Source organism: Acromyrmex echinatior, chromosome 10 (assembly GCF_024713525.1).
Source record: "Acromyrmex echinatior isolate Ae372 chromosome 10, ASM2471352v2, whole genome shotgun sequence".
NCBI classification, from domain to species: domain Eukaryota; kingdom Metazoa; phylum Arthropoda; class Insecta; order Hymenoptera; family Formicidae; genus Acromyrmex; species Acromyrmex echinatior.
The window spans coordinates 10,773,596-11,196,808 of record NC_141861.1 but is presented as its reverse complement, the minus strand read 5'-3'; the positions used below and the strand labels follow the sequence as shown (position 1 = coordinate 11,196,808).

Sequence of the window (423,213 nt, the reverse complement as noted above, 5' to 3'; positions counted from 1 at the left end):
GACGAAATTAGACTCATTCGATGCATTTCTGCACAAAATAAACGTGGAAAAACGAAGTGACGCTCTGCCTCGTAGATCGAGATATTAATCATTGAAGTTTACGACTATTTAGGTTAGGAAATCTGTCACATCGATGGTATAGAGACATAAGAAGATGTAAGTAAGAAAAGGCTACAATAAATATTTTCTATTTTTAATTTCATCAAAATCGATGAGGAAGATAAAATTCTTGAGTATTACCCTTACTCTTATATCTTATTTTATTTTTTTTTTAGTAATATTAATGTCAAGATGCGCGCGTAGAGAAGGATAGGTCACGATATTTTGCCTCTCGCGCCGTTCAATCAAATCCATATTCAGCATATAGAAAAGTAAGTCTATCTTATATGTCTATTAAGGTCGAAAAACCCAAATTTTTGAAACTTGAAACATAATAGTGCCAAAAAGTTGTTCCTTGGAAAGACAAATCGATGCCAAAAAAAATTTTGAAATCGGTTAATATTTGATCCTTGCGCATCTCGAGGTCAAAGTTTCGAATTTTTTTACTAAATTTTGCAATTTTCGTATATTTTTTTGGTTGTTTATATTTCACTGTTCGACATAAGAAAATAATATTTGAGAAAATAATATTTATTTTCACATTAATACGTGAATTTAGTTTAAAACTTTCAAGCAATAAGCAGGTAATCCTTTATCTCCATTTCTTAATAGACTCCTCTCTTTCCGTCCGCTACGTCCCACTAGCATTGGCGAAACAGTAATTGCGACAGGAGCGCTTCATATTTTTGAGCGAGTCGCGTCTGTCTCTAGAATGTTTCATTTGTTAAAGCGAACGGCATCAAGAGAGCTTTATTTTGTTTTAATGAATATGAAATGATAGTGTCATAAGCATTTTGTCTGTTTCAGCGGCGAATCTTGATTTTTTTTATTAGAAATCTAGAAATCGTTACTCGATCACTTATGTTCTTTTTTGACAGAAATTGTCTGTATTTAAAGCGTTGTTTTTATTTTATCACATTATATTGACTTATTTTTTAATGTTATTGTTTTAAGGCTCTTCCATCAATAGAAGATCAAAGCTCAAAAAAATACATAATCAGAAAAACATTTTTCTGTCCGATTTTTGGCAATTCAAAAGATTTGCCAACTTCTCAACTTCTTACGTATAAGGAAGTTTGAGATGTTAAACACAACGAATTTTTCAACGACATACGCCACAATGCAAGATGTTGGAAGATAATATTTTACTCCATTTAACACGAGCCTGTTTTTGAGCTTCGGTCAAATTGTGGGATCCAACAACTGCAAAATTTCCGTACGCTCAAGTGATCATGCAAAATCGTATGTATTGCTTTCATGTCAATGCCTAAGGATGCCTGAATCTCGCGGTATGTCATATGCCGCTCAATCATTTCACGCGCAGCATCAACATTAGTAGCAACAACAGACGTGGATGGACGACCTTCACGGAATTCATCACAAAGGAAGATACGTCCACGCTGGAATCCGGCAAACCAATTATAAACAGTTCTAATGGATGGTGCTTCATCCCCAAAAGCCAAATGAAGTCGATCGATGCATTGTTTTGGAATTAGATTACATTTGTAATCGTAAAAAATCATTGCCCGAAAATTTTCACGTGAAATTTCCATTTTCTCACAAAATATTAGATGTACAAATAAGTTTCCGCCGTTTGATAAAAGATGGCGCCACTAGCAAGCTATGGTTAAAATTGTCTGATGTAAAACATTATATCATAAGGTTGGACATCTATCAACAACTTGAAATACTAGCGATTTTGTATCATCATCATATATTTTTTTTTGTGCGAAAATGCCGAGTTTTGAGCCGAATAAGCGTTCATTTGCGGGAACTTTTGATTTACTTCTTTAATTTGAAGAAATCTGTAGCTGAAGCTCATCGATTGTTTGTAGAAGCATATGGTGAGGCTGCCTTAAGTGAGAGAAGTTGTCGTGAATGGTTTCAAAAATTTAAGAACGGTGAATTTGACGTCGAAGACAAAGAACGCAGAGGAAGGCCGAAAGTGTACGAAGACGCGGAATTGGAAGCATTATTGGATGAAGATTCGTGCCAAACGCAAAAAGAACTTGCACTTACATTAGGAGCGACTCAACAAGCAATTTCCCAATGATTGAAATCATTGGGAATGATTCAAAAGCAAGAGAATTGGGTTCCATATGAACTGAAGTCGAGAAACGCCAATTTTCCATATGTGAAATGCTGCTTGTCAGGCATAAACGAAAGGATTTTTTTACATCGTATAGTCACTGGTGATGAAAAATGGATCCACTACGATAACCCAAAGAGGAAATCATGGGGATCACCTGGCCATGCTTCAACATCGATAGCCAAGCCGAATATTCATGGAAAAAAACTCATGTTGTGTATTTGGTGGGATCAGCTTGGTGTCGTGTATTATGAGTTACTCAAACCGAATGAAACCGTTACTGAGGCTCTCTACCAAACACAATTGATGAGATTGAGTCGAGCACTCAAGGAAAAACGCGCCCACTACTACTCCAGGCATGACAAAATTATTCTCCTGCATGATAATGCTCGACCACATGTTGCGGCGCCGGTCAAAACCTACATGGAAGCAATTGGGAAGTTCTACTCCACCCGCCGTATTCATCAGACATTGCCCCTTCCGATTACCATCTATTTTGATCGATGGCGCATGGCCTGTCTGAGCAGCACTTCACATCATATGAAGATATCAAAAATTTGATCGATAATTGGATAGCCTCAAAAGATGAAGCGTTCTTTCAACGCGGTATCCGTATGCTACCAGAAAGATCGGAAAAAGTAGTGGCTAGCGATGGACAATACTTTCAATAAAACATTATGTATCGTTCTTTCACAATAAATGTTTAATTTTTGATAAAAAACGGCGGAAACTTATTTGTACACCTAATACATTGGTTTATATGTAGTATTAAAAATATTTTTAAAAATGCAATCGGGCATTGACTCAGGTATCGATGGCTCGAACATCAACGGTGTTTGATTGCTCGGGCATTGGCTAAAACTAGGCGTTTGCTGGCTTGAGCATCAGTAACAGCGCTTTCTGGAAAAAGAACAAAAAAACCTTGTTGATTATTGTTTGTTTTTAGCAGAAAATAAAATGCATTAACACTAGTCACCATAAATGCATTTTGTAAACGAAGAAGATACACATTGACTTATATCAATTTGTACAAATAGGGCACATATTCGATGAAAATATTGAATAACATGGATTTCTGCATTCTGAACAGTATTTGCCATCTATGGCTGCATGCGATTTGATAACTTGTTTGGTGTACATGTGTTCGATGTTCGCTAATCTCGTCATACACGATATACACAGAATTGACAAACCACCCGTTGTATAATAAAAATATATTGCGCACTGTTTAGTCAGCATGTGTCAGTGTCATTACTTCCTACAGGGTACATTACTTTGCTCTTAGTGTTTTTATTCTGATCCTCACTCTGATCATTATTATATTCGTTATCCTCCAATAATGCGAATACATCCTCATCATTGTCCATTATTGCTTCAAAATTCACATCTTCGAATACTTGGTTGACGATGTCCATCAGGTCTTCTTCTATATATATATTATGAACAATATGCATTATATTTTCCATCAATTATTCAGTACGATTTTAAGAAAGCTCGCTTCTAGACCCATACATTTTTAGACCCAAATTCATACTATCACCCTTCTGTTCAAGGAATAGGTATCGTTTTTTTTAATTTTTTTTTTTTAGGCATTCTTCAAAATTTAAACCTCATAAACTTAAGAAGTTTTAAAATTCTAGAATTTCATTTAAAGTTTCAATTTCTTTTGTCTTGTTACGTCTAAGCTCTGATCATATGTGTAGATAGATTTAAAGAAAGAAGGAATAAGAAGGATGGAGCTTGGAAGGATATTAGAGCAGACGCTTTGTCTCGTATGCATCCGTGAAGGGGATGGAACGAATCGAACGCTCCTTTTATAGCTCTGGAATATAGGTCAACGTCCTGAAGGGACGCTATAATACCTGTTTCCGACGAGCAATGCGAATTAATCGGTCCGAATTTTGAGTCAAAGAACTTAATCCTTATAACTCGGGACTGGATCATATGTTATCTCTGACGAGGGGTAGAAGTCGGTACGAAGTCATACGATTCTAAAATAAATGGAGATTGAGGCACGTCATATTAAAAATATTCTAGTTTATTATTAACCCAAAAATTTCTTAGTATTATACAGTATACAATATTTTAAAAGTAAAACGTATCTGTTGCGATTAACATATTATAAGAGAAATCTAACCTTTTAACAAGAGTTGCACGTTAACAGTTACATCTGCATTGGTAAATATTATTTTAACATGTTATAAGAGTAAGCTAGTATTCTTGAATAATCATATATTTTTAATTCATTATTGTAGTATTTATTCATATATACATCTTATTGTAGTATTTATTTTTATAACTAATTACTATAAGGTATTGTACATTGCGAAATGCGTTGGTAGCTTAGATCATTAATCGCTAGAATTACTAATTAATTACATAAAAGACTAATATACACGTTTTTGTCAAAGTTAAATCATGAGCGAGCGTGAATCTGCCGCGTGCGTGCGTGCGTGCATGCGTGCGTGCGTGCGTGCGTGCGCTGGATCTATCGGAAGGACGCGGGCGGCGCGGGACGCGTGAGGCTCCCCGATTCGCGAGTATAGCCAGCCGCGGCGTGTCGCGGACGCAGACGAGACGCGCAAGTGTGTGATGAGAGTATGCTCGGCGATCGGCGACCGAGAACGCTCAGCAGATACTGAGAACACTTAATCCCTGGTCTTGTGTTGAGGCCGGCGAGGATGCAACGGCGGCTGTCGAGAACACTCGATGGAGGCGGAGTACGCTCTATCCCCGGGTTCTTATCGGTGCAGGAGATACCGAGTACGAAGGAAGCCGGTCGGCAACTATCGAAAACGCTCGACAGAGGCAGAGAACGCTTTACCCCGGATCGCGTTGCGGATCGATCTAGGAGCTGGTGGTAGCGAGCGGAATCGGAGCTGGTAGTCGGAAAAGCGGTGAAAATAAGAAGAAGCGCCTATAAACACGAGGCTTTTATTCGATTGTTACTCCCGCTCATATTGTTACGATGTCGCTCGGCGATTTCCGTCGATTTGCGATATGAGTGGAAGACGCGCCGTTCGGCTTTCCGCGGTCGCTCTCGGCTTCTTGCCAAACGGCTGTAATCTGTGGATTGTGTTTTAGACTTTTTCGCGCTCTTATCGTTCGCAAGTGATCAGGGGTCACTATGGCGGCATTCGGCAGAGTGTTGACGCCGAGTACAATACGGTTTGGGAGTGCATTGTTGCAATCTGCAAGATTTGCTCTCAATGGATGAATTTTGAATTTTGGTTTTGTAATCGCTGATGAAAGCTTTAAAGTGAGCCGAAATGTTCGAAAATAAAATGAAGATAATCATCACACCTGAAGATTATCTACTTCTCGTATCTCTTCGCTTTTACAACAGCGTATAACTCTCATTAGCCTGATTTGAATTTTTATATTTATTTTATATTTTAATGTTTTAAGATTGAAAGTCCAAATTTATATTTATATTTATATTTATATTTATATTTATATTTATATTTATATTTATATTTATATTTATATTTATATTTATATTTATATTTATATTTATATTTATATATTTATTTTAATTTTGTTTATTATTCACGCTTGCTAAAAAAATGCGTCAGATACTTAAACTTCTCTTTTTTTAATTTTATTGCTAAAAGTAATTATATCATCAATCAACAGTCCGTATATTTTCTGTACTTATTCTTACATAACATTATTGTCAGCAGTATACCGGAAGCTCTTAGTTACATAAAAATGGCTTCTATTCGATTGAAAAATTAAATGAAGCCCATTTTGATCTAATTACATTTTGATATCGCTAGATATGGTGTCTTTGTTTACTAACGTTCCGGTAGAATTAGCATTAAATAGTGTTAGAAAGAGGTAAGACTATATATCAAAAAAGATAAGCATTCTGTTAGAAGAATTTTTAACCTCCATCCATCTGGTTCTCAACTCTACATTTTTTCATTTAATAATAAAATTATAAGCAAGGTTTCGGTGCCCGAATGGGTTCATCACTGTCGCCAACTATTGCAGACATAGTTATGCAGGATTACTTTAAATATATTTATATACGTATGTACTTACATATTCCGTTGTATGTTCATTGACACCGTGCGTTATCTAAAATATTGATTTTTCTCTTGTGTCATGATTATATTTCATTATCATAATTCATAAAATATATGTCATAAAATACATTTCATGAATCATACTTGAATTCTGAGTTATAAAATTTGGCAGCTTGAAATAATCTTGATAAAATGTTTTAAATTATATTAAAACTAGATGACATATTAGTCATATAATAAACAGAGAACTGAAAATAATTTGAAAAATAAAAATATTTATATGCTTGTATTGCGCTTTTTATTTAGTTTATTAAATCGATTTTAATCAGATACTACTAAACAAATTACATATATTATTATTAATTACATATATTACATACAAGGTGCGGCGCCAAAATCCGGACAAATTATACATTTTTTTCTAAACGTTTTATTGCTACAATGAAAAGGTTTATAAAATTTGTTTACCTCCATTGTTTGTAAGGCCATAAAGAACATATTCACTCAATATATCCCTCGCTTGCTTGATTTCATTTTCGGTCTGAAGCGTGCGCAGGCACGCTTTAATGCGTCACGGTCCATATCGGTGAATGCCGCTTCAATAGCAGCTCTCAATGATGCGACGTTTGGATGTCTGGACTTGTTCGTGACCCTTTCAACCACGCCCTATACGTAGAAGTCCAAAGGATTCAAATCTGGGCTGTTGGGAGGCCAGAATTCTTTCGACTAAAACATGTCGACGTTGTCCGACAACCAATTTTGCACCAAATGACTTGTGTGGGCGGGCGCACCGTCCTGCTGGAAAACATATGGCTTTCCAGTCGACACAGTTTCCATCCACGGCTTCACTACATTTGTCAGAACACGCAAATGATTTCTGTCGCCGAGCGCCCGGCGCGAATACTTTCGATAATCGCGGCTCTTCGGTTATACTCCGCACTTGGTTTCAACATTGCGACTGTTTCGAGGTTATGATGGTTTAGTACATGCGTCAAGCTATTTGAATGCCAATCGCGACATCTATCAATGGTATTGAACGGAGGGAATTTCAATTTGAAATTTGTCCGGATTTTGGCGCCGCACCCTGTATACAATTACATATATTATTATTAATTATGAATTTTATATGTATCTTTGTTACATTGACTTAGTAGTACCATCATTAGTAACCAGTGCAACATTCAACATTATTAATCACATTATACAATTGTTTATTATTTAATATAATAAAATATATCGGTATAAACTAAGGCAATAATAAAAAGCTATGAAAAATATACTTCTGGTTTACGTTTTAAATTTATTTTGATCATATCCAAAAAGATTTTTTGTACAAGATTTTTGTACAGAGAAATCTGATATTACTATTTCCCACTTATTTTTTTTTCGCAATTTATTAATTTGTTTACGTTGCTTGCCGATTTGAATCTTTTTTTTATATAATAGTTTTTTAACCTGTCTCAATTTCTGTCTGCATACTTGATTGGAAAGTGATGATTGACTTGCTTGCATTTGGGTATTGGCATTACAACAGGATGATGAATATTTAAATTTTCAAAATTTGAAATCATACTAGTATTAGTTCTATCTTGTTCAGTTACTATTGATAGTAATTGCAAAATTGAATTTTGCTGAATATCTATATCTTCTACATTTGAATTAAGTACTAGCTCTATCTTGTTCAATTACAATGGTTGGTAATTGCAAAGTTGAATTATGCTGAATATCTATATCTTCTGAATTTGAAATAATAGTACTAGTATTGACTCTGTCTTGTTCATCTGCTGATAATTGCAAAGTTGCCCAAGAAGTGCCCAATCTTTCAAATTTCGTCGTGCTGCATAGCTAATAATACAATCATCAGCAAAATGTAATGTACAAATCCTCAACTTATTTAATGTTTATGAGGATGCATCTGTAATATAGAAAGATTTGTAAATTTGTATTAATATTTAAATATGATGTACAATCAATATCATCCCAAATTTATAATTATATGGACAAATATGTTGTTTTGACTTGCATAATCATGTTTATTATTATGCTTCTTTTTGATTAAAAAAAAAGAATGTAACAGATATAAATACTAATGCACACATATGAAGTCAGTATCCAGAATTATAAATCTTGAACAGTAAACACAAATATTCCATACACTTATATTATATGTATTGAAAAGATGTCTTGATCAATTTACATACATATTAATAATTGTAAATATTTTTATGAAAATATTTATAAATATTTTATGAATATACATTAATCTTTTATTAAACTTATTAATCAAATCAAGTTTAATGGCTTCTAGCCAAATTTTTGCTTTTTGTGAATTTTTGTGAAATTTATGTGACGGAATAAATCTCATATCAGAGAGGGGGGAGGAGGGAGGGAGGGAGAGAGAGAGAGAGAGAGAGAGAGAGAGAGAGAGAGAGAGAGAGAGAGAGAGTTGCACTGAGGCACACAGCATTTCCGTACCATCTTAACTTATTTAGTTAATAAAAACTATGACAACTGATTTTATTATTATTTGAGCTCCTGTAAACTATAAAATTTAATTATAAATAAAAAATTAAAAATGGAATAAAAATAAAAGATGAGTAGAAGAATAGAATAAGAGAATAGAACAGAACAGAATAAAATAAAAGAATAAGAGAATAGAATAGAATAAAGAATGGAATAGAATAAAAAAATATATAAAAAATAGGAGAATACAACAAAAAAATAGAAAGTAAAAATATATAAAGATAATAAATAGAAATATAAAGATAACAAATAGGAATACTGATTGTGAGAAATAAGAAAATATATCTAAAAAATTATCCTTTCCTAAAACCGTAAGATTTCAATCTTCACAACACTTCACAAACAAAATGAACAAAATTGAAACCAACTGAAATTCGTTACCGTACATTTCGTAAGCATTCGTAGATGTTCGTAATCATTCGTCGACACAATCCATAGTGGGAAGAATACAGCTGCCGCCTGGGGCTGTGGCATCGGTATCGGAACTACGACAACTTCCGTCCCCACTAAAATATACAGAGCTTGTATTCCCTGGTGTGTGGTTTATTTTGCACAAGCAATATGCAAAATATAACAAAAAATATTCGAATAAAGTAAAGAATAGCGAATGGTTAAAGTTAGATGTTATGAATATATTTAATCAATTTTTTTGTTCCAAATGTGATTACGCGTCGATAATTGTTGGACTTTCAACACAATCATTATGAAACGTTTAATAACTCTTTCTAAATAAAACCCCTAAAAAACATTGTGACGGCATTTAAAGCCTATTTTCATGTGTATATACCGAATTTGTGATACGAAGTACCACACATAATATTTGTGCCGCCACAATATTTGTGCCAGAAGTTGTGTGCGATTATTGTTATTGTTGTTTTCTTGGAAAAATAAATCTCATAAAATTAAATTCATTGCATCGACAATTTGGCTACGACATACCGAACACGCACCTGAATCATGCTATTTTTGAACAACAAAATTGAAAACTTCTGGTTTCTGATACAATATTTGTGAAAAAATTGATTATGCCGATGTAGAATTCGTAATTCCGGCACGAATACGTTCTGCAAAATATCCGACTGCGCCTTCAGAAGACATATCGGAGGAAAAACAATCAAAATCATCATCTTCTACTTCAAGTGACATATTTTCTGAGCTTGAATCCGAATTTGTTGCAACATCAAGTGAATTGAGCTATAAAGTACCGCATTTTGTAACGCAAGCGGACTTCAATGACATTGTTCGTGACGCCAATTTATCAAAAGGTGCAGAAATAGTTGCATCGCACCTGAAGCAATAGAATTTAGTTGCTGATTTTAAAATAACGAGACTTCGTAAACGTGACATCACAATTAAATTGGACAAATATTTTTATTTACGAAGATTCTGAAAAGAACTTGGCCTATTGTAATGATGTTGAAGCATTGTTCAGAGAAATCAATTATCCTCATGATCCACAGGAATGGCGATTCTTTATCGATTCATCAGTGACTAATTTGAAAGTAATTTTACTTCATATTGGAAACACAAATATCTATCCGTTTCAATTGTTTACGCTAAAAATATGCTAGAAAATTATGAAAATATGAAGTTAATACTACAAATGATCAATTATTGTCAGCATGAATGGAGAATTTGTTGCGATCTGAAAGTTGTGGAATTGCTGAAGTGTGGTTGAAAAAAGAATATTCCAAATATTAATATTTTTTTGTGTGTTTGGAAAAGACAGATCACCGTAAGACAGATCTACATTACACTAATTTCATATGAAATTTACGCACAAACTTCCAATTGGATCAGTTAAGCATCGATCACGTACCATTGATTGATTCAAGGAAAATAATTTTGCCGCCGCTTCACATTAAACTCGATTTTATTCGTAATTTTGTTCGAATACTTGATCTTACTGACAAAGCTTTCCAGTTATTGCACATAATATTTCCAAAATTATTCGTAGCAAAAATCGAAGCAGGTAAATTGATTTCAACATTGCTTTTATTTTAAATTCTTATTCAGTTAATGTAGTCTTATTCAAGTGTATTATTTAATGGTCCAGATCAAAATTGATAAAAAATGAAGATTTCCGTAAATTGTTGAATACAGTAGACAAACGATCATGGAATGGTTTGGTAGTTGTCATCAAAAATTTTCTGGCCAATAAAAAAGCCGATAATTACAAAAAAAATTGTTGCTAAAATGATTTCGGCTTTTCATGAAAGTTAACATGTCTCTCAAAATACACTTTCTTCACAATCATTTGAATTTTTTTTCATCAAATTTAGATGAACTCAGTAATGAACATAGTGAACGTTTTCACCAAGACATTGCGATCATTGAGAAATGCTTCAAAGGAAAACACATCAGACACATGCTTGATGAATACTGCTGATCTATTGCTCGTGATACAAAATCGGAATCATACAAACGGCAAATCAAACGACTAAGATTCTTATAATAATTATAATCATAATTATAATTGTATTATTATTATACAAAAATTTGAAAATATATGAACAAAAAGTTTTCAGTTGTTTTTTTTTATTCGGACTCATTGCATAATTTCGTACGCAAAAACGTCAATTATTTATTTTAAAAAAATTATTATGTATAATAATTTAAAACGATTGTAAAAAACTAATATAAAGCAAATACGATAAATGGCTGCATAAAAAACGATCTGGTAAAACGCCGAGACACGGATATTTTTTTTACATCTACTTTTAGAATCTCTTTGATTTTTTTATGGGAGGGAATGTGTGTTGTATTGTGTTATGATTGACAACCATTGTTAAATGACTACAGGTTGTTTCTGATAGATACCAGAAAGTTACTTGTTTAGACAGATTTCTCAATTTTCATTCACATCACCCTCTGAGTCATAAAAAAGGTGTCATCTTCGGTATTGTTGACAAAATAATTGTAGGAAATTAGATGAATCGAAATGATGGAATGTTCGGTGAGCCAGTATCGCTGGTCAACAATTCAGAAGAGATTCTCTGTTTGCACTTCAACTTTTTGTCGTGCCACGTACGTGCCTCGCTCTTGTTCGACTGTCTCTTTGTTCTCATCTTCTTCTACCTTTCGATTTTGCACAAGCGCGCTGATACTCTAGCGCATATCGTCATAGTCGGAAACGCACGAACTAAATAAGAATTCGTAAACACAACATATACTCTTCCTACACTCAGCCATTCTGCACAATCGTGCGTCCCGTACGACGCCAACTGTTGGTTTAACATTACATCTTACAAAAATAATATTGTCGACTTATAATTAACGTCTTACAAGCAAAATTGATTACCTTAACTTAACCTTACGTCTTACAAAAATAATATTGAGTTATAATCAACGTCTTACAAACAAAATTGTTTCCCTTAACCTAACATTATGTCTTATAAAGTAATATTGATCACTTTAATTAATTGTATTCCAGGGTTTAACATACTCGTATTCAGCGCAAGTAGAAGTACTTACAGGTCCTTCGTGAGATCCGCTTTTAATCACATCGTATGTGTCGTTAGGTTTAACCTTCTTAATTAGATATGGTCCTAAATATTTCGCTCGTAACTTTCGGCCTGAACCTAATTGTGTTCGCTTGATCGCTACTACGTCTCCTACCTGATATTCTGTGGCTTTCTTACGTCTGAGATTATATGTTTTACAATTTTCCGATTGCACTTTCAGAATTTGTTGTTTCTCTAATTTCTAAGTTCTAGCTCTAATTTCGTTACGCTCTTCCTCAAATTTCGATCGAAATTCTTGTTCTATTACTTCGCGTAGTTTCAGATCAGTTTCGTCGCGCATTTTTACGCCGAATAGTAAAACAAAAGGCGCATTTACACTACGATTGAACGTGGAGTTTAATATACGTTGCAATTTATCTACATGTTTGTACCATTTAGCAGGTTCTCCGATTGATAACTTGGAAAGTATCGATACGATCGTCCTATTCAAACGTTCCACTTGTCCATTTGCCCTTTGGCAATCCCGTGATGATTGTCACGTGTTCAATTCCTTTACTCTGACAATACTCCTTGAATTTTTGGGAGGTGAAAGCTGTGTCTCTATCCGTCACGATTTGTTTCGGGCTCCCGAATATTTGTTTTTGATCATCTAACCGACTTGTGACCTCGCGAGTTGTGGTAGATTTAATCGGATACAACCATACAAATTTTGTAAAACTATCAATAATAGCGAGAATGTGATTGTAGTTTTTATTAGTGGTATCTAACGGCCTAAATGATCGGCATGATATGCGTGTAACGGCACATCAGGCTTGGGAAGGGGATGCAGATATTCTTCTTGCCTACCTTCTTTGCGATTCGTCAATATACACTGCATGCAACTGGCAATGTGTCGTTCTACTTTACTTCTTAAATCGCGTATGAAGTACTCCTGCCGAATACGTTCTTCGGTACATTTCGCTGCCATATGTCCTTTCTTGTGAATCGTTCGAATTACGTCTAATTCTAGCGTTCTGGGAATAACAAGTAAATCTCTACCGTCTTGAAATTTATATAATAAATCGCCGCTTATGTGGTAATTCTTATATGATTTGTTTTTGACAATTTCTTTTATCGTTCTCTTCATCGTTTGCTTGTTGACTTTTAATTTATGGTATAATTGGACTTTTCACTATCGTCATAACCGGATGTCGACTCAAAGCATCGACGTGTTTTTATGCGAGTTCCCGGTCTGTACTCTATGATGTAATCATAATCCTCTAACACTAAAGTCCATTTCGCAATACGTGTACTTAACTCTTTCTTACTCATAGTTCGCTGAAAAGCTGCACAATCAGTAATTATTTTGAATTGAATTCCTAACAGATACACTCGGAATTTTCTAAGTGCCTCTACTATCGCAAGCGTCTCTAATTCATAACTCGTGTAATTCCTTTCCTCCTTTTTTATCTTTTTGCTCAAAATATACTGGGTGTAATAAGTTGTCTTCGTCTAAACGCTGTAGTAGTACAGCTCCATAACCGTCTATACTTGCGTCCGTATGTACTACCATTTTGTGTCGCGAATGATACAATACATTTTCAGTACTGGATTCTGAGTTAAAATCGTCTTCAATTGTATGAACGCGTTTCGAGCCTTATCGTCAAAATTATACGATTGATCTTTCCAACATGTCGCTCTACGTTTCGCGATCGTAGAATATGAAGGTATGAACTTTCTGAAGTAACCCGTTAATCCAAGAAAGCTTTGAATATCTTCTAATTCTCTCTGCTCTGGGTAATCTATCATGGCTTTGACTTTCTCTTGGAAAGGGTAAATTTTGCCCCCTTCTACTACATGGCCTAGGAACTCGATTGTTCTTTTCATGAATTGACACTTCTTAAAATTAATTTGTAAACTAGTCGCTAGCTGTTTTTACTACGATTCGCAATCGTTTCAATGCTTCTTGTTCGTTTGTTGCCGGCACGATCAAGTCACCTACATAAAGCAACACTATATTTTGTCTAATCAAATCCCAGAAAGCAGCATTAATGTATCTTTGGAAAACCCTCGGCGAATTACATAATCCAAAAGGGACTTTCAGTCCCTTAGTATTGACCATTCGGAGTGACAAACGCCGTATATTTTCGACTTTCTTTTTCTACGGATACATGAAAAAATCCATTTTTCAGATCTAACGTACTAAACACACGAGCATCCTCTAATTTATCTAGTAGATCTTCGATTAGTGATAAGGGATGACCGTCCTTTTCTATGACTCGATTTAACTTCCTATAATCAATACATACGCGCGGTGATCCGTCCTTCTTTCTTACGACTACTGGATTCGCGTATTCCGACGTACACTTCTCAATGACCTCGTCGTTTAGTCATTCCGCTATTTGATTTTCGACTACTTCACGCTCAGGTGCCGGTAATCGTCGCGGTTTTTGAGAAATAGGTTTTTCGTCTTTTGATACAATACGCATGCTCACGTCCGTTGTCTTACACTTATTTGCTTGATATTCTTCGACAATCGTTTCTACTTCTTCGCGCGCTTTCGGATCCGTTACGTTACCAATGCCTAACGATTGCTTTTCGATCACATTAATTTGTGTTAACAATTGAGCAGGTGTTGCTCTTCGTATAGTTATTCCGTCGTTATTGATGGTCATTTCCGTCGTTAGAAAATCGCTACCGATTATGATGCTTGAATTTGGCACAACGTGCACTACACACGGATATTCATCAGTATCTATAATTATGTTTACGCAACCCAATGAATGTACTTCGTTTTTCCCAAAACCAGTTAAACAAATACTATTTCCCCGTAGCTTGTTTAATTTCATTCTATCGTAAACGTCTTTGCGCATTACCGTGATTTGATTGCCGGTATCAATTAACGCATTAACGCCGTTTATCGTGATTCGTTTAAACATTCTATCGCTCGATGAATCAGTAACCGCATTAATTACCGCCGTCTTTTTATCCGCTACTGCTTCACTATCGTCTGCCGCGTTACACAACTTTGCTGGTATGCCCGTATTTTTGACACTTAAAACACTTTTTACCTAATTCTTTCTTCTTGCAGTCTTTAGCTTTGTGTCCTTTACCGCACCGCACGTCTGTCTCTTGTTCTTTTTCACCACTTTTTGATGTTGTTGGTTTCCTCACTTCTTCTGTCTTCTTCTGCATGCTGTTCTTTTCTCTCGTTCTCATCCTCTCAGTATTCTTCTTCCGAATTGCTTCGTATACTTTCAGCTTCTCCTTGAATTCCGTCAATTTTTTAGCTCTGTACAATATAATCTTGCTCTGCGCGTCTTCCGGAAGTCCATCAATCACGTATTTCATGAGTGCTTCTGCTTCTATGTTGCCTCTAGCAGCTATTTCTTTCATAATAATATTCCTGGACGGTTTCGTCTCTCTTCAATCTTCTTTTGACCAGCATTTCGTGTATTTGAGCACTGTTTATTTTGTCTATAAATTCGTCTCGTAGAATTTCTTTTAATTTCTTCCACGACTTGATGATGCCTTCGCTGTCGATGAGCATTTTAGCAGGTTCAGCTAGTGATTTCTTTACGAACACTAGCTTCTGTAATTCCGACCATCCAAACAAGTTAGCCGCATCTTCGAATTCAGATATCCATCTTTCGACCGAGTATGCATCTTTTCCAGTGGAAGTTTTTATTGAGTCTTGCACGTTTCGATGTCATTGCGAATTTCATATTCACTTGGCTGTCTCTAATAGAGTGGTTCTCTTCGAGGTTGTTTTCACTTTCTTTGTTGCTTCTTTGTTCCTCTCTTTCATTGTCTTGCTCGTCAGCTGTTCTCTCGTCACTCGCATCTTCGTCTAATTCACCGTCTTGTTCACTATCTTTAGGCGTGAGAGTATCTAGATCCATTAAACCGTGTAGTATAAGCGTTATTATCTCTTCTCTGTTTCCGCCGTATTCTAAACCAAGAATGTTGCAGCATGATATTAAGTCGCCGATCGAAAGTTTTTGCGCCGTTTCTATCTTATTCACGTATCCCGTCGTATCTTTCTTGAAAATGAAGCCTTCGAAGTCTCTGAGTCTTTGTCAATTCTTGCGGTCGCCTTCTTTTTCGAAAATAAATCTATGCAAGCCGTCATGGCGACGGTCGACGCCGTACGTATCTTTTGTCTGATAGCTTCGATTTGCGCAAGGTTCATCTTGTCTCCGCACACTTCACGCAACGTGACACGTGTTTGCTGTCGCATTCTCACTATTGTTGCACCGTCTTGTTCGCGTACACTACCGACTCACGTTCGTTTATGTCGCGCAGTCCCGCCACCACACTTTCGATGTCGTTACTAGCGCTACTGTCGCGCGCACACTCGCGTCGTATTATCACTGCCCTCTGTTGGCGTTACCGACGCACTCGCGGTCTTGCCAATGTATTTCTGGTGTCGCTGCGCCCCCTCGTAGCTGCACACTCGATGTCTTTCGGTTTCTTAACGTCTTCGGGATTTGAATGTCGTCTTCCTTCTTCTTTCCTCTTTCTCGTCGTCGTGTCTTCTCCGTCTTGCGCCTTTGTCTTTTCTCCTTTTTTCCTCTCTCTTGTCTAATCGTCTTTAGTTTTGCGTCTTTTCTTTGTCGTCTTCTCGTCTTTTGTCTTTTCGTCTCTTCGTCTTTTCCTTTTCGTCTTTTTGTGTTTTATCTTTTCGTCTTTTGTCTTTTCGTCTTTTGTCTTTTCGTCTCTTCTTTTGTCTCTTACCTGTTCTTATCGTATAAATCCCGACTGAGCCCCCAAATTGTAGGAAATTAGATGAATCCAAATGATGGAATGTTCGGTGAGCCAGTATCGCTGGCCGACAATTCAGAAGAGACTCTCTGTTTGCAAGATTCAATTCTTCGTCGTGCCACGCACGTGCCTCGTTCTTGTTCGACTGCCTCTTTGTTCTCACCTTCTTCTACCTTTCGATCTTGCGCAAGCGCGCTGATACTCTAGCGCATATCGTCATAGTCGGAAACGCACTAAATAAGAATTCGTAAACACAATATATACTCTTCCTACATATTATAATTAAATTATCACATCCTCATTTCCATGAGAAAAACTTAGTTGACGTTATTCATATTTTTTTAAACATCCTCTTTCTTTCATTTTTTTAACAATAAAAAAAAAGATTAAAATATCACATAACAACAATACAAAACAAAATATCCATATCAAAGAAAAATTTTTCACATTTCCACAAAATCTACCTCTGAAAGTTTTTTGCTTATAGCCTACAAATGTAATTGCAAAACAGCATATTGCATACTAAATACATTAAAAAGCCTTAACTAGAGGAAAGGATACTACTGTGGGCAAAAAGTATCGATAATTTCAAATTTAAATTTCCCGGGGTTTCCGATAGGGACAACCGAATTTATTTTGAAGTTGGCAATTCTGTCAGTGACAGCTGCGCCAAGGTACACGTCAAAATAGTCATTAGTGTTTGAGATAAGCGTCTGTTTATAAGCACGTAAAAAGTGATTTGTCGTTTTTTGAAATGTCTGAAATTATGGAACAACGAAGTGCGATAAAATTTTGTGTCCGGAATGGAATTTCTGCAGCCGAAACGTTGAGAATGTGTCAGAAGGCGTACGGTGATGGCGCTTTGTCACAAGCAAGAGTTTTTGCATGGCACAGAATGTTTAAAGAGGGCCGAGAGAGCGTTCAAGACGAGCCACGTGCCGGACGGCCATCCACATCAACTGATGTGATTCACGTCCAAAAAATCCGAGATTTGGTGCTCGAAAATCGTCGATTGACTGTCCGAGACCTTACTGATCTTGTTGGCATATCGGAAGGATCAGTCAAAACCATTTTGAGCGACCATTTGGGCCTCCGAAAAGTGAAAGCGCGATTGGTGCCAAAATCGCTCAATTTTTTGGAAAAACAACGACGCGTTGATGTGTCTGAAACGATGCTTTCCGACTATCAAAACCGAATGAAAAACATCATAACTGAAAACGAGAGTTGGATTTACGCATACGATCCGGAAACTGCCGACCAATCAGCCGAATACCGTGTCAAAGGTGAGCCGAAACCAAAAAAATCGCGCCAAAACAAGTCGAAAATCAAGGTGATGCTGACAGTTTTCTTCGACTATCGTGGTGTGGTTCACTTTGAATATCTTCCGACCGGCCAAACTGTCAACAGCCAATACTATTTGGGTGTTATGCGTCGTTTGCGTGATGCCGTGCGCCGAAAAAGACCAGAATTGTGGGCCGACAACTCTTGGCTCCTTCACCACAATAATGCGCCGTCGCACACATCATTCGTAGTTCGTGACCATTTCGCCAAAAACTCAACTCATTCCACAACCACCGTATTCGCCTGACTTAGCACCATCTGACTTCTGGCTGTTCTCAAAACTCAAAAGGCCACTCCGTGGACACCGTTTCGAGACGATTGAAGAGATAAAAGAAAAAACGACGAGTGAGCTGCGGGCCATACCTACAGACGACTATGCGGCATGTTTCGAAAATTGGAAAAAGCGTTGGCACAGTTGCATTGCAACCGGGGGGGACTACTTTGAGGGGGATGATACGAATGTGGATGAATAAATAAAGAATTTTTGAAAAACAAACAAATTATCGATACTTTTTGCCCACAGTAGTAAATTAGATTTTTCGGCTAATCAGAATGTTGTCTATAAAATTTCTTGTGAAGCTAGATATGTAGGAAAAATCAAAAGGAAATTGAAAATAAGATCAAATGAACACATTTCGGACACATTTAAGAAAAAAACTGATTCTCTATCGATGATGATTACTGACCCTCGTATCAATTATAACCATAATTTCAATTGAGAAAAAGTAAAAATTTTAGATAAAGAACCGTCTTACAATAAAAGATCATCTCCGAAATAGTTCATATAAAAAAACAAAAATTAGGATTGGACAAATGAAATGATACTGAATCATTACCTAATTCGTATCTACAAATCTTGCAATCTCCTTCCCCTATCTATTCTTCCTTCTTTCTGACTTACTTCTGTCGTTCATATCCCTATTTCTATTTCCCTTCCAATCTCATCACCACTTTCAACAATTTATTACAGAGTATCAAAATGTCGTTTACATTCTATCACGTAACATAAGAAGTTTCTGATTGAACAAGTTTCAATTTTTTGACTCTGATCGCATTTTGTTTCTGAAAATTAATTTGACTCACTGTTTTAATTATTAGATTAATATTCTTGCTGCGCCTTCTCATTTAAGGTATTACTATAATCTATTGTATGTATTAGTAGGGTATATGTATATAGGCCGGTTCTAATTTGGAAACTCCGAGGGAGGGCGATGTTACTACGCGAGAGAAATGACGTCACAAAAGTGAGGGGAATGACGTCATAAGAGTGAGGGGGATGACATCACGGGGAGGAAAATGACATTACGAAGGGTAACGTCACTGGATAAGAGGGACGACGTCATGGGGGTGTGCGGGATAACAGCGTGTGATGTCGCGGGGGATGATGTTGCGGGGCGGAAGAGGATGGTGCGGGGACAAGGGTAATGTCAATGGATGCAGGGTAAGGAAATTACGTAGCGCGGGATATGCAAAAAATTATTTCCGCATCGCGGTGATGACATCATACGAGGTCAGTGGTTGTCGGGCGCGATTCGTCGTCGCCACCAGGCGCGGTCTCCACCGCGCGCTATACTTACCATACACATATATACTTACTATTAATACTTTCATTTTTTTCCTCTTATGCATCGTCATCTCATTCTTCTAGCACGCGAAATATTTTATTTATTTATTTATTTATTTATTTATTATGTTATATTATATTATATTATATTATATTATATTATATTTTATTTTATAATTCGCACTGCGCAATATAAGCGATTTGTCGCGCACGATGTCATACGTAACGCGATATCGCAGAGACAAAATAGAAAGAAGGAATTATATAAAGAATAAATAATTTGAACATAGAGTTAATCCCGATTAATCCATATTTATTTATTTCAGGATTGGTAATGTTATCCCATAAAAATAACTCGTTACTTTTACCGTTCTTTTTTCCCAAATGTAACTCAGTAACAGTTATCGTTACTCGTTATTGATTTGCAAAAGTAACTCGTTACCGTTTCCAATACTCAAAATATAACGAGTTGTTATATTTTCATTATTTTTTTTGCTTGATGCTAATAAAAATATTATAGCGTTTTTCATTCGCAAAACTCAGTGCACATTAAAACCATTGTATACTACTCTAATCTGAATGTAAAAATGAAATATCTCAATTGATATAATGTCCAAAGAGCATTTTATCTAAATTAAAAATTTTCAATATATTTTATTATGCTATTTTATCAAATATTGTAGCATAATAAAATGTTTATAGCGTTTCTATATTTTTATTAAACATACACATCAGCGTCGATTTGTGTATGGATTTCAATTGCATTGAGTTCGCACTACCCAGATAACACAGAATATTTATGATTAGACAACCTACAATCAGAGTGACGGGTATCACTTGTGATTGGTTCGCCATGTTTTAGCCATTCCCTCCAGTTTTTTAAACGCATTATTTTCTAAATTTTGAATTCATGCTAAAAAATGCTCAAAAATTGTGATGAATTAAAAAATGATAATAAATAAATATTGTATATAAAATAATAAAACTTTTACTTATATTATTTATTATAAAATTTCATTTATTTTGTACTATTGCAATATTGTACATTTTGTAATATTGTACATTACTTTATACAAAACGTTATTTATTGCACATTATTTGCACTATTAAATGCGCTAGTTTATTATCCATTCTCTGTTCCTACATTTTAGGAGCAAAATGCATCTGTAATAATATAAAAGAAATCAAAAATTTAGAAAAATGTTATATATGTATTTACCTTCATATATACCTATGTATATACCTATACATTTCATAAAATATTATATATTAAATATCGTAATTATCATATTATTTGATTTAGACTCACAATGCAATGATATATAATTGAAAAGATATGACAAAAAGAGAAAGAATTAAATTCGTAATCAATGTGATGACTATACATATACTTAGTGCCAAGACACTACCGTGTCTTCAGATATTATAATTAATCTGTATATATTTTATGTTACATTTTTATTTTAATATTTTAAATACATTATTTATAAAGAATAAATTACTTTATCTCACATACAGATGAATTTTTTGACGGTGTCCAATTTTTATATTTGCCATTTATACTCTTTAACCAATTCATTCGGCGTTCTGTGTTTTTCGGAATTATTTTCATAACATATCCTTTTTTTAATGAATTGTACAAAGCGGTATTGCACATCCAATCATATTTCTAAAATAATTTCGATAATTTTATTTTTATTAATGTACCTTTACGTATCTATGTCGTTCAATGCTGTTGCACCTAACCCTAAAACTGACTGAGTCTGTTGGATAGACTGAGACCATATATCTCTTTCTCTCTCGCAGAATTTCGTTAAAATATGACGTCATCTCTCGTATGGCGCCACTCTGATTATAGGCTCTCTATTTATGATGAATGTTTATTAATATTCATTTTGTTATATAGATATTCCATACATATTTTATATAAAGCTCTATTCGAAATATTATTAAATATAATTAATTAGTAGAGACTAAATATTTTATATAATATTTATGATAAATATAAATAAATATTTCTAATAAGTATTTTTTACTTGAATTATAATGACTTATTAAGAATATCTTCACAGCATTTATTATAACATGTACAATAAATACAATATTTACAATAAATGTTCATGATGTGTGCAATCTATGATCACAAAATATTTAAAATAAATCTTATAAATATTTATAAATATTTTGTAAATACTTTATAAATATTGTATTCTGTCTGAGTAGTTCTGTCAATGAAAAACGCTATTATATGCAGATTTTTGCGATAAATATTCTGAAGGGAAGTCAAAATTCCATCTTTTGGTAGAAGAATAAAGCTAAAAAACTGATATATATATATATATATATATATATACATATATATATATGTATATATATGTATGTATGTATATATATATATATATTGGGTCATCTAAAAAATATCCGCGGTTTTTTCATTCAAAAATTGAACAAAAAACCGCGGATATTTTTTTAATGATCTAATATATATATATATATATATATATATATATATATATATATATATATATATACAGGGTGTTTCTTAAGATGGGTTGGGGTTACATTGGGGGCGGAGAATGGATCAAAAGGAATAAAAAATTTTTATACTATTTTGAGATACTCGCTGTAATTTTCGAATTAGAAAAGAAAATGTCTAAGCCAATATGCGGTTAAGCCGTGCCGAATTCATAGGACGACTCACACTTGAGCGGCGGCGGCGGCGGAAGAAGTCAAAGGGGGCTAAATCCGGAGAGTACGGTGGATGCGGCAGCAATTCGTAGCGCAATTCGACCAATTTGGCTGTGACGACTGCGGAAGAGTGAGCTCGTGCATTGTCCTGATTGCGGCACCCATCGGGCCGATAGGTTTTTCATTCCCAAGTTATGCAAAATATTGAATGCCGTTCCGTACGACACGCCTATGGCCTCTGCTACTTCACTTTCGTTCGGCGATCAGCGAAAATCATATCGTGGACTTTTTCAAACCATGTCGTGGATTTTCTCAGTAACCACGTCTGCCAGGCGGCCTGGGTGCTCCTCATCAAAAACAGACGAACGACCACGTTTGAATTCATTGAACCAATATCTGATGGTTGTCATAGATGGTGAAGAGTTCCCATAGATGGCATCCAACTTCGTTTTTATTTCTTCGCATGTTTTTCCATCCAAAAATAAGAAACGAATCACGGATCGATATTGCTCTTTTTCCATTGTATCGGAAAACATCAAACACGAATTGCTATCAAATCGAGACTATTGCATTAATCACTCTAAAATTTTGTATGGCGTCATTTGAAAGATGGTACACGATGGTAATGCCAACTTGCATCAGCAACGTCGCCTGTCTTGAAATACGGGTACTTATTGATTTGTCCTCGTATATATAAAATATACAGAGTGCGTCACCAAAATCCGTACAAATCGAACAATTTCTTTAAACAAAAAAATTTTTTAATGAAAAATTAAATATTACAAATAATCTCTTTACATGCACTTGAGAGATCCCTGTAGAGCACAATTATTCGATATATCTCCCTTCTATTATATATCTTAGCTTCTATTCTTGGTCTGAAGCGATCGCATGCACGCTGTAATGTAGCGCTGTCTATGCCGACGAATGCTGCCTCAATAGCGGTCCTTAATGACATCACATTGGGATGCCGAGATTTGTTTGTGACCTTTTCAAATACGCTCCATACGTAGTCCAAGGGATTTAAATCTGGGTTGTTGAGAGGCCAGAATGGGAGGCGAGCAACTCGGCTTGTCCTGGCAGTCTCAGAGAGCATCTTGTCTTTAATGTATGTCTTTTATGATATCTTTAATGTGTACGATTTGTATCGAAAGTCTTTTTCGGCAATTTGATGCATTGTTCGTTCGCTTACACCAACAATCGATGCTAATTTTCGCAACGATTGTCCTGGGTCATCCGAAATCAGCGTTTGAGTCCTTTCAACGACTGCGGAGGTCCTCGTGGTGCATTCTTCCGAGTGACTCTTATCGACTGAAACTTTCGTTGAACTGTTCTAAAGCTGTATATTTTGTCACGTCATAAACGGTTGATCTCGGGTATCCAAAGAATCGAATTATTTCCGTTGCTCAGTGCGAAGGTCTTCGATGATCGCGACTTTTCGATTATACTCCGCACTTGGTTTCAACGCGGCCTTTTGAGAATATGACTGTTTACTACAAGCATCAAGATCCTCTTGAAGCCTCCGTACTCTACCCTTGTCGTTGATACGTGTATCTCGGGTACGAGTTAGTTTCATATCTCGCTATAGCCGTTCAATGATTATAAATGATTGAGATAGATTCCACTATTTTAACTCAACTTAGTAATCACAGATTTAAATTTGACAGAAACGGATTGGCAAAAGTAATTGTATTAATTAATAAATAAATAATTAAATGATATTTATCTGTGGTAAACAATATAATATGATAACTTCAAGATCAACTGTGTTTAGTGTCCGCATAACTGGGATAAATAACTTACAACATCGTAACGCTGTTCCTGAGTCATTAGTTGTGGCTTATCATTAATTATTGTACCAACGGCTATCATATCTGACTCTAGATATATCTCGGGACATTGCTGTCTTCTAATAAAATCATGAAATGATTCTAATATCGGCTCCTCATAATGGTCCCACAAAAGATTACACGCCACACTTCCGTTTGTCATTTTTAAAATACCACCTAAAGCTTTGAGACCAGACATAAAAAATTATGTAATTATCTTTATATATCCTTTTTCAATTCTATGCATCAGACGACTAATTACCAAAAACTTTATCTTCATTCCTACAATATTTTTCGTAAAGAACCATTTGCATTGAAGTTATGATATCTGTGTTAATAGTTTTTCGACCTTTTGCACACACTCTGATAACAAGGCCCTCCCTACCCTCGCTCACAAAGAAACTGCCTTTGTTGGTGTATATCATTTGGTTAGGATCAGTTAACTTTTCTATTTTTGTCTGTCTATTACGCCTCTCTATGAAAATAAGGCGACTCTCGTTCTTAATATCTATAGGTGCTCTATACGTTGCATTCATAATGAGCTACAACAGTAATCAGGTTTATGAGAAACAGTAATAATATCATAGGAATCGTGTGTATGATAAAAGAATGATTGAAACTGAATAGATTAAGTTGAATACCATTAAATCAGTAGAATAGAATTACAAATGATAAAATAACGTGATTTGATTCGTGATATGATTCGTAAATTATCGCAGTCTGATATCTATCATTACATTGTCGGTTATGTAGCAGTGATATATTATCATAACTTTTTATTAATAGTCACAATAGTATTAGTAACACGGGTATAAAAATGTGAAAATATTGATAACCCGTACATGTCCATAATAAGGCATGCGTGGTTTTGTAGCGTAAGAAGTTCCTATAACAAAGGCATCACGGCAACTGGTTGTGAGTATGTCTCGAATATCCCGTGTTCTTTGACTCCACGGTACATTTGCTTGGAGAGGAAGAAGTTCTGTTATTGATGTGTAGCCACATAATCCTGTATGAATTATTCATACATATAAAAAATAAGAGCATAAAAACCACAGCACAAGTTATAGTTTGTGATATTTAATTATTATTACATTCATTAAAACATTAAACGTTTCGGCCACAATCTGGCCATCTTCAGTAATTCAATAATATTCTTAAAACGCAGAGTTACATCTACAGGGTGGGCCATCTATTGGTACGTTTTTGAATTTCGTCGTATGGCAACACCGAACGAGCTACAGACCCGAAATTTTGACAGTTTATTAGTCATACCGTCCGCGGCACGAAACAACATGTTTTCTCTTGAAGAGCGTTTTGAAATTTTAAAAACTTATTTTCAAAGTCAGTGCTGTGTCGCCGAAACTGTACGAATTTTGAAAAGAAATATGGGTCGTGATAGAGCACCCACCGAAGGAGCTATACGCAAATTGGTGAGGAAAGTTCGTGAGAAAGGGATGTTAGTGGATGACATTATATTACGACTGTTTTGAGTGAAATTGGCGCCGAGGTAGTCCAAAATGTCATTAATAATTGGGGTGACCGAATGGCATACTGTAAGGCCAGTAGAGGGAGCCACATGAACGAAATCGTTTTTCATTCTTGACGTGGATACTTTTAGCTTCACAACAAAAAAAAAATTAATAAAAAATATCAATGTATGCTCATTTGATCGCATTCTTAAAAACGTACCAATAGATGGCCCACCCTGTAGTTGACATTAAATTCAAGAATTTTGTCGTGATATTATGTATTGTTATTTCAATATAATAACAACACATAATGTCACGACAAAATTCTAACTGTGTAAAAGAAATATTCGAGATTCATCGTTTGGTTTTTTTTGCTGTAAAACAGGTAATGATTCTATTTCTTTATATTCTGACTAGAAGATTTTAATATATACAATTTTATTTAGAATCAGGAAATTCTTGTTCTACACTTTTCTTGATATGACAATTGACCGTGTAACATTACTGCATGAAGCATCTTCACATACAAAAGAACATGTTTATTTAATTACAACTCTCGACTGTTGAATTTAATGTCAACTAGATGTAACTCTGCGTTTTAAGAATATTATTGAATTACTGAAGATGGCCAGATTGTGGCCGAAACGTTTAATGTTTTAATGAATGTAATAATAATTAAATATCACAAACTATAACTTGTGCTGTGGTTTTTTATGCTCTTATTTTTTATATGTGTTAATATTAGAACCACGTTAGTTTCAAAATATTTTTGAATTATTCATTTTTTGAGGATACTTCATTTAATGAAAATTTAGACGTTTTGTTGTGATTTCTTACCTACTCCGGCAAGATTATATGGTGCAGTACTTAGATGAGGACAGCTAGTTATGTCGACGTTCAGTCGTTGGAACAGGGGTTGCATTCCATTTTGCAGAACTATTATCATGTAACACATGCATCGACTAAGCCGTGTTTGGTGATTTAAATAATAAATTGTACAAATCTTCTGCGATTTCTAAGAGGGTCGGTGATGCCAAAAGATATACACGATAAGGAAGAACGTCAGTTGTGTAAGCATCCCCATTTGGCGCCGCTGCCATAATGCGAAATTAAAACTGGAACACAAGGCTATTAAATAATTAATTAATTAATTTTTACTGAAAGCGTAATGATTTACAAATTATTATATTGTAATAGTAAATTTAATATTAAATCTGAGGAATGTTGATGTTGTAAAGTTACATGCACTACTGAAAAGGATTATAGTGAAATGATCGAATTTGAAATATTTAAACAGCACGTTTTATTAAGTATCAGCATGATAGATCCAACCTCGCTTCTTTAGCTCTTATTTAGCTCTAGTTGAATTGTATTCATTTTGAACCTTATTTTAAATTATAACTCATAATATTCTTTTTTTTTATATATTTGTTCATTAGTTAATGATTCTGTGAGCTGACATGCACTATTGTATTTACTATTTTATATTTACTATTTTATAAAATTATTAAATGTTTTACTTATTTAAACAACTTTGTTCGTCGTAGTCGTTTAAATTAGAATAATGAAGATATTATATCGTATGTGTGCTTAGATGTCAAGTATTTGTGTCATATACTTACTAATTATATTGCAAAATATGGCTTAATTGCTTTAATTTCTTAGTTACATCAACGTCAGAGACACGTCTTTGTCTTCGTACTTATATAAACGGTATATCACTTTGTTACTGCTTCTTCGAATGTAACAAGAAAACAATGGTTTAAGAAACTATAGAATCATAGCGGTCATATGCGTTAGTGGTAATAGATAAATATAATTTCATGAATGTTTTAAAAATCATTTTGAAATTCACAATCCGATAGAAATTTAAAATGTATAATTTATTTTAAAAAAGACATTGGTTTGAAGTCGACAATTTAAAATAAGCTTTGTGTGTTTGTAATATAACGCTACATAATTGAAACATTCGTGTAATATATTCTCGTGTAATATACTACTTATTAGTCTGTATTTTATTATTAATCCAAGATTATTGCTTACTTTGTTTATTTTTAATATGTACACGAAGAGAATGATTTTATTGAAGGATTAAAAAATTTAGCTAGATACTGATTTGAGAACAAATTTGTTAGACTATAAAAATAATTTTATAGGACGATCAAGCTGATTGCTGGAACTTTTTGCTGCGTTGCTCGTTATTTTTGATTTTCCATATAAAAATTTAGGAAATCCAATAAAATAAGATGTTCTGTATTAAGCAAAAGTCTTTCTGTGTAATACCATACAGTTGGAATTAGGTAATGAATTTGAGTTGTACTAGCTTGATCAAAAAGTTTCCGGAATTCATTCAGAAAATTCAAAATATAAGTTTATTCATCAAAAGTGATATTGTCCCCTTCAAAGTACTCTCCAGCGACTGCAACGCACTTATGCCAGCGCTTGATCTCGAAACATTTCTGGAACTCTATTATTGGTATAGCCATCAGAGCCGTCTTCAATTTTTCCATTACCTCCTTTCGGTTGTTAAAACGCGTTCCCCGCAGGTGTTTTGACTCGATCGAACAGAAAAAAATCGCAGGGAGCCATATCGGGTGAATTCGATGGCTGTTGGATGGTATTCGTTTTGTTCTTGACCAAAAATTCACGGATAATAATGGCACTGTGCGACGGTGCGTTATCATGGTGCAAAATCCACGAGTTGTTTACCCACAAATCCTTTCTTTTTTGGCGAATTGCTTCACGCAAACGTCTCATAATAATAACGCCCAAATAATACTCCTTATTAACTGTCTGACCTTCTGACAAAAATTCGTGATGTACCGTTGTAATCCATAAAAACGTGAGCATCGCTTTCTTTTTCGACTGAAAACGACGTGGTTTTTTTTGGTCTTGGCTCATTTGGAGCTCTCCATTCACTCGCCTGATGTCTGGATTGCGTATCGTACTCATAAACCCATGTCTCAGTAATGATGCGTTTGATGAATGTTGGGTCGGATTCAGTCTTGGAAATCATGTCTTTGGCGATGTCAACGCGGTCCCTTTTTTGCATGAAATTCAGTTCCTTCGGGACCAACTTTGCAGCAACACGGCGCAAACCCAAATCATTAACTACAATGTCCTGAACGGATCCATAAGCAATGTTTAAGTCCTCTGCCAGCTCTCTGATAGTTAATTTGCGGTTATTGGCCAACATTTCTCTCACTTTATTGATGTTTTCGTCGGTTTTCGATGTCGACGGCCTGCCACTGCGTTCGTTATCCTCGACGGATTCACGACCACTTCTGAAGCGTTCATGCCACTCGTAAACGGTTGTTTTCTTTAGAACATCACTGCCGAAACAGTTTCCCAACATTTCCAAGGTTTTCGCACCATTGAATCCATTTTTAACGCAAAATTTAATACAAACTCGTTGTTGCAAATTCAACTCCATTTTTGTAAAACTGTAAAAAATCGAAAACACGCGCAGAGGTAGATGTACTCAAGACGGCGTAATTTTTACAAATGTCAAGCTATGGCGATAAAATTTGATGGAAATGTCAATGATAGATGTGGCAACCTAGTCAAAAAAAAGAACTCAAATCAGCTGACTCAGAGCATCACCAGGTGGTCTCTTCCGGAAACTTTTTGATCAAGCTGGAATATAAATCTTCATCTTAGAAAAGAATTTTTTATTTGATTATTAATTTAATCCTCATTTATTTAATTGGAGTATGTATATATTTAAATCTATTCTTTGTGACTTAAGTACATACATTTTTTACTATAATAAAAAAATAAAAACAATCAAAAGGAATTTAGTCGAATGAATAATTTTTTTTCAGTGCAACATAGTTGTATTATTGAAAAAAATAAATTTTACACAGTGCGGATAGCGAGCTAATGGAGGTCCTTTTTTGGAGCAGTTAGATGTAGAAAAGTACGTCATTTGTGAGTTGTAATTTTAAAATTTGTAGTTCGAGATATTTTTAATTGTTTTTGAATAGATTATTTTTATAATTTTGTATCTTAACAAAAATATTATGTTTCTTAAAATGAATAATGTTATATATAATGTACAGACCGATAGACAACACATAATCATATTTTTATAAAACACATGATTTAAATCAAGGATTTTGTTTGAATTCTTCGAATTTCAGTGTTATTCAACATTCTCTCTATCCTGACATTAAAAAAGAATTGTTCATCTGTTTAAATTAATTAATTTGTTTTTATAACTTTTGTTGGACAATATATTTAAGCTAGTAATGTCATATTTGATTTAAATACATACATTCCCCATTGGATAATAGAAAACAGACAAAAACAATTTATTTAAATAATTCTTTTCCAAATCTATCAATTGTTTTAATGAAAATGATAAGTTGTATTATGTATTAAAAGATTATACGAAAGAGAGGTTATAAATATGTTTATGATATGTCAATACAATGCTAACTAATACTTGAAAATAAGTGTATTGTGCAATTTGCAATTAAATATTTGCGTATTTAAGTGCATGCCCAAATTTATATCTTGTTTATGTGTACACACACACACACACACACACACACACACACACACACACACACATATAAATGATATGTTGTTTTGTAAATTTACAAATAACACATATAATAAGATTTATATTACATTTTAGATACAGATTTATATTTACAAAGACAGGGTAAGTAGAATAAAATCATTTTTGCAATACGAGTAATTTAAATTATAATATTTTTCTATTTAATTCTTAATTAACGCAAAATAATCTCCGAAAAATATTTTAACATTCCAAAGAAAAAAGTTTCCTTTTACACACACGCAACATCGATCCAGAAGGATTTGATTCAATAATCGAAAACTTCTTTCAATTTTGGATTTAATCTCGAGAATGAGTAGAAGGATTTTGTTCGAATTCTTAAAGTTTATCAACAACCTGTTTTAAAGAAACATTCAAAATATGCAAATAAAAAAATTCTTGATTACAATAATTATTTATAACTTAAAATGTTTTAATTTGGGATGTCTTCCTTAAAAACAATTCTAATGTATTTGTAGTACATAAATAAAAATGTAAACATTCTAACAAAGTACCTTTTATTTCACACTTTTTCATAAATAATGATACTACATGACAGCTAAGACGCTATGTTACACTAAGAAATAATAAAAAAATATGTCAATTTTGAAATTTTTGATCATTCTCGATATAGATTCCACTTTCTAGACACGTATTAATGCTTACGTATTAATACTGTAATCTTGGAAAAGAATTTTTGAGAATCGGTGAAAAAGGAAAAAGTATTTCTTATACAAAAATTATACATGCTTACGCGGTAGAACAGGAGGCTTTAGAATCCTCTAAACGATCCTCTACATAGAAATCGTAGGTGGAGTCATGGAGTCTTAAGTCGTAGGAAACCAACCAATCACAATCAAATATAAGAAGAATACTCTGTTAAAATTGTTCAGTTTCCTACGATTTAAGGCTCCACGACTGTCTACAACTTCTGTGTAGAGGATCCTTTAAATATGATTTTAAAACAGAATTCTTTTACGCGACCGTTTAGGAATTGTTTTATTTCTACACTTTCTTATTTTTCTTCATGAAAACCGGAAATTATCAATGATACTAAATGACACTATATACAAGGAAAAATATACAAAAAATATATATGCTCGTGCATATGTATAATATTCTGAAAACATTAAAATATTAATGATATATACATATAATGAAATTTATTCAGATTATGAAAGTTCGATTTATTACAAGATTATCCATATAATACACATAGTTAGTTACATGTACTGTGTATACATTTCATCTTATATAGATTTTTATCTATTTCTTGTATAAGAAATAAAAAATAAAATGATAATATAATGAAAGAATACAGATAATAAAATGTGATACATGGAATTTTTCTTTGATCTTTATACTTGATCCTTATATTTGTTCCCTTTGACTATAATATTTTTTATGTAATTATGTTCATCTATTTCAGAATTCTATTTATATCAAAATATATATAATATATATAATATATAATTCATATAATATACATAATAGTGTTTCATCGAGACAAGAATCTTGAATTTGAAAATCTTGAATTTCTTGACATTTCTTCATTTTTTAAGCAGGTTCTTTGTGACTTAGACTACGTCGCGTCATAAGAGATAATAAGAAAACATAAATACATATTAAATGTCGAGTCGTAGTTTACTATGTTTAAATTCATGTTTTAAAATTATGCCTATAATCTATTATGCACAAATCTAATAATAAAGATTACAGATATTTTTCAAATTATCATTTTTAATATCATGAGGTTACTGCCAAATGTAACTATTTCAAATTATTAAATTCCTGAGATTATTAGATATAATAATTATAATAATAATAATAATTATACATAATAATAATATATAATAATAATATATTATAAAATAATAATAACTATTATTATTATTATATTATATATATATTACTGTATATTTTAATCTCATTCCTGATTCCATTTAATTGATACTATTAGTAGAAATTACGCAAATGTTTATACTTTTGCAGTAATCTCGCAATATTAATTTTATATATATTCCTTTACACATAAATATAAAGGTTACTATCTAGTACAAAAATCGACGAGTATAATTTAATTTGGTTAGGGATTTCATTCTATTTTTCATTAATCGATTTACAATCTGGTCATATGCTATTTTGCTATTTAATGAAAATATATGAATATACATTTCTATATAATATTGAAATATAATATTGAAATCTATATTATTTAATGGTATTTATAATCTGTTATAAATACCAATAAATACAATTGAAATGTTGAAATCTAACTTATTCAAAACTATTTAAATCAGAAATAAAATTAAAAACCATTAAAATAATAAAGTATTAAAAATAAAAACTGTCAAAAATTTTTAGGAATTTCAAGAAATTTCTTGCCATATTGTCAATAAATGGACATGATAATAATTTCTTGTCAACAATTTCTTGACAACAATTTCTTAAAATCAATTTCCAATTTTTGGTTTTGGTCTTAACTTGAGTCGAGATAAAACAAAGACAAGATTTCTTGAATTTTTTGTCTTGATGATACACTACATTGAAAAATATTAGAATTCAAATTATGTTCAATTAAAGTAACCGAATTATGAATTTATGATGTATAATAAACTATGAATTTAGTTACTTTATTGATTTTTGTTTCAACATAGCAAGATTCTACATTTTTAAATCCAAAGGATTTAATTATTAGAACGTTTCTCGAATATTAAGAATTCCACATCCTCATTAAATAAAAAATATGTCAAAGGAGGAGGAGGCTTATAAATTATTGTAATCTAATATGACATCTCCGTCACAAAAATGTGCTAACATTATATAAATTTCTGTTTACATATGAAAATACATAATGACCTAGATTAATATTAAAATGATATTTAATTATGTAAATGGTATTACACTCATATTTTCCGCTACATTGAAGTAACCTTCATATTCCGTCGTATCCGGTGTAATATCGCTAATAAATTGTCCGCCTGATCCATAATTCGAGAAACAGTGGAACTCATTTCTATCGTACAGATTCTAAAAAACGAACAACTAAAAAATATCAATACTTATAACCTAAAATATCAATAATTAAACGATGTTTAAATTTTCGGATTTATACAAATCTGTTGCGTTCAATAATTAAATGATTGAGAAAGGTTCTACTATTTTAACCCATGTAAGTTATATAATTATTACAGATTTAAATTTGACAGAAGCGGATTGACAAAAGTAATTGTATTAATTAATTACAATTAAATTTCTAATGATATTTATCTAATTTATCTATGGTAAATAGTATAATATGATAACTTCAAGATCAATGGTTTTTAATGTCTGCATAACCGGGACAAATAACTTACAATATCGTAACGCCGTTCCGCAGTGATAAATTTTAGCTTATCGTTAATTATTGTGCCAACGGCTATCATATCTGACTGTAAATGTATCTCGGGACATTGCTGTCTTCTAATAAAATCATGAAATGATTCTAACATTGGCTCCTCATAATCGTCCCACATAAGATTACACGCCACAATTCCGTTTGTGATCTTTAGAACACCACCTAAAGCTTTGAGGCAAGACAAAAAAAATTATGTAATAGTCTTTATATATCCTTTTTTAACTGTATACACTAGACTACAAATTATTACCGATAATTTTATTTTCATTCCTTTTATATTTTTCATAAAGAACTGTTTGCATTGAAGTTATAATATCTGTGTTAATAGTTTTTCGACCTTTTGCACGCATTCTGATAACAAGGCCCGTCCTACCTTCGCTGACAAAGAAACTGCCTTTGTTGGTGTATATCATTTGATTAGGATCAGTCAACTTTTCTATTCTTGTCTGTCCGTTACGCCTCTCTGCGAAAATAAGGCGACTCTCGTTCCTAATATCCATAGGTGCTCTATACGTTGCATTCATAATGAGCTACAACAGTAATCAAGTTTATGAGAAACAGTAATAATATCATAGGAATCGTGTGTGATAAAAGCATTATTGAAACTCATTGAATGAGTTGAATAATATTAAATCAGTAGAATGGAATTACAAAATAATAGTAAGGTAATTTGATGATATGATTCGAAGATTATTGCTATTTGCTATCTACCATTACCTCGTCAATTACGTAGCAGTGACACATTATCATATCATAGTGTCGTGTATTATCTACATGGATATGAAAATGTGAAAATATTGATAATACGTACGTGTCCGTAATAAGGCATATGTGGTTTTGTAGCGTAAGTAGATCCGATGATAAAAGAATTACGGCAGCTGGTTGTAAGTACATCTTGAATATTCCGTGTTTTATAATTCCACGGTATTCCGTCATGAACGAATTCTACTACCGACGTGTTACCTCCTAATCCTGTATGAATTATTCATTTTTTAGAGATACTCCATTAAAAGAAAAATTGAATGCCTTGTAATTTCTTACCTATTCCGGCAAGATTATATGGTGCTGTAGTTAAATAAGGGCATCTTGCTATGTCGACTTTTACGTCATGGAACAAGGGTTGCATTCCATTTTGTAAAACTATTATCACATAATGCATCAAATATGATGTGTTTGGTGAATTAAACAATAAATGTTATATACACATACCTTCTGCGATTTCTGAGAGGGTTGGTGGGGTCAACTGAATGGTAAAATAAGGTAAAAATTCACTGGTATAATAATCGCCATTAGATGCATTCGCCATAATGTTAAATTATTATAGAATTGGAACACAAGATTGTTAAATTTTTACTGAAAACTACGCGTAATAAATTATAAATTGTTATAATATAAATAAATTCAATATCCGAAAGAAAGGTTAACATTAGTGAACTATTTGAAATAATCTAAAATTTGAGGGATGATTGTTAATATGTTACAGCTATATGCTGTATGTCACTGCCCAAAAGTTTAATGCATTTTTTAATTTGGAAAGTAGATTTAACTAACTTTTTTATTAACATTATAAATGTACTAAAATTTATATTTTCTCAATAATAAATTATTCTAATTATGTGAATAAGTTTAAATATGAAATTAAATATTACTTTTTTAAATAAGGTAATTGGTTATGGATGATTTAAAAATTACGAAACACCTTAAAATTTTGAGCGATAGTTTATGATGGGTTTATTTGCAATAATCTGTTATAAATAATGTATCTACCAAAATATATTATGTGAATTGTATGCGGATTATTTTTGGATATAAATTACAAATGTCTTAATTCATTAATATTCAAGTACTGTTTGTTTAAATAGTAAAATGGTTGCTATTAATTGTAGTTGCCAAGAATACAATTTAAATGATTATTATTTCATAAGTTTCTGTGGATTAAAAATATTAAAAAAATATATCAAATGTCGCTCTGTGTATGTAGTTGTTAATGCGCTGTTAAATTGAATTTGTCATTTAATTTTCCCAACTAAAAACCGTAATATAATAATGTTATAAAAACATTATCCATAAAACAGTATCCATGAAACAAACGCAAGACATGTTTAGATTGAAGTACGGTTTAAATATTATTAAATAAATATTATTAAATAAATAAAGAAATATAAACAAATTAGTCAGATAACGCTAGTTCAAAAAGCAAAAAATATGCTAAACGACCGAGAGTCGAGCAAATAAGATGTGTAAAAAGCAAAATTTCATAATTGGAAGTAATTGCAGTTACAATTATTAGTTTTTCATTAAATCATTTTTAACATCGTTAAATCATTCCTCGTTAAGACCATAGAGGATGTGATTTTCCAGTACAAATAACTGGAAATAGTTTCGAATCATGGATCACATTAAGAGCATATAATATTTGAGTATTATAACGAGGAATTATTTCACTATATTAAATAAGGTGATAAAATGGAAAACTGATAATTGTTGATGCTTTTTATTCAAATTATTACTTACTAAGTAAAATTATGTACATCACTGAATAAAATCATTGTAAAATGGTATGAACGTTTGAAATATTTAACGAGAATATTTTATCAACACAATAGATCCAGCTCAGCTCCTTTAGCCCTCAATTGTTTAGTTAAATTATATTCATTTATAGCTTCATTTAAGTGTATTTCGTAATATTCTTTTATCTTTTATATGTTTAATTACGAATTAATGATGACTCTGTGAGTCAAAATGTTTCCTGTATTATTGTATTTTTATTAAATCGTCACGTTTTACTTATTTATACATCTTGTTTGTTCTCTTGGTCGTTTCAATTAGAATAATACAGACATTATGTCGTGTATATTCTTGCATATCAAGTTTGTGTGTGTGTTCTACTTACCAATTACGTTGCAAAAGTATTATATGATCGCAGAATGTTTAATTTCTTAATTAAATCATCGTCATAGATACGTCTTTCCTGTCATAACTATACGAACGGTATGGCACATTTTGAGATGCTGCTTTTTCCCAAATATAACAAGAATACAACAATTTAATATACTTTAGAACCAAAGCGGTCATCTGAATCAATAACTGATAAACATAATTTTGTGAAATCGTTACTAGCTTTTGAAATTTATAAATAAATAGAAATTTAAAATGCATTATTTATTTTTAATAAAACGTTTATTTAAAGTCTAATTTATACAAATGTTTTCTATTAAAAAACAAACGCGATATTTTTAAAATGTCACGTAATATATATTTTATCCGTCTTTTATTATTAATTCAATAATATTGTTTACATTGTTTATTTTTAACGTGTAATGTCGTAATGATGGAGCTAATGAATACATTTGAGCTATATATAAATCTTCATACTCAAAATGAATATTCCATTTGAATATATTAATGTAGTATTTGCTTCTTTTATTGGATAATGTATTTAAAGCCGACTTTACATAATACTTTACTGCTGGATTACTAGCCCGTTTTTCGAACTGAATGTTTCTCGAATATTAAAAGCCTTAAAGTCTCAATAATAGTAAAATATACATCAAAAAGCTTGTAAGCTTGTAATATACTATCTGATATAACATTTTTGTCACAACAATGTGTTGGTAACATTGCATAAATTTTTGTTTATATATGAAAATATATAAGGATTTAGTTGAATTTTAAAAAGGCAATTTATTATAATATATTTATAATATGTTATAATTAAATGTTTTTTTTAATTTAAGTAACCTTCATATTTTGTCATATTTGGAGTAGTACACTAATAAATTGCCTATCTGCTCTATAATTGGAGAAACTATGTAACTCACGATTATTGGACATATACCTACTGAAAATTATGGAACATCAATATTTCATTAATTTTTGAGATTTAGAAACAATTATCGTGTTTAACGATTAAGTAATTGTGAAATATTTCATTAATATAATTTATTTTTATCACACAAATTCAAATTTGACAGAAGCGTATTGATAAAAACAATTGTATTAATTAATAAATAAAAAATTAAAAGTCTAATGACATCTAAGTGACAAAAAATATAATGCAATATTTTCCAAATTAATCGGTTTTGATGTCTAATTGACGGTCATTTGTCGCTGGTTGATTAGATATTTATGTACTTATTAAGAATAAAGTAGATTATATATTTCTCAAAATTATTTTATTACAAAATGTGTAATATTTTTAAATATAATATTAGGTGTTGGAATTAATTCGTAGCGTTTTACAAGAGATGGGAAGTACTTTCATTAATGTATTTTTTAATGCTCATGTGAAATAAATAACATTCTTTCATTAAAAACGCTACGAATTAATTCCAACACCTAATATATTATTTTTAAAATAAGTAGAAATTAAAAATGGCATTATTTGCACGCACGGAAATTATACGTATACTGGAGAAAATGATCTAAATAGGAAATCGTGCAAACTTCGTTTTCTTATATTAGAATAGACCGTATTCATTGTATAAAACTTAATATTAATATTTATATTCGACAAATGAAACTTTTTTTATAAAAACTTTGTTATATGAGCACTTCTTACACTCACTATATACGCATGTATATTTGTGCATGTATATTTTTGCATGTATAAAACATTAAAATACGGATAATGTGTATCATGAAATTTATTCGAACATTATGGAAATCTGATTTATTATAAAATTATGCATACATTATATGTAGTTATATGAACTGTATATATTATATATTTCAGATTATTGTATGTAAATACATTCGAGGAAGTCACATTCTATATAAATATGAAATTTGCATTACAAAAGTATAATGACAGTAAACGAAAAAATGGAAACTTAAAAGAATGAAAGTATGCTTTTATCGTTTTTATTTTGATAGAATAATAATTTGATAATGATATTATGAAATTTTTATGATGGTAACGGTAACACCAGAGTTGCAAAAGTCAAACGCTATTTCTAACGAATTAGAATAGTCATTATTAAAAAAAATAATTATTTATTTGTAATTAATTATTTTTATTTGTTACATTTTTTGTAATAAAAAAAATAATTCGTCTATGCGTTATAAGTTACTTATTACTTTTTTTAGTAACCGCATAATAGAACAAGTCACTTTTTAAAATCATTTTCGTAACTTTAACGCAACCAGTAGAAAATACAATCAACATCAAATCAAATGGTTCGAAAAATCTATCGATACCGATTTGATCTCGACTTATGAACCAGTGTAGAGTCCTCTTTAATAATGTTACAATATAATTTTAATCAAATACTTTCTCGTTAAGCGGTCCGTTAAGAATGAGTCAATTATGTTATCTATTCCAGAATTGTACTTAATACTACAAGAATTTTTGTCATGTTATTGAAAAATTAGAATTAAAATTATGTTCAATTAAAGTAATCGAATGATGAATTTAATTACTTTATCGATTTTCGTTTTAGGGAAACATAGCAAGATTGAATATATTTAAATCCTATGGTATTAGTTGTTAGAGTTCTCAAATATTAGATATAAAACTCCTCATTATATTACAACTATTACGTCAAAAAATCTTATAAATTATTGTAATCTGATATGACATCTTCGTCACAATAATGTGCTAATATTACATTAATTTCAGTTTGCATATGAGAATACGTAATACCTAGTTCAATATTAAAATGGCATTTAATTATATATAACCGGTATTATACGCATATTTTCTGCTACATTGAAGTAACCTTCATATTCCGTCGTATCCGGTGTAATATCGCCAATAAATTGTCGGCCTGCTCCATAATTAGAGAAACAATGGAACTCACTTCTATCGTACAGATTCCAAAAAACGAACAACTAAAAAATATCAATACTTCGGTATGTTTAAATTTTCGGATTTATACAAATCTGTTGCGTTCAATGATTAAATGATTGAGAAAGGTTCTATTATTTTAACACATATAATATATCAACTATTTTAACCTAAGTAACTTATATAATAATTACAAATTTAAATTTGACAGAAGCGGATTGACAAAAATAATTGTATTAATTAATTACAATTAAATTTTTAATGATATTTGTTTATAATAAATAATATAATATGATAACTATTAGGTGTTGGAATTAATTCGTAGCGTTTTACAAGTGATGGGAAGTACTTTCATTAATGTATTTTTTAATGCTCATGTGAAATAAATAACATTCTTTCATTAAAAAACGCTACGAATTAATTCCAACACCTAATACAAGATCAATTGTTTTTAGTGTCCGCATAACTGAGATAAATAACTTACAACACCGTAACGCTGTTCCCGAGTTATTAGTGGCTTATCATTAATTATTGTACCAACGGCTATCATATCTGACTCTAGATATATCTCGAGACATTGCTGTCTTCTAATAAAATCATGAAATGATTCTAATATCGGCTCCTCATAATGGTCCCACAAAAGATTACACGACACACTTCCGTTTGTCATTTTTAAAACACCACCTAAAGCTTTGAGGCCAGACATAAAAAATTATGTGATTGTCTTTATATATCCTTTTTTAATTGTATGCATCAGACGACTAATTACCAACAACTTTATTTTCCCTAGAATATTTTTCGTAAAGAACCGTTTGCATTGAAGTTATAATATCTGTGTTAATAATTTTTCGACCTTTTGCACGCACTCTGATAACACGGTCCTCCTTACCCTCGCTGATAAAGAAATTGCCTTTGTTGGTGTATATCATTTGGTTAGGATCGGTTAACTTTTCTATTCTTGTATGTCTATTACGCCTCTCTGCGAAAATAAAGCTCTCGTTCTTAATATCCATAGGTGCTCTATACATTGCATTCATAATGAGCTATAACAGTAATCAGATTTATGAGAAACAGTAATAATATCATAGGAATCGTGTGTGATAAAAGCATGATTGAAACTCATTGAATGAGTTGAATAATATTAAATCAGTAGAATGCAATTACAAATGATAAAATAACGATGATTTGATTCGTGATATGATTCGTAAATTATCGCAATTTGATATCTATCATTACATTGTTATTCATGTAGCAGTGATATATTATCATAACTTTTTATTGTCATAATAGTATTATTCACACAATAGTATTTTCACATATAAAAATGTGAAAATATTGATAACACGTACATGTCCATAATAAGGCATGCTTGGTTTTGTAGCGTAAGAAGCTCCGATAATAAAGGCATCACGGCAACTGGTTGTGAATATTTCTCGAAAATCCGGTGTCTTTTAATTCCACGGTACATTTTCTTGGTGAGGAAAGAATTCTACTATCGACGTGTAGCCACCTAATCCTGTATGAATTATTCATTTTTTAAAGATATTCCATTTAATGAAAAATTACACGCTTTGTTGTGATTTCTTACCTACTCCGGCAAGATTATATGGTGCAGTAGATAAGGACATCTAGTTATGTCGATGTTCAGTCGTTGGAACAGGGGTTGCATACCATTTTGCAGAACTATTATCATGTAACACACGCATGACTATGACGTGTTTGGTGAATTAAATAATAAATTGTACATACCTTCTACGACTTCTAAGAGGGTCAGTGGTACCAAAGGATATACACGATAAGGAACAAAATCAGTTGTGTAAGCATCCCCATTTGGCGCCGCTGCCATAATGCTAAATTAAAACTGGAACACAAGGCTATTAAATAATTAATTAATTAATTTTTACTGAAAGCTACGCGTAATGATTTACAAATTATTCTATTGTAATAGTAAATTTAATATTAAATCTGAGGAATGTTGATGTTGTAAAGTTACATGAACTACTGAAAAAGATTATAGTGAAATGATCGAATTTGGAATATTTAAAGAGTATGTTTTATTAAGTATCAGCATGATAGATCCATCCTGTCTTCTTTAGCCCTTATTTATCTAGTTGAATTGTATTCATTTTGAACCTTATTTAAAATTATAAATCATAATATTATCTTTTTTTTATATATTTATTCATGAGTTAATGATAATTCTGTGAGCAGACATGCATTATTTTGTATTATATTTACTATTTTATAAAATTGTTAAATGTTTTACTTATTTAAACAATTTTGATCGTCTCATAGTCGTTTAAATTAGAATAATGAAGATATTATATGCGTGCATATCAAGTATTTGTGTCACATACTTACTAATTATGTGTTACTAATTGCAAAATATAGCTTGATTACTTTAATTTCTTAGTCACAGACTTCAACGTCAGAGATACGTCTTTGTCTTCGTACTTATATAAACGTTATGTTACTTTGTCACTGCTATTTCGAAAATAATGTAATAAGAAAACAATGATTTAAGAAACTATAGAATCATAGCGGTCATAAGCGTCAGTAGAAATAGATAAACAGAATTTCGTGAATGTTTGAAAACCGTTTTGAAATTCACAATCCAATGGAAATTTAAAATGTATTGTTTATTTTAAAAAAGAAATTGGTTTAAAGTCGACAATTTAAAATAAGCTTTGTGAGTTCGTAATATAACGCTACATAATCGAAACATTCGTGTAATATACTACATGTTTAATTATTAATCTGTATTATATTATTAATCCAAGATTATTGTTTATTTTGTTTTTTTTAATATGTACACGAAGAGAACGATTTTATTGAAGGATTTAACAATTTAGTTCGATACAGATTTGAGAATAAATTTGTTAGACTATCAAAATAATTTTGTAGTACGATCAAGCTGATTGCTAGAACTTTTGCTGCATTGCTCGTTATTTTTGATTTTCCACATAAAAATTTTGGAAATCCAACAAAATAAGATATTCTGTATTCAGCAAAAGTTTTTCTGTACCATACGGTTAATAATACCATACAGTTGGAATTAGTTAATGCATTTAAGCTGTATATAAGTCTTCACCTTAGAAAAGAATTTTTTATTTAATTATTAATTTAGTCCTTATTTATTTAATTGGAGTATGTATATATTTTTAAATCTGTTCTTTGTGACTTAAGTACATACTTTTTTACTAAAAATAATAAAAACAATCTAAAAGAATTCAGTCAAATGATTAATTCTTTTTCAGTGCAACATAGTTGTATTATTGAAAACAATAAATTTTACACAGTGCAGATAGCGAGCAAATGGAGGTCCTTTTTTGGAGATAGATGTAGAAAAGTGTCATTTGTGAGTTGTAACTTTAAAACTTGTAGTTCGAGATATTGTTAATTGTTTTTCAATAGATTATCTTTATAATTTTGTATCTTAACAAAAATATTATGTTTCTTAAAATGACTAATGTTATATAAAATGTATAGACCGATAGACAACACATAATCATATTTTTATAAAACACATGATTTAAATCAAGGATTTTGTTTGAATTTTTCGAATTTCAGTGTTATTCAACATTCTCTCTATCCTGACATTAAAAAAGATTGTCCATCTGTTTAAATTAATTAATTTGTTTTTATAACTTTTGTTAGACAATATATTTAAGCAAGTAATGTCATATTTGATTTAAATATTAGGTGTTGGAATTAATTCGTAGCGTTTTACAAGTGATGGGAAGTACTTTCATTAATGTATTTTTTAATGCTCATGTGAAATAAATAACATTCTTTCATTAAAAAACGCTACGAATTAATTCCAACACCTAATACATACATTCCCCATTGGATAATAGAAAACAGACAAAAACAATTTATTTAAATAAATAATTCTTTTTTAAATCTATCAATTGTTTTTTAATGAAAATGATAAGTTGTATTATGTATTAAAAGATTATAAGAAAGATAGGTTATAAATATGTTTATGATCTGTCAATGCAATGCTAATACTTGAAAATAAATGTATTGTGCAATTTGCAATTAAATATTTGCGTATTTAAGTGCATGCCCAAATTTATATCTTGTTTATGTGTATACACACATACACACACATACACACATACACACACACACACACACACACACAAACGTATATGGTGTTTTGTAAATTTAAAATGCTAATAACACATATAATAAGATTTATATAAAGACAGGATAAGTAAAATAAAGTCATTTTTGTAATACGAGTAATTTAAATTATAATATTTTTCGATTTAATTATTAGTTAACGCAAAATAATCTTCGAAAAATATTTTAACATTCCAAAGAAAAAAGTTTCCTTTTACATACAACATCGATCCAGAAGGTTTTGATTCAATAATCGAAAATTTCTATCAATTTTGGATTTAATTTCGTATGAGTATGAGTAAGAGGATTTTGTTAGAATTCTTAGAATTTTAACAATAACCTGTTTTAAAGAAACATTCAAAATATGGAAATTAAAAAATTCTTAAATTCACTAATTATTTATAACTTAAAATGTTTTAATTTGGGATGTCTTCCTTAAAAACAATTCTAATGTATTTACATAAATAAAAATGTAAACATTCTAACAAAGTATCTTTTATTTCATATTTTTTCATAAATAATGATATCTTTTATCTTTCATTAATTATTAGGTTTTGGAATTAATTCGTAGCGTTTTTTAATGAAAGAATGTTATTTATTTCACATGAGCATTAAAAAATACATTAATGAAAGTACTTCCCATCACTTGTAAAACGCTACGAATTAATTCCAACACCTAATAATTTTACATTTGTTGATAATAAAATTGACGAAATCCAGTAGAAATAAAAAAACACGTTTGCTGTCGATATTGTGATTTAAGTAAACAATTCCCGGTATTGTTAACAGTTATTAATAATGAATTGATAAAAACAATTGTCATTAATAAATATAAAATTAAATATTCACCGATTTAATTTTTTATTTATTAATTAGAATTGTTGTTATCCATCCAACATTTCTATTGATAAAAGATATTAGGTGTTGGAATTAATTCGTAGCGTTTTACAAGTGATGGGAAGTACTTTCATTAATGTATTTTTTAATGCTCATGTGAAATAAATAACATTCTTTCATTAAAAAACGCTACGAATTAATTCCAACACCTAATATAATGCAGTATTTTTATAATCATTTTTCGTCGACTAATTGACGATCATTTTTTGGGCTAAATTAATAGATATTTATTTATTTATAAACAATAAAGTAAACTGTGCATTTCAAAAAATTGATGAACTAAAAAGAGTAGTAATTAAATAATGTACATTATTTTTAAAATTAGAGAAAATTTAAAATAGCGTTATTTGGATGCAAAAAATTATTCGTACAGTCAAGAAAATTAGCTTCTAAATCAGAAACACATGGAATACTCGCTTGCTTATATTAGAACAGAACGTAAAAAATATCTAATATTGTATGTAAATTCTCTATAAAAAAGCTTTTTTCATATAGTGAGAACAAAAAGTATAAAATTTAGAACAAAATTTTATTTTTTACAGGGTGCTCTAAAAGTTTTTGTCAATCATTCTGTATAGATAGAGTGGACTAAACTAAGCCGATAAATCTATTTTACAATTTTTGCAATAGTTAACAAAATTTTAATTACTAAAAATTGCTAAATATTGGTTCTGAATAATTTTTTACTCAAATACTATCAACTTTATAAAAAAGCTGCAAGAGACAAAAATCATTTATTTTCTTCTTATAAAGTCTGAAAATTTTCTTATATAAAAATTATACGTGCTTACGTGGTAAAACAGGAGGCTTTAGAATCCTCTACATAGAAATCGTAGATGGAGTTTTAAGTCGTAGAAAACTAATCAATCACAATCAACTGTAAGAATACTCTATTAGAATTGGTCAGTTTCCTACGACTTAAGACTCCACGACTGTCTACAACTTCTAGAGGACTTTAAACATGATTTTAAAAGAGAATACTATTACTTTTACATGACCGTTTAGGAATTGTTTTATTTCTACACTTTCTTATTTTTCTTCATGAATACCGAAAATTATTAATAATACTAAATGAAACTAAACATAAGGAAAAATATACAAAAAATATACATGCTCGTGCATATGTATAATATTTTGAAAACATTAAAATACTAATGATATATACATATAATGAAATTTATTCAAATTATGAAAGTTCGATTTATTATAAGATAATCCATATAATATACATAGTTAGTTACATGTACTGTGTATACATTTCATCTTATATAAGATTTTTATGTATTTCTTATATAAGAAATAAAAAATAAAATGATAATATAATGAGAGAATATAAATAATGAGATGTATGGAATTTTTCTTTGATCTTTATACTTGTTCCCTTTAACTACAACATTTTTCATGTAATTATGTTCATCTATTTCAGAATTGTATTTATATCATAATATATATATAATATTTAATATATATAATATATATAATATATATAATATAAAATATACATAATAGTGTTTCATCGAGACAAGAATCTTGAATTTCTTGATATTGCTTCATTTTTTACGCAGAGCCCTTGTGATTTTGACTACGTCGTAAGAGATAATAAGAAAACATAGATACAAATTAAATGTCAAGTCGTAGTTTAATATGTTTAAATTCATGGTTTAAATGTGTGCATATAATGTCTATTATGCACAAGTCAAATAATAAAGATTAAAAATATTTTTCATATTATCATTTTTGATATCATGAGATTACTACCAAATGTAACTATTTAAATTATTAGATTCCTGAGATTATTAGATATAATAATAATAATAATAATTACTATATATTTTAATCTCATTCCTGATTTAATTGATACTATTAGTAGAAGTTACGCAAATTTATACGCAATATATTATACTTTTGCCAGTAATCTCGCAATACTAATTTTATATATATTCCTTTACACATAAATGTAAAGGTTAATATCTAGTACAAAAATCGACGAGTATAATTTAATTTGGTTAGGGATTTCATTCTATTTTTCATTAATCGATTTACAATCTGGTCATATGCTATTTTGCTATTTAATGAAAATATATGAATATACATTTCTATATTATATAATATTGAAATCTATATTATTTAATGGTATTTATAATCTGTTATAAATACCAATAAATACAAATGAAAATGTTGAAATCTAACTTATTCAAAACTTTTTAAATCAGAAATAAAATAAAAAAATATTAATATAATAAATTATTAAAAATAAAAACTGTTGAAAATTCAAGAAATTTCTTTGGCATATTGTCAATAAATGGACATGATAATAATTTCTTGTCAACAATTTCTTGACAACAATTTCTTAAAATCAATTTCCAATTTTTGGTTTTGGTCTTAACTTGAGTCGAGATAAAACAAAGACAAGATTTCTTGAATTTTTTGTCTTGATGATATACTACATTGAAAAATATTAGAATTCAAATTAAAGTAACCGAATTATGAATTTATGCTATATAATAAACTATGAATTTAGTTACTTTATTGATTTCTGTTTCAACATAGCAAGATTCTACTTTTTTAAATCCATTTAATTATTAGAACGTTTCTCGAATATTAAGAATTCCACATCCTCATTAAATAAAAAATATGTCAAAGAAGGCTTATGAAGTATTGTAATCTCATGTGTCATCGTCGTCATAATAATGTGCTAGGTAACATTACATAAATTTCTGTTTTATATGAGAATACATAATGACCTAGTTAAATATTAAAATGACTTTTAATTATAAAAAACCTAGCGTATTGAAATCAAATTTTCTGCGACATTGAAGTAACCTTCATATATCCGTTATATCCGGTGTAGTATCGCTAATAAATTGTCCGCCTGCTCCATAATTAGAGAAACAATGGAACTCACTTCTATCGTACAGATTCTAAAAAACGAACAACTAAAAAATATCAATACTTTGGTTTATTTAAATTTTTGGATTTAGACAAAACTGTGGCGTTCAATTATTATAAATGATTGAGAAAGATTCCACTATTTTAACTCAACTTAGTAACCACAGATTTAAATTTGACAGAAGCGGATTGACAAAAGTAATTGTATTAATTAATAAATAAACAATTAAATTTATAATGATATTTATCTGTGGTAAATATAATACGATAACTTCAACATCAATTGTTTTTAGTATCCGCATAACTGGGACAAATAACTTACAACATCGTAATGCTGTTCCTGAGTTATTAGTTGTGACTCATCATTAATTATTGTATCAACTGCTATCATATCTAACTCTAGATGTATCTCGGAACATTGCTGCCTTACAATAAAATCATGAAATGATTCTAACGGCTCCTCATAATCGTCCCACATAAGATTACACGCCACACTTCCGTTTGTCATTTTTAAAACACCACCTAAAGCTTTAAGGCCAGACATAAAAAATTATGTGATTGTCTTTATATATCCTTTTTTAATTATATGCATCAGACTACTAATTACCAACAACTTTATTTTCATTCCTTTTATATTTTTCGTAAAGAAACGTTTGCATTAAAGTTATGATATCTGTATTAATAGTTTTTCGATCTTTTGCACGCACTCTGATAACAAGGCCCTCTCTACCCTCGCTGACAAAGAAAGTGCCTTTGTTGGTGTATTTCATTTGATTAGGATCAGTTAGCTCTTCTATTCTGTCTGTTCGTTACATCTCTCTGCGAAAATAAGGCGACTCTCGTTCTTAATATCCATAGGTGCTCTATACGTTGCATTCATAATGAGCTACAACAGTAATCAGGTTTATGAGAAACAATAATAATATCATAGGAATCGTGTGTATGATAAAAGCATGATTGAAACTTAATATTAAGTTGAATAGAATTAAATCAGTATAATAGAATTACAAACGGTAAAATAACGATGATTTGATTCGTGTTATGATTTGTAAATTATCGCAATTATACATTCTGTCAAAAAAGTACTGGGAATTGGTAAATAAAACACAAAATAGTTATTATTCATTCAAATTTATTGTATCGCCTTCAAAGTAGACTCCTTTCGAAATAATACATTTATGCCAACGAATAATCCAATCATCAAAACATTTTTTAAACGCATTTTCCGGAATCGATTTCAGTTCTCGCCGCGAATTCTCTTTTATGTCTTCTATCGACTGAAAACGAGTGCCTCGAAGTGGTAATTTGAGTTTTGGAAAGAGAAAAAAGTCAGCCGGAGCCATATCTGGTGAATACGGTGGTTGTTCGATGATATTTGTTGAGTTTTTGGTCAGAAATTCGTTCACAATGATAGCCTTGTGAGATGGTGCGTTATCATGGTGCAAAATCCATGAGTTTGTTTTCCACAAATCTGGCCTTTTTCGACGAATTTGCTCTCTCAAACGCCGCATAACGCCCAGATAATATTCTTTATTTACCGTCTGACCTTCTGGCAAAAATTCCGAGTGCACAACACCACGACAATCAAAGAAAACAGTTAACATCACTTTGACTTTTGATCGACTTTGACGTGGTTTTTCACCACATCTCGACCGCTTTTCAATGCACTGTACCATTCATATGCACGTGTTTTTGATAAAGTTGATTCACCGTAAGCCTTCTGTAACATCTTCAGCGATTCGGCACACGAAATTCCATTTGCAATACAAAATTTGAGACAAATTCTTTGTTCGATCTTTTCATTCATTGTAAAAATCGCAAAACACACTTGAGATGAACTGATAAAATCGAGCACTATAATCACATTAAATGATAGATGGCACTCCAACTCCGCGTCAGTATAGAGGACAGTTATGCCAACTTAGCGACAAAAAGAATTTTGACAATTCCTTTAAGCGGGCTTTTTAAATGATCAATTCCCGGTACTTTTTTGACAGAATGTATTATATTCGCAATTTGATATCTATCGTTACATTGTCATTTATGTAGCAGTGATATATTATCATAACTGTTTATTATGTCATAATAGTATTATTCACACAATAGTATTTTCACATGTAAAAATGTGAAAATATTGATAACACGTACATGTCCATAATAAGGCATGCGTGGTTTTGTAGCGTAAGAAGTTCCGATAACAAAGGAATCACAGCAACTGGTTGTGAATATTTCTCGAAAATCCCGTGTTCTTTGACTCCACGGTACATTTTCTTGGAAAGGATAGAGTTCTACTATCGATGTGTTGCCACATAATCCTGTATGAATTATTCATTTTTTAAAGATACTCCATTTAATGAAAAATTACACGCTTTGTTGTGATTTCTTACCTACTCCGATAAGATTATATGGTGCAGTACTTAGATGAGGACAGCTAGCTATGTCGACGTTCAGTCGTTGGAACAGGGATTGCATTCCATTTTGCAGAACTATTATCATGTAACACATGCATCGACTAAGCCGTGTTTGGTGATTTAAATAATAAATTGTACAAACCTTCTGCGATTTCTAAGAGGGTCGGTGATGCCAAAGGATATACACGATAAGGAAGAACGTCAGTTGTGTAAGCATCTCCATTTGGCGCCGCTGCCATAATGCGAAATTAAAACTGGAACACAAGGCTATTAAATAATTAATTAATTAATTTTTACTGAAAGCTACGCGTAATGATTTACAAATTATTATATTGTAATAGTAAATTTAATATTAAATCTGAGAAATATTGATGTTGTAAAGTTACATGCACTACTGAAAAAGATTATAGTGAAATGATCGAATTTGGAATATTTAAAGAGCATGTTTTATTAAATATCAGCATGATAGATCCAGCCTGACTTCTTAGGCCTTATTTATCTGGTTGAATTGTATTCATTTTGAACCTTATTTAAAATTATAACTCATAATATTCTTTTTTTTTTATATATTTATATATTTCATGAGTTAATGATAATTCTGTGAGCTGACATGCATTATTGTATTATACTTACTTATTTTATAAAATACTTATTTTATAAAATTGTTAAATGTTTTACTTATTTCAACAACTTTGATCGTCTCATAGTCGTTTAAATTAGAATAATGAAGATATTATATCGTATGTGTGCTTACATGTCAAGTATTTGTATCATTTACTTACTAATTATGTTGCAAAATACAGCTTGATTGCTTTAATTTCTTAGTTACATCAACGTCAGAGATACGTCTTTGTCTTCTTACTTATATAAACGGTATGTCACTTTGTTACTGCTTCTTCGAATGTAACAAGAAAACAATGGTTTAAGAAACTGTAGAATAATAGCGGTCATAAGCGTTAGTAGTAATAGATAAACAGAATTTCGTGAATGTTTTGAAAATCGTTTTGAAATTCACAATCCAATGGAAATTTAAAATGTATAGTTTATTTTAAAAAAGAAATTGGTTTGAAGTTGATAATTTGAAATAAGCTTTGTGAGTTCGTAATATAACACTACATAATCGAAACATTCGTGTAATATACTACATGTTTAATTATTATTCTATATTTTATTATTAATCCAAGATTATTGCTAATTTTGCTTATTTTTAATGTGTACGATCCGAACGATTTTATTGAAGTATTTAAAAATTTAGCTAGATACAGATTTGAGAACAAATTTGTTAGACTATCAAAATAATTTTGTAGGACGATTAAGATGATTGCTAGAACTTTTTGCTGCGTTGCTCGTTACTTTCGATTTTCCACATAAAAATGTTGGAAATCCAACAAAATAAGATGTTCTGTATTCAGCAAAGGTCTTTCTGTGTAATACCATACAGTTGGAATTAGTTAATGCATTTAAGCTGTATATAAGTCTTCACCTTAGAAAATAATTTTTTATTTAATTATTAATTCAGTCCTTATTTATTTAATTGGAGTATGTATATATATTTAAATCTGTTCTTTGTGACTTAAGTACATCTTTTTTACTAAAAAAAAATAAGAACAATCTAAAAGAATTCAGTCGAATGAATAATTCTTTTTCAGTGCAACATAATTGTATTACTGAAAAAAATAAATTTTACACAGTGCAGATAGCGAGCAAATGGAGGTCCTTTTTTGGAGTAGGTAGATGTAGGCCACTACATCATTTGTGAGTTGTAATTTTAAAACTTGTAGTTTGAGATATTTTTAATTGCTTTTCAATAGATTATCTTTATAATTTTGTATCTTAACAAAATATTATGTTTCTTAAAATGAAAAATGTTATATAAAATGTACAGATCGATAGACAACACATAATCATATTTTTATAAAACACATGATTTAAATCAATGAATTCTTCGAATTTCAGTGTTATTCAACATTCTCTCTATCCTGACATTAAAAAAGAATTGTTCATCTGTTTAAATTAATTAATTTGTTTTTATAACTTTTGTTGGCAATATATTTAAGCTAGGAATGTCATATTTGATTTAAATACATACATTTCTCATTGAAAGATAGAAAACAGACAAAACAATTTATTAAAATAAATAATTTTTTTTCAAATCTATCAATTGTTTTAATGAAAATGATAAGTTGTATTATGTATTATAAGACTATAAGAAAGAGGGGTTATAAATATGTTTACGATCTGTCAATGCAATGCTAACTAATACTTGAAAATAAAACGTATTGTACAATTTGCAATTAATTATTTGCGTATTTAAGTATTCGTGCATGCACGAATTTATATCTTGTGTATATACACCCCCTCCCCCACACACACACACACACACACACACACACACACACACACACACACATATAAATGATATGTTGTTTTGTAAATTTACAATGCTTATAACACATATAATAAGATTTATACAAAGACAGGGTAAGTAGAATAAAATCATTTTTGCAATACGAGTAATTTAAATTATAATATTTTTCGATTTAATTCTTAATTAAAGCAAAATAATCTCCGAAAAATATTTTAACATTCCAAAGAAAAAAGTTTCCTTTTACACACACGCAACATCGATCCAGAAGGTTTTGATTCAATAATCGAAAATTTCTATCAATTTTGGATTTCGTATGAGTATGAGTAAGAGGATTTTATTAGAATTCTTAAAATTTTAACAATAACCTGTTTTAAAGAAACATTCAAAATATGGAAATTACAAAATTCTTAAATTCACTAATTATTTATAACTTAAAATATTTTAATTTGGAATGTCTTCTTTAAAAACAATTCTAATGTATTTGTAGTACATAAATAAAAATGTAAACATTCTAATAAAGTATCTTTTATTTCATACTTTTTCATGAATAATTATACTACTTGACAGCTAAGATGCTATGTTACACTAAGAAATAGTAAAAAAATATATCAATTTTGAAGTTTTTGATCATTCTCGGTATAGATTCCACTTTCTAGACACGTATTAATGCTTACGTATAATATTAATCCTGGAAAAGGATTTTTGAGAATCTGTGAAAAAGAAAAAAGTATTTCTTATACAAAAATTATACGTGCTTACGTGGTAAAACAGGAGACTTTAGAATCCTTTAAAGGATCCTCTACATCGAAATCGTAGATGGAGTCATGGAGCCTTAAGTCGTAGGAAATCAACCAATCACAATCAAAATAAGAAGAATACTCTGTTAGAATTGGTCAGTTTCCTACGATTTAAGACTCCACGATTGTCTACAACTTCTGTGTAAACCAATATCTTCCGTGATTAACTTGGTCATTGGTACCTTGGTCTAGCCTCGATATCATTTGTTCGACCACTGCCTTTTCTAGCCTCCGGCTCACTTCACTTAGTCTCGCCAGTCCGACGTGACTGTACGCATTCGCTTTCTATGCTATTCAATAATTTGACCAAATCTTTGAGGTTACTTATGGTAGTTGTCCGGATTTCTCTCAACACTTCCGTTTCAAAATGTTCTTTGATCGCCCTAATTATTTCGTGCTCCGACATCGATGGGTTAAGCAGCTTGGCTTGCCTCGTATTCTCTAACAGTCTCATAATCCGACATGGACACTCCGCGTTCCGGCCTAACCTTCCGGTGTACATCTTCTGACGAAATCGAGCTTGCTCCTCTTCTTCCCAGAAATGGTCTAAAATATTTTCGCGCGCCTCTTTGTAAGAGTCTGATTCCTGGAGCTCAAACGTCGCGTAACGCTCGTCCAAAGTATTGCAACCGATCATCGATAGCAACACCCTCGTACTCCGTGAGTACCCTCGTTCAAACCTATTGATAAATCTTAACGAATTCTGTTGGTCTTTGCGGGCTATGTATATAAACTCCTCAAATGGATTTTTCAGTCAGCTTTCTCTTGGCAGTTTGACTAATTATCCGACCTTGTCGTCCTTCTCTTCCGAATGTCTCCCTTCAAATAATCTTTAACCTCGAGCCTTTTTCAATCCTATTATCGATGGTCCGTTCTATTATCGATGATCACGTGCTCTATATCTCGATTATTTAAATCTTGTCTCTCGGTTCCAATCCTAATATTATTCGACTTTTGCATCTTCTTCATTACTCTACAGCTAATTACTAATTACTAATTACTAATTACTAATTACTAATTACTAATTCATTACTCTAAGCATGACCTCATCTGATTCCCCGAGTCTCTCATACGCTATATTTCTGCCAGCTTCTTCTATTCTGGCCTGACTCGCCTCTTGTTTCGCTAATTGCGCATTTATGGCCGCTAATTTATTCAACATAACGTCTCCATGACTTCACTCCCTAACAAGTCTCCGGACTTCCCCAGGCTCACATCTTCCTTCTCCGTCCGTTGTGTCGTGATTGTACGCTCACACTCGCGGATGATTTTTTCATTTTTCCATCCGATGCATTACTGCATTCAACGCACTATCAAATTTGTGTCAGATTATTAACGTTTTCGCACGTCTGACCGTCCGTTTCCACCAGCTCCAATGAATTCGCCGACACACTCATTTGCGATTTTTGTGACGCGGATATACTCTCGGCTAACAATATATTTCTTTTTGCGATATTCGAATCCAATACTATCTCACGCTTTCTACTACTCGTCATAAATTTCATCGCAAGCGAATGCTACAAGTTCGATATTTCCTATCGTTTATTTATTGTATTTCGCTCGATATATTTCAACTATTGATTTTTTATAACTCAACAAATGCCCAAAAGTAGACCTTATTCTAAGAATAATTCGGTATGCTCAGTATTTTTCGCGAATATTCCGCAAGTATTTTCTCGATCGTTTACAATATTCAAAAATAATGATATTATTGTTTACATCCTCTGTTTAGTAATAAAGTTTATGCTCTGGCGAAACTGTTTGTTTGACTAGTCTTGACCCGCGTATTTGCGCGAACTGTTTTCTCGCGAGACTTTCGCACGATTCGATCAACCGTATTCAAAAATTTTCTATGCTTCAATAATCGATTTATTATTTTTACCAATTTTATTTTATTCCGGCTTTTTTAATTTTTTTCATTAATAAATTTATTCTCACTAGGCTTCTTCGCTTTTGGCGCGATATCGTGATTTCAATCCTTCTACCGCGAATAATGCATATTCCCTCGAAGAAAGATTCAGTCGTGTAAGTATGTATTCCAAGTACCTCTGTTTAAAATCTTTAATATTTCGAAAAAATGAAATCGAATCGAGCGTATCTTGCTTACCAGAAACCCGGATCGAAAGGTTTTATCGATTCAATTCCAGTTCTGGTTTAATAAAAATAATATCAAATAAATGTTCCGGTTTCAGTTTCGATTTTTTTTTACTGGTAAAGAAAACCGAAACTGTAAAAGTTATGGTTTTTTAACGGTTTTTGTCGGTTCTATTTATTTGCTTTATCTTATTTTTTATTTAAATTTGTTCTATTAAGAAGAAGGAGGGGGAGGAGAGAGATGGAGAGAGAGAGGAAGAGGGAGGGAGAGGGGGGAGACAGGGAGAGAGAGAGAGAGAGAGAGAGAGAGAGAGAGAGAGAGAGAGAGAGAGAGCGTGTTCACCCGTTCAATCTAAAGAGCCTAGTCGAAAAGAGACTCAATTGATCACGTAATTGAAAAAATAAAAATTACGTGAACATTATTTTAGGCATATTTCTCTCAATCCTTTCTTACAACTTATTTGATTCTTATGGATAAATCTCACTTATTACATGAAATTTACATATGTATTCTTGAATTTCATTCCTTAGAATAAATTCTTGCAACATGCGAGGACCTAAATAAAAAAAATGCTAGTATTATTTTAAAAAAAGTTTACATTAAATATGTCTTTCGATTCTGTCAGATTTCTTATATCATATGAGGTGTTGGAAGTATTTATATTCTATATTAAGAAAACTGGCGATGATAATACTGGATTGAACATTGATGATTTGAACGAAAGAATTAACAGAACAAAGATTAAGAACAAGGATAAAGATAAAAAATTAAGAATTAAAAAAAAACTGAAAAAGAAGAAACCATAAAATTTTACCAGTTCTGTTACGGTTTCGGTATTATAAACTATACAAAATTTGGATACGGTTTCGGTTTCGGCTCACTAAAAAAAAGGTTTCGAAACGATTTTCAGTTCCGATTTCAGTTCAATCCGAGTCTCTGATGCTTACACTTAGTATCAAGTCTATCGTTTTTCGCTTTTATAATTATCGTATCTCGGTCCTTCACGCAAAATTCGGCATAACATTTTTATATAAATCGTGTTTTCTACACACGTTCATTTTGCCTTCGCAAATTTTTTGAAAACCGTTACAATCTATTAATATTTGCCCCGCGTCTTGTCACAGTCGCGAATTATTCTTTTACGTGGGCCTTTAGGCCACTCGCATAGTCCTAACGAAACACCTCATAGCAGGTCCATGGAAACGTCCCCGAGATTACGATGTATATAGCCTGTGCATGCCCTGACATGTATGTAACCAAATTTGCTCCGACAGTCTGATTTCAGTTAAATACTGATAGTCACCAGTCGCCACGTTTTTTTATCTAAGAACGATAGAGCTCCTTCATTTTTTAAAATCCACCCGTATCTCGTGACCTTTTGTGCAACTACTTCGGCGTAGATTATAAGTAGCAATACCTTAATACTAAAAGACCAAAGGTTCGCGTAATAATCAACACTCATTTCGTGATATGAGTTTATAACCATTTATTGTAACAAGATAATAACTATTTACATGTTCTTGAACAACTCTTTTCTCACTTCTCAACCGTTTACCGTCGTTCCGGTAAACATCCCTTGCTGCTGTATCTTAGACCTCGCACGCTTCTTTTCTACGGAAGATAATTCGAATTAACGGTGGGCAACTCCAAATTGACGTGATTATGATTTTTTCACCGTCAGAACTTAAAATCCCACCGTTAATTCTCTTCTCGACGCATACAGATCAGTATCCCCAATTGTCATTCGAATCCAACAACCCGTGCCGATGCTCAGGAGTTGGAGAATTACTCACGATCTTTTTTTTAAAATTTGCCACGATCATCATCCTTTGGCCCAGATACTTATAGTAACGGTACATTTTCCCCGTCTGGCTGTAAGTTTCCCTTTTTACTCCCTTGAACATCGTCATTATAGTCGATCATGAAGCCTGAGAGTCGTATCCCACTTTCTAACGCTTCCCATGTTACTTTAACGGTGGGTTTTTTCAAGGTTTCCCGTCTACGACCATTTCTGACCGTCAGCCTCCATCTTAATCGCCGATATAAGCTAAACAAAGAATCTAATTAAATCTTCTTTGGTGGTAATAATTGCATTAACAAATAAACAAAACATAATTATCCCCTTCAGGTATAATACTTTATATTTTCTCACCATTTCGGCGGTATCAAACTAATTAACACAAAACAAAAATAAGCTTTTCGGCTCCAAATATAATAGCTCACAATATTAACAAAACAAAATCGATTTATGATCTGCCCTTTTAGCCCTTCTTAATATTTTATTGCAATATAGGTAAAACAAAATAATCAACGCTATATATTTATGTATTTCTATATCAATATATATATAAGAATAATCTTATTCGTAATTCCTTACATAACCAATTTAAACTATCTTAACAAAATCTTTATTCCTTATACTCTATATCCATACATATATCTTTATCACTTTCTCCATTCAAAACTTTCATTCCATATTCGGAATCTTGCGTGATGTTTTCTCATTTTCTCGGCTCGAGTCTGCGACAGGCTTCAAACTGGTGGACGGTCGTAATATAACATTAAACTTTGAAAAGCTTGACTTCCAAATTCGTAATTAATTAAGACAAAATAAACTAATTATAATATAAAATAAACAACTTCTAAAGCTTCAAGTTATTTGTTTCGACTTCTTCTTCCCAGTAATATTCGTTCTTCTTTAGAGTCCTTAGAAAGATTTCCGATCCACTTAAAAGTCACAGTACCACAAATATTCGTTTTAAATTACATATGAATGCATAGACTGCAAGACGCATCAACTGCCATAAGTCAAAAAAGCAGTCAATGCGCTGCGAGGAGTGCTAAGAATTCAGTACGGTTTGTACAATCTGAGAAATTCGTAGTAATTTCGAAGCGCTTTCGAAGCGCGCAATAACTAATTCGGAACGACTTCCTGTGCAGTCTACGTACTTCATGAGTAACTCGGAACCCACCTAAAGTCAAAAAACAGATTTTTTTGTTTATCTGCCTTTGTAATCGTATATTGTTAATATTTTTAAAAAATGAACAGATGACAAGCTAATTACAGCATGGGGTTATACATTTAATGATAACTTATAGTATCTATTCAATATTTGATTCCTTTAAAGAAATTTGTCTGATAAATGTTATAAGACTTATAAGTTTAGTTCTCTCACGTTCAATCTAGATAAAACTAGGCTCATTCGATGTATTTTTGCACGAAACGAACGAATTTAGCAAAAAAAAAACATCGTTCTGTCCTGTGAAGCGAATATTTGTGCTCAAAATATATTTTTATAAAAGTTTCATTAATATATAGTCAAAAATATAGGTTAAAATATATTAATCTTTCTTTTAATAATTTAATTTTAGTCAAACTATCCATTACTTTAGTTTTAATTTTAGTCAATAATTTAGTTTTAGTCAAACTATCCATTAGTCACTCTATTCTGATCCCGGGGCTAATTGACTGAGATGGCATGCATTAAAAAAATGCATTCTTTTCATATTAGATATCAGTTTTCTCTTATTATTAAAATATTATTAGATAATGTATGTAGATATTATCAAATGTATGTAGTAACTGCTGTAGAATTTATTTTTCCGATAAGTCTCTTAATTTCGTCTGTAAAAATTCGAAACTGAAAAATGAGTCTACTAGCCCCAGTCTCCCCTATATTAAATTTTGGATGTATCAATATCATTTCACAAAACGTACATTTTTAAGTGAATTTTTTAAAGTAAACTTTCTATATTACTTCTTTAAAAAATCTAATTTGGTTTATTTTTCTGTAAAACAAGAAGTGAAAGTATATAATTATACTAATTTAGTTATAAATTTATAATTACACTAATTTAGTTTTAAAAGTTAAATAAAAACATGGTTGAAAAGAATTACTAGTCACCTGAGTATACGTTCAGTTGTCTTAAATGAAGTGCAAGTGATAAAATAAGTCTGTAATTTGTCTTCCTAACAAAAATGTACTTTACATTTGTATAATAAACTAATTTATATTTCTAAATATCATAAAGAGAGAAAGATAACAGAATGTCTCAGAAGTGATTATTTTATCAAGCATGATTATAAAATAATGCTGAGGCATCTTTCGATAGTTGCTTTGTCGATAGTCGCGGAGATGTAAAATTTATTATTTAACTGAATCGCACTATCTAATACTCGTGTCGATGGAAATTGCTGATTAATATGTAAAAAATGAAATCGCCATAAAATGTGCTGTTTTGTATGTTCTATAAAATGCTATCACGGGCGTGCACAGTTCTTTTGGCAAATAATTCAACAACTTAATTCTCATTCACTATATAATAGCTGCTCAACGGTTAAATCAGTGAAATCGCTTGTTGAGTACTTATTTAATACATATATGTTTTAATATTTTTGCAGTTGCACATAAGGTATTATTATCAAGAAGCAAATAAATGATAGTATTTTAATAAATTTTAATATCAGATAATTTATGAGAAAGATGATTTCTAAAATAAAAAGTTAAATGAGTAAACAATTAGAATTTGGCTATAGATACTTCTATTCATCTTGATTATATGATTGAATCTTGATGATTCTTGATTATAAATTTATGCGAAGATATAATATTATGTATAGAAAAAAAATTTTTTAAATATAAGTAATATTTTCTTAAGCAGTACTAAGTGAATATTTCCTTATTATAAAATTATATAAATATTTATTAAACATATATCATGTAAACATATATTATTTGATTTAAGTGCTTTTTTCTTTTTTTTGATTCAATATTTTCTTTTGAATAAATATTTACAAACAATAAATGTTTATATTAAACAAAGAAATGTTTACTTAGTATTTTGAATAAAATATTTTTTACATTAGATTTAGAATATCTATTTTTAGTGTACATCCATGAGTATATGAGGGCAAATCAATAAGTATTCGTGTTAGTAATGAAGACGCAAGCTTTCCACAAAAATTTTTTTTATTTTTCAACGTAATCCTCTTTTAGGAGGATACACTTTTTACAACACTTCTACCATTTTTTTAATTCCTCAGAAAAATACGATTTGTCGAACTCTGCAAAATAGACCTCTGTTTCGGCGATGACCTCCTCATTCGACGTCAATTTTTTTCCACCGAGCCATTTTTTCAAGTTTGGAAACAAGAAGAAGTCAAAGGGGGCTAAATCCGGAGAGTACGGTGGATGCGGCAGCAATTCGTAGCGCAATTCGACCAATTTGGCTGTGACGACTGCGGAAGAGTGAGCTCGTGCATTGTCCTGATTGCGGCACCCATCGGGCCGATAGGTTTTTCATTCCCAAGTTATGCAAAATATTGAATGCCGTTCCGTACGACACGCCTATGGCCTCTGCTACTTCACTTTCGTTCGGCGATCAGCGAAAATCATATCGTGGACTTTTTCAAACCATGTCGTGGATTTTCTCAGTAACCACGTCTGCCAGGCGGCCTGGGTGCTCCTCATCAAAAACAGACGAACGACCACGTTTGAATTCATTGAACCAATATCTGATGGTTGTCATAGATGGTGAAGAGTTCCCATAGATGGCATCCAACTTCGTTTTTATTTCTTCGCATTTTTTCCATTCAAAAATAAGAAACGAATCATATTACTCTTTTTCCATTGGATCGGAAAACACGCTCATTACAAATTGCTGTCAAATCAAGACTATTGCATGAATCACTCTAAAATTTTGTATGGAGTCGTTTGAAAAATGATAGTACACGATGGTAATGTCAACTTGCATCAGCAATGTCGCCTGTCTTGAAACACGGGTACTTATTGATTTGCCCTCGTATACATAATTAATCCATGAATATATTATATATAGTACATAAGCAAAATTTTTATTTGAGATATATTGTTATTTCTAATTTATACATTTTCATTGTCTTTTAATAATATTTTAATGAAGTTATCTTATAATAATTGCGCATACTTCTAATATAATTTCATTAATTTTAATTAAATTGTTCAACATTTTATTAATTTGAAAAATAAGCATTCGCAAAAGTGCCGCATTTAAATAATTTATACAAATATTCTTCATTATTATTCATGTACTCGTAGAAGTAGAAGAGCAATCGAATATGATTGATTTAAGATCTAAAAAATCGTCAGAAAAAATTTGAAACAAATTATGTTCGATAACACTTTTACTTGTAAAAATAAAATATATTCTTACTGTCATGAATGATGGTAGAGATAAATTAAATTTGTCGCACATCGAAAGCTTGCATTCTAAATTATTACCTAATATCATTAACATAAATGTACGTTTTACAGATGGTCCAAACTGATACCACTTTTCGTGAAATGCTTTATTTGTCATTTGCTGACTCTAAATTAAATATATAACAATAATAAATAATTATATATATTCAAATAATCGATTGTAAAAAGACAAAGGAGCCACGCTTGTTATTTGTGTTTTACAATATTTATATATTTATTGTAGACTAACAATTACTTTTTTTTTTACTTAGTGTAATATTAACAATTCACAAAGATAAAAATCCTCTTGACAAACATTCATCGTAGTCTGTTGTTAACAGTAATGTTGAAGGATTTTTATATCTGTGAATTTTTAATATTAAACTAAGTGAATCATCTAAGATATTAAGATTACATATTTCCACTTCAATTAAGCAATATAGAAGATCATAACACTAAGTGAACTTTTTTGTTAACAATTTTTTAATGAACAACGAACAACAGCTAAAATTTGTTCAAGGTCAGTCGGATTCATGACCTTGATAACATGTCAAGATCAAGGCCATTGGAGGATAGTCCCTTACACTGCATAATTAACTTCTACTTTTGATAAAGCAATAAATAAAAATTCTACACATCCAATTCAGTATAGAACAAGATCTTAGGAGTTGAGATGTTCAGTCTTTGCATTCGATACTTCATGTTTAATACTACACCGGCACTAACATTCGCCACAACGGATTATAGATAAATTCATTTATGATAATTGAAGCGTTCGAAGTACAGGAATCTCGATAGAATCTTGATTTTACGAAAGTTTTGATATGTAAAAATAGTAGGGATAATTTTATTACTCTGAAGAGGATCTGATGTGAAAAGATTGAAACGTCTGTATGTACACTCACCGACTAAAAGATTGCAACACTTTTCTTTAATGGGTTTCGGCATACAGTTTACTCACCAAGCCATTCTTACTTATGGATCCGTAAGTAAAAACCAATCGCTCGATGAGTAGGCTGCATTCAAAAACCATAGAAAAAATCTGTTGCAATCTTTTAATCGGTGAGTGTATGTAGGTATGCAATTGTTAGTCTATAATAAACATATAAATATTGTAAAACAAGCATAACAAAGCGAACAACAAGCGTAGCTCCTTTGCTTTTTTACAATTTGATTATTGAAATTTTATTCATTACAACCTACACAGTGCGACAAATATGTTCCCGGACAGGGCCTGAAAATCATAATTGAAACAACAATATGCATATTTTTTGGTTTTATTATTCAAAATATTCTCCTCTGGCTTCAATACACTTGTTACAGCGATTCAATAGTGATTCAAATGCATGTTCTAGCTCAGTTTGCGGAATTGCCTCTAGTGCCTGTGTAAAAACTGATTGGATGGTCGGAATGTCATCAAAAAAGCGTCCTTTCAATTTCAATTTCAATTTTGGGAATAATGAGAAGTCGCAGGGGGCCAAATCAGGTGAATACGGTGGATGGTTTAACACAGACACAATTTCGAGCCAAACATTGACGGACAATCGATGAAGTGTGACTTGGTGCATTATCATGCAACAAAGACCAATTTTCTCAAATCACGATATTTGGGGCGAATACGATGAATTCTGCCCATCAATCGCTTTAAAACTTCGAGATAATATGCACCAGTAATTGTTTGGCCAGTTAGAACAAACTCTTTGTGGATAATACCTTTGCTATCAAAGAATGTGATGAGCATTATCTTGATTTTTGATGGAACTTTTCATACTTTTTTTGCTTGTGATGAATTTTTTGACTTCCATTCCGCATTTTGACGCTTAGTTTCTGGATCATATTGAAAGCACCATGTTTCATCACTCGTAACAATTGATTTTAGGAAGTTTGGATTATTTTCTGCGGCTGCAACGATGTCTCTGGAATAATTGATTCTCGCTGATTTTTGATCGCTTCTTAATGTGTGTGGAACAAACCTTCGCACAAACCTTCGTTTTACCCAAATCTTCATGTAATATGGTTCGAATCGTTTCTCTACTGATATTTAAAGCTTCCTCCATCATTTTTAATGATGCATTGCGATCGTTTGCAACAAAATCACATACTTTTTCGATCATTTCGGATATTCGAACCAAAATTGGCCGTCCTGATTTTTTGTCATCTTCAAGGGTCTCTCTGCCTTTCAAAAAACGCTTATGCCACTCAAAAACAGCTGTACGATCTAGACATTGACTGCCGTAAACTTGTTGCATCGATCGGAATGTTTCTGATGCACTTTTTCAAGTTTTGCGTTAAATTTAATCACTGCTCTTTGTTCCATATTAAAATTTCTATCTCGACCAAAATCTTGTTTAACATGAACTGTCATATCTTCGTTATATGTCAACCAAAATGAACGAAACTTTGACAGATGATAGCAAAATGTTCAACCTTTAAAATGCATGTTTGAACACATAGATGTCGCCACTGGTTGCTGAGATGTGGTTCGTGTCCGGGAACATATTTGTCGCACTGTGTATTAGATTATTTCTAATTTTAAACTTAATTTTATATAATATATATATATATATATATATATATATAAATCAATTATATTAAACAACAACTCTTTTGAGTAATACGTTTTATGTATTTAGTATTTAATATATATATATATATTTTTTTTTAATTTTGTAAGGTCTTTTTTAATTAAATTACTACTAACCGCGTCTAGTAATTGTTGAACGCAAGAACATAACATGTAAAATTGAACTATTGAGCCACACGCGAACATGACGATCGAAAGAGCTTCTGGGACAGTCGTTGAAGGTACCTCAGAAAATATAAAAATATTTTATTTAATATAAAATTTATAAATATATACATATGTACATAAATATACATGTATACATATAGGATGTCTCACATTTATTAAATTTTACAATATTTTCACAGAATATTTTGTACATTCATAACGATATTTTAGAGATAAAGTAGAATAAAAATCCTGAAATGAAAATGTGGCTACAATAATTTTTTAAATTATAAACTTACTTTAACTGCTTAAAAATCAAAAAAATTTTACTTCTATAGTTTTTATTGTTATTTCTTGATTCTTTGGAACATTCTAAGATGAAAATTTTAATATGAAAATGTCGATGATATATGTTTTTGTAACAGTTTTTGAATTATAAACTATCTTTGATCAATTATAATTCAAGAATTATTATATTATTCGACATTTACGTATTAGGACTTTCTACTCCACTTTTCTAGAATATGCTATAAAAGTATTGTACGATGGTTGAGATGCAGGTCTTATAATTCTCGCATTCGGAGTACAGGACCTGATATTTTATGTTAAAACAAACAACTGTTTCTTGTAGCAAAATCGTGTCGACAAATAATTTTTGCACGAGAACAGGTTGAAGTTATTCGAGTAAACGCAAATTTCATGTCCTGTACTCTGAATGCGGAAATTGTTTTGGGACATCTTGTATATATATATATATACAGAGTGTCCCAAAAAAATATATGTATGTATAAGGGTGTCTCATTTTACATAATGCATTAAGATTTTTCGAAAACTGGTAGATATAGAAAAATGTTTCAAACAAAAGTTGTATGGTTCGGGGGGTAAAAAGATACTATTTGATTTGACCTTGGGTGACATTGCCAAGGTCAAGTCAAGGTCACATCAATTTTTTTTAATAACATCTAATTTTTGATGGCAAAATAGCTGGTGTCGAGAGCTTTTCAAAACGCTATAAAAAAATCTTTTTTCATTAATTACTTTTTAAATTATGATACTTGAAAGTTACAGCATCTTGTGTAATACTGATGCCGGCGGTACTGTAACTTTCAAATCTTGTAACTCGAAAAGTATATAATGAAAAATAACTTTATTACACTGTTCTGAAAAGCTTTTGACACCAACTATTAAATTCTATTACCAAAAATAGGATATTTCATTAAAAAAAATCAATGCTCTTGATTTGATCTTGGCGACGCCAGGTCAAATCAATGATACTGTCTTATATCCCCCTCCAAACTATACAACTTTTGTTTGAAACATTTTTCCGTATCTATCATAGAAATATTAATGCATTATTTAAAATGGGACACCTTGTATACATATATGTATACATAAATATATTTTAACTTTAACAAATATCTAAAAAATTATAAAAGATACGAAAAAATGTTTTAGATAAAAATTATAGGATTTAAAAAAGTCTATTTACTGATTACATCTATTTGACATTGGATGGCGTTGCTAAGGTTAAGACGAGGTCACTTTGAATTTTTAAAATAGAAATCCCTACATTTTATTGCAGATTATTATAGACCCTTTCTGAGACATTTCCAAAATATTGTAATTTAATTCACTTTGGGTCAGCATAAATTGTCACGTTTCAACATATTAACACAATTTGATTATATTTACATACTTGATAACAAGAGGAATTTATTAACCGATTTATCAGTTAATCAGTAACAATCACAAACGATTGATTATTGGGTAAATGCAAATCATACGAAAAACTATGCTTGTAAGTCATATACAATACAATATGTATTTATATGCGGCAAGCAGCTGATTTTCTTGGTTATGGGTGCAATGAGTGCAGTTCATTGAGGCGCTGCGTGAACTGCACTCGCTGTACTTATAATCAAGAAAGTCAGTCAGCAGCTTACCGCACGTAAACACATGTTGTGTTGTGTACGGACTTACAGACGTGTTTTTTTCTTCGTGTGATTTTCAATCGCCGAATAATCAATCGTTTATGATTGTTAGCGATTAACTGATCTCATATAGTACAGAAGATTGAAGCAATATTGCTGCAATGTTGCAATATTGCAGATTGCAATGTAACATTGCAGAGATATTACAGAAATTAACAATATGCCTGCAAAATGTCAATAATATGTTTGTAATATTCTACAACATTGCAAAACTGTAATTCTTTATTACAATAATAATCTTATTACAATAATAATAATATAAAAATATAAGTTTTTACAATATTTATGTAGTACAGTTTCTTAGATTAACAGTCATTTTTATGAAATAATAATTAATATAATTCATTTTATATTTAAATAAAAAATTTATTGGTCTATTATTTGAAGGCCATTTCATTTTTCTAAGCTTTATATTTATTTTAAATATGAAATCAAAAGTTGTAATACCGTGTTTGGATACAATTAATATATCATTATCGGATAAAAAATTAATCTGCTGAAAATGATTTGTTCGAGATCGGTAATTCGAAAGAAAAGCAAGAATTCTGTCAGTCGACCGACATTAATTGTCATTGAACGCATGCATAAATTGAGCTCGTGATTTCATCTCGAGCATGATCTTAATCCTCATTAAAATCATCGAATTCGTCGTTCTTTGTTCTTTTTAAAAACAATTCGTTACACGCAAACAAGCTGTCGTTACCGGCAACGGACAATCGAAAGTTCTAGAACGATTCAATTCGCGCACGCGAGCGCCGCGCTCTGACGAATACGTCACGCGCTGTCACCAATCCCACGCACGGATTTTCTGCCGCGCATGACTGTTACGTTGAACGTCGCTAGAAAAGAATTCAAAGCGCCAATCAATTCTGTACACCTAATGCCACGTAATAATTAAGATTGTGGCAAAATTTTATTGGATTTTTCCCAAAAGGGAAAGCTCAGGTCGAAAGCAATAAATGCTTCGATCTCGCCGTCCTCCTTCTTACTTCCAAAAAGTTCTTAGAGTTCTTAGAGTCATAATCTCGCTTCGTAAAATCGCCGTGCTAACCGTTTAGTGAAATCGCTATAAACCGAAACTTTCGAGAAGCGTCGAGAAAAATCGCCGAGATTTTCCATCACCGCGATTCCAAACTCAATTTGGAAAAGGTGACCGCATTTAATATTCTGTTAATCTAATCTTTAATTAATTATATCTTTTGACTTTGTAACTGAATATATTAAAGAAATTCTTTTGTTAAATTACAAAGAAACTGAGTTGATTTTACTGTCGTGCATCATACCAGCCGTGCGCCGAACTCTCACTCGAATTTTTCCGCGCGGTGCGCTCTCGCACAGATTTATCGAAATATTAATTATGTGATCGATGATGTATTTATGCTTAATGTGAACACAAGAATAAACCAGCGCCTGAACTTTATTGATAAATTTTATACCCATTTCATTTTTTAATCGATTTCAATTGATTTGGAGTGGTTTCGAATTAAAAACAATCATTGCAATTAGCTTAATCCATGGTGAACTTACCAAGCGACTGTATTATTAGGTGTACAACTTTGTTTCCGCCGTTTTTTTTTCCGAAATTCGAAGCTTTATTGTAAAAAATTGGTTATACATTTATGATTCCATCGCTGGCCACTATTTTCTCTTATCTTTCGGGCAGGGGATTTACGAATCCCGCGTCGAAAAAACTGGTTATCTTTTGAGGCGATCCACAAATCGATCCAATTTTTTACTTTTACATAAGACCGAAAGTGCTGGTCAGTCAGGCCGTGTGCCATTGATCGAAACAAGTGATAGTCAAAGGGAGCAACGTCTTGAGAATACGGCGGGTGGGATAGGACTTCCCATTTCAACGTTTCCAAGTATGTCTTGACCACTTTCGCAACATGGGGTCGAGTATTGTCATGTTGCAAAATCACTTTATCGTGTCTCTCGTTGTATTGCGGCCGTTTGTCTTTCAATGCTCGGCTCAAACGCATCAATTTCGATACTGATCGCCTGTGATTGTTTCAGTCGGTTTTAACAGCTCATAATACGCCAAGCTGGTCCCACCAAATACAGAGCATAACCTTGGAGCCGTGAATATTCGGTTTGGCCGTCGACGTGGAAGCATGGCCGAGAATTCCCCATAATTTTCTGCGCTTGGGGTTATCATAATGAACCCATTTTTCGTCCCCAGTCACAATGAGATGCAGAAATCCCTTCCGTCTTTGCCTTTCAAGCAAACAAACGCCGTTCAACATCTCTTGGCTTCAATTTGTACGGCATCCAATTTCCTTGCTTCTGAATCATTCCCATGACTTTGAGGCGTTTTGAAATGGCTTGTTGAGTCACTCTCAATGATCGTGCCAATTCTTCTTGATTTTAACATGAGTCTTGATCAAGTAATGCCTCCAATTCTGCATCTTCGAAAACCTTCTCTCTTCCACCGCTATACGGTCTTCGACTTAAATCACCGTTTTTGAAGCGTTAAAATCACTCACGACACGTTCTTTCATTAATAACGGCCTCACCATAAGTATTTGAGAGCATTCGATGAGCCTCAGCCGTAGATTTCTTCATATTGAAGCAGAAAATTAAAACCTCCCGCAAATGATGAGAATTTGGCTCGTAAACTGACATTTTTAATCGAGAATAACTTTATGATGCAGACACAAATCGACTAATGTTTCTATGGGGTTATGTTGACAGATGTCCAGTTTATTGTATAACGTCTACGATTTATTTATTTCGATCACTTACCGTTAAAGCCATTTATAGGAAAACGGCGGAAGCAAATTTGTACACTTAATAAAAAATATTATTTTTTCTAAAATATGTTTTTAATAAATTTCTACCTAACAATATAAAGGAAGCAAAGGCTGTTTTTAAAAAATCAGCCCAGCAAAAATGTGGAACAATGCTGTTCCACGGAAAATACGAGTAAAATCAGCGACAAAAAATAAATAATATTTACGTATTGAATAATATGAACGTTATATTTTACATGTTTTGCATAAATATATATGTACGTATGTTTATAAAGATGTTCCATAAAATTCTTAATTTATTTTGACTAAGATATAAATACCACTAATAGTATCACTATTAACACTAAAACTTATTTTTATTAAATTCTGATTGTTTAGTTCTAACGGTTTAGTAACTTCGCAGAATTCCTTACAGATCACCAAAATTTCTTTTCCATAGAAGTTATAAATTTCGGAAATTTATTAAGGCGTATTCAGATTCCCACCTGAATACTCCCAGAATGTCATATCATTCTTGTCTAATGTATAATAAAAACAAAGATAGGGTGATATCTGGATGATACTCTAGCGGGTATCTAAACTCAGCATTAGGTAAAATCTTGCGAAGTATTAAACCGGTTAATGAACAAAAGTTTGATAAAAATGAGCCTAATAATAATACTGTGGCACTATTATCATTAAAAGTGACACTACTAGCACTATTAGTACTAACAGTAACATGACTAGCACTAAAAGTGATACCATTAGCACTATTAGCACTAAAAGTGACACTAGCGAAAATACTATTAGTGCTATAGTGTCACTAATAGTATTTTTTCGTAAGGGCGTAATTGTTTACCGCTCGTACATTTAATTTGCAATCGAGAATTTAGTTTCCGCAATGTGGAAACTTGCACTAATAATTTTCGCGCTAATATGTCCTAGGTGTGAAGTTGAGAGTAATGATTATCGTATAGTATTATATCATATATTGATACGTATCAATAATGGGTCTTGGATTTCCTTATTCATAAAGATGAAAAAACGGATAAACCCATGTTTTTGGATTTCTCAAATTTACGAACATCCATAGCGTTGTGAATTCATATATTTAACATGAGTCGAGCAAGTAAATATTTCATTTATAGCTGTTTGTGAAAAATTTTTCTCTGTGGATGGCTTATTCGTTTGTTCTTCCCCATTACAGCGCGTCTTATCATATACAATTTGAGAGGATGACATTACACTTATATTTGAGCTGAGGAGAAATTAAAACTAAATAAATAAATCACAAATATATATACTGTTACGTCCAAGCCCCAGGATTTTTTGTCTTGAACGAAAGAAGGAATTAGGAGTGGAGGAGGGCTAGGGAAGAACAGAACAAACTCCACTCTTGTAGTTATCGATCCGAAGGCGCGTGCCATAAATAGGAAGCACTTTAATGGGTTCCAAATGTGGATCAACGTCGATACGCGACGTTACTACCTGATCTGCGACCGTGCATCCGTCGACCTTCTTTTTTAGGTCAAAAAACTTAATTTTATTTGATCAGGGATAAGGTCGTTCTTTGGGAAGATGAAACGAATCGGAAGGGTGCCGAAATAAATGTTAATTACTATTGCTTTTCAAAAAAGTAATTGCTTACATTCATTTATAGACATTTATATATATATATATATATATATATATATATATATATATATATATATAAATACATTCCGATCGATGAAACAAGTTTACGGCAGTAAATGTCTAGGTTGTACAGTGGCATAAGCGTTTTTTGGAAGGAGACTCTTAAAGATGACGAAAAATCAGGACGGCCAATTTTGGTTCGAACACCCGAAATGATCGAAAAAGTGATTTTGTTGCAAACGATCGCAATGCATCACTAAAAATGATGGAGGAGGCTTGAAATATCAGTAGAGAAACGATTCGAACCGTACACATATTTGTCGCACTGTGTACTTTTTCGATCATTTCGGGTGTTCGAACCAAAATTGGCCGTCCTGATTTTTTGTCATCTTCAAGGGTCTCTCTGCCTTCCAAAAAACGCTTATGCCACTCAAAAACAGCTGTACGACCTAGACATTGACTGCCGTAAACTTGTTGCATCGATCGGAATATTTCTGACCAAGTCTTTTACCAAGTTTTGCGTTAAATTTAATCACTGCTCTTTGTTCCATATTAAAATTTCTATCTCGACCAAAATCTTGTTTAACATGAACTGTCATATCTTCGTTATATGTCAACCAAAATGAATGAAACTTTGACAGATGATAGTAAAATGTTCAACCTTTAAAATGCATGTTTGAACGCATAGATGTAGCCACTGGTTGCTGAGGTGTGGTCCGTGAGGTCGTGTCCGGGAACATATTTGTCGCACTGTGTATATACATATGTATATATATATATATATATATATATATATATATATATATATATATATACAGGGTGTAGAAAAAGTCCCGGATCCCATAAATATCTTAATAGTAATTATTTTTGAGAGAAATGTTTTATACAAAAGTTGTAGGATTGAAAATGATTTATTGACTTATTTGACCTTGGATGGCGCGACCAAGGTCAAGTCAAGATCAAATCGATATTTTTAAACGAAACATCCTATTTTTGATTTTAGAATTTAATAGCTGAGGTCGAAAGCTTTCCAAAACACTATAATAAACCCTGTTTTTAATCACTACTTTTCAAGTTATGAGAGTTGAAAGTTATGGAACCGCCGCGGCATTAGCATTACCTAAGCTAAGGTGTTTGTATCCCTTTTAATGATGCGAGGATGGGATAATCATAGGAGGTTTTACGCATGCGAAAAGACTTTTCAATCAATCTTTTAGAAATAAAGACAATAGTATATCTAAATCAACTGTCATTCGTTCCTTTAACCCATCGCCTTACTTATCAGTTTTTAGTTACTTTCTCGGCTAGACCCCCCACTGGGATCTGGGACTTCGTCAAGTTATATCTCTGAATAGAAAACATATTTTTAACTTATCACATTCAAAATTGATATCTCTAGAGAAAGACAAGAACAAATAAAAAAAATGAAACAAAAAATATTTTATTCTTAAATTACATCATAAAAAGTTAAAGTCTGAATTGCAATGTGAAAAATCGCATTAGATACGTCATATCCTAGTATGGCTAGGATTAAAAGAATATTACATATTATAGCAAATTGGCGTCCCTCCGCAGTCTGACAATGTGCTAGACGATTATAAAAACTTAAGACTGCATTTCTACAGAATTCGCGAGGCATGATTCTAAATTCATTTATTATTCGTTGACGTAAATCATTAAAATTTTAAAATTTAGTATTAAAATTTTTTCCCTTTAAATTTCCCCACAAAAAATAGTCGAATGGATTTAGTTCAAATGATCATGCTGGCCATTCAGTGTAACTCCTTCCTATTCACTTATTCGAAAAAACTTCATTCAGTTATTGGCGTACTCGTAAATCATAATGAGGTGACGCCCCATCTTGCTGGAATCAAATGTCATTGAAGTTTTGACGAGCGATCGGATTGCCGGAACTATTTCATCTTGAAGCATGGCTAAGTAATTGTCAGTGTTTAAATTACCTTCAATAAAGAAAGGCCCAATAATGACTTCATTTAAAATTCCAGCCCATACATTGACTTTTTGCTGATTCTGAGTATGTGCCTCGTACATCAAATTTTCATCGCTTCAATATCTGCAATTATATCGATTTACATTCCGGGTTAGCTCAAAAGTAGCTTCATCTGAAAAAATAATGTTGACTACAAATAAAATATTTCTATCGATATTTAATATCATATTTTCCCAAAATTCAATGCGACGATCAAAATCATCTTCACATAGTTCCTACGTCAGATGGATCTTATATGGATGAAATTTCTCCTTTTTCAGAATTTTATGAACTGGCATAGGATCGATGTCGTGTTGTGCAACTTTGCGAATTGAATTACGCGGATCTTCGATAAAAGACTGTAGAACATTCAATCTTTTATCAGGATTTGTCGCTATTGCTAGTCTACCTTGTCTATTACGGTCTTTTACAAAACCCATTTTTTCAAAACGTTGTACAGTGCGAATAACAGTTGATTTAGTTCTGTCACATGCGTAAGACCTCCTACGATCACTCCATCCTCGCATCATTAAAAGAAATATACGCTCATGTTCAGTAAACATTATAAAATATTTTAAATAAATACTTTATAAACAAAGATAACTATGTGGCGATAAGCAATCTCAGAATGGAGTATTACAAAAAAGTATACCTTCTCAATCGCAGGTCACAGAAAGAGTGAACTTGACAGGAAAGATTTCTAGCTTATGTAGTCTCCAGCTTTGTTGAAAAAGTGGGAAGGAGAGAGAGGGAATAGAAAGGAGTAGGAAGGAAAGGGGGGAAGGGAAGGAGAAGGAAAAGGTAGGAGGGACGAGAAGATAGGAATACAGACATTCGCGGGCACATACATGACTCATAAATCCAGTTGGGCATTCTCTCCGTAATGTCTACCTTAAATAATGCCGGCGGTTGCCGTAACTTTTAACTCTCATGATTTGAAAAGAACTGACTAAAAAGAGGCTTTATTGTAATGTTTGGAAAGCTCCTGTATTCAGCTATTAGATTCTAAAATCAAAAATAGGGAGTTTTGCTTAAAAAAATCGATTTGACCTTGACTTGACCCTGATAAGTCAAATTGATAAGGTCAGTCAAGATCCTTTTCAACCCTACAACTTTTCTATAAAACATTTTTCTCAAAAATAATTACTTTTCATGATATTTAAGGGGTCCAGAACTTTTTTTACATCCTGTATGTATGTGCGTGTGTGTGTGTGTGTGTGTTTGTGTGTGCGTGTGTGCGTGCGTGTGTGTGTGTGTGTGTACGCTATCAATAATAATACTAAAAACTAAGCTAATATCTAGGTTTTCTGACAATATGTGTGTATGTGTATGTGAGTGTATGTGGGTGGTGTGGTCAAAGGGAGGGAGAACTTTGCAGATTCGGCGAGATTTTCAAGTGATTGAAAAATCTCGTCGAAGGATCTGTTGTCCTCAGAAGAGACTGGAGAGAAAGAGAGAGGAGGAATTGCGGGCTGTGAAGAATCTATCAGGGTAGGAGAGTAAGAAGGAGAAGGAAATTTGAAATCTGTGGTTAGAAGGGACAAAGGATCGTCCTCGGTCAAATCCACTCGCTGAGGGTGAGACCTTCTCCCGAATAATTGATTTTTTGTGGGTCTTCTCCAGCTCAGCATGGGTTTCTTCGGAGATGAAATTTCCCGACTGATTTTTCACGATTATCAGGATCTCCCTTTTTTTTAGTACAATCTTAGTTCGCTTCCTTCGACCCGATGGTAATTGCGCTTTATCATCTCCGTTAGAAATTTTCCTTTTTAATTTAAGAAGTTATGATAACGAAATTGATGAAGAGCATTTATATTTGCATTGGAAGGGATAAGTGAGGAAAAGGGAAGAGGAAAAAAATAAAATTAAATAAATGAGATTTGAATCTCTCGAAGAGCCTTATCGCTTCAAATAATAATAGAGACCGAGAAATGAGTGAATTACTCAAAGCGTTTTACTGCTCTAATCCGAAAGAGAGAGAAAGAGAGAAAGAGAGACAAAGGGGAGGGGAATTTATAAGAGCGTTTTACCAGTTCTTGAAATTGAAAAAAATGAGTATGAATCACTTGAAGCGTTTTACTGCTTCAAATATTAAAAATAATAAGGAAATGTAATATTCTTGAGACTTCCACGGCTTTCTATATAAAGAGTATACGGGGGGGTGCTTTCTATATAAAGAGTATACGTTTCGTGAGTTTCCTCCGTGTCCAAATCCATTTTTGGAATGCCAAAAATGTTTCGTTACTGGAAATCAAGACTATTTGTAACTTAGTGAAGTGGATGCATTCTTAGATGAGGATGAGGCTGGTTTTATGAAGGATGTTTTTCGATTTGTGAGTTCCTAGGTGGTCGTTGAGTGTTGTAGGAACTAGAAAAAGGTAAAAATCCTTCTCTCGGACAAAGCATACAAAAAGCATGACAAAGATCCAACTAATACAATCGCGCAGAACAAGATCCTGGTGGAAAAAAGCAACATTCTCAGTAAAATCAAATCAAAGCAACATTCCCAGAAAAATCAAATCAACATTAAAACCTACAAATCCTCTCCCACCAAGACTATACGGACTACCAAAAGTACACAAATCAAACATCCCTCAGATGTCAGTGCCATACACTCCCCGACATACAACTTATCCCGCTAGCACAAACACTACAATCTTTCACTAGAAAATCCGAAGCACACATAACTAACTCAACAGACTTCAAACTTTTCATCAGAAGATCCAAAAAATTCGACTACGTTCCACAGACCTGCTTGTAAGTTTCGACGTAGAATCCCTTTTCATACAAGACATATTAAACAATAAAAGATCCAATAAAAGACACAATAAACGTTTCATGTGAAGTCCCCTCCGATCTCATCCCGCTAGAGCACTACTTAACAATCACTTACTTCTCCCCTATAATAATCAATTTTATGAACAATCTTCAGGAGCGGCAATGGACTCTCCTATTTCTCTTGTAATCGCCAACATCTTCATGGAGCATTTTGAGAAAGAGGCTCTCAGAAAAACACTCAAAAAAACCAGAAGTTTAGTTCCGTTATATAGAAGACACATTCGTGATATGGAGACACGGCAGAGCCGAACTCCGTAAATTCTTTATTTTCCTCATCCAGATATCCACTTCATAATAGGCATAGAGGAAAACGGAAAACTCTTCTTCCTAGATGTTCTTGTCTCTAAGAAAGCTGACGGTACCTTAGGCTATCAAGTGTATAAAAAACTAACACACACAGATAGATACCTACATGCCGAGTTGCACCACCGTCCAGCACAAAAACAGTCTGCAATCAATTCTTGTACATAGAACTTTCACCATCTCTGATAAAAAACATCTACAGACAGAACTCAATCACTTAAAATTAGCCTTCCAGAAAAACGGACACGACAAAAAAGACATACAAAACAATCAATAAACATGTAAACAAGACAATGGTCTCTAACACACAGACGAAAGGATCCTATCCATTTTCCCATATGTCAAAGGAACGACAGATCAGGTTAGTAGAGTATTAAAAAAACAATATTCGAACTATCTTCAAACCACTCAAAAAGATAGGACAAATTCTAAAAAATCCTAAGAAAAATCAAAGATCTTCGCAGGAATATACAAAATATCTTATTCCTGCGAGTAAGTATACATTGGAGAAACTGGGAGAATAGTCAACCTACGGATAAAGGAACAATCACCAATGTGATGTTAGGCTGAAACACGTCTCGCAATCAACATTATCAGAACACAACATCGAAACAGTCAAAGCGCTTTACCGCTTCGAGTAATCGCAATAGAGAGAGAATTACAAGAAGTATTTTATCGCTTTATCTAATCAGAAGAAATGAGCATAACCTGCTCGAAGTTCCAGTAATACAATTAATCGTTTCGAACAAACATGAAATAAAAAAGAATGATTTTATGAGAGAAACAGGAAATGGATAGCAGTAGAAGAACAGAAATTTCTATGATGGTTCGTTATGTACTAAATAAAAATGTTTCCGATATATTGGAGACTTAATTGCTCACTATTTCTGCGGTTAAACGAGAGGGCAACGTAATAAATCCCTCAGATGATCGGATCGGAAGATAGGCTGGTAGTGCTGGCCCTCGATAAAGTTGACTTTGAATATTGAGGGAGACCGGCTTAAGGAATATGTTTATTACGACCGATCGAGAGAACTTCACGCACTATGGATTACAGCGGAACTAGTAGTGTATTACTGATTGACTGGCTGTGTTCCTCGTATTTATATTCACGATATGCCTTTTTTGTTTTTGGCAGTAAGTCATTGATCTAGCGTCTTCTAGGAATTAGACACTTGGAGGAATCGGATTGGTGGATGTTTGTAATTAGTCTTATCTAACTCCGGAAGCGAGCGAGCAACGTCAAATACTGGTAAATAAAGCTTTAATGTAAAAGATTTATTGGGCAACAATTGACCTTATGCCCCCGTGACTTGGCTAACTCTATCGGTTAAATTTGTCACTAGAAAAATTGAATTTTAATTATTTTATCAGTATTTGGTTTGCTATATTAAATAAAAATTACATATTTCTTAATAACGCAAATTTTATCCTTTTGTGTAGGATATAATATACAGGAATTATGACAACGCAAAATTATTGATACACTTAAAACGAAAAATTGCAATGAATAGCAAAGACAGATAATATAATACAGTGAGATAATACAAAACAAACATTAATAAAAGTTAAAATTTGTATAATGTATATATATTATATAACAATTTATAATTTAGTAACAGCTCAAATTAATAAAAATTTATAATAGATCATTTTTAAAGTTTTTTAAATATTTAGATCATATTAGCGGTTTTATTTTTTCGAATATACGATTATAATACATAAAAAAATTTATTCGTTATTAATAAAAAAATATATCAATTAATTTAAAAATCAAATCAATTTCATACGTTTACCTTTTTCATTACGTTTCATTAGTTTCAAAATGAATGATCCACATTGTGCGGGAGTGCACCGCGCGGAAAGATTCGAGTGAGAAAACGGCACAAGGTTGATATGATACACGACAGTAAAGAGAACTCCGTTTCTTTGTAATTTAACAAAAGAATTTTCTTTAATATGCGCAGTTACAAAGTCAGAAAATAATTAATTAAATATTAGATTAACAGAATATTAAATGCGGTCACCTTTTCTAAATTGTATTTGGAATCGCGGTGATGGAAAATCTCGGCGATGTTCGCGGCACTTCTCGAAAAGATTCGTTTTATAGCGGTCTTCACTAAGCGGTTAGCACAGCGGTTTTACGAAGCGATAAAGTAGCGAGACTATGACTCTAAGAACTCTAAGAACTTTTAGACTCTAAGAACTTTAAGAAATCTAAGAAATCTAAGAAGGAAGCCGGCGAGATCGAAGCATTTATTGCTTTCGGCCTGGGCTTTCTTCTTGGGAAAAATCCAATAAAATTTTGCCACAATCGTAATTATTACGTGGCATTAGGTGTACAAAATTGATTGACGCTTTGGATTCTTTTCTAACGACGTTCAACGTAACAGTCATGCGCGACAGAAAATCCGTATGTGGGATTGGTGACAGCGCGTGACGTATTCGTCGGAGCGCGGCGCTCGCGTGTGCGAATTGAATTGTTCTAGAACTTTCGAGTGTCCGTTACCGGTGCCTGTTTGCGTGTACCGAATTGTTTTAAAAGAACAAAGAACGCCAAATCGCTTGCTTTTCTTTCGAATTACCGATCTCAAACACACATAATACCTTGAATAATAAGAATCTGCTCACGGTTTTTTTAACGACTCACATACAGGGTGCGGCAGCATAACTTCCTTTTTTGAAATGCGCGCCATTCAGTGGGTTGATGTCGTAGCGGAGCGCTAGTGGTCTCGTTCGAGAGGCGGGAGTATAAAGTTTTGTCCCGACACAGTTCAGTCGCCATCATGCGTTGGAACAGTGAGGAGCGTGCTTTTGCCGTCGAGGCCTACTTTTCGAGCGGATGTTCTGTGATCGCAACCCAGCGCGCCTTTCGGAATCGCTTTAGTTTAGCCCCAATGGCCCCTGTCCCGGATCGGAAATCAATTGTTACGTGGGTTACTACGTTCAGACAAACTGCAAATGCGACAAGAAGAACTGGAGTCCCTCGGCCCATTAGATCACCTGAAAACATTGAGGCAGTGAGAGCTTCAATTTTGCGATCACCACAGCGTTCTGCGCGCAAACATGCGTCTGCCCTTGGACTTTCCGATCGTTCTGTGAGGAGAATTCTTCATGATGATCTTCATTTCCATCCTTACAAGATGGCGATTGCGCATGAACTTTCTGAGCGTGACTTCAATTCTCGGAGGAACGCGTGTGAGGTTCTTCTTGAAGTCGTTTCTGAGGACGCTATTGTTTTTTTTAGTGATGAAGCCCATTTTCATTTGTGTGAATCCGTCAACAAACAAAACATGCGCTACTGGGCTGACACCAATCCTCGAGAATTGCATCAAAGGTCTTTGCATTCACCTAAAGTTACAGTGTGGTGTGCAATTTCCTCAGCTGGAATTATTGGTCCCTGGTTCTTTGAGGAGAATGAAGTCGCAGTGACAGTGAATTCGGACCGGTATTTAAACATGTTACAGGAATTTTTTTTTCCACGGCTAGATGAGTTGGACTTAGGGGACATTTGGTTCCAACAAGACGGTGCAACGGCACACACTTCAAGAGCATCGATGGCTGTATTGAGGGAACACTTCCCGCCTCATCTCAATTAGGGGCGATTTGGAGTGGCCGGCCCGCTCTCCCGATTTGATCCCTTGTGACCTTGTGTTTTTTTTCTATGAGGTTTTTTGAAATCCCGTGTTTATGTGAACCGTCCAAGTACCTTACAAGATTTGAAGACCAACATCCAGGAAGAAATTGTCAACATAACGCCTGCTATGGCAAGAGTCATGACAAACGCCAGAAATCGGTTTACTCAATGTATGGAGAATGGGGGACGTCACCTATCTGATTTGATCTTCAAAACTATGTAAAACAAAACTTTAGGTATGCGCCTACATTATAAAAAAAAATAAAAATGTTCTGATTCATACAATGGGTTTTATAAAGTTTTGAAAAAAGGAAGTTATGCTGCTGCACCCTGCGAATATTAATCATTATTCTGCCACTGAAAAAAATCGACATCCATTTTGAAGAATTTTGCGAAGCATCCCCTCTGAATATATAATATTACAGGACAAATGATTCGTAAATTTGAGCAACATTAATATTCCTCTAGAAGTCTAATTTTTGTTACAACTAGGAGAAAAATTTGATCTTCCAATCGATAAACATAATAAAAAAAAGTCCTAGTTAAATTTATTAAACATATAGAAAACAGTAACTGATCATCCAAATAATATTGTTAATTTTGTCAGAAATAACTCTATTCCAATCCTCAATAGATTTTATAACAATTTTCCTTCTCTAAATTTTACTGACAAATAAATTTCCGAATGGCTGTTTCTTACAAAAAAAAATTATCAATGACCATCCTAATATACTTATTATTAATGCTGATAAAGGAAATGTCACTGTTGTTCTCAATAAAGACTCTTATATTCTAAAAATAGAGGAGATTTTTTCGGATGTTGACACCTATTCAATTATTAACAGAGATTCTACAAAAAAGATAACTCAAAATCTACGTGTATTATTTACGAGATAGAAGGGCAGTGGTTTCATCGATGAGCCCATTATAGAAGATTGCTTACAATAGATGACAATATTCCTAGAGCGTATCCCTAGAAAATTTTTCTCAGAATTTTTCATATAATTTTTCAGAATTTCTATATAATTTTTTAGAATTTCTTTATAATTTTATAATTTTCTCTCTTTTTTTATATAAATTGGAACATTTCTCAAAAAATCTACATCTTTTCTCAGAATTTTTCATATATATTAATTATGAAATATCGTAAGATTTTTATGATTTTTTGTAAGTATAATTTCTGGTGAAATGTTATAAAATCTAAAAAATTTAAAAATACTTTTTAAAAATTATGGGATGAGAAATTTCAGAATATTTCGGAATTCACTTGTATGAAAAATTCTGAGAGAAGATGTAAACTTTCCAAATATTTCTAAGTATTTCTGAAAAATGTTCCAATTCGTATAAAAATTATGAGAAAAATTTTCACCAGGGATGGATTGACTAAAATTCATAAAGTTGGTAACCTATTGAGAATAATTGTATCATCTATAAATAGTCCATTATATTATTTGTCTTTTTACTTATACAACATTAAGAGCATATCACAAGCTTCTAGTCACAGCTTCCATCTAATCGAAATATAATAATTTTTGAATTTAATTGTGTTTTGGCTTCTTTGGATGTTGTGTCCCTCTTTACTAATGTACTAATGTACCTACTGATTTGGCATTAAATATAATAGTATTGAGAAAAGATGGGACCATTTTTCCACAAAGTCAAACATTTCAAAGGATGAGTTATTGCTATTAATTTTGTCTTAAATTCTACTTTTTTTGCTTTAACAATAAATTTTATAAACAAGTTTTTGGTACTCAAATGGATTTACCGTTCCTGTAATTACTGATATTGTAATGCAGGATTTGAAAGAATTGGCTATCACAAATACAACCATTATTTTGCTATAGATATGTCGATAACATTATTTTTGCACTTCCATCTGATGCTATTAATGACACACTTAATATTTCCACTTCTTTACGTACATAATTGCAATTTACAATACTATGGAGGCATTGATAATAGATTGAATTTTCTTGACACAACTTTGATTATTAATATAGTCAGAGAATTATTTTCAATACTTATCATAAAATAATTTTCTGGAAAGTTCCTAAATTTTCATTCCAATCACTCTCTTTGTCACAAAAAAGGCACAATCATTATTTATATAGAAAAATTATATAGAAAATGATTCAATTATCACATCCTCGATTTCAACATAAGAATCTAGCAGATACAATATTTTTCTTAATAATGGTTATCCTCTCTTTTTTATTTTTACCACAATAAATAAATGTTTAAAATTTCACATACACAATAAATATACCACACAAATCAAAGAAAAATTTTTCACAATTCCTTATGTCAAGTCTCCGAAATTTCTCATCTATATCCAATATGTTTCATTGTAAATTAGCATTTTCTACTATCAACACTTCAAAAAATTTTATAAAGAGAGAACAAGATAAGTTAGAATTGTTTTCTATTCAAAATGTGATATATAAGATTTCATGCGATTGTGAAGCCAGCTATGATGGCCAAATAAAAAAGTTGGCCAAACATACAAGAATACGTGAATATATTTCAAATATTAACAAAAAAACCCTTCTCCATCTATCATATCCGACCACCGTATCAATTTCAATCACAATTTCAAATGAAATAAAGTTAAGATTTTAAACAGTGAATCTTCTTACAACAAGAGATTGATATCTGAAGTGATTCACATAAAAAGGCAAAAACAGGGCTTAAACAAACAAAATGATACAGAATCATTGCCTGAATCTTATCTACATATTGTACAATCCCTCTCCTCCTCATAATTCCTCTTTTTCTTTCCTTTTATCTCCTTTCTCCCTTCCACTTTCATCTACACTTCTATCCCCTTTCTCTCTAATTCCCACTTCCCACTACTTTCTAACATTATCTTTTTTTTTCCTTCTCTAAGTGTCAATTTTTTACAATGTTTCATAACACCGAAGAGAGAATACATTGTTTTACTCTTATTGCTTTGTCTCTTATTTCAACCGACTTTCTGCGACATGACACATATTTTATTTTTGACTGGATAAAATTTGTTTTTATGTGAAAAGTATTTATTTTTATTAATTTGAGCTGTTACTAAATTATACATTTTTATATAATATATAAATATACATTATACAAATTTTAACAATAAGATTGGAAACATGATCGTTTATGTTAAATACATTATTTTAAATACGAAGAGCCAAATTTGGGAAATTTGGGAAGATTATTAATATTACAGATTGATTGCGTTGAAAGTTCGATAACCATATCAGCACGCAATTATCATTTTTGAAATTAATTCATTTATATGAATATACATATATAATAGTTCAATATATCTTAATTTTCAGACTGTAGTTTCGTATTTAAAGTAACAAATTTTTATTTTTATTAACATTTGCTTTGTATTATCTCACTGTATTATATTGTCTGTCTTTGCTATTCATTGCAATTTTTCATTTTAAGTATATCAATAATTTTGCGCTGATATATGATCCTTGTACATTATATCTTGCCTACAAAACAAAATTCGGTTTTATGCGTTCATTCTCCAATTTGCATTATATCAAAGGACATATTTCTAAACTTTTTAATTATTGACTGTAATTATCATGTGGCGACTGTCTCAAAACTACAATATAACTGCGGACAAGATTTTATTTGATTTAATGTTACCGTTTGTTAAAGAGAGAGCGAAGTATAATTTTATATTATGTTTTGTTTTTACAAAATTTGTTTTTACAAATTTTATATTATGTTTTTTATATTATATTTATAATATCATATATTTTAACATTGATAATGATCCTATCGCGATCGAAATGTTTGTTTATTGCTAACAATTTGTTATTAAATCTTAATCGAAGGATATAATTGTTTCTTTACTTATGTTCCAACTTCTACATTAACGATGTAATTTTATAAAAATTTTTTGGCTCATAGCCCTTTTGCTTTCTTGTTTTTTAAATAAATATAGATTAACTTAATTTAGCATTTATTATCTTTCTTTCATCCTTCCCTCGTTCTTCCAGCCTCAGCGACATTAGGTTACATCGCGCGCGACTGTATTAGTGTTTTAGTGTTACGCGCTCTTACTAAGCATTCGAATCTGCGATAAAAAAATAATCTTTACTTAATTGCGAAAAGGGTTCGTAAAGAGGACAAAGACAATAAATATAAATAGTAAATATCCTATATATAAATAAAAAAATAAAAATATTTCAGTGTTTAAAAAATTATTTTGTCTCTGTGCCATTCCTTCCATCTTATCTCTGTGGTATTGCGTTACGCGCGACACCATCGCGTGTGACAAATCGTGCTGTTATTATTGCACACACAGTGCGTTCGAATTATAAAATAAAATATAATATAATATAATGTATAATATAATATAATATTTAAATAAAATATTTCGCGTGTGAGAAGATGGTGATGCATAAGAGACAGTAAGTATAAATGATAAGTGTAACGTGCGGGACCGCGCCCGGCAGACAATGATCCTGCGTGACATCATCCCAGCTGACCGCGACGCGATGTATTTTTCCGCACATCTCGCTGTAACATAATTTCCCATGACGTAATTTCGTCGCACACCCCGCGTCCATTGACATCATCTTCGTCCTCCGCATATCTCCATAACGTTGTTCCCCTCGCTCAGTAACGTCACCCTCTGTGACGTCATCCCTCCGCGATATCATCCTTCTCATCTAGTGATGTTATACACCCCGGACCCCTCCGCGCCGCGGATACCCCCTCGCCCCTCACTTCAGAGGATCTCTTCTTAGAATCCTCCTTTATATACTACTTATTATGTGGATAAATTAAACGTAATAAATTTAAATATTACTTAATTATAAATTGAATATATTTTCAAATATCATGTTTGAAGTATTAGAAATAGCTGAAACCTTTTTGATGATATTTAAAAAAAATTGCAGATTCTTTCTGTAACTGTTCAGCAACCTTCTAACAAGACTTTATGTGCGAAAATTGCGATTCCAGAGCTGTCTCAGAAATGTTGCTGACATATTTTGCAACTTTTATGAAATGTTTCACTTTTCAATTGAAATATTTCAAAGAAATTTCTAAAAACTTTCGGTGTTGTGTAGAGCAATATCTTTTGAATGAAGCGTTTGCAAGCATACCACATATAATAATTAATGATAACACTTATTACTTACTGTACTCAGCATGATACCAATGAAGCAAAACCTTAAGACACTGTTCACATAGATCATACTGAAGTTCAAAGACAGTAATTTCTTTAACATAGATGATAAGCTAAAATAAAATGCACATACACATAAAATATTATAAAATATTTAATATTTTATATATTTAAAATTTATAGTAATATATATATATATATATATATATATATATTTTTAAGTATATACGTATAAATATCATCAAAATCCCTAAAATCTTTATTTCTTGTATTGTCTCTGCGAGATTTTGCAGGTAATAAAAGATTTTTTCTTGTTATAAATATCAATAAATCATTTTAATATCATTATATTTAAAATAAATAATCTGGGGAGATGATCCCTTGATTGATCTTAACATATGTTGATCCTGAATAACCTTCAACAAGTTTTAGTCGTCACTCGCTATTCGTTAAAAAGTTAGCGATTAAAGTTTATAATTACAGTTTATTATTTCCTTGTTTTATAATGTTAAGAAGTCGGATAACTCTAAACAGAAGGAAAGAGAGAGAGAGAGAGAGAAAGATATAGAACAGACAAATTAATACAACTTTCCACGCGAAACGTATTCCGCCTCTCCTTCCTTCGAAGAGGCATCCGAATTTCCAAGTGAAGGGAGATCTATCCCATTTCCTTTCCCTCCCTGTCTAAGAGCGTGACTTTCCACGCAAAGCGAGGGACACCCAAAACTAAAATACGGATTGAATTAGTTTTTGGGGGCAGTGCCGTCCCGCCGCAGGATATTGCTTCCACGGATACATTTTACAACACGAAACGAAGTCTTCTCCATCTCCTCCCCTGTCTAGGGGCGTACAAGATAAGAGGGGAGATAGAGTGGACTACGCTTCGCTTTGTAAAATATATGCGTTGAGGCTATACATGCCGTCTCCTTATGAGGACGACCAAAAGCATTGCCCCCAAAAGCTATAACCTAACTCAACCCATATTTTAATTATGTGTGGTCCTCGTTTTACGGGGAAAGTAGTGCGCCCCTAGGTAGAGAGGGAGGTGGGGTAAAACTCGCTTCGCGTATTCTCTTAATCAGTCTACTCCACACCTCTTCCCCTGCCTAGAGATATCTGATTCTTTATGTAAAGCAGGGAAATAATTACTAACTTTAACTATTAATAACTTTTTAACGAATAACGAGCGATGGCTAAAACTTGTTGAAGATTACTCAGGGTGACAACATGTGTCTATATTAAATTTTAAATTACTATTTTAAATATGTGACAGAATAATAATAACATAATTAAATATAGAACTACTTTTTTTTAGATTTTTTATAAGAATTAAAAAAGAAAAAACATTCTATGTCATTTTTTGGGTTCAAGATCCTTCAATAACTATTATCAACGCATTTATATATATTCATATGTATTTATATATATGTATTTTTTTCTTTTAAAGAACAAATTTTAATAAAATTTTCTTGATTACTTACTGAACGATATTGCTGTGATGTCGACATAATGCTATCATTTCTTTTTTTACCCAGCGATTTATTCCAGAGCAGTATTTTTGATGAGATTCATCGAGCTTACTTAGCGAATTTCCGTCTCGAAATATTACAGCGAGTTTTATGGCGATGTACCGATACTGCGCCGTTATCAGTAGCACAAGATGTATCATATAAACATCCATCCCGACTTTCTTTACAAAAACATACATGTTACCGATCAGTATGAGAACGCTGCCCAATAGGAAGACATCAAGAGAAAAGGGTTGCTTGGAGAAGACTGCTGGCATTCTATAGTCCTCGTAAAAGAAGAAAATTTTTTTAAAAATGAACAGAAATGGTAAGCAAGCCCATACGAAAACACCCAACCAGCCAGACAGCCAATAAAACTTAAGCGGATTCTCCATAGGCCGTAGAGTTGTCATCACAACATTCTTCATAGTCTCATCCGAAAAACGTAAAATATCGTTTAGTTTTTGAATCAGTTGATTCAGCAGCTGTCTGCGTGAGTAAATCCGCACGGCCATAAAAAACATTTCTATGGTAACCACACAGAGAACTGTACCGTCTTTTAGAGCCTTCTTCCGTGGTACCAGAATCAGTCCGGGAATTAATGCGATTGTTTGAATTATTTCAATCAGCCATATCAAGGCGCTGTATATCTTCCACGTTATCGGAAATCGCGAATCATTTGATCTTAAGGGCAGCAAGTTACCTGATAGTGCATTTAAGCGAACATTTAGAGGATTTACGCTTTGAAAATCCATATTCTTGATATAATTCTTCTCTTCGTAATAAATGTTAGAGAATGGACTTCTTTTAAGTGTCCGGACAGTTTACTTACATCGATGCTACATTATATGTTGCATTTTAAATATACAGAGACAACATAAATGCTACTTATTCTATTTTATGATCATCGCAAAAGATTTTTCGATTCAGACTGATATTTCCTACATGTCGCTCTTTTATCGTGTTTTAAAAGCCGCACTTAACCAATCGTAGATCTACAGTTATTTATTATTTCTCTTCAATTACTTCTTTTCTACTTGGAGTATAGCAGTTACCAATAGCATATTTTATGTACAAATGTTAGCATAAAGCAGAAGACATTCAGCTACCTTCAATCACAATTATAAACATGTTGACAAAAGCAAACTTCAATAATATCGTGAATAAAGATCTAGAGATAGCCTTTTATTGTTGCAGGCAAATATAGAAATTCATAACTAAAGGTTCTTGCAATAATATATGATTTATTATAGTACGTCCTTTTCATTATATTTATAGTGGAGATACGTACGACTACATAAACTTTCTTCTTTGAAGGAACGATTATCTTATAGTACTTCGTCAACTGTGGCAAGAGAAACTTGATCCTATCTAAACGTGAACTTCGCAGACTTAAGTTGCTGTCCAATCCGGGGAAGAAGGAAGAGAGGTTTAATATACGGGATACATTGAAACATTTCATTATATTAAAACATTTCAAAGGAGGCGATCCACGAATTGAATACCTATATTCACAAGGCTGATACTTCAGGTTTGTCCTCAATTTTTATTTTTATTAAAAAATAATTAGAAAATTAAATAATTTAAAAATTTTAAAAATTGAAGATTTTATCATCATAATGACAATTATAGAATATTATATCTCTATTTTTTAAATTTGATATAGATATTGCTTTTAGATAAATGGATATAAATTAAATATTGCATTTAAATATATTATTATATGTTCTTTCTACTATTTTCTCAGAAATTATTATATTTTTGTCGATAAATGTTTTTTCCTATATATAGGTTTTTATATTTTATATTTCTGTGAAATAAAAAATTCATGTTTGAAAATGAAAATCTACAAAATCTGTGTTAAAATTGAAAAAAGTAATTATAAAACAGAATGGATTTTTCCAAGAACTGGATTTTTTTTATTAAACATTACAATAAATTGCAAACTTTTTCCATATTGACAAACAAACTTTAATTTTTTCTAAATTCTATGACAAGAAGATAAGTACTTGTAACTAATAATATTATTTATAATATATATCGAATTAGTGAATTTTAATTTTCCAGTAATAAATAAAAAAATGTAATAATCTCTATATACACGTATATTTGTACATTAATACATATCACACAGCACACACACGCGCGTGCGCGCGCGCACGCACGCACATACGTACATGCATACATACGCACACGCATGTGTACGTATGCTAGTATATATATATATATATATATATATATATATATATATATATATATATTCATATATATATATGTTATTTTATATGCATCAATAATTTACTAAATAAAATGTATGTAAAAGACAGAAAAGTGCAATTAAAATAATTATCTTCATTTGTATTCATATGTAAATAATATGGTACGTTTCTTTTCTATGAAGAAATTATTTCAACAAAATTAAAATAATTAATATCATATTTATTTTATTATTATTTTTCCTCTCAAAAGAAAAAATTTTGACCAGGGCATGTAAGAACGTTTATTGATATGGGCCTGAGTAAGTCTGACATAATTCAGATCATTTCTATGATTCAGCAACGCATTTTTCATGACAGCGCCGCTGTCGGAATATTGCGGAACTAAAATATTACTTGATTTCATGGTTTCACAATAATTTCGGATACTCTTTTCTCTTACACTAAAACCCCTACTTTGTTTCTAAAAACATAGGATTGTTCTTTCAAGTTTTCTGCGATTCGCCAGTTACGTTTTATAACCGTGCAAGGTCTTATATGCAGCACATTATGACGTGTTGACTACAGAAGGCGATAATGAAACTGTAAGTCTTCAATTTTCTTTCGTTTTTCGTATTCAAAGCTGGCGAATTGCGTTGTTGTCGATACTTTAATTGTGGAGAAGGATTTTTCAATTCATAAACACAATTAAGAGAAAAGAGTCTTTAATAATTAATGATAAAACAGGACACTCCAGCATCTCCGTAAGATATTGTTAAAATTTAATTGAAATACTATTTTTTTCTGAAAATTAAAGAAATGTAAAAAATGAGCAAATCGCAAAGTCAAAGAATTGTGCTCATAATATGAGATACTTCGAGAAGTCGATAATAAATCGCAATGTACATTAGTATTGCAATTAAAAAACTTTAATGTTTCTAAAATGCAAACAAATAATAAATATGCGCTCAAAATGACCATGCATTACGATACATTGTAGCAGCGACGGTGCTAGGGTATTTGGCGCCTTCCTCCCCCCGTAAATTTTAAGTTAACGCTCTACGTATAGGGCAGGGAAACGCAACTAAATTTTTTAACAGGCCAAATATATTGAAGTTATACCGCGGGCCATACCAGTAAAATTTAGAATTTATATTTTTTGTTTTCTTCGAATTATCCAGGAATCATCACGTGGAGAAGACAAAGTCGATTCCTTTTCTTTTTTGTTTTTTTATTTTTTATTTCTTTATTTTTCTTTTTTATTTTATTTTTTTTGTTTTATTTTTTTTCTTTTTTTTGTTTTATTAATTTAATTTAATTTAATTTATTTTTTTCTTTTTGTTTCATTATTTTTTTTTATGTTTTAATATACCAGATTGAAAATTTCTCGAGAAATTCTTTTAATCATAAAATGCTTTTAATGAAAATTGTGCTTTCCCAGTTTGGATTAGTTTTTTGAAATTCGGCTCGTAAGTGATATTACTTACTAACATGTAATCGCTCAAATGATTATCAGTGATTCGATTTCAAAATTTATTTTTTATTATGTTCATCTTAGAAAATACTGCTTCACAAATATATGTGAATCCAAACATCGTACATAGCAAAGTATCCATTCTTTTGAGATTTGGAAAAGATTGTTCAGGAAGGATTCTGTTCAAAATTGTGTAACATCTGTTTCAGCAAATATTTCTTGCAGCACATTATTCTCATGAAATTCAATAATTTCCAGTTGCAATTTAGTCTTTTCGAAAGTAAACAGTTGCATTGCTGTATTAATCCAATTACTATTTGTCTCAAGATTGAATGACTTTGCATTGTTCTTAATAAGTCATCAATTTGATCAAAATCTATAAATCGGGAAGCAAATTTAAACTGCATATCTTTTAAAAAGCGCTCGTATTCCTCGAAGTATGGAATTTTTTCAATATTGTTTTCAAAATGTGCTTTTAATAAAGGAAAATCAATCAGCTCTCTAAAATTCAAATCATTCTCAAATAGTTTTAACTTTCTTTAGAAAGCTTTAATTTTTTCCCATATCAATTTTCCCTTGCAAAGCTAGATTCATTAATATGTGAAAACATATCACACAAATAGTGTAATTTAGCAACATTGATCACATTGCAAAGAAATTCAAAATATTCAGTAACTGTTTTATATTTCTACTTTTGAGAAAATCCAAAATTTCACTTAAGAAAATTATCCTTTTGAGTGCATTTCTTTTGTTCAACCAGCGAACATCAGATGAAGAATATATGCAGAAGAAGATCTGTATATTCAGAATTACATTCTACAAGAAAAGCTCGGAATTAGCGATGTTGTAATGCTGAGTGAGATTTCAAGTAATTGATAATTTTCATTATCGTATGCATGACATTTTTGAAATCATTCGAAAGCTTTGCGCAAAGAACTGCTTGATGATTATGCAGTGCAATGAAATGATTTTAGAATTAATTTGCTTTAAAAGTGTTAAAACCATTTGTTTTCCCAATCAATGCTGGTGCACCATCGGTAGTTACAGAAAGAATTTGTTTATATAAGAAATCATTATTGTTCATAAATTCCTAGAAGCGTTCAAATAATATTTGACCAGTTGTGTGATCATGCAATAGCAACAATGTCAAGAGTTCTTCTTTATAATTATTATTCAAAATATAACGAACAAACACAGTCATTTGTGCTACATCGAATATGTCTGTAGATTCGTCAATCACAAGCCAGAAAAACTGTGTTTTAGTAAGATCAGTCAATATACTCTCACGAACTGGTCTTGCGCAAATTTCGATCTTACGAATCGTGGAGTCACGAGATAGTGAAATTTGGCTATACATTTCAGCAATTTTTTTCTTATTATTGTAGGAAATAAGATGAATCCAATGATGGAAATGTTCGGTGAGCCAATATCTATGGACGACAATTCAGGAGAGAATCACAAATCGCACTTCAACGCTTCGCCGTGCCACACACGTTTCCGTGCCACACACGTGTTTCGCCATCTTCCAACTCCTTAACTCTACTAATCTTCCTGTACCTTTTGATATTCTAGCGCATATCGTCATAGTCAGAAACACGCGAACAAAATAAAAATTTATAAACAAAACATATACTCTTTCTACATTATCGAAAACTGTATTTGAAACTTGCATCAAGCATTCTTTGACTATCACATAATATGAAAATGGCACCGTATGTGTGGCTAAAATCTATGCAATACGCAAAGATGCTTCACTGCACTTTTCCTATTCAAACATGTTTCATTATCATTTAAGAATGCTCAAATGATGTACGAAGAGTAATAATTTTTTCAATTTTAAGTGAAGAACTCTTTGGAAAATCTTTGTCATATTTTCTCAAATGCTTAGTTTCATAATGGCGACTTATATTTGCTACTTTGCACGCAATAACTATTTTGTTGCAAATTAAACATGTTAGTTTTGCATTTTTATAAGATGGAAGAATAAAGAAAAATTCTTTACTCCATTTTGCTTGAAATATTCTATTTTCAAAATCGATTTTTCATTGTTTTGGCTCAGACATTCTAAAAAATAAAACAAAATGTCCTAAATCCGATTCTAAATAGAAGTTCAAATAAAAGATAAGATTAACTTCGCAAAACGAAGAAATTCCTGACGAAATAAGAAAGACTACTAATCTCTACAAATCATACTTTTTTTACTGAAAAGAATTAAAGATCAGATATTGTGATCAAGGTGCAGAAGCGCGTCCTGACTCAATTCGGCAGTAAATGTAGCAATCAAAGATACCAGATTGTAGATGCAGATGGAATAACGCTGTGGTGAACGCAATGATGGAGGGAGATAAGTCGCTTAGTGGCTGGCTACGCAAAGTGCTCTACGCAGCTAATCGTCAGGCGACTCATCAGTAGTAAAGCAAGGCGGGTTCTAACCCAGGGGCTAGAGCGGAACGCGGGGTGCGGGAAATACTCGTAGGCGCGGGGGATACCTAACGCGGGGAAAGGTCTGGGCTCCCACACAATAGGGCTCCTTTTTTTTTGTCGTCACTCAAAATTTCGCCACTTTTTTCTCCAAAAATGCATCGGTAATAAAGGTTTGTATGTTAGAGAAAGATAGAGCGCGCGTAACGTGCTATGAGTGAAGAAAGAATGGAAGAATCAATAGAGTACAAGTTCCTTTGTACGACACAGTTTTTTCAATATGGTTTTTCCTGGCGCGTCGAGGCAAAGGATGGGAAGTAAAAGACAATACACACGAAATAATCTGGAAAAAATGTTTTATTCACATCTTATTACACCGGTTTTCGTACTTATTAAAAACTAAAGCTAATAGTTCGTAATCGACGAGCTGATGCCCATTGAAGATGTCGCTATCACGTATATGGAGAATCGCGTATACTTGGTATCTACCGTATCGACGAATCGAGCAATTCACCACAAGCAAAAAAAGTACGAAAAGTTCCATCAAAAATCAAGACAATGCTCATCATATTCTTTGATAGCAAAGATATTATCAACAAAGAGATTGTTCCAACTGGCCAAACAATTACTGGTGCATATTATCTCGAAGTTTTAAAGCGATTGATGGACAGAATTCATTCGTGTTCGCCCCGAATATCGTGATCCAGAAGATTGGTTTTTGTTGCATGATAATGCACCGAGTCACATTTCATTGATTGTCCGTTAATGTTTGGCTCGAAATCGTGTCTCTGTGTTAAACCATCCACCGTATTCAGCTGATTTGGCCCCCTGCGACTTCTCATTATTCCCAAAATTGAAATTGAAATTGAAAGGACGCTTTTTTGATGACATTCTGACTATCCAATCATCGTCTACACAGGCACTAGAGGCAATTCCGCAAACTGAGCTAGAACATGCATTTGAATCACTATTGAATCGCTGTAACAAGTGTATGGAAGCCAGAGAAGAATATTTTGAATAATAAAACCAAAAAATATGCAAAAAATATGGGCTTATTTACCAACCAATAGTGTTCTTGTAAAAGCATCGACAATCTGTAAAATGACTTCAGGTAATTAAATAAATTTCCTTTTATAATACATTTTCAGATATTGTTTTACTATTAAGAAGTAAATACTGCATAAACGAAATAATATAATAAAATTATAAGTTCTCTCATTTCTATGATATGTTTTATATTTTATTTAAGAATCTCATAACAATCATATAATAGTTATTAATTTAACATTTATATTTCTTACAGATCATTTTAAAATGTGGTTAGGAGAAACTTATTTTTCAAACATTGCGTTCTTCTTGTCGATTATTGACTGATCCCAATATTATTTCAGATTTGACACCTGCAGAAAAACATATTATCAGGATTATACTGAAAGGCACTATAGGGAGAATACAACCATTAGATGTTTACAGATTTAGAATTGGAAAAATTCTGTTAAAAGGTTTTCAGATATTGTTTTATTATTGGAAAGTAATATAAATTTACATGAACGAAATAATATAATAAAATTATAATTTCTGATACATAATCAATTGTCATTTCTACGATATCACAACTTATTTAAATATTCACGGTTTAAAAGTGGTTATACAAACGAAAGACCAGAAGAATTTGAAAATCCAGTAGAATTTAGTTTTGACAAAAATTCAACAACATATAATATTGAAGATTGCAGTAATATAGCTGTAGTAAAACGTTCATGATGCAAGAAGTCATTATGTTTAAAACATTTGTTCATTGAGTATCATTATTGTAATGAGTATAATGAGTAAATGATACAAAATATAAATTTATTGTGTATAAACATTTAAAAATTATAAGAGATAACAATAACTTTCGAGAATGTCAAAAAATAAAGAAAAAGAAAAGGTAATGAGAGTTTTTTCGCGGTAATTCATGCAATAAAGAAATTTATTGTAAGATTTTGACAGATCAGATGTTTCGGCTTACTTTCAAGCTATCTTCAGTATATCTGACTACAATGTAGATCACTTCTATGGCTAGACGAGACCAATCATTCCATCTCCACACAAGATTGGCAAATCCAGTGGCAACGAATAGAAGATAAATTCTATATAAGTAAAAAGAGTCGTTACCTAAATATGTAATTAAAATAAGATGTCGGAATGATGATAAGATGATGAAAATTTCATTAGAAATTATTTCATTATTAAATACGTTTAGAAATTATTACGTAAACGACAATTAAATAAGATATTAAAGCGTAAAACTGAAAATAACTTTAAGAGAATAATCTTAAGATATTATAAGGAAGTAATATACAGAGATAAAAAAAGTTTTACTCATTTTAAGGAGAAATAATAAAAATTATTATAATTTTTAACATTATTTATAATTTGTAATGTTACAAATACCAATCATGTAAATTTCCTTATTCGTTGATTTATGTATTTTATTGTTCCGATAATTACTTAAGCATAGTATATATGGAAACGTTAATAATTAGTTTTTGATAATGATATGTCATAATATAACTTTATTACACATGGTTGAAATCGTAAAATAATAATCTTTAATTTGATAAAAAACAAAAATTAAAAAAAAATGTGAAAAATGAATGTGATTATAATTTCAAAAATATATGAAAAGAAAGAGCATAAAGAACCACAGCATAAGATGTAGTTAGTGATATTTAATTATTCTTGCATTATGAATTACAATAAAAACATTAAACGTTTCGGCCACAATCTGGCCATCTTCAGTAAAATTAATAATATTCTTAAGACGCAGAGTTACATCAAGTTGGAATCAAATTCAACCCTCGTGTATTATAATTGTAAAGATCGTGTTTGCATCAAAGCGACGCTGCTTCATATAATAATGTTAGAACGTCAGAAGTCATGTAGTAAAAAGTGTAGAACGAGAATTTCCAGATTCTAATTTACAATAATTTATTTAATTATTAATATCTTTTAAAACGGAGTATAAAACAAAGGAAACATTACCTGTTTTACAGCAAAATAATCGATGAATTACAAGTATATTCATTTCACAGATAGAAATTTGTCGTGACACTATGTGTTGTTATTGGTCGTATCACAAAAATTATTATAAAAAAATTGTTTTCTTTATAATTTTAAAGTGCTCTTGAAACCGTACAACTTTGTTTAAAAAATTTTTTTCTATCTTTTATACTTCCGACGATATTCGCCTTGAAAGAAAAATAACGATTTTTTTTCAAAAAGGTGTTTCACCCCTTAAACATGATAAACAAAAAATTAAAAAAATTGTTTTCTTTATAATTTTAAAATGCTCTTGGAACCATACAACTTTTGTTTAAAAAATTTTTATCTATCTTTTATACTTCCGACGATATTCGCATCGAAAGAAAAATACCGTTTTTTTTCAAAAGAGTGTTTCACCTCTTAAACATGAGTTAGTGCACGTATAAAAAAATACATGTCTTTTAGATTTTCGTGTTTTACAACATATTTCGGGGAGAATCAAATCGGTTTCGGACAGTTGTGAAACTTCTCTTACAAGTACCAAGTGCGCCTCCATAAGCCTATTTAGGAGATCTTTTATGGCGTGGAGCCCCCTTGCTCAGTTACAATATCCGACGGTTGCAGCGCCCTCGCCTCATAGGCAGCCAAAGGGATCTAAGAGAAGAGAGAGAACCCGACCACCGCTCAGCGGTAAGGAGGTTTTTACAGTTTTATATTCATGATTCTCTGAGCCATTTTAAGGAAGTTTAGGATATATTTCAATATCTTGAAATTCAATTTTGCTAATATATGGTTACTGTAGTTACGTTTTGGAACGCAATCCTAGATGGATCAATGCGTCATCAGCGGAGGAGAGGGATGAGAGTAATAAAGCAAGACGGGTTCTAACCCAGGGGCTAGAGGGGAACGCGGAGAATACTCGTAGGCGGGGAATACTCGTAGGCGCGAGGGATACCTAACGCGGGGAAAGAAGGGAAAAGGTCCGGGCTCCCACACAATAGGGCTCCTTTTTTTTTGTCGTCAAAATTTCGCCACTTTTTTCTCCAAAAATGCATCGGTAATAGAGGCTTGCATGTTAGAGAAAGATAGAGCGCGCGTAACGTGCTATGAGTGAAGAAAGAATGGAAGAATCAATAGAGTACGAGTTTCTTTGTACGACACAGTTTTTTCAATATGGTTTTTCCTGGCGCTTCGAGGCAAAGGATAAGAAGTAAAAGACAATACACACGAAATAATGTGAACAAAAATTTTATTCACATCTTATTACACCGGTTTTCGTACTTATTAAAAACTAAAGCTAATAGTTCGCAATCGACGAGCTGATGTCCATTGAAGATGTCGCTATCACGTATAATGTTCTCAGATGCGATATTGGAGAATAGCGTATACTTGGTATCTACCGTATCGACGAGTCGAGCTAATCGTTCGAACGTTACATCGATACACCCGTTAAAATCAAACATACAGCGTAGCGTCGTTTCGGTCATCGTAATGCGTACGGATGAAGAATCGAGACGTACGAGCGTAGCATCATTCAGCATGCAAACACTGACGGTTAGCGGTCCAACGCTTATAAAATTATTCTTGTATTCGTTTCGAAACAGCTTGTAAATATTTCCTCGCTGCTCGTAGAGGCTCTTCCACGTTTCGAGAGACAGCGATAGTTCGTGTCCGCGATGATCTCCAAGGGCGATTTCCACGTAACTCGGAGGGCCAACGTTGATTCCAATTTCCAAAAATTTGTAGCCCGTATCGTCAAATCGTAACGTCAGCTCAGTAAACGCACCACACGATGCTCCGTACTGTGTACATACATAATGTTAAAAAACGTTTCTTTTGTGTATAGAACATTGAAACTTACATGTTATATTCCTTCTTCACATCGTACGATGCACTGCTCTCATTAGCGAAGTACATTTTTTCAACCGTTCGTACAAGCGGGTATCGCAAGATTGATTGCATCCGCGTAAATTGTGACGTAATACTTCTGGAATCGATGAGAGAAGGTCCTCCCCCTCTTTCCAAGAATTTCGAACATGTTGCGACACGTTTTATCAAGTCTTTCTACGTATTTTCTTTGTCACGAATTTATACATACGTTTATACATACGTTTATATACACGTACATACGTACATACATACGTACATAAGTACATATGTTTATACATACGTTTATACATACGTTTATACATACGTTTATACATACATACGTACGTTTATACATACGTTTATACATACGTTTATACATTACAAAGGAAGGGAAAAGAAATACATAATAAATACGTTAACGTATTTTTATTTAAAAAATTCTTTTGCAACCACCAGTTATATATTTTCCATACATTTTGTAATGCGCAATTCTTAACATGCTGTCAACATCGTATAATATTAGTAACATCTAGATTAGATAAAGATTAGATAAAGTCTTCGTAAATTACATCCAGGGTCTCAATGTACATGCGTTCTCGCTCATCGTCCAGAAGCAAGTTCCGCAGCCACGTTCGTTTCTCGCGTCCCTTGACATAACGACAGCATCATCTTCAAATACAGCCATCGTAATTAGACGTTTTGCCTCGTTGTACGGGATCGTCCCGTCCTCCCATTGCAATCCATGGTAATAAGCAATCAACCTGGAGGCGCAAGACCTGTCGGATCTTGTCAAAAATTTCCATGACACGGGACTCGTAAAAATGTAATGTGTGAGAACGGTCCCCTGTTTCAGCATCGCCACTTCCTTCACGATAAATTTCTTGTTAACAATGAATCCTTGCAGATCCACGAACGTTGGCACGAGCATATTGTCGAGAAGACTCGCAGTCGATTGCGGTCGATTGCGACGTACCGTAGATCTCTCGTGTTAGAGGTGCACTTAGGTGATTTTGCGTTGGTCAATGGATTATACTGAACCACACGATCGTGTATGATGAGACAATAGGCTGTTGTATTTGCAGGTACATCCTCTTTACATTCAAAGTCTAATCGCACGTCCACGGTGCCACTCTTGATTGATTCGTTCTGTCGAGAGCAATCGATGATCACGAATGGACCATTACGTAAAAAAGTTGTAAAGGTGAGACTCGGCTCGAGATACTCGTATCCGTAGTAGCCCTTGCAGAAACGCGCGTACAATTCGTACAGAATCGCACATCTGTTTTTGTCAAAATCCAGATTCAAGTCACCGTACGGATAACATTCCGAATTCAGGTAAAGTTTCGCATTGGTTAATTTGCAGTCGTCGAATCGACTTACATCCTCGGACATGACGTTTTTTCGACCTGTTTGCACAGCGAAAATAACGCGCGAAAGTAGCGCGGCTTCTCGAGCTGAGTAACCGTCTTGATGACCCACGAATGCTTGGTTGTGCTCTGCAAGAGCGGAAATTCGTACAAATCCCACGAGCGAAAAGCCAAGCTCAGATATCGTCCGCTCTCCAAAGCGCGCAGCATCGACAGCTTATTTATCTCGCTCAATAACACATGCGGCATTCGCCACTGTACTTTGAATAATTCGAGCGTTGGCTCTATCGCCGGATCTCCCGTCAGACAATTGTTGTCGTTGCGCGCTCGTATTAAAATCAACTCGTGACGAGCGTTGATCACCACGCGTTTGTAATCTTCGCAAAATCCCAGCAGTACGTAGAGCGGTACAGAGAAATTAAAATATCCGGCTGCAGTAGTCTATGCATTCCAACCGGCATTCCGTAGAATCACGCTTCTGTCGGATGACACTGTTACATAGTTTTTGAGCGTGCTAGTTATACCCACATTTCTATTACGATCAATCTCCACACCATTGAGTTCATATCGAATCTCATCGAATATATGAACGCGACGCAATTATTTCCCAATGTCACATGAGCACCCTGGACCACTTTGTTCTTCGTCAGTTTTCTCTCGACATATAGAAAGCTTTCGTACGGCAGTGTGTACAGATTCTGTTGCTGTATGGGTATTCTTATTTCGTCGCTGTACCCGAATGTTGTATTAGCGAACGGGTTGTACGTGTGAGTCTCAATCTTGACGATGCGATCGTCAAAGATCGGCTCGTCTTTAATGTTTAAGATATCAGTCATCTTAAAAGTTGCGCACCACGAATCCCAAAGATTGTAAAAATTTAACGTTCGACGCACTGAGCTTCTTCTTGCTGACGCAGTTGGATGAGCGAGCGTTATCGAGCGGTGATGTTACCAGCCTTGTAAAGAATGCGTTATCTCTCTGCGTGCGCTCCGCTCTGTTCAATACGAGCATCTCACGCTCGCTGTCGCTGTCGCACGTGCAATCTGACGGTGATCTCCTCTCCGCGAAAATCGAGCAATCGTCCGTTTTGGTCGACGACGCGTATCGTTAGATCCGTAATGCTCTGTACCGTGATCGGCAGGTAAATGATCTGCGTCGGCCTCTCCGATATCTTATATCCTGATGGCACGCCCGGCGAAAATTCGTGTATCGTGTGCGCGCTTTTGCCGTTGCTCTACGCGCCCGCGGTCACGTTACACTCTACGCGGATAACGTTTACGTTCATAATGTTGATCGACATGTTCGATTCGTGCCATCTTCGCGGTCGCAGTATACGCTTCGACGAGAATCCCAGCAGCGATCTAATGCTGTTGGGCTTGCCAAAGTTTATTCTGTATGCACATTTAATCTCGCATCTCATCGTGTTGTAGTTTGCGCGGAGCATAATCGGGTATTCTCCACCCTCACCATTATCATCATCATCAGTGTCATTGTTGTTGTTGTTGATGTTGTTGATGTTGTTGTTGTTGTTGTTGTTATTATTGTCACCACGCACTACGTCAACGGTTTCAAGTGCGTTGCGGTGCGAACGTTTCCGTAAAATCGTACGTTTCAAAAATTCATTTATGTCTCGCACTTCGTACAAACCCTCGGGAATTTTAATTTCTGTCTTTGCCAAAATAAAACTTATTGTTCGATTCGTTTACATTCGGTATCGTGTGATAAGTCTCAAAAATCGCCAGACCGAGTTCGTAATCGCCGTCACTCAAATCTATGGAGGGAAAGTAGTTCGCCGCGAGGACGGTGCTCTTCCCGCTCAGCGTAAGTGTCAGCGACATGACGGAAAAAGCGTTCGACTAATACTGAGATTGTACAGCACCTCGTCGAGCTTTTTAAATTCACGCGCCGACCGTTTGTAGAAACTGCAGACACATTTGACCGCAGAAGCTCTGATCGTACGTCTGATAGGACGTACTCTATCGTCGAAGCACCGTTCTCGAAATATCGCACCAGTTCCTTGGGCGATCGAAGATCATCGAAACTGTCAAAGTATACGACGTGGTTGTTCCTCTTGGCGTACGCTACCCAGTGAGTACCCGGCCCGGTCGCATTGTCCAGATTCACGATACCGCTTTCGTTTCGGTGCACTCCGCTCGTCGGTAAAGCGTTACGCATGAAGACACCTCTAAAGTACGGTACGCGCATACGTCTCGCAAGCACGTCCAATTGCACGTTGATAGTTGCACCCGAGGGCATTTTTATCGTCCCTTTTTTTTTTCTTCGCTGCTACACCCTGTCCGCGTTTATAGGGGCTGAGATACAGTTCATATTTGTACGGAGCGAGATACAGACCGCGGCCCTATTCCATCGCGCGGTCGTGACGGTTGCAGCTCTTCGAGCTGACGTCGCGCGGCTTTGCTATCGTTTACCGCTTTCGCCACGCTGGCCGCTCCACCAATCAAGGACCCGAGCGCGCCCAACATTGGTAGAAAAGGTAACGCACCACCTCGTTTTGCCGTTGGAAGTATCCGCTTTTTCGTTGTCTTTTTCCCCGTTGTCGTCTTCTTTTTTGATTTCATGCCCATGCCGATCTTGGTCTTGGCTTTCATCGCTGCCCAAACGGCAGCAGCGGCGGCTCTCTCGCTCAGAGCCGAATCTCTCGCGATGACACGTTTCCGCGCCTCCTCGGCGAGTACTTTGTCTGCCGCGTGTCTATCGGTGAGATCGTTGCTCCGAGAATACGCGATGTCGTGTTCTCGGCACGCCGCGTCCAGCGGATTTATGCCCACGTCACCTCTAGCTAATCGCTTCGTAAGCCGAGTGCTCGGGCCGCAAAACTGATAGCCCGGAATATATAACTCGAAAGGAAGACGATTACACGATTGATATCGTCTACAATTGCTCGACGCTTCGCACCGAGCAGGCAACGACGCTCACGACAACGAGATGCTGTCAATTATCGAGGAACTTCGAGAAGCTGGTCTTATTATAAATTAAATCGCGTAGCCATGAAACGATTCAGTTGAGTAACATCAACGAGAAGAAATACATTATTTTCTCGTGTATTATTTACTCAGTGTATTACGCGTCGAATCATGAAAAAGAAATCTGAGAAAAAGAGAGAGAAAATTAGCTCCGAGAAACGTCGACTCGTTGAGAAATTGCACGCTCCTGCGAGAAGAAATTTTCCGCGAAGTCGCGTCACAGTTCGGGGATACGACGATCTGTGGCAGGCTGATGTCGTTGAGATGCGCCCGTACTCGGGTTTCAACAGAGGCCACCATTGCATACTCACCGTCATCGATGTGAGCAAATACACGTGGGCCGTACCACTCAAGAGGGTGGAAACGAGACGGCTAACGCTATCGCTGAGATCGTTCGAGAGAGTAGAAGATGTCCGAAAAATTTACAAACGGATATGGGGAAAGAGTTTTACAACGCCGATGTGCAGATAATCTTGAAAAAGCACGATGTTAATCACTATTCCACATATTCGACGTTGAAAGCGTCAGTGGTTGAGCGGTTCAATCGCACGCTCAAGAACGACATGTGAAAGATGTTTACGCTCAATTACAAGTGGGTCGACGAGCTGCCGCGTCTCCTGTCAGATTACAACGCGCGCAAGCATCGCACCATCGGCATGCGACCCGCCGAAGTAACTCCCGCGATCGCTGAAAGACTCTTGGACACTGTGTACAACGCGATAAAGATCGCAGGTCCTGCAAAATTCAAAATAGACGATTTGGTACGCGTAAGCAAGTACAAGATGATTTTTGAGGAGGGTTACACGCCAAATTGGACCACCGAGGTGTTTACGATCGTTAAGATGCAGCGTACCAATCCTGTAACCTATTTACTCGAGGATTATCGCGGAAAATCCATCGCTGGAGCGTTCCACGAGATACACGTCCGGATGAGTAGCGCGATGCAACTCGTACTCTCGATCTTCCGACGTTTGCAGCTGATTTTGAATCTTCGTCTAGCGACTCTTCCGTCGTTTCGAAAACGTTCTCCAACGACTCTATCGTCGGTACGATTTTGGCACGCGGTGTGGAGGTTATCGACTGTACACGATCATGCGATCGATCATTGGATTTATGCAGAGTCGTGGAACACTCGAACGTCTCGTTCACTTCTTCTCCCTCCTCCTTCTCTTGTTCCTTTTCCTCCTTTTTCTCACGTTTAGAGGCAGACGTTGCATCTTCGTCGCGCGACTCTCTTTTTGTAGCGCGCACGTTGGGGCTGTCGACGAAAAGTCGCAGCGGTTCGATAAGAGGTTTAAAATGTCTGTTCAACGCGATGCCCTCCTCGATTTTACCGGTCTTCAGAGCGCGATGTTTCTTGCAGATCGACTCGCTCGTCTTCTCGATCTCCCTCGCGATTTTTTCACGCTCGCGCACATCTGCCANCCAAAACTTTTCAAAAAAAAATTAAATTTTTCTGCGCCCTTGAAAACAACCCACTTTAAATAGATCTTTGACGTTTTTCCCTGGGACGGGTTCCCCGTTTTCAAAGGGTTACAAAAAATAGGAAATTGGACTTAAAAATTTTAAAACCGGGTTTAAAAAAATTTTTTTGGGGAAAACCCCCCGTTTCGCATTTGTTTTCTTACATAAAATTTCTTGTTAAAAGAACCTTTTAGGGGGGGGCCCTTTTGTTCAAAGCCGCGTGAGGCTGGGGCCCGACCCCAAAATTTTAAGGGGGCCCACTTAGGTTTTTTTTCTTTTTTTTAATTTTAAAAGGGAAAAAAGTTTTTGAAAAGGGGGGGTACCTTCCCTTTAATTCAAGTTAGGGGGGGGTTTCCAGGGCCCCCTTTTTTGGGTTTTTCGGCGGAGAATCGAGGAATCCTTCAAAAAATTTAAAAAAAAAAATTTTCCGCCCAACCCCCTTGGGGGGCCTTTTCAAATCGCACCTTTTTTTTTAAAAAAATTTTAAAAGCCCGTAGGAAAATTTTCCGAATTAGTAAAGGTTTGGAATTTTGAGTCGTTGACCCTTTTTCCAATTTTTTTTCGCCTGGAAAAGGAAAATAAGGCAATACCGGGGTTTTGGTTTTTTTTCCCCCCTTGTCCCCCACTTTTTTTGGTCTTAAACAAATTTCCCGTCCAAATCCCAAAAAAGCCGCTCATATCTGTCCCAAAACGGAGATGGGCCTTTTTCTCCCAAAACCCCAAAGCCCTTTTTAAAATTTGGGTTCCTTCCCCCCAAATTTGTTTCGTTGGGGGTTCGTAAATAAAATGGGACGAGCTTTGTCACCAGTTTTGAAATTTTCCCCCATTAAAGGGTTTCAAAAAATTTAAAATACCCGCGTGTAAGCTTCCCCGGGTTCCCGAAATAGTTCTGGGCATTTTTTTTTTTTACGTTTTTAAACCACTTTTTTTTCCATTCCAAATTGGTTCAAAATAAAATCTCGAAAAACGCACCCAATTTTTCCATCTTGACCCCCTAAAAATTTTTTTTGTTTTTTTCCCCTTTTAAATTTCTCCATTGTCGATTTTGTTTTTTTTTTTTCCCCGTGTCCCGGGGTTTTGCAGGGTTTTGGGTCCCCTTTGACGATCTTTGGCAAAGAGTCTCTTTTTTTAAAGAGATTTTAAATTTCGCCCACGTCCCAAGTTTAAAAAATTTTTAACGTTACCCGGTTTTCTTTTTACCGTATACATTTTTTTAAGCTTTTTTTCCACCTTTAAAAATCGTTTCTCTTCTTCCGCCGTTAAAACACCTTTACCCCGGGTTTGCCCTAAAAGAGGGGCCCCCCCCGGAAAAAACGTTTTTTTTAACCTTTTGGAAACCGTTTTTTTCCTATGGGGTAATGCCTTCGGCCTCTCCAATTTATTTGGGACCCCCGGGAAAATTTGGAATCTGTCCGTTTTTGCCGTGCTTCCCCCCGGGGCAGAAAATCCCCCGGCTTTTCTTAAAATTTTGGCACATTTCCCCCTTTTTCCCCTTTCGTTGGGGAAAATCCCGGCCTCCTAATGCGGTTGGGTTCCAATTTTTTAGCCTTTTTTCTTGTTTTTTTTCCGGACCAAACGGGTATTTCCCCCCTCCCTTTCCATCCTTCTTTTTTTTGTTAATTTTTTTTTTTGGGTTTTTGGATTTTGTCCCAACTCCGGTTCGTCGTTGCGGTCGAAGTTTCCGAAAAATGCCTTTAAAATTTTTTTCCCCTTTTTTTAAAAAACCCCCTCGTGAATTTTAATTTTTGTTTTGCCTAAATCTTTTTTTTTTTAATCGCGGGTGCCAAAAATCGCGCCGGGTAATCGGTCCCCAATTTGGGGAAAAGTAGGGGAGGGGGTTTTCCCCTCGGGAAAGGTCCCAAAGGGAAAAGCTTGCCCTATAATTGAAAACCCCGGGTTTTTTTAAATTCACCGCCCGCCCGTTTTTAAAACTCAAAATTTGAAAACCAGTCGTCAAACTTTACTTTCGCACCCCTTTCAAAATTGCACCAGCCTTGGCGCAAGTACGTTTAAAAAGAAAACGCGGGGGCCCTTGGGGCTCCCAGGAACCCCCCTCCAGGCCAATTCAGTTAACCGTTTTTTTTCCCCCGCTGGGGAATTAGCCTAAAACCCCCCCCAAATTACTCCCCGAATTCGAAGTGCCCCAATTCCTTTTTTGGGCCCCGGGGATTTTTATGTCCTTTTTTTTTTTTCTCCAATTCCCCCGGGGGGGGAAGTTCTTTTTAATTAAAATACCCGCCCCCCTTTCCCCTCCCTTGGGTTGCCCCCGGGCTCGCGGCCTTTCTTTTTTGCCCCCATCCCTCCAAATAAACCCCCCCCATTGTTAAAAAAAACCCCACCCGTTTTCCCGGGAAAATTTTTTTTGGTTTTTCCCCTGTCGCTTCTTTTTTTTCCCTCCCGGGACTTTCTTGGCTTTACATTCCCGGCGGGGGGCCTTTTTCGCTAAACCGAATTTTTCCGGGTGAACGTTTGCCCCCCCGGATTTTCTCCCGGTGCTTCTAATGTTTTAAATCCGTCCTTTTGGCCCCGTCCAGGGATTTATCCCTCAGCTAACCTTCTGCCGATTTGTGGGCCGAAAACTATCCCCAAATTTAAAGGGAAGCGTTACCCCTTGTTCGTCCTTGTCACCCCCTTCCCCGGGCGCCGCGCCACGAAACCTTTTTCCCTTTCGAATTCGGAACTGTTTTTTAAAATTAACCCAGCCAAAAACGTTTCGGGGGAAACCCCGTTCCCTTTTTTCCGGTTTTTTAAACCTGTTTTACCCCCCGCAAAAAAAGTCTGGGGGGGTTACCCCCCCGGGGGGCCTTTTTGGAATTACGCCCCGGGGAAAAGAATTTTTCCGCCCGTTCCCTTTGGGGGGTTTTTTTGGGGGAATTTTTCCCCCGGGTTTTTAAAAACCCGCCCGGTTTCCCAAAATTGCTCCCCCCTTAGTATCAACTAAACGTTTCATCTGCGTTTAATTTTAAAAAGACCAGCTTCTGAGTTCCTCATAAATTTCGCATCCCCCTTGTCGTGGCGTCGTTCCCTCGGTGCGAACGTCGACAATTTTAACAATCATCGTTAATCGTCTTCCTTTTGAGTTATATTTCCGGGCTATCAGTTTTGCGGCCCGAGCACTCGGCACGAAAACATTTGTAGAGGGGACGTGGGCAAAATCCCTGGACGCGGGGTGCCGAGCACACTCGCGTATTCTCGAGCAACGATCTCCCGAGACACCGGGGACAAATCTCGCCGGGAGCCGGAAACGTTTCTCGCGAGGATCGGCTCTGACGGAGAGCCCCCGCTTGCCGTTTGGGGAGCGTAAACCAAAACCAAAATCCAGGGCATGAATCAAAAAAAGACGACAAAAGGGGAAAAGCAACAAAAAACGGATCTTCCACGGGAAAACGAGGGGGTGCTTACCTTTTTTTACCAAAGTTGGGCGCGCTCGGGTCCTTGATTGGTTGGGGCGGCCGCGTGGCGAAAGCGGTAACGATAGCAAGCCCCGCGACGTGCTCGAAGCCAACCCCGCCCCGCGATGAATAGGGCCCGGCTGTATCCGCCCTACAAAAAAGAACTTATCTCACCCCTTAAACGCGGACGGGGGTTAAACGAAAAAAAAAAAAAGGGACGATAAAAATGCCCTCGGGTGCATTCACGTGCAATTGGCTACTTGCGGGCTATGCGCGTATCGTACTTTAAGGTCTTCATCGTAACGCTTTTCCCACAGCGGGTGACCAAAAAAAAAAAGGTTGTGAACTGGACAAACACCGGGGCCGGGGGCCCCTGGGTACGACCCCGAGGAACACCACGTCGTATACTTTGACATTTCGATGATCTTCGATCGCCCCAAGGGAAATGGTGGGTATTTCGAGAACGGTGGGTTCGACGATAAAACGTCCATCGACGTCATCAAACTTCTGCGGCAAATGTTCTCTTTTTTACAAAAGGCGGCGCTGAATTTTAAAAACTCGCGGGTGCGACAAACTCATTTTTGTCAACCTTTTTCCGTCCTGTCCTGCACTTTCCTGAGCGGGGAAAACACCGTCCTCGCGGCGAAAAACTTTCCCCCCATAGATTTGATGCCGTTTTTCGACTCGGGCGGCGATTTTTGAACTTCAAGATACCAATGTAAAAAGAAAGACATATTTTATTTTGGGCAAGACGAAATTAAAATTCCCAGGGTTGACGAGTTTCGAACATAATGAATTTTTGAAACTACATTTTACGGAAACGTTCCCCGCAACGCACTTGAAAACCCTTGACGTGTGCTTGGGGACAAAAAATAACAACAAAAACAACAAAAACATCAACAACAAAACAAAAACATGACCGATGAAGTAAATGGGGAGGTGGAAAAACCCATTAGCCCCCCAAACTACAACACGATGGATGCGGGTTTTTGCATACAGAATAACTTTTGCAGCCCCCCACATTAGATGCTTGGGATTTTCGTCGAAGCTTACGCGCCGGAAAGGGACGAATCGAACATTCGACAAAATTATGAAGTAACGTTATCCCCTAGAGGTAACGTTACCGCGGGCGCGTAGAGCAACGCAAAAACGCGCACAGAACACGAATTTTTGCCGCGTGCCATCGGGTATAAGATTGGGGAGGCCGACGCAGACATTTACCTGCCGATCACGGTACGAGCTTCGGATCTAAAGATACGCTCGTCGACCAAAAAGGGCGATTCTCATTTTTTTGCGGAAGGAAAACACCTCAATTGCACGTGCGACAGGACGCGAGCGTGGGAATGCTCGTTTAAAAGAGCGAGCGCACGCAGAGAATCGCATTCTTTACAAGGGTGGGAACACACCGCTCATAACGCTCGCTCACCAAATGCGTCAGCAAGAAAAGCTCAGTGCTCAACGTTAAAATTTTTCAATCTTTGGGACGGGGCCAACTTTTAAATACTGTATCTAAATTAAGACGACCCATCTTTGACGATCGCTCGTCAAGATTGAATCACACCAACCCTTTTGCTAATCAAAATTCGGGTAAGCACGAAAAAATACCCATACAGCCGACTGTACCACTGCCCCGAAAACTTTCTATATGTCGAGAGAAAGCGAAAACAAGTGGTCCGGGGGCTCTTTTACATTGGGAAAAAAATTTCGTCGCTTTTAATATTCGATAATTCGATATGACTCAATGGTGTGGGGTTTACGTAGAAATTGGGTTAAAACCCCGCTCAAAAACTATTTTCAGTGTCATCCGCGAACTGTTCTCGTGCCGGTGGAAAACATAGACTACTGCACCGGGTTTAATTTCTCTGTCCGCTCTACGTACTGCTGGGATTTTGCGAAATTACAAAAGCGTGGTGATCAACGCTCGTCCGAGTTTTATTTTAAAACGACGCGCAAAGACAACAATTGTCTGACGGGGGATCCGCGATAGACCACGCTCGAAATTTTTCAAAAACTGGGGAATGCCGCATTGTTTTTGGCGAGTAATAACGTCGATGCTGCGCGCTTTGGAAGCGGGCGATATCTGACTTTGGGTTTTCGCTCGGGGTTTTACGAATTTCCGCCTTGCAGGCCAAACCGTTCTGGTTTATCAAAGGTTTCTCCTCGGAACCCCGCTACTTTCGCGCGTTTTTTCGCTGTCAAACAGGGCAAAAAACGCATTTCCAGAGTAAGTCGATTTGACGCTGCAAATTAAACCCAAACAAACTTTTTCCTGATTGAATGTTATCCGTACGGGGACTTGAATCGGATTTTTTACAAAAAAAGATTGCGATTCTTACGAAATTGTACGCGCTTTCTGCAAGGCTACTACGGACATTCTCGGCCGAGTCCACCTTTCAAATTTTTTACGTAATGGGCCATTCGGTCACGATTTTCCCCGCGAAAGAAACAATCAGAGTGGGACCGGGGGCGTCATTAGACTTTAAAGTAAAAAGGGTTACCTGCAATCAAAACCCCATTGTCCCCCCTACACGTCGGGGGGGGTTAGTAAATCCATTGACCAAAGCAAAAACCCTAAAGGACCCCAACCGAGAATCTACGGTACTCGCAATCGACCCCACGCTGCGGTCTTTTCGACAAAATGCTCGTGCCAAAGTTCGGGTCTGCGTTCATTTTTAACAGAAATTATCGTGAAAGGGAAATGGCATCTGAAAAAACGGGGCCTTCTCACCATTACTTTTTTTCGAGTCCCGTGTCTGGGAAATTTTTTACAAATCCGACGGTCTTGCGCCCCAGGGTTTATTGCTTATTTTCCATGGTTCAATGGAGGACGGGACGATCCCTACAAGAAAGGGAAAAAGTCCCAAATTTGATGGGTGTTTTAAGATTGCTGTCCCTTATGTCAAGGGCGCGAGAAAAGACGTGGCTGCGGAACTTGCTTCTGGACGTGAGCGAAACGATGTACATTGAGACCCCCGGGTTAATTTACGAAGACTTTATCTAATCTTTACTAAACTGAGTTCAATATTTTCGAGTTGAAATGTTAGAAATTTCGTTAAAAATTTGAAAAAAAGTGTCGCAAATTTTCGAATTTTGGAAAAGGGGGGGAAACCTTCTCTCATCGATTCCAGAAGTATTACTCACAATTTACGCGGATGCAATCAATCTGTGCGATACCCCGCTTGTACGAACGGTGGAAAAAATGGACTTCGCTAAGTGGAGCATGCATCGTACGATGTGAAGAAGGAGATATAACATGTAATTTTCAATGTTCTATACCAAAAGAAACGTTTTTTAACATTATGTATGTACCAGTACGGAGCATCGTGTGGTGCGTTTACTGAGCTGACGTTACGATTTGACGATACGGGCACAAATTTTTGGAAATTGGAATCAACGTTGGCCCTCCGAGTTACGTGGAATCGCCCTTGGAGATCATCGCGGACAACGAACTATCGCTGTCATCTCGAAACGTGGAAGAGCCTCTACGAGCAGCGAGGAAATATTTACAAGCTGTTTCGAAACGAATACAAGAATAATTTTATAAGCTTTGGACCGCTAACCGTCATGTTTGCATGCTGAATGATGCTAAGCTCGTACGTCTCGATTCTTCATCAGTACGCATTACGATGACCGAAACGACGCTACGCTGTATGTTTGATTTTAACGGGTGTATCGATGTAACGTTCGAACGAGTAGCTCGACTCGTCGATACGTAGATACCAAAGTATACGCTATTCTCCAATATCGCATCTGAGAACATTATCGTGATAGCGACATCTTCAATGGACATCACTCGTCGATTGCGAACTATTAGCTTTAGTTTTAATAAGTACGAAAAACCGTGTATAAGATGTGAATAAAATTTTTGTTCACATTATTTCGTGTGTATGGTCTTTTACTTCTTATCCTTTGCCTCGAAGCGCCAGGAAAAACCATATTGAAAAAAACTGTGGTCGTACAAAGAAACTCGTACTCTATTGATTCTTCCATTCTTTCTTCACTCATAGCACGTTACGCGCGCTCTATCTTTCTCTAACATGCAAGCCTCTATTACCGATGCATTTTGGAGAAAAAAGTGGCGAATTTGACGACAAAAAAAAGGAGCCCTATTGTGTGGGGGCCCGGACCTTTTCCCTTCTTTCCCCCGTTGGTCCCTCCCCTAACAGTATTCCCCGCCTACGAGTATTCTTCCCGTTCCCCCCCTCTACCCCTGGTTAAAACCCCCCTTGCTTTTTACCTCTCATCCCTCTCCTCCGCTGATGACGCATTGATCCATCGGTTTGCGTTCAAAAACGAACACAGAAACCCCTATATTAGCAAAATTAATTTCAAGATATTGAAATATATCCTAAACTTCCTTAAAATGGCTCAGAGAATCATGAATAAACTGTAAAAACCTCCTCCCGCTGAGCGGTGGTGGGGTTCTCTCTCTTCTCTTAGATCCCTTTGGCGGGCCTATGGGCGAGGGCGCTGCAACCGTCGGGTATTGTAAAGGCAAGGGGTCCACGCCATAAAAGATCTCCTAAAAAGGGTTATGGGCGCACTTGGTACTTTTTAAAGAATTTCACAACTGTCCGAAACCGAGTTGATTCTCCCCGAAATATGTTGTAAAACACGAAAATCTAAAAGACATGTATTTTTTTAATACGTGCACTAACTCATGTTTAAGAGGTGAAACACTCTTTGAAAAAAAAACGGTATTTTTCTTTCGATGCGAATATCGTCGAAGTATAAAAGATAGATAAAAATTTTTAAAACAAAAGTTGTATGTTCCAAGAGCATTTTAAAATTATAAAAGAAAACATTTTTTAATTTTTGTTTATCATGTTAAGGGGTGAAACACCTTTTTGAAAAAAAAATCGTTATTTTTCTTTCAGGCGAATATCGTCGGAAGTATAAAAAGATAGAAAAAAAATTTTTAAACAAGTTGTACGGTTTCAAGAGCACTTTAAAATTATAAAGAAAACAATTTTTTTATAATAATTTTTGTGATACGACCAATAATAACACATAGTGTCACGACAAATTTCTATCTGTGAAATGAGTATACTTGTAATTCATCGATTATTTTGCTGTAAAACAGGTAATGTTTCCTTTGTTTTATACTCCATTTTAAAAAGATATTAATAATTAAATAAATTATTGTAAATTAGAATCTGGAAATTCTCGTTCTGCACTTTTTACTACATGACTTCTGACATTATTATATGAAGCAGCGTCGCTTTGATGCAAACACGTTCTTTACAATTATAACACACGAGGGTTGAATTTGATTCCAACTTGATGTAACGCTGCATCTTAAGAATATTATTAATTTTACTGAAGATGGCCAGATTGTAGCCGAAACGTTTAATGTTTTTATTGTAATTCATAATGCAAGAATAATTAAATATCACTAACTACATCTTGTGCTGTGGTTTTTTATGCTCTTTCTTTTCATATATTTTGAAATTATAATCACATTCATTTTTCACATTTTTTTTTAATTTTTGTTTTTTATCAAATAAAGATTATTATTTACGATTTCAACCATGTGTAATAAGTTATATTATGACATATCATTATCAAAAACTAATTATTAACGTTTCATATATACTATGCTTAAGTAATTATCGGAACAATAAAATACATAAATCAACGAATAAGGAAATTTACATGATTGGTATTTGTAACATTACAAATTATAAATAATGTTAAAAATTATAATAATTTTTATTATTTCTCCTTAAAATGAGTAAAACTTTTTTTATCTCTGTATATTACTTCCTTATAATATCTTAAGATTATTCTCTTAAAGTTATTTTCAGTTTTACGCTTTAATATCTTATTTAATGTCGTTTACGTAATAATTTCTAAACGTATTTAATAATGAAATAATTTCTAATGAAATTTCATCATCTTATCATCATTCCGACATCTTATTTTAATTACAGATTTAGGTAACGACTCTTTTTACTTATATAGAATTTATCTTCTATTCGTTGCCACTGATTTGCCAATCTTGTGTGGAGATGGAATGATGGTCTCGTCTAGCCATAGAAGTGATCTACATTGTAGTCAGATATACTGAAGATAGCTTGAAAGTAAGCCGAAACATCTGATCTGTCAAAATCTTACAATAAATTTCTTTATTGCATGAATTACCGCGAAAAAACTCTCATTACCTTTTCTTTTTCTTTATTTTTTGACATTCTCGAAAGTTATTGTTATCTCTTATAATTTTTAAATGTTTATACACAATAAATTTATATTTTGTATCATTTACTCATTATACTCATTACAATAATGATACTCAATGAACAAATGTTTTAAACATAATGACTTCTTGCATCATGAACGTTTTACTACAGCTATATTACTGCAATCTTCAATATTATATGTTGTTGAATTTTTGTCAAAACTAAATTCTACTGGATTTTCAAATTCTTCTGGTCTTTCGTTTGTATAACCACTTTTAAACCGTGAATATTTAAATAAGTTGTGATATCGTAGAAATGACAATTGATTATGTATCAGAAATTATAATTTTATTATATTATTTCGTTCATGTAAATTTATATTACTTTCCAATAATAAAACAATATCTGAAAACCTTTTAACAGAATTTTTCCAATTCTAAATCTGTAAACATCTAATGGTTGTATTCTCCCTATAGTGCCTTTCGGTATAATCCTGATAATATGTTTTTCTGCAGGTGTCAAATCTGAAATAATATTGGGATCAGTCAATAATCGACAAGAAGAACGCAATGTTTGAAAAATAAGTTTCTCCTAACCACATTTTAAAATGATCTGTAAGAAATATAAATGTTAAATTAATAACTATTATATGATTGTTATGAGATTCTTAAATAAAATATAAAACATATCATAGAAATGAGAGAACTTATAATTTTATTATATTATTTCGTTTATGCAGTATTTACTTCTTAATAGTAAAACAATATCTGAAAATGTATTATAAAAGGAAATTTATTTAATTACCTGAAGTCATTTTACAGATGTCGATGCTTTTACAATAACACTATTGGTTGGTAAATAAGCCCATACAACACAAAAACTTTTCAGAGATATTTCAGAAATATTTCAAATGTAAAGTTGAAATATCTCTGAAACATTGCAAAATGTTTCTGCAACAGCTCTGAAACAGCTCTGAGATAGCAAAATGTCGGCAATTTTCGCACTTTCTGAAAGTGCTCTGAAATATTTCGATAACGTTTTAGAGCACTTTCAGAAATGTTTCAAGTACAAGAATCGCGGATATTTTATTATCCCAGAACTGTCTCAGAGCTGTTGCAGAAACATTTTCTGAAATATTTCAATTTCACACGTAAAACATTTCTGAAATATCTCTGAAAGGTTTTTGTATATATGGATTACTTCTTGTTGGTATTAAATGTACTATAATTCAATGCTATAAAAAAATGCATTATAAAATTTTGCTTTTAAAAACACTTTATATGCTTTCATTTAGAACGCAATTTTGGGACTCACTTTATAAACGAAATGCTGCGCTCCTTATATTCTCGCCCAGGTGATTCTTATTTACAAATCAATGCTCTCCGCCGAAATCCTCTATCGATGGAGATGTGTAACTTATTGCATGTGAAAAATTTAAAAAATAACTTAACTGAAAGGTTTGCAAAATGATTTCATATGAAATATTATAGAGATAACTCAACTGAAAGTTTTGTAAAATTATGTTCATGCACAATTTCAGAAGCATTCCTGCTGCAATATTTTATGTGATATATTGCAAAATTTTTTCAGAATTGTTACACAAGAAATGTAAAAGGTCGAAATGATTTTGAAACCTTATTGAAAGATTTCTGCAACGGTGCTGTATGGGAGGTTTCTTGTACTCTGAAATCATTATGCTTAAACATTTTTTCATCAAGTATCATTATTGTAATATGATATTGATATAATGATGCACGAGAGCGGCCATGTCCTCGTCTGTTTCGAACTAAGAATTAAATTTAACTATAATTTTTTAAATGTTTATATGTATTTTATATATACTTGATGTTCCAAATTTTGATACACCGTTTATGAACAGGAGCGGACTAAACTGCATCGGAAAGTTCTCTACTATTTTGCAATTTTTGGAATTTTTTTTAATTATCTAATGAATAAACTCTCTGATCGACGCATAAAACAACTTTAAGGTATCTTTTGAAATTCTTTAAGAAACTTCCTTAAGTTATTTCGTAAAAAAAACTCTGAAAGATATCTACAAGTTGATTTATGAGTCTATATACCCTTTTGTTAGATTATCTTTAGAAATTAATATCTTGTTAATTAATAAAGTGGTAGACGACTTGGTGACTCAGGTCCGATTTATTTGCCCATAAGTACGTAAAATATTTGGAACACTATATATATTATACATATTATATACAATATGTTTCATTTTTATTGGCTCAAGTAAATATCTTAAAAAATATAAAATACGAAATAATGTTTCAGATGGAGTAGATGGAGGCTAAAAAAGATATGAAACCTCTATTTTTTAAAATGAAATTATGATTCTTCTAATAATTCTAATAATTCTAATAACGTAAGTTTCATGACTCAGATTCATCTTTGTGATAATTAATATAAAGAAAACACATACCTTGTTTAGCAAAAGTTATGCATTTTACAATGCAACTATATATCTTTTTAAAAGTAATATTATCTTTTCTTTATATCAATTGATTCATTTCATTTTTTGTGCATTAAAGTATTAAGATATGTTAAAAAATTAAAATAATTTAAGGTATTTTAGATTTAATGTGTAAATGTATGCCACATTAAGGTATAAAATATCTTATATTCATCTTGTAAGTGTATAATATACATATAAGAAATAATACCTATTCTTGGCTGCTCCCATATCTGCTGCTGTTGCTGCAATTCCTGCTGCTATTGCGGTTGCTGCAGTTCCTGCTACTGCTGCTGCTGATTGTTGCAGCTGCTGTTCTTGCAGTATTTACTGAGATTGCAACTGCAATCTCGATTCCAGCTGCTGCAATTGCAGCATTACTTGTGGCAACGACACTCGCTCTTTTTTTTCCTAATAAAATAGATAAATATTATACGCATGAAGTGCATGATGTATTGTTATATCCTTCTTATATATATAATAATATATATATATATATATATATATATATATAACATATAATATGTATAATAGTATATATAACTAATCTGTGCTTCGCGGGTTTTCTCCATGTCTTGGTCCATTCTTGATGTGCCAACGTTTCATGGGCCTTGCAGTCCACTTCATCAGGGCGAGGAGCAGCCTGATACTGAGCTGTTCCTCCAGGTCCTTCCTTTTTATGTTACGCTACTTGTTGAGATGGGAGTTTTTTGGTGGTGGAGGGGGGGGGGGTTAGATGATGGGGGAAAACAGATGGTGGAATCTTGGTCGGTCCTTGCTGGTCGAGAGGATGGTCTTCCATATCTTACTTATGTTATAGCCATTATCCCTGTTTAGATTGTTAGGATGTTTTTGTATTTCTATGGCTTCTCTGTATTTTCTTGGGAAGTATGATGTGGTGTTGGTTATCGTGGTTGCTTGGTCAAACAGTATTTGATGTCCTGTTTCGACGTTATGTTCTGATAGTGCTGACTGTGTGACGTGTTTCAGTCTGACGTCTCGTTGGTGTTCTTTTATGCGTAGGTTTACCATTCTCCCGGTTTCCCCGATGTATACTTGTCCGCAGGAACACGGTATTCTGTATACTCCTGCGGAACTGAGTGGCGGTCTTGGATCATTGGGGTTTCTTAAGATTTGTCCTATCTTCTTGGGTGGTTTGTAGACAGTTCGGATATTGTGTTTGTTCAATATCCTGCCGATCCGGTCTGTAGTTCCTTTGACGTAAGGAAGAATGGTTAGGGTCCTGTCGTCTGTTTGTGTGTTCGGAGCCGTTGTCTTGTTTGTGTGTTTGTTGAGTATTTTGGTTATGTCTTTTTTGTCGTGTCCGTTATTTTGTAGGGCCTGTTTTAGGTGGTGTATTTCTGTCCGTAGATGTCCTCTGTCGGAGATGGCGAAGGCTCTGTGTACCAGAGAGTTTATTACTGATTGTTTTTGTGCTGGGTGGTGGTGTGACTCAGCATGTAAGTATCTGTCCGTGTGTGTTGTTTTTCTGTACACTTGATGCCCTAGGGTGCCGTTGGCCTCCTTTGACACCAGCACATCTAGAAATGAGAGTTTCCCGTTTTCCTCTATGTCTATGGTGAAACGGATATTGGGGTGTTGTTTGTTGAGGTGGATGAGGAATTTTCGGAGTTCTGATCTGCCGTGTCTCCATATCACAAATGTGTCGTCTATGTACCGGAACCAGACTTCTAGTCTCTTTGGTGCTTTTTTGAGAGCCTCTTTCTCGAAGTGTTCCATGAAGATGTTAGCGATTACAGGAGAAATCGGAGAGCCCATCGCTGCTCCTGACGTTTGTTCGTAGAAATGGTTGTCGTAGGAGAAGTACGTGGTCGTTAGGCAGTGCTCTATTAGTGGGATGAGGTCGGAGGAGAGGTTTTGTGAGGTTTTTATTATGTTAATCGTATCTTTTATTGGGACTTGTGTAAACAGGGATTCTACGTCGAAGCTAACGAGTAGATCTGTGGGCTGTAGTCGGATTTTTTGGATTTTATGTATGAAGTCCGTTGAGTTGGTTATGTGTGATTCTGTTTTTCCAGTCAGAGTTTGTAGGGTTTTTGCTAGCAAGCGGAATAGGTAAAATTTCGGGGACTTTATGGAGCTAACAATTGGTCTGAGGGGGACGTTAGGTTTGTGTATTTTTGGTAGTCCGTATAGTCTCGGTGGGAGAGGGTTTGTGGGTTTTAATGTATTTTTGGTTTCGTTTGGGATGTTACTTTTTTCCACAAGGTTCCTGGTGTTCTGTGTGATTGTGTTGGTTGGATCCTTGTCAAGTTTTCTATACGTTTTATCCGAGAGCAGACCTTTCATCTTTTTCTTGTCTGATGTGTTTATGACTACTGTCATGTTGCCCTTGTCGGCTGGCAGCACGATGATGTCTGTGTCCCTGTTTAGGTCTTGTAGGGCCAATCGCTCCTGTCTGGTGATGTTTGATGACGGGGGTTTGGCTTTGGACAGGACGTTGGCTACCTGTCTGCGGATATCGTCTGCCTGCTCTGAAGGAAGCCGATAGATGGTTGACTCTATTTGGCTGATTATTTCCTCTTTTGGAACCTTCTTAGGTGCCACCGCGAAATTAGGGCCTTTGGCCAGCACGGATATAGTGTCTTGGGACAGGTTTTTGTTCGATAGGTTTTTGACGTAATGTAGGGGGGGGGGTTTGGTTTTTTGTGAGGGGCGAGGTTCATATACTTCTTTTATATTTTTTCCAAAAACATCCTCCACAAAACCAGCCTTATCCTTATCAAAGAACGTATCCATTTCACTAAGTCACGAATAGCCCAAATATCCCACAACATCTTTAAACTGCACCTGTTCCTATCCGCCACGCTACGACATGACACCTGGCAAACCTTGGACCGCATTGCATATGAACAAGCCAGACTAACTTTTACCCAATCCTCTGAAAGACAGAAACAGAAATATATGAACCTCGCCCCTCACAAAAAACCAAATCCCCCCCTACATTACGTCAAAAACCTATCGAACAAAAACCTGTCCCAAGACATTATATCCGCGCTGGCCAAAGGCCCTAATTTCGCGGTGGCACCTAAGAAGGTTCCAAAAGAGGAAATAATCAGCCAAATAGAGTCAACCATCTATCGGCTTCCTTCAGAGCAGGCAGATGATATCCGCAGACAAGTAGCCAACGTCCTGTCCAAAGCCAAACCCCCGTCATCAAATATCACCAGACAGGAGCGATTGGCCCTACAAGACCTAAACAGGGACACAGACATCATCGTGCTGCCAGCCGACAAGGGCAACATGACAGTAGTCATAAACACATCAGACAAGAAAAAGATGAAAGGTCTGCTCTCGGATAAAACGTATAGAAAACTTGACAAGGATCCAACCAACACAATCACACAGAACACCAGGCACCTTGTGGAAAAAAGTAACATCCCAAACGAAACCAAAAATACATTAAAACCCACAAACCCTCTCCCACCGAGACTATACGGACTACCAAAAATACCCAAACTAACGTCCCCCTCAGACCATAGTTACTCCATAAAGGCCCCGAATTTGTACCTATGTCCGCGTGCTAGCAAAAAACCCTAAACTCTGGCCTGGAACAACCAGAATCACACATAACCACTCAACGGAGCTTTTCTACATAAAATCCAAAATCCGACTACCGCCCACAGATCTACTCGTTAGCTATCGACGTAGAATCCCTTTTCCCACTCCCATAAAAGATACGATTAACATAATAAAAACCCACAAAACCTCTCCGCCGACCTCATTCCCTAATAGAGCACTGCCCTAGACCACGTCCTTCTCCTAGACACCATTTTCTAACGACAAACCTCATGGAGCGCGATGGCTCTCCGATTATCCTCCTGTAACGCTAACATCTTCATGGACACCTCGAGAAAGAGGCCTCAAAAGCACCAAGATGACGTTGAAGCTCTGGTTTTTTCACCGGTCACAAGTACGACCTTTGTATATTGTAGACAACTCGCAGATCAGACTCCGAAAATTCCTCATCCCCCCTCCACAAACAACACCCACTATCCGTTTCACCAAGCCATGAGGAACACGGGCCCGCCATTCTATATGGTCTGTGTCAAGGAGGATGCCACGGCACCCTAGGGCTCAAGTGTAAGAAAACAACCCACACGGACAGATACTACATCTATTCACCCACCACCCAGCACAAACATCAGTAATAACCTTGCTCTGGTACACAGAGCCTCCGCCATCTCCGAACCCCCCAAAAAAAAAAAATATGGGGGAAAAACATCTCGACGAAATTAACACCACTAAAACAGGCCCACAAAATCACGGAGCACGACAAAAAAGACATAACCAAAATACTCACAAACCACAACCAGACCCGGCTCGAACCACAACATACGACAGGCCTAACCATTCTTCCTTCGTCCAAGAGCGAAACAGACCGGATCGGCAGGATCTTGAACAACACACAATATCCGAACTTCTACACACCACCCAGAGATGGACCAGCTCTTACGAAACCCCCCTGATCCAATACCGCCACTCAGTTCCGCAGGATATACAGAATCCCGTTTCTTCCTGCGACAAGTGATCATCGGGGAAACCGTTGAAGATGGTAACCTACGCAATAAAAACCCCAACGAGACGTCATACTAAACCGTCACACAGTGTCAGCACTATCAGAACTAACGTCGCAAATGACACCAAATACTGTTTTGACAAGCAACCGTAACCAACACCACATCATACTTCCCAAGAAATACAGAGAAGCCATAAGAATACAAACCCTCCTAACACTCTATCACGGGATATGGCACTATCAGTAGATATGGAAGACCATCCTCTCGACCAGCAGGACCGACCAAGATTCCACCCTCTGTTTTTCCCCCTCATCTAACCCCCCCCCCCTACCCACCACCAACAAAACTCCGATCTCAACAGTAGCGTAACAAAAGGAAGGACCTGGAGGAATAGCTCAGTATCAGCCTGCCCTGCCCTGATGAGTGGACTGCAAGGCCCACGAAACGGTTGGCACATCGATGTCCAAGATAATAGGAAAAAACACGCGAAAAGCCCAGATTAGTTATATAATACTATTATATTAGTGCTATCAATATCATATATTATATATATATATATATATTTTGTAAAAAACATAAAAAACAAATGTGGTTATAAATTCAAAATTATGAAGAGAACCAATAAAAAAACCACAGCCAAGTTAAGTTTTTGTGCTATTTAATTATATTGCACAAAAATTGATTGTTATAATAAACATTGAACGTTCGGCTACAATCTGGCCATCTTCATAATTACTATATTCTTAAGTACGCAGAATACCTCAATTGAATAAAATTCAACCATCGTGTGTTATAATTGTAAAAAACGGTTTACCTTTCTAGAGCGAACGCTGCTTCGTAAAGCATGTTAGAAGTCGAAGGCATATCATGAAGTGTAGAAAGAGAATTTTCAGCATTCTGTTTACGGCAGCAAAAAATAAAACGATGAATCTCAAGTAACCATTGCACGAAGAAATTGCGTACATATGTTGTTTTGGGACCAATAAGATACTTCTTTATAAAAGTTGAAGCGAAAAAGGCCCTCCAAGATTATTGTCTAAAATGGTAATGTAGAGAAAAAAGTTATTTTCTTATTTTCAATATATTTTAGATTTTTTAACAAATTTAATGCCTTTTAAATCATTGAATCAAATTCATAATTGCAACCCCAAAATTTTTAAACTTTATATTAAAAATATTCAATTTTTTTAAAAAAGAGCATAATAAATATTTTTTAAATATATGTTTTTTTAAAAAAAAATAAAAAAATTTGTTAAAATTAATTGGCAAATATCAGGATTTTTAAAAAATTTAAAGATAAAAGGACACGAAAACATGTTACAATGAAGCAGTTCGAACCGTTTGATGTTTGCCTGATGGGAATTCAAAAAAGTTTGCCTAAAAACAAATTTTTTTTCATAAAAATTAATTTTTTAGCGTTCAGTTTTTTTACAAGATCTGATAAAAAATCTTCAGAAAATGTTTTTTTCGGCCAATCTACGGGGTTTTTCGATGAAGCGTTTTTGCAAAAAAATGGTTTGCATTCCCAAGTTTGCTTAGAAAAAAATAAATCTCGCAAATTTAGTCGATAAAGGGGAAAAAAATTTTCAATCTCAACATCCAAAACACAAAAAATATCCAAATTTAACAAAATTTTTAAATTTTTTCGATTTTTTTTAAATTTTAAATACCGACGCGGGGGGGAAAAGGGTTTTTTTTTAATTTATTAAAAAAAAAAAAAAACCAAAAATTCATCTTTTTTTTTAACCGTTTCTTTTGAAATAATCTTTTAAAAAAAGAGGGGAAAATTTAAAAGTTTATATCGAAGAAAAAAATTTTCTGTTGTGCAAACGTTTTAAAGTTGCGCAAAAAAAAAAATGCAGCTTTAGGATTACGGTGCGATAAAAATGATTTGGGGCCCCTGAGAACGGTTTAAAAAAATATTAAAAAAAAAAATTTAAATTTTTTTAAAAACCTTCCCAAAATAAAAGGGGAAAAACTTTTAAAAAAGTTAAAAAAAAATTTTTCCCCCGGGGGGAAATTGACGCTTTAAAAACCAAAAAAGGAAAGGGTTTTAAAGTCGACACTACAGCAAACATTAAAATTTTTTTTAAAAAATTTTTTTTGAAACATTTTTCAAATTTTCATAAAACCCTTTTAGGGGAATTTATAAATTTTATCTTGGTCGTTTTTAAAAAATTCCCCTTGGGGAAAGGAAAAAAAAAATCAGGTTTTTAAAAAATTTTGGGGATAACCCCGGGGGGGGGGTGGCCCGGTTTACTTTAAATTTTTTAAAAAAAGCCCTTTCTCGCCCCTGAGTTTAGGTTTGAAAAACTTCCCAAAAATTAAAATCGCAACAACAAAGTCGCCAGTACATTTGAAACAAAAAAGAAAGAAAAAAAAGGGGGACTTACAGTTTTTTTTCGGTTTGCTTCGTAGTAAAAACATCAAAAATATGTTTTGCATAAAAAGGGGTTTTGGGATTTGCAGGGCCCAAAAATTTTAGTGGCAAAATTGCTTTAAAAAGGGAAAACGAAAAACCCTTTGGTTTTTAGAAACGCGTGGAAAATTTTTAGATAAAAAAAGGGGGTTTTAAAAAAATTGTTTGTTATTCGGGGGTGAATTGACGTGAGCCATGAAACTGAGCTTTTTTGTTCCGCGATTTTCCGACAGGGGGCCCTGTCATAAAAAAGTGCGTCGCTAACCAAAAAATATTAAAATTATCAAACCTATCCCCCATATAAATCAAAAGTCCCGGGGGTAAAAGTTTTTTTTTTGGGGGGAAAAAAAAAAAAAAAAAGAATTATTTATTTAAATTTTTTTTGGGAAATAATTTCTTCCAAAACAAAAAAAATCCCATATTATTTACATATGAAGAAATTTTTTTTTTAATTTTTTTTTTTTAAACAAAATTTTTTTTAGAAAATTTATTTGCATATATAAAAACTAACTTAAAATTTATGTAGTAAATTTTGGGGGGTATTTTGTGTAAAATTAATAATAAAATTAATAGTTATAATGCATACATCATAGGTGGGGTTTGTATGGGTCGCGCGCGGCGGTGTGTGGGGTACTTTTATACAACAATTTTTTAAATTTATTAAAAAATTTTTTAAATGATATATCAAGGTTTGGAAGTGAGGTTTTTTCGGTTGAGCTTTTTTCGCTCGGATGTCGGAACAAAAAGCACAATCTCGTAACAAAACGTGCAAAAAAAAAAATTTTTTCGAAACATTGGGTTTTTTTATACTAAAGCTCGTAATTTTTTTTCTGCAAGAAAGGGGATGTTTTTTGAGGTTTTCTGTAAATCGCAATATGAAAGGTCTAAAAATTTTTATACAGCAATTTTTGACCGGATCGAGTTTTAGTAAGAAGCCCCATCCTTTTTGGTCGCCGCAAAAAGAAGAGATTTTCTTTTAAAATTAGAAAGGATTTTAACCCCTTGTAAATTTAAACCCCCCCAAAAATTACAGCGGAAACCCCAAAAAATAAAATTTTTTTTTAAAATAGAAATATATAAAACAAGACGTTTTTTAGAAAAGGAAAACAGCTTTTGGGGTGAAAGATATGATGCCCGAATCGTTTTAAAAACACATTTTGAATTGCAGAAAAATTTTTTGAAACAGAAGTACGACAGAAAAAAACGGGGAAAAAAAAAAAAAAGGATAGAAACCGTTTTTAATCGGTGAGACTTTGCATGCCCAAACTGGGTCGCGAACGAAAAAGCGAGCTTTTTCGAGTCTCTCTTTTCTTCTTCTTCTTTCTCTCTCTCCCCTCCCCCTTCCTCCCTCTCCTTCCCCCCCCCCCATCTCTCTCGACGTTGTTTTAGCGGCCCCCAAAAAAAGTTTTGGGGAAAAATTTTTGGGCGCCAATGTTTAATTAGAGGAAAAGGAACCCTTTTAGAAAAAAAATTTTTAATTTTTTAAAAAATTATGAAAACTTATCCCCCCAAAATTTTGGAAAATAGCAAAAAAAATTTAAAAAACCCAATTTGGGGAATTTTTTAGGTTTTTTAGGACCCTTTTTTTCCCCCTTTTATAAAAAATTTTAAAAACCCGGGTGGTCTCAGGGTTTTAAAATGCGAGATTAATTTTGAGTTCAATAAAATTCCCTTTTTTTTTTTTCAAATTTTTTTTTTTAATAAGAGATGAAGACATTTTTAAAAAACCCATATTACGGCTAATATATTTTTTTTAATTTTTAAAAATTTTTAGTGTTTTTTCAAAAATTTTTAATTTCCTTTTTAAAAAAAAAAAAAAAAAAAAAATTTGTTTTTTAAAAATTTAAAGTCGTGTTTTTTCTGTGAAATTTTTTTTTTTAAATTTTCATCCGAAAAAAAAATTTTTAAAAACAATCAAATCGCAAAAGTGCGAAATAAAATTAAAAGGATGATAATATATTAAAAGGATGATTTTTTAATAAATTTTTTTAAAAATTTAAAAAAAAAAAAGTTTTTGGCCTTTATAGAACATACAAATAATTTTATTTATTTTTAAAAGGTTTTGGTATTTTTCCCCTTTTTTATGGAAAATATTAAATTTTGGGTCGCCTTTTTAGGCATCCCCCTTTTTTCCCCCCCCCGCGCCGTCAATGGCCCAGGGTGAGCGACGGATCGGCGGGATGGGGATTCGGAGGTTGCACTAAAATAGGTTTGATCTTCTAGCAAATATCAACCCCTTTTTTTCCTTAGTCTTCTGGATTTTTCTTATTAAAAACCCCCTTTTTATTCACTGTAAATAAAGAAGACATCACGGGATTGAAGTTAAAACTTCCATTTTTAAATTTCGCATTCTTCTGTACGACTTTATTAGTTAAATTTTAATATCAGATTTATTTAAAATAAAAATTTTGTGGACATAAGGGGGGCAGTAGCTTTAAAGGGGAAAAGAAAATATCAAGAATTTTAAAAAAATAAAGTAAATATTTTAAAAGACAAATTTTTTGAAAAAGTAATAAATTTTAAAATGATTTTTAACATATTTTTAAGAAAATAACAATTATGTAAGAAGGAAAAATTTTATAAAAATTTTTATGCTTATATATTAATGAGGAAGGTTATGAGAACTCTTTCACTAATATCATGTGAGACTCGTGGTAAAGAAATCGAGCCAAACATAAACAATATGTTCCAGGCTGTAATTATGGCACGCGCCATCGTAACTTAAATCGTAGGGCAAAGGATTAATATAATTTAATAAAAATTAAGTATTGTCTAGCTGTCTCTTTCCTCCTTATGATACACGCCAAGCGGTCGAGATCGTCGAGAAAATATTTTCGGTCTAGAAACAAGCGACCACAGAGAGAAGGACAGAGACAGATGACTCATTGTTTTGCTAGCGGGCCCAGTTCGGCGTGTCCGCGCGGAGACTCACCGATTACAATCGGAGCTTCTATCCATTTGTTTTTTCTCTGTCTCGCTCTATCGAAATAACAAAAATTGAAAGAATTTTAAATCACGAACACGGTTGCCAGTTCTCCGTTTTTTTTTTTGACAGACTTCGGTTTCTTGGACTAATATTCAATACTCCAGCAGATGTGAAAATCTCCAATTTTTGTCGAATTAAAATTCTTTCATTTTCTTTTTATTAAATTATATTAATCATATATCTTTCTCATTAACGTAGCAAAAATGCAAATGCAAAAATGATTTCAAAACGTAAACATTGATGAGATATACAATAGACTTTACGACTTTCCATACACTATATGTATTGCGTTCGTCGAGGTGATCTGCAAGAACGCGTGGTCTCGGGCGTTGGGTGCAAGATCAGAATATTGGAGATCTTATGTTCGATTCTGCTTTTTCCTTTTTTAATTTTTATTTAATAAATAACATTTTATTTATTAAATTTTATTAATAAACATATTACTCCAAATATACTTTTTATAAAATTTCAAAAATTATATACGTATACTTCAATGTGCTCGAAATTAGTTGCGCATTTCGAGCCGATTTCTGAAATGCTGCCTACTTTTCCTTTGCAATCGCTCGACGCTTGACGGCCGAACCGCTCACGCGTGGACGTGTATCTCAAAAGTGTCATAGTATAAGAAACATGCTGCGACCATACCTTCCAGCAAATTGTCATGAAAATATTTTCCTTCCTACATAATATTGTATTTTCTTAATAATGGTGATTGAACATCATATTAATAACTTAATGCATTTTACTAAATGTAATGTACTTTTAAAATATTACTTTATTATTTTTATGATACATTCAGTTTCAAAGAGTTACTGATCACGTTTTTATGCCACAGAATGTAATATAAAATTTTAGTTTACCTCATCATATATCTGGTCATCTATTTGTATTTTTTTTTAGTGGAATAAACCTGGAGAATACATTTAAATGACGTATCAATAATAGAACTTCAAAGATAATAGAGAGTCTTTTTACAATAACGTGAATTTAGATACGGTGAACGCCTTTTCTTAATTAGTCGCTAAGGAAAAGATAATGTGATCATGATATCGATTATGTATCTTTTTTCTTAGAGTGATAAATAACAATTTTTTGTATGTATGTGTATTATATATATATATATATATATATATATATATATATATATATGCATATATATATCATTTTGCGTGACGCTGTATGTGTAGAAAACAACGGCATTATACGAGTCAATCAGCTGTAACCAGTATGACCCGCGTTCACAGTATCATTGCCGCACAACAGTACTGTCAATGTAGTGTAGTGTAGTAGTGTTCTACACACACCATATATATATATGTGTGTATGTGTGTGTGTGTGTGTGTGTGTGTATGTATATGTATATATGTGTGTATATGTATATATATATATATATATTTATATAGTGTTTTTTGTTCACAAAATAGAAAAAATAGTAGCAGAATATTGTCTGCCTTTGATAAGAGAAGGTTATGGGTGCTTTATAACAAGCGACTCAGTACAATATCTCATCCTTGTATTATCGAACAAGGTGTAATAATGCACCGTGTCGCACTGTGTCTCTTGTTGGAAAGCACTCTAGAAGGCCAAAATTGGTTATTGTGATGTGTGTTTCTTTTTGCCACCCTATAAAGCCAGAATGAGAAAGGTTAGCATCTTTATGTTATTCGTAAAAATATCACTTTTATTTATCATACAAGTGATATGATTAAATTTATTGTTATAACAATAAATTGCGCTTTGCCTAATTATGATCCAATGTCAGAGGCGTTAATCGTGAGCTGGCTAGTTATAATAAAATGTCACAGCCATAAATCATATTTTGGCTAGTTATAGACAAATGTCAGAGGCGTTCATCGTGGGCTGACTATTTTTAATTTACTGCCAGAGGCGTTAATCGTGAGCTGGCTAGCTATAATAAAATGTCACAGCCATAAATCATATTTTGGATAGTTATAGACAAATGTCAGAGGCGTTCATCGTGGGCTGACTATTTTTAATTTACTGCCAGAGGCGTTAATCGTGAGCTGGCTAGTTATAACAAAATGTCACAACCATAAATCATATTTTGGCTAGTTATAGACAAATGTCAGAGGCGTTCATCGTGGGCTGGCTATTTTTAATTTATTGCCAGAGGTGTTAATTGTGAGCTGGCTAGTTATAACAAAATGCCACAGCCGTAAATCGTGGTTTGGCTAGTTATAGACAAATGTCAGAGGCGTTCATCGTGGGCTGACTATATTTAATTCACTGTCAGAGGCGTTAATTGTGAGCTGGCTAGCTATAACAAAATGCCACAGCCGTAAATCATACTTTGGCTAGTTACAGATAAATGTCAGAGGCGTTTATCGTGGACTGACTATTGTTAATTTATTGGAAGAAGAATTTCGATTATTAAATTTGGTGAAATACAATTACGAAATCAATTTATAGAATTTTGCGTCTGCAATTAAAGAAATGCAAATAGATGCATTGTCATGATGGAATCAAAAGCTAATTGCTTGACATAACTGAAACAAAGAAACTAATGAAGAAAAAAAACTGAATATCAGTAAATAGTTTCTTTGAAACCTTACAACTTTTGTCTGAAACGTTTTTTCTAAAAACGTTATGTAATAGCCTTAGCACAAGGATGGTCGTAATTGAATCGTAGAACGTGAATCATAGGGCAACGCATTATATTTTGGCGTACTATGCATGCCGATACACGTTCACATTCCTTTACGATTAGTTATAGTCACCTTTATATTCAGCTCCTAAATTCGGAGTCTTTTTGGACACCCTATATAATATATATGTTATACATATATGTATGTATATATATATATATATACAATATACATTACATAGTCAATACACAGTCACATGCATAATTTTTGTACGATGCTGTACGTTTATGAAATGTATGTAAGTATATCATATTCAAAGTGTTTTAGCAAATATATACACTTACAGGTCAATGTACGTTGACTAACAGCAAGTTACAATAAGTATATTTTTAATGTTTAATATATAATATATATATATATATATATATACATGCATTATATATATATATATTTTATATATGTATACAATTTTAATATTGCACATTTAAACACAGAGAATGCATAAACAGCTTAGCATTGATAACTTCTATCTGCAACGTATGTATATTCACACATTATAGTACATATATGCAATATTGTACAATATTGCCTATGTGTGTATTATATTTAAGTACATCACTAATATTTTAACATGATTAACTTCTACATATTTTTATTAAACAAAGCAAAAAATGGTATAGCTATGTATATTATATGTGTAATATATCTATATATAGCTAATACATATCACATCCTGACCTAAAATGACATTGTACGACAGGAAAAATGTTATTATATAGGCCCATGTGTCAATGTACACTGTCAATACTGAAAATCTATAGTTACGTATTTTCAGTACTCGCAGTGAATATCGAAATACAGTTGTAGTATCACTTTTTCCTATGATTTTTCCTATCATTTAGAGTTTAGTCAAGATGTAACATATATTACTGCCAATTGCACATACATAATGTAACTCTTTTTACTCTGTCTAATAAAAAGAGATAGATACTTATAGTACTTATACATTACTAATATGTCGACTATATATCTAATATAGAAAATTATATGTACATTATACTATGATAATTCTAACATTGTTGTAACATATAACAAAACATTATTAGTGAATATAAATTATAATTATATTTTATATGTATTATAATGTACATATACACAATAATGTACAAAATATAATTTTAATATTGCATATATCATTAATTCACTAACATGTTTATGTCTTCACTAATATGTCAATAATATTTTTTGTGTTATTGTGTATATACACATATATTATAATACACATAAAATGTAATTGTAATTCGTATTCATGAATGTCTTTATATACAACGTTAGAATTACATTTTATATATCATTATACACATTATAATATAAAATTTTAATATTGCAAAAATGGACATAGAGAATATCTGCATGAATATCTATATATATAAATATATATATATATTATGATATTCATTTATGATAATATATTATCGTAACCTAAAATGGCATTGGATGTAAAAAAAAGTGCTATTACGATTTCGTATCGATATATCTATTAATTAAAAATCTGTATTTTATATATATTACAGACTTTTAGTACTGGTGATATATATTAGAACACGGCCTACATTGCATTGTGTATATAATACAACTAAATATGTATATAATGTAACTAAATTTCTAAGGTCCGATTCTACAAATATAAGATTAAGTTCAATTATGTTTATTTTTTTTTCAATTCTAAAATTGGAAAATTTTCCAAAATAAATCTTACATTGTGGGACCGATCCTAATACACGTCCCTGTTAAGATGGTAATGTAGGAAACGGAATAAAAATATCGATAATTAATCGATCGAATTTCCTGCATGATCATATTAACTTCAGAGGGCGTAAGCAGATTATACATTGGAAATGAAAACCTGTAATATCGACCTTGATCAAGTTCGGCCTTCGCTCCAGCATCCCCTTAAAAGCTTAAAAATATTGTCTCACACACACACACACACACACACACACACACACACACACATACATATACGCAAACACCCAGGGAAATGTAAAAAATTAATTTTTAACATTTATTTTTTGACAACAATTGTAAATGTAAATATATTGTAAATTTATTTATGAATTCATTTTTTATATAATAATAATGTTTTACATTTCCCTCCTGACGGTAAGAAACCACCATCTTCTCGCGCTTTCCGTTGAGCAACAATATGTACGATATTTAAAATAAATAAGATGAAAGTAACAATTCAATATTTTTAAAATAATTTACATTAAGTTATGGTGTAATTAAAAGTGCTACAATTAATTTCATTATAACATAATATAACATCTTAAATTAAAAGACTTACATATTGGCCGAGGGTGGATACTTTCACACTCACAAATTTGTAACAGATACAGAAAACGTAACAGATACAAAAACCTTTTTCGACTGTAGAATAGTTCGTATAAAAAATTTAATATGAACAAAATAATTTTTCACGAAAATATTTCCGTTCATTAATCTCACAACTGTAAGGTTATCTCAAGGTCATAATATACACCAGTTACAATATTATGAAGTAAAAATATGTAGTGCCATTTAAAAAAATTAGGATGACCTTGACTTTTTTCCTAAAAAAGAGTATTTTGCAAATTTTTAATATTGCAATTTGTTGCCGATTGAAAATTGATTAACTTTTATCCAAATTATTTTCTGTCAGATCATAGGAAGTGCCGGAAAAATCGTGATCACAGTTACGTGGAACACCCTGTATATATATATATATATATATATATATATATATATATATATACAGGGTGATCCAAAAGTATGGAAACGGCCAAATAACTGTGGAGGAATGCACTTTGGGGAAAAAAGTTTCAGACAAAAGTCTTAGGTTTTTTGCTGGCTATTCAATCGTGACCTGAGATTTGACCTTGACCGTGACCTTGAATGTCATTTCAAAGTCAAATTTACTTTTTTAAATAGGAACACATATTTTTGACCACAGGAATGGAAACAGCGGAAAATTTTACGTCCGCCTGTGACTTTGATCATGACCTTGACCATGCCCTTGAAGGTCAGTTCAACGTCAAGTTGACATTGTCAATGGAAATTCCTGTAAATTGGTATCTAGGGGTTTTCGGGGTCGCTGATTACGATTTTGAAGTCGATTTTCAAAAATTCAAGATGGTGGATCCAATATGGCTGACGAAATTTGAAAAAACTATTGAATTTTTCTGCAAATTGGTATCTGGGGGTTTTCGTGGTCACTGATTACGAATCTGAAGTCCGTTTTCAAAAATTGAAGATGGCGGATCCAATATGGTGGACGAATTAAAAAAAAATTATTGAATTTTCCTTTAATTTGACTCTAGGAATGTTTTGTGTTGCTGATAACGTTTAGGATCTGCTATACCTGAAAAAGTAAGGTACACCCAGGATGTGCCACGGGGAGACTCCTAAGTACGATTTACATCCCATTTTTTTTAACTTTTTTTATTTTATTGTTTTTTTTTGGTTTTTAAAAGTTTTTTTGTTTTCTTTTTATTTTTTATGATGAAGTGAGCACCCAGCCAACTAAGACAAGATGAAGTGAGCACCCAGCCAACTAAGGTAAGTGTTAATGTAGCGGGTTAAGATGATCTTTGAACACAAGCTTTGAAGAGAGTAATTTTAAGATGACACACTTAAAAGCTTGTGTACAAAAATCATCTTAACCCGCTACATTAACACTTACCTTAGTTGGCTGGGTGCTCACTTCATCTTGTCTTAGTCATCATAAAAAATAAAAAGAAAACAAAAAAACACAAAAAAATTTTTTAAACAAAAAAAAAACATTAAAATAAAAAAAGTTGAAAAAAAAGGGATGTAAATCGTACTTAGGAGTCTCCCCGTGGCACATCCTGGGTGTATCTTACTTTTCAGGTATAGCAGATCCTAGACGTTATCAGCAACACAAAACATTCCTAGATTCAAATTAAAGGAAAATTCAATAATTTTTTTTTAATTCGTCCACTATATTGGATCCGCCATCTTGAATTTTTGAAAATCGACTTCAAAATCGTAATCAGCGATCCCGAAAACCCCTAGATACCAATTTACAGGAATTTCCATTGACAATGTCAACTTGACGTTGAACTGACCTTCAAGGGCATGGTCAAGGTCATGATCAAAGTCACAGGCGGACGTAAAATTTTCCGCTGTTTCCATTCCTGTGGTCAACAATATGTGTTCCTATTTAAAAAAGTAAATTTGACTTTGAAATGACATTCAAAGTCACGGTCAAATCTCAGGTCACTATTGAATAGCCAGGAAAAAAACCTAAGACTTTTGTCTGAAACTTCCCCAAAGTGCATTCCTCCACAGTTATTTGGCCGTTTCCATACTTTTGGATCACCCTGTATATACTTGTATATATATATATATATATATATATATATATATATATATATATATATATATACATATAATGGTGCTTCGGATTTTAAAGTTGTATATATATATATATATATATATATATATATATATATATATAATTATACACAAAAAAAGAAAAATAATTTTTAATATTATTATACATACGACATATACCTGTACAAGGTGTTCGGAAAGTAATGAAATCTTCCACATAGGGGTAGAATAGACTAAACTGAAAAGAAAAGTTCTCTACCATTTTACAATTTTCGCAATAGAAGATATTAATTAAAAATTGTTGAAAAGTGGTCTTCAATAATGTTTTACTCAAATATTATTAACTTTACAGAAAAACTGCAAGAGACAAGAATTGTTCATTTTCTTTTTATAGAGCTTTAAGAAATTTTTCAGAAATTTTTATCAACTTTTTAGTACCGCATTTTCTAATTTATATCAATATGAGAAAATACGGTATTAAAAAATTTTGAAAAAATTCATAGAGTTCTACGAGAAGAAAATAATTTTTACTTCTTGCAGTTTTTCTGTAAAGTTGATAGTATTTGAGTAAAAAATTATTAATGATCAATTTTCGGCAATTTTTAACAAAATAATATCTTGTTAATTATTATGAAAATTGCAAAATAGTAGAGAACTTTCCTCTCACAAGTAACGCTACCCAAGTGCCATATGCCGATTTCTCTGAGACTGTGCATACATGTAGTATATTAAAAAATATTTGACATGTATTTTTTTATATCTACCTTAAAGCCGTTTTAAAAGAAAACGCCCTTATGAATGTATAGGAGTGAATTCCAGTATTTTACGAAGTACTCGTATGTTTGTTACAGACTGGGATATATGGTGACTTTCAAAGTTGCTGAATCCAAATCTGCTCCCAATTTTTGAGAATTCATATGGTGGAACCAATATGGCGGATGTAATTTTTTCTAATGAAAGCAGCAAGACATTCTCGCTCTCTGCCGAACTCGGGAATAACCAACGTGGAAAGAAACTATTCCCTTTTTTTTATTTTTTTATTTTTATGGATTTTTGAAAGTCTTTTGTTTATTTTTGAGACTTTTAGAGTGAAGCATATAAAAGAGTTGAAGATAAAATTATTATTATTATTAGATGCTCACATTTTATATTTATTGTCAGTAATGTGAAGAATTTTCATTGGTGATTGCGAAGAAGTATACACGTGGACTTATTGCACCAAGCACATTTCATTATTGCAATATCATTGCAAAAGTTACAGACAGCTTCACAATTCTTAAAACAAAAATCTGAAGGGGTTTCGCATTTGTCTGGCTTTTCTGTGATGTACCCACTCTTCCACCAAGCGTATCTGAATAAATTCTTAAATCTGGGTCAAGAGAATTGATTATGTATTAAAGACTATATTTTGAGGATGTTATTTCTTAAATGTATATTTACGTCATAATTATGTAGTATGATTAGGTCCGAAAATTGTTTTAAAAAATTTTTTCATAGTCTGAAAGTGTAAACGTCGAGCGGTTGGATCAAGCTAGTTGTTCCAATAGGAATCGTAAGAATTTTGACTTTATCTACATCGTCAAATTTTTTTCAGTTTGTCCAGACCATGCATCTATACAAAGAACACATTCTTCGCCGGTGTTTAGCAAAAAGACATCTGTGAATTCAATGGCAAGATCTGATATCAGTTTGTCCGATTTTGATGCAAATGTGACGATATTATCTGCCTTGTATAAATCTACCTTGTTTTCTCGACGATTGATCCAAATTTATCATCTGTTTCTTGCAGGACTATCAGCAAAGGGAATTTTAAATCTCCGTCGACAGAAACGCCGTTGGCTGGATAGTGTAGCTATGAGTCAAGGAATTCAAGGATTGTGCTAGACATGCAACTTTTAATGTAACGTGCAACCTGCATATGTTTCTAAATTAAATCCCGATTGATCTGAATTGAAAATATTGCTTTCTCCTACCAATAATAACTCTGATTTCACTATACAGACGAATTCACGAAACTCTTGCACTAATTTCTTTTGTCAATATTTGTCTTTGAGTCACAAATTTATTGATTTTTCTTGATACAATTCTATGCTTCACTTTAGAATTATGGACCCATTTTCTTGAAGTAGTGAATAATTCACGTGACAAATCAATTTCCTCTCTAGCTCATCTTTTTAGATCAATGTTATGAATAGAAAGCGGTTTATCAGACGTACTTTTGAATTGTTTTAAAACATACTTCGAAATTTGTAATAATTTTGTAATTCTAATTCCACCTTGTTTAATTTGTGCCTTCCATCTATCACAATAATTTAAGATCACAAACATTTCTAAATTTGTGCTGAACTGACTTTAGAGGCATATTTTTTATTTTTTCAGAACATTAAAATTCTACAGCTTTCTTTTTATATTCAATGTCTACATCAATTATGGCTTCTTTACAACCCTTTTCACTTTAAAATCATTTTCAAATTCTTCTTTGATCACAATTGTGTCAGGATACACACTTTCGTCATTACAGTACAAAGTATCAAAGGTTAATAAACGATAAATATTCGAGTGTCAATAGTTTCTTTAATTAAATCCTCTAAATAGACTGCAAAAGATCTGTTTTCATCTGTAATAACTGAAAGGATATCATATTCTGACCAATCAAAACTTTGTTGCACTAAATATACAATGTTTTTTGGATTCATCGCCATTTTCCTGACTATTAATTTAAACCATCAATCGCAAACAAAAAATGACAATAGCTATTTAAAAATAGAAGAATAATTAAGAAAAGCAGTCGGCAGAAGTTAGGAAACAGACGAACGGCTACAGCAGTCAGAAAATTAGAAAGTAACTGTGGTATATTGAAAACAAAAAAGCAACGTTCGCAGTTGGAAAATAAGAAAAACGACAGTAGTTGATTTTCGAGGTTGCCGCTTTTCTTCGTCTGCGCCACACCGCGCCGAGGCCGGCGATGTTTTATGGCAAATCCGTGGTATCTCGTTGATCGTCTCTCTCTTGCACACCAAAATAAAAATAAACACTGCTTGATTCAACCGCTCGACGTTTACACTTTCAGACCATGGAAGAATTTTTTAAAACAATTTTTGAACCTAATCATACTATATAACTAAATAACGTAAATTTACATTTAAGAAATAACATCCTTAAAATACAATCTTTAATGCATTATCAATTCTTCTTACCTAGATTTAAGAATTTATTCAGATACGCTTGATGGAAGAATGGATACATCACAGAAAATCCAGACAAATGCGAAATCTCTTCAGATTTTTGTTTGAAGGATTGTGAAGCTGTTTGTAACTTTTGCAATGATATTGCAATAATGAGATGTGCTTGGTACAATAAGTCCAAGTGTATACAGCACTTCTTCGCAATCACAAAGGAAAATTCTCAACATTATTGCACTGGCAATGAATATAAAGTATGAGCATCTAATAATAATAATAATAATTTTATCTCCAGCTCTTTTATATGCTTTACTTTAAAAGTCTCAAAAATAAACAAAAAACTTTTTGGATTTTCAAAAATCCAAAAAGATATAAAGTAAAAAAAAATTTTTTTAAAGGGAAAGTTTTTCGTCACCTCCCGAATTCAACAGAGAGCGAGAATGTTTTGCTGTCTTTATTAAAAGAAAATCAGATCCGCCATATTGATTCCATCATATTGAATTCTCAAAAATTGGGAGCAGATTTGGATTCAGCAATTTCGAAAATCACTACATTCTCCATTCTGTAACAAACGTACCAGTACTTCATCAAATACTGGAATTCACTCCTGTACATAAAGGCGTTTTCTACCTTTAAAACGGCTTTTGGGCAGATATAAAAAAATTCGTGTCAAATATTTTTCAATGTACTACATATATATATATATACAGTCTCAGGGAAATCGGCGTATGGCACTTGGGTAGAATTACTTGTCAGTTTAATCCAGTCTTTCCCCCAGCGAAGGATTTATTCATTATTTTTCAAACACCCTATATACTTATACATATGTACAAATATTTATAATACATATATACGAGCCATAGATCAGCCAGAGAGAACTGTACGTCTAACTGCTAATTAAATTAAGGCGAACAAGGGTATTTAAAGAACGCATTAAGAGCGCCCTGTCGTTGTAACTGCAATGGGATGCGTTCGGTTATCGCTCTGTCAATGCTGATCAGTATTACTGCCAATCAAATAAGGATAGAACGATTGTTGACAGCGCCCTCCCTGAACGCACCCAAGGTACTTTCACATGCGTCAAGTTATATTTATATAAAAAAATATATTTATATACCCGCTGTATTAATCCATACGTTCTCTCTCTATCATAACAATTAATTAATATTTCAGGGAGTGAACGAGGATGAAATTTTGAACTGAAAAGTTCCTTTGCCAATTTTGGCTTGATTTATTGATCTATTGATTTATTGATTTATTTGTTAATATGAAAAATTAGAATAATTTTCAATTAATTAGAATAAGTTTTAATCGGGATAATGCATGCAAGCGCGAGGAGTCCTATGGCATAAAAGTCCCATGATATGCTCCTGCATACTCCGTCTACGTGATTGCGATCAACTTTAATTAATAACTCGTAAGTAATGGTCCGAGGCAAAATTAGCAAAAAAACTTTTCGTTCAAAAAAAAATTTTAGTTCAAAATTTCATCCTCTCTCACTTCTTGAAATATTAATTAATTATTATGGGACATGTATATATATCGGTTAATGCGAATATTACCTAATCTTCAGTAGTTAAAAGATTAATCACCGACTAGAGATCGAGAAATCTGGGTTGAATCCTGGCTGAGGATATTTGTCGCAATAAGTTTTTTACACTTTATACATAAGATGCTAGTAGTAAATTGACGATCGAAAATTAATTCGTGAGATTATCATTATTCCAAACGTTACAAAATAAAATATATGTTATGTGAAATTTATAAAAGAATAGATATATTTATCCCAACATTTAACTTTGATCGCTTATAAAAATTTCTTGTACTTAAAACATATATGTATATATAGAAAAATGTATATTTTGTATTGCATCATCGCATTATCCTGTTTGTTTTATATAATAATTCTATTTTATTTGCATAAACATTTTCAAAAACGTGCTTGGGTAATTTATTGTAGAACAATATTAACGCTAATAATTATATTAAAATATTTATTACATAAATTTCTTCAAACTGTTCATTCTTATATATGTTGTTTTATATGAGAATAAGAGTTTACATGAGTATATTGTGCTTCTCTGGAAAGTAAAATTTATTATAATAAGACCTCCCAGCTAACCAAAATTGATAATAAATTACCGAATAGTCAATTTCTGGATAGTTAATGTTTCCACTTCTGTGTTAATTTATTGGGTTGATAATTATAAGATATCTTTCAGTCAATGCCTAATAACAAAGAAGTGGAATATTAACCATATAGAAATTTGTCAATTTTAGTTAACTGGATTAATAATAGTCGATTATTTTCGAGACAACAGTCGACTATTAATTCATTATTAGTCGACATTCAGATTTGATTAAAAATTCGATTCTTGACTTCTCCAGTCTACTTATAGTCAACTTTCAGTCGACTTACTTATAGTCAATTTTCAATCGACTTTTAGTTGACTTTTTCATCAAGTTGACTATTAGTCGACATTCGGGCTGATTTTGAAGTTGACTCTTGACTTCTTCAGTCAACTTATAGTCGACTTCATGTTGTTTGGGAAACCAGGGCAGTACATATTTACCAAAATGAGGCCACTTTTATGCCTATAATAAAATTAAGATAGCTATGATGATAGCCAACGTCCGTAACGGATAAGGCACAGGAAGAAGAAGAAGAAATGGGAATCGCCGGTATTAGCATTATCCAAGATGTATCGCGTGGAGATCGTACGACCGGATTAATGTCTTCAACCTCTACGCAGTACATCTTGGGTAATGCTAATGCTGAAAGTACTAAAACTTTGAAGTTTCATAACTTAGGAAAAATCTCAAAAGATATTTTTGATCAGAGAAAACTCCTTGGAGGTGAACTGTAAGAATGTGTACGTATGTGTGTGTGTTAACATACATATGTTTTCAGGGTCACAACCTTAAGATTCTGATCTTTAAAAGGTTTCAGGTGGCGGTTATCGTTCAAAAGTTATTACAAAAAAATTTTTTTAAATGATGTCTTTTTTCTGCTACGTACTACCGATAGACATATGACTTTTCACACGAAGCGAGTTCCACTCCATCTCCCTATTTGCCAAAGGGCGTCCGACTTTTGGACTTCACGCGATACGGGGTTCATCTTGCCTTGCCCCTGTTTAGGAGAAAATCGGTTACTTGTCTGGGAGAAAGGTAGGGTGGACTTCGCTTCGCGTGGAAAGTCGAATGCCCCTAAGCAGGAAGGGTATAGGATAGTTTTTATGATATATAATAAAAATAACACTATTTTTTAAAAGAAATAATATTGAAAACGTCCCTTTTCAATATTACTTCTTTTAAATTTTATTACTTGAATCATATTATATTATATTATGTACTATTTTTTAAACTTTATTTATTAATGACTTCTAAACAGAGACTCAAATCTTATGAAGATCATTCAAGATCATGACCTTGACAACGTACATACTTCACGGTCAAGATCATCGGCGCAGTATCTGTTAATCCGAAAAATTACCAAACATATTTTTATTTCAACATATAAGAACATTAAGTGTATTTTCTTGCTTCTTAATTTGCCTCTAATAAAGCATCATAATTTGAGATAGTAATAGTGAATGAACAGGAGACCTCAAAGCCTCAAAAGCTTTAATGAGGTTTGATTATTACTTTAGAGTAAAAAATGCGACTGAAATAAATTGCATCACAGTGATTCCAAATCATATGCAATATTATTGCAACTGTGGATATTATACATTTATGTATTATATTTTTAATAAATTATTAGCGTATAAAATATTAACAAATGAGATTGACTCGGGAGGTTGAGTATATATTTAGCAACATTACATTGCGTTGTACTTCGCGATGTGACGGGCAGTGACGAATGATAAGAAAAAAATTCAGAATCCGATTTTGTATTTGATTATTGTATTTTCATATCTATTTCTTTATGTCTAGATGGATTCTAGGTTATATGTAGTTGGCTTCGTATCATCTGTGTAGTGTTGTCAAGTCTGTTACTACTAATGCAATCCGTGAGATAAAGGTAAATTTTGTGACAACAAAGTTTTAAATCTAGAGGTAAAATTTGACTTTTCTTTTTTGTATACAATTGTTGATATTTCATCTATCAAATTCTAGTTTTTCAAAGTCCTATGTTGGCTGAGTGTATATTAAATCGGTGATTATCTTCTTCGGAACGACCGCCTCCCATAAGGCAGTTTGTTCAACTTTAGAATAATATTACAAGAAAACTATACGGTCAATATTGCTCAAATTGTGGGATTATTTGTGTACAATATTTATCTACATCATATAAAAAAAAATTAAGACTCTAAGTTGATTTTCGAAGTTGATTTTAAGAATCCAATCTCCTTAAGACATATTACTGCTATCATAAATTTTGTGATTCAAGAACATCTTCTAATATCTATATCTAAATGATGATATCTTAGGATGTAGAATAAGCAACACACAAACATTCTCAATATATTTTATATCTTTTAAGTTTCTATAGATATGTAATCTAAATATTGAAAAATCTCTTGATATACATCCTCCATTCTATTGGATATTCCTAGAATCAATATTTTTTATGTTGACAAAATTACAGAAAGACATTAATTTAATTACAATGGTAATCTCTTTAATATGCGTATCTATCTTAATGAATGATCTTCAGTAACATATGTTAAAGGAATATATAACTCGCAGCGCATATATCTTACCTCCGTTTCCATTGAGGCATATATTCCTTTTTGTCTAGAAAAATATGTAAAACATTTTGTCGATATTTGAAAATTATTAATATATCTTTGACAATTTATTCATTATAATGAGATATTTATCTATATAATAATCACACTTGTAATTATCAATATTATGAAGTGAAAATTATCTTATAATATTCCGTCGCGAAAAGTGTCAATGGTATTATCATTCAGATCAACAGTAAAATCATTTGAACTAATGATAAAACTATACTCAACGGCATTATCATTATCGAATGATTTTACTTGAAGCGTTCAATAAGAAAATCATTCGGTCAGTGGTAAAATATTTTACCATTGAATGTAGTCCAATAGGAATATCATTCGACTAATGGTATATTAGTTAAAATATTAGGTAAAATATTTTACTATTGGATATGCATTAATAGAAATATCATTCGCATTGAAAGCTATTCATTTATACAATCCAGTGATGCTTCAATTTTACCAATGGCAATATTTTACTACTGAAGATTTGATCACTGACTGATAAAATTTTCAATAGTAAAATATTACCCCAAATAACCAAGCGTGCGATATCCCACGATACTCGCACAAAATATCGCTACCGTACTGTTACTATACTGCCACAAGGCGGCAGTATATACGGCACAACTATGTGGTAGCAATACAAAAAGTGTACATGATATTATAGTACAACGTATCAATACTGTACCTGTACTGCATACTGTTTAAGTACATCATGGTACGTAACCCGTATTGTATCAATACGGCGTACTATTATCGACAGAAGAGAGAGACTGTGGAGACCTCTAGTCAAAGACGATATACATGATAATTGGTATTACAAAAATACACTGTATGGTTTCCTAACCTGAAAATAGTCGTTATAACATTAAAATTAAAAATTAAACAGTAGTTGACTGGATGTTCAGTTAAACTGGACAAATTTCTATCAGGACCATATATTGAACAGATGTATCATAACTATACATCTATAATTATATGTTCGTTGCTAATATTAGGTGTTCGTGAATCATCGAAGTGCAACAGTTTCCATACGATTTCAGAAGTCAAGGATAGCGGATATGCAGTATGCAACCGGATTGGCAGTATGCAATCGGATGGGTGACCACTTCGAAGCACTATAAAATTAGTTTCTCGAATTCAGGGAAAAACTTTTTTTTTATCATAATTTTATGATGTGTATTCTGGAATACACATCATAAAATTATGATAAGATATTAATCAATAATAATACTTCAATAATATCAATAATAATCATTTTAACAATAAAACTATAAAATTAATGTACCATTGAAAACATTACTAGCCAGTGACAAAATCCTCAGTGATAAAATATTACATTGGCAAAAACTCATTCAGCTTGCTATAAAATACTATTGAAAACATCATTCATTTTCAATGAGTTTTTCAATGATACTTTTAGTAAAATCATCTGTTTTTTCGCGACGGGATATTATGTATTTTAAAAATATAGTCTTATTGAAATCTAAAAAAATGCACACGTGATATTTTCTGACACGACTTACTGTGTCAATCTTTTACAATTCCACCTTTGTATGTAATAAATTAATTCTTATTTCTTAATATAAATTGTGATTTTTGTTTAATCACTGTTCAATGTTCAGTTAATAATAAATTCATAGAAATATTAATAAAAAACATTACAAAATTTCTTTTTCAATTAAGGGGATGCTGTCTGTATTATCGGTAGAACTATTCCAAATTCGGTAGTAGTGACATCTTTCATTCATTTTGTATACTTATTATATTGGGTCATCTAAAAAGTATCCGCGGTACTTTGTCACTAGATATATGACCATCAACACACATCTAGTGACAAAAAACCGCGGATACTTTTTAGATGACCCAATATATCATTATGTTTCGCTCAAACGCATTCATCTGTCCTTATCTAATATATTGCAATGCCATTCTTCTCTTCGAAGATCGAACATCTATTGCTAGACACAATTATTACTTTGTTTATCATTCCTTCGCTCAGCGTATACACGTCATTCGTAGATCGATATAAATCTTTCTTTTGAAGCTTTTAATCCTACAATTATTTCATAAACTTTATTGTTTGTGCACGTCATGCGCTGAGTGCTGCATTATCGTATGATCCATACGAGTTATAAGGCTAATTCTATAATGTGCTTTTTGTTTTCTATTTCTTGCTGTTTGTCTCTCGTCTTAGGCTAATTTTACAATGTGCTCTTTGTTTCCTGTTTCTTGCTGTTTGTCTCTGTTTGTCTCTTGCCTTTTTGGTCAATAAGACAAGAAACAAACAGCAAGAAACAGAAAATAAATAGCACATTATAGAATTAGCCTTATTCATCAAAAAGGCAAGAGACAAACAGAGACAAATAGCAAGAAACAGAAAACAAAGAGCACATTGTAAAATTCCCCTTAAATTTTTCTATTAAAACTTGTAAGGAAACATCTACATCAGATAACAGCTCTACGAGTTGAAAAAATGTAAGTTTTAACTTTTTTTCAATTTTAGTACAAAATATATTGCGTCATACCTAAATTTTGCGTCTACTTTAATCATGTAAAAAGATTTTTTTATTCCGTTCAGTAAATTCGGAGATTTATATTGATCTGCGAAATACTGACAATTTGGCCACTCCAGCATCCCCTTAACAGTCATTAACCCCTTCAAACCCAGCGTACATTGTAATGTACATCAAATTTAAAGTCATTATTGAAATTATTTAATTCTGTTTACATCATCTAAAATCTCTGATGTACATAATAATATTTATATTAGAAAAATAGTCAAAGTTTTGAAAAAATTAATTGTTCAGTATGAATTATTTATTTAAATATGCATGAACAGAAATAAAAAAATTATTTTAACATAGTTCCAATAAAGTCAGGTTTAAAGCGATTAAATGAAAATATATGGTAATGCTGTTGCTTTAAAACATAAGATATGTTATTATAAAATTTATGTTTCATATCGTTATAAAGGAATCATACATATATAATTTTATTTCTACACAATCCTCTATTACAATGAGATTTTATACTACATTTCATCTTAATACTTGCCCATCTTAATACTGTTTAAATTTTTATTCAATTATTAAGATTAATATATTATGACACATGATAATATTATTTTTATTGGAACAAAAATAATGTATTTTAAGAGATAATAGAAATTAGTTTTGTAAACTAATATTAACCTTTATATTTCATTTAAATTATAAAAAGTTTATTTACTATATGTAAAATCTGCATAAGACAACGCATCTTTCAATTAGTTTTCAATAGTAAAATCGCAATTGAATATGATTGATTTAATATCTGAAATATTTATTTAAAAATTTCTAATACATACTGTGGGATGTCTTAAAGTATTAATAGAATACTAATAATAGAATAACTTAATTAATAGAATACTAGTGATAGACCAATAATATTAGCAATAATCAATAGAATATTAATAGAAGACAACGGTATATGTAAAGTTAGCTTAAAACTCACCGTCATAAATGAAGATAGAGATAAATTATATTTTTCAAATGTTGACAGTTTAATTTCTAAGTTATTAGCCATTATCATAAACATAAATGTACGTTTCATATTCTTTCCATATTGATACCATTTTTCGTGAAATGCATATTCCGTTATATTAACACTCTTAATTAGGAATAGAAGAAGATATGTATAATATATTTTTATTAATTATAAACTCCTCCTTTGTAAATAATGTATAAAAATATGAATTACAACAAAGCCTACCGCATCTAATAGCTGTTGCATACAAGAACATATTATGTAGAGCTGCACTACTCCACCAATTCCGTACATAATAACCGAACATATTTCCCACAAAGTTTCTGATGGTATCTAAAAATTTCCAAACACATATCAGTAAGATGTTGATAAAATGTAATAATAACATTGATAATATTTTTGGTAATGCTTTCATGGGTACTTTCTTCAGAGGTGCCAAAGAGTTTGTAAGTTATCATAATGTCGTGATCCATTGGCTAATGCCAATGTTTCATGAACCTTGCCGATTCTCTTCATCAGGGCGAGGAGCACACTAATACAGTATCAATGCGCTCCTCATTCTAATGGAAATGAAGAAAATGGCAAGGAAATAATTAATGAAATTGACATTAACAATAATAGACTTCTGAAGAACATAATATCATCTCTGAAGCAATAATAATATTATAGTACTTTTAAATTCATCAAATATTCTGACAATAATTCACAATAGAGATCGTTACTCACTGAATTTATCATGAGAGAAATGCAACAGAATCGAAAAACGCTTATTACATATATTAAACTGATGTTTAAAGAAAGTAGTTTTCTTAACATTAACATTATCCTAAAAAAATCGAATAATTATAATATGATGTTATATACTAAAAAATAAAATAAGAATCATTATTGTTGTTGATTAATTAAATATAACAATAAATTTGAATTACGTATTGTAATAAAATATTTTAAAATACTTCATGTATGTAGAATTTAATAACATGCAGTTATATTTTAAATCATGATATTGAATATTGCAAATCAATGCCACATCGAATCAAATAATATAAAACATTACAAGCAGATTCAAGTTAAAAGGCTTTGATGCTTGTCACTTTTTTCAAAAATTACAAAATTTATTGTAACTTACTGGATCACTGTATTATGATGTCGACATAAAACTTTTATTTCTTTTTCTGCGTAATCATCTCTATTGAGATAACATTTCTCTGTATCAGATTTGCTGTGATCATTTTGAAGAAATTTATCTTGAAATATCATTGATAGCTTTAATGCGATATATTTATATTGTGCCGTTACCAGTAGCAGCAGATTTATTATATAGCTATCCGCACCAACTTTTTTTGTAAAAATATACACGCTGCTCATCATCACAATAACACTTCCAAATACAAACATACTAGTCGTGATTGGCTCTTTAGTATAGACAACTGGCATCTTATAATCTATATAGAAAAAGGAATTTCTTTGAAAGACCAACATAAACGGTTGACTACTCCATGCTATTATGGACATCACTCCTGCCGAGCAGTAAAATTTAAGAGGACATTCCATCGACTTTATAGTCTCTATCACTATACTTCTCATCATCTCGTCATCTACGTTCAGAACATCATTCAATTTTTGAATTAATTGTTTCATTCGTCCTCTACATGTGCAAATTCGTATAATTGTACAAATAACTTCCATGCCAACCACAATACCGATTATACCATCTTTTAGAGCTTTCTCTTTCGGCACAAAAAAACACCCAGGAATTAACACACATGTTTGAAGTATTTCGAGCAACCATATCAGAATGCTGTATATTTTCCAAAATATCGGAAACGACGAATTGTCAGCGGTCATTGGTAACAAATTACCTGATATCATATTCAATCGAACATTCAGAGGATTCACATTTTGGAAATCCATGTCTTTGATGTTTTATAGCGTATCGTTCTTGAACAGAGAACAAAGAAAAATAAAATTTACAACAAAAGAGTCGAATGAAAGTTTAACGGGACAATTCTATTTACAGTAAGTCAAGTAAGATCGTGGCTTTACTCAAAGCTAATAAAAGATATCGCCTTAAATCTATTATCCATAGAGGGCATCTTTGTCTTTGATGCACATCAAGGAAGATTCAGTTGTCATTGAACTTTCTTAAGATAATCACATTAAACGCCATGAGTACCAAATACACATTACGCTATGAAGTTGTGTCCTCTGCACTCACCCAAAAATATCATAATTAGCGGCTGTTAAATGAAAAAGCTATATGAAAAAGTCGAAATCATTCATACAGAAGGGATGCAGCGATATAATGTGGCAAAAAAATGTCGATTTACCGGAACGTGGCTCGATGTGCAAAGTGGACAAAAAAGACGATAAAAAAATAGTGAATCTGTTTTCGCGAAATCCTGGCTTAATACTGCATCAAGGACAAGCAAAATTGAAACAGAAAGGGTTTAGATATTAGGTGTTGGAATTAATTCGTAGCGTTTTTTAATGAAAGAATGTTATTTATTTCACATGAGCATTAAAAAATACATTAATGAAAGTACTTCCCATCTCTTGTAAAACGCTACGAATTAATTCCAACACCTAATATATCATACTATTCGAACTATTCGAAACTATTCGAACCTATCTCAAGACTAATAACATGAAATGGTGCAATACCACGCTGGTCGATCACGCTCTTACTTGACTTATTGTATTTATAATTTAATTTACATTAAATTAATTATCGTGTTTAATTTTAAACATGATAATGACATTTATCTGACGCTTTAAAACTTTTATTTATATGAAATATATAAAAATAGATTTTAACGAGTTGTCTGCAATTATGTCAGTAATTTAATAGAGGAAAATCACTAATACTGACATACATAAATTTGCTAAAGAGATAGAGGAGGTGGTATTATGGCATCTCATTTATATTTTGTACAATAACTGTTAATAATCAACATTTAAATTTAAAACTTAATGATTATATTCGTCAAAATGTTGTTCAATCGATTTTAGACTCACAATTACGAAACATTTATTAGTTAAGACATTATTTATAAAAACGCGACGATATTGCATAATTTATTAGAAAATTATGTATTTATGTAAAAAAAAGTATGCAAACAAATTTTGTGACTTTTACACTTTTAAACCAAACTGAATTATTAAAAAAAAAAGCTTAAAAAAAATTTAAACTTTTAAATCGACCTTTCAGGGGAGGTTCTAATCTAAAGCTCCAAAATTTATGTATTTTTTATCTAATTTTTTTCATAAAGAAAGGAAAGAGATATCGAAATAATGTTTTTTATATTATGTTATTTCAACAAAAAAAATGCAAAAAATACCAAAAAAATTTTATTTTTAGAAATGTAGAAAATTGTGGCTCTAGCCTATGTGAATCAGAGCGTGCAGCGCGTGACTAATTGGTGGAGAATCTCGACCGTCAAGATTATTTAAGACAAAAAATGAAAAGTTTGAAAAAAATTCGAAAAAATGTGAATTTGAGAAAAACGAGTTAATTAAAGTTTTACTTTGTGATAATAATACTTATTAGGTGTACAAATAAGTTTCCGCCGTTTTTATCAAAAATTAAGCATTTATTGTGAAAGAACAATACATAATGTTTTATTGAAAGTGTTGTCCATCGCTAGCCACTACTTTTTCCCATCTTTCTGGTAGCATACGGATATCGCGTTGGAAGAACGCTTCATCTTTTGAGGCTATCCAATTATCGATCCAATTTTTGATATCTTCATATGATGTGAAATGCTGTTCAGACAGCCCATGCGCCATCGATCGAAATAGATGGTAATCGGAAGGAGCAATGTCTGGTGAATACGGCGGGTGAGGTAGAACTTCCCAATTGAGTGTTTCCATGTAGGTTTTGACCGGCGTCGCAACATGTGATCGAGCATTATCATGCAGGAGAATAATTTTGTCATGCCTGGAATAGTAACGTTTTTTCTTGAGTGCTCGGCTCAATCTCATCAATTGTGTTCGATAGAGAGCCCCAGTAACAGTTTCGTTTGAGCAACTCGATGCATGAGCATCTTGAGCAATACACGACACTAAGCTGATCCCACCAAATACACAACATGAGTTTTTTTCCATGAATATTCGGCTTGGCTGTCGATGTTGAAGCATGGCCAGGTGATCTCCATGATTTTCTCTTCTTTGGGTTATCATAGTGGATCCATTTTTCATCACCAGTGACTATACGATGTAAAAAACCTTTTCCTTTATGCCTGACAAGCAGCATTTCACATATGGAAAATTGGCGTTTCTCGGCTTCAGTTCATATGGAACCCCTTGCTATGAATTCCCTTGCTTTTGAATCATTCCCAATGATTTCAACCGATGTGAAATTGCTTGTTGAGTCGCTCCTAATGCAAGTTCTTTTTGCGTTTGGCACGAATCTTCATCCAATAATGCTTCCAATTCCGCGTCTTCGTACACTTTCGGCTTTCCACTACGTTTTTTGTCTTCGACGTCAAATTCACCGTTCTTAAATTTTTGAAACCATTCACGACAACTTCTCTCACTTAAGGCAGCCTCACCATATGCTTCTACAAGCAATCGATAAGTCTTAGCTGCAGATTTCTTCAAATTAAAGAAGTAAATCAAAAGTTCCCGCAAATAATGCTTATTTGGCTCAAAACTCGGCATTTTCGCACAAAAAAAATATATGATACAAAATCGCTAGTATTTCAAAGTAATGTTGACAGATGTCCAACCTTACGATATAATGTTTTATATCAGACAATTTTAATCATAGCTTGCTAGTGGCGCCGTCTTTTGTCAAAACTTGCGGAAACTTATTTGTACTCCTAATACTTTTTCTTAATAATATTTTGCAACTTAATTTAATCAGCGATTCCTGGCCTACAAATCAATTTCTTCTCCTGTTTGAAGAACAAATTTTGTTGTATTTGAGTCCTTCTTCTTTCGATTCTTGCTTGTTTTGCACATAATAGTTGAACTATTTAATTTTCGACCGATGCAAAATCTAGTTCAATAAGTCATAAATTGCTTTAAAATTTTGAATATTGCAAAATTCTTTTACAGGCATATTCTACACACTTTAGAGATGCAAAAAATGTAAAAAAATTGATTTTTTTGACCTTCCAAAGTACAATAGAACTTCCCTTTATTAATAATTATAATTATAATTATAATTAAATGTAAATTATTGATTAGATTTTTTGCTTAGTTTTTTGACGAAATTGAAAAGCTTTCCTTAAATAAAGCTATAAAATAAAAAACTTTGCTTTTTATAATATTATATGCAAAAGTCACAAATAGTCTTCGTTTTCAGCTTCAGAGCAAGCAATATGTGCCATTTTGCACATTATACATTGAATCCATATTTCTCCTTTATTGTCATCCGAAAATGATTCATAACAGAAAGATATAGTTCGCATCTTCTTTAGTCAGAACAGCTTCACCAGGTGGAAATTCTAATTCAGATTTTATACAAAAGGAATTAGATTCTTTATTAACATTACTGACGATAACATTATCTTCGAATTTTCTTTTTCTTCACATTTCTTTTGGATGGTGCAAAATTCTCTGTAGACTTTTTTGGTCATGAATCGTTTAATTGTCGTGTAAAAAACTTTTTATATTAAAGTAAAATTATAGAAAATTTTATATTTTCTGGAATTTATTTAAGTAAATATATATTTACTTATAGGTATTTTGTACAGATAACTCTTGTGAAAAAAAGAATAAAACTACATATCACCGCCGATTTTACTCGATTTCAACCTGACCTTGACATTGTTGGCAGAGCTTGATAAGAAATGATTTATAACTCGAAAAGAATTATTTTATTCAAGATCACAGGTTAATATACAAGTGCATATATATCAGAACAGAACAGAATAGAAGAATCACAGGTAGAGAGAATAACATACTAGCTTGATCAAAAAGTTTCCGGAATTCATTCAGAAAATTCAAAATACAAGTTTATTCATCAAAAGTGATATTGTCCCCTTCAAAGTACTCTCCAGCGACTGCAACGCACTTATGCCAGCTTGATCCAGCTCTCGAAACATTTCTGGAACTCTATTATTGGTATAGCCATCAGAGCCGTCTTCGATTTTTCCATTACCTCCTTTCGGCTGTTAAATCGCGTTCCCCGCAGTGGTTTTTTGACTCGATCGAACAGAAAAAAATCGCAGGGAGCCATATCGGGTGAATTCGATGGCTGTTGGATGGTATTCGTTTTGTTCTTGACCAAAAATTCACGGATAATGATGGCACTGTGCGATGATGCGTTATCATGGTGCAAAATCCACGAGTTGTTTACCCACAAATCCTTTCTTTTTTGGCGAATTGCTTCACGCAAACGTCTCATAACGCCCAAATAATACTCCTTATTAACTGTTTGGCCTTCTGACAAAAATTCGTGATGTACAATACCGTTGTAATCCATGAAAACCGTGAGCATCGCTTTCTTTTTCGACTGAAAACGACGTGGTTTTTTTGGTCTTGGCTCATTTGGAGCTTTCCATTCACTCGCCTGATGTCTGGATTGCGTGTCGTACTCATAAACCCACGTCTCGTCTCCAGTAATGATGCGTTTGATGAATGTTGTGTCGGATTCAGTCTTGGAAATCATGACTTTGGCGATGTCAACGCGGTCCCTTTTTTGCATGAAATTCAGTTCCTTCGGGACCAACTTTGCAGCAACACGGCGCAAACCCAAATCATTAACTACAATGTCCTGAACGGATCCATAAGCAATGTTTAAGTCCTCTGCCAGCTCTCTGATAGTTAATTTGCGGTTATTGACCAACATTTCTCTCACTTTATTGATGTTTTCGTTGATTTTCGATATCGACGGCCTGCCACTGCGTTCGTTATCTTCGACGGATTCACGACCACTTCTGAAGCGTTCATGTCACTCGTAAACGGTTGTTTTCTTTAGAACATCACTGCCGAAACAGTTTTCCAACATTTCCAAGTTTTCGCACCATTGAATCCATTTTTAACGCAAAATTTAATACAAACTCGTTGTTGCAAATTCAACTCCATTTTTAAAACTGTAAAAAATCGAAAACCGCGCAGAGGTAGATGTACTCAAGACGGCGTAATTTTTACAAATGTCAAGCTATGGCGATAAAATTTGATGGAAATGTCAATGATAGATGTGGCAACCTAGCCAAAAAAGAGAACTCAGATCAGCTGACTCAGAGAATCACCTGGTGGTTTCTTCCGGAAACTTTTTGATCAAGCTGGTAGATGGCCTCATGAGTAGAGGAAAGTGAATGAATTGTGCATACCTAAGGGAAATTTATTGCCCTGAAATGATTTTCCAAGTTTCAAAGCGATATAATTATGGAAATAGGAACTATACACATTCTTTTATCATTATGTATCCTCATATCATACAGATTTTCATTCAATAAAGTTGTATTTGGTAAAAAAGAAAAAACGGAAAAGCGAAAAAATTTCTCGCGCGTTGGGTAATTGTGCGCATGGATTGGATAATTGTGCGTAAAGCTAAAGTCGGAAATGAATGAATTATGAAATGTTGACAAAAGAATCAGAAAATATATTTATTATATTGCAATATAAATATTAAATATATTTTAAATATATATTACATATACGAGGGCAAATCAATAAGTACCCGTGTTTCAAGACAGACGACGTTGCTGATGCAAGTTGGCATTACCAGCTTTCAAACGACGCCATATGAAATTTCAGAGTGATTCATGCAATAGTCTTGATTTGACAGCAATTCGTAGTGAGCGTGTTTGATGTTTTCCGATACAATGGAAAAAGAGCAATATTGATCCGTGATTCGTTTTTTATTTTTTGATGGAAAAAAGTGAGAAGAAATAAAAATGAAGTTGGATGCCGTCTATGGGAACTCTTCACCATCTATGACAACCGTCAGATATTGGTTCAACGAATTCAAACGTGGTCGTTTGTTTTTGATGAGGAGTGCCCAGGCCGCCCGGCAGACGTGGTTACTGAGGAAATCGTTGAAAAAGTCCACGACATGATTCTCGCTGATCGCCGAACGAAAGTGCATGAAGTAGCAGAGGTCATAGGCGTGTCATACGGAATCGCATTCAATATTTTGCATGATAACTTGGGAATGAAAAAGCTATCGGCCCGATGGGTGCCGCGATTACTCACACACAACAAGCGGATGCTGTTATCAATTTCAAAACAATGTTTGGAGCGCTACGAATTGCTGCCGCATCCACTGTACTCTCCGGATTTAGCCCCCTGTGACTTCTTCTTGTTTCCAAACTTGAAAAAATTCGGTGGAAAGAAATTCACGTCGAATGAAGAAGTCATCGCTGAAACAGAGTTCAAACTATTTTGCAGAGTTCGACAAATCGTATTTTTCTGAGGGGTTAAAAAATGGCAGAAGCGTTGGGAAAAGTGTTGCCTCCTAAAAGGAAATTACGTTGAAAAATAAAAAAAATTTTTGTGAAAAGCTTGTGTCTTCATTACTAACACGGTCTTATCGATTTGCCCTCGTATTAAGCAAAAATGCAAAACTAATATAATAATAATACACATAGACTTTAGCAAAATAAAATGGCTAAATAAAATAATAATTAAAAAAAAAATGAAAAAATTAGTGTTAATCATATAGTATATGGAAGATGGGTGATTGTGCGCACTTCAAAACTCTTGCGCACAGTTATCCGCCGCGACCTAATTTGATATGAAGTACGATTATTCATTATTTCTTAATCAAACTTAAATAAACAGCTCAAAAGACGCACATAATAACATACTTTAATAAAAATTATGCAACTTTTAATCAAATAAATTAAAAATACCAACTTATTACCTTATTTTCTGACTGTTAAAAAAATAACAAGAAAAGGTGATTTCATTTTTTTGTATTTCTCTGATTAGCAACGTATTTATGTCGTATCTTTTATAATTATATTTTAAGAGGACGACCTGCGTAAAAATTTCATAGTGATGTCTTCATTGGAAAAGTAACAAACCAGGATGCACAATTACCCGCTGCGGACAGTTCCCCCACTTTCCCATAACAAATTATTATTGCTGGTTTTCATTAATTGTAATCTTTCAAAAGTGTAATAAAGAAAACAGGAAAAACAAATAGAAAGATAACTTATTCAAATATATATATATATACGAAAGAAATAATTTATTTAATTATTTCAAAAGACATATGTTGTCATAGTCATGATCCTAAGTCATCTCCGACAAGTTTTAGTCGCCTCTCGTTATTCGTTAAAAAATTATTGTATTAACAAAAAAAGTTGAAAAATAACATTGCATTTCTGCTATACGTGTATAATATTAAGTCATATACTATTATACCTCTTCTTGTTTAGGAATGTTCAACTTCTCACGCGAAGTGTGACCACCCCTCCTCACCACTATTTAAGGAAGCACGAGTGTCCACGCGAAACGAAGTCCATCCCATTTCTCTCCCTCCCCCCAATTTTTTATGCGAAACGACTTTCATCCTACCTCCCCCCTACTTCAGAGCATATGACTTTCCACGCGAAGCGATTTTCACTCCACCTACCTACCATCTAGAGGAACATTTTCACGTAAAGCTATTTCTACGTCATCTCCTATCAAGGGGCGTGCAACTTTCCATGCAAACAGAGGTCCACATCGCAATCAGATACGAGATGGATTAGAATTAAATCGGATGGGAGTGCAGAGGGAAAGGCGAAGCCTTCCACCCACACATATTCTTTCTACACGAAATTATTTCCCGTGAACAAAATTGTTAAGGACAGTCCTATGTAACATGAAGCCCTGATTATTATTAGGTGTACAAATAAGTTTCCGCCGTTTTTTATCAAAAATTAAGCATTTATTGTGAAAGAATGATACGTAATGTTTTATTGATGTAAGTCAAAATGTAAGTGCAAGTTCTTTTTGCGTTTGGCACGAATCTTCATTCAATAATGCTTCCAATTCCGCGTCTTCGTACACTTTCGGCCTTCCGCTACGTTCTTTGTCTTCGACGTCACCGTTCTTAAATTTTTGAAACCATTCACGACAACTTCTTTCACTTAAGGCAGCCTCACCATATGCTTCTACAAGCAATCGATGAGCCTCAGCTGCAGATTTCTTCAAATTAAAGAAGCAAATGACGCTTATTCGGCTCAAAACTCGACATTTAATAAGGCCTTTATCGAGATTTGATAGGGATGCATCAACTTTATAAATACTTATTTATTAGAGCTAACTTATAGGGACCTGGAAGGGATTTATTTCAGGGATGCCATAAGAAACGCTTCCTCATTTATACCTAATAAGGCCCTCATTGGGATTTGATAGAGAAGCATTAGCTTTATAAATATTTATTTATTAGAGCTAACTTATAGAGACCTGGAAAGGATTTATTAGGAATGACATAAGAAAGGCTTCATTATTTATATTTGATAAGGCCGTCATCAGAATTTGATAAGGATGTATCAACTTTATAAATACTTATTTATTAGAGCTAAGTTATAAGTGCCTGGAAAGAATTTGTTAGAGATGCCAAGCGGTAGAGAATATGTGCTATATATGATAGATTTCCTATAAAGAGTTAACTTTAAGTTAAGTTAAATATCTCGCAGGGTACAGGGATCTTTTTTTCTGCTAGATTCTTTCATTTTGTATAAAAATGCGCCTACCAAATATAATTTTGATTATTGGTATTGGGAATATTAAATTGCATTATTATCTAATTAATTTTGTTCACAAGGAAAGGAACCTAACTATTTCCCTCCGATTTTAATGAGCTTTTAGTATGTCATTCTCCATACGAAAATAAGCGACATGTTTTTTTTTATATATGCTCATACACATTTTTAAAGGGTAAACCCCTCGAAAAAAATTGATTTTTCTCTTTCGAAGCGAACATCGGAATTGTAACAGATAGAAAAAAATTTTCTGAATGAAAATTGAATGACATTAAGAGTACTTTAGAACTATAATAACAACATTTTTTTATAAATAAATAATTTTTATTACAAATAAATAATTATTAGGTGTACAACTTTGCTTCCGCTGTTTTCCTATAGATGGTTTTAGCGGTAAATGGTGGTCGAAATAGATCATAGACGTCTTACAATAAACTTGGGCATTTATTAACATAATCATAGAAACATTAGTCGATTTGTATCTGATCATAAAGTTATTCTCAATTGAAAATGTCAGTTTACGAGCCAAATTCTCGTCATTTGCGGGAGGTTTTAATTTTCTGCTTCAATATGAAGAAATCTGCGGCTAAGGCTCATCGAATGCTCTCAAATACTTATGATGAGGCCGCTATTAGTGAAAGAACGTGTCGTGAGTGGTTTCAACGCTTCAAGAATGGTGATTTTGACGTCAAAGACCGGCATAGCGGTAGAAGAGAGAAGGTTTACGAAGATGCAGAATTGGAGGCATTACTTGATCAAGACTCGTGTCAAAATCAAGAAGAATTGACACGATGGGAGTGACTCGACAAGCCATTTCAAAACGCCTCAAAGTCATGGGAATGATTCAGAAGCAAGGAAATTGGGTGCCATACGAGTTGAAGCCGAGAGATGTTGAACGGCGTTTGTTTGGTTGTGAACAGCTGCTTGAAAGGCAAAGACGGAAGGGATTTCTGCATCGCATTGTGGGGACGAAAAATGGGTTCATTACGGTAACCCCAAGCGCAGAAAATCATGGGGAATTCCCGGTCATGCTTCCACGTTGACGGCCAAACCGAATATTCACGGCTCCAAGGTCATGCTCTATATTTGATGGGATATTAGCTTGGCGTACTGTATTATGAGCTGTTAAAATCGACTGAAACAATCACAGGCGATCAGTATCGAACACAATTGATGCGTTTGAGCCGAGCATTGAAAGACAAACGGCCGCAATACAACGAGAGACACGATAAAGTGATTCTGCAGCATGACAATGTTCGACCCCATGTTGCGAAAGTGGTCAAGACATACTTGGAAATGTTGAAATGGCAAGTCCTAACCACCCGCCGTATTCTCCAGACGTTGCTCCTTCTGACTATCACTTGTTTCGATCAATGGCACACGGCCTGGCTGACCAACACTTCCGGTCTTATGAAGAAGTAAAAAATTGGACCGATTCATGGATCGCCTCAAAAGATGACCAGTTTTTTCGACGCGGGATTGGTATGCTGCCCGAAAGATGGGAGAAAGTAGTGGTCAGCGATGGACAATACTTTGAATCATAAATGTATAACCAGTTTTTTACAATACAGCTTCGAATTTCGGAAAAAAAACGGCGGAAGCAAAGTTGTATACCTAATAAAAAAAATTGTTTTATTATAGTTCTAAAGTATTCTTGGAGCCATTTAATTTTCATTCTAAAAAATTTTTTTTATTTTTTAGTTCCGGCGATATTCGCTTCGAAAGAGAAAAACCGATTTTTTTTTTAAAGAGTGTTTCATCTTCTAAAAGTGAGTATAGGCACGTATAAAAAAATACCGATTGAATATACAGTTAAATTGCACAAATTTCTGTCAGGATTATATTGACAGATATCACAATTATGTATACATTCATTAACATTCAGTGTTCATGGATCATCGAAGTAGCAATTTCCATATGATTACAGAGGTCAAGCAACGTGAATGATGGTTCGCATTCAAATGGGTGACCGTTTCAAAATGCCATAAAATTAATTCCCATAATATTTCCTTATAAGGTTCTGATAATTTTTCCTTACAGGGCCCTGATGAGTTTTTTTTATATGGCCCTGATAGTTTTTCCTTACAGAGCTCTGATAATTTTTCTTTATAGGGCCGTAATAAACAATTTGTTATATGCCATATAGGACCCAAGTTATTTAACCTAATAGGGCCCGATTAATTTTAGGGCATACTAATCAGATCCTTTCTTAAGCCCTAACAATTTTCTATACAGATTGGAATAGAACAATTGTTGATTTTGTTTTGCTCTAGAAGCAAAAAGTGGAAGAACGCGTATGGGCTGAGGAAAAGCTCCGCTCCTCTGCACACCACTCCGAGCTAATCCTTATCTAATTGTGAGGATTTCAGTTTACGTGGAAAAATGCACGCCTCTAGGCAGGGAAGGAGTGGAATGGAAGTTGCTTTGCGTGGAAAGTCATTAATTCCTGTAAGCAGAAAGGATGAGGTAAACTTTGTGTTCTATTTATAACTTTTGTTAATAACTTTTTAATAAATAATAAGCACGAGCTAAATCCTTCCAGAAATCACTCAGGGCTATGATTTTAATAATATATGCCAAGCTCAAGATCTTTAGATCACAACGTGGATCCGTTGTTTTCAATATTTACCCATTCTTGTTTTGTATAGTAGAAAAGAGATATTATTTTTCAAACTTTTTTGTTAATAACTTTTTAACTAGTAACGAGCGACAGTTAAAATCTGTCGGAAGTCACTTAGAATAATGACCTTGGCAACATATCTCGTTGAAATCATTGAAGTCATCGGTGATATGCAGTTTTACCGAAATAGAATAGGAATAATATAATACAATTGAAGTTTGGAGCGTTCATAGAGTGAATCTTCAGCCGAGCCGCAGGCCGAGCTTCGAATCAAACCACAAGTCGCGAGCTAAACCTCGAGCTGAATCGTCGTTAAACCTCGTGTCAAACCTCAAGTTGAGCTTCGAATTTATCGAAATTATCGAGCTGAATGTTGAGCTGAAATCAAGTCAAATTTTGAACCAAATTTCATGAGCATCACAACTCAGAGAGAACGCGAGATCAGATCTATTAGACGTCGGAGGTGGTTACATCTAAAATAACATTTAAAAATATTAATTTTAGTCGCATGTGACTTTGCATTGTTTTTTTATTGTGTTTTATTAGTGCAAAAATCTAATATTCACAATAGTAGACCTTTGTTTATGAAATATTCTTTAAACTACAAGCAGGACCGCAATATTTAGGAAATTAGCGCTCAAGGATTCATTTGAATTCTTTTATTCCCTAGTGCATAAATGTACTGATTAGAGAACAAGAATAAATAATTATATTTTTAGCTTTCACTTATATCAGTATTGTATTGTCTCAGATCATTGTATTGTCATCAGATTATATTATTTCTGTCATTTTTTAAATTTTACATTATTTATAGCTGTAATGCGTTATATTCAGTTCTGGATACCAATGTATAATTGGTAATTATGACGATAACCCGTTCTTTTGCTGTACAATTTTATTAACAAGACGAAGATTCTTTAATTATTGATATCAACGGTTAGATGTCTTGATATTGCGAAGTATATTTTTATTTGCCATCGACCGATCATGTTATAAGTTTCTACTTTTCTGACAAATTCTAATGTATGTATTAGGTGTACAAATAAGTTTTAAAGCGTTTTTTGTAATAATTTAAACTTAGAATTCAAATATTTTCGCGCTCTTTTGATATGTAGTGGCGTTTAATGTGTACTATTAAAAAACATAATTGACTTCATAAAATTGAAAATTTAACCTCAAAATTAAATGGTTTTAAAATGGCGAGCGACAAGCAATTTATTCGACACTGCATTCGATACGAACTTCATCAAGGAAAAAGCGCTGCTAAAGCATATGAATCAATTTGTTCTGTTCTTGGAGTCATTGTTGTATCCAAAAGTACATGTGAGTTTCAGTTTAGGCGATTTAAAGAGGATGATTTTGATGTTAGCGATAGAGAACGTAGTGATGCTCCTCAGAAGGTTATAAACAATGAATTGCAAGCATTACTCGATCAAAACTCAAACACAAAACGAACTTGCACAGCAACTTGGAGTAACTCAACAAGATATTTCAATTCGTTTACGGCAGATGGGAAAGATTCTGAAGGAAGGAAAGTGGGTGCCGCATGCATTAAATGAAAAAAACAAAAAATGATCGTCTTAAGAAATGTGTTTGAATCTGTACAATAAACAGCATAGAAAATCTTTCTTGTGGAAAATCGTGACTGGTGATGAAAAGTAGATTTTTTATGATAATCCTAAAAAGAAAAAACATTATGTGGATCCAGGACAACCCACTACATCAACGTCAAAACGCAACATCCACAGCAGCAAAGTTATGCTATGCATCTGGTGGGACATGAAGGATGTGCTATATTATGAACTGCTCCATCCGAATGAAACGGTTAACAGTGATCGCTACAGTAAACAATTGATCCGTTTAAATCAAGAAATCGAACGAAATCGTCCATTTATTGGCAAAGGAAATCGTCCTGTGAAATTGCTTCATGACAACGCTAGGCCTCATGTTGGTAAACCTGTAAAGGAAACATTGCTAACTCTTGGTTGGGAAGTTCTGTTACACCCGGCATATAGCCCAGACATAGCCCCTTCTGATTATCATTTATTCCGGTCAATGCAAAACGCCTTGTCCGGTGTACACTTTCGAGCATTTGAAGAAGTGCAAAAATGGGTGGATAATTTTATCGTATCGAAAGACGAAATCTTCTTCGCTTCTGGAATTCGCAAGCTGCCCGAAAGATGACTAAAGGTCATAGATAATGATGGAGATTATTTTGATAATTAAGTGTGTTTTCATTTCTGAATAAATAAATATTAAATTTCATTAAAAACGCTTTAAAACTTATTTGTACATCTAATATTTTATGTGTGTTACTGTTCATTTTAACTAATAAGACGAAGATCCATCTTAATTTATTGATACCAACAATTATATAGTTATACAATGCGAAGTATATTTTTAATTTTCGATTGATTTTATGTTATGTTTTTTTTTTACTGTTTAGAGATATTTTGTAAGCATTGATTATGATCCGATTGTGATCAAAACATTTGTTGTTAGCCGGCATGTTATTAAAGTTCATAATTAATTTATGAAGACATTTTTTTACTTATCTACCAATTTGTTTTATACGTAAAATTTCTGGCTTGTAGCCCTTTTTTTTTAATTTGTTTAATAATTAAATTATAAAACATTTTTTCTTATGAAAAAATAAAAATCGGATCGACGTCGATTAAATGTCGGTTAAATATCTAATCGACATCTAATCGATGTCGATTCAATTTATATCTTCCTGGGCAAATAAAAGCGTCCCTGGCATTTTGGCTCAACTGTTAAGTTTTCTTTGCATTGATTGCATTATATTTTTAAATCTAATGGAATGGTTCTATCTCAGCAGATAATAATGTATATCGGAACACCGCTTAGATGTGTGTCTATTGTCGCGCTAGGCTGCCGATTGGCGTTGATAGCGATGTTATAAACAGTGTATATCTTCCAATGCACGACACAGTGTGACACAGTGATCATGTCATCTTTGTTTAACATTGGCAAACAACAAAGATGTAATGATCCATTGTATCGTTTGGGTCGCTTGTTGAAAGGTACATAGTATAAACCATGAAATGGCATTTTTGCGTATGCGAACACATAAAATAATATTTTGAAATATGGACAAGGAGAGACCGGTAAGTTTTTTGAGCTTTTTGCAATGTGATCGTATTTAGCTGTGTAGTGTATACTTTCAATTATTTTGAATTATTATTATGCTTCAATAATTTAACTTTTATTTCTAATCTCAATTCGTAGCTACTTTTGCTCCATCAAATGACGCCGCTTTCTCCGCTGAGTACGAGACTACGCGAACATATCTCTGACATTAGAAAAAATACGAGTTCTCCTACTGTCATAACTGATAATCGAATTAATTGTAATCATAATTTTAAATGGAACGATGTGAGAATTCTAGACTGCGAATCTTCTTATAATAAGAGATTGGTGTCTGAAATAATTCATATTAAAAAACAGAAACAAGGTCTTAATAAACAAAATAATACTGAATCTTTACCTGAAACCTACTCACAGATTATCCAATCTCTTTCTCCTTTTTAATTACTTTCCTTCTATCTTTTTCTCTGCCTACTTTCTCTCTCCTCTACTTTATTTTCTCCTTCTTATGTTCCCCTTCTTTTTTAGTTTTCCATTTCAACGTTCCTGTCTTTACATGTCATATTTCATTTTATCTCTTAGCTTCTTAGAGAGATGATCAATTTTGATTCCTATCGCATTGTCTAATTGATAATATACCACTTCGACATACATACTAAGGTATTTATTCTTATTTTATTGTACTAAACTCATTATACATATACAACGAATGACGGTTTCTTATTCTTTCTCTATCGACATTAATATTTCTTGTGTACATGTCTCATAATATCAAAAATAACTTCCGCCTCTTTCTATTAATTTAATTTTATTAATTGCGATCTTGTTTTTGCCTTTTCTTTATTATTTGCGATTCGATTGTACTTTTCTTATTATTTTTATTTATTCCGTTTGTTAATTTATTATTACAATTTGTACTTGCTAACAGAAACATGTTCGTCCTTTTGCACACGCACAGTTCGGAGGAACACATTGGTGTCAACTACAACCGTTTATTTGGTTTTCTCTCAATTTGGAGCGAGTTTTATAGTTGATATTGCGTCCTTATGCGAATTTTATTTAATTTATATATATTTTATCTATGTTATATCCATTTTTATTTTGTCTTCACATTGAAAATGATCCAACAGGGATCGAAACGTTTGTTCTTGTTCGCTTACTGATTTTTAAATTATATTTCATGTTTTTTTAATTTCATGACATTGTTTATTTTATTTTTTAACCGTTTAATTTAGATTGTTATTTGTTGTTTAATTTTTAGGCTCGTAGCCCTTTATTCTTTCATTTATTTGTTAAATTTATAAATTGCATATATTCATATGCAGTTGTGAAATTATTTAATACAGATAGTGAAGCGAGCAGCTAAGAATCTTGCAGAAGTGGAAATCGCTTGAAAGGTTGAGGAAGAGAATATTACGCCCAATATGACAGATAGTAGTAGTTCTTTAGATGAGGAGTATATAAATGAAATAAATAAAGCACAAGATATTAATATTTCTGAAGCAGTTGTTTTGAAAAACATTGAAAATGAAAAGATACAAAGAGAAAATAATAATCAAGATGTAATTGAAGCACTTCAATTTATCAGATTATGAAGATTATGACATATTCGAACATGAAATTAACCAAGAAGATAATGCTTTAGAGGATAATAGTACTGATGATGATATAAATGAAGGTGATATAAATGAAAATCATTTTCAAAATGAGAAGCAGAAGATTAACGTAAGGTTAACGAAGGTTAATGTAAAAGAAAATTTGAGAGAATGGACCACTCATAACGGAATTATCTCAAAGAAAGCTCGATAATTTATTATATTATTTATTGTTAGATTGAATCCAATCTTTGCCAGAACGTTTCAAGACACTACTGCGAACATCTAATCATCTTAATATACTGAAACTTCCTGATAGATAAATGATTTGGCATAAAGGAATTGTAAGAAATTTAAATGCAATGTTGAATGAATATCTAGAAAAATATGGCAATAGAAAAATATCCCAATTAGCAGACAATGTTTTTTAAATGTTTTTTAAACATTTATTTTTTATTAATTTTACATTTTTCAAAATGTAAATTCGTTTTCAAAATTCATTAATTTAACGTTCATTAAACATTATTTTACATTATAATTTTTCATTTGAAATAAATGACTGAAAAAAATTGTTTAACCGTTTATTTAACGTTTATTTAATGTTTATTTTGAATTTATTTTTTATTTGAAACAATGGTTTGAAAAAACATTTTTTTAAACGTGTATTTAATGTTTATTAAAAAAGAATATGTTTACTTAATATTAATTATTCATTTGAAATAATGATTTCAAAAAAATTCGTTTAATGTTTGTTTAACGTTTATAAAATGATTATTTTACATTATTTATTCATTTAAAATATGGTAAGAAACATTTATTTAACATTTATCTATCGTTTATTATAAATATGTAAAAAATATTATTTTTTAAACCTCAAATTAATAAAAAACGGGTCGGAATAATAAAATAATCATGGAAGAGAAATTAACACAATATAATTGCGTACCATATATGGACAATAACAACTGTGTGCATCGATAATTATAAGTGGAAAAGGTACGAGACCCATAACCCTGAGGTCCTAGGTTCAAAATCCGGCCGGTAAGTAAAAAATATTAAAATATAATTAAAAATTAAAATTATTAATAAAATTAGTTGTCTAATGCTTAGGCACTGTCGATAAAACAAATAAATGAAAGAAAATTCTATGTTACGTCCTACAGACCACGATTCTTTTCTTCGGCTTCACGTCGCGACTATGATTGGCGTCTGCGAGACTCAAGCGGAATCTTTTGATAACGGTCTGACAGAACTGAAAAGAGGGACCGGACAGACTCCGCGAAAACTCGTAAATGCCAATCAATCCAGAAGGAATAACAACCTTAATGCAAGCCCGAAAAGAGACAAAATTGCAAAAGACATTATAAATGCCGAAGTCACGCAATAATAAAAATCTAAGCTTGTCGTCCCAGACCAACAATTTCATCTTAGGAAAACAGGTGCGACGTCGCGCTTAAAAAATCATAAATGGGATAACTTCCCACGGTAGCGTTATCTAAGATCAAACTCGCGACTGACAATGGTTGCCCTGCATACAAAACTAATTGTGCACGGTAACTATTTGTTCACCTAGTCATATTTTCCACGAAGATAACAGAATTCCTCATCCGTCTGGAGCAATCTTGTCTCTTTAAAGAAAAACGTAAATCACTTCTTTTCTTCTCGAAACTCCTCTAACGATGCACTTTAGATTAACAACGATAGGACGCTATAAAAATCGTAAATTTCGCATTGCAACTAACTTTTGCATCCTAGACAAAGGGCACAACCTTTTTTCGGGATATAAATAAAAGTCGCGCGGAAGCGCAGAGCGTCAGTACAAAACTCAAAATCATCCGGTTCACGTCAGTGAAGTTCGCGAATTAAATTATTGTCGCGGGCAATGTGGAAATCCTACCAAAATCCGCGATAATCACGCCAGTTCGCGTTTTAATACAAGTGCGAAAAGAAAAAGATAAATTGTGAATCGTCATTGCGATCCCATACGCTACTGCGATTGCCCTTCTGGCGCTCTCCGTGAACAACGGACCTTCTCGGTCACATACCAACCGGTAGCTAGAGATCTCGTGGACAGTCAGCTAACCAGTAAATCGCCCTGCCATTCCTTCCGATTCATCCCCACGTCTCCCCGCATGGAAACACATATATACACACTTATACGCGTTTCCAACGAAACATACATATATTTTACCCTTCGGATTGTAGTGTGCACTAGTACGTTCATTAGAAAACGGGGACGAACTCCTTATGTCCGGAAGAGTAGGCGGAATCGTCCCCTTGGCCAAGCCACAATCGTGCCGCCACAACCGATCGACGACCAATTTCTCGAGGTCTCTTACTCACCAACATCAGAACAGACACAATCTTTAGACTTCACCTCTCCCGCTGTCATCGATCCTGAGAAATCCTAAACTATTCCCCTCCTCCTCTCGAGGAATGATTCCCTCCCCCTCTTCCTATCGAGAGACGATTCCTTCTCCTTCCTTCTTTTCTGAAGAAGGATTTCCTCACACTCCTCTTTTAGATTAGTTCCCAACTCCTCCTTCTCAATCGAATCCCGAGCCGATCGACTGGGATCGGCTATTTAAATTATATTCGTCCCCCTCCAACGAAGGGAATAAACTAGTCACAGTCTATATCCCAGGAAACCCCACCCCTTACACCGTCCTGTACAAGCACCTCCTGCACCACTTTCCTCGCCTCCAATATCCAATAACCTTTTCCTCTTTTCACACACACACACACACACACACACACACACACACACACACACACACACACACACGCACGCACGCATATCTCCATAACGTATTGAATATATGTATAAGGATAAAATTTCTTATTTTTATGAAAAAAAATGTTTATTATGAATAAATATTTTATATAACCCTAATATTCCTTTTTTTTATCATTAATAAATGTAAGTTAGTATATTTCCCTAGTTGTCATTTATTGGGATCATCTCTCGCATTCCTCCTTTAAACACCTAAGATCGCACGAGGTCCAGTCAAAAGGATTAAGTTGCTTGATCCAAAAAGTAGGACCGACGTTTGCACTATCCTTCGGAATAGGTGTCATAGCGTCTCTTCGGGACGTTGACCCATATTCCGGGACCGAAAAGGTGCGTGCGACTCACAAGTATTCGCCTCTGTGCGTATACCTGTGAGATTGAGTCTAGCCGTCCTTTCATAGTCCTCTCCATTCTCCCTCATTGTCTCCCTCATCGAATTCTTAAGGGTTTGGACGTAACATCTACATTGTTATTTTTTCTAATTTTGTTCAAATAATTTTGACATTAAAGAATGTTTTTTTTTTATGTTAAAGAAATATTTCTTCAAATGTTACAATAGATGTTTTTTTAATAAAAAAAAGGTCACTTAACCTATTATTTTTAACATTTTTAAAGATGTTTTTAAAAATGTTTTTAAATATTTTTAAAAATATTTTTAAAAACATTGTCTACTGATTGGGGTTACTATTAATATTAATATGGATGACCTGTGCCTCTAGCAAAAAGTTAACGTATAAAATTTTGACTACAACTAGATCGTCTGCACACAGATAATGATTCATTTTTAATTGATTTGTATGTTGGTGAATGGGACCCGATTGATGTGAACTTTATATGATTTCATGATTGAAGTTGACGTCTTTTAGAATATGGATATATGCGCAACTACGTCAGATACTCATTTTTTTAAAACAATTTTATCTTAGACGCTTCTGCACGTTCGCTTGTGAAATGTTGTGTGGGTCATAATGGTTCAGGTGCATGTGAGAAATGTACTGTTGTTGGAGAATATATCGATGTATGATTTCTTTGGATCTGAATGCCCCATTGAGAACAGATTAATCCTTTACAAATCAAGATGATCAATTGCATCATACCGGAGTCACTATTTTACTTAGAACTGCAAATATGGTATTACAATTCAGACTTAATTCTTTCCATTTAGTACAGCCTGATATCTTTAGACGATTGCTTTCCGCATGAATGGACCCAGGAAACTTTCACCAGGAAAATAAATAAAACGAAATAATAAAACTACAGCTTCTAATTTACTTATATTTCTTGCTGCTTTTTGTCCAAGTGATTTTAATCGACCACTATTGGATTATTGGAAGATGTATAAAGACACAGAAAAGCGACGTTTATGTCTTTATAATGAAGTTTGTGTTGAGTATTTAAACGCATCCTGAAAGAAGACGTGTACAAATATCATATTTGTACTTATTACTTTTTATAAAAAAGTATATTTTATATATTATACTTTTTCAAGCTGCTATGTACAATTTTATGTAGTCCTGTGCTAGTTAACACTGTTACATCTAAACCCTTGGAAATTTTAAATTTATGATTTTATTGGAGAGAAAAGGAACAGAAATGGTGAGGATACTAGGAAGGATGGTCAGACTCTTATCTCGCAGGTATCTGCAGAGAGGTGAGTACGCACCTCTTTGTGCTTGCTTCGGAATATGAGTCAACATCCCGCAAAGACGCTATGACACCTGTTTCCTACGAGCGGTGCGATCGTCAGTCCAAATTTCGAGTCAAGAAATCTAATCCCTTTAACTCGGGACTGGACTGCGATCTTTGAAAAGGCAAAGTTAACGACTATAAGATCTTAGATTTTAAATTTGGAGAACGAGAGAGATATAAAATTATTAACATTGTTTATTATTACTAATCATTACAAATCTATATTTAACGCATTACAAGCTTAATACAGTACAATTATAAAAAAAATAAAGAAAAAGATTACAAATTAATAAATTTATTATTACGAACTAATTTACACATTAATTAATATGATTACTATTAGGTGTTGGAATTAATTCGTAGCGTTTTACAAGTGATGGGAAGTACTTTCATTAATGTATTTTTTAATGCTCATGTGAAATAAATAACATTCTTTCATTAAAAACGCTACGAATTAATTCCAACACCTAATATAATAAAAAAAAGAAAAATTTATAAATTGCCGAGATAATTCTTATTAACTATTTACATGTTATTGAATCGTCAGAGAGTAAAGTTTCAGGGCGAGCAGAGCTGATAGGTTTTTGTTTATTCTATTTCGCATATAGTAGCGGAGGAAGGAGGAAAAAAATTGAAGAAGAATTCCACCGGAACTAAATATGGATGAGCGGAATTTGGAATAAATACCGGAATACGGGAATGAGGATGTTGGCCGATAATTCCACGTCAAATTTCTTGTGGATAAAATAATGGGGCCCGATCGTAAAAGTTCCCTCGGAAATAAGTTTAGTAATCCGCAGGAATTGTCTAACGAGTGACTCAAATGAGTCACTCTCTTGAAGATGGAAATAGGATCTTGATGATGGAGAAGGAATTTCTTCTTGGAAAGACGTTGTCCATGGAGTTCATCGGAGAAGAAGATTTTCCCCGGGGGGGGGAAACGGGATTGAGATGACGGATGAATTGGGTATTAGCGGAGGGATGCAGGGAAAATTTGTAAGGTTAAAGTGTTGGACAATACGAGGGAAATAGAATGGGAGAAGATACGCGGGAAGGTGAACAGGAAAATAATCGGAAACTGCTACTATAGGTAACGGCCGAATTGGAGACTGCGGTCAATCCGCTGGTGCCGACGGCGCCGGTAGTGATGTTGATGGACGTTCTCAGCAGAATTTGCCGAATTTTTTAAATTCGCCTGTTGGTGAAATTCTGCGTATGCCTCGTCCAACAATCTACGCACTTCAATGTAAGGTCGACTCCGGAGTCAACCTCTAAACGGGCATTGTTCCTTGATCGTGGCACTACGTTGGCAATGATGTTACTAAAAGTTTGCGGATAATAAAAGGAAAAATGGACTTACTATTTCGATAGGCCTGTTTCAATTATTTGGTGTCCTTTGTCTTCTAAAGTAGTAGCCCCGATCTCGGTACAATTAGCGAGGTTTTGAAGTCTTCTAAAATGCATTGAATTGTATCTATGTGTGTTGCTTGATTGATGCGAATATAGACTGATAGACTGCGAAAATGACTGACTGATTGAGAAGCAGAACCGGACATGGAATAGGAGCAGAAAAATAATGAGAGAGAGTCTCGTGGTGTCACACGATTTATATTGAGTTTTGGAAGGTTCTCTGATGGGACATGTTAAGTTGGAAAATCGGGGATTCGGGTTGGAAAGATTTTCCTGCTTTTGGTAGGAAATTTGTTTCTCGTGTTCCTACTGGCGAACAATTTCCAAAATTTGCTCCGCCCACTACAAGTATCAATCTCTTGAGAACTTATTGATGATACCTTCATCACCTTCTCTAGGTTTCAAATCTATGGTCCTATTTAGCGATTAGTTTTAAGGCGAGTTTAGTTTTAAGCTTCTCTTTTTGAAGAGAAGAAGTATTTCACTTATCGTCCTTTCCGAATGATTTGGTTATGATTTATTCGAAAACTTACATTTCCTCCTTTTTTTATCTCCGGTTTCTCTTTTGTTAGATATTTGAACGCGCGTTTTCTAGATAGTATTTGCTCCAAATTTTTATGATCGACAAAAGATTAAAACCTACTCCTATTATATTTATTTTATCGCTTCCTGTTATTGACGAGAAAACAGCCTTCAACATGTTGTTACGCGTTTGGAAATGTGACTTTTTATTTATTCAGAATCCCTGATCCGCATTTAAATATTATTTACTGAGCGTGTTTGAATCGAATTTTCTCAACATTTGTAATCTTATAAATTTTATTACCATGAATCAGGGTGATTCTGGTTTATGTTTTTGCCCATCTTTCCAAAATCGTTGGGAAAGTTTTCAACACGTTTTAAATATTGTCACGATCGCCGATCGGCGACCGTTAACGCTCGCGTTTCTTCTTGCGCCTTGTCCCAGCGATCATCTTGTCGAACGTTCGTTAAATGAGAAGATCGTGGAGTTCTGCCGGACGTAACAATACAATGTGTGATTATGCGCATGAATTGCTGTTAATATTTATCTGGCACTCTGCAGTTTTGAATGGCAATAAGTTTATAATATTCATTTTTTTGTCATTTATCACAAGAGTGCAAAGATCACGGTTCATTACATAATTTTAGTGTATTTGTATTCGACAATTTTTTGAAATCCTTAAAAAGCTCTTTGAAATCATGTTATAAACCTTTATATCAAACTGCTTATCGTGATTTGAAGTGAATATTAATTAAATTGTCAAGGGGAAGGAAAATTTTATCTTTTTCGAAGATGTATATAAACACTAAGGAACAATTTGATGACTCCTATTTTTGTTGTTTATTAGTAATAAAAAAAAAATTCATGCTTTATGACCAATCTTCAATTTTGTACCCATTGTTCCCTCACTATCGTTCGCCGCTCGACGGTCGAGCCGCCGATTACGCGGCTGGCGCTATGCCTCATAATATTATTTAAAAATCATTTTCATTTAGAAAACAATAATCTTCATTTTTTCCCCTTCTGTCAGATTTTTTTCTGAAGAACACGGCAAAAAGTGTAATTTCAAAAAACAATTTAATTGAATCTTTAATAAGTCAATCTAATACACGTTTCAATGATTTAAAAACGTTAGAAAAGATAAGATTTAATTCTTTTTGAAAATCCTTTCACTGTGCAAATCGAGAAACAAAGTCTAGAATTTCAAGAAGAACTTTACAATTTGTAATGTTGATATTTATATAAAAACACGACAAGAAAAGGGGGTCGAGTTCTTCAAAATTTTAAATGTATCGCGTTATCTACGACTAAGAAATTTTGGTTTTCGAATTTTTTCTATGTTTGGATTCATATATCTTTGCAAATGTTTCTTCTCTAAAATGAAGTTTATAAAAACGGATAAACGTTCTCGTCTGAACGATGCATTATTATCTTCGTTGCGAATTAGTTCATCTACAATCCTTGTGAATATATCATCTTTAATACCGTGCAAACGATCCAGAAGATCAAATTAACTATTCAAAAAATTAGTTGAGTCCCTTTGTATTAAATTAAATGTTTTATATTATAAAATATTTAGTCTCAAGTCACCAATAGTTTATCTTCATCAATTTTTTAATAAATTAGGCCTATTGAGAAAATCATTTAAAAAAAATGCATCTCTGCAATATCTCAAAGGTGATGTGAAAAACTATTATCTAAATTCTAATTATCATATATATATTGTCATTATAAAAATTATATTAAAAGTAAAATTTTTTACAAGTTTTTCCTAAAAGTACGCTATCAGCGTATTTTTTACTAAGGGATACTCCTGAGGCATAGCGCCAACCGCATAATTGATGACTCGACCGTCGAGCGGCGAGCGGTATTGGGGACAATGGGCGTCGCTTCGGGAATCAGTTCAAAATGAGCAATTAATTCCGACCACTATGACCTAAAATTTAGGACGTTTGACGAAAATTTTTGTTCTTGTTAATATTGTAAAATGAGGTAATTTAGTACTTCTAATTGGCAACAAATTTCATGAAATAGAAGGTAGCTTACCCTCTTTCTTCCTCAATATTGGATATAGTAAAAGTTTCAAATTTGGACGATGTAAGACATACAATTTCTGAAAAATATACAAGCCAAATGCTGGTTAATGCCTGATGATCAATTTTTTTCTATATATCATTGCTGCATACTGTGCCATTATGAGGATTCAATTGTCTATGTTTTACTTTCTGATACGTATGCTATTTATACATTGTTATAAGATAAATCTATTATATACCAGCTAATGAATAGTTAGTGGACATATTCGAATTATTGAAATAAAAACAATTTTAAATATTAAGCGTTTAATAATATATATGACTGTAAATAAAATCGTTATTCATAAAAATTTAATAACATAAATTTATCAAAAGTTGTGCACATCATTAAAAGTTTAATATTTAAATAATATTTAATTTTTATTTAATAATAAAATTTTTGTTATTTTATCTAATTGGTACATTATTTTTATCTTATAGTATTATTTCCCGTTATTTTTTAATAATTGTGTATTTATCAATTCTATCAAATGTAAACTGTCAAAGATTCATGAAGTTGCTCATCATGTAATTAATAATTGTCCATGTTGCTATTTATGTTTTATTACAAAATGCCTTTGTCGTTCGTTTATTTATTTTATATTTTACTCTCTGCTTTATATTGCAGTTTACTGTTGTGAAATTTGTACCAATTTCAGAAGATGATAATATTTATTATGAGGTTGCTGGCCAAGTGGTTAGTACAAATTGACAATAACATAATTGGAAACTGCTGTGCTTAAAGAATAATTCAGCAAAATTCAGAAAAATTAGTGCGTACCGAAGCAAAAGCAGATGAAACTTGACAATAATTTAAAGTGGAACTTAAAAGATATTATGGTATGTTTTATATAATAGTATGGTATGATATATAAAAGAAGATATATGAATTTGCAAATATATCAGTTCATAAACAGTTATAACTTTTCATCTACTTAATATTATATTTTAAATTGATCTTTTGAAATAAGATTTGTATACACAAATACTTTTAGATGTCTATATTACTCTCTTTCTTTGAAAAAAAAATCTTAATGATATGAGCTATAGTTATTAACAAAATCAGTAAATATAATATAGAATATATGATGACATATATATATATATATATATATATATACAGGGTGAATCAGAGTAGTTAAATCAATGTTTTATCCTATGAGAAAATTATCGACTACGCACTAACTATCGACTTAACGGTACAGATCGGATACGTAGATAACATTATGCGAATTGCTTTTATATCTGTTACTGAAACGTATATTGCTGTTAGAAATGCTGCAAAGAATTTTGAAGACTTATTATCTGCCTGTAAAAGTGAATCGGCTTGTCAGATGGACAGGAGAAAGAGAAGAAAGCGATGAACTCATTTATATCTCGGATTCATTTCAGTAACTCTGGAAATAAAAACGAAACAGGATAAAAGCTTCAAAATACCATCTGCTTCTCTTGTATCACCTCCTCTCCAGGTGTATGTTCTTTAGCGAAGTCTTCAAATATCGCTTCAAATAATATTATTGAATTAACAATTAACATAAAAAAAAGAAAGACAGTTACTGCTTCTCTGGTATCAACTGCAGCCACTTCTAAACGGAACAAATTTGTGCAACAAATTATTAATCATAGGTAATAAGTTGTTAAAAAGGCATTGGAATGGAAAAAAGCAATGTCTTTGGAAACTATACATAAGCTACCTCTGAAAAAGAAAGCAGTCAATAGCACATTATGCAACACAATATTATGTAAGGCACCAATAAAACTTTTAGAAACAGATTAGAGACAGGAATCTCTGCGAATTTATACTCTAATCTTCATCAACTTTGTCATCGTTAAACGCGCAATCTATTAAACAGTCATTAACAGATAGTAATGAAAAGTCAAATGAAAACAGCAGAGATTCTGATGAATCTGAAATCCCAGAAGCTTTATTATAGACTGCCTGGACATAAATATTACGTACTCACATACTACATACATCACTATGTTAATTAGAGGTAAAATTGAATTCACATTTTTGTAAACTGTTTTAAACATATAAATCCAAAACTTTGGTTCCGAACAATATATTAAGAAACATGTGTTCTATGTTTTAAATGTTTTTTATTGGTAATATATTATAGTAATGATTAAATTATTATTTACAGAACAGAAAGAATGCATAAAATTAGACTAAAAAGTAGACAGCATGAGAGCGAAATTTGATATGATATTTATTAATCAATCTAAAATTAACAGAATTTTAATGCCAAAAGAAAAAGTTCTTGCTAAACCTACAAACATGCATGTATTTCTTTTGAGTACCACAAAGCAGGTTACAATGTTTGAGAAATTTCTTTCAAATGACATTAACTTTTTGGACACAATAAGTAATGTTTAATATGCTTTTATGATAATATTCATTTATAATAATGTTACGTCCAAGCCTCAAGATTTTTTTATTTCGATGGAAAGAAAGAAAGAAGAGAAAGAATTAGAAGGGAGGGGGGGGGGCCAAGGAAGGACGTAAATGACATCGCTCTTGTAGATATCGTTCTGAGGCGAATGCCACAAGTCGGACGCACTTGATTATGTCCCAGATGTGAGTCAACGTCGATACGCGACGCTATTACCAAATTCGAGATTGTGAATCAGTCCTCTTTTAGGTTAAGGAACTTAATTCTTTTGGTCAGGAATTGGACCTGTACGATCTTTGTCAAGACGCAGCGCATTGGAAGGGTACCAAAATAAGATTTAAGTAATCATTTAGATATATAGATATATAGATATATATTTCCACCTCCCCTACCCACAATTATCTTTTTCCCCCTTACCACTCTAACAAGTAGCGTAATATAAAAAAGGAACAACTCGGAGGAACAGTATCAAGCTGCTCCTCGCCCTAATGAAATGAACTGCAAGGTTCACAAAACGTTGGCATTCCAAGAATGAATGTGGACACGGAGGAAACCCGCGAAACGCATAATCTTTATATAGAAAGCATCTGTGGAAGTCGCAAGAATATTATATATGTATATGTTTATATAATTTAAGTGTATCATTACAAACGCTAATTTGTTTAGATATTGGTATACAATACATCCTAATAGAATCTCTCACATAAAACCGGTTCTCAATAAATGATTCAAAATAATAATAACAAAATAAAATTTCAGATGGATTCTCGGATGATTGAACAAATTACAATAGCATTATTAATAAGTTAGACTCAAGAAACTTACGGAATAATAGGATATGATTGCGGATCACCATTAGCAAACATAACTACAATGTCATTACTTAATATCGAAGAATGATATACCACTATATATCACTCTTCGATATTAAGGTATGAACAAGACCCTAAAATATATATAACTCGTCCAAATTAATGAATTCAAATCCGTGAGTAATCCAATGTAAAGTAGAGATAGAATTGTTAAAAAATATGGAATGTTCTCTCACACTATGAATATGCACAATGGTAAATATTCGTACATACAAGAAACATCTCGCGAGGCGTGTGAAAAGATGCACATTATGGGATATCTCCAAATGGGGCACGTCCATATTACCGAACTAAAATCAAATCATACAGATTCTCGAGCAGCTACATTGGTAGGACAAATGGATAACGACAGATTGTGTAGCGGAAGCACGTATCCCTATGGAACATGGATCGATGTTATTGTATTAGCAACTATAACGATTACGCTATTAGATTACCGTGCCACTGTATGACTAAACACTAATCAGGTAATGTTACAATCAGGTGTAATTTGCGAATTTGTCTCTACCCATTGTGTAGATATTGAAGGAGAGAATACTTATTGAAATGCTTTACCTCCACACTTGTGGAATATCAAATTATGGTGTACTTTACATTGGACTTGTGGAAATATTGACGGACGATACGGGCGTACGACCTCAAATAATTTACACCTTAAATTCACAAGATATCGTTTATCCTTAATAAAAAAGAAGATAGAAACAATATGCGGCTATGTTTATAAGAACCGAACACTTAAAATTATTAATTTTTTAAACGACACCCGATAATAAAATTTTCAGCAAAATATATAAACTAGAAAATCTCGACATTTTTACCTATATGAATCTAAATTTGTGTATGTGGAAAAATATATACGCACCCAAATAAGCTAGTTATACCGAAATGTACTTCAATAAGTGTAATCTCGAACAGAAAATATTAAAAAACATCTTAGTTCTCGCCACTCATTCACCGGATGCTTTCGCTTTACCACGTAATACGAGGACCTGGATATATGGCTTTATTAACCGGAGAAGTAAGTAATACACATTGTAAAATGTGTGCCCGTTGAAGTAAAACTCGTCTCAACTCAAGAATGTTATGATCAATTACCCGTGATTAGAAATAACGAAACACAGTTTCTAACACCACAAACTCACATCCTGATGCGACAAGGAACACAAGTGACTTGTAACTCGCACTTGCCATGTACCTTCTAGGAGATTCATGGTATCGGTTTACGCCCCGGCCAGTAGAAACTTTATCATCCGTCATACTAAAACCAAATCAACTTGGAAATATATCAGCTCCGGATCACTCTCCACAAGCGGTATATATTCAGATAATGACCTAGAAATCTTACGAGATCACATAATGTTTCCAGTCGAACGACCATCAGTACTCAATACCGTAGCACAAGGAATGATGGACAACCAGGATTTGTGAATGGTTCGTTCTCTCTAACTATTAGATGAAGCATCAAATAAAAAAGATAGCCATGTCTGCCTGGGAAAAATTTTGGAACAGATTCTTAATTTTCAGAAACATTAGCGCTGAAATAATAGGAATATATATAAGGGCAAGAATTATAAAACTAATATTAGGTACAATCGTACATGGATATGTTCTGCATATCGTATATGGATGGTCAATGTTCTTAATAGGAGTCATTTGGGATTCACTTAAATCAATCTTTTACTACATCTAGAAAAGGAGAGACATATAAACAAGAAACATAGCTGCTTCAGCTCCCGTTCGAGCCAGAATCTAAAGGAATAAAATATTCCGAAGTATGAGATGATACGAGAACAGAATCCAACTATCTTGTCCTTCTTCCCAAAGAAGCCTCTATCTATATCCTTGAGCTAAAAGAGTAAATAAACAGAATCTCTTCTAAAACCTATTAAGCCTAAACTTCACTCCAAAAAAAACTTATAATTCTTTTCTATAGATAACAATGAAGATTACCTGCATAAACACGCGACTTCCAACACCCATTGAATGCACGAATAATAAAAGTGGACTCATCTATGAAATTTTTATTCAACTCCATAATAGTCACGAGGACTTCAAGGAACTAATAGACGAATTCACTCATCGGATAACGCGGCATAACCGATCCCTATCCTTATTACCCAATCATACTCACCTGGACGAGATGGTTGCGGTCCAAGAAGGACGGAAGTGGCAAAGGGGTATCCTCAATCAAATTCGAGAGGATGAAATAGCAGCGATCGCTCTAAGAGACTGAGGGCACATTATCGAACGACCCTGCCACGATCTCTGTATACTTGAGGATAAATTCCACGATCTAGAATGGCAGGCAATTCACTGCGCACTCGCTTACACTGGACCTGATCCCGCAAAAAAGACGTGGTCCCGACGAACAAGGCAGCTAATCCAATTTCTAATAGAGCGGCGCGAAGGATGGATCAGCATCGTGGGAAATATAAACGAAGAGGCTGCGCTTGTAAAACTAGAAATAAGAAACGAGTGTGGAAAAGAAATAAAAAATGACATTCTAATAAAAAAGGACATTCTAATAAAAAAAGACATTCTAATAAGTCTAGGCTATGCACAGCACAGTGAAAAAAATACTAGAAACTGTACAGCTCTTTATTGAATCGGCTATATTAAGAAGAAACTAAATACTTTTATCCACGACGCTCAAAATATATAAACTATTATAATACACAGTATTAATAGAATAACACAAAAAAATCTCTAAAAAGATATATATATGTAAATATATTAATAATAAAGTCTAATTAGTAGAAAAAAATATGTATATATATATATATATATATATATATACAGGGTGTCATGAATATACGGTCCCACTCGTCCCGAGGTAGAGTGCATTAAACTTAGTAGAAAAGTCGTTTACCATTTTGTAATGCTCGCAATAATTAACAAGATATTAACGTTTAAAGATAGCCGAATACGCACGTCCGCTCGACTTACTATTGTCAAAGGTAGCTAAATTGCCGCGCGCTCGGTGGGCCGTACTTTTGGCAATAATAGATCGGGAGGATGTGCATATTCGGCTATCTTTAAATGTTAATATCTCGTTAATTATTGCGAGCATTATAAAATGGTAGAGGATTTTTCTACTCAGTTAGTCCACTCTACCTGCTCGGAACGAGTGGAACCGTATATTCATGATACCCTGTATATATATATATATATATATATATATATATATATATATATATATTAGGTGTTGGAATTAATTCGTAGCGTTTTTTAATGAAAGAATGTTATTTATTTCACATGAGCATTAAAAAATACATTAATGAAAGTACTTCCCATCACTTGTAAAACGCTACGAATTAATTCCAACACCTAATATATATATATATATGTGTGTGTGTGTGTGTGTATATGTGTATATATATATATATATATATATATATATATATATATAATAACAGTATAAGATTTCATATATTAGAAAAAATATATATATATATATGTATGTATATATATATATATATATATATGTATAATAATAATAGTCTAAATCAGTATTTGCTATTGAAAAAATTTTTATATAGTACTAACTATTGGAAAAATAAAAAAAATAACAATATAAAGTTTATAAAACATTAGCTATATAAGAAATAGTAATTATAATAATTATGCAGTGTGTGTGTGTGTGTGTGTGTGTGTGTGTGTGTGTGTGTGTGTGTGGTGTGTGTGTGTAAGTCAAAGTCACTTTAAAAAAAACTATATATATAAATAATATTCATATAATTTTAATAAACACTTATACACCTAAGCGTTACTTTCGTTTCCTCTCCCAAAATTGAAATTGTCAGATTAAATTACAGTACATGAAATGCTTGCGTACCTCTGTTGCATCCTTGGCCAACAAGGAAAAGAGTCACCTGTATCAATCAGAACAGAGGATCAATGGGACGCTTATCGATATTTGATGAAACTCCGATGCGTTACTACAATGGAAAGCCGAGTCTATCAACACACCTTCTTTAAAATTTGTTGCTATTACTTTGTTGCTACTGAAGATGTAGCCGAATGGAAAATCCCGTCTTTGCACACGTGATAATTCACTAAGATTCTGTACGTAACTAGACAAATACACTGTGCGACCTGCGATACAACACCCATATTATACAAATACAGCCTGCAGAAGAATGCCCAAGCTGTATTGAAGGATTTACATATATGTGTGTATTACATGTATATGTGTGAGGTTTCTCATGAGATTATAAAAATCCCGCAGGGCGGGGAGATTATTTGATCGAAGCCTAGACATGAAATTACATTAGATTAGGAGTCTTCCAAAGGTCATGTGTGGAAATCATTGGTATCCCCCATCCTGCGTTCAAATGTGCCTTATCGTGGCTTAACTGCATATTGGCTTAGACATTTTCTTTTCTAATTTAAAAACTATAGCGAGTACCTCAAAATGGTATAAGAATTTTTTGTTTCCTTTGATCCATTCTCCGTCCCCAATGTGACCTCAACCCATCTTAAGAGACATCCTGTATATATATATATATATATATATATATATATATATATATATATATATATATGTATATATATTGTATATATGTATTAATAGAGTAACACTATATAATTATAATGTTATAAAGTACAAAATCGAATGTATACTTCTAAGTAAATATAGAAAAGGGTACACATATATGCATTCCTTTTTTTTCTTTTTTTCTATCGAATACTTAAAAGGAGTACAAAAGAATACAGATAAAGTATCAAAAATCACCTTATTCTTTCCTCTTCCTCCTGCAAATGTAAGAAAAACCTGTTAAAAAAAAAGCTTACACATATATGTATTTATAAGAAGTATGAAGAAATTGAGGAAGGGATTTTGGAGGTCGCCTTGTCATTCCTTCCTGCTTCTTATCAAAAAGAAGAGAGAAAAACAATATCTCTTTCTCTAATATTTGAGCAGGTATGTTTAAGCAATAATCGACTTGAAATTTATTAATTAACAATCACAGAAAGAAAAGAATCAATCATTTATTAAGTTGCAAATGTTGTGCATCCCCAACATTTGTCTAAAGTGAAGGGTGTTACGTCTTGACGACTCCACGATTCTTTTTTTTTCGTGGAAAAAATCCGTTTTCTTCTCAAATACGACGGGGTCAGTAGCATTATGAATATCGATTTTTGATTATTATAAATAACTAGACATCAATTAAAGGACAATAATTATTAGTGTTCGATTGAAAGCACGTGCATTGGCCCTATGGTTCACAGATAAGCTTGATCACATTTTCTGACTCACGTATAAAACGAAAACACACTTATCATTTCTATTCTTTCGAAATAATTGGGAAACCTTTGGAAAAAAGAGAATCACCCATTTAAAGTTCAAGTATCGAATTGTATCATATCCCTATATATATATATATATATATATATATATATATATATATATATATATATACAGGGTTGGCCATATTCGACGGAAAAATGTTTTTTTTTCAATCATGGGAAACGTCGTTACTCGATCTAACATCTCTTTCCCATGATTGAAAAAAAAACATCTTTCCGTCGAATATGGCCAACTCTGTATATATATATATATATATATATATATATATATGGCCCTTTGGAAAAGCGCAGTCAGTTATAAAAAATTTTTTCGAGCAATCATAAGTGACATTCAAGATTAGTCGATGAGTTTAATTGTTCCAAGTGCGGAGTTCTCGGCTTAGTGCAATAAAAAAAAAATTAGTAGTCCATGTTGAAGATCTGTCATCCTTAGTTAAGAGACATCACTGAGATATTATCGGGGACTCCCGCTATAGTTCGTCACTGCCTCCAGCAAACAGTAAGAACAAATTTTCTTTTTTTTCTTTCTCATGTTACTTTAATTTCAAAGTTGACCAATATTCTCTCATTCTCTTATTCCTTCTCAATCTTTTCTTTCTTTAACAGACATACATAGACACACCCTGCCTATCCTTTCTCTTAACAAATTACTTAAGCGATGAAACGTTTCAAGTAATTCTGCTTTTTCTTATCCAAAATTACTTAAGCGATAAAACGCTTCAAGTAATTCATCTCTTTCTCTACTCAGAATTACTTAAGCGGTAAAACGCTTCAAGTAATTCATCTCTTACTCTGCTTCGAATTACTTAAACGATAAAACGTTTCAAATAATTCACCTTTTTTCTCTACTCAGAATTACTTAAGCAATAAACGCTTCGAGTAATTTTTCTTTTTCGTATTCATAGTTACTTAAGCAATAAAACGCCTTAAGTAACCCATGATTATTCTCCCTAGAACCAAATCATAACTCCTGGAAAATCTATCTCCCCCTCTCTTCTCTTCGGAGTTATCTTCCCTTTTACGTTCTTTTATTTATTCATCATGGGCACTAACGAGAGAAAATTTCAGTAGATGATCTGGCGGAATAGACACAGAGGACGCAAGAAGCCAAGCTCGAGAAACTCAGAAAAGCTAACATCCCAATTTTATTATGCGGATACAGACCGGACAATTTATCTCTCCTCAAGTCGTCAACTTAAAGAGGCTCATTTGCGCCAAAAATATCGAGATCATGGGTCCCCCAATGTCCTTGTAATAGACCTTACCTCCAAGCCAACCGATAGTTCTTCTAGCAATACACCTTCAGATCCTTCCTTGGATTTTGAATTTCCTTCCCCCTCCTTATTCTCCTACCTTCAATAATTTTCAAAACTTAGAACTTTCTGCTCCCTTTCACTCTCCAGTTCCTCCAGAAGATAATATATCTTACGATGAGATATCAATCACTTGAACATCTTATCGAATCTATAAGAAGTTCTTTTCCTCCCCTTTAATACACAACCTTATACACATTTACACAGAAACCTATTGTATTTTTATCTAGCATCGATTTCTGAAAAACGACACATGTATCACACACACATTGTAACTTATAAAGCGTACATCCGAAGCCTTATATATATATATATATATATATATATATATATATACATATATTTGGTATATATATATATATACATATATATATATATATATATATATATATATATATGGTATATACAATATTATTCGACTGTTTTTCTTTATTCTAATTTTTATGTTATTCTGATTTAATATTTCTAACACTTCTTGTACATTGATCCCCGAATTTTCCTGGTTTTGGTCCCTTTAATAGGAAAACATAATCTCCTGGTTTAAATAATTGTGAATTAATCTTCTTATCATAATTTTGGATTTAATTTTTGGATTTAATTTTGGCTGCTACTATGTTTTCACGAGCATTTTCTTGGATTATGTAAACTGCGTAACTTAAGATTCATCAGATATTCGTCATAACTTGCAATTTGTTACATATCATACAAAACATATCTTTGAGGTCTAACAATTCATTTGACGGCAGTCTTGCTATTTTACCGAATATTAATTCATAAGGAGTATGTTTGGTGGCTTCATGGATGCTCGTGTTATAATTAAATATTGCTGATCCATTCCACCTATCCCATTGTTTTTCATCATTGGCGTATTATTTTAAATATTCGTCTAACGAATGATGAGATCTTTCCAATGATCCATTTGATTGAGGGTGGAAGGCGATAGTACGCAGTTTACGAATCCTGAATAACTTTGTAATTTTCTTCATTAATTCGCTAATAGAATTCCTTCCTTAATCTATAAATATCTATAAATATAGGTGTTCTTAATATGCAGATAAATCGGTCAGCAAAGACTTTTACTACGGTTTCAGTTTGATCTGGCAGGGATATACCCATGCAAAATTTAATTAGCTGATCTTGTAACATTAATATATATTCATTTCCTTTCTCAGTTTTAGATAGAGGTCTCACAATATCCATGGTAACCTTATCGAATGAAGATCCCGGTATGTTAATCATCATAGATTGTTTGGTTTTTACTCGTACTAACTTTTTTAATTGGCATTGCAAATATTGTTGTATGTAGCGTTGAACATCAGATTTCAAATTTTCCCAATAGTATTTGTGTTTTTGTAACACCTCTGTGTAACCCGTAGTAAGCAATGAATTTCAATTATCGCAGAACGAAGATCTTTTGATATTTAATTAGTCCGTTGCATATAATTTAATCAGCGAGTCGGCTAAAGATTAATTACAATACAGTTTTAATATTGTTCCAGGGTACATTATTAACATAACCTGTTTTCGCAATACTAAGAGTTTCTAAGTTCCGGTTTTCCGCGGCAATCCGTAAATCTTTGATTGCTGCAGAGATCTGGGTGAGAGTCATGGTTGGTCCTTCGCATTGTCCTTCACTGACAGACAAAGCTATATGATAGTGCTTTTTATATTTTATGGGCTTAGCTTTACCTAAGGCGAGGTTTCCTAAACAGGGAATTTTGTTTCTTTCAAATAGCTTCTGTGAACCGAAGTCTAAAGATTTTCTATTAGTATCTATGAAATACGCTACATTATTTTTTCGCAAAAATAATAAGTCGCGTGAATCCACAATATTATTATTATTATTATTATTTATTATTTGATGGTTAATGATAATAGATTTTTCCTTCTTCTTTGATCTTCCGTTCTTGTTTTCTTCTCTCACCTCTTCGTCTTTTTCTTTTTCTTCTGGGTTTTCTTCTTCATTGCTCATTTTGTCTGGCGGATCGTTTCTATTTTCTACTTCATTTCTTCCGTTTTCATGTTGCTGTAACTCCTGTGATTTTTCCTGTTGTACTTTATTATTTCTCAGGTTTGTCTACTAACAGCGTTAGAGGGATATTGCATTAGTGTTTTCCCCTTTAATGATTTTGTTCCTTCACGTCTTTTTGCGTAGTCGGGGAAGGTTCTAAATCTTTCTTAGGCTGTTTGTCATTGATCGGTAAGTCCAGATCTTTCTCCTCATTGTCTGAAAGGAATAGCGTGTGCCTTCTTCGTCTTCTTCATCTTCCAGCATTTTAGAAATTGCTTCTTCAGAATTATTAAGCTTTAAAGGTTTATTGTAATTAATTATGCTGCAATTTGTTGAAATCTACAAGATTTCTTGATAATGCATCTTGATAATGCATATAATTTGAAATCCTCGTCGTCCTCCTCATCTGATTTCTTTAGCATTTTAGAAATCGTTTCTGCATCTTTTATTAAGGTTCAAAGGCTTGTGGTGATTAATTATATTGCAGTTCTTTTTCAAGGGCTATCGGATTTCGTGATAATGCATCGGCACATTTTTATTTGCTTTGTATATCACATCGTAATCAAATTCAACTAATTTTAATCTCCATCGTAATATTCGCATCTTGTACATTTTTCAACCAGAGAAGGGGTTTGTGGTCTGTAATTAGGGTAAATTTCCGTCCATATAAATAAATGTTTGACGCAGTATACTATGGCTAATGCTTCTTTCTTATAAATATCGTATTTTATTTCGTTTTCGGTTAGAGTTCGCGAAGAATATGCTATTGGTTGATCTTTATTTATCACTCCTTGTAATAGAATGCCTCCAATTGTGTGTGCTATTCCGGAAGCGTCAAGATGAAAGGTTGAGAAAAGTCGGAATATTATAGGACAGGTTCTTCGCATAATTTCTCTTTTAATATTTATTTAATTTATTTAATATAATAATCCAAGAAATTGTTTGATATTTTTTGATGTTTTAAGCCTTGGAAATTGCCCTATAGCCTTTAATTTCTTTGAATCGGGTTTAACTCCATCTTTACTAATTACATGCCCTAAGTAAATGACTTCAGTTTTCCAGAACTCGCATTTGTCGGGTTGTAATCAGCTTTGCGTAACCATTCTATTAACAAATTATATTTTCTTTCGTGTTCTTCCAATGGGGCGGCGTAGATGACAATGCCGTCTATATAAATGAATAGCTCTTCTTCCTATAATCCTGTTAATATCAAATCCATTAATCGCTGGAAGGTAGCGGAAGCATTTTTTAATCCAAAGGGCATCCGGCAAATTTGTAATGACCGAATGGGATTGTGAATGCTGTTTTATGGCTATCTGCAGGATCCATTTTTATTTAGTGGAATCCAGAGCCTAAGTCACATACCGAAAAGTACTGCGTTCCGCCTAACTGATCTAAAATATCGATGATATTAGGAAGCGGGTAGGCATTGCCAATAATCTTATCATTCAAGGCCCGGAAGTCCAAAACCATCCTCCAACGTTTGTTTCCTTTTGAATCTTCCTTTTTTGGCACAATCCAGATAGGTGTATCTAGAATGGTGACTGAGAAGGTTTTACGATGCCTCTTTCTAATAGTTCTTCTACCTGCCTATTTATTTCTTGCTTATGAATTTGCGAGAATCTGTCGCGTATTTGGTCGATCATCCATTGTAGATATTTGATGTTGTAATATATTTTACTGTCAACTCTTCTCCGGAGATGTGAGATCTGTCCTGGCTACTAGTTATAAGTTTTATTATACTTGTTTCTTCTTGGGAATTTAAGTGCTCTAAACGCAATAATTCTGTAATTTCTGTAAGTCTATCCTTTGCAGTTTCTTCTGACACTACTAAACATTCGCGTGATATTATTCATATTTTCATATTAAATATTTTCATATTAAATATTTTTCATATTTTCGTTTCGAGTTCCCTCCTTGTGGTTCGATTTGCGTTTGTACGCAAATAAATTTTTCCATTATTTCTTGAGATTGATTTTGTGTAGACACTAGGATTTTAGAAGATGGTTTGTTTTTTTGAAATTACGAACATTTATATAAGGATTATATGATTGCATTCTTTTTAGAATTTCATCGATAGTAACGCGAGAAGAATTATTTTGATGAGTATCATTTTTTGCGGGTATTTCAACCTTTGGAAATTAATTTTTTCGAGAGAGGAGCTCTTTTCTTTTAATTTCCTTTGATAAAATTGAGTTGTATTGCATAGTGAGGTTTGATTACTTCCCTTCTTGCAAACAAGAATAGAATTTACCTTCTGTAGGAAGGTACGGAAACTTTCCTCTGGAATTCTAGGATTATTTGAATTTTCAGGAGGAGTTTGGTTACTCCCCCCTCCAAGGGTTTTAGATTTATTCAAATTTTCAGGAAGGATTTGATAATTTCTCCCTCCAAGGGTTTTAGATTTATTCAAACTTTCAGGAGAGATTTGGTAACTTTCCTCTCCAAAGATTTTAGAATTATTCAAATTTTCAGAAGAAGTTTGGTAACTTTCCTTTCCAAGGATCTTGGAATTATTTAAATTTTCAAAAGAAATCTGGTAACTTCCCTCTCCAAGGATTTCAGAATTATTCAAATTTTCAGGAGGGATTTGATAACTTCTCCCTCCAAGGATTTTAGATTCTAGGATTTCGAAGGGGATGTAGAAATCCTCCTCTCGATGAATATAGAATTTTTACTTGATTCTTTAGTTTCTCTCATTAATTTATTCTTAATCTTTTCTTTAAATACTCTATTTTTTCCTTTTATTCTGCCATTCTTTCCTTCTGTCTTACCTCGTTTTCATCCATAATTCCGCCATTGTTATCATTTGAACTAGCGTTATTACTAGAGTCTTCGAAATTTTGGATATCTTTTGGATGGTAAGATAAATTTGCGTATTTGCAATTTCTTTCTGATCATCTTGCATTTCAATGTTTGAGCTATTTCATCATTGTCAAATATTTCGTTTAAAACGCAAGATTGGCATTTCAACTTTATCGTCTAATGCTTATGACGTTCAAATATGCTTTTCCAGAGACATTTTCTACTATAGTATTTCCTAGATAAATTCCGAGTGCTATTTTTAATTTCGGTATATATTCTATTTTTATCTCTAGATTTCCTATTCTCATATAAAATAAAGATTCTGATCGTGGTGGTGCGATGATAGTTTCTGGAGAAAAGAAAGGTATATTAATTTCTGATATAATTCTAGATATCTTTTCGCGTAATCAATTTTTGAGGAAGTCTGTTTGAAAAAATCTTAATATTCCGGATTGCGAAATGGGGAAATCGCTTGCTACAATATGAAAGGCTACTTTATTTCCTAAAAAAGGAGATTTCTCTAAGAATATAGACAGTATTTGTTTACCATTTAATTTCAATATGTTATTGTAATTAATAATGCTGTTTTTAATAACAAAATTTTCCTTAATTATATTTGGTCCGGAACTGATACCTAACATAAAAGTAATGTAAGGTTCTGATTTACAAAGATTTACTTGAACAGTAGGTGCGCGGCTGTCAAGGGTCAAGGGTTGTATTTCTAATGTGTTTTTGCCTACTGGGCCTTCTTTGATGTCGATGGGTATGAGAATCTTTCGCCCCCCTTGTGGCACACCCGGCTTCGAGGGGCTTGGAGTTTTCCTATTCGTTCATTTTCCTTCGGTTATTACTTGCGATTCTTAGCTCACAACTTTCGAGGAGATGCCCTTGTCTCTTACAGTGTCGGCAGAATAATGAGTCTGAGGATGCCACGTTTTGCCCTATCTTAGATCGGCAGTTTTTAGCAATATGCCGGAAATTATTACAAATTTGGCAAACAATTTTTGCTTTAGGTTCTGAATTACGTTGTTCATTTTGTTTCTTCCAATAATTGTCAGCTGAATGACCGGGTATATCACACCAAATGACAAATTATAGGGGACTTATTCTGATTACTGTTATTATTTGTTCGACAGCCTTTAGCATTATGGCCTGATTTTGACATAATTGACAAATAATATTTCTTTGCAGAGAGTTAATGGATTGTCGTACTTGAGTCGCGAAATCAACATTTATCAGCGCTGTATCCGCGTTTTTTTACAAATTTGACATACTAAAATCTCTGTTCCAAAATTAGTCAATTTTCTACAGTTTGAAGCTGAATGTCCTTCATAACAAATCTGACAGTTTTTTGTGATTTATTCGTATTTAGTGCTTTACTCGATGTACTTTCTTGCTTTCGTCTGTCATCGAATGGAGTTCCCTTTCTATCCGCAATGCATTGGGTACCGTTTCTTGAACACCGTTTCTTGCTATCCTTTGTTCAATTTCTGATTTTAATCTCCTAATAAAACATTTACACATGTCCTTTTCTAAAGATACTTTAATATTTTGATCGCAAAGGGTATTTCTCGAAATTTTATGGGCCTCCATTATTTGTTTTCCTAAAATCTTCACCCGATTCGCGTATGTGATTATGTCTTCCTTATTTTTTTGATAAACGTATGTGATTATATCTTCCTCATTTTTTTTATAAAAATGGCCTAACTCCCCTTGCAATTGATATATATTTTTTGAAGCGCCGTAAATCTGTTTTAGATATTTGGTTAATTATGACACACTGTTAAAATTTTGGTCTTGTATGCGACGCGCTTCACCCACAATTCTTATGATTTTGGTGAATTGCGATTCAGCTTCATCTGATAACATGAATTTTGCTTTCTCGAAAAGTAGGTTCAAAGGAATGTTTTTATCATCGAAAAAAGGTACGGCTTCGATAGCGTATTTTAATGTAGCAAATAAGTTATGGTGCGTCATTGTTCCATCAGTTCCCTCTGTTTTAGGGGTGGTCATAACACTAAATGTTGGTTTCATCTGCGAAGTCGCTAGAAGAGAAGAAATCGAGCAAGAGGTTTGGAGAAATTTATTGTAATAACTTTTATAATATCGATTTTATTAAAATCTACATCAACGTCCCTAGTAGTGGATTGAGAGAGATGGATTTGGCAGGAGTGGAAGTGCATACTGTGTCTTGTGTGTTTGATTTAGATTCAATTGAGTCTCCAAGGGCAGTTTTATAAAGATTTCCTGTTATAGATTTATCGTCTGAGGAATCCGAGTTCATTATCCTTTCCAAAGATCGCACTTTACATCCCGGCTGAATCTTCAGTTTTCATGTTCTGTTACGTCCAGGCTCCAAGATTCGTTTATTTCGATGAAAAGAAGGAATTAGGAGGGAATTATATATATATATATATATATATAATTATATACCAAGGGCTCTCATTTGCGCCAAAAATATCGAAATAAAAGCTCTCCCGATGTCCCTCTGATAAACCTTACCTCCGACAAATCAACCGATAATTCCTTTAGCAATACACATTCAGACTCTTCCTTGGATTTTGAATTTCCTTCCCCCTCCTATTCTCCTATGCTCGATAATTTCCAAAACTCAGAACTTTCTGCTCCCTCTCACTCTTCAGTCCCTCCGGAAGACAACACATTTTAGGATATCCAATCATTTAACATCTCATCGAATCTATAAGAAGTTTCTCTCCTCCTCTTTAATATACACTACACACACACACACACACACACACACACACACACACACACACACACACACACACACACACACAGAAACCTATTGTATTTCTTTAGCATCGATTTTTGTAAAAACAACACATGTATCACATACACAGTTATTGTAAATATATATATATATATATATATATATATATATATATATATATATATATATATATATATTGGATGACATGAATATATGGTCCCACTCGTCCCGAGCAGGTAGAGTGGACTAAACTGAGTAGAAAAGTCCTGTACATTTTGTAATGCTCGCAATAATTAACGAGATGTTAACATTTAATGATAGCCGAATACGCGCATCCGCTCGACTCACTATTGTCGAAGTTACGGCTCACCGAGCGCACGGCGCGCAGATCGCGAGGAGCGGGAATGGCCTAGCAGGCGCGCCGTGCCGTTTGAGCCTAGATGCTCGCGACGATAAGCCCTGCTCCTCGCGGCCGAAGAGTGCGTGCGTACGTGCGTGCGTGCGTGCGTGTGTGCGTGCGTGCGTGCGTGCGTGCGTGCGTGCGTGTGTGGGATTGTGTATTAAAGAGGAGGAGACAAACTTCTTATAAATTCGATGAGATGTTTAAGTGATTGGATATCTCATCGTAAGATGTGTTGTCTTCCGGAGGGACTGAAGAGTGAGAGGGAGCAGAAAGTTCTGAGTTTTGAAAATTATTCAGCATAGAAGAATAGGAGGGGGAAGAAACTTCAAAATCTAAGGAAGAGTCTGAAGGTGTATTACTAGAGGAACTATCGATTGGCTTGTCGGAGGTAAGATCTATTAGAGGGACGTGGGGAGAGCTTTTATCTCGATATTTTTGGCGCAAATGAGCCCTTTTAAATTGACGACGGGTTTGCTGGGAAATAAATTGGCCGGTATCTGTATCCGCGTAATAATTGGGACGCTAGTCTTCCTGAATTTCTCGAGCTTGGCCTACTTCTTGCGTCCTTTCTTGCTCTGTGTCTATTCCGCCAGACTATCTATTAAAATTTTCTTTCGTTATTGCCCATATGGATGGATAATTAGAAGAACATAGAAGAAGAAAATAATTCCGAAAAGAAGGGAGACGGAGATAGATTTTCCAGGAGTTATGATTTGGTTCTATGGAGAGTGTGCGAGAGCGCACCGCGCGGAAAAAGGTTCGAGTGAGAGAACGGCACAAGGTTGATATGATGCACGACAGTAAAATCAACTCCGTTTCTTTTAATTTAACAAAAGAATTTCTTTAATGTATTCAGTTACAAAGTCAAAAGATATAATTAATTAAAATTAGATTAACAAAATATTAAAAGCGGTCACCTTTTCCAAATTGAGTTTGGAATCGCGGTGATGGAAAATCTCGGCGATTTTTCTCGACGCTTCTCGAAAGTTTCGGTTTATAGCGATTTCACTAAACGGTTAGCACGGCGATTTTACGAAGCGAGATTACGACTCTAAGAACTCTAAGAACTTTTTTGGAAGTAAGAAGGAGGACGGCGAGATCGAAGCATTTATTGCTTTCGGCCTGAGCTTTCCCTTTTGGGAAAAATCCAATAAAAATTTGCCACAATCGTAATTATTACGTGGCATTAGGTGTACAAAATTGATTGGCGCTTTGGATTCTTTTCTAGCGACGTTCAACGTAACAGTCATGCGCGACAGAAAATCCGTGCGTGGGATTGGTGACAGCGCGTGACGTATTCGTCGGAGTGCGGCGCTCGCGTGCGCGAATTGAATTGTTCTAGAACCTTCGATTGTCCGTTGCCGGTAACGACAACTTGTTTGCGTGTAACGAATTGTTTTTAAAAAGAACAAAGAACGACGAATTTGATGATTTTAACGAGGATTAAAATCATGTTTGAGATGAAATCACGAGCTCAATTTGTGCATGCGTTCAATGACAATTAACGTCGATCGACTGAAAGAATTCTTGCTTTCCTTTCGAATTACCGATCTCAAACAGAGAGTAACCATAGGATATTTTATGCGTTTTATTGTTTAAGTAACTGTGAATAAGGAAAAGAAGAATTACTTGAAGCGTTTTACCGCTTAAATAATTCTGAGTAAAGAAAAAAAGTGAATTACTTGAAGCGTGTTACCATTTATGTAATTTATTAAGAGAAAGGATAGACAGGGTCTGTAGTTAAAGAGAGAAAAGATTGAGGAAGAATAAGAGAGCGAGAGAATATGATGGTCATATAACTTTGAAATTAAAGTAACATGAGAAAGAAAAAAAAAGAAAATTTGTTCTTACTATCTGCTGGAGATAGTGGCGAACTATAGCGGGAGTCTCCGGTGATGTCTCAGTGATGTCTCTTAACTATGGATGAAAGATCTTCAACGTGGACTACTGATTTTTCTTGGATTGCACTGAACCGAGAACTTCGCACTTGGAACAATTAAACTTGTCGACTGATCTTAAATATCACTTATGACTGCTCGAAAAAACTGACTGCGCTTATCCAAAGGGCCATATATATATATATATATATATATATATATATATATATATAAATAGTGATTCAAATGCATGTTCTAGCTCAGTTTGCGGAATTGCCTCTAGTGCCTGTGTAGAAGCTGATTGGATGGTCGGAATGTCATCAAAAAAGCGTCCTTTCAATTTCAATTTCAATTTTGGGAATAATGAGAAGTCGCAAGGGGCCAAATCAGGTGAATACGGTGGATGGTTTAAGAGACACGATTTCGAGCCAAACATTGACGGACAATCAATGAAGTGTGACTCGGTGCATTATCATGCAACAAAGACCAATTTTCTGGATCACGATATTCGGGGCGAATACGATGAATTCTGCCCATCAATCACTTTAAAACTTCGAGATAATATGCACCAATAATTGTTTGGCCAGTTAGAACAAACTCTTTGTGAATAATACCTTTGCTATCAAAGAATGAGCATTGTCTTGATTTTTGATGGAACTTTTCGTACTTTTTTGCTTGTGGTGAATTTTTTGACTTCCATTCCGCACTTTGACGCTTAGTTTCTGGATCATATTGAAAGCACCATGTTTCATCACCCGTAACAATTGATTTTGGATTATTTTCTGCGGTTGCAACGATGTCTCTGGAATAATTGATTTTCGCTGATTTTTGATCACTTCTTAATGTGTATGAAACAAACTTCGCACAAACCTTCGTTTTACCCAAATCTTCATGTAATATGGTTCGAATTGTTTCTCTACTGATATTTAAAGCCTCCTCCATCATTTTTAGTGATGCATTGCGATCGTTTGCAACAAAATCACGTACTTTTTCGATCATTTCGGGTGTTCGAACCAAAATTGGCCGTCCTGATTTTTTGTCATCTTCAAGGGTCTCTCTGCCTTTCAAAAAACGCTTATGCCACTCAAAAACAACTGTACGACCTAGACATTGACTGCCGTAAACTTGTTCCATCGATCGGAATGTTTCTGATGTACTTTTATCAAGTTTTTAAATTTAATCACTGCTCTTTGTTCCATATTAAAATTTCTACCTCGACCAAAATCTTGTTTAACATGAACTGTCATATCTTCGTTATATGTCAACCAAAATGAATGAAACTTTGACAGATGATAGCAAAATGTTCAACCGTTAAAATGCATGTTTGAACGCACAGATGTCGCCACTGGTTGCTGAGATGTGGTTCGTGTCCGGGAACATATTTGTCGCACTGTGTATTTCTTATTACACACTGTTTGAGATCGTTAATTCGAGAAAAGCAAGAATTTTTTCAGTCGACCGACAGTAATTGTCATTGAACGCACGCCTAAAGTGAGCTCGTGATTTCATCTCGAGCATGATCTTAATTCTCGTTAAAATCATCGATTTGGCATTCTTTGTTCTTTTAAAAACAATTCGGTACACGCAAACAAGTTCCGGCAACGGACAATCGAAAGTTCTAGAACAATTCAATTCGCGCACGCGAGCGCCGCGCTCCGACGAATACGTCACGCGCTGTCACCAATCCCACGCACGCATTTTCTGTCGCGCATGACTGTTACGTTGAACGTCGTTAGAAAAGAATCCAAAGCGCCAATCAATTTTGTACACCTAATGCCACGTAATAATTACGATTGTGGCAAAATTTCATTAAATTTTTCCCAAGAAGAAAGCCCAGACCGAAAGCAATAAATGCTCCGTTCTCTTTCTTAGAGTCAAAAAAGTTCTCAGAGTTCTTAGAGTCATAGTCTTGCTACTATATCGCTTCGTAAAAACCGCCGTGCTAACCGCTTAGTGAAAACCGCTATAAAACGAATCTTTTCGAGAATCGCCGAGATTTTCCATCACCGCGATTCCAACTACAATTTGGAAAAGGTGACCGCATTCAATATTCTGTTAATCTAATTTAATTAATTATATTTTCTGAATTTGTAACTGAGCATATTAAATAAAATTCTTTTGTTAAATTACAAAGAAACGAAGTTCTCTTTACTGTCGCGTATCATATCAACCTTGTGCCGTTCTCTCACTCGAGTCTTTCCGCGCGATGCATTCCCGCACATTTTCTGGTCCTTCGAGCCGGATGTGATTCGCAAGAAATATTGATAGACAAACGCCGCATCACTTTAAAAATTTCACGTCAACGCTCTCGCTCTGATTCGCTCTCGCACACACACTTAATACTTTTTTACTTGATATTGTTTTAATAAAAAGTAATAGCTTTTACATGTTCGTTTTCGTTTCAAAATTTTTTCAATTAAAAATTAAAAATGAAAATTAAAAATATAATAAATTTTTTTATATTTTATTTTTTTTACTTAAAATCTTTTTCTTTAGGAAATCATGAAACTCGAGCAGTATCTAAACTTATGTCGCATCTCATTACTAATTTTCTTGCCGAAAAGTTTAATTTTTAAAGCCATGGTGCAAAATTGACTTTAAAATCTACAAAATTATGGGAATTGGTGTAAGGTTAGTTAATTTCAAATGAATAAGTGACAAAAAAAGAGAAGAAGCGAGAGAGAGAGAGAGAGAGAGAGAGAGAGAGAGAGTCATAATTGAAATTTTTTTCTCAGTTATTAAGGATCTTTTATTAAACAAGTTAAATTTTTCATTATTTTATCTTATCTGCTAAATATTCTTTTTTATTTAAGTAAGTGTTAATGTTCTTTGATTCTGTACATTTTTCAGGTACACTGCTCATGAAATTTGAAAAAAATGATCTCCATTAGGCAATGAAGTCCATCAAGTTGTGGCTGCGAAGTCACAAATCGCATGCCAAAAGAAAGAAAAATTGCAAAGCATTATTTATTTATTTATTACTTTTATTCACTTATTATTAAATTTGTTGTCAACTAATTTCATATTTTGTTTATTTCGCGTTGTTTCTATTTTGTTTCAAAAGTATCAAATACTTTATATTGTTTTTCAATTTAGGAATGTGTTCAAGAGCGCGTGACAAACACAAGTAGAGAGCGGACTAGGAATACTGCTGTAACGTCACTAAAGAACGTAAATTTAAGCACAATTATAATTTATTCAAAACTCTGTTCAGCACGTAATTTAATTTCCAGACGGAACGCACTTACAAAAGAAAATGATTTACATGAAAATTTTACGGCACGGCTTGAAGTTTTATTCAGCGGTTTTATCTCTGCGATTTTCTCGGCGGAGAGAAAACTACTAAGAAAGAGGTGCCAACGGCTAATTCACATTTTTATCAGCTTGGCGAGACAAGGCTTCCTTGTTAGTTGCCAATGAAAAGACTCCAACAATTAAATAAGGTGACGCCTCGGGCGTCATAAGCGATTGGCAGTTCAGAACTTCTTTCGCGAAAAGGAGCCTTTTGATCATACGCTGAAGAAAATCAGCGCGCGCAATTGGCGGCCAGGTACGTTGTCTGTCGGTGATAGTGTTCCTAGAATACAGAGTCTGGCGATCTCGTAGACCTCTTTTTATTGGATCAGAAATCAGATCCCCTAAAAATGGAGAAACTAATTACCGCACAAATTTTTCACAATTTTTGGGAAGATAATGTATTGTATTATGTTTCCCATGAATTGGAACATTTTATTACGGAACAGTATGGCATTGTGTATCCTATAAATACAGAGAATTATTATCATAGTATTTTTATACTCATAAATACTATTCATGCTACTATTCTACTGTCTATATTTATAACACATTAATTTTTTGTTAGAACGTAAATACATTTTATGCACATTTTTCTCATTATAATTTCGATATTTTGTATTTATTACGAGATAATAAATATTAGGTGGCTTTAGTAATCTGTATCTTGTCTACGCGTGATACAGATTACTAAAGCCATCTATTGGAAAAATAATGGATTTCTTTTTACTACACCTAATATTTTATAGTATTTTGCTTTATTTACTTATGCTCTTTATAACTTCTGTATTGGATTTATTCTCTCTCTCATTTTTACATTAATGTAAATATGCGGTAGAAACGCAGATGTGTCCACCATTTTTAGGCACCAATTACTGTGTTCTAGAGACACTAGTCGGTGGGGAGCACTAGCGCGCTCTCGCTATCTGTCGTTAGACTCGAGTAGTCGTTAGGTAGCTGGATGTTTGTGTATGAGCTCTTTTTTTCTAAAAAAGAATAAACGCGAAATAAACAGTTACGAGGGGTATCCAGAAAATAAGTTCCGTTTGTATTATACGTTTAGTAAGGTCGATGTATGAGCGAGCTGGCAACACAGCATTGAAGAGGGGAAGCTACCGAATAGAATGAGCGGTGTTCGGCGTCAGTAGCTCGTGAAACACGGTCAGGAGAGATTATCAAAATGGAGTCCTCCACTTCGCGTCCCGCCACCTCCATTCCGATTCCTTCTCGAGTTGTTTTGCGCGGCATCATTCAGTTTCTTTTTGCTCAAGATTTTAAATCCCTTTGGTGTGTCCCTTCTTCACGACAATGCTCGGCCGCACGTCGCTGCTTCAACAACTGCACTTTTGAATCAGTTTAGTTGGGATGTTTTGACCCACCCACCGTATAGCCCGGATCTAGCACCATCGGACTACCATCTTTTTACGAAACTGAAGGAGTCCTTGGCCGGAAAACGCTTCCAAAGCGACGAGGAAGTTCAGACAGCTGTAACTAACTGGACTAAAGAACTGGCGGGAAATTTCTATGCAGAAGGATTTCGAAACTTGTTTCCAGATATACAAAATGTATTGAGATTGACGGGAATTATGTAGAAAAAGACTAGAAGTTGTCAAGTATTATCCATGTAAATTTTAGATTTTTTCAATAAAAACTTTATTTGTAAAAAAAAACGGAACTTATTTTCTGGATACCCCTCGTAGATATCATGATGATTACAGTTAGATGATTACTAAAATTTTCTAAAAGCCCATATCATATACAAAAAATCAAAAGAGATAATTTTTCGTATTAATAATAATTTTGCAGATTTCTTCTACCTATATACAATGTATCGCAAGACTACTTTTCGATCTCAAACATTCCCGCCCGCCTCGTGTCCCTGCGGTGAAAAGGCTGCTGCCAGTATTATTGAATGTCGCGACTGGTGCTCGTCTGGAGTCGTCAATTGCGAGAATACTATTGATCGATCGGCGCTATCGATTGTTGTAACGATAGTTCGCGGCCACGTGTGAGGTAGTATGATTAGGTTGTAATGCTTTATGAAGTATAATTCAAAGTGATAAAATTCTCATTCTGCGAACATTGTATCTCTGCCACCGCGTGTGGTGTTTACTATTTTATAACATGAAAATAAAGCGACAGAATGACGAGTGATTAAATGGACGGTGTAGTTTCTGTGAAAAGGCACATATGAGGTGATAAAAATTAAATTGTTAAAGTGAATAATGAAATCATGATAACATTAGAAACTAATAAAAATGATAGAAGATGCGCTCAAAATCTTCTATTAAATGAATTAAAGAAAATAAAGAGAAATGTAAGAAAAATATGCGTTTGCCGTTTACGCATCTTCGGGCGAGGTACTCGTGTTTATGTCACTCGGCAGTAACACCACTTCAATTAGAAGTCAGATGAGCTTGGATGAAGTAATGCAAACTGTCACCACACGGATCATACTGTCATCTTCAGGATGTAGCTTGGTGATCCGTGCCAAGAGTCATCTGCATGGCGGCGTAGCTTCGAAACGGAGAAGACATAGCGAACCAATGCGTGATGAGCTTCCTGTTTAATCGGACAAGCGACTAAAGTATGGAAGTACTCGCGCGACCATCTCTGTCAGAAGTGATCGCATTTTCTAGATATGTTATCACCTAGAAAGAGAATTATTAGTTTGATTTATCAGCGCTGGATGAATAGGAGGTTAGGACAACAATGTCGTTTGGATCGTCAGAGAGAGTGTGCAAAAGCTGGGAATTCAGGCTTACATCAAGAGTGTGCGTATTTCTTTGAAGAGTTTCGCTTCGCCGATGACTCGTCGCAGATGGTATTTTGTAGATTTCACCGCTTCCCTCCGAAGTGTGGTGTAGACGGTGGATTGAAAATGCCATTAAATTTCGTCTGTAGAGGCGGTGTGGGCGATGCGACGGCCGTTGGTTGACGAGGCATGAAGTAGCTCCCGTAGCTGTCCGTCCTGCGAAGTTGGTACCGCAGTCTGAGAAGATATCCGAACAGAGGCCTTGATGTGAATGGCCTTGGAACAGAGACACACGAAGATGGCGATGAACGCTTTGTGCCCGAATATCCTCATCCCTTGCTCTTATAGATGAGGATAGGCCTAGCGTAGTCAGTTCGAAGAAACGAACGTGCTCGAGTTACTCGTCTTTGAGGGAGATCATTTATTGGAGATTGCGGCGTGACTGCTCTCCAACTCTTACGCATCGATGCAACCATTGTTTCACAACGGTTCGGGCCCGTGGATTCCTCTATGCAGAGTGCGACGGGACTCCACGATTAAGTGTGGCAGTCATGACTCGGGTGACAATTTTAGTGAATGTCGCTCGTCGATGGAAAGTGCTTGAGACATCATCCAACTCTGAGAATTCCATAGTCATTAGTGTAGGGATTCAGTGTTTCGACCGACTCTGGAGAAGTGTGGTTGTTTTCAACGGCGGTCGTCCGGGTAGTGTATGGTTATATAATACAGAGCCATCGAAAAAGTGCTTTCTTCGAACTCGTCGGGATGCAGTGATGGTTTTGCTCTCTCGACGACAGGTCTCTCTCGGTGATGGCGAAGACACCAGAAGGTGACCCTTAAGAAGGGATGCAATGATGAAAACCTGAGTAGAATTTCGGGCTCGGTGACACTCCGGGCAGTGGCGTTACAGCTCTCAGGAAGATCCTCTGCAGGAGCCTCTTCGTCTCCTCTCAGTCAGTCCGTGACGTCTCCGCGAAGTCAGGCGAGGTTCATTAGAAAGGATGGTTAATGAGCTCATTCGGCGTAATCCTCTGGGAGGCGCAGTTAGTCGGATTCTCCCTTCCAGAAACGTGATGTCATCGTGCTTCCGGGAGCAGCCCCTGAATCCGCGGTTGGCTACATAAGTTTTTCATTTGAAAGCATGGCTTGATCCAGTGGAGGGTGACCTGAATTCTGACCAGAATGTGACAGATGCTGTTGGCAAACTCATGACGGTGCGTGTATGAGCAGTTATAATAAATTTGTTAGGAGTGCCGCGACGCAATGTTCCAAGCGCGGCAACAAAATCGGCTTGATTGGTGTGACTTTACTCTTCGCTGCGAGCAAGCGGATTGTGATATCATTAGTGGTGACGATACGAAGATAAATCGCGGCTGTTTTTCGGCTCATTTTCAAAATGGAAACCCGCCCGCCATGCAGAGTCGACAGAGTTTAGACTGCACCGTAATCATGTTTGCTAGCGTGTTCCGGTGACGATGTTACCGATAGCAATCGCGGCGTAAAGCGGCGAAGTCCTACGGAAATCGGGCATCCTTCTCGGCGAGTTGACAAAGTGTGTGGGCCTAAGAAAGGTGCGCATGCGAGGCGTACGTGACCGTCTTCAACATATATTCGCGAATAAGATCAGTGTTGGTGCGTCGCCAAAAAATGCGGTAATCGCGATCCTTCGGAAAGACGAGAATCTGGCGGTATATTTTGATATCGGTCACCAGCGCTTAACGATGCCAATGCTAGCGCATTAGCATATCCGCCAGAGCCGGAAACAGCCGATTAACAACCTTGAATTGAGCGACTCACTGTACTTGGTGCATTGCGATCCGTTGAAGACAACTCTGAGCTTGGTGGTGACGCTTGATTCCCGGAGAATCCCAAGACTACTCCGTCGTTCCATAGCAATTAGCAAACGTTTTGTTGGTTTGCAAGTTTCGATGAGGGTTGTCGACGGGGAAGCGAATGGCAATCGCACCATGTATCGCTCTTCAGCTGTGCATTCATGGGTTTGTATGAAAATTTCCTCGCACCGCTGCTCGCTCGGCATGAGGATAACTGGAGCGAAGACTTCCTTTCACAAACTCTGCCAGATCATTGTCGGCCGTGCACTGCAAGGAGCTGATTGTCGCAGGCGTCCCATCGCAGCCTCCGGAAAGAATCCAACCAAGAAGCGAGTTCTGGACGATGGGAGCTTGTAGACCTCCTTTGCGGAGATCCTCCTGAAGAATAAATAATACCTTTGCGCCGAACAGCAGCTCAATAGGATCACTGGCCATAAATTGCGGGTCGGCTAGCGAAAGCCCCTCCAAGTGAGGTTACTCGGTTCTACCCTTTGAGGTTGCACTCTGATACAGTGAGAGGCGTAGAAGAATGAAAACAACAGCAGTGAATCTGGTGTTGGTTGTTAAAAACATTATGCAATTACCGACAGTCACTTTTCCTCTACTTTGGAGCACTTGTCATTAATACAAAGATTGCCCGGTGGATCTGGATCATAACAAGTGTAGATGTTGTCTAGCGCTTCCGAAATTAAATACACTTCGCTCTGGTCGATCAGTGCTCGATAGACATTCTCGTTGTTGTGAGGAGGATCACCTTGTGATCTTCGTCGTGGCGCACAGTGGATAATGCGCTGACATTGGCGGGTAGAATGTACGCGTCATGAAATGAGTGATGTCGGACTTTGCATCGAACACGTTTTTACTAGCAGTTTGCAATTGGATTCCAACCGGTGTGTTTCGACAATGACCTTGCGCTCGGCGGATTTCTCGAATCGGAAGTTCTCGCACATCATCACGTTGTGCTTTTCCTGATACGCATTGTTCGGCTTCAATATTGTGTTTCACATGGTGGGACTTCACATTTCGTGGCAAATTTCCAGTGGCCATGCTCGAATTCGGTTTCGCGGCGTTCAGAATAAGTGCTCGTTTGGTGATAGAATTTATGAGTGTCTCGTGATCTGGCGGGTTACTGGACTCATATGTGATTCCCATTCAAGACGAGTCTTTGGATCAAAGAGCTTGATGACGAAGTGATTGAAAATGTCAAAGCCGTGTGATTGGATTGGTCTCCCGATACTCTTTTCACGACACTGGTTACAGCGTGGAAAATGCGGTTCAATTCTTTGGCGATATCACTCTTCATTTTCGCCATGTCGTGGAAAAATTGGAGCTAACTCCTCGTGCTAACTCCTTTTTTGTTTTGGTAATGCTTGCACAGCAATGCCTACGCCCGTGGGTAATTGTCTCCAATTACTGCTGGTCGAATTAATTTTTAAGTGAGCTCCTCCAGGCAAGACTTCAAATAGTGAAATCTTTCAACGTTTGCAATCGACGGATTGTCCCCGACGATGGAAGATGTCAAAACGTGGATCAATCCTCAAACGCGCCCGAAAAAGGACCGAATTTTCAAGCAAGGCAAAGACGTTTGGAGGAAAGTTCAGTACCTGAATTCTGTTTAGGAGCGGAATTTGGTGCAATGATCTTGAGCTTTAAGACGTAGTTGTTACTAAGCTTTTGTTGTGCCGCTTATTTCACAGCATGATTTGCAGATCCACAAAGGACTTCAGGAAATGATATTAGACAGTCTTGTAGTTTTAAGTAAAAATATATTTAGCAGTTTACACATAACACCAGTGATTTTTTTATTATAATTTCTCTTAGCACTATTCGCATCGCGGTAGATACTGCTACAATTTTGTTAAGACGACGAGCAAAGTAACGCGACAAGTTTCTTTCAAATTTCTGACCGACGATGCATTCGCGGCCGCGCTTATGTATCTTAATTTTCGCGGTAACCTTAGCCCTTCTGCTTTGGCCATCAATATTTCGTTTATCCAAGCTTTGTGCAAACATCTTACATCCGCGTTTCCACTGTTAATACTAGGGTCTTCTTTTATATTAATTAATTTATTTAATAAATTCGTTTCGGCAATATTTTGGTTTAACTTTTGATTGTTGATATTTTCTGGCACGTTCTTGGCTCAATTGTTACTTGTGCAATTAGCACTCGTGATATTTTGCTATTGCACGTAAATAATTTCTGCAGAAATTAAAAAATGTTAGCAAACTCAGAAATATTTTACTTACTTTCATCGTATAATTCCTTGAGTTGTACTGTAAAAGGAGTGTGTCGATTGTGCACATTATTGATCGAACACGACAGTATTTCCCAATCGAACACCGATCCGATTGGACACGAATCTTATTGGACACAAACACGATCGGACACAGACTCGATTGGACATAGATTCGGTTGGACACGGACTCGATCGGATACAGCGTTACATTAGGACATGGACTCGATTGCACACGGATCCGATTGTGCACAGATCCGATTGCACACCGACCCGATTGCGCACGGATCTGATTGCGCATGACTCGATAGAACACAGACTCAATCAGACGCAACAGTAATCGGAAAAACGGGGAAAATATTAATAGATGATGAAAAACATAAATAAATATTTAAATATCCACGCGATTCTCATTCTCCCTCCTCTCTGCAAAATGACACACAACTTCTATAATTATACTGTTGTTGAAATTAGAAAATCTATCACATGTAGGCAGTGGGATATATAGATCAATATTTATTGGATCGGGGCGGCTACGCATTACGGGAGTGTAATGCATCAATTTTAATTAATTTTTTTAAGAATATCTTAAAAAAAATTAACTTAAAATAATAACTTAAACAAATTTTTTAACCGATGCTTAAAGAAGAGATAAAAAAATGTCGGGTTAGAAATATTCGTTGTATGCACGGCGATTTCTTTGCGTCTTAAAGATAATGTTCACATTTTCATGATTAAGGTATGAGAACCAAAAAAAGCATATATATTACAAGTAACGCTACCCAAGTGCCATACGCCGATTTCCCTGAGACTGTGCATACATATAGTACATTGAAAAATATTTGACACGTATTTTTTTATGTATGCCATTTAAAGCACAAAAGCCATTTTAAGGATAGAAAACGCCCTTATTGTATACAGGAAAATTCCAGTATTTGACAAAGTACTCGTACGTTTGTTACGGAATCGGTTATACGATGATTTTCGTTGCTGAATCCAGATCTGCTCTCAATTTTTGAGAATTCAATATGATGGAACCAATATAAGAAACTATTTCCATTTTTATTTTTTTTTATTTTTTTATTTTTTTGGAATTTGAAAAAGTTTTTTGTTTATTTTTGAGACTTTTAAAGTGCATATAAAGCATATAAAAGAGCTGGAGATGAAATTATTATTATTATTAGATGCTTTATATTCATTGTCATTGCTATAATGCGGAGAGTTTTCGTTTGTGATTGCGAAGAAGTGCTGTATATACATGAATTTATTGCACCAAACACATCTCATTATTGCAATATCATTGCAAAAGTTACAGATAGCTTTACAATTCTTCAAATAAAAATCTGAAGAAATTTCACATTTGTCTGACTTTTCAGCAAAGGGGACTTTAAATGAAAATATTGCTTTTTCCTATCAATAGTAACTCTGATTTCACTGTAGATTCACGAGACTCTTGCACTAATTTTTCTTTTGTCGATATTTGTCTTTGAGTCACAAATTTATTGATCTTCTTGATACAATTCTAATTTGTTTCACTTTAAAATTATGGACCCATTTCTTGAAGCGGTGAATAATTCGCGTGACAAATCAACTTCCTCTCTAGTCCATAAAGCTCATCTCTTCAGATCAATGTCATGAATAAAAAGCGATTTATCAGACGCACTTTTGAATTGTTCTAAAACATACTTCGAAATTTGTAATACTTTTGCAATCCTAGTTTCATCTTGTTTAATTTGTGCCTCCGATCTATACAATAATTTAAGATCAAAAACTTTTCTAAATTTGTGTTGAACTGACTTTAGAGGCACATTTTTATCTTTTTAGAACGTCAAAATTCTACAGCTTTCTTTTTATATGCATGTCTAGCACAATCCTTGAATTCCTTGACTCATAGCTACACTATCCAGTCAATCGTTTCTGCCGACGGAGATTTAAAGTCCTTTTTGCTGATAGTCCTGCAAGAAACAAGTGGTAAATTTAGACCAATCGTCGAGAAAAACTTTATACAAGGCAGATAATATCGTCACATTTGCATCAAAATCTGACAAACTGACATCAGATCTTGCCATTGAATTCACAGACGTCTTTTTGTCAAACACCGGCGAAGAATCTGTTCTTTGTTTAGATGCATGGTCTGGACAAACTGAAAAAAATTTGACGATCTAGATAAAGCCAAAATTCTTACGATTCCTGCTGAAACAACTAGCTTGATTCAACCGCTCGACGTTTACATTTTCAGACCGTGGAAGAATTTTTTAAAACAATTTTCGGACCTAATCATACTATATCATTATGACGTAAATTTACATTTAAGAAATAACATCCTCAAAATACAGTCTTTAATACATAATCAATTCTCCTCATCTAGATTTAAGAATTTATTCAGATACGCTTGGTGGAAGAGTACATCACAGAAAAGTCAAACAAATGTGAAACCCTTTCAGATTTTTGTTTGAAGAATTGTAAAGCTGTAACTTTTGCAATGATATTGCAATAATGAGATGTGCTTGGTGCAATAAGTCCATGTGTATACAGCACTTCTTCGCAATCACAAACGAAAACTCTCCGCATTATAGCACTGATAATGAATATAAAGTGTGAACATCTAATAATAATAATAATTTCATTTCCAGCTCTTTTATATGCTTCATTTTAAAAGTCTTAAAAATCAACAAAAAATTTTTTCAAATTTCAAAAAAATTAAAAAATAAAAAAAATAAAAAATGGAAATAGTTTCTCGCCACGTTGATTATTCCCAGATTCGGCAGAGAGCAAGAATGTCTTGCTGTCTTCATTTAAAAAAATCAGATCCGCCATATTGGTTCCACCATATTGAATTCTCAAAAATTGGGAATAAATTTGGATTTAGCAACGAAAATTACCGTATACCCGATTCTGTAACAAACGTACGAGTACTTCGTCAAATACTGGAATTTTCCTGTATACAATAAGGGCGTTTTCTATCCCTAAAATGGCTTTTGGGCTTTAAATGGCATACATAAAAAAATACGTGTTAAATATTTTTCAATGTACTACATGTATACACAGTCTCAAGGAAATCGATGTACCACTTGGGTAGCGTTACTTGTTATCGTCTGCAGCATCAGTCAGTCATTATCAGAATTGTCGATCTGATCTAAGATCGTACTTGTAGAATATATCTTTAAAACTATTGGTCTTAAAAATATGAACCAAACGTAAAATTCAAGGGAATATTAAGAAATCAGAAAATGTTGTTATCTTAATATTTTTACGAAGAAGAAGAAAAAACTTTTTATAAGAAATGTTTTAAGCTTTAATTTGATGTACTTTACTTTTTACATCAATCCTTTAAGAATTGAGATATTTATAAAAGAATAACGGAAAATATGTTTTTTATAAAATGTTGAAAAAAGGCAATTTTTCTCAAAGTTTTTGCAAAACTAAATTTGGGAAAGTGATACGTAAGTAGGATCGTATATAAATATATAAACTTTATAAGAAAAGTATAAATATTTTTTTTTTCAATTTGATTACTTACTTGCATTGATAAATAAACTCATATTTTAATGTAAAGTGAAGATCCCATGATATCTTTAATACACCATATCTCGGAAATTATTGATCGTACGAGATTAAAAAGAAAAGCATTTCGAAACTAATTTTAGAATAAATTTTAAGATTATTTACGTACATTTTTCACATATGATAAGTCACAAGCAAATTATTCGTTAAAATGTATTACAATTGGAGGAAACTTAATCAGATCTCGGTAACACACTATTCATCATACGAGATTCAATAAAAAATGATTTTATAAGGAATTTAAAAACCATTTGATTTGATAATAAGTACTTTTTGCATAGGAGTAGCCAAATCCAAGATATCTACATAAAATTTTAAAGAAAAGTTCAAAAATGAAAGAAAACATTCTTAAAATTGTATCTCGGAAACTATTGGTCGTGCAAAGATGAATAAAAAGTAATTTTATAGAATTCAGTAATAACTTACAATTTTCATAAGAAGTATACTGTACGTAAAAATAATCAGATCCGAGATATTCACGAAAAAAGTGTGAAAAATCGCTTCATTCTCGAAATGACCAAAAATACATTCTTCAAAAAATTTATCACGGAAAGTATTGAAAGTATCATAAAAAAAAAACGAAATTGTTTCTAATTTTATCTTTCTACTTTCTTTTTGATAATGTGATCTTTATTTCGATAAAATAAATACTTTCTAAGAAATTTTTTTAAAAATCGAATTTTTTTTAGCTTTTTGAAGCTGCTAAGTCTTTCAAGTTCACTGGCGATCAGGACTTTTAGTATATTTAATACGTCATTTCGGACAACTTCCCGCAATCAAATCTTTTATGGCAATTTTGCTTCTGAAACACAAAAAAGTTTAATTTTCATGGGCTACGCTTGGAAAATCATAAACAATTAATCTCATTAACTATAATATCATGTTTTGATATGATTTATAATATTCTGAATTAATGGGAGGAGTATTTGATTATTACAATTCATTAAAAGTTATATGTTATCTAGAATGTTTTCATATGCCTCTTGATACACGCCGAGAAAACATTTTTCAGTCGCATGACGTTTGAGCGAAGCTACGAGAGCGAGAATGAGCTCTCTCTCTCGCTCTCAGCGCGCCGATAAGACAAGCAATGAGAAAGTAGTACGAAAAGATCAGAGTGATATAGTTGGCACGCATAAACAATCCAGAATTCGCATTACTGTCTTGAGGTTCGGTTTAAAATTCGGCTTGCGGTTCGATTCAAAGCTCGTCGGCTCGGCCGAAGGGGTTGCTTCGGGGTTCAGTTCGTGATTCTGCTCGATAATCTGGATGCACCCTAAGCCCACACTCTACACCGAACGAACAGATAATTAACGATCACACATACACAGAATGTCCTAAAAAGATCGGGACACCTAAATATCTCAGAAAATATAAATTTTACAGAAAAGTGCTTCAGACAAAAGTTGTAGAGTTAAAAATATCTATTTACTGATTTTATCAATTTGACCGTGGATGGCGTCGCCAAGATCAGATCACACCGTTTTTTTTAAGTGGCACATCTTACTTTTGATTCAGAATATAATAGCTGATAATAGCTGATGTCAAAACCTTTTTAATATACTGTATATAAAGTTATTTCCATAAAGTACTTTTCTTGTTATTATATAAAGCTTGAAGGTTACAGTACTGTCGGCATTAGCATTACGCAAGGTGTCCGACTGATGACTATAATCTCTAATATTATTATACAGGATCATATTCTGGATAACATTTGTTAAGATCATTGCAGATTGTTTCTTTTATCTATTTTTGCATTGAAAATTTATTTTTATATAAAAATGAAAATAAGAGAAACAATCTTCATGATCTTTCTTAACGAATGTTATGCAGGTCATGATCTACAATATTTACTGAGATATATCAGTAAATAGATTTTTTTAACCGATCTTTTTAGAACACCCTATATACATGTGACCGAAAATTTCTAGCTTATATCTATAGAAATATATGTGGCATTACTGCTTACTATATGAGTTTTGAAGCCCATTTTTTCATAAGAACATTTTTGCTTATTGAAAAAGGCAACAATTGCAAAATTGTAACAATATCATAAAAACTGTTATATAATTTGATAGTTTGCATTTGTGTTTCTAAAGTTTTATTTTTAGCATTTGTTTAAGAAATAGAATACTGTCTAAAAATAAAATGGTATGTCGGTATCGATGACTTCTAAATCGATTTCCTTCATTCATAACAAAATCTTGATGTACTTGATAATGTTTTACGTGATGTTACTTTATACTCATCACCTATTATAGTATGTATTATTGAAAAAAGCATGTATATATATATATACAATATATATATATATATATCACACTTTATGGAATCAATAGCGTAAAGATGATCAATAGTATAAGAAAAAGGATAAGAATAAAATGTGCCTTCACATTTGTATTTACCTTTATCTGCTCGCGTTCCTTTCTGCGTCTATAAGACAACGTATGATATTTCTATCAGGATTAAAAGCTGTTCTCACAATATTTGAGCAATCTATTGTTCTTCTTGAAATTCTACTTTTCATTGACTTTCATAAATATATCATGATCTTGTAATGACAAGATTTTTCCCCGCGAAAATATCCAAGTATATTCTACAGTAATTATTACCTATATTTCACAAATTACTTGGTACATTATGACTTAGAAAACATTCTCTCGTACTTATATTACTCTTATGGGGAATAAAATAGTTTACAAAGAATTGGTATGATTCCCTAATGTGTATTTGTTCTGTTAATCACAGAGCTAAAAGCAACGTAAAATTCTTTGTAATTACGACTAGACTATGAAGTGGTCATTATCTTATTGCTCGTTGTTGATCTTTACTGCATTGTCTAGAAAATTCCAGAAAAGTCGCAGTATCCAACGGTAACTTATTCGTGTGTCATCAATGAAAAATTGTAATACATCTGATCAATTAATTTAAAGTGCTGAAGTAATAATTCTATTTTATAAACTATTTCACAGAACAGTGTTTATGGACTGAGCAACTAATTTTGATAGCATATTACTTTGTGTTTTACTTAAATTAAATAACAAATCAATTTTGGTAAACATATTAACATAGTAATACATTTATTAGATATATATCATTAAAAATATTTTTGAAAAAAATTTGATGTTACAAGTTTAAAATTTTTCATTTGTTTGGAATTATCAAAATATGAATATAAATTACATTACATTTTAGGCATTTGCATATTACCATAAGTGCTTACATTTTTTATTTTTCGCTACTGCTATTTAAATCTACCTTTTTATAATAACAAAAATATTTTAATCAAAATACTGATATAGGTATATAATATTATATTGTAACTCCGGTAAATAAGCCGCACTGGGATTTACGCCGCAGAGGTAAAAAAAAAAAATAGGAGGAGTGGCGGTAATTTTTCCGCAACTACTCTGTTACACGCTTTTATGTTATATTAGTATTGTGTTATGATTTCAGTTTCTTACTGTTAGTTAATATGAATGAAATTATTGTGAATTAAATCGATTTGTCACTGTGTTAAGTAGCGCCATCATAAGTTATAATCTATATAAAATGATTGTAGGACTTATAAAAGACTTAGTGATTATTTTGTGATACATACATGTGGAATAGTAAAGCATATTGTGTAGCAAAATACAAGTGCTTTGTTTTATTCTTTGTTTAGTTTGTTGTCTTGTATACCTCATCTATTTGGAATATATGGCATTTTTAGCGGGATTTATTCTCAAAGCATACAAAGTGCACAGATTGAATTCAATGCACTGAATACAATAAACGAATTATATGAAATATGTACCTCATGTCTTAACATTTGTAATACATCTGGGAAGATTGTAATTACAATATCATTTATTACTTCATATACATATTTATCATTCTTATTCTTTATATAACTTTGTAAACATGTTTTGTAAGTTATAGTGTCATTTCATGTCTTATTTATAAGCATTATTTGTAAATTTTTCATAACCGTACATACCTCGCTCTCCCTATAGATAGCCGTATATCCCATAATGGATGGGATATGTGGTAAGGAGTTTAAAAAATTTTTTTTTAATACGAAAAATAAATATTTCAAATATTTTAATATTTTTGTTCATAATAGTAGGCAGTACAAAGTTTTTACTAATATACTTCGTTCATCTTAAAAATAGTAAATAATATTTAATAAATTAAGTTTTTGTTAGGTGCGGCGTATCTACCAGAGTTATTTTATATATATAAATATGTATATAAATATGTATATACAATAACAATAATTATATTAGGACTCTCGAATTCTAAACAATACAAAAAGATAAATATAATAGGCTAATGAGTATCAGTAACGATAAACAGCGCAATTATTTAGTGAACAATCAACACTCAGGTATTGGATTGATGTCTTCTTTATTTTGAACGTTTGACAAAGTCTATTGAATTTTAAAAATTCTCAATTATATTAAATTTTTTCTTTTTTTTATTATGTAATTCTTTATTTTATTATTTTAATAATTTTTAATTCTTATAAAATAATTTTTAATTCTTATATAATAATTTATTGCGGTTTTTATCAATTTGACTTAATAACTATATACATGTGTTTTGTTCGTCATATTTGCAAATTTGCTTTAATGTTTACTATGTGACCTTTTACTATGAAAATAGTTCATATCTGAGCGACACATCGTCGTACTCGGACGTATGCTCTAAAAATGTGTGATCTTTATATTTGATTTTAGCATTTTTAAATTTTAATATGTTCAACAAAGCTTCAGTGTAATGCTTCATGTTCCGTGATGATAAGTCATGTGATTCAATTATTTACGTATATATCACTTTAATAAGATTTGTTTTTTAAAAAATGTCACCTAACAACGCTGCATCTTTGTCAATTTGCGAGTGACTTAGGCGTTATGGACATGTGAGCTAATTATACGTGTATCATTCTTGTTGAGGAGGACTCCAAAAAGAGTCGAAACGTTCAAAATACATCAATCCAATATCTGAATATTGATTGTTCACTAAATAATTGCGCTGTTTATCGTTGCTGACTCTCATTAGCCTATTATATTTATCTCTTTGTATTGTTTATGTATATATACATATATTATACAATAAACCTATAAATATATACCTATTTATTAGACTGATAAAGAAAAAAAATTTTCTTTTTTTTAATCAAATAACTTTGGCTAAAAAGCCAAGAATTCCATTTCATGCCAAAAGAATATCCCTAAATTTTTTTATTAAAAAATATTCAGATTTAAAGGTCGCTATTAAACAATTTTTAAATTAAAGTTTTGATTTTCCTTAATACATGTTTGATTTGATGCAAAAATGGCTTAATCCGGATTTTAAATGTGGTACTGTATGTTCTTTTGGTCGCTGAACACGATGCAATAATTCATTTAGCTCTATGATATACGCCTAAAGAAATATAGTCCTATTAATGTAAAAAAATGATCACATTTTGAGTTGAAAGTCGACTTTAGCAAGGTTCAAATGGATTGTTTACTCTTCTCAAATTGTAGGTCTGTTCATCCAGAACAATATCCAGTAGGAATTTTCTTAGGACCTCTTACAGAGCTTAGTTGCTCTTATGGATTTTAAATGGTTTTAAAGATAAAAAAAATTTTTAAGTTTTGAAGTACATCTTTGTGGTTTTAACATCCTGAAATCAAATGCTTTAATTTGATAAAGGACTCTATTAGAAAATAAAATGAGTACATAATACAAAAAAAAATATGATTTAATTAATTGAAATAAGCTACTTATTATTAGCCACATAATATTTATCCAACTTTTCTTTTGTTTCCTTCGCCGTTTTGCCTCTCAAAAAATAATGTTTTATGAGAGAACGAAAATCGTTTTCGCAAACACGTCAACAACAATCAGCTCTCAAAACAAAACTAAGGGCAGTATCGCACTGCCACTTGGCATGTCTGCCTAAATATGAACGGACTACAAGGCACCATAAACTTTTTTGCAGTGGCGCATTCTGGCGGTCAAGGAGGTTACTTTTCACCCCATCTAGTACATCAAATAAGGACAAAAGTCTCTTATCATATTCAAGACAGAGTGAATGTTGGAACAATTCATGTAAGGTATAATATGAAAATTTGCAAGATTAAATGTTCTCTGGAAATTTATTTGCATTATTATCAAGATTTTCGATATTATTTGGATCATCAATTATGATTTTATTGAAAATTTTATTTCATTCCTATTTTTATTTGATATGTATAGTTTATTTAAATTAATTAAATCATATTTTTTTGTATTACGTATTCATTTAATTTTTCTAATAAAGAGTTTTTTATTGTCAAATTGAGGCATTTGATTTGAAGATGTCAAAACTACAAAGCGATATTCTTTAAATCTTGTAAAAAAACTTTTCTATCCTTAAAAACTTTTTGTAATCTAGTTAAATACAACTTTTAAAGACCCTATAGAAGATCCCCGAAAAATTCCAACTGTACATACCTATAATTTGAGGGCAATGACGGTCCATTTGAACGTTCAGAATCTACCTAAAATAGTTGATTGAATGAACTTATGGTGAAGTTCGACTCCAATTATGCTCTTGTCTCGTCCAGATGGACATGTGTAGTCATTTCGATGCGCTATTCCCAGGAAACTTTCAAATAAGAAAGAGAAGCCGCTGCGCGTCGCTGTTCTCCGCGCACACCCTGGCGGCGGCCATCATAATTTCAAAGCTGACAAATCTGAAAAATTGGATGTGTAGGCTGGAGGGTCTGAGAGCCAGGAGACGAATCTAGGACGCTTAGCGTTAGTTGCTGAAGAGAACAAGTCAATATCGAATCGGCCAAACTGAAACTCAACTTTATCAAAATATTTGTTCCAAGATCCATTCGGTTTCCTCCGAGATCATCCGAGATTCGGCGTCTGCCTCAACGTTTTGGTCTGAAGGGATATATGTGGCATAAATAAAAAAGGTCTCGCATCGCTTCCATTCCTAGAACCTCCGAGTAAGGCTCGATCAGTGCGAGAATTTAAGCCCATGCGGTTGATGTAAGAAAGAGCTGTAGAGTTGTTTACTCTTAACAAAATATCGCATCCTCTCATGTGGGCTACCAAAAAATCTTAAAGCGTGAAACACCACTAGAAGTGCTAAAAAAACTGATATGATTCTATTTTTCTTCGATTGAATAAACCGTGAGTCCGTGTTTTGCAGCAGATCGTGCCTCATCCCGTTAAGGATGCAACCGTGAAAAGCTCCAGAGAGTGAGACGGTCTGATCTAACGGCGTTAGCCTGGGCAGGGTTCGCTAAAACTTCTTTCCACCAAAGAAGATCCTCTCTAATCGAGTGTGGTAAGCCCTCGGAGAATCAAAATCCTCGCCGCTGAAAAGGAAAACTAAAAGTTTCTCTCTCTCTAAAATCTTCGTATGCATATTCCATAATATACAGCTGGACAGATTGAAAACAGGAAACCGATGTAACTCGCGAAGAGCCAGATCTTGCATGCTCGTATTCGCAGTATCTCTTTTGTCCTGAGGAATTGACAATGTGAAATCAACTGTAATAAAAACAAAGCCTAAAGAGCGACGAGATTTCATCGGATTGGCATAAATTTGCTTCTGTTGACCAGAAATCTTAATGAAGATAAAAGACTTACAATTGCGACGACATTTTCCAAGTACGCTCTCCGTGAGTTTCCGATAAGAGGGGAGATATCCAAGTATACTTCCGATAAGTACCTTTATCCCTAAGATAACACAGGCTTTAAAATCTTTGTAAAGATGTATGGAGCGGATGTCAATCCTAACGGTAGGATTCGGAATTGATAGATACAGCCCTGAAAGCTAGACCAAAGAAATCTTCTGTTGTCCTCATGAATCGGGAATGGCCGCGCGTCCGAGCACGCCCCGTTAACAGGGATTACGCGGTACAATGGGATATCTTCGGGATAGTCGTTGAGCGAACAGAATCGTCTCTCGCCGAAGCGAGAGCCGGGGCGGAAGTCTTTTAAAAAATCATCGGGTGACGAGAAAACAGTGTTCTCTCGGCTCTCTTAGCCGCTTAGAGGCATTGTATAAGTTACCATCGGATAAGTTAGCTATCCGACCTCACTCATCTGTAATATGCGTCCTCGAAGTCGATTGAGGCTAAAGAGTTTTTTGAGGAAAGGCAGCGGACGGCCGTCTTCCAGTCCTCCATTTTAAAGTGAGGAGCTCTACTAAAAATATTGAGACCCTTCAGATTCAGGATGAAATCTTCAACCTCCGGAAGATTTCCTAATGATGAAAAATGAGTAGGAATGTCTCTCGCCCTCTGCTGCAGGCTCAATTGTTCCTTTATCATATAACTTAAAAATCTTTAAGGAACAAATATTTTTTCAGATTCAAATATGCGAACTAACGATTCTGCCATCTCTTGAGATGGCAAATGGCTAGTATATAAAAAGAGTCTATATCCTGTAACGGCCTTTAATACTTCCGGATCTGACGTGATTTGTCTCCACTGAAGGAGGAAAGACGATGGTCTGCCGGCTACATTTACTTGATTACCTGATATTGATATTTATTGCCTCCTTGAGTGCGAATTGTTACGGTGTAGTGATCGACGGCTGCTCAGCGCCTCTGCTCTCCTTGACGCCGACCTCATTCTGGATGCAGGGACGTGGACGTTTCCCAGCTTAGCGCGGGTAATCTGCGACGTCTGCTTAATTGGTTGTTGCACTTTCTTGGAAATTACCAGTGGAGCTTTAACGACATCCTTGGAAGCCTTTTCCAAAATCGTAGCTTTTCCTCCCCAAAGGATACATCCACAAGAAGGACATCCCCTGGGATAGCATCCGCCGTTTTAACTCTTTGTTAAAAGATTGAGTGCTGGTTTGATCTTCTCCTGGATCGGGACAGTCGGTAACACAGATCAGCTAAAATCATCAATTCTTGAGACGGCCGCTCGGGTCTCAGGATTCAGCGAAAGTTGGATTAAGAATTTTAAGAAAATCTGAAATAGTCTCATCTAAGGCAGTCAAGCGATGCCGACCTGATCCCGGTTTCTACAATGAAGATCATCTCTTTTTACGATTGAGTTATCTTCTAATGCCAACCTTTCTGGCTTACCTTTCTAGCTTAACCTTTAGAAAGAACAACGTATCCGGTGGAGAGTATTTTCTCAAGAGTCTTCCTTGGTTTAGAATTGACCCTTGAGAAAAAGATTATGCCACTTGGCCATAACATGGTCTACCAAAGCTGCACATCGACATTTATAAAGTCGGAGCCGAAAAACTGTCTCACTTTCAAAGCATCCGCACTTTCCTCGTCTGACCCCGTAACCACGAGGAGATCGAGAGTTATTCCTGACTCGACCAATGGAGACGCAAGGAGTATCCCCTCTTTATTGTCCATGCGAGAGGAAATTCCGATAAAGATTAGTCGAAAAGGCTGTGTCGACATTCCACAAATGCAGATCTAGTGAGTGCGTACATACCTGTGGTGTGATGCGGATCTTCTGGCCTTTCCTGTCGCGCAGGCGCTGCTAGGGAATCCTCGTCAGAGGGATCCAAAATGGACCGCTCTCGAATAGAAGGTGCTTCCATCATCTTGCTGTCGAGTCTCGAATTAATAGCACGGTGCTTGTGACTCGTTCTCAATATAGGAAGAGGGTGCCGACATATAGGACGAGGGGGAACGAGATGCATTAACTTCTTCACGTGACAGCGCCTCAATCAGGCGTGTCATTTTCTTCTCCAGAGTTGCGAAATGATCGCTGAACGATGATCTCCTTCTCTTCCTCGAATTGTGCGAAGATTTATCCATTTTGGTGATATCAAATTGCCAGATTCATAAAAAGTTAACGGGAATAATTATGGTATGATTGTTGGGAATAGTAAAAGACAAAACAATAATGGCCGCCGCCAGCGCGTATGCGGAGAACACGACGTGCAGCGACTTCACTTTCTTACTTGAAAGTTTCCTAGGAATAGCGCATCGAAATGCGACTACATATGTCCATCCGGACGAGACCTGGCATAATTGATCTTAAACTCAAAATTTGATCATTTTTTCACATTAATAGGGCTGTATTTCTTAAAGCTTATATTATAGAGCTAAATAAATTATTGCATCGTGACCAAACAAAAGTATAGTACTACATTTAAAATCCGAATTAAGTCATTTTTGCATCAAACCAAACATGTATTAAGGAAAATCAACATTTTGATTTAAAAATCGTTCACTAACGATCTCTAAATCTTAATATTTTTTAATAAAAATTTTTAGATATTCTTTTGGCATGAAATGGAAACTTTTGAGCTGAGAGGCCGATTAAAAAAATCTTTTTTCTTGTCAGTCTAATATACAGATTGTTTCAGAATTTGCGACACGGATTGTATAATGTAATTGTATGTGCCGAAAGAAGTTTTTCCTCTGGCAAAATTGTGTTTAAACTTTTTAAATAGGAGTAGGTTTGAATTAACAAATGAGCGCTCACGTTACGCATGGATCAGGGTGCACACACACGGTGGCGCCGCTCGCTGTACAATCCGCAAATTTTGAAACATCTTGTACATGTATATCCTACTCAACAAAATTAAGAGGATGCTAAAGCGACTGCCATACTTAATCGAAATCGATAGTACAGATTTTTTTAAATTCCAAATTTGATAACAGTGACATTTTTCATTCATTTCTTATATTTATTATATAAGTTGTGCCTCACTCAAATGAATACATTAATTTTTATCTAACATTGAAACGCCTTCTCTTAAAAGATTGAATACCCACTACTAGACACAATTATTGCTTTGTTTACCATTCCGAGTCTTTACTCAGCGTTCGTATACACGTCATTTGCAGATCGATATAAATCTTTCTTTTTAAGCTTTTATTTAATCTTACAATTAATTTCATAAATTTAGTATTGTTTGTACACGTAATATGCTTGGTGTAGCATTGTCGTTTGGTCCATTCGTTGATATTCTATATAACTTTTATATTAAGGAACCGTCTACGTCAGGTGATAGCTCTACGTGTTGAAAAAAATGTAAGTTTTTAACTTTTTTTCGATTTTAGTATAAAATCTATTGTAACACTATCAAATTTTGCGTTTACTTTAATGCTGTAAAAGGATTTTTTATTCTATTCAGTAAATTCGAAGGTTTACATCGATCTGCGACGTCTCGACAATTTAGTCATTACAGTATGCTCATAAAAGATCACCTGTTTCACCCTACAAAAATAGGCAAATTTTAGAATAAAATAACTTCGTAAAAAATCATCATATCGAAATGTATATAAAAGCATTTTACAGCTTGAAATCTCTATTTTTCAGGTCGGTACTTCAAAAATCGGTTCATTGATATTTTGTGAAATTACACAACCATAAATGTAGACGCAGTTGATTTCAAATTTTTTAACAGAATTTACGAAGTTCCACGTGGCAAATTAAAAATTATATACAAATATGTTTATATTATTTGAAAGAATAAATTTTTACGATTTTTGACGATGTTATTTTATTTTAAAATTTGCCTACTGCTTTTTAACAAAATTAAAGTCATTTAAAATCAGCGGTCCTTAGAAAGGACCAGATTCAAATTCCACATATATCCGCGGAAAATGGTCGCGAAGCAATGTTCGAAAAAGCATTTTAAAGTCATAACAAATATCTTTAATTGTTAGTTAAGTTTACGCTTTCTCTTTAGAATGATTTTTAACCATTACGCTGTAATTTTTTTTATTGATTTGAAGTGAATAGTACATTTTCTAGTCTTTTCTCTAAAATTTCTAAAAATTGTTTCGCCAGCATTAACATTACTTGAAGTGTACCACAGGGAGGTTACACAGTCAACATGCGATAAAAAAATATAAAAAAATTTTTTTTCATAAAGAAATTAAAGTCATCTTAAATTTTTTAAATAGTATCATACAATTTTTCGCATAATATTGTAGAAATCTTCAAGATGAATTCGAATCACTGTCGAAAGATCACTTTTATTGATGTTTTATTGATTTTATTTTCATATTTTATTAAATAAATATATGTGTATATGTATTGTAAAAAATTTAGAGAAAATAGGCAACAGAGGAAGTTATCATAACAGAGGAGTTATCAGCATCAGGACTGTGTGGCTCAGTGATAGGATGGAAGTCCACCATTTCGGAAAAGACCGGATTTTGGTTCGAATCTCGGAGCGCCCTGATATTTTTCTCGTGTTGTCACTTATTTCTTATAGTATATACACTGCTCAAAAAAATTATGGCATAGAAAAATTTTGGACAAAAATTGATCAACTTTAATTGACGAACTGTTGGCGATCTTGCTGCGTGCAGGATGAATTTGTGGTGGCACGACCATGCGATCACTGTTCCAAGCGTTCCCGGTATGATTGTTTCGAGAACACTTGGTCGAGAAAAATGAGATTTTCCATGCTTTGAGACTTTCCAAACTTTATTTAAACAGATCTCAAATGCGGGCGAACGTGTTTCATAGTGGATGCGGAAAAGATCTCAACGGTGCGGTAGCGCGATAAAAAAACTATTCAGCGCGAGGCGAAACACGTGCTGTCGACGAGACAATCAGAGTGGCCATTATGATCTGAGTGTATCAGATCGATTATGCGCAACGCATGCGTCGTTTAACAATCGACATCTCGGGGATTGATCGATTCTTTATCTGCCGATGTGATTAGATCCCATAAACGATAAGAGTATCGAACACGCCGCCCGCCTTGAAAGGGTTAACTTTCAATGTGACATACAAGCATGGACTCTTTAATGTAACATAAAATATGAATTGTTCCGATATGACTCAACATCGCACTGAAAATCAACAAAACTTGACATCTAAATACTCAAACTGAAAAACAATATAATAAATTATTCTTATTAACGATAAAGAGAAGCTTGGGCGAAGCCTGATATACTTAGATAGTAACAGTTGAAGGCACTTAAACCTAAATGCTTAATAACGTATAGACTAAATTTTGATTGGTAATATTGATAGCTTAGACACGTGGTCTCACGTAGGAACCCTTGGCAGTCTTCACAGTTACGGTGCGCGCGATGCCGTCGGGATCGGGATGAACCTCCTCACCTCGGGATGGACCCGCCCCATTGCCCACTGAAGTGGGGCTAAGTTCGACTGCTTTATGAGCACAAGTTGATTAGTTGACAGCTGAATTTCCTTGTTAGCCATCCATTTGGTTCATACTTGTAGAGAGTGGAGATACTCATTACTCCACCTACACCAAAAATGCTGCTGGGTTTGCTCTACGCGTTGCCACCGCAGCAGCCTATTTTCGTTGACGTCGCTCAAGTCAACGCAAGGAAGACCATTCAAAGTCGTGCCAACCAAGAAATGTCCCGGACTTAGGTCGTTAGGGTTGGCGCTTAACGGTAAGAAGGGACGCGAATTGAGGATCGCTTCTATTTCACAGAGGGTCGTTTGCATTTCCTCAAAAGTCAAATAAGCTTTACCCACGATCCGAGTCATATGGTATTTGGCAAATTTTACGGCTGCCTCCCACAAACCTCCAAAATGGAGTGCATTAGTTGGGATGAAATCTCCAACTCGCGCAGAAAATCCTTAATCTCAGATTGAACTTGTTGATCATTATATATATCATATAATTCTTGAATTTGCTTATGAGCGCCCACGAAGGTGGTCTCGTTATCCGAATACATGTGCGTGGGTCTATCCCTACGAGAAATGAATCGCTTAAAGGCGGCAATAAATGCTTCAGACGTAGATCACTTATTAACTCTAGGTGGACTGCCTTCGTGGTGAAGCACACAAAAAGCGAAACTTACGACTTGTGATTCCGCGCGTTTCGACGCTTTCCCTCACATAACAAGAGCGACCCGGCATAGTCTACACCGCAGCGAGAGAAAGGTGTAGATATGCTATCTCGACTGGCTGATAATGAGTCCATTAAGGCTTCTGATTGATTAGGTTTAGCCTAAAACAGGTAATACATTTTTGTATTATTCCACGCACGATGGAGCGCAATGATAGCGGCCAAAAGCGCTGGCGCACGAAAGCCATCGTGGCTTGCAGACCCGCGTGCAAGTTTGGTATGTGTTCGCGCTCTATAATACGCTGAGTTAATATGTGTTTGCGTGGCAGGAGAATTGGATGGCACGCATTGAACGCGAGATTAGAATTTTTCAACCTCCCGCCAACTCGCATTAGTCTGCTTTCATCTAAGAAAGGAGATAGCGATAAGATATTACTAGAAGCGTTTACAATTTCGTTTTTGACTAGCGCTTAATACTCGCGATAAAACGCTCGCTGTTGCATCGTTCTGCAAATACAATTTAAAGTGATAGATGTTTTAACGGGGATGTTTTAACACGAAATCAGATACCGCGTGCTCCCGATGCGCGTTGCAAACAATACGCTATGATACGACATATTTTATTTAAATTGGAATTATTTAGCAAGTCGTCGACGACGCAAGGATGGGAAATGGAAACGGCTACGCGGATTTTCCTTTGTTCGGGAAGATCGTTGTCCAAATGCATAAAGACACTGGGCAGCCGATGTTTTCATCCCATTTTAGAAATTCGGGGCTATTCCACCACCTCTTAGCATTGATCACGTCGCACGGATTTAGCCCTTGCAACAATACATCGGCAGGGTTGTCTGAGGATGCGACATGACGCCAGTGTTTAATTTCTATTAAGCGCTGAATTTCGCTCACTCTATTTGCCACAAAAACCGACCACCGCCGCGAAGGGGAGGTTATTCAGTTTAACGCGATCGTCGAGTCCAAAGATAAGTCGGGCATTCGAGAGTTCCAATGACTCTCTGACCTTGTTGATTAAGCACGCCAACAGCAAGGCGGCTGATAGCTCTAATCGCGGTAACGAGATGGTCTTGAGCGGCGCGACGCGAGATCTTGAGCACAATAACTTAAAGTGATGGTCGTTGAGACCGAGCTTGGTGCGAAGGTATATGCAAGCTCCGAACGCGCGCTGGCTGGCGTCACAAAATCCGTGCACTTCTACGATTGATTGATGGGCATTGATTTTAACGCTTAAAGAATTTTTAGTTGATTCAAATCACCCATCTGTGAACTGAAAGCGATCCAGCGAGTGGATGTCATAGCCAATTGCCACAAATCTCAGGATGAATTTTGCGATCACAATGACCGGACCCAGAAAATCGAATAATTTAGCGACATCGGAAAGTATGATTCGTTTTGACACACACAACGTGGGCTTCTGTTTCAAGTTACAGAGAAACTGGAATGTATCCTGATACTGATTCCACTGCATGCCCAGAATCCACGAATCTGCAGCATTATCTCTGATAATGACTGGCACACTGTTACGATTGTCTATTTCCAATAATTCAGGGCAGTTCGAGACCCATTTGGTTAACTCGAATGCTCCTAATTTTAACAGTTGAATAGTTTCGTCACGAATTAGTTTTAATTCGTCGACTGTATTCGCCCCGGTGAGCATATCATCGACATAAAAATCTCGAAGAACGTATGTTGAACCCCGAGTGAACTGATGAGCGTGTTGCTCAGCCAAATGCTTAAGACATCTGGTGACCAGAAATGACGCAGAAGCTGTATCGTAAGTGACGGTAGTGAGTTCGTACGACATTAGCAGATAGATCGTCGCGCCAGAGAATTCTTTGCAGGCACGTCTGGGATGCACTAAAATCTGCCGATACATTTTTATGATGTCAGCGGTGATGACATAAGCAAAAAAACGGAAACGCATCAAAATTGAGATCAAATCTTGTTGAACGGTCGATCCCACTAGAAGCGCGTCGTTTAACGATACGCCGGAACTGCTGCGGCAAGATGCACCGAATACGACACGGATTTTCGATGTTTGCTCGATCGTTTTGAAGACGCAATGGTGGGGGAGATAAAATAATATTGGTTCTTCTGCAATGGATGGCTCTAGTCGTCGCATATTCCAGCGATAAATATTCGTCAAGAAACGCTGCGTATTGAATTTTAAGCGTAGGATCGCGAATTGAAGTGCTTCTTGATGCCTCGCAATCGCTTGAGAGCTGCTTCACGCGAATCGCCAATGTTATTTAACATTTGCTCTCTGATCGGAAGCTTGACCGTACATCTATCCTGAGAATTTTGAGACACGTTGTCTAAAAAGTGACGCTCGCAAATATTTTCCTCCATTGTGTAATTATCCGAATGCGCAGATATGTCGTCCATTTGCCAGGCATGACTGGCATTTCGTGTAATTCTGTATTGGTTACGGACGCATGAAACGAGTGAACCCTTGAGGCGGTCGATATGGTGCTGCCCAAACGATCCGCCAAAAGTCCCACGATCCCAGTCGTGTTTTTTGGAGAGTTGGGTGCTTGTCGGAAGACCTGACTTGACCAACGCATATTCCAAAGAATTCCGCTCAGCAGATCGATATCCGACGATATGTGAAATCGCAGGTCAGCCAAACTAATGTTGCGCGGAAAATCAAATTTGTCCCGCCTCGAAGAGACTGCCGGAATCTTATCAGTAACCTGATCAGTCACGATACATTCGATAGCCGCGGTGAGTTGAGTCGCAATTGTAATTGGATTCTAGCCATGACTGGTCGAGGTCACCATGCCTGAAATCGAGACATTTAATGGGCGCGTTTCTAAACCGAGCGCTTCCACAAATTTCTTAGATACAAAGTTCGCTTGCGATCCGCAATCCAATAAAGCTCGGCACGCCCTGCGCGAGCCATCGCTGTCGTAGACGAGCACAACCGCAGTCGAGAGCATAATTTGTTCGCTATTAAATGATCCTGAAGCATGAGTCCTTACGACGGAGGGGGGAGGAATTTCTTTAGATGCAACTTTCTTATCGGTATTGTTAGTCGATGGGTCCGCAGCTGAGGGCATATGAAGCAGCGTATTGTGCTTTGTTTGGCAGACCTTGCATTGACCAGAGGTGCATTTACTTGATTCATGAGAAGAGGAGCGCAAGCAATTAACGCAGAGTTTGCGACTGTGAATTTCTGCAGCCCTTTGCGATACCGGAAGTGCCACGAAGTTTTTGCAATAATAAATGACGTGATCGCCTTGACAGAAGTGGCATTTGGGTTTAACGATAGCCGCACACGACGATGACCGCTTAACATTTGGCTGTAATTTTGCTTCGACCTGCTTTGCGGAAGTAGTGCTGGCTCTTGTGGTAGCCTCGAGCATCTGACATCGATGAGCGATAAAATCTAACAGTTGTTTAAGCGACGGCAGCTTGTTGCCCGTTAAGGAAGTTTCCCACTTGCGTAATGTGAGTGAGTCAAATTTAGAAGTTAGAATGAGGACAAGAATATCGTCCCAATGCGTCGTGGGACGCTTCAATGCCTGAAGGGCGTGCAAATGTTTTGCGGCGCCGTCAGAGATTCTTCTGAGATCGATTGAATTTTCCTTTGCCATAGCCGGCAAATCTTGGGAGTACAAATTAGTTCGGTCCGTTTTTGTTGTATTTAAAAATGCATTTATTTCAAAATAAAATGAATGAACAGATTAATTAAAGTCCATCGCTGGCTACTACTTTTTCCCATCTCTCAGGCAATTTTCGAATTCCATATTGAAAAAAATGATTCGTCTTTGGAGGTGATCCAATTTTGGAGCCAATTTTCGATTTCTGCGAAAGAAGTGAACCGGTGATTTACCAAATCATGCTGTATCCTTCGGAACAACCAGTAAACAGCAAGGAGCAATATCCGAAGAATACAGCGGGTGCGGTAAAACATCCTATTTGAGCGTTTCCAAATATTTTTTTACGACTTTTGCGACATAAGGCCGAGCGTTGTCATGAAGAAAAATAACTTTATCATGTCTTTGCTCGTATTCCGGCCGTTTTTCTCGCTATGCACAGCTCAAACGAATCAATTGTAGCCGATACCGATCGCCCGTAATGGAATCGCCAGGTTTCAACAGCTCATAAACAACCCTTTTGGTCCCACCAGATACAGAGCATGATCTTCGAACCATGAATATTCGGCTTTGATGTTGAGGTTGATGGCAACGATTGACCGGGCTTAGCGTAGTATTTTTTCTTTTTGGGGTTGTCGTAAAATACCACTTCTCATCTCCTGTCACAATCCGATGCAAAAAACCTTTTCTTTGTTGACTTTGAATCAGATGTTCGCAAGTGAAAAATCGCCTTTCAATGTCTCTCGGTTTCAGTTCATAAGGCACCCAATTTCCTTGTTTTTGAATTATTCCCATGGCTCTCAATCGTGCAGAAATGGCTTGTTGAGTTACTCCCAATGATTCTGCAAGCTCCTCTTGCGTTTGACTCTGATCTTCTTCGAGTAATGCCTCTAATTCTTTGTCTTCGAATTTTTTTGGCTGTCCAGAGCGAGGCTTGTCTTCAACGCTGAAATCTCCATCCTTGAAACGTCGAAACCATTCCCTACATGATTTATCAGTTGGAGCAGTGTCACCATAAACTTCGACAAGCATTCGATGGGCTTCAGCTGCACTTTTCTTCCAATTAAAGCAGAAAATTAGAACCTCCCACAAATGCTGCTTGGTTAACACAAAATTCGACATTTCAAACACAGTAAAAATCAATGTTTTTGTATGAAACTCAAAACGATATAAACTGAATATTATTAGCAGATGTCTAACCTCTCTGAAAACGCCAAAATCAGCTGTCACTATGAACCATTCACAACAGCCGGAGCCATCTTTTGGAAAACGGACCGAACTAATTTGTATTCCCAATTTATTATAGCCTTGACATGAGTTTGAACAATCACGCATTTGTTATCATATCCCTGAGAATTGACCACGCGACGTCGTAATTAGCGTCCGACAATTCTAATGAACTGATTACAGCGTTTGCATCGCCGGTGAGTGACGCCCGTAGATATTGAAATCTTTGTGTATTTGAGAACGAGGTGTTGGAATGGATAACCGAGTTGAATGTATCGAAAAATAGGAACTATTCATCATATTTGCCAAAAAATATTGGTAAATTTAATTTAGGCAACCGAATATGCATACCACGATCTGAATCACGAATACTTGAAGAGGACGGAGAAAAGATGGACGTTCGCAATGTCGGCGAAGGGGAAATGAGCTTGCGGATCTTGATGGATAACGCATAAAACGCTTCCTCGAAACCATCTCGATCGCAGCCTTCGTACTCATAATAATTCTAGACGCGATTATACTCGTTATATTCCGCCCAATAGTGCTCGAGTTTCGCCTTCTGCTCTTCGAGATGAGCCACTATTGACGGATTAATAGCGACTATTGACTCTACATAAGTTCTGATACGCGTACATGATGCCTTTATGGTCGTGCGCTGTCGCTTAAGTGTCGTCGCTTCTGATTAGTCGATCATCTTGAATGCAACTACGAACGCGCGTATGCAACGAACATGGCGAAGGGAACTTGGTCGGCAACGGAGACAATAATCTTCCTCACTTTGTTACGCAATTAATGCTAAAAAGAGATGTGATAGATGCTGGATGCCTTCCAGTCGAGCGTTGTTGGACGGAAACGTTCCTCTCGCAGATGCTATGCCGTTGAGGGATGACTTCTGTTACACGTCATCCGGAACAGGCCTTGTTTTCCACCGACAGGATTCCGCTCGCAAAACATTGATACTGCATCAGGATATGACGTAATATGAGCCGGGCTGAATCTCTGATGCTTAGATGCGGGCCTTACGGCTGTTTTTGCTGCGTGCTGCCGCTGATGCGACGCTTGCATTGATTACTGCTACCGCGCCGTTTGTCTCGTCTCGATGATATAACCTTGTCTGACTGCCAAATTGCTGCTCGCCACTACACTGAGGCCAAATACTTGACAGTATCCGGTTCGAAGGACCAAAGAAATGTTGGTGATCTTGCTGCGTGCAGGATGAATTTGTGATGGCACGGCCATGCGATCACCGTTCCAAGCGTTCTCGCGGTATGATTGCTTCGAGGGCATTTGGTCGAGAAAAATGAGATTTTCCCTGCTTTCCAAACTTTATTTAAACAAACCTCAAATGCGGGCGAACGTGTTTCACAATAGATGCGGAAAGGATCTCAACGGTGCGGTAGCGCGATAAAAAACTATTCAGCGCGAGGCGAGACACGTGCTGTCGACGAGATAATCAGAGCCATTATGAGCTGAGTGTACCGAATCGATTACGCGTGACGCATGCGTCGCTTAACAATCGACATCTCGGGGATTGATCGATTCTTTATCGGGCGATGTGACTAGATGCCATAAACGATAAGGGTACCGAACACGCCGCCCGCCTTGAAAGGGTTAACTTATTTTTACTTTCAATGTGACATACAAGCATGGACTTTTTAACGTAACATAAAATACGAATTGCTCCGATATGACTCAACATCGCATCTAGTCATTGCACTGAAAATCAACAAAACTTGATATCTAAATACGCAAACTGAAAAACAATATAATAAATTATTCTTATTAACGATAAAGAGAAGCTTGGGCGAAACCCAATAACTTTGCAAAAATTATTGTAGAATAACGTTGTTTTTTAAATTAAATCTTGAGATCTCTACTTTAAGATGCTGTGGCCAGATTTCAAATTTAATGCATCCCTATTACTGTAACTCTCAATATGAGGGTGTGTTTGTCATATTGAAAATTGTAAAGTTTGACCGAATATACGGAATATGCTTTGTAAAACTTTTTTTCGGAATGCCGTTTACAGTGACATAAAATTCGAACTTTTCTTTTTAATTAATAAAAAAAAAGAGTTGCTGCGATTTTTTCGCAAAGTTACAGCTCTTTAAAACAGCCCTCACATTTTTGACGTATATTACCAATTGACATTACCTGCATTACCGGATATGCATCATGGCGAGGTTGTTGAATGGATTTTGCACATTGTGTTTCTGCGTTAGTGTAAATTTTAGTAACGCGTTGTCTTCGCGTTGCTCGATTACTGCTTGCAGTCAACTTCTCATATTAATTACTTCCTGCGGAATGTCATTCCAGATTTGTACTAGAGCTTGTAATGAGCCTGTGAGATTGACAAGATTGTCTTGCCAAATCTTTTAATCTACGATTCTAAAGCCCAAAATCCACCAAAAATTTCTTTGTTTATGCAGAACAATGCACGGCTGCATATCGCAGCCATTACTCTCTAGTTTTTAGTAGAAAACTCAATTAGATTGCTTCCGCATTCTGCAATAAGTTCTGTGCTTTTAGTCTTGAAAAGAAACGTATACAAAGATATAGGAAAATATTATAGTATAATATAAAATCGGAAAGATAAAGGGTATATACCACGATGATATTGTTAGCGGTTAATTATATTTGATTACAATATATTATAATCTAATTGCACATAATTAAATACATAAACATTTCGGCCTTACATATATATATATATATATATATTAGGCCATCTTCAATATAATAATTCAATTCAATATAATTACAGAGATATTTACGCACAACAACGATTCGTCTACGTATATTGTTTGACATATCTAATTGTAATGTCAAACCGCTCGTTATTTAACAATTTTTTTTATTATTAATTAACAAGTTATTAATGTTAGTCCGAAAAGATTAAAGTTATCATATCCAATCATCTTTTTATTACAAAAATTCAGGTAGTCCAAATGTCTCTATTTAGTTGTTACTTGAATGCAAAATTTCCAGATTCTAATGATTACAATATTCTTTGATTAATTAAATGTTTTCAAATCGTGTTTTGAATTATAAAATATAAAAACTTAGTACCTATGTTACAGTCAACTGAGTGAAATGATATCGAGAGTAGATGACTTGTTGTAATAAAATACTCATTACAATGATTTGCCAAATTCTTATCATGATATACAGTTATATATACCTATAACATGTATCGAAGGAAAGGGTAAAATGGACTTATGTAGGGGGAGTTATGCTAAGCACAGGAAAGTATATCTCTGATAATTTTTCTGTATCACTCTGCTTGTTCAGATCATCGACTTGTTTTTTGATAAATATCATTTCCGACGTGATTCTTTTATGAAAACATGGTTCTATATCTAACACCTGAACGTTATCCCAATTTATTTTGTGACCGCATTCGATCTGATGCTGTGATAATATGGTCAGAGAATTTTTTGATTTTTTTTTGATATTCGCTTTATGTTCTTTGATTCGTGTTTTTACTTTCCTTTTTGTTTGACTAACATAAGAGGAGTCGCAATCAAGACAGCTTATTTTGTATACACATTGTTCCATTTTTTCTAATTCATCCTCATCTAATTTCATGAAACGATTTAACGTATTCATAGGTTTATAAGCTATTTTAAAATTGTTTTTTTCCGCTATAATCTTAAATTGAGATCTGAGATTGTGTTTATACATGGTATAGTGACAAATTTTTTTATATTATGATGAAATCATCGTTGTTAACAATATTATTTTCATATAAATTCTTTCTATTCGCCAATTTTTTAAGTCTTTTATTAATTGTAGCAAAGATTATGTCAAGAGAATAATCATTAATTAACAGAATATTTATCATGGATTCAATTTTTTTTTTGTGATATTCCGGATGTGAGAGAAACAGAATTCATCATGCAGAATTCATCATCTATCATGCTGACTGATTATTACTCCTCTTTTGTGTTCATTAATGGTTCGATTTGTAGTTTAGATATCTTCCTGAGTTCATGAGCTTTTTATACATGTCAAATTTTATACAATCATCTTCTAATATCACTTTAACATCGAGAAAATTTATAGATTTGTTATCCCCATGATCTACTGTAAATCTCAATCTATCATGATAAGAATTGAATTTATCTAGTATTTCATTGATCTGATTAATCGGGATTGTTAATAAAATATCATCCACATATCGATAGTAAATTGGAATGTTAATATTAATTACTATATATACAATATATTACAATATATGTTACATATATTACAGTATTCTTCTAGAATTTCGTATGTTTCTTTTCAAGAATAGAGGTTTTTATTTAAATCCCATGCATATGGAACATAATGATTCGTAGATTAAGAGATTTGGTAAGACAACTTGTCAATCTCATTGTCAGAAACTTATCACAAACTCTAGTATAAATCTAGAATGACATTCTGCAGGAAGAAATTAGGACTTGCATTAATATGAGAAATCGACTGCAAATAGTAATTGGGCAACGCGGAGACAACACTGAAATTTACACATATTCAGAAATACGATGTGCAAAATCTATCCAGTCATTGTGCATATCCGATATTACAGATAATGTCAGTAGTAGGTATATGTGAAAGCTACTTAAAGTGTAACTTTGCGAAAAAAAAATCCCAGCAATTCGTTTTTTTTTCAAATCAAAGGAAAAAGTTCAAATTTTATACTGCTGTAAACGGCATTCCTCAAAAAATTTGCAAATGGCGGATTCACGAAAAGACTATGGGAGTCATGGTCCCCTCCTTTAGAGTTTTCTTTTTTAAAAATATAGCAAAAGATTATATACTTTTAATATCTCTAAAATGCTTAATTACAATTTTGATATTATAAAAATATAAATTAATAAATATTTTTTATTTTAGGAATTTTCTAAGTATAAAAATATAGATTCTTTTTTATATTCCAAAAAGTAAATAAATGAATTCTGTGCTATAGCTTTTATTTCGCGCTGGGTGAACAGAGTCCAGTATTGGTGCCACCATTGTAGGCATAAGTCACGTGGCACCAAAGACATAGGGCGTGTTCAAGTCGACAAAGCGATTACCTCGCCAAATAATTAAACATGATTGGTTGAATCCACAGGTAAGAATCAATTATATAGTAAGTCAAGTAAGATCGTGGTTGGCCTTACTCAAAGCTAATAAAAGATATCACCTTAAATCTGTCATAAATCTATAAAAAGCACCTTTGTCCTTGATGCACTATTAAGGAAGATTCAGTTATCATTGAACTTTTTTAAGAGAATCACATTAAGCGCCATGAGTACCAAATACGCATCACGCTATGAAGCTTTCTTCCTCTGCACTCATCCAAAAATGTCACAATTAGCGGCTGCTAAATATATGAAAAAAAGTCAAAATCATTCGTACAGAAATGGGTGCGATATAATGTGGCAAAAAATGTCGATGATTTACCGGAACGTGGCTCGATATGCAAAGTGGACAAAAAAGACGATAAAAAAATAGTGACTCTGTTTTCGCGGAATCCTGGCTTAACACTGCGTCAAGGACAAGCAAAATTAAAGCAGAAAGATTTAGATATATTGTACGAAACTATTCGAATCTATCTCAAGACTAATAATATGAAATGATGCAACACCATGCTGATCGACCACGCTCTTACTTGACTTACTGTACTTATTACTCGTTCAGCAAGAAAAGAGATAGAGATGGCCGTCTTCCATGGTCCCTCTCGCTTACTTTTATCGATCATTTTGATCCACGGATCGCGCAGTCCATTCTCTACGTCTTTGCAACACTAATCACGCGACATAATAGGTATAAAGAGTGTGACGCTAATTAGCCGGAAATCGCCATTTTGTGTCCCATATCTATGACAAAATTTCTCATCTTAATCTCTTCTTTCTCTAACGTTGTCTTCTTTCTAATTAACAGTGAGGACTCTTCATGATGGAGCCAAGCATTAGGCATATGCATTCGAGCCACTCTCTTTATACCCACTTTAGTTAGACTCTATGTATAGAGACTCAGTAGGTCTGTTCTTTTTGATTGAACTTTTGCACCAGTTCATTTTTCTTCTTCTTCTTTCCTCCTGAAGAAAAAAGAAAGAAAGATGAATTGGTGCAAAAATTCAGCCAAAAAGAACAGATCTAATGATCGCGTTCAGCAGATTCAGCTATTGCGGAGCGGATCCGTGAGCGCTCGCTGCTATTAGTGTATTCTTCTAGATCCAATAGCAGCGAACACTATACATATATTATATATTATAATATATATTTTTTAAATATATATATTTCATATTATATTTTTTTGTTTATATAATTTTAAGTAAAACATTTCCTAGATATTATTTTTCAATGTAATATACCAATAGTAATTTAAATATTTTATATTTGATCGTGAAATTTCGCTTGCAATGCGTCAATGGCTCCTTCCTAAACTTCAGGATCCACCCCTGTACGAAGTCCTTACATTCAGTCAAATTTTACAATTTTCAATATGACATACCCTCATACTTTGAGAGTTACAATAGTAAAGATGGATTGAACTTAAAATCTGGCTACAGCAATCTTAAATTAGAGATTTCAAACTTTAATTAAAAAAAAAAAGAATTATTATACGAATAATTTATCTATAATTTTTCGCAAAGTTATGTCAGTTAAAATTAGCCCAAAATTAGTTAATATTTGCTCAAAATTTTTCTATGCCATAATTTTTTTGAGCAGTGTACATACATACATACACACATGTATTTATTTAATATGTACTTATTTAATATAAAATATGCAATAAAATAAATAAAAATGACATTTCGACAGTTTTAAATTCGTTTTAAAGACTCCTACAATCAATTTATGAGGTGATGCCTTTTAGAGCCAATACAGGATATTGGTGTGAAATAAGATTTATTTGTTCACATATTTTCGCCAAACGTTTCGATTCTTGATTCGGATCCTTTTCAAGGTAACTCAAACAACGAAATCATTGGCTTTCCCGGCACACTATGCAATGACAATTGAACCATTGTTAATTACATTAATTAAATACATTAATGATACACTACAAGGTTAACAATCTGCTATGATAAAATCGTATAAATAAATATATGATTAGATTTCGGACTTACATAATCTTCGTTAAGAATATAAAACTGATATATCATATATTTGGACGTTACGATATATCTAAACAATTATTTGTCCATATGCTATCTCCATATGCTTAGCAAATCAAATATAAATAAGAAAAAAATATTGAAGAGAGAAAAACAAAACCATATTGTACATATATTTGAAATAAAAACTCTTATACTACTATAACCGATCGTACTTTGTATTGAGCTCTGCCAATTATGGAGTAGAATCTTTCGGGGTTTCTTATCGATTCAATCATTGTTATAAATGGCTTGATATTGTCTTGTTTTAATTATACGTTGATCACAGCATCTTTCAAATTTGCTTCTGTTTAAAAATAATGCATAACAGAAAAGCAGATGGAAAAGTACAGGGTCCGGCAAAATGATCTCCCACATTTTGCACCGCCACTGTCCCCGAACCACTGAAGAGATGGGGAGCTTAGCGTAGTCGGTTAGTAGCTCGCGCCTTGCCATTTCAGTTGTCGTCATGAATTGGACAGGCAAGCATCGTGCCTTCGTTATCGAAACATTTATGAAAAGTAACAAATCTGTAATTACGACGCAAAGAACTTTTCGTACTCACTTCGCGCTTGGTAGACATGCTCCAGTTCTAGATCGCAAAACAATACTGTTGTGGGTTTCAAATTTTAGAGCTACAGGTTCAGCTTTAAAAAGAAAATCAACTGGTAGACCCAGAAGTGTTCGGACACCTGAAAATGTTGCAGCTGTAAAAGAAGCAGTTGAACGATCTCTTAGCCGTGTATCGAAAAAAATGGTCGCTACTTGGACTCTGTAATTTTTAAAACTCAATAAAAACAAATGGCATAGCATAAATTTTCAGTTAATAAAAATAAAATCTAAATCGCATTTACAATAGCGTTTTTATTAAAGATTAAAATGTGGGAGATCATTTTGCCGGACCCTGTATAAGTGTGAATGTTGGAAGTTGTACTTACGTCGACGTGTAAAATGAAAGATTCTGCAAAATTCCTGTTGTTTCAATAATTTCTTTTCTACTGATTCAACTTTTCGTTTAATCATTTACTTCTTATCCAAAATTGAATTTTTTTAATTAAGTCGATAGCCGTTGGTAAAATTATTAATAAAACTACATCTTTGTCATCTAAACACAGCAATTATCTATATAAATGTATGAATAAGAAATTGTTGAGTGTTGTTCATTGTATACAATTGCATTATGATTTGATTTTTAGCATATAATGAAGTATCATTGTTAACATATCAAAAGTGTCATTCAATTTCATTTCAATTTCAAAGACTGAGAATATTAAGAATCCTGATAGCACTATGTAATATAAAAAGTAGATTTACTTCTAATGTATTAATGAATGTATGTACCATTTAATAGTTGAGACAAGTTATCCAGCAGAGTTTCAGCCTCTTCTCCTATAATAATTTCAAAATTAATACATTTTTTAAAGCACTTTCTTAAAGACGGCCATACATCCTTTAAATTATTTTGACCAAATTTGCTGTCAAAGTCTAAGGTGAATCTGAATTATAATGAAACATATCGCATAAGATACTGACAAATAATTTTTAATATTAATGTTAAAATATTTTTATAACTTCATTATATTATATAAATTAAATATTATATAAATATTACAATATACTAACAAGATCCAAGATCCACGATTATTATAAAGACAGGGGAATTTATTGAAGTATCAAACTCTCGATTACATTTTTAGCTGCGTCTTGCCTTGCAAAAAAAGTCTTCTTCCATATTTTTATGATTACTTCCTATTGTTCTGTATTATCGCGCAACACCGCAAGTTCCTTTCTGAAGTCCTCTAATCATTGAAAAAAATGTAGCAGTTTACAAATACTTATTCACAGTTAAAAGTTTTAGTAAAGTTTAGTTCAGAAAGTTAAACATTTTATTACAGAAATAGCATTTAGTATACCACTAAGCGTCGAAATACAAACTTTTTTTAAGAAATTACAACGCTCTAGCATCAATCAACGTTTTTTGAATGTAATTTACACGAAAATAATAATTTCCCAGACGCGGGAACTTTTTGATCTCTTTCTGTTCGTGCAGGAGTATAAAAAGTTGCAGAACGTTCATGAAACAAATCTTTAATTTCATCCGCTAGTTTCTGTAAAATTTCTGTCGAAACGCTGAAATTTTAAATTTATTGTCTTACGTTTTTCTTAATGTAAATGTCTTGTCGCTAAAGAATCTACCACCGTTGCGCCGATAATAGCTCACCATTCTCTTAAAATAATTGTTCCGCAAGAAATTGAAATCCAGCTTTTCGCAAGGATTTATTGTTATCAGTATTATTGTAAAATTATTAATTCGTGAATTGTACAAAGAAAAATAAACTCGGGTTACTTGATCTAACATCGCCTCTAATTTTCTTTTATTCATATAATAATTGTTCTTCCCGCTTACTTCTCTCGAACATTAAGTGGTCCTTCAAGCCGAATGTGCTGTGTATCGCGTGCTCAGAAGTATAGCCGTCGCATTCGGAGCGCGTAACTAAAAGAAAAAGAAGAGAAAATAAGTGAGTGAACAATGAGTGCGGACATAAATACCTTAATCGCCCAAAATGACATTCATAGCAAGATCAGTATTGAACTTGAAGAAGATGGGTACAGCGAACATTACGCTCCACGCCATCGAGACTCGTCTAATTCTCCTCGATCAGCTATGGGACATGTTTGAAAGGCAACAAGAGCTCATTCGAGCTCTCTATAAGGAGGCCTTTGACGAAAGTGAGTACAGCACATCTCAGTTTGTCGACTTTGCTGAAAATACGTACGTGCAGCAGTGCCTGCCATGTCTGAAAATCCGGTCGTTTTTGGATGCGTTTGAAGACTGACCCTCATTTCGAGACATATTCCAATTTATTGTCAGGAATAATCCGTCCGTCTCGAACGTAGAGAAGTTCCATCACTTGAAGCATTACTTGGAGGAATCCATGCATTGATACATCCATTAGTTGTAACCAGAGACAATTATCTGCGTTCGTGGACACTGCTATGCAAGCACGAAAACAAGAAGGAGTTGTTGTCGGGCTCCAATTTTTGCACATTCACCGCCGTGCAAAAAATGAAACCAATACCGCTGAAGAGCTTAGCCGCTGCCATTTACAACGCTGCCATCAGTGCCGTAAACGGCCAGGACAGCATTGGAAGACCAATTAATTCCCATGGTTCGATCTCTTCAATCACTTCGCCATCGAGCTCTTCGATCCGAAAACTCGCCTCGAGTGGGAATCTCACAGGAGTGATTCTACGAATTTGCTGGACCATGACACTCTCATGGATTTCATCGTGAATGGATTTCGCGAACTCTCACTCTCAAAGCTGTGAAACCGAAAATAGTCAAGGTCTCCGGAGACCGCCGCGAATTGCGAAATCGCACGTCGCTAAGCGCACTGTCGATGCGCACTCCTGCTGTGATCTATGCAAAGGCAAACACAATGTTATGATGTGCGAGTCCTTTAAGGCTGAATCCACTGCCGATCGAGAAGTCGTTGTGGAGATACATTGATTGTGTTTTAATTGTCTCGACTCCCATCCGATCGCAAAGTGTCAATCCATCAAGATGTGCATTACTTGCAAAGCTAGAAGCTTACATCACTCGCTTCTGCATGACGCATACGCTACACCAAAACCTGTTGAAGTGAACACGCTGTCCGCTGTGCGACAGGATGAAGAGGCAAAGCTACTCTACTCGCTACGGCGAGACTCATTGTCACCGATCGTCACGCAGATCCTTATCCCGCCAAAGCGTTGACCGATCAAGGATCTGAGATCTCATTGATCTCTGAGGTACTCGTACAACGCTTCCGTCTGTCGAGAACCCGAGCGGCGGTCTCAATCTTCGGATTCGGAGGGTCTTGTTCGGGCTCCACTCGTGAAAAGGTGACGCTTGTCCAGAGTCAATGGAGCACGGATCAACGCCGTCGCCTTCATCCTACCGCGTCTTTCACTTTATCAAGGCGCAGCTACCAAATGTGAAGTCACGTAGCCCCACATCAAGGACCTCGCCGATCCGCAGTTTATGGCCAATGATCCCGTGAAGTTGCTTCAGAGGAGCAGTCCTGTGAGGAGATTTTCTCTCAAACTTACGCTTGCACAGCTGTCGACCGGTACATTATGCGCCTGCCCTTTGCCTCTCCGCCATCAAGGACCCCCTCAAGGACACTCGTCAGCCAGCAGAACGATTACTGTTCGCCATGGAATGACGGTGTGAGCGGAAGGCTCAATTCGGAAACCTCTATCGCGCTTTCCTGAAAGAGTATGAGGAATTAAATCACATGAAACTCGTGCCAAAATCAGCTAATCCAGAAGAGCAAGGAAGGTTACCTACCTCATCATGGGGTGCTGTGAGAATTGAGTGCGTCTACCAAGTTGAGGGTGGTGTTCAACGGGTCGCAGAAGGATCTGGTGAGTCTCCCATCTGCTAATTGATGCCAACTTTCTGCTCTCGCCGACATACTCATGCGCTGGCGGTGGCACCGATACGCACTCGTGACGGATGTCGAAAAAAATGTACCGCCAGATTCTCGTCCCTGAAGACCGGATTACTAACGTCCTCTGGCGCCCTTCGATGAACGAACCAATCTGCGAATACAGATTGAACATTATGACGTACGGGCTGTCTTGCGCGTCATTCCTCGTGATTCGTACTCTCCGTCAACTCACCGATGAGAAGACGAGATTTCCGCGAGGCTCCGTTGTACTTCAGCGCGACTGCTACATCGATGACATCGTGATCGGAGCTCACTATTTTTCATCGGCAGTCATGGTGCAACCGAACTATGCCAACTATGCGGGCGGATTTCCTCTCAGAAAACTATTAAGAGACTCTTATAGGAATTCCCGCTGAATACTGTCTCATCTCCGACTCCTGTTCGTGGGAACTCGAGAGTCACGCTACTCTGGCCAGAGACAAATTCATGTTCACAATTCAGCCCCACGCTATTGCCAACTTCACAAAGAGAAGCATGCTCGCAGAAATTGCGTGACTTTTTGATCCTCTCGGATAGTTGACACCGATCACAATTTGTGCTAAGATCCTTATGCAGTCTGGCTGCAGCAACTGAAGTGGGACGCTCCACTTCCGTCATCCGATGCTAGTCAATGGCAGCAATTTCTTGGAGAGCTTCCACAGTTCGAGTATTTTTAAATCAGCCGATGGCTGGAAACCGGCGACGAGAGTTCGCAAATCGAGTTGCATGGATTTGCCAACGCATTGGAGAAGGGATACGCCACCGCGGTTTACCTCCGAGTCCACCCGCACGAACGATACCAGAGTGTTCTTGTTGATAGCTAAAAGCAGACAGCTAAAAGGTCGCTTCAATCAAGCTCGTGTCTCTGCCGTGATTAGAGTTGTCCACAGCCCTGTTGATGAATTTGGTCACGCAACGTTTTGAATTTAGTTATACTTCCCATCAGACTGGTTGGATTCCAAGGTCACGCTTCACTGGATTCAAAGGCCAGATGGAAAATCTATGTAGCCAACTGCGTGTCGCTGATTCAGGACTTGTCAGACGCTCAATGGTGTTACGTTCCTGAAAAAGACAATCTAGCCTACTGCGAGGCGACGCGTTGTTCCGGCATTTCGGGGAGTGAGCTCATCCATCATCCACTATGGTGGTTAGGCCCCTCCTAGCTTTGCCAGAATCCTACAGCCTGATCTTGCAACCATGCCGATCCATTAAACAAGATGCCGGAACAACGCATCATCTCGTACTCCAGTGAACGAAGGATCACCGAATCAGAACTCCCGCTCCGATTCTTCTCCGACTCATCAGCTCCTGAGGGTCACAGCATGATGTCTGCGCGGGTCGCCTTCCAAGAAGACACCACTCAAGTTAGAAGTTCCGTCACACGCTAACCCTTCATAAGCTGGACAGGACACTCTTCCGATGGCTCCGAGTGAGCCAAGAACTGTACTATTCCACAGAAGTCATCGTAATCAAAAGCCATCGCACGGTATTTCCTCGGAGAGGAGAGCATGCAATTACATGCTCTAAATCCGTTTCTCGACGATCAAGGAATTCTACGAGTCAGAGGGCAATTAAAGTACGCCGTCTTGTTTTCGAACAAATGCCATCCAATGATTGTACCTCCACAATCACACTTCACTCGCTTGCTAGTGGAATCTTGTCACCGCCGAACACTCTATGGAGAAGTACAGCTCACGCTGGGTCTGATAAGATTGCGATTCTGGATCTCTCGAGGTCGCTCCGTCGTAAAATACTGGCTTCACCGATGTATCACTTGCATCCGATGGAGACGAGTCACCGCAGCCGCCAATGGGCGATCTTCCTCGAGGACGCATAATGCCAGCTTGTCCATTCCTCAAGATGGGCATTAACTACGCCGGTCCGATACTTCTGCGTACGAGTCGGGGACGTGGACATCGCTCCCACAAGGCATTCATAGCCATTTTTGTTCCAAGGCCACGCATCTTGAAGTCGTTTTCGACTATTTCACGGACGCATTCCTCGTCGCATTCCGCCGCTTCATTTCAAGGAGAGAACTCTGCCCGGATGTTCGTTCCGATTGCGGCACCAACTTTACGGGCACCTATGAGCAGTTACGAGAGCTCCTTCGAACATCATCCACCGAAAGTCACATCGCGGTTGCTTCGGAAGGGATCCGGTGGCATTTCAACCTGCCATCCGCTCACTTTGGGGGTCTCTGGGAGATTGCTGTAAAATCAATGAAATATCACCTTCGGCGAGTAGTTGGCAATACTATCTACAAAGAAATGAGCACTCTCCTTGTTCAAGTGGAAACTTAATTCGCGACCTCTGCAGGCCCTATTCGACGACCCGGATAATCTCTCCGCGCTCACTTCAGGACGTCTGCTCATCGATGCTCCGCTGCTGGCCATTCCAGAGCCGTCACTGATGAACAAAATTGACACCTCTTTCTCTCAATGGCAGCATCTGCAAAAAATGATCATTTCTGGGAAAAGTGGTCGCACGAGAAAATCTACTCAATATGTGTTATACGTCGCAATATAGAATTATCCAATATGTATATATTACGAAATCTTACAGAAATATAATTTGAATAATAATTATAACTTGTAATGTTTAATGTCAGTACCGTTAAATACAATGTGCTATCAATCTATGCACATAAAATCGCGTTAATAGTTACAGTCCCTTCAGTTACTGACCTTCCGCAATTTTCGATCTTACCGTATTCTTATCTGTCGAGTCAATTCGCGCGTTTATTAGTTTCCTGCACTTCGTGCAGCCGTCTCATTTCACTACTCCCCTCGTTCAACGTGTGCAGCCCTTGTGCAACATGCAACAATACAACCGCGATTGTAACCTCTCACTCGCGCAAAATATTGTCACTTGTCAGCACAGACTTCCGTGACGCTATGCGCCGTACGCGCAATTATTGTAAGTCCACCTGAAGTGTCGCGACCATCGCAAGAATTTATTGAATTCGTGCCACCTCGATTGCCGAGCACTCACGTTGATTTCGTCATCGCATGACGAGGCGAGAGAGATGTTTAAGATTCGCTTCGGCATACGTTTTATGAATGTACAGCATGTGGTTTGAAAACGTTTAGAACTTTCCAAATGATTTTGAAAATTTCCTTTCTTTGTTAGAAGTCAAAATTGTTGTCAAATCTCATGTTGTATATATACTCAAAACGTTTGTTAATAACAGCGTTAACAATTTTGTTAGACTACAACGTACACGCGTCAGTGTGACACAGTGCGCGTAACTTGATCGCTATCCAATCATAGACACCGAATTTTGGTCATGCATGACAATAACTCTTTTTTTCATCGTCTTCGTCTCAAATCGCCAATCGCCGCGCAAATCAGGAAGTCACCTCAACACATTCGTAATTTTTGGATGTTCTCATAGGCAATTGATGAAAAGATCCTTTGTGAACTTTAAAAACTTCTGACATCGAGCCGCTGCGTCAGGCAGTCAATCGCCGTAGAGATACGCCGAAATTATCGCTTGTCCGTTCAAGTAGATAGGCCGAAATTTTTTTTGTCTTGCTAAAGAATTCACCGCCATTGCGCAGATAATAGTTCATCATTCTCTTAAAATAATTGTTCCGCAAGAAACTGAAATCCTTTTCGCAAAGATTTATTGCTAATTATTGTAAAATTATTTAATTCGTGAATTGTACAAAGAAAAATAAACTGTGGGATTACTTGATCTAAGACATCGCCTCTAATTTCCTCTTATTCGTGATTGTTCTTCCCGCTTACTTCTCTCGAACATAAAGGATAATTGTGATATTAAAATTGATTAATGGAATTTTATTGATTTAAAAATATTTGTACAACAATGAAAATTGTTACGAATTTTGTATTTTATATAATAATTAACATATAATTACTTATAATTAACAATATAATATTAGATGTAGTAAAAAGAAATCCATTATTTTTCCAATAGATGCATTTCTTTTTATTACACCTAATATATTATAGGATCGTATATGTGATAATATACAAACTATAGAAATCAAAGGCTTAAACAGTCTACCTGGATCTTAATGCTTGCCTGATTCTTATGTTAATTTATTACGTATGTAGTCCCTAGAAACACGCGCCGAAATGAATTTTCGGTCTCGAAATAATAACTACTAAACTACCGCAGTAATGTCACAAGTTAAATTAAATAGCAATTTAACAAATTTTTTATGCTTATTCGCATCTTCGAAACGATCTTAATAATAATAAATAACATATTAAACATAACATATAAAATCTGTAAATAATTAATCCTTATTGCGAAAAGTACCTCATCCGGGAATTGAATCCAGATTTCTTGTACTCTGCGAGCGTCCTACACTTTAAATTACCGAGGCAATTTCGACGTAAAAAATCATTTTGACACGCGTTTCTAGGGACTACATACGTAATATATAAATTCACGCAAGAATCATACAAGCATTAAGATCCAGCTAGATCGTTTAAAGCTTTGATTTCTATGGTTTAACTTATCATTAACTTTTTTAAACATTTACCATTAAATATATTTTCAACTATTCCTTTCTTACATTTAAAAACATTTCATTAATTATTCTATACGAAGGCAAGTCAATAAGTTTTAGAAAAACATAGTAAAACACATTTGTTTCTTTTATTCATTGATTCATTTTTATTTATCAACATAGTCTCCTTTCAGCTCGATACACTTGATCCAACGATTCTCCAACTTTTTCAAGTCGTTCGAATAATATGATTTGTCCAACCCTTCAAAATAAGCCTCTGTTTCGGCGATAAGCTGCTCTCTGGTAATGAATCTTTTCCCTACGAATCATTTCTTCAGGTTTGGAAACAGGAAATAGTCGCAGGGGGCTGAATCTGGCGAATATGCTGGAAGGGAAAGCAATTCGTAGCGGAATTCGTTGAATTTGGCCATCGGTGCCGAGCATGTGTGAACCCGTGCATTGTCTTGACGGAAGAGCACTTTCTTCTTCGCCAAATGGGGACGTTTTTTCTTTAAAATGTTGAAACGGTCCAATAAGGCGCCGTAATAATCGCTATTGATCGTTTGCTTCGACGGAAGGTAATCGATATGAATTATATCTTGTGCATCCCAAAAATCTGAGGCCATCATCTTTCCGGCCGATTTTTCCGGTCTTCGCCTTCTTCGGAGCTGGTTCACTCGGTGAAGTCTATTGTTTTGACTGTTCTTCGTCTCGGATATGAAGTAATGAACTCATGTTTCGTCCACAGTAATGAATCGACACAGAAATTCATCTGGATTATGTCGAAACAGCTCCAAACATTGTTTTGAAATCGTCACACGGTCGCGCTTATGATCTACAGTGAGCAAACGCGGCACCCATCTTGCCGATTGCTTTTTCATATCAAATTGTTCTGCAAAATTGAAATCACTGTGCCATGTGATATGCCTGTGGCCTCAACAAGCTCGCGTACTTTTACTCGTCGATCAATCAAAACAATATCGTGGATTTTTTTGATGATTTCTGGCGTAGCAGCCTCAATTGGGCGTCCCGAACGAGATGCATCACATATGGATGTACGACCACGTTTAAATTCATTCACCCAATTGTATTCAGTCGCAAACTGGTGCAGATGTGTTATGTACGTTATCCAACTCGGTTTTGATTTCTTTCGGCGTTAAACCTTTCATATGTAGATGTTTGATCATTGCACGAAACTCATTTTTTTCCATTTTGCAAAAAATACAAAGGTGTTGTTCACTTTAATCGTCTATAGAAATAAACCACACGATGAATTCTGCTTAAAATTTGAGTAATCAGCTGAAAGATGTTACTTGTCGAAAAGTAATGTGACATGACACTGCGAGTGCCTTCTGACAGATTTTTTAAAATCTTATTGACTTGCCCTCGTACATAATGTGTAAAAAACATCATTGTCGCTAATTTCACAAAATATGTTTATTATTTTGAGAAACAATTCCACGAAGTTAATATGCAGCCAACATTTAATAAATGCAAAGTTTAATAAAATGAATAATTATATAACATTGATTGATTTCTGTGTTGCATATATAATAATTAATAAAAATATATTAATAATTAATAAAAAATTAATCAAAATTAATATAAAAATATTCTGTTACATGAAACGAATTTACTATGAACTGCGCAAAATTTTTAATAAATAATAACAAAAAATTTTATAATAAATTTAATTTCTTCTTCTTTATAAAAAAGTTCTACCTTCTAATTTTGCAATCGAAGTATTGAATTATAGTAGGATAACTATAGGGATTCTAGCTCACGGATACAGCAATCAGCAGATGGCTCTACTGTCGCGCGGGTGTGAAGGACGAAGTCCTTCCACAGATGCTGTGTTCGAGGGAGGGGGAAGCGCGTCATCGGGATCCGTGTTAGAGGGGAAGACGGGATTTGTTTCTTCTCTCTCTCATCAGTTGCGTTCCCTCTTTAACTTATTGTCCTCTCTCTCCCACCCATTGTAGGATGCAGTTCTCTCTCTTTCACCCGTTGTAGTCCTATATTTATTATTTACGCTTTATCTTTTTCCCGTTGCGCTCTCTTTTCTTTTCTTCTTTTGCATACGATTTTATTAAATAGATATTTGTTTTTTTAAATAATATGACTCAGCAATAATTTTAATTTAGCAACTATTAATATGTTTAATAATAAAAATGGCCAAGCGTTTCTAATTATCGAATAATTATTAAAACTGTTATCGAGTAACTATCGAATATTTATTAAACTCGAATACTTATTAAACTATATATAATACATACTACTGAACAACTATCATTATTGACTATCTTAATTATAGGGATAGGGGAAAGAAATTAAAATGCATTTAAAAATATCTCATACTTTATTTTTTAAACATGATATATTTTTTTCTGATGTTGCGACCATTTGTATATTTTAAATACATTCTGTAACGCACAATTCTTAATATGTTTTCCACATCGTACAGTATTAGTAAGTATCTAGATTGTGTAAAGAATCTGTATCGTCGTAATCAGCATCCAGAGTCTCAATTGTCGAATTGTCGCTATCGAGTATATCAGCCAGCCATTCGCATTTTTCACGTCCTTTAACGTATACGAGAGCCTTATTATCGTCATTCTCTTCCACAACAATTACAGCTATTATAATCAGGCGTTTCGCCATTCTGTATGGGATCATCTCATCTTCCTATTGAAATCCATGGTGATAAACACTCAGCCAGGAAGCACAATACTTTTCTGACTTCTTTCTTTGTCAAGAAGTTCCATGGCATGGGACATGTGAAAATATAATGAGAGAGAATAGCTCCTTTTCTCAGCACCACTTTCTTCATGACAAATTTCTTTCCAACGATAAATCCTTGCAGAACAAACATTGGTACAGTCATGGTGAACGATTTTTTGAGACTGTGCTTGACCACAAAGGATCTTGGATTTTATCTCATATATTAAAAAGAGAAGGAGAATATTTTTTTAGTGATAATAATTTACGTAATTTTGCGTACTACATTTAGTTATATTCGATCACGCGGTCGTGTATAATAAAGCAATAGGCGGTTGTATTCGCGAGTACATTCTCTTTGAATTCAAATTCTAATCGTACATTCACGATGCCACTTTTGACAGACTCATTTTGTCATGAGTAGTCAATGGTTGCTAGACTAAAATCTCTCAAAAAGGAGTTTAATTGGAATGACGGTTCATTTCGGTTACGAGAGATTTGATAGTAAGACGCATGGAAACGTAAATACATATCATACAAAATAGCGGCTCTGCGTTTGTCAAAGTCTAGATTCAGATCATCGTACGGATAAACTTCAGAGTTTAAATAAAGTTTCACGTTGGTTAATTTACAGATGTCGAAGTAAGTTTTATGTGCTGTCATGATATTTTTTTATTAGTCTGTAAGATAATGTATCGTAATTTTTCCAGTTGGGTCGCAGTCTTGATAGCTCAGGAATGCTTCGTTGTACTCGGCAATATACTCATACTCCCACGAAGGGAAACTCATACTTTCATCATCCGCTCTCCACAGTTGCTTTGATCGTAACGTTGATAAGGCGTGCGATTATACTCAATTTGCGTTACGTTTAAATATCGCACCAATTTCTTCGGTGATCGAAGATTGCCAAACATCAAAGTAAACAGCATGATCTTCCCGCTTCGCATACACATACGCCATCCAATGAGTACCTGGTCCATCAGCATTATCTAAATTTACGATACTGCTCTCGTTTCGATACACTCTCCCTGTAAGATAGTATGCATAAAAATATGGAATAAAATATGGAATACGCATACGTTTTGCCAATTATTGCAATTATATGTTGGTAGTTATACTCTTCGGCATTTTTGATGGTTTAATTGTTTAATGATTTTTTTTTAATCTTTTCTATTTTTTCCATTGTGACTCCTCGTTCACGCTTGTATGGAGCGAGATAAACTTTATGACTTTCCATGACGCGATTATGAAATTTCAATTCTTCCAACTGACGTTGCACGGTTTTATTATCGTTTATAGCTTTTACGACTTCTGCCGCGCCGCTGACCAACGAGTCGAAGACTTCCAATTACAGTAGATAAGATACCACTGTGTTTTGTTATCGATAATATTCGTTTTATCGTTGGCTTTTTCTTCTTCGTTTTCATATCCATACCAATTTTCGTTTTGGCTTTCGTAACCACCCAAATAGTTATGGCAGCAGCTCTCTCTCCAAGAGTCGAATCTTTCGCGGTAATCCATTTCCGTGCCTCCTCAGCGAGTATTTTGTCAGCTATGTGTCGTTTCGTGAGATCTTTGCTCCGCGAATAAGTTCATGTCTTTTTTGTGACACGCCGCGTCCAACAGATTAATGCCTCGATCACCTCTAGCCAATCGCTTTTCTAAATGTGTATCTGGACCACAAAATTGATATCTGGGGGTATGCAATTCGAGCGGAAGTGCACTTATCGCGTGATTTAAAAAATCGCAGCCTTTTGTTGTTGTTGACATTTGCTACAATTTCTTATAAACGGCGCTGAACCATTACTATGCGATCGATAGTAGGGCAAATTATAATGTTTCAAGCACCGACGATGTTGCTGAACTTCTGAATCAGCCTTTATATGCTCGGGTAATCGGTCCCATAGTTAATCTATGTAATTCTTAAATTCTCGTAGCAAAATAATTTTCGGTATATATTCCAACTCTTTGGCGGTTAAATTATGTACATCACAGTTGTCTGACACGATAAGAAGCATTTTCAATACTGAGCGATTTCGCTTTGCGCGCTATTATAAATACATCCGCTCTCGATATCATTTTTTTCAATATTATTAGTGTCATGAAGGAAGAAGATATGAAGTTCATGCGACAATTGCAGACGATCAAAGTGACTAATGTCGACAATAAAGTACAGACTGAAAAATAAATACGCAAGCATAGAAACATGTTGCCGATTTCTATATACGGAATCATCTGCCGTTCATCGCACTGCGGCAAAACGTACGTGTTGATAAGTTTGCTGGAAAATTTATATGGCATATATTTCGAGAACGTGTACGTGTACTCGAAGTCGTTGCAACAGCCAAAATATCGATTCTTGAAGAATTTATTTATATTAGTACCGATTAAAGAAATTAGATATTTTAAAAAATATTAATAAGGCTCTGTACGTATAAAACAAAGTAGTACACAAGAAGGGCAAAGAGCCAGTAATATAAAAAAATTTTAATTTAAATAAGCAAAATTTATACAAAACAATTACAATTAACAAATGTTTCGACTCCAATCGAGTCATTTTCAATGTAGTCTTAAAATATAAACTTCGTTCTAAATAAAAAATATGCACATGATCTTACAATCTTATTATAAATCTTTAATATCAAATTGTTTATTCTGTGTAGTACGCTGCGAGTCATTTTTATCAAAAATTAACGTGATCATAAGAAAATTCTGGAAAAGTAACCGTGAACAAAAAGAATTAATATTAATTACATAAAAATTAATATCTTGTCAGTGATATCAGTAAATGTGTTAAGAGTCCATTGATACAAAAAGAAAAAAAACGCAGGTAGATTGTAGTCCATTTCATGGTACAATATAATAGTCTTTTTTATTCCATAAATTATTTTAAGCAAATTTGCAAAGGTAACAAGCATCTAACTTTTACGATGTCAAATAACGAAATGTCAAGAAGAAAAACATTTATCGAGAACGGCAAAATAAAGGCGGAAAAAGAAAGAAGATATTAGGAAAGAGAAAGAGAATGTATAATGTCAGAATACAATTCAGGCAAAGACTCTGTGTCATTTTGTCTGTTTATACCATGTTTCTGTTTTTTAATATGGACCATTTCAGATATCAACCTTTTATTATATGAAGGCTCTATATTTAATATGTCCATTTTATCCCATTTAAAATTATGATTCTCTTCAATACGGTGATTGGAAATCACTGATGAAGATTTTAAACTTATATTGATATTCGAAACATATTCATGCAATCTGGTCTTTAATTATCTTTTCATCTGGCCAACATAACTAACATCACAATCCTCACAAGATATTCTGTAGACTACATTTTGATTCTGACAGTGTTCCAACTTATCCTTTCCTCTCTTTATGAAACTTCTTAATGTGTGTGTTAGGAATGGTAAACGCCAATTTACAATTAAACATGTTAACAATAGGTGTAAATCTTTCAGATACCGTATTGACATTGGAATCGTAAAAAAATCTCCTTGTGTTTTTATTTTTTTTATTCAAATTAATATTGTTAATATGATATTTAATTCTATCATGAATAGTCGAGAAAATAAAACGTAATGGATATCCATTCTGTAAGAAAATATTAATAGCGTCAATCAAATTATTTTGTTGAAATTACGGATGACGCAAGCAAAAAATCTTCCACAATTCAATTACATCTCTTTTATGACAAAGTGGATGGTGTGAATGGAAATTAAGAAATCTACCAGAAAAGGTTGCTTTATGGTATATATCAAAAATTCCGTTCTTTAATAATCAACATAGTATCCAAAAAACTTATAATATTTTTCCATCAATGCCAACCTCTATGCCAATAAACTGCAATCTAGTGTGCAACGAATTAAAAATAATCAAATACTCTTTTTCTAATTTTGAGTTATTATAGAAATATTTTCACCAAATGAAGTTTTTCTAAGATATTCAAGTTTTTCATTAAAAACTTCGATAATGTAAACAGTTATTATTCGTTATGATACAATACTTCAATATTTTTCCAATATCACAACGATACACCCTCTAAGAGATCGTGCATGGGATCAATAAAAAAATTTTTTACAACAAATAATGGTAACTGGGAATACTATTAAACACTCTTCCTCTATTCCAAAAGCCTTTTCTTTACAGTGATTTACATAATTGGAAATCGTTCTTATTAGATCCGCGTTTTCTTGCAATTGTTTCGGAATATCTTTTTTAGAAATGAGACAAATTCTGCAACAATATGATGAATTAAAATTTTTGAAAAACCCTAACACGTTATTCAATTCTAGGTTATCTCCCGCAATAAAACACAATTTGAAAACTATCGTTTTTACTTCCTCATTGATTTCAATCTGTATTTACTTCTAAATCTGTTATGATTTCTGTTACAACTTTTCTAAATGTTTTTTTATTCCTCAAACACTTTTGATCAACGGAATTATGAAGTTGAAGTAGAAAAATATTTTCTAGTCTAGAAATTCAGGAATACATGGAATTATACAGTATACTGTATCAAGCTTATGTATGTGTATAGCTTTATATGAGAACCTAAAATTATTAATTTCAATATCGTCTGAAAATAGAATTAATGGTAATACAATTTTATAGTTCGACTTTTTTACTTTTTTTTTTTGGAGTAAACTTCCAAAATGTATTTTGGATTATATTGAAGTAATAATACTACTTTCAAATAAAGTAAAGAACGCCGAATGGTCAAAGTTAGAATGTTACGAATATATTTAATCAATTTTTTGTTCCAAATGTGATTGCGCGCCGATAATTGTCGGACTTCTCAACACAATCATTATGAAACATTTTAATAACTCCCTCTAAAAAAGAAACTTATTGCGAAAAATATTACCTCAGCCAGGGTTCGAACCTGGGACCTCTCAATTTGCCGGGAAGAGTGTCTTAGCCAACTCGACCATTAATTAAATATATTCGTAACATCTAACTTTGATCTCGTTCGGCGTTCTTTACTTTATTCGATTTATTCATACACGGTCGTTTTTCTTGTAATGTTAACTACTTTCATTTTTACATTTTTCAATGTGTGCAGTTATTGTGAAGAAAAAAAAACGTTTGGCATTTCCAAAAATTGTTTTAATACTATTTTTAAAGATAAAACACTAATATTTCTATAATAATGATTTCTTCTTTCTGTTAGATGGACCAAAAATTATTGATGTATCTATTGTTACAGTCAATAACATTATTAAACAATCAATACTCTGTAAATACTCTGTAAATAAGTAAAATATTCAGTTTTAAAATTATTAAAATGCGTATTCTATTATCTGCAATATGTCTTGCAAATCATTAATATTATTATATTTGATCCTTAACATTGGTAAGCAAATGTTATTATAAAAGGATGAAATACTTGTAATAATAATCGTTAATAACAGAACGGCTTAACGATCCATGAATAGTTTTTGCTATAAGAGTAGCAGCTTTATTAATTTTCTCTTGTGTCTGTAATATATTCGTGTCATTATTTTCGTTACAAGTACTTGATATGGTATCAATAATACTATGCTCTTAGACTAAATAATATGAATTGAGTGTACAATAGAATGAAAAAGACTTTTTTTTTCGTTGCGCGCTTTTGACTGTACTAATGTGTTGCACATGCTTCAAATTATTCGTATGATTGAACAGAATATGCCTTTTTAAGCAGTATATATTGTTATAAACATGCGAATAGAATTTTTTCAAAATTGCATTAGCAACTTATGTACTGAGTATATACTATTGTACATAAGCGACTTATGTTTTAATTTAATATAAGCCATTAAATAATGTTTGGATAATAACGAACGGGAGCAAAAAAAACAACGCAACATTTTAAAAACGTATAAAGAAAAACTGTGGATAATACAATAAATGTTACTGATAGTATTTAATTACTAGCACACTCTTAATTATAGAAATAAAATAGCATTCGAAAAGTAGAACTAATATTTACAAGAGTGAATATTTCATATAAGATATATATATTATAATATATATATATATATATATATATATATATAATAATATAAAATATAAGAGTAATATTTCATTATAAGTGTGAGTAAAATATTTACTTTTGCGGTTTTAAGTGTCAATATTTTTACTAGCCCTAGAGTAAAAGTATTAATACTTTTTTCTCTATTAGGAATCTTATCAGGAATCTAATTTATATAGTAGATTCAGTCATGCTTGCACACGGCTGATTGTTTTCGTTTAATGTCTTTAAATATATATAATGTGTTCAATGCTAAGTATTATTGTGTCCCACTTGATTGTAAACTTATAAATATATTTTTGAATAAGCATAAATGCTCGCTTGCTGTGGGATATTGCAATTGAAATGTCTTGAAACAAACATTTCGACAGCCTCCAATCGATACGAGTATATTGTACAATGTATCATTAATGAATAAGTAATAAGTGTTGATTTCGTGTAGAGTGAGTCCAACAATGATGATATACGGTTGAATGGTTAGTTTCAATTTCTTGCACTTCTTGATATTCTCTTCTCTAAGCTTATAATATCTAACCAGAAATCTAAATAGTATGATTTATAATTACATAAATCCAATACAGAAGATGCAAAGATTGATTTTATAACAATTGCGAAACATATTCTTTTATGGGTATTACAAGGATTGACCAATAAAACATAAATACAATAATTCTAACTGTTTTGAGGCGACCGGAATACAATTTGTTATTATTTCAGTATTATTTGAGAACATTGTTTATTATCGATTAATTCTTTTTCCAGAAGGAAGTCTCAAATATTCAATAAATAAATTTAAAAATTTTACTATAATTCATAGTTTATTTACTTTTCAAACGCAATATATTTCATTAAATTTCTATATCGTTTTTATTGTTTTCTAATACTTATATATATATATGTACACATATACACACATCCATATATATAATATATACGCATACAAAATTAGAAAACGTACGTAAGTCACATAAAATAGTGGTACATGTTTGAAAAACCAAAGTTAAGTTTAAAATTGTTAAAAATGTCATGTTTTTCTTATAGAACTTAATTATTTTTAATTTCTCTTTTCGTTAAATGCATACAAAAAGTGTGTTAAATATATAAAAATGGCATTAAAAAATCCGGAAAAAGATTTATTATATCAATAATAAATAATCAATAATAAACAATAATATTAAAATAATAATTAAAGTAACAAACTACATTTCGACACCATTCTAATAATGTCAGAATTTTTCATGTTAATTGACCAAATCTCAAGAACTACGTGCGTGCGTGCGTGCGTTACATTATCTATATTTACTTACTTTAGAGTTAATGCAAGTTTTAATTCTGATGATAAAGGACGTAGCAAACCACCATCCGATCGATGTAGAAGAAATGGCTCAATTTTACGAAGTAAATCATCAAATTGATATAGTACACATTCTAGTAAATGAAAAGAATTCTTCGTGAAGTGGTTTTAAGCTCACGAAATAATAATGAATGAAATCCTTTTACATTACGACGTCTATTTAGTGATTTGATCCACCACTTTCGAATCATGCGATGACGTCGACGCTTAATCACATAAAATGTACAAGAAAATATTGTAATCAATATTAATGAAAGCATATAATTTTCCACTATAATTTGTTCTCTCATTTTTAACGAACAGCAATATGTATGTATGTATATATCAGTATGTCTTTACGCGCTACTGTCATTCTCATTCTGGATTGGTCGATCGAATCACATGTACGACACTATGTAGACAATCAGAATCGCAAGCAATTGTGACACCGCGATTCTACGATATGATCAATGGATTTAAAACCTCCTTACGTCGTGCACCTCTTGCAAGGTACCGAAGGTAAGAATTTCCGGCCACCTAACGGACTCTACGAACGTCCGTTGGTGGCATATGTCTCCGCGGAGCCGGAAAAGAAGCTCCCAGGATATCCCACGACAGCCTGGGAAATTCCGGAGCCTTCGGCGAAAAAGGGGCTCTTGAAAAAAAATTGAAGTACGCGCTCTTAAGAGCAGGGATTCGCGATTACGAGGACCTATGCGGTACGCACGGATAGCGTGATAAGCCGGAGCCAATCAGCGTGACGGTCTCTGAGGGGGAAGGGCCGAACAGTCTGCGTAAATCCGCAAGGAACTCCCGGACATCATTCCTACTGTGGCTGAGCCGAAGCGTTGTAAATGACGTGCGAAGTCGCCGCTGACGAGAGTTGCCGAGAGCAACTTTATTCTGAGAGCTGCTGTGAGGGAAATTGCCAAGGAGAAGAGCGAAAGGGTCAGACGAGCGTTGCTGTCGCTGCTGTAAAGTTGCCGACCCGAGTTCGTAGCTTCTTAGGGACGGATCGTATGTGAAAAATTCGCGTCGCGCAAAGTACTGCGTATAGTGTCGAGAAATTGCGGGACCTATGCCATCCTCCTAAGCATTGTGATTAGCTGTCGAATCATGCGCTGAATCATGATCTGAAATATTAGCTATCGAATCATGCGCGCTCTTCTCTCCACAGTCGAGTTATTTTAGATTTTGGTGTTGTTGTATATCGGTTGTGCCATGTCGAAACGATTATTGTGATCGTGTCGCACTTTCGAGTTAACGTTCGGCTTCTCATCGGCGTTACCCTCTCGGGATACATGTATTACTTCGAGTATAAGTTCTTGCATGCTGTCGAGAGATCTTGCGAGTAATCGGTTGTCGTTATCAGTCACTCTCGAAGGTGATGGAAAGAAGTAAAAATTCTTATTGTAGAATACGATTGTCGCCGGCGTTAGAAGTTAGTCGTTTGCCTTCGTAGAAATAGATTATATTGAGTCCAGCGGAGGGAGCAAAGCTCCGGAGATTGCATGTAGACGATTCGTTAAATATAATTGTCCTTTATTTCTTTACTATTTCGTGTAAAATTTACAGTTTTTTTTTATTCCAAAAGTATTCTCAATTTTCTTCAAAACATTCGCAAACTTAAACACTAATCTTATGTAATTTAAGAAACCAATCATATTATTGCCATGTGTAAAAAAAACAAAGATATTCAATTGATTTAGATTCCATCTAATCGTAATATCCAGGATAACAAAAATGCACGTTTTAGTTAAAAGGACTACTATTGAAGGACATTTGCTGGAATTGGAAGTATCTTAGTCGGATATTACTAATATTTATATATCTCAATGTTACAAGGATAACGAAGATTTCATGAAGTACAGAACTATAGTTCTTAATAAAGGCGCTGGATATTTTCAGTCGTATTATATCCAATCTGCCAATCCGTGATTAGCGTCCAGTAACCTAAATAGAAAAGCTATTGTAATGATCAACCGTATTCGCAGTGAACATAATTCACTGTAATATAATTTATTTAGATTTAAGGTAACCAATAGTGATCTATGCCCTCGCAATCTCATTGAAGATGAGAACCATATAGGCATGCATTAAGTTTACCAAAGAAAGAAGGATTATGATAGAGAAATTCAATAAGTTGAATATAAAAACTTCAGTCGACATTAGAGAAATTCTAAAAAGAATGAAAACGCCAGTAATCGAGATTTTAATTCCTTAATGTAAAATAGATATATAACTTTTTCCATGTAAAGGTTATTTATTATGTGTATTGTTACGTCTTAACGACTCCACGATTCTTTTCTTTCGTGGAGAAAATCTGTTTTTCTCTCAAATACGAATAATGGGGTCAGTATGACGGATCGAATATTGATTTTTGATTATTATAAATGACTAGACATCAATTAAAGGAAAATAATTAATAGTGTTCGATTGAAAGTACGTGTATTGGCCCTATGACTCACAGATAAGGCTTTTTCTGACTCACATATAAAACAAAAACACATTAATCATTTCCATTCTTTCGAAATAATTGGGAAACCTTTGGAAAAAGAAATGAATCACCCATCCAAAGTCCAAGTACTGAATTGCATTACATCTTGATATATATATATATATATATATATATATATATATATATATATATATATGGCTATTCGGAAAAGCGCAATCAGTTAAAAACAAAATCTTTCGAGCAGTCATAAGTAAAATTCAAAATTAATCGACAAGTTTAACTATTCCAAGTGCGGGGTTCTCGGCTTAGTACAATCCAAGCAAAATCAACAGTTCACGTTGACGATCTTTCATCCCAAGTTAAAAACCATCACTGAAATACCACTGAGATATCATCGAGGATCCCGCTATAGTTCATCACTACTTTCAGCAAACAATAAGAACAAATTCCTTTTTTTCTTTCTCATGTTACTTTAATTTCAAGGTTATATCCATCAATATTAAATTTTCTCTCGACCCTTATTCCTCCTCCATCTATTCTCTCTTTAATCACAAACGCACTCTGCCTATCTTTCCTCCTAACAAATTTCTTAAATAAAACGGTAAAAAAACGTCTCAAGCAATTCACCTCTTACTCTACTCCGAATTACTTAAGCGGTAAAACGCTTCAAGTAATTCACCTTTTTCGTATTCACGTTACTTAACCAATAAAACGTCTTAAGTTAATCCACGATTACTCTCTCTAGAACCAAATTATAACTCCTGAAAAATCTATCTCTTCTCCGCTTCTCTTCGGAATTATCTTCTTCTTCTATGTTCTTCTAATTATCCGTTATGGGCACTAACGAGAGAAAATTTTAGTAGATGGTCTGACACAGAGCAGGACGCAAGAAACGGGCCAAACTCAAGAAACTCAGAAAAGCTACGTCCCAATCATTACGCGAATACAGATCGGGCAATTTATTTCCCTTCAAGCCCGTCGTCAACTAAAAGGGCTCATTTACGTCAAAAATATCGGGATCAAGTCCCCGACGTCCCTATGATAGATCTTATCTCCGACAAACTAATCGATAGTTCCCCCAGCAATACATCTTCAGATCCTTCCTTGAATTTCCTTCTCCTTCTTACTCTCCTACCCTGATAAACTCTCCACAATCCCCAATTCTCCTTCTCTCTTCCTCCCCCGTCCCTTCTGAGGACAACAGATCCTTCGACGAGATCTTCCAATCACTTGAAACTCTCGCCGAATCGGCAAGGTTCTCCCTCCCTTCGACCACATCACCTCACCCCACATAAACACACATACATACATACATACATCGTCAGAGAACCTAGATATTAGCTTAGTTTTTAATATTATTATTGTTAACGTCCATATATATTTATATATATACGTCCATGACCGCTCTTGTGGTTATCGCGGGTGCCACAAGTCAGACGCACTTGATTATGTCGCAGATGTGGATCAACGTCGATACGCGACGCTATTATCCAACCTGAGATTGTGCATCGGTCCTCTTTTAGGTCAAAGAACTTAATCCTTTTGACCAGGGATTGAATAGATTGGCAGAGCGAAAATAAAAAATTACATTGAAAAAGTGCGAAAAATGTCCAATGAAACAGTGAATTTTGCAGGTTAAATTAAAATTACAGTAATATGATTTATTACATAGAAAATGTTTATTTCAGAATCATTTCCGAATGTCGCGGCGTGCTATGAAATTATAAAAAAATTCGAAAGGTCAACATTCTATCCAAATGACAAGTCTCATGGTGGAACATCAATTTCGTCAGCAGAAAAACATGTGTTAATGTTTTTATGGTTAGTATAATAATAATAACTTAGTTAAGCCCTGCACACAATGGAAGAAATATTAGGAATGGGAATAAATATTAAGATTTCAACCTATTAGAAACCGTATTCTGGTAGGTTAAAATCTTAATATTCCTGTTCCTAATATTTGTTCTATTGTGTCCAGACCCTTAATACAATAATAATAATAAGATGAAAGAAAATTAATTGAGAATATATGTACATGTATGTATATCAATTTAATTTCCTTCAAATTTCTTTTAATTTTCAAGGTTTGCAGGAAACAAATGCTCGCTTCGACAAGTAGGACATCGATTTAACTTAAGCATTTTAACTTATAAGAATGTTACAAAGAGGATGGATTTTCTGAACGATATTTCAAAAGAAGTAATTATATTCTCGTATACTTCGGAAAAGAATGTTGTTGCTGAAAACTTTAAAAAGGTTAATATTATTAATATTCTAGGGTTATTAATATTCTATTATATAAACAGTTGTATTGTTTTTTATGTCCTTTATCTTTCAATTATTAAGGCTAGAGTTCTTTTTTACTTTGCACCCAAGTGGACAATAAATATACATTATAAATATAATTATCATAACTTGCCTCAATTGTAAAAAGAAAAGATGTTGAGTAATTTCTTGAAGTTCTTCAGCTAAATTCTCAAGATAAAATTTTGCTAAGAATACGAATGATGTTGATTAATGTAAAATACCTGGATTTTGTATTTTTTTCTAATTTTAACCAAGAAATAAAGTCCTTTTCATTTTCATATGATGTATTGAAGTTTAAAACATCATATTTTTTTCAGTCCTATATCACGCGACATACCAAATCAAACAAGTCTCTGCTTGTGCTGCTCGAGCTCTAAATTAAATTCGAGTCGTGCATCTGAGAGTAGACTGACGCAAAAAGGATTTGCGGGACTTTTTCCTTCGGAATAGTGACATCTTATTTCTCGCTGTGTTTGTTCAACATCAAAACATGTCGATGTTATGAAAGCACTCGATTACTACATGGGCTGAAAAGTTCCCGGGATTTTTAATGAAAACAAGTGTTTTTTTGGGCAAAGTTATATTTATTCCTCAATATAGTTGCCTTCGAGGGCGATACACTTGGTATAGTGATTTTCCAACATTTCGATGCCCTTATAGTACGAAACGTCCAAACCTTCGAAATACGCCTCGATTTCCGCGATGACTTCCTCATTCGATGTGAATCTCTTTCCCTGGAACCACCGTTTGAGCTTTGGGAACAGATAATAGTCGCTGGGGGTCAAGTCTGGAGAATACGGTGGGTGAGCAACCAATTCGAATCGTAATTGGTCTAATTGGATCCATCGCTTTCAAGGACGTGTGTGACGGTGCGTTATCGTGATGGTATAGAACTTTTTTTTTGTAATATGGGGCCGTTTTTTCTTTATTTCGTCATTCAGTTTGTTCAATAACGCTGCATAATATTCTCCCGTAACTGTTCTTCCCTTCTGCAGGTAATCGATGAAGATTATGCCATGCGCATCCCAAAAAACGGAGGCCATAATTTTCCCGGCCGAACGTTGGTCTTTTGGCCGCTTTGGTCGGCTTTCGTGGCTTTTCAACCACTCTGCAGACTGCCTATTGGACTCAGGCGTATGGTAATGGACCCACGTTTCATTCATCGTCACAAAACGTCGCTCGAAAAAAGTCCGCTCGATTACGCTGCAACAACGCCAAACCGGCCGTTGAATCATCAACGCGCTGCTGTTTTTGCTCGATGGTCAGCAAACGCGGCACCCATCGTGCCAATAGCTTTTTCATCTTCAAAACATCGTGCAAAATGTATCCCGCCCGTTCTTTTGAGATGCCCACGGCCTCAGTTAACTCGCGCAACTTCACTTTACGATCACTCAAAACGATTCGATGCTTTGCGATTTCCGCATTCGTAGCCTCTTTTGGCCTTCCAGAGCGAGGTGCGTCTTCGGTGCTTGTACGACCCATTTTAAATTCACTAAACCACCGATAAACTGTTGTTCTCGAAGGAGCAGATGTGAAATAACATTTCTGCAACCATTTCAATGATTGTTCAGAAGTTTTTCCCATCAAAAAATAATGTTTGATCAAGATGCGATATTCCTGTTTTCCCATTTTTTTTACGAAGGCGAAAGTAACGCCACTTAAACGACTGTAGCTTGTAAACGAATGAACGAAATGTCACTTCATACATAAATTAGTGACAGATGAACCTCTCGAAATGAATCATGTTCATTTTCTAGTGGCGCCACCTATTGAAAAATCCCGGGACTTTTCAGCCCATGTAGTATATGACAAATTAGACTTCTAATTAAACGCCGCTAAAATATTCAATATGACACATTTTCAACATATGTACGAAACAAGTATTAATCGTGCATATACTTATTGTGACGCAAGCTGTATTACGGAATTGTTTAGAATTTTTGTCATTTCCTACAATTGGTCTTTGTTCAAGCGTTTTTACAATCGCACTTTGCTCGTAACGATAATGTTTTTAAACTAATATTGTGTTAATATGTGTATGATACGAGGGCAAATCAATAAATTTTTTAAAAACCATAGTAAAACACATTTTTTTTGATCGATTTTTATTTCTCAACATAGTCTCCTTTCAGCTTGATACACTCGATCCAACGATTCTCCAACTTTTTCAAGCCGTCCGAATAATATGATTTGTCCAACCTTTTAAAATAAGCCTCTGTTTCGGCGATGAGCTGCTCTCTAGTGGTAAATCTCTTTCCTCCGAACTATTTCTTCAGGTATGGAAACAGGAAATATTCGCAGAGGGCTAAATCTGGCGAATATGCTGGATGGGGAAGCAATTCGTAGCGGAATTCGTTGAATTTGGCCATCGATGCCGGGCACGTGTGAATTCGTGCATTGTCTTGATAAAAGAACACTTTCTTCTTCGCCAAATGGGAACGTTTTTTTCTTTAAAATGTTGTTGAAACGGTCCAATAAGACTGCGTAGTAATTGCCATTGATCGTTTGCTTCGACGGAAAGTAATCGATATGAATTATACCGCATGTATCTCAAAAAACTGTGACCTCACTTTTCCAGCCGACTTCACGGTCTTTGTCTAACCTCAACAACAATACAATTATTTAAAAAAAACTAAATATTTATTAAATATACATACGAATAAAATCACGTTTCACACGGAAAAATTTAAATGACGAGTTCACAATAATATTAATAAACAAAGAGCTCATTTCTTAATTTTGAAATTGCGTACGTTTTTAAATATCAAAGAAACTTGAATTATAGACGTTGCGTTCTTACTAAAAAAATTTGTAATCACTTACTATTTAATATGTATAATACGAGGGCAAGTCAATAAGTTCTTAGAAAATCTATCAGAGGGCACTCGCAGTCCTGTCACATTACTTTTTGATAAGTAGCATCTTTTAGCTGATTACTGTCAAATTTTGAGCGGAATTCATCGCGTGGTTTCATTTTTTTAGACGATTAAAGTGAACAACCTTTGTATTTTTTGCAAAATGGAAAAAAAAGTGTTTCGTACAGTGATCAAACATCTATATGAAAAGTTTAACGCTGAAAGAAATCAAAGCCGAGTTGGATAATGTTCATAGCACATCTGCACCAGCGTTTGCGACTGTATACAATTGGGTGAATGAATTTAAACGTGGTCGTACTGCCACATGTGCACCTCGTTCGAGACGTCCAATTGAGACTGCTACGTCAGAAATCATCGATAAAGTTCACGATATTGTTTTGACTGATCGACGAGTAAAAATACTTAAAAAAAATCAAGTGCAGTATGGAAGTCTCACAGATTACTAAAACTGTAGTGTGTAACCGTCAATTAGCTGTTTAATTAAATGCGAGCTAAATCAAAATTATAATTTAATATTATTCAGAAGGACAGTTACTAAAAAGAAAGGATAATAAAATTTTATGGAGTCTCCTACTGTACTCCATAACTGCACAATAAAATATAATAAATTAAATTAAGATTGACGGATAAAATCAGAATAAATTTTTTATTGACATAATGTTTGCCGTGTCAACGTAGACTTCTTCTTCTTCTTGTTCGGTATTAATAATTGGCCCTTGCCGCAGAGTAGCAGTAAATCCGTGCAGAGTAAATCTAAAATGTGTCAACGTAGAGTCACGTATGAAAATGATCGTTAAGAAAGAAATATTATAAGAGTGAAAACAACATTGACAGAATATAAAAATCGAATTGAAAAATAATGTAGATAGACATTTGGATTGTATAATCAAAAGAATTAACATTTATTTATTATGTTCGTATAAGCATGCTCCGTGTCTGATTTCAAATTTAAATCATTCTCTTTAATATTTCGGACACTAACATTTTACCTAGATATCTTTCATTGTCCAAAATTTTGGTGTTTATCCAATCAAATTCATGGTCAAATTGTAATTTATGTTCGGAAATGACAGATAACTTATGTCATTATAATATAGCGCCAATTATTGACATTAGATTTTTTATATATCTGATACATATCATTCAAATTAAGTAGAAGTTTTATTTATGGGATTTTTAATTTGGTGGCAAATATTATATATAAAAATACGTACCACTTAGGTTTTATTTTTTTAAATTAGATATATTATCATTTAAGTTTTAATTCTTAATCAAGGTTGACATATGATTTGGATTGTATGAAGGAACAATTCTTAAAGATTATAATTTAGTGCCCGGTATTGATGCCAAATTTTTTATATACTTACGTATATATATTCGTTCAAATTAAGTAGAATTTTTATTTATGGGATTTTAATAGATACAAAGATATAAATCACTTAGGTTTCATTATTATATTAGGTGTTGGAATTAATTCGTAGCGTTTTTTAATGAAAGAATGTTATTTATTTCACATGAGCATTAAAAAATACATTAATGAAAGTACTTCCCATCACTTGTAAAACGCTACGAATTAATTCCAACACCTAATATTTTAATTTAATAAATTTTTTTGCAAAGCACGTATTCACATCGCTTTTTTTACCTTTTTCTAAAAAGGTAAATTTATATTGATATCTCATGCATTTTGTAGTTTAACGTCTGTTATAAATAGTATATGAATTAATCAATTTAGTATATAATTTTTTTCGAAGGACCGAAAGATACGCATTCTTAGCGCCTTTTTCTATCTTTTTTTAAAAGTTTTGTACTGTATTACTATTCTGATTTTACTTAAATGCTTTTTAAATCCGGAAAATATTTCAACGCGTTTAATTAGAATGATATATAAATTCACACAAGAAATAAGTGTTTAAGCACTAAAATCCACCGAATATCAAGTCTTTCTTATTTAAATTTTATTATTCATATCGGTCTAATTCATATCGGTAATCACACTACAAGTTGCCGATTACGATTGCAGATTGTCGGTTCTATTTTCGCTAATCACATTGCAGCTAATCCGCACTTGCTGCATCATGATTGGTTAAAATAGAATTGATAACCGATAACCGTAACCGGCAATCTATAGTGTGATTATGGCTTAACAGTCGTTTTATATTTATTATGTCCAGCAGACTTCCACGAGAAAGAGAGAGAGAGAGAGAGAGAGAGAGAGAGAGAGAGAGAGAGACTTTTTTCTTTCGTAGAGATCTACAATTCGTTGAAATAAAGAGATAGCTTCGACTAACAAACAAATTGAGCGTTTATAGCCTAGAGAAGTCTAAAAATTTTCTTTTCCCATATTAAAAACTAAAGCGAAGAATCCAGTATCTTCTCGTAAATGTCGCTCCGAGACAAACTAAAAATCGGTGCATGTGCACGAGTGGCAGGATCAAAAGGACACCGAGTCTATATCTCGAACACTGCGGCTAAAATTGTTCATATATTTTTATTTTATTTTTATTCTTTTCTTTCTTTCTCCCTTTTAAGTTCCCATGTAAAGCAAAATAAAAACATTGCAGTCCGTTATGCGATAATTTCAATCCCTGTTGCCTCATCGCCTCACAATAATTACTCGCCCCTGTCGATAGGTCACTCGTGTCCGGCCATTAATGCTATAATATCATCATCCGAGGAAAATCAGGCTGAATCCTCTTAGATCCACTCACCAAAACCTCCTTCCCTTTTTATTCCCTCCCTATCCTCTCCTTAATTTCTCCCTTCTGCTACATGATACTTTCACACACGCACATAAAAACATACATAATCAAAATGAAACGAATCAAAGAAATTATATAACAAAAATGTATTGCTAAATATTTCTTTTTATTATATTACTATTAAATTTAACACTTGTTTTTTAATTTGAAAAACCTCTCCTTGTATTTATTTTAAATTCTCCCGCGGTTACACTTCGCCCTCTCCCCGGTTACTTAGATTAAGCTCCATGATCGAAAGCCAGGGGATGAGGACGTATTGGCACATCTGGCGTTAAAGATTTCATCTTTAAAGCATCATCTTATTAACATTTTATTAAAAAAAAATGGGTAAAAACTTTTTTCTGAGAAATCTCATCATATTCCGCCTTATGTCATATTCAATATGATTATTTTTAAATAATTAAATTTCAAATAATTAAACTTAAATAATTAAATTAAAAGGAACTTATTGTGTGAATTCCTTTAATAGTGATTTTGAGCACTGCTCGAAAAATTGGACATATTGACGACGTACTTAGATTCTAAAATGTCTGTTTAAATAACTTTAGTATAAGACGTTTAAATGATGTTCTTGAGCTGTATTTTCGACATCCAATATACAGCGACATAAATGGGATTTTCCTAGACATGTTTCGAGTGTCCAAAAACATCGAGTTGTTGCATGAAATGATATGAAAAAACATTTCAGATAAAAATTGTATGCTATCAGGGGGCGTAAATAATGGTAAAATAATTAAAAAAAAAATCATTTTTTAAAAGTCATATAATGATTATCACCATTTTTTAAAATAAAATTGTATGTTTTTTTTTATAATAAAATTCCCTTAATTATTCTGCGTATAAATGCATTAACATCGAAACATTAAAAAATCAATAATTTATATCATAAAATACTTTATTTTACCATATTTTAACATAAAATATAAAATATCTTGTAAATTCATAATTTTTTAAATAAATGTACCTTAATATTTTTGTATATTTTTATTTATTAAATTATTATGATACAATTTGTAACTAATATTATAATTAGATTTAAACATTAATTTTATAATTTACAAGCACAATAAATATGTCTATTAATTCCTATTTGATAAATGATTATATTATTTTTTAACAATTATGTTTTAAATATATAATTTTCACTAATGACATCCTGCGTGTGCTTCTTGCTCTTTTTATTTATTATTTATAATTTAAGCCACGTTTTGTAACTTTAAATAATTATACAATATATTTTAATAAAGTGAAATTTATAGATTTTAAAAATAAAAGTAAAATAATTTTCTACCTTTATAACATTACTATATTTTAACATATATTATTACTTTCACCATTCCTTAGTTCATCCTTAAAATCAAAAGAGCGATAGAATACGATTGATTCAAAACCTAAAAAAATATTTGAGAATTATATCAAAGTATCTCTTTTATTTTTAAAACTGACAATAAATTACTGATTATATAACATTAATCATATACTTTACCGACATAAATGAAGGTAAAGACAAATTGAATCTTTCAAATAACGATAGTTTAATATTTATATTATTGCTAGCTATTATCATTAAGAATATACGTTGTATGGATAAATTGAATTGATACCAGTTTTCGTGAAATGCTTTATCCGTTATTTCTGAACTCTAAACAAAATAATATATTTTACAATTTATAATTATAAAATATGTTCAATTAAACAATTTCATGTTTATAATTCTACATTTCATATTTATTACATTAAAATATTTTTAACGTTGCTAATTGAATATGTTTAGAAAGATTAACAGGTGCATTATTTATGTAAGATATTGCAGATAAGTCGTTTAAAACATTTTCTATAATTTAAAAAATTATTTGTGTATGTGATAATCCTTTACTTATATGACAATGGTAAACAATACATGTTATATAACAAATCTTACTGCTTCTGATAATTTCTGGAAAGAAGCACATAATATGTAGAACTGCGTTATTGTACCGCATGCGTATACAAACACCATAAATCCTTCTATGAAAGACACCGATATCTGAGAGTTGATAAACATTGCTGCTATATTATAACTAATAGTAATTTGAAATAATTCAATAATACTACTTGTTGTATTTGTTTAATCATGCACTCCAAAAAAAATGTTCTACTAATAGGGTAGAGTAAGGCTATTTGAACATAGAGGCAAGTTGATCAAATGCAAATATCTAAATAATCAAAATATATACATATAGATACGTCTATGCTTGCGTAATGTAGCACAAAGACAGAGATTACTGTGCCTTAATACAATAATCTATGTTCGGATATCAACAGCCAAATACGTGGCTTTTTTGTTTTCATATATCAAAAATAAAATTATTAGATGAATATTCTTTTTGGGCTACATGATAATTAAAGTGATGAATAAAAATTAAATGTGTTTTTCAGATTTAAGTTATTATATTTTTAAGTTATCATATTTTTTAACTTTAATGTTCAAGTTGCTATTTTATTTACGAGTTTTTAGTTATAAATAATCGCTATTTTATTTATGGTATTTCAATCAACACCGGGACTTATTGGGCCAGTATCTCATAACTAACTTTGTAAACTCAAATGTTTAAGGAGATCCTAAAGCGAAGCTCGAACTTCGACGAAATTATCAGAGATCATTGTTTTTCCAGCACATCGACATTTATAGACTTCCGGTAAGCGTGGCGGTAGGATGTATTACAGCATGCCCTATAAGTGCATTTTTGGCTATAAATCGCGGTAGCGATGGAACTATCATTATCTCGAGGGTTTTTTCTTTTTTTATTTCGCCCTCTAGAGGACGCTAGAGCTCTTGCTCCACACAATTTTTATTCGGCTCTGCGTGTGGGACACTCGAATTGTCGACTTCTAACCTCTTATCCGCCAACCGGCAAACATGTGGGCTGTCCATGCTATAAGGAAACTAAAGATGATTTTGTGACGCAAATATCAACGGGAAAACCGAGTATGAAGAAGTCTAGCGTTGAAGACACGGATGTGGATAATAAAACGAGGACATTCACCTACGGAAGATCAGAACACTGTAAGCGAGGCAGCGTCTAAGCCTTCTCAAGAGGGGAAGAGTGCTAAGAAAAAGATGACTACTTAGGATCTAATGCCGAACGAAATTAGTAAGAAGCAAACCGGACTGCCAAGCAATATCAAAGTAAACTAAAAAAAAAATACTGACAAGTCTTCAGCCGGGGCTGAAAGAAAACGCAAATATGATACCTTTAATAAAGCCCTTTATGTGGTTATGTTCCGAATTAAATCTATCAGCGGAAAAAACAAGAAGAAAATATCAATAATTAAAGTCTCAGGTATGCTGAACAAGTGTAATATTAAATTTAGCCAAATCAATAAATACTCCCGAGATACATGGAAAGTCTCTTTCCAATCGAAGATTACGACTAATAATATCTTATTTAATAAGTTGCTTGAGGAGTTTGGCGTAACGACATACATTCCGAGATATAAGTACAGCAGAAAGATAGTAATAAAGAAAATTCCAGAGAAAATGAGTATGAATAAGCTCAAGACTATCATTGAAGAAGAGAATTCTAACATCATGATCTCTAACCTATTTAGGATGAAAACACGCGACAAATTGACCAAGGAATTCGTAGATTCTGAGTATGTCTAGAGATCAGGGATAAAACGGTTCTGGTCAGCATTATTGGAAGGCGGTGCTTCCCTTGGTCCCTTATATACAGGGTGCGTCAGGTATTTGAGGACATATTGACTATAAAACTAAAATGCGTATATTTCTTAGAAAACTTATTGTATTTTATTGACTTTTTTACAGCAAAGTAAGTAACTCGTAGGCAATATAATTATTCGATAAAATCACCTTCAGCAGCAATAACAGCTTCAATTCTCTGCCGAAAACGTTTGCATGCTCGAATCAAAGGAGCCTTGTCCATATGTGTCATTACTCTGGCAATAGCTGCTCTGAGGGAATCAAGCGTGTTATGGGGATGTTTATTGATCTCCCGTTCTACAACGCCCCATACATAGTAATCTAAAGGATTAAGATCAGGGGAGCTAGGTGGCCACATGTTTGGGGTTATGTGATTTGGGGGGCAATAATGCCCTGGACTTGCTGCACAAATTGTGATGTTCTAACTGTGTCTGAACGTGCTTTATGTATTTTGCGCTTGGCAACACTTTGAACATTGCCATTAGATACTTCTAACTTTCGACGAACTTTGTGAACAAACGATCGGGCGAAATTCAAAAATTCGGAAATTTCAAGATCGCTGTGATTCGCGTGTATAGCGACGATAATAGTGTGTCTTTTCATTTCATGAGTTAGCTTATTGCCATCCATTTATGATCTGAAAGGAAAAAAGAAAGAAAAATATATTGCTGCGAAGTGACAAGCACATATGTGAGTGTCCTCAAATACCTAACGCACCCTGTACAATCAGTAAAGTTATGCTACAGATGATCGATTCGGTCACATCAGTAAATACTGTGAGAGACCGGTGGTCTGCCTTAATTATGCGGGCAACTGGGAAGCCCCCGTGTACGTTGGAGAAACTATCTGCGGAGGTCAGCATAATACTTCGGACCGCAACTGTTCAATATTCAGGAAACACATAGAGATTGCAAGAGTAATGGATCATGACAACTTACTATTTAAGGAAGCAAGAAATTGTTGGTCGAGAGAAATATCAGCCCATGGAGAATTGTACCTGCTAAGTCTCTGAGAGAATTCCCGCTCCTTCCCATGGAGGCAGTAATCAAAAGAGGAAGGTGACGAAGAGGGCCAAGGAGAATCCATCTTATAGAGCAGCGCTGGAGTAAAAAGGGTAACGTTAAGGAGGCTTTGAGTGATATCGTAAATATTGTATTAGCTGATAGAGATGCCGAAATATTAGGTAATAGAAATAAGAAGACTATCGAAGTACACGCGGCTGCCCACTCGCTAAAGAGCGGTGATAATAATGCCCCTAACAAGTAATAATAACGTAGATTTAAAGAAGTTGCATATACTTCAATAGAATGCGAATTCCGTATTGTCTAAATATAACGAACTGTCTAAACATTGTGAGAAATTTAATATAATTTTGATTTCAGATACATAATTCACCGTATAAATGTTTTATGCTCAGAGGATTCAATACGGTGAGGGAGGATAGACTAGATCGCGGTGGCGTATTGATTGCAATTAAAAACGGAATCAAGTACAGGAGGATAGCAAACATCTGGAACTGGATGGTAAACTTGAAACTTGTGTGATTAAGATCTATGTAGAGAGAGAGGCCTTAGTGATATTATAGTTTCATGCTATCGGCCTCCTAACGTTGGGCTTATTTCGAATCGAGAATGGGAACGATTTTTTACACAATTTGCAGGTCTTTTTTGGAGGGGATTTCAATTCCCACAATACAGCTTGGGGATCACACTCATCGGAATCTTGGCACGACAAAGTTCTTCGAGCTGCTCGATGCATTCGTCGCATCGTTGCAACCATGAGAAACACTCCACCAGAGTAGCGACTTGGCTGCACTGTTCCAACAGTTCGCGTTCTACTCGCTCGTAGTTTTCCATGTTTTTTTTTTAATGTGTGCAAAGTGGACACATGCTGCATGAGAATATAATGTACAAAGATAGTCTGCAATTGGTACACGACCAGCCGTCTAGCCTACCGAAAGACCCGGTCTCATGCACCCTGACGTGACGACACGAATTTTTTTATGCGATCCATTTCATACTCGCTCATATCACTAGTACATCCACTATCGTCGGACAGTATTTCTTCGTCGGACGACTCTTGGTTCATTATATTCTCAAACGTGTTGCAACAGGTTCGCAATTCTTAGAAAAAAAGAGGGGGGAGTTATCCCCTCTTCGATTCTAAAAGTTATATATCGCAATTTACGCGGGTGCAATTAGTCTTGCGATACTCGGTTGTACGAACGGTTGAAAAATGTACTACGCTGAAGACAGCAATGCATTGTACGAAATGAAGAAGAACTGCAGTAACATGTAAGTTTTAACATTCCATATGCAAAAGAAACGTTTTTTAAACATTATGGATATATATACACAGCATGGAGCATCGCAAGATGCGTTTATCCTCTGAGGGTGGCGCGGGGCGCGGGGGGGTACTCGGCCGCGCGGGGAGTACTGGTAGGCGCGGGGAAGGGGCGCGGAAAGTCTCGGCGCTATCAGTGTTTACTGATATGATGATATGTATCGCTATGTTGTGGTGTCACGTATTATTGGGACCACAGCGATACATATCATCATATCAGTAAACACTGATAACGCCGGGACTTTCCGCGCCCCTTCCCCGCGCCTACCAGTACTCCCCGCGCCACCGAGTACCCCCCGCGCCCCATGCTCCCCTCAGAGGACCTGAGTTAGAACCCGCCTAGTATTCCTACTGATCTCAAATATCATTGAATAAATAGCATATCTATTTAATAAAATCGCGTACGGAAGAAGAATAGTGAACGTGACTGAAAATACAATAGAAAGAAGAGAGAGCACAAAGGACTTACTATGTAAGTATAGGCCGCAACGGGAATAGAGAAAACTGCATCTTACATCGAGTGGAAAAGAGGATAATGAGTTAGAAAGAGAAAAGGAACAAACTCCCTTTCCCCTTCTAATACGGCGACGCGCTTCTCCTCTTTCAGACCCAGCGGCTGTGTGCATTTCCCCTTCCCTGACCTTTCACACACATCTATACATACCGCATATGCGTATACGCACTAACATATAGTTGGTTAGCATTCGCCTAGCCATATTACTTTTGTCTAGCTTTAACACAGCGTTAAGGTTAGACAGAGATACTAATCGAGATATATTATATTTCTCTCTCTGTTATCGATTTTGTTAACACTACTACCTTATATACAAACGTCGGCTCCACTCGTCTCGAGTCGCGACTCTCTAGAGAGGATTTCTAACCAAAATGAAGCGAAGTTAGGTAACAATTAATTTCAATATCTTTAGTGAACATATATTCTCATTTTTAGAGAATATACTGACAAATATATTTCATATAGATATATTTTTCATTTTTTATATAAAAACTATAATAAAAACAAATTACGTATTTTATTGTATATTTTTATGATTAAAATACAATAATTATTTTATTTATTAATACCATTATCATCATTATTTTTCAAAATATTAAATTGATATTAAAATAATACAATATAATAAGGTAGAGAGTGCCTATAGATCGGTCAAAGTTGGAAGTTACGAATAATATTGTATAATATTCTAAGTTCATGAATTTAATTAATCTCAAATATTGGACAATCGCGAGTATATATAAATCCATCTCTTTAATCAAATAAGAAACTTTTATTGCGAAAAATATTACTTCAGCCAGGATTCGAACCTGGGACCTCTCGACTTTTCGGGGAGAGTGTCTTAGCCAGGTTCGGCTACTGAGGCTTCGGAAATATTCTTCGCAATAATTGTATAGTGAAAGAACGTGCAACCAGGCGATTTTTTAAAGTCGTTTTAAAATATTTTAACTGCAAAAAATGATTTTGTTGCTATGTGTACGATGGTGCAACTCTTGAAGAAGAAAATTCACTCCTGTAAATTGCTATGCGACTGCTCAAAGATGAAGTAATTCAATTCAATTTCAAAGTAATTAAATTTTCCGCAAGTTTTTAGTCAACAAATGTCTTTTTGCAAAAACTAATGAACATTTCAGGCTCATTCAAAACTAGATTTGTTCGTCATATGAGAGCTACATTTTATGAGAATTTCATAGCTTTGCGTTTAAATGAACAGAGTCTCAATGAACAGAGAGCGAATGAAGAAAAGGCCTTTTTTGGTGGTTTTTATTTTCTTTCTACTCAACTTATAGATCGATTTTAATGTTCCACGTTTCATTTTGTAGGTATTTCGAATAACTACATTTTTTCGAATTTTTTTCCATACAATCAATATCTTTCGTTTCATAAGCGAAAAACATACTTTTTGCAACTATTCGATTTTTTTTCGCATATTTCCTTCACAAGTCTCGAGTCTCAAACATACGCATTTCTTTTCTGATTGCCTTCCGAAGATTTTCGTGAAGAAAAATACTGGTTTATAATTTTTTTCCGGTAAAATTCTACTTCTATTAAACTATTCTTGCTCGAGTTTATGAAGGAGATATATATTGCATCGAAAAATCGTCAAAAAACAATCAAATATCTCGTAAACTTTTACGTCATAACATGATTTATACTATTCTGAATTAATAGGAAAGGTACATTATTACTACTATTTATTAAAACTTATATGTTATTTAGAATATCCCTCGCCCCTTATTGATGCCGAACGGTTGAGATTGTCGAGAAAGCATTTTCGATCGCTTGAAACAAGTGATTAGAGCGAGAAGAACGGCTCGCTGTCTCGTTCACTCTTGGCGCGCCGAAGGCGAGCGTATGGGCTCGTGCTTGAGTGTGTGGCTACCAGTTTCGCCAGACCGCCGTCTAATTCTGTATCGCCACCGTTAACGCAGAGTTCTTAGCTGACTACTCAGGAGCATTAAGATTTTATATCATAATCAAATAAATTTAATAATCTGACCTATCGTGAATTTATATACAACGAATTATAGCTTAAATTACATGATGTTTGAAATTTATATTCGTATTCTTTGTACTCTGTTAATTTAACTATTTTATTAATTGACATATTGAAAATGGCTAGATGGAATTGTGATCGAAACATTTGTGATCTTTATATAATTAACATAAATATTTGACATGTATGAATTAAAAACATTCATTAAAAACATCTTGCGTTGACTGTACCCTCCTTTTATTTATAATTTACTTGATGTATAAAAAGAGAGCAACCATCTATGACCTTGACTTTGATATATGTTGTCAAGATCATATTCTTAAGTAACACCCAACAAGTTTTAGGCAACGCTCTTCCTTCGTTAAAAGATTATTAACAGACAATATTAATAATTATTTCCCTGTTTTACATAAAAATTCAAATAACTCAAGGCAGGAAGAGAGGTATGTGGTGAACCGATTAAGGGACGATCGCGAAATGAGTTCCGTCCCACTGTCTCTGCTTAGAGGCGCACTTCCTACGCGAGGTCAATCTCACAATCAGATAAGAGTTGGATTAAATTAGTATGAAATCGGGGTAGGGATACAGGGGGAGGAGTAGAGCCCTTCCTCGTTCTTACGTGTTCCTTCTACACAAAATTATTTAGAATAGAATAATTGTTGATCTTGTTCTTTCGCTCTGGAAATAAAGAAGAGAAGAACAAGACAAGAGGAAAAAAAGAAATCCATCTCACTTTCCCGCTCTGCCAAGAGACGCAGGACTTTCCATGCAAAATGAGTTCTACTCATCTCCCTTCTTGTTAAAGTGAGAGCCTTCTGCCTAGGGGCATACAATTTTTTATACAAAGCGAGATCCATTTCCCCCTCTTATGAAGTTCGATTTAAACTCATCACACTTTCTCTAATTTGATTCCTCTAGACAGAGGAGAGATGAAGTGAATCTCGCTTTACGTGGAAAGTCGGACGCCATTTGGCAGGGGGAAAGATGAGGTTGATCTCGCTTCGCGTGGAAAATTATAAAATATACAATTTTAAAACAGAAAGTTCCTGTTTTATATACACTCGTTATTACATTTAATAAAATTATAGCATAAATAAATTTATATCAAAATTTCGCATAAATTCAAATAAGTAACTCCGCAGACAATGGTCGCATTTAGAAATTTTTTTTCATTTTCAAAAGTAAAGTCTGTACTTTACGAAGCTTTCAATGGATTTTGAATTCTTACCCTTACCTGACATTTTGTCAAAAATAAGGACGCATTTTTTTTAAAGAAATTTACATAGTTTGATGTAATCTACAGGGTGGAGTAACCTTTTTTCGTAAATGTCATAATAACCATCGTAGAGTATGGACGTTTCTTCTACAAATTAAAAAAATTAAGCTTTGTACAATTTTTTTTAAGAAATACAGTGTATCAAACTTACCTATGCATTTTATGCAATTATATAGTCAGCATTAGCATTATGCCCGATGCGCATCACAGGGAGGTTGCTGTTCAGTTTTGCAAATCTTTCATCTTGTCTTCAGATGACCTCTTTTAAACGTGCACGCACATTGTTACAAGTTCTAATTGGAGCCTGAGGAATTTTCCAGCATATTCGATGCAATGCTGTTTCCAGTTGCTGCAAATTTGTTGGCAGTTTCTGTAATCTTCGTAGCCTTCTTTCCATTATATTCCGTACATATTCAATGAGATTCAAATCCGCGCTCATTGATGAATGTGATAACATCTGAATGTTGTTTTCTTTTAAGAAAGTTAATTGGAATTCTGGCGGTATGTGAGTGAACGTTGTCCTATATCAGAATAAAACATTGAGATGCTACCACATCCTCCAATAAGCGCGGATTTGAATCCCATTAAACATGTATGGCGGGCGTCGGTGATTTGACGTTTTGTGCGTTTCGACTCGTTGACTTACCATTCCGAGTTCGAGTTTTACCAGCGCCCCATATAAGGTCGGCTTCACGATAAGGCACGAGGCTATCTAATTACTTGATTGCCTTAAGATCATGGATAAGCCAATATATTTTTTAGTCTTCGTAGGGAAGAGGCTGAAGTTGAAAGCTTGACACTCTGCCTCGGGGCTAGGCCCGGTTGAGCGATTCCTATGGAGCGTCCCCGGAGAGTAGCGCCTTGGCGGCTCCCGAAGAGCTAATCAGTGTCGCGTGTAGGCGACGCAAACTGGGAGCAGCCTAGGCTACGAAAATCCGATGATCAAGATTGGTACCAAGTTTGGATACGCAGAGACTGCCCACGCCCAATTATGGGTAGGTTCGCGGGGGTAGTGGTTGATAGCTAGATGTTGGCTAGGGGCCTCTGGCCCCGATGGGTGAGTTGCGTTACCATGCTCGGGAACCAGCCTGCATAGCTGGTAGAGCGTGAATAGTCGTTCGCTCCAACCAGTGAATTGCTTGTTGGGAACCATCCCGCGAGCGCACTGGGAGTCTCGGCCATGACGCGCTGATTGAACGTATTACAATCCCATGCTCATGAGGACCGTGTGAATTGAGCTTATCGCACGTCTTCTCTCTTCTAAACATATATGGGATATGATGGGAAAAAGATTATGAAGATTAGAGAAATCAGCAACAAATCTGCAGTAATTGGAAGCAGTGAATGTGATGAGAAATTCCTCAGGCTTCAATTAGAGCTTGCGTCAAAATGCATACACGTTTACAAAAGATCATCCGAAAACGAGGCGGAACATTCGCAAAATCTAACAACCTCCCCGTAATACGCATCGGGTAATGCTAATGCTGGTTAATTGAATTAAATGCATAAGTAAGTTTGATACATTGTATCTCTTCGAAAGAAATCATATAAATTTTTTTTAATTTATAAAAGAAACATCTATACTCTATCTCGATGGTTATCATAACATCTACAAAAAAAAATTATTCCACATGTAGATTGCGTCAAACTATCAAAATTTCTATTAAAAAAAAACATGTCCTTATTTTCTAAAAGATGTTAGGTGGGAGTAAGGTAGATTCAAAATCCATAGAAAAATTTGTAAAGTCGAAAGACTTCACCTTTAAAAATTAAAAAAGAAATTTTTAAATGGGATCATTTTTCGCGAAGTTACGCTTATTTGAGTTTATGTGAAATTTTAATATAAATTTACCTATGTTATAATCTTGTTGACGAGTGTAATAGAAAAAAGACATCATTTTTCAAACATTCTGTTAATAATTTTTTAACGAAGGACAAACGCCAGTTAAAACTTGTTACTCAGAGTATACAACATATGTCAAAGTCAAGGTCATTGGCGATTACTCCCCCTTTATGCAAACCACTTACCATTTATTTTATCTTCATTTATATATCCACAATTTCATAATTATTTTATTAGGTGATTGCCGCAGAAGGTGAACAGAAAGCCAGTAGGGCTCTGCGGGAAGCATCAGAAGTTATCGGCGATTCACCAGCTGCTTTGCAACTCCGTTATTTGCAGGTAACATAAATATTACGTGCCGTCTACTTGGCACTATAAATGCTTTAAAGTACTTCATTACAGTGTAATCAGAAGAAAGAATTTTACTAATGATCAATGAAAGAATGCTTTGATATCATCAAGTGAATTACAGGGATGTTTCACAATCGAAGGGACTATCCAGAACTGATTTGATTCTCCATGATATATGTTGTTAAACACAAAAATCTAAGAGACAAGTTTTTTTTATACATGCGCTAACTCATATTTAAGGGATGAAATATTCCTTTAAAAAAAAACAGTATTTTTTTTCAAGCTAAATGTCATCGAAAGTATTATACAAAAGATGGAAAACAATTTTTTAAACAAAAATTGTTGGTTTTAAAAAAAACTTTAAAGTTGCAAAGAAAAAAATTTTTTAATTTTTTTTTAAAAGATGCTCTCATCATCCTCAGTTTTTTCAAATTTTTCAACTTTTTTTTACCAAATTAAAGATTATTTTTTTCCAAATTCAATATATAATAAAGTTATATTATAACATATCATTTTCGAGAATTAATCATGAACGCTTCCATATACACGCTATTTGTATTCATGTGCGTAAGTAATTATCGAAACAATAGGATAATAATTTCTAAATGTATTATACTTAATAATAAAATAATTTTTAAATGTTTATACAATAATAATAATCGATTAAATTAACTTAAAATTTGTTAAAGACTCTTTATATTAATAAAAATAATAAAAAATAAATATATATAAAACATGAAAGCTATAGGAACTGGTTATAAATCTACGCTGATTATAAATAAGATATCATTAATATAAAACAATAAGAATACACAACAACAAGAAGGAACGTTACAACTCATCTTTGAGTTATCTTCAGCTTGATACTTCTTAATTCTAACGCCGTTAATTTTTATTATTACGTCGCATCTCAATATCTAATTTCTCTGTATGTGATCGTCATGGAGCAGACGTGAGACATCGAGTCGTATTCCACTTGACTTGTTGTCCAACATCAGAGAGTTTATAAAAAATATAATAAATTTATATTTGTATCATTTATTCATTTACTCATTATATTCATTACAGTAATGATACTCGAAGAAATGTTTTAAACATAACTTCTTGCACCACGACCATTTTACTATAGCTATATTATTGCAACTTTCGATATCACATGTTGAAGTTTTATCAAAATTAAATTCTACTAGATTTTCAAATCCTTCTTATCTTTCGTTTGTTTAACCACTTTTAAACCACAAATATTTAAATAAGTTATGATATCATATGATGACAATCGATTAAGTCTCAAAGATTGTAATTTTATTATTTCGTTCATGCAAAATTACTTTTCAATTGCAAAATAATATTTTAAAATCTTTCAGCAGAATTTTTCCAAATTCTTAATCCATAAACATCTAATGATCATATTTTCGCTGTAGTACCTTTCGATATAATTATTGTAGTAATATTTTTCTGCTGATATTGAATCTGAAATGATATTAGGACAATGTCCAGTCCATAAATCGATAAAAAGAACGCTATTAAAAGCAATGTTTAGAAAATAAACTTCTTCTAATCACATTTTTAAATGATTTATGAGAAATATGAATGTTAAGAAATGTAAATCAAGAACTTTTTTACAACTGTTATTAAATTCTTAAATAAAGTATAAAATATATTATAGGAATGAGACACCAGAGATTATAATTTCATTATACTATTTCATTTATGCAAATTTATATTTATTGTTTAATAGTAAAATGCAATCTGAAAATTTATTGTGAAAGGAAAATTATCTGAAGCCAATTTTACCAGATTTTGATGCTTTTACAATAATATATATTTATTGGTGTAAACACACATACATAAGGTTCTTTGTACTCTTGGTCCAAATATACAATTAGCTTCTTTTAATACAATAAATGAAGATATTAGCAAATTTCTATTACACAATATTATTGGTTGTACTGTGTATGAATGGGTTGTTGATGATGAAGGATGCAATCCATTTAAAGTTGCAAATGCTTTATTCCAATCAGAAGACATAATTTTACAAATTGAGCAATCAAAGAATGCTTCAAAGCATTTGCAGCGTGAAGTAGATTACATAGATTGCACGACACGATCTGCTTTCTTTACTCCTTGATAAGACAATGATCTTTCAAAATAAATTTTTAATGGAAACCACTTTGATCAAAATTAAAAACATTTTCAATTCAAATTATTCAATAAGTGATTTCATCGTTTTCAGAAAATTATCAGCTCTTTGTTTTTGCAAATAATGAAATCTTCTGTTGTTTTTTTAGTTACAAATTTCATAATTTTTCTCGAAATAAAACTCCTTAAATCTTGATACCCAATTGTGAGATGCTTTAAATATAGAATTTAAATTTCATATTTCTTCTTGAATTTGTAAAGCTCACCTTTAAATCGATATGATCATTCATGAACTATGAATCCTGATTCAACAGCTGCAGTAAATTTATCATGTGTAAATTTGGAGATGTAAAATAATTTTTCTATACGATTTTCACCTAAATGTAATTGTTTTTCCCATCTTAATTAACGTTCAGATGAAACTCTTCTAAATTTATTTTGTACTGATTTTAGCGGACGATTCTTTTTATTCTTATTTTTTTCATTAACGTCCCAATTTCGCCAATATTCAACAGCTTGTCTTTTATAAGAACTATCAAAGACTGCGTCATCATTTAAACATTGAGGATAAGAATTTAAATTATCTTCACTCCATGCCTCTTTATCATCTTCAATTATTTCAAAATTATGTAACTTAAAAGATTCTTGATAATCGAAATAGGTTTCTTCTGTTATTTTCAACTTATTATAATGAAAAATGCTATCAAGCAATAATTTTTCTATGTTTTCTTTTAATTCTATATCTGCTTCAATTATTGATGTTTAGACCATTGTACATAAAAGTAGTTTTAGTCATAACCGTAAGACTATAAAAATTATATTGATAAATTGATTGACAACGAGACAACGAGTCACGTGACTGTCCTCTCGTTGATTGGTTATAAGAATAAGGCATTAATCGCATTTTTCGACGAGATAAAAACTTGTAACTATGATCACGACTTTGAGGTTATGACATTTCACTCATGTTGTTTCTGCGCAAAGAACGCGACAACGCTTGGCCCTGATGCAGTAGCCAATCAATTTATTGTTTTTTTACGATCTTATGATTACGATTACGACTTTTATGTGTAATGGCCTTTTCTGACAGATATATTGAATTTACAGACGCTAATAAAAGTTTAAACAACATTAAGCGAATTGATAATCATTTTCAAAAATGTTAAACTTTGCTTTGTATTGTAATATAAAAATAGTTTAACAAATTGTACAGATATGATTATAACAAAACAACTACACTGATCGAACGTAAGACTGAATATACTTATACTATCCATTTATTAGGAGTGTAATTTAGTTTTGAAGGTTTTGCAAGAGATGACACTAATGTCAATATTATCGAAGACATTCCGATTGCAGCTATTGCTTCTTAATCCTTTACTATTACTCCACTGATATTTAGTCATTTACTAAGACGCATTAAACATTGTGTTTAAGCCATTTTAAAAATAAAGTTTTCTAAAGAGCATTTTCGACATGCGATGTTTTTGTTTTTTAATCAGAAAAAAAACGACGGTTGAAAATCATAGAATTCTGATAGAAACTTATGGTAATGTTGCTCCATTAATAAAAACATGTGAATATTGGTTTAGACGATTTAAATGTGGTGATTTCAGTGTTGGCAACAAAGCTCTCTCGGGACAATCAAAAAAGATGAAAAATACAGATTTGCAAGCATTATTCAATGAAAATCCAGCACAATTCATTTCAGAACTTGCGAAAGAATTAAATGTTAATCGTACAACAGTTATTAAACATTTACATGATATGGCAAAGATTCATAAAGAAGGAAAAGGGTTCCACATCAATTATTATAAAATGCCGAAATTGAAATTACAAACCGATTAAACATTTGCAATTCGCTAAACAAAAAAAGAATTTTTTGTATCGAATTGTTACTGGGGATAAAAAATGGATATATTTTGATAATCCCAAACGAAAAAAATCATGTGTTGATTCAGCAACTAACTAGCAACATTCACTTCGAGGCGCAATATTCACAGTTATTCAAAGATATTGCTGTGTATATGATAGGATCATGAAGGTGTTGTGCACTACGAACTGTTAAATTCGAAAGAAACTGTCACCGCTGATCGTTATGGACAACAATTATATGCAAATTGAAGCAAGCATTATCAAAAAAAATGATTAAAAATGATTTCCAATTACGAGTAAACAACGCAAAATGTCTTCACGGCAACTCAACTTCATGTTGCAATATATTGTATATCAATGAAGTAAACGCTATTAGAACTGAAAAGTTTTATCGCACTCCGCGTATTCTCCAAATATTGCTCCATATGATTTTCATTTGTTCCGGTCAATGCTCTAGAGGATACACACTTTCATAATTTCGAAGATGTACGAAAATTTTGAAAATTGGATCATAACTCCAAAGAAGAATTTTTTTATCGTGATATCCATTTTTTGCTAGAAAGATAGGAAAAAGTTATACAAAATGAAGGAAAATATTTTGATTAAGGTCAATCTTTACTTTGTTTAAATACTTAACAGAAATTTTGGAACACTTTCAAACATGCTCAAAATTACCCAATATTCAGAACGCCGTAACTCGGTGAAAAATTATCGCAGATAAAAAATCAAAAAAAGCATTTGAAAGCTTAAAATCTCTTTTGAAATCTCTGTAATGAATCATTCAGCTTAAAATATCAATTATTGATTTCAAAAATAGAGATTTCATCTAGGGCTGGTGATTTGTTTTGAAAGCTTCGACATTCAAACTTCGATGTTTCGAAGGTTTTGAGCTTCGAATCTTTGATACTTCAAACTTCGATACTTCAAACTTCGAAGCATCAAACAATCAAATTTATATCATTATTAATTCAATATAGTAGTAATAGTATCGTAATACATTTATTAGGTGTTGGAATTAATTCGTAGCGTTTTACAAGTGATGGGAAGTACTTTCATTAATGTATTTTTTAATGCTCATGTGAAATAAATAACATTCTTTCATTAAAAAACGCTACGAATTAATTCCAACACCTAATATATAATTATACAAAATCTGAAATGAAATATTTGAATGTTGTAATTACGTTGTTAAATTAAAAAAATACGTAAATTTAATCATTTATTGATTTTTTGATTCTATTATATTTTAAACTTTCCGTTCTTTATTTTGTTTCATACTGAGAAACACTTATTGTTAGTGAAGTCAAAATATTCACATTAATTTGTTATAATTTTATTCTTTTATATTTCAAAATAAATTTATTTTTACTTTCTTAATCTTCTTAATCTTCTTAGGTTCATGTCTAATCCAGCAAAAGCCAAAAAATAACAATTGGAAATAGAACTGAAGACTAAAGAAAATATTTCTGACATAAAAAATATTATTGTAAAGATCAATTTTGTAACTAATTGTGATAAACAAGTAAATAAAAGTTAATTATAGAGGAAAATTATGTTAATCAATTCTAAAATAATTACTAAAGGAGCATGTAAAACTTTTTCTTAAATTTTCTTAAATTGTATAATATTTATATTATGTGATTTATTTTATATTTTAATCACTTTCATCGATTTTATAATTTTATCACAATTTTCCGTTCTTTAAAATTATTATTTTATGCTTAGGAAGATTTACAATAAGTTAAATCGAAACATCCATATTAATTTACTATTCTTTATTCATTCATTTAGAATAAATTTATTTTTAATTTTTTAATTTTCTTGAAATGTTTTATTGAGCATTATCTTTCCTTACAAATATTGAGTCTGACTCATTATTAATATGTAATATTTAGGTTATAATACTTCCAATTTTTTTTAAGAATATCAATTTTTATGCATATATGTTAACTAATTCTTTATTTACAATATTTACAGCATTTCCTGAATAAAAGGTATAGCTCAATAAGCATATGAAAAATGCCCTCAAATTCAATTTTAAATATAATTTTATATATATCACATTGTTCAGCTCGATAAAGGATCACATAAAATTTCAACTTACTAAATTTATCCATTTAGTAGTAATGGTGAGAAATGTCGATTTTAATTTTTTATTTTTATTTTCCTAACGTGTGAATTAAAAAAATCTGAAAAAATCTCACACACTTGTAGCATAATATTACATCTACAAAAAACTGTTTTCACGAAAATTTTGACTTAAAAAAAAATAAAAATATTTTAATGAATGTTTTTTATTGAAAATATTTGAGTATTGTCTTCAAAAAATTATGATGAATTAATCATTCCATAAGTGAAATATGTCGTATTCAAATTTTTTAAAAGTGTAGAGCATTGTTTCAAAAATTAAAAATCAGTTTTTTAATATTTTTTGTATTTTCCCATCAGAAATATATTTAATATATTAAATATATTTAATATAATTATATTTATACATACATTATTATAATTAATACGTACATTATATTATATAATATATTATAGGACCGTAAATGTAATAACACAAACTATAGAAATCAAAGCCTTAAACGGTCTAACTGGATCTTAAATGCTTGTATGATTCTTGTGTGAATTTATATACTACGTATGTAGTCCCTAGAAACGCGTGTTGAAATGATTTTTCAAATGAAAAATGAAAACGCTAACTCTACTGAACTACCGCAGTATTATCATGAGTTAAAATGACTAGCAATTTAGCAAATATTTAATGCAATTCGCATCTTCGAAATGATCTTAATAATATTAATTAACATATTAAAATCTGTAAATAATTAATTCTTATTGCGAAAAATATTACTTCGAACCCAGATCTCTTGCATTCCGTGCGAGCGTCCTAAGCCTTTAAATTATAGAGGCAAAAACTTCATCGACTGTGCTAATTTGTATACCGGACCACATTTGTACACGCATCACTTGAGAGACTCCAGCACCTTGCTTGGTCTTTGCATCGTTGACAGTATGAAGATAATTGGTTTTGACCAGCATGGCATTTTTTTCAGTCCATGATCTTATATACACCAGATACAGTATCAGGATGCAACAATGCTCGAACAGATTCGTTATGTGTCGTAATTTTAAATTCAACGAGGAGGTCTTTTTCTCTGAAATACAAGGCTTAGACTGGTTGATGTTGATTGAAGAAAGGTCCATTGATCAGAAGATGGATATGCTAACTCGAAACTGTTTGTTTGTTATAATAAACATGCAGAGGATTCTCACTATAAAAATGTTCCGTAGATCACTCCTGAACTCAGAAGGGCGATGCAGGAGAGAAATCTTGCTAGAAGGATATGGCACAGGAGAGGCGACATAAATTTCTATCGGAGCTTCAAGCTGCTCCGAAATAGAGTGCACCGCAGTGAGAAAGGCCAAAAGCGACTACTACTTGTCAACATTCTGTGGCTCCCAATCCACCGGGGAAGTCTGGAATAAGTTGAGGCATCTTGGTCTTGTTAAGGCCAAAAGTAACAATTTACAACTTCAACATACAGTGGATGAATTAAATGCTTATTTTGCTCAGGCTGGTGGACGAAATATCAGTGACATTGATCTCAGATGGGAAGAAGAATTTGACAATATAATAAATTTTACTGGAATTATGTTACTCCGATGGACATTAATAAAGCATTTGGTCTCAGGAAATCAGCACGGTTGGCTCTGATGGTGTCTCTCTTGGGTTGCTGAAGTTCGTGACTCCTTGCATTCTGCCTATAGAGCACATTTTTAACTTTTCATTAATGCATGGTGTTTTTCTCGTTCGTTGGAAGTCTGGGATGGTGTGTCATATCCCTAAAGTGAGGAATCCTGCAGCCGTTAATAATTGTCGACCAATTTCAATATTTCTTGCGTTGTCAAAGATGATGGAAAGAATTGTGCGTGGGCAAATTTGTTCTTTCCTAGAGAGGTTTGATTTGTTCGATTCACGACAGTCTGTGTACAGAAGGACTTATTTCACACAAACATGTCTAATTAGTACATTTGATGACATCAGATATGTTGCAGATCAAAGGAGAGTCAATTTTTCAAAGGCCTTTGACAGAGTAATCTATGGAATTCTAATAGAAAAGTTTAGATATGCACCTCTCTAATAGAAAAACCTCTCTAATGGAAAAACTAGGTATGCACCTCTCTCACTCGGTGCTTTTATGGCATCTCACGGGTAGGACACAGGTGGTCAAAGACAAGAAGTGGCCGAGTCCATCCCTACGGACATTACTGTTGGTGTATCGCAGGGCTCTGTCCTTGGACCTGTGCTCTTCAGTTTATATTTATCGGATTTTAGGAGCACCTTCAGTAACTGTAGATATAATTTTTATACTGACTTGATTATTTGTTTGGACTGCGAACCGTCAAGGGTAATCAAAATAACCATATGAAGGATTAACGTAGCTATAAACTCCATAATTGATTGGGCTATGGCCAATCAGCTCTTAATAAATGAAGCTTAAACGCAAGCTATCATTGTGGATATAGCACGTTATATCAACGCCGTTGATTTTGACATACTGCCAAGCATCATAGTTGCTGAGACTCCTGTTCGATTCATGACGGAGATTAAATACTTTGGAATATCCAGCAACTTGTCATGGGACAAACAGGTCAATAATGTGACGAAGAAAATAAGAGCTGTGTTATATCAGCTTAAATTGTGCAGACACTTGTTGCCGGAATCTTTCAGGATTAGACTTGCTGTTGCTCTGGTCCTCCCTCATTTGGACAATTGCTGCACTTCCTACACTGATATGACGTTGGAACAGGATGTCAAGCTGAGAAATAAATGCTTGTCTCAGATTCGTCAGTACTCTGTTAGATGTCGTTTCTTCTCCGTAGATTTGTGAATATTTTCTGCCAATTGCCCTGCGAGGCCTTCTTTTGCAACGCACGAATTAAAGCTCTCTAGCTTGCATGGTCTACTACGTCTATTATGTCTTTACGTCGGATCTGCTGCCTTTAATGATGATTCTGGCCAATCTTTCTTGCTAATTCTTGACTTGCTTTTCTCGGAGCAGATCTTTCTAATCGGAAATCTCTGCCAACGCATATGTGTTGCCTCTTATTGGCTTATGTGCGATGGATACTCGGAGTGGGAGCAGGTCAGAGCAGACGACTGTCGTGTCGTCCTCTATTGGGAGCATGACAGTGGCGTAAACAACAGCAAGCGTGGCAAAGCCGTTGGAAAACTTTCCTTGACCTCTAATTTGTCCGCGTCATTCGACAAAGCACAAGTTCTCGTATTGAATGTGTCTAAGGTGAGTGCCTTAAAACAGTCAATTAGATCGCATTGCGACAAAGTATCAAAAATTCTTTTAGTGAGTAAAGGCCGAAAGAAAAAAAAGCACAGATTGAGGCGGCTTTTTGCGCGTATAAAGAGGCATTCGTGCTATCTTCTGCGTACATTAATCTATTAAACAATAATTCGCATTCTTTTACGCTGGAATCAATAGAGGTGGTTAAGAAAGCTGTGGTGGAGGCATGCGTTTCCTCGATTGGCGGATCGGCTATATGTGCTGCGTCGAGCGTGCCAATGCGATCGTATGCTTCGGTTGTTTCAATGAATGATATGCGGGCAAGAATCGCGATTACTCAATGGAGGGGATCACATCAGGAATTTAATTGTAGTTCCTGAAGGAGATTCTTTTTCTAAATATATGGCGAAGGATACAAAAGAGGCATTGCAGAGAGCGATAAAACTATCCGAATACAATTTAAAAGTCAAAGAGCATTATAATGACAGGGTAGAATCACATACGTTTGGAGGCCTTTTCGATTGACTTAGACAAGATAAAAGCATCCAAAGAACTTGATAAGGCTGGTTAGGATAGAAGAGGAAACTAGGTAAATTCAAGGTAAATTCAAGTGATGTTGATTAGAGGTATCCCTAGCAATATGGCTCGAGATGAAATAAAAAACGAGTTAGTACCTCTAAATCTCAAAGATTGCGATCCCTCAGAAATCAAGGTCGTTTACACCTTTCCTGCAAAGAATAACAGGAGTACAAACTGCATTATCGAGGTGGCTTCCCACTTGCACATTTCTCTGTTCGCTAAAGGATGTGTTTTTATTAACTATTCTGCAGGTATGAGGATAATTGATTATGTTAAACTTTTACAATGCTTTAAATGTCTCTTTTGGTCATCTAGCGCAAAATTGTAAATCTGCTCCCTTATGTGGTCACTATGCGAGTGATCACGAGACGAGAGGATGCTTTAAAGAGAAAGAGTCACTGATATGTGATAACTGCAGGAAATGGCCTTCACAGAATTCCGAACGCTCGGACCTGGGACATTCGGCGCTGGACTGCGACCGCTGTCCCATCCTGCAAAGAAGAATGGCGGAGCGCAGGAAAACGGTAAATTATGGATAACTACCAATAAGAATTTCTTAAGATGTGTCATGTCAATAGTCAGTCTCTTGTGGCGCATCTGGATGAATTTCGTCATCTTGCTGGATATCACGCAATTTGCATGTCGGAAACTTGGCTCAAGCCCACAATCTCAGACGGGCTCATTTTATTGCAGGGATATCAGATTTTCAAGTGCTACAGACTGCATAGGGCAGAAGGCGGGGTGGCTATCTATATATCGGATTTCATACGGGTTAAGATTCTGCAGCATTCCGATGGACTTGTATGCCAAAGTTCTTGATGGTTGAACTATCTGTGGTTCTTCTGGCGGTTGTATCGATCCCCTCACTGCAGTCATTTCATGAGTTTCTTTGAGACGTTCATGAACCTTTCGGCTGGCTACAAGCATTTCAATATCTTTGGAGACTTTAACGCCTCTGCTCATATACAGCTTTCGGCTCAGATTTTGTCCTTTATTGAGGCCATGGCTTTATATTTAATTCCTTACAGTTGTACACATCATACTCGAACGTCATCGGCGCTTCTTGATCTGTGTATTGTGAACGAGAGAAAGATTGTGTCGGAGAAGATTGTTTCCTTCCAACAGCACGTTTGTTTCTTATCTGCTCATGAATTAATCAACATCACCTATAAGCTCAAGAATGACTTCACAGACGGATAGTTTGCGTGAGAGATTTTTGTCGGTTTAATGAAAATAATTTCTTGGGGAACGCTTCCTGGAGCCCTGTGACTGGAATATTGATGGTATCAGTATTAAATAAAGCTTTAACCGATTGTTACAACAGGCACGCTCCATTGCGATATATCAGCCCGAAACATTCGAGTTCCGTGTTGCAAGAAATCAGGTCAGTAATCAAGACAAGGGATGGAGCGCGAAGAATATGAAGGAGAGATCAATCTGAGACTAATTACTCGTTTTACAAGGTTCTGAGAAATGAGTAAACTCTTATTCGTTCAGCCAAGGAGAAATATTACCTAAGCATCTTTTAGAGGCTTGACAGTCCTACCATCTTCTAAAAGAAGCTTAGACACCTCTCAAGGCCAAGGGTGGGTGCAAAAACTTTATTTTCTCCACGAACGAATTAAATAATTTTTACTCTTCCGTTGCGTCAGGATCTAATAGTGTGCATACAGGTGGCTCGAATTTTTTGGAGGATGAAGGCTACAAATTTTATTGGAGAAACGTCGAGTATCGGAATGTGGTTGGAGCGCTGAAGCAGAATAGGTCTGAAGCTGCTGGAACAGATAGATTGTCTTGCAAGCTCCTAACCTTGGATATGCCTCTGATTCTCCCATTATTCACTCATATTTTTTAGTACAGCCTCACCATCGGGATCTGTCCCACACTGTGGAAAACTAGAATTGTATATCCTATTCCGAAGGTTAGATGTCCTACCAACATGAGCGATTATAGGCCGATTTCGATTTTATGCGCGATTTCGAGGATTCTTGAACATATAGTGGCAGATCAAATCTCTGGGTACCTCGAGATCTCTGCTATTCTGGACCCTCACCATTCTGCATATAGAAGAAATCATTCTACTCGGACAGTGCTGATAAAAGTGTTGGATGACATTAGGAGTGCCGCCGAAAACAAAAGAAAGATTACCGTTGCGGTGTTCTTTGATTTCACGAAGGCCTTTGATTATGTGAGTCGCTGTATTTTGATAGGGAAACTTAAAAATCTTGGTTTCTCGAATTTGACTTGGTTTTCTGAAATAGTTGAATTCGTATTTGTTGGACAGAAGGCAGATGGTTCGTAACCCAATATCGAGAGACCTTATTTATATGTACGTCTCATTCGAGGTGACACAGGGATTTATACTCTCCTTTTTGTCTTATATTTGTCTGACTTTGGAAAGATATTGTCAAACTGCATCACTTCCATGCTGATGACCTGGTGATTTACACCTCCGCGGAACTGAGATGTCTGCAGGAAGCTGTTCAAAAGATTAACGACGACATCTCTAGCATTGCTTGCTGGGCATCTGGAAATTCTTTAATCTTGTATCCTAAGAAGACGCAAGCAATGATCTTTGGCATCTCCAAATTCGTAAGCAGAGTTACCAGGTATCTATCGGTGACACCGCCATTTCCACAGGGAGGAAATATTTTACTTGGGAGTTTATCTCTCAAATTCTCTTACGTGGGACAAGCAGGTTGCCAAAATAACAGCAAACTTATGGCATTTTCCACTAGCTCAAGATCTGCAATAATCTCCTCCTCTTAGAGCTCAGCTCATATCCACCTTAGTGCTGTCTCATTTTGATTATTGCACAGCTCTCACTATCATTACGGATGAATTTAATCTCCGCTTACGATCGTTGAACGCCTGTATTCGCTTCATTTTTTGCTAAGCATGATGAGTACATTACCGCATATTTTACCAAACTAAAATGGTTAAAAATGAACACTCGTCGTTCCTATTCCGTTGCCTACATATGTCGTTCTTCATCTGGGTAATTCGGATACAACTTTTTGTAATTTCAACAAGCGAGGCAATGTAACTTCTCGTAAGACGAGAATACCGGAACATACTTTAATATACTGGCTCCACAGTGTCGCATGAGTTCTATATATTCATTGTGATCCTTCGTATGCTCGACTATCGATTTATGAAACAGATTACCTACAAAAATAAGGGAAGCTCTTTTTCTACATTCAAGCAATTTATGTAGCCATTTGTTGTAATCCGCGTTGTAATACACAACACACACACACACACACACACACACGCACGCACGCACGCACGCACGCACGCACGCAGACGCACATGCACACGTAAGCATATACTATTATTACTTTTTTTATCTTCGTTACCTACATTATTTTTGTCTATTTGTTATATTCATTATCTTAATACTCTCTTGAGTATTATCTTTATCATTACTCATGTATCGTACTGTTTTACTTCCACGCCTGAGAGGATTTGTCTCAGGGCATATAATAAATAGCGATCTCTCTCTCTCTCTCTCTCTCTCTCTCTCTCTCTCTCTCTCTCTCTCTCTCTCTCTCTCTCTCTCTCTCTCTCTCTCTCTCTCTCTCTCTCTCCCCTTCCCCCTCCCTCCCTCTCTCTCTCTCTCTCTCTCTCTCTCTATCTCTATCTCTCTCTTTCAATGATAGTGAGTATAAAGTTGTCAATAAGACGTTTATGTTAGATACATTACTTTAAATACGCGTCACTACGGTGTGTTAAGATGTTGAACTATTATATATGTAAATGAATTAATTTCAAAAATTATAATTACGTGCCGATGTAGTTGTCGGACTTTTTCAATCAATTAAGATTAAATTTGGGAAATTTAGGGGGATTATTAATATTTAATCAATTGTCGTCGATCGCAATTTCTATACGAGACGTAAGTCTCACGACAATTCCGATGTCCAGGAACTTATACGCTATCAATGTCAACGCATATTTCCTCACATATGCGCACTTGACCCCGACAAAGGGAGCGTTATGACAGACATTATACGAGCTCATAATGACTGTTTAGTGATGAAATGGGAATGCATTTCATTGATAAGACGGACTGAATTAGTAATCTGCCACCTCCAGCAATGACAGGCATTCGATATGTGAATGATAATCTCCGGCCTTATGTTTTGCTCCTCAGCGTCAGGAATACACCAAAACTATATTCATGCAGGACAACATGCTCGGCCCATATAGCAAATATAACATAATATTTTTTTGAGCAACGTGACATCACATTGTTCTCATCCCGCTAATAGTCCGGATTTGAATCCGAACACATTTGAAATAAGATGGAATGACGATTAAGATGCCGCGAAGAACAGCCACGCAACTTGTATGAGCTGGAAGAAGCGCTTAGACAAACTTAAAATGAAATTCCAATAATTTTAATCCAGAGATGCGACAACAACTAGAAGCAGTGATTAATCGGAGAAGAGAAAATACACAGTATTAAATACATATACATGTCCATCTCCACCCCGCACGCACGCACACACGCGCATACGATGTGCAAATTCTGATCGGCAACCTCCACATGATGCACATTGTGTAACGCTAATATCGGAGGTAAACGTTATATTTCGAGAAGTGGTAAGAGCACTTCAAAAATCCCTATCAAAGAAATATCACATAATAATGTAAAGGATATGTTTTATACGAAAGAGAGTTTTAGTTTTCGACATTTGTATTAAATTTTTCAAAAGAAATCTTCTTTATTTTGTAGAGTGTCGAAAAAATGTCATTTTAGAAAACAGAATATTGTTCTCTTATTCAGGGAATACAGAGAAGATTTTATATTCCGTACACGTTATTAAAGTTAAAATTTATTTTTTAATTTTAAAAGATCAACTTTAAATTAGCATCGTAATTTTTAATAAAATTATGGAAACATGATTTAAAGCAGTGCTCGCAAAGATTTGCACATTTCGGGCCGATTCCGGCGCGCTATTCTTCGCTTGAGGCTCGGCAGCCGAGCCGCCTGGCGTTCTGGCTCAGGAGTGTCTCTACAGTTTAAACATACGGAGGTCGTATCTTACGTTATTAAAGAATATTTTTCTTGCAAAATAATTTTTATTTTCTTAAAAAAATCAAATATTAAATTTTCTAAAATATTTTGCCATAATAATTCTTCTACTAGAAACTATTTAATAATTGTTATAAATTTACATCGAGAAGTTTTTATAATAACTAACACGGAATTTTCAGATTCACATATTTTCTGACTTCAATCTTCTCAAGTCTGTTATAGAAACTTCTCGATGTAAATTTATAACAATTATTGAATGGTTTCTGGTAGGCAAGAATTATTATGACAAAATGTGTTAGTTATTCTAGAAAAAAAATATAAATAAACAATCTATACACTAAAAGTCATAGGCTGATGAAGGTGCCAACGATTAAATTCTATACCATTAATCGAGTGTAATCTTCTTTACTTTGTTTTTTTTTTTAACGTGTTAGCTCTCTTTGGAGTCCTCTTCAGCAATACATATTTAAAATCCTAATTCATTGAACTTTCCATCAAATGTGAGTCACTAACAGCTTTCCCAACTGAAGTGGATTCTAATTTGGTATATAAAATTAAAATTGAATCAATAAGAAAACACCATATCCCAGCAACTCACTTTCAAACGAAGAAGTTCAATATGTCTATGAAGTTTTGGAAGTTTATATTAACTAATAAATTATTGAAACAATTATCTCAATTTTATACATATTAATGATTTATAAATCTTCCTCTCCAGGTAGTTAAAAGCGTTTAACGAACAATTTGTTTATTCAAACTTTCAACCTATGACTCTTAGTAGCCCTGTTATAGACTGTTTATTATTTTTTATTTTTGAGATTTTGAGTCTGTACAATTTGATTTATTCTCGAAACTTCTCGATGTAAATTTATAACAATTATCGGATAGTTTCTGGTAAGCAAGAATTATTATGATAAAATGTTTTAGAAAATTTAGTATTTGATTCTTTTAAGAACATAAAAATTATTTTGCAAGAAAAGTATTCTTTAATAACGTAAAGTACGTACGATTTCCCTACGTTTAAGCTATAGAGCTAACGTACTGAGTCAGAGCGTCACGTGAGCGCTCGGCGGCTCGGTCGCCGAACTTCGAGCGGTAGTGGGGGTAGTGTGCCGGAATCGGCCCGAAATGTGCAAATCTTTGCGAGCACTGATTTAAAGCATAGTTTCTGTAACGTCCGTCGTAATAAAAGATTAATAACAACGAACACCATTTGCTGCGACGCAAGTATTGTTGCTATAGCAACAATAATCTCGATGCCGGTCGCGAAGCTGAAATCATTGCTATAGCAACAATATGCTCGATGCGTGACGTAGGCCAAGAAATCGAAGAGTGACGTCACACGATCGCCGCATGATCGCACAAATGAAACCGCCGACGCAGTGCACCTGTGCGAATTAAAACTTAATTAAGATAATTTTTTTATGTAATTAATTAGATCTAAATAAAGCACTGTACACAGCAGCAAAGCTAACAATACTTACATTCATTTAGCTGCGCTCAAAGCGTGAGCGCCAAATGTTCTCAATATTATGCTAAAAAGCACTTATAATTCAAAATCTATACTTAATTAATTAGCAATCATCATATCATTATGATGATTGCTGATCAAAGAAATAAAGTACTAAAAATCTTGACAAAATTCTATCGGGAAAGATGCCGGGGACACTTGCGCAAATAAAACGCAACTGACGAAAGAAACACAACGCAGTCGAAAGCCGATTTAAGGCGTACATTTAAGCTTACATTTAAGGCGTTAATAACTTAACTTAATTAAATAATCATTCAGAATGATCATAGAGCGAGAATCGTTGTCAGGATCGCTCCTAGAATCCCTCATACAACTCGAAATAGAAGCATTTGTCTTAAATTCGGAATTATTAGCATTGCAACGTTATCGAATTAAACAAAGAATATTCCAGAACCAATAGAACGTTATTAACATATAAAACGTGAGCCACAATTGACTTATTCCATTGTAGCGAAAAATCGTCTCGCAATAATATATAAACAAGAGCTTTTCGCGAAAGGTCGTACTTCGTTAAGTTACGTATTTGTAATAACATCTCGTCAGTCTTGCGCCAAATAGTAGTATTTTTCGTGAAATTTCCTTTTGGCGACAGTCAGCGTTTTGCGATTACAAATCGTAGTGTAGTAATTAGAGATAAAAAGATCGCAAGGATCTAAATTCGTCGTAAGCTAATTTCAATTATTTTTCCTTTTTTCCGCGTTACCGCATTTTTTCGTATCGATGTAAAATTATAAGAGATTCTGCAAGTTTCGCGAGTATTAAATTATATCGAACAGAGCTTATCTTTCTTTTTCTTTTTTTTGTTCTTTTTTTGTGTGATTTAATAATTGATTAAAGATAATTATAGCATTAATCTGATCACGAGTTGTTTGATTTCTTTCCTTTTTTTTATTCCGTCATCTATCATTATTGCAAAATGCCTTTTTGTGAATATGCTGTTAGTGATGCCCATAGTGTCTATGCACAGGAGTATAACGCGAAGGCTTAGAGTAGTCTCTCTAGTAAGGAATCTAGCGATGCTCCTTAAGTTTTCCTTTCTCGCGCCTCGAGCGACGCCTCCGCGTTCACCCACCGAATTCGTACGGATCATTCTATCCCCAGCATATTCCCTGATTTTCGCCGGCACGTGAGCCGTATCCAGTGGCTCTGGGCCTTCCTATCCCTAATCGTTGCGGGTTCGACCGCGAACACGTCACCTTCCGAGCGGGGAGCAAGTGTTCCAACAGAGCGCCCCGCCGCTCAACTTTCCTCGCCCCTACCAGGCCGCAAAAGGAAAAGAACTCGGAGTGACTCTGATTTTTCTTCTTTTTTTTCCTCTCAAGCCCTGATGCGACCGCATTGCGTAGAATACGATATAAAGACGTCATTCGCGCACTTCCATCCGTGTGCAATATACATAAAAGTACAAGCAGGACAATATTCGCAGGAGCACAACAGAAATCGGACGAGAGCAGACCTTGTTCTAGTCAGAGAGTATTACCGCGTCGTGGCTTTTGATCCGCGGATCTTTACCGACCCTCGGTGGACGCAGAAGAGGTCTGAGTAATATCCAGTGCTCAAAAATTATCCGGATCCGCAGCCGTTGCGCCCTGCTTTCCGAATTCTCCCGCGGGTCATAAAAATAGAGGCTGCGACGTGTATCATAAGAGTGAGCCTCGCCTGCCGACTCACCGATCCCACTACTTTTTTCTCGTCTTTTGTATTTTTTTTATATATTTTTTCTCTTCTTCTGCATAATAAAAAGATCGCTGCGATTCATCGCATATTGTTTATCACTTTTCTTTTTTTTTATTCACGCTGGTATCACTCCGCCGCGCTGAAGCGATTTGTCTTTAAGGGAATTAAGGTTTCCGTTCGGCCCTGACTCCCTTTTTTTCTTCCTTTCTTACTCCGATGGATCATATCCATTGCAAAGAGCCCAATACTCCTCGTTCTCCGCCCTCGCGATGGCCTCTTAAAAATCAGGACGTGACAATTTCCCAACCTTTTTTGGCTTATCGTCCCCTTCGAAGTTTTTTTTTTGTTTAGCGCTCCCTTCGAGGATAATCTGTTAATCGGTTAATGGGTAAATTATCTCTAAATAAAGCAACAAAAAGAAAAATATATAAAAACGAATAAAAAATCTTACTCACACAGCGGTGTTTCGCGCGCGACACGAAATCATACACGAATGTCCGCGCTCTATTAATAAATTTGGCAAAACAGGTACAAATGTATTTACTTCGATCATTTGATACAAGAAAACATTAGCCAAAAAAGATTGCACATAATAAAAAACAAATCTTTTATGTCATACAACTTAAATCAATGTATATGGAGAGTTGATATTCTATTTTTATAAAAATATTTAACTGTAATATTTATATAATGAAGTTAATATTTAAGTATTTGTTTAGAAAATATTTAGGGGATTAAATTTCTTTGGCGTATTTCTTTGTCCACTTGCTCCTCCCAACGCCCCCTATTGCCCTTAGGACTAGCAACGCCTCCCCCTAGATCTCCTCAGCGCTCACCGGGGAGTGATAACATTCACGTTAGAAATCTATGATTTAAAGCATTTGAAAGTTGTGGTTTTAAGTTTTAAAATGCTTATTTCAAATATTGCTTCGTAATTATTTTTCACAAAGATATGTAAACCTTTATTTTGATTTTTTTAACGCCAATTCTGAATGATCCTTTAACTTTAAGATAGAATAACTTCGTATAAAAATAACATTTTTATAAAAACATTTTAAAGGTTGAAATCTCTACTTTTGAAATCGGTAACTGATGTTTCAATCCGACTGATCCTTTATGGAACTATAAGGAACAAATGGATACCATAAAATGTGAAAATTTTGTACAAATTTTACAAATTTCTGTGGCATAGAGTAAAATTCAAAAATGCGCAGTCAAAAAAATCTATACCTTCAAATTGCTTTTTTTTAAGTGTTGTACGATTCTTTTTCATCGAGTTATTGAACATTGAAACAAAAATGATTATTTTTGCTTCAATGTTTAATAATTCATCCAATGAAAATGCAAATTGATTGGTAAAGATTCACTTTTTCGATTGCTGTAAATCGCATTTTTTGTGAATTTTGTTCTGCGCCATAGACCTTTGCAAATTTTGTAAAAATTTCTCAGATTTGATGACTATTTATTTTTTAAGACTATTCATTTTTGTTCGTGTATCTCCATAAAAGATCAGTCAGATTGAAATATCATGATTTCAAAAGTAAAGATTTCAAGCTTTTTAATGCTTTTTTGATTTTTTTATCTATGATGATTTTTCACCGAATTACGGTATTCTGAATATTGCGCAATTTTGAACGTGTTCAAAAGTGTTTCCTATACTTTGTTTAGTAGTGTAAATCAGTTTTTTTTTAGAAAAAACTCTCTTCAAATTAAATCACTCACAAATTAAATCACACTCCTAATATTATACTTATCTTGAATGTACACGTAAACTCATATTATAAAAACATATAAAAAATAAGAGCATAAAAAACCACAGCACAAGTTATAGTTTGTGATATTTAATTATTATTATATAAATTAAAACATTAAACGTTTCGGCCACAATTTGGCCATCTTCAGTAATTCAATAATATTCTTAAAACGCAGAGTTACATCTAGTTGACATTAAATTCAACAGTCGAGAGTTGTAATTAAATAAACATGTTCTTTTATATGTGAAGATGCTTCATACAGTAATGTTACAACGCCAGTTGTCATATCAAGAAAAGTATAGAACAAGAATTTCCAGATTCTAATTTAAATAAAATTGTATATATTAAAATCTTCTAGTTGGAATATAAAGAAATAGAATCATTACCTGTTTTACAGCAAAAAAACCAAACTATGAATCTCAAGTATTTCTTTTACACAATTAGAATTTTGTCGTGACATTATGTGTTGTTATTTGTCCTATCATGTATTTTATCACTATTTATATATCTGAGTCAACAATTTAGAAAATTCTAGAATTATTTATTAAAGGAAAGAAACATCCTTCTTTAGAAGAGGAAAATAAACCTCAGGCAAACCTTCCGTGTCACTTTGCTTATTGATACCACTTGTTTGTCTTTTTATATGTATCATTTCCGAAATTCTTCTTTTCACTAAAGATTGTTCTATATCTAAAATTCTTATATTATCCCAATCTAATTCATGCATCTCATTCATACGGTGACGTGAAACTACAGAAATTTCGGAAGAAGGTTTTTTTAAATCGGCCTTATGTTCTTTAATCCGAGTTTTTAATTTCCTTTTAGTTTGGCCAACATAAGACGATTCACAATTTAAGCAATTAATTTTATAAACTACTTCGCATTGATCATCCTTAGGCAAAGAATCCTTTCCTATCTTAATAAATGTATTCATTTTATTCATAGGTTTATAAGCTATATTAAAACCGTACACATGTGAGTTTTTTAAATTTTTCAGAAACTTTGCCCAAATATGGTATAGTGAAAAATTTTTTTGAAGTAACATTAGAGTCACATTCATTTTATTAATTTCTTTACGATTTTGATCTAAATTAGTTCTGTTTTCCAAAGTTTTAATTCTATTATTTATTGTTGAAAATATAAACTTTAAAGGATAACCATTACTTAGAAACGTGTGAATTAATCCGTTAGAACACAAAAGGGGAGTTCTTATTGGGCAATTTGATAGAATTCTATTCTTATCCCATCTTAAATTTCATGAAAAAAACATCTCTGAATTAATTCACACGTTTCTAAGTAATAGTTATCCTTCAAAGTTTATATTTTCAACAATAAATAATAGAATTAAAACTTTGGAAAACAGAACTAATTTAGATCAAAATCGTAAAGAAATTAATAATGAATGTGACTAATGTTACTTCAAAAAAATTTTTCACTATACCATATTTGGACAAAGTTTCTGAAAAATTTAAAAAACTTTCACATGTGTACGGTTTTAATATAGCTTATAAACCTATGAATAAAATGAATACATTTATTAAGATAGGAAAGGATTCTTTGCCTAAGGATGACCAATGCGGAGTAGTTTATAAAATTAATTGCTTAAACTGTGAATCGTCTTATGTTGGCCAAACTAAAAGGAAATTAAAAACTCGGATTAAACATAAGGCCGATTTAAAAAAACCTTCTTCCGAAATTTCTGTAGTTTCACGTCACCGTATGAATGAGATGCATGAATTAGATTGGGATAATATAAGAATTTTAGATATAGAACAATCTTTAGTGAAAAGAAGAATTTCGGAAATGATACATATAAAAAGACAAACAAGTGGTATCAATAAGCAAAGTGACACGGAAGGTTTGCCTGAGGTTTATTTTCCTCTTCTAAAGAAGGATGTCTCTTTCCTTTAATAAATAATTCTAGAACTTTCTAAATTGTTGACTCAGATATATACAGGGTTGGTCATATTCGACGGAAAGATGTTTTTTTTTCAATCATGGGAAAGAGATGTTAGATCGAGTAACGACGTTTCCCATGATTGAAAAAAAAAACATCTTTCCGTCGAATATGGCCAACCCTGTAAATAATGGTAAATACATGATAGGACAAATAACAACACATAATGTCACGACAAAATTCTAATTGTGTAAAAGAAATACTTGAGATTCATCGTTTGGTTTTTTTTGCTGTAAAACAGGTAATGATTCTATTTCTTTATATTCCGACTAGAAGATTTTAATATATACAATTTTATTTAAATTAGAATCTGGAAATTCTTGTTCTACACTTTTCTTGATATGACAACTGGCGTTGTAACATTATTGTATGAAGCATCTTCACATATAAAAGAACATGTTTATTTAATTACAACTCTCGACTGTTGAATTTAATGTCAACTAGATGTAACTCTGCGTTTTAAGAATATTATTGAATTACTGAAGATGGCCAGATTGTGGCCGAAACGTTTAATGTTTTAATTTATGTAATAATAATTAAATATCACAAACTATAACTTATGCTGTGGTTTTTTATGCTCTTATTTTTTATATGTTTTAATATTAGAACCACGTTAGTTTTCAAGATATATCATATTATAAAGGTTACCGCACAGTCTATTTATTGTCAGTAACTGCTGTTATTCAGTAGAAAGAATAATTTTGGAACATATTGCAGTATTATCTTCGAAAAATATGTCACAATTCTGATACGGGATCTTTTAGAAAAAAGATTATCTCTTATATCATTACATATTACAAATTCTTCAGACGTGACATTTTCTAACATTTCAATGTACTTTTAAATGCGACTGTGGTTTTTGTTAATTCATTTTTCAAAAATTTAATTTTATACAATAATTTTATTATATGACGATGGATTTGGAATAAAATTGTCTTTAATTTTGGTAAAACTATAATACATATCATCGATTTCAATAACCTTCACATATGTTTATTATTAAGGTCTATGACTATAAATTATCTGCAACGAATTTTAATGGCCGCTGGTTATTCATTAAAGTTATTAACAACAAAAGTTTAAAAAAACAACAGTTCTTTTTCTATTATATGAAACAAAAATGTTTTATTTTAAAATATATTTTAAAATATATTTTAAAATATATTTTACTACTTTTACACGACTCTCACTCCATCTGCTTTGCGTGGAAGTCGCGTGCCCCCAAGCAGGATGGAAGTGGAGTGAGAGTTTGTGTGAAAGCCGTGCATTCCTCAGCAGGGGAGGGAGAGGTAAGTTGTGTGCCTCCAAGGAGGAGGGAGGTGGAGTGAGAGTCGCTGTGGAATTTGTGCGCCCCTCAAAAGGGGGGGAGGTGAGATAGAAGTCGCTTTGCATGGCAAGTTGCAAAATATATTTTAAAGCAGAAAATTTTTATTTTATTAGGTGTACAACTTTGCTTCCGTCGTTTTCCTATAGATGGCTTTAACGATAAGTGGTGGTCGAAATAAATAGATCATAGATGTCATACAATAAACTTGGGCATCTGTTAGGCAACATAATCCCATAGAAACATTAATCGATTTGTGTCTGCATCATAAAGTTATTCTCGATTGAAAATGTCAGTTTACGAGCCAAATTCTCGTCATTTGCGGGAGGTTTTAATTTTCTGCTTCAATATGAAGACATCTGCGGCTGAGGCTCATCGAATGCTCTCAAATATTTATGGTGAGGCCGCTATTAGTAAAGAACGTGTCGTGAGTGGTTTCAACGCTTCAAGAGGTGATTTTGACGTCGAAGACCGGCATAGCGGTGGAAGAGAGAAGGTTTTCGAAGATGCAGAATTGGAGGTATTACTTGATCAAGACTCGTGTCAAAATCAAGAAGAATTGGCACGATCATTGGGAGTGACTCAACAAGTCATTTCAAAACGCCTCAAAGTCATGGGAATGATTCAGAAGCAAGGAAATTGGATGCCGTACGAGTTGAAGCCGAGAGAGATGTTGAACGGCATTTGTTTGCTTGTGAACAGCTGCTAGAAAGGCAAAGACGGAAGGGATTTCTGCATCGCATTGTGACTGGGGACAAAAAATGGGTTCATTACGATAACTCCAAGCGCAGAAAATCATGGAGAGTTCCCGGCCATGCTTCCACGTTGACGGTCAAATCGAATATTCACGGCTCCAAGATCATGCTCTGTATTTGGCGGGATCAGCTCGGCGTAGTGTATTATGAGCTATTAAAACCGACTGAAACAATCACAGGCGATCATTATCGAATGCAATTGATGCGTTTGAGCCGAGCATTGAAAGACAAACGGCCGCAATATAACGAGAGACACAATAAAGTGATTTTGCAGCATGACAATGCTCGACCTCATGTTGCGAAAGTGGTCAAGACATACTTGGAATCATTGAAATGGGAAGTCCTACCCCACCCGCCGTATTCTCCAGACGTTGCTCCCTCTGACTATCACTTGTTTCGATCAATGGCACACGGCCTGGCTGATCAGCACTTCCGGGCTTATGAAGAAATAAAAAATTGGATCGCCTCAAAAGATGACCAGTTTTTTCGATGCGGGATTCGTACGCTGCCCGAAAGATGGAAGAAAGTAGTAGTCAGCGATGGACAATAATTTGAATCATAAATGTATAACCAGTTTTTTGCAATAAAGACTCGAATTTCGGAAAAAAAACGGCGGAAGCAAAGTTGTACACCTAATATATAATAGAAAAGAGACATCATTTTTCAAATTTTTTTGTTAATAACTTTTTAATGACTGAGCGACGACTAAAACCTGTTGGAAGTTAATTAGGATCATAACTTTGTCAACGCCATTAAAATCGGTGAGGTCGTCGGTAATATAGTTTTACCTTAATTTTTATTCACGGAAGAAATTAAATTGAATATCGAAGAAATAATAACAGGGTTAATTTAAATATTTTTAAAATATTACATATTTAGAAAATTTTATATATATATATATATGGTCATAAAGCATATAGAAAACTATACAATTTTACTTAAAACATCTTTTCATATATCTTATTATTGTTTCAACAATAATTACTTACGCACTTGAACACAAATAGCATATATAACGGAAGCATTATAATTAATTCTTGAAAATGATATGATTATATTATAATATCAAAAGGCATGTAGTGTTTCGCGCCGAGTATATGCGCTCATATTGAGCGCAAGAGACGTACAATGTATCTTAACTTGAATCATCGAGTTGACCGGACACTATGTTCATATCTAAAAAACGGCTAAGCGGACAAAATTTTTAACAAACTTAATCGATAGCACGGGGTTCCATTATGTAATGAAAGTATTCTTATTTTTTTCTTCGATGAATATTAAGGGAGATATTTCAATTTTTATGTAAAAATAGGATAAAATTAAAATTAAGAAATGTCATCGAGGTGTCCGTGGAGACCATGATTATAAATCAACAATTAATGCTCACACACACTCACACATACTACATGGGCTGAAAAGTCCCGGGATTTTTTAATAGGTGGTGCCACTAGAAAATGAACACGATTCATTTCGAGAGGTTCATCTGTCACTAGTTTATGTATGAAGTTTCATGACATTTCGTTCTTTTGTTTACAAGCTACAGTCGTTTAAGTGGCATTACTTAAGTCGAAAGTAAAAAAAATTCTTCTTCGTAAAAAAAATGGAAAAACAGGAATATCGCATCTTGATCAAACATTGTTTTTTGATGGGAAAAACTTCTGGACAATCATTGAAATGGTTGCAGAAATGTTATCCCACATCTGCTTCTTCGAGAACAACAGTTTATCGGTGGTTTAGTGAATTTAAAATGGGTCGTACAAGCACCGAAGACGCACCTCGCCAAACGAGGCTACGAATGCGGAAATCGTAAAGCAAGTGCATCGAATCGTTTTGAGTGATCGTAAAGTGAAGTTGCGCGAGTTAACTGAGGCCGTGGGCATCTCAAAAGAACGGGCGGGATACATTTTGCACGATGTTTTGGAGATGAAAAAGCTATTGGCACAATGGGTGCCGCGTTTGCTGACCATCGACCAAAAACAGCAGCGCATTGATGATTCAACGGCCGATTTGGCGTTGTTGCAGCGTAATCGAGCGGACTTTTTTCGACGTTTTGTGACGATGAATGAATCGTGGGTCCATTACCATACACCTAAGTCCAATAGGCAGTCTGCAGAGTGGCTGAAAAGCCACGAAAGCCGACCAAAGCGGCCAAAAGACCAACGCTCGGCCGAGAAATTATGTTATGGCCTCCGTTTTTTGGGATGCGCATGACACAATCTTCATCGATTACCTGCAGAAGGGAAGAACAGTTACGGGAGAGTATTATGCAGCGTTATTGGATAAACTGAACGACGAAATAAAGAAAAAACAGTCCCATATGGCGAAGAAAAAAGTTCTGTACCATCACGATAACGCACCGTCACACACGTCCTTGAAAGCGATGGTCAAATTGGACCAATTACGATTCGAATTGGTTGCTCACCCACCATATTCTCCAGATTTGGCCCCCAGCGACTATTATCAGTTTCCAAAGCTCAAGCGGTGGCTCCAGGGAAAGAGATTCACATCGAATGAGGAAGTCATCGTGGAAACCGAGGCGTGGTTTCGAAGGCTTGGACGTTTCGTACTACAGAAAGAGCATCGAAATGTTGGAAAATCGCTATACCAAGTGTATCACCCTCGAAGGCAACTATGTTGAGGAATAAATATAACTTTACCCAAAAAACGCTTGTTTTCATTAAAAATCCCGGGACTTTTCAACCCATGTAGTACTTCCAAGCATCCTCCACACTCATACCTATTCATTCGAACCCCTTCCATCCACTACAGAGAATTCGATATGCGCTGACACTTCCTGGTATGGCCTATCACACCCTTAACCACATCATAATGTAGTTACCTCTACCTTCCCTCATTCTCACCTCCGTTACCATGTTATTCACCTTAATGCATCTTGAAACATACTGATTTTTTTTTAACATAATCCAACGCATCCTTACACAGTCATACACATTATCACCTATACCCTCATCATTCTCTATCACTAATTCTTACTTCAAACATATCAATGAATCCGGAAACCTCCCAGCATAGTTAAATACATCTTTATCCATTTACTTTTATATTACATGTCATCACGCATTTCGCTCCATGGAAAAAGTATGATTTAGTATTCTGTATATTATCCAATACGTTCTATATTAAACAGCATAGAAAAGATTGGTGTTTGTTCGTATATTAAAATCAAGAATATATATTTTAATATCAATAATATATATCAACATGTATAAGTAGAGTTACTTTGAATTGAGGCTTCTTTGAGATGAATCGATCAATGAATTAATGTTTTTGTAAGCCATGCACTGGATCTTAGTGTGAAGTATTTTCTTTATTTACTCTCTCATACAAACTCCAAACGTTCGATCTTAATTCGGATCCTTTTCAATGTCAGAAATTTACATTCGCGAAATTATTGTGTTTCCTAATATATATATATATATATATATATATATATATATATATATATATATATATATATATATGAGACTATACAATAATAAATAAAGAAAAATAAATAAATAAAGAAAGCATTGCAATATATTACTAATAAACGCAGGACATTGCTTAATATTTAAATTAATATAGATACATAAAATTTAATTTAATTTATATGAATTTCGTCAAAGGTAATAAGAATGGCATGTTAACAAAACGACAGTTATAATATGTCATTCTCATTATCTTTAACGAAACTCATGTAAGTTAAATTAAATTTTATGTACATATATTATTATAATTTAAATATTAAGCAATGTTCTGCATTTATCAAAATCCAATGCATAGTTTACAAAGGCATTAATTCATTGATCAATTTATCAACAATACTGTAGTGTCTCGCCAAGCACTTTCCACGCCCATACTCACTAACACCTATGCTATTCATCCAAAAACCCCTCCCATCGCTCTTCCACCCACTATAGAGAATTCCATACGCGTTGACACTTCCTAGTATGGCCTACTATACCTTAACCCACCTATATCTCTTCCCCGCTACAATGTTATACACCTCATATGCGCCCTTACTGGGCACAGAAGACACTATAGTGTATGTTTACTTGAACCATCGATTTGACCGAAAACACATTCATATCTAAAAAATAGCTAGACAGACGAAATTTTTAATAAACTCAATCGATAGCACGGGATCCCATTATGTAATGAAAGTGTCTTTATTTTTTTTTCTCCGATGAATGTTAAAGGAGATATTTCACTTTTTATGTAAAAATGAGATAAATTTGAAATTAAGAAACATCGTCGAGGTATCCGCGGACACCATGATTCAATTATTAATTGACAATTAATGCTTAAATGCACTCCCTCGACACCCACTCTCACCAATATCTACGCTATTCATCCGAACCCTTCCATCTCACTTCTATCCACTATAAAGGCCTCGATATACGCTGACACTCACTCGATATATCCTACTACATTCTTACCCATCTGTACATCCTTACACATTTCCCCACCTCATTTTGGACACTTTAATATTCCTCGAAATGTCTCGACCTTTTTAATACAATCCAATCCTTACCCACTCATGCACATTATTAGCTATTCTCATTGTCCTTTACCATTAGTCCTTACTTTAACCATCTCAATGAACTCCGAAACGTCTTAACGTCTCTAGTTGAAAATACATACATGCACATATAGAATATATATGTATGATATTAATAATAAAAATTACTATAGGCTGTATCTCATACATTTTGACACATCGCTAAGTAAATAGAACGTAAATTAAATCGAAAAGTCCTACATCAAATTATTGCAACATTAAGTTATTGAGATATTACAATAATTTTTAAATATCGCCGTATAAACACGTATTCTCTTGGCTATACTCAAATGCACATCCATTGATTGTTACGCTATACGCGCGGGAAATTATTTGCCAGGCGCATTCGGTGATGTTTAGAAATTAACATCGAACAAAGAAAGTTAACATTATCTTAAAATTTCGATCAGAAGTCATGACCGTATTGTTCATCTCCTGTAAGATGCATTTTCTTTCACTTCAATAACTTACTTCTAAGCATGAAAGATTGAAGATAGGAATTATTTTAAACATGGAGGCTTCGGTAGTCATGTACATATGCATGCGAATTAATTTTTTAAGATCACATTTTAATAATTTATCTTAACACTTTTATGCACAGAATAATCAGATAAATCAATTGGTAACGAAAATACATAGTTGCTGTTACGACCGGCGGTGTAATATTTTAATTTTTATGCACGTGAATTGAAATTGCGCGAGGATAGAGAATTCGCGTTACATCTACCGCGTCGCTGCCGGATTAGAAGTGAAGAAACAGACGCGTGGACTTGATTGGAAGAGGATTATTAAAGGGGAAGTATGATCAGAGTGAGAACGAGTCTCAAGCCGAATAGCAAACATGAGACTTCAAGCGTCGACGTATCGCATGCTACAGGATTTCTTATAAATATTAAATTGAATAGAATTTACTGAGAATGAATCATACAAATTCTATTGAAAATTTTCATATTAAAATTTGATATCTTTGTAAATCAATACAAGGTTGTCTGAGCACAATTAATTATTAATTAATCAGAATTTTGAATATTCATTGAACTTGACTTTTAGCATTGGTACTTCTAAAAAATGGAAACAGTAATTAATTCAGATAATTTACATTCATTTAACAAGGAATTACTATAGATTCGAACAATTCAAGCCGTTTCATTATTTCTTACCATTAAAGAAAGGAGAGAGGGACCATTGAGAGAAAAGCAAATATAACGCAAAATAAATATTTACATCTTTATTAACGACATATCCTGCCGGCATGCGGATTATCGTCTAATTATTAACAAAAACATTTGAGAGAGTCGCCGCGTTATTTTAGAAGCCTTCGGGGATTAATATGAGACGGTCGTAGGACGCATACTTCAGCAGCAGGAGCGTAGCACGTTGCTCAGCGATCAGCTTCTTGCACGACGCGAGAGACTTCTGGATAATGATCCTCGCGGCGCACGAAACTCGAGGTGCCCTGACAAAAGGAACCGAGAATCGCCACCCGTGTAGAAAATTATTAGGGATAGTCCTATGTAAACAAGGCCCTGATTATTATTTATTAAGAATGCCACAAAAAAGTTTTCCTTATTTTAATCTAATAAGGTCTCGATCATAATTTATTAGGAATGTCATATAAGTAAGGCTCTCTTATTTATATCTAATAAGACTCATCGGGATTTAATAAGGATACATCAACTTCATAAATATTTATTTATTAGAACTAACTTATAAGGACCTGGAAAGGATTTATTAGAGATGCCATAAAAGCTTCCTCATTTATACCTGATAAGGCCTCATCGGGATTTGATAGGGATGCATCAACTTTATAAATATTTATTTATTACTTATTTATTATTTATTCTAACTCATAGGAACTTGGAAAGGATTTATTAGGAATGCTATAAGAAAGGCTTCCTTATTTATATCTAATAAGGCTCTTATTAGGATTTGATAGAGCTAACTTATAAGAGCCTGGAAAGGATTTATTAGAGATACCAAGCGGTAAATGTGACAGATTTCCTAACTTATAAACAATTGTTAACTTTAGGTTAAATTGAATATCTTGCAGGATACGACCTTTTTTTCTGCCAGATTCTTTCATTTTGTATAAAAAACGCGTCTACTGCACATAATTTTAATTATTGGCATTGAGAATATTAAATTGAATAATTATCTAATTTTGCTTAGTTGCATTATTTTGTTGCAAGAAGAATTAATATATAGTATTCTCAAGAGGAATTAATATTCAATATAATATTCAATAGCAAATATAATAGTAACTGACTGGATATTTAATTAAATTGCACAAATTTCTATCAGGATTATATTGACAGATATATCACAACTATACATTCATTATCATTCAGTGTTCGTGGATCATCGAAATAACAGTTTTCGTACGATTAGAGGTCAAGTAACGCGAATGGTAGCGCATTCGATGGATCGATTCGATTATCGTTTCAAAATACCATAAAATAAAAATAAGTAAAAAGGAAAAAGGGCTACGAGCCTAAAACATAAACTATATAAATAGTTAAAAAATAAAATAAAACTATGTCATAAAATTAAAAATGTAAATTATAATTTGACAATCAGAAGGTGAACAAAACAAACGTTTCGATCCTTGTTGGATCATTTTCAGTGTGACAAATAAATTAATGTGACAAATAAATTAACAATGGTAATTAACAATAGAGTTGTAACGTAGATAAAAACATAAGAAATTAAGTAAAATTCGCATTCGGACGCAAAATTAACTATAAAACTCGCTCCAAATTGAGAGGAAATCAAACAAACGATTATAGTTGATACAAATGTGCTCCTCCGAACCGTGTAACCAAATAAATTTATAATAAATACCTTATGTGTGTGTCGAAATGATGTATTGTCGATTAGGCAATGCAATTGGAATCGAAATTGATCATCTCTCTAGAAAGCTAAGATATAAAGTACGACATATAAAGACAAGAAGGTTGAAATGGAAAACTAGAAAAGGAAGGGGAGAAAAAAATAAGAAGGAAAGAATAAAGTGGAAGAGAGAGAAAGTAGGGAGAGAAGAGAAGGATAGGAAAGGGAAGCAGTCAAGAAGGAGAAAGAGATTGAATGATCTGTGAATAAGTATCGGGTAAAGATTCGGTATCATTTTGCCTATTAAGGCCTTGTTTCTGTCTTTTAATATGAATTATTTCAGACACCAATCTCTTATTGTAAGAAGATTCGCAGTCTAAAATTCTCACATTATTCCATTTGAAATTATGATCAAAATTGATTCGATGATCAGTTATGACAGTAGGAGAACCTGTATTCTTTTTCATGTCAGAGATATGTTTGTGTAATCTCGTGCTCAATTTTCTCTTTGTCTGACCAACATAACTCGCCTCACAATCATCACATGAGATCTTGTAGACAACATTCTGATTGGATAGGAAATTAAGCTTGTCTTTTCCTCTCTTTATGAAGCTTTTTAAAGTGTTAGGAATAGAAAAGGCCAATTTTCAATGAAACATACTAGAGATTGGAAGGAAACTTTCGGAAATAGATTTAACATAAGGAATGGTAAAATATTTGTCTTTATTACGTGAATAGTGTGTAGTATCTTTGTTATATTTATGAAACTTTAATCTGCGTTCTATTGTAGAGAAAATAAAGGAAAGAGGATAACAGTTATTTAAGAAAATATGAATAGCATCTATCAAATTTTTTTGTTGGAATCGTGGATGTGATAATTTTGTCAATAAAACTGATGATGGTACTTTTTTTATGGCACAGTGGATGATTTAAATGGAAATTAAGAAACCTTCCAGAAAATGTCAAATATAATTCTTTGATTATCTATAACCAGTGTTGTATCGAGAAAACTCAATCTGCCACTTGTACCAACCTCCAAGGTAAACTGTAATCTCGTATGTAAAGAATTAAAAATGTTCAAAGCGTCATTAACAGTATCAGATAGAAGCGCGAGCAAAATATCGTCTACATATCTAACAAAATAGAACAAAGGTTGTGCTGACAATTTTTTTACTGCTATTTCTTCTAGATCTTGCATTACAATGTCAGCGATTATCGGAGATAACGGTGAACCCATCGGAGTGCCAAACACCTGTCTGTAAGTTCTATTGTTAAAAGTAAAAAAGGTAGAATTTAAAATGAATCTGACAGCAATAATGAACTCATTTTGATATGTTTGTCTTCGCCGAGATGTAAACCCATCTCCTATCGATGCTATTTAATGCTAGCTCAACAGGAATATTAGTAAAAAGGGATATTACATCCAACGAAGCCAAAACATAATTAGGATCAAAAACAGAGCCATTTAAATGCTCAACTAAATGGAAATTGTCTCTAATGTAACTGGGAGCTTTTGGAATACTGTCACTAATTAAATTGTGTAAAAAAAGAGAAAAATTATATAATGGACTTGATACAAGAAACAATCACTCTCAATGGGTAACCCTCCTTATGTATTTTAGTCAGACCGTAAGCTCTAGGTATAACACCATCAGATGTAAGCAGTCTATGGTATGTTAGTTCGTCAATAAATTGATCCCGCCTCCACCAAAAAAGTGCGTAAGTCTCGAGTTAATTTTTTACTTGGATCTTTATTAACGAAGACATAAGTACTCGTGTCTAAGAGAATCTCCTCCATTCTCGATACATAGGCGTCCTTGTCCAAAGCAACAGTGACGTTACTCTTATCGGCGTTTGTAATGAGTATATTAGGATGGTCATTAATAAATACCTCTTGGTAGTGGCGTAACCAGTCCAAAATTAGTTTGCCAGTGGATGTAAGAGAAGGAAAATTATTGTAGAATCTATTGAGAATTGGAAGGGAATTATTCCTGACAAAATTGATGATATTATTGGAACGACCAGTGATATTATTTTCTACATGTTTGATGAATTCAATTAAGGTACTGTCTTTGTTGTATTTGTTGATTGGAAGCCCGAATTTTTCGCCAAGTTGCAAAAGGTAACGAACCTCTAAGGGAACGTCAATGTCGCTCAGGTTGATAAACCATTTTTCCCGTAAAAAGTCTAAAGGAGGAGTCTCATCAAAAATGTCGCAATATCAATTCTCTCGAAATTGGATTGGGTATTGAAAAATGAAAACTGTTAATTTGATCTAAATATTTGAAAAATTGACAAGCTACGGGGAATGGTAAATTGTAAAAAATTGTGTTGGAAAGTAAAGAGATATTGTTTCTGATAAGAGATATTATTCGGCAGTTTGGCCAGTTCCTCGGACCACTAGTAGGCCGCCTTCCTACATCGGTCAGCAGTAAGGCATCGACGCGTCGCACGCGCGCGACATGACGTCTCCGAGCCAATTGGCCTCCCCCTCCACCGTGATGTCCGGGTTACGTTCCGGCCAGGTGGAGAAAAGGAGATCACCTCGAGGGCGCCGTGGTTCTTCTTGAGGGCCTATCGACGCTCTTGTTTTTCGCGGCGGCGTCTCCGCACCTTCGCGGGCGCGGACACCAGCTCCATCCCGATGACCTGGTGATCGAACTTCATAGAGGAAGCCAGCGTCCACGCGCCATCTGATGACTCCGCCGCGGGGGTCGCCCACGTCAGATCGACGATGGACTCCCCCCGTGGCCCCACGAAAGTGCTGATCCGGCCTCAAAAGGACGAGGCCGAGTCCCGCCGCCCACTGCAGAGTGCTGTCCCCCCTGGAGTCGGTGGACTCTACCGAGTGGGCATTGAAGTCCCCTTCCACCAAGACCGGCCTGGGGGAGTGTCTGCGAATATGCTCCCCCAGAGACTCCAGGGCGTCCTCAAACTCCCTCCTGCCTAGGCGAGAAGGGAAGTAGCACCCAGCAACATCGATGGGCCCCCCCTCTAGAATAAACCCCTCCTCCGCCGATATGGAGATCATCGGCGGAGTGTCGCGTGCGTGCAGGCAGGCCACCCAACCCAGAGAGTTCCCTGCCCAATTGGGGTGGCTGTCCGGGATGCGATAGGGGTTAGCGGTGATGGCTAGCCCTCCCCCCCACTCGGCGAGGCACTGCATGAGCATGCTTTGTGCCCCGGCCGAGTGGTTGAGATTGGTCTAGGCGAGGGCGCAGGACATTATTCGGTTCCTTGTTCCTCGCCCACCCCAATGTCCATACTCTCGATATAATCATCAGCGGCCGCCGTCGCGCCTTTACTCAGTACCGGGGACGAGGGTGTTCCCGGCACGGCGGCTATCTCGACATCGGCAACGGCGAGCGGCGCCGGAGCCTCGACCATTCTCGCCTTAGCGGCCGTCCTCTAGGCCGTCCTAGAGATGATTTGTGCCCAGGTCGCCTCATTGTCGTCCTCCTCCTACCCGGCTGGTAAGGGGCCCTGAGTCGCGGGGGAGAGGCGACAAGTTCTTCCTCGCAGTGGAAAAAGGCAGGTTGGACGTGCCTCCTTCGTCTTGGGGCCGACCTTAACAGCGGCCCCTCCCTTCGCCGATTGGGCAGAAGGTGGGCCGCCTTGTTTGGCAGGTAGTCGCTCATCCCTTTTAGGTTGCCTCTTTTGGGGCCATCGTCGGGCCACCCCCATCTACCGCAAGAGGCAGGGTAGGAGGATTCTTTCGATTCTCCGATCCTCGTCGGCCTTCTCCTTCTTCTTCCTCGCTGAGGATTTTCTGCCGGCGAATGCGACTCTGTCCGCCGCCGCCACTAAGGGATTGAATTGCTTCGCAACCCCCTGCAGTGGAGGCCTGAAACACGATGCCCTCAAGTCCTCCTCCGTGACCATGACGCAGGCGTGCGGCTCCTCCCCCTGCTTAGGAGCGGCCCCCCTCTGCGAACCACCCTCGTGTTCTTACGGGGCTACGGGCACCGGTCGAGCTCTTTAGACTCGATCACTCTATGGTTGCGTCCCACTCGAGAGCCGATGCCCTATCCCGCTCCGACACCGCTGTCCAGCAGGTGATCTCTCCCTCTCTTTCTCGCGCTCAAGGAGCGTGTTCCTAGAGCGGAGGAGCACCAACTCTTGATTGAGCCTTCGTTTCTCCTCCACCCAGGCTTCCGCTCCAGAGCGGTCGGTGCCGCCACCAGGCCGTCTCTCCGCTCGCCCTCGCAACGACCGAGCTGAGGGCCGCGGACAGCTTAGTGTAAGCCACCCACAGGTCTCTCACAATATCGCCCTTATGTATTAATAATATTGCCCTTACTTTTCCATTGCTTTGACGATAGTGCCCGTGTTGCCACGGCAGCTATGGCACCCAGCGGTTTCTCGTCGAGCTCGACGGCCTTCTCTCTGGCCCTCTTCGCGGACGCGGAGGCGGGCACCATCTCGGGATCAATAATGACCCGGTGGTCCCTTCGGAGCTGGCGGGCTTTGGCCTCTTAGCCCTGGCCTCGGCCTCTGGCCTCGAACTTCCCCACGTGCTCGGGGTTCAGAGCCGGCCTTCCTCTCGCTCTCTTAGAGGTCTTCCCCTCGGAATTCGACGAGGAGATCACAAGGTCGACCGTTCGTTTACGGCCCTTCCGGCTTTCGTCTCTGAGGGACCCTGACGAGACCGCCGATGCGGTCGCAGACCGCATGCCTCGACAGAGCACCCTCCGAGGCGGCAGTCTCGGCGCGAGCTCCGATCTTGCTGCAAACAGGGCTAGGACGCGCCTTCCAAGGGATTCCACCATCCTCTGCTTCGCCCGTTGTCGGGCCTCGACACTCTTTAAGGGGCATCCTTCGTCCGCGATGTTTGTGAATTTGTAAAACATTTGAGTAGACATTTTACTCACGGCCCACAGTGACTCCGCCAGCTAGGATATTCCCTCGCCTTTCCCCCGGAGGCCAGCCCACAGCCAGGAGCACCCAACATACGGGCCGACCCGCCTTGCGAAAGCACCCTCTCGACACATTCCGCGCCTGAGCCCCCGAGAGAACCATCCCATCCCCACAGAGAAAGAGGGAAGGAGCCCAGGCGCAGTGGGGATCGATATCCACACCCGCACAGGCAGGGAATAGAAATTTCCCCTAACGCTGTCGTGCCACAGCGATTGAAGTCAGGATCGTCAACCTCTACCGGCACGCTGGAGACCCATTCCGAAGAATGTGAGTCTCCCAGGGGCACCTCATGACTGAAGAACCCCCTTGGGGTGCCGGACCCGATGTACAAACCTCTCCTAATAATGAAGAGGTCCGTACAGGGCACTATTGGCACCCCGAGCAGTCATATCCAGTAACCGCTATCAGCACATGCTGACGGCAGCCACGGACCGGGAGACGCCCGGGGTGAGCTCCCGCACTACGACAAGTACCCCTCACGGGAGTAGTATTAGATACATTATTAAATAATGGTTATCCTATGGAATATAATCAATTTAAAAAAAAATAGACAATAGATTAAAATATTTAATTACAACAAAACTTAATAAAAACTTAATAAAATTCCTGTGACGCGACACGGTGACATTGGAGAGAGGCGAATCATATTCTTTCCTTATATCAAAAGAGCTTCAGAAATTGTAGCCTCAGCTACAATTGATAGGAATGAATTTATGACTGGGTATAAATGTCTGAATAAACTTAATAACGTCATAAAGGGACATAAGAATAGAGATCCGGATGATTGCAATAATAATGTCGTTTACAAGATTAATTATAAAGATTGCGATGCTTCTTACGTGAGTTAAACGAAGAAGCAATTGAAAACAAGAGTGATGATAAAAAGAATACGAATCAAGATATAAGTAAGCATTCTGTTATTACTAGTCGTATGGTATAGCATAATCACACATTTGAATGACGTAAAAATTCTAGATAGAGAAAGTAACTATTTCAAGAGATTAATATCTAAAATTATCCATATCAAAGCACAGAATAATGGGATTAATTAACCAAAGAAGACATAGCACTTTTAAATGAATCTTATTCCAATATCTTTGATAGGATCAGTGATAATTTATTAAATGTTTATATTGTCAAGTTTTATTGTTGAATTGAATGTCATTTAATATCAGATCATATCTCTTTTGCCATTTCGTACACGACTGCCATTAAGATCAGAAGCATAAGTTTCACATGTAAGTTGCTTTGTCATCCTTCCGGATGTATAGATTCCATAAATTGTAATTTAATTCTAAATTTATTATCACATTAATTGTACTTTATTTTTAAATTTAGATTAATATAAATTATCAGATGTGGCCCCATATTAAACTCTTGCAACATCGAGAGAATGTTTTAACCGAATGAATACTAGTTTATTGACATATTCCGAATTTTCATTATGTAAAACTTTTAAGATTAATTGACTATTAATGTAACATGTGTACTTGTGACTGAAGAAGACTCAGTAAAGTCGAAACTAGTTTTGCTAGATTAATGTAAATCGAGCATTAAAATTATTTTAATTATATTATTAGATGTACAACTTTACTTCCGCCGTTTTCCTATAGATAGCTTTAGCGGTAAGTGGTGGTCGAAATAAATAGATCATAGACGTCATAAACTTAGGCATCTGTCAACATAACCCCATAGAAACATTAATCGATTTGTGTCTGCATCATAAAGTTATTCTCGATTGAAAATGTTAGTTTACGAGCCAAATTCTCTTTGCGGGAGGTTTTAATTTTCTGCTTCAATATGAAGAAATCTGCGGGTGAGGCTCATCGAATGCTCTCAAATACTTATGGTGAGTGAACCGCTATTAGTGAAAGAACGTGTCGTGAGTGTTTTCAACGCTTCAAGAACGGTGATCTTGACGTCGAAGACCGGCGTCAAGTGGTGGAAGAGAGAAGGTTTTCGAAGATGCAGAATTAGAGGCATTACTTGATCAAGACTCGTGTCAAAATCAAGAAGAATTGGCACGATCATTGAGAGTGACTCAACAAGCCATTTCAAAACGCCTCAAAATCATGGGAATGATTTAGAAGCAAGGAAATTGTCGTACGAGTTGGAGCCAAGAGATGTTGAACGGCTTGTATTTTGCTTGTGAACAGCTGCTTGAAAGGCAAAGACGGAAGGGATTTCTGCATCGCATTATGAGGACGAAAAATGAGTTCATTATGATAATCCCAAACTCAGAAAATCATGGGGAGTTCCCGGCCATGTTTCCACGTCGACGGCCAAACCGAATATTCACGGCTCCAAGGTCATGCTCTGTATTTGGTGGGACCAGCTCGGCGTAGTGCATTATGAGCTGTTAAAACCGACTGAAACAATCACAGGCGATCAGTATCGAACGCAATTGATGCCGAGCATTGAAAGAAAAAAAAGTACAAACGGCCGCAATACAACGAGAGACACGATAAAGTGATTTTGCAGCATGACAATGCTTGACCCTAGTGGTCAAGACATACTTGGAAACATTGAAATGGGAAGTCCTACTCCATCCGCCATATAGTATTCTCCAGACGTTGCTCCCTCTGACTATCACTTGTTTCGATCAATGGTACACGGCCTGACTGACCAGCACTTCCGGTCTTATGAAGAAGTAAAAAATTGGATCGATTCGTGGATCGCCTCAAAAGATGACTAGTTTTTTTCGACGCGGGATTCGTACGCTGCCCGAAAGATGGGAGAAAATTGTGGGCAGTGATGGACAATACTTTGAATCATAAATGTATAACGAGTTTTTTATAATAAAGCCTCGAATTTCGGAAAAAAAACGACGGAAGCAAAGTTGTACTAATACATCTTATCATTCGCTCGTCTTTGGCTGTCAATTTTTATATATAATTCTCTTATTGTATAATATTATATTATTGTTCAAGATATTCCAAATTTTTCGGCTCTTAGTATGTCTCGATCCGGACAGAGATTCAACTGAATTAAAAATGATCGCTTCGCTTGAATTTTCATGTTTATAATAGGAGTAAATCGGTAGCGCTCGAGAGGAAGGAAGAGGGGACTCGATTTTCCATTAAGACTACGTGTCAAATTTGCATAGAATTTTCTCATTGAAATATCAGTCATGCTAAGAAATTTGGCACGGAAGCAACAAATTTCATACAGATTCGAAAGATCAAATCAATTTCTTGTTAATTAATAAGATTTTAAAGTTAACTTATTAAACTATTAACTATATTAATTTATTTCTTAAGTCTCCCTGGTCCGAGCCGCTCCTTCTCCGGTTCCTGATTGGTCGGCGCATGTGAGACGCATTGTACGAAACACGACTAGTTTGCGTTTACTTATAGTAATTACGATAAATAAAAAACAATAATTTGATTGGTGCGTAATAACCGATGTTTATTTCGAGTCATTACAAGAGTTGAAACGCTTCAATAAAATTAAATTTTTTGCTGATTTTTACGTAAGATAGTAATGCGATAAAGACTCGGTATGTGGGAACGATTTCCTTACCTCCGGGCGGAGTTATTTCTTCTCGGCGTCTCGTTGTTACTCTGTTGAAAATTCTTGTAAGTTTTTTTTGTATCAGATCTTAAAAAAGTTGTATGTGATCAATCAGGATTACTAAATGAACATACATGATTGTATAAGAATCTTATATAATTTGTTTATGAATCTCACCAGTAATCTTTAATGATCTTAGGAATCTGAAACGAATTGTACATGGACATCTATCGCAATGAAAAAAATCTCGCCTTAGCCTTATAAGAAACTTTTAAAAAAATAGCATCTTTACAGGATCATCTAAGAATATGGTACTAATATGATTCTGAAATGTTTCATGAAAGATCATTTATCAGTCTTAAGAGACAGTTACGGAATAGTTTATTTTCCAAGATGATACAAGAATCATAAATCGTACACGATGATTTGTATAGCAATGAAAAGATTTTGCTTTAACCTTATAAGAAACTCTTAAAAAATAATTTCTTTGCAGGATTAGCCAAGAATATTAATTATGTATGATTCCTAAGTGCTACATGAAAGATCATGTATCAGTCTTAAAAAATATATAGTTACAAAATAATTTATCTTTCAAATTGGTGCAGAAATCTGGCATGAATTGTACACGACGATTTATATTGCAATAAAAAGATTTTAATTGCTAATTTAGCCTAATAAGATACTCTTAAGAAATATTTTTTTACATCGCTCCAAAGTAATAAAGGTATCGATTATTCCAGTAAATTAATGAACAGAAACTCAATTGTATATGTGAAATAAAAAAGATTAAGAAAAATTAAAAAATAATTTTATTATTTATTTAATTATTATAGAATACTGAAAATGACTAAATAAAAGATCGAAATATTATCACGTATATTATCATTGTCTTAATATATTGATAAATTATAATTTTGTTATGATAACTGACATAGGCTTTTTATGCTCTTTTCCCAAATTAAGTTTGATTTAATCGAGAAGCTGTTATTCAATTTGTGTAAAAAGAATTAATTTTTAGCTAAAATGAATTCTTTTAAATCCTATTCAACTTCTTACTTGTCCCATTTTATTCCATTTTATTTACTAGGATATAAGCAATAAATCACAAAAAATTTTAATAGTATTCTTGTAACAGTTTTATAATGATACTCCAGTTATATAATATTCTTGCAAGATTCACGTTACATGCGCGCAAAATTCACGTAATCTACGCATAAGATTCATGGATGTAAGATTTATACAAGGTTCTTAATTTACCTATAGGTATCGTATGCGATATATTCTTATATGTTTCTGTCTGAAATTTGTATGTGAAAATTTTTTTGAAAGATCTCACAAGAATTTTTCTTGTAAGAATTTGCAACAGGGTTGACATCGGCACGCAGCACTTCACGAGTATTTTACTTAGCTCACGCCAACTGATGTACGTGTCACGCCAAACCGGCGTAATAAAGAGCAATATTATTATTCGAATAAGTTTTAGCTCGCAAAATGTTTAACTAAAATATTTAAAATGGAAACTAAGTCAAATGTAAAAGTAAAAAGAAAATGTAAAAGTAAGCGTGGAATGAGAGAAGTTGAAAAAAAGAAAAATCTTCTTTGTACACGCAGACGGCAGGACGTAACATTCTTTTTCAAAAAATTATACAATTTGTAATATACAAATACAGATCTTCTATATAAGATAATCCCGCCCTTTTCTTCCTCTCTCTCTGTCTCTCTTTCTCCCTCTCTCTGGCTCCCCTCCCCCTCTATATCCCCCTATCTCCCTTTCCCCCTTTCTCCCTTTCTCCTACATCCCTCTTTAACCCCTCCCTCTTCCTCTCTCTCCCTTCTCCCCTCTCTCTCTCTGCGTTTATACGTGTGCACACACGCGCGCGCATTTTTGTTGTTTTGATGTTAGAATTCCCATATTCGAAATATCTCCTATATTCAATCCTTATAACATGACTAAAAAGTCAGCTATTGAAGTAAAAAAATATATTTTATAAGAGATGAATAATACATTCATTACTTTTGAACGAAATTTCAAGATAATGTTAACTTTCTTTATAAAAAAAATGTTAAAATTGCAGAAAGAACCATATATTTTACATAAATATGTGTGAAAATTTTTTCGGTTTGACATCGTTTTTAACATCCAAAAATCTATAAAAGACATATGGTCCGATCCATAATTTTTTTTATAAAATTTTTCGTAAAATTTTTTTTATAAATTGGTTATCTTTGGTCAGAAATGGAAAAAATTTTACAAAAAATTTTGATTTATACAAAGTAATAATGCCTTCTATACATATATATATGTAATTTAAATATTAGTGGTAATAGTAATAATGAAACATTAGCTAAAATTTTTATCTCCTTGCTTTACATTAAAGTTAAAATATTAATAGTAAAAGTTTTATAATAAATACTAAAAAAAGAGATGTGATATTAGTAAAAAAATAACTTTTTCAGAAAATATAAAAAAAGTACGCCAAGTACACGCGCCGTTCAGAAAAAGATTTTATATAAATCTATAAGATTACCTATAAGATAATCTGTATAGCAATCTATAACATCAGTAAAATTAAATTAAATTACAAAATTAATTATTCTGAAAAAAGAAAAAAATATTAGGTGCGCAACTAAGTTCCCGCTGTTTGTCAACAGATGGCTCCAGCAGTAAGTGAACAGTTTTATCGTGATGGTATACGAGCTCTGCCAGAAAGATGGGAAAAAGTAATAGCTAGCGATGGGCAATACTTTCAATGATTCATTTGTAACCATTTTTTCACAATAAAGTTGCATTTTCATCAAAATAACAGCGAGAACTTAGTTGCGTACCTAATATAAGGCATCAATATAAGGTAAATATAGGTGTGCTGTCTGAACAAAGAACAGTTATACAGTAAAAAGAATGGTGGAACGAAAAATTGTTGTACTGTAAAAACAAAATTTAAATGGCATATATCAGTAAAATACAAAATTATTTATTTAAAACAAATTAACGAAGAAGACGTCAAATATATGTGTGCGCTGCACAAACAAAAAAAAACATTGTACCATAAAAAAAATTTAAGTAATATTTAAAAAATATGATATCAAATATGAATAAGCTGCTCGAACAAAAAACTGTTGTGTCAAATTAAAAAAAGCACATATTATTTGTAAAAGATTTGCTATCAAAAATTAACGCCAAGTTATAATTCCATAAAAATAGCATTTTCAAAGTGACACGTATATCATTTGTATAAAAGATTTGATATCAATAACTGACTCCAAGTTTGAAATTCCAAGAAGTATGTACTTTCAAAAATGATATCAAGCATTTAAGTTGCACTAATTATATGAAACTACTTTTAAAAAATCCCAAAATTTCATAACTTTTAATTTAAAAAAACAGAACTCATATATGTACCAATATCAAATTTCTCCTGTTCCACGCCAAGTGTAGTAATAACTAAAAGAAGGAGTGTCGCTGCGCTTGGCTTAGCGCCGAGACACTACGGTGTCTCCAGATTTAATCATTCTTTAAAATATTATATCACAAAATTGCGTTATCTTACTCAACTCAAGGATTATCACAAAGAATTAAAAACGTAACAGCATAAAATAAAAAATTTTTAATGAAATAAAAATTACTTTATGCAAAGAACTTGGCGCTGCTCGACTAAATTAGAAAAATCAGCAATTTAATCTGAATGTTAGACTAAGTAAAAACAAATTATACTGTTTCATATGAAGATTATAGGATTACAGCTCTGTATTACGCGCAAACAAATTTAAAAAAAAAACTAAATCTTAATTTAATATATTATACATATATCTAATATTAATCTGTACATAAGGTATTAAACCATACAGGGTGTCTCAGAAATAAGGTAAGAATCGCATTGGGGACGAATGGATTAAGGGAAACAAAAAAGTCTAATATTATTTTGAGATATTCGCTATAATTTTCGAATTAAAAAAGGAAACATCTAAGCCAATGTGCGGTGAAGCCACGATACGCGAATTCCTTTCTTTTTATCTTAAAATAATATCAGACTTTTTTGTTCCCCTTGACTCATTCTACAAATTCAATGCGGCTCCTATCTTATTTCTGAAATACCCTGTATATAACCAGAGAAACCTAAGAGAGGACATGACGACCCGAAACCTGTAACCGCAAAATGCTGCCGCGCATTACCGCCCTCTGAAGAAGTGGATGTTGCTACACAACATCTTTTTGCAGTGCTCCTCTGATAGAAATAGATAGTTGAAATTGCTAAAATAACTGAATTCTATTAAATTAATAAAGATTTTAACTATTGCAGCGATTTATTTCCATCAGGAGGCAAAAAGGATATTGTTGTGTAGTTAACATCCACTTCTTCAAAGGGCAGTGCGTTGCAGCATTTTGCGGTTACGGGTTTTAGGCTGTCATATCCTCTCTCAGGTTTCTCTCTGATATAACCACTGATATAACTTACATGAATACAGACTACTAACTCAATGTGATAGAAAGAGATGAACCTGATTCTGAGCTTTCCTTATTTAATTCTCATATACGAATGTATGCGTCCTGTCTGAGTATTTATATGAAAACACTACGTTAGTCATAACAGAAATTATCACAAATGTCAAATATCATTTCATAGTGGTCTTTTATTCTGAAAAAAATAAGAAATGATAATTTTTAGTGTGATAAACAAAAGTCTATAAAATAGAAAATAATATAAATATAGATCTATAAATAGGTTCTGAATATAAGTCCTGTAAATTATAATTTTGACTTACGCAGTAATTAGCTATATAATTTATACATGTTTGATTGAGGGAACTGAAATATAGCGCTGCCCAATGCTATCTTCAAACATGGCAAAGTTGGCAGATTTGTTATGTAGAAGTCTGTATATATAACACAGACACATTCGTACGTACACAAATGACTATTTTTTTATACATAATTGAAATCGTGCAGTATAAATTGCTTGGACATATACATCCTGTAGTTATCAAGAGATACTGTACATGAGCGTGTCGTGCCGTGTCGTGTTATGCCGTGTCCTGTCGTGTCGCGTCGTGTGCGTGCGTGCGCCAAGTTTTTTTTGTGTAAAGTATTTTTTATTTCATTAAAAATTTTTTATTTTATATTGTTACGTTCTTAATTTTTTGTGATAATCCTTGGATTAAGTAAAATAACGCAATATAAATGTGATATAACATTTTAAAGGAAGAGTAAATCTGGAAATACAGTAGTGTCTTGATCCTAAGCTAAGTGCAGCGACACTACCTCCTTTTACACTGCTTCCTTTTTTAGTTATTACACACGTGGAACAGGAAAAATTTTATATAGGTACATAGTTAAGTTCTATTTTTAAAAATAAAAGTTACAAAATGTTGGGATTTTTTAAAAGTTTCATATAATTAATGCAACTTAAACACTTCATATTATTTTTGAAAGTACATACTTCTTGGAATTTTAAACTTGGCGCCAGTTATTAATATCAAATCTTTTATACAAATGATATACATGTCACTTTGAAAATGCTATTTTTGTGGAACTATAACTTGGCGCTTTTTGATAGTAAGTCTTTTGCACAAATAATATATATTACTTAAGTTTTTTTTTAAATTTGACACAACAGTTTTTTGTTCGAGCAGCTTATCCATATGTGTATATGTGTATGAAATCCTTTTTTGTACATATCACTTAAACTCTTTTTACAGTGCAATGTCTTTTTGTTTGGATAGCGCACATATATTTGACGCCTTCTTTGTTTTCTTTTAATAAGTAAATTTGTATTTGATTTTAGTGATATATGTCACTTAAAGTTTTGTTTTCGCGGTAGAATAATTTTTTGATCCATCTTTTTTACTGTAATAACGGCAGCTATTCTTTATTTATATATTTAAAAAAGTTACATATCATTTAAATTTATATCTTCGACGACTTATTCTTTTCTTTTTTGAAAAAAATTACATACCATTTAAATTTTTTTATAATGGTTTTTTGTTCAGGTAGCGCACTTATACAGGATATTTGACAAGTAACGATACAACTCTTGTATAGGGATAGAACGGATTAAACTGATGAGTCAAAAAGTCCTACACCATTTTGCAATTTTTGCAATAATTATTAGGTGTACAACTTTGCTTCTGCCGGAACTCCTCATGATTTTCTGCGCTTGGGGTTATCGTAATGAACCCATTTTTCGTCCCCAGAATCATCTGAATCATTCTCATGACTTTGAGACGTTTTGAAATGGCTTGTTGAATCACTCCCAATGATCATGCTAATTCTCCTTGATTTTGACACGAGTCTTGATCAAGTAATGCCTTCAATTCTGCATCTTCGAAAACCTCTCTTCCATTGCTATGCCAGTCTTCGACGTCAAAATCACCGTTCTTGAAGCGTTGAAACCACTCACGACACGTTCTTTTACTAATAGCGACCTCACCATAAGTATTTGAGAGCATTCGATGAGCCTCAACCGCAGATTTCTTCATATTGAAGCAGAAAATTAAAACCTCCCGCAAATGACGAGAATTTGGCTCGTAAACTGATATTTTCAATCGAGAATAACTTTATGACACAAATCGACTAATATTTCTATGGGGTTATGTTGACAAATGCCCAAGTTTATTGTATGACGTCTATGATCTATTTATTTCGACCACCATTTACCAATGGCTAAAGCCATTTATAGGAAAACGGCGAAAGCAAAGTTGTACATCTAATAACAAAATATCAATTAAAGATCATCTTTATACCAAAATATTGGTTTTCAATAATTTTTTATCCAAGTACTATCAACTTTATAGAAAACCAGCAAGAGACAAAAATTATTTATTTTCTTTTTATAGAGCTCTAAGAATTGTTTCAGAATTTTTATCAAATTTTTAGTACTGTATTTTTTTATTGGCAATCATTTTTCCAACATGAGAAAATACGATACTAAAAAAATTCTGAAAAAATTCGCGAAACTCTTTGAGAAGAAAATAAACAATTTTTGTCACTTGCTATTTTTCTATAAAGTTGATAGTACTTGAGTAAAAGATTATTGAAAACCAATATTCGGCGATTTTTAGTAATTAATATCTTAACTATTGCGAAAATTAATAAGTGTTAAAAGACTTTTCGACTCAGTTTAGTCCGCTCCCTGTGCGAGAGTTTTATTGCTATTTATCTTGTATGTAATACTTTATTCTTTTCCTTTTTTAGAATAAGTAATTTTGTATTTCAATTTCATTTTACTGACTGCTACAGATTAATCCTACGTTTTATATAAAATCTTTTTCTGAACGATGCATATACTTTATTTTTTTGAAAGATTATTTTTTTGTACTATGTATATTACTGATAACTTTATTATACATTGTTGAAAGAAAATTTTTAATTTAATCAAAAAAATTTGAGGAAACTGTGGACGGTGGGGGTATTTTGTTAAATTAAAAATTTCTTGCAACTTTATTCTTGAAACCATACAATTTTTGTGTAAAAGATTTGATAAGATTTGTATAGTATAAAAGACCACCCTCCAGTAAACTTAACTTTGACCTTGATATACTATCAGGATCATCACCCTGAGTGACTTTCAGGTTTTAGCTGTCGCACGTTATTCATTAAAAAGTTATTAACAAAAAAATTTTTTTAAATAATCTCTTATATTATATTCTACTATATAGGAGATATATATAGACTTATCTGATATATAGGATCTAATATATAGGACTTCCTATTATGAGATAGGCGCCTAATATGAGACAGCGGCTAAACTAATAAACGGTATTTATTGATTCCACGAATTTATTGCTTTTACATTGAACTATTTAATGTAAGATTCATTATTAAATCATGCTTGTAGTCGTCATAAAAAAAAGGTTTTAGTATTTGATGTCTTCAAGTTTCATTGAAATGAGCCTTTAAACCTTATTTATTATTTAATAAATATTTACTTATTAAATATTGCCAAATATTTAACAAGTAAATATTTGATAATAAATTTGTCATATAGTGATAAAGTAAGATCGTATTAATAGAAAAATACGAGATATGTTGAATTGCTTAAATACTGAAAATAAATTTGATGTTCATAAAACCGTACGGCGTAGAATCGTAATATGAGATACCCAAGCTGTTTCTAATATGAAATAATTAACCTATGCTTATGTCATAGTAAAAATTATTGCTAAAGTATAATATAAATATTATTTTACAATAAATATTATTTTATAAAAAAAGGACAATCGGAACGAACATCGAATGTCTGTTTCTGCAATACTTGGTTTTTAACTACCTGAAGACGTCCTAGGTACAATTCATCGCATGTTCATTTTGCGCGCGCAACTCATTGACTTCATTTGTTTGTATTTTAGAAATATTAAACAAAGTTTTTTAATTATAATACTGATGTACTTTGCGTTTTATTATCAATTTCTCGGAGCATCTCGTACTTATAAGAGCATAACTTTTTGACTTTACGATTTGCTCACTTTTTACATTTCTTTAATTTAAAAAAAAAATAAAATTTAAATTATAAGTTTTACATAGCATTATCTTATTAAATGTCCTTAAAAGTGACCTATCACTTTTTTAAATTCTGCCCATAGATTTCTAGCATTTACCCAAAATGAATTCATAATAGGGGCCTTTCCTCTAATACTAAAAACTATTCTATATCCTTTCTTACTTAAGATAAGGGCAAAGTTAGATGGATTTTGCATCGCCTGGAAAATCCCTTGGCAGATGGGAGAAATGAAGTGAAACCCGTTTTGTGTAGAAAGTAGAACTGCATTCAAAAATTACGTCTAGATAATTCTAGTGTGCATTTTTGTTATAATATACGTAACGTATCATATAGCTTAAAGTTATCTGGATGTAATTCCTAAACGTAGTCTTGAACGCCCCTTGGCAAAAGGGAGGTGGAATGAAACTTGTTTCACGTGGAAAATCGGACGATTTTCGGTAGGGGGGAGGAAAAGGAATTCGTTTCGCGTGAAAAGTCATATGCCCCTAGGCAGGGGGGGGGGGAGGAGATGGAGTGGAACTCCCTTTGTGTTGAAAATCGTGCGCATCGAAACAGGGGGGGGGGGATGGGGTGAAACCCTCGCTTTTGGAAAGTCATACAGGCAGGGTGCTTCCGGGCAGGGTGGATGTGGTGGATCTCTCTTCGCATGGAAAGCTATTTCGCAAGGAAAAGTACAGAATAGTTTTTAATATTATGTATAGCAGAAATAAGACGTTATTTTTTCAAATATTTTTTGTTAATATATAAAATTTTTAATGAATAATGAGCGACGACTGAAACCTGTTTAAAGTTACTCAGGATAACTTTGACAAAATATATCAAGTAATAATGGCGCGGCGTAGTAAATAACATCTCTTCCATTCTCTGCGGCGTAGTAAATAACATCTCTTCCATTCTCAAAAAATTGATTAACAATAGCTAAAAAGAAGTATTTCATCATGAACGTGTAAAAAATACTTGTCCCTTAAAGTTTTATGTTAAATAACATATTTCATGAAATAACATATTTCAAATCGATTCCAAACAGTTGTGAGAAGTCCTTTATTAGCCATTGTTAATCAATTTTTTGTGTACATGCGTGCAGGGAATAGAAGAGTTACTAATGTTATTTTTATCGTTACTGATAATTATTTATAATAGGGGACTTTAGAGATTCTAAAAGTAGAGATTGGCCCGGCATGATGTTGTGAAACCAGAAATCACGTGATCTTGGAAATGTACGCCAATATATCAACGCCAATTTCAATGAGAATCTTAACAGCAAGCTGGTAAGATTCTCTTCTAAGATTCGCTTCTCTTACTTTCATATTCTCTTTTCTCATTCTCACATCCGTTTCACAACATAGCAAAGCCAATCATGGATCGAGTCGGCATTGGCCGAGCTCTACTTTTAGGATCTCTAAGATCTCCCTCCTCCATTGACCTTGACTTTGCCATATGTTGTTATGATCCTGAATGACCTCCAACAAGTTTTAGCCATCGCTCGTTATTCGTTATAAAGTTATTAACAGTCAAAGTTAGTAATATTTCTTTTCTTTATATGAAAAATCAGATAACTCTAGGCAGGGAGGAAGATACGGAATAGACCGATTAAAGAAATATGACTTTCCACTCGAAGCGAGTTCCACCCCATCTCCTCTCCTGCCAAGAGGCGTTTGACTTTCCATGCAAAGCAAGATCTAAATGAAAAGTTGTATGCTTCTTAATAAGGGAGGAGATGAAGTAGAACTCGTTTCGCGTATTCACAAACTATTCGTGCGCCTTTTTAGAAGATAGATGGGATGGAATTCGCTCCGTGCGCGCGTGGAAAGTTGTAAAATATATATTAAAGCAGAAAATTTGTTTTACGTTAATTGAAACAAGACATGATTTTAAAAAATTTTTTTATAATAACTTTTTACGAATAACGAGCGGTGGTTAAAACTTATTGGAGGTTACTCAAGGTCATAATATATGTCAAGATCAAGGTTGCTCTAATGATAAATAATTACTCTTTATGATAATAATTTGATAATGTTGCAATTTTTAAGACTATATTTTTAGGACTATAATGATAATTAACTTAACGCTGAAGTTACGCTAAGATTAAGAAAGTCATTTTGAAGAGTAATTTGTCATCATGCGTTATTTACTGAAAAAAAGTATTAAGTAATCTGTACGCATCAGGGAATTATTTTTCTATACAGTAATAATACTAGTAATGATACAGTAATAATACTAGTAATGAATAAAAGTAACTAGTTATAAATAAAAGATTTATACTTTTTTTTCAGCAATGAGACTGACAATGAGTGACTTTTCCAATCCGTTACAAATATCGTCACAAAAAATTCATAAATTATCATTAACTATTATCATAAGTAACAATAAAAAATAATCGCGTTACAAATAATGCGTACTTCTATTACCTGTGTGCATTGTGTGTGCATATAATTTTCTTTTCCAATATATTGAATTAGAGAAAAAGTTTTTTTACAAGTTGGAGCATAATTGAAATAAGTATTTTTTTAATTGTTTACAAGTCTCTTATTAAAGATCTCTTTTTAAATTGTTTACAAATATCTGCCGTTTTGATCAATCTTTTGCCATTTTTCAGGTAGAGCCATTATTCCATCAATATAGAACTTTCATGATTTCTCGATAGAAAGACCGAGATAAATGATTTTGCAAACCTTTTTTGAAGTCAAATTTACTCTATTAAGAGAGTTCTACAAAGACCGAAACAAATGGTAATCGGACGGTGCAAGATTAGAACTATAATGGATTCATCAAAACTTTCCAGCCAAGTTCTCTCAATTTTTGTCAAGTCATTAAAAACGTCTATGGCCTAGCATCATGATGAAAGGCAACATCTTTCTATTGATCAGTTCTGGCCGCTTTTCCTGAATAGACTGATCTAATTACATTAGTTTTTGAAAGTAGAGATCGGACGTTTTGCATGGCAGCAACAGTTCATAATGGACGACTCCTTCTCAGTTCCATCAATCATACAGCATCACCTTCTTTGCGTCAATCTAGGCTTTGCGATTGTTTGTGATGCTTTATTTTGTTTCAACAATCTTTTTCGAACATTATTATCATATATCCACTTTTCATCGATGATTATCAATCTTTTCAGAAAAAACTTAATTTCGTTTTGTTTCAGTAGCGATTTATAATATATAATAGAAATTTGATTCATTAAATTTTTTACCGCTAAGTTATGTAGAATCCAAATATCACGCTTTGTGTATCCAGCCTTACGCAAGTGTCCCAAACGGTTTTATTAGCTCCTTAACACAATAGGCTGACCAGAATAATGTGCATCTTTGACATCTCACGCAACATATGATATTATAGTAATCTTGCAATAATATTACAAATTTGCTATAATATTGCATAAAAATATATCAGTAATATTATATAAATATTGCTATTAAATGTCCGAGGTAAATTTATTGCAGAAATATTTTTGTGATGTTTTTGTAATATTATTATAATATTAAGCAATATTTCTACATATTACGTTAATATTTATAATATTGCAATAGTATTTTCATATATTGTAGTAATATTGCAATAATATCACACAGTAATATATCAATCATGTCATTTAAATATTGTTACAAAAATAAATATCCGCAAAAAATTCATTGCAGGAATATTTCTGAAATATTTTTGCAATATTGCTGCAATATTATGATATATTACAATCATTAATCTAGTTTTATTAATTGCTAAAATATTATTGCTTAATATTACACTCTAAAATATATATGACAAAGTCATAATAAAAAAAATTAAAAACATGAGAAAAATATTGAATGTTAGAAAATTGAAAAAATTATAAATGAATATTAAATAGAATTTTAATAAATACAAATAAGATATAAAATATAATACAGCTTATTAATATCCATTGCAAGTTTTGTTCATTTATATATCTAATTCATATATCTAATTTTTATATATCCAATTTATATTTTTAATTTCTTTACACTTAATATTTATTTAATAATAAATCAAAATATAATATTAATCGTATCTTATGTTAAAAAGATATCATTGCGATAAAAAGCATTGTAATATTTCAACGCTATTGCAGTAATGCGATAAATAACTGCAATGTAATAATTGAATGATATTGCTGTATTATTATAGTACGGTATATCACATTGCAATTATTAAATGATATTGCGGTAATATTGTAATGCGATAAATTACATTGCAATATTTGAACGATATTACGGTAATACTGTTTCGTGATATATCGTATTGCAATATTTAAACAATATCATAATACTTTAATGCAATGTATCATACTGCAATATCTGGACGATATTGCTGTAATATTGCATTGTGATATATCACACTGCAATATTTGGATGATATTGCTATAACACTGCATTGCGGTATATCTCACTGCAATATTTGGACAACATTGTTATATTGCAAAATAATCACATTGTAATAATTTAATAAAATTACTACAATATTACAATGTAATATCATAATTAGTATTTATATAATATTGCATTTCAAGTTGCAATATTACTGCAATATTGTAATCTCACTGTAATATTATTGCAATATTACAATACATGCTCTGTGGGATCGAAATTTCCATTTCGAAATCTGTTGTTTGTTTAGTTAGAGCATCTTCTCCATAAACACAATAAATTTTTTCTGCGGCTTGCGCAGCGTTTTTCCCTTTTTTATAATAAAAAAGTAAAATGTGTCGGAAATGTCCTGATTTTCACTCATTTTCAAATTTGATTGAATGCGTCAGTATCGTTCAAATCTATGATCAATCTATTTTAAAATGTATGTTGTATGAAATAGCACGTTTCCAACGATATATAATCTAATACGTCACACAATAGTGTGACATATTAGATTATATATCATTGGAAAAATCGACCAAATCTCCATCTGTTGGCTACATGTAAAAAGACTTTTTCCCTAACCCAATATTATTATTGGTTGAATATTTTGTCAACTAGACATTGTTGTCACTTATATTTTTGAACCGTTTTACTTTTGCTCTTTTCTTTTAATTTTAGACACTGAATACAATATCAGCGGAAAAGAACTCTACCATCGTGTTTCCACTACCAATCGATATGATGACATACTTTATGAAAGCTTTACCGAGGGAATAATTATGAAAAAGAGAAAGGAAGAAAGCGTACGTCACGTTTCGCAAGATACAACGACGGAGAAGAAGATTAACAACTTTTCTGAAGCTTTATGAAGGACGTTTGGCGATTTATTCATATATTTAACATGCTTGCGTATTACATCCATAAGCTGTGTTCGGGAAGTGTGCTATCAGTGCTATTATGGTTTATTCTCTTTTTACCGGTGCAATCATAAAATAGATACGACGAACAAGCGTACTAAGTATCAATATGCTTAATTACAGGATCAATAACATAGTTCAATAGTAGCGATAGTTCTTTCAAAGAACTTATTTATTTTTAGAACTAATACCTAATATTTTTTACACTTTCTTTATTCGATACTATATTACACTGTAATTGCCTTATCTCGAGAGCTACAGTAATCGCAGTGGAAATATGGGTATCACTTACGTAGGATTGGCGTTACCTTAGAAAAATAACTCGCGCGTTAGCGATTCTTTTTCCTAAAAATAATTCATTATTGATTTGCAAAAGTAACTCATTACCGTTACCATCACTCAAAATGTGACGAATCGTTACTTTTTTATTATTTTTTTTTACACTAATAGAATATTATAGCGTTTTTCGTTCATAGAACTCATGCTTTAAAGCTGTTGTACACAAAGATCGATGTAAAGATATATCTTTAATAAAAATATAGAAACGAGTTATACCTCAAAATCATCAATACATTTTATTATGTTGTTCGATAAAATATCGAATAGTTTTGAGCTATTTTATCAATTGAGATATGTCATTTTTACATTTAAATTAGAATAGTGCGCACTAATTCTGCCAATGAAAAACGCTATTATATGAAAAACATTATTTTTTTTTTTCGTTTGCAAGGGGAGAAAAATCTTTGTAAGCCCAACTATTTGAGGACGATCCAGAGAGACGTCCCCGGAGGAAAGACACCCAGGATCCAAAATCCCTGAGCGTGCAGGATTCAATGCGGCTGCATCCCTGAGGATGACTGTCCCAACTAACTACTGTAAAACTCTCCCTATGCACAACTACCACATGAGTACTGAGGAATGCCTCGGAATCGCCTACTCGGCATTTTATCAGGGCAATATGCAGATTTTTGCGATAAATATTCTAAAGAGAAGTCAGAATTCTATCTTTTAAAGGAATAAAGCTCAAAATCTAATAAATGTGTGTGTGTGCGTGCGTGCGTGCATGCGTGCGTGCGTGCGTACGTGCGTACGTGCGTGCGTGCGTGTGCGTGCGTGCGTGCGTGCGTGTGTGTGTGTGTGTGTGTGTGTGTGTGTGTGTGTGTGTATATACGGTCTAGTTAGGATTAAAACTTTTACATGGCTAAAAATAAAGTAAAATGATAAAAGTAACTAGTGAAATCATTACTATTACCCCTAAAATATAACTACGTTATTATGAACGTTATCAGAAGAAAATGTAACATCGTTATCCATTCGTTATCGAAAAGAATAACTTATAACAGTAACGACGTTACAAGTTACTTGTCAACCCTGTATTTATAACATCATTGATGGAATTAGATAGAATTACTGTCACGGCTCATTATGTGATAGTAATAATTTTCCAGTACTTCTAGTATTAGCAGTGTACACCGGAACATCCTTGATGAAAATTTTTTATATAATGAGGAATGATGAAATATTACTAAAATTGTAATGATCAGTGATAAAATATTACTGAAATTGTACCTAATCAGAGACGTTGATGTGACCTTTATTTTATATCGAAGAGGTTGATGGCTGATTAATTGATTTCGACATCGATCTATTGTTGAATCGACTTCTTTTTAATTAAATAATAATTAGCAAATGTATACACATGCAGTCAAATGTTTATATATATATAATTATTATATATTTATATTATACTATTTCAAGCAGTTATAAAAGTTATATTATGTGATTATTCAAACTAAGTCGGTTTTTTTAAGGTACATTTGATTATCAATCTGTTCAATGAATTGAATCTGTGGAATGAATGTTATACCAACGTCACTTTTCTGACTGAGATGCATCGGGTATATATTGTATCAATTGCTCACATCGCTAATTGCCAATTAGTAATTAGCTAAAAGGCCTCGGTAGCTAGGCCTCGGTAGTCTAAAGACTTAGGACGCTCTCACGGAATGCAAGAGATCCGGGTTCGACTCTCGGCCGAGGTAATATTTTTCGCAATAAGAATTAATTATTTACAGATTTTAATATGTCATTCAATATTATTAAAAAAATGCGAATAAACATCAAAAATTTGTTAAATTGCTAGTCAATTTAATTCGTGATATTACTGCGGTAATTTAGTAGAGCGTTTCAAGACCAAAAAATCATTTCGGCGCGCGATTCTAGGGATTACATACATAGTATATAAATTCACATAAGAATCATACAAGCATTAAGATTCAGCCGTTTGAGGCTTTGATTTCTATAATTTATGTTATTACACATATACGGTCCTATAATATATTATATTGTTAGTAATTAGCTAATTTAAAATAACATAATTTCATTGGTAAAGCTTAGTAAGTCATGGAAAATTAGTAAGTTAAAACTTATTAGGAAATCGATGTGAGTGGTGTGTGCAATTGAACTATGTGTAAGTGTGCTGCTCCCGCATGCATCTTAGTGCTATAATACCTAACGATAGTGTAATTGACTAATCAGGACAAAGAAATCTATAAACGTACGTTTTAGACTATATTACATTCATCCATTTTTTATCGCACGACAAATTTTTCAAACATGTCAATATTGGCTGCAGGACAAAGAAAACCTCTATTCCGCAGCCAATCAACGTAATAAATAATGATAAAATTATTACTGAATTTCGTATTGAAATTATATTAATTGACCCATTTTCAGTATAATTTCATTAAGATTTTATTATAATTCGTTAATATATATTTTATAAATAATTCAATACAAAATGTTATTGTATTTAGTTTCGCGTTGGTACAAAAATACAATGCATATACTAAACTATATGTGAAAATCATGAACAAATGTAAACATAAAACTGCAGATAATCGATTATATAGCTCTGCTTATACAGAAAATGGCAACTAAATTTTACATATGAGAACTGATACCATCTGGTATCGGTTCTCGAAAGCGGTGATTCTAGAAAGATGAATTCAACGCTTTTTGTTATAATATAAACTGATTTTTTTATTTTTCAACAGATTTCAATATTTTTTTCATATTTTATTAATTTCAATATTTTAATTCTAGTATTCCTCTTTTGATAACTTTCATTAATAAATCTATAAAAACAATATATAGTATATTTCGTTTCAATGTCATTACCTTTAAAATATTTTCATTTTAAAATTCATAGTATTTGAGCATATTTCAGTGTACTATAAAACAGTAAAAATACTATGTTTTACTTATTTCATGCATTTTCAAAAATATTTTTAGGATTTATGATACTTCATAATTCGATGTTTAATTTTCCTAAATAATCTGTATAAACATTAAATATATTTGCATTATTTTTTATTATTTTTTACTCTTCATTATAATTTCAGTATAATTTCAGTATGATTTAGTGTTCAATTTCTGTGAATAAATCAGTACGAATATTAAACATATTTGTATTAGTTTCAATATTTTTATTACTTTTCATTAATTTTTATTCATTATGTTTTAAATTTATAATATTTCCATATTAAAAGTATGAAATATTTTCAATAATATTTCAGTCATTTTAATTTCTTATTTCAATGATTTTATAGAGTATTTAAGAGATTTCAATCGATTTACTTTCATCAGGGATATATCCATTATTCTATCTTTATCGTTAAATGTAAAACAAGGAAAGATAGATGCGATGGTAGTATGCTTTCCGAACGCAGCCATAATATAGATAGACGGAACAATTGTCTCCCCTTTATAAAAAAAAATAATATCAGCGAATTGTACTGTAACAAAGAATGTAAGAATGTAATACCATTGTCATATAGACTGGACTGAGTGCCGCTTTAGACGGCTGGGCGTCTGCACTAGAGTGAGTGGTACAATTCGCGCAATTAATGCTTTCCAACTCTGTTTTTGCATTGCGTGTTACTTTCCTAGTTATTTTGACACACACACACACACACACACACACAGAGAGAGAGAGAGAGAGAGAGAGAGAGAGAGAGAGAGAGAGAAAGAGGAAAAATTGTAAAATCATAAATGATTTTTCCCTCACAAAGAAAACACCAAGTGACAAAAATCGATTTCTTCAGAACTATGGGCTAAAGGCTGAAACGTTGTATCGTTTTTTTTTTCGCTCAAGAAGCCTATAAAAAGCGCATCAAAATCCCCGATCATCTGGTGTTTCCCTTGTTAGTTTAATCCGCTCTATTTACAAGAAAGCTTTGTCAATAATTGCGGGACACCCTGTATATTATAATGGATCCAAAAAAGTGAAATTATATCAATCGGAATCTAATAGTGTGCAATAGTTAGTATTTTATGCGCCTAGAAGAAATGTCCAAAACCCCGATGTGATCGGATATCTTCTGTTTTGCCAAGAGTATCAAAGCTTTCAAATTTAACTTAAAAATTATGAAATGTTAATTTCTGGATCAGTGATGTCTTTTTGATTTTATGTTTATTATTCGTTTGGTTTCAAATGTGAGCATAAACACTATTTTAATTCGTCATTTTGAATATTGGATTCGCAATTTTATATCAACGAGTTCCCTAATTGGATCCAAGATAATTCTGAAAGAGATTTATGTTCTTCGTTTTTTTAATTCTGAAAGAGATTTTGAGAGAGAATAAAAGAACAAACATGATTGAAGGAATATAGGAAATTCAGATTCGAATCCTCGTCTACCCAAATAACATTTCGTGCTAAAGCAAAGCAGTGTAATTTATTTAGTGGTACTTGTTGTCATAATGTTGCCATGATAATGGCAAAAACATTTGCTAAATAAAATTTTGCTTGCATGTTGCCATAATTGCCAAATTAACATTTGTGCTTTTGATGCTAAGCAAAATTACTTCAATATTGCCATAATCAAATACTTTTATCATAATTGTTGCCGCAAAGTTACTGTAAAGTTACTCTACTACAGTTTGTCTATTTATTTGCTTGCAATATTGCATCAAATAAAGACTCATGTTGTTAGCAAATTGTTTGCAACATTTTTAAACAAATTTTCAGCAAAATTCCAGCAAAATGTTATTTGAGTATGTATTAGCAAACCTTCCTGAGGGGCAATCTAATAGTGAATTCGGTTAAATCCATTCAAAAATTAATATTTCATAAATTTTAAGTTAAATTTGAAAACTTTGATTCTCTCTCTCTCTCTCTCCCTCCCCCCTCTCACCCTCTCCCTCTCCCTCCCTCCCTCTCCCTCCCCCTCCCTCTCTCTCTCTCGCCCTCCCTCCCCCCCTCTCTCTCTCTCTCTCTCGACAGAACAGAAGATATAATACAACCGCATCGGGATTTTACACATTTCTTCTTGATATAAAATACTAACTATTGCGCATTATTAGATTCCGATTAACACGATTTCTTTTTATATATACAGGGTAATATTAAATTTCGGTCTCACCCGTGAGAAGATAGAGCGGACTAAACTGAGTCGAAATCTTCTACCTTCTATTTTGCAGTTTGCATAATAGTTAACGAGATATTAACATTTAAAGATAGTCGAATACGCGCATCCGTCCGACCTACTATTACCAAAGGTACATCCCACGATTGAACGACGCGCAGGCCGAAAGGAGCGGGAATGGCCTAGCAGGTGCACCATGCCGTTCGAGCTTAGAGGCTCGCGGTGTGCGGGACGCTTATCTCACTCCCCGCGCGCTTTGGGATCAGTGAGGTCAGAGTCTCCAAACTTCAAACGGCGCGCTTGCCAGGCCATTTCAATTCTCCACTACCCACGCGCTAAGTTAGCAATGGGAGTACGCTTAGCATAGTAGGAAAGCCCATAGCACATACAAAAACGTAAGACCATAAGACGTAATCAATAATTGCCCAATCACGATAGAGACCGAGAATCCAATCTTACGATTTCTTTACTGCTTATGTGTTACGATCTTACATTTTGTATAGGCTTAAGCTCGGCGGACTCGCGTATTCAATAATCTTTAAGAAACTAATATCTCGTTAACTATTGCGAAAATTGTAAAATGGTAGAGGACTTTCCGTCTCAGTTTAGTCCGATCTACATGTTCATGAACTCCGTCAGAAGAATTATCAGATACCCTGTATATAATACACATATCCATGAGGAACACACTACGTCCATACGATGTCGAATTGTTGCAATTTTAATTCAGAACGGACATAGTCTCAAACAGATACAGATTAAATTGGTTGTTTAATAAAGTACAAAAAATTAGGGTGCCTTACCAGGGCCCATCCAAAATCACAAATATCTGCTGGATAAAATATTAGAAACTATCTTATATTTTAATAATAGTATCAAACGACAGTATGCAAAAATGATGACATAAAAAATAATTAACTTCTTGTACAATTTGTTCTAGTGATAATTTGGTATCGTTGCATTATTGAATTACAGTGTACGTTACAAGAGGGTTTAAAATTTAAAAAAAAAATTTTTAAAAAAAATTGAAGGAAAAAAAATATTCCGATCTGTAATGAAATCAAGAATTGCACCTTCACCAAGGTGAAATTATGTTACTCGATATATTTTGCCACTTTAATATTAAATATGATCCTTGACCTATTATTTTTTTGTGACTATTATAATTAATTTTTTTTTATTATACGATCTCCTCTCTCCCCTCTCCCCCTCTCTCTCTCTCAGAAAATTCTATGGCAATATTTGTGTATAGTTAGTCAAAGAAGCGTACCAATCCGTACCTATTATTAAGTTATACGTTAAAAGTTACATTCAAATATTTTTTTCTCTCATTTCATCATTAAGAAGATGCTGGAGTGGCCAAATTGTTGAAACTTTACAGATAGATATATCTTCGAATTTACTGAATAAAACAAAAAGTCTTTTTATAGCCTGGTTTAATCCTACCCTAGTGAAAAAATTTCGCTGAAATTATTCTATTTTGGAACATTTCAGCGAAACTACTAAAAATTTGTTGAAATTTCATTGAAAATGAATATTTCAGCTAAATATTGAAAAATCGCTGAAATTTTTCTGAAATTTCTTTGAAATTTTGTTGAAAATAAATTTTTCAACTAAAAATCGCTGAAATTAAACTGAAATTTTTCTAAAATGCTGAAATTTTGCTAAAAAGTTCCAAAACGTGAAATAATTTCAACAAAATTTTTTCACCAGGGTAGGATTAAAGTAGACACAAAATTTGATAGTGCTGCAATAGATTTATACTAAAATCGAAGAAAAAGTTAAAAACTTACATTTTTTTCAACTCATAAAGCTATCACCCGACATAGATGTTTCCTTAATACAAAAGTTTTATAGCTCGTATGGACCAAAACGACAGTGCAGCTGTCTACTAAGCGTATTACTCAGACAATATTGAGTTTATGGAACTAAGATAAAAGTTTGAAAAGTAAAATTTATATCTAACTGCAAATGATATGTATATGAACGTTGAGCGAAGATTTGGAATGCCGACTCGTAAACAAAGCAATAATTGTATCTAGTAGATATTTGATATTACAAAAGATGACGTTATATATTAAATAAGGACAGATGAATGCGACAGATGAATGAAAGATGTCACTATTATCGAGTTTGGAATTAAAAAAAGTCTGTACCTATCGAGCTCTATCATGTTCGGCCATCGCGCTTCAGTATTCCCTTAAAGGGATTCTAAACCCTAAATCTTAACCCTAAATCTTAAACCTTAAACGATTATCGAACTTGCTTGAGATCGATAGCACAGACTTTTTTAATTCCAAATTCGATAACAGTGACATATTTGATTCGTTTCTTATATTATATTATATATTGTTCTTATTCAAACACATACATCTGTTCTTATCTAACACCATCTATCGCAAAACCGCGCAACTACTGCTACACGGAATTTCGGTTCTGTTGACATTTCCAGTTTTTGTAAAGCATCCATATACACGTATTTCCCACTCTAAAAAAACTTTCTTTCTAGATTTTCAATCTTACAAGGGAACACAATCAAGTGAACCTCTTCGATTTAAATGAGCTTTTAGTATGTTGTTGTATGGACAAAAATAGGAGACACATATTTTTTTATATGTGCTGAGTCGCACGTTAAGGGGGTGAAATTCTCCCTTGAAAAAATTGTTTTTTTTCTTTCAAATTGAGTATCGTCAAAACTGTAAGAGATAGAAAAAAATTGTAGAATGAAAATTGAATGCTATTGACAGTACTTTAGAATTACAATAAAATAGGATTACAATAAAAAAATGTTTTTTTGTATAAATAAATCATTTTAAAAAATATTTTTTTATTATAGTTCTAAAGAACTTGAAGCCATTCAATTTCATTCTGAAAATTTTTGTCTATCTCTTACATTTTCGATGATATTCAATCTGAAAGAAAAAAACCGATTTATTTTATGGAAGGATTTCATCCCCTTAATGTACGACTCAGCATATATAAAAAAATACGTGTTTCCTATTTTTGTCCGTAGAACAACATATTAAAAGCTCATCTAAATCGGAGAAATTCACTCGATTGTGTTCCCTTGTTAGTTCTACAAACTTGGTATCGTTCGTTCCACTAATGTGGTCTCGGCTGCACTTATTTTTAAGATATGGACTCTAAAACTCTTATATCAAGCAAATATATACCTGAGTGACAACTGTACAAACCAAAAGTGAATTTTTTAACTTTTTTTCGATTTTTTCATGAAATCCAGTACAGCTGAGGATCCTGTTTGTGCATACTTTAATTCTTTTACAAGTGATGGGAAGTACTTTCATTAATGTATTTTTTAATGCTCATGTGAAATAAATAACATTCTTTCATTAAAAAACGCTACGAATTAATTCCAACACCTAATATAATAACAATTTTGCAATCCGTAAATCCAATTCGGAGATTTTTCACCGAGTGGAAATGATGGTAAAGTAAAACAACTTTAGCATCCCCTTAACCTACCCCAGAATTTTGCACACGTCACGTTTGATAAACTTCAACATTAAAAAATTAAATATTTCTATGATAACTTGATTTATTGAAGAACCATCTTAAAATAAACATGTTATTATGTCCCAATTGGACACAAGTTAAAATGGACACATAATAATTCTGATTGAATACAAATTTATGTAGAAAAAAAATTTCCTATGAATCCAGTGATACAACAGCAAATTCTTTTTGCAAATATCTGCAAAACTATTTACAGATGTAACAAGTAAAATTCGTTAAATTATGTTTGTTAACCCAGTAATCAAAATGTGTTGTAGTTGTAATAGAAATAAATATATTTGTTAAATAAACAAAAAATAATATAATTATATATAATATTTGGAGATAAAAAGCTTAATATGAGATTAAATTAATTAATTAAAACAAAGTAAAATGGAATTACTTCTTTTTGTTTTATTAGTGTATATTAAACTGACAAAATTTTGGACATCTTGGATAATACTAATAACGGCGGTATTGTAACTTTCAAGCCTTATAACTCGAAAAGTACTTTATGAAAATAAACTTTATTATACCGTTTTAAAAAGCTTTTGACATCGGCTATTAGATTCTGGAATCAAAAATAAGATGTTCAATTTAAAAAAATTGATATGATCTTGACATGATATTAGCGACGCTATTTAAGGTCAAACTATGATATAAGATCTATTAAATAGATCTTTTTAAACCCTACAATTTTTGTCTACAATATTTTTATCAAAAATGCATACTTTTAGCCAGTTCGAAACTTTTGGCGGGCACTAATATACAATTGTACATGCATATACACATATATTTATAGGCATTTTGAACTACGTGTCAAAATTTTATCGGACTTTAAAATTATTACTTTTATTGAGCATCAAAATTTAATTGTGATATTATTTCAATAGTTTACATTTTTAAGTTCGATAAAATTTCGACGCGCAGTTCAAAATGACAACAAACATGGTATATACAATATGTATATGTTGGTACATATATAATAACGTACCTGAACCGAATAAGGCTCATCTAATTAATTATATATTTTTTTTTAATTCTATTTATGGAGATATTGAAATTAACTAAGTGAAAATTAAATCTTTATTTTATTCACTCATAAAAGTAAAATATATTGTTTATATAGAATATTTGTAAATGAACGAAAAAAAGAATTCGTTAAACTCAACATTCGGCCTTATTATTATACATGTATATGAATATAATAAAGCTCAAAAATAAATTAAAAGTAACAAAAAAAGCAAACATTATTTTTCTAAATCAGTTTTAAAATGATTATTAATAATGGAAAAGAAATTCCTTAGGACTCTACTCTCACATTACAATTATCTTAAATTTTGTTTGTACTAACTCTTTAATTTTGGAAATTTCTAGCAATTTGAATGCAATTTTAACTTCTTAAAAGATAGCATTAATAAATATAGAACTTGTCTATCGTATTTAACTGAATACTCAAACGAATTATCTGCAATATACAATTTCGTTTGTTCTCTTTATACACTCTTGAAATATCTTACTGTAAACACGTTCTAAATTATCTGATCGTCAATATGTAATGTAAGTGAATCCAGTTTCTTTAATATTTTTTGTATTAGTATTTTATGTGTTTTATTATTTTTCATGTTATTGTATATTGTAGATAATGTAATTGGTATGAGTATTCAATTAAATACAACAGACAAGTTTTATATTTGATAATATTTTTGAGGCTTCCACGGGTGCTTTCTATATAAAGATTATGCGTTTCGAGATTTTCTTCCGTATCCAGATCCATTTTGGAATGCCAACGTTTCGTGAATCTTGCAGTCCATTTCATCATAGCAAGAAGCAGCCTGATACTGAGCTATTCCTCCAGGCCGTTTCTTTTATGTTACGCTGCTTGTTGGAGGGGAGGTGGAGGAAATTGGAATATCTTCAATAACCGAGAGAATGATTTTCCATATTTTATTTATGTTGTAGCCATTATCTCTATTTAGATTGTTATTTTTGTATCTCTATATAATGTTGGCTATTGTAGTCATTTTGTCAAACAGTATTTGATATCCTGTTTCGATGTTGTGTTCTGATAACGCTAATTGCGTTAGAAATTCTATATTTATTATATTATATTTGACGAAATAGTAAGCAGTCTGTACATATTTAAATTTACACAATGGAATTTTTTCAAAAACTATTGAAGATGATCCAATAATAAGAATAGAAACGTCTGTAATTTTATTTTATTCCGAAATATATGGTATTCTTGCATACCAATAACCTGTGTCTTCTATCTTCCTACGAATTATAGATGTCTCTATTTTATAATCACAAGACAACTTTAACGGCGTAAACGAGATATTCTGATATATGATAATTTTTACATGTTTTTGTTATATACTTAACACATAACATAATTATGTAAATTAAACGTAATTAAATTGCATCCATGTACTATTCGATGAATGAGACACAACAAATACAAAATACATTTACATCACTAAATCATACTGGAAAATGTAAATTATTGTATATATGTTTTAATTATAATACATCTGCGGGAACATGTACCGTAGTTTGTAATAGTTATGTCACTAAAATTATGAGATTGCACTTTCCTATAAAATTACATCACTATGTAATATAATTTTGTAAATTATACGTCACTTTTTCACAATGTTTGAGCATATTTTATTACATTTGTTTTTGCACGTTGAGAGGAGTAACTTTATTATATAAACAAATTAAGGGACCACAAATGTAATCAATTGATAAGAAAATGATCGATCAGTAAATCCTGATAAAAAAGTTGATAGAAAACAATAAAAAAAAATTCTATCGTCTTGAATATGAAATCTGGTTCGTAAATTCAATGTGAATCGTGTATATACGATAGAAAATGTATACGGCCTTGTAGGAATTTTTCGGTAAGATCTTTATTATTTCTTATATACAGATTCCATATATAAGAAAATTCGATAGAAAAAATAAGAAAACTATTTTATCTTTATCGTTTTGAATATGAATTTTGGTTCGTAATTTCACAAAATGTGTTATATGATATTTTATATTAATGCTATCATTATCACATTATCACATTATCATTTCTTTTCGCAATTAAAAATCATGAATGTATAAGAATTTGTCGAAAATTAAATCTCTATTATTTTCTATCGTATTTTATTTTACTTATTAAATACAAATTTGATGTAAATATAAAAAATAAAAAGTAAAATATTTTTTATTCTCATATTTACATCATATATTCATCATGCTTGAAATACGCCGTACATTTATATGCATATACATATTTTTAAAAACACATATGTAATATCGACGGGATTCGAACTTAAGACCTATGGAGAAATAACTCAACACGCTAACCCTAAACTATAATCGCACGCATATCTGGACAACTTGGAATTTGATTGTTATTCAACTTCTCATATAAGTTCTTATGGTTCATTTACTATAGGCTGTCAATAGTATCAATGTGGAATTACATACATCGAAAGGTCGTCTATCAAACTATAATAGGAAATTTTTTATCATAAAACTCTCAAAAAAATATATGTATAAATTTTTATAGTCTACCGATTTGTAAATGTCAATGGTTTTCAAATTATAGAAATCGAAATGTTTTGTGGAACATTTCGATTTCATGGGAAACAATTTTCGCACCTTTCCCACATCTGTCCGCACCTTTTCCGCACTATTTCCGCACTTCTTCCGTACCATCAATATGGACAATGAATATGCTGAGGTATTTCGATGCTCGAGGTATTTCCATTCTGGAAAGAAGATGGAAATTTATGAAATTTTGTTCGTATTTTTCATATAGATATATTCTAATAAGTTTTCCAATTTTCTAAAAAAATGAAGAATTTTATAGACTTGGCTTCTTACTTTGCTGAAATATCATTATTTAAATATCATATTGGTAATAATTTATTTTGTAGTAAATTTACGATAAACTTCTATAGGTATTTCTATTCTGTAAGGTCAGACAGAAATCTATGAAATACCCTTCGTGTTTCTCGTATATATTTAGATGGAACTTTCAAATCGTTAAAAACCATTCAAATTTTATAAAGTTTCTTTTGTACAATATCGATGGAAACTCAATGACTACATTGTAGATCGAGAATAATTCATTCTATATGACGAATTTATAATAAATTCTTATAGATATGTTTATTTTAGAAAATCATATAAAAATATGTGAAATTTCATCCGTATATTTCATATATATTCAAATATGTTTTCCATTTCTTCTAAAAAAACAATGGAACCTTATAGACTTATAAGGAGAGACTCACATAAGTATTTCACGGATTTTGATCAACTTTTGTATGGTTATTCTGGAGCACCATAAAGTAATCCCTGTAAATTGCATCTCTGCGTATTTTTCGAGAAAATCATGATTTTAGGTCACAACGACGGATCGTTTTTAAATCTGGGGGAATTGATAGATATTTAAAAAACGAGTAATTTTTATGTGTGTGTGTGTGTATATATATATATATATATATATATATATATATATATTAGGAAAATTAATTTTTAGTATACATACGGTTTATTTCTCGTTAATCATTTATAATGTTCTCTAGCAAAATGATGCACATAATGATGGGTCATAGAAGCATGCAAAGCATACTATCTTTCTATATCATGCGCTTTAAATAACAGTCTTAACCTACAGAGAGACACAGAAGGTCTTCATAAATCGTATATTCCAATTATAAACAATGTTTAACTTTGCATTGCCAAGATTTATCGCAGTACAATCGAATTTGTCGAGAACGTTGGATAGTTTTCTTTATTCTTTATTTTATACATTGGACATTTTTATACACTTACAATTATGATACTAATTTTTATTTCTTTTGACATCAAAATTTGACGATTTTTTTCAATATTAACATGGATTTTCTCAATTGTCGGACTCTGAGATGAGTTTTCACCGGAGAGACGTATTATGCTTGTTTTAAAAATTTCTTAGTTTTGATAACTTATAACGTTTTTATATTTCTTTATATTCTCACTAGAACAACGAAAAACTTTCGCAATCAGTCAACCAATCGCTTGACGAGCAATTTCTGTTTCTCTGACTTAACACTCATCTAATTATGTAACGAAACAGTTGCTTTCTTAATCTTTGAATAATAATTTTTACTGCGCCGGAATTTTTTGTATATCTGAAGAGGACCTAAATATAAGATCGAAACATGTAATTGTACTTAGTATTGTATTCTGTAGCGTTTTATTTATTTTCTTATTTTCTGCAGTTCGTTATACCTATTTTCAATTATACTTATGTTAAATGAATAATGGAGACTTTTTATATTTTCTGACTCTTATTAGCCTTTTAGATAATACTATTGTAAATTATTTCTCATTATTCATTAGTATAACAAATCGAAATAATCAGTATCGCTAGCAAATAAAGTCTACCCAAAAGATAGATTAGGTTCTATATAGTTCGTAGACTTTAAATAAATTAATTGTAAGTAAAATTTATTAAATAGTTTAACGTGGCGCACGACAGATCTAGGCTCACGCCTCACATGAAAATATTCGCAGTGCTTATTCTTAGTATTTTGTGGCTGTGGCAGATTTTCTAATCTGAATATATTTTAATGATTAATATCTCAGGCTCGCGGGGCAGAATAACGCTTCCTTCTGCCAAATTTCTTTGTTTCACGGAAAATCACATCAAATAAGTCTAATTTTATTAATTTTTAAGGTGTCAGTGGTTAAACCGAATTATTACTCTTTCTTCTTGTCAAATTTTCATTTTTACACAAAAAAAAACAATAAAATTAGACTTACTCGACGTGTTTTTTCATAAAACAAAAGAATCTGAAAAAAGTATCATTCTGTCCCGCGCGAACTTGAGATATTAATCATTAATCTATTCAGTTAGAAAATCTGTTAGCCTCGTACTGACAAGTATTGTACCGCGAGGATAATCGCTTCTCGACGGAAAGAACGGCAACAAGGATAGGGTAGACTGGGGAAGGAAAACATTAAAACAAACACAAATAGCACAGTCAAAGTCAACCACATTTGTGCTCAAAAATAAAATACATAACATTCGAATCGCAGCGAGACGAAACACCATAGTCCGCCATAGTCGGACAATCTTTCGAGATAATCACTTTGTGAACTTTACCATTATCATTTCCTAACTAAATGAAAACGTATTATTTCGTTTCCATGTAATCTCCTCAAGTATTCATAATATTAAACTCTCAGCAGAGACATGAAACTAAGAATGATTATAATAGAAGATATAATGTGCAATGACTTGATTGGTAATAATTCGATCACAAGCGTGCGATTAGCTCAGTGTATTAGGCTATTGTTCTTAGGATCATAGGTTCAAATCTTGGCGGCGATATGATGCATTTTTCAATAATTAATTATAGTTAATAAGACAAGAATATGGGTACGCGAAACAGTAAATAATAAATTGATCTAGAAAAATAAAAGTAAATAATAACAAAAAATTATTTGTTTCGTTAAGATATAAACGTAATCTTTAAATAAATAGTTAGTTTCTATAAAAAAATAATTTTCATTTAAGAAAATTTTTTGTTATATATAAAAAATATATTTCTTTCATTTAAAAAAAAAGTTGCAAAACTCTAAACTATTTTTTTAATTCTAATAGCAAGGAATAACTAAAAAACTTTTCAAATCAAAGAGATCGAGTTGATGTCGATCCCATTATTATTTCTTAATTCTTAATGTATCAGGCTTATACGCCAAGCTAGTCAACTGTTATTTATTTGTGAAGTCATAATGATAAATTTTGCATTGCATAAATGTTATATAGAGTGTCTCGAAAATAAGGTCGGAGCTGCATTGAGGACATAGAATGGGTCAAGGGGAACAAAAAAATTTGAACATTTTGAAATATTTGCTGTAATTTTCGAATTAAAAAAGGAAACGTCTAAGCCAATGTACGGTGAAGCCGCGCCGCGCGAATTCATAGAACGGTCCACACTCGACAGCGGCGGCGACGACGGCGCGCAAGGAGGGGGAAGGATAGCGCTTCATTGGTTCTAGGAGCGCTATTTTGATAAATTTGGAAACATTCCCCGCAAATTCACGTAATTTTTGACATAACTGTTACGATTCAAAAAATTATTAGGTGTTGGAATTAATTCGTAGCGTTTTTTAATGAAAGAATGTTATTTATTTCACATGAGCATTAAAAAATACATTAATGAAAGTACTTCCCATCACTTGTAAAACGCTACGAATTAATTCCAACACCTAATAAGATTACGTGTTTGAAACATATTTGCTGAGAATATAGTAAAAATATAATAAGAAAGAATTAATACTAATAAACGTCAACGCGGGAGGGGATGTGCAAATTATTAAATCAAAATAATTAATTTACTCCGTTTGATATATGGTGTCTTCTTTATTCTAAGATTTGAACATTTTAACTTTTTTTGAAATCTTCCTCAGCAAAACCATCATAAAACATTAATCGAAATTAATTCAACAGTCTGCCGAGATTAGATCATTCGTAGGTGACCAAATTGAAAATGAACCATAAAAGTGTCATGAAATTTCGAAAATGATATTTAAATTTGTAATGTATCATAATTAGATATACATAACATATGACATATTAATAATATAACATCTAAATTCCGTCTGTAAAATCTGATATATATTGTATATGTCTTCAAGATCTGCAAACGATCTTATTACCTTTTGCAAATTGTTGATTAATGTTTTACTGGTTTGATGATGAAGACTTCAAAGAGAATTGAAATATTCAAATCTTGAGCATTATACGGAGTAAATTAATCATTCCAATTTAATAATTTCCGCATCCCCTCCCGCACTGATTCTCATTAACATTAAATTTTTTCATTATTGTATTTTTTAAAGATTGAAAGTCCATTTAATTTATACTAAATACTAAAAATAATAATTGAAAAGATTAGACAGAGGTATGTACTCAAGACAGAAATAATAGGACGTTTTATGTATTAGAAGCAAAATTATAGTATTTGTTGCTGTCGATAATTAATATTCACTCATATTTTTTTTTTTAAATCACAATGCTCTTTAACGTCTAGTTCTTCAATATACTTTTTTTCAATTAGAAGTTATTAATTTGGTGAAGAGCTCCGTTTCCTCATAGTTCCCTCATCGCCTACTACCTACTGAAGGAGCTTCATTCCTCATCCCAAATCCGTACTTCGTATTTAAGATCTGTTTTTTATTCCTGCACTCTCTGAACTAATGCACACGATACAATAAGTTGAAATGGAACAAATATATGGAATAAATACGTTTGTTTCATTTCAACTTATTATACCATGTGTCAGAGAGTGCAGGAATAAAAAACAAATCTCTAGCAATCAGTATGATAATTTTCCTAACTTAAATAGTTATCAATTTTAACACTTAATAATTCGCTTCGTGATGCAAATCGCTAAGTTTTTCTACCAGATTCTTTCGTTTCGTGCAAAAACACAGCGAATGAGTACAATTTCGTCAATATTAGAGAAGAAAAGTTTAAAGTAAAAACTTGTGCCCGTTTCAACTTGTGTGAGATTAGGACTGTATCTAATTGAACCACTATTTGTCCATTTTAACTTGTGTCCGATTGGAACTGTATCGGATTGGGACCATCATGTGTTTGTTTCAATCTGTATCTATTTCGAGTTTATGTCCGATTATTCTATTATGTAATCTGATCTGTTTTGTATACATTTGGAACTCTCTCGGTTTTCTCAGGTGGAGATGCCAAAAAAATAGGAAGATCACTTCTATTTTTCAAATGGAATTTATATGATCTTCTATACATAACGTGATCCTTCTGATTATTCTATATATAAAAATATATTAAATATTATATATAAAAATTAGAAATATCGAAAAATCTAAAATTTACAAAGTAGTTTATACTGTATTCTAGCACATATTGATCTGAAATATTAAATATCTCGTAAATTATTAATTTTTTAATAATTTAATACTTTTATGAATAAAATAATTAAAATGAATTAGTTGGTGTAAAAAAAAACACATAGTTTATTTTAAAAAATTATTCACTTTGCCTATATATTTTTTTAAAATAACTGCGTTTTCTTTATATCAATCCATTTCATTATATTCTGTCCATAAACAAATCTCTGACGATTAACATTTATAAGCAGATATCCAAGAACGTTCCGAAGAACATCCTAAAAATGTCCCACCATTCTGAGAATGTTCACAGGAACGTCTCTGAAATTAAGTGTACTGTATGGGTGTATAACATATTGTCATCTGATTAATGCCATGTATAAGTATATAAGATATTCCATTGTAGCAGACTAAATCAGAACAAATATTTGCTTCAAAGTTAATGAAATACACATGCTAATAACTAAGTTCTTTTTTACAATTTGGGGCACTGTTTTTGATTGATCGAAGAACAACTGCCATGTTCAAGATAACAGCGCATTCTTGGGAATGGAAAACCTTATATTCTTATACTATAATTAATCTGAGAGTCGAAAATTTACCACACCACAGGGCCGAAACTGAAAAGATTGTCCGCAAAACTTTAAATCGAAATAACTTGTATAATTTTGTTATACTATATTCGTATTGTTATTATCTGTATTTCGTGTATTGTTATATATTCGTTAGAACACTACAATTTTTATTATATCGAAATATCTACTTTATCGTACAAAAATTATGCATATCTCTTTGTTTTATATCGTAGATAATTTTTCTAAGTGATCACTGTTCTTATAATAAAGTTTAGTAACATCTATTTAATTTGATATTGTATTTGAATCTATCTTTGTTTATACAAGATGAAAAGAGGTGACAACTTATATGGGAACACCTTGTATATAATCAATAATACTATTATACGACGCTTTTACATGACGTTATAGAAAATGATATAACATGTAATCTGTCTTATATTTTATTGATAAGTGAATTTACCGACAAGCAAACAAATAATGCATATGAGAAGAGACAAATAGAATGTCAATACGTTTATGTGTAGCAGTTGCACCATTCGCTGGTATCACTTTTTTTATAGAGAGAAGTTGTTGATGCTTCCCCCTCTCCCCCTCTTCCCCCCTCCCCCTCCCATCTCCCTTTCCATCCCCCCTCTGCCCCGTCCCTCCCTCCCTCCTCGCTCTTCATTATTCCTCTCCCCTCCTTCCTTTCCTCTCTCTCTCCCTCCCTCCCTCTCTTCCCCTATCTTCCTCTCACTCTCCCTCCTTTTCACCTCCCTCCCCCTCTCCCTTCCTCCCCTCCTCCACCATCCTCCTCCGTCTCTATCACCCTTCTCTCTCTTTCCATAGTATGTCTCTATATATGATTACATCTTGACGAGAGTTGTATTCAACCAATCTCTGACTATTTCGAATTTAACAAATTATAATCATAATAAAATGATTAATTGTGACATTGCATGTGCAATTTCATCAGGATCAATTCAGAGAATTCTACATATATGATACAGACTAAAATACATATTTTTGGAAAATTTTATGAAATTATTTCATACGTTTACATGCTATAATAAGAAGTAGTATAGTAAAATTTATGACATGTACATTACATACAATATAATTGATCGATGTTAATGTTATTAGATATTAACATATCATTTAATCATATTTTTAGCACAACAATATTTTACTTATGTCAAGCATACATTTGGAATTGAAATTCAAACAGTGAAAAATATTGACGAAAAATATTAATTGAAAATCAATTAATTGATCCGTTCACTATAGATCTTGCACTGCTACTGATTCCAGACTTGTACGATCGATTGTTCATATGTTAATCCATCGATCCGTATAAACGAAATTTATTTAATACAATAACAACAATTACAACAATTATTAATTTACCACAAAAAATTACTTTGAACTAGATATTTCTTATTCTTCTTAAACTTTTATATATTTAAAACGATATCGCATAATGCTAAAGAATTTCAGTACATCATTTCCAAGATAATTGAGATTTAATGTTTAAAAAGTAGTTTTTCTAATAATATTTGACATTCTTTTGCAAAGAAACGTTATTGTAAAATTCCGATTAGAAGTCATGAATATATTATTTATCCCCAATAAAATGTATGTATTTTTTCAATTTCTTTAATTTTATTTTTTAATTTTTTTTAATTTTATGTTTTAATTGTATTATATATTTAAATGCAAGATTTCTTTAAAATAATAAATTTTTCTATGATAATGAAATCATATACAATTTCTTTGTGGCTATTGATATGGACCACCTATACAATTTTTTTCTAAAATATTTTTTTTAATGCATCTGTTTGGAAATATTCGAGGTGGACGGAATAATTTCGTTTTATCATATATTTAATACATTACCTTTTTATACTATACGTAATCATAGTAAGAAGTCTTACTTATACTGTAATGTTATCCAAATAGCACAACAGCGCCTACAAACAAAACATTAAAAATCGCTTATATAAAAACGCTATTTTAACGCTTAATAATTTTTAATGCTTTTTAGGCGCTGTATATTATATTTGAATATATTCTATAAATATATGTATCTTATCGTTCTTATTGGGATAACTTCTGATTAGAATTTCAAGATAATGTTAACCTTTTCTTGTTATAAAAAATATCAAATATTGCAAAAAAAGACATTTTTTGGACATTAAATTTTTATTATTTGGAAACCTGACGTGCTAGAGAAATCTAAATTGCAACACTGTTTTCAGCATCCATAAATCTATAAAAGACATTTTGGTTAATTTAAAGTAATAAAAAAAAATTTTGTAAATTAGTGTAATCGAGTTAAAAGTCAAGGAGCATTTTTTTTCATCTTGTTAATTTTGTGATATTCTACTGGTCTATTATCACTTAATATAATCGACATTAAAAACTGTTTAAACCTTTCCTATTTCTCTTACGGTAATAAATTCGATTTAGTACCGTCAAGCAAAAGATTTATTTCAGTTCCAGATTTTGAATAATAACAGTTAATTGCAGAGAAAGAGAGAGAGAGAGAGAGAGATTCTTGAAATTGTTTCATAATAAAAATTCTAATATTAAAAGATTAACGAGATTACAATAATTTTTATAGAATGATTTATAATTGGTCAATCACATTATCTGAAATTTATGCGTTGATATAGCACAGTAGTAAAAGTGTTTTCAAACAGGAATCTTATTTACACGCATGCACACACGCACGCACGCATGCACGCACATATATTGATATAATAAAAAAAAAACAAACTAACAAATCAATATATAATATCATAAACATACCAATATATTTAAAAGATAAATAGTAACTTAATAATATCATAAATTGTATTAATACAATAAATTATATTATATTGATATAATTTTGCAAACATTTTCACTATTATGTAATATGTCATGCCTCGACAAATTAGTCAATATTGAGTAGTACTGCATTTATTTTATTTATATTAGACATGCAAACTTACTTTTAAAAAATAATCTTGACATATATTGTCAAGGTCATGATTCTGAGTAACCTCCAACAGGTTTCAATCGTCGTTCGTTATTAAAAAGTTAACAATCAAAATTAGCAATTATTTCCCTGCTTACAAAAAGTCAGATAACTTTAGACAGAGAGAGAGAGAGAGAGAAATTTTTTACTTTTTGTCTTTCTTCTGTGAACTTTTTATGATTTTAAAATTAAAAAACATTATAGAAATAATATTAGGTGTACAAATAAGTTTCCGCCGTTTGACAAAAGACAGTGTCACTAGCAAGCTATGGCTAAAATTGTCAGATGTAAAACATTATATCGTAAGGTTGGACATCTGTCAACAACATAATCTTGAAATACTAGCGATTTTGTATCAGCATCATATATTTTTTTTTGTGCGAAAATGCCGAGTTTTGAGCCGAATAAATGTCATTTGCGGGAACTTTTGATTTACTTCTTTAATTTGAAGAAATCTGCAGCTGAGGCTCATCGATTGCTTGTAGAAGCATATGGTGAGGCTGCCTTAAGTGAGAGAAGTTATCGTGGTTTCAAAAATTTAAGAACGATGAATTTAACGTCGAAGACAAAGAACGTAGCGGAAGGCCAAAAGTGTACGAAGACGCGGAATTGGAAGCATTATTGAATGAAGATTCGTGCCAAACGCAAAAAGTAGTAGCTAGTGATGGACAATACTTTCAATAAAACATTATGTATTGTTCTTTCACAATAAATGCTTAATTTTTGATTAAAAACAGCGGAAACTTATTTGTACACCCAATAAATTTTTAAATAATGAAATTTTATAAATAAAAAATGATGTCTTTGCAAAAAATCATTGTTAAACTTTTTTCGAAAAGCATTTTAAAGCTTATAGAAAGTCTAAATGCTTGTGTGTTAAATTTTGTTCATTGATGTTCCACCTTGAAACAGACATACATACAGACATATATGTATATATACAGAGTGTTTCTTAAATAAAGTCCAGGCCGCATTGCGGGCGTAGAATGGATCAAGGGGAACGAAAATGTCTTATACCATTTTGAGATATGTTGTTATGGAGTGAAGCACGATGGGCCGTGTTATGAATTCGCACGGCGCAGTTTCACCGCACATTGCACTTAGATGTTTTTTTTAATTCGAAAACTACAGCGGATATTTCAAAATGGTATAAGACTTTTTCATTCTCCTTGACTCATTCTATGCCCCCAATGTGGCTCGGACCTTACTTAAGAGACACCCTGTATATATGTATGTATGTATGTATATATATATATATATTAGGTGTTGGAATTAATTCGTAGCGTTTTACAAGTGATGGGAAGTACTTTCATTAATGTATTTTTTAATGCTCATGTGAAATAAATAACATTCTTTCATTAAAAAACGCTACGAATTAATTCCAACACCTAATATATATATATATATATATATATATATATATACACACACACACATGGCCATACAATATCTGCCCAATGTAATAAAAGTATCTTCAATCTCTATCTATCCTTGTCTAAAACCTTGTTTGCTGTGCGCTTGCACGTGATTTATATGTGAGCTTTGAAGGTGCATGTTCTAAGGCAAGAACATAATACTCGTAACACTACATAATAATAATCGACGCATGCGCATTACGGTGAACATTCAGGACAGACAGATGTTGGAGTCATTGACAATCACCTATGGCCCTTCGTATGTATGTTCTAAATATTCTAATCAGGTAGAGTACTTAAAAGAATAATAAGAATAAAAATTGAAAAAATATGAATTATCAATTTTCTGTAATTTAGGAATGAAATATCATATAAAGATAAAATTTAAACGTCAATTTGAAGTTTTATTTTTCCTCTTTAAATTACATTTTTAGAAATTTGTCTACAATTTCTTTTCACTAAAATTAAGTTTTTATGAAATGCAAAGAACCACATAAGTTGTTAACCATAAGTCCCAAATTTATTTACGATAATATATATATATATATATATATATATATATATATATATATATATATATACAGGGTTGGCCATATTCGACGGAAAGATCTGGCAACACTGTAACTTTTGACAGAGATTGTTAGATCGAGTAACGACGTTTCCCATGATTGAAAAAAAAACATCTTTCCGTCGAATATGGCCAACCCTGTATATATATATATATTATTTTTATATATATATATATATATATATATCGTGTAGACTAAAAATAAACTATAAATATAAAAAATAAAATCAGCTTATTCGCTTGTAAGTAAACATTACAAGCATAATAACAAATTTAATTATCTCAGTCATAATAGTTTATATAATACTAACAAAAGGGAATATAATCAAGTGAATCTCTTCGATTTAAATGAGCATTTATAATGTTGTTCTATGGACAAAAATAGGAGATACGTATTTTTTTATATGTGCTGAGTCGCACGTTAAAGGGATGAAATCCTCTCTTTAAAAAAGTCGGTTTTCTCCTTTTAGATTGAATATTGTCGAAAGAGATAGAAAAAAACTTTCAGAATGAAAATTGAAGGGTATTAGGAGTATTTTAGAACTATAATAAAAAAATATTTTTTTAAATTATTTATTTATAAAGAAAAAAATTATAAAGATTATGCATTTCGCATTTTTTCCGTATCCAGATCCATTCTTGAAATGCCAACGTTTCATGAATCTTGCAACCTACTTCATCAGGGCGAGAAGCAGGCTTGATACAGGGCTGCGTTCAGGAATTACGTCCAGATAACTCTAAGCTATATATATTACGTTACGTATATTATAGCAAAAATGCACTCTAGAGTTATCTAGGCGTAATTTCTGAACGCAGCCCTGAGTTGTTCTCCAGACCGTCTTTTTTACGCTGCTTGTTGAAGTGATGGTGGGGGGGGGGGGGAGAAGAGAATTGTGGGGGAAAGAGGTGAGGGAAATTGGTCGGTCTTCTATAACCGAGAGAATGGTCTTCCATATTTTATTTATATTGTAGCCATTATTTAGATTATATACCTAACAGTCTATTTAGACTGGGTGGGTTAGGATGTTTTTGTATCTCAATGTCTTCTCTATACTTTCTTGGAAAATATGATGTAATATTGGCTATTGTGGTCGTTTTATCAAAATATTTGATATCCTGTTTCGATGTTGTTCTGATAATGCCGACTGCGTGGCATGTTTTAACCTGACATCATGTTGGTGTTCTTTTATCCATAGGTTACCATTCTCCCGGTTTCTCCAATGTATACTTGCCCGCAGAAACAATGTATTTTGTATACTCCTGCGGAGCTGAATAGAGGTCTTTGATCTTAGGATTTCTTAAGATTTGTTCTATTTTTTTGGGTGATTCTATCTTTTAAAGATATAGTTCAGATATTATGTTTGTTTAATATCCTACTAATCCGATGTTGTTCCTTTAACATATGAGACGATGAAAAAAACATAACCGAAATAATCAATAAACATGTAAATAAGACAACGGTCTCAGACACACAATCAGACGAAAGAATTCTATCCATTCTCCCATATTTCCAAGAAAGTATAGAGAAGTCAGTAGAGATACAAAAACACTCTAACAATCTAAATAGAGATAATTGCTACAACATAAATAAAATATGGAAGACCATTATTGAAGACAGACCAATTTCCCCCACCTCCCACCCACAATTTTTTTCTCTTCCCCCCCCCCCCAATCGCTACTCCAAAACCTTTCACAAGCTCACCACAAGTAGCGTAATATAAAAGGAACGACCTGGAAAAACAGCTCTCTATCAGACTGCTCCCTGATGAAATGGACTGCAAGATTCACAAAACGTTGGCATTCCAAGAATGAATCTGGACATCGAGAAAACTCGCAAAATGTATAATCTTTATATAGAAAGCATCCATGGAAGCTTAAATATTAAAATTTTAATCTTAATTTTTTTTATTGGAATTCTAAAGTACTCTTAATGCCATTCAATTTTCGCTCTGAAAATTTTTGTTTATCTCTTACAGTTTCAATGATATTCAATCTGAAAAAAAATCAACTTTTTTCAAAGTAGGATTTCACCCTCTTAGAGGTTAGACTGGTGTAAAATTTTTTAAAAATCGAAAAAATTTTTTTGCTTTAAAAAGTAGTTTGAAACCTGTAGAATATGGAACAAAAGATTTTAAGTGTAAATTTGAATTAATTTCTGAGTTACAAAACCTACAAAATTTATAGTATATGATATAAAGATTACTATATGTTGTAGAACTTTAAATGCATTTTTCTTGAAACCTTGTTTTTTAAAACGGTCGAAGATTTTTCAAGATGTACTCATCAGATTGACTTAAATTTTTTTTTATTATTCTTATAGTATTCTGTAAGCATTAACCAAGGGTTAATGCTTACAGAGGATTAATAATGCTTAAGGATTTTTACAATATCATTATTATTTTGCAAGATATTAATATAATAAATTAATTAACAATATTTGTGCCAAAAGTCAGACCAAAAGTTAAAACAATTTTTTTTCAATAAAATAACTTAATAGGCTCCAAAGAATAAATCAAATAATCAAATGCCTAATGAGAGCTGAACACTGAATGCACATGTGTGATAAATTTATTCCATGACTATCAAAGTACAAAGATAAACATTTCAATCCTACTTCAGATCCTTCTCAATATCGCTAATTAAAATTAAATTAACTTAGAGATCTTAAGTCATACAAACATATTAAATAAATTATGCAAACATGTATGTATCTTATGTTGCGGGTGTGATAAGATTTTGTTGTCCTAACATATTTTCATTATAATAAACGAATTAACTGTGACAAAATGTGACAAAATATTAAATATCGCATTAGACATACATATGTAATATCTAATAGCTTTTTACAAAAAAAAAAATATATTGGACTTACATGTCAAACTACATAGATCATTACAATCCTTGAATTTGTCTTATTATTAATATAATTACCAGATTAACTATGACAAATTATTAAACATCAATTGATCAGACATATATAATAGATAATTAAATGATAAAAAATAACTAATAAACTAAACTTACATGTTACAAGCACAAAGCTAGATCGTTCATAAAAATTATCAATTCTATTGTTCATTTACATATGACCGAACGCAAACGAGACTAAGCAATATATAATGTTGACAATGTCAATAAGGAGAGGGAAGCATTATATCTTTGTAAATAAGTTGTTATATATAGCATCTAAAGAATTGTTTTTGATATTTAAACCGTTAGTTTGTTTCTTTATATCTTTAAAAATCTTCTTTATTCTTTATAAATCATTTCGTTAACCTCTTTTGTAGAAATTCTTCTTCATCTAAAATGTCTATATTTTCCCAGTCAAATTCATGTAAAAAGTCAAGTCTATTTGCCGTGATGGCTGAATACTGTGTCATGTTCCAATTAATGTAATTTCTATGGTCTTGAATACTATGGTCTTTAAAACTCTACCCGTTTGTTCCACATATGACGCATCACAATCATTGCAATTAATTCTATATACCACATTTGCATGCAACAAAGTAGATAGATCGTCCTTTTTTGTACACGAATAAATTTCTTTAATTTATTTATTTCTTTATATGCCATGCTTATATAAGGAATTTTTCAAATTATGTATTTCATTTTTTTCAGTAATATAAAAGTACATAAAAAGACCATCATCTTTCGATTTCATCAGCATTTTTGTTCTTATTGATATTGTTATCAACTTTTTCATTCAACAATTTAAATTTTTTATGTAGTCTTTTGTTCATGGTAGTAAAAATTAAATGTAATATTAGGTGTTGGAATTAATTCGTAGCGTTTTTAATGAAAGAATGTTATTTATTTCACATGAGCATTAAAAAATACATTAATGAAAGTACTTCCCATCACTTGTAAAACGCTACGAATTAATTCCAACACCTAATATATACATGGATAACCATTTTTTAGCAAAATTTTGATGTCGATTTTATCCAAATTTATTTGATGGAACTTTGGGTGGGAAAGGAGCAATACTGTATCAATTAATTCCAAAATAACGCCTTCTTTATGTACTAAAGGATTTCTCAAATAAAAATTCAAATATCGACTTGAAAACGTAGGTTTCTGATATCAATCATATTATTATACAATATTATCCTATTTAATAAGCGTGACATCCAAACAATTAAGAGAATCTCTCTCCATTTCTAAGATAAATTTAATTCGTGAATGATAATTATTGAAAATATTTAACAATTCTTCAATGTTCGTTTGGTAATAGCTAATGTAATATCTAAAATAAAAAGCAGGAGACACCAATAATATTGCAAGAGAACGCGTTTCTAAGTCACGCATAACTATGTCAGCTGCTATGGGGGATAGTGGTAAACGCATTGGTACTCCAAATGTCTGTTTGTAAAATTTTTCATTAAAAGTGAAGAACATAGAATTAACTAATTTTAAAGCAAATGAATTCATTTAAGGGAATGTTGGTAATATCCCGCCATCATACTCCATCTTTTCTCCACACCTTCTATCACCAAATCAACTGGAACATTCATAAATATTCATAAACTACGTCCAAAGATAGAAGAACTTCATCATTAGAGGTTGATTTGACTAATACTCTCTACTCATTTGAAACTGTTCCCGATAAAACTATTTGCTTGATGTAAACCATCATTCAAAATTTTTTGTAGAAATGCCGCTAATTTATGTAACAGGCTACCTATTAATAATATACAATATAATGTGTAATGAATTTCCTATTTTGTGTATTTTTGGACATCCATACGCTTTAGGTAAAATGGGATTTAGCGAAATTAGTTTTTTATATTCGGATTCATTAATAAATTCGTGCTACTTTCATCTCATTAACATCTTCTTCATCTCTGAGATCGTACTATTGACTAGATTACACTTAACCCTCGTATATGTGTCAGTCGTATATCTGACAGCAATAATTCTATATTACCGATGTAATCCGTTCATTCATGGCTATTACCGTATTGCCCTTATTCGCATGAGTGAAAAGCAATTGTGTATTATTCTTTATGAATATTTTACTTACCGAAAATAAAGTAATACCTTTTCTACATTAGATATGTAACTATTAGAATTTTGAAGTTTTTTTTAATAATGGTACTAGATTCTCTTTCTTTACTGATGTTGTCAACATTATATATTGCTTAGTCTCGTTTGCGTTCGGTCATATGTAAGCGAACAATACTATAGAATTGATAATGTTTATGAACGATCTAGAGCTTTGTGTTTGTATCATGTAAATTTAATTTATTAGTTTTTCATTTATTCATTTTTTATCATTTAATTATTTATTACGTATGTCTATTCAATTGATGTTTAATAATTTGCCATAATTAATCTGGTTATTATATTGATAACAAAGCAAATTCAAGGATTGTAATGATCTATGCAGTTTGACATGTAAGTTCAATATTTTTTTCTTTTTTTTCGTAAAAAGTTATTAGTTATTACATATGTTTTTCCAATGCGATATTTAATATTTTGTCACATTTTGTCACAGTTCGTCTATTATAATGAAAATATGCTAGAACAACAAAATCTTATCACACCTGCAACATAAGATACATACATGTTTGCATAATTTATTAATATATTTGTATGACTTAAGATCTCTAAGTTAATTTAATTTTAATTAGCGATATTGAGAAGAATCCGAAGTAGGATTGAAATGTTTATCTTTGTACTTTAGTCATAGAATAAATTTATTACACATGTGCATCCAGTGTTTGGCTCTCATTAGATATTTGATTATTTGAATTTTTTTTTAGTCAAATTTTAATAAATTTTGAATAAGCTCGATCAATGCTTAGGGAATATAATACATTTCAGTAATATTTTTTTTGTTTTTGTTTCATACGATCCAATACGGCAGAATCATCGACCCTGATGCGAACAAAATTGATCTTCCATAACATTTTAATAAATAATGTTAAGATTATTATTTTTCTCCTTTCGTTTTGCATTTTTTATTCAATGTGAATACTTGAATAAGGTATCAAAACACAAATCTACAGTTTTTTTATTTCTTCGGCAATCCACGCTTAAAAATTACCTATTGGTCTAACCCCTTAACATGCGACTCAGCACGTATAAAAAATACGTGTCTTCTATTTTTGTCTATAGAACAACATATTAAAAGCTCATTTAAATCGGAGAGGTTCACTTAGTTGGGTTTCCTTGTAAGTATAACAAGTATAACAATTAACTTTAAATTCTTCTTACAAAAATTATTGTAGCTTCAACGTTTTAGTGTTAGACTTTCATCTCGAAATGACCTCTTCTCGAAAACAATCCGCCATTAACTATTGCAAAATCTGGGATCAAATATATTCTTCAATAATTTATATTTTATTGATATGGTGCTATTTAAATATTTATTATTGTTATTGATAATATATCCAAGGGTGCTTAAATGTTAAGAATAACAGGTCTGCATAGATTTTTAAAAGAATAGTAGTTTTTTTATAATTTTTAATGCACTAAATTCGAATCCATAAGTGAAACTGTTTTATCACATCAGGCTGTTGAAAAAAATTAAGTTGAAAAATGTTTTTACTATTTTTGAAAATTCATAGTTAATGAACTCGATGTGCGAGACATTTCAAAAAGAGGTTAAATTAATGAATTGAATGATTTGAATATTCAATATAAAAATATCAAATATTTTATAGCGACATTAAATCTAGCACTTTGTTTTTAAAAGTTAATGTAGTCGCATATTAAGTACATTGATTGCTTTATGCAGTGTATAAAATTTGCATGCAGCTACATAAAATTTCATATTTAATAAAAGATTTCATATTTCGTAAAAAATTTTACAATACATGCAACTTACACAATTCTTTCGTACAATAGAATTATGACGTCAGTTTCTTTTTGAAAAATCGTTGTGTTTCAAAAATTGTTTAAATAAATAAAGAAAACATTTTTATTACGTGCATTTTTGATCCCGTACATTGAATCCACTTTTGAAAAAAATCATCAAAAATAGAAAACAAATTTTGGAGAACTCAAATCTTGAATAATTAGAATTTGACTGAAACTTGGCACAACGTTCCTAGAGAGTCTATGGCCGGTATTTATAGTCGTTTCTCAAATCTCATCTCAAGAGTGTATCAGGCAAGATACTCAGAATGAATCTTATGTCTTGAAACATGAACGATTCAATAGTTATGTCTTGATTAGAAATTAATTGAAACTGTATTCATTTAAGACGCGGAATGATTACTCATGTGAAATTTGTCTTGAGATACGCGATATCGATTAAAGCTATAATATATTTTTCCTATTTGAAAGTAACCTTTTCAAAATGAAGTTACTAACATGTCAATATATTAACACATGTATATAATATAAAAATGGAACAAACTAATATATTTATATAAAGAAAGAAGAATTTCACTTTATTTGAAAGAAAGTTTTTAATGCATATTAGAGCATAGAAATGTAATAGAAAATAAGAAAATAAATGGTACATCTATAAAAGCAAGAAGCGTGGAAGAAAATCGCGACTTCTTTTAATGCTAGCCCTTGTTAATAAAAACGTAGTAAAAATTTACGTTAAAATTATTTGTTTATTTATAATTTTATTTGTTCATTTATAGCTTATTATTTGGTTATTATTATTTATTATGTAATTGTATTAGGTGTTGGAATTAATTCGTAGCGTTTTACAAGTGATGGGAAGTACTTTCATTAATGTATTTTTTAATGCTCATGTGAAATAAATAACATTCTTTCATTAAAAAACGCTACGAATTAATTCCAACACCTAATATATTAATATTTATATATATTTTTATATATATTTTTATATATTAGGTGTTGGAATTAATTCGTAGCGTTTTACAAGTGATGGGAAGTACTTTCATTAATGTATTTTTTAATGCTCATGTGAAATAAATAACATTCTTTCATTAAAAAACGCTACGAATTAATTCCAACACCTAATATATTTTTATATATATTTTTATATATATTTTTATATATATTTATATATATATTTTTTTATATAAATAATTAATTTTTTGTACATGTAGGCCACAAATAAATAGCTGCAACGTTTATAAATAAATTTAAAGCAACGACAAAGAAGCGAATTGTTGAGGGTGGATTCTAGTACAATAATAATCAGAAGCGTTTATATTTATTTATTGAAAGAATACTTTTAATGTAAAAAGGCAGTACAAAAGAAAAACGTAGTTCAACCAACAAATGTGGCGACGACCACAAAACAGTCGTTACTCGCTGGACAAAAAAATAGAGGAAACCGAAAAAAGAAACTAGTATCGCAGCGCCCACCGCATTAACTGCCCCCTATCTCCTTGCATCTGTCGATAAATCTTATCATTTAAGCGTTTGATCTTATCGACCTTTCTCAACACTCTCCCTAAGACTGCACACATGAAATAATGTATCACAAGTGTTTCATTATATATATCTTTTTTTTGCTTATAAATCCTAACATCTGGCACATTAATTCAAATTTAGGTCTCGCAAGTGGTTTTGTTAAAATGTCATTGATTTTTGCTTTTTACATATTGTAAGTTTATTTTACCTTTTTCATATAGCTCTTGTACAAAATGATAACGCACATCTATGTGCTTATTTCGTTGATGAAATCTTTCTGGATTTTTTACAAGTCTAATTGCGCTTATATTATCGACATATATTTTTATCATGGTTTATTTTTATAATGCCTATTTCATCTAATAGATTTGTAACTCAGATTATTTCTTTTGCCGCAGTAGCTGCACTTACATATTCCGCCTCTATGGTAGATAACGCAACACTTTGTTGTTTTTTACTTTGCCAGATTATTGCTGCTTTACTTAGTTTATCAAAATACCACTCGTAGATTTTCTCATTGTCTTATCACCTGCAAAATCCGCATCGCTAAAACATTCAAACTCGCCACTTGTTCTATAATATAGACCCATAATTTAGATCGCTGATTCCTTATATATATCTTATAATACGCTTTATTAAACGCCATAGATTTTTCTAATGCTCTAGAAGCTACATTTGTGGCAAATGCTATATTTGGTCTACAACAACTCTATAACAATTTCTTCTGGTCTATAACAATTTATAAATACATTAAATGTCCTACGACTTATGGTTCAATACGGTACATATGGTTCAATTGTCGTGAGTTCATGTTCGTCCCATCCAATATCAATTGGTGTTGATATAGGATTTGCATTTTTGTATGTAATTAGTTAGTACAAAAATTGACCCATCTTCAAAACGAAATATTTCAATTCCTAAAAACATTCTAACATCGATTGTTATTTTCGCATTAAAATTACTTTGTAATTGTGATGAGAAATAATCAATTTCTTCTTCGTTCGATGCCGCAATCAATCCATCATCTATCCATAAAACTAGAAAAAAGTTAGTTGTATTTTTCGCTCGATAAAATAAACTCGATAAAATATGGATCGGCATTACTCTCCCTCAAATCACAATCAGTTAAAAAATCTTGTAAAGTGTTCAGACCATCTTCTTAGTGCTTGCTCCAAATCATACAGACTTTTTAAAAACTTATACACATGTTTTGTATCATCCTCAAAGCCCTTAGGCTATTCCATATATATTTCTTTATTTACAGTTTCATATAAAAAAGTTGTTTTAATATCAAATTGTCTTAGATACCATGTTTTTACTAGCAGCGATACTGAGAAAGATTCTGATAGTATCAAAACGTACAACGGGGCTGTTTCAAAATAATCAATTCCCCTTTTTTGAGAATAACCTTTTATTACTAATCGAACTCTGTACTGATCTTCTACTGAATTTAAACCTATTTTTCGTCGAAATATCCAACGATTTTGAATAACGCGTTTGTCTTCCGCTTTTTTAACCAAGACATACGTATTATTTTCGCGTATAGATTGCATTTCTTTGTTCATGGCCTTTTTCCAATTTTCTTTGAATGTATTGTTTCTTCATCTAATGGTTCTGTATTAGCTAAATTAATAATCGGATTTCCATAAAATTCTGGTTGCTAAGTTTAGATCTATCTCTTAATTTTCTGTCACATATGTGTTTATCTTGTTCAGTTTTGTTCTGCTCGATTTCGCGAAATTCAGTTTCTTGTTCTCTTTTACCTAACCGAGTCTCAGCTTTATCCATAAATTCTTTTGTTTCTATTTCAATCTCAGTTTTATGTACTTCTTCGTCTTTAAATAGAACATCTCGACTTATTACTACATCGCGTAACTCTGGAATCCACACACGATATTCTTGTACACCTTCAGTGTATCCTACAACATAACCTTTGTAAGCCTTTTTATCTAATTTCCTTCTATTTTCTTTAGGAATATGCACAAAGCATTCAGTACCAAAAATTTTAAAATGATTTATAATACATTAGAGGCTTTATTAAACCATAATTCATATGGAGTTTTATTTTCGATTTTTATCGGAGCTGTTCTATTTAATACATGTACAGCACAGTTAATTGCTTCAGCCCACAGAAATTTAGGCAAGTCAGATTTAGAGAATAACATTGAACGTGCAGCTTCAACTATGATACGATTTTTGCATTTAGCTGAACCATTCTGTTCTGGCGTATATGATACGGTAACAGGTATGCTGAGATTATCTACGTAAATTAGGTATGCCTAATACCTAATTTATGTAGATAATCTCGAACGTTCTTATTAACATATTCTTATTAACATATTCTCCGCCTCCATCGATACGTAATTCTTTTATATTCTTATCAAAACGCGTTTTTATTTCATTACAGAATATTTCAATCTTTTCTTTTACTTCGGATTTGTTTCGTAAAAAATATATCGTTCTATACCTACTATAATCGTCCTTAAAAATAACATAATAACAATTTTTTCCAAGCTATTCTACATTCATTTTTCCATATACATCAGAATGTATTAGTTCTCTAGGTTCTTCCGCGCGTTCAATTCTCATTCCAAAAGGTAACCTATGATGTTTATCGTATGCGCAGCCATCACAGAATTCGTTATCTTCAGCTATTTATTCCTCTATTTCTTAAAAAAGATTTTACATGACGTTTGTTTTGATAACTAAATCGCTCATGCCACAATTGTAATGTATCAGTTTTATTAGCAATACAAACTATATTTGGTATTGAAACGCGTAAATCTACTCTATATAACTTTCCTGTTTCTATGCCAACAGCTATTACTTCATTATTTCGAATAAGAATACATTCCTTATCCATTATTACAAATTGAAAAATTTATACCTTTCTTTGCAGCTGCCCTGAGAACTGAGAACAGATTATGCTTCATATCTGGTATATATAAGACATCATACATAATACCTTGTGATCATTTTCCGTTTTACTCTTGTCTCGATTCTAATGTCCCCTCGTCCCAGTGCTGACACTGCCTCACCATTGCCAATGTAGATTTTCAATGGTTGTGGGAATGATTGATATTCAGAAAACCATTCACTTCGATTCGTGATGTGATCTGATGCTCCAGAATCGATTAGTTTGCTATATTTACTTCTTCCGTGTATCCTGTGAACGCCTGTACTTAATCGCTAGATGTCTCTTTATTCGTCTTGCTCTCTCTCTGTTTCGAGCAGTTCCTTGCAATGTGATCCTTTCATCTACACTTGAAACATCCTTACGCTTATGATCTTTTTTGCCACATGTAAAGCAGCCTGTTTTCTTTCTTTTGTCCACATTTAATTTTCCTTTTGAATAGCCCAATTTTTTCTGAGAATTGGCTTTCGGATTTCCTTTTGAGATGAGAGCTACTGTTGACTCTTCTGACTCACTTCTTTTTTGTATTCGTAGTTCCTCAGTCATGAGTCTCGCCGTTAGATTCTCGATTGTCTTTCTTGCATCATCGATAAAATCCCAAGCACTGCGGAAATGTTTAAGTGTTGGTGACAAGATTAAGAGAATTCTTGTAATTAACATTGAAGTCGGTATTTCTCCTCCAAGTACTTTCATTTTACTCGCCATTTGCTCAAGTTTCGATACATGCTAAGCTACATTTCCTGCTGGATCCCAAGCAAATTCAAAAAATTCCTTCTGAATTAAGGACAAGCTTTCATCTGATTTCATGTCATATACGCTATGCAGCTTTCGCCACATATCACAGGCTGTTTCACAATTCATTATTAATTGCAATGGCTTTGACTCAAGAGTAGTAACAATGAGTTTCTTAGCTTTTTTATTCGCATTCGTCCATCTAGCTAAATTTACTTCATAATCTTGTGATCCTACCTTAGGCTTGATGAGCGTGTCATTGCATACTTGCAATATGTCGTCGCTTTTCATCAATGTGCTCACAACAAACTGCCACTCCTGCCAGTTACTCGCATCTCGTAACTTTTTTAACTTTGATCCTGCCAATTTCCATTTTTCGACATACAATTGTATATTATTCTTCTTATATTGAATACACCTTGTCGTATTCCGTTTTTTTCGTTTATGAATCTCCTTCGTACAATCTGCTCAAAGTTCTGTTCCTTATCTTTTTAATTTTACAGGACTACTACTTCTTCCGATATCACTCTGGGCCCATAACCTGTTGAGGGTGGATTTCTAGTATAATAACAACCAGAAGCATTTATATCGAAATAATACTTTTAATGTAAAAAGAAAGTACAAAAGAAAAACGCAGTTCAACCAACGAATGGCGACCATAGAACAGTCGTTACTCGCCGGACAAAAGATAGAGGAACCAAAAAAAGAAACTAGCATCGCAGCGCCCACTGCATTAACTGCCCCCTATCTCCTTGCATTCGATAAATCTTATCATTTAAGCGTTTGATCTTACCAACTTTCCTCAACACGAATTAATAAAAGATCGTCAACACCGTAAGGCAACGGACGGAGGAGAAGCAATAGCAGGTGCTCAAGTAGATCATCTAATTGAAAATATAAACCCTCATCTCATATAAAATTCCATCTGTAAATGATTCCGATAATACTGATAAACGTAAGAATATGTGTACAGAAAATTAATTAATAATATAAATATAGAATTACATAACTAAATAAATAAATAAATAATATAAATAAATAAACAAATAAATAAATATATATATAAATAATATAAATAAATAAATAATATTTAATTATATAATATTTAACTATAATATTTAACTATTATTCTCTCTCTCTCTAATTATTATTAAATAAATAAAGAATTAAATTATTATTAAATAAATAAATAAATAAATAATTTTTAACTATTACATTTTAATTATTGAAAATTTTCTATTGTTGTATTACAGTTAACGATATAATATTAGAAATAAAAGACGTAAGAAAGAAATTCAAGAAGTACATGTGAAAAAAATACACGAGGAAGAAACACATGGTATTATAATTTTACTTTATATTTCTCATTATTATTAATGTTAATTTATTTTTCTGATTATAAATAGATAAAATTGAACTTGTAAACCAAGAAAAAATGGATCCGAAGAAAGAATTATCTAGGCAAAAAATAACATACGAAAATTTAAAAAAAAAACTTAAACAAGATAAAGCTGAATATAGAAAAAAAAAGAATTACAGACAATAGATTTGGAAAAAGTGCTCTATGAAGAGAAAATTAAAGTCGAAAGAAAAAAAATATAGAGAAGTAAGAGTAGACATAGCTGAATTAGAATTAGAAAATTTTCAAAAACAAAAATTAAATAAGTGTCGAGCTAATTAAGATACTCATCTCGGAAAGTCGAGAGGTCCCAGGTTCGAATCCTGACTGAGGTAATATTTTTCGCAATAAAAGTTTCTTATTTGAAGTAAAGGGAGGATTATATATACTCGCGATTGTCCAAACGTTTCGGATCGCGATTAGCATCTCAGATTGATTGTGTTTTTAATGTCCGAACGTTTCGGCGCACAGTCACATTTGAGATTAATTAAATTCATGAACTTAGAATATTATATTATTCGTAACTTCCAACTTTGACTGATCCATAGGCGCTCTCTATATTATGTTGTTGCAAAAATTAAATTTTTGATATATTAATATATTATAATATTATTAATTGTTATTGTTCTTAATGTGTTTAGTATTATTCAGTATTATTGTTCAGTGTTATCTTTAATATTTCCATTCATATTTTTTTCACAATAATAATTGTTAAATAAATATCATTAAAAAATTAGTAAAATAATTAATTTAATTAAAATGAATAATTAATAAATAATAATAAAATTTATAACATTAATAATGTTACAAAATTGATAATTAATTTAATTTATTATTATTTCTTTAAATTTCATTTTATAATTTTATTTATATTAAAATAAACATTATTTTATTTTATTTACTTTTTAATATTATTTATTTTTTAAATATTATTTTAGTACGTATACATAAATATAATTTTTCTTTTTTATGAACATAACTTTCACGAACAAAACATAAGATTATATTAAGTAAATTATATAAAATGAGTTTGGATTAAAGCTTGTCGAATTGCCATGCCTTCTCCTGGTCGGTGATTGTATAGGATCGACTGGTATAGGAAGTTCGAGCGGTTTCATTTAATTTTCATTTAATAACAAAATATCTTTAAGTATTAGAGCAATATTATGCAAAACAGCACAAGCGACTATTATATTACATACTATTTCTAATTTTTATTCCATTCCGACTCAAACATGGAAATCTTCTTTTCCAAATCCCAAACGTACGTTCAACATGATTACGAGTTTTAATTTAAGCACAATTATATTTCATTTCTGGAACAGTCTGAGGATTTAATACTAAAATATATGAATATGGAAGACTAGGATAACATTATCACCAAGCCTGGAACAGAAAGGGAACACCTTCTAGTTCCCTTTGCATATCTCATATTTACTCATAACATATTAAATATACGATTACTATGTGTACTACCAGCCCATCAGGCTACAAATTCTCCTTGTGGTCCAACTACAGTTTGTACATTTATTGAGAAAAAAGATTTTCTATTTCTAAAAACTTCATGAAATTGTTGCCCTGGTGTATTAACTATTTTAATATAAGTACAATTGATAACGCGCCATCAACTCCAGATATTCCTTTCCAGTCTTAGTATCTGCCCAACTCTTGAAATATATTCCAATTATTTACTCTTTCTTCGCGTATAATTCGCTAGAAATTTAATAAAAATGCATGCCGACAAGAAGGCTCGATACGTTACGAATAATATTTGAAGCAGTAGCTCGAGCTATGTCTTCTAAATCACCACGTACTATCTATAAAAATATATACCCATATAAATTAGGGATGTAACGAAAGTGGTTTTAACGAAAGCGGATGCGAAAACAAAAACAAAAGCAAAAGCGAATAATCAAAAATTTTTGTTTCTTTTCTGCTGAATAAGAAAATTGACAGGAAAGATATGTAATAATCTAAAAAAAATTACTGATTCCAATTATTGAATGATAAATGCAAATAAATAAATTAGTAACTTTATTGACATATTGTGTGAATCTCTAATATAACGTTTTGGTAATCGTTCATTATGTTCATCTAATATATCAAATTCCTCTACTCAATTTATATATTCCGCATCAAAATCCTCTATCTAATTTATATATTCTAGGAAAATTCATTTGAAAAGATATTGCAAATAAATAACCTAATAATATAATATCAATATATTATATACATACATATATGTAGATTATAATATCTACTGTAATAAAAATATTATATTATTTTTCCTTCTCCCGGACCATACTTACATAATTTTTCTCGACTCAAGAATTACAATAGCTGATACAAATTTGAAAGTTTATTAATATGTATTACGAGATCTTGTTTCAAATTCGACTATTGAATCGTGAAAAAGAGTATTCAAGTTTCTCGAGACAAACTTCATTTAAGTTCCTCGTTTGAATCGCAATTACAAATGTGAAGTAAATCAATCATCATCTCTTAAGATTCGTCTATTGAACCGTTCCATAATTCAAAATTAGTTTCAGCTGAGTTTTTTAGCAGAAACATAACTATAAATACGGGCCTATATATGATTTAAATACCAAAGTTCATGCTAAATGGATCTTTGATTTTTGAAATTTTGATATTTAAACCATACCAAATTAAATCGTACTAAATTAACCAAAGTGCCTATTGATATGCCCACTAAAAAAAATCACCAAAGTAGGCAAGTAGGCTTCAACAGTACCGTCTTGATGGAAGAAGTGAGACAGTACAGTGTTTGGTCCTCTATGAAAAGAATCCTCCTTGGATTATCAGATTTATGAAATCGCATTATAATCGTCAAGCCAATCATGACGAGCTGTAAAGTCGATGATGAACCTGTAAAAGTTAGCCCCCTACTTTTGGAATTAACTTATTTTGAGAATTGTGCTGAATTGTGCTAGGTTTGTGCTACATTATGCTCAAATATTAAAATCAAAATATGAAAAATATATTAGAAAATAAAAAAAACGAATTTTTAGGCCAACTCTCCACTTTGCGATTTTCTCAATTTTCATGATTACGCTAGGTTGTGCTAAATTGTACAATACTAATATTGTTCCAAAGTGATACCTTCAAGTAATGACAACAATAGAAATTATGATAAAAAAATAATTTTTGACAATATTCGGAATAAAAATGATGGTTGCATTATACGTATCAGTAATTCAAATACTATAAAATTGCTGAGTTGTGCTGTAAAATTGCATATCTGAGTTGTGCTACCCTAGCACAAGTCAACACAACCTTCAAAGTTCTTAACACAATGATATTAAAGGCACTTGAATTGACCGTTAATTTTTAATAATTATAGATAGAAAATCGAATGCGAAGGATCACGCGCAAGAATAAAATGCTCTTAATATTGTTATGCCAAGGATTTGTGCTGACTTGTGCTAGAGTAGCACAACTAAGATATGCAATTTTATTTTATTTAAATAACTGATACGTATGGAAGCGTCATTTTTAATCCGAATTGTCAAAAATTATTTTTTTATCACAACTTCTATTGTCATTATTTAAAGATACCACTTTAGTACAATATTAGCACAACTTAGCACAACCTAGCGCAATCATGAAAATTGAGAAAATCGCGAAATGAGGAGTTGGCCTAAAAATTCATTTTTTTAATTTTCTAACGTATTTTTTATATTTTGACTTTAATATTCACAATGTAGCACAAGCCTAGCATAATTCGACAAAATTCTCAAAATAAGTTAATTCCAAAAGTGGAGGCTAACTTCTTACAGGTCGATGACGAGGCCCTAGGTATCTTTCCAGTACGAAGATGACCTCTAATTCAAAGAGGGAGAGGGGATGTTTATGTCGCTTAATCAATGTTCCATGTTTTAGTTTTTCTAATTTAATATTCTTTTTAAAAAATGTTAATGTATAACTGTGTCTCTGGCTTATGCCTAACAGGTTTATCTGCGGTTCAGACGCATTTTCTCTCTTTGTAGATTGTGTCCTCCTTCAATATTCAGTTTCTATAAGTTTCTATCACGTCTTGGAGGTCTCTAAGGGATAATGCCCGCTTTGATTAATTTGCTACCAAAGGTCAATTTAACTTTAATGTTACCATAGATATCTAGAACCCCTAAGAAACATTTGTATCAAGTTTAACTAAATCTTATGAGTTTCCCCAACAATTTTTCTATTTTGGTCCTTTTACTATCTGCAATAGTATTTTGTACTGAATGGGGCAATCGTTATATTTGACATTGTTTGACTATGTATACCTATGGAATTATTCCTAAACAAAGCGCACACCAAAGGTTCGACGCTGGTTGTAAAAGATTCAATATTTTTACATTAAAGTTCAATCATTAATTTGAGCTCTTTTAGTCCAGTTAGTATAGCTGAAAAAAGAGTTTTTGCATAAAGTTCGGTAGAGATGATTTTTTGAAATGTCTTGAAATTCGATAACCTAATGGAAAGCATAAGTTTTCCACTTTAACAGACTGCCGCTCGCGCCGTCATTTTAGAAAATTAATATCTAAAACATATTTTTTTCGCAATATTTCTTCACCAGTGGGCCATATGATAAAAATAGCTATAATCAATCTTATAGAGGAAAACATTTTCTACAACTCTCAAATAATTTTTTTGTAACTCTATGTAATAGATAACGAGCTACAGCGGCGTAAAGTGGAACAGTTTAGTAAAATTTCAAAAAAAATTACATTTTCAGCTGACTTCTTCAATTAATGACTATTAAGAGTGAGGCCTGATTGCGTATAATAGCGATCAAACACGACAGTATTTTCTAATCGGACACGGTCCTGATTGAACAATGGACACAGACTCGATCGGCCGTCGAACTATTAATTACATGATGACTGATATCATATATAAAACCTCTAATTATTAATTAATAAATTATTAATTAATAATTACTATTATAGTCATTAAATAATTATTGATTAGTTGTTATAAACTTATTTCCATACTATTATAAAATAAAGTTTACAGCGCATTTTTTAAAATATGGAATTCTCAGCAGATACCTAATCCACAACTGCAATTTTTTAGCTTTTTTATTTTTTTTTTTTTTTTTTCATCATTTTGGTCCCAGTCGATCAATATCTACTGTACATTGACCTAAGATGATCCAGAACAACCCAGGTGTCCCTAAAAAGACCTATTTCTGATCTAATACTAAGACAATTTTTCCTTTACGAAAATTTTGTCCGAAACTTAGTTTTCCAATTACAAGAAGAAATAGCGTATCACGGTCTGCGTAGAGAAGATTGGCGGGAGCGATGCTCACACGGTTAGACGCAAGCGCTTTATGCGCGGGGCGCACACTGATCGGACGCATTCACATGTTTAAAAAAACACGTTCGTTCTCACCTTTCTCTTATGTCACATTATCTCTTTGTCTTTCATATTCTTTAAATTTCGTTCATTTCATTAAATTTTAAAGTAAAATAATGAAATTGAAATAAATTGAACCCTTTGAGTATCGGATTGTTTTTTAATTACATAATTGATAAAATTATACAATAAAGTAATGGCTTCTAGAGTAAATCAATCCAATATCTAAATGAGCATATAAGCCAACGCTGGTTTTTATTGCGAATATTTAATATTGTTTATTCATAATAAATATTCGCAATAAACAATAAATATTCTCTAGAAACCATTACTTTATTGTATAATTTTATCAATGTAATTAAAAAACAATCCGATACTCAAAAGGTTCAATTCATTTCAATTCATTTCAATTTCATTATTTTACTTTAAAATTTAATGAAATTAGCGAAATTTAAAGAATATGAAAGACAAAGAGATAGTGTGACATAAGAGAAAGGTGAGAACGAACGTGTTTTTTTAGATTGATAAAATTGTTAGAGAAAATGTAAAAAAGCGAAATTAAGCAATAATTTTCTAATTTCTCACTTTTACAAAAATTTCTCTAACAATTTTATCTGCGCCATTGCGCTCGTAATATTTATTACTTATGGAAAGTGAGAAATGCGATTGCGCTTCTTAGCACTCAAAGAATTATAAATTTAAAAAAAAAATAAAAATCAAATATAAAAGCTTATTATTATCTTAATTATAAAAATTGTTATTATTTTGTAGATATTCAATGATTCTATTTTGCTGTAGCTTCTTGAAACAGACGAAGAAATAATTTAGATGTAAATAGTAATAGTATAATACTCGACAACTTTTTACTGTAATTCACTTTCATTATTCAAATATTAAATGTCTTTTAAAGTAGTGCTAACGCGACAATATCATCCAAAAGTTTAAGTCTAGTATAGAATTAGGGTTTTTTTCTTAAAAAAATTGTAAATTGATATTTTTTTTGACGAAAATCTTCGGAAAGTTGTCAGAAAAGAAATGCATATGTTTGAGACTCGCAACTCGTATGAGAAATATGCGAAAAATATTCGGAAAGTAGGTAGTTCCAAAAAGAAGGTTTTTCATTTATAAAACGAAAAATATCGATTGTACAAAAAAAATTTTAATGAAAAATGTAGATATTCGAAATACCTACAAAATGAGACGTCAAACGTTAAGATTGATCTATCAATTAAGTTAAAAAAAAATAAAGATCACTGAAAAATTAAATTAAATTAAATTAAATTAAATTAAATTAAATTAAATTAAAAAGGCATTTCTTCACTCGCTCTCTGTTCATCGAGATTTAAACGCAAAGTTTTGAAATTCTCATAAAACGAATAAATATAATAGCCATAACGAATAAATCCAGTCCTGATTGAGTCTGAAATGTTTATTTAGTTTTTGCAAATAGTAATTTTTTTTTACTAAAAACCTGTCTGCGGAAAACTTAATTTTTTCATCTTTGAGCGATCGTACAGCAAACTTCAGGGGTGCTTTTTTTCAAGAGTTGCACTATTACATATACTGACAATTAGTAATTAACAATTAGAACGATTTTTTACAATTAAACCATTATAAAACCATTATAAACCATTATAAAATTTCGAAGAGTATCTATTTTTCTTATTAAAAAAATGGAATAATTCTGTTAATATGCATCAAATACGTATTAAATATGTATTAAATAGCCGTATGAAGCATTCGACAGCTGCCATTTTTATATGAATTTAAAGAAAAAGTTACCCTCCGATTGTTAGGAACCGAGATAATATTTTTTCAAAAAATTACTGTGGCTCTTTTTAAGATTAAGAGTTACGTTTTGCACTAATTTATAAAAGAAGAGTTGAATTGCTGTATAAAATTTCTCGAACTTTTTACTGTTGAAAAAGTTTGTTTAAAACTGTTCGGAAGTTTCAGAACGAGAGCCAGGCAGCGCGCCGGGCAGAGGAAGCGGTGCGCTGGCAGTAAACTGAAAGTTCAGTTTCAGCCACTACTACATTGTTTTCATTTCTTCCAGTTCTGAAAATATCTCATCGTCAAATAATCTTTCTTTTTCTTCGATCAACCGGGACCATCAAACGACGGAAAAAAAATAAAATAAAATAAAAAATTATTTTAAATACGAAGCGCTACTACGGTCTGAGTATTGAGATGTTGAACTAATGTATATTCATATAAATGAATTAATTTCAGAAATGATGATTACGTGCCGATATGGTTGTCGGACTTTTAATGCAATCAATCTGAAATATTGATAATCCCTCCAAATTTCCTAAATTAATCTTAAAAAACTATAATAAACTTATTGCGAAAAATATTGCCTCGGCCGGGAGTCGAACCCGGATCTCTTGCATTCCGTGCGAGCGTCCTTTAGACCACCGAGATTCGAGCGCTTCGTATTTAAAGTAATGTTAACGGTCTTGTTTCCAATTTTATTATTTAAAATTAAAAAATTGCAATTGTTGGATCAGATCTGAGAGATCATTTTAAAAAACGCGCCATAAATTTTAATAATGATGTGCCTTATAATGATGTGCAAATAAATGTATAGCAATTATTAAATAATTAATTAATAGCTGTAACTGATAATTAATAATTTATTATAAAGATTGCGTTTCGCAATCTTTGTAGGTTTTCTCCGTGTCCAGATTCATTCTTGGAATAACGTTTCGTGAACCTTGCAGGGCGAGAAGTAGCCTTAATATATAGTATATTTAGTATATATTAGGTTGGTGCGTATGAAATGTCGGATTTTTAAGTGAATATATAAAACTGCATATCTTTTTTCAAAAGCTGTTTATTTAATCAAAATGCTCCATTTTGTTTCAATACATTTTTCCCAACGAGATTAATTTTTATTTATAGCATTTTAATGCATAGATGCCTGTCTTTAAGAAATTCTGATCTTTAGAATCAATAAACTCTGATATGGAATTTTTCAGTTTTCATTTACTGTTTAGCTCGTAAAAATTGTTCTAAATGTTTAAAAAAATGAAAGTCGGTTGGCGAAAGATCCGATGAATAAGCTGGGTGCTGCAAAATTTCATATTTTAATTCATTTAATTTCGCAATTGTTTTGCACGACGTATGCAGCCGAGCGTTGTCGTGGAGAAGTATTGGGTCATGCTGATTAACAAGTGATTGGCGTATAATTTTCAATTTTTCATGCATTTCATCAATGTACTGGCAGTACTTTTCGGCTGTAATTGTCTCCCCAGTTCGAAGGAATGAGTAATGAATTATTCCAGTCACATTCCGCCAAACTGTTATTAAAATTTTCCGTGGATGAAATAATGGCCTTGGAGTATGAGCACAAGCCTCATTCCTATCAAGCCACCGAGCACACCTTTTCCTATTGTCGTAAAGAACCCATTTTTCATCACAAGTAATAATCCGATCGAAAAATGGCTCTCGATGAAATCGGGTTAATAATGATGAGCATACGTTCAATCGATCCAGCTTATTTTGCTCGGTTAGTTCGTGCGGTATCCATTTATTCATTTTTTTCACCTTGCCAATTTCAGAATGGTGTCGCAATATCGTTGTATGGTCAACTTTCATTCTGGTAGCAAGTTCCCTTGTAGATACAGTTGGATTCGTTTCCATCAATGCTTTCAGAGCATCATTTTTCACAGACGTTTTGGGTCTTCCACGCGGTTCATTTTGTAGGGAAAAATCACCAGACCGAAATTTTTCAAACCAACGCTGCACTTTTTGATCGTTAACAGTATTCTCCCCAAATGCCTGGTTTATATTGCGTGCAGCTTTTGCAGCATTATTACCAAGTTTATACTCATATAAAAAAATTACATGAATATCGATTGAATTCATATCCTTACGAAATTCAAAACAAATAACAAAATGGAACACTTTTGAGAAAATCTTCTTTGTTGAAATGTGACTTTGACAATGAACAATACAACTATAAACGAGGTTATGCCAAAAACAAAAGTATAACGAAAACAAGAAGACAAACGTTCATATGTAAAGAAAATCCGATATTTCATATGCACCAACCTAATAGATACTAATAAGGGGAACGCTAGGTGATGGGATCGGAGATTTTGATGCGCTTTTTATAGACTGTTCTAAGCGAAAAAAAAAACGATACATATCTGGTCGTTTTAGTCATAGTTTTGGCCCATAGTTTCGAAGAAATAGATTTTTTAAATAATTATTTTAGTAATTTGAAATACGTACTGTATAAATGAAAATATCAGTATCTTTATATATTTTATTTTAATTTAATGCTATTAGTTTTAATTACTTTTTGATTGTAATGAAATTTTATGATATATATTAGTATTATGGATAATAATTAAGCACTCATTTATGAAATATTTATTATTATTATCGTCATCCTTGTTATTTATGAACACATAAATAAGATTGTAATGAAAATTGTTATAGTTTCTGATGAAATTAAAAATTGGAAATTATAATCAGGAATAAGTAAGTTATATATTTGTAATATTCTTTTGATTAACATTAATCGATTTAGTAATAATAATAAAAAACTAATCGTGTTTCGTAGATGTACATATTGTATGGGATGATATAAATCATAAAAACAAGAAAAACATAAATATTTATTACATTGTGAACATCTTATGAATTTTAGAATGAATTTTATTTCAAAATGGAAAAATTTGGTTCTCATCAAAATTAATTCCTGAAAGAAACTATTTCTATAATGCCAATTAAATCTGTTTTCCACCAGATATTAGAAAAAGTTATCGTGTCTGTAACAAAAATTTCATTCGTAAGATGTTCACAATATACAATAAATATTTATGTATTTCTTGTTTTTATGATTTATATCATCCTATATGTCTATAAAACACGATTAGTTTTCTATTATTATATTATTAATAAATGGATTAATGTTAATCAAAAGAAGATTACAATTATATGACTTGTTTTTAATCATAATTTCTAATTTCTAATTTCATCAGAAACCGTTATAGTTTTCATTACAATCTTATTTGTGCGTTTATCTTATTTATGCGTTATGAATAACAATAATGAGAACAATAATGATGATAATAATGAATATTCCATAAATGTTTAATTATCTATAATACTAATATGTAATTTCATAAAATTTCATTACAATCAAAAAGTAATTAAAACTAATAACATTAAATAAAATTTATAAAGATACTAATATTTCCATTTATATAATACGTTTTTCAAATTATTACAATAATTATTTCAAAAATCAATTTCTTCGAAATTATGGGCCAATGGCTGAAACAGCCGGACACGTATCGTTTTTTTTTTCGCTCAAGAACAACCTGTATAAAGAGCATCAATATCCCTGACCCATCACCTGGTGTTCCTCCTGGGTGACCCCTTGTAAGCATAATTTTTATATAGAAAGCACCCGTGGAAACCTCAAGAATATTAATAATTTATTAATTAATAATTATATATATTTTTATATATGATATTGGTCATTATGTAATTAATAGTCAGTAATTAACCTTAGCAAATCACTTATGAGTCCAACTTACCCTACGCGATTTTTTACATTGCTGTAACTTTTTTATAATATAATTTGAAGACCCGGATTGAGGCTGAAAATAAAACTTTAACTTTAACTCCATAGATATGATAAGCCAGCAAGGATATTTTTTTGCGTTATTCTCGATGTAAGAATGCACGAAAAAGAGGGTACTTGGGATCTACACGTGAGCTTTAAAGTTTTCAGCATTCTGGGTATCCCTTTATTTTTTTTAAATATAGAGGAGAGCGGAACTAATAGAACTCATTTTTCAGTTTCAAATTTTTACAGACAAAATTATCGAAAAAATGAATTCTACACCAGTTACATACATTTGACTACCTAATAATATTTTAATAATAAGAGAAAACTGATAACTAATATGAAAAAAATGCATTTTTCTAATGCATTCCATCTGATTCAATTAGCCCCGGGACTGGGGTAATTCGAGATTATTAAAATAAAGATTAATGTATTTTAAGCTACATCTTTGGCTACATATTAATAAAACTTTTATAAAAATATATTTTAAACACAAATATTCGCTTCGCAGAGCAAACAATACTTCTTTTTGTAAAATTTGTTCATTTCGTGCAAAAACACATCGAATAAGTCTAGTTTTCGAGATTAGACATGAGGAAACTAAATTTATAATATTTACCACTGAGGAAAATATCTTTAAAGGAATAAAATTTTGAGTAAGTATTATAAGAGTCACTAAATGAGTCATACAGTTCCATGCTGTGGTTAGTCTACTATCCCCATCCGTTCATTTTTTAAAAGCATTAACAATATACGATAACAGAGACACATAAAAATCTGTTGGACTTTATTAAGTAAGAACTACACTTACTATCTAAGTAGAAATCAAATATCTCAGACAATCATATATATATAGATAGTAAAACAAAAACTTTAAGAATAAAAATTTAAAAACAAAAACTTTAAGAACAAAAATTTATTTAGGTGTAGGATTTTTTAAAATTGTGGCATAACTTCTATCATAGATGTGTTCGCAACAAGATATAATCTCGATTATTCTACTTATCTCTATATTCAACTGATTCCCAGTCTCCCCTTCTGAGTTTTGGATATAAAAGTAAGTACACGAAAATGTTAGAATTAAAAAGAATTATTTTAATATGTTATTTTGAATTGAAAAATAGTATTCAGTCCAGAAATATAGCGTGACAAAGTTGCAAGGTTTCATAGAGCCTGGCCTGCTAAGGCTAAAAAAGTAACCTAAAAACGTAGTTTTCTTTAAAATTTCATCAAAATAGTTCGATTTTACGCCGCCGCAGCTCATTATCTATTAAAGTAAAAAATATTTTAGATAAAAGTTGTAGGAAACGTTTTCCTCTACATGATTGATTATAACTATTTTTATCGTAGAATTCACTGGTGAAGAAATATTGCAAAAAAAACATGTCTTTGACGTTAATTTTCCAAAATGGCGGCGTGAGCGGAGGTTGGTCAAAACTTGAAGTTTTCATTTAGATACCAAACTTTCAAGCGACATGGTAACGTCGTGACGCCAAGTGCATAAAACTAGAGAACGGATAGCTTGACGACTCGCTTCGTCGCTTGACCGCTTGACATGTAAATACTGTAAATGCTATTGCGTATATGTTCGTGCCGTTGCCAAATTCGTGACGCTAACACAGCTTTATCTGGTGTTTTGACATCAACAAACTTGAAATTAAAATTACTCAGAAACTGAAACCGCAATCAAAAATCTGAAAACACTTTTATTATATAATGTCATCGGTATCTTTCGACTCATCCGATCAAACCGAATAAAATTGATGTGATCAATCCGAATAAAATTGATGCAGCCGATATCAAGATCTGTCCCGAAAAAGGATCATTTTAGCTTTTCAAATTTTTTCAGTCATACGTGTGACATATATAGCATTTTGTTCATTAACTGCTTTTCACAATGCCTACATACAATTTTAATTTTAATATAAAATTAAAATAAAATTAGTAACGAAAATGAACTTTGGTACGTATACGGATGTAATTTATGTATATAAAACAGACAAACAGGGAGAAAGCCAAAGAGAGCAAGAGAGAGAGAAAGAGAGAGAGAGAGAGAAAGACAGAGAGAAAGAGAGAGAGAGCGCAAAAGAGAAACATTGTAGGAAAACAAGAGTGAAAAAGAGAGAAAGTGAGAGCAAGGAGAAAATGAAAAGAGGCGCGAGAGAAAGATTACAAATCTTAATATTAAATCTATACCTTCATCAAAAATTTGTATTGGAGATAATATTTATAAAATTAATAATGCAATTCTTCATCATGGTAAAAACATAAACGGAGAACATTATACAAATTTATTGAAGCGAGCTAAAGATAAAAGCGAGCTAAAGATAAAAAATGAATTAATAAATGATTTAAAAGTTGAGATATATAAATGGCTTCAAAATGCTAAAAGCGCATATATATTAGGTGTTGGAATTAATTCGTAGCGTTTTACAAGTGATGGGAAGTACTTTCATTAATGTATTTTTTAATGCTCATGTGAAATAAATAACATTCTTTCATTAAAAAACGCTACGAATTAATTCCAACACCTAATATTTTTTTTAGAACAAATCTAAACAGTTAAATTAATAAATGAGTTAAATTAATACAATATGACTTAAAATATTAAATATAAATTTAATAATAAAAATAAATAAATATAAATTTACAAATGATAATAATTTTAGAAATAATATGTTTTTAGAAGATTTAAATTTCACATTATTTTATTTTCAAAAATTTACAAAAAGCAGTGAAATCCCTAAAAAAAATCTTTTTAAAAAAAGAAAAACTATGCGCCAAGAGCATAAAAAAAATATTGATTACATTCTTCTTAATCCAAAAAATGGATATGAAATAAATATAATTAATCAAGTATTTCGTTGCACAAGACACGTAGACTGAAAGTAATTAAAATTGTCAATATATTAAAATGAAATTATCAATGGATTATAGTGAAGAAAGAACTTGGCGTATCCGGGTAGCATTAATTATACTTCTGTGAATATATTAATTCAATACAGTATTTACATTATAAATTAAAATATATAATGAAATAATTTGTGGGATATAAAAATTACTCACAAATAATAGACGTGATATAAATTATGGAGGAATAGTATGTAGTAATATTGATAATATTTAGATACAGAAACATTATAGATAACGAATATAGAAGATTAGTGAACAATTGTTAACATCTCTTCTTTATTAAATTGTTTTCATCTATGCGCAGGGATCGGCATTATTGTAATATTTTTAGCTTTGATTAACGATTACTTAGATAATCCTTAATCAAATTTGAAAATTTTCCAATTTTTTGATTAATCAGTAATCAAAAAGAAAAAATATCTAATTATTCGATTAAACAAGTAATCAAGAACATGATTTTTTAATTATTTTATTAATCAGTGATCAGAAAATAAAATCTTTTTTGTTACTTGAAAAAATTTTTTGTTACTTGATCAATCAGTAATCAAAATGTAAATAATTTTAATTACATTAATAATCGATAATCAAACAAAAAAAATTTTTCAATTATTTCATTTATCAGTAATCAGCGTCCGATATTTCTTCATTAATTAATTGATTTTTTTTTATTTCTTAATTAATAATACTAATTTATCAAAAAGGACTTTGAATCAGCCGAGGTGCTTCTTAATAATTTCTGGATACCGAAAGCGATGTCGCGAGTTAAATTTCATTATCACGGTATCAGGTTTTCGAAATAATTGAGATTTAATGTGCCAAAAATTATTTTTTTTTTTTAAAAAAGAGTTAACATTATCTAACAATTCTGATAAGAATTCATTCTCTATAAAATGGATTTTTTAATTTTAATAACTTACTGTTATAAGTCATGCATTATATGTATATATATATATATATATATATATATATATATATATATATACATATATACATATGTATATGTATATATGTGTCCGGGAACATATTTGTCGCACTGTGTATGATGCTGATACAAAATCGCTAGTATTTCAAGGTTATGTTATTGACAGATGTCCAACCTTACGATATAATGTTTTACATCAGACAATTTTAACCATAGCTTGCTAGTGGCACCGTCTTTTGTCAAACGGCGGAAAAAGTACGTGATTTTGTTGCAAATAATCGCAATGCATCACTAAAAATAATGGAGGAGGCTTTAAATATCAGTAGAGAAACGATTCGAACCATACACATATTTGTCGCACTGTGTACTTTTTTGATCGTTTCGGGTGTTCGAACCAAAATTGGCCGTCCTGATTTTTTGTCATCTTCAAAGGTCTCTCTGCCTTCCAAAAAACGCTTATGCCACTCAAAAACAGCTGTACGACCTAGACATTGACTGCCGTAAACTTGTTGCATCGATCAGAATGTTTCTGATGCACTTTTACCAAGTTTTGCATTAAATTTAATCACTGCTCTTTGTTCCATATTAAAATTTCTATCTCGACCAAAATCTTGTTTAACATGAACTGTCATATCTTCGTTATACTATATGTCAACCAAAATGAATGAAACTTTGACAGATGATAGCAAAATGTTCAACCTTTAAAATGCATGTTTGAACGCACAGATGTCGCCACTGGTTGCTGAGATGTGGTTCGTGTCCGGGAACATATTTGTCGCACTGTGTATATTTTTTTTGTGCGAAAATGCCGAGTTTTGAACCGAATAAGTGTCATTTGCGGGAACTTTTGATTTACTTCTTTAATTTGAAGAAATCTGCAGCTGAGGCTCATCGATTGCTTGTAGAAGCATATGGTGAGACTGCCTTAAGTGAGAGAAGTTGTCGTGAATGGTTTCAAAAATTTAAGAAAAAATAAGAACGGTGAATTTGAATTGTCGAAGACAAAGAACGTAGCGAAAGGCCGAAAGTATATGAAGACGCGGAATTGGAAGCATTATTGAATGAAGATTCATGCCAAACGCAAAAAGAACTTGCACTTACATTTTGACTTACATCAATAAAACATTATGTATCGTTCTTTCACAATAAATGCTTAATTTTTGATAAAAAAACGGCGGAAACTTATTTGTACACCTAATATATATATATATATATATATATATATATATATATATATATATATATATAATATATACAGGGTGCGTCACCAAAATCCGGACAAATTTCAATTCAAATTTTCCGCTATACTGTGCCTCCGCCAGAGATTGTTATTGGCGTCCAAGAAAGTTTGATGCTTCTAGTAAACAGTCATATTCTCAAAATGGCCGCGATGTTAAAACCAAGTGCGGAGTATAATCGAAGAGCCGCGATCATCGAAGACCTTCGCGCCGGACTCTCAGCAACGGAAATAATTCGGTTTCTTTGGATACCCGAGATCCACTGTTTATGACATTGTGGCAAAATATACGGCTTTAGAACAATCCAACGAAGGTTCCAGTATGCCAGCGAGGAAGAGTCACTCGAAAGAACGCACCGCGAGGATCCCTGCAGTTGTTGAAAGGACTCAAACGCTGATTTCGGATGACCCAAGGCAATCGTTGCGAAAATTAGCATCGATTGTTGGTGTAAGCGAGCCAACAATGCGTCGAATTGCCGAGGAGGAGCTTCGATACAAATCGTACACATTAAAGAGGCTCTCTGAGGCTGCCACGACAAGGAATTGTTCGATTTGTTCGGATTTTGGTGACGCACCTAATATATATATTAGGTGTACAAATAAGTTTCCGCCGTTTTTATCAAAAATTAAGCATTTATTGTGAAAGAACAATACATAATGTTTTTAACGTTACATATATATATATATATATATATATATTAGGTGTTGGAATTAATTCGTAGCGTTTTTTAATGAAAGAATGTTATTTATTTCACATGAGCATTAAAAAATACATTAATGAAAGTACTTCCCATCACTTGTAAAACGCTACGAATTAATTCCAACATCTAATATATATATAAAACGCATATATATTTATATATATATGAAGAAATTCAAATATAGAATTTTTCTAAGACAGCAAATTTTCCGCCTATGACGACAAAGAATCTATGTACATACATATACATTTATACAAAAAAAATATAAAAAAACAAAGAACATCCCGTGAAAAAAAGATTAAATTCAACCATAATACTTTTTAAATAAAATTATTTGAAATAGGGTTTTTTATGTGATTTTGACAAGCAACATTTAATGAATGGTATATAAAGAAATATTAAATATATAAAGACTGGAAGAGATATTAAGTATTTATTACTTATTCTTACATTTTATTATTTTCTAATACAGTTCGCCTTTGAAACTATTCTTTTTTCAAAATTTTCATTAGTCGGTCGATTAAATTTCTCAGTATTAAACATAACAGTATTAACATTATAGCGAAGCAGAACATTCTTATAAATCGTTATTCTATTCTTGACAAACATTTATTATATAAAAACGTTTATTACATAAAATTACTAATTAACTTTTATTTTCATCAAATAAGGCTTTTTTTATAAAAGATTTCCTTGATCATCATCATATATGTAATCATATATGTAAATAAGTTCTAATGAATCGATAAAACAGATGACACTATGATCCTCTTAAATTTTTAATAGGCGAGAAAGAATTTCATCCAAACCGCGAACACACACACACACACACATTTCTCGAATTCCGGAGCCCATGAAAATATCCTTCATAAATATATATACATACGCCAAACGCAAATTCCTTTACTTCTCATTCAATAAATACTGATAATCAAGCGTTATTGCTCAGTTGTCGATTGTCAATGAATAAGTGAATTTCTGTGCGAGTTGTGAATTTATACATTAAAAAGTTGTGATTTTCAAAATAAAAAAGAGAAGAGAAGACTGAGCAAGATTGGATATTCATTTGAATGCAAGTGTTAATTTTTGTTTTCATTTTATGATTTATTTAATCATTATTTCCAAGTTAAAATAAAATTATTAATAACTCAAATACTTTTGGAAAACAAAATATTTTGGAAATAAAAAAATATGGAAATGAAAAATAATATAGAGGAATATTTTAGTTTTTTCTTAAGTTTGGAATATTCTAAATTTATCGAATATTCTAAATTGAATTCAATGATTTACTTTAGTTTTCTTATAGAATATCACTCGATCGATAATAATTCTTCAAATATGAACGACAATGATGAAGATTCTAGAATGTCTATTGTTTCATTTAATTCTGAAAAGGAAATAGCTTCCAAAAATGAGATAGATATTCAGTTTGCAATATCCGTTGAGAGACCAAGTTTGAAAGAAGAATTCAATAAACGATCATATTTAGATGGTAAATGTGATTCGTTCCTGATGAATCGAAATCGTCAACAAAGAAAGTTTATACCAGATGTGTAAAATAGAATTCAACAAGCATTCTGTCATATGTGAAAGTTTACACTCTTCATCTTTAAAATTCACTTGAAAGTACGATTTTCGAACCAATTATTTTAATTGTATTCATCTTTTATTATTCTACTATTATCAACAAAAAATTATATGAATGTAGAGAGCGACAAGCATCAACTTTACAGTAGAATCAAATTTTCAAAAGATTTATAAAAGATTATCATCGCAATAGCGAATTTCTATTTTTATTTAACATGATTTATTATTAACTTTAAGATAATACACATGCAATAATACCATCAAATTTCAAGAAAATTCAATTTCAATAAATTCTGACTATTTTCAATTTGCGAGTGTACTATCTTAAAATAAGAATAATTCACACTATTATGTATGTTGTAATTACGAACAACAAATTAAAATTTGATAAATTAAATTTAAAAATAATTCATACTCAATTCCATAATAAATTTGTATCGCTCAAATAGTTGCAAGCTAATTGTAACTTCTGCTTAATTGAAAAATCGAATAAATTCTTTTTTACTGAAATTCTGAATCGATACTTATTTTATTGTAATTGACAAATTAATAACATTTATGCTTTTTCAAATTATTCAATAGTAAAACACTTTCAAATTATTCGATAATAAGATAACAGTAAGACGCCGCCCCGCTTATTACACATCTGTGCATAAGTAATAAGCTGAATCCTTAAAATTCAAATTTCGTTTTGTAACTTTAGAAGTATATTTTTTACATATTCTACTATTAATTTAGAAAATTTTCGATTTTTAAACTGGTTATATGAGATTCCCTCTTAACTGTTCTTAGAGAGTACATGGTGAAAAATTGACAGAATTTGAGAATTACTGCTTAGCTAAAAAACAACGTCTTCACAGTTCTCAGGAAAACAAAAATCGAAGAACGTATTGTGATTTTTCTCAAAAAGAATTCGAAGATAATATTGCAAATTTTATTTTAGATAGTTTTGTGTCATATAACACAGTAGGGTTATCGTCATTTCGGAAAATTTTCGATGGTAATTTTGACCTTTAATGATAATTTCTAATGTGTTCAATTAAAAATTCCATTAAATATAACAAAAAATCTAAAAATAAATTTTCATAGAGAAAAAAAGATTAAAAAATTACTAATTAAAATAAAAATTACAAACTGTAAATGTGCATTACATTATGAATATTCATAAATGTGGTAAACAACTGTATCATTTATCTGCACATACATTATTAGAAGTACATTAGTAGAATGGAGGAGTTATATAACAATAAAATAATATAAAAAATGAGATTTTGAACACCAAACACGTGTGCACGATAGCAGATATCTGGAGTAGCCTCAATCGTCAATTCATTGGTGTGACTGTTCATTGAGTAATTATATTGCAGAATTTATAGAGAAAGAGATTATTTTATAACCATTGTAGATATCACATCAAATTATTGTATGTGTGGAATTATCAGTCAACACCATAACAATGTTATTTCATTTACAAGTTATCATACATTTTTACTTAGATTGATCCACAGTCTTTCAAGAGAATTTCATATGCAATTGCCTGTAAACGATTTCCCGGAAGCCACATACATGACCGAATTATTAATATTTTGAATAAAATTCATTCAAAATATGAAGTAACTATTGAGAAGTTGATAGCTACTGTTACGGACAATGGTTTCAATTTTGTCAAAACTTTCCGAAAATTCGGAATTCATACAGATGATTCTTTGTTTTATGAAGGTGAGTCGACGTTTTTTTCTGAAAAGAATTATTTTCTGATTTAAAATATTTACATTTATGTATAGTATTTATTACTTCTATTATTATAATATTATATTGTTAAAAATTCTTCTACATCTGACTCTTATAGCCTCTTTATTATTTAATTCTATCGTTACATGATGTGTTAAAAAGTTTTTTACATTAATATTTTTCTTTGATGCAAACATCTATCAAAGATTCAATTATTTTCATTTCTAAAATTCCTAAAGTCTGATTTAATAGTGAACAGGAACTAATGATAATATGGGTGTTGTAGACTATCTTGAAGCATATGAAGAACAAAATCAGAATGAACATCATTTTGTAGGAACAATGTCTTTTGAAGGAATTGTTTCCTTCAAAATTACATTATTACCTCATCGAAAATGTGCTAGCCACACTCTACATTTAGTTGCAACAACTGATCTAATAAATGATATCAAGTCACTAGAAAATATTAAATTGATGTACAATGATATAATTAGGAAATGTACAAGTTTGTGAAACATGATAGGTCTCCAAAAAAATATGAGATCATAGTTGAAACTTTGGAAGACGCAAAACGACCTATTGCTACGCGGTGAAATTCATTGTTTGAAACAACTGTTTCAAATTCTATTTTTTTAGAAAGAAAGTGAAAACAATTTATTTCAACAATAAATATAATTCTTATAATAATATTTTATATAGGATGATTTGCAAACAGTTTTCAGTTAAATTGTTTTGCCTTTATTAGTAGATTTTCGAATTTGTTTAAAATTGTCGAGGAAGGATAGCAAGCAGCTGTAGCGGCGGCAACTCATCCAAAATTTAAAATAAGATGGATTGAAGTGCTTAAATAAAATGGCGCAAAACAATGCAATGGCTGTTATAAAAAATGGGATTGCGGCATGTAATCACCTTCTATTATAAAATATCACAGAGACCATTAATAATGATGGTATTGATTTTGATAATGAAATCGAAGCCAATCAAATAATCAAATTATTTTAGGGACTACTGCATATAAAATAGAGTTTCAACGTTTCTGTCAATAATAAAATAATGATTTGTCGATTTTACATGCTTATCCAATAATAAAATGAACATTCTCAAATTTAATACTTTGTTGCCACCTTTAGCGCCAGTCAAAAGAATATTCTCATTCGCTACGATATTTAATACTGAGAAATTTAATCGATAGACTGATGAAAATTTTTAAAAAAGAGTACTTTCAATCTATATATATTTAATATTTCTTTATATACCATCCGTTAAATGTTTGCTTGTCGAAATCACATAAAGAACCCTACTTCAATTAATTTTATTTAAAAAGTATTGTGATTGAATTTAATCCTTTTTCACTGGATGATCTTTGTTTTTTTATATACATTTATATAAATGTATATGTATGTACGTAGATTCTGTGTCGTCATAGGCGGAAAATTCGCTGTCTTAGAAAAATTCTATATTTGAATCTCTTCATATATATATATATAAATATATATGCATTTTATATATATATATATATATATATATGTATATACTATTATAAATCATGCGTTATATATATATATATATATATATATATAAAACGCATGATTTATAATAGTAAGTTATTAAAATTAAAAAATCCATTTTATACAGAACGAACAATCATGAATTCTTATCAGAATGATTAGATAATATTAACTCTTTTTATTAAAGAAATGTCACTTTTTGTCAAATATCCATTTTTGGCATATTAAATCTCAATTATTTCGAAAACCTGACGTGATACCATGATAGTGAAATTTAACTCGCGACATCGCTTTCGGCATCCAGAAATTATTAAGAAGCACCTCGGCTGGTTCAAAGTAACTAAAAAAAATCTTTTTGATAAACTATTATTATTAATTAAGAAAATAAAAAAAAATAATCAACTAATTAATGAAGAATTATCGGATGCCGATTACTGATAAATGAAATAATTGAAAAATTTTTAGGTTTTATTACCGATTACTAAAGTAATTATTTACATTTTGATTACTGATTGATTAAGTAACAAAAAAATTTTATTTTCTGATGACTGATTAATAAAGTAATTAAAAAAATCATGTACTTGATTAATCAAATAATTAAATATTTTTTAATTTTAATTACTGATTAATTGAGTAATTAAATACTTTTTCTTTTTGATTAATGATTAATCGAATAATTGGAAAATTTTCATTATCTAAGTAATCATTAATCAAAGCTACAAATATTACAATAATGCCTATCTCTATCTATGCATATATCTGCAGTATATTGTATGTGATAACCTTTTTATTAATTCCTGAATAGTCAAGTCTGTAGAAAGCAGATTTTTTAAATGTCTACTACACACTATGCCAACAAAAATTACAACAGAATTGTTGCAGAATTAGATGTACATAATACTGTTGACAGATTGCTAGAAAAAACATAAAGAATTGGCAAGATCTGCTCAGTTTTTGCTAATAATTTGCCCTCACATTATGTCAACAGGCGATATTAATAGAATACAAGTCTAATGCGGACGCAATTGATGGCAGACTGTCGTTATTTTCTGCTCGAACTTGCTGACAGTCTGCTAGAAGACATTTTACTATCTGGGTTTGTATTACAAATAATTTTCGTACTATGAAAACATAGAATATTACGTTTTAATGCACGAGCATACCCAAGTTTTTTCTTCACTATAATATATTGACAATTTTATATTAATGTATTAACAATTTTAGTCACTTTCAATCTATCTTATGTGTCTTGCGTAATGAAATACTTGATTAATTACATTTCATATCTGTTTTTTTTTTCCGATTAAGAGAATGTATTCAATATCTTTTTTATGCACTTAGCGTATATTATTTCTTTTTTTTAGGGATAAGACATATCCAAAACCACTATCGGATCTTTTGCAGGTAAAAAGTACATTTTAACTAGACTATTTTCTAAATTTATTACTTGTCAGCTATGAATGTTTAAAAATACTCGAAAATGGGTTTTTCAGGCGTTTTAATCTCGTTTTTCTCAAAATTCCGACATGGTGAAACAGTTTCACTTATGGATTCAGCGCATCAAAAATGCATGGGAAATTTTTCTTTTTCAAACACAAATGTATGTTAAAAAGAAATTTCAGACCTGTGTCTAATTAATTTTACAATCACTATACAGAAATATTTATACTTTAATGGCCCCTAATAATTACTTGGTTCAACATTGGCAACTCTTACCAATGATATTTATTCATCAACACTTTGAAATTCTTACGGTTATCTTATAAAAGAAATAGAAAGAAAAAATTAGGGCTACATATACAGGGTGCGTCAGGTATTTGAGGACATATTGACTATAAAACTAAAATGCGTATATTTCTTAGAAAACTTATTGTATTTTATTGACTTTTTTACAGCAAAGTAAGAAACTCGTAGGCAATACAATTATTCGATAAAATCACCTTCAGCAGCAATAACAGCTTCAATTCTCTGCCGAAAACGTTTGCATGCTCGAATCAAAGAAGCCTTGTCCATATGTGTCATTACTCTGGCAATAACTGCTCTGAGGGAATCAAGCGTGTTATGGGGATGTTTATTGGTCTCCCGTTCTACAACGCCCCATACATAGTAATCTAAAGGATTAAGATCAGGGGAGCTAGGTGGCCACATGTTTGGGGTTATGTGATTTGGGGGGCAATAATGCCCTGGACTTGCTGCACAAACTGTAATGTTCTAACTGCATCTGAACGTGCTTTATGTGTTTTGTGCTTGGCAACACTTTGAACATTGCCATTAGATACTTCTAACTCTCGACGAACTTTGCGAACAAACGATCGGGCGAGATTCAAAAATTCGGAGATTTCAAGATCGCTATTATTCGCGTGTATAGCGACGATAACAGCGTGTCTTTTCATGAGTTAGCTTATTGCCATCCATTTATGATCTGAAAGGAAAAAAGAAAGAAAAATATTTTGCTGCGAAGTGACAAGCACATATGTGAGTGTCCTCAAATACCTGACGCACCCTGTACATATAGATGATCTCAGAGAATGTTCAGTATTATTTAATCAATAAAATGAGATTCAAAATTGAATTGAATAAATAACTATTGACTAAGAGCACGTAGAATAACATTTTCACTTAATTTAAGCGGATATCTGCCTCATGATTTTTCTGTGTGTAAATATATAATGCTCGTAGTTATTTTAAGGTGAATCAAGTTTTCACGTTTTAACTATTCAAAGTCAAATACGGATTATATTATTGAATTATACCGAAAAATGTATTGAAACAATGGAAAAATTATTGTGTTGTTTTAAAGAACTTGTAAGGAAAATTTATTATAACTTTTCTCAGATTATAGAACAAAATCAGTTCGCTTAACATAATATTCTTAAAGTGAGCTGATCGTTGTTTCACTTCCGCGTATGTACGAGTCTTAAGGCGAGTCTGATCCGCGTTAAAATAGAGAACATTTCGATTCGTGATACGTAAAATGATAATGAGAAACGATTATAATATGGATAATAAGCGATACCGATTGTAATACGGTTAAGAGATATCAAGGGTTTAATGTTGTTTCTCCGATGTCTGATAATTACTATTTATATACTGTAATTATGAAGTGTCTCATGAAATTGACCAGGCATTTTAACATTTCATAAAAAGATTTAAAAATCTATTATTTTATTTAGAGGAATATATTTTATTTACATCTTTTCAAGCAAGTTGCAAAACTTATTTTTATATACCTCTCTTTTCCTTTGTAATGAGACCAACATATATTGAATCATTTTGAATACATAACAAAAATTTTAAGAATATTAAAACTCTATTTACAATTACAATCTAAAATTAAGCATTTTTCGAACGATATTGAGGGTTATGAATATTTTTAAAATCTGGAAAGTTTTAAATAAATGTTCATTTTTTATAACACATTTTACATTATTACATACAATCTACTTTATTTTATACGCAGACAATGTTATTTTTAAGAGTTAGTTTTACAGCCAATTTCTTTATCTCTAGATAACTTTATTCATGAGATATCTGGGAGATATCTGGAAAATAGATAAAGTCATCAGTAAAATTATCGGTAAAAATAAAGTTATCTAGAGGTAAAAAAATTGGTCATTTAAACATATATAAAAATATTTTTTAGATGCAAAACTTTCTAGAATATGTAGTTAAAAAAACAATCAGAATTTTTATAATTGAATTGTCCAAAAATTTTTACAAGAAAAGAATTAATATTTGAGTGCCCATCACTTTTCTTTCACTATTTCTTCTTTCTCTTTATATATAAATTTTTTGAAATATTTGATTAATTTTATGGATAATTATGTAAAACAGCATCATGTATCAATGCATATTTCTTGTATACATATACAAGGTATGTTCTCTTATTAATTTAAAAGAATTGAATAGATGAGTAAGAATAATTCAGATAAGAATAATTATTTGATTGTGTGAACGAAAATGCTGCGTGTGTAAGATAATTTTTAAACGATTAAAGAGTCAGCTCCACTCCATTCATAAGTTCTCATTTCCTCATAATCAAGAATATAGCAGTGGCATAATTATAAATAATTAAACGGAAATTGGAAGTAAATGGTCAACTTAATCCATTACTACTCAATTGTTTATTAAAAATGGTTGATTTTTCATACTAAGTTCAAACTTAATTACCGTCATCTTGTTTGATATCATTTGTAATTCATTCAATTCTTTTGAACGGGGTTCAATCTGTATATACAATATTGTATATTATATTAATATATTATAAATATACACACACACATATATATATATATATATATATATACATACGCACATATATATACGTGCGCACGTTGCGTGCGTTTTGTTATTCTACATTGGAATTTGCTTTTTAAGAATAAGATGGAGAAAGCTGTCCCCACTTTCATTACAATTACATTACATTTATAGCGCTGATTTAAAAACATTATATTTCCGCTCTTCTCCCGCTTTTAATCAGTCCACTAATCTGTGAACATTAATAATGCAGAGTTTGTGAATATTATAAATGTTATAATTGTAATATTCCGCCGCTATTATTCTTATATATTATAATTTATCAATTGATAATTATAGTAGCACGATCATTTTTATGATAATGATCCTTACCGTTTGTAATATTTTATCGATTATTGTATTTCATCACTGGTTTTAAATAATCGTACACAATATTTATTAAAAGTTAAAAAAGATGTGTTTCTTTTTTCAGACTTATTTTTTTTAATATGCAGAAATGTATTAGGTCATTTAAAAAGTATCCGCGGTTTTTTGTTCAATTTTTGAATGAAAAATCCGCAGATACTTTTTAAATGACCCAATATATAATATGTATATAAAAGAATATTCGTATATACTGAAAAAGGTTTGCGTACTTTTTGCGATTTATACTAATTTATAAAAAATTAATTTATCAGTTTCTTTTTATGCGAATTTCTTTATGCATTGATATAACAATTATGGTAACAAAAATATATATGTTAAAGTTTTTGAAATAAAAGTTGAGATTTCGTAAACTTACACTATAGTTCTTTAATTATACTTAACGATTATTATTAATTATAATAATTATAATAATATAATATTAATTATAATATATAATTAATTATAATTATCTTTACCTTAATTTAGTCATTATGCATGGTTGCACATAATTAAGATAGAAGCCCCTATTTCCGGAGGACTATTTCCGAGACAGGCAGCTGGAATTCCATAACAAACAGGGACTCCAGCAGCGGAGGGACACGTCGTGCGGTATTCCGCAGGGATCCGTGCTGGGCCTCCTACTCTGGAACGTCACATACGACTCGGTTCTCCATCTCGGACGCGGGGAGCCGTGAAGCGGCGGTGAACCGCGAAGGACGTATCGCCGCCGAACCTGGTTTGATCCTCCGCGCGCGGGGTTCCGTCCCTATTGCCCCGTCAGTCCACGACTGCGAGGCTGGGGCGGGGCCTCCGCCCTGTCGCGCGCGAGGGATACGCCGCGCCGCGAAAACATATTTCGCGGCGCGATAAGCGAGCATGAGGGGCGCCAAACTCTCGTTTGGCGCGCCTTGAGGGGGCTGAGAATCCTGGCGGGGATCCCCAACCCCCCATTCAGGACACCCGGAGGGGTTTTAGTGGGTGCAAGTCCCACATAACCCCGGGCTCTCCCCTGAGGTCCGGGGTATGCGTCAGGCATTTCCCCTCCGTTATCAAAAAAAAAAAAAAAAAAAGAAGAAGAAGCCTCTATTTCCAACATCACCGGATCCCTCGATGCTGTTTGTGCGAAAAATGAATCTGAATGGCTTTATGATGTCTGAAAAAAATAATTGAAAAAGAAGGAGATATAAAATTATCATTTACAAAGATTTCAATATTTATAATTCTAATTATAAAAATCTTTCCAGACTTATATCTAGTTGGACACTAAGGGGACACTGGAGTGACGAAATTATCGATAAATTACAGCTATATAAAAATCTCCGAATTAACTAAAAAAATTAAAAGCGTCGACTATTATAGATTTTAATCCCTTAATTGTTGTAAAAATATAACAAATTAAATAATAAATTCGTTGAATTGAATACAGAAACATTAGAATGATTTCCATAGAGTGATTCCCATGGCAATATATGTCAAGGTAATTTTATTTTTTAACTTTGTAACGTGTGATGAGTTATAACTACAATCTTCCAAAGGTTATTGGGTGTAATGACCTTTGATAATGTATGGAAGAGTCAAGATCATCGAAGATGAATCATTCATTTTAATTTTAATATCTTCTCAATAATTAACGAGAGTAAATTAACTACCAAAAGCTCTCAATGGTCATTCAAAGTTATGACCTTGTCAACATCGGAGTTGAATTCCCTATTTCATTTCTAATAACTTACAGATTGAAAAAAGGAATAAAATTGAGTAAAATAATATTTTATTTTTAATTAATTACAATGCATCAAAGAAATGATATTGGAAAAATTCGTAAAAAATGATGACTAAAAAGAGTCGAAAAAAAATTTATTATATTATTATATATGACATATGAAATCTAAGTTCCGAGTAATAATTTATTAATTTATATATGATAAAATCTAAGTGAAGCGTATTTTTGTATCTAAAGATTATGCGTTTCGCGGGTTTTTTTCTGTGTCCAGATCCATTCTGGGAATGCCAACGTTTCGTGAATCTTGCAGTTCACTTCATCAGGACAAAGAGCAGTCTGGTATTGAACTGTTCCTCCGCCATTTATTACGCTGCTTGTTGGAGTGATGAGAGGGGAAAGAAAAGAATTGTAAGGGAGATGGGGGAAATTAGTCGTTGTCCTATAATCGGGAGAATGGTCTTCCATATTTTACTTATGTTGTAGCCATTATCTCTATTTAGATTGTTAGGGTGTTTTGTATCTATATGGCTTCTCTAAACTTTCTTAAAAAGTGATGTTAGCTGTTGTGGTCGTTTTGTCAAACAGTATTTAATGTCCTGTTTCAATGTTGTGTTCTGATAATACCGATTGCGTGGCTTGTTTTAGCCTGACATCACATTGGTATTCTTTTATCCATAGGTTAATCATTTTCCCGGTTTTTTCAATGTATACTTGCTCGCAGGAACAAGGTATTTTGTATACTCCTGCGGAGCTGAGTGGAGGTCTTTAATTTTTAGGATTTCTTAAGATTTGTTCTATTGTCTTTTTGGTTTGAAAATAATTCGGATATTGTGTTTGTTTAATAATAATTAATCCTGCCAATCCGATCTATTGTTCCTTTGACATGGGAGAATGAATAAGATCCTTTTGTCTGGTTGTTTGTCGGAAATCATCTTGTTCGCATGTTTATTGATTATGTCTTTTTTGTCGTGTCTGTTTTTCTGTAAAGCTAATTTTAGGTGGTTGAGTTCTGTCTGTAGATGTTCTTTATCAGAGATGGTGAAAGCTCTATGTAAATAGAGTCGCAAGCTAACAAGTAAGTTGATTGCTGACTGTTTTTGTGCTGGATGGTGGTGCGACTTGGCAAAATCTTTATAGAAAGCACCCGTGGAAGCCTCAAAAGTATTTTTGTATCTTTTCTACACCAAGAAAAAATCTCATGAATAAAAATTCTACTTAAACGATACGTATCAGGTATATAAAAGATTTGATATCAATAATGGCCGCTACATTATAATCTTTAATTATTATCTCATTCAATCGAAATCATATATGAGCCTCGAACAAAACTCTGTTATACGAAATTAAAAATTTAAATACGAATTCTAAGTGAATTATTTTTATTAATTTATGTATGGTAAAAAATAAGTGATACGTATCATTAGTGAAAAAGTCTTTATATATATATCAACAACTAACACTAAATTTAATCCCAAATTAAATAAAAAATATAATCTAAGTGATTATTTTTAATATTTATATTACAATGAAACTTAAATCTTTATATCTTTATATTCTTATTAAAGGATCTTCTTATTTCTATCTAAGTGGCTTTAATTCTTCTTATATGAAACTTTTATATCGCAATTTATTCAAAGTAACAGTACTAAACATACGAAACTGTAAAAGTTACAAAAGTTGTACGAACTATTAGGTCTGAAGTAAATAAAGAGGGATACCAATTTTCAAGGATTTCGCGACTTGGGGATCGTTATATTTCTGTTTTCTTATTTTTCTTCGTAGGAACCGAAAATTATTATAACGTCAAACTTAAGGAAAAATTGGTACAATGAAATAAAGTGAATATAATCCTTTTTCACATCATTGTAAAATTATTGTCAGTTATGCTTCAATAATATAGAAATCAATTTCAAATTGCATAAAATGCGAGTAATATTGCACAAAATGTTAATCAGATTATATTTTTCATTAAGATGTGTTACAAATAAAATTAATGATTTTATAAAAATATGAAAACTTGAAAATACAATAAAACATTAATTATTACTTTCCAACTAATCTTTTTTACGAATCGTATTTTTTATTTGATTTATATCGACTGTAATATTGATAATTCGCAACGAAAAAGATTTCTTATTTAAAAAAACAATGATTAATAATGAGATGTCCTCTTTCTTTTTAGTCGAATTTGATAAAGTTAGATCTCCTATTTACATATTTACATATTCACATATATGTATACTTTCACGCCTTCCGTCGGCGCGTGCGAGTTCGCGCGGTACGCGAATAAAAAAAAAGCGTTCTTTCTAACTTCGTCCTCGCACAGTCGAGTAACCCACTAATTGCAAAGTTAGGCGCCAGACGAGCTCAAGATCACGTCAATTCATTATCGCAAATTTATATACAATAAGCCTTCGTGATCACGCGAATCTGTTCCTTAGACGTAAAGGGCCGCGACAGCGCGAGGATCGGCTAGCTCAATTTTCCAGTAGAGAGGCGGAAAAGGGCTTCAGGGTCGCTCACAGGAAATGGAAGGAACGACGTTTGTCAATCGAATAAATACACTGAATAAAAGAAAATGAGTAACATGTATTTCAAAATCGCGGAGGCGCGATAAAATATAAAGCAAAAGAGTCCGTGAGAAGGACAAAAACAAAAAGAAAGGCTCATAGAGAACCGAGGTATTGATGCTACACGAGAGATTCGCTATCGCGACTCAAGCGCATAAAACATCACGCGGGTGTGCCGGTCACCCCGCACCAATGGATTCTTTACAATTGCAAAATTCCTAGACACTTTCGTGCACACGGCGACACAAGTTGCGTGTCAATTGTCCGTTATCGTTGATACAACGCCACACATTTGTACTCAATCGAGGGCTGTGTAAACTTGTGTTTTCTAGTGACAATTACTACTAACTGTTACTAACTGCGGCGACTATAAATGATGTTGGAAGACGTTGAATGGTCGGCACTTTTACTTTTTTTTTATTTAGTACAGGCGGAAAAAATTAAATATGTAATATTTAATTTGCATAGGGAATGCATAAATATGCAATTTAAATATGCAATATTAAAATTGTATGTATACATATATAATATAATGTGTATATATATATATATATATATATATACATAAAATTTAATTACAATGTTTTGTATAAATAAACATAGGAAATATCTGCATGAATACCTCAGTATAAATTACTTCTAGCTCTAATTTGTGTAGATATTCACACATCATAATACACATACATGCAATAGTCTAATATTGAAAAAAACAATTATTATATAGAGGACTTTAAATCTAAAATATAAAACTAACATAAATTAAGGCTAATGAGGCAATATAGATATATAACGAAAAACTCACATATCCAAAAAGATTGTGTTACTCACAAATTGCCAAAGATGAAGATGTAAAATTTTAGTAAATAGATTTGTATAAATGTAATTTTGTGATCAATTATGTATCAAAGCTTCTTGACACTCTCTCTATCTACTAAAATTTTACATCATTTCATCTCTGGCAATTTGCGAGTGACAATCTCTTTGTATTTGTGAGCTTTTTGTAACATATCTGTATTGCTGAAGAGGACTTCAAAGTGAGTTGAAATGTACAAAGTAAAGAAGATATCATTTATCAGAGAATTCGTAATTTAATTATTTTTTGTAAGATGTTACGTCTAATCATCTGCGTTTGATTCTCATTAGTTTTGATTTATGTTAGGTGTATGTATATTCTGATATTGAAAATAAAAGCATAGATCACTAATATCCGTATATTTGACCATAAAAAACATATCTCTTTTTATTAAATGTAGAAAAAAAAGAACATCAGTACACCTTTTTGTTATACATAACAAAAAGAGATGAAATAGCTATACACGTATGTGAATATGAATTAAAAATATATTTTATGTTTTGTAATGTGTGTACATCATAATGCACGTAAAATATAATTCTAATATTCACTATTTTGTCTATATCATATCATGAAAAGTTAAGTATGAGTAACTTCTGTCTCTTCTTATTATGGGCCTTCTATAATAAGACATTAATTATAAATCAGAAGTTAGAAGCTAAAAATTGACCAATCACAGTCGTCAATTTTTAGCATCTGACTTCTATGACTGATTTATGGCTTATTATTGTAAAAGGCCCGTTAAACATAATAAAAAAAGATGGAATAGCTACTTATTGTATATATGTGCAATGTAGGTGCGCAACTAAGTTCTCGCTGTTATTTTGATGAAAATGCAACTTTATTGTGAAAAAATGGTTACAAATGAATCATTGAAAGTATTGCCCATCGCTAGCTACTACTTTTTCCCATCTTTCTGGCATAGCTCGTATACCATCACGATAAAACTGTTCATCTTTTGAGGCTATCCACTTATCAAGCTATTTTTGGATGTCTTCATATGAGTAGAACTGCTGGTCAGCCAGACCATGTGCCATCGAACGGAACAAGTGATAATCGGACGGTGCAATATCTGGAGAATATGGCGGGTGGGGTAGGACTTCCCATTTCAGCGTTTGCAGATAGGTTTTAACGGGTTTGGCAACGTGAGGCCGAGCGTTGTCATGCTGTAGAATCACTTTTTCGTGCCTCTCCGCGTATTGTGGCCGTTTTTCGCGCAGTGCTCGACTCAATCGAATCAATTGAAGTCGATACTGTTCCCCAGTGATGGTTTCGTTCGGTTTCAACAGCTCATAATAAATAACACCGACCTGGTCCCACCAAATACACAACATAACCTTCGCAGCGTGAATATTCGGCCGAGGCGTCGACGTAGAAGCATGACCGGGCAGCCCCCATGACTTTCTTCTCTTTGGGTTGCTGTAATGAATCCATTTTTCATCACCCGTCACGATGCAATGAAGAAAACCTTTCCTTTTTTGTCGCTGGAGCAATTGTTCACAGACGAAAAAACGCTCAACTTGGCTTCAACTCATAAGGAACCCAAGTTCCTTGCTTCTGAATCATTCCCAACGCATGCAATCTCTTGGAAATGGCTTGGCGGGTAACTCCTAATACTGAAGCAAGCTCTTCTTGCGTTTGGCACCGATCCTCATCGAGCAATGCCTCCAATTCAGCGTCTTCGAAGGTTTTTGGCCTTCCTTCACGCGGACGGTCGTCAACATCGAAATCACCGTCTTTGAAGCGACGGAACTAATCTAGGCACGTTGTTTCACTTAGAGCAGCATCTCCGTAAACTTTTTGGAGCTCTCTATACGCTTCAGCCGCCGTTTTTTTCGAATGAAAGAAGAAAATCAATACTTCCCGCATATGACGATTATTTGGCACAAAATCAGACATTTTCACACAACCAAAAGAATATGACGTAAAAATAAAATCACTAATGTTTCAAAGCGGTTTGTTTACCATATGTCTAAGCTTGGTTCATGACGTTTAGGTTATGTCCAATCGACCAGCACTTACTGCTGGAGCCATCTGTTGACAAACAGCGGGAACTTAGTTGCGCATCTATTTATGTACTGAAAATACATGTTACATCCTAAGTTAAAATGGCATTGCGAACAAAGGAAAAAGTGCTGTTACATTACACGTATATACATGTATTTCAAATACATTTTGCATTCAAAGATATAGCTATGTCACAGTCAGAGTGTTCATTTAGTAAAAATATTATTGTAACTTGCTGTTAGTCAATGTATACATTGACCTATAAGTGTATACATTTACTAAAACACTTTAAATATGATATACTTATATACATTTCATAAACGTACAACATTGTATGAAAATTATGCATATGACTATTGACTGTATATTATATGTATGTATAGCACATATACAGAGTGTCTGGAAATAATCGCTAAATATTTCATGGGCAGATAGAGCGGACTAATCTGAGTCGAAAAGTCCTTTACCATTTTGTAAGTTTCCTCAATTAATGAGATATTAATCCTTAAAGATAGCTGAATACGTGCGCCCGTCTGGCCTACTACTGCGAAGTGTATACGCCTACCGATCGCTTGGCGCGCGGACAGTGGGAAGCGAAGATAGTTTGGCAAGTTCATTGTCCGAGCTATGGAGAACTCGCGGTGTGCGCGGCGCGGAGCACGTATACGAGTACACTTCGCAGTAATAGGCCGGGCGTCTCTCGTTAACTATTGGGGAAACTTACAAAATAGAAGACTTTTCGACTCAGTTTAGTCCGCTCTACCTGCCCATGAAATATTATATTTGGCGATTATTTCCAGACACCCTGTATATGTATAACATATATATTACATAGCGCGTCCAAAAAGACCCCGGATTTATGAGCTGAACATAAAAGTGACTATAATTAATCGTGAAGAAATGTGAATTGTACTTATATGGCAACGCATTATATTTTGGTATACATAGTACGCAAAATATAATGCACCTATGACTATGATTCAGGTTCTACGATTCAATTACGATTATCCTTGTGCTATAAGACTCTTACATAACATTTTTTAAAGAAAGCTTCAGACAAAAGTTGTAAGGTTTCAAAGAAGCTATTTACTGATATTCAGTTTGACCTTGGGCGTCTGCAGGGACTGATCAAGGTCTCATCTATGTTTTTTTAATGAAACATACTATTTTTATTGTAGACTCTAATACACAGTTATTATTGATATGTTGATTTATATGAGGATATTTATCGTGAAGATATCACTTTTATTTATCATACAAGTGATATGGTTAAATGTTATTAGGTGTTGGAATTAATTCGTAGCGTTTTTTAATGAAAGAATGTTATTTATTTCACATGAGCATTAAAAAATACATTAATGAAAGTACTTTCCATCTCTTGTAAAACGCTACGAATTAATTCCAACACCTAATATAACAATAAATTGTGCTTTGGCTAATTATGATCCAATGTCAGAAGCATTCATTGTGGATTGACTATTTTTAATTTACTGCCAGAGACATTTCGATTATTAAATCTGATGAAATACAATTGCGGAATCAATTTGTACGATTTGCATCTGCATTTGAAGAAATATGAATAGATGCATGGTCATGATGGAATCAAAAGCTGATTGCTTGACGAAACAAAAAAACTAATGGACACATCTGTCTGAAATTTTAACAGTAATCCTGTAAAGGATCAAACATTTCTAAAATTAAAGCAGTTTGATATTTGTGGGATCATTTCTATATTAGATCAAGAACTTTTTGAACTTAACATTAAGTAAGGAAAAAGCAGGATCGAACATAAGATCTTCAACATTCTGATCTTGCACCTAACGCCCGAGACCATGCTGATTTCTTGCGGATCATCTTTACGCGGTACATACAGCGCACGGAAAGTCGTAAATTATATCTCGTGAATTATTATGTTTTGAAATCATCTTTGCTATTATACATTAATGAGAAAGATATATGATTAATATAATTTAATAAAAGGAAAATGAAAAAATTTTAAATCACAAACACGATTGCTAGTTTTTCGTTTCTTTTTTTTTGACAGACTTCGGTTTTTTGTATTAATATTCGATACTCCAACGACGTAAAAAGTTTACAAAAATTAGAGATTTTCACTGCTGGAGTATCGATTAGTCCAAGAAACCGAATCTGTCAGAAAAAAAAGGAGAACTGTGTTTGTTATTTAAAATTTTTTCATTTTCCGTTGTCTCAATAGAGCGAGACAGAAAAAAAACAAAACGGATAGAAGCTCCGATTGTAATCGGTGATCCTCCGCGCGTGCACGCCGAGCTGGTCTAGCAAAACAGCGAGTCTGTCTCTCACAGTCTGTCCTTCTCTCTGTCGTCGCTTGTTAATAGCGACCGAAAATACTTTCTCGGGTGCTTGCCGTGTATCATAAGGAGAAAATAAACATTCTAAATAATATATAACTTTTATTAAATTATATTAACTTATATTAACTCTTTGCCCTACGATTTAAATTATGATGGTGCGTGCCATGATCAATAACCTTGGTGTTGTTTATGTTTGACCCGATAAACGTACCACGGATCTCACCTATGATACTCATGTTTAGCCCGATTTTTTACCACGAGTCTCATATGATATTGTAAGCGAAAGGATTAATCATATACCTTTCTCATTAATGTATAACAGCAAAAATGATTTCAAAACATGATAGTTAACGAGATATAGTTTACGATTTTCCGTGTATTTTATATACCGCATTCGTAGAAGTGATCCGCAAAAACTTAGTGGTCTTGAGCGTTAGCTGCGAGATCAGAATGTTGAAGATCTTATGTTCGATCTTGCTTTTTCCTTTTTTTCATAATTTTTTTTTTTTAATAAATAACGTTATTAATATATTATTCCAAATATATTTTTATAAAATTATAGAAATTATAATTAAATTATGTGTACTTCAGTATGCTCGGAATTAGTTGCACATTTCGAGTCAATTTCTGAAGTGTTGCCTATTTTTCCCTTATAACCGCTCAATGCTCGACGACCGAACCGCTGGATCGCGCACGGATGTGCATCTGAGCGTCACAATATAAGAAACATGCTGCGATCATACCTTCCAACAAATTATCATGAAAATATTTTCCTTCCTACATAATTATTATTTTCTTAATAATAGTGGTTGAACATCATATTAATAAGTAAATGCATTTTACTGAATGTAATGTACTTTTAAAATATTACTTTATTATTTTTATGATACATTCGGTTTTCTTTCAAAAAGCTACTGACCACGCTTATGTGCCACAGAATGTAATATCTTTTAATATTGTATAGAATACTAATAATATCAATTTAAGGCTAATAAGAGTCGATACAGAACGAAATGTGTAATTTTAAACTGGAATGATGACTTAACTCTAATAACTCCGTGTCTTCTTTATTCAACATGTGAATAAAGAAGTTATGTTAAATAAAGAAGACTAAGGAAAATAAAGAATTGATAATTTGCTGAAAGGTACGGTCGCAGCATATTTTTTATAGTGCAATACACGTCCTCCTGAGATACACGTCCGGTGCGACGGCTCAACCGTCGAGCGTTAAGCAATGGCGACGGGGAAAAAGAAGACGATCAAAATATGTGCTCCAACAACTATAGGAAGAATATCGAATCACTTCAATAGATTAATAAAAAATTATTTGTATATTACATACAAAGGCTTTTTGATTTGTGAATTATAAAATTATATTGACATCATCTTTATAATTATATTAATCATCGCACTTTTGCGATTTGATTCATTATCAGAATTTTCATACGGATGATAATTATAAAAAAACATTTCACAGAAAGTACTAATCGACATCAACATAACATTATTACAAAAACATAATTTTTTTTGGATTTTTTCTAAAGATAAACAAATTTCATTTACATATAAAACTGATTTTTTATTCGACGCATACTACGTCAAATTATTTTTGCTACAATTGTCGATTTAAAACTTTTAGAAAATACACATATAATTTCAATAATTAAATAACAATATATTTGGCCTGTAATATGTGTTTATTAACAATGTCACTTATTCAAAAAAAAAAAAAATTACAAAAAAAGAAAAAAGGAATTGATCGTGGGATCTCTCAGGGAAACATTCAGATCTCGCACCCTACGCGCGAGACCCTATGCCGAGGTCTTGCAAACCACTTTTATGAACGTAGTATATAACTCTCATGGAAAATCATGTAAATGTCAATATCTCGTAAATTATCGTGTTTTGAAATTATTTTTACTATTATACATAAATTGGAGGGATATAGGATTAATATAATTTATTAAAACTTATACGTTATCTATAATGTTTTTCTCCTCTTAGTTATACACGTTGAGCGGTCGAAATTGCTCAGAATTGCATTTTCGGTCACTAGAAACAAGCGACCATAGAAAGAGAGAGAGGGGAGGGAGGGGGGAGGGAGGGGGGAGGGAGAGAGAGAGAGAGACAGATTCTGAAGGATAGACTCGCTGTTTCGCTCTACGAGCTCAACTCGGCATACGGAGCCTCACCGTTTGCAATCGGAGCTTCTATCTTTTTTTGTATTTTCTCTATCTCACTCTGTCATACTTCTGTTTCGATAATTCGTTCTGCAATTCAAGAATGTGATTTGTATCGATTTTGATTTGGCATCATCGCCGATGCGGCAAGGACGCCCGATTCCTTTTCTAAACGATCTTAATATACAATATATTTCTATATATACAAAAATATATTATTATTATGGCGTTTCCAGCTGATAATATATTGTTAGTTTATACAATGATTCAATCCATTCTGTAGTTGAATAGTGATACTTCTCATTTGCGCGCGATCGATAAGAGTAATGGCTTCTTACTAAATCGACATTTCGACATCCGAGTCGAGTCAAAAATGTGCCGTATGTATTATATATACAATAATTTCAGACCTTGCGTTTAAAATAAGTAGTTGGCGATTTACAGAAAACCTCAAAGAAATACTATGCTTGCAGAAATGAGTTATGAGTTTTAGTATAAGAGCATTTAAAAATTGAGTATTCAAAAATTTCATTTATGCAACGTCTGCTACGAGATTGTCGCTTGTCGTTTCAACATCCGAACAGAAGCGAAGCTCAACTGAAACATTCGCGTTCCGAGCCCTGATATATTGTATGTATATATAAATAATTTAGTATAAAGTTATTTGGAAAATTTAGACATGTATTGTATACATGTACACATACCACACACACCACACACACACACACACACACACACACACACACACACACACACACGCACGCACGCATCCACCCACACGCACGCACGCACGCACGCACGCACGCACATGCATACATACGCATGCGCGTGTGTATGCATGTCTATTATATATACATATAAATATATATACATATATATATATATATATATATATGTTATTTTATATATATATTGCATCAATAATTTATTAAATAAAATGAATGTAAAAGACAGAACAGTGCAATTAAAATTATTATTTTCATTTGTATTCATATGTAAATAATATGATATATTTCTTGTTTATGAAGAAATTATTTCAACAAAATTGAAATAATTAATATCATATTTATTTTATTATTATTTTTCCTCTCAAAAGAAAAAACTTTGACCAAGGCACGTAAGAACATTTATTGATATGGCCTGAGTAGGTCGATAATTCAGATCATTTTTATGATTCAGCAACGCATTGTTCATGACAGCGCCGCTATAGGAATATCGCGGAACTAAAATACTGCTCGGTTTTATGGCTTCACGTCAATTTCACTTATAATATACAAACGAAATTTTCGGCGACTTTTTTCTCTTATACTAAAGTCCCTACTTCGTTTCTAAAAGAATTATTCTTTCAGGTTTTTTGTAATTCGCCAGCTACTTTTTATGAACGTGCAAGATCTGAAACTTTTATATGCACATATTGTGACGTGTTGACTACAGAAGCCGATAACAAAACTATAAATCTTCAATTTTCTTTCGTTTTTCATGTTCAATTGTGACTGACGAATTGCGTTGTTGTCGATACTTTAATTGTGGAGGACTTTTCAATTATAAACACAATTAATAGAAAAGAGACTTTAATAATTAATAAAACTGGACATTCCAGCATCCCCTTAAGCAATTGGAAAGTACCCAGTAATCCGACAACGTAGAGGAAAAATATCGTCGTCGAATGACGCCCAGGGCATGCACTCTGCGTTAACTCTCCCCCTCTCCATCCCCAACGACTCGCTATCTCTTTTGCGCGAATCACGAAATCCCGCGGTCGCGATCCCCAGGAGGTTCTGTTTTCGTGCCGAAAAAGCCAAAATCAACTCTCGATAACAGCCCATAACCCGGTTTCCGGACCCCTCATGTCTCCGACCACACGATCTACGAGGTGTGGCTATTAAATAACGAGACTGACGCTGCTACAGAAGAAGTACGCATGCGCCAAACGCTAGCGACCGACAGCTGTTTAGCGTGAAGCTTTCTCTTTCGAATGCAGTACCTCTCGCTTCTGCAAATCCGTATAGCCGTAGCCTTCTTTCGCATTAGAGTTGTTTTTTTGTTTCGCCGGAAAAATGATAAGTGTAACAATAAAGCAACGAATTGTTGTGAAATTTCACGTGAAACTTGGAAAAACCGCTACTGAAACTTATAATTTATTGAAAGAAATGTATGGTCATGAATGTTTATCGCGTGCACGTGTTTTTGAGTGGTTTAAACGTTTCCAAGATGGCCGAGAAGACGTTGAAGATGATTCACGCCCGGGTCGCCCTTCCACGTCAAAAACGGATGACAATAATCAAACAATCGGTAATCTGGTTCGATCCGACCGTCGGTTAAGTATTCGTGCGATTGGTGAAACTGTAGGAATTGACAAAGAATGTGTACGGCAAATTTTACATAATAATTTTAACATGAAAAAAGTGTGTGCCAAAATGGTACCTAAAATTCTCACGTTTGAACAACAAGAAGCTCGCAAAAATCTTTGTACTGACACTTTGAATGCCATTGAAAATGACTCAAACTTATTGGAAAGTGCATTAAATGAAATCTGCATTAAAAGGAGCAATATTTGAGTCCGTTGAAGCTGTGAAAGAGAAAGCGGCACGCGTCCTGAAGGAGCTGACAGAAGAAGACTTTCAGCACTGTTTCAAACAATGGAAGATTCGCATGGAGCGTTGTAGGATAGAGGACGGGTGTATATTGAAAGTGATAATAAGTAAATATGTATGAAATCAAAATAAAATGTTTTACAGCATCAGTCTCGTTATTTAATAGCCACACCTCGTATAACATCAAGAAGCTCGCCCTTTCAGGGCGTACGCGAACACGAACACTAAAGCGTGGCGATTACAGAGCGCAAGTATAGCTTCCTCCAGGCTGCACATGGTTTCACAAACAAGAAACGGGCAACCTCACCGAGATCTAATCTAAATCATCGTCAATCCGACAGTTCTCTCGAGCACGTCGTCCTCTCGCTTACATTTCCTTCGCTGGGTCGCTGGGAAGAAAGCAAATTAAATCGCGGTTGATACGTGATCGATGCGCGGCTCCCCCGTGGGGGATGCGCAGAGCAACCGCGCCGAGCCGCAATCAATTAGGAAAGGACTCGCAATTCTTTGCACGCAGGATCGTGTGCAGCTTTTTCGGAGTTGCTTTTCAATCCCTTTGAATGCCCGGCCGGTATTCTCCGACAGCAGTATGATTTGCGGATCTGATCCGTAGTAAAGAGAAGCCAACAGCAATATTTCGGCGTGTCCGACGATCTCCCTGATTCTTCTCATGATAGTAGCCTCGCCGCCTCGACAGGTGTCATTCTCCACATAGCCCTCGTGCTCTCGAATTGTCGATCGCTCCATCAGGCCCTGTTCTCTTTCGGTAGCCCTTCTGGCGCGCGCCTCGGCACCTTCCCTTCGATCCGCGATTGCTTTCTCTCGCCTTCTTTCTCTCCGCGTCGGTACTCCTCTTGGCCAGCCTCCCGTCGCAGCTCTCGACTCGAGGTCCAAATAGTACAATAAAAAAAATCAACCATATTATCATGGATTATGATATTGTCTTATGTGATAGACTCGACCTATCTCCCAAAGGATCTCGATCATTCGCTAGCTCTTCCCGGTCTTACTCTTTACACGATTTCGCGCTTTGTGACGACGGAGGGACGCTGCGATGCAGCAGCGGTCCTGCCACGTCACAATACACATATCTATATATATATATATATATATTAACATGTAGATATTTATATATTTATACTCTCGCATGCGCTCGCAAGTTTACACATACATTACTTAATACACAAATGTTTTTTTTTATTTTTGCTATCTTTAGTCACTGCAGTATCACTGCTGAAAAATGATTTTTTTAAAATTAGACAGGAATTTTAATATTATATATGTATAAGCTTAGGCGCGTACAAAAGTATAAATATATATCATTTTGCAATTTCCGCAATAGTTAACAAGATATTAATTACTAAAAGTTGCCAAATATTGGTCTTGAATAATTTTTTACTCAAATACTATCAACTTTATAGAATAACTGCAAGAGACAAAAATCATTTATTTTCTTCTCATAAAACTCTAAAAATTTTTTCAGAATTTTTTATCAACTTTTTAGTACTGCATTTTCTTATTTTTTCCAACATGAGAAAATACGGTATTAAAAAATTCTGAAAAAATTTTTAGAGTTTTATGAGAAGAAAATAAATGATTTTTGTCTCTTGCAGTTTTTCTATAAAATTAATAGTATTTGAGTAAAAAATTATTCAAGACCAATATTTGGCAATTTTTAGTTAATATCTTAATATTAATATCTCGTTAACTATTGTGCAAACTGTAAAATGGTAGATGACTTTTCGACTCAGTTCGATTCACTCTATCTGCTCATGATGGGTTATGTTAAAATCACTCTGTATATGTATATATAAATTAGTTTTTGCGAATATCTGACGATTGGTATCAAAACGCTCTGTACATTAAATGAAGCTGAATATATTATAATATTGTTCCATTATTTTAATTGACAGCGTTACAAAGGTACTGTGATAATTGACAACTGTCTGAATAAAAATACATAAGTAATAATAAATTTATTTTATTGTGTTGAATATTATAAGGTTAATTTTATAAAGTGTTTCAGTCTCATACTATCTCAAGAAGCTCTGTAAATTATACAATTTATATTTCTTGTTGAAGTGGTTTAAGTAAAGTGCTTTTATTTAAATTTTGATACATTTTTCAGTATTCGCTGATAACTTGGATAACGAATTGTTTTTATTTTAGTCATAAGTTAATCTATCATTGTAGTTATTAATCAGTTTGATACTTTTTTCCGCGGCGTCATTGACAATTTGTTTACTAATTGCAAGTCGAATTGGTAATTTTTATCAGAATTCCACTTAGATACCACATAGACTATATATCTTATAAAAATTTTTCACCGTTTTTTTCACCGTTTTTTTTTTAGCCCGTTTTTAACCCACGCGAACGGTTAATTTGAGTGGCAAAAATGTGCATTTTACTCAATAAGTATGACTCCGTTTTTAGATTGCAAACAGGAACTTTTCCATAAAAATGAGTGGTTAAAACGGATTGCACTCGTACAGGACACAAGTATATTTGAGTGGTAAAAATGTATATTACGAGTATTTTTGAGTGGTAAATACGCTGCATAAATTTGAGGTGAAAAAAAGTATACAAGTGCAAAATACTCATTTAGCATTCGTCACTCACATTGCACGTTTTTACTACTCGAAATTACGTAATTCGTAGTAAGGCATAACCGATAGCACGAGAAAATCAGCTCCGCTCCTGTCAAGATTTGAACCGAGACCTGGTCTCCAAGTCTGCTCTATGAGGCTGCCACTTTTCCGTTGAATCACACAACTCCTATCGATATTCTGATATGCTTACTTATATACATCTTACAAAAGTAATTATATTTAATATATTGTGTTACGTCTCCACATTTCTTTTCTTCGATTCGAATTTTCGTCAATATCATAAAAGTTATTAACAAGTAACACCGGTAGACCATTTGTCTCTACCACAGGAAGTGACAAGCCGAATTACATTTGCCTTTTTAAGACTAATAATCCACTCGGGACAAAGTTGTTGGATTAAAAATTTGAACCAAGTGCCGAATAGACGAACTTTATCGTCCCGACGAACAAGAGAAGTAAATAGATTAAGAATTATAAATTCAAACAGCAATTGTCGGTAATAAATAACACATGTGGCTCTAAACTATTGAACATCCGGCAAATAGTCGATGATGGAAGTTGTTTTAGACACATAGTATCTCATAGTGTCTCAGAATTCCATTTCACAATCGATATCCTTAATCCTAGTCCTAAATTAGACCAGTAACGCGAAGCCTGCACACGGCACTACTAATAACGAATATAAAAAAGAGGCCTTTCGCGAACAGTTAGTCAATCAAGCTCTATCTCCGACACGAAACTCTGCTGGTTCGCGACTATACAAGTCATTCAGCAAGCCGACACTCTGCCGGTCCACAACCATATCGCTCCATTGATCTTAGTGGTGAGTCGCGATCAGTTCGATCGAGCGATTTTACTCATTTATTACGTGACTCAAGTGACTCGACCGAAGCCTCTAAACCGCTGGGTCAACTCTCCCCTTGGAGTCCTTGAACAATCACAGACATCGGATCTTTGACAGTCATCTTCAAAAGCCTGACCTTGCACAGCAGCAGTAAGTCCCATCTTGACACACACACACACACGTACACGCGCGCACACACACACGCGCGCGCGCGCGCACACACACACATATATATATATATATACAGGGTTGGCCATATTCGACGGAAAGATGTTTTTTTTTTCAATCATGAGAAACGTCGTTACTCGATCTAACTATCGATCTAATCTCTTTCCCATGATTGAAAAAAAAACATCTTTCCGTCGAATATGGCCAACCCTGTATATAATTAAAGGTAATAAAAAAGACTCTGTACTTATAAAAAAGTAGTATACTTACAAAAAGTAGCATAAAAAAAGGGCAAAGAGCCAATAACGTATAAAAGAATTTTAATTTAAATAAGCAAAATTAACACAAAACAATTAAAATAAAATAAAACAAACGTTTCAACTTCAATCGAGTCATTTTCAATGCAATCTTACAATAAACATCATTCTATAATAAATTAAAAATTCGTACATAATCTTACAAAATCATCCTGAAACATTAATTTCCAAAGTTGATAAGGGTGTCACCGTTGCTCAAAATAAATTAGATTACATATCCAAGATGGAATTGATACTTTCGGATAAAAATACATATGAATTAATAACTAAAGATCCTACAAAAAAACTTACGTGTGATTTACGTAATTTGCTTAGTAGATGGAAAGGAAAAGGGTTAATAGACTTGACGGACGGAGGTTGCGTATGACTGATGGGATCATTCCTAGAGCTTTTGGTTTAACGAAGGTATATAAACAAAACTATCCTCTGAGAATCATTGTCTCATCTTTAAATAGCCCATTATATAATCTATCATTGTTTTTGCATAACATTATTACAGATTCTATACCAGAGACTCCTAGTTAGTCATAAAAAATAGCTTTGATTTGATTAATAAACTTAAGAATGTTAAACTGGAACCAGATTCTATTTTGGTTTCCTTGGATGTGATCTCTATTTACTAATATACCTATAAATTTGGCATCTGATAGTGTGGTTGTAAGGTGGGATGCTATATCCAAGAAGACTAAAATTCCTTTGGACGAATTTTTGATTGTCTTTCGGATGGTTTTAAAATCGACGGTTTTTATTTTTAATAAAAAAATATACAAGCAAATATTTGGGACCCCCATGGGTTCACCTTTGTCATCTGTTGTTGCAAATATTGTTATGCAGGACTTTGAAAAAATGGCTATTGGAATGCTGCCTTGTCGACTGCTATTTTATTATCAATACGATGATATTATCTTAGCCGCTCCGTCTGAGAGTGTTTGTGATATTTTGGATATTTTTAATTCGTTACACACTAGATTGCAGTTCATGGAGATTGGCCTTGATGGAAAAATAAGTTTTTTAGATACGATGTTGATTATTGAAGAACGGAATCTCATTTTTGATATATACCGTAAAGCAATCTTTTCCAGCAGATTTCTTAATTTCCATTCACACCATCCACTTTGTCATAAAAGAAGTGTAATTTATGGAGTCGTGAATAAGATTTTTTGTTTGTGTCATCCGAAATTCCAACAAAATAATTTGATTAACGCCATTTTTTTTACAAAATGGGTATCCGTTAAGTTTTATTTTTTTCGACTATTCATAATAAAATCAAATATCACATTAATAAGATTAATAATATAAATAAGAATAAGGATGACACTGAGAAGAAATTTTTTACGATTCCATATGTTAATACGATATCCGAAAGATTTATACCTATTGTTAATATGTTTATTGTAAATTGGCTTTTATTATTCCTAATACATTAAGAAGTTTCATAAGGAGAGGAAAGGATGATTTAGAACACGTTTAGAATCAAAATATGATCTACAGAATATCTTGCGAGGATTGTAATGCCAGTTACGTTGGCCAAACTAAAAGATAATTAAAGATCAGATTGCATGAACATGTTTCTGATATCAATATAAGTTCAAAATCTCCATCAGTGATTTCCAACTATCGTATTGAGGAGAATCATAACTTTAAATGGGATAAAGTGGAAATATTAGATGTAGAGCCTTCATATAATAAAAGGTTGATATCTGAAATGGTCCATATTAAAAAACAGAAGCATGGGATTAATAAACAAAATGACACGGAGTCTTTGCCGGATTTGTATTCTGACATTATACATTATCTTTCTCCTTTCTAACATCTTCTTTCCTTTTCCCCCTATTTTTCCGTTTTCCGTTCTCGATAATGTTTTTCTGCTTGACATTTCGTTTTTTGACATCGTGTAAATGAGATGCTTGTTACCTTTGCGAATTTGCTTATAATAACTTATTAAATAAAAAGACTATTTTATTATACCACGAAATGGACTACATTTTACATTTTTTTCTCGTTGTGTATTATTGGATTCTTAACAGATTTACTAAGGTACATTATCATATTACTAATTTTTATGTGATTAATATTAATTCTTTTTGTTTACGAATACTTTTCCAGAATTTTCTTATGACTTTGTTAATTCTTAATAAAAATGACTCGCAGCGTATTACACAGAAAGAAAAAATTTTATATTAAGGAATTGTAAGAATATGTAAGATTATGTACGAATTTTTAATTTAGAACGATGTTTATATTATTGTAAGATTGCATTGAAAATGACTCGATTGGAGTTGAACCGTTTGTTTTATTTTATTTTAATTGTTTTGTATTAATTTTGCTTATTTAAATTAAAATTCTTTTATACGTTATTGGCTTTTTGCCCTTTTTTTATACTACCTTTTGTGTATATATATATATATATATATATATATATATATATATATATACATATATATATATATATACCAGGTGTACAAGTACGAAGTGCGGATTTGAGACAATAGATGGTGCACCACTGCAGTGTGTAGTATAAAGATTTGACGTATATGCCATTTTGTTGTGTCATCAACAAATGTCAAACGCGCATACCAGGTGTACAAGTACGAAGTGCGGATTTGAGACAATAGATGGTGCACCACTGCAGTGTGTAGTATAAAGATTTGACGTATATGCCATTTTGTTGTGTCATCAACAAGTGTCAAACGCGCATAAGTGATAAATTGAAAAAGTGTTTGCATAATATTGTTTTACTGTGTTCAATATGTCGAAATTTGTGCCAAATAAAGAGCATTCGCGGACAGCATTAATTTTTTGTTTTCATTTGAAGAAAACTGCTGCTGAATCATACCGATTACTTCGAGAAGCTTATGGTGAACATGCTCCATCGCAAAATACGTGTGAACGATGGTTTCGGCGTTTCAAAAGTGGTGATTTCGATGTTGCAGACAAGGAACACGGAAAACCGTCAAAAAGGTACGAAGATGTAAAATTGCAAGCATTGTTGGACGAAGACGATTCACAAACACAAAAACAACTCGCGGAGCAATTAAGCGTTAGTCAACAAGCTGTTTCCAATCGCCTACGAAAGATTCAGAAGGTCGGCAGATGGATATCACATGAGTTGAACGAGAGGCAGATGGAGAGGCGCAAAAACATATGTGAAATTTTACTCGAACGATACAAAAGAAAGTCGTTCTTGCATCGTATCGTTACTGGGAATGAAAAGTGGATATATTTTGAGAATCCCAAACGCAAAAAATCATGAATAGATCCAGGCGCACCATCCACATCGACCGCAAGTCCGAATCGCTTTGGCAGGAAGACGATGCTCTGTGTTTGGTGGGACCAAAAGGGTGTGGTCTATTATCAGCTGTTAAAGCTTGCTGAAACGCTTAATACCAAACGCTACAAATAACAATTGATCGATTTGAACCGTTTGCTACTCGAAAAACGACCAGAATATCGAAAAAGGCAACACAAGATCATTTTTCTCCATGACAATGCTTCATCGCATATGGCAAAACCGGTTCGCGACACGTTGGAAGCACTCAGCTGGGAAGTGCTAGCCCATGCGGCTTACTCACCAGACTTGGCTCCTTCCGATTATCACTTATTTGCATCGATGGGTCACGCACTTGCTGAGCAGCGCTTTGGTTCGTACGAAGATGTGAAAAAATGGCTCGATGAATGGTTCGCGGCAAAAGGGGAAGATTTTTACTGGCGTGGTATCCACAAATTATCCGAAGGATGGGAAAAATGTGTAACTAGCAATGGAGCATACTTTATAAACCACTTTTTATCATTCTTCCGAATTTAACGTGTTTTTTTTTTTGAAAAAAAATCCGCATTTCATATTTGTACACCTGGTATATATATATACATATATATATATATATATATATATATATCCGTATACTTACCGCGAAACCTAACTCACGCTAAACTATAGCGTTACGCTTAAACCGCCCCTACAAGAGTTGGCTTAGAGGCCGTGAAGCACGGAGACTTTTGGATCAAGCGCCTCAGGAGTACCTTGAGGTTTCTCAATCAAAGCCGCCCAGCCGAGGACGCATTGCCTCCACCACTTTCGCCACCACCGGCTTCGCCGGCTCTATCTGCTCATCTAAACGAGTTAGAGGTGATACCTCCTCCTTCTCCTTCAGTTCTCCCTCGAACTCCTTCACCTACTCTTCGATCTCCGTCACGCGCGTTCTCGGATGCTCTAACGGAACGAATTTTCCCTGACACCCCTCCGCTAACACCCGATTCATCCGTCATCTCCATCCCATTTTCTCCCAGAGAAATTCCGTCTCCGACGAACTCCACGAACAATGTGAAATTCCTAGAAGAAATTCCTCCACAACCGAGATCCTATTTCCGCATCCAACAGAGTGACTCATTTGAGTCACTCGTCAGACAATTCCCGCGGACTACTGCACGTACTCCCGAGGGGATCTTTACGGTCGGCCCTCATTATTTCGATTCAGACGAAATCCGGCATGGAATTACCGATCAACCTCCCCCGTTCCTGTATTCTGGTATTTATTCCGGATTCCGCCAATCCTTATTTAGTTCCGGAATTATTTTTCAATTTTTTTCCTCCTTCCTCCGTTACTATCCATGAAATAGACTAAACAAAATCTGCGTACTCTGTTCGCCCTGAACACTCATTTCTTGGCGATTTAATCCAATTAACATATACACACCTCCCAGGTAGGACCCACCGAGCGAACGGCGCGCGAGCCGCGAGGAGCGGGAATGGCCTAGCAGGCGTACCGCGCCGTGAGCTTAGATGCTCGCAACGGTAAGCCTCACTCCTCGCGGCCCGCGCGCTCGGTGGGCCGTACTTTCGGTAATAGATCGGGAGGACGCGCGTATTCGGCTATCTTTAAACGTTAATATCTCGTTAATTATTGCGAGCATTACAAAATGGTACAGGACTTTTCTACTCAGTTTAGTCCACTCTATCTGCTCGGGACGAGTGGGGTCGTATATGCCACCCTGTATAATTGTTAAGTAGTCGTCAAATGTTAATTAAGATGTCAATAAAGATTATCGCGTCGATCTGTAGATTTTTTTCTAATCATATCAATTAAAGTGTAATAAATGAACTTATTAATGTACAACCTTGTTCTTTATCTTTCTTTTGATTGATAATAATAAGGAACAATAAACAATATTAATAATTTTACATCTTTCTCTTATTCTTTAATTTTAAAACCCTAAAACCTCGTAGTCGTTTAACCTTGCCCTTTTCAGAGATCGCACGTGATCCATTCCCGAGTTAAAAGGATTAGATTTCTTGACTCGAAATTCGGACCGACGATCGCACCGCTCGTAGGAAACAGGTGTCATAGCATCTTTTCGGAATGTTGATCCATATTCCGGCGAGCACCAAAAAGGTGCGTTCAACTCGCGATACTCGCCTTTATGCGAATACCTGCGAAACAAGAGTCTGACTGCGTCGTACCCTCACCATTCCCGCTCCTCTTCTCTCCAGTGGGATCATAAATTTAATCTCCACGGATTTGAACGTAACAAACCAAGTAAATTTGAGGGCTCGTCCGGGTGCGATCTTTGTGCGCAGGTATGAATACGAGGTCTACATCTAACAAAAGTAAAATTAATAATCTTTAAAACCGCTATAGAGAATCAGGGCAAGTCTAAACACGATAATCTTACAATACACACATCCACTCCTGCGTCCTCTAAGTCTACGCATAAGTAAATTGACTTTTCGCTGGATAACTCCGAGATCTATTTAAAACTCTAATATATTTGTTTGGGATATAACAATTCAACCAGCAAAAGAAATTGAATATACTCCTAAGTCAAAAGAAGATAGAACAATGACAAATCCGAATCCATTCGGTACATTAAAGTACGAGAAGCCGTTCCTTTCTTTGATGGTAAAAATATTCCGTTAACATACTTTATTAAGGGATGTGAGAAAGCAAAATCCATGTTGCATGCGGAAGCTGAATCTCACAAAAATTATTAGAATTAGAGAATTGTGGGCGAAACCGCCGTACAATTCAAGACCAAGATTTTGACAGTGTATCTCAACTAACAAAATATCTAGAGCAAATTTATAGCCCATCAAAAAATATTTATCAGTTACAAGGAGAATTAGGTAGTATCAAAAGAATGAGGAAGATATAGTTACTTATGCGAATAGAATTAAAATCCTGGGAAAACAAATATTAAAAGCACATAAAGATTCAGGAAATTTTCTCCCTAATCAAGACATTAAACTACTACTAGAGAAAGATATGTGTAAATGTTTCATTAAAGAACTAAAATCGAATATCGAACAGAGAATAGCGAGAAATTTAAACGTTCAAGAAATCGTTGTTGATGTTTTGAGAATAGAAAGGGAGCTATCAATGACAGATTTACGACAAGGGCATAGTCTCACAGCAGGTAAAATACCAGATAAATTACGCGAAACGTATCAAATTTGCTGTAAGGAGGGGTATTCAGTCTCTTTTGCAGGAAAATAACTAATTTAGAAATTAAAATTTTAATATGTCAAATTTGTAAATTGTGTCGATAAATGTCGGCTTCGCGACCCTCGAGGTCTGTTAATGTAATACAAGGAAATAATATTATTTGTCAACTTTGTTTCAAACTTTGTTCTGGTCATAAATGGATTCTGCCCAGTAAGCAGAAATGTAACGGTAAAGATAAATCTCGATAAACATAGTCGCGTGCCTATCATTCAGGTAAAGCTTTGCGAATACTTCATATATAACTTTTGTGTTAGACGGTTCAGGGCCAAACATAATTAAAGAAAATTTTATATCAAAGGATACCACTGTCAACCATAATAATACGAGGGCAAGTCAATAAGTTCTCAGAAAATCTGTCAGAGAGCACTCGCAGTGTCATGTCACATTACTTTTTGACAAGTAGCATCTTTCAGCTGATTACTGTCAAATTTTAAGCGGAATTCATCGCGTGGTTTCATTTCTGTAGAGGTATCATGTCACATTACTTTTTGACAAGTAGCATCTTTCAGCTGATTACTGTCAAATTTTAAGCGGAATTCATAGCGTGGTTTCATTTCTGTAGAGGTTTAAAGCAAACAACCTTTGTATTTTTTGCAAAATGGAAAAAAACGAGTTCCGTATAGTGATCAAACATCACATCTATATATAAAAGGTTTAATGCCGAAAGAAATCAAAGTCGAGTTGGATAATGTTCATAGCACATCTGCATCAGCGTTTGCGACTGTATACAATTGGGTGAATGAATTTAAACATGGTCGTACATCCATATGCACCTCGTTCGGGACATCCAATTGAGGCTGCTACATCAGAAATCATCGATAAAGTCTACGATATTGTTTTAACTGATCGACGAATAAAAGTGCGCGAGTTGTTGAGGCCATAGCATATCACATGGCACAGTGATTTCAATTTTGCAGGAACAATTGGGTATGAAAAAGCTATCGGCAAGATGGACACTGCGTTTGCTCACTGTGAACCATAAGCGCGACCGTGTGACGATTTCAAAACAATGTTTGGAGATGTTTCAACGTAATTCAGATGAATTTCTGCGTCGATTCATTACTGTGGACGAAACATGGATCCATTACTTCACACTCGAAACGAAGGAACAGTCAAAACAATGGACTTCACCGAATGAACCAGTACCGAAGAAGGCGAAGACCGGATGAAGATAATGGCACAGTTTTTTAGGATGCACGCGATATAATTCATATTCGATTATCTTCCATCGAAGCAAACGATCAATGGCGATTACTACGCAGCCTTATTGGACCGTTTCAACAACATTTTAAAGAAAAAACGTCCCCATTTGGCGAAGAAGAAAATGCTCTTTCATCAAGACAATGTACGGGTTCACACGTGCCCGGTACCGATGGTCAAATTCAACTACGAATTCCCCATCCAACATATTCGCCAAATTTAGCCCTTTGCGACTATTTCCTGTTTCCGAACCTGAAGAAATGGTTCGGAGAAAAGAGATTAACCACCATAGAGCAGTTCATTGTCGAAACAGAGGCTTATTTTGAAGGGTTGGACAAATTATATTATTCGGATGGCTTGAAAAAGTTGGAGAATTGTTGGATTAAGTGTATCGAGCTGAAAAGAGAACTAAAAGAGTTGAGAAATAAAAATGAATCGATCAAAAAAAATGTGTTTTTCTAAAAACTTATTGACTTGCTCTCGTATATTAAAATTAAATAGGGTAAATGAATATCTTGTTTATACTCTTGGAGAAATCACTTTACCGCTTTTTGAAAATAAGTAACTTTTCATATTGTATCAAACGATTTTTCAATTACACAATCAGGCATATTGGATAGTTTTTTCAAACAGACTTCCTCAAAAATAGCTTCCACAAAATAGGATATCTAGACATATCAGAAATTACTATATCCTTCTTTTCTCCATCACAGCATCTCCGCGAATAGAATCATTGTTCTACGAGAATAGAAAATCCCGAGGTAAAAATAGGGTATATCCCAAAAATAAAAGTAGTCCATGAAATTTATTTAGGGGACATCATAGTAGAAAATATCTCCGGAAAAGCGTTTCTAAATATTATAAGTACTCTAGACGAAGAAGTGGAGGTCCAAGTACCAATCTTGCGCCTTAAACCTTTAAATGAATTATTTGATAACTATGAAAATTATCGAGAGACTGCGAATATGCAGGCCAAATTTGTGTATAGAAAACAAGCAAAAGTATTGTAAGGTATTCGACAGCGACTCAAACAATATTATAAATAAAGAAGACGTAATGTCGAAACCAGATGATGGGGAAACTGCAATTGAGGAGAATATAATAACTAGCAAATCTGTCCAAAAGTATATAATAAGGTGGGGATAAAATTGAAGAGAAAAACCAAGGTATAAATTTTAAATAAAAATTTCAATCTAAAGGAAGATTTTCAATCCTTCTTCGACACTTTAGATTCCCAAATTCTTGGAAGGGGAAGTTACTAAACCCCCCCCCCCTGAAAATCTAGTCGATTCCAAAATTCTTGGAGGGGAAAGTTAACAAACCCCTCTTGACAATTTATCCAATTCCAAAATTCTTGGAGGAGGAAATTTCCAAACCTCTCCTGAAAATTTAAATAATCTTAGAATTTCAGAAAAAGGTTTTCGTACCTCCATGATAAATTTTACTCCTATTGATTGCGAGGAGGAAAGTAACCAAACCTACCTACGCAATACGACTCAATCTTATTTACAAAAATCAAAGGAAAAGGACACATTAACGTCTAAAGAAAGAATAAAATTCCTGAGGGTTGGAACATCCATATTTATTTATCCATTGGATAATAATAATAATAATGAAACCTCTTATATTATTGTACCTTGGAAGAACTTATGAATGTGATCACATAATTCTAATGTCAAATCTTCTTAAAATTGCAAAAGAAAAAATAACCCGTCTTCGAAAATTCTTACATCAACGCAAGTCCAATCCCAAAAAATAATAGAAAAATTTATGCGTAAACATAAGTCGAAACAAAAGAAGAGAGCAAAAAAAGATAAAATACCGCTCAAATGTTTTACATTGTTAAAGAAACCTAATAAGAATAAACTTACAGAAATTATGGAATTATTACGCTTAGAACATTTAAATGCACAAGAAGAGAAGAATGTAATAAATCTTATATCTAATAGTCAAGACAGATTTCATATTCCTGGAAAAAGATTAACTACAACTAATATATTGCAGCATCACATATCTACAATAGACAATCGACCTATAAACACACGATAATATAGATTTCTGCAGCTTTATAAAGAAGAAATAAATAAGCAGATCGAAGAACTGCGAAGGAGGCATCGTAAAACCTTACAATACGCCCATATGGATAGTCCCGAAAAAAGAGGACTCGAAGGGAAACAAGAGATGGAGAATGGTATTAGATTTCCGCACTCTAAACGAAAAAACTGTTGGAGACGCATATCTATTACCTAATGTTGTTGATATTTTAGACCAATTAGGCGGAGCACGATATTTTTCCATATGTGATTTGACTTCCGGATGCAACCAAATAAAAATGGATCCTGCTGACAGCCATATAACCGCTTTTACAACTCCTTTCGGGCATTACGAATTCGATCGCATGCTCTTCGGATTAAAAAATGTTCCTGCCACCTTTCAGAGGTTAATGAATCTAGTCAGGAAGGCATTACAAGGCCAAGAATTATTTGTTTATATGGATGATATTGTCATATATGCCGCATCATTAGAGGAACACGAAAGAAAATATAATCTATTAATAGATCTACTTTGTAGAGCTAATCTAAAATTACAGCTGGACAAATGCGAATTTTTAAAAACAGAAGCAACATATTTAGGGCACGTAATCAGCAAGGAGTCAGATCGGATCTTAAAAAATTAGATGATGAAGACGAAAGATCGGGTAATCATAAAAACAACAACAATCAAGGCTTGAGAATAAAAATAGCCAAAGACAATAAATAGTCGCGATTTATTGTTTTTACGCAAGGATAATGTTATTTTGTGGACACTGACGGAAGACCATTAGATTCAGGTTCACAGAAACATTTTGAAAGAAACGAGATTGTCTGAAAGATCTCCGTGGGCGAAGCCAAAGCCATAAAATATAAGAAATATTACCATGTTGCCTTATTCATTAGCGAAGGGCAACGTGAAGGTCCAACGATGACTCTCTCTCAATTTTTCTACAATGATAAAAGATTTGCAAATCACCGTCAAAAATAAATTAGAAACCATTAGTATAGCAAAACCAGATTTTGTCAATAACATATCATAGAATGATATCAAATCTTTATTACAATTGGCTTTTACTGATTCAACAACCAAACTAATGATATGCAATGAATTAATTAAATATCCTCCTAAAGATCTTCGCTTCGATTATAATCGGCGAAATGTATTGCTCGCCTACTGATGGACATCGAGGCGTTACGAAAACACTATAGAATGAAGCATAATTATTACTGGGAAAATTTAAAATCAGACATACAACGGCATATTCAATAATGTTTACAATGTCAATTGTAAATACTAGTAAGAGTAAAAATTAAATAACCTATGATGATTATTGATACACCAAGATCTTCCTTCGATAAAGTCTCAATGGATATCGTAGGACTCCTTCTTAGAACCGAAAGGGGCAATGAGTATATTTTAACACTACAAGATTAACTGACGAAAATTCTGCATAGGGATACTTTTGCCAAATCAAACCTCCGAGACGATAGTAGAAATTTTCGTTGACAGATTTATCTGCATATTAGGAGTACCTAAAGCAATATTAACGGATCAGGAAAAAATTTTTATTAGCGATTTAATGAAGAAAATAACAAAAATATTTAAAATTCGCAAATTTCGCACAACAGCTTTTCATCCTCAATCAAATGGATCACTAGAGAGATCTACTGAGCACCTAAAAATAAATTTAAGGAAATCTTAAGTACAAGATCTGATCTATAAATACGGATAATAATCTGCACTCGTAAATGGGCTAATGTACTTTTATATTTGTGTAAGCTGAATTCATAATTTGAATTATTACTATTTTTAGGTTTTAAGAACATAGCGTGGATGAAATCTCGATGGACGTACCTGAGGTTACTCAAAAGCTCGCAAAAAAATGAAAGGTTATGTATGCAGCGGATCAGATGTGAAAGCGAGACATCCACAGAAAAGTACTTTCCGTTTCTATTTAAGAATGCAATTTCTAGATGAGGCTGTATAGGAAATGCCGTGCTTAATGACTTGTCTGATATAGACTTTAGAATATGAAAAATATGGTATATTTTTCTTATTCGTCTTTATTGTTTAATTTTAATACAACAAGTTCTCTACCACGGAACATATGTCATGATGAAGTTAGTGCATTAAGCCCGAATTATTCGGAATTTCAGCAATGTAATGTGTCTTCTCCAACAGATTGTAACATGTCGGACATTTATGAAACACCAAGCTGTTCGACTCATTGCAGACGATTAACAAAAAAACAAAAAGGTGAATTAATTTTGAATAACCAATAATCGACATATCTCATAGATTTCCATAATTAACTGATATGTTTTCATATTTTTCACGATTTTTAATAAATAGTTACATTTAATAAATAATTATAATTGATTTTCTTCATAGACTGTAATAATCTGAAATTAATCTTTTTAGATTGTGCATTTTCTTATATTTTTTAGTATTTTATTATTATATAGTAATATATAATAGTATTTTATAGTATTATATAGTATATAGCATTTTATAGTATTTTATAATTTTTTATAATTTTTTAGTATATTTTTTATATTTTTAATATTATAATATTTTTTAGTATTTTATTTATGTTCCTTATAATTGTCTTACGTTTTCCATGTACAATCAGCTTGGTTTAACAATGTAGGAAAATTGTATTAAATGGATTTTTTTATATTATAAGACAGTATGATCTCGATTTGCAGACGCTGCATGACAACATATTGCAGCAGTTGCTTGCCGAAAATACTCCAAAAAAGGATGCAGTGGAGAAATATCTAAACAAATCCATGTATAATGGATCCAAAAAATACATATCATTCTGTAAATTTAAACTCTGTTTCTGTTGCTTTATATGGATCGCTTTCAAAATCAATCTTTTATTAAGTACCTTTTCCTAGTCTAATATCTTGATATTTTCCCAATACAGCAATCTATATAAAGCAATAGAAACAGAGTTTGAATTTACAGAATGGTACGTTTTTTGGACACCCACTATATTATAAATGGATTTTTTTGCGAAAGTATGACGTTGATTTTACTCATTTTTGTCCTTATTTTTATTTTTATCTTTATTTTTATGTTATTTTATTATTATTTTATTCCAATAACTACTTGACTTTATTATTTTGACTCTCATTGTATCTCTGACTGTTGACACCACAAGATCTTTACGTCGAGTCGCAACAAAACGCTTATATGTAAGGTGATATAATAAAAAACTCAGACAAATGATTTTAATAATTCTTTAATTTTTTTCGTTTTCATATTTCTTTTGAATGACTACACAGCAAATCTGACAATCTGATGAGCGATATGATTCTAACGAGTGACGCAATGTTTATGACTTCATTTTTACTTTATGTAAGTTTTTATAATATTATTGTATAAGTTAATATTTTTGATAATCATTGGACTACTCATTATATAGCTAATTTGGCAGTTGGATAAAAAAGAGCGAACTAAATTGTCAGGAATCATCAAAATGGAATTTGCGATAATTATGTAACTTCGATTTATATTTTATATTGATAAGGACCCGAATTGATGGATTGAAACGTATATATTTTATTCGTTACATATTCACATGAAAATAAAGAATTTTTGTGCATCCGAACAGCTGATGACGGCTCTGACGGACTTTTTTACATTTTTCACTGATAGTAAATTTTATTCTTATTCGGTGTAAAGTTCAGATTAAATTTATTATTAGCAGCACCAAATATTTTGACATGAAAAATTTTTCTATTTAAATTAAATTTTTTTGTTTTATACGATTAATTTTTTAATTTTTTTGTGATAATACTTAATTTGAGAACGGTAACGTAATTTTTGTTGATAATGTTTTATATAATATTTTGAAGGAGAATTAAATAACTTCAGTTGGAAGAAAAAATGTCTTTGAATGAATTGTAATATAATTTCTTTTAAGAGGAATTTAAATCATTTGGATTGTAATAGAAAGATCCTTCAATAAGATATACGTATACTTAGGTTTCATTTCATAAAAATTAAAGATAGTACTCGTATTATTTGGATTAAGTAAATAATAATAAAGACAGTATCATCTGGGTTTTACATTTTATTTTGATAGTAAAATTTAACTTGACGCCACAGTTGTTGATATCAATTCTTTTATACAAATGATACATATCATTAGATTAATATTCATTATTTATTTAATTTAGCATGATATAAAGAAATGAAATTTAACTTTGCGCCAGTTCTTGATATCAAATCTTTTATAAGAATTAAAGTTAATATTATTTATATAATTTGATATCCGAATTACATGGAATTTAACTTGGCGTCAATTGTTGATATCAAATCTTTTTTACGAATAATACATAAAATTTTGAGGAATTTCACTTGGCGCTAATTTTGTTGATATCAAATTTTATACGAATGATACATATCATTAGAGTTAAATAACAAGCGACAGTATCATTTGTGTTTTACTTTTTAATTTAATAGAATTTATAACTTCATTAGTTAAGATTGTAGCATCTGAGTTTTAATTTTTCACTTGATACATTAATTTTTTTCGAAGAGTAATAATTTTTGACAGAGAATTAAAGTTGCCATTACTTGAGTTGAAATAAGAAAACTTTCAATAAGAATATCTTTGAAAAAAAAATTAAAATTATTATATTATTAATTGGGTTGGATATTTAGTATTATATACAAAAGACCGGTTTCACGAACTCGATTAAGCCGAATCGCTGTCAACTATAAGTGGTTAATTCTACTAAACAACAAATACAATTAGTCAGTTCCATGGCTAATTGGCGTTGGTGAACCGGCCCAAATAATTCTTCACGAAAAATACGCATGCTTAATGCTTTTTGTTTACCTTTTTTAAAAAGATAAGTTCATATAAATAACAAAAAACAGTACCATTTGTTTTATTTTTTAATTTGATAGAACTTAACTTTGATTACTTAAGATTGTAGGTTTTAATTTTTTATTTAATATATTAATTTTTTTCGAAGAGTAATAATTTTTGACAGAAAATTAAAGTTGCTATTACTTAGATTGGAATAATAAAATTATAATATTAAACATATTAAAATAATAATCTGAACTTAACCTAACCTTTATATATACAAATATAAAAAATGACCTCAAAAAAGAGGTCACTTTTTATATTTTTGCCCTCATGTTTTTAACTGAAATGTGTGTCAAATAATATATTGCAATGAGATATTAATTACAAAGAAGTTTCAGGTTGAGGTAACAATCGTTATCATAGCTGAAGGGGGGGAGTCACATATTACGTCTATGCAAAAATCTGTTTGATTCCACTCCTCTCTGCTCTGATAATAATTTTCATTTCATCTTTAAATCTATTTGATGAATGTCTGAATATAAGATAAAATTTTTGGCACATAGTTCAGTTCCAAAATTAAGTGCCAAAAAAACGGGCGATTTAAGCGACCATTTTTTTTTTAAGAAACTATATAATTAAATTTAACGTAAAACATTTACGAAGAAGCATATTGGAGTACCTTTTATTAATGAAGACCTTCTCAAAATCATTACAGAAAAGTAATCAAAATTCAACACAACTCATACAAATTCATTGTTTTAAAAACATAAATTCACTGCTTTAAAAACAAAAATCCATTACTTAAAACACACAAATTCTTTGCATTAGCAGTGAATTTGTGTTTTTAAAGGCTGGTTTCACCAACGTCGATCAAGTTTAATCGTGACCTGTTAACGCTAGAAAGAAACGAACTTTTTAGCGTCAATCATAGATAATTATACAGAGTGACCGTAATCTCAGGCCGGGTTTACCTTGACGGAAAAGCGGAAGCCAATCAGTACTCGCGGAAAGCAGAAGCAGGCAAATGAAATGTACCGCTACTATTACGAGTTCCGATTGGCTTCCGCATTTCCGCTTTCCGTTTTTCCGTTAAGGGAGTCGATTCTGTATCTTCAAACAACGTGAAAATTATAAAAGCGAATAAATTTATTAGATGTTGATCAATGAAATAATCAGTATTCTAGTAAATTCGCTCACTTTTATAATTTTCCTCATTTCAAAATACAGAATCGATCCCAAGATGTGAACCCGGCCTCAAGGTTCGATCCTATAGTGCGGAATTGGTGAAATGCGAAATTGACGGAATGCTTGTGATTGGTCGTGGCTTCATTCCGCCGATTCCATCATTTTATTTCGCAAGTTTATTTCTTTTGCGGATTCCACCGATACCTGCATGTGTGCGTGTACATGTACTACATATATATACTTATAAAAACTAACCTCGTTAAACTGGTTTAATGGAGAAAACTGTTTCCTACAAGCGCATAATTAATCAACATGCTGAGGCGTGTTCGGATTCCCATCTGGGTGTTGTGTCACTCTTGTTTAACATTCGGTAAATTACAAGAATGTGTGATACCTGGGTAGCACTCGGGTGAAATCTAAATATAATCCTGAAGGTAATTAATTAAAGCGGGGAGCATAACACATAATGCATAAGAAAATATATCAATCAAAATCCTTTGTTTTCTTCCTTTCTATGAAATAAAGAACTCTGATTGGTTGGATTTCTTATGATTTATATGCTATGCATTATGCAAGAGTTTGAGCTCCCCGCTTAAGTCTCTAAATAAATACGGTGGTCAATATGATCAGAATGAATGGTGTACATGTATTGGGTCATCTAAAAAGTATCCGCGGTACTTTGTCACTAGATATATGACCATCAACACACATCTATGACCCAATAGTATACAGAAAAACGAAAATATAAATCAAAATCAAAATGGGTACACAAAATGAAGACAGGACAATGTTCCTGTATATATGTATGTGTGATTTCCGATCCGCAGGAGTTTTTCCTATGTCCCATGGAGTGGAACTTGCAGCGTACAATCAATCCGAGCCAATGACAAACGCTTTCCAGTGGATCTAATGAAAGTGATCTACGGGAAGGTTTTTGTGATTAGTCAACGCTAATTGCGCATTCCGGAAATTCAGCTTTATGGGACATAGGAGAACACATTTTAGTGGAACGGAATCGACTGAATAAAGCCGCAACCAATCACGAGTGTTCCGCCAATTCCGCACCATGGGACTGCATCCTCAGAATGCGCTCCCATGGGATGCAGAACTACGGAACTGTGAAACGCTGATTGGTCATGGCTTTCCGCTGATTCCGCCGTTTTTGTTGCGCAAATTTATTGGCCGTAGCACAGTCTCTTGCATAACGCATAATGCATAATGCATAAGGGAAGTGTGATTAACAACGCGATGTTCTTCTTTTCCATGAAATGGAACGAAAAGAAAGATTCTGATTAGTTGATTCACTTATGCACTATGCGTCATGCAAAAGTTTGTAGTGCGGCTTTGAAATCACACGGTCCGGAATAGGACTGAGAAATACAGAACGCGAGTGCGTCATTGAAGTAATCAATCAGTGTATTCTGCACTTTACGCAAGTTTTATGCTATGTTCACATGATGCGTCAAAAATGTATCCAACATGAATATAATTTAAAAACTATTAACTTCATATTAATAATTTGATTATTAAAATGAAATATATTTTTTCAAATAATAAAAACAATTATCACTGTTGTAGTATTTAATGTTTTACAATTAATATTTACAATCTCATAACAATTTCTTGAACTGCCGAGCGATTTTAATATCATTTTTCCACATCGTGTGAACATAGTACACAAAACTGGCGTGACGAAAAAGTGTGAAAAAAGGCACACTGAAATTGCATTACGTGTTATGTTCACACAATGCGGAAAAATGATAATAAATGCGTTAAAGCAGTTCAAAAAATTGTTTTTCTGATCTTGATATCTATATTTATGCACTCAGATTTTGTCATTTTGCTTCTCGACATTTCCATCATATCAATCAGCATCAAATTATTTTAATCTCTCAAAATATGACGATTTATTACAAGAATAATGACGCACTCGCTATTCCGCAACATCAAACGTGGAATAGCGCTGAGTGATTGTTTCAATGACGCATTCTCTATTCCGCAGTCCTATTCCGCACTGTGATTTCACTCTTATTTCTTTTGCAGATTCCGCCGTTGCTTGCGCGTACAGCTGGCCACAGAAAAATTGCAACACTTTTTTTCGATGGGTTTCGGAATGCAGCTTGCTCACCGAGCGATTCTTATTTATAGATCTATGAGTAAGAACTAGAGACTCTAAAAAGAGAGAGACTCGTCAACTCATCACGTGACTATGGGTGATCCTAATTGGCTGGAGTCTGGATTGCACATCTGTGCTCCATGAATATGTACGATAACTTGACAAAATACGTTACGTATGTTGAAGCAGCTTGTGTTGCCTTTTGACTATTTTTAGTAAGTTAATTTATCACATCTATGTAAAATTGTGAAATAAAGTAATGTATATATTGTCACGAATAAGCTTTGATTTAATAAACGCCTCATAATTAAAAATAAGTAGTACGGAGGTTAGAGATATCTGTTTCATAATATGATTCTCTTGTCATAGATTTGAATTTTTATGTATTTTGGAGATGCCACATACATGTTGTGCA

The 423,213-nt window shown here is 33.4% G+C and overlaps 10 protein-coding genes, 3 long non-coding RNA genes and 8 pseudogenes across 26 annotated transcripts; 9 read left to right on the top strand and 12 right to left on the bottom strand.

The window, feature by feature from the left end:
- The first annotated feature begins 26,141 nt into the window (after nucleotides 1–26,141).
- Nucleotides 26,142–30,607, top strand: LOC147908311 (uncharacterized). The gene is made up of 2 exons (XR_015546377.1): nucleotides 26,142–26,228; nucleotides 26,290–30,607. It is a non-coding gene; the product is annotated as an uncharacterized LOC147908311 (long non-coding RNA).
- Nucleotides 30,608–32,327: 1,720 nt separating this feature from the next.
- On the bottom strand, nucleotides 32,328–36,894 carry LOC105151169 (beta-keto L-gulonate decarboxylase). The gene is made up of 7 exons (XM_087410317.1): nucleotides 36,698–36,894; nucleotides 35,014–35,164; nucleotides 34,846–34,944; nucleotides 34,616–34,776; nucleotides 34,055–34,334; nucleotides 33,764–33,972; nucleotides 32,328–33,437 (listed from the first exon to the last, which is right to left on the bottom strand). Exons 2-7 carry the CDS (start codon nucleotides 35,108–35,110, stop codon nucleotides 33,294–33,296), a joined length of 990 nt encoding a protein of 329 aa, XP_087266443.1. The 5' UTR covers nucleotides 35,111–35,164; nucleotides 36,698–36,894; the 3' UTR covers nucleotides 32,328–33,293.
- A 1,252-nt stretch (nucleotides 36,895–38,146) lies between these two features.
- Nucleotides 38,147–44,396, bottom strand: LOC147908310 (beta-keto L-gulonate decarboxylase-like). 4 transcript variants are annotated; one of them, XM_087410559.1, is made up of 7 exons: nucleotides 41,954–44,396; nucleotides 41,342–41,466; nucleotides 41,181–41,275; nucleotides 40,942–41,108; nucleotides 40,362–40,635; nucleotides 40,077–40,282; nucleotides 38,147–39,636 (listed from the first exon to the last, which is right to left on the bottom strand). In XM_087410559.1, exons 4-7 carry the CDS (start codon nucleotides 40,957–40,959, stop codon nucleotides 39,472–39,474), a joined length of 663 nt encoding a protein of 220 aa, XP_087266685.1. In that variant the 5' UTR covers nucleotides 40,960–41,108; nucleotides 41,181–41,275; nucleotides 41,342–41,466; nucleotides 41,954–44,396; the 3' UTR covers nucleotides 38,147–39,471. The 4 variants fall into 4 exon arrangements, with proteins under 4 accessions (XP_087266685.1, XP_087266687.1, XP_087266688.1 ...); XM_087410561.1 differs by having other exon boundaries at nucleotides 40,482–40,635; XM_087410562.1 differs by having other exon boundaries at nucleotides 40,362–40,571.
- Nucleotides 44,397–47,442: 3,046 nt separating this feature from the next.
- On the bottom strand, nucleotides 47,443–50,156 carry LOC147908309 (uncharacterized). The gene is made up of 6 exons (XM_087410523.1): nucleotides 50,060–50,156; nucleotides 49,894–49,992; nucleotides 49,655–49,821; nucleotides 48,798–49,173; nucleotides 47,829–48,028; nucleotides 47,443–47,538 (listed from the first exon to the last, which is right to left on the bottom strand). The coding sequence occupies exons 1-6, from the start codon at nucleotides 50,154–50,156 to the stop codon at nucleotides 47,443–47,445; spliced, it is 1,035 nt and encodes a 344-aa protein (XP_087266649.1).
- Nucleotides 50,157–57,300: 7,144 nt separating this feature from the next.
- On the bottom strand, nucleotides 57,301–86,843 carry LOC105147873 (uncharacterized). 2 transcript variants are annotated; one of them, XM_087410786.1, is made up of 5 exons: nucleotides 85,877–86,828; nucleotides 84,409–84,508; nucleotides 64,100–64,207; nucleotides 61,370–61,525; nucleotides 61,029–61,290 (listed from the first exon to the last, which is right to left on the bottom strand). In XM_087410786.1, the coding sequence occupies exons 1-5, from the start codon at nucleotides 86,656–86,658 to the stop codon at nucleotides 61,237–61,239; spliced, it is 1,200 nt and encodes a 399-aa protein (XP_087266912.1). In that variant the 5' UTR covers nucleotides 86,659–86,828; the 3' UTR covers nucleotides 61,029–61,236. The 2 variants fall into 2 exon arrangements, with proteins under 2 accessions (XP_011057496.2, XP_087266912.1); XM_011059194.2 differs by lacking the exons at nucleotides 61,029–61,290; nucleotides 61,370–61,525; nucleotides 64,100–64,207 and adding an exon at nucleotides 57,301–58,149 and having other exon boundaries at nucleotides 85,877–86,843.
- A 399-nt stretch (nucleotides 86,844–87,242) lies between these two features.
- LOC147908299 (uncharacterized) lies at nucleotides 87,243–254,765 on the top strand. Its single transcript, XR_015546532.1, has 4 exons — nucleotides 87,243–87,434; nucleotides 251,886–252,018; nucleotides 252,282–252,453; nucleotides 252,822–254,765. It is a non-coding gene; the product is annotated as an uncharacterized LOC147908299 (long non-coding RNA).
- On the bottom strand, nucleotides 89,423–205,660 carry LOC147908302 (uncharacterized). 6 transcript variants are annotated; one of them, XR_015546531.1, is made up of 9 exons: nucleotides 205,401–205,657; nucleotides 144,268–145,079; nucleotides 143,865–143,964; nucleotides 143,364–143,471; nucleotides 143,106–143,261; nucleotides 140,299–140,457; nucleotides 114,954–115,153; nucleotides 113,590–113,690; nucleotides 89,426–92,939 (listed from the first exon to the last, which is right to left on the bottom strand). XR_015546531.1 is itself a non-coding variant. In XM_087410782.1 (7 exons), exons 2-7 carry the CDS (start codon nucleotides 145,050–145,052, stop codon nucleotides 139,356–139,358), a joined length of 1,257 nt encoding a protein of 418 aa, XP_087266908.1. In that variant the 5' UTR covers nucleotides 145,053–145,079; nucleotides 205,401–205,660; the 3' UTR covers nucleotides 132,681–139,355. The 6 variants fall into 6 exon arrangements, 4 of the variants coding, with proteins under 4 accessions (XP_087266911.1, XP_087266908.1, XP_087266910.1 ...); XR_015546530.1 differs by having other exon boundaries at nucleotides 89,423–92,939; nucleotides 113,590–115,153; XM_087410782.1 differs by lacking the exons at nucleotides 89,426–92,939; nucleotides 113,590–113,690; nucleotides 114,954–115,153; nucleotides 140,299–140,457 and adding exons at nucleotides 132,681–139,429; nucleotides 139,581–139,614 and having other exon boundaries at nucleotides 205,401–205,660.
- Nucleotides 93,095–95,273, top strand: LOC147908308 (uncharacterized; annotated as a pseudogene).
- On the bottom strand, nucleotides 112,136–113,089 carry LOC147908307 (uncharacterized; annotated as a pseudogene).
- On the bottom strand, nucleotides 114,954–117,502 carry LOC147908306 (uncharacterized). Its single transcript, XM_087410522.1, has 2 exons — nucleotides 115,552–117,502; nucleotides 114,954–115,153 (listed from the first exon to the last, which is right to left on the bottom strand). The coding sequence occupies exons 1-2, from the start codon at nucleotides 117,500–117,502 to the stop codon at nucleotides 114,954–114,956; spliced, it is 2,151 nt and encodes a 716-aa protein (XP_087266648.1).
- Nucleotides 152,837–175,347, top strand: LOC147908305 (general transcription factor II-I repeat domain-containing protein 2B-like; annotated as a pseudogene).
- On the top strand, nucleotides 189,562–194,399 carry LOC147908304 (uncharacterized; annotated as a pseudogene).
- LOC147908303 (uncharacterized) lies at nucleotides 198,706–202,321 on the top strand. Its single transcript, XM_087410521.1, has 3 exons — nucleotides 198,706–198,792; nucleotides 201,234–201,446; nucleotides 201,585–202,321. The coding sequence occupies exons 1-3, from the start codon at nucleotides 198,706–198,708 to the stop codon at nucleotides 201,885–201,887; spliced, it is 603 nt and encodes a 200-aa protein (XP_087266647.1). The 3' UTR covers nucleotides 201,888–202,321.
- Nucleotides 219,513–220,355, bottom strand: LOC105155080 (uncharacterized). The gene has a single exon (XM_011070983.1). It carries the CDS (start codon nucleotides 220,353–220,355, stop codon nucleotides 219,513–219,515), a length of 843 nt encoding a protein of 280 aa, XP_011069285.1.
- Nucleotides 244,281–245,211, bottom strand: LOC147908301 (uncharacterized; annotated as a pseudogene).
- On the bottom strand, nucleotides 245,052–246,318 carry LOC147908300 (uncharacterized; annotated as a pseudogene).
- A 1,234-nt stretch (nucleotides 254,766–255,999) lies between the features above and the next one.
- Nucleotides 256,000–261,440, bottom strand: LOC105155072 (uncharacterized). 3 transcript variants are annotated; one of them, XM_087410788.1, is made up of 4 exons: nucleotides 260,064–261,403; nucleotides 259,629–259,784; nucleotides 259,434–259,533; nucleotides 256,000–259,356 (listed from the first exon to the last, which is right to left on the bottom strand). In XM_087410788.1, exons 1-3 carry the CDS (start codon nucleotides 260,184–260,186, stop codon nucleotides 259,483–259,485), a joined length of 330 nt encoding a protein of 109 aa, XP_087266914.1. In that variant the 5' UTR covers nucleotides 260,187–261,403; the 3' UTR covers nucleotides 256,000–259,356; nucleotides 259,434–259,482. The 3 variants fall into 3 exon arrangements, with proteins under 3 accessions (XP_087266914.1, XP_087266915.1, XP_011069278.2); XM_087410789.1 differs by having other exon boundaries at nucleotides 256,000–259,533; nucleotides 259,747–259,784; nucleotides 260,064–261,440; XM_011070976.2 differs by having other exon boundaries at nucleotides 256,000–259,533.
- On the top strand, nucleotides 261,141–263,546 carry LOC147908298 (uncharacterized; annotated as a pseudogene).
- A 956-nt stretch (nucleotides 263,547–264,502) lies between these two features.
- LOC105149103 (band 7 protein AGAP004871-like) lies at nucleotides 264,503–332,492 on the top strand. 3 transcript variants are annotated; one of them, XM_087410201.1, is made up of 3 exons: nucleotides 264,503–268,969; nucleotides 270,055–270,156; nucleotides 302,689–318,424. In XM_087410201.1, exons 1-3 carry the CDS (start codon nucleotides 268,913–268,915, stop codon nucleotides 302,722–302,724), a joined length of 195 nt encoding a protein of 64 aa, XP_087266327.1. In that variant the 5' UTR covers nucleotides 264,503–268,912; the 3' UTR covers nucleotides 302,725–318,424. The 3 variants fall into 3 exon arrangements, with proteins under 3 accessions (XP_087266327.1, XP_087266325.1, XP_011059582.1); XM_087410199.1 differs by lacking the exon at nucleotides 302,689–318,424 and adding an exon at nucleotides 270,290–271,514 and having other exon boundaries at nucleotides 264,505–268,969; XM_011061280.2 differs by lacking the exon at nucleotides 302,689–318,424 and adding an exon at nucleotides 323,467–332,492 and having other exon boundaries at nucleotides 268,536–268,969.
- LOC147908297 (uncharacterized) lies at nucleotides 270,631–277,227 on the bottom strand (annotated as a pseudogene).
- Nucleotides 332,493–376,552: 44,060 nt separating the features above from the next.
- Nucleotides 376,553–393,816, top strand: LOC147908296 (uncharacterized). The gene is made up of 2 exons (XR_015546318.1): nucleotides 376,553–383,171; nucleotides 383,440–393,816. It is a non-coding gene; the product is annotated as an uncharacterized LOC147908296 (long non-coding RNA).
- The last annotated feature ends 29,397 nt before the right edge of the window (nucleotides 393,817–423,213 follow it).

Excerpts from the sequence above, each read along its gene's own strand:
- LOC147908303 (XM_087410521.1), top strand. The coding sequence starts at position 198,706 with ATGGAAGATGTCAAAACGTGGATCAATCCTCAAACGCGCCCGAAAAAG. Across the intron at positions 198,793-201,233 it reads GCAAAGACGTTTGGAGGAAA|AGGCACATTTTTATCTTTTT; the intron begins GTTCAGTACCTG and ends AACTGACTTTAG. Across the intron at positions 201,447-201,584 it reads AAAACTTTATACAAGGCAGA|TTTGACGATCTAGATAAAGC; the intron begins TAATATCGTCAC and ends AACTGAAAAAAA.
- LOC147908309 (XM_087410523.1), bottom strand. The coding sequence starts at position 50,156 with ATGGCAGCGGCGCCAAATGGAGATGCTTACACAACTGACGTTCTTCCT. Across the intron at positions 49,822-49,893 it reads ATATAATCTTATCGGAGTAG|GATTATGTGGCAACACATCG; the intron begins GTAAGAAATCAC and ends TAATTCATACAG. Across the intron at positions 48,029-48,797 it reads ACTCAAATTACCACTTCGAG|GTGGTGTTTTAAAAATGACA; the intron begins GCACTCGTTTTC and ends TTAAAGCTTTAG.
- LOC105149103 (XM_011061280.2), top strand. The coding sequence starts at position 268,913 with ATGATCAAGATTGGTACCAAGTTTGGATACGCAGAGACTGCCCACGCC. Across the intron at positions 268,970-270,054 it reads CTGCCCACGCCCAATTATGG|GTGATTGCCGCAGAAGGTGA; the intron begins GTAGGTTCGCGG and ends TTATTTTATTAG. Across the intron at positions 270,157-323,466 it reads TGCAACTCCGTTATTTGCAG|ACACTGAATACAATATCAGC; the intron begins GTAACATAAATA and ends TTTTAATTTTAG.
- LOC105147873 (XM_087410786.1), bottom strand. The coding sequence starts at position 86,658 with ATGGATTTTCAAAGCGTAAATCCTCTAAATGTTCGCTTAAATGCACTA. Across the intron at positions 84,509-85,876 it reads CATCACAGCAATATCGTTCA|CTTATCATCTATGTTAAAGA; the intron begins GTAAGTAATCAA and ends ATTTTATTTTAG. Across the intron at positions 61,526-64,099 it reads TTCAACAATTACTAGACGCG|AGTCAGCAAATGACAAATAA; the intron begins GTTAGTAGTAAT and ends TATTTAATTTAG.
- LOC105151169 (XM_087410317.1), bottom strand. The coding sequence starts at position 35,110 with ATGGCGAATGCATCTAATGGCGATTATTATACCAGTGAATTTTTACCT. Across the intron at positions 34,945-35,013 it reads CCTCTCAGAAATCGCAGAAG|TTTTACAAAATGGAATGCAA; the intron begins GTATGTGTATAT and ends ATGTGATAATAG. Across the intron at positions 33,438-33,763 it reads CGGAACGGCGTTACGATATT|AATCTGTACGATAGAAATGA; the intron begins GTAAGTTATTTG and ends TTCGTTTTTTAG.
- LOC147908306 (XM_087410522.1), bottom strand. The coding sequence starts at position 117,502 with ATGGATACGTTCTTTGATAAGGATAAGGCTGGTTTTGTGGAGGATGTT. Across the intron at positions 115,154-115,551 it reads GGATAATGGCTATAACATAA|GAAAAAAAAGAGCGAGTGTC; the intron begins GTAAGATATGGA and ends CTATTTTATTAG.
- LOC147908310 (XM_087410559.1), bottom strand. Across the intron at positions 40,283-40,361 it reads TAGGGAAAATAAAGTTGTTG|CTTTAGGTGGTGTTTTAAAA; the intron begins GTAATTAGTCGT and ends CTGGCCTCAAAG. Across the intron at positions 39,637-40,076 it reads GGGAACAGCGTTACGGTGTT|TTGTTCGTTTTTTGGAATCT; the intron begins GTAAGTTATTTA and ends GATATTTTTTAG.
- LOC147908302 (XM_087410782.1), bottom strand. The coding sequence starts at position 145,052 with ATGGATTTCCAAAATGTGAATCCTCTGAATGTTCGATTGAATATGATA. Across the intron at positions 143,472-143,864 it reads TTTCTCTCATGATAAATTCA|ATACCATCAGAAACTTTGTG; the intron begins GTGAGTAACGAT and ends GGAAATTTTTAG. Across the intron at positions 139,430-139,580 it reads ATGCCTCAATGGAAACGGAG|GAATATCCAATAGAATGGAG; the intron begins GTAAGATATATG and ends TATTGATTCTAG.
- LOC105155072 (XM_011070976.2), bottom strand. The coding sequence starts at position 260,186 with ATGTTTATCAACTCTCAGATATCGGTGTCTTTCATAGAAGGATTTATG. Across the intron at positions 259,785-260,063 it reads TCCAGAAATTATCAGAAGCA|AGTTCAGAAATAACGGATAA; the intron begins GTAAGATTTGTT and ends TATTTTGTTTAG. Across the intron at positions 259,534-259,628 it reads CTTTACCTTCATTTATGTCG|GTTTTGAATCAATCGTATTC; the intron begins GTAAAGTATATG and ends ATATTTTTTTAG.
- LOC105155080 (XM_011070983.1), bottom strand. The coding sequence starts at position 220,355 with ATGGCAAAGGAAAATTCAATCGATCTCAGAAGAATCTCTGACGGCGCC.